Here is a 576,716-nt window from a genome sequence, read left to right as displayed (position 1 = left end):
AGTTATTTCGTGACACAAAGTAATATCTAAGCAATTTTAAAAAGCTCCCGGCTTCCGCCTCAGGAGTGAGCAATGTCAGACTTTGGCGCTAGTGATCAGCGCGTTAAGTACTGCGACAGGGGGGCGTGGCCTTCAGGGGGCGTGGCCTGAGTCTTCGCCGAGATTGGCGTTTTGGTCCTAGCTGGGATCGGTAACGACACAGCGCTGGTTCCGCTGCTCGCCGTGATGTGCACAAGGTGGGTGCCCTGGCGCTATGCTAGCGCGTGGTAGTTTTAAAAACAGGTTATTTCGTGACACAAAGTAATATCTAAGCAATTTTAAAAAGCTCCCGGCTTCCGCCTCAGGAGTGAGCAATGTCAGACTTTGGCGCTAGTGATCAGCGCGTTAAGTACTGCGACAGGGGGGCGTGTATCTATTCATCAGCAGGCTCTTCACTTCCCGCTTGAATGTTACCAGATTCTGGATCTTCCTGATGTTAGGAGGGAGTGAGTTCCAAATTCTGGGGGCGGCTCCTGAGAACGCTCTGTCATAGGTTTTTTTCTTTCGGAAGAAGGCTGGCCGTAGCAGCAACTCCTTAGCACTCCTAGCTGGTCTGTTGCCACCGGACAGCTGAATTTTCTTGGCTAGATAACTTGGGGTGTTCTCATGTAGTGCTTTGTGTGTGATGCATGCTATCTTCATTTGGATTCTTGCTTCATACGGTAGCCAGTTTAATACTTTCAGGTGCGGGGATATGTGATCATATTTCCTGGTTCCGGTGATAAGTCTTGCTGCAGCGTTAAGGCAGGCTTTCAGTGGTGCTATGGACGTTTTTGGTAATCCAGCCAAGGTAGTGCAACCATATTCAATCCTTGAGATAACTAAAGATTGGATTGCCACTTTGAGGTCGGATTCTGTGATGTATGGTTTCAGCTTTCTTAAGTAGTTCAAGTGAAAGCGGGCGCTTTTCGCCATTGAATTAATGTGGGCTTTCATGTCTAGATTCTCGTCTAGGGTGATTCCTAGAGATTTAGCTGAGTTGACAAGGGTTGGGGTGCAGTTAAGCGCAGTCACGACTTCCGTCCAATCCTTTATTTCTGTATGGCTCCTTGGTGGAGAAATTAGTAAGAACTCTGTTTTATGTGCATTCAGCTTCAGGTGGTTTGTGGTTAACCATTGGAGTGCCATTTTTAGAGTCTCATTCATTAATTCCAAATCTTTTAGGGATGCGATCTTTAAGTATATTTGCGTGTCGTCAGCATACATGTGATAGGATATTTGAGATTTTTGGAGAATTTCTGTGAGTGGTTCGACGTATAGGTTAAACAGATCAGGGGATAATGTCGACCCTTGAGGGACTCCAATTGAGATAGGGCAAGGAAGTGAAGTAGATTGGTTGACCAGGAAGCGCTGCGTTCTGTTCTGTAAAAAGGACTCGAACCAATTCAGCACCATTCCCGATAGTCCCATCCTGTCCCGTAGCCTGGCCAGTAATGCCTCATGATTTACCGTATCAAAAGCCGATGATAGGTCTAGGAGAATCAGTAAGCAAGCTTGATTTTGGTCAAGGGCCTGCAGCGCGTCATCAATAATATGGAGAATCGCTGTTTCCGTGCTGTGCCCTGCTCTGAATCCCGATTGACATTCGTCTAGCAAGGAGAATTTGGTGATGTGTTGGCTCAGTTGGTTCTGCACACATTTCTCAGTCAGCTTGGCCAATAGAGGGATGTTAGTCACTGGGCGAAAATTATTTGGATCTGATGGATCCGCTGTGGGTTTTTTGATTATGGGGACGACTTGACCTGTTTTTAGGCAGTCGGGTAGGATCCCTTGTGAGAGTGACGCATTTATTATTTCAGTCCATATTGGGATCAGGATGTGATTGATTTCTTTTACGCATTTTGCAGGCAGAGGGTCTTGGTAGTGGTTGTTAGGTTTGACTTTAACTAACCCTCTGTCTTTTCCACCCTTGTCTCTTACTTTGGGTAGGGAGGTACCTAACTATTGTAACCCAGCCTTAGTTAGGGCAACGCCTAGTTTACCCAAAGAGGGCATTCAGCATTGGAGTAACCGTGCCATGACCAACAGGGTCAGGGGACTTACTTTGCTTCCTGTCAAGGGGTTTGACCACCATGCTATGGATAGGGCTGCCATGAAGTCAAACACCCAGCAGAGGCTACTGACATCTGTCAGTGCCCAGAACCACACTCTTAGCACTCTACTGACAGGTGTATGTGCTATTTTAGAGGTTGTTCTGGGTTTTTGGAGCCCTTCTGGTTTTTCAAGATGGGAACCTACCACCTCCTATGGCAGCCAACCTTGTTCCACCCTTCCTTCTGTCAGTTCAAGGGTGACACCCTGTTGCTGAACCTGGACTTCTTGGGGAACAGAAGAGGCCTTGCCAGTGCCAACGTTAGGGGCTTTTCCTTACTTGGCTCTCTGGGTCTCTGGCTAACAGCTCCCTTCCTTTCCTTTCTTTACCTTTCATCTGAGGCCTAAGTCTCCTAACCTTAGGGACTGAACTCCAGGATCCTTTGCTGAGTATGTTCCCTGGGCAGCGTTCCACTCTGGACTTAGACTAACCCCTGGGAGGTCATTGCGAAGGAGGCAGTCTAGGGGGAGGTCAGGAATGCCTACCAACCTATATTAAAACTAAAAGTATCCTCTATTTCTAGGGTTACTAAGGACACTTGTCTGTTAGTGACCTCCGCTGGGTAGCCCTTACCCTCCTTACCTCTTTTGGCAAATACTGGCCAGAGGACAACAACCTGTCAACCATGATGTTGTAACTGGCACCAGTGTTTTGCAGGGCAGTGATGAGGATCCCATTCACCTTGAGGTGGTAGAAGTATTTACTACCATCCTCAGAAATCACCAACTTACCATCTGGGCCCTTTTCCCAGTTAAAAGCTAATAGGACAACCTCATAAAATAAATCCTCCTCGAAAGCTACACTGGCTAAACTAGTGGTCATCTTTTTCTTGGGACAGTAGGTGTCCCCCTGTAGTGCCCTGTTTGCTGACAGTTAAAGCAAGGCCTACTGTCCAAGAGGTTTTTAAGCCCTGGGTCCCCAATACTCTGGTTGCTAGAGGTGGGAGGGATTTTGATCACCTCTTTCTTAGTGTGCAGGATTTCTGATAGGACCTCTTTGGTGCGTTTAACACCTCACTCCTTTCCCTTCTGTGCCCCCAATTGCCCTTTCTTGGATCATCATCCTGGATTTTCTTGGGTACTGTTGTTCTAACCTACTCACCAGCCCTCTTGCTCACCTCCCATAGGCTAGAAATCATTGATTCTACCAAATAATTAATTATGATGCTGTATCCAAGGTACAATTTGTAAGAATGTACTTCTTGACCTCGAAATTGTGGAGTTCCTCAAAGGTATCAGTCTTGTCACCCTCTAAGCCAGCGATCCAGTGACTTCACAGATGCATCCACAAAGCCCATCCAAGTCTATGTTCACTCCTTTGGTATGTTCCTTAACTTATGTCTGCACTCCTCTGGGATGAGACCAAATGGCAACATGAGTGCCTCTCTCATGTAAGATTCTGCCACCTCCTCTTCTAGCATCAGCAATATATCTCTCCCTACTGTTGATAGTAACTCCGACAATAGCCCCCACCCACGTTGAGCACCCACCCTTGTCATCCTGTGAGCTCTGTCATAGGATACCAGACACTTACATATTTCATCCTCCTCTACAAACGTAGGAACCTGGGATGAATGGATATGTGTGCACCTCTGGTCCTCTTTTGCTTACTCCAACCACATCCGTGGGCAGTTTTCTTTGATAGGGACACTTTTCTTACTTCGAGTGGTAGAATTTTCTCCTCAATCTTCAGTAGAGTAAACTTGTAATCTAGTTCCGTGAATCTCCCTGTTGAATTAATGCTCCTTTTACTCCTAGTTAGTGAGTCATTCATTGGTCTTATCTTTGGGACCACACTCTTGTTCTCCCCCTCAGTCTCAAAAGGGTTGATGCCTTGTCCTTTCAACCATTGTTGTTGTATACCGTTTTAGGACCCTAGTGTAATTTATCGATTCATGCCCTTATATAGGTATACTTCACCTTGCCCTTATATAGGCATAGAAATGATAACCATATTTAGACATAACCCATCCAGTCCAAATACAATCATGACTACTTCCACTAGTTCCAAAAAGCCTCAACCATTTCTTGGAAAACTCGGCTTCAGCAGTCAGGGACATCCCCTTTCTTGAATATTGATTTGTCCTAGAAATCATGGCGTTTTCAAAGACCTACCTTTCCCTTAGGGTTCTTTGTTGATGTTATTATGTCTGACTTTACGTCAAACCAGGCACCTTCAAGGTATACATTTGCCCACACTTGCCCTAGCAAACACATGGTGGTTTGGAGCAGTTTGACTAGCTACTTGCCCGACGCAGCTCGCTACAGCAAGTGCCGAAGGAAGCTGACCCTCCAGCTGACGCACTGACAGAGAGGCTGCCTTTCTCTCACTGAAAATCCAGCTCCAGTGTTTCCAAGCTCCCCTTGCGGGTGTTGGGAAATCGAGTCCCGAGACAGAGATACCAAACCTCCTTCATTCGAAACCAAGGTACGGTGCTGGTTAGACCCTAAGAGAAATCTTGGATAGATTCTTGGCAAAGAAACTAAGCACATACTTACTTCTTCCCTCGTACTAGACTTAGGTTAGGTACATCGGAGTAGGCGTATTTTAGAAGCACCAGTTGATTACTTTTATTCTTTGTTATTTATGTATTTATTTTATGGCTTAGAAACCATACCATGCTTTTACAGTATTATTTCATAATACTCTTCTTGCTGTACGCATTATACTTTACAGCTAGTATAACGATTGTAGCAGTTCATTTCTTCTGCATGAGAAAGAAGACTGTTCAATAAATACTTTTATTGAAAACGCCTGTCTCTCTAGTTCACTGCACCTCTGATGAAACAAAGCATGCACGATTGACTGAGTGAAATATCTATCTATTGTTTCTGCGACTCTGAAGATCAGTTTTATCTTGGGGAAACAAAGTTGTCATGTTTATGCGGTTGTCAGAAACCAATTCCTTCTTGTGTATTCGAGAAAGTTTCTAGTGACCTCTGAGCTAGATGGCACTCACAATTAAGTCTAATATATTCGATAGAGAACTAGTCGATTTAAGTCCTATCTATAGGATATATAATTCCAATGCGCAGAGCCTATTGGGAATATAGGAACTACACTATATTATCATCAGCGGTTTCCTCTGCCAATTAGGTCTGGGCTCTTCTTGCCTCGTCCCACTCCCTGGGGCTTTCTCTAAGTCCTCCTTCTGGCAGTGATACTAGTACCGATTCTCCTTCCTCTGTACATTCCCCTCAACTCATTGATTTATAGTGTGGTCAGGGTAGCCAAATCAATTGCCATGTAACTCATCTTATTCTTTAGGCATTTGCACATACTTTGTGCCACCTTATGAAGAATTGGTTGTTGACTTCTTTGGATCCTGTTAAAACAGTACCTAGTACATACAGAACTTTGGCAACGTCTGAAACTGTTAATTTTGACTGTACTTAGTATGGCATTTCTGTGGTTACCAATTTATTAATTGCCTGGAACTGCTAATCACATGTTGTGGATCCCACCGCTTGGCACCAATGCGAGGACTTGGGTGCAATATACAATATAGCTGTGGGGCCTTATCGTGTTATGCCCTCACAAAAACCGTCTTCGGTCCAGTCAGGTTCAATTGTACACCTTAAGCTAAACCCTGGGTAGGTGTGGCTTCAATCAGCAAGGCTACACAAAGAATTTAACAGCACCAAACAGAGGAATAAACAGCCACAGAAGAAGAAAGAGACTCCACACTAATTTGCAACGTTTGGCATATAGTTATGAATTTTTAGAGTCTGTGATCATCAAAATCTACCTGAGGGTTCCAGAGATATAGATTTCTAAAACATTAAATAACTTTTATCCAACTGCAAACAAGCAGTGGTCAACAACAACTTTGCAAACTTTAAAAAAGTCAGAAACTATTAATTTGGTGACTCCAGACTGACGTTAGTGACCAAATCTGCCGGATTTGGGCAGAGGTCAAAGAGTCCAGTAAGGATACTATGAACAGTTACCTGGTCATCGGAGGCTTTTCTAGCCAGGTTCTGCCTTTTAGAAGACAACCGCCATGAACAACAATGGAGTGGTCCCGATGCTGGGGATGCAGAATGAAAAAATGCTCAAAGATGCTCCTGGAGCTGTGCGTCGATGGTGGTGAGTTTTGGGTTATTCCTCAATCCATCGATGATGTGGGGCAACATTCTCTTTACGACAGTAGAAGGTTAGCTGCAGCTGGGCTACCAATGTCAAAACACAGTAGTCATGGCGAATATCTTTGGTGGGGGCTAGTGTCCATCTTTAGCAATGAATTTGGACTTGGATAACACTCTTGGGTCTAGGAGTCTCAGAAGTAACTTTTGGCTAGCTTGGTTTTGTCTCTAAGTGCTCCTGGTAGCGGTCAGCTGTGATTATTGAGAAGTGTTTACTGCTTTGCCTGTTTTGGAAACCTCAGCTTTGATGTCCCTGGTGCATTTCCAGGGGGCTAGCTGACTGACCCTTGGAGGCACTGGTTCGATCTGATGTTGGGAATCAACATTTCCCCAAGCCAGGAGCTACAAGCACAGTCCAAACTTTACTAGCCCAGAGTGCAGTAGATGCAGTCGTTCTGACAGTGCAGCCTCTCTACGCGAAGTTTCATGGGCTGAGGGACAGCCGTTCTCCAAATCCAGTGTGTACTGAGGTTCAGCGTGCCTGGGTGGCCTGTAATATCCCAGAAAAGTGCCCTGAGAGGACAATGCGGCTAGTACACTCGCTTCTCCTTGGTGACAAAGTTCCAGTGATGTGTGACATTTGACAATCCCAGAGTGCAATATTATTGCTATTTACAAGATTCAAAAGATGTCTGAACCTTCCATTGACTGTGAGGAGCTAGGTAGTCCACCCCAGAAGGGTGGCTACCTAAGGGCTAGTCGCCCATGGGAAAACCAGTTTGGGAATGGGTTTTCCGTCTCTGGCCCTGTCTCCAACTTGTGTACATGAACAAAAGGCAACCTGCCCAGGAGAGTTATCACTGGTGGCCTGATGAGTCAAAGGTGACTTGTCATTTTAGGCTCACCATTTGGGTTAACACCAAACATTTCCCCAGGTGAGCAGAAAACTGTCTCATGTTCAGGGCCTGTACAAAGCATCTGAACCAGCTGGGCTACAACTTTCTAAAAGTTGCTTAGCTTTTTAAGTGACATAATTTTGGATTGGCATTAAGTTGGATTTATTGCCACTATTAATTTGATATCTTACACTGCCAGTGGCATAGCTAGACCTTACCAGTCGTGGTGAACAGGGCGATTGATGCCCCACAACGGGCACAGGTAAGGGGAGTGGCAACGGTTCCTGCATTTGCTGCTCCATAAGAACTGCAGGTAAGATCTTGTGCCGCCCGGTGTGGTTCATCCCTAACCCCTCTTTGCTACTCCACTGTACAATACCCAGTTAGATAGACAAATTCAGAAGTTAGGCAGATTGAGATGCCAAGTGGTAACCCTTTGTTAGCCAATGGGGTACTAACTTTTCTTCAGCAAAAAGACAACTTTAAGGGTTTTGCTGCTAAGACATATAGTAAACCTACAATACAGCTCCCTGCCATAGGGCTGTATAGGTCTTCCTTAGGGGAGACTCATATGTATATCATTATGGGAAGTGGTGGCTTTGTTATTAATGATAATGGCAAAGTGAGGTTGTAAGTTAGATTTACCTGAGGACACAAGTTATAACTACATGAGATACCTCTAAGTATAACAGTTGAATTTATATGATTTTGTGTGCTTTAATTCTGAACCTAACTATACCGTCCCTGTACCCTTTGTTTTTTGTGTGTGAATTTTTAAAGTTTTTAAACTATTTTTCCTAACTATAACATCCATGTAACCTTTCAATTTTTCAGTAAATTTCTGTCTTTTTTTTACTTGGTAGGGTGCTGGCCATAGGGCCAGGCCCTACGGCAAACCTCCTGAGTGCAGTAAAGCCCCTGCTTTCAGCCAACCACATGCCACGCATGGCCTTTGGCCATGCGTGGCAGGGGGGTGGCCACAGGTCTTGGTCAGCAGCCAGGCCCTAAGGTCAGACCCCCAAAGGCAGCCAACCTGTGTGGGTGGCAGAGTTTGCCCTCGGGTACCCCATCACCATCACATTTATTATGGAGGGTGTACATGGCATCCCTCCCCGGGACATATTTTGGCCACTCAGACCACATCTCCCAGTGCGTTGTCTTATTGTAATTGGGGAGGAGATGCATGCAGGGTTGATTTCTGGCACCAGGGATGCCATATCGCCAGACCCGGCCATAATTAGAAGGGAGAGGAGAGCATGTGACCCCTCTCCCGGGGCTGTATTTTAGACCTGGGGGCCCCATTTCCTGGGGCCCAACCTTACTGTAATTAATGGAGAAGGGCACACAGCCCCACTCCCAGCCGATGTCTGGACCCAGGGACCCTATCTCCTAGGCCCAGCATGTAGCCCCCTCCCTTCAGTGCTTCAGTGCAGGCAAGGAAACAGATGAAAAGTCAACTCCCAGCTGGCAGGAGCATTCTCTATTATCCCCTCTACTGAGAGCAGACTTAGTGTTTGCTCCCGCATGGTGGGAGCTTTGAAATTTCTCCTGCCATGCAAGCGCAGGTACTGGCGCAGGCAGGGAAACCACTCTGTCCTAGGGTTGGGCACCCCATTCCATAGCCAAGCCAGCCCTGGGCAATTGGGCCCCATATGCAAAAAGAAGAATTGATGGGCAGAATGCAGAAGAATGTCATACATTCACCCCAGTACAGAGATCTGGGCCTAAACCCATCTTTATTTTGCTCACTATGCCATTCCTGTTTGGACCCAGACACAAATCAGTCTTGACCCTGCATCCAATGGGAACAGTCCAGCCCGAACTGCCAGGCCAGCGCCTCTCTGGACTGGAAACAAGCATCCTAGAACCGGTTTCAGGCTTTCAGCCCTCATCAGCCAGGATAGCTTGAATCCAGTGGCACAGTGAGCCCTGGACCTAGGTCTGGGCATACCCATGCTGGGTAGACATCAGCAGCTAGAGAGGCAGGGAAGGGAAATAAAGGGAATGAAAGGGATCAGCGAACCTGAGAGAACAGATTTATCTTTTTTTCTATAAATAGACAGGGCAATGGGGCCCCACAGCCATTAATGGCTCCAGGATAGGGGCCGCATGCCACCCTTCCCATTTTTTCACATGTCCAGGCACCAGTGGGAAGATGGACGTGCTGCGCTCCTCCCCTTAATTGATATTGTCAGGCTACAGGTGTGGCTGTCCCCATGGTAAAAATCGGCCCAGGAGTGGGCCATGTACTCCCATTAGTGTTTTATGAGGCTGGGCCCTGGGAATGGAGCCCCTGGAGCCAAAAACAACCAAGAGAGGTGGGTAAAATTCCCCATAATTCTTAAAGCCATGCCCCGGGAGGTGGCTGTCACTGAGTCCAAAAGAACCACGTCCGTCCCTCTTCCCCAGTATCTAACTATACCCCCCTCCGGGACCTGACCCACCCAGGTGGCTTTGAAAAAACAAGCTTGAGAGACTGCACTTGTCTTTTTTGTTTTTTGCTGCAGATTTGTGGATCAGGCCTTGACCCCACCACTAGGCCTAAGAGCCAGGGTAGTAATACCCTGTCTCATTTTGTTGTTTTTCCCAAATTATTCTTGGGACTTAGACTCGGGCCTGAGTCCCAAAATGGTTGTCAACTCTTCCTAGTTGAAATGTTAGCAGCCAATAATATTTCACTAGAGATCTGTCAGATCCATGTAGTTTTCATGTTCTAGATATCTATACATGTTTTTTATTGAAAAACTCCAAAACTACTGAATGGATTTACACAAAATTACAAAAACAACTGCTAACTATAGTGTAATTCCATACAGCAGTGGGCTGTAGTCATGTTCAAAATCCAAATGGGAAATTGCATGGAAAAAACACCTTGACTTGCTTGATGAAAGACTCCAAAACCTTCCCGACAGCAGCTGAAGTGATTGTTGTACTAGTTTATAATTTTCGTGATGATTGGTCAAACTGTGCTAAAGTTGCTAGATAGACAAAAAATGCTTTGTCGATAGAACCTATGTCTTAACTATAATTACCTAGTGGTGACAGAGAGCGAAATTGCCAGAATCTCCAGAATGCCACTTCGAGCGGGCCGAGCAGATCGCAGCTGCGGAAGAACAGTCTGACCGGCCATCAGCTCACTCTTTGCCTTGGCTGTGGGGAGCCGTACCCGGGGGCCACTCAAAACCGCGTGAGTCCCCGTTGACCACCCCCCCCCCCCAGAAGTCCCGCTGAGCATTCCGTGGAGCAGTTCGGAGTTGCCGCGAGAGCCGTGAGAGCCGTGAGAGCCGCGTGAGGTGAAGAGGGATCGGCTCCGGCCCCGGCTCCGGTGCCGGTAACTGTGGGGGGGCTCATCAACTGGACTCAACTGCCACTGTGACTGCCGCTTGGATCCCCTGGCCCTGCCGGTCTGTTTGGAGCCACAGAGTGGCCGCAGCAGGTTCAATACCAGCGGTTGGAGGAGTGAGGAGTGCACGGCACGCAAAGGGCGGACTGCACCGGAACGAGTGGCGAGCTGTGTGGCGGCAGCGGTAGCCAGTGACCAGTAACCGCAACCGTGGTGCCGTGGTGCCGCTGAGGAATTGTGTGACCGGCCACGCGAAACTGAGGGATTTGAATCACTGCTCGCGGCTCACCATCTATCGGCCGCGACTGAGAACCGTGAGCTGCGACCTCGCCGTGAGTCCAGGAGCCCAGGAGGACCGGCGTTGGCTGCAGGGTGAAGCAGGTGGCGTGTGAACAATACAAGCGCAGGAGGAAGCACAAGTGGTAAAGGGAGTGCTTCAATAGGCGGCCTGGAAGGAGAGGGTGGAAGGAGAGGGTGCGAGCCCCAATCGCAAGCTGTAAACTGCAACAGTACCCTCCCCCCTTTAGCCCCTACAAAGTTCACTTTATCAGCAGCTGCAGGGAAGAGGGGAGAGGGGGGCCCGCCATTAACCCCTCAGAGCAAAGCCCAAGGAACTTCACAAGCAGCCAACATCCAGTCAGCATCTGCTCCGGGGTGCACGGGAATTTAACACTCCTGAATCTTAACAAACTTGAAGAAAAGGGCCTCTTTTGCCATGTAGCTCACATTGCTTCTGGCTCTGACCAAGGAACAAAAGGAAGAGGGGAAAAACAAACATACACAAACAGCCATAACCACATAACCACTACAATATATAACAGAATGAGATCTGGAACAAAGCGGCAAACAGCTCTAAGCAAAAAGCAGAAAAAACAAATCCAAAACCTGGGCGACCTCCCATAGACGCCTCTAACTCTTCAACAGATGGTGGCTCTGTGGCACAGGGAGAAATGGAGGGGTCGGACACAGGAAGCTTGGTTCCACTAACGGAGAATCCCGGACCAGTGACAGGAAAACAACAGCAGCAAAAAATAAACAAATTATTTTTCTTAAAAGACCCGGTCTCTGTGATTTTTGCACCGACAAAGGAGGTGCAATACCTCCGAGCCCAATTCAGCCGGATACAAACAAATTGTCACTCCCCCTAGGGATACTTTACAAAGACAAAAAGCAAAAGGACTCCCCTTCCAACGGGAGTTCAACTAATACGGTCAGATAGAAAAAAACAACACCTCAAAAAAACGAACGGAAATTGTGCAGGCCCAAGTTCATAAAACAACTGGACACCTCGAGAACACTGATCCCAAAACGGACACGGTTACTAAAACACCAAGCCCATCAAGCAGACAAGACATAAAACGGAATGCACACATTTGCATCACATTTTATGACATCACAGGGCCAGGAGTCGCTTGAAAACATCTTTGCTAACACAGGGTCCCAAAACATTAGCAACATTGACCACTCTAAGTTTAACAAAACAATCCAAGGGAAAGATCTAGGTGGTATGCTAATCCATATACACGAAAGGAAGAAAATGTAGACCCCCCATTACCCTCAAAACAGACACCAACAACTAACACAAAAACAAGGAGAGTACTACAACTTGGGCAATCTACAACGGAACAGTCCATTACAAAGAAGCACAGGCAAGAACCACTGGCGTCAACTCCGCAAATTTTAGAGGTTCGCAGCAGTAGCCACAGAATCCTAATTGATGACACTGCTAGCAACAGTAGCGATGTAAAGGAGAAACCCCACTTGGAACCAATTTCAATTTCATCAACAATCAGGACTGATCAGCCGGACGATTACCTAGGGAACGGAGGGAGTTTACAATCCAACACAAACTGGGGGAAGGCCTTAATTAGCACGTTGGACCAGGCAATTAGAGCATTAAACTTCCAATCCGATAAAATGGAGGTTCAAATAGACTTAATAAACATCATCGCAGAGTACATATCAAAAATAAGTCTCAAGACAGACACAATAATGACCCTTTTGGTCAAAAAGGAAAACGCGGACAAAAAAAATCTACAAACACAGACCAGTTAAGCCAGGGAAACAGACTTCTAATCCAAAACAATGCAAAACAAAACATCTGTAACTGTCGGAGCATAATTGAAAAACTGGCGTCCCTCCCAGATATTGTAAACAACATCCTAGGAGTAGTGAAATCTTCATGTGAACTAAAGGGAAATCGGGAATATACTGATAACTCCTCGAACAAAGAAATGTCAAAAGCTCCTAATGGTCGACCAAAATGGAACTCACCCAAAAAAGGGGCTCGGAATGTTATAACCACAGAGTCCGAAGAAGGGGTAATGGAAAACCAAGAGGAACAAATAAACAAAGGTTCGCCAACCCCTCCATCCGTAACCAGGACAACCTAACAAAACGGCAAAGGAAGAGAGCCAGGAAGGGAAGGCCAAAACAAAAAAAAATCATAACGTAGCCACTGAACACCTCTTTCCAATCTTTATAAAGAACGTAAGTCAAGGACACGAAACAAACAAAGACACGTTGAAATCGCCCAGCAGCAGACAGGATCATCGGCTTTCAGAAAGGGTGAGCTTTTCGTTTGAAAACTCAATAACGGTGGAATCTATACACAAATTAGAATCAATATCCTCCAACGGGCCAAGGACGACCAAACAACCAACAGTAGGTCCACATAAATCCATTCGGACAACTAAACAAACTGTACAGTCAAGAAACCCTGTGGACAAGCACCCAAATGAATGCGTGAAGGCACTGGCTCTTCAAGACGCATCTGGCCACACTGAGGTTAGCCTGCCCTCACTACAAACAAATGAAAGAGAGAAAGTACGAAAAAGAACAAACGGGCCCACAAGCGAAAAAACAATGAATCAAAATAGGGAACCAAAAAACCTCTCATTCAGGAAAAGACCAGATGGCACTAAAGATCACCACAATTGGTTCATGTAGGAGCGTGATTACAAAGAGTGGTTCTCAAGAATATGAACAACAATTGCAACACATAGTACCTAAATTCGTGAAGAAATCAGAAAAGAGAATTGTGCCAACCAAAGATCAAGCAAAAGACACTAATACAAACAGAGGGTCCACGCGTACAAAAGACTCCTCAATGAACCGGGAAGGAAATCAAACTCCAGAACTGGACGAGATCGAACCAGTTGTGACATTCATCCCGGAATATGCAACAAAGGGAAGACAGGATATCCCTAACAGAGGAAACATCCTAAAACTAGGTAAGGAAATTACGGAACTAAACGGAATAGTCTCTCAAGACATGGAAGCGGTAGAGTTCAAGCAAAACAAAGCTAGGCCAGATACTGAAAACTCGGTCATTACCTGGAAAACAAAAGAGCTAGCAGTAAAAATCTTTTCTCACAGAGCAACATTCGAGAGTTGGGGAATCACTTTGCTGCAACACAAGCAACTGAGATACCCCTACCCCCTCTACAACAACTCAGACCATCACAAGGATGTAGAGCCGCAATGTCCCAAGGTAAAAACATGCCTACCTGCAGCCCGAGCAACATCTCTGGACATAAGAACAGACACAAAAACCATCCCAAAAAGCCATACCGTCAATTACCAGCTTCACTGTAGCACTCAAGACTGGTCATGGATCCCGTCAGCACTAAGCAAAAAGTGTTCCTAGAAAAGACACAAACATCACAGTTAGAGAACAAGCAAAAGGCCAGCACATGGAAGAAATAAACCCAGAAATAATTAAACTATGCTCTTGGAACGTGCACGGGTTTAGCAGCATGGAGCAGGACCATGAAACCAAATTATTCTTTGAGGGACAAGACATAATACTTTTACAAGAGACCTGGAACTCGTCCCATCTAGGAATTCCTAGCTTCACAGACTATCACATACTCGCAGAGAGGAAGTCAAAATACAGGCCCCCACGAGGAGGCCTGATTACCTTGATTTCACAAAAATATAACTGGGACCAAGAGGAACTGGACACTGGGTTAAATTGGGTCCAAGCTATAAAAATTACAATAAAGCCCCAGCATCAATTGCTACTATTAAATATTTATATATACCCAGAACGAAAAGCAAAAAAGGAAAAATTGGGGACACTAATCTAACTCATTAAAACCTTTCAAAAAACCAACAAACTGAGCTCAATGATTATCTCGGGTGATTTTAATTGTAATTTGCTCAGCCACGACAAGGGTAGACCAAATAGGGAAAAAAGGCCAGCACAAGGGTCCTGCCAAGCATAATGGGGCAACTTAATCCCAATGGGACTAACAATTTTAAACAGCAAGAAAAAAGGTCACTCTCTGCCATGCCCCACTTACATGAGCGGCAAGGTTAAATCGACCATAGACTTCACAATTGTAAGCGCGAGCATGACAAAATCTTTAGTAGAATAATCAATAGTTCCGCGTTTGGAAAGTGACCACTTCCCACAAATTTTACGGATGGCTATTGCAGGTCCACGAGCAGAAACTTTATGTTCACTAAAGCAACATCCAGAAAAATTTAACCTCCGGAAAATAAAATGGAGGGGAGGAGAAACAAAGAAAATCATGATTACAGCTAGCAAATTTGTGGCAAAACTAGGGAGCCTTGAAAATGGAGATCCTGTAAATAACTGGCAAAACTTAATGGAGGAACTTAAAGATAAACACTCAGTTCAGTCAAGGGTGTTCAGAGATGGAAAAGGAAAGCCAGCACCATGGTTCAACGCGGAACTAAAACTAGAAAAGAGAAAAATTGCCAGGGTACAAAGATCGGCCGCCAAGGGGCACACCTCAAATAACATAGATATCAGAACCATGAGAAAAAAATATCAGAACAAACTATGGACGGCGAAGGAACAATATAAAGTACGGACCTGGGAGAAATTATAGAAATAAATTCCACTTACCAAGACGTTTTGACCACCCGTGCCCAAATAAAAACGCTAATTCAAAAATTAAAGCCAGAGGGGGCACCAGGACCAAATGGTCTTCCAACAGCAGTCTACAAAACAAACAAAGACTTTTGGGCCGAACATTTAACAGTGCTATTTAATTATATTTTCACAAAGGGAAACCTTCCGGCCACTTGGAAATGAAATATTATCCATCTAATCCACAAGAAAGTAGACCGAAAAAATCCAGGGAATTTTCTATTGATCTCCCTAATTGATGTCGAAGCCAAGCTATACGCTTCGTGCCTACTGGAAGAGCTGCAGGACTGGGAAAAATCAACCAATATAATCCCTAGGTTCCAAACCGGTTTCAGACCAGGGATGGGGACAACCACAAACCTGACCACCTTGGGCCTGCTAATGAAAAAACGCCCAAAAAAAGAATCAACAACTATATGGATGTTTCTTCGACATAAAATCAGCCTTTGACCACCTAAGCAGGTCAAGGCTCTGGAGCAAGTAAGGAAAGTGGGGGATGCCAGAAAATGTAATAAATGCAATATCCAGCTTGCACAGCGAAACATGGGCAAAGGTTAAACAAGGGAACGCGACCAGCCTTACAAAAACAATTGAGACACAGGACGGCTTAAAACAAGGCTGTGTCCTTACCCCCAGCCTTTTTAAACGATATTTAGCAGACATCGGACATAACTTAGACCGAACAGAGAGCCACGCCCCGAAACTCGGCAACACTATTCTTCCAATTATGCAGTACGCCGATGACATAGTACTACTAAGTAAAACCCCAATTGGTCTGCAACGCTTAGTAAATACGTTACCGTCCTACCTTGCACAAGAAAAATTGGAACTCAATAAAGAAAAAACAAAAGTGCTCTGGCTTGTTGAGGGGAAGAAACTGAACTTCAGATGGTTAATTAACAACTCAGCCCTTGAAGAGCAGGTCTCATACAAATATCTGGGGATGACCGTTGAGCAGGGCAACACAAAAAAAGGCACATTCTGGTATTAACAGGGAAGGCGCAATCTCTAATTTACGCGTACACGCAATTGAAAAAAACAGTGGGCGCCCAAATTACACGTACTTACTTAAAGTAATGGCCGCTCAAATAATACCTACTTTGTCATACGGGTTAACTGCTTGGCTAGGAGGGGAATCAACAACCTTAAACAAGTTAAAAAATAAAATATATAAGGTAGTGTTTAATCTGCCACACTCAGCTGCACCTGCCCAAGTTCGCTTAGAATTTGGCTTGCAAAACCAAGAAATCCGGTCTATGTCTACGTTTGCAAAACTGTGTCACAAGCTCCGCTTCGCCAAAAGTGAGACAATGGACAACATCTGCTGGAAGGAAATAAACTATCAGGAAGTCCAGCCCAACACTACTCAATGGGGAAAATACCTTAGTACGAGTTTGACCACACTGGCCATACATGAAGTATGGAAAAAAAATATTGAGCATGCGCAATTTTGTAAAGGAGCAAATGGACTAGCAAAAAGGATTTCCTTGCTAAAAGACAAAACAGCCTTAACCAAACGGTGACATGCTTGGACAGTAGTTAATTCATACACCAACCAAAAATCACAAGGATATTTAGCTTTGCATTATAGCCAACATCTAAAAAATGCTTTCATAGCATATCGAGTGGGGATGCACCACTCAAAAGACCTAAGGCCCTCTTGGAAATCGCAAACCGAAAGTGCCAACTGTAGACTATGCGGACACCAAAAAGAAACACTGATGCACTTGCAATGTGCATGTCCTGCCCTACTGTCCTTAAGAAGAAGGCAACTCCTCAGCGCCCGACATCGCCATCGCCATACCAGAGGGCTACAAGATCACCCGAAGAGACCGAGGCAACCAGACGGGAGGAGGCATCGCCATCATCTACAGGAACACCATCCGCATCACGACCAACACCGACGACACCCTGACAACCGCCTAACACCTGCACTTCCAGATCCACACGGACCCCAGAACCACCCTCAGAGGCACCCTCATCTACCGACCCCCGGGACCACGCACACAATTCAGCGAAGACATCGCCGACTTCATCAGCCCGCACGCCCTCCCATCTGCTGACTACATCCTCCTGGGGGACATCAACTTCCACCTGGAGAACAACAACGATCGCAACACCACCACCCTGCTTGACAACCTCGCCAACCTCGGACTCAAGCAGCTGGTGACCACCCCCACCCACCTCGCCGGACACACACTCGGCGCTGTCTTCTCATCCAGCAAGGACATCGTCTTCAGCCACGCCACCGGACTCCACTGGACGGACCACAGCTGCGTCCACTTCACTTTCAGAAGATCCACGATCCACCACCAACGGCAACAGGTTGCTCGAAGAAACTGGAACAAGATCACAGCAGACCAGCTCGCCGCTTCCCTGAGCCAGCACCCTCCCGCCAGCTCAGCGAACCCCAGCCAGGCCGCCGACAACCTCACAAAGTGGATCAGCAACTGCGCAGACGACCTCGCCCCACTGAGGACCCCGCCAAGCAGACCCGGCAGCAAGAAGGCCCCATGGTTCATCGACGAACTCAAGAGCTCCAAGAAGAACTGCCGAGCCCTCGAGAAAGCCTGGAGAAGGGAGCCAACACCGGACAACATGACCACCCTCAAGCTCGCCACCCGGAAGCACCATCAACTGATCCGCGCCACCAAGAAAACAGCATTCAAGGACCGGCTGGACAACAACGCACAAAACTGCAAGGAACTTTTCAACATTGTGAAAGAGCTCTCCAACCCCAACGCCGGAAACAACGACATCACCCCGTCGCAAGACCTCTGCAACTCCCTCGCCTCCTACTTCCACAACAAGATCGCGGACATACACAACAGCTTCAGCCCACAAACAACGCTCCCAACGACCGCACCAACGCCCCCCACCACCATCCTCAGCGCCTGGACCCAGATCAACACAGAAGACACCATCCGCACGATGAACTCTATCCACTCCGGATCCCCGACCGACCCGTGCCCCCACCACGTCTTCAACAAGGCCGACGCTGTCATCGCACCCCACCTGTGGGACATCATCAACTCCTCCTTCGACACCGCCACCTTCCCTGAGAGCTGGAAGCACGCCAAACTCAGCGCTCTACTAAAGAAACCAACAGCGGACCCCACCGAACTCAAGAATTACCGCCCCATCTCGCTCCTCCCGTTCCCAGCCAAAGTCATCGAGAAGACCGTCAACAAGCAGCTGGCCGCCTTCCTCGAGACAAATGGATCCCTCGACCCCTCACAGTCTGGCTTCCGAGCCAACCACAGCACCGAGACCGCCCTCATCGCTGCCACCGATGACATTCGAGCCCTGCTGGACAACGGTGAAACAGCGGCCCTCATCCTCCTAGACCTCTCCGCGGCATTCGACACTGTCTGCCACCGCACCCTAGTGCAGCGTCTCAGCAACACCGGAATCCAGGAGAAGGCACTGGAGTGGATCATCTCCTTCCTCGCTGGAAGGACTCAGAGAGTCCGCCTACCACCGTTCAGATCTGCAGCCACGGAAGTCATCTGCGGCGTTCCTCAGGGCTCCTCCCTCAGCCCCACCCTCTTCAACGTCTACATGAGCCCCCTTGCGGCCATCGCACGCCAACACAACCTCAACATCATCTCCTACGCCGACGACACCCAGCTGATCCTCTCCCTGACAAACGACCCGCCGCCGCCAGAACCAACCTCCACGAAGGGATGAAAGACGTAGCCGAGTGGATGACGACCAGCCGCCTGAAACTGAACTGAGACAAGACGGAAGTCCTCATCCTGGGCTCCTCGCCCTCCGCCTGGGATGACTCCTGGTGGCCCCCCCCCTGGGCACCGCACCCAAACCGACAGACCACGCACGCAACCTGGGCTTCACCCTGGACTCCTCCCTCTCCATGACCAGACAAGTCAACGCCGTCTCCGCGTCCTGTTTTAACATCCTGCGCATGCTACGGAAGATCTTCCGGTGGATCCCCACCGAGACCATGAAGACGGTCACCCAGGCCCTCGTCACCAGCCGACTGGACTACCGCAACGCCCTCTACGCCGGAACCACCGCCAAGCTCCAGAAGAGACTCCAGCGGATCCAGAACGCCTCAGCCAGACTCATCCTCGACATCCCCTGGAGCAGCCACATCTCCGGACATCTGAGAGACCTGCACTGGCTCCCCGTCAACAAGAGAATCACCTTCCGTCTCCTCACCCATGCACACAAAGCCCTACACGACCAAGGCCCGAGCTACCTCAACAACCGCCTCAACTTCTACGCTCCCAAACGCCACCTCTGATCGACCAACCACGCCCTCGCCGCCGTTCCCCGCATCCGAAGAGAGACAACAGGAGGAAGGTCATTCTCCTACCTGGCCGCCAAGACCTGGAACACCCTCCCGACCGACCTTCGCCTGACCCAAGACCACCTCTCCTTCAGGAAGAAACTCAAGACCTGGATGTTCGAGCAGTAGCGGCACCCCTCCCCCAAGCGCCTTGAGACCCTCCGGGTAAGTAGTGCGCTCTATAAATGCCTTGATTGATTGATTGATTGATCTACGGCCGATCTTCATCACGCTAAAGATTCGCACCTGCAGGCAAGAGGTGAATAGCTGGCTAGGAGGTGCCTCATCTATTCTGTCATGTCGGGGAGTTAAATTCATGGCCAAGGTAACAAAATTGATACAAGAAACTGAACAGACAAAGGCACCTGCCATCTAGCAAACTTAGTGGTCAAGGGAAGGAAGAAGGTGGTGGTAGACTTGACATTTAGTGAATACTTCACAATGGACATAAATATTGTGTTTTAATGAAAGAAATATGTCCAGAGAGGCCCTTTCCTCGGACAGAACTTCTAGACTCTTTCTTGTCCTGAATACAGGTCATTTTATTTTTATCTTCTTCTCTGTCTTTTTCTTTTGTTTTTATCCTATTCGAATATTGTAAAGATTTTTATTATTCAAACAATAAAAATAATGAGGCTGATGATAGTGGTGACTGCCATATACATATATTACCTACTGGCAGCCTTCAGTAGGTAGTATTAGTAAGGACCTTGTTTCTATTCAAAAAGCATTTTTTCTTTTGCCAATAACTTTGGCGCCGTTTGATGCATCTTTGGGAAATGCTCAAAACTAATGACCAGCTCAGATCAGCTCCTGTCTTGAAAGTTTGGGGGTGATTCGTCAAGCGGGGGCCAAGGAAAAAGGGTGGTCCCAAAACGCGTTTTCCCCATGTTGATTTCCATAGGAAATTTTTGAACAGGCTACAGCCCAAACTGCGAACCCTCCCGACCACGAGCTTCATTCAGACTGGCTTCCAACACTCCAAACCAGAATGTGTTCGCAGCCACCTTGTGACTCGGTAATCAAGTCACAAGAAAAAGGAATAAAATTAAAAAATTAAGAAAAGGGGGCAGGGTAATAACACACTGACTCCGCAGGCCTCCTCAGGGGGTCTCACTAGGGCCCAAAAAAGCCCCGGTGGATGGGGTCCCCGTGGCCAATAGTGGACCATGGGAGGTGGGCCACATGGTCCTACTCCCATAAATGATTTTAAAATCATGATTTTTAAAAGGCCAGACCCCGGGGGATGGGGTCCCCAGGGTCAGAAGTGGCACCCTTTTAGAATTATTTTTTAAAATACATAAGGCTGGGCTCGGGATGGGGTACCCGGGCCATAATTGACCTTAGGAGGGGGGCCACGGGCCCCCTTCACCAAAAAAAACTGACTGGCCGGGCCCCGGGGAATGGGGCCCATGGGCTATAAATCGGCCTCAGGAGGGGGGCAGTAAGGCCCCCTTCCCGTTTTTAATTAAAAAAAGATTAAAAAAAATAAGGCTCAAGCCCTGGGGGATGGGGACCCCAGGGCTGAAAAAATATAATAAGAGAAGGAGGGCCACACAACCCCCTTCTAAAAAAGACAAACCAAACAGAAGCCATAATCACGATGGAGGCCCTCACCATCCCTGCACCCCTCTGCAAATGCACCTCCTGGAGCGTTTTGGGTTGGGGGATGAAGGGGCATATTACCAACAACTAGCAATAATTATCGCTATGTTGGTTTAGCAGCGGTATTTTTTATCGCCGAGCTGCGGCAATTTTTATCGCTTAGGAACCTTGCTATTATCTAGGTATATCTCCTAAGCGATAAAAGTCGGCCGAAATGCATGAATATCGCTGAAAAGTCAGCGATATTCATGCATTACCGAGCTAATGCTCTTAGCCATGTTATCCACATACCATTGGATAACATGGCTAAGAACTGCTCAGGGGCAGGTGTTAGCTTTTGGAGATATTCGCGCTTAGCGCGAATATCTCCAAAAGTTGGTAATAGGAGATAGCGATGTTAGCGACTGTTTCCAGTCGCTAGCATCTTGGCACGCCCACTTTGCATGTCATTAGTGATAAATCACTGACATGCAAAGCGGGGCCCAAGATGGTCGCTATCTCCTACTAGCTGTCCCTAACTGGTGTTAGCAACAGCTAGGTAATAGGGAGATAATTTTATCTCCGCTTTCTGGGCTTTTAAAGCCAAAAAAGCGGAGATAAACCCCCTTGATAATATGCCCCCAGGTCCCCTAAAGTCTTATTAGTCCTTAGGGGCCAACCAGGCCATCAGGTAGGTACAGTAAGCCACACACAAAGGGATTGCTGAGAGGTGGATTACATCTCCCGAGCAGCAGTGCGCCAGGAGGCACGTTTGCAGAGTGATGTAAAAAGGGGGCATGGCCTCCGACCACTCTCAGCAATCCAGCTGTGTGCGGCTTACTGGAAGTACCTGGTGGGCTGGTGGGCCTGTGTTCTCCTACCAGCAATTCCACTATCTGGGGCATACTGGAGGTATCAGGTAGGCTGGTCAGCCCCAAGTACTCCCAGCAGCGAAGGGGACTTTAATCGCCATCCAGGAGCGCACCAGGGAGTGTGTTTGCAGAGTGGTGGGGAAAGGGGACATGGCCTGCTATGACAACTTAGCAATCCCACTGTGTGGAACTTACTGGAGGTAATAGGAGGGGTACCTCTCCTATTAGCTACAGTAAGTCCCATAAAGAAGGATTGCTGAGTGTTCTTCGGAGGCCACACACCGCTTTCTCCTCCACTCTGCAAACGCGCCTTCTGGCACGGTACTGGTTGGGGCATGAACTCCACTTTAATCCTGAGTGAATTTTGGGGACCAAGAAGCCCTCCTGGCACCTCCTGTAAGTCCTACGCAGGTGAATTCCTACACGCTGGTCGGAAGCCCAGACCCCTTTCTGCACCACTCTGCAAACGCGACTTCCAGTGAAAGAAGCAATTGTAACATCGGAACATATAGAGAGAAACAATCTGCTTGATGATACCCAGTTTGGGTTCCTTAAATACCATGGAACCGAAACTGCTCTCATCAAAGCAGCGGATGATATTAGACTCATCCGGGACCAAGGAGGGACAGCCTTGCTGGTACTCTTAGACCTCTCAGCAGCATTCGACACGGTTGACCACAAGACCTTGGTCGACCGTGTCGAAAAAATGGGTATCCAGTCCACTGCGAGAAACCTGCTTGCCTCCTTCCTGGCTAATAGAACGCAGGCGGTCACTCTTGGACCATTCCAATCTGCCAAATTGTCGTTGCCGTGTGGGGTTCCTCAAGGCTCATCCCTTAGTCCGACACTATTTAACATCTATGTGTCGGACCTTGCTAGTGTCATCAAAGCACATGGGATGAGCCTAACCTCATACGCAGATGACACACAGTTGGTGTTGGCCATTAAGGGTGACGGACAGGAGGTGGCAGAACGGTTCCAAGGAGGCATGACAGCTATCGGTGAGTGGATGGCAGGAAACTGCCTGAAGCTCAATTCCGAGAAAACGGAGGTTGTCATTTTTGGCAATCTTTTGCCATCCTGGCCGACTACTTGGAGGCCATCAGCATTTGGCATTCCACCTTGTCCTACCCCTAAGGTGAGAAATTTAGGAGTTACCTTTGACAACCAGCTCAACTTTATGGCTCATGCCAATAAGGTAGCGTCCACGGCCCATTTTAAACTAAAAATGATAAGGAAAATTTTGCCTTTTCTGCCTGACACGGCCGCTAAGACCCTGGTCACATCATTGGTTTTAAGCTCACTAGACTACTGCAACGGACTCTTCCTGAATGCACAATCCAGAGTCACAAAAAAGTTGCAGACAGTACAGAATGCGGCCGCACGCCTGCTGTCCAAAAAACCAAAATTCGCGCCCATCTCAGATACTCTGAGGACCTACCACTGGCTGTCTATCCAGAACAGGATAAAGTTTAAAGCTATGTGTACAGTCTATAAGGCAATGCAGGATCAGGGGCCTCGTTTCCTTAAAGATCATCTAATACCATACTGTCCAGCCAGAAAGCTACGATCTGCATCACTTAATCAATTAGTGGTCCCACGTAGCAGAACAGTCACATGGGGCGACCGCCGCTTCCTAGTCGCGGCCCCCAAAATTTGGAATACCCTACCATACCACGTCAAAGCCAGTCCATCACTCTTACAGTTTAGAAAAAAATTGAAGACATGGTTATTCAACCAATAACACAGTACACCCACAGTATACCTCACCTCCATGGAATGACATCACTGCAGTCTAGCGCCGAGACACCCAAGGGTAATTGTTCGCGCTTTATAAGTGTCAGTAAATAAATAAATAAATAAAATAAATAATGCAATAGGTATTGCATTTGCGAGAGTTAGAGCTATTGACATTGTAAATGACAAAGATTTTTATGAATTTTTTTGGTGTAAAGCGGATGTACGTTGTATGTAGTGGAATTATGTGGTATGTTGTGCAGTGAAATTATGTGAAAAGAAAGTATGTGGTATTTAGTTTGTAGGAATTATGTGGGGTAAGATTATGTGTTTTGGGGAGTAATTATGTGGACTGGTAACCTCAGGTTTAGTCTTCCTCATTTTCATAGAAGCTAAACTATAAATTCAAATGAGACACCAAAAAAAAAAACCACTGAGGAGCACTTCTGGACCTAGTCGGAGGTCCGAGCAGGGCCACTGGATTTATGTGGCTGTTCGGCTGTACCCACTTTCATATATTTAAACATTTTCCGCATATGACAAATATTCCATCATCTGCAGTCTAATCTGCAGATTTGAACAAAAAAGCCTTGTTTCTAACTCAAAAGGCTTACATGTTCCCAAAAATGAAGAATCACATGTTACAGCGTGGTGGAAGGCCCTTTGCACAGCTGGAATGGTCACATGTTACTTATTGGTAAATACAGGTGTTAAATTGGTACTAATGGTGCACATACCTGTCTTCTGTCTGTGCCTCTCTTGCCTCTTTTTCCATTTCGCTTGCTTATTTCTGTAACTTTCTTCCTCTCTCTACTCCTCACTGTCTTCTTTCTGCACCTCCCTTGCCTCTTTCAGCACCCCTGTCGCTTTTTACTGCAGATCTATTGCCTCTTGCTGCACTTCTCTTGCCTCTTTCTGCATGTCTCTTGCCTCTTTCTACACCTTACTTGCCTCTTTCTGCTCCTGTCTTGCCTCTTTCTACACCTTACTTGCCTCTTTCTGCACCTCACTTGCCTCTTTCTGCAGCGCACTCTCTTCCTTTGGCACCTCTAGTGCCTCTTTCTGTACTTCTCTTGCCTCTTTCAGCACTTCTCATGCATCTTTCTTTACTTCTCTTGCTTCTTTCTGCACCTCAAGTGCCTCTTTCTGCACTCCTCTTGCCTCTTTCTACATGTATATTGCGTCTTTCTTTACCTCTCTTGCCTCTTTCTGCACCTCACTTTCCACTTTGTGCTGTTCTCTTGCCTCTTTCTAAACATCACTCTCTTTTTCTGTACCTCTCTTGCCTCTTTCTGTACCTCACTTGATTATTTCTACCTCTTTTTATACCTCATTTGCTCTGTTGCTTCCTTCTGCACTCTTCCTGCCTCCTTCTGCACCCTTCTTCGCTCTTTCAGTACCTCTGTTGCTTCTTTCTGCACCTTTTTTGCCTTTTTCTGCTGTTCTCTAGCCACTTTCTGTACTTTTGTTGCTTCTTTATGCACTTCTCTAGCCTCTTTCTATATCTCTCTTGCCTCTTTCTGCAAATGTATGCATCCTTCTTTCCTCTAACAGCACCCCTCTTCCCGCTTTCTGTATCCCTTTTGCCTGTTTCTGCATTTCTCTTGCCTCTTTCTGCAGTTCTTTTGTCTCCTTTTGCATCTTTGGTGCTTCTTTCTGCACATCTCTTGCCTCTTTCTGCACCCCTCTAGCCTCTTTCGGCATCCAGTTGCTTCTTTCTGTACTTCTCTTGTTTCTTTTTGTGCCTCTCTTGCTTCTTTCTGCACCCAACCTGCCTCTTTTTGCCCCCTCCCCCTTCTTTCTGCACCTCTATTGCCTCTTTCTCTACCACTGTTGCTCCTTTCTGTACTTCTTTTGCCTCTTGCTGCATCTCTCTTGCTTCTTTCTGTATCCCTGTTGTCTCTTTCTGTATCCCTGTTGTCTCTTTCTGTACCTGTATTCCCTCTTTCTGCATCTCTCTTGCTTCTTTCTGTATTTCTCTTGCTTCTTTCTGCACGTCTTGCTTCTTTATGCAACCTTTTTTCATTTTGTGCATCACTTTTGCTTCTTTCTGCAGTTCTGTTGCCATTTTCTACACCTCTCTTACCTATTTCTGCATCTCAGTTGCCTCTTTCAGCAATTCTATTGCCTTTTTCTACACTTCTCTTGCTTGTTTCTGTACCTCCTTGCGTCTTGCTGCACCTCTGTTGCCTCTTTCTGCAACTCTGTTGCTTCTTTTTGCACCTCTCTTGCCTCTTTCTGCACCTCTGTTGATTCATTATGCACTGCTCTTGCTTCTTTCTGCACCTCTGTTGCAAATGTATGCATCCCTCTTGCCTCCAACAGCACCCCTCTTCCCTCTTTCTGTAGCCCTTTTACCTGTTTCTGCAACTCGCTTTCCTCTTTCTGCAGTTCTTTTGTCTCCTTCTGCATCTCTGGTGCTTCTTTCTGCACGTCTCTTGCCTCTTTCAGTACCCCTCTAGCCTCTTGCTCTACCTCTGTTGCATCCTTCTGTACTTCTTTTCCCTCTTGCTGTACCTCTCCTGCTTCTTTCTGCACCCCTGTTGTCTCTTTCTGATTCATTCTGCACTTCTCTTGCTTCTTTCTGCACCACTTTATATTCTGCACCCTTTTTCCATTTTTTGTGCAACCCTTTTGCTTCTTTCTGCAGTTCTCTTGCCATTTTATGCACCTCTCTTACCTCTTTCTGCACCTCAGTTGCTTCTTTCTGCACTTCTCTTGCTTCTTTCTCCCCTCTGTTGCAGCAATTCTCTTGCCCTTTTCTGTACTCCTCTTGCTTGTTTCTGCGCCTCTCTTGCATCTTTCTGTACATCTGTCGGCTCTTTCTGAACCTTACTTGCTTGTTTCTGCACCACTGTTGCCTCTTTCTGCAGCCCTCTCCCCTCTTTCTACACCTCTCTTGCCTCTTTCTGCACCCCGGTTCCCTCTTTCTGAACCTTTTCTGCCTGTTTTTGCACATCTCTTGCCTAGGCCTGTGCGGAAAAGTATGCTACACTCACGGAGTGTGCGTAGTTTGCGCAACTATGCGCTACACGAATTGCACCTAGCACAGTGCAAAAACGCGTAGCATAATGGGCATTTTTTGCTTGCTCACAGTCCTCAATGTTAAGTTGGCGACTGCAGCAAGACTTTTTCCTCGTTCGTGATCGGCAACATCAAGTTGACAATCACAAGGGTGGAAAGTTAACCTCAGAGAGATTTCTGTACCTCTGTTGCTTCTTTCTGTACTTCTCTTGCCGCTTTCCATACCCTTTGCGCCTCTTTCAGCACCTCTGTTGCTTCTTTCTGCACTTTTCTTCCTTTTGTCTGCATCCTTCCTGCCTCTTTCTGTACCACTCTTACCTCTTGCCTCTTGTGCAGCTCTCCTACATATTTCTGAACCCCTTTTGCCTCTTTTTGCATCCCCCATGCCTCTTTCTGTACCCCTCTTCCCTATTCCTCTGCCTCTCTTGCTTCTTTCTCCACTTCTCTTGCTTTTTTCTGCACTACTGTTGGTTCTTTCTGCATCTCTACTGCAAATTTCTATATCCCTCTTACCCCTTCTGTATCCCTCTTCTTTCTGCACTTCTCTTCCTTCTTTTTGAACTATTCCTTCCTCTTTCTCTACCTTTCTTGCCTGTTTCTGCACCTCTGATGCCTCTTTCTGTACCTCTGTTCCTTCTTTCTGCACCCCTCCTGCCTCTTTCTGTACCTGTCTTGCCTCTTTTTGCACCCCTCCTATCATTTACTGTACCCCTCTTGCCTCTTTTGCACCTCTGTTGGTTCTTGCGACACTGCTCTTGCTTCTTTGTGTCCCTCACTTGCCTCTTCTACACTTCTCTTGCTTCTTTCTACAGCCCTGTTGCTTCATTCATCAATTCTCTTGCCTCTTTCTTCACTTTTCCTCCTTCTTTCTGTACCCCTCCTTCCTCTTTCTCTACCCCTCTTGCCTCTTTTTTCACCTCTGTTGGTTCTTCGTGCACTGCTCTTGGTTCTTTCTGTCCCTCACTTGCCTCTTTCTACACTTCTCTTTCTTCTTTCTACACCTATGTTGCTTCTTTCTGCAGCTCGCGTGAGTCCTTCTGCACCTCACTTGCCTCTTTTTGCACTTCTCTTGCTTCTTCACCCTTCTTCATTTTTCTGCACACCTCTTGGCTCTTTCTGCACCTCTCATGCCTCATTCTGCATATCTCTTGGCTCTTTCTGCACTGCTCTTGCCTCTCTCTGCACCACTCTTACCTCTTTGGCCACCTCTTTTGCTTCTTTCTGCACTTCTCTCTCCTCTCTATACGCCTGTTGCCCCTTTCTGCACCTCTCTTGCTTTTTTCTGCACCACTGTTATCTCTTTCTTCACTGAGTTGACTGTTTCTGCATCTCTCTTCCTTCTTTCTGCACTCCTCTTGCCTCTTTTTGCACAACTCTAGCCTCTTTCTGCACCCCTGTTGCTTCTTTCTGCACCTCTCTTTCTTCTTTCTGTATCTCTTGCACATATCTGTGTCCTTCTTACCTCTTTCTGTAGCCCTGTTACCTCTTTCTATACCTTTCTTGCCTGTTTCTGCACCTCTGTTGCCTCTTTCGGCACCTATGTTGCTTCTTGCTGCACTGCTTTTACCTGTTTCTTCAACTCTCTTGCCTATTTCTGCAGTTCTCTTGCTTCCTTCTGCTCCCCTCTTCCTTATTTCTCCACTTCTCTTGCTTCTTTTTCCACTTCTCTTAGTTCTTTCAGCACTGCTGTTACTTCTTTTTGCATCTCTCTTGCAAATTTCTGTATCCCTCTTACCTCTTTCTGCACCCCTGTTCCCTCTTTATGTACCTTTCTTGGCCTGTTTCTGCACCTCTCCTGCCTCTTTTGTCACCCATGTTGCTTCCTTCGGCACTTTTCTTGCCTCTTTCTGCACCCTCTTGCTTCTTTAAGCACCTCTGTTGCGTCTTTCTGTACTTCTCTTGCTTCTTCCAGCACCCCTCTTCCCTCATTCTGTACCCTTTTCCCTCTTTCTGCACAGCTCCTCCCTCTTTGTGTACCTCTCTTGCCTTTTTCTGCAGCTCTCTTGCCTATTTCTGCACCTCTTTTGTTACTTTTTGTACTTTTCTTGCCTTTTTCTGTACCCCTCTTGCCTCTTTATGCACCTCTGTTGTTTTTATCTGCACTGCTCTTGCTACTTTTTGCACCTCTTTTGCAAATGTTTGCATCCCTTTTGCCTCTTTTGGCAGTTCTCTTGCCTCCTTCTGCACCTCACTTGCCTCTTTCTGTACTTCTCTTGCTTCTTTCTGCATACTTATTCCCTTTTTCAGCACATCTCTTGCCTTTTTATGTGACTATCTTGCCTTATTCTGCACATCACTTGGTTCTTTCTGCACTGCTATTGCCTCTTTCTGTACCCCTGTTGTCTTTCTTTCTGCACCTCTCTTGCTTCTTTCTGCATTTCTATTACTTCTTTCTGCACCTCTCTTGCATCTTTCTACACCCTTCTTCCTTTTTTTGCATCCCTTTTGCCTCTTTCTGCTGTTCTTTTGTCATTTTCTACACCTCTCTTGCCTCTTTCTGCACCTCACTTGTCTCTACCTACACTTCTCTTGCTTCTTTCCACACCTCTATTGCATCTTTCAGCAATTCTTTTGCCTCTTTCTGCACTTCTCTTGCTTGTTTCTGTACATCACTTGCTTCTTTCCGCACCCCTCTTGCCTTTTTCTGCACCCCTCTTTTCTCTGTCAGCACATCTCTTTCCTCTTTTGGCACACCTGTTCCATCTTTCTGTACCTTTCCTGCTTGTTTCTGAATCTCCTTGCCTCTTTCTGGACCTCTGGTGGTTTTTTCTGCACTTCTCTTGCTTTTTCTGCACCCTTTGTGCCTCTTTCAGCACCCCTGTTGCTTCTTTCAGTACTCCTGTTCCTTCTTTCTGCACGCCCCTGCCTCTTTCGTTACCTCTCTTTCCTCTTTGTGCACCTCTCCTACCATTTTCTGCACTGCTCTTCCCTGATTGTGCACCTCTCCTACCATTTTCTGCACTGCTCTACCCTCTTTTTGCCCCTCTGTTGGTTCTTTCTGCACTGATGTTGCTTCTTTCTACACCTCACTTGCCTCTTTCTGTACTTCTCTTACTTCTTTCTACACCTCTGTTGCGTTTTTCAGCAATACTCCTTCCTCTTTCTGCAAACCTGTTCCCTCTTTCTGCCCAATTCCTACTTGTTTCTGCACCTCTTTTGCCTCTTTCTGGACCTCTGTTGCTTCTTTCTGCACTTCTCTTGCTTTTTATGCACCCTTCGTGCCTCTGTTGCTTTTTTCTGCACTTTTCTTTCTTCTTTTTTCATCCCTCCTGCCACTTTCTGTACCTCTCTTGCTTCTTTGTGCACCTCTCCTACCATTTTCTACACCCGTCTTGACTCTTTTCGCAACTCTGTTGGTTCTTTCTGCAATGCTGTTGCTTCTTTCTGCACCTCACTTGCCTCTTTTTGCACTTCTCTTGCTTCTTTCTACACCTCTGTTGCTTGTTTCAGCAATACTATTGCCTCTTCCTGCACACCTGTTCCCTCTTTCTATACCTTACCTTACTTGTTTCTGCACCTCTCTTACATCTTTCTGCACCGCTCTTCCCTCTTTTTGCACCTCTGTTGGTTCTTTCTGCACTGATGTTGCTTCTTTCTACACCTCACTTGGCTCTTTCTGTATCCCTGTTCCCTCTTTCTGTACTTTTCTTGCCTGTTTCTATAACTTATTTGCCTCTTTGGCTCCTTACCTTTGTTGCTTCTTTCTCCATTTGTCTTGCCTCTTTCTGCACCGTTAGCTGTCTCTTACAGCACCTCTGTTGCTTCTTTCTGTAATTCTCTTTCTTATCACTGCATTCCTCCTGCCTCTTTCTGTACCCCTCTTGTCACTTTGTGCATCTCTCCTACCTATTTCTGCACCCCTCTTGCCTCTTTTAGCACCTCTGTTGGTTCTTTCTGCACTGCTCTTGCTTCTTTCTGTACCTCTTTTGCAAATGTCTGCATCCCTTATCCCTCTTTCTGCAACCTTCTTCCCTATTTCTCTACCTCTCTTGCTTCTTGTCTTACTTCTCTTGCTTCTTTCTGCACTGCTGTTGCTTCTATCTGCATCTCTCTTGCACATTTCTGTATTCCTCTTGCCTATTTCTGCAGCCCTGTTACCTCTTTCTGTATTTTCTTGCCTATTTCTGCACCTTGCTTACCTCTTTCCACACCACCGTTGCGTCTTTCTGCATTTTTCTTGCCTCCTTCTGCAGCTCTCTTGCCTATTTAAGCATCTCTGTTGCTTCTTTATACACCTCTCTTGCGTCTGTCTGCATACCTGTTCCCTTTTTCTGCACCCCCTTTGCCGGTTTCTGCATCTCTCTTGCCTCTTTCGGCAGTTCTCTTGCCTCCTTCTGCACCTTACCTGCCTCTTTCTGTACTTCTCTTGCTTCTTTCTTAATCCTTCTTCCTTTTTTCTGCACACCTCTTGCCTCTTTCTGCACTTCTATTGCCTCATTCTGCACATCTCTTGGTTATTTCTACACTACTCTTGTCTCCTTCTTTACCCCTACTCCCTTTTCCTGAATCTCTCTTCCTTCTGTCTGCACCCCTGTAGTATATTTCTTCACCCCTGTTGTCTCTTTCTGTACTTGTCTTTCCTCTTTCTACACCTCTGTTGCTTCATTCTATACTTATCTTGCTTCTTTCTGCACCTATCTTGCTTTTGTCTGCACCCCTCTTCCCGTTTTTGCACCCTCTTGCCTCTTTCTGCTGTTCTCTTGCCATTTTCATTTTTTTATCAATTCTTTTTATTGAATAATTTCGACAAAGCTCACCATCAAAAAATCATGAGCAAGTGACATCACAAATTCCATATTTCCAATCAATGTCAGGTTACATTTACATTATAAGACAATTCAAGGCGTTTCAAGAGTTTCAGGATCTGTCCGGGAGAAAGTAGAGTACAGATATTGCCTTTGTATTGATTCCTTGCCCCCCACACTCTTCTCCATTTACCAGGGCACCCTCTTGACACGAAGACTGATTTATCCTGAAACATACACCAATCTAAATCTTCTTCCCGCTTTCTCAACTTGGGTGGTTTGCTTGCCCCCCACTGCTGTGCTATATTCCTTTTTGCTATAATGTACACCAGGGTTGCCTATTGTGTAGCGTATGAGTTGAGATCTGTAGGCTCCCAGATGTTAAGGAGACACCTGCGAGCCTCGGGCTGAAGGTCAATATGAAGGACTTCTCGTAGTGTGTGGTGTGTGGCTCGCCAATATGACTGGATGCGTGAGCAATTTCACAGAATGTGAATGAATGTTCCGGTTTCCCAACACCCTCTTCTGCACTCCCCACTCTCCGCTTTACCCATTCGTACCAAGCAGGGCCCTGTACTGTAGATCCTATGTAATATTTTGAGCTGTACCAACCTCAGTCTAGCCTGGATTGCAACCTCCCACCGGGAGGAATCCGCCTCTTGCCAGTCCCCTTCATCTAGTTCTAAGCCATCACTAATCCATTTCTCCTTCAAGGCTTGCAGCGGGTCTGCCATATTATTAATACATTTTTTATAAATAAGTGAGATGGTCTTCTCAGGGAGATGTCCATCAAGCAATCTGTCCTCCAGAGGGGAGGCTTCCGGAAGTGTGGTGTTGCCAGACACCTGCGTGAGCAAAGCATACCGTATTTGAAGATACTGATAGTATTCGGTGTCCGCCAAGTTGTACAGCTGTTTGAGAGAAGTGAAAGTGAGAATTGTCCCCTCACTCCAGACATCTTCAAACTGTGAAATTACAGTGAGATCCCATTTGTCAAAGCCCTTGGATTTCCATAGACTCCCCAGCCTCTCAGAGTTCCATAGTGGAGTAGCCAGGGTGAGTCTATTGTCCCATCGCAATTGTTTGTTGGCAGCATGCCATACATGGATGGAATGTGCAGTTGGTCTGGTGAGAGGAAATCTGCGGGGTTTGGCATACCATGCTCTGTTGTACTCCCCCCCGGGAGTAGCCATCTGTCCATGGCGTACCCAGGATCGTCAGGGTGACCATAGATCCCATGGTTAATTGCCGCAAGATGGGATGTCCAATATTATTTCTTAATGTCAGGGAGACTGATGCCCCTTTTGTACCAATTAAGGGTCAACTTAGATAGCATAATTTGGGGCCTGCTGTGCCAAAGGAGTTCTCTTTGAAGGTGTGCTATTTCTTTAAAATAGGATGCTGGGACCGGGTCCATTGCATTCTGGAGAGTGTACGGAAAGCGGGGCAGGGCCATCATTTTGAAAAGGACCAATCTGCCTAGCAAAGAGAGGGGGAGGGATTTTCAGTGCTTGAACTCGCTTTTCAGACTCTGTATAGATGGTTCTAGATTACGGGCAAAGTGGAGCTCCGAACTGAGCATGACATAGATGCCGAGATAACGGAAGCCGTCTTTCGCTATTTGAACCGGGCAGTTACTCTGTAGGGTGGGTGATTCTCCCTGGAGTACATAGATCACCGACTTCAACCAGTTTATGGAAAAGCCTGGGTACCTCCTGAATACAGCGAGAATGTCGAAGAGGCCAATCAGGGAGGCTCTTGGAGAGGTCATATAACGGAGAATGTCGTCTGTATATAACGATATCTTGTCTTCTCAACCTGGGGACCACCGTATTCCGTGAATTACTTGATCTTGACTCATCCAAGCCGCTAGGGGCTCCAGTGCCAACACAAACAGGAGCGGAGACAGAGGGTAACCCTGGTGCGTGCCACGGTTCAGTTGGAATTCTGGAGACTTACGGTTGTTCACGACAACCTGAGCCATGGGGCTTGAGTACAACAGACAAATCCAGCCCGTAAATTCAGGACAAAACCCTAGCTTGTCCAACACAGCGAAGAGATACGGTCATTCGACCATATTGAATGTCATGGTGGCATCTAGGGATACCAATATAGCGGGTTCAAGTATGGTCGATACTCAGCCCAGAACACCGTGTAGGCAGCATAGATTAAGGGTGGTATTGCGGTGTGGCATGAAGCCAGACTGGTCAGGGTGGACTAGTGTATTGATACCTTAAATCAGGCACGTTGCAAGCAGTTTTGCGAGGACTTTAGGTTATACGTTAAATAGTGATAGTGGCCTATAGGACGCTCAGCTAGTTTTGGGTTTGCCCTCTTTATGAATGACAACTATATTTGCAACCCGTTGGTCAAAGGGGAGTGTTACCCTATCTCTGCTCTCCACTAACATAGAGCGGACTTAGGGGGCAGTCTTGTTGGGCCTTAGTTTATATAACTCAATGGGGATGCCATTAGGACCTGATGCCTTCCCTGAATTCACCCCCCTTATTGCCTGCGCTACCTCGTTGTTCGTTAGTGGGGATTCAATATATGCTCTGTTTTCAATGTTAATAGTGGGAAGCCTTATGTCCCTAACAGCTCACTATTTTTGTCCTCTGAGAATCTACCAGTGGTGCTGTACACCTTCCGATAATAGTCTGCAAATGTGTCAGCTATTGGCTGTGGGTTCGTAATGGGGATGGAGCCTTCTCCCTGTAGCTCGGGCACCAGGCGAGCTGCCCAGTCCCTTCTGTCCAACCACACTATTAGCCTTCCCTCCTCATCCCATGTTCATAGAGTCTGTTCTAAACGTCTCTGCCCTGTGCCCTTGCCCTGTCCTCCGCTATGCTTTTAAATTCGTCATGCCTCACGGAGATGAAGTCTTTCGGGAGTTAAAACCTGGGCTATTTCTTCTTCCGACTTCAATACGTCTTCTTCTGCTTGCACAAGATCTGCTTGCCTTTCCTTCTTTTTCCTGGCAATCAGGGAAAGGGTCTCCCCCTGAATGATCGTTTTGTAAGCTTCCCATAGTGTCTGAGCTGAATCAACCATACCCTCGTTTTCCTAAAAGTAATTGTCCGTAGCTCGGCCAATGTTCTACCGGGTTTCCGGGTCCTTCAGATGCCATGGGTTAATGGGGGCTACCCTCCCAACACTCATCTGGCCTAGTACAGCTTTCATCGAGACCGGAGAGTGATCTGGGATGCCTCTTCCCAGGTGACGAATCTCTCGGATAGTGTATGCCTGCGCCGCTGGGACTAGAATGCAGTCAATGCGTTATAGACTATGGTGGGCTCCCGATAAATGAATGTATTGGGCCCTTTCTGGATTGTGGGTCCTCCAACCGTCCACCAGTCCCATGGACTCAAGAAAGTCCGGCAACCACATCTGAGCTGGTCAAATATCCCGCAGCGGGTACCGGTTTTGTGCACCGGAGCACTGCGTTAAAATCTCCTCCTATTACCAGAAGGCCCACGGGGAGCGACAAGAGTATAGTACCCAGGTCTTTGAAGGTATCATTCTTGAGGCCAGGGGGAACATATACTGATACAAATGTGACTGTCTTCCCCTCCCATTGACCCGAGACCCCAATATATCTACCTTGTGTGTCAGACCATGTGGCCCGTACTGTAAAAGGAAATTAATTTTTGACTAGTATGCCTACTCCTTGTAACCCAGAGGTGAAACCCACGTGTGCCACCAACCTGTACCCTCCCCTGGGTAGGTCTGTACATTGGTTCCCTATTAGGTGTGTTTCCTGTAGGAGGATGACGTCTGAGGCTTCTCGCCTGATAAAGTGGTTGACCATGCCACGTTTGACCTTATGTCCCAGTCTGTTTACATTCCAACTAAGAATTCTAACCCATATTTCCCGTTGTGTACTCATCGATATTGACCTTGGAAGTCACTCCAGCTATGTATCTCTCTTTGATGGTGTTGAAATAACAAGTTCTACGTACATTTCAAACCTGAAAAACAATAACCTTTCCTCCTAACTACCCCCCTCCCTGCACCCCTGCTCTCTGGGCTGTGAACTGACCATATTCCAACTTGCAGAGTGCCTGCCGCCCTCCCAGATACTAAAAGTAGAAAAGTGGGGTACATGATGTCTCCCCGACTCCTGCCCCCCACCCCCGTCAGTTGAATTATGCACTACTACATTTCCAGATCTACATGGCCAGCCTGCGCAGCAAAAATATTCAATAGTTCCTCTGTTCTTACCATCGGACTGTCCTGTAAGAGTTGCGACTCCCCTACAGAGGTCAAGTGACAGCATGAACCCACCTTCCCCCAACTCCCACTCTCCAATCTACCCCCATCCCCGGAACCATCTCACCATATTGTCTCAAGAGGGAACAATCAGAGACTCTCCAGCCAGTCCGCTGCTATATCAGGATTATCAAAAAAACAGGCCTTTCTGTCTGCCTCCCTTGAAGCCTGGCTGGGAACAGCATGGCGTATTTGTATCCCTTGTCCCTTAATGTCTTCTTAATTCATAGGAAGGAGCATCTTTGTTGCTGCACCATCTGGGTGAAGTCCGGGTAGAAGGTTATTTCTGAGTTTTCATACTTCAGGGGAGGTCCCGTCAGTGCATGCTGGAGTATTACATCTTGATCACGAAAATTGAGGACCATGGCAAGGATTGGTCCAGGGGGAGCTCCCGGTTTTGGCTGTCTCCCAGGTACTCTATGGGCTCTTTCAATAACAAAAAACGTTCCGAGCCCCCTTGGTTGCAGGTGATTTAAGATGAGTTCCTCTATAAGGAGATCCATGGCCTGCCCCTCCGCCCATTCCAGAAACACCCAAAATTCGCACATTGTTGCGCCGAAGACGTCCCTCATAATTGTCCAGTTTGGTTTCAGCAAACTTCCATAATTGCTGCAGTTCCTTGACCTCCGTCTGCAGCTTGGAGGTGTCTTCCACTAGTCTTATCACAGTAAGCTCCACTTGTTTAATACGCTCATTGTTTTTGTTCATGTCCGCCTGTAGTAGGTTGACCTCTACCGTGATGGTGTCCATTTTGTTTTCCAGTGATGACTTGATTCCAGCGATGGCCTCCAGGACATTCTTAAGTGTGGGTTCTGGGTCTGCACCATTCGTCTCGCCTCCATTCCTGCTCGTGAGGGAAGGTTTAGACATGTTTGTTTTGGGGAGCGTATATTTGTCCAACTTAGTCTGCTGTCCTGGTTTGCTGCTTTATTGGACGACATTACTCATCGGGTGCTGTGTTGTGGGCGAGCCCCACAGCGAGAGGGACCCCCAGCCGTTAAGTAAGGCCGCTCTACCAATCCCAGACCATCGCGTCCTCAGCTTGGATCGTCCTGCGGGAGGAAATGTCCCATCTGCTCCCAGTCTCTGTCACCGATAGGCTGAGCGGTGTGCCCGATCAGCTCTGCCAGGAGTAGTGCACGTGGTGACTGCCAGAGTTTGGGAGACTTGGCCCGTCTGAATGCATGGATGGTGTAAGGGCAGTTTGCTCTGGCAAAAGAAGGGGCCCTACCCCGATGAGTTCTTACCACTGTGTTACACTGCACCAGAGCCTCTGCCTTGGCGATGTTGTATGTTATGGACTAGACTGGAATCAATATGGTGTGGGCTGCACCACGTCATTCATACATTCACTGAGCAACCCCACGTGTCCTCTGGCCATCAAGTATTAGCGTGAAATTACCCTTGGCATTGGTCTCTTTGTAACGCTTGGCCCCCGTGTAACCGCTCTCCTGCACCCACTCACTGTCACTGTGCACCGCTGGCGAGTCGGCTGTGGCGAGGGCACTAACTTCAGGCAGCGTGTCTCTGCACTTCTGCAGCTCCACTGAGCCTCCACGATTCGCCTTTCACTGGTCGCAGCCCCTCCAGGGGTTCCGAATGGCCTGAAAATTGCCCCCCCCAGTCACAGCCCAGGTAGAGAGGGTCCTGGGGAGGGGAAAGGAGGACGCTCCCCAGGCGATTCCCAGACAATGTATGTACTGGGATGGTGGCGGTAGAACTGGGGTGGCAATTGGTAGTGCTTGGGGCGGCTCATTCTCCTCGCCACCCCTGCTGTCTCCGATGCACCTTACGCTGTCGTGGCCCCCACCTCACCGCACCCACGTCAATGTCTACAATTGCATCTGCTGAACCGCCGGAGCCGGAATTCTCCTCCTGTGCCACAGGCCCAGGATCCATGGCTGTCCCCGCCCTGCGAGGGAGCCCTATCGTCACTGCAGTCTCTTCTTAAGGCCCCGGTCTCTGCTGTCTGCACAGGCCTCTCTCATGGCTAGTTGAAAGCTGTGTCTACAAGCGACGCTGGGGACCCACTGCTGCCAAATCGTGTCCACCGAGCGTTCCGGTCAGTGGATCATCCACAAGTAACAGATTATTCTGCCGGATTGACGAGGGGGAAGGGTTAGGAATAGCAGAGCTCAGCTAAGTCACGGCCATCTTACTTCAAGGCTTCCTCTTGCCATTTTCTACACCTCTCATGCTTCTTTCTGCACCTACCTTGCCTCTTTCTGCACTTCTGTTGCTTGTTTCCACACCTCTGTTGCTTCTTTCAGCAAGCAATTCTCTTGCCTCTTTCCTTACTTCTCTTTGTTCTTGCTGCATTCATGCTGCCTCTTTCTGTACCTTTCTTGCCTCTTTGTGTACCTCTCCTACCTCTTTCTGTACCCCTCTTGCCTCTTTCTGCACCTCTGTTGGTTCTTTCTGCACTGCTCTTGCTTCTTTCTGCACCTCTGACTTAGAGATAGTTTTTATCCGCCTGCCCTATTTTGTACTAGGGCCTTACAGGGGAGGTCATACCAATCACAGGGGTACCCCAACCCATAGTGTACCCTAATGTATGTAGGTGTTTTGACTGTATTTTAAGTGTCTTTTAGCATAGCACTGGATCTGGGCCTGGTTAGTCAGAGTCAGTTACCACCAGTACCAGTCAGCAAAAAGTTGGGGGCACAGGATGACTTTGCAACAAGGCCTCTTTATGCACCTTTGTTGGTTCTTTCTGCATATCTCTTGCTTCCTTCTGCACCTTTCTTTGTTTTTCTGGAATTCTATTTCCTCTTTCTGCATTTCTTTGCTTCTTTCTGCTCCTTTCTTCCTCTTTCTGCATATGTCCTAACTATGTAGGCATAGTTAGAAATTAGCATTTACAAAACCTTAGAAATTCACTGAAATAACAAAGGTTTAAGGGATGTTATAGTTATTAATTAGCATTTAAAATTCTTTTGAAATTCACTGAAAAAAACAGGTTTCTGGGATGTCATAGTTAGAAATTAGCATTTAAAAAACCTTAGAAATTCACTGAAAAAAACATATGTTTCAGGGATGGTATAGTTAGTTGGATATTTCAGTTGTACAAAACCAGAAAAGTTTGTCTGTTAAAGGTGGTTGAGGTAACTATAACTCGTGCCCCCGCAATGCCCTGCTGATGACATCACATATTACATTACTCATGACATGGTCAGTGACATCACTGATGACATCACTGATGGCATCTCAAATGACATCACTGACGATATCACTGATGACATCATCCATGTGATAATCTGATGCACCTCCTCACACCCTAATATAACCTTTGATACACCCACTCTAAAATACAGACTACCATTTTCGAAACCAAAGACACACCAATACCAGTGACTGCATACCCGCTCACAGCTTCCTAGGTGTAAACACACATCTACTCATACACCCATACAGTCACTTATACATGCCGTCACTCATCAATTTTCATAGTCTGGATAATTTGTGCAGCAATCCCCCTTTTTTTTAAATTATATAACCCACAAATATTCCAAGAACATATTCGTAATTTCTCCATCTAAACAGTTATTATCATTGTAGCATGCATATCTTTCAGAAAAATTTGTCAATATATAAGAAATCCAGTTGAGAATCAGATAAATCTCTATCCTCAAGCACTGATTAATATGTATCAAAATATGCTGTTTAATGAGAGAACAGAAGAAAAAACAAAAGATAATCACAATCAAAGTAGTACTTTTTCTGATTTTGTTTGTACCCCCCCTTCCAAACCCACCCCACCGAGCTGAACCCGAGCCGACCCACCCCTCCCAACAGCCCCACCCAAACGGGGCAAAGGGACTTGCCAGTCCCTAACATTGATGGCATGATAAGCGCTGAGGGCTCATGTCACATGGCTCTATTCTACAATTCTACAATTATTTGTTCTATACCTAGAACCAGTATACAGTTAGAAAATATCACCTCATCAGTCACGTAAGGATACTGGTTGAGCTAGTGAGAATAGAGCAGGATAGAAAAAACAGAAAAGCTTTATCAAATAATACTAAGAGCTCCATTCTCTAAGGTTAAATCATGGAACATTTTTAAAAACAAGAACCGCTGCAATAATCATCTGGCGAGTAGGCATATCAGAACAAAGCTAACAACTCTTTAGCTGCCCCCTCTGAAGTTAAAAAATAAGAGTGTTCTTTGTGTATTATTTTAAGTTTGGCAGGATTCAAAAAAAAATACTTGGTCACCCTTAGCTTGCAATAAAGGTATAAACTGACGTAACTGCCAACGTGGTTGAACAGTGACGTGGCAGTAGTCTGGGCGCACAAAAAATTCTGAGCCTTTTTCCTTGCGTTTCCTATTAGGCCTAGCTAGATCATAAAGGGCCTCCCTAGCCAAAATATTATTAAAAGAAATCAAAATCGCTCAAGGTTTTAGAGTTGAATCTTGACAAACATTTTTTTGAAGTGGGAATCTATGGGCTCTCTGTACTTCAATCTCCCATTTCCAATGGGTTATATCTGGGAAGGCCTCTGTAAATAATTCAATTACAAATTGTTGAGGATTTGTCCCCTCATTTCCTTCTGGTATTCCTAAAATTCGAAGATTCTTCCGGCGTGATCTGTTTTCCAAATCCACGAGCTTCCAATTAATCTCTTCCTTTAACCCTTCCATTGCCAATATTTGATTCTTTTGCTGAGCCACAGTCTTCAATTACTGAGATCCTACTTTCTGTCTCTGTTACTCTTGCAATAGTTTCATTAAACGCCTTCACCACTTTTCTTAAATTATTTTGTAGTTTTTGTACTGCTCCCTGTGTACGTAGATTTTCTGCTCTTGTTTCTTCTCTATGATGGAGCATAACCTGATATAGCACATATAATGTAATCATAGGAGTCTCTGATCCCTCTGAAATGGGTTTAGACGTTTCAGGTAACATTGATGTAGAAGGAGAGGGGTACACATTGCTACCTTGCATAGTGATATTTGAAGTTTCCTCGTCCCCCCCAGTCCGCCCTATTTGGGGATTCTTCGGTGTCCGAGTCCTCCGCATTGCTCACATAATTTTGCCCAGGGTCAGAGAGAGATTTTTCAGAGTCGTTCAGGTCTCTATCTCACTCTGCGCCATCAGAATCTAAGGCTTGAGATAAGTCTGTCATTGAGTAGAAATTACCAGCAGAGTCAATATATTCTGTATCTTCCGCTAGGCTCAATATCATTGGGAGTTCATGAATCCTCTGTGGTTTATCCATGACTGGATTTATTTCAGTAATTGGGTCTATTAACACAGTCGTTAAACCATCATCGGAGCAGTTATGTGATTGTGGCTGTTTATCTTGCATAATACTTTGATCATTTACATTTTTTGAGATTACTGGTGGTACTGGAGTCTTTTTAGTAAACAACCCTGGAATCTTGGGAATAGCATCAAGCCTACATCCCCCAGAATTCAACATATTTGTAGTTTCTGAGGCTGAAACATTAGGTACAACAGGAGGTGTAGCAGAAAGTATAGGGGAGGCTGGAGGGATATTTTCAACCACATGAAAATGAGTACTTGCCGAATTCACTGTTTTTAAAGTACTCACATTCTCAGCTGACATCCCCTTGGTCTGATCTGAATCTTGTGCTGCGGCGGTGACTGCCCTCGTCTTCGGTTTTTGTTGCCTAGGTGCTGCCCCAGTAGTCGGGTTTTTTGGCGCCATGACAGCTGTTACCGCAGTTGAGCAACTCGCCTTCTGAGCTCGTTGTTCAAATCGGAGCAAATCCTGTTGTTCTAATTACGTCCGAGAACGCCGTGAAAGCTGTGTATGCTGCTCTGACTGCTCTGGGCGTTTCCGCTGCTCTCGGCAATCAGAGCGCGAAATCACTCGATCTGTATCAGGTGCGTTCAGTGAAGGTGAAGGTGAAGGCAGACTCGGCAGCAGCCACGCCAAACGAAGAGACCGCTGGTAGCTCTTCCAGAGATCAAGCCGCATACCAGACAGTCCTTAACCCCCGTAAGTTTTTTTACCCAGCAAACGTTTTCCTCTTCAGCTCCTTCTTACATCAGTTTAGCATGGTTCAGCGCCTATTGGAGATCCGTAGGAAATGATAGAATAGAGCCGGACACGAGCCCTGTCTCAGTGCTGCTCACTCGAACGCCAGCACGTCCGCCATCTTGCCACTCCGGGAACACTTTGACTTTAACTCCCTATGCATTTCGGGACAATGCCCTTCTTCGGGGGAGATGAGTGTGATCCAAAATTGAAAGGAACGATGAACAATAAACCAGGCTGGTTTAATTTTCCACAATCTAGCACAAAACAAGAGGGTGACTGTCCCTAAATCTCGTGAAAAGTTTGTTTAAAAAATACGGGTGTAAACCATGGTAAAAGAGTGCATGTGATGGTGATTTCAGTGCTCTTACATGCACATGCCGTTAAATGTGCGTGTCAGTCTGTGTTCATTTTACGCAATCCTGAATAAACCAAGTGTTTGTGGGGGTGGTATGATGAAATCATGCGAGCTTACTAGCGGGTATTGGTGCTAATCCGATGTCAGCAGGTCAAAAGCATTTGTTGAAAGGAGCTGTTAAACTTACATGTAGGAACGTGAATAAAGCATAATTCAAACAACCGTGCTGGTAGCGTTGGGGTAGTTATCAGCATGCGTTTTAAATACTGACAACAAGCATTTTACGAGTGACGGCTGCATGCATACATAACGTAGGTTCGAAAACTCATAGATTGCCGATTTTACCACGTGTGAGGTAAGTCTATGTTTGCTGTTATCATGGGCGTTGTGATGGAAATCCTCGGTGTATGTCGGTGTGCATTACTGAGTGACGGCGCATTAAATGCTGATTTCCTGCTTAATGGAAATTGAGGACGAACAATAGGTATTGGCCATCTTTTGGAGAACCGGGCCTTATGGGCCTGGCGGCGCAGGGCACGCCTTAAATCCCTGAGTTCAACTGCCTTGTCGAACAGAGACACGAGACACTCTGTACGGCGTAGAAAACCAGGTTTATTAGCTGCAACTAAGCACAGTTGTCCTAGAAGTTACATCCAGAGTGTAGATTCTAAGGAGACTGCCACTTTAGTCTGTGGACCACAATCTCTTATAGTACACATATTTATGACATTCACTCCCAATACATACAAAGCAGACCAATAGGAAAAGTTGGAAAACAAACTATCAGGTGTCTCAAATGCGCCCCGTTCTCAAACCCTGTGTGTTACCCCTCCCAATAAATTAATCAGTGCTAGTACCGACAATCCAATTTGCAGGTGGCAGGACGTATTTGTGTGCCTCAAAGGATAGTTGTGTAACAAGAGAATACAAGGAGAGAATAGCGAAGGCCAGTCAGATAAGATAATGTAAGGAAAGAATTGAAAAGCCAAATAGTCAGTCGAGACAAGGATCAATCAACCCAGACATGGATTAGCAAACTCGGCCAGACCCTAACATCGGTTTCGTAAACAAGGGCAGGGAGTTACTCTTTAACCGAAGAGACACGTAGCAGCTGAGAAAAGCAAAAACACTCGCTGTGCTGCCTGAGTGAGGGCAACACAAAATGGCGACGAGACACAAAATGTCGGTTAAATACGGGACAAAGTCAGAAACCAAAGAACCTCAGACCCTCCTTTTGCCATTACTCAGGCAACACACAAAGGACTCAAGTTAATCTGAGTCGATGTCTATGGCCATGAGGTCATCGAGCTGTGGCTGCAACATCATTTTAATGTTCTCTGTTTTCTGTGACACAGGCCTTGGGACACACATGGTGGCACAAAGACCACAGATGGCAGGGCCACACTGTATACAGAGAAAACAAGAGAAAATGACCGTCAAAACCATTCCAAGGAACGTTAGTATCTTCCATCCCCAAGTGGACAGTAGTCCCCAAAACCATCCCATCACAGACCAATCTCCTGTGTCCTGATGTATAGACTCAGAAATGATATGCAACTTAGAGATAGGTTGGTATACTGTAGGGGCATTATCAGAAATGTAAATGCAGCAACTAGACCCGATCAATTTACAGACTCCTCCACGATCTGCAAGGACAATGTCTAGAACCATCCGGTTCTGCAAAGTCATAAGGCGATCCACCTGAAGTTCGGCTGTCAGATTGCTCAAAGCTCCAGAAGTTACATTTATGGTAGCCTCAACAACACAAACTAGCTGTCTGATGTCTCTGCTGTTGGCCATTGGGCCCCAAAAAGCAAGCAACCCTTTGATGAAGTCACCTCCTTCTTGTCCTGCTGTATCCTTAGAATCAATAACTCCTCTGCCATACCTTTTCTTATGATAACCTGAAGTATATTTTGGAGGAAGAAGAAAAGCCACATAGCATGTGCCTGAAAAATAGGTAGGAAGCCACGTATAGGCTCTATCATGACAAACAAAATATGTGCCTTGTGATGGCACTAACGGTGAAGAAATCTGAGTTGAATAAATGTACGTATGGGAACAGACACTCTTCTCCTGTGGATTTTTAACATTTTGGCCATTGATCTGCAAACAGAAATTACCTCCATGAGGTACAGTCCAAATTGGTGGGGATCTCCTTCGTCTAGCCTTATCTGTAAGGCTAGTGGCATAACGAGTCACATTCCAGTCATCGTATGCTCGTTTCTCGTCAACTAGAATCTTACTAATCTCAGCGATTCTTGCCATGGCCACTGTTAGAACCGGCTGTCTCTAGTTGGCAGAGGTATGCGCTTCCGACAAATAGGGACACACCTTTTCTAGTCAGGGCAAGGGGATCACACACTTAGATAACCCCTGCTCACCCCCTTGGTAGCTTGGCAAAGCAGACAGGCTTATCTCAGAGGCTGTGTGTTAAGCATTTATGACCACATATAGTAATAAAGTGAATACACTACAAATGGACACGACACAGTAGTATTATAAAAATAGGGATTTTTATATAAGGCTTAGCACAAGACCAAATAACGACAAAAATATACCACAATCTTAATAAATACTCTTGGAAGGAAAAATAATAGTTCAAGTGTAGTTTCTTCTTAGCACAAAGTCTTTAGTATCAAAAGCAACTCTTCTTCTTTAAAACACAGTTCTTGGCAACAGTGTAACCCACACGGGAGTCACACGACGTCGAGGCAAAGTTAATCCAAAGGGTTCGGCGTTGACCGCGAGGAGAGCTACGTCGAGCCCGGAGTCGCACAGACCCCCACAACACAGTACCTTGGAAAAGCGAAGCACACGATGATCAGCGGCGTCGAGATGTCCGGCGTCGAGTCTCCGGCATCGATCAAGCCTCGGAGTCTGGGCGACCTACAGCGGCATCGACAGATGTCAGGCAGGAGCAGCGCTCACGAGGTGAAGCAGGATACGGCGTCGTCGTCGATGTCGATGATGATGTTACAAGAGTGAGCAGCGCTCACAGCTTCGAGAGGGCTCGAAGTCGATGCAATCAGCAGCTGTGCAGACACGAGGTCACTTGGAGCTGGAGCCGAACTCACTACTCACTGGCATTGCTGCTGGCGTCGATCGGGCCCGGTGGCTGGCGTCGAGGAAGCAGGACACTGGAGCCGTTACTCACGATGTCGAGCTAGATTCGGCGACGTCCGTCGGCGTCGAGTTGCTGGTTTCTTTCAGAGGTGCTGGATTCTCAAGTTCCAGCAACAAGCACTTTTAGCAGATGACGTCTTTTAGCCCTGTGACTTCAACAGGAGGCTGGCACTCTTCCAGCCCTTGGAGATTTTCTTTAGCAAAGCTTGAGAGTACACACTCAGTTCCTCTCTCCTGGTTCCTTGGCAAAAATAAAGAAGCAACTGCAGGATTCCCCCAACAAACAGCACACTGGCAGAAGGGGTAGGCAAGTCCTTGGTTCAGCAGGCTTCTTGTCCTTGGTTCAGGTTTCTTTGTCAGAAGTGATCTAAATTCTTGGTTCAGGGGTCCTTCTCTTATACCCCTTTTTGGCTTTGATCCCTTTGTCCATGCAGGGGAATTTCCCCACATCCTGGGTCTGTTGTGGGTGTAGCCAGGCAGAGGCACCAGGCCTATTCACTGAGCAGGGCTGGGTCCTCAGACGCCCAGCAGGAGGTGGAGCCAGCATTGTCACTGGCAGGAGCAGAGCTATCGGCCTCCTGGTAGGAGGTGGGGCCAGGATCGTCCCTGGCAGGCACAGAGTCATCAGTCGCCTGGCAGGAGGTGGAGCCAGCATTGTATCAGGCAGGGCAGGCTATCAGGAACTACTCTCCCCCTACTCTCAATGCAAATGTCCCACTCATCCCACACTGACTCACTCAGACCTCTGGAGCCACCCAGTTCCTGTCACACACACACCAAACCAGCAGAAACTAGAAATAGTTAGACAAGAAAATAGCCACTTTCTAAAAGTGCTATTTTCAAACCCAGAGTCCAAAAACCATCCACACAAACGGATGCATTATTAAACCCCGAGTTCAGGGATACCAAACTCGACATTGCACCATGCTCCCGAGCTAGCTAGGATTATAACATTAATAACCCCGGCAGCCCATTCTAACTAATGGAGAGCAGGTTACCTCACAATAGTGAAAAACGAATATGGCTGTAATTCACTATTAGGACATGCCAACTTGGTCAGGCTTGTCCTACCTTATCCTTACAATGCACCCTGCCCGTGGGCCTACCATAGGGGTGACTAACATGAAGTTAAGGGAAGGTATTTAGGGACTGGCAAGTGGGTGTACTTGCGCAGTCAGCGTGACAGTACCAGACTGCACGTAGGTCTAGCAATGGCAGACCTTCAGACATACTTTTACTAGGCCGCTCTTGTGGGTGGCACAACATGTGCTGCAAGCCCACGAGCAGCATTTGTATTTACAAGCCCTGGCACTCCTGGTGCACGAGACTAGGGACTTATAGTAAAACAAATAAGCCAAACATGGAATTCAATCAGTACAGTAATTTTACAAAGGGAGCACTTGCACTGTGGCACTTATCAGCAGTGGCACAGTGCCCAAAGCGATATACCAGCAAAAACATCGTAAACATAGGAGGCAAACAGAAAAAAATGGAGGAGAGACTCAAGCCAATGATGTCAGGTCTAACACGTGTCCCCTCCAGCTGACCTTGGGAGTCCTCATCACTAAGGCGGAAAACTCTGGACAGACCATCAGCATTGGCGTGATCTGTTCCAGGGCGGTGTTCCACCGTAAAGTCCATCCCCTGTAGGGAAATGGACCACCTCAACAGTTTGGGATTCTCACCCTCTTCTGCATCAACCATCTGAGGGGCCTGTGGTCTGTCTGAACCCGGAAGTGAGTCCTAAACAGGTAGGGTCTTAGCTTCTTTAGTGCCCAGACCACAGCGAATGCTTCTCGCTCTATCGCACTCCACCTCTTTTCCCTGGGAAGTAACCTCCTGCTGATGAAGGCTACAGGCAACTCTCGGCCATCTTCATTCACCTGAGCTAGAACAGCCCCCACGCCATGCTCTGAAGCGTCCGTCTGGACAACAAATTCTTTAGAAAAGTCGGGTGCCTGGAGTATAGGTGCTGTGCACATTGCAGTTTTCAGGGTGTCAAAGGCGTTTGACAGGCATCAGTCCAGATCACATTTCGTGGCTGCTTCCTGGAAGTCAGCAAAGTCAAGGGGTGCACAATGTTACCATAATCCTTGACAAACCTCCTGTAGTAACCTGTGAGACCTAAGAAGGCTCTCACCAGAGTTTGGGTTTTGGGCGGTGCCCAAGCCAGGATGGTATCAATCTTGGGTTGCAGGGGGGGCCACCTTGCCGCTCCCTACTTGGTGCCCCAAGTACACCACAGAACCCTGCCCAATCTGGCACTTACTGGCTTTGATTGTGAGGCCTGCTCTGCGCAGGGCCAACAACACTTCCTGGAGGTGGCGCAAGTGTTCCTCCCAGCTGGCGCTGAACACTGCGATGTCGTCCAGGTCGGCGGCACTGAAATCCTCCAGTCCAGCCAAGACCTGGTTGACCAACCTCTGGAAGGTGGCAGGTGCATTCTTCATCCCAAAGGGCATCACCCGGAACTGGTAGAGCCCATCTGGTGTGAAGAATGCTGACCTCTCTTTTGCCCCATCAGTTAAGGCGATCTGCCAGTACCCAGACGTTAGATCAAACGTACTAAGGTACCGGGCAGCCCCCAAACGATCTATGAGCTCATCAGCTCTGGGGATGGGGTGCGCCTCAGTCTTGGTGACTGAATTGAGTCCTCTGTAATCCACACAGAACGGAAGTTCTGGTGAAGCACCAGGCGCTGCAGCCTTCGGGACCAAGACCACTGGGCTGGCCCAAGGACTGCTAGAGGACTCAACCACCCCTAAGGCAAACATTTTGGAGACCTCCTCCTTAATGTATGCTGTGACCTTGTCAGTCACCCTGTAAGCCTTGTGCTTCACAGGAGTGCTGTCTCCGGTGTCCACATCATGGACACACCAATGAGTGACACCAGGAACCAAGGAAAACAGATCAGGGAATTGTCCCAACAGTTGGCGACAATCTTGCTGCTGCTCAAGGGTCAGTGTGTCAGAGAGGACCACACCATCCACTGACCCATCTTGCTCTTTTGCGTACAGGAGGTCAGGAAGAGGCTCACTCTCCTCCTCCATTCCAGCATCTGTAGCTAGGAGCATGCCCACCTCGGACCTTTCTAAGTGGGGCTTCAAACGGTTGACATGCAGGACCCTCAAGGGGTTCCTGGGAGATTTCAAGTCCACCAAGTAGGTGACATCGCTCTTCTTCTCCACAACCTTAAACGGTCCAGTCCACCTGTCCTTGAACGCACAAGGTTCCACAGGGGACATGACCCAAACTTCTTGACCAGGCTGAAGTTCGACCAGAGTGGCATTCCGGTCGTACCACCGCTTCATCTCTTCCTGGCTGGCCTCCAGATTTGCCTGAGCAAGATCTCTGAAGCGCCGAGTCTCGTTCCTTAAGGCCAGCATGTAACTGTATACATCCTGGGGAGGTTTCCTGGGAGATTGCTCCCAGCCTTCTTTGACCAGACTCAAAGGTCCTCTTACCGGGTGACCATACAAAAGCTCAAAGGGGCTGAACCCTAGAGACTTCTGCTGCACCTCTCGGTAAGCAAACAGCAGGCATGGCAAGAGGACGTCCCATTTACGCCTCATTGGTTCTTCAAGACCCATGATCATGCCTTTAAGGGTACGGTTGAATCTCTCAACCAACCCATTACCTTGAGGGTGGTAAGGAGTGGTGAACTTGTAGGTCACCCCACACTCCTTCCACAGAGACTTCATATAGTTGGAAATGAAGTTGGTGCCCCGGTCTGACACCACCTCTCTGGGGAACCCCATGTGAGAGAAAACACCCATCAGTGCCAGTCCCACCACGGGGGCCGTCACTGTTCGGAGAGGGATGACTTCCGGGTACTGTGTGGCATGGTCCACCAAGACCAGGATAAACCTGTTGCCCAGGGCTGTCTTGGGGTACCGGGGCCCAACAATGTCAATCCCCACCCGGTCAAAGGGGGTACTGACCACTGGAAAAGGTTGGAGGGGAGCCTTCTACTTCCTTCCGCTTTTCCCACTTGCCTGGCAAGTGTGACAAGTTTTACAATGGATGTCTACATCCCTTCTCATCTGAGGACAATAAAAATGGGTGACAAGCCTGTCATAGGTCTTGTCCTGCCCCAGATGTCCAGCTAACGGAACGTCATGAGCCAAACCCAGTAGGAAGGCTCTGAAGCGCTGGGGTACCACCAGCACATGGACTGACCCAGGCTCAGCAGCCTTAGGCTCGCTATACAGTAAACAAAATGTGACCCCGACTGATCACCTGAGGTTTGGGCTGAGGCCTGCTGCCTCATACCCACAAGAGAAGGGCACACTTTCTGTTCTGCACAAAATTCCTCCCTGGAGGGACCATCATCCTGCTGCCAGTGGGTCAGCTCAGGCAGGTCTCCCAGTTCGGCCACTTTTCCCCTGTGGGCTCCAGGGCATCCCCCTCAGGGTCTACCTCCTCCTGGACCACGGGAACTATGGAGGCCGGTTTCCCGCACCTCCTGCCTCTTCTCTTCGCAGCTGGGTCCTGGGCCATACTTTCAGGCTCCGGGACCCCATCAACACCCTTACTTGCTGTCATGGATCGAGTGGTTGCACACACCCACTCTGGCACACCCAACATTTTCAAATGTGTCTCCCTCTCCACCTTAGCCCAAGGGGAGTCTTCCAAATCATTGCCCAGGAGACAATCAACAGGCATGGCGGGCCTCACAGCAACCTGAAGAGTACCTGAAACTCCCCCCCCCCCATTCAAAGGAAACTTGAGCTACCTCACACTCTTTCTGGGAGTTGTCAGCAGCTATCACGGGGTAGAATGCATGGGGAACCACCTGCTCTCTGGACACCAACTGACACTTGACAGCTGTCACACTCGCTCCGGTGTCTCTGAGAGCTTCCACTCTATGGCCATTAATGGTCACCCACTGCCTATATTTATTAGTGTTACTAGGCAGAGGGGGTGGAGGGACCATTTGCATGTCTCCTAAAGAGACCAGGGACATATCTGCGGGACCCCTCCCACCAGGGGCAACCATCTCCTCCCCTCCCAGGGCTACACTTGCCAGCTGACGGGGGGTGCACGTGGTGGTGCACTAAAGTCCCTCATGGGACACTGGGGATCATAAAAACGATGTCCTACCTGCTTACAAACATAGCAGGTCATTGGGCCCCTATGAACAGGTTTACCTGTCGGGGCCCCTGGCTTCTTCTCAGGGGGAGGCTGGGAACCCTTCCCTTGGTTCCCTTGGGAATTACTTTGGGGCCCTTTCTGGAAATCCCTCTGTTTACCCTTGTCCCCCCCACTCTTCTGCTGGGGACCCTGCCCACCTTTGGCTGAGTCTCCCACTGTACCCTTGTTGACCCTGGTACTGACCCAGCGGTCTGCCTCCTCAGCAAGTTTTCTGGGGTTAGATATCTTGCTATCAATCAGGTGCTGGTGCAGCTCTGGAAAACAGTTATTAGACAAATGCTCCCAAGCAAACAAATCATAAAGAGCTTCATAACTTTCCACTTTGCTGCCCTTTACCCAACCATCCATAGCTCTGCAAAAAAATGACACATATTCAACCCACGTCGTACCAGGCAATTTCTTACATTCTCTAAAAGCTTGTCTGTACTTTTCTGGGGTTAGGCCATACTTTAACATTAAATCATCTTTCATATGAGCATAAGACATCCTATCCTTAACAGGCATGTCTAACAGGGTATCTCTCCCCTCATTCACAAAGCGACCCCACGACCCCGCTCCCCAATCCTTCTCAGGGACCCGGTGGGCCAACAATGCTAACTCATATGCTTTAAACCATTGACCATTATCTTCATTCTTATGATAATCTTTTATCACATCTTTGGGAAAATAAAACCTACTTTCTGCAGGCACAGATGGGATGCTGCCACCAGAGGGATTCAAGTCTAACCTTTTAGCTTGGAGCTCCAACTCCCTAACCTGGTATCACGCTCCAAAGCTAACTTTTCTCTTTCAAACTCCAACCTTTTGATCTCCAAATCAGCTTCTCTTCTACCTTTTGCATTTTCTAACTCCAACTGCCCATTTATCCTAAGCCTTGCCATTTCCATGTTGTATTCTTGCTCTTTTGCCCTTTCTTCTCTTTCTTCAGGAGAAAGACCTTTGGAGGAAACACTGCTACCGGGAGAGGACACAGGCCCATTCACTGGTACCTCCTCATCCCCTTCCACTGGCGGTACCACCACTGGATGAGTGGGATTCCTGGCCTCTAACCAGGCTTCCAATGCTTTGAGATATTCCTCCTTCAATGAGATGCCTGTGGTAGGAACTTTAAACTTCTTGCAAAAGGATTTCAGCTCCTTTAATTTGTAGTCGTTTATCTTTGCTCTATCAAATTCCTCCACAACAACAACAGGGGCAGTGACTCCGGCATCACTCATGGTCAAAACTGGCAGTGTTCAAAAAAATCAAGCTTCAGAATAGCGGAGAAAAAAAATAGAATCCTTCCAAATTAGATTGTGGCTGCGCTATGGTCTGCTTTCACTATGTAGCGCATACTAATTACTGCACATGGGTCATAAATGCAAGGTTCAAATCCTCACCGCTGCGTCCAATGTTAGAACCGGCTGTCTCTAGTTGGCAGAGGTATGCAGTTCTGACAAATAGGGACACACCTTTTCTAGTCAGGGCAAGGGGATCACACACTTAGATAACCCCTGCTCACCCCCTTGGTAGCTTGGCAAAGCAGACAGGCTTATCTCAGAGGCTGTGTGTTAAGCATTTATGACCACATACAGTAATAAAGTGAATACACTACAAATGGACACGACACAGTAGTATTATAAAAATAGGGATTTTTATATAAGGCTTAGCACAAGACCAAATAATGGCAAAAATATACCACAATCTTAATAAATACTCTTAGAAGGAAAAATAATAGTTCAAGTGTAGTTTCTTCTTAGCACAAAGTCTTTAGTATCAAAAGCAACTCTTCTTCTTTAAAACACAGTTCTTGGCAACAGTGTAACCCACACGGGAGTCACACGACGTCGAGGCAAAGTTAATCCAAAGGGTTCGGCGTCGACCGCGAGGACCGCTACGTCGAGCCCGGAGTCGCACAGACCCCCACAACACAGTAGCTTGGAAAAGCGTAGCACAAGATGATCAGCGGCGTCGAGATGTCCGGCGTCGCGTCTCCGGCGTCGATCCGGCCTCGGAGTCTGGGCGACCTGCAGCGGCGTCGACAGATGTCAGGCAGGAGCAGCGCTCATGAGGTGAAGCAGGATACGGCGTCGTAGTCGATGTCGATGATGATGTTGCAAGAGTGAGCAGCGCTCACGGCTTCCAGAGGGCTCGAAGTCGATCAGCAGCGTTGCAGACACAAGGTCACTTGGAGCTGGAGCCAAACTCACTACTCACTGGCATTGCTGCTGGCGTCGATCGGGCCCGGCGGCCGGCGTCGAGGAAGCGGGACACTGGAGCCGTTACTCACGATGTCGAGCTGGATTCGGAGACGTCCGTCGGCGTCGAGTTGCTGGTTTCTTTCAGAGGTGCTGGATTCTCAAGTTCCAGCAACAAGCACTTTTAGCAGATGAAGTCTTTTAGCCCTGTGACTTCAACAGGAGGCTGGCACTCTTCCAGCCCTTGGAGATTTTCTTTAGCAAAGCTTGAGAGTGCACACTCAGTTCCTCTCTCCTGGTTCCTTGGAAAAAATAAAGAAGCAACTGCAGGATTCCCCCAACAAACAGCACACTGGCAGAAGGGGTAGGCAAGTCCTTGGATGAGCAGGCTTCTTGTCCTTGGTTCAGGTTTCCTTGTCAGAAGTGATCTAAATTCTTGGTTCAGGGGTCCTTCTCTTACACCCTTTTTTGGCTTTGATCCTTTGTCCATGCAGGGGAATTTCCCCACATCCTGGGTCTGTTGTGGGTGTATCCAGGCAGAGGCACCCTGTCTATTCACTGAGCAGGGCTGGGTCCTCAGACGCCCAGCAGGAGGTGGAGCCAGCATTGTCACTGGCAGGAGCAGAGCTATCGGCCTCCTGGTAGGAGGTGGGGCCAGGATCGTCCCAGGCAGGCACAGAGTAATCAGTCGCCTGGCAGGAGGTGGAGCCAGAATTATATCAGTCAGGGCAGGCTATCAGGAACTACTCTCCCCCTACTCTCAATGCAAATGTCCCACTCATCCCACACTGACTCACTCAGACCTCTGGAGCCACCCAGCTCCTGTCACACACACACCAAACCAGCAGAAACTAAAAATAGTTAGACAAGAAAATAGCCACTTTCTAAAAGTGCTATTTTCAAACCCAGAGTCCAAAAACCATCCACACAAACGGATGTGTTATTAAATCCTGAGTTCAGGGATACCAAATTCGACATTGCACCATGCTCCCCGAGCTAGCTAGGATTATAACATTAATAACCCCGGCAGCCCATTCTAACTAATGGGGAGCAGGTTACCTCACAATAGTGAAAAACAAATATGGCTGTAATTCATTATTAGGACATGCCAACTTGGTCAGGCTTGTCCTACCTTAATCTTACAATGCACCCTGCCCGTGGGCCTACCATAGGGGTGACTAACATGAAGTTAAGGGAAGGTTTTTAGGGACTGGCAAGTAGGTGTACTTGCGCAGTCAGCGTGACAGTACCAGACTGCACGTAGGTCTAGCAATGGCAGACCTTCAGACATACTTTTACTAGGCCGCTCTTGTGGGTGGCACAACATGTGCTGCAAGCCCACGAGCAGCATTTGTATTTACAAGCCCTGGCACTCCTGGTGCACGAGACTAGGGACTGATAATAAAACAAATAAGCCAAACATGGAATTCAATCAGTACAGTCATTTTACATAGGAAGCACTTGCACTGTGGCACTGATCAGCAGTGGCACAGTGCCCAAAGCGATATACCAGCAAAAACATCGTAAACAGAGGAGGCAAACAGAATAAAATGGAGTAGAGACTCAAGCCAATGATGTCGGGTCTAACAGCCACTATTCCCTTTATCAAAGAACTGTGACTGAAATCTGCTCCACCACCATATGGACTACCAGGAGGATACTGTAGTTGGTTCTGATAAACATTAGAAAACATGGCCAAATAGACCCAAGCGGAGCCTTCATAGGAAAACGAAAGGACTACATAGGGCATCCCTCTCTCTGTGTTATGGGGCATGAGCCCACAGACCCAACAATCAGTGGTGTTCATTACCAGTTGCTGCTGATGCAATAACTGAATGAATGAATTATTGAAGTGCTATGTCCTCCTAATTTGTTCATGTTCTGGGAGTGTATGAAACCGATGTGGGGAGGCAGTAGTAGGAAAAGACAAGGAAACAGAAGTTGGAACAGGTGCTTGCTGCATAGTGTAAACAACCCAACTTACACAAGCCAATAAAATACATAAACATATTAAAATACACAAGGGTATGCCACACGGACTAACCAATAATCTCTTATATCTACTTTTCGTTTCTACATTCTTATCATTGCTTTCCTCTTTAATATCCATTCTCTAAAGTGTTGCTCATGGCAAGCTTCCTAGATCACTTAGCTGTGATTATTAGCCCTCGTATGACACTGCAAGTCCTGCAGACCTACTGTCACTACTCAGGTCACAGCTTAATACTCCTACCGCGACCCTGCAACTTGATGGATAGTGGAAAAAAAAGAAGAATGTATCTCAAAAAACATAATCAGAAAATGGAAAAATTCAACTGTATTTCATTAATCTGGTTCTTAAATTGTACCAAGTCTTATTAGGGATCGTTTGCTCTTGAAACAAAGTCTCTGGATTTACTGTGTTCAATCGCAGATGTGATGGTAGAGATTCTTGCAACACGTCGTCGTCTTCTTTCTCGGAGTAGGTTCGATCCAGGCGTGCACTACTAAAAGGTACAAATCGAGGGACCCTTTCGCCTTCACTATCACTCATACCCTTACAAACCTACTGATCAAAAGGTAAGGGCAAAGGTACCCTCTTACAATGCACCTCATGGACCCAGTTCTTCTTCCCGACGACCTTTACTGCTGTACGTGTTGCTAACAAGACTTGCCGAGGCGGGCCCCAACGATGTTCCAGATTCTTTTTCCGCTGGAAAGTCTTCAGACAGACCCAGTCACCGGCTTGGATGGAGTGTCCTGGATCTAAGAGGCCTCCGGCAAAGCGTTTTGAACCTGTTGATGAAGAACACGTAATTTAGTGGTGAGGTCATGCAAGTAGTCAATCAACATTGGGTATGGGATGTCAGAATACTTTTTAGGTCGAAGGACTCCCCAGATGTTGGCTGGGCACCCAAAAACGACCTCATATGGATTGAGTCCTAAACGAGAATGTACAGTAGTTCTCTTGGATAAAAGTGGCAAAGCGTCAGGCCAAGTAAGACCCGTGCTGGCCTGAATCTTCGCCAATTTAAGCTTGATAGTGCCATTATAGCACTCTACCAAACCTGCTGACTGAGGGTGGTTTGCCGTATGGAATTTTTGCCTAATACCAAGACCCGCACACACTTTCTGCATAATTTGGCCTACAAATTCACTTCCATTGTCACTCCAGACAATGCGCGGCAAACCAAACCTCGAGAAAAACTCCTTCAAAAGGACTTTGGCAGTAGACAAAGCAGTATTGTCCTTTAGGGGGTAGGCCTCTATCCATCTGGAAAAGGCACACACCACCACCAGAACATACTTGAGGTTATTACAACAATCCATATGAATGTAATCGATTTGTAATACCTCAAAAGGGTAAGTAGGGGAAGCAAAATGACCTGCTGGAGTTGGGGTTCCCTTTCCTGGATTATGCATTAAACAAACAATGCAATGGTTCACCACTTTCTCCGCACATTTTGGAAATCTTTCACTCTGCCATACTGGAGCCAGAAGTTTACATATCCCTTTTGCACTAATGTGGGCTACACCATGCGCCATAGTAACCACAGGAAGTATGTAGGCTTCTGGTAACAGCCAACGCTGATGTTCTGACAATTCCGTCCAACATCCTGTCACGTCCAACATTCCAGTACTTTCTTTCCACTTACTCAATTCTTTTTCAGTAGCCTCTTCTTGAATCGTTCTCACACTTTCTATTGTGTCCTCACACATTCCTCCCTTTCTGACCCATCTTGCAGGGCCCGCAACACACATGCGACTCGAAGCATCTCTCGCTGTTTCTTTCGCTACTCATCTGCAAAAGCATTCCCGCGACCTACATCATAATTGATCTTCTTATTTGCACTACACTTGACTATTGCTATTTGCGTAGGCAAAGCAAGTGACTCGAGAAGGTCAGTTACCAACTGACCATGCTGTATCTTAGTCCCATGGGAAGTAAAGAATCCTCTTTCCTTCCACAAACGACCAAAGCTATGAGCCACGCCAAAGGCATATTGGCTATCAGTGTAAATATTCACTCTCTTTCCCTTAGCCAACACACACGCTCTCGTCAGGGCAATTAATTCAGCTGCTTGGGCTGAATTCTGTGGAATGTGTGCTGTCTCCACTACCGTGTACAAGGTGGTAACAGCATAAGCTGCAGTCCTCTCGCCATTTGGAAGTTTGAAACACGACCCATCTACCCATAGGATCCCATCCGGGTCCACAAGTGGTGTATCTTTTAAGTCTATTCTGCCTTTCGTTTCCTCCTCTGTTCAAAGAAAACAATCATGCTGTTCTTGAGTGTCTTTCTCTTCTGGAATGGGTAACAATGTTGCTGGATTCAAAGTATTACACCGCTTGATGTGTATATGGCTAGCCAAGAGCATCAGCTCATATCCAGACAAGCGAGCACTCGTGAGGTGTTGTGTTTTCGTTCTGTTCAAAAGAGTATCCACTGCATGTGGTACCATAACAACAAGAGTTTTATCTCTGAGACAACTAGGCAATACCTTGGCTACTGGATCCAACGTAGCCGAAAAATAGGCACATGGCTGTTGTTTGTCTCCAAATTGTTGTATTAAAACTGACAACGCGCAACTTCCCTATCGTGAACGTAAAGTGTGAAAGCCTTACTGTAATCTGTAACTTCATGGGTAAAAGGCAGTGCATGTCAGAGTTGAAGTATATAAATGACTATACGTGAGTCAGTTATTGTGAGAGTGGCTGTATTGATGAGTGTGTACTTGTGTCAGTGATTGTATAAGAGAGTAAGAAAGTGTTTGTATCTGTTTAAATAAGTGATGTGGTGTGTGTATAACTGTATAGGTGAGTAAATGGGAGTGTGATGGATTCTTTGCATGACTGACTACGTGTGTGAGTAACTCTGGATGAGTGGTGATGTGTGAATGTCTATATAGGTGTATGAGTGCATATGATAGTGTTGTTTTGATGAGTAACTGCATGTATGAGTGACTGTATAGGTGGATGAGTGGATGTGTTTGTAGACCTAGGACTCAGTAAGTGCGTATGTTTCGAAAATGGTAGTCTGTTTTTTACAGTGGGTGTATTAAACATTATATTAGAGTGTGAGAAGGTACATCGTATTTTCACATGGATGATGTAATCAGTAATGTCATTTGAGATCTCTTCAGTGATGTCACTGACCATGTCATAATTGATATAATGTGTGATGTCATCAGCAGCGCATTGCGGGTGCGCGAGTTATAGTTAGCTGAACTAACTATAACGGGGGAATTTTTTTGGGGTTTTGTATGAGGGAAATGTCTAACTAACCAATGTCCCTGAAACCTATGTTTTTTTCAGTGAATTTCTAAGGTTTTTTAAATGCTTTATTCTAACTATAATGTGCCTGAAACCTATGGTTTTTTTCAGTGAATTTCAAAGGTTTTTTAAATGCTAATTTCTAACTACAATGTCCCTGAAAACTATATTGCTTTTAAAGTAAATTTTTGTAGTTAAAAACTAACTGTAACAGTAGTCTCTTATAAGTTATATTTTTAACGATGATTAAAACTTAATTATCACCAATTAGCATATAAGTGTGGAAAAAGAGTGACGCAGCAGCTATGATACCTGACTTCGAACAACAGCATTCACAGTTTGATTCCCGGCTCCGACACATGTTAGCCCACCACTATATCTCTGTGGGCAATACATTGCTTAATCTTCCCAACCCCCCAAGCACCGGGACACCTCTCCGAACGTAACTGGACGTAGCTGTACGCTTTACAAATGCTACCATTTTTTTAATTTACAACTATAGTGATAAAAAATATTAGAACATATTTTTTTTTCTTCTATTCTGAAAAATATTTTTTATATATCTTCTATTTAGAATTACGGCAATTAATAGATGTTTTAGTCACGAGAAAGGAACTAACACAGTTGGCTGGGTAACAGTTTTGAAGCTCTCCAACGTATGTCATCATGTCTCGCCGCTACTGCGGAGCCTTCATTGGCTCCCTGTAGCCAAGCGTTGCATCTTCAAACTGGGCTGCACAATTTTTAAAGCCCTAGCTGACCTGACTCCTACTTTCATCTCTTCTAAATTGAAATGTTATGTCCCTTCTAAAAATCTCCGCTCCTCTGGCCACAATCTGCTAGTCATCCCAAAAACCAAACGGAAAAAACATGGCGGCTCCAGTTTCTCTTTTTGTGCCCCCACAACCTGGAATGCTTTTCCGCCTGCCATCCGTCACTGTTCCACCTATGGCTCCTTCCGTAAACTGTTAAAAACTTTTCTTTTCCAGTCTGCTGCTGAGTAAAACACACTTCCCTGCCTCCCCGCATTTGTCATGAGCGCCATGAAACCGTACGGTGTCCGAGCGTGGTATAAATGTCTTTACCATACCATACCATACCATGTCATATTATGCTGCAAAATCGAAACCTTTATCGCTTCACATGTTGCAACTTTTCCCAACACGTGCTCAATTTAAACAGTTAAAACATGAGCACTTGTCAACTGTAAAACAGGACATCTAAATGGCCAGAGCCGAATGTCAATCCATAGACTACTCAATAACTTTAAAGTATATAAACCACACCCGTTGATCGATTAGTTTTGTTTTAGCAAGTTATTTACGCATGCCCATTCTGTGATCGAGGTTCCGTTTTCTAGCGTCGGATTCTTCTTTTGCGACAACAAAACATATTACAGAGTTGTAAGTTGTTTGATTATAGTATAGTAGATATTTATAATAATTACCTATTTATGAATAGTTAACCCCTTCGGTGCTCGGGTTGGCCGCTAGCCATCATGCATCACAGTGGGTGTGTGCGCACGATGGCTGGGGGCCGTCCCAATCCCGTCCACTGTTTAAAACTCCAGCACAGCGCAAAAATTTGTACAGCGTGCAAGGGGTTAAACATTTGCATTTAGGAAAAAGTGTTATTGGTTGTTTTTGCCATTTATATGTAAAGTCAGCAGCTTGTATTCAAAAACACACAGAATGGAGGAAACACTGTTTCTTTTCTGGCTCCTTTGAGGTCATATACTGTGATTATGCTATTAGGACAGAAACTCTTTGGTGGCAGCCTCCTGCCCTTTAACGCTTTAGCGAACCACAGATTTGGTTCCAAGATTGGCAAGTAAGACGTGCTTTGTGGTGGTGTGTCGCTCTGTGGCAGAACCAAGCCGCTAAACATCCACACATTCTCCCCATTACAAAGAGAGAAGGCGTCGCACTCGCAAAGTTGGCTGTCAGTAACTTAATGTATTCATCTTAGCAACAGCATGGCAGTCCTGATGCATTTCCGTCCAAAGTGAGCTTTCTCAAAGCTAAGGTATAAGCACTCCTCAGCACTGTTAGCGTCCACACACAATTGCATGAATTCATATTTTAAGCCCTCGAGTGGGCACAATAGTTTAGGAAGGGCATGCTGGAACATGTGGTTCATGTACACAGTGTTAATCTGCTCCCTCCAGTGGGAGGTGCCTTGTCATCGCTGTTTGCAATTGTTTTTGTTTTAGAGTTGCCAGCTCATACTTTTGTTCCATCTCCAGCCCATTTTCAAGGCTGTTAGGATCCATTCCTGAGAAAGTCTTTGGTGGCAGCCTCATGCCCTTTAACGCTTTCGCAAGCCACAGAGTTGGTTCCAAGTTGGACAATTCCCAAGAGCATCAAGGCGCTTTACAAGTAACTGCAAGGCCCTTTAAAAGTACATTTATATACATAGACATTTAAAGGGCCTTAATCCTCTATATAATGTTCACTTTGCAGTTGCTTGCTAAGCGCTTTAATACTCTTGGGTTTTCTTTGGTGGGCTGTGCAAGTAACCGCAAAGTGGATAGTATACATAGAAAATTATCGAAAAGTAGGAAACACAGGAAAAAGAAAACAGCAGGAAGTTGAGGGGCATTGATAATAAGTTACAGTGTAAATAATACATGTTGCAGAGAGCTCCAGCCATAGTAAAAAAAATCTTGCAATGTACATATATCAAAATCTTCACTCAGTCCCAAGAAAGCACGATGCCCATGAACAGTTTAATCAGAGAGCATCTTTTAGTTGCTTTTTGAAGGGTGGATGTGAGGGTATTTTCTGAATGTGGAGGGAAAGAAGTTCCATAGTTTCGTTACACAGCCAATGAAGGACTGATTCAATGTGCTAATTTTCTTCAATGTAGGGTCTTTTAGAATGAAAGCGTTGATGCTAGATTGAAGTTTTATTTTGTTGTCCAAGTAATACTTTTGGTAGGTGTTCAAAATCGTGTGAACAATGCAGGGAATTTGATAGATGGATCTGAATTCAATGGGAAATTAACCGAGAGATGCTAGGATTGGGTTGGGATGTGTTTGAAGTGGCAAGTTCCTGTTGACAGGCAAGCAAGAGCCTCAGTAAGGCTTTGATGGGGGATAGATGGGTTTTTGCAATGCCCTGAAGAATAGTGTTCCTATAATAAATTTTGAAAATGTCTAATTCTTGGAGACTCATTTTAGGTCTTGCTCTGAAACTAAGGGTTAATCCCACAATTAATCTAATTTGGTTGGTTGCATTTTTAGTAGCAAGTTTGATGCAGTCACTGAAGTTGAGGCTACTATCCAGCGTGAAGCCAAGATACTCGGCATTCTTTATAATCAAAGGAGAACAATCACAGAAATTAGTAGAGCATTGCCAAACCTGAATGGGCAAAGATGGTGATTGTGAGAAAAAGAGAAGAAACTAAGGGGCCCATTAGGATGGCGGGCGGAATTTTCCAGCCCGCCATCCCGTCGGTGAAAGGGCCCACCCGCCATAAGGGTGGGGGTCCCGTGGGCAGCATTAGGATGCACCTGCCACAGTGGCGGGTACATCCTGCATTCCTACCATTGTGGCAGGCGGTGCACTCAGCACCGCCCGCCACAATCGCAGGAAGGCATGCTGTGCACTTCCATGCACAGCATGGCAGGCACTGCAAAGCGACCGGGGCGGAAAGCGGCGGATGGTCTTTCCGTCCGCCGCGGACCCCCCAGCCATACTAATATGGCAGGGGGTCTTTCCGGAGCGGATGGCGGGTGGATTTCCCCCACCAGGCCGGTGGTGACCACCGCTGGCCTGGCAGGGGCAATCCGCCCGCCATCCTAATGGGCCCCTTAATGTTGTCTGAGTTATACTTGAGAGGGTGGGACGTCATCCAGGACTGAATTTTGTCAAGAGCAGAAGCAAAGAAGGTTATGTCTGCAAGGGATGAAACATTCAAGATAGGTTGGGTGTCATCAACATATTGGTATTAGTAAAGACCACAGTCCTTTAAGAGTGAGCCTAATGTAATGGTATGTTCATATAGCACGGCTATCACTCCGAGGAGCATCTTGGCGCTGAGAACGGAAACCACAATGGAAAGAAGAGGTGGTTTACTGCAAGACGGGAACATCAGCGTTTTGCATAGAGTGACCGGAGCACTGAAGATTCAGTTTTTTAGTGCCTTCCTAAACAGGGACTCTGATGTGATTTGGCAGAGTTTTGGGGGGAGTTTATTCCAAGCCTTTGAACCTAAGACCATGAGCAAATTTCAACCCTTTGACACCAATCTGAAGGCAGGTATTTTTAGCAGATTGGCATTTGCTGATCTCAACCTTCAGGAGGGAACATAGCACTCAAAACCAGTTTGAACGAATAGGGGGCCCGAGAATGGAAGGCCCTAAAAGTGATGATGAGGACCTTAAACAGAATGCGTTTGTTAATTGGTAACCAGTGTAGGTTATCTAGTGCCGCTGTTGCGGACGATCGCCTGGGCAATTTCAGTACCAGACGTGCAGCTACATGCTGGACCATCTGGAGCGTATGCAGTACTGCTCTATTAGTTCCTGCATATAGACTATTACAATAATCTAGCCTGAAGGTGATAAAGGCAACAGTGACAGTTTGCCTTGCCGAAATGGGAATTAGATCAAAGAATTTCTTGAGGCTTTTTATGATGTGAAAACAGGTACCGGCAACTGTCAGGGATTGCTATTTAAACAATAGGATAATGTCAAATTTTATTCCAAAATTTCTGACCACGTTTACTGTGTTTGGAGGGGGAGTAGCATTTTCTGGCCACCAGAGTTTGAGTGAAAACACATATTGTTGAACTAATGGTACAATTTCAGTTTTTTCCCAGTTACACCTCAGGTGGTTATTGTTCATCCAACTGAAACAGTTGCAGAGGTTTTCTTCCGCCTGGGTAGTATCATTGTCTAGGACCAGGATTATCTGCATATCATCTGCATATGAGATGGTGTTTACATTGAAGGACGATATTAATTTAATCAGCGGAGACATATAGAGGCATTAAAGAGGGTCGGGCTAAGATTCGAGCCCTGGGGGACCTCTGACAGAATTGCCTTCTCCTGAGAGTTATATTGACCTAATGTGATCACTTGATTGCGATCTTGCAGGAAGTTCTTAATCCATTCTAGTACAGTGCAAGATATGCGATATGATGCGAGATGGTCTAAAAGAAAGCAGCTGACAGGTCTAATAACACTAAGATTGCTCTCTTTCACTGGTCAAGGGCTGCTCTCAGGGTTTCAGTCGTATATAATAGTGGGGATTCTGTGGAGTGTTGTACTATGAAACCTGATTGATTAGTGTGCAGTGCATTAGTTGTCTCCAAAAATGTTGTAAGCTGCCTGTTGATGCAGTCAGCTTACACAGACTAAGGAGGAGCGAGATGTGGCGTGGGTTAGAGAGAATAGTCGGATCTGCCAGTTGTTTCTTTTGGAGTGGTTTTACTGCAGTTAGTTTCCACTCTACTGAGATCTTTGCTGTGGAAAGGGAAGAGTTTATTATGTTATTTATATTGGGATTCACAATATCTATGAGAGCATGTAATAGGGTAGGGGGACAAGGAACGAAGGGAGATCCAGATTTAATGGACATGATCGCCAGACGGGATTCTTCCTTTGTAATAGGCTTAAAGGTCAGCTTGCTTGCTCTTCCTGTGTCACTGGAAATTTCCATGTAGGTGGAGGGGAGAGGGGAGTCTTTAAGTAGTTTCTGAACCTTCTCTTCAAAGAAATCAGGTATCTTATTACAGAGACTCTGGAAGGGGTGAATCTCTTGTAGACTTTTAGGATTTGTGAATAGATCGACTATTTTAAAAATCGTTATTGGTCGTTTTAATAACCTCTGTATAATAATATGCTTTTTTGGAGATTTTAATCATTTTATGATATTTTCTGAGGGCTGTTTTGAAATTTGTAAGCTCATTTGCATCGTAGTTTCAACGCCATCTGTGTTCTAATGACCTAACATGTCCTTGTAGTTCTTTTAGGGATTGTGAGTACCATGGGGCCAATAGTTTCTTTATTGAAGAACTATGAAATCAGACCGGGGTACCAGCTGATCTTTCAAGGCATGTATCCACTGCCCAAAAAGCTGGCTATCTGTGATAGGGTCTCCTAGCATGTTGGGTCTGCCCATGAGAGCTTTTGAAACGAGATCTGAATGTCCTATTAATTCCTTCCATCTACCCTTATCCTGTTGTAAGGCCCTGTTATAATCTCTACTAAGAGGCCTATTCTTAGTCAAGATCTCAAAGGGAATTCATTTATGATCTGTCCATGTTTGATAAATGGTGGGCTTGACTTCAAAGGTTTCCAAATTTGAACATATACAGTCCAGCGTATGGCCAGTCCTGTGAGTGGGAGATATGGAGCGTTGTTCTAAGTCAAGTACGTCCATTATCTCCTTGAAAAAAATAGCTCCTTGGTCCTTGTAAGAGTCGATGTGTAAGTGAACATCACCTAGTAATGTAAAATTAGAGAACCTGAGAGCTAGCGAACTAATCAACTCTCCAATATTCTCTAGGAATTCTATATGCGGACCCAGGGGGCGATAAAGTAGTGCTCCTGCGAATGAGAAGGAGTCATGTAACTTAATACAGAAAATAATGCCCTCTCCTCCTTGCAAGTCATGTAGTTGGTCTATTGTGCACTTGAGAGTATCACGGTAAATGATACCGAGGCCACCCCCTCGTTGTAGCTGTCTATCTACCCTTTGAATGAGATATATACCGGGGGAGGGCGTTCACAATGTCCGGGTTTCACCATGCCTATAGCCAGGTTTCGGTCACAAAAAGGCAAGCCAGATTATCATTAACCATTAAATCATAGATATGCAGAACATGTTTACACAATGACCTTGCATTTACGATGGATCTAGTCAATACTATTGAGGATCTACCCTTTGATACTACCGCACAAGTCATGGCTGGACTGGATATTGAATCCCTTTACACAAACATACCTCATGATGAAGGCCTGCAAGTCATTCAAACCCTCCTTCTGTCCAGACCCCAACCAACTCGCATTCCCACAGACTTCATCATGAACCTTCTTCGTCTAGCACTCCAGAACAATTACTTTCTCTTTCAGGATACTTACTACCTACAAGTTAAAGGTGTCTCCATGGGCGCTTGCTTCGCCCCCAACTTTGCCATCCTGTTTGTGCACAACCTGGAGAAGACCCTTATCCTAACGCCTATCAACCCATTTTTTCAACACATCAACCTCTGGCGACGGTACATAGACGACGTGCTACTACTGTGGAATGGCACTGCTGAAACATTGGACCCTTTCATTAATTGGCTGAATCACTCACAAGAACATCTAAAATTCACCAGAGATTGTAAAAACAACGATCTTCCCTTCCTAGACGTCACCATCCATGCAGAAGAGGGACAATTGGGAACTACCCTATACCGAAAACCAACCGAAAAAAAATACTCTACTCCATTTACTCCAGCTATCATCCACGCAGCCTGCGTGATGGACTACGATATGGCCAGTTCCTGCGGATCCGCCTCAACTGCAAATGGCGTAAGGATTATTTCAAAGAGGCAGATATCCTCACAAAGAAGCTAATACATCGAGGCTACCCCAGACGTCTGGTGACTAGAGCCAAGAAAAGAACCTGGTATTGTCACCGGGACATCCTCCTCAACGCCCAACCCAAGAAATCTATGACCAGGATTCCATTTGTTTCCAAATTCAGCCCCCACAGTAACAAGATCAACAAAATTATCAAAAAGAACTGGTCCCTACTTCGCTCACATGAACAATTCCACAAAGCCCCGCTATTTTCATACCAACGCGGCAATAACCTGGCCAGTCATCTAGTAAATGCCATCATGTGGCCACAAACTACCCACGAAAGAAGTACCATAACAGCAGCCTGGGGACTTGACCCGATCGTGGGACATTATAGATGTCAAAACTGTAGTGTTTGCAACTTGACCGTCAACACGAAAGAATTTACATTCAACTGCAAAACATTGACTGCACCTCTGGTGGCACACTATCTGGAACTGGAATATCTGGATACAGACATTCTTTGGCAAGTGATTGAAAAACCCACACTGCCCATCCGTGGAGGTGACATCAAATTCCTCCTCAACAAAGCCGAATGTAAATGAATGACCATCTGCGACTCGGTCAACGATGGCATCAACACAATTGACGAGTGGAACAGTACTGTAACCACTTGAAGTTATTGACTATCCTTTATCCCATCTGTGGCTCTCCTGCAAACACTCGTTCCCCTCCTTGGTCCCAATCCACCTTTTCCCCGGTTGCTCCTAATGTAGGTGTATTAGCGCCATACATGATATATTGCCCTCTGTGTTGTTCCCAAATTGGTTATAACGCCTTGTTTTGTGCAACTGCCTATTGGGTTGGTCATAGGAACAATACATTAATTGTTAAATACTTGTTTTTCTTATAAACCAATTTATTTATATGTTCTACTATGTCACCGATACTTAGTACACTCTGGGTCACTTACACCATGTCCCCTGAAGTGTTCTCAGTAACCAACGTGAGTGTTTAGCCCTTGCCTTCTCGATGTAATTGACATGCGTATATAATACTACCTAGATGTCATTGTACCTTGTTTGTTTTAACTGCACAATTATCCTTGGTTTACCATGTCACCCTTCCCACGATTGCATTACATCTATAAGTGTTCCGCCTCGCTATTGCAAACGCTGCGCTGTTGAACTCTGTTTCCTTCTGATTTACAGTGCCCTCCCCCCTGGCGGTCACGTCACTCGAGTCACGCCCCTCGCTCCCTCATCACCCGCCTAGACCCCGCCCGCATGCGGAAGTAAATATCACTACCCCGTGATCCTCCGCGGTTACCAGACCTCCGGATTGATTCCTGCCCCAGCATGCTGATCCTGTAAGGTATGTCTACCACTAGCCCTCCCCCTGGACATTCAGCATGACTCCGATTCTCTTGTTGCTCCTTAAAACCTTCCCTGGCCAATTTTGATCGCCTCGTGCTTGTCTCCCTTTCTACAGGACCCGTGCCCGGCCATCGGCGGATCGCAGACGGCCGCCCAGCGCATCCTTGCCTGTTAGTATTTCCCGCGTTTGGCTATGGCCCAATTATTTCGGTTCTCGACCAGTAATGTTACTCTCTGTCCCCTTTTAATTACAGTGCCCCCATGCAGGCTCCAGAAAAATTCCCAGATGATCCTCTCTCTGAGTTTACGATTTAAATTCCAGGTAAATGCCTACCCACCCTGCCTACGACCCCTTCTTCCACTTGCCACCCTTCCCCCCCTGAAATATTTATTTTTCCTTGCAGCACGCCCCTTCTCAGACAACCAAGTCCTGATGACTATCCAAACTAATGTGGATCGAAACGCCGTCGACTTAACAGCTTATTAACAGGCGAACTTCTCAAATGTGGCTCAACACCAATTGAAAGAATCTTGTAATCTGTGACATCACCTTGTCACACTACTTGAGCCACTCACTGTACATTACTTGCACCTTGTTCTCAGTGCGCCGTTCATGCTGTTTACTCCTTCACTTGCGTTGCCGCTTTCACCACAGACACGTTTTTGAGCACCAAGTACATTATGGTTGTTACAAATTTGTTTTATGCAGTGCTGCTTGAAACTGTATGCACCCGACCATGAACTTGTATTACAATATAAGATGATTAACTATCTCAATTCAATTCAATGAGTGTTCTCCTTCTTTCCTTACCAGCAATGCAATGTGCATGCATAATTAATTGACTATACACTATTACCTGTTGGGACATTGTTCTTTTTGGTGCACCTTACTTACCCAGTCCCGATTTGGTATATGGTCACACTCCTGTAAACTTTACTTGCATTTATAAGGCCACTGCGTAGGTCACTACTTCTAGCCTTCTCTTTAACTGCAGGTGTCTGTGTGAGATAAAAAGCTTTACTGTAATTTTTGAACCTGATATGTCCCTCCCATTTAACAGCATCTAAATACTGGTGACAGGTCGGTGACTCATTTTGTAGGGATAATATAAATTCCTTAGTGAGGGGCAATTTTGGTGGTGGAGAGACAGTGTTTCTGGCAATAGGCCTGGTCCAGGCGCGGACGGGTGCAGACGGGCTTGCCTTTGGCGCGCCTTCAGTGCACCAGCGGCGCACCCGCGGCACACCAGCTGCGTGCGTCCGCTGCGCGTCCGCGCCTTCCCTGCTAAATAGTAGAGTGTCAGCAAGCTAGTCAGGAGACGTGACTGTCTCTGTGTCCAAGATGGCCTCTCCTAATGTGCGACCGGAAATGAGGGTTACTTGTGATCAGGTCGCGTTTAGAGCCTCCCTCCACACCATCAGCACAAGCTGTGGTGGACCAGGGAGAAAAAAAGGCACCCACAGTGGTAGGTGAGTGATTTTAAAAAGCAGTTCTTTTTCTTAAAAAGACAACAGTATTTACCAATTTTAAAATGCAGCCAGGAATAGTAATCATTCAAGCCTGCAAATGCCTAATGTGCACTATGGAAGGTTGTTTGTAGTAAGGTTAGTGCGAGTTCCCACAGTGCCCACAGCAAGCCTTCTTCAGCTCGCCACAGTACCTTTAATGCAGCAATTCTGCTGCGCACCGACGCCATCCCCTGGCTCAAGGTAGAAATTAATTAGACTAGGGGTTAGCACATATCCAGGGACATCCTGAGAGACAGCTATAAAGTGTGACAGAGCATAAATCAATCAATCAAAATGTATAGAGCGCTGCTAATCAGCCAATAGGGTAGTCAGGTCTCAGAGGCCTTCTACAAACAGCCAGGTCTTGAGGGCCATTCGGAATTCCAGAAGGGAGGTGATGGTCTGGAGGTGCGTGGGAAGGGTTTTACAGGTCTTTGCTCTGATGTGAGAGAGGGAGCGTCCTCCATGTCTGCTTCGGTAGACGCGCTGACTATGGGTAAGTGCATGGGAGGCAGAGTGTAGGCTCCTCAATGGTTGGTGGAAGTTCAGGCGGTGGTTAATGTATGTGGGTCAAAGGTTGTGTAGAGCCTTATGTGTGTGGGTCAGCAGCTTGAATTGGCCTCTTTTCTGTACGGAGAGCCAGTGGAGTTGTCTGAGGTGGGGTGTAATGTATGTTTGTCAGGGAAGGCTGAGTATGAGTCTGGCTGTGGTGTTCTGTATGATCTGGAGTCTCTTAAGAGGTGTACGTTGCTTCCTATGTAGAGCAATTTGCCATAGTCCCGTTGACTCGCGATGAAGGCCTGAGTCACGGTGCATCTCATATGTAGGTGTAGTCACTTTAAGATCTTATGTAGCATGTGCAGAGTGAGGAAGGTAGCTGAGGAGACTGTGTTGATCTGTAATTTCATGGTGAGCGTGTTGTCAACGATGATTCCGAGGTTTCTTGCGTGGTCAGAGGGAGTGGGTGCAGGCACTAGGTCTGATGGCCACCAGGAGTTGTTCCATGTGTTGCTGATGTTGTCAAAGATCACTACTTCCATCTTTTCTGTGTTCAGCTGCAGGCAGTTGTTCTTCATCCAGTCAGCAATGTTTGTCATGCATCTGTGGAAGTTGGTTCTGGTGGTGGTGGGTTCCTCGGTGAGTGAGAGGATGAGTTGGGTTGTCAACTGCGTAGGAAATTATGCGTCTGTGTAGGAAATTATGCAAGAATTACCTTCATCAGGTGTGAGAAATTCCCTAGGTATGAGGAGCACCTGTTCAGACAGTTAGTTTAAGATCAATGCTATCCTTTATAGTGTGAAAGAGGATCTCATGGTTTATAGTATCAAAATCAACAGAGAAATTAATAGAAAATAAGGAGCCTTGAGGTCCCATTGTCCAAGATCCTGAGTATATCATCTGCTATTTGCAGAATGTCTGTCTCAATACTCTTACCAGTCTTGAAACCAGATTGGAACACAGCAAACAGACTGCTTGTTTTATAAATTGGTTCATTGATTGGGGTGTAGGCTAGCCGGTGGCCCTGTAGGTCACATAAAAGACAAGCTCTGCAAAAGTGCCCTACCTCTGTAATCCCATACAGTTATACACCTACCCCAGGAAGGATTGAAGCTCTGCAGGCAACAGGGAATGACTGGGGCTCCCTGCCAGGAGCTCCCGAGGAGATGGGAGAGCCTCCAGACATTACACCAGGCAATGGCCTGCTGCAGAATGTTCCTTGCCACAGCGTGCCCTTGGGTGGAGAGGAGATTCCGAATGTGGTACTTGGATTGCCTCTGAGAAGTGTAGTGGGGCTACAGGTTCGCCGCCCAACGGTGGCCTGCTTTGTCCTGCTTTACAGAAGCGACAGCGCACTCCTTGGGAGACGGCACCTGTGCACTGAGTTAGATGCGGTAAATGATTGTAGGCGCAGCACCTGGTGGAAGCCTGCTGCAGGCTGACTTAATACCATGCACCCATGCTTGGCTAGAGGGGCAGCGCCAATGGCAGAGCTTGTGACCTTCGGCTAGGGTGCGGTTGCACAACACTACCGAGCCTGGAGAAATTGAGGTATCATCCTCCCACTGCATTGAAAGTGTGAAAAGGGCAGTCCTCTTTTCCCGACCCTGGGATTAAAGGCAGTAACACTGGGTGTGTGTGAACAGCAAAGCGAGCGGCTGGTAGCAAGCCTGCATGAGTGCAGGCTGCAAGGAGTGCTTGCTGACTTCAATCCCCCCATTGCAGCACCAACAATTACAAAGGACTGCGCACAACAATGAGGGTGGTAAGTGCTCTGGGTGTTGCTCATTGGACCTACCTGTTGGCAGACTGATCTGCTTGTGCCCCACCCCCAGGCCCACCCTCCTCCCCTTATTTTTTGCACTATGCGAGGCCCCTGAACATACTGACAACCTCACTATAAGGGTCATATGCACCCTCTGATTGCCTTGAGCTTGTCGAGAAGATGGGGAAGCCCCAAGGGGCCAAACTCCTTGATCAGGGAGACTGCACAGGTATGCAGGGGACCTGCCTCACATCCCATGCTCGGACTCTGGCGACCACCCTGCACGAGCACACTGGGAAGTTTGAAGCCATTGTTCAGTTTGTGAAAGATGTCAAGGCTACTTTTGAATGCGATAGCTAAAAACTTGGACTCCTCCATGCAAACCATAGAAAGCTGATCGACAGAGAGACAATAAAGAATCTGCACCTTATGATGGAGGATATGCAGTCTCAGCTGCAGGGTCTGCAGAAGGAGGTACATTTGCTCAGACTGAAAGTCAATGATGCGAAAGGGAGGTCACACAGAATGTACGGATCATTGGTTTGCCTGATCTTGTGGAAGAACATAGCATGGAGCTGTGTCCGGATAACTGGCTAGTGAATCAGTGCTGGATGGTAAACAGTCTATGTTTTTCTCAGTGGAATGCTCATGTAGGGTTCTCAGACCATTGGTGCTGCGCCTCTCTAATTATAGGAATCTACACATGGTATAAAGGGCGCACTTGAGCCAGGAGGATTGGGCAGATGGTTTCCTAAAGTTTTGCCCCAAGCCTCTAAGAAAAGCAACGTCTTCAGCTTCTACCTAAATGGAAGGTTTGCTTCCTTACGAAGGTTTGCCGGGAGAATGTTCCACACCTGGGGAATTGATGTCAAAAACGCTCTTCTGCCCATAGAGGACAGGTTGAAGCAGGGGCATACCAGTAGGTTGGCCTCTGCTGACCGAAGCTCCCTCCCGGGGACGTAGTTGGTTAGGCAGTCCTTGATGTATCTTGGGGCTTGGCTATACAGAGTTTTATGTGTGATGCAGAGACCTTTGAACTTGATTCTCTGCCTGACCGGGAGCCAGTGTAAGTCGCGTAGTAGAGGCGTGGTGCCCTTCTCGGATTGTTATAATTCAGTCTGGTTGTGTCATTCAAGACAACCTGTAGTCTGGTCAGTAGTTGTTGTGGGATGCCAGAGTACAAAGAGTTGCCATAGTCCAGACGTGACAGAATCATGGCTGAGACCGCCAGTCTAAGAGTGGCAAAGGTGAGGAGTGAGGACAGTTTTCGCAGCTGTCTCAGCAGTCCAATGCAGGTTCCTACGACGGCTGACGGCTGACACCTGTTGTGCCATGGATAGCTTGATATCGATTTTGATGCCTAGGCTTTTCACGGCCACGGCTGGTTCTGGGAAAGGCCCAAGTTCTTTTGGCCAGAAGAGGTTGTTCCATGGGTTGGAGGCTGTGGTGACCGCCAACACCTATGTTTTATCAGGGTTTATCTTTAGAGAGTTTGCCGCCATCAAGTTGATAGTAAATTTTAGAATGTTTTACATCTTTAGGTGAGCTGATGGTGAACTGTCAACCTGGACAATGATTTGGGTATCATCAGCGTAGTTGTAAATCCGACACTCCATCTGATTCAGTGCGGAGATCAAGGGCTGTAGATAAGCGTTGAAAAGAAGGGGCGAAAGTGCTGAGCCCTTGGGTACTCCGCATGAAAGGGTAGCCGAATCGGACACCAGGTCAGCTTAGCTGGCTCTCTGGGAGTGGTCTTTAAGAAAGGAGGTGAGCCAGGCAAAAGCCGTGCCATGGATTCCCAGATCCGTAATCCGCAACCGTGTCAAATGCCGCGGATAGGTCTAACAATACCAGGGCACAAGGCCTTTTTTATCGGCCCTGAGTCTCAGATCATCCAGCACAGAAAGCAGGACTAATTCTGTGCTGTGGTGGGCCCTGAAGCCGGCCTGATTAAATTCTAGGAGGTGATTGTCTTCAAGATGGTGAGAGAGAGACTGTAGAACGTGCTGTTCAATTATTTTGGCCAGAAAAGGCAGCTGTGAGATTGGCCTAAAATTTTTCAGATTCGTGGTGTCTGCATCCGATTTCTTTAAGAGCAGGATAACACGGGAATCCTTGAAACTAACCGGAACAAGCCCTGATTCCAGGGATTGATTAAGGAAAGAGAGCACCTCATCCTCAATTCCCGGAAAGCCCATTTTGAAAATCTTCAGTGAACAGGGGTCCGCTGGTGAGCCAGATTTCACCCGGCCAGTAAGTGTGGTCAGGGACTCCTTAGTGAGAAGTGGCAGGGTGCTTAGGGGATTAGTGAACATCAGGGGTGGGACGGTAGGGCCTGTAGGACAGGGAAGCGTTGACGGTAGGGCCTGTAGGACAGGGAAGCGTTGGAGTGCAATTTATTTCCGTCAAAAGGTCCTTTATTTTTCCCGAGAAAAAGGACTGAAATTTATGACAGTCTTCCTGGCTGAAGGAGGGTTTTTGCCCCTTGTCCTGTCTTAATTCACTCAGGACCCTGAAGGTTTCTTTCTGGGGATTGACGGCTGCAGCAATCTTAGTCTTGTAGAATTCAGCCTTCCGTAATATGATGGCCTTCTTGTAGGAGGCGAACATTATAACATAGGCTGTCTGGCGCTGGGTTCATAAGCTTTGTGCCAGGCTCTCTAACAGTGGTGAAGTGCTTTTACACCAGCACTGGTGGAACGAAGAGACCTTCCTAGTCTATCATCCTCCATCCTCTCGTTCAGGTACCTAGGCCCTATGTTGTGAAGAGCTTGATGTGTCAATGTCAGTCAGTGCCTTGAACATAGGCGTTACCTGACCGGCAGCTAATACAGTCTCTCAAGACTTAGAGATACTGATGTGTGTTTCGTATGTTTGAAAAAATATTTGAAATGCACCTAATTTAAAGTGAGGTTATGGTTATTAAATAAAATCAGAAAGTTCTTGAAATTGTTCAGTTATGATCTGCTGCACAAGCTAAAACTTGCACTGTGCCATGAAAACCATTACTCGCCTCCTAAACGCACTGCTCTTGGGTAAATTCAATCGATATTTCACTTCTGGTGATGAGTTTAAATGTTATGTTATGTTAAGGTGTCTTATATAGCGCGAACAGCTGCCCAAGCAAAAGGACGTCCCAGCGCTGAAAGAAAAGACTGACACAACACAAGGCAACACCAGCTTGTTTGTGGGGTAGAGAAAAGTCTTGATAGCCTTCCTTAATTCTAGATAGTTGTTAAGCCCCCGAATCTGCACAGGACGTGTGTTCCACGAGATCGGTCTCGGGGGGACGGTGTTGAGCTGGCTGAGATCTTACCTAGCGGGTCGTCGACAAGTGGTCTGGGCCCCCCCGTACTCTGCAGAAGTGCCGCCGATGGATGTTGGAGTCCCACAAGGGTCGGTGCTTAGCCCGACCCTCTTTAACATCTTTATGACTCCATTGGCGGTACTGGCGGAGTCTCTGATTGCCCAGATCATATCATAGGCTGACGACACCCAGCTTCTCTTCACCTGTAAAAAGGGCACGGAGTTTGATGGGGAGAGCATCCGTGGTTGCCTTGGGGCTGTCTTCGACTGGTTTCAGCGAAGCAGCCTCAAGTGCAACCCCGACAAAGCGGAGGTGCTCTTTTTTGGCTGTCAGGTAGACCCGCCTTGACAGGAATGGTGGCCAGTGAGCATGTCACCCCCATCTTCTTCTTCCACGGTTGCTAAAAACCTTGGGATTAAAATTGACAACACCCTATCACTGAAATCCCAAATTACAGGTCTCACCAGTACTTGTTTTGGTTTGTTAAAAATGCTGCGCAAATTCCTTCCTCTGCTCCCTTTGGTCCACAGGAAACTGACGGTACAGGCTCTAGTTTGTTCCAGGCTCGATTACTCCAATGTCCTCTACCTTGGTTTGCCAGACTACCTCCTGCACAAGCTTCAGGTAGTCCAGAATTCCGCGGCAAGGGCCATTTTTGGCCTACCCCTCCATGCTAGGGCTTCTGAGTTGCTTCTGTCCCTTCACTGGCTTCCTGTCAGGAAGCGGAATACATTTAAGGCTCTCACATTGGCCCATAATGCACTCCACTCGGTAGGTGCCCATTACATTCAGAAACGGCTTTTTCTCTATAAGCCAACTCGATCTCTTAGTTCTGAATTTCTTGGCCTGGCAACTGTTCCACCCATTAGGAAAGTCAGGATAGGTGGACGCTCGTTTAAATATCTCGTCCCGAAACTGTGGAACTCCCTTACCGTCGATCTGCGCCGCATTCCCAATCTGCTGGCCTTTAGAAAGGCCTTGAAAACATGGCTTTACAATCAATAACTGGTATGTTCCCTGCTTCCTTATCTCTCTTTTCAGCCATGGGTCAGAAAGCGCCGGGACACTCCTTGGAGTAGGCGTGTGCTATATAAGACACCCATTAACATAACATAACATAGCATGGCAGCTCTGTAACAAAAGGAGCGGCTGCCAGCCCGGACTATTTGAAAGATTTTGTTCATGTGAAGCTGCCACAGGCGCTCACTTCTCCTGCACAGCCTTTACTTGCTGCATCTGGAACTTTTTCATTCATTCTTTAGCAAAGTGGGTGCTGTTGAAAGTTAAAAAAACTCCAAAGTTGCAAGATGTCCTAGTTTGCAACTTTGCCTACCGATGAATTAACGCAATATTAAGTTACATATAGGAAATTTGCAAAATATTATGTTCAATTCCTATTCACGTCTTCTATTAGAAATGTGGAGATGAGACCACTTTCTTTCCACATCTTGACAGAGCGTGACTAAATGTTGCACCTAGACTAAAAAAAAATCGCGGCATACGATTAACCCATTTGGATGTTTGTGAGGTGCCAAAGTATCTTTACACTGACAAAAAAAAGTTATTATCTTGGACACTTGTCTGGCACTCATTTGACAAATTTTGCTAACCTAGTTTTAAATCATATATGTAAAGTATATTGCAGTGGTTTGTAAATGTGTGCCCTAAGCCTGGAGAAGGCTGGTGATTGATCTCCTAGTGCCAAAGCATATGGCCAGATGTAAAAACGTAAACGTCAAGTAATAATTTCTAGCAATCTCTATCTCCCTCTCGTTTCTGCTCTTTTAGATAAATAAATGTAATTTCTTCGTCATTTCATTAGGATCTTTGTCATCTGAGCAACAATGTTGACTCTACGCGGACTATTCCATAAGAAGGGGCCGGGAAGTTCTTTTCCTTTTAACAAACATGCATGAATGAATACTGGCACATTCAAGGCTAACAATTCAATTTCAAACAAACACATTCCAGCAGTCTTTTCTGTCCCACCATTATCCCTCACCAGGAGCTGCCAATTGCTTTTCTATTGTCTCTTCCAATCCTTGCCTCCCAGAGGCCTCGATAGGAATAACTTAAAGAAGTCTCTTCGTGGCACTTTTCCTCTCAGCAGGAAGCCCCACTGCTGGTGATAGCCATCGGATACAAAACTTAAATAATGCCCCTGGAAATAGGCAATGCATAAAAAGAAGCAGTTCTGTCTCAATTTATTATTATAGGTTTCGTCAGTCCTTGGAAGATGGGGTGAGCGCTGCAGCCTTCAAAGAAAACAATTTTCAAGAGGATACACTCACAATTCCATCAAAAATGTCAGGGGGATTTTTGGATACTGGAAATGTTGCTGCTGACTCGGTCACCGCAATGCCTTTGTTTCAAACAGACAATGGCAGCCTACTGCTGCAAAAACACAACATGGGATCTGGAAGCGTTAACATGTGTGGAAAATACTGCTACAGAAATACCAAGGCAGAACTAGGAAACACTCTGTACTGCTTAACATAGAAAAAACAGTGCACAATCCAGATACCCCTTCAACAATACAACAACAAATCGTATCATTTCAGCACCCTATCAAACTGAGCAAAATTAAATGAGTAACCTGCTAGAAGCTGGATAAGATCTCTATGAACTAGAGTCTTCGACTCAAGTCCCACAGTTAAAAGACTAAACCAGAATCCTACTCCTTGAACCTGCAAGAAAAAAATTGAACAAAGATATGTAACCTTCTGGAAAACACAGATGCAGACACACAGCAAAACGAAATGTTATATAGAAACTACGCTTTACCACATCACTGAGTCACAATGAAGATGCTATGAGCCCTCAACTCAAGGCTGGGCTTGAACGTAATTCAAATAAGGAAGGCTGGACAGTAGGTGGCATGGCCTAATCAGCCAGGATGGCAGATGCTCAAAGCTACAGCTCCGCACCACAGGCCATCCATATAGATTCACACTGGGGCTGCCTCCTCATCCTCATAGTCCCCCCTCCTCGCACTGTCTCGGTGTGTGCAGCAGAGAGGGGGAGTCACCATTGTACGCTGTTGGTAGGGTGGCGATCCCACAGCCCAACTGTGATCTAGGCCTCGTGTGACTCTGCATGTCGAGAGGCCCAGCGGATGGCGGTGTGGCGTATGTCGTTAAGCACCCTTCTCTGCTGCTGTTGATGCGTCATGGCTCGACTCATGGTTGGCGCAGTGTCGGCGGCCCACTCTGGAAGGCCTGTGAGGGTGATGAGGCAGCCCCAGGGTGACAGCCGAGTCCCGCCTACAGATGAGGTGCAATATCAATGGCCTGTAGTGTGGAGCTCTACTTTGAGCATCCACCATCACAGCTGATCAGGCCATGCCCCCCTCCTTGCTCAGACTTCCTTATTTGAATTACATCCAAGCCTAGCCTTAAGTCGACAGTGCATATATCATGGGACTCGAACATGGTGAAACTGGCCCATTGACCTGGGAAGCCGCTCTCTAGCTGCCTTGAAGCCTGGACGCTGGGCTGGGTAGGGTCCATGGTGGAAGCCTGCATCGGGCACCCTCCAGGCTCACCACACTCTGGCTGGTGGGAGAAGGGCACAAGGCCTTCCTGAGTTGCTGTAGCCCCAGGACCTGGCACACTGCGACATAGCCCCCCTGTAAGAGATCAGAGACACAGTCAATCAAGGTGTTACACACCCATGCCATAAGGGGGTGATCACTACACCTGGTGAGCAATCCCAGCTGCCGTCCGGACTCCAATCTCCTCCTCCCTATGTCTTGTCACCTAGCACTGCGGAACCCGTCCAGGGGCAATGATCTGGCACCACTACAAAACTTGGGGTGGGCAAGGACTCTTTTTCCTCTCCTGAATACCACTACGGCTCGCACCATCTCGAAGGGACACAACAGACGCAAGACAAGGGTACCCTGCACTGTGACAGGTCCAAAGGTTGGTGGTGCTGCCAACTAAAGATCCCTTGAAATCAGGCTGGTGCCCCTTCCTGGGACACCCTTGGCAGACACTACCTCATAAGCAGGCACTGGGGTGACAAGCTCTCCTCCCTCCTTTTTCACAATAACACCACCTTTTCTGTATCCGGGGTTCCCCTCCATGACCTACAGAGACCCAGCTTGCACAAATTGCTCCAGCTCACAAACAGCTCATGGCATTAGGGAGTGTGGGCGGCCCCATAGCAGAACTTCACCCACCCCAGGATGTGTTACTTGGAAGAAGAGCATTGTGATCAACCCAGAGGCCACCACAACAGGCAACGCCACCTTATTAGATGCCGGACTGCACTTTGATTATCTTGAGGCACGGCATAAGGCAAGCTTAGCCTCAGCTCATTCTGCAAGGGAGCCCTGATCTCAAGCACACGCATGCGGCGGCTCACGCTTTCTCTACCCCATGGCGCTCAACCATGGAGAGATTGAACTTCTATGCGCCTATGTCATTGTCGCTGCCCACCACTCCACCTTCAGTGATCCCAGACACCATGGCCTCGGCAACTCCACAGCACCGTCCACAGCACACAAGTTGGATGCCGTCCTGGTGGCTATTGTTAGCTCCTGAGCCTCCATGGAGTCCAAATTGAGATATCTCATTACCGAAATGAGGTTTCTTCGAGATGAACATTGCAAACTGATAGACAGACTGGCCAGACACAAGCCTCACTTCAGCCACAGACGGCCAAACATCAACACTCTATTCAGGAGCTGCAAAGATGGCTGCTGGTTTTTGAGGAGCAGGCAGACAATGCTGAGGGCCACTCCTGAAGCAGTATTGTCCACATTCTCAGACTACCTGAGGGTATCAAAGGGCGAAATCTGCTGTCATTTCTGGAGACTTGGTTCTGGACTTTTGTTGATCCCACCATCCTTACACCACTCTATTCCTTGGAGAGGGCCCACTGGGTCCCCACCTGACAAACCCCACGAGGTCCACACCATGCTCAATGATAGCAAAACTTCTTACCTTTCGAGACCGGGACACTCTGCTTAAAGCAGCCAGGAAAAAAGGACAGCTGAAAAGCAAGGACAAAACAAATATCCTTTTCCCAGATTACACACTGGCAGTACATAGGGTCTTCTTTCTGGGTGTAAAAACGACTATGACTACTAAACGTTCAGTACTTCCTGCTGTTCCCCACCACCTGAAGATTTTGCTTGATGGATACTCCATCTCTTTCACTGAGCCTGGGGAGGCCCGGGTCTGGGTGGTCAAATATTACACCAACGACCGTACAGAATCATCACTAATATACAAAGCAATCATGGAGCTTCACACAAAGTGGGACAATGATATAGGGATGGTATTGCATGACAAGGAATGGGAACAGGCCCTGGAATTCCCCCAGTCTCCCAGATTTAAAAACATTCAATTTTCCATCCTCCACTGCACATAAGTCAAACCCAATCAGCCTAACTACTATTTGCTGCATGCACATCTACACTGTCCCTGGTGCCAATTAGCACCTGCCAACCTGCATCAAATGCTCTGGTACTGCCACTCCTTCACCTCAAACTGGCAGCCTGTACATGCAAATGTATGCAATGTAACAGAACCTCGCCATATCTCTACATGTCGAGTAGAGCTTTGACAATGAGCTAGTGAGCACCTACAGCACCACCAGTTGCAGCATAGCACAGGCTCATTGCAAATGCGGGAAGGCAGAGTGAGAAGCCCTCCGCTACGAAGAAACGCGTATGCTACACATGATTCCCCTCTCTGACACCTTGGACACAATACTTGACCAATTTCATCAGCTCATCCCACACACAGATCCTTCCTCCACTAGTACCCACAAGTCCGTAGCTGCACTCTAATAGCCACAGAAATCCCAATTCAAACCCAGCCACAATGGCTCAATAACACTTCTTTCCCTCACAACACACACTCCTGGTGCCCAAGAACACCAGTCGCCAATCTGCACTGGGGATTTCATCATCCCCCTGCATCAGCAACTCAGCAATGGGGACACAAGAGATATATAACTCTAGCGCCTGACTATCGCCACCCCACAATTGATGATACACTACTCCACTCACCTGCCCCCCTGCATACCTCCAACAATTTCATTATTAATTTTCAGAAGCACTCATCTGGCTCACAGTGCTAGTATTACACATAAGAGCCTTTTGAACTACCAAAATATTGTTACTTTCTAGGGTATGTAAATGTACTCTATGGCATTATCCTCAACCTGCTGTTCACAAGGTATCAACTAATGATTGGCTTACTGTTGTTTCTGTGCGCTGCCAATGAAAATTGTACTGATATGACCTTGTATTTTCTTGATGAACATAATAAAAATATCTTGAAAAAAAAATGAAAAGGATGGCTGGGTAGGTGAAGTGGGACACCGAGGTGGCACACCCATAATCGTCCATTGGCTGGATAAGACTTCAGTTGAAACAACACTGGTGACATTTTTGCCAACACGAAGCTGACAAGATAAGTGGAGGATTTATTGATACCTGGCACACCCTTGCAGGTGGTGCACCACCCTGTCAAGGGAAGGGTAGGAGGCTCTGCATGCTGGCTGGCACAACCGGCATGCGCGGACTGGCCCTGCCATGGGGGATTATGGGTGCTGCTCAGCCCACAGGAGCCCCAGATTCCTCTTTGGTCCGATGCCATCCCTGCCCAGGTTTGGAGCCCTGGCCAGCCAGGGCTGGGCCTCCAAGGTGAAAGCACAAGTTTGCCTGCCTCTCAAATGGGATTACAGGGGTAGATTTGCATGCAGGAGCCCCAGCCTCCCTCCCTTCCCATGCCACCCTGGCCTGAGTAGGAAAGGTGCCCTGTGCCTGAAGTCCTGGCCTGTGGGAAGTGGGTCTCCCAAACAAAATGATATGATATCAATGAGAGGAGTAAAGGGCTATTACTACTTGGTCATAAGTAGAAGGCCCTTAAAGGATACGTATATGCAAAAATTGCCGTGCTGTTCCTGGAGGGAGAGGGAGGAGGAGACTGATACAGTGTATGATGCGAATGGTATTGGTAGGATAACGTGAAGTTAACCCTGGGGATCCATTTTGTTGGATTTAATGGCCTCACACACCCTTTCAGGTGTCATGCTTCATCATTTGGGCCTGCTCTTCGTTGGGTCGGCAGTGCAATACCCAATGGGCAACACCTCATAGAGGGGCTCTTTGGCGGAGATCTTTTTCCAACAGCCGTATGGATGAAGTGGGGCCAGACTAGATTAGTAGACGTTGAGGCGTGAATTAAAATAAAGCTAGGGGTACCGGGAATGATTTATTCGGATGGTCCGCTGCTTTAATTAAAAACGGATTTCTAGAGGAGAGTGCTGGAATGTTTTGCTTCCAGAGCTCCTCCAGATCTTGTTATTGTCCGGTCAACATGTTTCTCGCTGGCGTCAATTAAACAAGCAATTCTTCAGTACCTATGGGACTATTTAGCAAGTATCTAAAAAACTATCTACTGTAATTCCCTAATGTACAGTGTGTGTACAATAGTGTGAGTACAACAAAAACTAGGGATGAAGGGAATTGGGAGGGAAATTATCCCTATATTACCCTTCTTCTATTGAAACCTGTGTTAAGCTGTCATTACCTGTTAAGGAAAGAGGAAAAGCAAATCACAAAGGGCTTTATAACATTACCATCAGTGACTGTATATCTTGTGTGAGTTACATGCCAGTGTCATATTCCATTAGCGTGTCTCAACACCATAACAAAAGTGTACATGCACTCTCAAATGTGGAAAACTCAGTGAGAGTGGTGTGGAAGGAATAATAAAACATATATACATAGAAACAGTAAAAATACCAAATAAGTATGGTTAGCAGCAGCATATCCAAACTCACCTAAAATTTGTAATGGTCAGATAACAACAGTATCCAGCGGGTAAAGCTTCAGGTTAGATCTTCCACCGTATGGCTATGTATAGGGAGGAATCTTAGTACCTATTAAACACTGTATATTAAGTGTTACAAATGCATTGTGTGTATGGAATACACCGTCTGTATCACTATTCTGTGTAACCTGGAAACTCCATATCATCAGGTCGTAGTAGCATATAAGGAATAAAGTTCAGGATTGAAAACTTCATATATGGTAGCCATCAAGCGGTAAACAGCGCTTTGTATAAACCAGCTAATGGGTTGGGTTTTAGACGCGTACAATAACTGACGTGTGGCCATAGTAGCATTGTGCGTCTATGTTGTATGATAGCGGATACGCTAATGAGACTATGAAAAAGGAAATAGGGCACTGCAAACATTATACGATTATGAAATTTCATACCATGGGATGGTGAAGTAACCATGGAGTATTAATTATCCGCCCGTGGTTACCTTAAGATTACAAGCGGGCTGGGATTCTTCATATGCCAAGAGGAAGGATTGGTATCTAGCTTATAATATCAGAACGAAGCAATCGTGATTTCACCCGTTGCCATATTAGACGTATTACGGGTTAGGGGGAGGATCGAGGCCTGATTATAAAAGTTACCCCCGTATATTGGATCCTTGTAAGATCTGGAGAAATAGGGTAAGGGAATTCATTAAAGGCCTTTTGTTTGTTAGTATGGACTAGCGGAGCTGCCACCTTGCGTTAAAGTTTGAACTAGACATATCAGAAGCGGCGGGTCTGTACGATAGAGGCTTTTGCTGCTGTGTCAAGGACAGTGTTAAGGAACTTGCTTTCGAGTCTTTTAGTTAAAGAGTACGCTGCTGAAGGCGATAACAAAGTTTGTGTTAAGGAACTTACTTGGGAGTGCCTGAGCTGCGTTGCTAGTGCCTACCCCTCGCCGCTGGATCCGGGTGGAGGCGGAGGGCGGGGTCGAGGCCGAATATAAAGGGATTAAAGCCTCCACGTGATAATGGGGTTAGCGCGGGGGCCATCTTGCAGTGTCTAGCCTTTTGTATGGTGTTAAGCAAACTAAGGGTTCGATCCCATACTAGTCATTAACCAAAGGTATGTCAGCTAGAATCAATAGACTATGTTGGTACTTGTGAGGACTGCAAGTAAAGAATGGAGCCAAGGAAATGCTCAGTGTAGTATCTAGTTAGTTACTACATTGGTGGCTGCCATGCTGCAGTGGTCATCTCAGATCTGTCAGTAGTAGTCATCGCGGAGTTGCAAGACGACATGGCCTATTTTATGAATCCCTGTATAAACTGAGATGATAAACTCAATCACTCATAAGTAATGTTTGGTCCCGGTGTAAAGAGGCTAAGGTATTCATGGGGGGGGGACTCGAAAATGAATTAAATAGTAATGTATGTAGGTAAAGTTGCTCAGAGGCTAATCCGGGGGATGTCTTCATTGACGCCACAGCTATCCGAAGACAATCTGTGGATCCATTGTTCTTTGTAAAACAGGCACTGTTTAGATATCTTGTGGTTTGCTTCAAGAATTAACCATTGGAGGGAGTTTGGAGGTATGGTTCATTTCTAGAAAATGCCTGCACATTTTGGTATTTTTTTTCTTGCATCTGAAGTTGCTTCGGTGCTCCGAAATTCTTGTTTTCATGTTTTGGGTCGTCATGCCAATGTAATAAATATTACATGGGCATATGACCAGGTAAATACAGTTTGAGCTGTTACAATTAGTATGGGCTCTAATTTCCCACTTAAATGAGTCTGTCAGGGTAATGCATTTGTACTGTTTAGTGAATGGGCATGCTGCGCACCCCCCACAAGGATAGTGGCCTCTCACGGCTGGTAGATTCCACAATGTGGTTTGACGGGTTGTTTGGATTGCCTCCTTAGGATTAGTGTGTACCAGGATGTTTTTGATATTTTTAGACCTTTTAAAAGCAAATCTCGGTTGATCTAATGTGAGTGATCCTGTGTTGAGTATAGACCAATGGCGTCTCACGATTTTTCTCAAATGGTTAGATGCCGGTGTGAAGGTGTCACACAGGTCATAGGTTGATTGGCCAGGGGATCTCTTTCTTTTGGTTCTAACAGGCCCTCTCTGTTGTTATTCTGTGCTCTTTTTCTACATTTCTTGATCTCTCTGGTGGGGTAACCTCTCTCTTTTAGGTTCCTTGATAGAAAGGTTGACTCAGTCTTGTAGTTGGCCATTGTGCTGCGATTACGTCATATCCTGAGGAATTGCCCAAAAGGTAGGTTGGTAGGTAGAGCCCTAGGATGGTGGCTGGTGTAATGTAGCAGACTATTGCGGTCTGTGCTCTTTTTGTATAAAGTAGTGCAGAGGGATCCCCCTTCGATACTTATTTTTAGGTCCAGGAATGCTATGTCTCTGTTGGAAGCCGTGATAGTGAACTTCAGGTAGGGGTTTATGTTATTAATCCACACTAAAAACTCTGTGTAAGATTCTTCATTGCCTGCCCAAACGATCAAGATGTCGTCTATGTATCGTTTCCATAGTTTGATGTTGTCATGATAGGGGTTTGTCAGTGGTGATATATGATTCTCTTCAAAGTCGGCCATGTAGAGACAGGCTACACTGGGGGCTACCATGCTCCCCATACAAGTTCCTTGTGTCTGATGATAGTACCTGCCTTTGAACTCAAAGTAGTTCTCAGTAAGGACCTTTTCTGCGCATTCCATAATGAAAGTGATCGGTGTTTGAGACGTCCACTGGATCTCATTAAGTACTGCCTCGATCACTCCTAGGGAGGCCCTCTAGGGGATTTTTGTGTAGAGGGCCTCAACATCTAGGGTTATGAGGAAATCAATTGATGGGGCCTCTTCGTAGTCCTGCAGTAGACGTAACAAATCTGTCGTGTCCTGGATATAAGATGGAATTTGCTTTACTAGGGGCTGCAGAAAATGGTCACAGAATTGTGATAAAGATTCTAACACAGACAGAATCAGTAGGTCGTCCAGGAACTGGTGTGACACCTTTGTGAATCTTTGGCAACGTATAGAAATACGGGACCCTAGGATTCTTTTTCACCAGGAAGTCTGCCTCCTTTTTACTTAACCAACCGTGACATTCAGCTGATTCAACCATACTGGTGATGGACACAGTGAGGCGTTCAGTGGGGTTTTGTGCAATGGCCTTGTAGTATCGGGTGTCATCTTGTTGTCTTTGACACTCTATGTCATAGTCTTTGGTGTCCATTAGTACTGTTGCGCCCCCCTTGTCTGCCTGTTTGATGGCTATGGAAGGTTCATTGGCCAATCTGTCAAGAATGTCCCTTTCATCCTTGGAAATGTTGCATATACGTCTCCCAAACAAAAGCCATGGCTTCACCCGTCTCTTACAGGCATTTACAGGAGCTACTTAGCCTGCAGGATCCAAAGACTCCAACCTGATCCGATGCCAAGCTTGCCTCAGCAGAGACGGTACCCAGGCCTGGGGACCTGGCCTGAGGGGACCGTCTCCGTTACACACCCTAGAGGTTCATGATAGGCATTCTCTGTCTGCATTCAGCATTCCCTAAGGAGGGATAGTCACCCAAGTATATCAGCTGAGAGTGCTCTGGGTCAGTGCCTTCTACGATCCTGGTGCCCAAGCATAGGGAGCTAAGGAGGGCTAAACCATAAGCCAACCCCCTTTCCTCTTTGATATGTGTTTCCTTGACTATTCAGCCCCAATGAAGTAGGGGCTTACAGAATGTGGGGAGACAAAAGTCTGAGATAGCAGTGCCGGTCCTCTGGTCAGCCAGCCACCGACTGGTCATCAGGTCAGCCAGTTCGGTTACCAGATGACTCGGGTTGACCTGGATTCTACAGGGCTCAGGCAGTAGCTTATGACAAGGGGACCCTCAGGAGGTTCCTTCCTCCTGTTAAAGACCAGCTTCTTGCCTCCAAGGGACTCTGCTGGTGCCTGCTTCTGCCATGTGGTACCCCTGCTGAACAACAAGGGATTGCTCACCCTTCCCTGCACCTGGACAAACGAGCACAAATTGGTCATTTTCTGATAAATACTCGCATCCCGGGAGCTAGTTGGAAGATATTAGTTCTATAATTACCACACCTGGAGCAATCAAAGGAACTATAACTGATTAAATGAGCCATTTCAAGTTTCTCTATACTGGCCATGTGCACATGCATGCCTTCATCTTTGAAATAAGCATAGTCTACTACCAGGATCAACCAGATAGCTGCAGCTGCTCGACAGGTGGACATTCCCATCCTGGACCAACCTTCATACCCCTCGGAAGCCTGCTTTGGCTGTTCCTACTTACTTGCAGAAAGCTAGGGCAACAGGGCAGGAAAACGGGCACCGGCCGGCCCAGCTTGCTCCGCACTAACAGAAGGGAGAGGCAGGCCAAGGCACAGCCTGAGCAAAACGCTGGGCCTGCCTTATGGAGCAGTCCTTCCAAGCTTCTTACATCCCAGAGCCAGCAGAGTTTTGACCCAGGGCCCATTCAGTTCCTCTGAGCCAGCATAAGCAGAGGATGCCTCCGGGCCTGTAGACCTCCGTTGTTAGACCTGGTACCATTGGCGTGAGTCTCCCTTCCATTTTACACAGTTTTTGATATGTTTTTGCTGGTTGACATGCTTTGGGCACTGTGCCACTGCTATGCAGTGCCACAGTGCAAGTGTTCCCTGTTGTAAACTGTTGTAATGGATAAGTGACTCCATGATTGGCTTATTTAATTTACGTGTCAGACGCTAGTACAGTGCACCATGTGTGCCCCGGGCCTGTATATCAAATGCTGCTAGTGAGATTGCTGCACTGATTGTGCCACCCACAGAAGCAGCTTGTAAAGTGTGTCTCAGGCCTTCCATTGCAGAGCTTGTGTGCAGTCTAGTACTATCATGTTGAGTTGGTAAGTGTACCCACTTACCAGTCCCTAAACCTTCCCTTTTCTACATGTTAGCCACCCCTAAGGTAGGCCCAAGGGCAGGGTGCATTGTAAGTAAGAGGTAGGACATGCTGTGGTGTGTGTGACATGTCCTGATAGTGAATGACAACCAATCTAGGGCCAGATGTAGGACACCAAATACTGGTCGGTATCGGCCGATTTCGGCCTTTACCGACCGGTATTTGGTTTTTGATATGTAGGGGGCTTAAAATTTACCGAATCTGTAAATTTACCGAATCGGTAAATTTACCGATTCGGTAAAATACCCAATCGGTAAAGTTACAGAATCGGTAAATCTAGATGTAGGTGGCACTGAAAACAGTGGCACAGGCCCTTAAGAATTCGTTATTTACCACAAAATAATATTTGGTGGTAAATAACTAATTCCTGTGTACATGCACATCTGTGCATGTACACCTGTGCCATGTGACACACATACATGCCCTTAGTGCATGTATGTGTGCCACATGGCACACAAGCCAGAATCAGGGGTGCAACAGGGTGTCAAAGTGACACCTTGTCCCCCTTGACAATTCAGTAATTTTACCGAATCGGTATTTACCGATACAGTAATTGACATTGATTCCTATGGCCTCAAGGCCCATGGGAATCAATGGCAATTACCGAATCGGTAAATACAGATTCGGTAATTAGCGAATCATACCGATTCGGTAAAAATTACCGAATTATTTCCTACATCTCTTTTACCGAATCTAGAATACCGAATCTGTAAAATTCGGTATTCTAGAGTCGGTAAATGAGATTTACAGACATCGGGCCCCTAGTTTTTCACTATTGCAAGGCTACCTGTCCCCATAGGCCAGAATGGACAGTTTGATTATCACGTCTTATAATCCTAACTGACCCACGGAACATGGTAGAAAAACAAATTTAGTAAGCCTGAACTCTGAATGTTAAAATACATCTTTTAGTGAAGGTGATTTTTACATTCTCTGTTTGAAAGTACCACTTTCAGAAAATAGGTATTTTCTTTCCTAACCATCCAGCCTGCCTCTGCTAGGTTGTGTATTGCATGTCTGGTTTGTGAGTGACAGGAGGGCTTGGGCTCCAGCAGTTTGATGAGTCAGGGCTGGGCTGAATAGGACCTTGGCTGAATAGAGAGTAGGGGCGGAGATTTCCTTTCACTCCTCTGAGCCCTCATAGAATAGAGAGTAGGGGGAGGAGATTTCCTTTCAGCTACCTAGGCCAGGTCTGCTTTCAACAATGCTGTCTCCACCTCATGCCAGGAAGCTGCACCAGTGAGGACAGAACTCGTTTTGGCCAGGTACAGACACTCTTTGCCTTCAAAGAACAAATACATTTGTAGTATAAATACTGGGGCCCACCCCAAGACTTTAGATCACTTCTGGGAATCAAGACAAACCTTTGCAAGGAGAGGAACCAAAAGAAGCTGAAGGAGTTGACTGTGCCTGTGCCAGTGTGGTATTTTCCGGGGTTGGCCTGCAGTGGTTACTTATTTGCCAAGGAAAGGAGAAGGAACATTTATTGAACTAACATCATCTTGAAGAAGAATCTCCAAGGGCTTGAATTGTGCTTTCCTCCTGCTAAAGTCTCAGGGATACAAGACTTCACCACCAGCTACCCCTGAAGTTCCTTTCTGGAAATTCTGTCTGCAGGAGCCTGCGTATTGTTGGGAGCTGGAAGCATGATGCAACGTGAAGAAGCGTGTTGCAGCAGCAGCCGCAGCTTTTGCCATCGCATCACCAGGGAAGCGTGTCGCCGTTGCAGAGTTCCCTGTTGCATCTCCGGAGAAGCGTGTCTCCGTCACAGCTACTTGTCGTCACATCACCGGAGAAGGGTGTCGCCACCGTAAGGGTCGCAGTCAAATCACCGGAGAATTGTGTTGCAGGGCCGGTCACAGCTCAAAAGTTCCCGAGTCACTGCACAGCCATCGGGCATGCATGCAACGCCTTCACATCGTCGCATCGCTTCAAAGTTGCCAACATATCGCAATGCGCCGGATCGTCGCATCACATCGCATTGAGGTGCCATCTTGTTGCATCGCAAACGGAACGCTCTATCAGATCGATGCATCACCTCCTCTCCAGTAAGGATCAGATGCATCGCCTACTTTGTGCAAGCACTGATGAACAGATGCATTGCCTTCCCCGAAGCAAGGAACCGATGCATAGCTCCCACTGCGAATATTTTGTTTATTTGCGTTATGCATCCAAAGGTACTTTGTGAGAAATGTGTTGCATTTACCATCATCTTTAAACTAAGCTATTTTTACCATCTAAAAGTCATTTTGCTAATACTGTAGTGTGGATTTTTGTTGTTTGCGTCTTGTGTTAAGTCTATATAAAGAATATTTATTTTTATAAAACCTGTGTAGTGTCCATCTGTAGTGTTTTCACTAAATTACTGTATGTGTTCACAAATGCTTTCCACACTACCTCTGAGATACATCTTCCTGCTCATGCCAAGCTACCACAGGGTTAAACAGGAGTTATTTTAGCAGTGTAGCCTCTTTACCCTGACTAGAAGCAAGGGTCCCTATTTGGACAAAGGTGCAAACAAGTGCTAACTAGAGACCCCCAGTTCTATCACCCGTCTTGGGTACTTTGCGACCCAGCAGACCAAAGAAGGGATGCCAGGGGATTCTACCTCAGGGCCAGCCAGAGTTGTAATCCGGGGCCCAGTCAGAGCTTTGTATCTCGTGCAAACAGTGGAGGCCACCCCAAGCATGTGGGTTACCGTTCCAGGCTCCAATTGACACAGTGGGACACGAAATGGGGCCCAGGGACGAGGTTTCTATTCACGGGCCAGCCAGAGTTATCCCCTAAGGTTCTGCCAGTGCTTCTGTACCAAGAAAAGCAGGGGAGATTTCCCCGGGCCTGCAGACCTCATCCCAGGCACTTTGCAGCACGGCAGGCCAGAGAAAGGAGCCCAGGATGGAGCTATGACCCTAGACCTGGTCAGTGCTTCTGAACCTAGACAAACATGGCAGACCCCCCAAGATATGAGGGATCCTGCCCCAGGCACTTTGTAATATGGTGTGCCGGAAAAGAGAGCCCAGGAAAGTGGGCTTCCACTTCCAGGCCAGCCATAGCTTTGACCTGGAACTGGTCATAGCTTCTGAACCCAGACAATCAGGGGAGGTCTCCCAGTCCCTTTGGTACCCTATCCTAGGCCCTTTGCAGTAAGGCAGACTAGATAAAGGAGTCCAGGGCCAAATGCTTCCGCCCCCTGGCCAGCTGGTGCTCTGACCATTAACCCAGTCAGAGCTTCTGAACCCAGACAAGCAGGAGAGACCTCCAGTGCCTGTGGGTCCCTGTCCCAGCACTTTGCAACATAACAAGCCAGAGAAGTGAGCCCAGGGCCAGGGGCTTCCACCCCAGGGCCAGCCAGAGCTCTGATCTGGGGCCTGGTCAGAGCTTTTTATCCTGGGCAAGCAGAGGAGGCCTCCCATGGCCTGTGGATTGCCGGCCTAGGCTCCAAGTTACACGGTGGGCCATGAAACAGAGTCCAAGGCCAGGGACTTCCCCCCCCAAGGCCGGCAGGAGCCCTGACACTAGGGCTCGGTCAGAGTTTATTATCCTGGGCAAGAATGCATTTTGAGAGAAGTGGGCTGGGGAACAGAGCCCAGGGCCAGGGTCTTCGAATCATGGGCCCAGCTTATTCAAACTGACATGCAGGGGAGCCCTCCCAGGGCCAGTAGATCCCAGTTTCGGACTCTTTCCAACACAGTGCACAGAAACCAAGTCCCCATGGTCCTCACCCCTGGCCGACCAGACCACTAAACATTCTAGTAATCCATGCACATCCAATGACATAGACATGTGTAAATACTACAAACCCAGTCATCCACATTTTACTAGGAGCAATTGGATTTACCTATATCACCTTTAATGAAGGCGAAACAGTGCCTAAAGCATATAAATCGTATTTATATTCCAGTGCGGTAATGTGTTTAGATTCCACTCAAAAAAATACTTACTTTATTGCAAATGGCAATCCTTAAATAACAGCCTCTTGCAAAAGGGAAACACATTATTGTCGTCACTCCCGTGCAAGCCTTGTCGGCAGTCACAAACGTCGGTGTTCCTAAGGCTAAAGCCCTCCATCCTAGATTATTCCAGTGGCCAACTTCCGTAACAGCTTTACAGATACAAGAATTCCTACAGTATGATCATGTATACCCCCTCCGCACTTCTATCTTGCCTTTTGAACATTATAAATATATTGTTTACACTAAGGGCGCAGCTCAACTTGCTCTAGGTTCTAAACAACAATATTCAGCTGCATGTACTACTGTTGTTGGGGTTATGCTGGCCGGGAATTTCTAACTACAAAAATCTCACACATCGGCCCTAGGGGACTGCACTGCACAGTTGGCCATACAGAAGGCGTTGTTTCTTGTACTAGTACATACAGATGCTAAATTCCCCACACTTATCCTGTGTGGTTCGTATTACTGTGTACAGTCCTTCAATGATAATTTCCATTATTGGCTGCAAAACGAATTTAAAGATTCTAAAGCCAACATAATAAAGTGGCAGACCTCAAAGACAGTTTGCCATGGGCTCATGTTATACATACGGAGTCATCAGTGTGTGGGAGCACAAGTTGTATGGATTTCCTTGGCTGATGAAGCAGCGTAAATCTGCACATGTGACAACTAATATTGCTGCAATTGCTCATTCTAAAACGAGAATAGATAGCAATATCTTGCCGGCAATTTATGCTAATAAGAGCAGCACACCTTTACCTAAAGGTTTTCCATCTAAATACATATACCACTTGAGTGAAAAAAGACTTTTTGTAACTGTCCCAGGAGTTGGTGAGCATTTACGTCCCAACCAAAACGACAAATTAGCTGTGCTGATAGCTGCACATGAGAGTGTTTCTTCTGCACATGCCGGTGTGGCAGTCCCAATTTTTCTGCCGCAGCAACACTATTGGTGGCAAGGCTCATACCAAAAGACCATAAAATATGTCCTGTGATCTGACATTTAGCAACAAATTAAAGTTTCCACAATTGGGCGCCCACCACAGACACACCTCTTAATCTGCAACAAGCCTTTTGGCTGCATTTATTCGAACCACTGTGTCCACTGATTTTGAATACTGCATATAAATGTATTTTAGTCGCATTGGATTCTTTCTCCATGTTCCTCTGGGTTGGCCACAGCACTCAGATGATGCTCAAAGTGTTATTAAAGACATAAACGTAAACCAAACAGTGGCTGACCACAACTCAGCACCTCAAACGAAGTTTTGGGAAAATTAGTACTCTGTACAATCTCTTCCAGAGCCTGCCGAAGTTGGGCTCTCTGACTTCCAGAAAGTTATATTTTTACGAAAAGGAAGGTGCACCAGAGAAAGAGTCCCAACAATCCAATTCAGTCCAATTGTCTTTTTTATTGTAATTCAAAATCTTAGAATGGCCTTCAGCCAACATGTTTCGTTCCACTGACGGAACTTCATCAGGGCTGAAACATACATATAACATAACTTAAGTCAATATGTAAAACAGGACAATAACAATATTACATTACAAACATTTCACAACATGTATAACACATATATTATTTGTAAAGATGACGCAAAATAAATAATAATATCCTGTTATAAAAATATCCCAAGAAGTTAAGAAGGCATATCCCCAATTGAGGAACAGTTGACCATTTGATAGAATTAGGACGATAGCAATGTAGAACCATATGCAAAACAGGGATAGTAAGAAAGATTACGTGAGAAGTCAACACCTCCCCAAAAACATAAATAATATGGCCAGAGGCATATTACAAACTCACCTTGGTTTGCAACATAAGTGATATCATACCCTGTTGATTGGATAGTGGTTCCAGATTACATAACTGATCCGAGGCTAAAGGAATAATGATAATATTTCATAATATGGAGAGAGATATATAATATATCAGAAGTCACCAAAGGCTACATTAGCCCTTATTCAAAAAATTGATTCCTGATCAAGTCTCACCTTAATATTCAAAAGGGAGGAAATATTTCCAATTGTGTATACTATGTAGTAGCCGGTGCCCCACAATAAGGGTATGAATAAAGTAAAGTCCAAAATCCTATTATAAAACTAAAATATATATATATATTCACAGGAAAAAAAACATAGGTTTTAGGGGTGTTATAGTTAGCTGGACATTTCACTCGTACAAAACCATTGTAATTCCTCTGTTATAGTTAGTTGTACTAACTGTAACTCGCGCGCCCGCAATCAATTGCTGATAATGTCACACATTACATCATTCATGACATGGTCAGTGACGTCACTGATGACATCACTGATGACATCTCAAATGACATCACTGATGGCATCATCCACGTGACAATCAAATACACCTCATCAAACACTAGTATAACCTTTCAGTGAATTTCAAAGGTTTTTTAAATGATAATTTCTAACTATAGTATATGTGAAACCTATGGTTTTTTCTGTGAATTTCAAAGGTTTTTGTCAATGAAAATTGTTAAATGTATTAATTGTTATATTTATTTCTTTGGTACTGATTTATTACTTTTTTACCTATTTATTTTTAGATATCTTATTTTTGACATTACATAACATATTTTTAATATTTTTCTTTATTATTTTAATAAAAACATTTTTAAAAATATTTTTATTTTTTATTTTTTATTTTTTTTACAATTTTTTAAGCACTCCCGCACTCAAAGCACACATCTCTCGATTACTGAGCGGAACATAGCTGCCATTTTACAATTGTTCCATAGGATCCATGTAGGGTGTGCGACGGGTGCGTATTTTCATGCTCGATCGCTATGCGACCCGTACGCGACTTCAAGCACATACGCGACATATACATTTCACGCCACGCACGCTCTCGCATTTACGCATGACGTGATCTACGTCTTCAACGCAGTGGGAGCGCGACTTCCCCGATTTTTGTCGATACACAAAAAGATATATATATATGTATTTAATATAAATATTTAGGCAAAAAAAATATTAATTTAGTTGTAATAAATTTATATTACTTTTAAATGCAATTTCACAGAGTCGCGCTAGGTATGTGATGCGTGTATCTCATGTTACCAAAAAAAAGAGATTTGATTGGTTTATAACACTTACTGTTCTTCCTTAGGAAAAGACCTGTTCTGAGAAGAACCTCCCTTTTTCTTCGTTGGAAATCGAAATTTCTTTTTTGGAGAAAAAAATGGCTACACCGCTGGAACAATCATCTGATTCTGATGAAATTGTTGCTGAACAATTTCTACCAGAACCTCCCCCTCCCGAAAGATACACATCCATCGTATGGAATTTTTTTACTTTTCCGGAGGGCCAAAGAAGAAATGTAATGCTACGAAGGTGACATGCAAACTTTGCCAGGCAGTGATGTCCCAAGGAGATCCTAATAAAAAATACTCCTGTGGCACTGCTAATATGCGCAAGCACCTCAAATCCCTGCATCCTGTGAACTATGCTAACAAAAAATGTAGAAGACTGCTCCAAAATACACCTCCACCACCGGCAATACCAAGTACCTCTGGGGCATCACCTTCAACATCACCACCAGACATACGACCCCAATTTGTCAAAGTTAGAATGCACTGCGTGAAGTGCAATAATTTAATTTGTTATAGGGAGCAGTCAGTAGACCTAGTTTGCAGAGCAATTGATAACCATTGATGCTAGTTTTTTTTTTCATTCCTCCAAAGTTCATGGTTTTGTTCGTCCTGTTGACTTTTTTTTCTTTTTTAAAAAAAGGAAAAAATAAGAAAATGTTCAAAAAATCAAAATAAAAGTTCAAAAATAAAAAAAGTTATTTTCAGAACTAACTACTCTGGTTAAAGAAAGAGCTAAATTTGTATGCTAGTGTATGAAAGTTTATATGAATGTATACGTACTACATAATTGAGTGAAAGAATGCATTTGTGGTGTATGGTAAATGTATAACTACAGAATATAAGGAAGTGCTGTAGCATGAGACTGTAAACTCTTTACCTACAGCATGCTAAGGTACTTCCGATCCACAGGGATGCAATATATATACAAAAATATATTAAAACTCTGTGCTTCTCTTTGCACTGGTGCTTAAACTACATCCATTTATTACGAAAAACAGAGGTCCGTAGGATTAGGTTATCAAAAGGACGATGCAACTATAGACTCCAATCAGTACTATATTGATTCTTGTTTTCAGTACCCAGCCGGGCCTGAAATTTTATTTCAAAATATAAACAAGTTTAAAAGACCATCAGAGAGGTCTAATGCAAACGTTGATAGGGTACAAGCCTGTACCTATCCAAAAGTACACTCCAAAAGGATTGAAAAAAATAGGCAAGAAAGCAAGGAAAAAGAGGGTAAAGAATATCAGGCAAAAAGAACATGGGAGCCAATTGTCCCTTGCATCAATAGCATATTTGCATGGCAAGTTCAGACAACAAATTCATGTAACAGTTTCAGCACGATGGTAAGGTTACAGAATTTGGCAAAGTGTCAACGACGTTTCGATCCCCGGCCCCTAGTGAACTGGGATCATCATCAGGACATAAACAATGTTTTGCCTGTATGTGCTTTTTCTGATCAAAGTAACATTGAACAAGAATGGGAGAGAAGAGGAAAAAAGAATATGTTTAAATATTGCACTAATTAAAGTTGTTCTTTACAGGTAAAATGCACAAACTATACATTGATCTCATGCCATTGTGACGTTGATTTCAAACAACCTATCTTCCAATGTGCCAATCTCATGCTGTACGGAATGGTGAGAGCAGTTTGGCCTGAGCCGGTTCGGATTATGGCACCGTGAGTGTTTAGGCGCTAATGTGGTTGTGACTGCTGGTGTCGCTTTGGACCAGTTGTGCCGTGGTGAAGACTCATGTGAAATTATAGCAATTCATGACATGCCGGTAGGGGTGCTTAATAAAACGAGTCCGGACATTTTAGGGCTATGGTCAATCTATAAGTGTCGGAATCATGCATTGTGTAGGCGGGCGTGGCGAAGGTCTCTCTATGCCTCATGAAATTAAAGTAATAGAAGGTGAGTTACACACCTCTGCAAACGATCCTCACGAGTCTCCTATGATGCTGGGAGAGATTGTGGGGTAGAGGCTGGTGCCTAGATGAGAGAGAATAAAATAAGTCTCAGGGCTTGAGTGAGTGCGCCCGTGAATTTGTGGCGAGTGGGAGCAGAATATTACCTCGATGTCCTGTTATAATACATATAACATGGTGGCCATTGGTTCCTTAACCAGCTATGGGATTCCGCTGGAATTGGCCGGTATATTTAAGTTAGACCGCTTATGGTTCTGCGTTTGAAATAGTTTCTGAAAATAAACAGTGGATAATTAAGGTTGAGAGGGAAGGCACCTCGGGTTCGTGGCAGGAAAGAGCGAACGCGATTACAGGAACCCTTACCTTTACGTCGAGACAGTGCTCCTTTACTCGCGATCCGAGTGAAGAACGGGCGGTGTGCTCAATGGCAATCCGCCGGCTTCCCGAAGCTGTGGAAGTAAGCGTCAACGCAGAGACGCGTGTAATAACCATTGTCGGTCATCGAGGCAGGAGTGGGAGTGACGAGAGGTCGGAGTGGGAGTGGCGAGGGGGTGGATTCCCGGTGGTGGCCATCTTAGAGTGGTTTCATTTGCGTGAATCTTGTGGGCATGCTTTTTCCAATAACCCTGATTCACTTGTGCAGACATTACCATTTGGCACACAGTTACATGAGAGGACAAAAGAATTTGGCACTGTTCTTTTGTCCTCTCATCGCAATCTGCACTGGAATTGCTTGGGAAACAACGTGATCAGCAGGCTTATTCAAAACGACACCATCCTAAGATGGCCGCTGCCTGGACACCCTTGTTGCACCTCGCAATCCCTCCTCTATGCTTATTTCACGCGGTGACAATGCCATGTAACTGTGTGCCAAATGGTACTTATGTCACACGTTGTTAATGCCTTGTAACTGTGTGCCAAATGGTAATGTCCGCACAAGTGAATCAGGGTTATTGGAAAAAGCATGCCCACAACATTCACGCAAATGAAACCACTCTAAGATGGCCGCCACCGGGAATCCACCCCCTCGTCACTCCCACTCCTGCCTCGATGACCGACAATGGTTATTACACGCGTCTCTGCGTTGACGCTTACTTCCACAACTTCGGGAAGCCGGCGGATTGCCATTGAGCACACCGCCCGTTCTTCACTCGGATCGCGAGTAAAGGAGCACTGTCTCGATGTAAAGGTAAGGGTTCCTGTAATCGCGTTCGCTCTTTCCTGCCACGAACCCGAGGTGCCTTCCCTCTCAACCTTAATTATCCACTGTTTATTTTCAGAAACTATTTCAAACGCAGAACCATAAGCGGTCTAACTTAAATATACCGGCCAATTCCAGCGGAATCCCATAGCTGGTTAAGGAACCAATGGCCACCATGTTATATGTATTATAACAGGACATCGAGGTAATATTCTGCTCCCACTCGCCACAAATTCACGGGCGCACTCACTCAAGCCCTGAGACTTATTTTATTCTCTCTCATCTAGGCACCAGCCTCTACCCCACAATCTCTCCCAGCATCATAGGAGACTCGTGAGGATCGTTTGCAGAGGTGTGTAACTCACCTTCTATTACTTTAATTTCATGAGGCATAGAGAGACCTTCGCCACGCCCGCCTACACAATGCATGATTCCGACACTTATAGATTGACCATAGCCCTAAAATGTCCGGACTCGTTTTATTAAGCACCCCTACCGGCATGTCATGAATTGCTATAATTTCACATGAGTCTTCACCACGGCACAACTGGTCCAAAGCGACACCAGCAGTCACAACCACATTAGCGCCTAAACACTCACGGTGCCATAATCCGAACCGGCTCAGGCCAAACTGCTCTCACCATTCCGTACAGCATGAGATTGGCACATTGGAAGATAGGTTGTTTGAAATCAACGTCACAATGGCATGAGATCAATGTATAGTTTGTGCATTTTACCTGTAAAGAACAACTTTAATTAGTGCAATATTTAAACATATTCTTTTTTCCTCTTCTCTCCCATTCTTGTTCAATGTTACTTTGATCAGAAAAAGCACATACAGGCAAAACATTGTTTATGCCCTGATGATGATCCCAGTTCACTAGGGGCCGGGGATCGAAACGTCGTCGACACTTTGCCAAATTCTGTAACCTTACCATCGTGCTGAAACTGTTACATGAATTTGTTGTCTGAACTTGCCATGCAAATATGCTATTGATGCAAGGGACAATTGGCTCCCATGTTCTTTTCGGCTGATGTTCTTTACCCTCTTTTTCCTTGCTTTCTTGCCTATTTTTTTCAATCCTTTTGGAGTGTACTTTTGGATAGGTACAGGCTTGTACCCTATCAACGTTTGCATTAGACCTCTCTGATGGTCTTTTAAACTTGTTTATATTTTGAAATAAAATTTCAGGCCCGGCTGGGTACTGAAAACAAGAATCAATATAGTACTGATTGGAGTCTATAGTTGCATCGTCCTTTTGATAACCTAATCCTACGGACCTCTGTTTTTCGTAATAAATGATTGCCCAAGGTCCTTAGGTACTTATTTGGGTCCCCCTTGTTTGTGAAAATAAACTACATCCATGTGATGACATAGGCACCTTTGACCGATGGTGTAAGAATATCTGTGTCAGGTGGAGTTTATATGTGGTGTAGGGAGTTGCAACAAGGAGAAATATTTTAATTTCTCCTCGTTTTTTCCTCTTTAAATGTGTGCAGTATTCTATAGCACGCATTGAAAGAAGAAAAACTTTTAGTGATTCTTTTTGTGCAGGAAGGTGCCTCTTACTGCACAAAAACAATCTACGCATGGCACAGGCATCCTTGCACCATGGTACCAAGGTGCCTGCACAGGCCCTTGGTAGCTGCTTCTGCACCAGCGCAGGGGAGAGCACAGGAATGCGACATATCATTGTAGATATGTTGCATTCCTGTGCTCTGAAAGTGCCACAGTGTGGTGCAGCTAAAGGGCTCGCAGTGCAGTTCTTCAGCAGAAGAAGGGAAATAGGACGGTAGTTGGGGAAAACCGATGATAGGAGATTGGCCTTTTTAGGAATTGGGATTACCTGAGTTGACTTCCACTCAAGGGGAAGTTAGCCCTCACTCAGGGAAAGATTTAGTATAGGGCAGATGGATGGAGCAAGCTGAGTGGATAGCAGTTCAGCAATGTTATTTTTGTGTAAAATTATAGCATTGTTACCATTATGATTAGGAGAACCGTGATTCCATCAGAAATGTCTACAATACCTCATGCATGATCACTGTTATGCCAGGGATACCCAAGTTATTTTCAACCATGCCAATAGTTTGTCAAGGAAGGACCACTATTATAACAAGGATAGCTAAACCATTGCCAAGAATGCCTTCAATATCTCAATGATGCTGTCTTTATGCCAAGGATGGCGAAAGTGTTAGTATTAATGTACCCACAATAAGTCAGAAACGTGCCAGAATGTGTCAGGGTCCCAATGAAACCAGTGCCCTCCTGCTTTTCCCCCTTGTGACAGGCAGTCACAAAATAAAAGCAGCAGGCAGATATACGACTCGCTCACTCACTCACACCTGAATGCAACCAGACACACACACACACATGTGTCATCCCCTCCCAGCTGGCATTGGTTATTGAGGCTAATGATCGCTCAGAGCTCCATAGCAAGTTCTGGATCCACAATTTCTAGCAATGGTGGGAGCCACGTGACATGAGGCAGCAGCTGTTGACCATGGCGTCTGTCACATGGAGCTGGGACTCCTCAAAACTTTAAAGATAGATATGTGAAGCTAGCATCTCTGTGCATCCTGGTGAGCTTTTTAACATTAAGCACCTACTTCCAGAAGTCTGCAGTGGTTAAGGTAGGAGGAAGTCCTCAAGTAAAAGGAGGGAGAAAAACATAAAGTAATGGCTGTGTCACACCCATCACTTCCCTACCCAAGCCCCCCATCTTGTTGTCTGAGACTTAGCTCCATTCAGAACTTGTGGTGAGGAAGTTACTCACTCTCAGCTTTGGGAAATATGCTGCATTTTGCCGTGCAGGTGTGCACTTGCAGCTGACCCACAGTCACACTTGGCCTACAACTTTGGTACACATTTGAAGATGCCCTACTGTTCCATGTGCAATGCTTGGTATGTGCATTTTTCGGTTGCACTACTTTGGTGAAATTGTAATTCCGGCGTAATTCATGTGATATTTTAGGAATCTCACATTAATCTTGTTACATGAAATTGTCGAAATAATACCCAGGTGTGAATAACACCATTTAGTCAGTCACATAATTATTCCATCATTCAAAGTCAAAATATAGGCCCTCCTTATGATGTCGGTAGGACGGCAGCCAAAGGCATGTTGGTTGTGGTCCAACCAGCATCTAGCGCTGTGATCAACCCTCTGCATTAAGATGCACGGCGGTCGGAGACAGCATGCAGAGTGATCAACCGACAATTACGACTGGCTCAAGGAGCTCATCCGACCGTTGGTTGGAAAGTGATCCCCAACAAAGGGGTGGCACCTATAGAGGCACCACTGTAGGGATTATGATGTCCCAGGCAGTCTTTTAGTGACAGTCAGACAGCCATAGAAAGGCTGTCAGAAACAGACTTTGGGGGCCCCTAGCAGGGCACCCATCTCTCCTCAGCCTCTGATATAAAGCCGGGGGCCACCTGTGGCGCCCCCAAAACATCCATACCAGCGTGCAAGGCACCACATGAATGTTTGCAAACATCCATTTTTCCCATGCAGGTTGTGCTACTGCCCTTATTTGGCCGCTTTACAAGCTGAAATGGAAAAATGTATATTTTTGACCACCTCATGGTGCTATATTCAATATAGGTACCCCAATATAGGCTCAGGTAACATCGTAACCTTTCACCTATACTCTCCCCTCCATTACACACATAACGGTTCTTGTGGACTGGCCTTTTACCTAGATACGACACTGCACACAAAATACTGATTTTCCCTGGTAAAAGCCTCATACATTATGCATGAAGATTCTTGGAAACTCAGCAGGACTACCATCTCCTGTATAATAACTATGTATCAAGTTAATTCCCGACATCATCCTAGGTCCGACAAGTGGCACAGCAAGGTAGAACCCCGGGGAGACCTTTGGGTATATAAGCATCACATCTTGCTGAGACAGATAGAAGAGATCAGGATGTCCCTGCGACACACTGACGAGAGACGCTAGGGTTCCTGCATGCAGATACTCCAGCACTCCGTGGTCTAACATTCCTTGCAGGGTGTCCAACTCAAGACCAAGATGGGGTCCCACAGTCTCTCACTTAATGGGGTTGACTTTATGCTAGAGGGATTCTTGGCTTAACACCTACATACAGACTAGGTGCACTTAGGTACATCTATTTAGGGTAACATCGTAGGAGTTTGTATTTCATTGGCATGTATTTTACAAACTTGCCTATATTCATAGTTATAGCAAAATGGTAGAAATCTCTCATCCTTTTACTTTCTAAGTGCTTCTAATCATTTATATCTGTTACTATCTAAAGGGGAAGCCACGCCGGGCCTGCTGGACACCATCCCGGGCACCCTGCCACACGGCAGGACCGAGGACAGAGCCTGGGGAGGGGAGGCCACCCTCCCCGGGGCACTCAGGGGCCCCGGATGGAGCTCCTGAACCCAGCCAAGCAAGAGGAGGCTCCCCGGGAACAACAGATCCCCGTCCTGGTCCTTTGGCAGTGCGGCAGCCCAGGGGACAGGCCCTAGGGCCGGAGCACCCGACCCAGGGCCCGGCGGGGCCCCTGGACTCAGCCAGGGCTCCCAGGCCAAGAGGCACGGGGGAATCCCTCCCGGGCCCTTCGGACCCCATCCTGGGTACCCTGCCATGCTGCAGGGCCGAGGACGGACCCAGGGCTGGGGCGGCATCCTGGCCCGTCCAGCTGCCAGCTGAGGCTAGGCCGAGAGGGGTCCCAGAGTACCCTGCCCCTAGTAATCCGGAGGAAGACTACCCCTCTTTCTGGAAACCCACGTGCACAGAGTGACAGAGGGGACCCAGGGAACGAACGTGCCTGACCGCCTAGAGCCCTGGCTGGGATCAGGGAGGCGCATGGCACCTCATGGGGACTTCCAGGGAAGCCCGGCCATCTGGTCACCCCATAGGAAAGCATTGGGTGTGACCAGATGGCCGATGGGATCGGTGAAATCAGATGGCCGGGACCAAAAGGACTCCCAGCTGCCCACCCGAGCCTTTGCGGTAAGGCTCCCCCCTGCCCACGCAGGGCAGGGCTCAGGGGCTCTTGGGCCCAGACACCCGGGGGGAGGACTGCCCGGGACCCATGGAGCCTGTTCCGGGCACTCGCCGTGCCATTGGCCCTGTAGGAGAGAGCCACGGATGCCCAGGGAGGTGCTGCCCAGGCATAGCCCATCTGGTCACCAGCAGAGAACCGCCAGCCTGGGAGGAGTGTCCGGGCATACCCTGCCCCTAGTAATCCGTAGGAAGGCTACCCCTCTTTCTTGGAACCCATGCGCACAGAGTGATAGAGGGGAGACGCCCAACCTCCTGGAGCCCTCGCTGGGATCGGGGAGGCAAATGGTCCTTCATCAGGACTTCCAGGGAAGCCCGGCCATCTGGTCACCCCAAAGGAAAGCATTGGGTGTGACCAGATGGCCGAGGGGATCGGTGCAACCAGATAGCTGGGTCCGAAAGGACTCCCAGCTGCCCACCCCGAGTCTTCGTGGTAGGGCTCCCGCCTGCCCACGCAGGGCAAGGCTCAGGGTCTCTCGGGCCCGGACACCGGGGGAAGGACTGCCCGGGACTCATGGAGCCCGTCCCGGCTACTCGTCTGTGCCATTTGCCCTGGAGGAGGGAGCCCCGGACGCCCCGGGGAGGACTGCCCAGGAACCATGGAGCCCGTCCCGGGCACTCTGCCGTGTCAGTGGCCCTGGAGGAGGGAGCCCCAGACGCCCGGGGGAGGACTGCCCAGGCATAGCCCATCTGGTCCCCGGCAGAGAACCACCAGCCTCGGAGGAGTGTCCGGGCATAACCTGCTCCTAGTAATCCGGAGGAAGGCTACCCCTCTTTCTAGGAACCCGTGTGCACAGAGTGATGGAGGGGACCCAGAGCGCAGAGATGCCCGACCTCTTGGAGCCCTCGCTGGGATCGGGGAGGCAAATGGACCATCATCGGGACTTCCAAGGAAGCCCGGCCATCTGGTCACCCCATAGCAAAGCATTGGGTGCAATCAGGTGGCCGAGGAGATCAGTGCGACCAGATGGGTGGGACCAAAAGTACTCCCAGCTGCCCACCCAAGCCTGAACACTGCATTGTCTTCAGTTGTCACAGACAGAGTTTGATGTTGTGCTAGCACATTGTCCTGCCAACATGGAGCCTTTCAATGTGCATGTTGATGTGTGCACATACCCAGCTCATGTATGGATTTCCATGTACATGGAAATTGTTACTCAAGGGCCATCAGGTGGCTGACACAGGAGTGTGATCCCTGTTAACATTTGACTCAGCTTCCCTGTGAGGGTGTGTGCCTGTGCTGACAAGATGGCTGACAGTCGAGTCCTGGTGATTGTTGGTGGGCAATTCCCAGTGGAGCTTTGTACTCCCAATAACAGTGCCCAGTCCCAGAGCTCTTGTCAGTCCCCCCCCTCTGAGGTGAGCATGTCTCAGTGTGAGCTTGCTGGGCCATTTGGGTGGGTGGGTATGGTGAGTGACTGCAAGTCCCAGCATGCTCTTGGCTACACCCCCTTCCCAGCATGCCTTCACTTCCTTCCTCCTTACTCTACTTCCCTGTGAGGGAGTGTGTGTGTGCCGACACGATGGCTGACAGTGGAGTCCTGGTGTTTGTTAGTAGTCAATTCCAATGGAGCTTTGTACTCCCCACAACAGTGCCTAGTCGCAGAGTTCTTGTCAGTCCCACCCCCCCTGTGAGGTGAGCATGGTTCAGTGTGAGCTTGCTGGGCCATTTGGGTGGGTGGGTATTGTGAGTGACTGCAAGTCCCAGCATGCTCTTGGCTACACCCCCTTCCCAGCAACCCTCACTTCCCTCCTTCTGACTCTGCTTCCTTGTGAGGCAGTGTGACTCTGCTGACAAGATGGCTTACAGTGGAGTTCTGTTGTTTGGTGGTGGCCAAGTTCCAGCAGGGCCTTGTGCTGCCCACAAGAGAGCCCACTCACAGAGTACTTTCCAGCCCATTTCCAGCCCCTGTGAGGTGAGCATTTTTCGGAGAGGTGTTGATGGTGCAATTGTGAGTGGGTGCATTATCTGTGACAACAACACCATCATGCTTTGGTATACACTCACTTCACAAGCATACATACTATTCCTTCCTGTCAGTCAGCTTCACTGTGAGATATTGGTTGGGGGGGCAGAGATGTCTGACAGTGTTAACTCAGATTAGTGCCACTGCCTTGCCCTATTTGTTGGTAGGTGTGCACATGTCATGACACAGTTACAATTCGCTATGATGTGACCATTATTGTGTTTGTCTGACTAGCATAGACTTCTTGGGCTGATTGACTTTTGTTTACTATGCCTTTGCTCTCAGTGCATGGTTTCACAGTCCCCTTAACGGTGCTGTGTGTGTATTGCTACACAATATTGGGCATATTGGTTGTGTACTCCCCAGGCTCTGGTATGTCAGGTAGGCCATGGATGCCCTCTGGTGGTAGGATGTCCCGCACCTTCTCCTCCCAGGACCTGAATTAGACTGGTTTGGCAGGAGGGCCACTGCCAGAGATCTGGCTGAAGGCGTGTTCCTTCTGGAGGAGTTTCTTGACCCTCCTGAACACCTTGTCTATGGTTCTGTCTCACATCTTGGTTTTCTGTGACACGGGGGTCCTTTGTACCAATGTGCCAAACAAATGTGGCTCCACTCTGAGGATCTCATCTACCAATATTTCTAACTCTGTCTCTGTGAATGGTGGATTTTTTTTTAAGGGGCATGGTGATGGGTGGGGGTGAGGAGTGAGGTTGGGTGTCTGTTTGTGTAGGTGTTTGTGTGAGAGCTTTTGGAAGGGTGCTGATGGTGTGTAGGTTGTGTGATGGGTGAGTTATGTGTGTGTCTGTGGTTGGTGACTCAAGTTGTTCTGTGCTGGCTGCTCTGTTGTACTTGCAAAGGATCATGGTATTGTATTGTTGCCTTTTTATTTGTGGAGTTGTGGGTGTGTCTGTGTTTTTTCCTTTTTTGTGTATTTATTGACTTTGTCATGGCTTGACTGGTCCTTTTTTATGTTTTTGGCATCGTTTTTGGGGGACATGTGGGAGACGTTCTTCTGACCAAGTCGGATGCTCATGTTGGCTTGTGCGAGCTGCTCCGTGTCTTTCACGCTGATTGTGTTCTGTGTTGCATGCGAGTCTATCACCGTGGTCACTCGCGCTTTAGGAACGTTTTCGGTGCGGGTCGGTCGTGCGGCTTGGGCTCTGTGCCATTCGGTCGGATTTCATGCGTTTGGCATCGTAATGTGCGGCTCGTACGTGGCAGGTACGTATCGGTTGGGTTCATTCCGGGTTCGGTTCGGTCGGTCCACTTTCTTGCCGGATGGCTGAATTTTGTACTGCTCGGTCGTACGGCTTGGTTTCCGTACGGCTCAATTGTAAATCACGGGCTTTACATCGTACTGCTTGGCTAGTATGATGCATGTAGGTTTCGATCGTACTCCGGTCCTGGTACAAGTCGGTCGGGCTGATTTCTGAATGGAATCGGAATCGGCCCCAAAATGTTAACAATCTGCTTGCCCCTGAGGATAATCCCCCAGAGAGGATTGTACCTCTTGGGATACAGTTTTCGCTAGACCTGATCAACTAGGGAACTACATTCCTTTGACTTCCTGAGTGGGAGTGGGAATTCATTTTCTACTTTTCTAGACACCATTTTTGTGAGATAGCGACTGATGATGAAAAACATGGGCTTCCCAACTCTCATATTGAGTCACTTGGAATTTGTGTAATTTTATACACCATTTTTGTGAGATAGCGACTGATGATGAAAAACATGGGCTTCCCAGCTCTCATATTGAGTCACTTGGAATTTGTGTAATTTTTTACTGCTTTTTTCCCAGAAAATTATTTTTAAGGCCGACTTCAACCACCCTAATTGTTATTCCAATTTCACCTCATTGCGAGCATGTAAGCGAAGAGCCTCCGCCAATAACAGTTCGACTGACAATATATCATTAACCAGTACTTAATCTTTTTTGCGGCGTTCACTATTTTGGCGGAAGAGAAACTGCTGAGTGAACCCCCTGATACTTGCCTTACAAGCATCCCACACCATAAGGCAAGTCGTGGAGTTTAAATTAAGCTCGATAAAGTCTGCAATATGTAACTTAAGTTGTGACATAAATAAGGTGTTAATAAATAAGTGCCTAGGAAAAGTAAAAGTTCGAGACGTAATATGGTTCTGTTCAATGTCAAAAGATAGAGATATTGGGTTATGATCAGAATTGATTCTTGGACAAAGGTCAACAGTACAAGAGTTCACCACTCTGTCCGGTGCCCAAGCCATATCAATACGAGAGCAGAGAGTTGGGAAGCTATTAGCTCATAAAGTAGCTGATGAGAGAGCTAACACCCTGATTAAAAATCTGAGTGGTCCTAATAACACTAAACTTGACCAACCAGTGCAAATATTAGAACAATTTGCAATATTTTATAAAAAACTGTACTTTCCAGAAACTCGCCCGATGGTGGCGGCCATTCAGAACTATTTGGATCACTTTTTGGAAAAACCTGACCTCCCTGAGTTGGAACAACTATCTAATCATATTAGTCAATCTGAGATTAGACTCGCGATTTCCTCTTTACCTTCTGGGAAAGCGTCTGGTGAAGACGCAATACCTATAGAAATATATAAGCTTTGTGTTGAGGAGCTTATTGGGAAAGCCTGTATTCTTGGAACAGGGTAAAATTATTATTTAAAAAAAAAAAGGGGAATCACCAGATGACTGTGGCTCTTACCATCCTATTTCGTTAGTCAACGCGGATGCTGAAGTATTTGCAAAGGTGTTGGTTACCCTTTTAGCACCTTGCATACCTAAAATAGTTAGCCCTAATCAACATGAGTTTGTAATGGGTAGGGACACCACAGCACATACTAATATGGCGATAACAGCCTTTGATATAGCTGATAAGGAATCCACCCCACTCGGTATAATTATGCTGGACGCAGAGAAAGCTTTTGATCGAGTGGGGTGGGATTTCCTGTGGCTAGTGATGAGTGGCCTTGGCTTTAGAGGTACATTTTTGAACTGGACGCAATCATTATATGATACTCCTATGGCCAAAATTAGTTATGCAGGTTTGATGTCTGCTCCTTTTTCTATAGCCCAGGGAACCCGACAGGGATGTCCCCTATCACCCCTTTTGTTTGCTTTATCAATGGAACCATTTCTTTATGCACTTCAATTACAATCCGATATTATTCCCTTTAAATTTGGTCCTCATTTAATAAAAATTACAGCCTACGCCGACGACATCGCCATCTATTCTAGTGATATTTTAAAAGCGAGATGCAGGGTATTATTATAGAAGCTAGCAGATGTGGTGGCGTTTCTGGATATAAACTAAATTTAAATAAAACTCAAGTATTAGCCAATTACAATCCAGGGTGCGCAGTCATTGGATTATGCCGCACAGCAACATATTTAGGGGTCAAGATATCTGCCGAAACTAAGGATATAATTAAAATAAACTATGATGGCTCAGTTAAAACCACTATAACTCTTTTAAAAATGGCACAAACTCCCCTTAAATATTATAGGCAGAATTAATTTGATTTGCATGATAATATTACCAACATTTCTTTATTTGTTCCGATCAATTCCTTTGGCACTGTGTAATTCTTTTTTAGGAATTTGGATGGAATTTTCAGTAGCTTTATTTGAGGGTATCACAAAGCTCGTAGATCTATGACTCTCCTTATAGGGGCTCTAGACGCAGGGGGCTGAATTTTCCGGACTTCAAGTTATAGTTTTGGGGAACATTTGTAGGACGTCTTCGACATTTAATTAATTCGGATAGTGAAGACAACCAACCTTATGTTTTTTACGTTTATGCGTAATACTGATGCTAATTTGTTTCTGTGGAGGACCAACGACCCTAACTATTTTAAAAGGGTGAGATTTAATATTGCCAGAGACTTGGTTAAAATTTGGCGCAACATACAGATTTTCTGTAATGTGTCCTTCTTCCACCCTAAACTGATTTTGTGGGGAAACCCTGCATTACCGGGAATATTCAGAGACGGATCGACTAATACTTGGGTGACGCATGGAATAAAAACACTCGGGGATCTGCATGGTGCACAAGGGTTTCTGAGTTTTAAAACCCTTAAAATACTTTATAATGTCTCAGACACTATGAGGTTCAAGTATTTGCAAGTACATAATTATTTGATCCGAAAAATGAAACTTCTAAATATTTCGGATTCTAATATATGGGACAGCCTTTATTTTATGGCCCTCTCTCCCTCCAAAAGATTTAGGAACAACTTCACGTCAACGGGACACCTCTGGAGCTGGTAGATTCCTTCGACTATTTGGGGGTTCGGGTTAATAGTCGGATTAATTGGAAGGACCACCTGGCCAAAATGTTACTCAGCCACAAAAGAGTGTCAGGGGTGACCTTGAGAGAACATCGGGAGTCGATGAGCAAACCTGTGGCACCGGTCTGGCAATCTATGAGGGACAGATTTTACCGGCCGCCCAATACGGCTCCGAGCTGTGGGGGTTTGAGAATGTCTCGGAGTTAGTCTCAGCTGAAAATACATTTTTGAGAGACCTGGTGGCTCTCCCAGTCTCTACTCCGCTAATCCCTTTACGGCTAGATTTAGGCAGGCGCTCCTTTAAAGACTTAGTGCGACTGCGCCCATTATCATTTTGGGTACGGCTGAGAAGGATCAGGGAGCATACAAACTATGCTGCTGTTTTAGATGAACTCATTTTGCTCAATACTAGTGATAAGATTAGATGGCTGAGCAATCTGAGGCAGCTAGTTGTGCATCTGGGCTTGAGCGATGTACGGACTAGTCAAATGCCACACCCTAAACTAGTGATGAAGAAACTCTACTGGGATTGGGTTCAGGCAGAGGCAATGCGTAGTGGCGCAGGGGGCTTGCTCGCGGAGCGGTTCTTAGAGTTTAAATGGTCAAGAAAATTGGAATCTTTCCTAGACCTTATATCAAAGCCTCTGGATAGAGCACTTTATTTAAAACTTAGGTATGGGACCCTCCCGGTGCATGACTTCACCTCGGGGTGGACCAACGTTGGCGTTTTGTTGAACCCCTGCCCCTGTTGTGCTGCCCCGAATGAGTCTGTGGCGCATTTCCTCTTTGCCTGCCCCGCATATAAAGTTGCCAGGAAGGTTTGGTTAAAACCATTATGTAGGGGGTTGGGTCTTAGATGCCACAAAATGGCCCTACGAGTACTTTGCACAGATACGTCCTCCACCCTTATGGTATGCGGGGTAGCTAAATATCTGGGTAGTGCATGGCTGACACGTATGAGGAGGATGAAGCCCCGTCCCACCCCGCTTAACACCCAGCCGGCCCTCTTGTAGGATACTTGATGGTATTTTTGTATTGGTTAAAATGTACCCTACCAGTATGCAAGGGGACAGTTATGTGAGATCACCGGTATATTTGGTGGTTGGGCCTTACCATACTATGTGTACTGTACAATATGCACACTCTTGATGGATTTTACTGAATGAGGTATCTACTAATGTATTTTCAATTTTAAATATGTATGGTATAATTTGTATATTTGTATGGTGACATTTTTACCGAATAAAGTTATTTCACAATATATGGGACAGCCTTTACTCACTAAAAAATAAGTCATTAATTGGTTGCTGCTATAAATGTTTTAACACTTATAGAAATACTGATTGCAGCACATTAGCGGAGAAATGGAGTAGGAGGTTGGGGAGTAATATTACTCTGGCTGTGATTAACACATCCTTATGTAATATTAACAAAGCTGCTCTCTCATCAAGTCTAAGACTGCAGCAATTTAAAACAACTTGCATGCTTTACCACACCCCAGAAAGAATATCTAAATGGCCTTCGGACAGTATATACAGCGATCGATCTAAATGCCCCAAGTGTGCGCTAGTCTCAGCAGATCTGGTACACATGCTGCATACTTTTTTTTATTTTTTTTATTTTTTTATTGAAGTTCTTGGGGTCATCAAAGCAAAACAAACATACCAACATATACAACATAATATGGGCATATAACAGAGTTTACAAATTCTTTATACAATTACAAATGACCTGAATCAATCTAAATAAGATCTCCAAATGTTATCAAATGTTCTCACCCCTCAGATTCGTTGTGCATATAGTAATTCACTCTTCCTAACTCTCTTCATCTCTTGCAACCATTCCTGGAACAGGGGACCTCCGTTGACCGCCAATTCTGTAATATCAATGATCTTGCCACTGCCATTACTATATATATCAATTTTGTCAAATGGTCTACTAATTCAAGGTCAGGGTCGAAACCATACAAAATTAATTTAACATTAGATTCAATCGTGATCCTGAAATAAGTTTAAAGAATGAAAAATACTTCATTCCAGAATGGCTTGATTTTAGAACAATGTACAATTATATGGGACCAATTGGCAGGGGCTTCTTGCAAACATCTGAAGCAATTTGCTGAAGTATTAATATACATTTTGGCGATAGCAGCAGGAGTACGATATAATAACCATTTACTATAAAATAACATTCTGCGCCAATTTGAGACTCAAGACTAATTTGATCAACAAAAAAATGTATAAATATATTCTGCCTATTAGATCCAATTTTAAATCCTTCTAAATACTGTGCAAAATATGCATTGTAGTAATCTTTAAGATTTGGTCACGAGAGACAGCCCTGATCTGTATCTGCACAAAGTGTGCCTATTGAAATACGAGGAGTTTTATTACTCCACACGAAACCTGAAAACATCGATTCTACTTTTGAAAAAAAGGTACCAGGCAGAAAACAAGGAATAGTAGAGAATACAAAAATTAAAGAGCGGAAGTACGGACATTTTAATCAATGCGACCCGGCCTAAGATAGATAATGGCAAAGGGTTCCACTTAGCAAACATAGAACGAACTTTCTGAGGAAGGGGATCAAAATTAAGTGTATATAAATCTAATACTGAGGCAGAGAACATGACCCCCAAGTATCATTTGGGCCTTGAATTAAGACAGCCACTTAGGTCTGGATGTAATTCTGGCTCCCTGCCTCCGCAGACCAAAATTTCAGTCTTTTTTTTATTAATTCGATATCCCCCAAAACCTCATATTCTTCAAAAATCTGTAAAGCATTGGTTTGGGATTGTAAATCTGGTTTAATTAATAACATGATGTCGTCCGTGTATAATTTAATTTTAGCCATAGAAATAATCGGGGGAGCCACATTCGCGCAATTCCGAATAGCGATAGCTAGTGGCTCAATTAAAAAAGCAAAAAGAATAGGAGACAGGGGGCATCCCCGCTGTGTGCCTCGTTTAACTAGAACCGATCCCACCCAAACAGAATTAATAATCACATTGGCTTTAGCGCCGGTATATAAATTCTGAATTAGTTTAATGATTTGTCTCGGTATTTTAAAGTGCGCCAAAATAGTAAAAAGTGTAGCCCAAACCACCAAATCAAAAGCTTTTTCTGCATCTAATAATAAAATTAAAGCCGAAACACCCTGTGTAGCAAAATAATCTAACGCCTCAGACAAATAATGTGTGTTTGTAATTAATTGACGACCTGCAATAAAACCATTTTGGTCCGAATGAATCAAATCAGCGGCAATATCATTAAAACAAATTGATAATAATTTTGTAGTGATTTTATAATCCGAATTTAGTAATGTAATGGGTCTATATGAGTTGGGGTCTTTTGAGTCTTTCCCCTTCTTCAGAAAGCTGACCACCGTGCCATCGTGAAAAGAGTCCGGAGCTTGCCCGCCTTCCAACATAGAATTTAGCGATTGCAAAATTAATCAGAAAATGAGCTGAAAAAAACCCTAAAACATTCAGCAGGGAGCCCATCCGGGCCGCAGGCCTTACCAGAAGGAAAGTCTTTAACTATCAACTCTAATTCTTCCTTGGAAAAAGGACTAATCATTGTCTCTTGGTCTATTTGTGAAAGAGAGGGCATCACATATCGACTTAAAAAATTAGAACGTTTTTGATGATCTATAACATGATCTTTGCTATAATTTTTATGATAGTGAGATAACATAATGCAACCAATTTCCCCTGGCTGTGACGCCTCAATATGTGTGGTAGGGTATTTTAAAGAGCGGATCTGATTTGCAGCTGCATGCTCTTTAACCTGCCAAGCTAAAAAATTTCCAGTGAAGTTGCTTTCTTCATAGACTTTTTGAGATTGTCTACGAAAAATGTCTTCACTTTGTGCGAACAGATCAGAGCTAAGTTCTCGCTTGGCTTCGTTTAGTTGCTTTTGGACAATATTAGAAGGATTAGCTTGCCTTTGTAAGGTTAGGGCCTGAATTTTTTGTTGTAGTAAATTCCTAGATGCCTTAACGGCCGACCGGTCAGCTACGTCCGTGCTTATCACGATTCCTCGAATATAAGCTTTCAGTGAAACCCATATAATATGAAGAGGGGCTGTATCAGAATTATAAGCAATAAAATCTGTAATCTCCAGTTTAAGAGAAGTAACCCAGTTTTTATTTTGCAAATGCATCTTATTAAATATCCATCTCTTAGGAACTGTCAACTCCCCTCCCAATTTAAACTCGATGACTATCATCGCATGATCCGAAAAACCATTATAAAAAACCTGCTGATAGGAAAAATCCAACTGCCTTGGAGCTAAAAAAAAATCTATTCGAGAGGAGGACTTAAACCTACCCGACCAGCAGGTAAAATCTGTTTTTTGTGGATTTTGTAGACGCCAAGGATCACACAAATCAAGTATCGTCATATTATTAGAGATTGATCTCCGAGATTTAGGTTTGAGCTGTTTTTTTGAGGATGTAGTAGAATCTAATTTAGTATCCATAAGAATATTAAAATCCCCGCCGATGACAATGTCTCCTTCAACCATTAACAAAGATTGAAACAAGTCCTCATAAGGCTGGGGGTTATCGTCAACTGGGGCATAGAAGCAAACAAAGGTAACCGGCCTCTGTCTATTCTTCACTAGACATGTAGCCCAACACCACCTGACTAAGCCCCCTTCTTCTGTTTGTATTATTTCAGCCTCCAAGTTCTTATTTATGAAGAGTGCAATCCCCTGTTGGGACAATGCCGAAGACGAAAACCCCCGAAATGAGGCCCATGTCTTAACATTGAGAACTCATCAATTTTAGATACAGAAATATGGGTTTCTTGTAACATAATTACCGCAGGATTTTTAGTTTTGATCCATGACTCAATTGCTCGCATTTATTTATTATTATTTAGGCCGTTAACATTGAAAGAAATTATTTTAAGGCCCTTACTAAAAGACATTTTAATTATAATCATTAATGACACACATTGCAACAATAATAGGCATATTCTGTCGGAACAGTTTTCCTCTTACTACTAACATATAATAACAAAAACCTTCAATTTCACAAGGAAGAACACCACCTCCAATGACTTCAATATTTTTTCCTTTTTTCACCCCCATCACCTGTGTCACCCATCCCACCCTCCTACTCCTTACCCCATGGCCCTTCTCTACTATTTTACCTCCCTCCCATGCTGGCCACAAGGTACTAACCCCTATCATAGAGGTACCTTGTTGTTGCACCCCTTGACCCTCTGGGTCCCCCCTTGACCCGGCCCCTCCTCTTCTCACAGACACCTGTAGAATCTATTCAAAGAGAAGACAAGGACAAAGAAAACGAAAATAACATGATTGCTGAATAGGCCCTTTCGGAGCAAAAATATAGTAGCTAGACAAAAATACATGAAATTGTTAGGGTCATCTTCAGTCTTCCTTATTTGCTGAGATCTGATTAAGTAGATCCTGAGCTTCATTCACTTCTGACAGCATATAGAATTTTCCCTTGACCAAAACTTTAACTTTAGATTGTTGGGCTATCATAGCTTGGGCCCCTTTAGTCTTGAATAGATGCAAGATTTTGACGAACTCCTTTCTCCCCCGAGCTGCTAAAGCAGACATATCTGTGAAAATTGGGCACTTCGTAGTGGCATTAGCAGCAAATTGTCTTTGTTTAAAGGCTTTAGACAAAATTGTCTCTTTAACTCGAACGTTTCAAAAGTTTAGTAAAATAGTGCGGGGAAGTGTGAAATTGGGAAACGGATGAGCTGGAACCCTATGAGCTCGGGTAATCGTTAAGTCCCCTTTAAACTCAGGTATTACTTCATGCCATAGAAAAGAGGTTACCCATTGCATCATGTCAGATCCCTCGATTTTTTCCGGGACACCTACAATTCTAAGATTTGACCTTCGATTATAGTTTTCCAAATCGTCTAGTTTAGTCTCTAGTTCTTTTGAAGATTTGGAGAACATTTGGACCTCTTTCTTGACTTCTACCATTTGGTCTTCCAGACCTGAAATTCTAGTCTCTGCCTCCTGAAATCGAACAGGAAAAGAGGACACAGAAACTTCAACTTTATCTAAGCGTTGATGAATAGCTGCTGGCTCAACTTTTTGAAATTGCTTCATTTCTCTGACCTCGCCCAAGATCAGATTTCAGATATCTTTAACAGATATCTGAACTTCCCCAGTCATCACAGTGTCCATTGCTAAAATTGGACTATTTGGATCGATGACAGCTGACGATCTGAGATCAGCTGGTGAATCTTTAGGATTTTCAGAGACATCTATTTCTTTTGCGGCAGATGTTGAGCTTTTTTCCTGAGAGGATAAAGGTTTAGCTATAGTAGTATCCATATCAACCGACTTTATGGCAGAATTCAGATTTTCCAAAAGGGGCATAGCAGTTGCTGATTTATATGACAAAGCATTAGATGTTGATATCATGGCAGGTTGGGTTGAACTATTAAGCGCTGACATACAGGATTTTTTTTCAAATAGAGGAAATTGTTTAGGAGCTTTCAAAACCGCCACCGAGATCTTCTGGTCTTTCAGAGCCTTAGAATTGTCAATTGCCCCCTCAGATGCTACTTGCTCTTGCACAAAATTATTTTCCGATTTGGGGTGAATATTTTCTGAAGTAGGCTGTATAGGCACAACAGGTAAATCCCAGAGAGACTCTTCACCCTCCTCCAGAGAACTCACAGAGATATCGTCAGGTATCTCTTCCTTGGCCATCTCTAAACCTGCCCACTTAATTGCGTCTGCCTCCTCTTTAGCCTGCTGACGACGTATTCTCGGCTTAGAACGCGCAATTAATAGTTTCCCCATCACGTGATTGCTTGATACTAAGGAATTTAGGAGGCCCCAAAGAAAGTGTTCAAAAAACTAATTGTGGCAGTACTCGACGGTTGTAACGGAAGGAAAAAAAAGCAATATGTCCAATGCGAAACTCACCCAGAGATATGATTTCGGGCTTTTTTTGGAGACAGGCAAGTGAGATCCCCAGCCGGGTAAGAATTCCTCCGGCTTCAAAACACTAAACCTTCGGATGTTAACCACATCGGTCGAATTGCCGCAAGGAATCCTGGGACTTCGAGTCCCTCCCGCACTGCGACCGCTACCAGGTGATCAAAAGGCTGCGGCAGCGGGGAGGAACTCACACCACAGTAGTATCAATTCTGCCTTTAGCCCGAACCAATCACGGATTTTCCAAGTCTGCAAATCGCCTCCGCATGCACTTAATCCGGCCGAAAGATCAGCTCCCAGCTCCGCTCTGACTACAACATACGCAATTTCAGCCACAGCATCCTTAGCCCTCATCGTCTCTCAGCAGCTCCAAACGCCGAGAAAAAGAATCACTAATAAGCCGAACAGGAAAACTCGGCAACCTGACGGCTACTCTGCAGAACGCCGTTATCTCGCTGCTGCCGCCGTCTGCCTTGTGGGGGAGGAGGAGCAAGGGAGTGGAAGGCCCAGGTGCTACGTGGAGTCATGGAACTCCACCGTAGCCGTCAGCTCCGACCAGCAGCCACCAGCCTACATATGTTATATACTTGTCCTATGATATTAGAATTCTGGACGTCTCTTGAGAGGATAATGAAACTGAAGCTAGGGAGCACATTTTCCTTAAATCCAGCTCTAGTTTTGCTTGACGTTAACGTTACTAACACTCCACAAAGAGCTTTAATTACTATTATGTTATCATGCGCCAAACTTATAATTGCCCGTGTCTGGATGTCCCCTAATTCTCCACATATTATGGAATGGTGGTCCTTGCTTAATGAAATTTACGGTATGGAACTTGCTCAGGCCAGGCTCAGGGGTACTAAATCCTTAGTTAAATTTGGGGGTCCTTCATTAGGTAAAAGATACTTACTATCCGAAATGTATCTAGTAGATTTACTTTGATTTATGTTGTATACCTGCCACAATACTTGTTTTTTGCTCAATGGAATCCAATTACAATTTCTTTTTTATCTATTCTGTGTATGATTTGGTTTATTTATTACTTTTTTCTCGATCTGTTTGTTTTTGTTTATATTTTTCCTATGCTGCTAATAAAAAAAAATGGGCACAACTGGTGATAATTAACCAGTAAGCTCTGTTGGTGTTGTGCACTTGAGGTGCTATCTCTTTTTTTCACAATTTTTTCACAAATTAATTCACAATGTTATGTCTTATGTACACCTGTTAAAGTGGAGGGTATTTGTGTGTAACACAGTGACTGTTAATTTGAAGGTTAGTTCTATATTAAATAAAAGACAGGGCTAGTGTGAGTAGGGACAAAACCTTAGAAATATGAAGGATTTTTGTTGGGGTAGAAAATGAATTCCCACTCCCAATCAGAAAGTCAAAGGAATCAAGTGCCCTAATTGATCAGGTCCATTTGGTTTTATTGATTGCTATGAGTGAAGGGAGACCCGATCAGTTTTCCCTGTATAGCTCCCTTGTGTGTGTAAGTAGTTTTCAATGTCATATATACAAGGACTCATGATATTTTGTCATTAGCAATAATACCAAGGGCCCGATGTAGGTAAATTTATTTTACCACTTTATAAATACCGAATCATACCGATTCGTTATTTAAGAAGTGGTAAAATGGAGGGGGGATGTAGGTATTTCAGATTCGGTAAATACCAAATCGTTGAGATTCGGTATTTACAGATTCTGTAAATACCGATTTGGTAATGCCCATTGATTCCTATGGGCATTGAAGCCCATAGGAATCAATGGGCATTACCGAATCGGTATTTACCGATTCGGTAAATACCGATTGCAGCAAGGGTGCAGGGGGTGTCACTTTGACACCCTCTAGCACCCCAAATACAGGCATGTGTGCCATGTGGCACACAGACATGCCCTAAGGGCATGTATGTCTGTCACATGGCATCGGTGTGCATGCACACCTGGATTCAGTATTTTACCACCCAATTGGATTGGGTGGTAAAATCCCGAATCTGACAGGCCTTTGGGACTCAGAAGAGTCACACCTACATATAGGAGTTACCGAATCGGTAAAAATACCGATTCAGTATTTTACCAATTCGGTAAATTTACTGAATCGGTAAAATAGGGCCCCTACATCCAAAAATCCCAAAAATCCCCGAATCGGCATTACCGGCCGGTAAATGGCCACCTACATCAGAACCTGCTCTGAACTAAGGGATGAAATTACCAGGTATTAGCTATAATATTAGTAAATATTAAAGGAGAGGCAGCAACGGTGGCAATACGCCAACTCCTGAGGGAGTTCACTCTTCTACAACAGGAATATGAATTACCTAAAATAATTAAAACTACTTATGCAGAATTAGGTAGCAACAGTTTGGGAGCTGGAGCAATAGAACCTCAACTGATGGGTAGTACCAAAAACGATTACTTTAAGCGTGCACCTGCTTCTTCAAAGAACAAATGGGAAAATAACAAACAACAAATGAATAAAGAGAATAAATCTCTATCCCGAGGTAGGTCTCCTCAGCTGGAGCCCTCCGAAAGGAGGTATAACCTTAGAAATAGGGACAGCATTAGAAAACCTGGCAGGTATCAGAACACTGATACACGTTCCTCTCGTCTTTTCAGGGTTCACTGAAAAACTTTGAGAGGGAAGGACAGTCAGAACACATACAAGAAGAGCAAACAAAGTCCAGAGGCACGCAACACGCTCCAGAATATACTTCAAAGAAAGAAGAAAAAACAAAATCAAAACTTCAATTCAAAAAGAAGAAAGTTGCAGGTCTGGAGATCAGACATGCCCAGAAATCTGAGGACTCAAATACTGAATGGGGAATGGGCTCTGACAATGCTAGACAGTGCAGCAGAAGTAACAATAACTCGCCAAAACCTGATGGAATTTCTGGTGACAGTGGAGCTGACGGAACATATCACAGTGGAAAACGCCGGATACTAGGGTAAGTGTCCCACATAGGTTACATGAAATAACATTCCAAATTGAGGGGGATAAGCCCAGAAAAATTAAAGGTCTCTTTTGTGAGAACCTGACTTTTGGATAGGACATTCTTTTGGCTGAAAGAGATTGGCCACGTGCTATTGTTATGGATTGGCCAATGGGAGAAAGGGTCGCTTTTCCCGCCTTTTCAGACCTCGTTCTCAACCGAGGGCTACAAATTCAACTTAAAAAAATCAAAAATAGCCCACCTCAATGGCCTATTTTTAGGATATTAGCTCTCAAGTGAAAGAAAAAGCTTGGCAGCTCACTTGTTAGAAAAGTGTGCGCTGCTCCAACCTCCAAAAACATTGAGCAATTTACAATCCATACTGGGATTCCTGAATTTGGTACAACATACATTTTGGATTACTCAGAAAGGGTTAAACCTTTCTACAACCTCATGAGACCTGACTTTTCAGTTACGCAATGGACACAGGAACACACAGATAGCCTTTGTTCCCTATAAGCTGGGGAAACATCACTTACAACGAAACTTTTACAATGCACTACCATTACAACGCAACCATTACAATGCAAACCATTACAACGCATTGCGCTGGGGGGCACTCTAGGATAGGGAATATATTTAATTTACTATCCAACACCTTCCCTACTATACACGGGGACTGGAGTTGGAATAGTAAATTAGATAATTCACTATCCAGCGCTTAAAAGCATTATGCGTTGTAATGGTATGCGATGTAAAAACCGCGTTGTAAAGGCAGGCGTTGTAAAAGCCTGCGTTGTAACATCATACATCCATAAGCTGACATGATAGCATCTAAACACTTACAGACACGCGTAAATGTCCCCAACCTAGTGATCCATATTGTTGCGGGTCAATCTGGGTACACCTACCTAACATACAAAGAAGGCGAAACAGTAACCATAGCATAAAAATCACACTTATATACAAACGCTGAAATGCGTTTTGCATTCACCGAAAAAATTCTGACAGCAGTGCACTGCAGACTGCTGCAGTGAGAGAAAGAGCACTGGTTCAGGGAAACGACTAATTGTCGTAACTCCAGTACTGGTCTTAGAGGCTGCTACAAAGGCTAAAATTCCTAATGCAAAAGCTCTACTTCCAAGATGGATACAATGGGCGAATTCTCCCACTGCATCAGACGTAGAATATAGATATGACCAGGTCTAAAAACACAAGCATTTTTGCACAAATATCTTCTCCCAAATGAAATAATGCCTCTAGATCAGTATGAATACATTATTTACACTGACGATCTGTTCAGCCGGCCGAGGAAGTAAACAGCAATACAGCACCGCTTGTGCGGGAAGGCAAGTTCTATCCCAGCGATACGAAGGCACTGTCTCTAGGAGACTGCACAGCTCAGCTGGCAGAACTAAAATCTCTACTACTGGCTCTAATAAATACAGATCAGGAATTCCCCACACTTATAGTGTTCGATTCTTTTTATTGTGTCTAGTCTTACAATTATTATCTTCACCATTGGGGACAAAATGGGTTTAAAGGCTCAAAAGTAGCACAGTAAAGCATAAAATGCTATAGGAACAGGTAGCTGAGTTGAAAAACAAACTACCAAGGGCTCACAAGGTACACACGCTGAGTCATTAACGTGATGGCGTTCAAGTTGAAGGGCATTCATTGGCTGATGAAGCTGCAAAGGGGCAGTATGAACTGCGTCTGTGGCTGCAATCACTCATTCAAACACGAGAATAGACGGACAGATATTGGTAGCTGTCATTGCTTCACGCAAAGACAATAAGGCATTGCTGAAAGGTTTTCCACTCAAGTACTCCTTCAAGTTAGATGCAAACAACTTTCCATTTGCTCAGATTCCCGGAGTGGGGGATAGGTTGATATCAAATATGGGGGCATATTACCAACAACTAGCGATAATTATCGCTATGTTGGTTTAGCGGCGATACTTTTATCGCCGAGCTGCGGCGATTTTTATCGCTTAGGAACCTTGCTATTATCAAGGTTTATCTCCTAAGCTATAAAAATCAGCCGAAATGCATGAATATCGCTGAAAAGTCAGCGATATTCATGCATTACCGAGCTAATGCTCTTAGCCATGTTAGCCACCTACCATTGGATAACATGGCTAAGAACTGCCCAGGGGCAGGTGTTAGCTTTTGGAGATATTTGCGCTTAGCGCGAATATCTCCAAAAGTTGGTAATAGGAGATAGCGATGTTAGCGACTGTTTCCAGTTGCTAACATCTTGGCACGCCCACTTTGCATGTCATTAGTGATAAATATCACTGACTTGCAAAGCGGGGCCTAAGATGGTCGCTATCTCCTACTAGCTGTGGCTAATTGGTGTTAGCGACAGCTAGGTAATAGGGAGATAATTTTATCTCCGCTTTCTTGGCTTTAAAAGCCAAAAAAGCGGAGATAAACCCCCTTGATAATATGCCCCTTGGTTTCCAGATTTGGCTTAATATTAGCTGCACAAAAGGGTTTGGGTTCTGCACAGACAGGAGTTACGGTGACTATTTATTTACTGAAACAATGCCATTGGTAGCCAGGGTTAACAAAGCAGACCAAAGATTATGTTTAAAATGCGACATCTGTCAACAGAGGAAGGGTTCCACCATAACACGTCCAGCGCAGAAACCATTGCTAATATCAGACAGATGACTCGCGTGTGTCTATTTGAACCACTATGGCCCCTTATAATCAGATGGGGCTCACAAGTACATCATGGTTGTAGTGGATTCCTGCTTTTGATTCCTATGGGTATGGCCTCAGCGAGTCTCTATAGGAATATATGCAGTTGGCACATTACTTTCTGACCGTGGCCTGAATTTAACTCTAGAGCTTACTAGGAAGCCTTGGGAAGTGTGGGTGTTGTACTGCGGTACTCCTCTCCATACCATCCCAAGGGAAATTTGGTTGTGGAGAGGAAAAACCGTGACTTAAAGCAATCATTAACAGCTAGAGTATTAGGCATGGGTGGCAGTTGGGCCAATCATTTATATGGGGTATAGCGGGCCATAAATAACATGCCAAGAAGTTCTCTAGGGGGTGTCACTCCTTATGAGGTCCTTTTTGGGATGAGAATGTGGGTATCTAATCTCGATTGTGAAGGTACAGTGGCAGATGAAAAAACCTGTGACATCAATAAATATTTGGCTGTTTTGCAGGATCTAAATGAATCCAGGGCACTACAGAGTATGGTGCAAGTAAAGCAGACCGCCACTGGGGAAGTCAAGTCAGCCACGGCAAGACCTATCTGGATTCCTAAAGTCGGGTATCTGGTCAGGGGATAAATAGTGGACAAAAAAGAATTTGGGCCATCGTATAGAAAGCCTGTACATGTCCTGGCTGTCGAAAGAACAAGAACTGTACTTCTGCCACCTCTTGCCAGAAAAAAGGAGAAGAGATTTGTCGCTATTGATCTAATCAAACCACACTATGTGGCCGATACTGAATAGTAGGCCAAGTGGGCCCCTGAGTAGCCGGCGCCCTGCTCACGCTACTATACAGGAAGTTCAGACAGAAAGGCTCATAACGTTTGAAGAGTCTCCTGTACGGAATGATGGACTATGCAACAATGCCATGGAACTCGCTTCTCTTGACACAGAGATTCAAAATCAAAATGAAAGACACATTTTAATTCGACCTAACACTGATGTCTACATAAATATACCTCAACAAGTTCAACAAAACCTGCTGAGCTACCTAAAATAGCTCAAACTGCATCTGGCAATTTCATGGACTTTGAAACCTTTTCATTGGATCCAGGTGAACCTGAAACAATGCGAGCCCCAATATCTTGTCAACAACAAAACAAAGACTTCTTAGTTTTTCTTAAAAAGACATACCTGGTGTCACCTATGCTAGAACTATGAACTAGAACTATGGATAATCACCGGTATAATGTTTTTTCTTTTCTGGATAAGCTTAGTAACTGTTTTCGGCATACTTAATAATGGAACTTATCTGCGTCAAAGCTCTGCTGCAGTGAAAGGAAATTTGATCCTGAAACCTCATGCTTCATCAGATTGTGAACAAAGAGACTTGTCATCAGTTAACATTACAACAGTTCCTATTACTGATGGTATAGTGTAGGACAAGGTTGATTATGATATATTTGGTCCGACCGAACATTTAAAAATACCTTACTTATTAAAAATTTCCTTAAATTATATCATTACCTCTAGTACATTTTCAGATGATTGGGATTTTGAAACTCTAAACAATATGTTGCCACATTTTTTAATAATGAAATGTTAGAAGACACATCCGATTTTAACACCATGTATTGTTATCAACATTATGGTCATCATTTTCTACACAAATCTAGTACCCCTAGGAATGTTTTCGCATATCACCAATGGGAACATTGCCCTCCACCACCGAAAAGTAGTTTGAAAACCTTTGCACAGAAATGTTCATATTTTTCATGGTTTAATATTTCTGATCCAACCTCTTACTACTATAAGTTTGCACCAACATCTGCACAGAAAAATATGCTGACCACCACCAAACAGATTTACTCTGCCTCTTATTACCCAACTGTCTGAACAGGGTTTTGACTTATGGAAAGACACAATAGACTTAAAATCAGTCTGGGGTTTTAGAGGTTGGCAAGTCCAGTGGACAGAAGTGCTATTTAGAGCATGCCTCATTCCTCATCAGGTGATATTTCTAAACGATACTGTGCAACAGACTACCTGTCTTGGAATAGCCAAGAGTAAGGATTTGAGCACACCTCGGATTCCAACACCATCACATATCGAGGGTAATTTTACATCACAAGAAGGGATTACAATAGATGAGGTTTTACGATACAATAGATCAGACCCCAATTGGAAGGGATGGTTGGTTTGGCCCACAGACATAAAAAGATGTCTGGGAAGATTCAGGGGTACCACCGAAGGGTTTAGTATCCACAGGCCAGATCCACACTATGTACAAAGAGAACATCCATGGGTGGTGACATCATACAGTGTTGGGAAGTTGTGCCTCGATTGGCTAAAAACTTCAACACTACCACAGGTGAAACAACACTTATCCTTACTTACAGAGGATGTGGACCTACAGGATTTGTTATTAGGTCCCAGAAAGCCATGCTAAAAGACTTTCTAATATGCTGTCTATAACGAAATTTGGAAAATCTCCCAACAAGAAGCAGCGGAGACACTATGAGAAATAGATAAGATCAAGTTAGAAAAGGCATTAGCTGTAGTTGACAATGGTATGACTACGTTAACATCCAGGATTTATTCACTGGGCAACATTGTATCTTCTGCTATTGATGTACTAGAACAAGATTTGCCCATACTACAGCACAGGCAATCACAATTACATTCTATTATGTTATTGAGCTGGACGCTGCAATCATTGTGCGCAGGTTATGTGCCTTGGCATTTTATCAACAGTATGTCACTGTTTTCTGCATACAATCTATTGGAAACAGATGAAAATGGCACAGAGAAGAGCAAAATATACAATGCTGTGTTTTGAAAAACTGAACAGATTACCTTTTACTGTGGCAGAATCACCGCCCACAATATGGTTGATCCTTGGCCATATAACATTACCGGTCATAACTTTCCAGTTTCAGTATTGCCTAGAACAACAACAGGCAGGCAGATATGAAGTGATGGGTAGGGAATTCATCAAGGAATCTTGGGAATTACTGTACAGATTTCGAGGCAGGAGTGGGGATCTAGAAGTGTTTCTAAGCGGTACAAATTGTGAGAACGCTTTAAGTGGATCTCTAATATTATGCTGTACACGGCCTGCAATGGTTCAATAGTGAACCTATCCTGTCACTTGAGGGGTAACCGGGCCGCTGTGATTACCCTACTATTCAGGCTACTTTCGAATGGGAGTTACTTGATGCTGAATGATCAAAGTTGTTGTGGGATGCTTCCGGGCATCTCATATCTTGTCACAGTGAGCTCCAGGGTTACTTGCTGTATGCAAGTATTGTTTCCACCGAAACACACAAGCAGGAAGGCGCCTCTATGGTCTTCATTGAATGTTTTCTTTATATGGTTCGATACTCTGAGCAGAATGAAAGCCATGCTTCTACAGAAGACTGTGTCCTTAACCTCTGCCCAGGAGACTTTTGTTCTCCAAATACCAAAGTCCTCAGCAGAGATACAGGCACTCATACGTACAATCTGCCCCTTCCACCTATTTAAGACCATAGGTTCAGGACTGCTAAGCACCTTTCAGATGCATTGGCTGCAGGCAGTACAGAAGATCATCTGTGCTCAATTGACGTAATCTGTGCGCTGTTACAGGGATCGTCGTATGCGAAGGCAGGATACAGTAATGTTGCGTCTACCAGCCAGGACACATAAAGATTTGGCTTGTTTTGTGCTGGGAAAAATTTGGCCTTTTTTACAGAAACTTAAATTAGAACTCCGAAATATATATACGGACACATTAGAGCTATTGTTTGAGAGACATCTTTTCTTTTTACCATATTTTAGAATTTGTAACTTTTGTTTAGCAAAACTATTGTTTCACTATAGTTGTTTGCGTACCAGTGAACAGACAGCCTAGTAGTAACTTAGAATGTAATTATGCCTTCCAGTTGGATGAGAAGTGGGATTTATATTCCATATAGGTACCCCGATATAGGCTCAGGTAACATCGTAACCTTTCACCTATACTCTCCCCAACATTACACACATAACAGTTCTTGGGGACTGACCTTTGACCTAGATACAACACTGCACACAGAACGTGGGAGTTTCCCTGGTAAAAGCCTCTTACATTATGCATGACGATTCCTGGAAACTCAGCAGGACCACCATCTCCTGTATATTATCTATGTATAAAGTTCATTCCCAACGTCATCCTAAGTCCGGCAAGTGGTACAGCATGGTAGAACCCCCGGGGAGACCTTGGAGTATATAAACATCACATCTTGCTGAGACAGATAGAGGAGATCACGATTTTCCTGCTGACACACTGTCGCGAGACGCTAAGGTTGCTACATGCAGATACTACAACTCGCAGTGGTCTAACATCCCTTGTGGGGTGTCCAACTCAAGACCAAGGTGGGGGGTCCCGCAATCTCTCACTTCAGGTAATGGGGCTGACTTTAACCTAGAGGGATTTTTGGCTTAACACCTACATACATGCTAGGTACACTTAGGTACATCTAGTTAGGGTAGCATCGTAGGAGTACTCTTTTATTTGCATGTATTTTATATACTTGCCTGTATTCATGGTTATAGCAAAATGGTAGAAATCTACCATCCTTTTACTTTCGTAATGCTTCTCATCATTTATATCTGTTACTGTCTAATGGTTTTAGCACACCTATTTTACACTAGAATAACTACATACTTATTGCAAAACGTCCATACCGTTTATTCTGTGTATCTCTCTGAGACTAATTGAGCATGAGTGACTGAGTGAAAAGTAGTACACTGATTCCACGATTCTGAGTGATCGGGGTTGTCCTCTTTGATAGTTGCCAAGAACTATTCTTTCCCTGTTAAGAGGAGTTTCTAGTGGCACTGTGAGCTAGCTGGCACACAGGCCAACATACCTGGTGGGGGTGTCTTGAATCAGTCTGACACCAATTCTACAGTGTATGTTGCCTAAAAGCACAGATCCTATATCTGTTTTATAGGAGCTACACAACAATGGGCAGTTACATCCTAATTTGTCAGACGAAACCACCGGCTTCTAGTCTGTGAGTTTCCATTCCTACACAATGCCGGTTGGACGCTCATCTGACCAGCCTCATAATCAGGTCCATAGTGTGGGATCAACGCAAGCAATCAAAACATTAGAGGTTGTTGTTTGTGTGAACAGTATTTTCATATAAAACATCTAGCCAACAAAGCCTGACTTTGTGCTAATATATAGTGAGTATTGACAAATTCATATTTTGCACAATACTCTGAAAATGTTGTGCAATTACGTGAAATCAATTTACGCAGTTTTCGCACACCACTTGCAATAGGCCGGGAATTTGAAATAAAACACAGTTGGTAGGAAAAGGCATGCTAATGAATAAGGGTTGTTAAGAATGTAAAGGGCATTAACAATCTTTAAGTACATTTAATGCCTCATATACTATGTATACACAGTTGGACGGAGCAGCGGTGAGGCGATACCTAAGTGAGGTGCTGTCATAGATCAGTGGGCCCCCTTCCCACCCGTTCTAAGGCTCATGGAGCAATGTCTCCAAAAAACAAATTACCATATAGAATACCTAGTGGGTATTGTATTTTGTGCATGATTTGTTGCCTCTTCACCTAGCAACACTACGTGTATATTAAAAGCCCACAAACCAACAAGAATGCTGAGATCCTCGGGCAAATCCCTTCTCACCATCCCGAGGGTGCGCACAGCCAGAAATGGTGACAGGGCCTTTAACAAGACAGCCCCTGAAACCTGGAATTCTCTTCCTCTTCAGATAAGGACAGAGTCCGACTACCTAAGGTTTCGTAGACTACTAAAGACGTGGATGTTCTAGCCCTGCCCACCTGCTATGTGGATGCACAGCTAGAGCTTTTTCCTTTTTTTTTCTTCTGCAAGCGCTCTGAGACCTTCAGGTGATTTATGCGCTAAACAAATGCAAATAAACTAAACTAAACTATATATATATATATATATATATATATATATTTATCACTTTATATGTTCACCTACTCAATCAACATTGTTTTGATAACATAGTGAGAACAGAAGGGATCTATTTATTTGTCCTGATGAAGAAGCCTGTGAGCTTTGAAACATGTTAACATGCACAGGAGGGATTGCTTATTAAAGCAGGATACCTCTGACCCACTCTTTTAATGCTACCAGCTCCAAAGAATAATAAAGTTTTCTAGTCCGCAGGAGCCAGGTACTTTTTAACACACCTTTATCACTCATGCCCGGTCCTGCAGCGGGGTAGGAGAACCCCCATGATGAAGAATGACACCATGGGCCCTATTGGTGTGTGAGGGGTATTTAAACAAACACTGTGTGCTTTAAACCACTGTAGGAAACACACGTGACCTGTGAGCACTTTTTCTGACATGTATCTAAGGATGGACCTCTGTGTTTTTGAGATATGTTCACATCATGCCACCTGAGATAGTTAAAACATCAAGCTGCTTTCCCATGCTAGTCATGAGAAACTAAACGTTTGTGAATCCTCAAAGACCTAACATTGGTAGAAAAAACTAAATTACCACTTATAGCCATTGCTGAAATTCTTTTCTTTTCCCACAGGAATATTTCACTTTTTTCATTTTATGGCGGGCGGTCCCTTTTTCTGATAGGGATGACGGGCGGACAAAGTCCGCCCGTCATCCTAATGGGGGCCTAAGGGTTACAAGTAGTTTATACTCTAAGCAATCAAGTTAGTATTGCAAATTCAAAAGAAACAAATACTCAACGAGGCAAGGGAATATCTTTTTTGTTCCAGTCATCCAATCTCCAAGACACCAACGGACCACTTCATCATTCTAAGGTAAACTCTTGGTTGCAGATTCTATTATCAAGGAGGGGAGGGCCAAACTGGGTGGGACCTTGTTTGGAGACATTGGGGAGAGTACAATAAATACAGAATAATAACATATAGAAAGATTACAACTGTGAGTACCCCTATTTCCAAGTCACTATGTGGCTCCACGGGTCATGTAATCTCTTTACTCTGGTCTTTTTAGCATAGTATGTCAATCTGGGATACAAGGGATCTGTCCAGGCAATTCTTATACTGTGTTTACTCTTACATCCTCTTCTGTTACTAAAACACGCATGTCCAAAAGATATGGAGTAGCGTGCCTCCATGCAGAACCTGCAAGCATATACCATAAATCCTAACTCTAGTGCAGTGTTTTTGTTTTTTTAATCTGGTAATAATTCCCCTGTTGGTCCTTGAATGTAGATTTTAGGGTGATGCCTAGTTTGCATGATCAGAAGTTATGGAATTCATATAAACCTAGAAGACTAGATAAAAAGCTTCTTGGTCCAGTTTCAGATAGGTCTTTGAATTCTGATTTGCAGGGATGAGCTCTTCCAGTTATCAGTGAGATGGTATCAATGGTTCTGTAGAGTTTTTCTAATTAAATGCTTACCTTCATTAAAATCTGTAATGGTTCTCAGTATTGTATTCCTTTGGTCATCTGGAATATGCTTTTCATCCTGTACAGTGTGTCTGTTCATTCCTCTAATGTTACATGCTAGAGTTCTTAGTTTGTTCTTGGCCTACCCTCTATTAGTTAAACATTCAATGTATGCATCATTGCTTCCCTCGGTATATTTTTATCAGTTGTTTAGGATAACATTTCTCTGTATAGAGAATGGTGTTAGTTGCTTCGTGTTTGTCATACAATGTAGTGTTAAGTATAATGTCTTTGATGTCAATTGTTGAATCCGCAAAGTCAATTTTGGCTTTAGAGATACTGTTCAGGTTCAAATGATTTCGTTCCATTAATTCTGTATATCTGTACATATTTTTTTAAAAGACCTTGTGTCCCCTGCCAGATCATCAAGTTGATGTAAAAGTATCTGGTACACATGATAACATGAAGTGTGTATTGCCGGAAGTTCTTATGCCATTAGCTACTTTTTTTCCATCTGTCCCATGAAGTGAAAGGGGGTTTGCAGTGGAAATTTTACATGCATCTCACTTCCTTCAATTTAAACAGAGATTTCCTTATTGAAAGTAATAAAATTGTAGCATTTCCAGAATCATTTACTTGTTTTTCCTGTACTTTGCTGAGCTTGTTGTTACTGCTTCTTTTAATTTCTTGAATCACATCATTATCCTATTTGAGGTGTACAGACTCACTACATTTGCCATTGTCAAGATATAATCTTAGTGCCATCAGAAATCCTGTAATTTCTGCAAAATATCTTTAGTGTCTCTGATGCAACTAAGGATATCCCTCATGAGCTGTTGTGGATTCAATTTTATATCTCTCAATCTAGAGCATACAGAGTTGATTTCTGAGATTATGGACTAACTGATTGTGAAAAACTTCCTTTATGGGTTTTTAGAAGCAGATAAAAGGTAACCATTAGCAGTGATTCAATGTATAGATAGCTCTTTTCTTCTACGATAAGACATTGTTTGAGATCCATTCTTTAACTTTGGATTTAATTTCCAGTTGTATAGATGTCAATAGGTTAGTGGTAAATTTTCTGTAGCAACTGGTGTCGTTCAATTGTCTCACTGATCCGGTTATATAGTCGTGTGCTTCCAAAGTGCCTATTTCTCCTATTGTCTGCTCCATTATGACACAATTGTGGGTTCTCAAATAAGAAATATTGTGGCTATGGACATAGTGCTCTATGAGAGTGTTGGAATGGGACTACATTTAGAGCCCATCACTAAATAGTTGAAACAGCTTATGTGCAGAGCATAAGACCCAAAACGTAACATTGAGTATTCTACAGATATAACCTGTGACATATCTCCCACTCACCCATGCTAGTTTGAAAAAATTACAGATCTGTCCCCTACTACAAACCACCGCAGTAACACAAAAACTCACCTTGCAAACTCCAGCCACACTTACTTTGGCCAAAAGAAGATTGAATGCTCCTGCCCCTACCAACGCTCTCCATTGGGTAAACTCGCAGCCCTAGAAAGCACTATGAGGCCAGAGAATTTCACAACATGTTATCCAAAATTCACGTAATATAACACAGAAAGAAAAAGAGATACATTGGGACGGACTAAGCTTCTTATCTGACACCAGCTGCTAGGAGGGCAGGTTGAGTAAAAAAGAGGATGGAATATTGGCAGTCTCAGTGACCGCCTTGTGTATTATATGTAAAACACAGCTAAGATTGTAAAGCAGGGAGCGCAGATAGAGGGGTACATGTGCAGCGCAGGAGTTACACCAGGGCTACCTGTATTCTGATTATGTGCCAATCAGAACCACATTCCATAGCACTTTAAAGATTACTGACTTCACGCTGATCAACAGGATATTGAATTTAAAATGATGTAAATATTCCCATGAGTGAGAGCCTTCACTTCCCATAATGCATCAGGATTATGTATACTGTATTTCATAGTGATCTAACACTCATGTAAATCAAGTCAAGTCAACAAAGCTTTATTTCGATATTTGATATCATAAAAGCACATTTACAAATTAAAAACACAATTCATAATAAATACATTTAAAAAAGAATTTTATCTAAAAGACCTTTTTTACAGCGGGTAGATAAAAAAATGTATTAAACTTTAACAGCTGTGCGAATGTTTAAAATCAGTTAATTATACAAATTCTTTATATAGCCTTTCGTCTGATCAACCATGCCCAGCTTATGAATTTAGCCACCCCACAGGCTAGAGTTGCACTAGGATCAGCCTTAAGTATTCTAAGTGTAACCGAGTGGTCCCTAGTTTCAAGCTGCAGGCACACAGGTTTGAGCCATTTCAGTCTAGGTTTTGTATAGGCTGGGCAGACAAAGAAAAGGTGAGGGATATTTTCAGCGACACCTGCACACTTTGGACAATCTGCATTTGTTTGGTGTGGGGGCTTCCATTTACTGGTACGATCACGAAGAGGAAGGGTACCCATCCTGAACTGGATATAAAGAGTCCTGTCTCTCGGCTTTGTAATAAAGTCCAGGCAGGGCTCCAGGTGGGGTGTATGCTTGTGTTGATGAAATACCTCAGTCAGCCTGCCTAGGTTTGGGTCCCTCTGCTCTTGATCATCAACCCATGCCCAAAAGGCTCTCTTGGTGTCTACATTTGATAACACTGCCCCAGACTCCCAAGCAGTTAAGAGGCCAGTGGCCGAGAGGAGATTCCTTATATTAGTTAACCATCTGATCTTGTGGGATCCTTGGAGGTTCATGACCTCTATTAGGCCCTCGGCATACTTGGAAAGCTCTGGAGTACGCCATAGCCGGGCCCAATATAAGAGAGGACACAGAGTGATTAGGTCCTTAATTGAACGGCGACCCATATCACTCAAGAGTGGCTTAGTTGGGGTACCCCTCGGGAGTCAGAGAAGTTCCCTAAAGAACTTGTTTTCTGAGGTGACTAGCACGTCTACACATCCAAAGCCCCAGAGTTCTGCTCCATATAGGGCACAGCCTACGGCTTTGGCAGCATAAATTTCCAGAGCAGGAGCAATGGGCCTAGTGCTAGATGCACGATGTTCCCTCCCTAATACTCCTACTACCCGTTTGTGTTTTAGGGCCATTTTATCAATATGTAACTGCCAGTTGAATTTATCAGAAATTCTAATCCCCAGATAATCAAACTCTTTCACACGCTCCAGTGGCACCCCATCAAGAGCCAAAGTAGATCTAGACGATCTGCTTGGGTTGAAATAGAGAAGCTTAGTTTTGGAGGTGTTAATGACAAGAACCCTCAACTTACAAAACAAACAGAAGCGATACAACAGCTTCTGTAACCCTGTAGGGGTTTTTGATACTAACAGAGTATCATCAGCAAAGAGTAATGCAGGAACTTTATCACCTGCCAGGACTGGGGCATCAGCATTAATTTCGAGCAGGAAGGAGACTACGCCGTTCACAAAAAGCGTAAATAGTGTGGGTGCCAGTACGCATCCCTGCCAGATGCCTCTACTCACAGGAATTTTATCATTTTTTTGCTCCTGTGATCCCCACCTAATACGAGCCTAGTTTCCATCGTGCATACGGGCCAGGAGGTTCAAAATGGGTGAAGGGATCCCCATCTCCTGCAGGACCAGCCATAGGCGGTCTCGGGGGACCAGGTCAAAGTCGGTCTTTAAGTCAATGAACACCAAATAAAGACCGCCTTTACCAATGGTAACCACCTTCCAATGCAAAAGTGCCAACCTAAATGCCTGGTCTATCATGCTTGTGCAAGCCCTAAAGCCCGCCTGGAACTGTGAGATGATATTATTTTCTTCTGCCCATGAAAGGATCCTCTCCAGGAGAACTCTACCAACCAACTTCCGTCCAGCGTCTATGAGACTTATTGGCCGATAGTTGGCAGGGTCCCCCCTGGAACCCTTCTTATAAATGGGGATTACTTCGGCCCCCTTCCAAGAATATTGGACTGGTGAACCTTCCAACAAGGCATTAGTGAGGAGTACAAAAAAGGTGGCCCATTCTTCAACGTTAGCTCTAAATAGGTCACCCGGTATGCCATCTTGTCCCGGGGCCTTAGCAGGTACAATCTTATTAATAGCAGCCACCACCTCCTTCTTCTCTATCCTAGGGAAAGTACCCTGAGCAGGGGCGGCTGCCATAAAGCCGCTTGGGGGCCCTATACTATCTGTTTCATCATCCCCTACATAAAGCTTCCTGAAGTGCTCAGACCACTCCCTGTCGGGTATATGGTTGGGGATTTCGTCCGTTTCGCAACCATTAGATCTTCTCACTAAAGCCCAAAAGAGGTTGCCATTCTTGGACTGACTTGCTATTTTTAGACTGTCCCAATGAGAATCCTCCCAACCCCTCTTTGCATCTAGGATCGCTTGTCTATACTGCATTCTTGCTAGCCGAACCACAGCAGGATTATTGGTTTTAATAGCAAGAATCAGACTGTTTTTTTTTAATCTACAGTTTTTGTCAAACCACTTCTGTGCTGGATTGGCACTCATCGGGCGCTTTTTGCTAGAGTCTACAAACAAAGTGGGAATCATATCTATTGTGTCCACATAGATAGTTTCTGCTGCAACGGACCCAGCCTCTATCTTGCATGCTGCAGAAAGCCTAATGGTCTGATCACTAAGTATTTCACCTAGGGTACTTAATCTTTGCTCATTCAAGATAAACTTTGGCCATTTGAGAAACCTATTACAATTAGAAGGTAGGACTGCCTTTGTTAGCATTCTCGATCCAGTAGTAGAATCGTCCACCTTCCTTTCCCACATTTCCAACATTGTAAGGGACAAGGGGTTATGATCACTATCTACTGATGATATAATGATCATATCAACCACAAACTTCCATAACCTCCTATTAACCAATATATAATCAATTCTACTTTGACAGGAGACCCTCTTGTATGTATTTGCTCCCATTACGTCTGAGGACGTACGACCATTTACAGCTCTTAGCCCAAATTCTAGCATTAAGGCATTCATTTGAATGACCACCGGCGACCATTTCTTCACTGGCGCAAGTGACAAAGAGGGGATGCCCCATCTGGCATCTTCCTCATAAATTCCTAAAATGTCTTCCATTGCCAAGGGTTCAAATGAGCAATTTAAATCGCCGGCGACCAATCCAAAGGAGTCAGAAGGACAAGAAAGCAGCATTTCAGAAAGGACAGTAATAGTGGAAGATTTTTCCCCCCCTTGGGTGCCTCTAGCATATATATTAAAGAGTTCCCAAGTAATATTGCCCTTGTTGCCCTTGAGGGAGAGTCTCATTACATCTGGTGAGGTACATGAACAATGGAAAATCTTGAGATTAAGCTCTGCCCTAATCCAAACCATGAGTCCTCCAGATGGGCGACCTCGGCCAGACGAAGTAGCAGGTGCATGAAAACAAGTGAAACCAGGGTTATACAAAGGTTCAAGGCACCATGTTTCCTGAAATAAACACAGATCATACCCATCAATAAAATCATTCCAATCCGGTAATGAAAGCTTATTACGTAAGCCTGCAACATTCCATGAGATAAGTCTAAGATTACTAGTAAGACCTTTACAAGGGATTAGGACACTTGAAGATTGATCTGGGACCCGGCCATTAATGTTGTTAACCCTCTGAGGAGCTGAGACAAAAGTTAGTATTTCAGAACCCGGGGACAGGGGTACGACAGGGGGGACAAGAATACAGCTAACTGTGGGAGAGGGAGAACTAGCTGTTACTCCTCCTTGGACCTCCAGTCAATCGACAGCCTCCAGACACTGAATCGATTTTGGATGGGGGTTTGGTTTGAAAAGAATGGAGACTTAGACCATCCCCCCTGGGGGATCCCCCTTCCATTTGCTGCACTATTGTCCACCTATCCGCTACTGAGGTAAAGTGGCCTGGGGGATAGAAGTAGGTCAGTGAGAGAGGGCGGATGGTAACTCCTGGGCTGGGATATCTCCAGTTACAGATATACTCAACCGTTCTCGGGTCCCTAAAATTGACCAAAACACAATACCCCCTTATATTCTTAGCCAGATGTCCCACCCATGGCACCCTCCGGACCATCAATATTTTACACACTGAGGGGGTTATTAGGATTGCGGATTTTCCGCATCCTCTGGGCCGGCGGAAGCCACCGCCGGCCCGGAGGATGCGGAAAATCCGCAGCGGACCCACAAAGACCCACCGCCACATTAGGATGGCTGGTGGGTCCTGGTTTCCGTCCGCAGCTTTTCCGCCGCGGCTGGCTTACAACCACGGTGGAAAAGCTCTAATATGGTGACGGTGTTTGTCAGACACCGTCCGCCATATTAGGATGGCCTGTTTCAGATGCTTTTCCGCGGTGGGATTTCCGCTGTGGAAAAGCATGTGTAACTTCACTGCGGGGGTCCGTTGCGGGCCCCCTAGGTGAAGGGGGGGTGGGAGGTACACATGGGGGGTACCTATGGTACCCCCCTGCATTTGTATGCGGAAAGCGGCAGGCACCGCACGGTGCCTGCCTCTTTCTGCATACAAATGCAACACCTGCATTTTTAACATTGCCGCGGGTGCAGCTTGAAGCCACACCCGCCGCAATGTTAGAAATAGAGGATGTGACCGCCAGGGTGGCGGTCACATCCTAATTGCACAGGAGGGAACTTCGCATGCCATGCGGAGGTTCCCTCCTGCTCTGGGGTCGCGGACAGACGCAAGTCCGTCCGCGATCCTAATGAGGCCCTATATGTGGTGGCAATGGTCTGTTTTTATTCAGCCAATGGACAACCCTATTCCTCAGCACTGGGGGAGATTCAACTTCATGCTTACCCAGTTCCGGGACCCCTACAAGAACTACCACAAATGGACAAACTTCCGGGGGTAAATTATTATTATTATTATTATTATTAAGCAACTTGTAACGCGCAAACTAAACCTGAAGGTGTCAAGGCGCCTATCAAAACCAATCGAAAAGTTTGCAGAGCATCACTAAGGGTATGCACGTGTAAAAAGGTGGGTCTTTAGAGCGGATCTAAAGGCTTGTAGGGTGGGGCAGGACCTTACTTCCAGAGGGAGGGCATTCCACCATTTAGGTGCCAGGTTAGAAAAGGCCTTGCCTCCCCATCTTGCTTTTCTAACACGGGGTACAGAGAGAAGAAGTTTGTGACTGGAGCGAAGATTCCTACCGGGGTTATGCTGAGATAGAATGGATCCCATGCCTGTTGGGCTGGGTTTAGCTAAGGCTTTATACACCAGACACATGGATTTAAAAAGGATCCGGTACTCAACGGGAAGCCAGTGAAGTTGCTTTCGGGCTTCGGTGGCAGAGGCACGTTTAGGTAAGTCAAGAACAAATCTCGCTGCCGCATTCTGGACCACCTGCAAGCGCTGTAGATGACTCTTGTTCAGTCCTGCATACAGCGCATTGCAATAGTCCAGTCGCGAGCCCAGAAGTGTGACAGCAAGTTGCTTTCTTGACTGGGGTGACAAAAAGTGCCTGATTTTCCTTAGGATGTGGATAATCCCCCAGCAGGTCGAAACAGTCCTGTTGACCTGTTGGCACATGCTAAGGGTGGGGTCGATCATGACTCCCAAGTTTTTTGCTGACGAGGTGGGCTCGGGACATAAGCCCAGCGAGTTCGGCCACCACTCAGTCGACCAGATCGTTTCTTTTCCTCCGAAAACCATCACCTCCGTCTTCTCCCCATTCAGTTTTAGTGAGTTGTGAATCATCCACTGGCCAACTGCCTCCATGCAAGATCTAAAATTGGCGGCAGTTGACGTAGCTGACTGGGAGAGAGAGACTAGGATCTGGGTGTCGTCCGCGTAGGAGACTACCTCCATCCCAAAAGATCTGATGAGTCTGGCAAGGGGGGTCACATAGATATTAAAGAGGGTAGGACTAAGCGCTGACCCTTGGGGGACCCCACATTGCACAGACAGGGATGGAGATAGAAACGATCCCAGCATTATCCTTTGTTCTCTGTGGTCGAGAAAAGAGGAAAGGAGTCCCAGAGCAGGCCCGCGGACCCCAATCTCCCTCAGTAAATTGAAAATATTTTTATCCCTGGGAACCTGAGCTATGGGGACCCCTCTACCCTCGCTGAGTTGAAGTATGTTAAGCTGAGATGATTTACTAATAGCAGCTACAGCTGCGTCTTTGCTGAGGGCTGTGACTGGTGCCTGGTGGACTGCGGGCAATGTCAGCGGGTCCCTCAAGACAGCCGGGATATTCCCCCCTCTCACTTTTTCTAGTGGGTGATCATCCTTGAGTGGAACATCCTTTTTTGAAATATCAATAATTCCCCTTAGATCGAACTCCATTTTTTCCAAGTGTTGCTCGATTCTGCTAAGTATATCCACTACTGGACGAAGGAGAAGTCTGATAGTATCACATATATTAGTCAACATAGGGTTCATCACCTCTGCCCTTACAATCGGGCTTGTCCCCCCACTTGCAGCTTGTGGTTCCTTTCTAAAAGATGTTGGCTCAGTTATGGGAGTGACTTAAAATTCCGGGGCATCTGCAGCGGGATTTCCTGTAGCGGGAATTACTCTAGTCTTTTGCGATGCTTTCTTTTTCTTCCCGCCAATGTTATTAGACAACCCTTGTTTATACTTAGGAATATCCCCTGGGTGTCTAGCTCGTAATTGTCTGGTGTTATGCTCCTCTACAGTGCTAGGCACAGATGGTAACTTGTGGGGAGACATCAACAAGGATTCAGAAACCGTGGACTGGTCCCCAGAGGAAACATTATTAGATTCTGGAGGTGGTAGATGTATGATCGGGGATTCTAAAATTGCCAATGCTCCAATACCACAGGTTTGGCCTGATTGAACAGGAGTCCGTGCATTGGCAATATGCCCCATCGAGTACCTTCTGGCGAGCATTAGATCCTGGGATACACGACGTTCCATCAGCGTGATCCCCTGATCTATCACACAATTTACCTTGGTTATGAACTGGTCCATTGTTCCAGTGAGGTTATCATTGTCCACTCTACCTCTGGACTCCTTTGGGGGCATTATAAAGGCGGAGAATCAATGAAAAGCAGTGAAGTACTCACGAAGCAATCCCCCGGAATGGAATGAAGGGGGGGTGGCCCGTCCCGTCCTTATCCGGTCTTGAACGGGCTTAAACAGGCCTGCCCTTGGCCCGGGCTTCGCCCGGCTCGTCCCGCGATGCGCATCTTCGGTGCTGATTTAAAGCACCTGGTCGTCTCTGAGCTGGGCGTTGCCGGAGGTGGTCAGAGTACCGCTCTGCCTTATAGGTGATGTAGTCAAGCTCCCAAATGACTGCTTGCTGGACCTTTGTGCGAGCGTTTCCCGCGAAACGCGAGGAGTAGTGTTTCTGGAGGGGTTTGCAGGTCAGCCCCAGTCCTTTAGTCCCGCAAAAGCTGCTCTCAACCTTTGCCACGCTTCAAAAAGAAAGGTTTCACGCAGTGTCCTTCTCCGGTGCAGATTTAAAGCACCTGGTCGTCTCTGAGCTGGGCGTTGCCAGAGGCGGTCAGAGTACTGCTCTGCCTTATGGGTGATGTAGTCAAGCTCCCAAATGACTATTTGCTGGACCCTTGCGCGAGCGTTTCTGGAGGGGTTTGCAGGTCAGCCCCAGTCCTTTAGTCGCGCAAAAGCTGCTCTCAACCTTTGCCACGCTTCAAAAAGAAAGGTTTCCCATTTAAATGTACTTGATGTCTCACTTGTACTGTAATAATTGTTGATATTATCCAAGTATCATCACGACGCCACTGTGACTGCCATGGCAAGGCACTTGAGTCACTTAGTTATCTATTTAGTTATTTATTAACATTTATTTATTTACTTATTTATCTTATTTTTACTACTACTGTCTGTCTTATTATAGTTTGTCTAATTGTTGTCTCTTACTTGTTTTTTTTGTATCTTTTGAGGAAAACCAATAAAAACGATTTGAATTAAAAAAAAGATGTAAATATTCAAATGCTATCTTTTTTTAAAGATATTGGGCCAGTGCTGGTTAGCATATTGCAACATAACTGCACTCTTTGTGGAGAAACCAATTTATGTTTTTTTCAGTTTTATTGTTTCTGTTTCGACACAGTGGTAGATCTAGTTAACATCTTAGAGGTAGCTAAGCTCCATATGTAACGTTAGAAGTGCAGTGGATTTGCATTCTGCTTTAAAGCCTGATCTATCCTTCACGCTGGGTTTTGCTCGTTGAATATTCACAGGTTACTGAGCCAGAAAAAATGAGTTGTTATTAAACGTGTACTTTGTTTTCAGAAATATGCACCACAAAGAAAGGGGCATTCATGATCTAATGGTGTACATAACAAAACACGGCTTATCTACAGGTTAATACCCCTTCATTCAAATTCCTTCCTGGAACACGATAATCGTCATCAAAGCGAGGGGTTGCCCAACAACAAAAACTACAGAGCAGCAGGAAATAAAACAAGCATAAGCAATACCAATCGTTTGGGCGTTTGTATTCCGAATACCGTAACAGAATAACAGAAGACGTAGCACAGTTACTTGAGATCAAAAAATATTAGATTCTAATCTGATCATTGGGGAAAAATACAAATGGCATTACTGGTTACAGATACTTCTATAAGCTCAATACTATTCACGTCAGAATGGACACGTCACATCACATAGCACTTGTCCTGTGTGCCTAATGCAACCATTCCTTGCATTAACCTTTAAATGCTAAGCCCTTTTTCATTGTATTTAGGGCAAATTAGGCATAAGCTTTCACTACGTTTTTCCACAAAAATTATCCAAGCCAAATCTGTGTATTTTTTGCATATGTTGGGTATTCTAAGGGTACGCAATGTTTTTAGCCTAGATGGAACTGAGAAAATAACCAACTTGTAAAAGAATTGTGTTTAATAAAAAAATGGCACAAATGTCCATGAAATAAAGAGGTTGTCTTTTTCTTTAAATAAGACAGGCATCAACAAACGTTTTGCTGTGCTAAGATCGCCTTCTTGCCAGCTTTCAGGAACAGGCACAGTTGTGAAAAAATTAATAAATTTTTACTATAGTTTTTGAGATTTTTGAAGAGTCAGTCAATATTTACAATTTTTATCCTTTATACCTTCTTTCAGTTTGTGGGAGATTGAGGTGTGAAATTCATGGGTGATCCCCGAAAACTGTATTTTTCTGAAAAGTAGACAGAATTCTGAGTTCAGAAAGGGGTCATAGGTAAGGAAAAAAAACCTAAGCATTGAAATCAAAAACTAGTGAAAGCAGGAAGGAAAAAACTGAAATAGGTGACAATGTTTGCATCATTTTTTTTGGCCCGGAAGGCTGATCTTCAAAAGTAATATACCATTATGTCCGCGTAAAGCCATCAACTGAGCTGCAGATTATGAATGTTCATTGGGTACAGATCATGCCTCAGTTTGTAAGGTAAAAATCGCAAAAATGTAAAATGGCTCTAAGGAAAGCTGTGCATTTTTATATGTTTCTAACAATATGAGTTTCAAAATAGGGGTTATTTGTACTACTCTGAAACTGGGGTGACTCGTAATATCATGTGATTCTGAAGGTGTTTTGCACAATTTGTTTCTTCCTCGCACAGTGACATACAGTTGAAAGCCAAAAAGTGTCCACGCAAGATGGAGAACCACCTGCATTAGTCATCAGGTGAGAGTCATCTATGGCTTCGAGACTAGGCCTGCAATCCTCTCCCTAAACATGATCTATGAATAGTTTTATGATGCTTCAAAAAATGTATAAAAAGGCGGTCAAATGATTCTCTATGCTGTACTCCCAACTGCAGTGTTTGATTAAACCAACTGCTCCTGTTTTGCCCAGCTCCTCGTGTATTTGTTTTTGAAGGTAAATTAATTTTCGAGCAAAGTTTTGGTGAGCCAGATAGGAGAGTTGGTACTTTGAACCCAACTGCAGCTGGAGGAAAGGACCCCATTCTGACGGATTCACATCAGCGCAGAAAGGAAGGTAAGCAGAGGTCACAATTGATTGAAAGTTCTGCTGAATCTGTGGGGCGCAGGTCCATCCTGAAGCTGCTATCAATTGAGTAAGAGACTACCTCTGATCCTTAGTTGCAGTTTTTGGTGTATAGTGAAATAGGAAGAAGTGTTACCAGCCACTGACAGAAATGTGGCATATTGCCTATCGTGGAGAGGTGTGGCTCACTGGTTAGAGGCGGCAGACCAGGAAGCAGACGACGGCCCGGGACCAGGGTTCCATTCCCGACTTCGGCAGGGTCGTGGACCAGGGTCAGCGGACTCCATAATTCTCACCTCGGTGCCTCGTCTAACCAGGGATCACACTTGGCAACTCTGGGCATTAGCTTACCTCATCTCCACAAATGCCCCCCGGGGATGCCTGGTTTCAACTTGGAGACCATCTCACAAGGAAAGCCAGGACGGGTTCCCCAGCAGTCTACAGTGCGGAGATACCCCATGTGGGGTGATTCAGGCGCTTTACAAGACATCATTACATTACATTACATATTTTATGAGTAGTTGCTAGGAGCTTCAGAGGCGATCCTGCGGAGGTCATTTTATTTCGATAATCAGCACGCTAGCATAGGTGAAGGTTGTTAATCCATTGGACCACTAGGCGTGCTGCAGATGGTATGCTTGCCCCCTGAGTGTGATATATAGGTGAGGCCTCACCGCTTGAACCACTGGGCATGATATAGATGGTATCTATAGGCCCTGGGTGGGATATAGTGCCAGCACCTTGAACTTATTTTTTAGTCTAAAAGAGTTTTTCCAGTGCTACCGGTTTCATAACACTGTTGGTATCTGAAAGAAATGAGAGGTGTTATTCACTTGGACCGCTGGGAGTGATACAGATGGTACGCATGACCCCTGACTGCGACACAGGGTGTAATTTGGATGTTAGGCAAAATTTGGACCTTGGAGATTAGGGGGTCGATTCTGATTCGGGAAAAACTGCTCCGAATAGCCGCTCGGAGCGTTTTTCCCGTACGAATCGTACCCTGCAACGTCCCCCGTACGTACGACTAAGTACGATTCGTACCAGGAGCCGTACTCCGTACGAGTCGTACAAGACACCGTACGACTCTAATCTCCGTACGATTCTCCCTCGGAACCTGCTGTACGCGACATCTGTATGGTTCGCGGCTGGTTTTGATGACCCAGCAAGTACGATATGTGTCGGGTACTCACCGTATGAGCCTTTTTCTACGGGAGCTTAAAACAGCCGTAAAAGCAGAGTTGGTGCCGAAACAGGTACGGAACGCCCCCCCCCGGGTATGGTGCGTACCCCCCATGATCGCAGGGGTATGGTGCGTACGAGCCGTATCCCCATTGTACGATCTGTGTACGAGCCGTACCCCCATTGTACGATCGGTGTACGCTCGGTGTACAAGCCGTACCCCCATTGTACAATCGGTGTACGAGCCGTACCCCATGTACGATCGGTGTACGAGCCGTACCCCCATTGTACGATCGGTGTACGAGCCGTACCCCATGTACGATCGGTGTACGAGCCGTACCCCCATTGTACGATCGGTGTACGAGCCGTACACCGATCGTACAATGGGGTTACGGCTCGTACACCGATCGTACATGGGGTACGGCTCGTTCACCGATCGTACACTGATCGTACACCGTTCGTACATGGGGTACGGCTCGTACACCGATCGTACACCAATCGTACATGGGGTACGGCTCGTACACCGATCGTACACCGATCGTACATGGGGTACGCCTGTACACCGATCGTACACCGATCGTACAATGGGGGTACGGCTCGTACACTCCATGATCGCAGGGGTACGTGCCGTACCCCTGCAATCATGGGGGGGTACGCGCTGTACGGGGTGTATGTAATCGTGCGCTTTTCCGCACGAATCTCCCTTACCTGACGTGGTCCGTACAAATCGCATCCTGATTCCCCGGTCCGGATCGTACTAGTCGGGTCGTACGGCGTGTGTACGAGTCGTACGGTTCACAGTCTCAGCCTTGCAAAACGTACGGATCGCGACGATTCGGACGGATTCACGGAATGCGGATCGTACTACGCGACTCGGACGGACAGGTACGATTCGTATGGAAAGGGCTATGAATACGAATCGTACGGTGGATTTTTTTACCGGATCGGAATCGAGCCCTAGGTGTAGCTTCTGCTTGGCCAAGGATGGCCTGTGGTTGTCAAATTGTTCCTTGATTCCACTAGAATTGCTGTCATATTTAAACAAGCGCTGATACTGACAGACTATTGGGCTCACGTAGTCCTGTCGACCGAGCAAAGCCTCCCCTCGTCATTGGGTAACATGCGCTAAGGAGTAGGCTAAGGTAATTTTTTTATTAGGTCATAATTCTTTCTCCGTCAGTTTTTTTTCTTTCTCATTATGATTACTATTTGATGGATACTTGATGTTGTGGTGCTGCTAAACTGTTGCAATTGCATATTTTTTCTTGAGTGTTGTGGTTTGTTAATAAAACAATGGGCTTATGAAGTTGCTGCTCATTATTAAAATCGTTTTTCTATATCTGCTGTTTGTCTGCTAAATTTACACATTTCCAACAAAAAATTGCACTTTCTTTCAGATTGTGACCCTTCATATGCATTTTGATTTGTGTTTATGACATGTCTATTCTGACGTGAATAGTATTGAGCTTATAGAAGTATCTGTAACCAGTAATGCCATTTGTATTCTTCCCCAATGATCAGATTAGAATCTAATATTGTTTGATCCCAAGAAACTAGAGTGTTTCAGTCCCTCAAAAACGTTCCCAGTTGTCATGAAGTCGCCGCTAAAGCACATGCAAACCAGGTTCCAAATGCAGATTAAAAAACTTAGCAAGTATTGCCTCGAATGGCACGCACAAACTATGGCACATGCGTTCTCCTGGCCAGATGGGGGAACCTTCAACACTAACATAATCGAACACATGAGAACATTCAGACCAAATATGTAGGACAAAAGATGAACCAAAGAGAGGAACTGGTAAAATAGTGGGTCATCTTTGAGGAGGCCCGACAGATAATCCTACCCTATAAAATCGCAAGTAATGTGTCCACACCTCCCCCACCGTATGTAGGAATGGAGGTGGTCTCTCCAACGCCTGTCATCCCCGCATTAGATGATACCAATCTCCAGTCAAGGGAGCCAGGGGGCCCCCGAACAAACAACAAGTTACTAGATCCAGATAAGGGAGACCAACAGGACACCAGGCCCAAGCAATACCAGCATCACCCGAGCCCAGTGCTGGAGCTCCCCAAAGCTCAGCGCCCTGTCTGTTGCATTCAACCCATTGAACTCCATTGGCAAGGAGAATGTGCACTGCCAGTCATCAGGGTGAACACACTTGGGTGACCGGGGGATTCATAGCAGTACTGGACAGTGATACAACTAGTAAAAGAGAGGCCCAAGTTACCCAGGATTCAACCATGAGAGTCAAGCTACAGGGTTGGCCCAGCAGACCTGGGGCGAAAATAGGGAGCCTATGTCAAAAATGACAAAACACCCTGGCACTCACATCCTACTGTACTCCCCAGGTTGATCAGAGGAAGACCACAAGAATGTAATGTAATGTAATGTAAAGGACACTTTTATAGTGCACCTATCACTCCAAGGAGTATCTTGGCGCTCAAACAACCAGATGACAGGGTTGAGGGAAAGAGATCAACTCGATGGAAAATGCTTTACAATTTACACTAACGCTCTGCAGGGAAAGGAAGGTGCACTCTAATTGAAGTCAGTCAGGAGACATACGTTATCCAAAAATCTTCTCTTTATTAACAAAGTTTGGATAAAACCGGCACACAGCCAACACATTTCGTTCCCTAGTGCCAGAGGAGCTTCGTCAGGGCTGTAATAATCATAACATATATAATATAAATATATGTACAAAATATATAAATACGCAATATAATACAATAAATAATATATTATAACACAAAAAGAAAATACATATGCGATGATCCAAAAAGCACAAACAAAGATGTATATAGGATACACACAATTCCTTAACTAACAGTATCATGGTTGTGAAGTGCTGCATATATATGAAACTAGTGGGATTTAATGTGCTTGACCTTGGTCTGCTGCTGTGTGCTTTTTGACTTTTGTAATGATCGGAGAAAGACCCTGTGGTCATGGTGCTTGTGAATAAGACACTATACCATATTCTGGTGGACACAGTGGCGACAAGCTCATGCCTACGGGAAGGGAAAGTCCCCATATCAAAACACACTGCAACTATAGATGGAGTCTTGGGTACAGTGGCCAGTACCCCCATCACAGAACCCCTTGAATTGTAGATAGGGAGAATAGGATAAGGGAACAGTTACTATACTTTCCTTCATCCCTGACCAATATCTTAGTACAAGACCTAATGACCAATTAAGAAATGTCCATTCCTTGTGCAGGCAACAGAACTATAGCCTACCCCTCCCTTGGAGCTTCTTCCCTAGATTCCAGACCAACATAGCATTCCCAAACTGCGTATGCACACAGCAAGGAGAGTCCCAGCCAATCAGGCCCTGGTCACAGAGGCAGCCCTGGAATATACAGGGAATTTCTTCAAACTATGTGAGTTAGCCCGGCCATGAGCAAGTCCCACACACCACCTCCTAGTACTCACAAACTTTCTCTAGGGGCTAAATTTACAGTATGGTTTGTGGCCGAGGGCCACACTGGTGGGGGCAGGGTTTGTGGGGGAGGGGGTCGGTGCTAGAGCAATAAATAAATTGTGACCATGAGGTTTAACACAGGCCCCTGCAGTGGATGCATTCGTCCACTGAAGCACCAGACCTGGCATACAGACATCTATCTATCTATCTATCTATCTATCTATCTATCTATCTATCTATCTATCTATCTATCTATCTATCTATCTATCTATCTATCTATCTATCTATCTATCTATCTATCTATCTATCTATCTATCTCTCTCTATATATATCTCTATCTCTATCTCTCTATCTCTCCATCTCTCTCTAGCTATCTCTAACTCTCGCTATCCCTCTCTCTCTCTCTGTCTCTCTCTCTCTCTCTCTGTCTGCCTCTCTATCTATCTCTATCGCTCTCTATCTCTATCTCTCTTGATCTCTTTCTCTATCTATCGCTTTCTCTATCTCTCTCTCTATCTCTTTCTCTCTCTATCTCTCTATCCCTATATCGCTCTCCCTCTCTATCTTCTATCTCTCTATCTCTATCCTTCTCTCTATATCTGTCTCAGCCTCTATCTGTCTCTTTCTCTATCTGTCTGTGTCTCCATCTATTTCTATCTCTATCTGTCTCTGTCTCGATCTGTCTCTATCTCTGTCTCTATCCACCTTTGTCTCTATTTGTCTCCATCTGTCTATGTCTCTATCTGTCTCTGTCTCCATTTGTCTTTGTCTCTGTCTCCATCTCTATCTCCATCTGTCTCTATTTGTTTCTGTCTCTATACCTATCTGTCTCTGCCTCCATCTATCTCTGTCTATATCTCTGTCTCCATCTGTTTCATTCTCCATCTGTCTCTATCTGCATTTGCCTCTCTCTGTCTCTCTCTGTTTCTGTCTGTCCCTGTCTCTATCGGTCTATGTATGTCCCTGTCTCTCTCTGTCTCTATCTGTGTCTCTATTTATGTCTCTATCTCTGTCTCAGTCTCTATCTCTGTCTCTATCTCTGTCTCTATCCCTGTCTCTATATGTCTCTGTCTGTCTCTGTCTGTCTCTCTGTTGCTGTCTGTCTCTCTGTCTCTATCTGTCTCTCTGTATCTGTCTGTCTCTGTTTCTATCTATCTCTGCATGTCTCTCTATTGCCGTCTGTCTCTCTGTCTCTGTCTCTATCTCCATCTGTCTCTTTCTCTATCTGTCTCATTCTCTATCTGCATTTGTCTCTATCTGGATTTGTCTCTATCCGTCTCTATCTGTCACTGTCTGTCCCTATCTCTATCTTTCTCTGTCCTTGACTCTCTCTGTCTCTATCTATGCCTGTCTCTGTCTCTATCGGTCCCTGTTTCTCTCTGTCTCTATCTCTGTATGTCTCTATCTGTCTCTGTCTGTCTGTCTCTGTCTGTCTCTATCTGTTTATGTCTCTGTCTCATATCCGCCTCTGTCTGTCCCTGTCTCTATTTGTCCCTGTCTCTCGATGTCTCGATAGCTGTCTCTGTCTGTCTCTCTGTCTCTGTCTGTCTCAATCTGTCTCTATCTATCTTTGTCTCAATCTGTCTCTACCTGTCTCTGTCTGTCCCTGTCTCTATATGTATCTGTCTGTCCATGAATCTCTGTCTCTATCTATGTTTTTACCTCTGCCTATCTCTGTCTTTACCTCTCCCTGTCTCTATATGTCTCTGTCTCTGTCTGTCTCCATCTGTCTCTGTGTCTGTCTGCCTCTCTGTCACTCTGGCTCTGTATCTCTCTCTGTCTCAGTCTTTATCTGTCTCTGCCTCTATTTGTCTCTGTCTTTCCCTGTCTCTATCTGTCTCTATCTGTGTCTGTCCATGTCTTTATCTCTGTCTGTCTCTATCTGTTTCTGTCTCGCTCTCTATCTGTCTCTGTCTGTCACTGTCTCTCTCTGTCTTTGCCTCTATCTGTCTCTAACTCTGTCTCTGCCTTCATCTGTCTCTGCCTCAATCTGTCTCTGTCCAAACAGGAAGCTTCCCAAAAGGCCCTTTTAAAAGTCGGCTGTGAAAGCGCTTGCAGCTGACTTTTAAAGGGCCTTTTGGAAAACTTTACGAAGGTGCCCTGATGTCACAGAGGCCGGCAGTAAACACAGAATATGGCAGAAGCATACAAGTAGTGATTACCTATTTAATATGTATTCACTACTATGATCCTGCGGTCACCTTCTATGTTTTCTGCAGGCCGTGGAAACTACAAGGCAAGGTCTGTTGGCCACCAATGAAGGGCTGCTGGGCCGCTGTTGGCCCGTGGCCTTACTATGAGTACCACAGTCCTAGCTGAAGTAGCCAAGAAAACGAGAACCTTGATAACCAACAGGGCATGCAGGGAGGAAGGGAGTTGGGACTGTGACACACGTATGCCTGCTGGGTCTCCTGAGACAGGGTGGGAAGCAGGGCCAAGGGGCAATATTGGTAACAGCCAGAGCTCAATACCTCCGAAATCACTTACCTTAGCCCCTATGTCCACCATGGCACCTCCATGCTTAAAGAGATGGCGCAGTCAAAGTTGCCTGGCACTATTTGATGTGTTCCCCACGCCCGTAGTCCCCTTCCTGCTGACGAATGTGGTGCCAAGGCACGTAACCACCATAGGTATTTTGGCAGGTAGAGCAAAAAGAAAACCATCTCAAGAAAGTGCCCCAGCCAACCACCTGCGGAGGGACCCTGAGTGAGGGATAGGTGGGCAGTTACACGGACCACCCACACAGCAGCCCACTGTAAAGGGTCAGTAGCAAGCTCAGAAAGACACTTCCAAGTTGGTCGAGCACAAACTAAAAAATGCTGGACCTCTAGGAATGTTTATATTGCCACCAATTGGGCCACATGGCTAACCGATGGAGCTTAAAAGCATATCACGAGCAGAGATAGATAAGTCCCGGCTAAGTCGCCATCCTCAAAATCAAGCCCAAGGTAACGTGAATGCATCGTACGCACAGCCACAGGGTGGGCAGACAGCCCCTGCACTACTGCAGCAGGAAGTATGGGGTTGGTCAAATATGTGGCAACAGCAGCTACAGACAGGGACCCCAGCCCAAAAAGGAATGCAGCAGGGAAGATAACTGTCTGAGTAGGCAAAGTATTTACATAATCACAAAACCCAACTATGCAGTAAGTCCAAACCCCCAACGCTGAAGATATACTTTACACACACCTCAAAACACATAGAAAAGAAAAGACAAGTTAGGTAACATTAGGAATTCTAAGTCTTTACTTGTGATTAAGCATGGGTGAATTTTGCGAATTCGCCATCCGCGAATTTGCAGATTTGCGAATTCGCAATCCGCAAAATTCACGAATTTGTGCAAATTTGCAGATTTTTTTATTTTTGCGTGTTCGCGGGCACTTTGCGTGTTCGCGGGGCGCTTTGCGTGTTCGCGGTTTTTTTTTTGTCTGGTTAATCACTGCCACCCTCTTGTTTTTTATGCCCTTCTGCCCTCTGTACCAGTTGTTTCTGTGCCCTTCTGCCCTCTGCCCCACTTAGAATGGCGCCGGCAAGCTGCCAGCGCCATTCTAAAATAGCTACAAAGAGCTTCAACAGGAAGCTCTAATAGATAAAGTAAAGCAGGTGCTCGAGTTGAAGGTCAAATTAAGTTACACAATCATTAATCACCCCAAGTTTGAAAAGAGCTGACGAGCTCTGTGAGCACCTGCGTGCTGAGAGTGGCAATAACCCTGAGGAAACTGCGGCAGCACGTCCAGCGACCTACGAACATTTTTCTCCATTGATGAAAGAGGAATCTAGAAACACGTGTCTGGGAATACACTTGAAAAGAATACTGGTACTGGCACTGGCCAATAAACTGTGAGAACTGTGTTTGAAGGGAGCAACATTGAAGCACATCGACAACGATGCATGAGGTAATTCAGCTGTGACGTGTCAGCAGGGTGCTCCAAATCCCTTTGACTGTGAGTGAATTTGCAAATACACGTTCAAATCCAAAACCGCTGACCACCAATGTTGGAATCCCCTACCGCTGCCACCAATGTTAGAGCTGGGGGTCTCTAGTTGGCTGAGGTAGGTACCTTAGGCCAAATAGGGACCCTTGCTTCCAAGTCAGGGAAAGGAAGGACACATTCTCAGATAGCCCTTGCTCACCCCCTCGGTAGCTTGCCACAAGCAGCCAGGCTTATCGCCAAGGCAAATGTGTAAAGTATTTGCAACCCCGCTATCAGTACCCCAAATGATAACATCACAAATGGACTCCACACGAGTTTCATAACAAATGATTATACGTTGATACACAAGATATACGATGAGACCACACAATAAAAATCCAACATATGTGTATTTATAATATTTCACCTGGCCGGTTGAACTGATTGAAAGGGATACAATACACCTGACATTTGTTTTTTTTTCTTCCAAAAAGGTCATCATTTCATTTTGGGGAATTGGAGTACCTACTGGCTGTAATATCAGAATAATACAACATGGGAGAATGCACTGAACAGTTGCATTGTGCAAATTCATGAAATGGAAATATGCAAAGACTGATAATGCTCTGAATAGATTAAGTTAATGTTTGAATTGTTAGTTGAGTGCATGCACTGAAGAGGTGCAGTTTATGAGAGAGCTCAATGAAAACATGTGAAATTAAGGAGATCTAGAGGGAGAGTAATGAATCCATTTGGAGTGTGTAAAGATGAGCAATGTGTTCCATTTACCAAAACCCTATCACAAACTGTGAATCCAACAACTTGCTTGTCCATCCACCTAAATGATTCAATCTACATATCCCTCACAATGCTCACCACCATCTCAGCCCTCAGCGACGAGCAACCAGTCATAAGAACATCAGGGGCCTGCCCACAAACCCTCAGATGCACAACAAAACAAACTTTTACACAATTGGCCTATTGAAATTTACACTTCAGTCAATGCCCTTGGAAAATCCATGTTGCGGGCATTACCATACTCGACAAATACATCACATTATGTGATCACTTCAAACCCCTCTTCGCAATAAGATGCTAATGAGTATGATTCCGTTTTTTATGGTATTAGATAGGCATTATTCTCCCAAACCTCTAAATTGTTTGGACGTACACATTAAGTCAACTACCTGCATATAATCAACTTGGCAGCCAAGTGGAAAACGAGAGATCACATTTCCTTTACCATAAAGTAACTTTATGTGGCTAACCAGTTTGTAAAGGTGAATACCTTCAATCAGAGATTAATTAACTCGTGGTTACATATTTTGCGCATTAATATTCTTTAAACAGCATGCACTTTTTTTACAGTTGTTTAAGCTTTTGAAAAGGACCACCAACTGCCTGTATGAATATCCTGGAGCAATTCGTATCTGCCCTACCACAGCATTAATCTTTATTTTGTATAATCACATATTGCAATCAATAGCACTGTTAAAACGCACGTGAAGTCCCATGCCTTTTTGCAATTTTCTCAGTAATTGTACTAGTTATGTTCTCAATTAGCATGGCACATATTTTGACAAGGCATAACAAAGAACCTGATGCAATCTCCTCCCAAGCCAGTCACAAATAAAGTTGTTGAATTACTTAAAAGAATTAAGTCAAATTGGAGTAGACTACATAATACCATTCAACAAAAGGTACAATGTAGCAATTGACTTAATTCTATCATTACCAATCACATGAAAAAAACACTAATGCTGATTATCACTTGCAGAAGGCAATCCTTTACATAAAAAGATACACATGTTAAACCCACCAGCGACAAACATGTAGTCAATTATTGAATGGTGTCTTTATACATTTTAATAATCCAGCAGGTAATCATTTATCAAATGTCTATTCATGTGGCATATCCCACTCACTGCTAAACCTCCAGTTTATAAAATAAGCAAGGGCCTTGCCAAGTGATAACCTGATTCAATATTATGCAATCAACAACCCCACAATGTTTATTTTGTTTTTTGACGACATTGACTTTAGCTACTGAAATTCTGGTCTTAAATTCACTACATCTAATAAGCAGATTGGATAACCAAAAATGCAGGCTATTCTAGCCTTTGTAATTGGAGTTCATGCATACTTCATTTTCCTCCATAACTGATACTGCTTTCTATATGCCATCTCTAAATCCTGAGTGTATCCACATTTTTTTGCTGTACTTGCTTTATTCTAATTCAGCAAAGCATTTTAAACTGAAAAAAAGAATTGCAGGGTATGGGTTGGTAGTCACCATTAAGCATCAATCAGTAGTCATCTCTTTTTCGTTTTTATCTTAAAGGTCCTAAATAATGTCCAACCCCTTTCTGCACAAAGACTGCTGGAAACTCTAGATCAAGCATCAATTGTATTCCATGTGGATAATTTATTTTATCTTGGAGTTCCCCAAAACCAGCTTCAGAGACTTCAGAGTACACAGAGTATGACTGCATGTCTACATAAGTATAAACTCACATTCTCGCACTTTCACTCTTTACATTGGCATTGGAGAAAATATGTGCTTTTGATAAGGAGCAATTACTGATCAGGGATATCCGGGTGGGGAGTAATTTAAGACTGTTGGTTAAAAAAATGAATGTAAATTAATATATTGAAAAATATATAATTATTAATATAAATGTATACATTTAAAAATTAAAATGTTTAAAAAATTCACAAAAATTTGATTTGCAGATCGCGAATTTTTGTAAAGTGCGTGAAAAAAATAAATTAGAAAAAATTTGAACAATTTATTAAAAAAATGTATAAATAGTTATTTACATTTAAATATTAGAACAAAATAATCAAATATTTGTTAGTGTAAAATGAGTACAAAAGGTTCATTATTGGATTATAAAATACATTTGTTTATTTTTAATTCATAATGTAGTTTTCAATATTTATTTTGGTTGTTTTTCACATTTTACTTTTTTAAAATATTTTAAAAATGTATTTTGATAAAGTTATATTTTTTAATATTTTGTATAAAATGTAGTGAATAATTAAACAGATAATGTATAATATTTAATATTTTGTTTAATGATTTTTAATTATTAAAACAAATAAATTTTTCCTATTTAAAATAGCATTACATTTTATATAAAAGAAGAAAAATTATTGACAATCTATTTTTGTTTGTTAGAAAAATGAAAATAGAGGGTGGGGGTTATTCATTACTTTCCTAGTAAATTATTATGGTTTACTATCCAGCACTTATCTGAGTTTATTTAGATTTGGAGTTGGAACAGTAAATTATTTTGATTTACTGTGCAGTAAGTATGGGCGAAATTAGCAAGTTCCCGTTCCGCGAATTCACGCGAAATCGAATTTGAAATTCGCGAATTCTCGCGAATATGCGTATTTGTGTTTTTTTTGCGTGTTCGCGGGGTTTTTCGCATGTTCGCAGGTTTTTTTTGCGTGTTCGCGGGGCTTTTTGCGTGTTTGCGGGCCGCTTGCATGGCGAAGTTACCCATGCGGTCGTGTATGGGCACAGCACCCTCTGGTTCACCACTGCCACCCTCTGGTTCATCACTGCCACCCTCTGGTTCACCACTGCCACCCTCTGGTTCACCCCTGCCACCCTCTGGTTCACCCCTGCCACCCTCTGGTTCACCACTGCCACCCTCTGGATCATCACAGCACCTTCTGGTTCACCCCTGCCACCCTTTTGTACAGCACTGTCACCCTCTGGTTCACCACTGCCACCCTCTGGTTCACGACTGCAACCCTCTGGTTCAACACAGCACCTCTGGTTCACCCCTGCCACCCTCTGGTACAGCACTGTCACCCTCTGGTTCACCACTGCCTCTCTCTGGTTCACAACTGCCACCCTCTGGTTCATCGCAGCACCTCTGGTTCACCACTGCCACCCTATGGTTAACCACTGCCACCCTCTGGTTCAGCACTGCCACCCTCTGGTTTTACCACTGCCACCCTCTGGTTCACCCCTGCCACCCTCTGGTTCACCACTGCCACCCTCTGGTTCATCAAAGCACCCTCTGGTTCACCCCTGATACCCTCTGTTACAGCACTGTCACCCTCTGGTTCACCACTGCCACCCTCTGATTCACGACTGCCATCCTCTGGTTCATCACAGCACCCCTGGTTCACCCCTGCCCGCATCTAGTACAGCACTGTCACCCTCTGGTTAACCACTGCCACCCTCTGGTTCACGACTGCCCCCCTCTCCATTCAACAACAAGTGGTTCAAATATGTTCTCTCAATGTTTCAAACTTTATTACATATGTCACAAAAAGATGTTAATATTTCACTTCTGTACTTGGATTTTCGTCACAATAAAATACACTGAACATAATCTTCACAAAAGTTATTTACAAAAGTTTAAGCTATTGCCATTATAAATTAAAATCACTTTTATTTAAGTATAAATTATTTAAAAAAATTAAAAGCCATTGTAATTTGTAATATCAATACAGCTAAGTCACGTAAATACAAAACATGTTGCATTACAAATGCTATAGGTGTCACATTTGCGAAAGTTATAACTATTGGCATTGTAAATGACAAAGCTATTAATTTAGCTATTTTCAAATCAACACATAAATAAAAAAATTGTAATTTACAAGACCAATAGCTCAAACTTTCCTAATGCGAGACCTATTGCATTGCAAATGCTTGTTTTTATATCTGTCAGTGCTTCCTGTTGAGGTTTAATTGACAGGCGCCTCACTGCCTACTTGTAACTATTCTCTGACCCTGCTTCAAGGGTCAGAGCAGGGTCAGAGAATAGTTGCAAGTAGGCAACGAGGCGCCAGGAAGCACTTACAGGCTTACAGCAGCAGGTGCCCAAGTTGAAGTTAATTTCTTTGTAACCCTTTTGTAAAAGGTTACAAAAAATTAGCTTCAACTTTTGCACCTGCTGCTGTAACCCTGTAAGTGCTTGGCTAAAGATTCGTCCCCGCTGATTCGCGGATTTTACTGCGATTTAGCGAGATTTGCGGATCACGAAATAGCAGAAAATCTGCAAATTCCGCGAGCTGAACGAATTTTCAGCCCATGCTTACTATTCAGCCCTTTCCCTGAGTTTAGTTGTATTTAGAGTGGGAGTAGTAAATTAATATGGTTTACTATCCAGCACTTTCCCTGAGTTTACATGGTTTGGAGTAGGAATACTAAATTATTTTTATTTATTATCCAACACTTTTCCTGAGTTTAGTTGTATTTGGAGTTGGAATAGAAAATTAATATGGTTTACTATCCAGCACTTCCCCTGAGTTTAGTTTTATTTGGAGTTGGAATAGTAAATTACTATGGTTTATTATCCAGCACGCTCCCTGAGTGTACTTGGATTTGGAGTTGGAATAGTAAATTATTATGGTTTATTATCCAACAATTTTGCTGAGCATAGTTATTTCTGTAGTTGGGATAGTCATTTTTTTGGGGGCATTATTCAGCTTTTTCTCAGTGTTTAGTTTATTTTGAATTTAGTAATAGTAAACATTTATTATTTATTATGTATAGTTTTTTGTACCGTTTATATGTATATTGAAATATGTAAATAGATGTATGTTATGTTTTATTGGCAATATTTTTTTATGATAACACATGCTTATTTTTGTTTGCAATTACATTCTTTTCATTTGCTTTTTATTATAAGTTATTATAATATTAAAAAGCAGAAATCATAAAATCTGATGTTATTCATATTTTATTATAAAGTATAATATATTTGTAACAATCATTTTTCATGGATAAATGTTAAATGAATTATATATGTATACATATAAATTGGAAAAACACTTTTGAAAAATAGTACATGTTTGGTAGCATAGTCTTGTAATAATAAAGTAAAATATTTTTGGTTCTTTAATTATTGTTTTTTAGTAAAAAAAATGGGCATACTTTATGATTTTTTAAAAATTGTATAATATGTATGTGACAAGGGTATATTTTCTCCATTTTATTATTTAGTATATTTAATATTATTTTTATTAAATATAATATGACATTGGATAAATAATTTACTATATTTTTAACAGAAATATTTTGTATCACATGTATATTTTCTATCAGATTTTTATGTTTGTTGTTCATTACAGTGAATGAAATAAACATATATTTTAATATACATTAAAGGGCCGATTCCGATTCGGTAAAATCCCCTACGAATAGACGTATGGAGCATATTTCCCATACGAATCGTACACCTTAAACGTCCCCGTACGTACGATGAAGTACGATCCGAACTGAAAGCAGATCTCGTACGAAAGACCATGTGACTTAAAAATCCATACAAATCGCATTCGGAACATGCAGGATGCGACGTCTGTATGGATTCAAGCAAGCCGGGCTGAAGACGGCTGAAATGCCAGAAACCGGTCCTCGGAAGCTTGTTTCCGGTCCAGGGAAGGCATGGCTTGGCAGTTCGGGCTGGACTGTTTCCATGAGGCACAGGGTCAGATTGATTTGCATATGGCCATGTCTGAACTGGGGTGGTGTGGAGTGCAAAAAAACGATGGATTTGGGCCCAGATCTCTGTACTGGGGTGAATGTATGACATTGTTCTGCATTCTGTCCACCAACTGTGGTTTTTGCGTCTGTATGGATTGAAGCAGCTTTCTCCGTCACGTCAACACTCCGTACGACTCTTTTTCTACTGGAGCTCAAAACATCCGTAAAAGCAGTTTTCGCCTCAAACCGCGTATGAAACGAACCTCTCCCGGGTATGTGAGTACACCCCATGATTGCAGGGGTACGGTGCGCGAGGGTACGGTGCTTAGGGGTACGGTGCGTAGGGGCACGGTGCTTAGGGGAACGGTGCATAGGTGTACAGTGCGTAGGTGTACGGTGCGAAGGGGTACGGTACTTAGGGGTACGGTGCATAGGTGTACGATGCGTACCCCCATGATTGCAGGGTTACAGCGCATATGTGATTGTGTGGCTCTCTGTACGAATTGCTCATATGCCGTTTTCTGTACGAATTGCGTTCTCATTCTCTGGTCCGGATCGTACTTGTCGGGTCGTACAGCATGTTTACGATTCTTATTGTACGGATTTTCCCTTGCTTTCCATACGGTTCACAACGATTCGGACGTATTTTTTTCCTACGGATCGTACTAAGCGATTTGGACGGATTTGTACGATTCATATGGAAAGGGCTATGAATCGCCGTACGGATTAGTTTCCCGAATCAGAATCGACCCCTTAATATTATATTTTTGCTTTTTTGGATAATATAACAGTGAATGTATATTTTACACATTTTTCACATATTTTTTATAGATTGGGAAAAATATTGCAAGAAATAAAGGTATAAATATAATTCTTAAAGTTTTAAAAAATATTTCCTATTGTTCAAGGGGAGTTAGCCTCTCTTTTCGTTTTTCCTCACTTTTCTGTCTATTGGTTTCAATTTTATGTCATTTTGGAAGAGGGAGCCTCGCGGTTGGGAGCTGCGGTTTGTCTGTTTAGGTAAGTTTCATTTTCTATACTTGTAAGTTAGTTTTAGGGAAGGTGTAAGGTAGTAGTAGTGTAACTAGATTTATTAGGGTGTTATTTGATTGCTTTTGGTGTTGTTTTGGTCATTTAGTGTTTTATTTGGTTGACGTAGTGTTGGATATCATTATACTGTTATGTAGTGTTAGTTATGTGCTTATTAGATGTATCATTTCATATTCAATGTTGATATGAATGCATGTGGGCTTGTATTTGTGTTTTGGGCAGGTTTTGTTTTCTTTGTCATTTACAGATTTTGTCTTTGGTGAATGGATGCAGTTGCCAAAACGTTTTTTTTTTTTCAAATAAAGAAAAATGTTTTTTCTTGTTTGATAGTAAGTTACTTTACATTTCCTTTTTTTCCCGGGTTGTTGTAGTGTTTTTTCTAAACTATTTTCGGGTTTTTTCAGTAAAAGGTTTGCAGCTTTTTTAATACAGTTGTACAGTTGTATTTTTACATTTCTTTTGGGCTTTGTTATCCAATGGATTCAAATTTAATTTGTTATACCAAAGACATAATTATGAGAACAATAGCAATGTTGCCTTTGATTTGTTACACATGTCTTGTTGTTAAATTTCTTTCAACTTCAGCAGCTGCTCTTGTGAATGTCACATATGATCTGGTTCTATAAATTGACTAATACGGTATGTTCCATCTCTCATCAGTTTGATGCTGCTACTCCAGCTGTCCAAGAATCTCCAGGGCATGACCTAAACCCTGGCAACTGGGTTCACATAAAGAAACAAGTTTGCAAGTCCTGTCTGGTTGGCCCTATCAAATGATCCTGGTCCCTAACACTTATGTCAAGTGTGCTGGTCTGACAAACTAGATACACACCTCCCATACCAGGAGGGTAAGATGAGAAGAGGAAGAAGCAAAGGCAATATCCATTGATTCCTTGAGTCTCCCTTGGTTCAGAATTTCCAAAGCTTCCGAAGGGGGAGACCGGTCTGAAGGCCCACATTCTCCCACAGTAGTGAATCAACAGGATCGAGAGTCAGGCAATGGTGTTGTCATCCCAATGACAACTGTAATCCAGATCACTGGGTTGAAAATACGCATTCAAAGATACAGAGAAAACTCATGGCAAGCTGAATCAAATATACCAAAGTCAATCTCGCAGGATTCAGAAAGTGGTACGGCTCAAGGAAGTTCCAACTTTGAGAGTGAATCAGCGTCATCAGAGGCAGAAATCACACCCACCTCTAAGGATAGTGGCTTGGACGAGGTTGGCTGGCCAAAGACCATGACAAACAGTAAAAGACTGTTGATGACTGGAAAAGACCAGACGATTAGGGAAGTTACCGAATTTAAAAAACTATAACCTGCTGAACAACCTGGTATTGCAGATGAGAGCTCAGATGTGACTACTTCCAAAAGACCAAAGAGGTAGGGAAAGGTCAATCAAAAAAACTCAGGTGTGTATTGGACATATATCTTGCAAAGACCCATATCGAATCTGACTACCTGACTGACTTTGACAAACCTCCCTGAAGAAGTACCAAATCACATGTAACTCATTGACAAACGTTGAAATGGATGATAGAAAGCCAGTGTAACAGTCAGATGCCGCTGGAGCCTTAGGCCTCCACCTGATGCAGAATAATATATCACTCTAGCTTCCAAAATAGGGTAGTGATGATAGCATGGAGAATCAGAGGACTAATTGCTTCATCCTGAGATCATGATCTATTTCCGTGTTCTGATTTAAGCTGACATGGCACTGTAACATGGCAAATTTTCACATTTAGGGGGCATACCTCCAGGAAACGGGACCGCTCGCAATGCTTGCGGTGGTCCCGCACCCACAATTAGGGTGCGCCCACCACACTGGCGGGTGCATCGCACATTTGTAACATTGCGAGGGGCGGTGCTGTAAGCACCCGCCACCGCAATGCCACAAAGGCAAGTTGTGCCTTTCAATGCACAACGTGACAGGCACCTGGCACTTGGTAATAGCAAGATTTTTTGGCCAACTGTGTTTAAACAAAAACGTAAAAATAGGCCCCCAACTCTGTTTCATGTCATATTTATAGTAACGTTTTGGAGGAGAACTGTGGTGTGATATTTGCAGTGCCTTTAGCCCCCGATACATTTGCTAAAGGTCTCCATTTAGAGTCATGCTTTCAGGTAACCCTTATAGAGTCCGAGGCAGCCATTAATCTTAGTTGCTATGGAAAAGCTCCAGGCCTGGATGGGGTCCCCATAGATTTGGTAAAGGGTAATGTTTTTTTTTTGGGCTCCACTCCTTACTAATGTTTTTAATCGCCTTGCCTGCTCCCCCTTTCCCAGCACCTGGAACTCCTCAATAATTGTGTCCATCTTCAAAAAAGTAGGTTGAGCACTACCAGGTTGTTACCTTCCAATATCATTGATTGACATATCTGATAAAATGCTTGGGAGAATAATTTACAATAGATAAATGGACTGCTTGGCCGATGAGATAGTATTACATCATTGCCAGTATAGATTTAAGCACAAGGACGAACAATTGAACAATGTCTTAACCTCAATCGTGTCCTTGGGAAATACACTGGAGCAAAACAAGCACCTTTGTATCTAGCATTTATGGATCTCTCCTCTGCTTTCAATTATGTCAACTAAATCAAATTATGGCACATGCTTATTAAACGAGGGTTAGATCCAGTGTTGATTCATTTTTTGGTGCGTATACGCAAGAATATGAAGGCGAGGGTACACATTAACACACATCGATGAAGACATCCATATTGGATTGAGACAGGGCTGCGTTATAGCCCCTCTTTTATTTATATTGTTTAATAATGATTTACATCCCTTTTTATCATGTTACCTCATATGCTCCCAATATCAATGGTAATTCATTACCTTTGGTATTGTATGCAGATGACGCTGTGCTCATGGCACGCATTCCCCAGGCACTGTGTCTCCTCATACATGCATATGTAGATTTTATGGCCTCATTAGATCTACACACCTAGGGGCCCATTAGGATCTCGGGCGGATTACCACTGCCCTCATGGCGGTGGTGATCCGCCCGAGATCCTTCCCCACCCGCCACTCATTTCCTCCCGCCATATTTCTATGGCCGGGAGGACCGTGGTGGACGGAAAGACCATCCACCGCTTTTCCGCCCGGTCAACAAGTCGACCGGGCAGAAACGAGTTTAATATGGTGGGAGTGTCTGTTAGACACCGGCAGCCATATTATCATGGGGGCGGAAACATGCCTTTCCGTGGCGGCTTTGCTGCCACAGAAAGTCATGTGGGAATTGCTTGTGGGGGGCTGTTGTTTGCCCCCAGGGACTCTAGGGTGTGGTGAGTGCATATGGGGGGTGCCCATGGTACCCCCCAGCAGTTCCATGCACAACATGGCAGGCACCGTCATGTTGTGCATCGAAGTGCATGACATATCTTCTTGGCATTGTAGCGGGCGGTGCTGAGTGCACCACCCACCACAATGTCAGGTATGCAAGATGCCGCTTTGTTTATGTAAATGCTGCAAAGCATTTTTTGTATTGTGGTGGGCGGTGCAGAGAGCACCGCCCGCCACAATCCTAAAAATACAGGATGTGCCCACCACAAAGGCGGGCACATCCTAATACCCCCCACGGGACCACGGCCCTTATGGCTGGCGGTCCCATTTACCACGAGGATGGAGGGCGGGCAAAGTCCGCCCGCCATCCTAATGAGGCCCTGAGATTCAATGTTCATGAATGTTGCCCTTACCTCCAACCTTTGACAGTCTAACATTTTGTAAGAGATCCCAAGTTGTTTAGAACGTTGACTTACATCTGTGCCTGGTTAGGTCTATAAAAAATGCAAATAGTACCCCTAGATATCCTGTTGCACCGAGACTATATTAGTACCCTGCAAAAATGTATAATAATTTATTTAAGCAGGGACAATTCTGGGGCCCAGGTAAGTAAGATACTCTTCAACTGAGCAACACAGAGGGCATCATGTCTCCTTTTGCATATATCTTAAAAGACAGGTCCACCAAATCTAGATGTAAATATCAATTAGTGATTGACCAGGTGCCAGGTTGTTTTTCCCCAGTTTTACAGCAGGTGAAACCTGTGAGGATCTTCTTGGCAAACAGCATGAATTTCCCATTTGTGCCCTCTGGTGGGTTAAATAATAACTTCATGCTATTGTCCTTACAGGGTGGGTACCGTGGAATTTCATTCTATAGGTCATCAAGTTTCTCACCACATTTTACTTGCAAACAAACTGGTTGGCAAATAGAATAGGGAAAATAACTCATATACAATTAACGCAGGGGCTGATGATACCAGACCTGGAATCACAGTCTAGGCCCCAAATGGTAGTTTGTACCAGCAATGGAATTCGGTCAGAAGCTGTAAACTGGCACTTATGGCCAAGATATATGAAAAGACTGGTGATAAATAGTGGGCACAAACTGTGTACTGACTCTCTTTGACCTGTGTTTCATTTTGGAATGTGGCCTGTGTACAAATAAATTGCTTCCCATAATGCTCATTTGCATGGGGAGTCACAAAATGATCTGCTTAATTGATATTAATTAGGCAGGTCTCAATCTGCGATCCTGTGTAATTGGCTAACAACATTGGGGTGGTAGTCAGCAAGGAACAGCAGACCACCATCTCTGTGTTTGCATATTTGCATTCCTAAATAGGAAACTTTTGTTTTTTACAGTAATCCGTGTTTTTTAAAGGAACAGGTGCTGCTTTAAAAATAAAAATGTTTCCTGGTTTGGGGAGAAGTCCTGATTCGAGGTTAATGGACTTCTGAAATACTGCCCACTACCTACAATGCCACATTAGTTAATTCTCAAAGAGGAATCATTTCGACAGGGAGAGCTTCCCCTTGACAAATGAGTTACTACCTCTTTGATGAGTTGGAAGCTTTTCAGTGGTTTGCAACTGCAATGGGGGTCACAAACCCTTGATACATCTCATTGCTAAAATGAGGGGATGCCCCCTTAAAGAACCCTGCAATGTGCAAATCAGAATTAATAGCAACATCACTATTGAGATTCAGCTAAATATTTTCTCAATTTCAAAAGGTATTTAGGGTCATATGTAATAAAACATTTTCTCATAGAATGGGTAAATCCCTTTGATACATCTAGCCCCTACTTTTCAGGCCTGTGTTTGCTCCTGACACATGTTTAGTGGCGGTTCCATGTCTTGGGTCAGTGATATCGGTCTCCTTGGCATAAGGTTCATGAGGACAGTTCAGCTCCTCTCAATATTTTCTGCTCAAATCAAACACGTATATAGCAGCCCATTAATAGCAAGGCTGTGCGTCTGATTTCAGCCGGGTGCACATAAATAGGAAATGTTATAACACCAGAAAACAGAAAAACGTATACCCTAAAAAAACTGGCTATTTTTTATTTTTTTAATCAAAGTGACAAGCTCACATTTAGCAAGTAGCTGTTTCTTTTGCCCACTCGACAAGAAAGGCAGCTGTGCTTATAATTCCTGTGCATTTTGGAGAAGAGATAAGGTAAACATAGAATATTTTTCACATATTATACACCCAATTTGCACCCTTTAATCTTGAGTTTTCACTCCGGAAACAAGGCACGAAGCATCAGTTACGAGTAGGCAAATATTTACTGAAGAAGGCCCATTAACATGATGGAAGTACCTAACTCTGTAACTAATTGAAGCAGCTCCATAATGAAATACGTTAAAAATCTCACTCCTGAAGCAAACGGATATAGGTGGGTGGGTTTAGTTGTAGCAAGCAGCTACCTACTTGCATCTTACCTGTGAATACAGGTGGGCGAGAAAGAGACGCAGAGCACAAGAACTGCCGTTCAAAATGAACGCACTGGATGTCCTACGGGCATTCGAGTCTGAAATAAAGACGCTGAAATAACTGGCTAGATCCTTCATAGAATGTACTCACCTTTTTGGTTTTATCATTTCAAAAGACGGCTAAAATTCAGAAGTGTGTGGTTTTAATTGCTGAAACGCGCACGTGCTCTCAAAATCCTACCCACTAGAGCATTGGATTATCAAAAAGTATTACAACATGTGCCAGTTACATAGCAAGCTGAGTAGCTACTCAGTAGAACAACTGTAAAACGGGTTGGGGCCTCCTCTGGGTATTAAGCACAATACCATTGGTATAATATGATGCATTATTTTAAAGGACACGTTTACTGACTAAAGATAGGAAAATCTGAAAGTGCACCTTGCACAGGTTAGATACAGTGTCACATGAAACTGAGAGAACTGTATTAAAAGCGCTGTAAAAGCATGCTTTAAAAAAATAAGATGAGGAAAACATACATACAAAGACATACTAATACATTTAAATGAGTTGCACTAATACATCTATGATGTTGATTATTACCATTTACTGATGGGATTATGCTATTAAAAAAGTGGCCTAGGGGGTCATCATGATCGCAGGTGAATCGCCACCGCCCAACAGGCGGTGGCGATCCGCCCGCGTTAACTCCCTGCCCGCCCACAATTTACCCCAGCCAAATTTGCATGGCGGGGGGTACCACGGCGGGCGGATTGCCGACCGGGCAGAAAAGGGGGACAATATGGTGGCAGTGCCTTTCAGGCACCGCCATCCATATTATCATGGGCATTCAGAAAGGCCTCTCCATGGCGGCAAGGCTGGCGGAGATTGCTTTGAGGGCCCGTTACGGGCCCCTGGAGGGGTGGGGGCAGGGAGGCTGCACTTGAGGGGTAAGGTATGGTACCGCCCTTCATTGGCATACACAAGGTAGCAGGCACTGCGCGTTCGCATCCTAATGGTCACAATGAGACCGCAGCACCTCTGGCGGTCGGTCCCATTTACCTTTACCGTGGCGGGCAGACACGTAATGGGCCCCTTAGTGTTTCTAATGGCTTATGTTAGAATGCAAGTAAAAAATGAATTTAATATTGTAAATTTAGAAAATTATACACGTATATGATTATTGAGAACATTTGTGGTAATAGGGTATTTCTAAAGTTAGCTATCTTCATGTAATAATGTTTTTTGAAAGTTCTATATATTCCCCATTTTGAATTGATTTAATGACTTTATATTTGATGTTGGTTTAGAGTTTATTTCATTTAAAATGTGTAACGCCAACTTAAGGGACTAATACAATGCTCCATTTACTACCAATGAAATGTTGCTTTATTTGTCCTATACATGTACAAATCTCAACTGAAACTTTTTTGCCGAACCATTCCAAATTTCATTCTCTTTCGTTTCCCTTGTTCTATGCTAATGGACTCAACCTTCAATGGACTTTAAATTTGAACCCTTCTCCCCTTCTTTGTAGCCGTTAAACAAATAAACTATCCTTCTGCCTAAATGGTGGTGGAACTCTGTAACTTTGCAAACTATGCAGTCATAATATTGTTTTTTTTTATTGACCTACACTAATATCGAGTTTTAAATATCATACGGACAGAATATCAAAGTCAAGGACACAGATGAACAGAATATCAACCTCAAGGTAAGTAAAATAGTTTTTTTATATTAGCAATAATATCGTTATTAATAATATCGATATTTATAATAGTGTCATGTATTTCAGTATGTATTTTATGTATTAACATTTTTGTAATGTTTTTAAATTATTTTTAAATATATATATATTTTTAAAGTACATTTTGAGTTTTAGTATCAGAGCGGGTTGTGGGTTTATAGGGGAATAGGGTGGAAAGAATTATATTTCTTAATTCATATATTTTATTTAATTGTTAATGATTATTCATTTAGTGTTAATTACATATTAATTGATAATCCGTTTTAATTAATTGATTAATTTATAATTATATTAAATATAATTAATGTATTATTATTTTGTACTTTTTGTTATTGTTAATCAATTTATAGTTAATGAATTATTAATTGGTGTTTATTTTTTAATAATTGATACTTAAATTAAATTTGCTATTTTATATGTGTAGTGGGTTGTGAGTTTATTGGGGAATAGGGTGAATGGGAATGTATGTGTCTTGTAAATCGCACTGCTGCCCTGAGGCGTCGTGGCGCTGTAGACTGCTGGGGAATACGTCCTGGCTATCCCTGTGAGATGGTCCCTACCGGGTATCTCCAAGGTGAAACCAGGCATCTCCGGCGAATGTGGGGGGCTGTTGTAGAGATGAGGCAAGCTAATGCCCAGAGTTGCCGAGTGTGATCCCTGGTTAGAGTAGGCACCAAGGCGAGAATTATCGAGTCCACTGACCCTGTTCCACGACCCTGCCGCGTCGGGAATTGAACCCTGGTCGCAGGCCATTCTCTGCCTCCGGGTCTGCCGGCTCTAACCAGTGAGCCACACCACTTCACTGTGGGTGGGAAGTAATGTATTATAATTAAGTACATTTTAATTTGTATAAATTGGTATTGATTATTAATTTATTGTTAATTATTTATTGGTATTTAATTTGTATTAATTGATTAATTTATAATTAAATTAATTGTGTCATTTTGTATGTGTGGCGGTTGTGGGTTTACAGGGGAATAGGGTGGGAAGTAATATATTATAACAGTACATTTACATTTTTATTAATTGGTATTGATCATTATTTAATTGTTTTTTAATTATTAATTGGTAACTAATTTTTATTAGTTGATAATTTAAATCTTTTTTTATCTTTTTTGTGTAGCGGGTTGTGCGTTTATAGGGGAATAGGGTGGGAAGTAATTTAATGTTGTTTAAGTAAATATGTATTTAATATTATTGGTATGTATTATTAATACTTTTGTTAATTAATTATTAATATGGTATTTTTGTATTATTTAATTAATAAATATGATTATTTAAGCCCTTGCTATCCTACATTTCCCACACTGTTACACTCACTGGAGTTAGAATAATAGTTTTAACCCCTACGCTATCCAACACTTTCCCTACTGTTGCACTCCCAAGAGTGAGAATGGTAATTTTAAACCCTACGCTATCGAACAATTTCCCTACTGTTGCACTCACTGGAGTCTGAATAGTAATGTTTACCCTACGCTATTTAGCACTTTCCCTACTATTGCACTGTTTGGAGTTGGAATAGTAATTTTATTCCCTAATTTTATTCCCTATGCAAATATTTTTGGGATTATTACACATTGTTTTATGTGTAGAGATGTAGTTGTAATTTATAAGATATTTAACAATTTATAAAATCATAACATAATCATAAAAAAATATGATTAAGTAAGTATATATTATATGTAATATGTGTATATTTAATTTATTTTTACAACATGTATATATTAGTTGTAATTTTTAAATGTAAAATATTTTTAACTATGTTTATTTTCAGGTTTATGTATTATTTACTTTGTTTTACATTATTTTTGTAACTTCAAAAAAATCAATATTTTTGACATCGTTAATATCTTGTTTGATATTTTAGTACTTAACATAATGTAGCTAGGATGTCGATATTCTTGACTTCGATATTTTTGCATCGATATTTCTGACTTTATGACCTGCGTAGTGACCTTGACTGACCTGTGCTAAGGTTCTGGATTTAGTTGAAATTCTGCTCGCTACAGCAGTATGTATTATTCTTAGGCTATTACCTTACATTCTAGAAAAGAAGTCCTTGTTCGTCCCATGCCCCCCCTTGATATTTATTTATTTTTCTTTTTGATTATTTATCTGTGTCATCTTTTTTCTATTTAGATCCTGTCTTTTTTATATTATACGCCGCAGAGTATTTTGTTTATTTTTACTATCGTGCCTTGGAGTGTAGCCCCTCCGGTTGCCCAGATAGCTCTGCCTGCAGTCCCCTTTCTATCGCCATGATCGCACAGGCCCGGGTTTGGCTCCCAGGTGTCAGTAATTCCCACTGGGCGTGCGCATTGGGTATTTAAACGACTCTCTATCCGTGTGGTCTCTGGAAGGTCCCGGCCTCACCGATGGACGCCTTGCCACGACTTTTCATTTGAGGGACGTGCTACATACTGCCGGTAAGGCTCTGCTGCTTAGACTCCGTACATTAGCTTTTAGGCGTTAGAGCCCCTTCCCCATTTGATTTCTAAATTCTCCTATTTTTGCCTGTTTGTTTCCAGCCAAACGATCGTGTTAGAATTCAGGCTGTTTTGATCTATTAGTGCCCCTATGCAAAGAAGTCTGCCCGGGAAACGGTGCCCCGCTTGGTAGGTATTGACCTCTGCCTTTGATTTTCGCGCTCAGCCAGAGCGCGGTAGGGGTGGCCCTTCATCTTTTCACTTTGTCCCCCTAGGATCGCAAGGGATTTCTACCGGAAATATCGTTTGAGAGGGGAAGAGTGGTTTCTTTATATCGGGAGGGGACACCTCCATCTGTTAGAACCGGACCCAAGTTGTTTCCTTTAATCACTCGTATTGCGGTAGGTCCGATATTCGCTCAGGGTGCAGCTGCTTTCTAATATAATACCTCTGCTTTGCCCTATGTTATGGAAACATGTTGCAAGAGTTGCATGAGCTCTATTTCCAGCTGTGTATTCCACTCTTGACGATATGGTGTTGGTCTATCACTTCCCTTTGATGCACTGTGCGAAAGTGGCTTGAATTCAACTGGCCTTGGGGTTATAAATGGCTACTCGACGGTATCCCTTATTTTTTCCATTTTTCGCACAAATCTTTATGCAATCTTTCTCCTATTATCCTGGACACGGTCTATGCATATTCCCTTATACTTCTTTTCCAGGTTACGTATATTTTCTTTATTTTTTCTCTATTTCTCGGGTACTTCTTTTCCAGCAACATGTATTACAATGAATGGTCATATTTATGGTGTGTTTTATTGTCCCTGCAGTTATTGTCTAATGACTGAATATTGTGATATGAAGCGGCAGCCCTGAGCCTAGCTCGCTACATACTACTGTTTATATCTATTGATGTATTCTTCAAACCTATGGAACTGTTTTGAAAACACACAGAAGAAAATACTTGTAATTGTTTGCGCCCTGACGAAGGATTGGTGAATATCGGTCCTGTTCCAAAACGCGTGTCGGCGCTTTTCCTTTTTCGTCTTGCTTTGTTTCATTTGTGTATGTTTGTTTCTAATTGAGTACATTTTCTGTAAAGTGTTTGTACTTTTTGTATATATTGCTGATTGGTATGACTGATGATGGTTTGTATGGGTGTAATTGGTGGTTACTTTGAAGGTGTGAGAGTGTATGTGCCGCATACATTTTGATATGTAAATAGATTTTGTATATACATTTGTGCCTTTATTATTGTATGACCTATAAATGAAAACTTCAGAAAATAATAATAAATAGATATATATGTTTTTCAAATAAATACTCTCTGTGTGGGACTACAATGATGTCTGTTATGGACTAGAGTGTTCGCCATTTAATAGATTTAGTCTTAGGAGGGGTCCTCTTGTTTTTGATTACAATTTTCTGTCTCTCTATATTCTGTCACACAATCATAATAACCATCCGATGAAGCCTGCTTAAATGTTTGGTGCTTTCATTTGAGCTGTGATATTCCTAACTGGAATTCTTATAAGATTACTTACTTCTAAGAATTCGGAATCTTTAATACAATAACTACATTATTCTAATATCTATCTGCATCTACTGTTGAGTCCTGTTGGTTCTTCTATTTAAACTGTTTATTAATGTTAAATATGTTGTAGATACAAACAGCGAGCTCTGTCAGAACAGCAGGTGTTACTTCTTTTGTTTTGCTTCACTGGCAGGTCGCTCCCCAAGCCACCACTCGGCCGCCAGCTGCCTCGTACCTGCTCCCTGCCGTCCGCTTGTTTTCCCGCCGTATCCCGCTCCTTCCTGCCACTGTGTCCTTGCAGCCCTGCCCCCCTGCTCCCCATTGGCCACCCCGCTCCCGCCTCCCAGCTGCTCCTCCCACCCTATCCCCCTGTTAAGGAGGCCGCGCAGTGGCGTAGGAGCGACCTCTGACCCCAGCCCTCTCTTCTAACGCCAACGAAGCCGCAGCCAACCTCACCCTATGGCTATCCAACACCGCTGACACCTTAGCACCACTGAAAAAACGTCAAAGCAAACCTGGCAGCAAGAAGGCCTCATGGTTCAACGATGATCTTAAGAAATCCAAGAAACTCTGCCGCTCCCTTGAAAAAGCCTGGAAAAAAGACCCATCCACCAGCACCAAGGTCGCCTTCAAAAGCGCCACCCGCACTCACCACCAACTGATCCGAAAAGCCAAGAAAACAGCATTCAAGGATCGACTTGACAACAACGCCCACAACAGCAAGGAACTTTTCAACATCGTCAAGGAATTTTCCAACCCCTCGGCCAACTCCAACGACATCACCCCCTCTCAAACCCTCTGCGACTCCCTAGCCTCCTTCTTCCACAACAAGATTGCAGACATCCACAACAGCTTTGACAACCAACCCGGAAACCAACCCACCCCACCATCTGTTGACCATCTTCCCCCCGTAAACACCCTTAACGCCTGGAACCCAATCTCCACTGAGGAAACCATCCGCCTGATGAATTCCATCCACTCTGGATCCCCCACAGACCCATGCCCTCACCACATCTTCAACAAAGCAGACTCCGTCATAGCACCGCACCTCCGAGACGTCATCAACTGCTCCTTGATATCCGCGACCTTCCCAGAAGACTGGAAACACGCTGAACTCACCGCCCTTCTGAAAAAACCCACAGCGGACCCCACCGAACTCAAAAATTAGCGCCCCATCTCGCTTCTCCCATTCCCGGCCAAAGTCATCGAGAAAGCCGTCAACAACCAGCTCGCCGCCTTCCTCGAAGCCAACAAATCACTCGACCCCTCACAATCTGGCTTCCGAGCTAAACACAGCACTGAAACCGCCCTCATCGCAGCAACAGACGACATTCGAACTCTACTGGACAATGGAGACACAGTCGCCCTCATCCTCCTCGACCTCTCTGCAGCATTCGACACAGTCTGCCACAGCACCCTTCTACAACGCCTCAATAACATCGGAATCCAAGGAAAAGCACTTGAATGGATCACCTCGTTCCTCACCGGAAGAACCCAGAGAGTCCGCCTTCCTCCATTCAAGTCCGAGGCCTCTGAAGTCATCTGCGGCGTGCCTCAAGGATCATCACTCAGCCCCACCCTCTTCAACGTATACATGAGCCCCCTCGCGGCCATCGCCCGCCAACACAACCTCAACATCATCTCTTACGCGGACGACACTCAACTGATCCTTTCTCTCACCAAGGACCCCAGCACCGCCAAAACTAACCTACACGAAGGAATGAAAGAAGTCGCTGAATGGATGAAACAAAGCCGTCTGAAACTGAACTCAGATAAAACAGAAGTCCTCATCTTAGGCACATCCCCCTCTGCTTGGGACGACTCCTGGTGGCCGGAAGCCCTCGGAAAAGCACCCATTCCGACAGACCACGCACGGAACCTTGGCGTCATCCTGGACTCTTCACTCTCAATGAACAGACAAGTCAACGCCGTATCCTCTTCCTGCTTCAACATTCTTCGCATGCTCAGAAAAACATTTCGCTGGATCCCCTCCGAAACAAGGAAAAAACAGTCACCCACGCTCTGGTCACGAGCCGACTGGACTACGGAAACACCCTCTACGCAGGTACCACCGCTAAACTCCAGAAGAAACTCCAACGAATCCAAAACGCCTCAGCCAGGCTCATATTAGACATCCCACGCAACGAACACATCTCCGGTCACCTTAAAGACCTCCACTGGCTACCCGTCAATAAGAGGATCACTTTCCGACTGCTTACCCACGCACACAAATCACTCTACGACATCGGACCAGATTGCCTCAACTCTCGACTGTCCTTCTACACCCCCTCCCGCCAACTACGCTCTTCCAGCCAAGCCTTCGCCACTGTACCTCGCATCAACAAGACCACCATGGGAGGCAGATCCTTTTCATACCTGGCTGCTAAAACATGGAACTCACTCCCCGCTTACCTTCGCCTCACCCAGAACCACCTAGCGTTCAGAAAGCAGCTTAAAACGTGGATATTTGACAAATAATCCTCCTCCCCTTCCTAAGCGCCTTGAAACCCTCTGGGTATGTAGTGCGCTATACAAATTTTATGACTTGACTTGACTTGACTCTGACCTTGCTCGCCGGTAGGTCGCTCCCCACACCACCACATGGCTGCCAGCTGCCTCGTACCTGCTCCCTGATGCCCGCCTGTTTTCCCGCCATTTCCCGATCCTCCCCCCAATGCGTCCCTGCGGCCTCGCCCCCCTGCTCCTTATTGGCCACCCCGTTCCTGCCTCCCAGCGGCTCCTCCCTCCCTACCCCCTCTTATGGAGGCTGCGCAGCAGCCGCGCAGCCGATGAGCCGCTAATGCGCCAAAGGCAAGCCCGTCTGCACCTGGACTGCACCCAGCGCCAGAACCCCTGGACTCCATGAAAGCCACAACACCAGACTCCGCTACGATGCGAGCATCCTCTACGCACTCAACACCGGCCGAAACCACACCTGCTTCCAAGCCGCCCCGAAACTGACTCACAGACCTTTCTCATGCCACACCTGCAGCTTCACCTGCGACAGAACCACCAAACCTCCAAGGACTGGACCCAACTACCACTGCTGCATACTCCTCAACACCCGCTCTGCACGCAAACACGCCGTCGAGCTCTGGGATCTGCTCGACACCTCTGCCCCAGACGTTGCCTTCCTGACGGAGACCTGGTGGAACGACTCCTCGGCGCCAGACATCGCCATAGCCATCCCGGACAGCTACAAGATCACCCGCATTGTCCACATGTCCACCATCAAGGTCGCCATCCATGCAGACAACACTCTTAACATCGCCGAACACCTGCACTTCCGGATCCACACCGACCCCAACACCACCCTCAGAGGCACACTCATCTACAGACCCCCCCAGACAACGAGCTCAAATCAGCGACTCCATCGCCAACCTCGCCAGCACCCACGCACTCGCCTCCAAGGACTACATCCTCCTCGGGGACCTGAATTTCCACCTCGAGAGCAACGATTCCAACTCCGCCACCCTGATCGACAACCTCGCCAACATCGGCCTCAGACAACTCGTTATCGCACCCACCCACGCCGCTGGCCACACGCTGGACCCCACCTTCTCCACAGGCACCCGCGTCACCTTCGACTACACCACGGAACTCCACTGGACCGACCACCGCTTCATCAATTTCACCTTCAATAAACCAACCACACACCACCGCACCCAACAGCTACCTCGCCGCTGCTGGAGCAAAGTCACCAAAGACCAGCTGATCACCACCCTCGCCCAAAACCCACCCACTGACCCCACCAACCCAGACACCGCAGCCTGCAACCTCAGGCAGTGGTTTGATGACTGCGCCAACACCCTCGCCCCATTCGAGAAACCCTCCAACAACCACGCCAGCAAGCGAGCCACCTGGTTCACCGACGAGCTGCAGACCTTCAAACGCCTTACCAGAGACTGGAGAAGATATGGCTCCACGAACGCATTCTGATCAACCACGCAGCCCACAAGGGCGCCACCCGCAGACATCACCACCTCATCATATTAGTCAAGAGATCCTCCTTCAAACATCGCCTGGATAACAACACACACGACAGCAAAGAGCTTTTCAGCATCGTAAAAGAACTCTCCAACCCCAGCGCCAACGCCACCGGCATACCGCCCTCACAAGAACTGTGCAACTCACTGGCCATATTCTTCCACCGCAAGATCGCTGATATCCATGACAGCTTCAACACCATGACCGACCCGACGACGCCAGATCCCACCTCCCCTGTGAACAACACCAGCGCCAATCGCCTGACCTCCTGGTCTAATATCAACGACAACGAGACACGCAAGGTCATGAACTCCATCCACTCAGGATCTCCGTCAGACCCATGCCCACACCACGTATTCAACAAAGCAGACGCTGCCATCGCACCCCAACTAAGGAAGGTCATCAACACCTCCTTAAAAACAGCAACATTCCTGGAAAGCTGGAAGCACGCCGAAATCAACGCCCTCCTCAAGAAGCCCAAGGCGGACTCCAAAGACCGCAAGAACTTCCGGCCCATCTCCCTTCTCCAATTCCCTGTGAACTTCATCGAGAAAATTGTTAACATGCAACTGGCCCGCCACCAGGAAGACAAAAACGTCTTGGACCCGTCCCAGTCCGGGTTTAGACGAAACCACAGCACCGAGACAGCCCTCATCGCCGCCGCCACAGATGACATCAGGTGCCAACTAGACAATGGCGAAACATCAGCCCTTTGACACGTCTACCATCGCACTCTAAAGACACGCCTCCTAGAAGCTGGAATCCAAGAGAAGGCACTTGACTGGACCACATCCTTTCTCTCCGGTAGAACCCAGAGTGTCCGGCTCCCGCCCTTCGGATCATAGGCCACCGACATCATCTGCGGCGTCCCCCAGGGCTCATCCCTCAGTCCGACGCTGTTCAATGTCTTCATGGCCTCCTCGCACAAGTGGCCCGCCAGCATGACCTCAATATCATCTCCTGCGCTGACGACACCCAGCTCATCCTCTCCCTCACCAAGTACCTGCACACTGCCAAAACCAACCTCCACAAGGGAATGAGGGCCGTCGCCGACTGGATGTGGAACAGCCGTCTGAAGCTGAACTCTGACAAGACAGAGGTACTCATCCTCAAACCCACCCCCTCAGCCTGGCACGACTCCTCGTGGCCGACCACAATGGGAACAGCACTGACTCCCACCGACCATGCAGGCAACCTAGGATTCATCCTCGACTCCTCCCTCTCCATGTCTAAACAGGTCAACACCATCACCTCCTCCTGCTACTATACCCTCTGCATGCTCCGCAAAATCTACAAGTGGATCCCGACCGAAACAAGAAGAACGGTGACTCAGGTCCTCGTCAGCAGCAGACTGGACTACGGCAACGCACTCTAAGCAGGAATCCCAGCCAAACACCTAAGACGACTACAACGCATCCAAAATACCTCTGCCTGACTGATTGTCAACGTCCCCTGCCGCAGCCACATCACCCCCCACCTGAGAGACCTACAATGGTCCCCCGTCGACAAGAGGATCACCTTCAAGCTCCTCACCCACGCACACAAAGCACTGCACAACGCAGGACCAGCCTACCTGAACAGCAGACTCAGCTTCTACACCTCCACCCGCCAGTTCAGCTTCGCCAGCCTCATCCTTGCCACTGTTCCCTGCATCCAACGAACAACCTCCGGGGGCAGATCCTTCTCCTACCTCACCGCCAAGACCTGGAACACCCTCCCTACCCAACTGCGTCAAACCCAAGACCTACTCACCTACAGAAGATTCCTCAAGACCTGGCTCTTCGCAGTAGCAGCACCCCCTCCCCTCAGTGCCTTGAGACCCTCACAGGTAAGTAGAGGGCTTTACAAGTACTCTGACTGATTGATTGATTGACTTAACTTCTTTAGTAGGTTGGGTCTTCCCATTGCTATTCTTTATTTCTATAGTATGGTGTAAGAGTGGTATACCTAAATCTGTTCTCAAATTTGGGGGTTAGCTGTCAATTAATGGTCCTCATTGGACAGTTAATGAGGTGTTTGGCTGCCCTGATTTCCACTCCTCCTATCGGTGGAAAAACACTCATCAGATAATTCTTGTCTTTGTGGTAAACCAAACTAATGTAGATTGTCTAATCATAATGGGTCGAGTACGGTTGGAGTAAAAAAGAGAGTTAGCGTCTAATATTAACATTTTATCATGCTTGCAATGCAACACATCTTGGTAGCAGAGCTAGGGTTCTGCCTAGTGAAATTAAGTTTTAGCCATTGAGTATAGAAAAATGTAGTTACCTTGTAAGAGGGAATATCCTTTAGTGGAACAGACTGTTTTATTTTGTTGCTTGCATTGTATTGCCCTTTTGCTTAGAGAAAAATGTGTTATAGAAGATTATTAAGGAGAGTGAGCTGCTGCGAGGAGCAAGATTTACATCACAGTGTGCCGTTTTGTGATTGGTCGGTTAGTATGAAATCACACTGTGATTGGTTGACTACATCATAAGAGTTGTGATGTCATTGGTTGAGGTTGAAACAATTGTGGGAGAATAAGATTTCCTGGATTACGGAAATCAATTCTGAGTTCAAATTTGAATAAAGGTTATATTTATCAAGCTATTGCAGAAATGAATGAAAAAAGGTGAGATCCTATCTGTCAAAGCAAATGTAAAAGCACCACCGGAAGGTAAGCCAGAATACATTCTCATGATCAACGAAGAATTCCATCCTTGACTGTGGCTCAAAGTTTTGTTTGCAAATAGTCACTGAGCAAGATGAGACTTTATGGAACATTTAATTTGAGGATTTTAGAGAATTTAAGGAAAAGAATGTACAAAAGGAAGGATACTGTTGTTAGAGCCACTGTAATTGAGGCTTTAAGTACCTAGGAGCATATTGCTCTTTAGAAAGACAAAGATAAATACCACGGGAGAACTATTAACCATTACGCAGAGGCTAGATGGGATGCTCAGCAGAAAATGTGAAGAGCAGATGTGATACATGGAATCCAATATCAAAACATTTCTCAAGTGCAGTGGCTCTCCCGGCTCAGCTGATAGCTAATACTATAATATTCACTGCACTCTAGACTCTCACTTCATAATGCTTTGCTGGGCCTTTGGTTGGCATTGTATTTTTGCCCATAATTGCTTGGATGGTCCTGGGAGGATGGGACCACCACCGAATTGTTCAGCATGATATGCTCCTTGTGTTTAAGGCATCTGCTTGGTCCTCCCTCTAGGTTAGGGGGGACCCCAAAATCCTCACCTCTCTCATTGCCTGATATTTTTCATAGCTCACTTTTGTGATTTGGTTATATGCTTTTTAGCATGTAAAGGTAAAGTTGTTTTATCAAAGGGTTGTGGGTGCAGTAGCAAACTCTGCTATGTGGTAGAGTTGGAGTTTCTGCATGAATTCTGTGTGTTCAATGTAATGCTTAGTTAGCAAATCTCTGCAACCTCTGCTGGCGGAGCAGAGTTCATTGCCCATGGTTAGCATTTTCTCAAAATTGGTTGAAGCTTATCTTACCCATAGAAATGACAGTATAACTGTGACAAAATGCTGTTGAGGTAATTGATTTTGTGGTTCGTATTTCCGGATTCTTTTGAGTCAGATCGAAGAACTAATGTTAATACCGAGGTCCCAAAAATGTTATGTGCAGCAATACAGGTTGAGCAGAAGCTCCATTGCAGTCACTGTCAAGGGGCTGCTGGATTGGTGGAGTAGATCACAGCACATTGAAATCCAGATTGGTGTAGCGTGCTCTTCTATGTCCCTGAAGAGGTCAGATGTATTGCCTCTTGTGTTGAAGCGTTTGAGAAGTATTTCAGATAGGAGAATAGTATTGTCCCCTCTTGAGGTTATCATGGGACATGTGATGAGGCTGCAAGCTGTTCCTACAAATCCTCTAGTCAACATAATGGATGATATGATCTTAGATTATTGCAAGGGCCTCGCTGACGTCATACATTTTGTTTCTCACCAGGTTGGAGAAGCTTCCCTTGCTGTCCAACAGGAGCAGTGCCACGTCCTCAGTCCGTGGGACCGGGTAAAGTTGAAGAAACATGTGTGCAAAACATGTTTGGAACCTCATTGGAGGGGGCTGTACCAGCTGATCCTGTTCACCAATACTGCTGTGAAGTGTGGAGGTCTCTTGAACTGGATGCATGCCAGCCAAATTTGCCCATGATGATACAACAGCACCTGTTCCTAATGTGCCGGTGGTAACAGTGAGACAGATGTATCAGGTTAGTCATACTGTGGGGGACTAACACGCTGCTAGGACAGCACTAATTTAGCCTAAGGGTGGGCCAAGCAAGTCAACCTCAGGTACCAAAGGGTCCCAAGAGTTGACTACGAGAGAGACAGATCCTTTCGAAGTGCCTAGTGCAGCAAGAAAGTGAGTTGTACACAGAGACAATTGAAAAAGCATGGGCGAATTTTGCGAATCTGGCGTTCGCGAATTTGCGTATTTGCCAACTCGCAATCCGCAAAATCCGCGAATTCTCGCGAATTTATGGATTTTTCATTTTTTTTTGTGTTCGCAAGGGTTTCTGCCAGTTCGCGAGGGTTTGGTACCAGTTCGCAATTGCGAACTTACTTGTCGGCTCGCAACAGTCGCGACTATGTTGGTTCTACGTCTGGTTCATCTTCACAGTTTCCCAGCACCCTCTGTTTCACCACTGCCACCCTCTGTTTCACCCATGCCACCCTCTGGTACATCAATGCCACCCTCTGGTTCATCATCACTGTAGATTATGGGGGGGGGAAGCAAGCACACCTGCCCTGCTTCAACTGACATAAATGAATTCGGGGTTGGTTTATTAATGTTTCACTGTTTTGAAATTCCAGTCTGGCACCTGCTTCCTTATCAGTAATTTGCTTTCTGTTGCAGTGCAATTTTTTTTCCAGGACCTTTGTGGCCTACTTGTAGCTATTCTATGAGCCTGCTGTGAGGGTAAGAGCAGGGTCATACAATTGTTGCAACTAGCAACTGAACTCTGGAGGGGCCCCAGTCAGGAAGCACTACAGGGAATGGTTACTAATGATGAGTTTGAACTTTTGCACCTGCTGAGTGCTTTCACTTTTGCAAAACTCGTTTTTCTGCAATTTCGCAGGATTTGCGGGGCGCGAACTTGCGCGAGATCGAATTTGGAAGCCGCGAATTCGTGCGAATATGCGATTTGTTTTTTTGCGGCGTGTTAGTTCGCAAGGTTTTGTGCGTTTTAGCGAGCCGCTTGTAGCGCAACGGCGCGAAGTTACCCTCGCGGTCATTCACGGGCGCGGCCATCTTGTTTGCATGACGTATTTCCGTTTCCGGGCGCGATGTGTAATCTCGCAAAGTGTGCGGCTCGCTAGTACAATTTCGCGTGTGTCCGCGAGGAAAATCTTGCGTGAACTTACCCACGCGGTCGTGAACGGGCGCAGCCATCTTGTTTCTCATTCATTGCTATGGTTCTGGGCATGCTTTTTGTATCCTCTCTGACTCTCTGCCATCCTTTGCTTGTTTGAAGTTTTTTTTATCTATTTTACTTATTATCTATCCCTCTATTTTTCTAGCTCTATATTTATGTGTTTCCTGCTACTTTTGGTTAATTTTAAACTACTTTTTTAAACTCTTTTCTTTTGTTTTCTTCTCTTCCCTATTCTATTTTCTTTATTATTTAGCTTCCTTTCTGCCCAGACCATGGTAAAGGGAGCCGGGAAGCATCCCGAGAAGGGGAATGGTCCCTCACCCCGTGCCCGGCTCCCGTGCGGGCGTTTGAGGGGGGAGCAGGTCGCACCCAGGGAGATCTTCAGCCCGGAGGAGGTGGCTGCACTAATTTTTTATTTTTTATGTTCAGCGCCGCCTCCCCAGGACCATCATGGCAGGCGGCAAGATCGCTAGCGGGTACGGGATCCAGGAGCGCAGGAAGCGGTGGGAGAAGGTGTGCCGGGCCATGTACCACCACTCTCGGGTCCGGCACACCTACAACCAGGCCACCAACCGCTGGACGGATGTCCTTGACCGGGAATGCGATCTGCTCGACCTGGTCGGCCTTGAGATCCCTGGGCTTGGTGAGTAGTAGTAGCTATTTCTTTACTATGTTTTCTCCTGCTCTGTGTGTTATTATCTTGCAAATTTTTGTTTTTTACCAAGAGCAATAATGCTGCTGATTACATTGTAGGTAAATTATATTTCAAAATCTTCTGTGCATTTCAGGTGCACTGCTCTACTTCTCAGTAGCGCTGCTACTATGCTTATTTGTTATCGATTTTGTGCTCATTTCATTGGCCTGTGAAATTATGCATGAGTGTAGTTTAAAGAACTGCCTAATGCTAGACACTAAGGGTCAGATTTTTAATTACCGGCGAATCCCTGCAAAGTAGCAGGGATGCGCCAGTAATTGTGCGCCATGCCACCACCACCCATGGTGCGCCGTATTTACAAATCAGGATTTAAGCAAGCCGGGCCGACGATGGCTGAAATGCCAGAAACCGGTCCCCGGAAGCTTGTTTCCTTCCCAGTGTAAGAATTGGCTTAGTAGTTTGGTTTGCCCTGTTCCCATCGTGCACTGGGACAGGAACAGACTAATTTGCATATAGCCAGGTTCTGAGCTGGGATGGTGCAGTGAGCTAAAAAACGGTGTTGGATCTAGCCCTGATCTCTTGACTGGGTGAGAGTATTCTGCTTAATTCAGAAACTCTGTCTATCACCACCCCTTGTTGTTAAATATTTTGTCCACCCTAAGCATGGAAGGGTATACTCAGATGTGAGTCCCTTGCTCATCGCACCATCAGGATTCAAGCAAGCCGGGCCGACGACGGCTGAAATGCCAGAAACCGGTCCCCGGAAGCTTGTTTCCTTCCCAGTGTAAGAATTGGCTTGGTAGTTTGGTTTGCCCTGTTCCCATCGTGCACTGGGACAGGAATAGACTAATTTGCATATAGCCAGGTTCTGAGCTGGGATGGTGCAGTGAGCTAAAAAACGGTGTTGGATGTAGCCCTGATCTCTTGACTGGGTGAGAGTATTCTGCTTAATTCAGAAACTCTGTCCATCACCACCCCTTGTTGTTAAGTATTTACAATGCGGCGCACCATGGGCCCAAAACGTCACCAAAGCGTTACGCATCTGTGCCGTAAAGGCGGCGCATTGCTGGAGTTGCGTCACAACGATTGTGCATCTCCAGCAATACTCTGGGGTGCCCTATCTCCCCAATGCTGCGTCAAGCCATACGTCTGCTTCAAGCAGGCGCAGGTTTTAAGTCACGCATCATTGTCCTCAAAGTGACTGATTGAAATCTTGTAGATTTCCCTCAGCCACTTTCAGGATGCTTCCTGCGCAGGAACGTCCTCCCTTGCGCCGGAATGCCCCCTGATGGCGCAGGGCTTTACAGCGTGATGCATTTCCCATATGCGTCACGTTGTTATTATACGCCGCACCATGGTGCCTCTTTTGTTCTGCCGCTGCGTCACAAAAGTCACGCAACAATGGAGCAAAAGAGCTGCAAGGGGCTTCTAAATCTGCCCCTACAGACTCAAGTCCAGTCCTTCCTTTGTACACATGGCGATAAGAAGAAATAGTGGTGGTGGATTGATAGTTTGAGTATTTTAATGACTGGTTAATGTAGTAGGAAACTTTAGTGTTGTCGCTGATCTGCAATCACGATGGACTTTGTCTGTCACTTCGCGTGCTGCGGACTGCTGCCTGCCAGTCCTAGGCAAACCTTTTTAGTACTTTGTTTAGTGAGTTACATAAGAACTTTCCAAGTCGGCGGTCCGCAAATCAAGCAATACTAATAACGTAGTAGACCACATGAGATCGGTCAATATATCTTGTGGAATCGTTGTCTATTTGCTATTTTGCCAAAATATTTTGTTATTGTTCTTTTGAAATGTTTGATTTGGTTGACAAATCTCATCCATGTTTTCTGGTATTTCTTTCTTTCATGTTGTACATCAGCTCCCCCCAGGGTCAAGAGGACACAGGAGGAGGAGGCTGCTGTTCGCCAGGATGCAGGCCAGGATCGGACAGGCGAGGGCTCCTTTGCTGGCCCCGGTAAGTTTTAATTTTAATATAGAGTACCTATCTTTTCCTAGCGTTCCTCATTCGATTTTTTCGAAATCGTCTTTGATCTTCTTGTAGACTGGATCTAAATTCTTATCCTGCCTCGACTATGACTCCCTGTGGTATTACTAGATTATTCTTATTAGTCTGTCTGTGTAGCTAACTAAGATTGCACATTTGGCAATTCCATTGGACTCCCATTCTAGTCAGCAATAGCTCTATGCACTGAGTGCAGTTCTCTGGGATTGTCCATACTGTCTTTTCAAGTCTTCTAAATGTTGCTTTGACAATTGCCAACAATAAAAAGGTGAATGACCACCAAGAAAAAATAAGATACTACTTTACTTTTGGTTTGGATAGGAGGACAATCCATTCTACTACTGTTGCAGGGACAAATCTGCAGAAACAGAACTATGGACACTAAATAATGCATTGCTTAGCTTATCAATTATAATAGGCACTGTTAGACTTTCCACATACCTCAGTGATAGCAGACTTTGTAGTTGAACCCCCAATCTCCTTACTGACTAGATAGTGTGGCAGAGTCATTTACCTCCCAAAGTCACAGATGATTGATCCCCAATGATGATTAGATTAGCCAACGCAGGACAAGAGTACAGAGTCAGAGTCAAGAAGTGTCAGAGGCACGGACTCATGCTTGCAAACATTCCAAAACCTTTAGCTCAGCCACTCTATTCTGGAGGACCAAAAACCACAGAGTCTATTTAAGTTTAAAAGCTTCATTAACACCATGCGCGCTAGCGGAATTCCGCTCGCACGCTGGGTTTTGCGGAAACGCACTTTACGTGACGAGCTGGGCTCGTCAGCGTGCGAGGAGGCTACGCCATGACGAGCCCAGCTCGTCATCAGCGTCGAAGGGGTTAAAAGTAAACACATTTATTAAAATCAAGTTTGTCATAAAACTAAACGTTTAACTGAAAATGGAAAAGTGCTTAGTGCTGACGATTAATTGGACACATTTCTTGTGGTCGAGCCGAGCTCTCACCTGGTTTGAACTTGATCTTGCTCGTGTTCTTAGAAGTCAAGCTTCTGTCTGTTAGGAGAAAAAATGGTGCGTGTTGAAAATAAAAAGCAAGCATTCATCAGTTGTGCCAAAAAGTGCAGCAAGACAACAGCCTTCCCTGGAAAAAGGGGCATTTTTACTTTAGAGTAGACAGCCACAAATTATTACATTGTTTGCTGTTTTTTTAACATTTCTTTATTCCTAGACCAAATATTATACAGTAGTGAGTGGTGCATTCTAACATTCTTAAATGTTCTTTGTAGGTGGAACATCTGGTGGCGGGGCCAGCGCGGAGGTGGTGGTGGTGGATGAGGGGAACACTTCTGGGGAGGATGCGGTGCAAGTGCCGGACGACACCAGTGTGCCTGTGAGGGTTCACACAGGGGTGGCGGGCAGAGGTAAGCTATATATTCCTTACGTATTGAGATTGAAGACTGCAGAGTGTGCTATCTGGGGCTCTGGGAGGGGGAGGAGGCGCACCAGCAAGTGCAAGGAGCCTGCGCCCGATATCTGCACGGGTGTATTATAAATCAACCAGGTAGTAGCCTCCTCTAAATGTACTTCAACTTAACTGTGTAGTTTCTGGCGAGAAGAATCCCAATCAGATCTGACATGAACTTGATGGATGGGATGAACGAAAAGCGAAAGAAGGGTGTAAGTAAGTGTGGAAGGACGAGAAATTTAATGATGACTGGCAAAGAAGAATGATACGTGTTTGCTTGGTCCCCGAGGTGGCTGGGAAGGAAAGAATATGGTATGGTGCATGGCTAGGTGAATGATGAAGCAAGGATGGGTGGAAGGAGAACAGCCTGGGTGGGTGAAACAGAAACTGTATGTGTGCATATACTTTGAATGGATGGATGCCTGGATCATGGTACTATCTGACTCTTAGATAGCATATACTCTTAGATAGCATATGTGTATCTAGAGAGAGTAGATGGTCACTGGATGAACTAAGTGTTACTTTGAAGAGCATGAAACACCGCACCCGCACGTCCGTTCCAGTGTATGAAAGGCAAGGAAAAGAAGTTGTAATTTTGTCCAAATACTACCATGAATAGTAGCAGTAGTTTGTATTGCAACTGCAAGCACAGCATATATCCGGTTCTTATGGTGGACACTCCCTACCTCTCTTAATAACTTTAGTTTAGTAGTAGTAAGTCATTCATGTGTGGGTGTATCACTGTTCACTCAATAATAAGCAAAGCACCTAAAGTCATCCCATATGTAATCAAATACATCCCATGTGAAGTGATAGATAATCAGATTATTTAGCTTCTTCATTTTCCTTTTCTAGTACTCATTTGCACTGTAGGGTGAAAGCTAAATTAATTAAGCAGTAGCCCTTTTAACAGAGTATTCTCAGTGCCACCCGTAATAGAAAAGTAAGAGCTTCACCACCTGCATGTACTGGACCGATACAGTAACGCAAGTCTGTCTCACTCATCATGGTGTGCGTCTGTTTTTCTCGGGTGCAAGTTCACTGTGCTGGCATTATGCCGGCTTGCATAAGATAACGTACCAATTTTCCTAAACAAGAGAGAAGAAGAAGAATAAGACTGGTGTACTGTCATAGTCCACTGTAATGGAAGTCCATAGTGCTCGTAGAATTTGTTCCTTAATCTCCCACTAATGTTAGAGCAAGGATGAAGAAGTGGGAGGTTAGATAGATACTGTCCTCAATAGTTATATACTGTCCTTTCAATTTGCTACTTGTACTGTGACACAACTTTCTGCTCAATCATTTTGTGATAATCTTAAGGAGCATTGGTTACAGACTATGTCTTTCTTTCTTCATATAGTTGCTCCTTCCAAATCAAACAGACCATCAAGGAAGGAGCTGGCTCGAATGGCCCGGCAACGAAGGCTGGATGCCACTGTCGCCGAATATCGGCGGCTGGTGGCCCTGGAGGAGGAGGACACGCAGTCTACCGGTAAAACATCCACTAGGACAGCTGCATCCTCCTCCGTGCCCCCACGGGCTGCCAGCCAGCACAGTGCTCCAGCGGTACGGAGCCGGGCTACCAAAGCCAACCGCCACCGCCGAGCAGCAAAGACAGCAGCTGCCCCCCACAGGAGTTGCAAGGCACGCCATCACCGCTTATGCCTCAGAGTGTCCTACCTGGAGCAGGAGGTCCTAACGTATAAGACCTTGGTGGAGGGCCTCCGCTCCGACCATGCCACCCTCCGCAAGGAGTATGATGCCCTGGCCGCAAAAGTGAACAGCAGTCTGCCGTAGTGTCCCTTGCCCCTTTTTTAGAGACTTTTGGGGGGTGGGAATTGGGAGTTGGGTTGTTTTTGGGTCTTTTGAAGGACAATCGTTGGGGTTAGGGAGGGTCTTGCAGGAGATTATTTTGTTAGGGCTACAAAAATATACTTTTTGAAACTTTATCTGAGCATACCTGTTTTTTACTGCCTTTGAGTCTGGTGGGTGGGAGTTTAACAGAAAGTTTGTGTTCCTGAAACTTAAGTCTGTGTCATTTTCTTCCATTAAGTGTAAATGGCTAAATGTTTTCAACACTAAGTGCCTCTCACAGAGTAAGTAAATTCAAGAGTCCTAGGACTTTAGTAGTACTACCGTCAATCTCTCGTATCTCCTAATACTCCATTATACTACCTCCCACCAAACGCTTATCTTACCTGTAATTTGTGTTTGAAAGTAGGGCTGGGCCCAGGGCTGGCTCCACGGGAAATGGCGATTAAGGTTGGCAATCCTTGGCGGATGAAATGTCCTCTTCATTGCGGTGGTACTAGTGGTGTGACACAGTGGCAGTTGCATGCCTATGGAAAAAAAGAAAACGAAACCTGGTTTGTCCTTACTGTAGCATTACAACGGTACGATAGAGAATATAGCAGGTGACAGTACACTAGAACAGTGCCACAATGTAGCCTAACAAATGGTAAAGTATTGAAAATATAACTAGTACTTGCATTGAATTTCTTTGACATTGGCTACTACTACAAGAAATAGTACTGAAGCTGAGTAAGTCTAGAATATATCCTCGGATTCCTTCACCAGCCTGTTGCTATGACCTTATCCTCCCCAGCAAGTGTGTGGAATTATTGATGTCATTTAGTCACACATCAATCAAAACCACACAGCCCGGGGGAAGAGGGTTACGGTTTGGAAAATGGATGGGAATGGGGGTTTCTTTTTGGGTAGGTTTTGTTGAGAGAAGAAAAAAAAAGCACAGCATGGACAAACAATAATTGAAGATAAAGAAATGTTTGGGTACAAAGCTAACCATAAATCTTTTAAGTGACATAAAGGAAGTGCATGCACTATTGCATGCATTGTTACTGAAAAGTAAGTAGTACTTTCGACAACCGTGAATGACAGAATGCGACAGTACAGGGCTTGAGCATTTTCACTTGCCTATCTCTGCACTCAGAGAAACACTTCTTACATTAAATTAGGTTTAAAAAATAGCCGAAGTAAAACCTATAGAATGGCTGTAGGGATAAATTTAGAAGCAGAGAGAGATACAAGAAATGAAGTCACACTCATCGAAGAAAACAATGGATACTGTATCTGAATGTTGTTGTAGTTGTCCTGTTGAATTTGGTAAGTAAGTTGCATGCAGCAAACAATTCCTCTTATTAGCGGCACTCCTCCATTCCAGCTGACGCTTCGTCCATCAATGTTGGTGACCAGAAGACACCGTGTCCACTGCCTGCCTGGCGTATGCTGAATTGCGGCTCGCTAATGTGAAACCTGACTCCACCCTTTTTTCTCCATTGCACAGACTGAAACCCGGCCTGTAATTATTGAACAAAAAACAGGAAGTGATATTAGAACACCACTGATAAATAAATATAAGGTATGTACGCTGTGTAGTGCAAAAAGTCACACTTTGAGTTTCCTAATAGGAAGTACAATATTTTTGAAAGTGCGTACTCTGTCTGAGTCTCCTTTTGAAGGATAAAGAAGTCTGGGCAAATTAATTTAGCGGATCTTTCCCCTCAAGCTAGGTGTACTGTAAACTGTGTTTTAGAACAAAATTAGACCTTCCCAGCAGTGCTCCCACCCAGACCCTTACTAAAGCCAGTCACAAAAATGTAGAATACCCCCAATCAGATCTCAAAAAACGAGGCCTAGCAGAAAACTGGTGACAAAACGTACTTTGAAAGTAAAAGGAGGCCCAAATACCCCCTTACCCACCGTGGATTGTATTCAAACCACTTGCAAGCAAGCAAAAGTATCCATAGCCAGCATCGCTCCAAGACTCGAAAACCCTCCCACCCAAACACATGCAATAGAAATACTAACCCTAACGAGCCCTAAGTTAAGAATAGTGGCAAAGGCTTTCTTTAACTATGCCAAATCCCCCCTTTCCCACCAAGGATTTTCTTCAAATGACTTGCAACCAAAATTACACATTCCCACGAGTGCTCTAAGACCCCAGAACTCAGTTGCAAAAATCTAGAACACCCCGAAACACATGCAATCCTGCTGCTAGGGCTAACCCTAACGAACCCTATGTTACAAAAAGTGCCAAAAGGCTTTTCCTTATGGATTTTGTCCAAACCACTTCTATCCGGTATTAGACCTTCCCAGCAATGCCCCAAGACCCGCCAACCCACCCGCAAAAAAGCACAACACCCCCAAACAGCCAAAAAGGAAAATCTCATACTTACAATATTTCTCGGCCTTCGGTCCAAACGCGTTGTGCAGCTAGGTCATAACTCCCGTTTTCCACCACGGATTTCCTGAAAAGCAAATGCAATCAAGATTAGACTGTCCCAGCAATGCTCCCAGACCCCAAAACTCACCCACAAACACCCGGAACCCCCCCAAAGAGCACCTCAAAGGCAAGCAAGTCAGCAAAAACGCAAACAAATTTTCGCCTCCGATTTGGTCCAAACCACTTGTATCCGGTATTAGAGCTTCCCAGCAATGGCCCCAGAGCCATCAACCTAGGCAAAAACTAGTAGAAGACCCCCAAACAGCCAAAAAGCTAAAGTACAAAAATGGGGACTTAGTCATTTTCTTGGCAATTTTTAAAATCACTCCGCGCCCGCTCTGCAGCTAGGCCCTAACTCCCCTCTGCCACCATGGATTTGCTTCAAACCTCTTGCAATCTAAAGTATCCATAGTCAGCAGTGCTCCCAGACCCCAAAACCCACCCACAAACACCAGGAAGCCCCCCAAACAGGCCCCCGAAAACGCTACAATGAGCAAAATGTCAGATATAGCAAAAAAAATTCTGAATGGATTTTGTCCAAACCACTTATATCCGGTATTAGACCTTCCCAGGAATGCCCCAAGACCCGCCAACCCACCATCAAAAAAGCACAATACCCCCAAACAGCCAAAAAGGAAAATCTCATACTTACAATATTTATCGGCCTTCCGTCCAACTGCGCTGTGCAGCTAGGTCATAACTCCCGTTTTCCACCACGGATGTCCTGAAAAGCAAATGCAATCAAGATTAGACTGTCCCAGCAATGCTCCCAGACCCCAAAACTCACCCACAAACACCCGGAACCCCCCCAAAGAGCACCTCAAAGGCAAGCAAGTCAGCAAAAACGCAAACAAATTTTCGCCTCCGATTTGGTCCAAACCACTTGTATCCGGTATTAGAGCTTCCCAGCAATGGCCCCAGAGCCATCAACCTAGGCAAAAACTAGTAGAAGACCCCCAAACAGCCAAAAAGCTAAAGTACAAAAATGGGGACTTAGTCATTTTCTTGGCAATTTTTAAAATCACTCCGCGCCCGCTCTGCAGCTAGGCCCTAACTCCCCTCTGCCACCATGGATTTGCTTCAAACCTCTTGCAATCTAAAGTATCCATAGTCAGCAGTGCTCCCAGACCCCAAAACCCACCCACAAACACCAGGAAGCCCCCCAAACAGGCCCCCGAAAACGCTACAATGAGCAAAATGTCAAATATAGCAAAAAAAAATTCTGGATGGATTTTGTCCAAACCACTTATATCCGGTATTAGACCTTCCCAGGAATGCCCCAAGACCCGCCAACCCACCATCAAAAAAGCACAACACCCCCAAACAGCCAAAAAGGAAAATCTCATACTTACAATATTTCTCGGCCTTCGGTCCAAACGCGCTGTGCAGCTAGGTCATAACTCCCGTTTTCCACCACGGATTTCCTGAAAAGCAAATGCAATCAAGATTAGACTGTCCCAGCAGTGCTCCCAGACCCCAAAACTCACCCACAAACACCCGTAACTCCCCCAAAGAGCACCTCAAAGGCAAGCAAGTCAGCAAAAACGCAAAAAAAATTCGCCTCCGATTTGGTCCAAACCACTTGTATCCGGTATTAGAGCTTCCCCGCAATGGCCCCAGAGCCGTCAACCCAGGCGAAAACTAGTAGAAGACCCCCAAGCAGGCAAAAAGCAAAAGTACAAAAATGGGGACTTAGTCATTTTCTTGGCAATTTCCAAAATCACTCTGCGCACGCTCTGCAGCTAGGCCCTAACTCCCCTCTGCCACCATGGATTTGCTTCAAACCGCTTGCAATCTAAAGTATCCATAGCCAGCAGTGCTCCCAGACCCCGAAACCCACCCACAAACACGAGGAAGCCCCCCAAACAGGCCACCGAAAATGCTACATTGAGCAAAATGTCAGAAATAGCAACAAAAAAAATCTGCATGGATTTTGTCCAAACCACTTCTATCCAGTATTAGACCTTCCCAGGAATGCCCCAAGACCCGCCAACCCACCCGCAAAAAAGCACAACACCCCCAAACAGCCAAAAAGGAAAATCTCAAACTTACAATATTTATCGGCCTTCCGTCCAACTGCGCTGTGCAGCTAGGTCATAACTCCCGTTTTCCACCACGGATTTCCTGAAAAGCAAATGCAATCAAGATTAGACTGTCCCAGGGGTGCTCCCAGACCCCAAAACTCACCCACAATTACCCGGAACCCCCACAAAGAGCACCTCAAAGGCAAGCAAGTCAGCAAAAACGCAAAAAAAATTCTGCCTCCGATTTGGTCCAAACCACTTTTATCCGGTATTAGAGCTTCCCAGCAATGGCCCCAGAGCCGTCAACTCACCCGCAAAGAAGTAGAACACCCCCACAAGTGCTGAGTCTTTCTTCATTGGGCGTAATCCAGCCCTCTGTTTTGCGGGAAATAGGAGTCTGGAGGAGGAGGAGCATGTTCTTGTGAACTTGTGAACCTGAGGAATGCAGACTGCGGCGCCTCGTCATCATACTCTGCGAATTTAGGCAGGGTGAGCTCAGTGTCACCTAACAGAGAACAAATTCCCTCATCTACGTTGCTGTCCTCCTCGTCTTCATGCGGCGTGCTTTCTCGTACTTTGTAATCTGGTGGTATGAGGTGCTGATTCATCTTGATCATTGTTAACCTCTCCACATTTTTGGGCGAGAGGCGGCTCCGTATGGAAGTTACAATGCCACCAGCAGCACTGAAAACACGTTCAGAAGACACGCTTGCGAGTGGGCAAGACAAGTAGTTTATAGCCATGTTGGAGAGCTGTGCCCACAATTCTTTTTTCCCATGCCAATACGCCAATGGGTCAGCATTAACATAGACCTCTGTTGAGTCATTCAGATAGTCCTGCACCATCGACTCAAGGTTCTCCAAGGTTCCTCCACTATGCTTACTTTTTGATAAGACCTTTTGAGAACCAAACCCAAGCCGAGTTAGCCAATCCTCTTCTGCATCCAATGTTACTGTTGTGTCTGGTGCAGATGATCCGGTTGCCGGTGTCTTTAACGGCTGAGAGGTCACTTGTGCCACAGCCACAGGTGCAGAAGTGGATTCTTTTGACTGGGGATGGCCTGCTGATGCTGATGTACTGCCTTTTCCTTCAATTTGCTGCCGTTCTCTTTCAAACCTCTTTACTGACAAGGCTAACCAACGTTTGTACTTTGTAACATCTTCATCATCAAAAGTAAAGAATGCTCGGCCTGCCAGCGCCTTTTTGTAGCGTGGATCCAAAATAGTAGCACAAATGTAATGCTGTTCTGAGTGGATCATTTTAAGACGTTCATCACCATGTAGGCGCTCTAATATTTTCTCCGCCAAAACAAAAGGGTCTTGTTTTTTTTCATCTTTTTGAAACATAGAAGACACCGCCTTCAGTTGGTGTTCCAGCATGCGCAACAATGGGATAGCTTTTCCCAAATTACAGTCCTCCTTGCTGACTGCATGCGTGAAGACCTCAGAAGGATGAAGCATGTCAGTCAGGCTTTTAACTAGGTTCCATTGCGCCGCATCTAGCCTCAGGTCCTTCTGAGCTGTACCCAGTGTTAAGAATTAGTGATTGAGTACCGTATACTGCTCATACAGACGCTCAATCATGTAGAAGGTTGAGTTCCAACGTGTTGCCACCTCCTGGATGAGTGCTTTCACTGGCATTCAACGTTCATGTAGCAGGCTCCTCAGATGCTTCCGGGCCTTAAAAGAATGGCTGAAATGGTTGCACATTCTTCGGCAGGTGGCCACTAACTCGCACGCTGGACTGTCTTCATCACTCAAGATTTTTTTAACAACCAGATTTATACAGTGCGCCAAACACGGCACTCTGAAATATTGACCCAGCTCCATGGCCTTAACTACATTGGCGCCATTATCCGTGGAAACATAACTAATCTGGTGTTTTTTTGGGGACAGCCAGTGAAAGACCTTTGTGTTAAACTCATTCAAAATGTCGTTTCTCCAAGCCAAACATGGCTAGTGTTGCATGTTTCCGAGCAGCTTTAAAAAATTGGTCCGGGTCAACACCTGCGTTTAGCTTTGCTTTAACCCCTGAAAAAGAGACCCAGTGTGCAGTGATGCACATGTAATCAGCGCCTGCGCCACTGGTCCACATGTCTGTTGTCAGATGTATAGTGTGAACAGCACTCTTCTGCAAAGCTGCCCTAATCACCTCCAGCACATCTTCATGTAGTCCTGGAACCGCAACTCTAGCAAAATAGAACCGGCTAGGAACCTTCCATTTAGGGCAGAGCGTTGCCACTAATTCTAGAAAACCAATCCCTTCTACAAAAGAAAAAGGGAGAAGGTCCAGAGCTAGCATTTTAGCCAGCTTAGTGTTATACAGACGCGTCAGTGGGTGGTTGCGCTCATATGGCGCTTCTGTAAACAACATGGTTCTAATGTTGCCCTGGACCAAGCATTTACGGGATGATGATGACTTCTTCGACCCAGTTACGCTCGCTGATGAACTTTTTCGCATTGGTGTCTCACTCTCTCCCACACTCTTAGTGTGGCTCACATGGGATGTGCTGCTGACAGGGGTACTGGGTGTAAGTGAAGTGTTTGACACGTCTTCTTCCTCCTCGTCATCATCAGATGAAACATCAACATTTTCTTGACTTGAAATTCGGGCTTCCTTGATCTCCTTTAGGTGCGGAAACCATTGGACAGCATGCTGTCTCTCAAGATGACCTCTCTGGCCTCCGGTACCATAGTGGGTACTAAACTTACCACGACTAACTGCATGCTTACAAATGCTACAAATGGCTAAGTTTTCCTTTTTTGGGCAAACACTAAAGAAGTCCCAAACTGCGGACTTGAAATGTCTTTTGGGGCCGGAGGAGGCGGCGATACTGGTGGTGGTGGTCCTGCTGCTAATGCCAGATGAAGTGGAGGATGTGGATTGCCGAACTTTAGTACGTTTTGCACTTTCACCACCACTAATTGAGGTCGAGGTGGATGGAGGTCCCTTCTGGCGAGGAAGAAATATGGAAGCGGTACGTGTTGGTGTACTAGTTAACTCCAATGATTGTGGTGTTTCCATTGCCTCCTCGTCGACAACATCATCATCACGCTCAGCAGCTTGTCGGGCTAGGGTCAAAATGTCTGTTTGCGGCATGCCCGCTGGGGCTGCAGTGACCTTTATGATGACTGGGTTGTCGTTGTGAGAGTCTTCATCAGCAGCAGTATCCGCCACTTCATGTTGAGCCTCATCACACTCCATAACTATGAGACTGTGGACGCGCTTCCTTTTACGCTTAACTACCTTTATCAGATCATGGTGTGCCTCGCTCTCAGACGGCAGTGGTGCTGGTTCCCAATTTTGATCCGTATCATCAAAAGGAGGTGTGCTTGAAGAAGATGTAGACACCACCCTTGATCTCTTCCTTGCTAGGGGTGTGGAAGATAATGAATGATCATCAGGAGTAGTAGCTTCCTCAAATGATACCTCGCCTTGATTGTCGATTTCCTGATGTGCCCCTACTTCGGGAGGAACAACTATTGTGGGCACTTGTGACCCTCCATGCACCTCTGCTTGCGCATCTCCTTGCACTGCCTCTCCTTCCACTTGTTCTTGGGCTTGTACTTGCACATGTGGTTGTTGTTGCGGCTGTGGTTGTTCAACACTCTTCAGGTGAATTACAACAACCTGTGTTGATTGAGGGACATTGCTGCTACTTTCTTGCGATGAGCCAACATCACTGGTCGATGGTGATTGCACAACTAAACTAAGTGCCTCTGCAGCACTCAAGGGCTTGGACTTAAGTTGGCGTGGTGGTGGTGGTGGCACTGAGCCCAATGGAGCAGGGGTGCTGCTCCCAGCTTGGTCCCGAGCAGATCCTGCTGCTTCTGCAGGCGTACTTTTTTTTTTACTCCCAAAAAATGTGGCGGGCGGCACACCAGTCTCCTTGGTAACTTGCTTCTTCTGCTCCTTACTGGCAACTTTCTTGCTAGAGGAACTACGGGGTACTTTTTTTGGGGCCATCTTCTTCAGAGGTCAGAACAGCAGGCCGCAGTTGCACGAGTTGCAGAGTTGTCTGTGGCCAGACATGACGTCGCGTGACGTTATGCTGCACACACACACCGCTGCAGGACTTCTTCCTGGCACTGGTGGTTCTCTTGAGTCTTGTGCACCTAAATGCAATGGAAGACAGAGGAACATCAGTTCAGTTATACACCCCAAAAAATCGAAAAACACAGAAAAATCAGCACAATCCCAAGCCCTCAATGATGTTTAAATTCAAGACACCCCACAGGAAGACTAGGCCCATGCACCATTCACTACCCCTGGGCATAAAGGTTGAAAGCTAGGCAAAATGGTTGCAGACCTAAGAACACTGCCTGCATTCAAAATGGCCCCATGCCTCCCAGCACATGGCCAGGGCCTGCCTGTAGCAGCACTCAAAATGGCCCCCATCCACATGGCCTGTCCCCATGAACACCCCCCAAAAAAATCGAAAAACACAGAAAAAGCAGCACAATCCCATGCCATCCAGGCCCTCCATGATGTTTAAATTCAAGACACCCCACAGAAAGACTAGGCCCATGCACCACTCACTACCCCTGGTGAAAAGGCCACAACAACAGCCCAAAAAAACAAAAATCACAGAAAAATCAGCACAATCCCAAGCCCTCCATGATGTTTAAATTCAAGACACCCCACAGAAAGACTAGGCCCATGCACCACTCACTACCCCTGGGCATAAAGGTTGAAAGCTAGGCAAAATGGTTGCAGACCTAAGAACACTGCCTGCATTCAAAATGGCCCCCTGCCTCCCAGCACATGGCCTGCCTGTAGCAGCACTCAAAATGGCCCCCACCCACATGGCCTGTCCCCATGAACACCCCCAAAAATCGAAAAACACAGAAAAATGAGCACAATCCCATGCCATCCATGATGTTTAAATTCAAGACACCCCACAGAAAGACTAGGGCCATGCACCACTCACTACCCCTGGGCATAATGGTTGAAACCTAGGCAAAATGGTTGCAGACCTAAGAACACTGCCTGCATTCAAAATGGCCCCCCTGCCTCCCAGCTTATGGCCTGCCTGTAGCAGCACTCAAAATGGCCCCCAACCACATGGCCTGTACCCATGAACACCCCAAAAAATCGAAAAACACAGAACAATCAGCACAATCCCATGCCATCCATGATGTTTAAATTCAAGACACCCCACAGAAAGACTAGGCCCATGCACCACTCACTACCCCTGGTGAAAAGGCCACAACAGCCCCAAAAATCGAAAAACACAGAAAAATCAGCACAATCCTATGCCATCCAGGCCCTCCATGATGTTTAAATTCAAGACACCCCACAGAAAGACTAGGCCCATGCAGCACTCACTACCCCTGGTGAAAAGGCCACAACTACATCCCAAAAAATCGAAAAACACAGAAAAATCAGCACAATCCCATGCCATCCAGGCCCTCCATGATGTTTAAATGCAAGACACCCCACAGAAAAACTAGGCCCATGCACCACTCTCTACCTCTGGTGAAAAGGCCACAACAACAGCCCAAAAAAACGAAAATCACAGAAAAATCAGCACAATCCCAAGCCATCCAGGCCCTCCATGATGTTTTTATTAAAGAGACCCCACAGAAAGACTCAGTCACCCACCACTGAATTTTCCGCCCATGCTTACTGACCACAGGCCAAGTTACATTTCTAAGAGATCTGAACAATCACACTAAAGTGATACAGATGATCAACAGCTGTGAGGAGATCAAAAAGAGCAAAGGTACCAAGTCAAAGGTAGCTTTGACTTGCTACTTTTTCTCTTTTCAAATTGCACATCAAGAGCACACATCTCCTGAATAGACTTATTTTGCTGCCAATGAGAAGGAGGGAAAATTCTTCAAGTATAGTATTAACAATACGAGTCTACTTGAACCACCTTGAAATGAACTTTGTTGTTGATTTGAACTTTAATCTGGATGTACCAATTGATTTACAGATACAGTTTTTCCAGAATATACTCATCAATGAAGCTGATATGAGAGTTTCCGTATCTGAGAAGGTTTCAATCATTGCCTTAATTTTTTTATTGCCTAGTCTTTGTTCAATTTGCTCAAACCACTGCTGATATTTTAGATTTTTCTTTAGTCAAACAGTTTTAATTTTGAGTAGCCATGCAATCTGACACTGGATTCTCTTCCAAATGCAAATGTGTAGATACTGATATTCTTTCTATTATTGGTTTGATATTAATTACAATGCGTATTATCTTAAATCTTCAACAATATGTTTCTGTGAAAGATTCTAAACAGACTATTTCTTCCGGAAAGACCATAAGAAATGATTCCAATTCTATTGACTTGAATGACAACTCTTTACACAGCAATGCATTGGGATTAGATTTTAGCTCAAATGTTTATACCATTATGCTTAGCGAATATGTAAATACTATGGATGTTGGTGATTGCTACGTTTGTATGCAAATTCAATCATCAGTTGCTGAAGGCGTAATGTACAATAGCTTACCTGTAACATATGGAATTTCTTGCAGTGTGTTAGCCAGCTTGTTTTATGGTACTGTTCAATTGTAGTATTATTACTCTAATCAAGAGTGGATCCTTTCTGAACCTCCCATGCTTAAACATTTACATCTGCATTCTGAAGTTTCAACAATTGAGAATATGAGTTATATATTCAGCTCAATTCAATCTTTGGATATGACTTATGCACTTAGAAACAACCTAACATTTAAATTAGTGAGAGCTGAATACATTATTTTATTGAGTTAGTAGAAAGTAGGCAAGGTAATGTAACAAATAATAATAAGCATTGTCATTGCCTAAATTAATTCCTTGGAGATTACCGCAAGAAGATTACATCATCATAGTGAGAATGGTTTCATTTGTTTAAGACTAGCAACATAAAGGCAAACTTTGCATATGTAGACAGAAGTCAAATACTAATTGTGTTTTTGTGAATGTAAGCATACATTTAAAGTTTTTGAGAACTGGGGATGAAGTTTAGAAGGAGGAGGTCCTATTTTCCCTGGGGTGAATTATATTTGTGTGAAGAGTGCTTATTACAAACTGCTGAGATTGGTATGGAAGTTGTAATTTGGGAATTGTTTTTCCAAAAAACGTATCATGTTAAGGGAATTAAAGAAGAATTTGTGGATGCCAATGCGAGGACCTAAAGAAGTGCGAGTGCAAGTGCAATAGTAGGTGATATATTTAGAGTTCTAATACCTTCATTAGGAGTAACATAAAATTCTCAGAAAAAGAGAAAGCTGTCTATAATTGTTGATAATCTTGCCACCAGTACAACTGGGAGTTTTTCTGTTGCAAATGAGAAAATGATATAGATAAGATTGATGGTGACTCAAAACCAACTTGCCCATGATAGCCTTTTCACGAAGGCGGGAGAAGTCTGCTAATTGTTAAAAGCCCAACTTTGTTGGCTTACATACCAGACAGGAGTAAGACTTAGAGAGTTATATTAAAAACATTACTGACTTAAACAAGGACTGGAAAGCCTTAAAAGCAGATGGTGTCTGGGAAACCATAGCAAAGGGATTGTAAAATGTTAGCAACTGGTTGGAAAACGTAGGTAATAGATTGGTGAATTCCATCTTGAGACTCGTAGTGGTGATCTCTTTGTGCATAATGCTGCTGATATTATCGATACAATTTTGCAGAAACAGAAAGAATTAAAATTGTGGAGTAAAATTAACAAGTGCTGATTAAGAAATGGAGGATGAACAATGTAAATATTATGATGAAATAAAAGCTTTAGAGGAGAGCAGAAGTAAAAGATTAAAGACAACTAACTCATAATCTGTGATGCGATCTGATGTGGTAGATAAGATAATGGCTTGATTTTCCTCAGAGGGGGCCCTGATGAAGCAAGATTTAAACATCTACACAACAAATTTACTGATTAAAGATACGAAAAGCTGAAAGTCCACTTTGCAAGCTTGAGACAAAGTGATACATGAAACTGAGACAAGTGTAGTACAAGCACTGTAAAAGAGTGTATTTAAAAATAAGATTAAGAAAACATGCATACAAAGTAAGGGAGAGGCTTAAGTAGGAAGGAAGAACAAGTAATCAATCAGCTACAAGTGTGTGAAGAGCATACAGAGTGCCAAATAAGAGATCTAAGGAGCGTGGCACTATAATGTGATCGGGTGAAGGGGCAGGGAAAAAAGCACCAAAATAAGAGATCAAGACAAGACTCTCTCAAGCGGGACTCTTCCTCTGATTCAGTGAAACTTCTGGGCACTACCACAGAGAAGAATTCTCCTCAGTAGCCACGCTGGTAAAAAAGTAATAATAACTGAAAACAAAAAAAAGACGGGTATAGATAGCCGAGTCAGTTCAGCTAAGGGATTTATCAAGTAACACAGAACAAGGGGCAGTGCAAGAGCAATTATTAATAGATCTACTAGTTTTGACCACCCAAGGACCTCCTTGGTAACCTCGAACAGAGAAGTTGAATTAGATAGGAGCATAAAAGCAATGGAGTCAGATCAGAATATGGTAGGAGTTAACTTCAATGTAAACAAAAAGACAGCAATCAATAACAATATTCCCATAATAAATCAAGGACCAGATGTACTGCCCATTTTTCCATGCGCAAACAGGTTTGCGACCCGTTTGCGCATGCAAAAACCTACAGGGCCATGTACAAACCCTATTTAGCGAGTTGTGATTTATTTGCAACTCACTAAATAGGATTTGTGACTCGCTGTTAGGAAGGGGTGATCTAAGGGCGTCCCTTCCTAATTGCGACTCTCTACCCTATGTATGACTGTTTTACAACCGCAATTGTGGTCGCAAAAGAGTCACAGTTTACCACCCTTCTCAGAAGAGTGGTAAAGCAGGGCAAAATATTTTTTAGGGGCAGGCAGTGGTCACTGTGACCACTACCGGCCCTTAAAAAATTAAATGAAAACCTTTCATTTTTCAATTTTTAAATTCATCTTGTTTTCCTTTAGGGAAAATAGACTGCAATAAAAAAAAACTGCTTGACTTAAAAGCAGTCACAGACATTGATGTCTGCTGAGCCTAGCAGGCCACCGAACCTAGGAAGGTCAGCCATTCTCAATGGGATCGTAAATTGCGAGCGCCTCACGAATACTGATGAGGCATGCAATTTGTGACCCCATTAAGAATCGCTAGCAGTTTAGCTTAGTTTTTAATTTATAGTGCGCAACAGATACCCAAAAAGGGTTTCCCGGCGCATAGGACGTATCAAGACTGAAAGACAGGTGGACAGGGAAGTTGCTTGTTGAAAAGCCAGGTTTTTGATGACTTGCGGAACTGTGTGTAATTAGCTTTGTTGTGGAGTATTGTGGGTAGGGAGTTCCAGATTGCGGGACCAAGATAGGAAAAGGCCTTGCCGTCCATCCGGGTTAGTATGAATTTAGGGACAATAAACCTCCCTTGGGTGGCAGAATGGAGATTTTGTAAAGGAAGGGAAGGACTAACCAAGGACTGGAGATAGCGAGGAGCACAGCAGGATTTAATTTTGTGCATTTAACTCAGTGCCTTGAATTTTATTCTGTTATCAATTTTAAACCAGTGCAGCTTGCTTCTGTAGGTCGAGATGGAGGTGGCTTTAGGGACTCACCACAGAAGTCTAACAGCGGCATTTTGTACCATCTGTTTTTCAATGCTCAGCACTGTATAGTCTGCTCTCCTTTGTGCCACTTCCAATTTAATCTGTTTCTCAGTGAGGTTGAATTGTGAAAAAAGAAGTGGTTTTGATTAAACGCCATAGCACATAGCCTGAACGAAGGTTTTGCAACTTCCAGCCCAATAGCATGATAAAACATAACTGCGACTGACTATGTTGCAGCATGAGCAAGTCCTGTTCAATGATGTCTATGGCAGAATACACTATGCTGTCCAATGAATATATTCTGGATGACAGAGTTGTTAACCCATTGTCAACCACAGAGAGAGTTTTCTCTAAATGAATACCATCAATTTCTTGTATTCTTTTTGCAGTCTCTGCTTGCGTAATCTTCCATGCTTCATTATAAGCAGCATAGATACCGGCATATATAAAAACGTATATGACGCAGTTTTCTTGGTCCTAGCAAGAATTCCCTAAGACCAGCACCATCTTTAAGTAAAGATAAATGTTGCTTTACATCGTTAAGTGTAGATCTTTGTAGCCAATCAAGGCATAACTTCTCTAAACTGTATGTTGTTACTATTCCAGGATGCTGTCTTTGAACATATCTTGGGTCTGGCCCATTGAATGTGAAACCCTGTGTTTTGTTCATGAATCTATCTTGACAGTTGTTTTTGTCTGTGGGCCAGATCAACCATTTATACCAATCTGGATCTGTTCTGTTATGTTATGTTATAATTGTTTTGTTTTGTATAGCGCATGGCTACTCAATGAGTGTCCCGGCGCTTTGAATGCACACCTGTATCACAACATAACAGAAAGAAAAAACAGAGAACAGGGAAAAATCCAGACTAACCACAAGGGCTGACATCTAAGAAGTAAAAAGCTAGGTTTTAAGACCCTTCCTGAACGCCAGTAAATTTGGAGTGCTGCGCAGTGTCACTGGCAGCGTGTTCCATAGCTGCGGAGCCAGCAATCTAAAAGATCGGCCTCCAATGCGTGCCCTTTTTATGCGAGGGACCGTGGCAAGAAACAGGGACCCAGACCTCAAGGACCTAGCAGGGTGGTAGAAAGCTAGCCTTTTTTGTAGGTATTTTGCTCCTGAGGCATAAATAGCTTTGTGAGCCAAAGTCAGGGCTTTGAAAATTATCTGCTTCAGGACGGGAAGCCAATGAAGTGACTGCAGGAGGCCCGAGGCTCTAGCACGGCCAGATAATCCAAAAATGGCCTGTGTTGCCGAGTTCTGGACCACCTGCAGCCGTTGCAGCAGATACTCTGGCAGGCCGAGATAAAGAATGTTAGAATAATCAATTCTCGAGCCAATTATAGCCTGCACCGTTATCTTCCTGTGCTCCTCCGATAGTAAAGGAAAAAACTTGCGCAACATCCGGAGCAAACCGAAACAGGCGCCAGTGAGACCGATTACCTGGGAACGCAGTGTCAGGCCATTGTCGATCTTAATCCCCAGGTTCTTGGCCACCTGAGAGGAACCTGCAGGAGGAAACATGTTCTCTGGCCACCACTCCTGCCAATCTGGATCCGAACTGCACCCGAAGAAGAGTACCTCCGATTTATCCGAGTTGCACTTGAGGCTGTTACATTGAAACCAATTGAAAACAGCCCCAAGGCAACCCCGGATACTCTCTCCGTCGAAATCCGCACCTTTCTCGCACGTAAAGAGGAGCTGGGTGTCATCAGCGTAGGAAACGATCTGGGCCCCGAAAGATTCCGCCAGAGCCGCCAAAGGGGTCATAAAGATGTTAAATAGAGTCGGGCTCAACACTGAGCCCTGAGGGACTCCGACACCCAATGACGACATCTCGGCGGAACTAGCAGAGGCCCAGACCATTTGTCGACGGCCCGCCAAGAAAGAACTAAACCAGCTGAGCACCGTCCCCCTCAGACCGTTCTCATAAAGTCTGGCGAGGAGACCCTCGTGGGGGACGGTGTCGAAGACCGCCGACAGATCAAGCATCACCAGCATCGCCTTGCCACCCGAATCAAGCACCTCCTTAATCGCCTCCGAAACTTCCAGAAGTGCTGTTTCGGTGCTTAGATTGGTGCGGAAGCCGGATTGAGTGGGGTGCAGTAGATCATGTGACTCCAGATAATCGGCGAGCACCTTGTGCACGTGCTTCTCAAGGATTTTGGCAAAGGCGGGCAGAAACGAGATAGGCCTGTAATTAGCCAAGACCTCCGAGTCCAGTCCGGGCTTTTTAAGCAGAGGAATAATCATCGCCTGCTTCCATATCTGAGGAACTACACCCTGTCTAAGAGAGCAGTTCAACAGGGGGTTCACAAAGGGGTTGATGACTTCGGCCATTTTAGCCAAAAATTTGGCGGGGCATGCATCCCGCGGTGAGCCCGATTTAAGACAGGACATCAAATCAAAAGATGAGGCAGCTGAGAGAGGGGGAAAGTCTGCCAAGATCGGGTCCATACTAGCTATGGAAACAGGGACATCCTCCGAACAGTAGGAAACCTCCGACCCCTGCAAGGGGAAGGAGTCCTGAATCAGCTTGATCTTGGAGGTAAAGAAATTGGCAAGGGCACTAACCCAGGCCTCCGAGGGAGGTGCCTGATTCAGCGAAGCACGCGGAGCCGTAAATTCCCTCACAATGGCAAATAGCTCCTTACAAGAATTGGAGGCAGTCTCAATTTTTCTCGCGAAATAGCCTCTCTTTTCAGAGAGGATGTCGCGATGGTAGGCTTTTACTGAAGATCTGTAGGTGAGATTTGCCACCGGGTCGTATTTTGCACGCCACGCTCTTTCTGCCACCTTGCATTGCCGTCGTGAAGCCACCAGAGCTTCGGTAAACCAATGGGCGGACGCCCGTTTTTCCATATTGCAGGGAGGTCCCACCGGAGCAAGATCATCTAGCCTCTCCGAGAGCCATAATTGCAACAGCTCTGCATCCCTATCTAAATCCCCTGTCAGGATACACTGATGAGCCAGACATGCCTGTGTCAGCAATTCTGGAGTAACCCGATGGAATGCCCTAGATCCTTGGGAAAGCTGCAGAGGAACACAAGATGGTTTTCTTACCTCCGAGACATAATATTTGACCAGCCTGTGATCCGACCACAGCATCTGAATGGGTGCTAGAATCTCTATTGAGGTGGTCGAGAAGATCAGATCCAGGATATGGCCCTTTTCATGTGTCGGTCCACAATGATAGGGCGAAAGGGCGAAAGGGGCCGTTACGTCCATCATTTTTATCGTATCAACATCCGTATCATCATCCATATGGATATTGAAATCGCCAGCAACTATGCAATGCTCCGACTTGAGTGCCAGTGACGAAATTATTGGCTGGAGCTCTTCAAAAAAGGTGCCTGTCGGCCCCGGAGGTCTGTAAACAAGAAGACCTTTAACAGATTGGTGCGGTGATAATACAATGGAGAAAGCGAGGGATTTGCAGCCCCTAATAGCATCCGAGGGAATGGTGGTACAGGTAGCTTGTTTATTTACTATAAGTGCCACGCCGCCTCCACGTCCTTTCAGTCTATCCTGCCTGAAGATATTATAATCAGGGGGGATGGCTGCGGCAATATCGGGATTAGAGGACTCACCAAGCCACGTCTCAGTTAGCATCAGGCACAGAGGTTTTTCTGTGACCAACAGATCATAAATATCCAAAGCATGGCGACTGAGAGATCTGGTATTAAGCAGCAGACAGAGGTGCTGTTGTGATGCAAAATAATAGTAGTAGTAGTTTTATTAGTATCAGGTGTAGGTATGGACGGATTGTTCATGTCTTTGATCTTGGCTAACCCAAGGCAAAACGTCTGTTGGACAGTGTCCTTCAAAAACTTAATTTGCTCAGGGATGATGAAGGCTCTAAACATAGCTTCTACCCCATGTACTTGCTGATCTTTTGTACCCCAGACAGTTTTGCTCTCAATGTTGTCTTTCCAAAAGTCGAAACCTGGTTTGGACAGTTTGGCATAAAAAGCTGCAGAATAAATCTGTTTAGTATTTGTTAACATACTATTCAGTCCTGTTTTGTTTATATTTTTAAAGTAAGATGATACAGCATTTGATACAGTGAACCCTGAAAAATATGGAAATTTCATAGCAAATGTTTTTGAGCTACCCTTTGGTGGCGTAAGACAATATTCCCATTGTTTATATATATATATATATATATATATATATATATATATATATATATATATATATATATATATATATATATATATATACATTTCTAAGATTTGCAGATTTGTGCAAGAAATGATGAACATGATGATTATAACAATACATTTGTTCATAGTCTGATGAACCTTCTAAATATTCATGATTAGTGAACACTGCAGACATTTCTAAGTCAGACATCATATTATTAACAGTCCCAATCATCAGAAAAGGTACTAGATGAATTAAAGTCACTTAATGAAATCTTGAATAAGTGTGGAATTTTCAAAAGCTCAGAGGGGCCAAAAATGTAATATTCTGTTCTGTCCCAAGCTATACCACCAGGTATCGGAACGGCTCTGATGTTCACTGATGACAAGTCTCTTTGTTCATGATGGAATGATTTGTGTGGCTTGAGGAGTAAGTTGACGTTCTTACTTGCTGTGCCCATTTTGACATATCTTCCATTTATCAGCATACTCAGAGTTATTACCAGAGTTGACCAAGAAGAAAAAAAATTCCCAACACAATCCAAAGTTCAATCCATGGTGAAACCAGATAAGTCTTTTCCAGGTCATGAAAAGGCATGTTGCTTGTTCTTTGAAAGTTCTTTTTGCTGGCGTTGTTTCAGGTTCGCTGGGATCCTCAGAAAATGTATCAAAGTTATTGAAATAGCCAGAGGCAGTTCTGTCAATTGTTGGTATTGCACCAGGATTCATTGAAATCGCTGGAACCACTTGATCACTTGTTACTTTGTTGTAGACAGGTTTTTCTTGACGAACTGTTATTTGGGGTTCAAGAGGTACAAGTTCCCTAGCTTTGTTGCATAGTCCTTCTTTTCACACTGCAGATTCCTCAAAGGTGATGAGCCTCTCAGTTTGAACCTCTTGGATTGTAGCAAATGGTGTGCGTCGGCTACTTGGCCGGAGTCCACTTGGCCTACTGCTTAGTATTGGTCAGATAGTGTGGTTTTAGACCTGTTCTCCTTTTTACCAGCAAGGGGCGGCAGTAAAACTGTTCTTGATCCGTGGATTGCTAGGACGGGTACTGGTTGTCTGTAAGAAGGCCCAAATTCCTTCTTGTCCACAATCTTTTCTCTGACTAGATCCCCAAGCTTCGGAATCCAGACAGGCCTTGCTGGGACGGTTGTTTTTTCTTCAGTGGTGGTTGGCTTCAGGATCACGTTGCTTTGTTTCGTTCTTATTTCATTTAAGTCCAGTAAACTAGCCAAACGATATTTGATATCAAAATCTTTTTGGTCCACCACTAATGGCCTCCTTGTACGCTCGAGAGCTAAATGCAGGACCCTGGTCAGAATGTAGTGTGCCGACTGCGTATGTGCCGATAAAGAATCTTTTATAACAGTTCGAGCGTCAGCCGAGTGCTAAGGCCACATCTAAATTAACCTTCAGCATGAATCAACTGTGACCATGATATATTTATAGTTACCATCCCTCTGTAAAGGACCGCAGTGGCGTATCTCACATTCTAAAACATAGTTTCCTCATGCACGGCCACCAGTATCTCTGTTTTAATAATGATACTGTGGCAGAAACACCTGCATGTGCAGAGGCGAGCCCTTCATATGCTGCAGGGATTAGTCCTAGTCTATGTTCCATGTTTGGAATTGCTCTATCCCCCACTCTACGGATTCGAGCAAACTGAACATTGTTTGCATCAGTTATATATGAGTATTTGAGTGGAAACCCCTTTGGTAATGTTTCACCACTGTCTTTGCTTCAAGCATTGACAGCGAGCATTATTTCACTGTCTATTTTAGTTTTTGAACAAGTGATTGCAGCTACGGAAGCCGTTTGCACAGCTGCCTTTGCGGCTTCATCAGCCAATGAATTCCCTTCAACGTGAACACCATCACGTTGATGACTCAGCGTAAGTATCTCGGGAGTGTTTTGTTGTTCTTCTCTTAACTGAATACTTGTTCCCAAAGCATTTAATGCTTGATCGTGCCACCTTTTGCATCTTTGAAACCGTTTTGTAGCCAATTTTGCAAGTAGTCATTGTAAGATTGAACACAATAAAACGAATCGCACACTATGAGTGTGGGGAATTCGCGATCCGTATTCTCATGTGCCATCTTGAAGGCTTTTAGTTCAGCTCGCTGAGCTGTACAATCTCCTACGGATTGAGTTTTTGTGACCATTGGTCTAAATTTGCCATCACACCAGCGACCTTTAACGATTGCGCACGCCGCACTATAGGTTTGTTTACCCCCGTAGTGGGTTGAGCTGATCCGTCAGTATAAATTATACATTCATACTGATCAAGAGGCAGAATTCAGTAGGCAGAGGACATTCTTGTTTGTATTGTAGAAATGCTTGTGTTTTCAAATAAGGATCAAAAACGTATTCAACATTTGTTGCAGTAAGAGAATTAACCCATTGTATCCATCTCGGATGTAAAGCTTTAGCATTTGGAATGCTTGCTTTTGTTACTGCCTCTAAAGCAGGCACAGGAATTACTACCATAATGTGTGAGGGCTCTTTCTTTTGCTACAGATGTTTGAACAGCTGTCAGAATTTTTTCTGTAGAAGTATATTTCATTTCTGCTTGTGAGTACAGGTGTGATTTGTAAGCTATTGGTACGTTATCACCTTCGTTAAAAGTTAAGTAGGTGAATCCGCATTGACCCGGAATTAATCACATCACTAGGCTGCGTACGTTTATGCGTGTTTGCAAATGTGTAGTTGCTAACATGTCTTTTTGTAATGAACACACAATTTTGGTGTGTTTTTTTGCCCAATTTACTGTTTTAAAATCAGGTTTGATTAATTTGTGGAGGGATTTAACCATGTCTGCATAATTTAGAATGTAAGTTCTTCTGAAAATCAGGAAACCTAGAATTGACTGTAAGTTTTTCAGCATCTTTGGAGGTTGGAGCAGCGCACACTTTTCTAAAAAAGTTGGCTGCCAGGCTTTTGCCTTCACTTGAAAGTTCACATCCTAGAAATAGAACGTTTAAATGGGCAATTCTAGATTTTTTTAAATTGAATTTATAACCCTCAGAGGTGAATCTTAGTGTAATGGTTTTCACCCTATTCAAGTGCCTATCCAAGGCATTATCTGTCAGATAGATGTCATCTACATATGACAATGCTTCATCATCAAAAGTATGTACTAACTCTGTTACCCTTGCTGAGAATAACCCAGGACTATTCTTTAATCCCTGAGGGAGACAACAGAAGTGACCCTGTGTCCCCATAATTGAGAAAGCGGTCAAATACCTGCTTTCAGGTGCAATGTTTTGACAAAAGAAACCATTCGAAATATCTAATGTGGTTTTATATTTTTTCCGCACAATGTTATTCATTATTGCCGTACTCTGTGCATTCTGCACTGCAAATGTTTTGCAACAAGAGTTTAGATGTCTGTAATCCAATATTAGACGATATGTATTGTCTGGTTTGGAGACACGAAATAAAGGATTGTTAATTGATGAGGTGCATGTTTCAAGCATTCCTTGGTATTCAAGTTGATCTAATATCTCCCTGACCTGTTTTGTAGCTTCTTGCTTAACTGGGTACTGCCTTTGCGCAGATGGTTAATTCTTTAGTTGGATTTTATGGTGAGGTGAGTCATCATCCCATCCTACATGATTTTTACATAATGACGAGGCTTGGGTGCCTGCCCATTTCCTGGCATAAGTATATTCTAAATGAATTGGAATATAGTTAGAGAAGGCTGGCATAATTATGTCTTCACCATGTGGGCACTCCCTGATAAATTCTGGTGGCCAGTTTTGTTCAGCTAGAAGAATGTCATAACCCTTAGAAAGTCGCTCTTAAAAGAGTGCTTTCACTTTTTGTGGTATGTCTCCCTCCATCCGGAGTGTTATTTCATATAACCTATGTGGAGAACTAACCCTGGTATCTGCAGTTTCAACTTCAATGTCTTCATTCAAGTCCACTGTCTCCAGAAGTCCCTTAAGGTTCTGATGAGTTATTGTCACTTCTGCTGCGCTGTCCAGCATTGTCTGAGCCCATTCTCTGTACTTGAGTCTTGTCCTCAAGATCGTCGGCATGTCTGAGTTTTCGACCTGCTACCTTCTTTTTGGGGATCTGAGGTTTCTTGTTTTTCTGAACGTGTTGATCTTCATTGGACTTGACGCACTCTTCTTTGTTTTCTGACCATCGTCTTCTTTCAGATTTCAGTGACAAAGTCTGAAAGGTACGAGAGGAATGTGTATCAGTGTCTTGATATCTGTCAGGTTTTCTTAAATTATCCCTATTCCTGAGGTTATACCTCCTTTCAGAGGGCTCCTTTTGAGGAGACCTACGTCAGGATTGAGAACGCTTCTCTTTGCAAGTTTGTTTGCTATTTCCCCACTTCTTTTTAGAAGAGGTGGGAGTGTTTTTAGAAAAGACATTTTCAGGACTTGCGGGCAGTTGTGGATTAACTTAGAATTCTACTAATCTTTGTATATTACTAAGAAATTCATCATCCGACATTGCTTCAATGTTAGGGTCAGGTGTGTAGCCGGCTGAGGCCGACCATGTTGCTCCTGCTCTACCTAGTGGACCGAGCCTGGTAATGTGATTTAAATGATTTAGGGTGCCTTTAAACTAGAGCTCATGCTCCTGGTATGTGAGTGGAATTTCTATATCCTCAAAAGGAATATACTCATCCGGTAGTTCATCTTCTTTGTAGAAGTGAAACATATGTGTTAACGGGTTTGCTTCTGCGAAGACTATCCATGAATAGAATACCTCTGTCTGGTGATATTCATGTGCCTCTATCACAAAAACTGCCCTACCACCTCTTGATGTTAGGCCATGTTTTTTAAGTTTTATAGTGATGGCTTCCTTAAATTTAGAGGAATGGCTATAGCATCCTTGTTGGTTTCTTGGAAACCTGCATAGTTTAAAGCTGTGTCGGCTGGATGAGCCGCAGATCCACCTGTTTCAGTGTTGTTGCCGTTATTCTACATTGTTTAATGAAAACTGCAGAGCAAGTTTCAAGGAAACAAAGATAAGGTGCACAATATTCTGGAACACTGTATCCTTCAACGTTGAACAAACCAAATACTAATACATAGGATTTTTTGTCCTACTCAGTTATGGCGAATATTATCCCTTTTACCCACTCCAGACGTCTATTGGAATATTACGGGGAAAGGGTTCTCTGAGAAAATCATGACTGACTTACTTTAGTATCTAGTGTTAAATTAGTGCCTTACCAAACTGTTGGGTGCCATGTAATGTAGTTCCTATGTCCCTAATAGGCTCTGCGCGTTGGAATAATATACACTATACATTTGATATAAGACTGAGGTCAGTATGTCTCTATCGAGTATACTAAACTTAATTGTGTGTGCCAGCTAACTCAGAGGTCACTGGAAAGTTTTCAAAGAAACAAGAAGGGATTAGTTTCTGACAACCGCATAAACATGACAACTTTGTTTCCCCTAAAACCGAAATATATCTTCAGAGTCGTGGAAACAATAGATAACCAGTTCACTTCAGTCAATCGTACATGCTTCTTTTCTACAGAGTTGCATAGAAATAGAGAGACGGGCATTTCAATAAAAGGGGTTTATTGAAGAGTCTTATTTCTCATGCAAGGTATATGAATTGCTACAATCGTTAGACAGAATGCGAAGTATATGCGTACATTGTGAACAGTAATAAAAAATAATACTGTAATAGCATTGTCTGTTGCTATGACATATATAAAAAATGTACATAAATAACACAGGCTAAAATACTCAACTGGTGCTTCTAAAATACGAGCACCCCAATGTACCTAATCTAGGTCTAGTACCAGGGAAGAAGTAGGTGTTGTCTTTAGCATAGGTTTAGTTTTGCCAAGAATTGCCAAAGGTTTCTCTAGGTTCTAATCAGTTCCATACCTTTAGAATGAGAGAGGTTGGTATCTCTTTCACGGGACTCAATTTCCCAACACTCCGCAAGGGGAGTCAGAAACACTGGAGCTGGATTCTCGGTAGGAGGATGACAGCTTCTGGTCACTGCATCAGCTGGAGAGTTGGCTTCCTTCGGCACTTGCTGTAGCGAGCTGCGTCGTGCAAGTAGGTAGTCAAACTGCACCGAACCACACCATGCTTTGCTATAGCAAAGTGAAGGTATAATTATACCTTGAAGGAGTTTAGGAATGCCAGTATTGACGTAAAAGTCAGGCATATGAACGTCATGGATGAACCCCTTAGGAATAGATGTTCATGCATAATAATACCTTTCTTGGAGAAATCAATATCCAGGCTAGGGGAAGTCCCTTCTGTTTAAGAGTCTGCTTTTCCAAGAAATCGTTGTGACATAGATGAACGGATGGAAGTAGTCATGCCTGTATTTGGTTAGCATGGGCTATGCCTAAATAAGGACTGGTTTTCTATGCCTATATAAGGGCAATGTGAATTGTACCTATATAAGGGCATGAATCGGGAAAAGTCATTCGGAATCTAAATTGACATACAACACAAGAGTGAAGGAACTCAGTAAACAGGGAAACTAAACTTGAGGTGCAGAAAACAATTTGAATAACAAGGTGATGGAATATGGCCAGTGTAAATGCAAAACACAAATTGGATCTTAGAAGATCAAACGTCGCATTGTGTCAGTCAGCAATTTCATCATTCTGACCAAGATTAAAGGTTCACTACAAATGGAAACCAGTTAAATAAGTTAGTGCTCCTCCCCAATTACATCTCAAAAAGAAACTTCAACATCTTAAACAGAGGCCCGTTTCTTAAACTGATAAATGAAATAAGGGACATAGCACATATCAAAACCACCAATTTGTTATCAGTCGAATTCAAAGCACACCCATTGCTGAATAACAGCGAGACTACAGTAACCAGTTGGTCCTCACCAGAATTAGTTGACAACATAATGCTACAACAGCAAAAGTTTAAGTCCTGGGGGATCTAGCTACAAAATATTGAGGAATCATGCTACCCAGGGCCTCTGGTACCTATAAAACAAAGAGGGGGATTGGTCTTAAGGGGTGCCATTGGTACTTGAACCAACCAAAAAGACTATGAGAACTTCGAAAATGATTAAGCCCCTAAGTATGAGTATCCAAGGAGGAAATGCACAAGGATACATCAAGATCAATCGGCTAGCAGACGACAATTGGACAGGCCATTAAAATTCCACGTCCACTCGCAATCCTAACAATATGAGTAAAGGCCCACAAGAAGGTCCTAAAACACTCAGGGCATCATTAGGATCCTATCATAGAATGAGACCTCCCGCCATTGGTGCGGGGGTCCCGTTGGCGGGTGCATCTTGCATTCTTGACATTGCAGCCGGCGGTGCTCTCAGCACCTCCCGCCGCAATGCCAAGACACATGTCGTGCAGTTCCATGCACAACATGGCAAATGGCACCGCGCAGTGCCTGCCATGTTGTGCATGGAACTGCAGGGGGATACCATAGGTACCCCACATGGGCACCCCGACTGTTGCCGCCACGGAAAGGCATATCCCCACTGATATGCTAATATGGATGGCGGTGTCTCGCAGAAACCACTACCATATTAACAGCTTTTCCATCCGATCCACTCTTAGACCGGCTGGAAAACCGGCAGACGGTCTTTCCTTCCGCCGGGGTCCCCCCATCATGGTAATGAGGCGGGAGGAAATTTCAATGCGGGCGGTGGTTTTTAGCGGGCAGATCGCCATCGCCATATGGGTGGTGGTGATTCGCCCGCTATCCTAATGACCCCACTTAGCATCTGCTCCTGGAACACCAACGAGTTAGAAACCTACTAGAAAACAGCGATGGCAGGGATTTCTATTTCAAAATACGATATTATTTTGACCCAAGAAAATGTGCAGTCTTAAACCTCTGCTAATCTTAGGCTCCACGGAGTACCACATACCAGCAGTAAATTCAGCATGCTTTGGTCATCCAAAGGGGGGAGGGGGTTGTCTACGTATCTCTCAACCAAACTCGACTGGTCGATGGAAAAACAACCAACAGGGGACACATGGATCCTTGCAATAAAATCAAAGGACTAGCACGACTCCAACAATATTAATTTTAATAAATATTTAAATTCACTCAAGAAGAGTGATCAAAGAATCGAAGAGTTATACAAGAATACCTTGATTAAAATGATAAAAACAATGCAGAGACTATACACGGAAGCTCTGTTCAGCAACGCAGGTGATTTTAATACAAATTTATGCAAAACATCAGGAACTTTTATCAAATGGGTAACAGGTTCAGAGGGCAGCTAGAATCTCTAGGTCTAAAACATTTGAATGGACACGCTAAAGAGGACTCTCCACCTTTTTAAGTGGGAACAAGAGCTCAACCATCGACCACACGTTAGTGAGTGAAAATGTGTAGTCCCATATGCAGACAAATTCAAAATAAGCCAATGCACGGAGAGTGACCATTTTCCACAATCAATACATTTGGAACAAAGTTTTGCTCACCTGATGGCACCCAATGACTAAATCTTTATGCCCTATGTAAATAATCTAAAAAGGCGGAGTTGGAGAGGAACAAGGATAGATAAAGTAATGGTCGGAGTATACCTTCAAGCAGGAACAAAAGAAGAATTTGAAAAGGGAATAGGGAAGCAAGAAAATCGACAATTGGAAAACACGGGTAAGACTAAAAGCGTGGGTCTGAGAATAGAACAAAAGAAAGCAACCCTGCCTTATGATATAATGGTCCTAAAAGTGGGATCCAAACAATGTATACGCGGTGATTTATCTAAGAGCCAGCATTGCACATAACAAGAAACGGGTCAATCCAAGTATACTCAAAGAAGATTTTTTAGAATATATATATATTTTTATTTTTTTTGTATTCTTTGAATTAATGTAGCAAAAGGTACAAAAATAGATTGCATTGTTTAAATCCACATAATATTTTTTAGAACATCAAAAACACACATTGGTAAGGGGAAAGATAAAAAGGAGGAAAATTCATCCTACGTTATGACCTACCCAGTAACATACCACACTGCATTCATACTCTCACGCTTACTTATTCCAATTCACTCAACCTAATATTCTTTCATTCGACTTTCATTCATTCATATAGTCCTGGTGTGTGCAACACAGAGATGGTAAATTTGTTGCATAGATCAGAATGTTATTCCAGGAGGCAGATGACATATAAAGGGGTCCTGATGGGTATAGGACAGTATGCCGTATTCCTGGAAACACAAGCCGACGCGCGTTTCGGTGACTGGCCAGTGGGGCCACACCTTCGTCAGGGCTAGGAGTTGTTTACTGGGAGGGGAACAGGTACAAAATCTGGAAATAAAAACAATATCTTAGATTTTGGTTCTATGTATACAATACAGGTTTAGATTATTCAAACATACATTTTCTATTGTTTAATACATTTTACATTTTAAATCAACATTGGTTATTAGTATGATAACTGTATGGTTGACTTCTTGTGGCTGTGCAATGCCAAACTACCTAGTGACACTCCCTAAGGCAGACTCCCGGTTAGGTGAGATCTGTTTCTGTTTCTTCCCCCCTACAGCCTGCCCACATCCTTAAAACCCATTGGGGAACCCCCTTCTTTCACTAAAAGAGTGGGTCTCCCTAATGGACGTTTTATTGGGCAAATTCCTACATAAAGGGAAGTAAGCGCATCATACCTCACATAGGAAGCATGATCCGGTGATCAACCACCAACCTTGGTACTTTATGGAATTAGAGAAGCAAAATATTGTGAGAAATTAGATCAGTTACAAAGCATTTAACACAAAGTAATACCAAACATACGAAAGCTTAAAAAACTAAGAGCTCAATACAAGAAAAGATGCCTCGAAGCAAAAATAAATCACCCCATGCCTATTTGGAATAAACTTCTTGTGACGAGTAAACAACAGAAAGGGAAAGAATTTTGACAAGTGATAAACGCTCTGACTCATGGAAAATTCAGACATCACACTGGAGGTATCAATGCAGACACATGGGAGGCTCACATGCAAGCAATGTACAAAGAACCAGAGTTCAAACCAAAAACAGATAGTTTTGACATTTTAACCGAAATGAGAAGGGGCTCGTCAACAGCTATGCAGATAGTATTAGGTGCGCAAGAAAAAAAACATCATGAATAAGAAACATCAAAGTAAAAATATCCCTGATCTCATAGATAAAGACCACCTAACAAAAATCATAAAGAAGCTAAAAACAGAAAGTGCAACAGGCTCAAAAAGGATACCTAATGCTCTGTTTAAGGGTGAAGCTTTGTATTGGGCGGTCTACTTTACTCCTTTTTTCAAGGAGCTGTTTTGGACCAATAGAATCCCCGACTCATGGAAGGGAAGTACATTTCAGACAATTTTTAAAGGCAGTAATCCGTAACTGCCCAGTACATATAGACTCGCACTAATTGACGTTGAAGCCAAGCTATATGCCACCTGTCAGCTAGAACATCTCAAAAATTGGTCAGATGATTATAAATGGATATCTCGGTCCCAAACTGGGATCAGGGTAGGGGCAGGTACATTAACCCATCTCACAGCTGTAACATTATTAACCGAAAAGGCCGAACACCAGAACAAGCTGTTGTTCGCTGGCTTTGTGTACCGAAAGTCAGCTTTTGATCATGAGCCCAGCAATGGGAAAAACTGGCAATGTGGGGTATCCCAAACAACCTTTTGAATGCCATTAAAGAACTTTACACAGGTACCTGGACCAGGTGAAAATAGGTGATGGCAATCGTGTAACAAAGAAAATAGACACACACAATGGTTTAAAACATGGATGTGTGTTAGCACCAAGCCTCTTCAATTTGTATTTATCTGATCTCGAAGAAGCACTTAGTGAAGCTAACAACCACCCTCCAACGCTAGGCAGTGCGGAAATCAGGGGCCTGCAGTATGCTGATGACATAGTGCTTTTTAGTCAAACCCCAATTAGGGCTTCAATGCAGGATGAGTATACTAGCTAAGTACATGGATCTGCATGGGTTAAAACTAAATTTCAGTCATAAGCATCAGGTCCTAGCAATGAGGGTAAAGCCCAAAAATTCATATATGGGTTAAAATTATTAAAAAGGGAAATTAAGCTGTCCTTTCCACAGCTACCTTCTATCCGTCTTGGCGGCACAATTAATGCCTTTTGTAACATATGGTTGCGAAATTATGAGGGGTCATGAAATCTCAATTATAACTAATGTCCAAACAAAGGTTTATAAAATTGTCTTCCTCATCCAGCAATCAGTATCACCATTGCTGAAATGTTGGTGGGTGTGGGTCTAGCCAGACCGATGCCAGACATATTATAAGCACTGCCATTGAAACAAACAGAAGTCCCTTCATTATATCAGGTCGAGTATCCCCGTCTGCCCCCAGTATTATTTCCGCTGTTGATATCTCTATTCTTGTTTCAAAGATTCCTGAAAGAAAGATAGAGAATTCACATCTGATAGTGCTAAGTGTTCTGCATGTAGCGAACATATGTATAAGATCTGCTTCAGGCATCGCACATCTAGGGTATTGCACTCCTTTACCAGTACTCCATTTGGCTATTCTATTGGGGGTATAATACAATTGAAAAAAGGTTTTATAAAACTGAGCCTGCAATTTGGTTGACATTAATAGTGATTGAGAGAGTTCGAATGCCCTCTGGATTGAGGTCTCTGGTATTTCTAATTTGTTCTGCCATTTATGGATGTGTTTATCCAGATCATCAGGTAAACAGGCAGTCAAGTTATTATATATTTCCCCAATTTTTACTCTTTTATTTTGAACCACTTTTTCCATTATCTGGATTTCCTGGAAGGCAGCGCTACCGCCCCCCTTTTTCCTTATAAAATTTCTAATTTGTAGGTATTTGAAGAAATCTCGATATTCTAGACCAAATTTATTTTTTATATCTTCAAATGAGCTAAAACCTGTTGAGTTATAAAATGAACCAAATTGAGTGTTACCCAACCAGACCCACCGCATCATACATGTGTCAGTAAAGATCTCTGGGAGGTTATTATTTCTATGGAGGGTCGTGTACTAAGAGAAACTTCCAATCCCAAGAAGTTTTCGTACATGGTTCCATGCTATATATATTCCTTTTAGGGTTTTGAAGCAATCATAAGTGTGGCTCACTGGTTAGAGGAGGCAGACCTGGAAGCAGAGGTCAGCCCGGGACCAGGGTTCAATTCCCGGCTCTGCGGGGTCTTGAGTCCTAAAATGTCCATGGACTCGACAATCCTCGCTCCGGTGCCTACTTGATTCACGGGTTCACACTCTGCGACTCTGGGCAATAGCTTGCTTAATCTCCACAACGGCCCCTCGCGGCGGGATGCCTGGCTTTCACCTTGCGGATACCCTGCTGGGGTTATCTCACAGGGGAATACCAGGACGGGTTCCCTAAGCAAGCGCTTAGAAACCGCTTGGTGATTTGCGCTATATAAATTCCTGTACATTTACATTTACATTTATAAGTCAATCGCTACAGATAATCTTGCGTTTCTTTACCAAGTATAAGTTCTTGTGGAGTTGGGACATCCCTCTCTTGATCGGGATCCTGATTTGGAGTTAATAGTGCTCTGCTATATTTGAGCATTGTAGCCCACGAATAAGCTTTAAAATTAGATAAGGCGAGACCTCCTTTTTTTTTGGTAGGGTGATGAATCTATAGGCTCTTTCGTGATCTACAATACACCCAAATAAAACGAGAAAAAATACTATCAATTTCTTTAAAGATCTGTGGGTCAAAGTTTAAACAAATAGTTCGGAAAAAATATAAGAATTTAGGAAAAAATAGCATTTTGATTAGATTGCATCTTCCGATAATGGTTAGATGTAGATTATGCAATCTACTCAAACTTTTGTCTGTTTGTTTCAAAAGTGGGTTCAGATTAAGTTTAACCAGGTTGTTTAATTTTGAGGTAATATTAACTCCTAAATACAATGCGTTATAAACTACCCTAACATTGCAATAATTGCATTTGTTGTTGATTATGATCTTGGTTTTATTTTTATTTAGTTTGTAGCCAGAGATTTCTCCAAAGTTATTTGCTTCTTCTTCCATTAGGTTGACTGCTTCATTTGGATTGGCAGTGACTATTGCGATGTCATCGGCATATGCCAGGGTCTTGGTTTCTCCATTAGGGGTCCTCATTGGTGCTCTGGCTAATTTGGTTTCTAGCCTACGAATAAACGGGTCTATAAATATAGCGAAAAGTAGAGGGGAGCCAGGGCAGCCCCGTTGTGGAATTCTAGTTTGTGGGCTAAACATTATCTGCGCCCACTTGTCACCCACGTACAACGTGCACGATCACCATTTTAGGCATCATGGTCTCCCTGTCCACGATCGATCGCCAGCGCGCCCCTCTGACCCAGCAAGCCTCCTCCGCGCACCCTGGCTCCCCCTCCCTCCCCTCATGAACATAACCCTTCTGCATGACCCTGTCCTTGGGAGTCACGCCAGCGCCTGACCAACACCTCCTCTCCTCCGATGAATGCCCCTCTGTTGATCAACCTTCCCTCCGCACTGGATTGTCCACGAGGCATGAATGCCACTCCTTTGATGACCCCTTCCCCCGAGTCCGGCTGACCACACATGTCCGAGGCCATCGCCTAAGCCAGGAGATACCATTTACTGCCCTTATTGTATGAAGTCACCCCTCTTCAAAGGACCCTCTATTGATCCAGGCCTCCCCACCCCCTGTGATATGATCAGGCGCACACATCCTAAGACTCGGCAGAACACTCAGCTGCGTGATGACCCCCCTCCTCTTATCAGTAGGTTGAGGACCTCTATTGTGAAGGTATATGGGGGTGGGATTGACACGAGGATTGCGGGGATGTCTTTTTCCGGGCTTCACAATGTTCTGATTATAATAAAGAAAGGTCACATGCCATAAACCAGTGTATAAGAGGCCAGGCCTCCGAGAGGCTGTTAGAGCACCTCGAGATGATACCTTGTTGTCTGATCTGATGTGTTCTGCTCCGTCGGAATAAAACTTCTGTTTCCTGCCTTCTGGTCTCCGGCGCCTGCCTCATTGCTTGGTAAATTTGAATGGTACAAGGGCGGTTAGCGCCGGGCAAATCTTGAGAAAGGTCCTAGCCCTACCTTTTTCCACAATTGGCGTCCCAAAGCGTGGGGCCCATCAGCGACACGTGGATCCAGTGGGAGAGGTCCCGATGACAGAGTGAACGACTGCAACGATCGGGAAGAGCTCGTGTCCGATAGACCCTCGTCTGACAGCCGATCATCCGACCTTCACTAGTTCTGAACAGACCTCTCTCGAGTGTTCTACGGTCCTGACTGGGAACCATCAGGAGTGCCACGGGCATCACGAAGAAGAGAGGACGATCGGGCGCTGGATCCAGAGGACAGGAAACCGTCCATGCGGTCCGGGTAAGGTCGTGTAAACACGACAAATTGGGAAAAATATTGTTTTGTTTGGATAATACTAGTATTACGCTTTGTTGAAACCCTCTGGAGATTCACTGTCTGCAAACGGGGAAAAACAAACAGGCTCTCTCTTTGCAAGCAGTGAAGGATAGGTAACGCAGACTTTTGTCCCCGTTGTAATCCGTCATGCCTATCTTCCTCCCCCACTGTTTCCCGAACTGTCGTTCGTGAATTATTGTCTGGAGATTCTTTGTCTGCAAACAGGGAAGAACAAGGTCTCTCTTTGCAGGTAGAGAAAGAGTGGGTAACGATAACTTTTCGTGCCCACTTATTCTCCCCACTGGATTGTTTGATTGACCGATTATTCGGTATTGGTTCTTTTGAGGTATTCACGGCCTCCAAACAACGTAGAATAGAAATATTCTGTCTAGTCTTTGTCCGCCGTGATAAGATAGGTAGTGCAGACTTTTGTCCCCGTTGTAATCCGTCATGCCTGTCTTCTCCCCACTGGTTGGTAGCCTGTTTAGCCCGGACCGCTTATTAGAGATGAACCATCCAGCTCCACTGGAGGGCACCCCTAATAAGGACATGTTCACTAAGTATGGACTAGTCGCTATAGCTTACACTAAACTATGGCATAAATATACGAAAAAGAACCCTGAAAGTCAGTGGCCACTGATAGGTTCCTTCGATGAAAATAAAATAAAAACATTAGAAATAGCGCTCCAGAAAAATAAGACCACGCCCACTATGCTCGACAGTATCGGCATGTGGCGCAAAGAAACGGAACAACGAAAGAAAAGAGAAGAAGCAAAAATAGGGAAAGAATTACGAAAGGCAGCCCACCTAGCCGCGAAGCAACTAGAAGAAGAAATAAAAGAAAGAAAAGATACTATGCGAAACCAAGAATCAGGGTCGACAGGCCAATGTCCTGTTAGGACCCCCTCTGCGCTCTACCCTGAATTGCCCTCCAAACAACGGGCGAACGATGAGTTACTGCTAGGTCCCCCAATCATCTACATGCCCCCTCCATATGCCCCCTGCCGACAAAGCTTTCACGCTCCGAGTGTGAGCGAAAGCGATCTTAGTGCTAGTGCACCAGCCCTCACGGCCTTTGCACCAACCACATTAACAACCTCATCAGACGACCCCGAGTCTAGCAAACAATCACCAGCCAGACTAAATAGGTTGAGCAAAGATGAGCGGGATGGGATCGACAAAATAGCAAAGACATTAGTAGAACGAAGGGAGAGCGAAGATTATACAATGAGCGTATATAATTCACATGCCGACAGCCACAGACGGCATTTCATCTTGCGATTCAGCTACTACACCCTGAACGCGTATGAAGATAGGTATCAAAGTAAGGGTCCCGCTAAACTAACAACACTGTATAGGAAAATTGATGTTGGAGATGGGACTGAACGTGAGGCGACGGAGCTCTTCATGCAGATGCTTGAGGTCTTCCGCCACCTCACGGAACAGAAACCAGAAGCCAAGGCTACAGTCCCTGAAACGACCTCGGTAGGAGCAGCCAATACTATGATGCCTATCAGAGAAGCAGCCCCTTACTGGATCCCGCCACGGGGCCAGGGAACGAGCGATGATATTAATAATGAAAATGCAAAGGGAAGGGTTGTGTACAATTGGGTTTACCAACCATGGGACCGACAAGATATCCTAACCTTTAAGCAAACCCTGCCCGACTTAAGAAAGAACCCGACAGCATTTTATACCGAATTAGGCACAGCCTTGGGTTCGACGATAATGACTTTAGCAGACATTGACTTGTTCTTCTGGTTATGCCTGCCAGCTGACGTGTGGAAGCAAATCCGGAAGGCTGACCACGCGGATCTGTTTGGACATACCTGGGACCAACTCGGTAAATTAGATAGACAACGAGAACCTGGAAGGAAACCAGTGAAAGACATACTAGAACTCCCAGACAAAATAGTTCAGAAATTAAAGACACTGATCCCAGAAAGAAAGGTAGACTGGTCGATAGTCACGGCCTGTCGACAGAAACCGCAGGAAGATGTGTCAGAATACTTCTCCCGATTCGAGACAGTGTTCTCCGACTACAGTGGCCAAGACATGACCACCGCAACCGGACAGCACCTGTTTGTACAAAATTACGTAAAGGGTCTAACGCAAGAGGTCTCCCAAAAGCTGCAGACGAGTGAGAGTAGTTGGGGGGCCTCCAAACCTGCAGCTATCCTTCAGATGGCTCAGTATTACGAGCACCAAAAGAATGAGAATGATAGGGCGTCCGAGAAAAAGAAGAAAGATTTAAAAGAAAGGGTAATGATAGCCCAGATACAAGGTATAACGGTAGGACGGGAACACCAAAGGGGGAACTACCAACCAGCCGCCCCCAGAGATCTACCTCCTAAAGATCACACTCCCACACCCCACACTGGACGTAGAGACATCAGCAACGACCAATGCGCCTTCTGCAAAGGGTTCGGCCATTGGAAATACCAGTGTCCGGTTATGCTAGAGATGAATAGAAATAGGGACTCCAGGGATGTAGCAAGTGGTCCAAGAAATGGGGTACAAGGACGAGGGCACGCCAACGGCACCAACAATGACAGATCAGGGAGACTGAACACATTTGACCGTCCCCGGCAGAACCAATATCAGCTGTCCGAAGGTGAACATGCCCCCGACTTTGCATAGGACTGCCAGGGGCAAGGGAGGGATCCAGTCGAGCTCTGTGTTGACCAGCAAGGTCCTTATGTCACCGCTAAGGTCCTGGGTACAGAGTCTCCATTCTTGGTAGACACTGGGGCGACACGTAGTGTGTTATCAAAACGACTGATTCCAAGGGCACCCTTGTCTGGCTCACACATAACGTCGATAGGTTTCGATGGAACGCCCTCCACTAACCCCCTGTCCGTACCTATTTCCTTTGATCTAGAAAACAACACCACTGACGCGACGTTCCTGCTTTCCTCCAACTCCCCTGACGCCATTATGGGCATTGACTTACTGAAACATTTTCGAGCTACCATTAGGTGTTCCCCAGATGGAATACGAGTCATCCTGTACGACAACCCAGACATGCCCAGATCCCGTCCCCCACGACACATGTGCCCCATAACTGACGCTGACATGTCCTTGCTTGACACCCTGCCCCCGTACCTGTGGGCCAAAAACGACTCTGATGTGGGGCGAATGATGATTGATCCTATCCACATAACTGTACGACAGGACGCTATGCTCCCGAAACTCCCGCAATATCGGATATCCCCAGAGGGTGAGAAGGCACTGGTAGCAATCATTCAGTCTCTGGAAGATGCAGGAGTGGTTGAAGAAGTGGTTAGCAACGTCTGCAACAGCCCAATCCTACCTATTGTTAAGAAGCAAGGTGAAGGAGATGAGAAAGCGTACCGCTTCATCATCGACTTACGAGAGATTAACAAAGTGGTTGTACCCCAATATCCCGTAGTCTCTGATATCACCACCATTTTGACCCTCATCCCGTCCACCGCCACCACCTTCACTGTTATCGACCTTAAGAACGCGTTTTTCTCTATCCCCATCCATCCAGACAGCCGTTATCTCTTCGGCTTCACTTTAAAATCCCGCTCGTACCAATTTTGTAGAGCTCCCCAGGGGTACACTGAAAGTCCCAGCATTTACAGCCAGGCCCTCAAAAGACAGCTGGATGCCTTCCAGCTACCAGAGGGAGTGGTGTTGATCCAATATGTCGATGATATCCTTTTGGCGGCTGACACCACCCCGCTTGCAACGACAGCCACCGTCCAACTCCTACACTTTCTTGCAGAAAATGGCCATAAAGTCTCCAAAAAGAAGTTACAGTTCTGCCAGCCACAAGTGACTTACCTAGGCCATCTTCTGTCCAAAGAAGGGAGGAAACTTACCCCTGACCGAATCCAAACCATCCTAGACACCCCCATCCCAAAAACACAAAAACAGGTCCGCTCTTTGGTTGGCCTAACCTCTTTTTGCAGACAGTGGTTACCTAATTACAGCCTCATTGTGAAACCATTACTTGCCCTGCTGACCAAAGATGTCCCCTCCCCGCTTCCTTGGACCACTGAGTGTCAAGCCTCCTTTAAGGAATTACGGGATGCACTCTGCTCAGCACCCGTCCTCGGAACGCCGGATTACTCCAAACCCTTCTCCCTCTTCACCCACGAAAGGGAGGGATGCGCATTGTCTGTCCTGACTCAATCGATTGGTCCTAAGCAGCGCCCTTGTGCCTACTTCTCCGCCACTCTTGATCCTGTAGCCAGAGCTTTACCTGCCTGCCTTCGAGCAGTAGCTGCCGCTGCTGTCTTTATCCGTCAGAGCGAGGGAATCGTACTTTCCAACTCCCTCACTGTGTTAGTGCCCCATGCAGTTGACACCCTTTTGAACCAGACAAAGACCCAACACCTGACTAGCGCATGACTAACAGGGTACGAGTTGACTCTGCTTGCACCCCACATCACACTAAAAAGATGCACGACTCTGAATCCTGCCACATTGTTACCCCTGCCTGAAAAAGATCCCGACGTTCCTCCCATACACGACTGTGTGACCCTCACAGACGAACAGACTAGGAGTAGGGTTGACCTCCGAGACACTGCTTTTTCTGACCCCGATGGAGAGCTATGGGTAGACGGCTCATGCATCAAACTCCCAGATGGCACCACTTCAGCTGCCTATGCAGTAACGACAACCCGAACAGTAGTTGAGACAGCTTGCATCACACAACGATCTGCCCAGGCAGCAGAGCTGATAGCCCTCACCCGAGCATGCATCATAGCCGCAGGGACCACCGCGAACGTATATACGGACAGCCAGTATGCCTTCGGAGTGGTCCACCATTTTGGGCTCTTGTGGAGGGAGAGGGGATTCCTGACGTCCCACGGCACCCCAATCCTCCACGGAGATTTAGTCTCCGCTCTGATTGAGGCAGTTCTCCTCCCCAAGCGATTAGCGGTGATCAAATGTCAGGCACACAAAAGAGTGACAGACTTAGTCGGACAAGGGAATGCATTAGCCGACATCACTGCACGAACTACAGCTGAGAATAGGACGGTGACACGCATATATGTGACCAGGTCACAAGCAGAAAAATGGAGTGACACAAGGGAAATGATCAGAGACATACAGTCGGCCAGCACCCCTCACGAACTGACTAAGTGGGCAAGGGTGGGTTTGAAGGACGAAGAGGGTTGCTGGCGAACGAAGGATGCAAACAAGTGGTTGCTGCCCGACTCATATCTGATCCCCATACTGACAATGGCACATTCCCCCGCACACATAGGATCTGCACCCATGATCGAACTCATTTCCAAAGTCTGGCACAATGACAAAATCCCCGACTCAGCCAGACGCCTAGTTCAGCAGTGCCTTATCTGTCTGCAACACAACCCCGGGAAAGGAACTGTAGTACCCCGGGGAGGGTTTGGGACCCCCAATCACCCCTTTGAGGTCCTTCAGATGGACTACATCCAACTAGAGAGATGCCAAAACCTGAAGTATGTACTAGTCATCGTATGTGCCTTCAGCAAATGGGTGGAGGCCTATCCAACCCGTGACAACACTGCCATGACTACTGCCAAAGTACTACTGAAGGAATTCTTCCCTCGCTATGGCCTTTGTCGAATTTTATGGAGCGACAATGGCCCCCACTTCATAGCTGAGGTTATCCAACTAATCCTAAAGGGGTTGGGGGTGAAGCAACGGTTTCATGCGGTCTTCCACCCCCAATCCGCCGGTCTAGTGGAACGCCATAATGCCACACTGAAGCTGAAACTGGCAAAAATAGTGGCCACCACTGGACTTAACTGGCCGGATGCCCTCCCACTGGCTTTGTTATCGATGCGCTCCACTCCCACCAAGCACCATTTGACCCCCTACGAGGTCGTGTTTGGGCGACCGATGAATCTCTGGACTGCTCCCAAACCGACCTCCATTCATGACGTCCCAGACGTCCTACTATCTGATTATTTGTGCAAGTTAACCAAAACGTTGTCTGTCATTCATCAACAGGTGCAGCAAGCCATCCCCGATGCTTCCAGGGGCCCCGGCCATGACATCCAACCGGGAGATTTCGTGCTGATACGAAATTTCCAGCGAACCAAGAGTCTGGAACCTCGGTGGACGGGCCCCTGGCAAGTGCTGATCACCACCCGAACGGCGCTTCGAGTGGAGGGGAAGAAGCACTGGCTGCACGCGCATCATTGCCGGAAGGTCTCTGCAAACCTAACCACGACAGAAAACGTCAGCGCCCAAGAAGAGCTCCTGAGCAAAGACCGACCGATATTGGACTGTTATCCCGATACTGAGGCACTCGAACTTGCAAAATTCTCTGATCCCACTGTGCCATCCAGAGAAGGGTATTTCCTGCGTCGAAAGGAGGGAGTTTCGGCTAAGTAGGCCACGGACTAAGTTAAAATCTCAGAACGGTGACCTAAACACAATCAAGGGTTACCGGGAGAGAAGCTAAACGAAGTCTGTGGTTCTGCCCGCTACCGAGCCCCCTTGAAGGTGATGGAAGCGCCAGATAAGAAGATGATGGTAGCGCCAGATAAGAAGATGATGGAAGCAACAGGAAATACCCAGTATAGAAATCCAAAGACTGACAACTTGCACAAATCAAAGACAATCGCACTCTTCATTGTCTTCCTCTTCTGCCTCCTCCTCATGACCTCCTTCTGGATTCTGGAGGAAAGCACACCGGCTCATGAGGCATTGCTACCTACTGCACCACCGACACCCCTGAAAGAGCATCACCTAATCTCTCTGTCGCCTCAGCTCCGAGAAAGGCGCAGGGAATTTTGGAACAATTCCTTCGTGCAACTGTTGCACCAACACAACCTTGCTGCAAATGCTACGAACTGCTGGATCTGCGGGTTGCTCCCGCATGCTACAGGACACTCCATCCCCTTCATCCCTTCTCCTTTCTCAGTTCACGGCTCCTGCCTCGCCTGGCTGATCCTCATGCAAGAGAGCCACAAGGACAACGCCACCTCCAGCCGGACAGTGTCGCACTTCTACTCTGGGTTCTGGCTGAACAAAACCGAAAAGACCTCTGTTGCTCTGTGTCCAGCGCTTACGGGCGCCACCTTCCTTAAAGACATTCCTGCTAAAGAACGAGTCGAAGTACAGGTGCTCCACAATCCAGCCAGGACCACCTTCTCTCATCTGCAAAAACAAACTACCGCTACTCTGACTGTGGCCCTGTCTGTTATCAACGTCACAGGTCTTGTGTGTCTCGAAGGTCATGGAACGCAGCTGGTGGGTCACAGTGCCTGCCGAATCACCAGAACATTGGACTCAGTTGACCCCCCTTCCTTTGTTGCTTCTCCGAATATGTACTTTGTGTGTGGCACCAAGGCTTACACCTGGCTCCCGAGAGGTTGGAAGGGCGCATGTTACATTGCCTTCGTTCTTCCACCCACATATGTAGCCCCTGCCAACCATCACCGACAGAGGCGTGCAGATGACATTGGACAAGCCGACTCCACCGGAGCACAGTTCCTAGATGCAGCAAAGGGACTTGTTCCTCTGTGGGGCCCAATGGCAAACAGCCGCGCTATCCGACACCTGACCCAGGCAGTAGAAACAACGATCAACATCACGGCTGGCATCCTCGCCAACAACACTGCGGAGCTTCAGGCGGTCCGCCTTGTGACCCTTCAAAATCGCCTTGTCCTGGATGTGGTCCTAGCCGACCGAGGAGGAGCATGCCGCATCATCGGATCTAGCTGCTGCACCTACGTGCCAGACAACTCGCCTTCAGTCTACAAAGCCATTGAACACCTCCACAGACTCTCCTCGGAGGTTCACCAGGAGCAGGAAGGATGGTCGCTTGGGAGCTGGTTTTGGGACACTTTGAGGAACTGGGGTTGGAGATTGTTTTCCTTCGTGCTGATACCTGTTGTGATCTTATGTGGGTGTTGCTTAGGTATCCAATGTCTACCATCTTTGTGCGGCCTTGTTTCCAACTGTATGTGCCCAAAGACTTTGGACTTCCGAAATGAGCACATGAGTCCCCTCTATGAAGTAGAAATACGTGGCCTTATGGGGATAAATCCAAACTGACAAGTTGGCGAGATATGTTAAAAGGGAGGCATGTGGAATTCTAGTTTGTGGGCTAAACATTATCTGCGCCCACTTGTCACCCACGTACAACGTGCACGATCACCATTTTAGGCATCATGGTCTCCCTGTCCACGATCGATCGCCAGCGCGCCCCTCTGACCCAGCAAGCCTCCTCCGCGCACCCTGGCTCCCCCTCCCTCCCCTCATGAACATAACCCTTCTGCATGACCCTGTCCTTGGGAGTCACGCCAGCGCCTGACCAACACCTCCTCTCCTCCGATGAATGCCCCTCTGTTGATCAACCTTCCCTCCGCACTGGATTGTCCACGAGGCATGAATGCCACTCCTTTGATGACCCCTTCCCCCGAGTCCGGCTGACCACACATGTCCGAGGCCATCGCCTAAGCCAGGAGATACCATTTACTGCCCTTATTGTATGAAGTCACCCCTCTTCAAAGGACCCTCTATTGATCCAGGCCTCCCCACCCCCTGTGATATGATCAGGCGCACACATCCTAAGACTCGGCAGAACACTCAGCTGCGTGATGACCCCCCTCCTCTTATCAGTAGGTTGAGGACCTCTATTGTGAAGGTATATGGGGGTGGGATTGACACGAGGATTGCGGGGATGTCTTTTTCCGGGCTTCACAATGTTCTGATTATAATAAAGAAAGGTCACATGCCATAAACCAGTGTATAAGAGGCCAGGCCTCCGAGAGGCTGTTAGAGCACCTCGAGATGATACCTTGTTGTCTGATCTGATGTGTTCTGCTCCGTCGGAATAAAACTTCTGTTTCCTGCCTTCTGGTCTCCGGCGCCTGCCTCATTGCTTGGTAAATTTGAATGGTACAAGGGCGGTTAGCGCCGGGCAAATCTTGAGAAAGGTCCTAGCCCTACCTTTTTCCACACCGTCTTGTCCCTCTGGTCACTTTGATGTTATCTGAGATTTCCCCGTTGATCATAACCACTGCTTCTGGATTGACATACATCATGCGAACAGCGTTGATAAATTGTTCCCCTATCCCACTCTTTGACATAGCAGTCCATAGATATTGCCAGGAGACCATATCGAAGGCCATTTCCGCATCTAGCAAAATCAGCTCCATAGGGTCTCCTGTTACTTCTGCTATGACAAAGAGTGTGATAACCCTCTGAATATGATAAGTAGTTGATCTGCCGGGGACAAATCCATGTTGCCTGACTGAGATGATTTTATGAAATACTGGGGCGAGTCTGCTAGCTAGCAATTTAGAATATATTTTAGAGTCGTTATTTATTAACGTAATTGGGCGGTAGGCCCCTAGCTCTGTGGGGTCTTTGTTCTTCTTGGGGAATACAATAATTGTATCCCGAGCCCAGGATTCCGGTGGCCACCCTCCCTGTTAAACATGAGTCATCAATTTTGTTAAAATTGCTTTCAATTGCTTGCTAAATCTATCAGATGAAAGGCTGTTTATTGAAAGGAGGATTTCTGCCCATTGTGGTATCTCTGCCAGAGTGTCTTGGTCGGTTTGAGGTAACTGAGTCCCCATACCTGAATCCAGATATTCCTCCATTTTTGACTGGTGTTTGCTTGTCTTAGTGTACAGATTCGCATAGTAACTCTAGAATGCATCCCTGATCTCTTTGGGGTCTTGTGTAAGGCCATTAATAGGGTCTCTAATCCCTTTGATCATGTTTTCCATGTTCAGCTGTCTTGTTCGGACTGCTAGTTGGTGTCCTACTTGCTCACTTATTCCATAGATTTTCTCTTTATTCAGAGTGGCTTTACATATGGCTTTTACAGTGAAAGTCTCTGCTATTTGGTTTCTTGCGATGGCAACATCTCTCACAGCCCCTTCGATGTTAGTGCCTCCCTGAACTGCTCTCACAAGATCTTCATCTTTTCTTGCTAGGTTGTCCTGTATATTTTTTAAGCTTTGTTTTGCCTCTTGGTTGTTTTTAATTGAGAATCTAAGAGTTTCTCCCCTGATTTGGATGTATGACGGTACAACTCGTACCGTTACAACGTGTACCTTTACGACGCAGGTTTAACAACGCAAGTCGTTACACCGACTTGCGTTGGCGGGGGCTGGAAAGTGAATAGTTTAATTTACTATTCAAACTCCACTCCCCGTGGATAGTAGGGAAGGTGTTGGATAGTAAATTAAACTATCCCCTATCCTAGAGCGCCCTCCAGCGAAAGTCGTTGTAACGACTTTCGTTGTAAACCCTGCGTTGTAACGGTTCCGCATTGTAACGGTTCCGTTGTAAAGGATGTTTCCCCCTGATTCCCACCTTGAGTGTGTCCCAAACCACTTCCAGTGGAGCACTACCCAATTATACTCTAGAAATTCTGGAATCCAGTTTTCTATGAGCTGGCAGTATTTTTTATTCACCAATAAGGCCCTTTCGAATGTCCATCTACTGTGGTCAAGAGCTTTTGGACTGAATAATTCTAACTAGACTTAACTTCTTCAGGAGGTTGGGTCTTCCTGTTGCTATTCTTTATTTATACAGTATGGTTTTAAGAGTGGTATACCAAAATCTGGTTGCAAATTTGTGAGTTCGCTGTCAAATATTTCTCCTCACTGTACAGTTAACGAGTTGTTTGGCCACCCTAATTTCCACCCCTCCTATCAGCGGAACAAGATTCATTCGAGTGTTATTTCCTCTATGTAAATGGAAATACTGTTGATTGTCTACTCATAAAGGGCCCACTATGGGTAGAATCGAAATGAGAGTAAGAGTGAAATAATAAAATGATACCATGCTTGCGCTGCAAAAAAGACGATATACTGAAATTAATTTCTATTAAAATTAAATGGACAGCAACAGTAAGGTAAGCTGCTATAAGACACCGAAGAACTAGGCCATTTAATGTAGATTCTACTAAGAGTTCCAGATTAAACAGATTAAGGTGCTAAGTGTAGTGTTTGAACTGACATTTATACTGATCAACCAGAGCAAGAAGTGTTCACTGGTACAAAACTGCAACAATGTGGAGAACAAAATTGCACCAGTATTGGCATGTGTCAGTTTACTCTAATTGTGTTGGCATCATGCACACTTTGATCCCGGGCGGCATTAAATGAACCAGATATGATACAATCCTTTACACTTTCTGTCCTGTTACTAAGACCTTTAAGTCCAAGGACAGCAAGGAAAGTGCCAGGGATACCGAAAGGCAAGCCATTGGTAGTAGATGTTAGCTACAAAGATAACTAATTGACAAGTATCAGCATTGTTACAATGTTGGCAACCAGATCTGATAACTTCAGCACTGCCCATGAAAAGAATGTTTTTCAAAATTATGTTTAAATAAAAAAACATATCATTTTCTAGTAGTCAAAATTTTACCTCATTCGGCTGTGCATGCTTAAGGCACAAGACACATGTTTATAAGTTAGATAACAAGAGAATATTGTATCAACTTGTGGAAAACCAAGAGTCCTCGATGGTTTTATGAGGAATGTGATTCTATCTTTGCACCACAATCCGGTAGCATTTTTAAACTATGTGTAACAAAGGAAGAACTTGAGAGAAAAACTCACTTTTAGACTGTGTTGAAGAACAGCAGGTTAAACCAAGGTGCTAAATTATAATTTTCTCACATTATTATGCCCTGTCATATCAGTTAACTAATGTATTCTCAGTACTAAAATAGCCTTCTGAATTACAGGAAACAGTTGAAACTGCACTTGCAGACGGAGAGGTCATAAAACAAATCAGAAGACCGTTGTAGCCAATCAAATACAAATTAACTCATTTTCGTCAATGTAAAGATTGTTGTACATAGTAATTGCATTTGTGCGAGGATGGTTCTTTTTTATCAAATAGAGTTTGTGGCAGTTACAACTGAAGTCAGTCCTTTGTAGACAGACTGATGGTTTGTAAAAAAAAGTAGCAGAACTATATCTTTATGGCAATGACCCATTTGTATCAATTTCATCCATGGAACTGTGGTTTGTTCTATGAGCAGAACAACTCCATACGTGAGCATCTTAGTGGGCAATGGAGTGGCATGTACAGTTGCATGCAAAACACTGCTAGGAAACCCATTGGTGTCATGGTGGGAGTGGCCATATCACGTTCTAATCATAACACTCATGCAGTCATTGTTTTAGTTCTGAGCCTAAAAGAATGGCATAAGCTACGCCTAGAATAGACTTGTGCACTACAATATATGTAGCCATGGAGGTGGAGCAACATGCTGAAACTAGTGGTGGACGTCTTTAAATGATGATCTATGTTATGCAATGAAGACAGCATAACTTATTTTATATGACTTATGAATTATTGTTTTTGATATAGCCCTCCTAAACTCAGCAAGGGTGAAAGTGCACACACAGAATAAAAATACAATAAACCACTTCTATAGAATCAATCACAACCAAAACAATAGCATATCAACTAACAGAGCTCATAACATAATCCGCTCTACTCTAATTACCCCCCCCAACTCCTCACTAAAAGGGTTTTAGGTACTGTTCAGATGTCTAGAAAACGCTTTGGTAAGACTCAAGGGCTAGATGTCCGAAGCATTTTTGGAGGTGCAAGGGCCATTTTCAACCGTAAAAATGCATTTTGATATGTGTTAATCACAAATTGCAATTTGCTAAAATGTTTCTTTATCAGAATTTGGAATTGTGGATACACACTGATTTGGTATTTGTGGTGTATGGGGCGTCCGTGCCAAATACCAAATCAGAATAGGATATAAAATGCAGTCGCAGAACATTCAAACTTTATCACCAACTCAAAGTTGGTGGTAACCCATTCACAAATGGAAAGGGATCAACTTGCGATGCCTTCCCTTTGCAGACTATTTAAAAAATAAAAATTAAACTTTTCATTTTTATTTTTAAACGCATTCTGTTTTTTGTGGAAAACCATCTATATTTTAAAAAAATGAATGCTTTATTTAAAATAGGAGTGAGCGGGAAATCCGTTACGCTCGCGGATTTTGCGGATTTTTGGGAAATCCGCAATCCGCGAATTTTGCGGACTTCCCGCAAAATCCGCAAAAAAAATTTCCGCAAACGTAACGGGTTCAAAAGTTGAACCCCCACTCATGCAACTATTTTACAATGGCGCCAGCAAGCTGCCAGCGCCGTTGTAAAATAGTTACAAAGTTAGCTTGCACAGGAACCACTAGATAAAACGAAGCAGGTGCTGCTTTATTTTATCTAAGTGCTTCCTGTGCAAGCTAACTTTGTAACTATTTTACAACGGCGCTGGCAGCTTGCTGGCGCCATTGTAAAATAGTTGCATGGCTGGGCACAGGTCTGCAGCTCACTCAAGGGACCCCTGCGCCCTTCGGGGCGATTGCATAGTAACACACACATGGTCGCTCGAACTAGTTGATGCTCAAATTCTGTGACTCATTCATTAGCCCAAAAACAATCGTGAGCCTTCGTCGATGCTGGACAGGTGTGCCTTCTTCCCAAATCTACTGTGGAAAATCAGCTGTGATGCTGGATAGGCTTTGCATCCTTGACTTTCACGAGCGCAATACCCGTGCTGTTCCTGTGACCAGGAGCTTCTTTCTCTTCATCTGCTGAACTGATCTTTCTCTGACCTTTTATTCACACAAGAGGCACATACCCTACTGGGCACATTGTGTTCGCACGGGTTTCTGCAAGTTTGCACGCGTTTTGTACAATTTCGCAATTTGCGAAATTGTACAAAACCCTCGCGAACTTGCAGAAACCCAGCGAACATAAAAAAAAAAATCCGCGCGGATTCGTGGATTTTGCGGATTTTCGCAATCCGCAAATCCGCAAATTCGCGGATTGCCAATCCGCAAAATCCGCTCATGCCTAATTTAAAAGCAATCACAGACATGGTGATCTGCTGACCTCAGCAGGCCACCATTACTGTGATTGCAGTGAATCTTACTGGGTTACAAATTGCGATCTGTCTCATAGATATTTGTGAGGTAGCTCTATTTGCAGCCCACTATGAATTGCTATTTGGGAATAGGGGCTAGATAACCCCTTTGTACAGTAGTAATAGCCATTACCACATAGCGATTCACAAAAAACTATTTGGTAATCACTATTACTACTGATCCTTCATCTAGCGCCTAGATCTGATGAGCAATTGCATTTTGATTTTGTGTGGTGTTGCAATGCCCAATGAAAGGCGTATGAGGACTGAAGATAAATTAAAAAAGCACCAATAAAATATGACACAACAAAAAAAAGGATTTTAATGTGTGTCTTGAACATCATTTAATGGGCAAATTTACTGCATTCTTTTATCTTTAGAACAGAGTGACCTGAAACAAGATCTACATTTGTCAATTTCAGATTAATTTCAATAAAAAGCTCTATGTGTGAGAGATGCAAGAGTAATGTCAGTTTTACCTCACGCTTCTGCCTAACCGTATACTAAACACTTTGAGAGATGTATGCTAGCCCCACCAACAGAAACAGATCATTTTGATTTCTTGTTTCACTAGAAAAGAGGGTATGTGAAATGACAATTCTGATCAAATTTCATGAAAACTACCTGAAATGCTGACAAATGTACTTAATGGCATCTTGCATGGAAACTGAACTAGCAAGTTTAAGACTTAGGCAAGATACTGACAGGCAGGAAATTGATTTGATTTGGTTATGCCTGTACTTTGCAGCATTTTCTGCAGGAACTAGTCTCCGTGTGGCAAAACTCCCATTAAATTCCATGAATCAAACCCACATGAAAAAAACGCTCCTGCCTAGTCATACCTCTGCTAGAGTCAAGGCTAGATGTAGGAAATTTCATTTTACCACTTCTTAAATACCGAATGTTACCGATTCGGTATTTAAGAAGTGGTAAAATAGAGGAGGGGGGGTGTAGGTATTACAGAATCGGTAAATACTGAATCGTTAAGATTCGGTATTTACCGATTCTGTATATACTGATTCAGTAATGCCCATTGATTCCTATGGGCATTGAAGCCCATAGGAATCAATAGGCATTACCGAATCAGTATTTACCGATTCGGTAAATACCGATTCCAGCAAGGGTGCAGGGGGTGTCACTTTGACACCCTCTAGCACCCCAAATACAGGTATGTGTGCCATGTGGCACACAGACATGCCCTAAGGGCATGCCTGTCTGTCACATGGCATAGGTGTGCATGCACACATGTGCATGCACACCTGGATTCGGTATTTTACCACCCAATTGGATTGGGTGGTAAAATACCGAATCTGAAAGGCCTTTGGGACTCAGAAGAGTCCCACCTATATCTAGAAGTTACCGAATCGGTAAAAATACAGATTCGGTATTTTACCAATTCGGTAAATTTACCGATTCGGTAAATTTACCGAATCGGTAAAATTGGCCCCCTACATCCCAAAAACCCATTTACCGGTCGGTGACGGCCGAAATCGGCTGTTACCGGCCGGTAAATGGCCACCTACATCTGGCCCAAGACCTGCAAATTATTGAAAGTAGAAAAATAACAGACAAATAAAGGAAGAGAGGAAGATTAAGGGTCAAACTGATTAGAAATGAGCAAAAAATATCAGTTGCGAGCAAAAACAGAGAAGATTAAGAAAGCTATTTCAAAAAGTGGGGTAAAAGAGATTTTGATTAGCAAAATATCGAGTTTTACAGTGTAGGGACTTGTGGTGATGCGTGCCTAGAACTCTGCTCTGTCATGGAATCCGAATCCCTCGGTGATTCCAGGACAGGCAGTTTCCTCTGGGCACAGAACTTTGCTTCCTCCGGATGTTCTTACAATAGCATTTGAAGGAAGCAAAGTAGATCTCATTGGCTTTTTCTGAGCTGACATAAAAAATTTAAATTCATCAATCAATGGTAAAATTTATGTCGCAAAAAAAGGGATCAATGTTTTGGGTTTAATTCATCAAGCTGAATTTGGCATTACTATCAGACCAGGTTCAGATAAACCTATTTCCTTTGAAATGAAGAGAAGTAAGCAACCACGACAACATTTGGGTCAAGAAGTTCAGTAAAGTTTTTCATGACAAATTAGGCAAAATTTCAGATTTTACCTATCGCACCAAACATGATGTTGTCCCTGTAAAACATAATCTACGTAACATACCTTTAAGTGTGAGAAGTGACCTTGCTGCCATGCTCAATGATATATGTTCACAAGGTATTATCGAAAAAACTGATTGAACTATGTGGTTATCTCCCATTGTTCTAGCGAAGAAAAAGAATGGGGAAATTCACATGTGTGTGGATCTGAGGAGTGGGAATGAAGCTATATGGATAGATAACTACCCTCTACCTAGGATTGAAGACCTAATATCTAAAGTTGGCCAAGCTAAATGGTTTAGCAAATTTAGAAAATTGGACTTCACAGCAGCTTACGACCAAGTTGAGTTAGATGAGAGTTCTAGACATTTGACTGCATTTGTAACTTCTGATGTAGTTTTCCAATTTTGTCGTATGCCCTTTGGCATTGCATCTGCCGCTGCAGTTTTCCAAGACTAATGTCAGACATGTTTACTGGTAACAAACATGTTGCAATCTTTCAAGATGACATTTTAATATTTGCTGAAAGTGAAAACGAACCTGACTTTGCATTAAACAATGTATTAGAGACCATAGAAAAAAGAGGTGTCACGCTGCGAAAAGACAAATGTACATTCAAAACAAAAGAAACTGAGTATCAACAACTGATTTCTGTTCTTTTTGAATGACCACATGCTTTAACAAAAATGTGAGTATTAATGAATCATGGAATATAGCCAAATCCAATTTGGATGCTTCAAGTGCAAGAAGAATTGTTGACAACTCTAAAGACAGCAAGTTGAAGTTAGGTGACTGGGTTCGTGTAAAAAATCCATGTCTTCTTGGGAAAGGCTTTTCTAAATTTAAAGCACCTTTACAAATTGTAGATTTAAGGAAAAATGCTGCACAACTTTCAGATGGAAATTGGTGGAACATTTCTCATTTAGCAATTGATCCCAGTACTGGTATGAACATTAATGATCATAATGCTTCTAACTCTTTCGATCACCAATTCATACAAGCAGATAAGGGAATTTCAGAGGAAACATTGAGGAGAAGTGTCCACATCAAGTTTACCCCAGCAAGTTTCAAGACTTTATTTGCGATTAATTTTTTTTTTCTTCCCTTTTAGAGGGGAGGAGAGCATTTTGTTCTTCTTGTTTTCATTGTTAACACTTTACTTCTTATCACGTCTTTTACTGTTCATTGCATTGTTCATTGCATTACTTCCAGGTTTTCTAATGTATCATTCCCTACTCCCAGGTTTTCTAATGTATCATTCCCTGTTCGATTTGTTCTTTATTTGGAAAAGGGGAGCTTTGTGGTGATGCGTGCCTAGAACTCTGCTTTGTTATGGAATCCGAATCTCTTGGTGATCCCAAGGCAGGCAGTTTCCTCTGGGTCCCTGTTAGGTTAAACTTGTTTCCTTTTCTCTCCACGTTAATAAATCCTTAATAACCTTTACGAGCCTCTGCAGCATTCTTCAGTAATCAAAAGGGGAAGCTGTTAACCTGACTTTGTAAATTCTAGTTGTTTTCCAGACCAATAAACTGGAAAGAGATCAGTCCTCAATTTGTTGCTGAATCATGCATATTTGTCTTGGAGGCACAACATAGTTACAGACTTCCTAAAGTTCTTGCAGGTAGGAAAACCTAATTTGTGATTTAATACACCAACATGCCAAAATTCTTGAGCTTAAATGGGTTTATATAGGTTTGGTTAATTGCCTAAACTTGCTTTAATTGTTTTACCAAAATGCTCAATTAATGATGGAAGGTGTGGCATTTTCCAGTATTTGAAGAAAATATGAGAAATTTGAGTTGCAATATCACTAAAGGGAGTACATATGTTCTGTTACAGGCACTCATGATGAGATACTTATAACTTCCACTGTGACCGAAATCTGGAGTTACTATGACCTTTGGGATTTTGAGCAATGAGCAAACACTGCAGGCCTGCAGTTTTTTTCATGGACTCCTAATACTCAAAGCAGCTTAAGTCTCCAGGTGAAATTCTGGTCGGAATGGAGAATAACAATGGGAAAAGGATGAAGTAAATCTGATCCCCAATTAACCCAATTGCTAAGCAGTCCCTCGGGGCCCAACTCAAAATATGCCTTATTTTATGGTTCTCTGTGATAGCCTTTTGTAACTGTATTTCCTGGGGCCACAAACAGTGGAATCAGTGACGGGCCACTCATGCGGAGGAGCAAGTCCCTTCCCCTACTTTAAGGTTATTGTGGCGGAGTAATTTATGGATCATGGTACCAAAATTGTTGGAGCCACTAGAAGACTCAAACAACAGGATCAGGAACCCTAAGGTCAACACAGAGGAAACCAAGATTCTTCCCCGATGCTTAGGCTGCACCCACACATTGATTTTGTTCCCTAAGTACAGCATTTGATTGGGTACAAGTGCTTGCACTGAAAAAGAGTGCATATACTGCATCCTTGATTGCCCTGATGGAAAGCTTGAGCTCAAAACAGCAGGACAGCATTGCTTATAGTGACAGCAAATGATCAAGTGTATAGAACTGTTTATTATAAATAGTTGTGATAATGCAGTAAGTCAGACATATTTATTGTGAAAAGCATATGTTAATGTTCATAGACATTTAAGAATGGATTGTTCTCACTCAAGGATTTTGCTACTGGTCACCAATTCTGACAAACCCTTTGGGATGTAGGATTTTCACCATTATAATTCTATTTAGGCCATTTTGTTTTTCCAACCATGATTTTCTACATATTTTCAATTTTACACGGACATGCATGATGGTTGCCAGCTAACATACACTTCAGTAGGCCTTGGTTGATTATCCTGACAATCCAATGATGACAATCCAATGGTAAGGCCTCATTGGCTTATTGTGAAAGACATATCAGATTTCATAGGTTTAGTTTATGCCCCTTTGCAGGACATCCTATGCCCTGTGCCTGATGATTCCGTCACATTTCGAGAAGTGGCCTTCCCTATCTAAAGTCCACAAATGCTTTTTTTATTTTTAATATGTGCTGGGTGATATGGAAATAAAGATAATGAAACACATCCTTTGACACTTTTTAACTCCTGAAGGACGCTTGCAATAGGTCTAACAAGTGGCAATTACTCATGGTAGTATTGAAGCCTAATAGTTTTTGCCCACCGTGTACCTCAGTTTAGATCCAGCTGTTTGTAACTCCTGACATTATTGGTAAATAACAATCCACAACTGTTAGATTACTATCAGACAACATGTCCAGCTGCATCCTATAAAGGAGACCAGAGTGAATAAGTGTAACTAGTGGGGCTGCTAAAGGTTGGGTGGTCACCACAGACTGATAAGACAGATATGCCGACACTAGAAGCTTTAGTCATAAAACCTCCCCTCCCAACTGATCTAAGGAGCATTCCAGTGATGTCAAGGACACTGCACAGTATTCCACAACATTTCCACTTGAGGCTCCTGTGGGATATCTTCTGTGGGGTGTCTTCTCATTTCTTAAGATAGAACCACTGTGCTACCACAGACTTAAGCGCTGTAGGAGACACAACAACACATACATCTACAAGGTGGTAACACAGGATCGTAAAGTATACTAACGCTTCTTTACATAAACACATTTATCGTCTATACCCACACATGGTCAGAATAAATGTAGTTTCCATTAAGGCATATGTGAACTGTTACACCTGGTGGTCGCTAGTTGGCTGAGCTAGGTACCTTAGGCCAAATAGGGACCCTTGCTTCCACGTCAGGAAAAAGAAGGACACCTTCTCAGATAGCTCCTGCTCACCTCCTCAGTAGCTTGGTATGAGCAGTCAGGCTTATCTTCAAGGCAAGTGTGTAAAGTATTTGCAACCACGCTCAGTAACCCAATGATAACACCACAAATGGACTCCACACAAGTTTCATAAAAAACATGTATAAATTTATATGAAATGATATACGATGAGACCACACAATATAAATCCAACAAATGCATATTTGTAATTTTCCTCCTGGCCAGTTATTAGGCCAGCCAGCCCATGTAAGTTCTAGCGATATTAATGAGCAATTTAAAAATTTTCCACTGCAGTCCTAATGCAATGCTATGCAGTTTGTAATGCAAGAATCAGGCACTTTGCAATGTAAAAATAAAGCATATTTTTATGCAATAATCAAGCAGTCCGTAATGCCAAAATAATGCAATGCATAACGCAACAATCTGGCAGTTCATTGTGCAAACTAATGCAATGCATAATGCAACAATCAGGTAGTTTGTTATGCAAAAATAGTGCAATGCGTAAAGCAATAATCAGGCAGTTCGTAATGCAGAAATAATGCAATGCGTAATGCAACAATCAGGTAGTTCGTAATGCAGAATTAATGCAATGTGTAATACACACCAGCACCGATCACGGTGCTTTAGACTATCTCTCCGCCACTCGTATCGACTTGCGGTCAGCTTCCGTCAACAGATGCCCCCAACACGGGCCTGGTACCATCACTACTTGGCAAGTACTGGCCGCGATACGAGTTGAAGAAGAGGCTCGCGCTGCAAGAATGGGAGAGGCCGAGAGCGTCTCTATCCGAACCCGCACCCCAGCCCAGGCGGCGACACATGTTACCTGGGGGGTGCGTCCTCGCTCTCCTCTTCCCACGACTTGTTCCTCCGATGCAACTTTGTGAATTCTGGGCAGTGGGACTTGGGCCCTCCCCCGACGGGGTTGGTTCGAGTTCCCGCTCTGGCAACGGCAGGCTCGGGCCGGCGGCTCAGCTTCTGTGGGGCTAGCGGTCCCGGCCACTGGTGATACGAATATCTGAGGCTGCAACAAGGCACACACACACAAACACTGTGTCGCTGAGACTCACTTGTGTTCCGGGTGCACACAATAACAGGGCACTCCTCACAAAGGTCTCAGGCTGCACAAAGCAAATGCACACAGCGTCGCTGAGACTCACTTGGACTTTGGGTGCACGATAACAGGGCAATCCTCACTAAGGTCTCAGTCTGCAAGAACCACACGCACCCAGAATCGCTGAGACTTACTTGAACTCCAGGTGCACACAATCACAGGACAATCCTCAAGAACGGCTCAGGCTGCAAAAAGTACACACACACAGCGTTGCTGAGACTTGTTTGGACTCCAGGTGCCCACAATCACAGGGCAATTCTTTTGAGGGTCTCAGGCTGCATAAAGCACACACACACAGCATCGCTGAGACTCTCCTGGAAACGTTTGTGTTGCTGAGTTTTCGCAACAGGGAGCCAGCTCTCCTCGGACCCCTGGGGATAAGTTGCTTCAGGACACATCATACAGCAAAGTCCTTTCAAGCAGGGGGATACGGCATACAGCAAAGTCCCCTTAGCCTCTCCTTGGTTAAAGCAGCAAACTGCAGGCTAGTCTCAGAACACACCAAGGGTCAGTCCTTTCCTTCAGTATCTTCAGCTGTTTCTTCCTTGGCAAAAGTTTCTCTTGACCACAAAGTAGGTTCAATCCTTTACAGTCTTGATAAATCCAATTCCAATGTTCAGGGGCTTCAGCTCTCATAGTCATACCCCTAAATGTCTTTGAAGTCTTTGTGTTCAGGGGGGGCACTGACCCCTGTTCAAACCAGTTCTGGGTGCTTCCCTGTCAGTGACACATTCTTCCTTTGATTAGTGGTGGTCTTTATTCTCAATCACTCAGCAGGAGATGGGACCATTGTTTTATAGCAACAGCCCAGGCCTCTTCACCTCCAGGGGCCACTCCTCCCCCCCCCTGCACTCCAGAAGCAGGTCAGAGTGTTGCTGTCTCACCTCCTCCCCTGGATCAAGACATTCCCCTGATCCTATCACTTCAAATCCAGACAGTCAATCCACAACCAGGCAGAGACACACAGAAATGTTAAAACACAAAAACCCAGCCACTTTTAAAAGAGTGGTTTCTAAACACACAATGCAAAAACCACCTTTGTAAAAAGATGTGTTATTACATTGTGAGTTCAGGCACACTAAACTTCACCCTTCCATCTTAAGCCTTTGGGAAGATAGGCTGGAAAACATATTACACAGCCTCCGTTATTCTGTCCTATGGGCAAGATAGCCTTTCAACAATGAAAAACGAAATTGAGAGCATTTTGCCGTCAGGCCATGGTACACACCTTAGTACATGTCCTACCTTTCGCATGCACTGCAATCTGTCCAGGGGGTGCCTTGGACCTACCATAGAGGTGTCTGATGTGCATAGAAAGACGAAGGTAAGGCTTGGCAAGTGAGTGCACTTGTCAAGACAACATGGTCATTTAGCAAACTGTGCGCAGGCACTGCAGTGGCAGGCCTGAGTTCTCTCTTTAAGGCTACTTGTGTGGGTGGCACAATTAGTGTTGCAGGACCATTAGTAGCATTTGCATCACCAGCCCTGGCACACATAGTGCACTTTTCAAGGGACTTTATTAGTAAGGCAAACATACCAATCAAGGACAACCAATTACCATGACACTTTACACAGGGAGCACTTGCACTTTGACACTGATCAGCAGTGGCAAAGTGCCCAAGGCATCTAAGTTGGCAACAACATGTCAGAAAAAAGGCCTAGTGAAAGGCAAAACGTTTAGGGAACTTTAGCCAGAAAGAGCCAAGTCCAACATGAACATATATGCTTTCTGGATGGAGTGTGCCCTGTTGATGTTCTCTCTTGGCTTGTCTTGTGCTAGATTAATTTCCTATTTGGAACCCAAACCAGAGGCAATAGAGTAATTCTTCTACCACATATTTTTTGTGCTATCACAGTTGGAAGTTTGGGTATCTATTGAAGGAAAGTGTCCTTGCCTGGGGTGGGTATCACTGGATCCTATAAGTACCTGCATAGACAACAAAAAACGACAATAATTTACCACTTCTAAAATTCTAACCATTTCAGATTTTGAACCACCCTCACGTGTACTGTGTTATGCTTCATCTATGTTACAACCCTATTACCAAGAACTTGACTCCCAACTAAGGCTACCTCTGTAGAGTCTAGAGTACTAAAAGAATACTTTATCAGTTCATTTTGAGGGGAATACTAGACAATACAGTAAGACACATCTAAATGGCATTACCCTGCCCCCAGCCTAGTAACGTGTGGCTACCCCCCCCCCCCCAAAAAGGGTCCTAGAGGGTCCACACAGGGAACATATATTCATATTGCAACCATGTGATTTCGGTTCATGCATTATCTGCATTGGGTCAGCTGAATAACATTAATGTGCCATGTTTCTACTGCCTGGGATATCCAGCAGAGTATAATGCAAAGTGAGGATCTCGTGGTGGAAAATAGTTCTGCACTGGAAGAACCATGCCTTTCAGATGATTTTAAAAAGAGGGATGAGAGGTGGCACCTCGCATAGCTGAGCCCTAGACCTAGCATTATTCACATTTTCTCTAACCCTGTAATTGTACAGAGACGTGTGGCCTTTTCCAAAACCTGCCCGTAAGGATAATTTGCTACAAAACTTGATGCAGGTCTGTTTTAGTCCATGTTGAATATACAGAGAATCATATCAACAGCACAGTAAGCAATATGGATAAATTGAAGAATTGGATTTTACAGGGGGACCATGGTATCCCAATATGCATTGTTATTTTTTGCTTACAGCTTCGAGAAACGTTTGCTTATATTGGGGCTGTGTCAGTTCTACTTTTGGGATTTAATGTTAATTTATAGGGTGTCACTTCTAATCTTTCTTGATTTGATAACTACTTCTTAATTTTATTTTGCAATCAAGTTTTTGTTTGCTTTGCTTTTTGAACGAATAGTCCCAAATAATGGCGCACAGTGTTCATTGTCTTTTCATTATCCTTAAAAGATACAGTTTTATTCAGAAAGAGATGATTTCCAGGCTTTGGGAGAAAGCAGTGATGTCAGTTCTTGTCTAGATCATTCTAGATTTTTTCTTAGCACATAAATTGAACTTTGCCTTTGCAATAATTGTTGGATGCGTCCATGTTTTTCTTCGAAAATGTTATCCCTCTTGGGGTTTTGTGTTTACCCATTGCTTGTTTTTGGTACTATAGGCTAAAGAGGACTTGTTATATCAAAGCCAATAGAAAACACGGTTAGGATCGTTCGTACTGGAATGGAACCTCTAGGTAAGAAGAGACAGGCATTGACAAATTCAGTATATCTTCTTTTTATGTCCTCTCCCATGCAACAAAGACTAGCACAACTATGCAGAGATTATGACCGACATGTCTCTGCATCACTCCTCCTTCTGTGCTCACCGTGCTGCATAGCACGAGCACCACAAACATACAGAATAACATTAGCAGCAGCACATTCTTCGGGACCAACCACAGTGCATTGACATAGAAGGTATAGAAAGAAATAGGTTGCACAGAAATCGTACAAATCTGTACCCATTTGTGCACGTCTGTATTTGCATATGTTAGTGCATTAAATACAGATCTATCTACTCTGACATTACTTATTTTCAATGTATTGAGAACTTTCGATTTTACGATTTCTGATCGAAGAGGTTGCATTAATATTAGGACTTTGAAAGGTATGAATAGGGTCACTGACAAATTCAATTAGAATGGGCTAGAAATTTGACTTTTGTGTTTTTTATGAAAATCAGATCCACGGCAACGCCCTCATTGTGAGTATGAAATGTGCAATGTTGTGGTCATTTTTTAGGCGTGGATTCGATCAGTATTATCATCAAGCAAAGCATCAATACAACTATTTTTACTACCAGTTTGGCAGCATACGATTCGAAGCCTGAGAGGTTGAGATGTTATGTAGGTAATCCCAATAGGGATTTCTTGGAACAAAATTATTTGTTTGACTTAGGTCCTTTCTGGCTGATAGATTCTTCCAGATCTTTGATGGTAACACAACATCTACCATCAAGCCTCTTAGCTGTGGAGTTCCGCAGGGCTCATCGCTGAGCCCTGTATTGTTTAACGCCTATATGAAACCTCTAGCTGGGGTAGTAGAACCGTACGGCATTAAAATCGTGTCGTACGCTGACGATACCCAGCTGGTGGTTTCACTGGCCCAGGAGAACGGTGGGCAAGCCTCGGCCGGCCTGCTGAAATGCCTGGAGAGCGTGAGGGAGTGGATGACCAACTCCTCCCTCAAACTGAATGGTGGGAAAACCGAACTCATGCTCTTAGGCCCAGCCTCACCACTATCTTTCTCTTCCTTATGGCCTGCTGGTCTAGGGGCACCTCCTACCCCTAAGGACAGTGTCAAGAGTTTGGGAGTCTGGTTGGACCATAAACTCTCCTTTTCCACTCAGGCCACTAAGTTGTCTGCCACCTGTTTTGGCCTTTTAAGAACACTGAGGAAGGTTCTTTCACTTTTACCTCTAGATGCCAAGAAGGTGGCAGTGCAAGGCCTTATTCAGTCCCGCTTAGACTCAAATAACGCCCTATATCTGGGGGCGCCTGAGATGACTCTTCGAAAGCTACAGGTGGTACAAAATTGTGCAGCACGTACCATACTCCAAATCCCACGGTCACAGTCCGTCAGACAGGGACTGAAAAGCCTACACTGGTTACTGGTGAGACAGAGAGTGGCTTTTAAGGCTCTGTGTATCACACATCGAGCTTTTTGGAAGACTGGATCAGCAATCAACACCAGCCTTGTTACCCCTTACCACCCTAACAGGAACCTCCGATCTTCCGGTGCTTTTCTGGCAGTGGTACCCAGAGTAAGGAGAGCTAGGTCGGGGGGCAGGATGTTCTCACTGAACGCCGCCAAGCTGTGGAATGCACTCCCTTTTGATCTTCGATCCACACCCGACCTACTCCCTTTTCGCAGGAAACTGAAAACCATACTATTTAGGAAGCCCTTTTAGTTCCTCCTGTGTTCCGTCTCGTCTCTGTCTAAACTCAGCGCTTGGACGCCCCTGGGCAGCAACCGCGCTTAATAAATCGATAATAATAATAATAATAATAACTTAATTTGTTTGCACTTAAGGGACTCCTTGTAGTTAAATTTCCCCCACACAAGAAGTTCTATTCTACCATGGTGGGGCATGTTGCATCCTAGTAATAAGGTAAAGCTACAGAGGATGAGTAAAGCCAGTGAGTGCAATATTGTCAAGGTAATCTACTTGTATGAAGGCAGACATGGAAGTTGCATTAGAGACAGCAGACTTACACTTTTGGATGTGCAGGCGATTTGGTCACAAGTTGAGAGAAGGTGAGTCGTCTAAGGGTGCCTGAGCTCATTACTTGTAGACTCTGTTTAGGATTTCTTGCACTGTAGATTGTGGTAATAGGGTTTGTTATAGGATATGAGATCACAGAGTATTTGGGTGAGTAGGATGCATTAGTAGTAAGGTACCTTAAGAAATGCTCTGAAGAAATGGAGTTGGTGTGAGTCTTTTGCTCTTGGTGTATAAGGAGAAGAGTAATAGGGGATTAGGAGAGCAGTCCCAAGAAGGAAAATACTTGCGTGAGAGACATTGAAAGTGAGGATTGTCCACCTTGTAATAAATCATACTGGTGATCAGGCTTCAGTGTGTAGTACTTTGAAAAATGGATAAGGAATTTGTGTTCTGATCAGTAGTGAGCGGATGCAATGAAGTTTGAGGTGAGTAAAGGTGCCTCTCATCTGAATCATGCATATGGGTTGTCAGTACTTAATTTGTAAAACACAAAGCGCCTGGGCCCTTCTCAAATGGCCACTGCAGCCTGCACCACCCATTGCCCCTGCCAGTACTGGCAATGACAGTACCACATTTCCACCAAGCCATCACACTCCTCCAAGTATGGCAATTCAGACAATATTAGACTGCACAAAGCTATAATGACATAAGAGGTTGGTATTATTAATTTTCAAAGCAAATTGACTTAATAGACACGGCTGTTGTGCTCTTCCCAAAATTAAACAGAGGTGGACTGTCACTATAGCCAGTGGTGACAATTAAGCGGTGTTGCTGAGCACTGGATACCACTGGCTCGAATTAAGCACTGTGATCGTCACATCCTTTTGTAGAGGGTCTGTTTGTGTGAAATTGTTTTGACATGGTTGAAATGGAGTAGTTTATTTGACTGAGGAAGGCTATGTCAATAGATGATCATTGTCTAGATTGAGGGCTGTCACCTTGGTCTTGGAGAGCTTTTCAGCCTGTGCAATTATGTATTATTACATTGAACATTTCTCTTGTCAATCTAACTAAAATTAATGATGTTTGTATTGAATATCTAAGGAGGGGGGGAGTACGCTGTCTTCTCCTAAATTTATACATCAAATTCATGTTTGTTGATATATTAATCTCAGAAATTCTAGTTAAGGAAGATCTTAACCTTGCTATTGAAGATATGCCGATGTGAATACATTCAGGGGTAAGTCTGGATCTAACCATGGGTATGGGTAGGAGTGTTTACTTATTGATAGTATAATGAGAAGTATTTCACCCTATGTCCAGGACGTGTTCCTGTTAAATAGTGTAGATTCTTCAAATATAGTAGTGGTGTTTGAAATTTTAAAGGCATCGTTATCAAATGCAGGAAATTATTCGTGAGATCTCCAAGAAGAAGTATAAGCATTCATAAAAATATGGAAAACGGCGAAAATGAAAGCAGTAAAATATGTATCCATTGAAACCAGCATGCTAGAACTATGTTAAAATAGTCGCTTGAGGGGCATGCATGTACCAGGTTATTAATTCCCGACTTAATGGGCAGCTTTTAATGAAAGTAAAGTGTTCTAGAAACAAGAAGACTAGATAGTAAAATAATTCAAGTAGCAGAAAAATATGCTTGTTTAAATTCTGTGTGAAAACAAAAAGGCTCTAAGGTTCAACGGACAGTTCTAAAATTTGAAAAGCAATTAAGTATCTAAGTTTAACCATGTTAATTAGCAAACTGTAAGATGTTTCCAGAATGTGATTTACTTAATTCTAACAACAACAAAAATACTTTACACATAAGCAGAAATGTTAGCAGATGAAAACACATCATAAATTGTTCTATGACTAATGGGAAGGCCCTCGTTTTGATTATTCCACTGCTGGTCTTTATAACATTTTTGTGGATAATCTAGTCTGGTATTATATATGTTTATAAAACAAATGTTCTTCCCCGACTTGGGTCTTTGAATGCACACGTGATTACATTAACTTCGAAATTGGATGAACTTCATACACTATAATAGATTATAGATCATAAATATGTTGGCAACATTCTTACAGAATGATTTCGGGGAGGATGAAGTTATCTATTGAATAAATTATCTTTCTGGCACAGTACTACAATGAGTCACCTCTTACCTTACCAACCACCATTAACTCATCCAGACGAGAACAAATACATCCATGAACTCTATGTTTCTATCAGAGTAATGTGGTAATCCATGCTCTCCCTCATCATCTTCAATCCCTGTACAGAATATTTCAGAACTACTTTAAATGTTGAATTGGATTTTGAAAACAAAGTGAAATGTTACATTTTCGAAACCTCTAGGATGTTACTAGGATGTTACTAAGCCAAGATAGGAAGTGACTTTATTCATAACTAGACCCGTTCATGCTTTATTTACAGTGACATCCAGCTTTTTATAACTATTAATCTGAGGGTATATTTTTCCCAATATCTAGCACAGCACCCCCCACACCCAGCCCTGTGTGCTTAGGAGACAAAGGTAATATATAAATGTAGCTTTACTATATGGCACAGGCACTGTTCTTTGTCACCTTGCCACGTGACACTGCAGCACTGAAACACAGATAAAGGTCATTGGTGCTCTATGGTGCTTGGTCAAAGTGATGGTGGGACTTTTTGGGATTCCCAAGACTAGCCTAACAGTCACACTTTGGGCCGCTCCAAGCCTATTTAGTTAGCAGTTTTGGAGGCTGAAGCATAATATATTGCCATAGTTCAGTTTGAAACGTATGACGGTGTCAATGTGAATTGCATAGAGAAAGGTGTTCAAGGTAAAGCAATGTCGTTTTGAATGATAGTTGGTCTCTGCTCATATCTAGGTGGCTGTGAGACTATTGAAAATGTTGGGGCTCTCAGGATTTTGGCAAGAATGAGCAGTGCCTGTAGTGCAGGCCATAGATGGTAACTGCAAAGCAAAGATCTCACAATGAGTTTATTTCATAATTGCTATATTCTGATTTTCAAATGTTTTTTTTATCTTAATTTGAGATGATGCAGCATTAATGGGCTCTAGCTGTTTGCTGCCCCACATAGATCTTACTTTATATTAGTAATGCTATTTCTGACTTTGTAAAGCTTTTCATTCCACAGAAGTCACCCATTGGCAATAATGAAAATTTGCTGAGCCGAAAGCAAGGGCTTGTACTTGGTAAATTGACATATCTACAGATGAAATTTGCCTTTGAAGGCGGCTGTCTTCAAGAACAGTGTTCGAAAGAAATGAAGAAGGATAAAGAGAGGCTTCTAACCTGGATGAATATCTGTGGATGAAGTCAAGGCACCATTGATCTTCTGTGTGTATGATTGGTGGATAATTGTGTACTTGTCAAGAACGGGTTCATCAAAGAAGGGGGCTGAGGTGGGAGAGAGCCATGTGACCACAATGAATAGTTCTTCTCAGTCTTCAAATTTATGATAAGAACAAACCTTCTCCACATCTCTCACATCAATTCTGATGTACTTTTCAGGGATGAATATCTGCTGCTCCATTAACTCAAGCTTAAAAATTAGCAATATAATACAAAAGATAGAACAAACAGTAAAACAATACAAGAGCAAGTGAACACGGTTTGAGCCCCAAGTGGTTTGTTGACAGGGGAGCCCATCACGAGTGTTTGCTGCTCGGAGACAACTCAAACTGCTACTAATATGGAGGAGGGATGGACTTTGACACCTAGTGCTCCACCTAATATTAATCTACCGACCTTCACTTCCTCTCTGCCTTCTGGCCCTTTAGTTTGAAGCTAATGCAGAACATGTAGCAAAGTCAGGGAGTGCTTTCTACCTAAGGCTAATGCAGCGTTAGAACATCCCTCCACCAATAACGGCCCATCACATAGGGTTGAGACTGTTCCAAACATGCCCCCAAACCTTTTTACTGAACCTGTCATCAGTTCAGTCGGTGAGCACCCGAATTTAGGCAGTTCGAGGTGTAATGCACCTGATATCCTGTGTAGAAATCTTCCTGGGCCCAATATGGATGTTTTAGGATTTCCTCCAGCAGCCTGTCCCTATGTCTTGGTGTTGGCAGGGGTACCAATCATCAGGAAAGAACAGAGGGAAACTTGGGACCAACTGTGCAGCAAATGCGTGGATTGGCTATCTAAATGTAGGAGGATTAATATGTCAAACATGAATGATATCATTATGGTACGAAGGGTAGGGTGGGTGGGTGTTTCGCCTAGGAACATAGAGGGGGGCGGTATTCATGGTTAGATCACTATTGAGGGTACAGGAGGATACAACCACCAACCCCACGCATAGTTGATTACTGCAGCTGGGCTATTTTTACAAACCGATGTGAATAAATTCAGGGGTAAGTCCCCCTTCAAACGATCCTGCTTTTTCAACTGTACATAATAGGTTTTCAGCATTGTCTTACTTGGACACTCAGGATTGGCTATCGCCATCACTGGAGCCTTACGCGGTTGACCCAATACCAAATTCCCCCCTATTTTTAACTGAGAAACGTGACTACCCTGCTGTAACTAAGGCTTCCCCCGATTTAGATCTAAACATATTAAGAGAGGATGTAGCCTTATGGTTAGGGCGGTTGGACTCGAAGTTTATTTATTTATTTATTTTTTAAATTTATAAAGCACAACAGCTACCCATAAGGGTTTCCCGGCGCTGAAAGACAAGTGCAGCAAAAAACAATCCAGGAGGTTATTGGTCAAAGAGCCAGGTTTTAACCGCTCTGCGGAAACGGATGTGGCAGTTCTCAATCCGCATGTTCAAGGGAAGTGAATTCCAGAGTCTGGGTCCCAAAATTGAGAAGGGGCCTCCGCCCATTCTCGAAAGTCTAAACTTCGGTATGCAAAAGAGGTGTTGCGACGAGGAACGGAGTAGGCAGGCTGGGGTATAAGGAATGGTTAAGGCCTGCAGATACAGGGGGGCAACTCCAGTTTTAATCTTGTGCATAAAGCATAGTGCCTTAAATTTTACGCGACTATCAAAGTGGAGCCAATGAAGCTCCCTCAGGCGTTCAGTGATTTGATAACGTTTCCGACAACCACATTGAAGCCGGGCGGCAGCATTTTGAACCGCCTTGGTGGACCCCAGGTAGAGCACGTTGCCGGAGTCCAACCTAGAGGTCACCAAGGCACTCACCACGGATCTCTGGGTATTGGAAGGTAATATCCAAAAGATTTTCCTCAGCCACCGTAAGATGATAAAACAGGTGGCTGCAACTTTTTTGGCCTGATCTTTCATGGATAAGCCTCTATCAATAATCACCCCAAGATTACGCACTCGTTGTACCGGGGTAGGTAATGAGCCCATGGCAGATGGCCAGTGCCTCGGGCTCCAGAAGTCGGGTTTATTTCCAAGAACAAGAACCTCGGTCTTTCCGCTATTCAATTTAAGAAAATTACTGTTCATCCAGCAAGAAATTTTACTGAGACCCGATTGAAGTAGAGAGGGAGAGGTAGGGTCAGCTTGGGATAAAGAAAAAACAATATGGGAATCATCCGCATACGTGAATAAATTCAAACCAGAATTTTGAGCAATGTGGGCCAAAGGGGTGATGTAAAGATTGAAAAGAAGAGGACTAAGGATAGAACCCTGGGGCACACCGTGAGGGGACAAATAAGTATTAGAAGAAGAAGTATCAGAAAAGATTTGGAAGGTACGGTCCGTGAGGAAGGATGTAAGCCGGTCCAAAGCTTTGCCCCCAATACCAAATGAAGCTAAGTTGCTAAGAAGGATACTGTGTGAGACAGTATCAAATGCTCCACTGAGATCAAGTAGTATCAGTGCAGTCGTTTCACCTTGATCCAGTAGCAGGCGGAGATTTTCTGTGACTCCTAGGAGAGTGGTTTCTGTAGAGAAGCCCGGCCGGAAACCGGACTGGGAAGAATGTAAAAGATTGTTTGTTGCACAAATTTTGACAGATGTAGATGAATATGCTTTTCAAGGATTTTGGAAAATGCGGGTAGTAACGAGATGGGACAAAAATTGGAGACATCATTTGGGTCCGCAGTAGGTTTTTTTAAATAGCGGGGTGACCATTGCTGGTTTCCAGCAACTAGGGACAGTGGCCGAAGTGAGTGAATGGTTAAGGAGAGTGCAGATATTTGAAAGTTGAGTTAAATCTAGGGCGCGTAATATCGAAATGAGTAAAGGATCAATTGGAGAGCCCGACTTGATCTTGCTTAGGATCTCCAGGAGAGTAGAAGGGCAAAGAACAGGCCAGGACAAAAGAGAAGCCGAAGGCAGACATGCTGCCAAAGGTGGCGATAAGAGATCAGCACACTTCCCCGTAATAAAAGGAGGGCTCGTTATAACATTGTTGTCATCTTGGGCAGAGATATCCTGGTAGATGTTCTCAATTTTAGAGGTAAAGTATTGGGCAAGTTCATCACATTTGCTGCTAGATAGAGGAGGTAGTACCGCAGTAGTCTTTGAGCCAGCGAGGTCTCTAACCACACTAAACAGTACTTTGGATTTGTTAATTGCTTCAGTGATTGTTTTGTTTACATAGATAGCCCTGGTATGTGCACACTCCTTGTGATAGTGTTTCAGTTCGGTTTTGTAGCTGAGACCAACTGAGATGGAATAATCCCTTCTCCAAACCCGCTCCAACTTTTTACATTGGGATTTGTGAATACGAAGTGTCTCATTAAACCAAGATGCGAGGGATTTGTGAGTGGTACCCTTCTTTTAAACCGAAGGAAGACAGATATTAATAGCTTCAGAAAGCCAGGAATTCACAGAGCTGGCCGCAGTTTCCATATCGCCCATACCAAGTAGGTATGTAGGCGCAAGATCAGCCAAGGTTGTGTAAAAAACGGCAGTATCGAGTTTTTACAATCTCTCTTCCTAATAATCGCCGGATGTTTGCGAGTTAGTGGTGCTTCATTAATCGCCACAGTGAACTTGATAAGAAAGTGGTCAGACCAATGAACCGGTGATGCCGGCAGGCAATCTAGATGAGTAATATTGGAAAAGATAGGATCCAAGAAATGGCCACCTTTATGGGTGGGGCCATTGTTGTGTAAAGTGAAATTCATGGAAACAAGGTCAGCAATAAGATTGCCGGCTATGCTGTCCATGGGATCCTCTAAGTGAACATTTAGATCACCAACAAGTTGCTGGACAGTGTAAGGACAGATGCAATATATTCTGAGAATTGAGATTGCCAGGAATACGCAGATCCCGGGGGCCGGTATACTAACAGTCCCGTAAGGGTAGTTTTAAAATTTAGGGCAAGCTTAAAATGCAATGCCTCGCAGTTGCCTAAATAAACCGGATCAGATTGGCATTGAACCTTTTTCTTAAAAATGATTGCCACACCGCCCCCTACTTTCTTAGTATGATCACTCCTAACTATAGCATAATCAGCAGGCAGGGCTTCGGCGATGTCAGGGCCAGAGCTGTCATGGAGCCATGTTTCAGTAATAAAAGAGCGTCCGGGGCTTCATCAGCTAGGAGATCAAAGATCTCACGCTTATGCTTGGGCAGTGACTGACAATTCAAGCTGAGAAACATGTAGCTTGAGAGAGTAGGAGTGGTGGTCCGAAATGCTAGGCTGCTACAAAGCTGAGGGACATCGAGGCAGAAAGAACAATGAGGGCAGCTTTGAGAAAACTGGCCAAGCATATCAAACGAGGAAGCTGAATGAGTCCTCACAGGTTTCAAGGCTAATAATTGAGTGGCATCGTAGGTGATTAAAGATCTTGCAATTTGTCCAGGGGGTATGGCCCCGGGGCCCGTAAGGGCACGGACGGGTGCAGACAGGCACGCCGTTGGCGCCCGCTGTGCCCGTCGGCTGCGCGGATGGGAAATGACACACATTTATACAGGAAGAGGGTGGGAAGGTCGGAAAGACTTGACCGCAATCCCTACACCTCCCTGGAAGATGGCAGCTCACCCCCGACTCAGCCCGCAGCAGCGCCTAATCGGCTGCGCAGTGTGGTGTCAAAGGAAGGGATCCCCGTGTGCAAAATGAGCAGGTCGTAAAACAAGTTACAATAAAATAGTGCAATACAATTTTTAAAACATATAGTAAGGATGCGCTGCTTAGCTTTCCCGGCATTCCACCTCAGGAAAGTAAATTGCCAAAATGCCAATAAATGCGCGTCGCAGATCACGCAGATTAAATAGCTGAGAGGGCGGGAGGGTCGGAAAGACTAGACCGCAATCCCTACACCTCCCTGGAAGATGGCGGCTCACCCCCGACTCAGCCCGCAGCAGCGCCTAATCGGCTGCGCGGTGTGGTGTCAAAGGAAGGGATCGCTGTGTGCAAGGAACCAGGTTTGAGTCTCGGCAATGACGCTCAACATACCGTGATTCTGGGTAAATCTCTTAATCTCCACGTGCCTGAAAAAAAAATTAATGTGTCCTCACGTAACAAAACTGGTGCTCATGTAAAGTGCTCTGATACCCGATGTCTCGGGTCTAGTTCACGAGATATAAAACTCTAAAAAAAAAAGTTGGAACTTCGCTGGCTTACAGTCAAAAAGAAACTTACCAGATTGGTTAGAATTGGTAAAACAGCAGACGCTTATGTTTCAGGAGACCTGAGCCACACAAAACTCATATCTTGAAGGGTTTGAATGTTTTAACACTGTTGCCCCAATTCCAAAACTAGGCCAACCAGCAGGTAGTCACTCGACTTGGGTAAATATTGATGCAGGAGGTAGTGTCAAGGTCCTACAGACTAAAAGGGAAAAATTCCAAGCCCTAATATATAAAAGGGGAGTTTCTATTTGTCTACTCAACTTTTACAATAATGATTTTTATACCACACCTAATATAAATGTTAGTAATTTGTTTGATTTTGTTCCCACCTTACAGCATCGTAATGGATTTGATAACATAGCTGGCATTTGTTTTTGGGGGCAACTTCAATGCGCAGGGAAAAAACTGCAACATTAGGGCCCTGTAGTACAGTGCAAACTTGTAACAGGGACGAGGAACTAATGGAACACCTGCAAAATTATAATCTAATCAATGTTATGGAAATTGCTGCAACAACCAACAATATTTACCCTCCAGAGCCAACGTTTAGATGTAGAGGCAGCACCACTACCATAGATTATGCTTTTATCTCACCCACTCATGAGGATTGTTTATTGAAAGCTGAAGTTGTCCCTACTACCCATGTCGACCATAAACCAATTAAATTAGTGTTGAGATTCTCCCCCAGGTCAACATACAAAAAGGAATGTGGCACCAGGAATCTGACCCCCTCTGCTGATGATCTAAGATTTGTTTGGCGAGGTGTCAATAACACTGACTTGTTTTATACAATGTCAAAGAACTACCCGAGACTCATTGACTCATGCTTGTTATCACAGGACCATAACCCCGAGGTAATTGGGGCTTTCACTAACGTTTGTGGACAATTAAATCAGTATTATCAAAACCAATTGTTGCAGCACAACACGGACCAAGATGGTTCAACAGTGAATGCTCAGCGATTAACAAACAGCTACGTAAGGCCCTCTCAACCAACCCTAGATTTCAATCTCTTATTAAATCACTTAGTCAGAAGTATAAGTTAGTTATGTCCCAAAGAAAGGAAGAACTATTATTAGAACGCTGGGATACCCTTGGTAATGTGGCCACTTTAAAGAATGGGAATGGTTTTTGGGCTACTGTCAAAGATATGAGATCTATGGGACAACCATTGACCCCGATAAGTTGTAATGTAACTAGTGAGGCATGGGAGGCCCATTTCTCTATGATTTGCACAGCCCCAGTACATGACGAGGATCCCTTTGAGCACCAGGTCCCCATTGGGATCCCAATATCTCTATCCGGAGTTGAGGAAGCCATTCAACAGAGCTTGGGTAACAAGGCTCCTGGACCCGATGGGCTGCCCATTGATCTCATTAAGCACAAACCCAACTTCTGGGCACTGCTTTTCCTAAATGTTTTTAATATCCTAATTAATGCCCCGATACCAAGCACCTGGTCAACTAGTATTATTGTTCCGATTTTTAAAAAAGGCGACCGCTCCCAACCAAGTTGCTATAGACCGATTTCCCTGGTAGACAATACTTTGAAAGTTCTAGAGAGAATTTTATACAACAAGATCAAAACATGGACTGAGGGAGATAGAATTGTACAATTATGCCAGTTAAGATTTTGGAGTAAAGTATGTACAATCGAACAGTGCCTAAATCTTAATCTAATTATCAGAAAGTACACCATAGCCCAGCGATCCCCAATATATCTGACATTTATCGACCTCACCTCAGCTTTTGATTTTTTCAATCGGTAATGTTTATGGTCCACTCTTTCAGAATACAGTTTAGATGAGGTTTTAATTAAGTTTTTTAGCCTACCTACATAAGGATTTGAAATCCCGGGTAAGGATTAATAAGGGTAGCGAGGTTTCTAAGGACATCAAAGTTTGCAGAAGGGTCTGGTAGGGGTGTGTCTTGGCCCCTCTTCTTTTTATCTACACAAGTCATTGATAGTACTCGCCAACAAAATCCCTAGACTTAATGGTAATACACCCCCCGCCCTACTGTACTGTGTAATGCGATTTTAATGGGCCGTACACCGAATGCCCTTGGGATCTAGAGTGGCGTTTTGTGGATTTTATTGCCAGTTTAGACCTGTGGACTAATTTATAAAAATCTTTTTTAATGTCTTGTGGGCCTAGAAAGTATCTTTTAAATTCCATCACCATGGGCAATAAAAATGTACAACGCACTTGCACTTTCCCTTACTTAGGGTTGGTTTTTGCTGCTAATGTTTCCTGGTCTGACCATGTGGCATACAGCTCGAATAAGTTCCCTAAGGCTATTAACTTGATTCATGGTCCTCCTCAGCGAAAGAGGACAGGGGCAATTTTAGCAATCGTGAACATTTTTAAATCTCAGTGCAACATATGGCACAGAGGTTTGGGGTTTCACAAACAGCAATAGCATTCAGTGTGAAGAAAACAGATTTTGTTGAAAACTCTTGGGAGCATTGATATTCACGTCACAATATGTTCGCCATAGTAAATTAAAATTGCACTGCGTTGAAGACTATATAAAGGCCCGCCTTGCTTTATTTTGGTTAGCAATCTGGAAAAACCCAGCAGCGTACCTAACAAGAGAGATAACAGGAGATTGCCTTGAATGCGAGAAGGGAAGGAAAATACCATGGCTTGCCACAGTGAGTGAGAGTTTAAGCCGTGTCAATTATGAACAGCTCATTTCAAATCCTTCTGAAATAGATAGTGTGTAGAAAAAAGGCCTTCATGTGGCCCTATATGCATATTATAGCAAAGCAAAACATGGAGGGAATAAAAAATCTACGTTGTAACCTACATGCCTATTGAGTATGCCTCACACATGTCATCTAGTTATCTCTTAAAACCTATAGGTCGCTGGGAGAAGGGACTCTTTTTGCGTTTAAGGGCGGCACAGTAAAATTCCTACTCTGTTATCCCTCAGACACAATGCTAATCTGTGCAAACGATACTCCATTTTTTATTCTTTTGTAAATTTTATAGAAAAAATAAGCAAAATGGCTTTAGATACCATTTAAAAAAAAAAATATTGCCTGTCCATCTAGAAGCTGCGTACATGAAAATTCTTACATTGGAAGATGATGAATTAGTCCTCCATGTAGTCACCCTTTTGAAAGTCGCTGTATGTGCCTATAATACGATGTGCACTTTATGAAGGATGTTCTTACTGAATTAATCCTTATACTGTTATTATGATTACCATGAACTAAGCGGACACTTTCTGTAGACTTGTTTTCCTAATGACCATGAATGGCATGAATCCAGTGGGTAATAATTGGAAAATTGTTGAATCTGTTAATAATATGATGCATATTTATCTATATTGTTGTATTGAATCTGTTTTTATGTCATCCTTTGACTAGTATGAATTTGGATATTTTAATGCTGCTATGTGATTTGTGCTTTTATGGATATATTCTTATCTGAATAAATATTGAATTGAATATTGACAGGGTGTGGCCTCAGCCCCTGACTCCTGAGATTCCAAACTGCTTAAACCTAAAGCTTGCACAGTCTTTAAAAGTCTGTTTGTGTAGCGCAAGGTAACAAGCAGACTTTTACTAATTCAGAACATGTTTTTGCAATGTTTTTACATGTTTTACAACTCTAACATGTTGTCAGAAATTGGGTTACTGACTGACTGATGTGTGAGTCCTAGTCAAGCAGCAGCCACAATTCCTAGTCAGTGTAAATCACAAGCAAACCCCAAATAAATCTGTGCTCAAAGCCCTTGCAGCTTGACAGAGGTAAGTCAGTCTTAAACTTAGCAACAATGTGTAAAGTAGGCACTGTCGGATGGCGAGCAGAGTTTCAGGTGTGCGGAAATGCTGAGACGCTGAGCTGGGACGCTGCAGGCTTTTCTTTTCGTCGCGGTAAAATATTCTGCTGTTTGGTCCCGCTTTTCGATGACATGGAGCCAAATGGAGCGGAGACCTGAGGAATCGTGGCTGCTTTTGGATAAAGGGCAGCTAAAGGGCACTAAGGCTAAAAGTCTGCCTTTTTCACGCCAATCTCTGCCGGTCCCTTGTTTGCTGAGCAGGTGGAGGCAGTAAAAGTTCGAAGTCTCCCTCTTAATCGTTTGGTTGGACATTAGAATGGAAAACATAAGGAGGAATTGAATGAGGAATTGCAACATGAGATAGGAGACTTCAATGTGAGTACCCTGCCAGTAATTGATGATGGTTTCCTCTTTAAGGAGAGTGGGGTGAGTGCGGAGCGAGAACTGTTAAGCGGCAGTACACTGCACCTTTAAAATTGAGTTGGTGAACATTTTGGCATTGGTCCAAAGAAAAAAAAGAGGGGAGGAGATAGAAAAGATTCAGTTGCTTTTTCACTGCTTGTGTGCCTTGTGTGCGTTCGTGTAGTGCGCAGCGCGGGTTCAGTGGGAGGGAGGTTCCCGCCACGCCAAATCGCCATAGGTCGCCAGAGACTCCAACTACCAGGCTGCCTCTCGGCCGTGGCGCCCAACAGCCACGCAATCCAAAAGTGCCTGGAGGTACTTTAAAAACAGCACTCGACTACCACAACGCGGGACCCGCGCGTGGACAGCGCCGGGACGAAGCCGTAGCCAGGAGGAGGCTGGGCTGGGCCACCCCCCTTTCACTACGCCTAGTGGATTTCACAAGGACTTGGTTAGTGACTGTTATTAAGTAAATCTCTGTTCATCTGTGATTTCCCTTATTCAAATACCCTCTTTGATAGTAGGAATTTGTGATCTAGAGACAGGAATGAGCAAGACAAATCCTAAAGGAATGGGGGGACTCGGGAGTAGTTGGAACACTTGACGCTTTCTTGGTTAGAGTGGAATCTGTTCTAATACACGAGATTGAACTCACCCGAAGGAGGCTGTCGCTAGATCCCTGCAGAGTCTCTATTGGAGCTCCTGTAGCCTGTCCTCAGTTAAATTTGGTCAATCCAGCTGGACCGTTGTCACAATCTATTTCTGGTTCCCCTGTGACATCTATTTTGGCTCTTTCCACCCCAGCCATTGATCCAATTGACACTACCTTGTCACCTGAGAAAGTTCTTACCCGTCAGCAGCGTCATATCAAGGCAAACAAGGGGGGGTTGAGGCTACAGTCTTTAGCAAGAAAATAAAGGCGGGGGTGTGTCACTTACAACGCACCAGGTTAGCAAAGTGGCGAAAACTAGAGGGGCTACTCGTGGAAAGAAAGGCTGTTCATTAGAGGGCATTACTCCCAAGGCTCCCAATTCTGCAACCAGTTGTTCCCAGGTTAGTTCTAATCAGATGCCCAGTGATTTGGAGGATAGGCTCCTTACTAAACTCGAGGCTAAGCTACTGCGGGCACTGGAACCCTTAGCTGTGAAACTTGAAGCCATTACCCTAAGACTGAGTAACATTGAGCACCAACTAACATTGTTAACATGTAGTTCGGTTGACGGTATGTCTAGTGGCACTGTCGCACGAGTTGATAAGGCAGTGTCAGTCCCAATTCCTTCTAACCCTCTCCCTATGACACCCGCGTGGCTGCTACAAATCCAACCCAAGTACTGCTATCAAGATTGAGTAACAAATCAGTCCATGATGTGACAGCCCAACCGAGGATATATCGATCAGGGGTCCCCAGTAAGAGGTTGTCGCAGGGTGTCCAGGATGGGCACACCGGGAACGACAGTCTCGACTTACCCCCAGAGGCCACACCTTATACTATTATACTCACAAATGTACCCCCCCTCCAACCGGGATTTGTCGAAAAGTGGGTCTCTGTTAGGAATAAGGCCCTTCATCTCGTAAATGCTAAAACCGGGTTGGGGATACACCTCTTTAGGGGATTTAAAATGGCACGCAGAGTGTCTTGGGTTGGTAAATCGAGGAAATCCAGTAGCGGAGACTGGGTGGTGGTAAACTTTGGGACCCCTCATTTAGTTAAAACTATCTTAAATCGGGCTTGATCAAGGTATCTTAAGAGGGAAGGCATTAACATCTTGCCCCTAGCGTTCTTTTATCAAAATTCCACTCAATCAATAAGGGTTGGGGTCGATTGCAATTTACTGACACTCACTCAGGGAATGTATGAGTATTCCGTTCCAACCCGCAACAAGTTTGATTGTTTTGTGAATTTTGATGATATAGATTGACTCGATTGGACATCTCCTGATGATAATTTCTGTTCTGCATTGGGTGGACACTGTGGGGACCTGCAAGAAGTGGGTGATTGCAGTAGATGTGAAGATGTTTTAAATGTACCCCATTGTCATCTTCTAACAACTAAACTGGCCCCTTCGTTATGGGTAGGGCACGGGATAATGGCAAGGCCTCTCTGCAAAACACCAACGATGAGGTCCCAGCACCCAGTATGTTTAACCCTGTTCAAGGAACCCCAAGTAACAGCGTAGCTTTTAATGAAACTAGTACTGGTATAAAGCTAGCTTCGTGAAATATTGCGGGGCTTGTCAGCAAAGTTGCATCTACTGAATGGATTTCCTTCATTGAGAACCTTGACATAATTTGTTTTCATGAGACGTGGGCAGTGGACAGGGTATTTTGTGAGGGCTATATCAATATATCCAAACCAGCTGTACAGGGTGAACGGGGCAGACCGATGAGGGGTCTGACATTGTGGGTTAGGCAGACCCAGGTTATTAGGATAGAGGAGATCGTCATTGATTCTCAGGATATTCTTATTGTTAAGCTAAAATTGGGTAATTCCAGGGATGTCTTGATTATCAATGTCTATTCTATGGGTCATCCAGGTGGGAAGGCCTCAGAAACTGTAGCCAAATTAGATGATTTTTTCAACGAACCACAGAGGTCATGCGAACAGTGTTATAGCTGGGGATTTTAATTGTACCTATGAACTTCTTGACTGTGAGGACATGGATTTTAGCACAGAGGAAGATGTCCAGTGGCTGATTCCACGCCTGGAACTTTCTCCCATAAAAAAGTGGACCAGTGCAGCACTTTGGATGAAAGTACTCTGTCTGGAGCATGGGCTGAGGGCAGCTAATGGCCGTACAGTATCAGACAAATCAGGGTCGCCAACATATAACTGCGGGCTCCGTTCTAGTCGAATTGACTATGTCATCATAAATAAGGAGCTCTGGTCGAAATTGGTAGACATGGTAGTAGAAGCTCGGCCTGAAAGCGACCACAACCCACCTTTAGTCACTATGCGGCTTCTAGACATTAAGCCTGCCGATGGGATGCCACCACGTGTAGATTTTGTACAAGGTCACTTGTCCAATGATACGAGACGTTTAAAATGGGCTAAGGTCGTGCAAAAACCAGAGACTCTGCTAGTCATGAGTAATTTAGTAGTGAACACCATCGCAGTGCTGCAGACAGATGCTGTAGATGGGGTCCACGCAGACAGAGTCGGCCAGCAACATGAGCATCTTTTTAATCAACTCAGAGGTTTTTTCATAACACTAAACAATAAAGGACCTGTATCACCCGCCAATAAGGCAGCAGTTTGGTATCATTCGAACTGCCACACGGCCTATCGATCCCTGGCAGGGAGCCATCAGGAGTCAAGATAGGAATGCCATAATAGAGAAAAGGCAGGAATATAGGACAGCTCAATCCCTGGCCAAAAGAGACTGGGATAAAGCCCATTGGGCAGATCTACGCAGAGCTTGCTATGGGAGAGACATGACGGAATTTTGGCATTTAGTCAAGTGGGGGAGTGGCAATCTGAGTAAAGTGCCTATAAATCAAGTGGAACCAGACCAGTGGGTCTGACATTTTAGTAGTCAATTTGCTAGGGACTCGAATCCCCAAGTTATCTATGCGATGCCCACCTCGAGACCCGCTCTCTGCATTACCAAGAAGGAGGTGGAATATGCACTCCTACAGGTCCCAAAGTGCAGGGCCCCGGGTCTTGACAGGATTCCCGTAGATTTGTTTTTAAAGGACCTGGTTCACTGGGCTATGTGCATACAATTGTTGATGAATGCTATCGATGGGGGAGCAGTGATTCCAAGAACCTGGGCTGGTGCGGTGATCCTTCTCATCTTTAAGAAAGGGGACCGCTCCAATCCAAGAAATTACAGGCTCATAAGCCTGATCGATTACATTCAAAAGGTTGTGGCATGGGTAATTCTAGGCAGAATGCAGGCTTGGTTGAAGGATTTTCACATCCTCTCTGATTTACAAGCTGGGTTCCGGCAGGGTGTAAGTACAGTGGACCAGATTTTAAGGTTTGTTCTTATTTACTGGTGAACTGTTACCCTGGGCAAAGGTTCAATATATGCTGCCTTTGTGGACCTCAAGTCTGCTTTCGATGTAGTTCCTCGCCCAAAGCTTTGGCTCACCCTTTCCAAACGAGGCATGCCTCAGGATATCCTGGCCTTTGTAATCAAACTCTATATTGATAACTATGCCCAAGTCAGATGGGACATGGCAGGCAGCACCACAGCAGAGTTTTCGGTGGAGAAGGCTGTAAAGCAGGGCTGCGTACTAGCGCCCACTTTATTCTCAATCTATATAAATGGGGTTTTATATTACCATGCAAACTATCCCAATGATGCCCCGAGTTTAGCAGGAAAAAGGATACCCCTCCTGATGTTTGCAGACGACACCCTCATTTTAAGACAGGGACTTTAACACGCCCTCTCAAGATTTGAGGTGTTCCCTGCGGACCATGACCTTATTGTAAATGTAGACAAAACGAAGTTTATGATCCTCCAGAATTCTAGCAAACCCACTGGCGAAGTCAGAATGCAGGAGGAAATTTTAGAACAAGCGGAGATTTTTTCTTATCTGGGGGTAGCAATCAACAAAAAACTCAGTTGGAAACTCCAAATAGATAGCCTGACTGTGAGGCATTCCCAACTATCTGGAGTATTACTCAAGGAACAAAGATGTTCTTACACTAAACCCGTAGCTCCAGTACCACAGATCTATAAATCTAGAATTAGTGCTTCTATCTTGTATGGTGTAGAGCTGTGGGGGTATGGGAATTTGGAATCTCTAGCGGTGAGTAAGAACAATTTTTTAAGATCTGTGGTTGGGCTCCCGCAATCTACCCCCTTGGTCCCATTATATCTAGATCTGGGGTGCCATTCCATCAAAGATGTTGTGCTTTATAGGCTAGTAGTATCTTGGAGAAGACTTTGGGAGACACCAGAGCTGGCCAATTATGCCCTGGCTTTGTTAGAAGTCAGGGAGCTTAATGTAAACAAGAATCTCCTCTGGTTCAGTTGTGTTAGAAACATTCTTTGTGAGTTGGGGTTGAGTTGGCTGTGGACCTCCCCTGCAGCAAGCTCATTTCCAAGTAAAGCTGAACTAAAGGCTGCCTACTGGCATATGATAAACCTTAGACGGTTTACAGTTTCCATTAGTCTGACCCTGACTAACACATTCCCTGAGATCAAGTTTGAACCTAAACTTGAGCAGTATTGGGATATAATTACCTCCCCTCGTGATAGGAAATTATTCCATCAGTTCAGAGTAGGCTCATTACCCACCAAGGCCTTTATTTCGAGGTGGTCTAAATTAGACGCAAGTAGTAGTAATTGCCCATACTGCTCAGATAGGGTTGAATCTATTCCACACATTTTTTTTGTGTGCCCGGCATATAGCGTACCGAGGCGACGCTGGCTGAAACCAATTTGCTTAGCTTTGGGTATTAGAGAATACAAAGAGGTGTATAGAATATTAAAAACATCCTTAGATGGGCCAATTATGATAGCAACGGCTAAGTTTTTGGGTCAGGTGTGGGTAACTCGGTGGATTGGTGGAAGGTTCAAGTAAACAAATCCATTGTATATTATTGAATGATGCATTTTATGTTTCATTTGATGTATTTTAACAGTAGATGGATACATTTCTATCATGTTAAGTATAGGGCGATAACAAGGGTTAGTTTTTAGAATTAGTTTTTATATTGTGTTATTTATTATTTTAAAGATGAATGAGATATGTTCTTGTACAATCAAGTCTCTCGACCCAGTGATTATTTGCTATGGCTAACCCGGCTTTTATTGTCGTATTGTGACAACTTTTGTGAATTTTTTAAATCGAAATAAAGTTTATAAACTGTAAAGTATTTGTGCAACATTTCAAACAGTAAAACAGTGATAACGCCACACACAAATATTTCCACACCGGGGTAAACAAATAGAGCCTAATTTAATAGGTAAAACAAGACTGAAGTGACAAAAATCCAATTAATAGAACAAGAGATATTGAATATAAAAAAATCTGGCTGTACTGGACAGGAACAGTCACAAGATCAGGCACCCCATGATAGAGCTTGGGGCACCTACAAGCACACAGTTAGGTCCGCTGAACAGAGTGCCTTAAATCCTTGTTTGCGGAGCATTACTTGTTTCCTTGTCAAAGATGCATCGAGCAGCCAAGGGGATGCATCGGTTGTGAGATGCGATGAGGCTGTGGTGTGAGGTCCTGTCTCATTGACATCGAGTATCCCCCCCAACCTGGCTTACGATACAAAGTCTTTCATCAGGGATGCAGCTCGCATTGATGCTGATGCGTGGGTTCAGAAGAAAAGTGAAGCTGTGATGCGGAGTCCTTCATCACGGCTGAAGTCGAACAGAGATGTGAGAGCCTACTCCAAGGATGCGTCGCACAGGTAGTCCAGAAGGTAATGCGGGCTGCAGCAACAATGTGGGTTTTTGCAATGGGTCCAATCCTTCCAGCAGCAGAGATGCATCATTTCTGCTTGAGGTTACGTCACAAAGCAGAGGTGATGCCTTGGTTTTGCTGGATCCACATAGGATGGCAAAGCACCTTTAGCCCACTTCCAAGGATCCAGGACTGGGGTGATACCACTTGGTAGGGCAGGCTGACAGATGTTGAAAGCCTGTTCTGTCTATGAAAAACAGGGGGTCCCCTCAAGAGGAAGAATAACAATAAGAAGTTTGTGAAAATAGAAATACTTCCAAATGAATTTTACGAAAAATTTTTCACAGTATTGCAATTTATTAACAAAACTGGACACATCAAAATAATGACATATGTTCGATAATCAATCAGCAAACTTAAGAAGCCCCGAGGAGGGGAGAGGAAGGAAAGGAAAGGGGGTGCTCATTAGAAGGAATTACAGAAAAAGTGATAGTCATATTGAGTCAGACCAATCACAAAAATGACATTGGCAATTCAACATTTCAAATGTAACATCCAAAATTTGAGGACAAAATAGATGCTTATTAAGGAAAAGACATTCTCCGGTGTAAACCACATCAATGGTAATGTCAGGGACTTGAGACCGGATGTCCGAGAGTAACAAGCCGTCGACGTTTCGACCCCTGTATTGTAGGTCAAGTTAATTCCTTAAATGGGGTCTTCATCAGGACAGACGGGGTGAAATAGGGGGGGGCTCCAAAATCTGGAATTAAGAGAGGGGGAGGGAGGAGTTAGACAAAAAGAGGGGTGTACATAAGTATCATAACAAATTAAAGACGTCGTGAAACGGCGTCAAGCTATAAATACACTCATTTACCATGAGCAGCAGGCTACAAGGCGCTCTGCTGTAGGAACTGGGGTATCCCACTCAATCGTAGAGGAATATCCACTGCGGAACCCAAATCGCAAACTGCAGAGGAATTAAACACAGAAAAGAGGAATCAAAAGTGGGATTGTGGGGGATGGCATCCCGGTGAGTCGTGACCATTTGGTGTTAACTCTAGTATCAAGTAGAAAGGGGGAACACCCGGCCAATGGAACCAGGTAGTATCCAAAGGAGTAGAGTTTGGGTCCAGAAATGACATGATGTGGACCCAAATGAGGTCAGCCATGAATAAGTAGTGATACAGTATGGAACACCATATGAGGTATGCTATGATGCTCACCTAGGTTTAAGGCCAAGGCTGGCCTTAATTAACTACAGAGCCAAATGAGTGCAGCCGGAAGTCCTGTATCACTTGAACAGGGTGCCGGAGTTTGGGAAGGATCACTGTAGATACAAAAGGATAAACCTAATAAATCTGATTGAATTGGTGGTTGTGAAAACCAAAGATTAAAAAGACCATACTTACTAAATTAATGCAGGATTAGACAGGCTCCAAAGGAGTACTGTAGGTAGAGGGTTGCATGCGGTGCTATAGGAGACAAAGTCAGACAAAACATATTGTTGGGATGAATAAAGAGGGTTCTAACATGGGCCGCAACTGTGATTGAACCACTTACTTGATCCTGAGTGTGTATGAACAGGATCGGAGGGGCAGGACAACTCAATTTGTCTAGACTTGGTCGCTGTAGCGAGAAGACAAGATCAAACAAGGAAACAATTTCCATTAGCAGAGTCGGTTTAAAAAGGGCGGGGGGAAAGTTAGCACTCATCAAGAGTATTAAAGGAGAGCAAATGTATTAAAGGACTTACTAGATCCCAAGCTCGGCAAATGCTTGAGGAGCCTCGGAAATCGGTCGCTATGGGAAGAAGACAAAATCCAAAAAGGATCCGTTAGCTAGTGTCCAGATTAGCTTAAATTAATGTCTTAACGTATCAAGTATGTCTGCATTAATGGTGGGAGGAACAGAACTCACGGTTAGTCAAACACGAAAAGCGCCGTCCAACGATGTGGCGGGAGCGGAGGCGGAGTTGTTCTGACACTACGTGAAGTTTTGAGTAGTGGGTCACGTGTTCTTCATATCGAAAAAAGTGAAGAAATACTTCACTCAACCTAGAGACCCAGTCTTCGCATATGTAAACAGCTGAAAGACTGAGTATGTACATTGATGTGCACAGTGATGTGAACACGGGGTAGATAATTATTATACACAGGATTTCACAATTTGTCGACAAATCGGAACATTACACATCATACGGTTCCACCTGTTGCATGTTGGGAAATACAGTCCGTGCAATTCTCAAAACATGAGATTGTAAACGGATATATGCAAATTCTTTTGGGAAACAAACAAATAGTAAATGATGCGGTAACCTGTGGAATAGAGACAAAAAAGTATACACGGGCACTTCTCGCACAGGAGAGTGAACCGAGTAGCAAGTTCGTAAATCATGCAGTTTATAATCACATCGGAATAGTACAGAAAGAAATTAGCCAAGTGCTGCCAGTTGTGACAGGCTGCTGTCTAATTCATTGAACCCATTTTTAATGGTGTCCAAAAGTGACATCCATTTAGCTTCTCGTGTATTCAGTATGGTCATTAAATTCCCACCCCTCCTGCTGAGCATGACTTTTTCGACAACAAACCACCTCAGGTCACTTATTTGATGGCCACTTCGTTGCCAATGGTCCACTAATGGGGCTCCTGTCACTTTGCATCTTAGTCTACTTCTATGTGAAGAGATCCTAGCTTTAATCTTTTGTTGGGTCTGGCCAACATATAGTAGATTACAGGGGCACCTAACAATGTAAATGACCCCGGCCGTGTTGCAATTAGTGTAATGTTTGAGGTGAAATGTGCGTTGACCATGTTGGAAACTTTTTGTTTGAATGGTTGTCTCGCAGGCAATGCGTGTTCCACATCTATAGTGCCCTACCAGATTGGGCAGGTTCCATAATGTTGTGATGGAAGGTTGGCTGACTGGTTCCAAATAGGAGTGGACTACCATATCACGAATGTTCTTGGCCCTTTTGAAAGAGTGGAGTGGTGGATTTAAGTGTCCAATTTCTTCGGCCACCAGATGCCAGTTCTTATTAATGATCCGTTTGATCTCATTACTGCGGGTGGAGAATGTTGTGACGCAGACTATCTGGTCTGTCTCTTCTTTATTGTTAACCTCCGGCTTCAATAAGGGCACAGAAAGTGTGTGTTATTCACAATTGGCATTGATTTTGGTATCCCTCTCACACTCTAAATTTCTATGACTAATATATACAAATGTTTGCCTGCTCAATGTTTGTCTCATAAATGCTGTTACCTCTAGTTTGATGTCTAATGGTGAAGGGAAGGGGAGAGTTATAAAGGGTACCAAATTGGATTTTCTATAGAATAAAAGAGACAACCTGCATCTTTTTAATATCATTCGATATTCACAACTATGAAGAACTTAGGAAGACAAATAGCTATCAATTTCAGCAAGACTAAAGTTCAAATGCTACAGACAGGGGCGGCTCTTCCGCTTCAGCAGCGCCCCTCTTAAAAATCCCAAAGCCCCAGAGATTTCAAGTAAAATGGCAATTGATTACCAATTTAGTTCTCATCCCTCGTCCCAAGCCGAGCGTCAGGACAGGGGCGGGTTGCTGCTAAGTGACAGCAGTAGGAAGGAGGGTGGCTGGTATTGCACTGTTTAAAGTGTGCATGTCATTTTGTCCGGCAGTCCTGTGATGGCCATCCACACATGCACTCTTTAAACATCTCAAACCCTGCTGTCTTAAGACTGATGAGCAAGTCAATGCCTTCAGAGCGCTGTGGACTGCCGAGTGAGGCCTCTCCCACCAATTCTAGTGCTACTTTCATGCTGGTGAGAGCAACTACTTTAATGCTGGTGAGCCCAGCCCCTGCTCCCGCTCCTCGGTTGATACCAGCCACCACGGGCTACAGATTATTCTTAATAACTGTAGCAATGTCAAGTAGGGTACACCGAAGGCAGTCTTTGCAAGGATCCAGGTTATGAGTCCAAGATTAGTAGTCTTGAGCCTAATATGCATTCTAGATCTGTGTGGAGAAATGAGGTCAATAGCTGTAAAATCAGAAGATGACAATGCCTGCTGCACCGGTACTTTCATGCACAAATGGATAACAGCATACTCGTTTACTTGCTAGCAAGAGCCCTACAATAACACTGTAGTAAAATGAAAGGCCTCTAGCAAACATCTCTTAATTCCAAGGCAACTATAACTTCCTCACCCATTCATTCACTTCATAGTCTACAGATGACAAAAGCTTAAACAGATGAAATTGCAGATCTCTCAAGAACTGGACAAAGCTCCAAAAAAAAGTTCACACCCGTCAACAAGAAAGCATGTTATCATTACAGTGGTTATGAGTGCAGATCATTAGGTACAGAGTGCAATCCTTAAAGTCATCGGATATTGCCAACCAAATCCCAAGGAATAATCAAAAATGGGATACCAGAATGTGATGGATATACCTAGAGTTCTACTCTGTTCTTGGGTGCAGTACAAGCATATGCCAAAAAAGACATAACTCAAAGCTGTTATATGATGCTTGGGTGAAGATGGCTCCATGGCCAACAAACAAGGATTTGTCTTTGTCTTCTTAATGACCGTTTTGTTTAAATAAAGACACCAGCATTTTCTGGCCAGTGGTCTTTTTCTGATTCTTTTGCATAGCTCGGACAACACTAGTGCCACATTGCACAACCATATTTTGGACAGAGAACTTAGAACAAATGCCCAGATACACAATGCTTTTAAATGTAGTCAAGCCTGCATGTAGCTGCCCAAAGATGGGATTGCTAAAACAGAATCGGGTGATTAGCCGTGCTTCATAAATCCTGATTGACTGATTGGATACATGTTAAAAGCACAGTATAGATAAAGCAAATATTTGATGATTTGCTTGTTTTGTGAGAGGTATAGTTTGTAACTTATGGTGCATTTTGGAACACACTGTTGCAATTATATTACTAGAGCATGGTGTGGTACCGCATTGTCATTTACATACAGCCATTTTTCCATTGAAAGGGCCACTATCTCTGCAATATTACTGGCCCTTCTTTGGTACCAGGTCCAGAGAAGAATATGGCTCCTACTTTATCCCATCAATCTACGAGATGTTGATGGGACCACGGGATAATGGATGCCTCTATGAACCAAGTTATTTTAAAAGGACACGGTTCAAGACCCTGATCACTGCATTTCGCAACTGGGTGGGCACTTGGAAAAAACTGGAAATTGGAAGATATACCACCTTGGTATATATAACGATAAACTGCCAAATGCTCTGCAGGATAATTGCCTAGCAAGGTGGGAAAAGCTGGCTTCTTTAGGATAGAGGATATGTTGGCAGAGGATTATATAGCAACGTTTGAAATGGTCAGGAAAAGATTTAATTTGGGTCATCAGGACTTCTTCAAATTTCTGCAATTAAGAGACTTTCTTTTAAAAAAAAGCAGGTCGAGCTGCCGGCTTCCCAAAAGTATCCCTGATGGATTTATTAACAAGGGTTTCTAGCATTACGATCTCACAATTATATAATTGTATGCTAGAAGATGTGACCGACGATGTGGATAGGCATGGGCAGAAGTGGAACGACTGGCTTGGGGTCCGGGAGTCACATTTTATGAAGTCACTCGAGATTGGCAACTCTATACTCTGTTCTGCAAACCTGCGGGCACAACATTTTAAAACCTTCTTTGATCTATAGATTACTCCTGCAAAAATAGCAAAGTGGGGACGAGGTGAAGGGACCCAATGCTTCAGATGCAAGACATATGGTCCCGGCCTGGTTCATATATTCGCTATGTGCACATTAATAGAACCTATTGGTCGAGAAATAGCGGGCTTCTTGCAGCATATATTGAAAGAAGATTTTCTGCTTTCATCCCAGCTGATGTTTCTGGGGTAAATGAACGAATTGGGAAAATTGGGGAGGAGCTTACGTTTATAGCAATGGCAGTGTTTAGACTTTGCATAGCGTCAGCCTGTCTAGATGCCTCTCCCCAACTTTCCATCAGTGGAAAGGTCGCTTCCTACATATATTTAATCTTGAAAAAACACTATATGACCAGAGAGGCAGGAAAAGTAGGATTAAAGGTAAAAGATTCTGGGGGCCATTATCAATATGGATGGACCAATTGCCCAGACAGCATGAATACCTAGGTGTATGTTTAATTTGGATTCCGTTGTTAGTTGATGGTATCCTGCTCTCTTTTATTTTCGAAAATGGAGAGATATTAAGAGTCTATTGGCAGGAGGGTTTAATTTCTGGTGTTTATAAGAAATGTGTGAATTGATAATTATTGACGAAAAAGAAATATGGTATTTCTAAATTGTAATTATTTTTCTGTTATTGTTTTTCTAAATAGTTATCTTCTCGCTGGTTTTTTTCTCTGCTGCAGTTGCATATGATTTCTGTATTATGTTTTGTTTATATACGAAAAAACAAAGTATGGTACACAAAAATAACACATGGAAAAAGGATTTCAGCAAATGTGTATCATTGTGCATCACCAAGAAAAGTGTTTGGATTTTATTTAATCCCATTACAATCCTATGAAAATCTTTGTTTCCATCACAATTCAGAATTACAAGAAAAGCGTTTCTCAAATGTCCTTTTGTAATGGCTGATATATTATGATGCATATTTTTATATATTTTGAAACTATCTGTACAGTTCATTTTCAGGTATTCATACGGTGATGTGTGTTAGAATAACATTGACATCCTACATACAGCATTTCATTTTACACTCCCTATACCATAGCAAGTTTCTCACATAGTTCACTTTACAAAGTCCTCTGTCCTTTCACTCAGAGAAAGAAAAGTAAAACACAAATCTCTATGCTGAAGGACTAGGAAGCAATTTGTCAGAAGAGAGTCTGACATTTGACCTCTGTCTTCGAAGCCATAACAAATGCCACATGATCAAAATGTAAAGGCCTCTTTATTACTCATTCAATTCCTGAATTCCAATACATTTATTTTGGGGGTGCTGCAGCACCGTCGGCCCACTTACTTCCAGCGCCTATCGCTGAAGGATCTTATGTAAAACTTGCAAACGTAGGATATGTAGGCTTTCCCACCTACATGAGCAATGTGTTGCATCGTCATTCTGCTGTGCAAAAGTTGCACATTCCCACACAATATTTCCAGGAATAGGTAGGTGTGCTCAGGCATCTATCTTGGGAAAATAACCCGCTCCTTGTAAACGATTGTTTCTTATTTGCTACATTTCCACATGCTTTGTCTGTGAGAAGGCATTTTTTAATAGGATAAAGGAATAAATAAAACTGCTAATTTACTTTGAATTTGAATTTATATAAAGCGTTATCTACCCTGGTGTAATACAGAAAACAGGGATACTAATAAAGTACTTACTTTGAATAAATAAAAAATGAATGTTGTGTTTTACAAAGCAGAATTGTAGGACTGTTGCAAATTAGAGCAGCATCACAATCGCCGATGCTTTCAGTCAAGGATGGTGTGGGACAAACAGTAATTTCCCATTGAAAGATTCCTTTTTCCTTTGGTGCATAGATGTTGAGGTCCTCTTCTGAACTCAGAAGAAGACCTCAACATGTATGCAGGCAGATGGAATTGGTTGGTCCAGATGGTCCCTCTACTGTTGATGGCATGGTGTTGCAACAGAGGGTGGCACATGTTGGCCTCAACAATGGCCGTGCCCGGTTGTCAACCACAGATCCTCAGCTCTGGGCATTGCAGCTCGAAACAGCACATTAGAGCAGTGGTTTGCAACTTGCCACTGAAACCATGATTCTAACAAGCTCAGATACCCAGTACATGTCATGGTCACCTCAATTCAACATGGGCTGCCTTGGTTGTTTTCTGTTCTCTTGTTTAGGTAGTGGACGAGGAAGGCACCTTCCTCTTTCCAGCAATGAATGAATTGTGCAAGATATTTCGTAGAAAGCATAGAAACATCTGTTGATTTTTGATCATTTCCGTAGTGATTAGACTTATACATGAAGTTTTGAAAATCCATCCAGCATTTACGTAATACGTCTCACAGATTAAAGACTTGCAAAACCTGAAGCTCCATCCTCTGGTGATGGCATTTTACAATTGAGAAACTATAATGGTGCAGTGGAGGTGAGGTTAATAGGGCAAGTGGGGAGGTGTGCTTAATTTCAGCCGAGACATCCACTAGCTTTGCTTGAGGCTTTCACCGTGAAACTTTGCATAGTTGTGCAGCACCTTTCCGCATAAAAATGTTATGGATTTTGTGGAAACCCTCCTCTTGAAGCCTAGCATGAGCTGAGCAGCAGGGCACAGTTGAACCTTTGCATCAGTTGTGCAGCCGCTCTCGTATTGAGGCTTTGCATGGGGGTGTAGCAGCGCTCCCCTTCAACCTGTGCATCAGTTGTGCAGCCGCTTTCGTATTGAAGCTTTGCAGGGGGGGTGTAGCAGCGCTCCCCTTGAACCTGTGCATCAGTTGTGCAGCCGCTCTCGTATTGAAGCTTTGCATGGGGGTGTAGCAGCCCTCCCCTTCAACCTTTGTATCAGTTGTGCAGCCGCTCTCATATTGAAGCTTTGCATGGGGGATGTAGCAGCGATCCCCTTCAACCTTTGCATAAGTTGTGCAGCCGCTCTCGTATTGAAGCTTTGCATGGGGGTGTAGCAGCCCTCCCCTTCAACCTTTGCATCAGTTGTGCAACCGCTCTCGTATTGAAGCTTTGCATGGAGGGTGTAGCAGCGCTCCCCATGAACCTGTAGATCAGTTGTGCAGCCGCTGTCCTATTGAAGCTTTGTCATGGGGGTGTAGCCGCTCTCCCCTTGAACCTGTGCATCAGTTGTGCAGCCACTCTCGTATTGAAGTTTTGCAAGGGGGTGTTGCAGCTCTCCCCTTGAACCTATGCATCAATTGTGCAGCCGCTCTCGTATTGAAGCTTTGCATGGGGGGTGTAGCAGCGCTCCCCATGAACCTGTGCATCAGTTGTGCAGCCGCTCTCGTATTGAAGTTTTGCAAGGGCGTGTTGCAGCTCTCCCCATGAACCTGTGCATCAGTTGTGCAGCCGCTCTTGTATTGAAGTTTTGCAAGGGGGGGTTGCAGCTCTCCCCTTGAACCTATGCATCAATTGTGCAGCCGCTCTCATATTGAAGCTTTGCATGGGGGGTGTAGCAGCGCTCCCCATGAACCTGTGCATCAGTTGTGCAGCCGCTCTCGTATTGAAGCTTTGCATGGGGGGTGTTGCAGCTCTCCCCTTGAACCTATGCATCAATTGTGCAGCCGCTCTCGTATTGAAGCTTTGCATGGGGGGTGTAGCGGCGCTCCCCATGAACCTGTGCATCAGTTGTGCAGCCGCTCTCGTATTGAAGTTTTGCAAGGGGGTGTTGCCGCTCTCCCCATGAACCTGTGCATCAGTTGTGCAGCCGCTGTCGTATTGAAGCTTTGTCATGGGGGTGTAGCAGCGCTCCCCTTCATCCTTTGCATCAGTTTGCAGCCGCTCTCATACTGATGCTTTGTCATGGGGGTGTAGAAGCTCTCCCCTGAAGCTTTGCATGGGTTGCGCAGCAGCTCTCCCACTGAAGCGTTGAATCTATGCATAAGTTGTGCTTTATCAATTCCCTTTAATCTTTGCTGGTGTTGTGCAGCAGTTCTCCCCTTGAAGGTTTGCGTTTGTTAACTGTTTCAGGTGACTAAATGATTTGTAGTGCTCCCCATTATAACATTTTGTTTTCATATTTTTGTACAATTTTACCCAAATCTTCAAAAACATCAGCCACATCCAATTTCTTTGAATGTCTAGCTTTAAAGATCAATGAAGGACACTACAGGAAGCAGCAGCTGGACGATATAATACTAAAGCAGTAACATATAGATTCATGGATGGGTAGCAGTGATTTATGGGGACGTTTTTACTGAGGGGCTATGAGTGTCATCAAACAGACAACGAGAGTGAAGCTTGAGTTGCCTATGATGTCACTCGGAACTACGAGCAAAACATATCCCCACAATTCACATTTTATCCATCTATAAATGTATGTTATGTAAGGCCCTCCAAATGATCTGCATCTGCTTAAAACTGTAGGGCAGAGGAGTAATGAGACAACTATACATAACATGGCCTCCTCTGCCTGATTCAAATGTGGGAAATAAATACCTTACCTGCCATGCGTAAGCAGCCCCCCTGCCTTCCCTGCTTTCCTTCCCTCTTCTCCAGCTGTGCTTTCTAGTTTTATTCAAAGCAGATAAGCTGCACAGCCCTGACAGGCTCTCAAAGAGCACCGTCAGTCTGTCTGGTCTGGAAGGCTTTAATTATATCAATAATGGGTAACAGGTTTTTATATAAACTATTGCTATGTCATACCAGTGGATTATGAGAATCATAAGCTAAAATAAACTTTAGAGGCTCTCTACCAGAGCCATACATAGCTATCTGATGAAGCACTTGTTTACTCTCTTTGGCTTGAACCTGTGCAGTGTTCCACTACCACTTTTGCCAGTTGTGCCTTATGAAAATACCACATACATACAGAAAGAATTGAGGCAGGTGGATGTTTGTACAATCTGAAGGGCCAACGCCGAACACCTTATCATACCAACAATCCTGGCTTTCTACATACCTCAACCAAACACTTTAGATTGTTTGTGTATTTAAAAGATAATGTTGGAGATACACCAGGTGAAAGTATGGATATCCTCATTTAAAAAATGTGTTAAATATAAATTAATCTGCACACCCTTAACAATTCACTATTGTGATGCCCAGTGTTCCTGAGTGAGGCCCATGTCAATGACACCTTATGCTCCTGACCTCAGCCTTTTACCATACTGCCCAGCACCTGGTCCTGCAGATTTACTGACTTTCTAAAAGCACTCAATAGTCTGTGCAAGAAGAAAGGGTGCACATCTTGGTGAACTGAAGGATACATTCCTTGGTATTAAGTGATCTGATTCACCATCATAAACACAGGAATCCATTTTTTCAAACATGCATGTAAGAAGGATACTCTTCTTGTTTATGATATTGAAGAATGCTTGGGTATGGAAGCCTCCAAATGCAACCTAGTTTTATTAGAAAGTGAGATTGGCAGCGAATAGTCCTTAAAGACAGTCCAGCCATGCTCAATTTGACACTACCCATGGCCACTTAAAGTCTAGCATCTCGAGGTGCAATGACCAGTGCTGGCTAGGCTTTCTAGTGCCAGGTATAGTTCTACAGCCAGTGAGGTGCCAGTTGGGAAGATCTAGCTCCTTTGAGGGGCTCTGCTAAAACCAAGCTGATTATGCAATCTGGTTAATCTACTTCCAACACTTGTTCTGGAACAAAAATCACTCTAATCCTGATTGCTGCCTACAGTGCACATCAATCTGTACTGGATGATATGATCAGGATGCATTGAATAGGTGAGTTCTAGGCCCGAATTGGCCTTTCATTCCACATTTCCCAGTGAGCTGGGGTCCTCGGAGGCCACCCCTGGTGCTTCTGTCACTGTTGCAGCAGGCACTAGGGTGCTTCAAGAGAGAGACAAATAGAGGCAGGGATATGGATGGTGGGGAGAGAGGAGATCAGAGAAAGAACAGAAAGGAGAGAAGAAGAGAGAGAATGGATGGAGAGATTGCTTGAGGAGATTAAGAGAGCGAGGCTGCTTTGAGCATTTTTGTCAGGGCTTCTTTTGGCTCAGCAGTTCGAACTTGGGGCCCTATTAGGATGGCGTTAGGAAAATCACCCCAACCTCCATGATAGCGGAAGCCTGCGGTCCAATTAGGATCAACCCTCAAAAAATTCTGCCTGTGGTGGAAAGAAGCCAGGAAAGACTGCAAGTAGTGGGCGGAGCTATTGAAAATCCAACCGCGGCGGGCGGATTTGCAGCAAAAACACACAAACCTGCTGCGAGGCCAGCGGATTGATCGCACGTAAAAATAGGATTCCATTGAGGTGATAGTGGTATTATCCGCTGATTCCGACCGCTGCGATCGCAAACAGTGATGAATGGGAGAGCCGGCAGAAGGGCTGTTGCATAGCCACCGCCAACAATGCTCAATGACAAATATGGCGTCCGACAAAAAAAACACACAACAAGGCCACTAAGTGCACACATCAAAGTAGCTCAGCCCCCAAAACACCTAATACACCCCAAGGACACACCCCCATGGCAACTAACAAACTACAAATCACAGGACAACCCACACAACACACCGGTGAACATCGTTTACAACGATGTTTTCACAACGCGGTACCTTTACACCGCAGCTGTGACAACGCAAGTCGTTACCACGACTTGCGCTGGAGGGCGCTCAAGGTCTAAAAATAGTTAATTTACTATCCTAACACCTTCGCTAGGGTCCACGGGGACTGGTGTTAGAATAGTAAATTAAACTATTCGAAATCCGCGCCCCCCCAACGCAAGTCGTGGTAACGACTTGCGTTGTCACGGCCGCGTTGTAAAGGTATGCGTTGTGACGGTACGCGTTGTACCGTCATATATCCAACACACCTGATGGCAATACTCCATTTTGACACATTCACATAGCTGAATATAAAACCAGCCCTTTCCCTGACCAGAATCCTTTGCACTACTCCAGCCCTGAAGGAGCTAAACCCTGCAGCAGATTGGACAGGCAAAACACCACCCATCTCAGCAGCACAACAACACACACACAACTACACAAAAGAAAATGCCCAAATTCACAGAGAGTGAGTTGTAATTCATGGTAGATGAGATAATCAGAGTAGAACCACACATGTTTGGTACCCTGGTGCAACAGACACCATTAGACACCAGAGCACACATGTGGGAAAGGATAGTCGACAAGGTCAATGCAGTAGGGACCACTCCGCGCACCAAGCAGGAAATCATGAAGCAGTGGCATGACCTGAAGACGATGGTAAAAGAGAAGAACAACAAGAACCGTCAGCTGGCTCAGATGACTGGCGGTGACCCTCCCATTCCACTAAGAATTGCAAGGGAGGAGAAGGTGCTTGCCATACTGCATCCAGACAGTCTCACAGGTATAGACGAGGGAGTGCAGGCTTGTAAGTAAAAAAAAAGTCTACCATTACACTGCCATGTACTGTCTTGCACAACTATGAAGCTACACCTCCTAGGCCCAATCCCAGTCATCAGCACCACCATACCCAACACAGGTCTCACAGATGTAACATTCACCCGATCTGATTCACCACAAATGTAGCCAGCTACATTCCCAGTGTTGTATGTGTACAGGCAGCCAGCACTACAACTCCTGCCAGGCCCCCTGTCCCACCCATGAGCAGGATGGAGCACTCCCCCTGAAGCATGTTGCAGCAATTGTATCTCACCAAACAAACTTACAGGTAGGTAGCCATCTTACCAGGAAGAGGTGTTGGTGGTGGGAGGCAAGTGACACAACTCCTAACAGGCTTTCCTGTCCCACAACTTAGCAGGATGTAGCAAACCCCCACCCAGAAGCATGTGGCAGCCATAACATTGCCCTCATCAAACTAACAGGTAGGTAGCCATCATCACATGGAGGGGTGTTTGCTCACATCAAATTTACAGGTAGGTAGCCATGTTAATGGAAACATTGGTTACATCGCGGTGTTTACACCGCAATACCTTTACAATGCGGATATTACAATGAAAGACATTACAATGACTTGCAGAAGATGGCGCTCCAACCTATGTACTGGTATGATTTACTATTACAACACCTTCCCTACTGTATGTAGGCTGGAGTTGGAATAGTAAATCATACTATTCCTAGGTCCAGCACTCTGCAACGCAAGTTGATGTAACGACTTGCATTATAATGCCTGCTTTGTAAAAGTATTGCAGTGTAAACACCGCGATGTAATGTCATATGTTCCCATCTTAAAAGAGAGGGGTGTCTGTTGGAGGCCAGCACTACAACTTCCAACAGTCCCCGTTGTCCCACCCCTAAGCAGGATAGAGCACTCCCTACTACCCAGAAGCATGGGGCCACCAGTACATTGCCCATATCAAACTAACAGGCTAACATGTAGGTAGCCATCTTCACTGGGAGGGGTGTGATTTGACATCCAACCTATAGGTAGGTAGCCATCTTAATAGGGAGGGGTGTCTGTGTGTGGGAGGCCAGCACTACAACTCCAAACAGTCCCCGTTGTCCCACCCCTAAGCAGGATGGAGCACTCCCTCCCTCCCAGAAGCATGTGGCAGCCATTACATTGCCCTTATCAAACTAACAGGTAGGTAGCCATCTTCACAGGGAAGGATGTTTGCTCACACCAAACTTAAAGGTAGGTATCTATCTTAAAAGGGAGGGGTGTCTGTGTGTGGGAGGCCAGCACTACAAGTACCAACAGGCCTCCCTGTCCCACCCCTGAACAGGATGGAACACTTCCTCTCAACCAGAAGCATGTGACAGCCATTACATTACCCTCATCAAACTAACTGGCAGGTAGCCATCTTCACAGGGAAGAGTGTTTGCTCACATCAAACATACGGTTAGGTAGCCATCTTAACAGGGAGGGGTGTCTGTGTGTAGGAGGCCGGCACTACAACTTCCAAGAGTCCCCCTTGTCCTACCCCTAAGCAGGATGGAGCACTCCCCCACCCAGAAGAATATGGCAGCCATTAGATTACCCTCATCAAACTAACAGGCAGGTAGCCATCTTCACAGTGAAGACCGTTTGCTCACATTAAACTTACGGGTAGGTAGCCATCTTAACAGGGAGGGTTGTCTGTGTGTGGGAGGCCAGCACTAAAACTCCCAACAGTCTCCCTTGTCCCATCCCTGAGCAGGATGGAGCACTCCCCCACCCAGAAGCATGTGGCAGTCATTACATTGCCCTCATCAAACTAACAGGTAGGAAGCCATCTTCACATGGAGGGGTGTTTGCTCACATCTAACTTACAAGTAGGTAGCCACCTTAAGGGAAACATCGGTTACATTGCGGTGTTTACACCGTAATACCTTTACAACTCGGATATTACAATGAAAGTCATTACAATAACTTAGAGTTGATGGCACTCTAATCTAAGTACTAGTATGATTTACTATTCCAACAGCTTCCCTACTGTACATAGACTGGAGTTGGAATAGTAAATCATACTATTCCTAAGTCCAGCGCCCTCCAACGCAAGTTGTTGTAATGACTTGCGTTGTAATGCCTGTGTTGTAAAGATATTGTGGTGTAAACACCGCGATGTAACATCATACATTCCCATCTTAACAGAGAGGGGTGTCTGTGTGTGGGAGGCCAGCATTACAACTCCCAACAGGCCTCCCTGTCCCACCCTGAGCAGGATGGAGCACTCCCCCGCCCAGAAGCATGTGGCAGCCATTACATTACCCTCATCAAACTAGCAGGTAGTTAGCCATCTTCACATGTAGGGGTATTTGCTCACACCAAACTTACAGGTAGGTAGCCATCTTAACAGGGAGGGTGTCTGTGTGTGGGAGGCCAGCACTACAAGTCCCAGCATGCCTCCCTGTCCCACCCCTGAGCAGGATGGAGCACTCCCTCACCCAAAAGCATGTGGCAGCCATTATATTGCCCTCATCAAACTAACAGGTAGGTAGCCATCTTCACAGGGAGGGATGTTTGCTCACATCAAATGTAAAGGTAGGTAGGCATCTTAACCGGGAGGGGTGTCTATGTGTGGGAGGCCAGCACTACAATTCTCAACAGTCCCCCATGACCCAACCCTGAGCAGGATGGAGCAGTCCCTCCCACCCAGAAGCATGTGGTAGCCATTACATTGTCTTAATCAAACTTACAGATAGGTAGCCATTTTCACTGGGAGGGGTGTGTGTGGGTGGGTGGTCAGAACTACAACTCTCAACAGGCCCCCCTGTCTCAAAGCTGAGCATGGTAGAGTACTCCCCCACCAACAACCATGTGGTAGACATTGAATTTTACTCATCCAAGTCACATAAAGGTAGCCATCTTCACAGGGAGTGGTATGTGTGGCTGGGAGGCCAGCACTCTAACTCCCAACAGGCCCCCATGTCCCACAGCTCAGCAAGATGGGACACTCCACCACACCCCAGAAAGATGTGTCAGAGATTCCCCCCAAATGTGCCACAGAACAGGTAAGTAGACAGTACTTGTACCCCGCCATTTCTCTCAAAATACATGGAGCCACATGACCACACCAACAATCACATCCCACCAGAATTGACACAGATCCAATATCCAATTACAGTGTGCAGACAGCTAAGAGTATGTAACTGTCACAGAAGCCAAAGTGTGATTCCCCAAATCACATGTTGAAGATATTCAGGTCACAATGATGTACAGTACTGAATGCTATCTGTACGTTCATTGGGAGTAGAGCTTAAAGGAACATATGAAAACAAAGCAATCATGGCCTGTAGAACAAATAAAGCAAAGCACAGGACATGACAAAGGTATGTATGTGATAACAATGGCTAGTTCATGCGCAGCTTTAATGCCTGCCAGGCAGAGTAATCAGCAGAGACACTTCACATCAAGTCGTAGTGCCGCTAGTTGTTAGATGACAACATGTCCTTGTAATCACAAAAACTGCTGGTGGGGCATGGTATCCATTGACATGTCACACCATGGACAAGTAATGTATGTAGCTCCAGATCATGTCATGAGGCACATCCCTGTGCAGACACACCATGTGAAAACTAGGAAACTGTCTGGTGCATAACCTGTAAATAAGATACATCAAACACCAAGCTTGAGGGGTGCACATCAATGACCATTTCTCCTCTGTCCCACAGGTGACCAAGAACTGTCTGTAGAGGATGACAACACCAACCTGCAGATGAGTCTTCACCCCTGGAACATGCACTGATAATGACTCCCTGGATTTCGAGGAAGCGGAGCAAGAAGCCGGACCATCTGGCATGCCAGGGTGCAACAGGTCCCAGGACCCCACTGTCCTCCCCGCCACTACATCAGCAACAACAACAACGACGCTGACCCCTGCTGTAATAACCTGTGTGGCCTCCACACCACCAGTGCTGCCTGCAACACTTTCCCTGCCCCAGAGGATGACCACCCCACCAACTGAGGAGGGCAGGGAAAGTAGGCAGGTGCATATAGTGGTGTGGCTACAGGTCCTTGACAGCAGGGCAGGTGGGAGGGCAATGGTGAGTCAAAGCCAACTGGACACTGGGACCAAAGCCCTGGACAACATCACCAGAGTCCTTGGGGCCTATGAACGGGCCCAGGGACAAACGGGTCAGGCTCAGGAACATTCCCATGAGTTCCACCTGCTGCTAAGGTCCATCGACACCTGCATTGGCCAAATTGTGGACCTCCTGGGCCAGCTACTGGCGGTTCTGTGGGACAGACCTGCGGCCCAAACAACATCTCCACCTCCCTCTGGTGGCCAGCAGGATGACAGTTCCACATCCTCCCCTGTGGCCACAGAGAGGGGGGACTCTACAGAACCCACTGGTCCCACAGTAGAGGCCCCCCCGTCAAACGACCATGGGGAAGTCCTAGGAAATCCAAGGGAGGATCTAGTGGCAAAGCACCTGCCAAACGCCAGTCAAGGAACCAGCCATAATGGCACACCACTTCACAATTGCATTGACTTTGTTCACTGTCCTTCCCCACACTGCCATGTTAATGGCATCCGTCTGTTGGACTGGGTCGCCACATCAATGTGGTGACTCCTCAATTGTCTCATCTTCCATCACTGACAACTCATTAATTCACTATTCACTTTTTTGTAAATATCCACTCCCCTGTCACATGTACCCATTGTAAGTAAACACTCCTTACACACCTAGGTAGTTGTGCCTGCTCCATGTTTATCACAGGATGTATAATGTTCACCATGATTCATGATTACAATGTACCAGGAGCACAGATTGTTTGTAGGCAAGGAGAGGCTGAAGGGACCTAGGAAAACAAAACAGAATAATATTCACTAGACAGGTGGTGGCATCACAGCCATCACAAAGCACTTGTCAACAAGTGACCCCAATCTGCATACATTACAATGAGCAACAGTACCAACATAGACATCCTATATCTGTGCCAAGCTACCCTGTCCCAGAAACATTAGCAGCCAGCACAAATTCAACAACAGGCTGCAGTCACAAAGCTCACCTAGACATTTTTACCAACAACGACATCAGCAGACAATGGCCCCATTGTACGTTGTCACTCACCTTCAAGGGAAGAAGCAGTTGATGAGCTGCTGACTCAGGTCAACACCTTCCTCCTCTCCACTATCCTCATCACTAGACATGGGTTGGTTTAGAGGCAGGGTCCTCGGCTCCACCTCAGCGTCTAGGAACAGGCGAATCTCCTTGCCCAAGGACAGGTTGTGGAGCATTCAGCATGCAACTACAATCTGACACATCTTTTTGGGTGAGTACATCAGTGCACCTCCGGTCTTGTCCAGGCAGCAAAATCGTGACTTCAGGAGACCAAACGTACGCTCCACCACACGACACGTCCTCCCATGGACATCATTATAGCAGCCTTCACTTGGTGTCCTGGGATTACGCAATGGGCTCAGCAAACAAGGCCGGTTGGGATATGCAGAATAACCAAGGTGTGAGATACACAGGCCAACTTTGTAATATAACTGTGACCGAGGACAGCATGTCGCACACACAGCACGCTACTTGACTCTCTGTACTCACCCACAATCCATGCACTATCCGGAAGCAGATTAGCCATCAGCTGTGGCACAATACTGTTACGCATGATGTACGAGTCATGGGCTGAGCCCAGAAATTTGGCACAGATGTGTGAGATGATCATATCCGCCTGGCACACCACTTGCACATTGATGGAATGGAACTGATTCCTGTTCCTGTAGATGTGCTCATGTGCCTGTGGTGTAACCAGGCCAACATGTATGCAGTCAATTGCAACAACAACATTAGGGAAGTGCCCAAGGGCATAAAAATCTGCCTTCACAGCCGCCAATTCATGCCTCCTAAGGAAATGGATGTATCTGTCCTTGTAGGTCATCATAACGGACATAACATCATGAAGCATTATGCTGAACATAGGTTGCGACATCCTACCTGCTCGGGACAATGTGTACTGGAATTAACTAGTAGCAAAGAAATTCAGGGCTGCCATCACCTTGCACGTTGGTGTCAAAGTAGTCGGATACATTCTGCAATATCGCAGGTGGGGTTCCAACAGAGACCATCGGTCTTGTAATGTGGGTTGATCCAGACGGAATTTCTGTATGACGTCCTCATCCTAATAATCCACCGGCACTGTGAAGGGACGATGCAGATTTGGTCACCTCCTAGGTGAGATGAAAGGGGACACATGTCATTGCAATCCACCATGTGACGTGTCCAACATCTTACATTTTGACTGACACAAAGCCAACAATGACTGGCATCACACCTCAGCTTACAGCACAACTAACATGTAGGTACACCTTCAGCTCAGCTCCACTAGTAGTACACTTGTCCACTGTTCACACAGTGAGTACCTCAAAAACAACATCTGACTATGTGAATGCCCGAAGGTATATGGCCAAATCTTGCATAACCAGCACTGACAGTAGTTCATACAGCATATGTGTGAAACAGCAACACTACTGTCTCCTACCTAGCTGATGTTCCTGCCACACCTTCTTGCGTAAGTCGAACAGGGCACACATCAACAACACAATGAGCACAGTCTGTGTGTTAACAACAAGTATGTCCATGAGCCAAGCAAAGAAGACAGTGAAATATGCACATTGTGAAGTCAGACATTCATCACTGTGAGTTGCTGATCTCTATCACACATTGACATGTGTATCAAATGGAGAGTCCATTCACAACAATGATCTGTGTACATGCCCAGCAATATCCCAAGTGACGTGAGGAAGTACATGCCAATGTTTTCAAACATATACACCAACATGGCAGGTGTAGTCAGCAGTGGGCTAATGTTTACATTGGCATTCTGTGCACTATCTTGTGCCATAAAGCAGGTGTCTACTGTGCACTGTTGAGAACTGGCCATTGGCCATTAACATAGCATGATGTGTCCATAGGTAGTGTCAATGTGCTCCGTCACACAAATCACGGTCATTGGCTCCCAGGGTTTGCAGCCATTTTGTGGTAGGGATCGCCTGGCCCCAGCAGTGTGTCACCGCCAATGCCTATGCCCTTCAAGCCAATGGGAGCCACAATGGCGGTAGTGATATACATATTTGGAAATGGCATTTGGCATGGTCTGCCACCCAAGTCACAGTCATAGGCATCAATGTACAGAAGCCATATTGCTGTAGCAACCGCCTGGCCCCTGCGGTGTATCACTGCCAGTGCCAAAGTCACACTCGGGGTAGTAATATACACATTGGGAAATGGTGGTTGGCATGCTCTGCCACCCAAATCCCGGTCATAGGCACCAATGGATAGCAGCCATTTCGCGGTTTTGTAGTTATCTGCTATCAGCGTCAACCATATACATTTGTATGTGGTGTCTGTTTAATTAAATTTTGACTGATTATCTATTTATTTAATACATGTTCTTAGGGTGTTTTCAGTCATGAGTGTAGCCGGTCAGGGACTGTAATGACTCTAATGTGTTGTCCCTGTTTGCTTCCTTGGAAATCTTGACCTTTGTTTTCAAGTACCACTTCCACCACCAGCGGCAGATTGGATCCGCTTCACCTTAAATAAGGCACATCGAGCTCCCTTATCAAGTATAGTATTTGGTAAGTGCTCTCTTACATTCGGGTTTTTTGGTGTTATTAAGTAATTAAGGTAATAAGTTTCTTAAACCCGCGTCACACCATTAGTGCTTTTTTTGAGTTTCTGAGCTAGTAGATACCTCTTTACAGTGCCCTTTATTACCTGTGGACCTGTTTATTCCTTTTTCGTGTCTATGTCGCCTAGGAGACCGGCTCTCTGGCCTAATTACAGCAAGAGAGCATAAGGGTGAGTGGTTAATGTCTGTGTCTGGGTACTATACGTATGATCCGGCAGCAATAGAGACTGATCTTTTTTGTTGCTGCTTTTGCTTTAAGATACCCAGTTATTAAGACTTGATTACACACTGGCATACTACTTGTATTCATCATGCTGCCTATTGAATATTAAATATGGTTATTTTTTCTTGTTTCTGTCAGTCCAAAGCCTTTCCCAGACCTGTGGAATTGTGTTTGTTTCAAAACACGCTCACTTTTTTACCTCAACTGGCTCGCGGCTTGAATACAGACAATAGAGCTTTAGGTGAGTGGTTGTAGATATATAGATATTCAAACTCAGAAATTTGTTTAGTTTCATGTTGGTCCCCTGTCACATGGCTATATTAGGCTGCCACCCCTGTATTAGTAACACACATGTCGTTGCTTTTGTCTTGTTCCTTTTTTCCTCCTTCTCTTCCCTTCTCCCCTAGTGTGCTCACCAGGTATACCCCCAAACTTTATTGGAGGTTTGAATTCCGCATGGCCTGTAATTGAGAAATGTATATGCAAGAATCAGCTGCTTTTAACCAAGTTTTAGGTGTATTATGAATAGGCAGAAAGATTTGTACATAAACCTATCTGTATTTCGGTTAGTCTAAAGTCTTATTAGAGCACCAATGGATAACTTTTGTGCACGGTGTGATTGTAATTTTGTCATAATATATATGCTTGTCATGTCTTCCGTCTTGATTTGTTTTTAAATGGTTCTTTGTACATAATGTCTAGTCGCAAGTGTTATATGTAATTTGTATTTTCTCATGTTTGCTTTCAGCCCTGACGAAGTTACAACAAGTAGCGAAACGTGTTGGCTGTGCATGTGTTTTTGGGTAGAATTATCGAAATAAAGAAAAGAAAACTCAAGATTACAAGTATCTGCGTAATTCCTTCATGAGTGCGCCTTCCATTTTTTGTTTAAAAATGTGTTTATCAAACTTGAGCCCAGGGACAACAGGCACAGGAAGTGTGCTGCACCAACATTACTTTTACCTGGACTTGTGCTTTGGTTGTGCTGATCCTTGGTCAGGTTGTCCTGTTTCTTTTGGTTGCATGTGTCCATAGGTAGCGTCAATGTGCTCCGCCACACAAATCACAGTCATTGGCTCCCAGGGTTTGCAGCCATTTTGCGGTAGCGATCGCCTGGCCCCAGCAGTGTGTCACCGCCAATGCCTTTGCCCTTCAAGCCAATGGGAGCCGCAATGGCGGTAGTGATATACATATTTGGAAATGGCGTTTGGCATGGTCTGCCACCCAAGTCACGGTCATAGGCATCAATGTACAGAAGCCATATTGCTGTAGCAACCGCCTGGCCCCTGCGGTTTATCACTACCAGTGCCAAAGTCACACTCGGGGTAGTAATATACACATTGGGAAATAGTGGTTGGCATGCTCTGCCACCCAAATCCCGGTCATAGGCACCAATGGATAGCAGCCATTTCACTGTAACAACTGCCTGGCCCCTGCGGTGCGTCATTTCCAAAGTCACAATTGGGGTAGTGATATACATATAGCTAAATGGTGTTTGGCATGCTCCGCCACCCAAAACACGGTCATTGGCACCATTGGATAGCAGCCATTTCACAGTAGCGGCCACCTGGCTCCTGCTGTGTGTCACTGCCAATGCCAAAGCCAAAGCCACACTCGCAGTAGTGAATTACATATAGTCAAATAGCAGTTGGCATGCTCCACCACCAAAATGACGGTTATAGGCACCAATGGATAGCAGCCATTTTGTGGTACCGAACATCTGGCCCCTGCAATGTGTCACTGCCAATGCCAAAGCCATACTTGCGGTAGTGATATCCATATAGTCAAATGGCGGTTGGCATGCCCGCCACGCAAATCACAGTCATAGGCACCAATGGATAGCAGCTGTTTTGTGGTAGCGAACGCCTGGCCCCTGCAGCGTGTCACTGAAGCCATACTTGCGATAGTGATATACGTATAGTCAAATGGCAGTTGGCATGCTCCGCCACACAAATTACGGTCATTGACTCGAATGGTTAGCAGCCATTTCACAGTAGCGATGGCCTGGCCCCAGCGGTGTGTCACGGCCACTGTCAATGCCCTTCAAGCTAATGGGAGCCGCAATAGCAGTAGTGATATACACATTGGGAAATGGCGGTTGGCATGCTCCGCCACCCAAATCACAGTCATAGGCAGCAATGGATAGCAGCCGTTTCGCGGTAGTGACCACCTGGCCCCTGCGGTGTGTGACTGTCAAGGCCAAAGCCACACTTGGGATAGTGATACACATATAGTCAAATGGCAGTTGGCATGCTCCGCCACCCGAATCACGGTCATAGGCACCAATGGATAGCAGCCATTTTGCAGTAGTGACCGCCTGGCCCTTGCCCTTCAAGCCAATGGCAAACCAGAATCATGGAAGCTTGATGCATTTTGTAATATAGCGGTAGGCGTGCTCCGCCACAGCGGGCCGGTCATTGGATGCAAATGTAAGATGCACGATCGCAGTAGCGGCCACGTGGCCCCTGCGGTGTGTCACTGCCAATGCCCATGCCCTTACAGCCAATGGGAACCGCAAACGAGGTAGCCTAATGCATTTTTTTTATATAGCTGTAGGCGTGCTCAACCACGGTGGGCCATTCAATGGATGCAATTGTAAGATGGACGATCGAGGTAGCGACCTCCTGGCCCCTGCGGTGTTTCACCGCCAATGCCCATGCCCTTACAGCCAATTGGAACGGCAATCGTGGTAGCCTAATGCATTTTTGAAAACCGTGGTAGGCGTGCTCTGCCACCGCGGGGCCAGTCATTGGGTGCATTTGAAAAAAGCGGACCTGGAACACCAATTGCAGCAGCTTAGAACCCCTGAAACTACCCCAGGGGGCTATATATGTGTGGGAGAGAGCCTCACCTTTCCACTGCTTCCAGACTTTGCTACCTGACACCCCTCACCACCAACTGCTGCTGCTCCTGTCACCAGACAATGCTACCTTACACCCCTCACCACCAACTGCTGCTGCTTCTGTCTCCAGACACTGCTGCCTGACACCCCTCACCAACAACTACTGCTCCTCCTGGACCCAGTGATGGCGAAGACTGAGAACATCAGGGCCATTCCCTTCACCACAGAGTAAATGTAAATGTAAATGTATTGGCATTTATATAGCGCACTACTTACCCGTAGGGTCCCAAGGCGCTTCGACCGCTGCGAAACCCTTCCTGGCTTCCCTGGGAGATGGTCCCTTAATGGGTATCTCCAGGGTGAGACCAGGCATCCCCGGCGGTCTGGTGGGGCCGTTAGTGAAGATGAGGCAAGCTGATGCCCAGAGTTGCCGAGTGTGATCGCTGATCAGAGTGGGCACCGAGGCGAGAGAATTATCGAGTCCGCTGACCCTGGTCCAGAAACCTGCCGCGCCGGGAATCGGAACCTGGTCCCGGGCCGTCCTCTGCTCTCGGGTCTGCCGCCTCTAACCAGTGAGCCACACTACTTCACAGAGTAGATGGAGGTCCTGGTGAACGAGGAGCTCACACACTATGGGAGGCTATACGGTGCTCCAGATTTAATGGTAATTATTTCAGAGTGGGAGTAAGAGTGCAGGGAGTGCAAACATGAAGTTGATCTGCTGCAGTATGTGCCTGAGAGTGTTGGGTTGTGTCATACACTGCCTAGCATGCTGACTCCAGGGGAAAGGGGTATGTAGCCTATTTTACACATTTTCCTGGCTGCACATCAGGATGGGAGGGACATGCATTGTTTTTTCAGCCATACAATGACACAGCAAGGGTTTACATCCAGAGGGTACTGATGGAAGTGTGTCTGACTCAATATTGCCACCATGTCGAGTTCAGCACTATGCACAAGACTTAATGCCAGAGTGTGACACTCTTGGTGGTATTTCACCTATGACACAGCAGATTGTTGTACTTTTGTACGGACCCCCTTCCATTTTCATCAGCATGTGTACTGACTAGCATGTGTAAGCACTGTTTTCCATCTCAAAATGTCCCTGCATGTGACATTTCTGATGCCACATGCAGAAACCTCAGTGTGAGCCCACCTGGCCTGCACAGTCACTGCCCAATTTGACAAGGACACATCACTGAATGTACAGAGTGAGACATACGGGTTGTCTGCTAGACTATCCATCAAAGAGCTATCTCAGCCCTGTAAATTGCACACGACAGACCTTGTGAGAAGGGTGTGAGATTGTAAGATCATGTCCCTAAATGTTACCTCCATGACACAGTTAGCCATTCACAGGGCAAGGAGATTGAGGGCTGCGCAGTGTTGGACACTGTGATTCTTCCCCGAAATATAATTTCCAATGTAATGTATGTCTTGCTCACCCACAAACAAGATAGCATATGTGGGCCTCCTACAATTTCTGGGCTGGCATCTTGCATGTGTTTGTGATGGGCAGGTACTGTGTCCACCCTCATACCTGTATGCATTTTGGTATGATTATCTAATGCTTATGTACTACGTGTCATGCTGGACTGTCTCTGCTAGACATATCTGTGAAGTAGTGCTGGGTTAGTATCATGCTCCTGTACTGAGAGATAGTGGTACATAACCCAATGTCACTGAATTTCTCCCTCTTGTCTCCCATGCCTGCAGCTCAAAGTCCACCAGCGTAAGGTGCAGGCTCTGGGTGTCTCCAAACGAAGGCACACACACTGTCAAAAGAGGTGGGATGACATCTGCGGGCTGGGGTAAAACGTGGCAGAGATGATGCTGGGGCTTCTCCCTCGGAGTGGCATTTTGGCTCGCAGGAGCATGACACCACTAATGGCCTGCATCTTAGCTGTGACACAGCCTGAGCTGGATGCACGTTTGAAGGACCATCTGCAGAAAGCTGGGGGTGAGTATTCTGGGAACGGTGACTTTGGTTGTGAGTGACTGCATGTATTCCAAGCCTGAACCTGTTCTGAACTTTGTGATGTTGCTAGTGTGATGCAATGGCTTGTAAGTGGCCACTGTGTTGGGTGCGGCTGTCATGCATTTTCCCTACATGTACTTTCGTGTCATTGAAGTAATAGCCCTTGACATTGCATTCTGAGTTGTGGCCTTCTGGCATCGGCTGCATTGGGGGAGTAAGGGAGATCCCAAGGAAGGGAACGGCCTTGTACCTCATCGGAGTGTGCTTACATCAATGTGTGCAGTGCCTGGCCTCAGAATTGTGATAACTACACACCTGACACCAATGTGCAACTGTATTTGTGCCCCAAAGTACGACATGGTGGATGGCATGAGCTCATGGCCATTGGGAACTGATATTTTGGATTTTGCATCTGTGTTGTCCCCTTATGTTGACTTCAGATGTGACTGTGGCAACATGTTGGGAGGTACATCTTTACCCCCTCTGGAGCCTAGGTATGCTCAGAGGGAGCTGTATGTCTGGTTACACTGAGCCACAGGCTGCTATTTGGCTGTCTGGACATCACGTGGGTCACTTATGCCAAGTCTGCATGATAACATGCAAGATTCCGCATTGGAATTGGGTTGCACAATGTTACTGCACAGGGTGGTGTGCAACGTGGGGATATCATCATCTTGCTTTGTGCTTTGCTTGCATATGATGTTTGTGTTAATGCCACTGAACTGAACCAACATCTCTTGCAGCATATACCGTGGGCACAGAAGGACAGGGGATGGACATCCATGGTAAGGCATCAGGCACAACTGCTACACACGTGTGTGTTTTTCTTGTACTGGTTTGCAGTCAGGGTTGCTCATATCCATTGCAACTGTTTGTGCTGCACAGTCCTCTAGTCATGTTGTTTGCTCCTGGGTGTCACATACTTGTGCATCTCTGGGTGATGGGTCAGCTGTATGTGTGTTTGCTGAGGTACTGAGTGTGATGTTGTCTGTGTGCTGTGGTGATTTGTGTTGTGGGGGTTCATGTTGTGTAACTACGATATGTGTGCTACTGATTTGGTTGGAATGCACACACTGCTTGTCCTGCATGCAGTACTATGAGTGTATGATGCCTTGTACTTGCCTAGTGTGCATATCCCTGATGTCCAGCTGAGTTTGCAATGTGATGTATTGTTATGTGCATCTGTTGTGTTTTTGTTGTGGTTGTATGCAGTGTTTGGTCTGTGTTGTCTTTTTCAGCTGACAGATGCCATGGGTGTGATGTTCTATTTGCATGTCATTGTGTGTGAGTTGTTTGTGCATTGTGATACATTAAGATGTGTTTTGCAGAGTAGTGTGCATTACTTGTGTATCTGTCACATGCATTTAGGTATATTCTTGTTCCAGAGCTTGTTTTGAGTGTAGCTTGGTGGTTTCTCATCTCATATTTGACCTGTCACTTGTCAGGATTGTGCATGCGTATGCATGTGGTACACCATGTTGACTTGATGGGTGGTGTAGTATGTCTGTCTGTGTTTTCTTATTGAACCATTGCTCCCAGTTTGTGTCCATGATTGTTATAAGATGATGCACTTCTTGTCTGTGTAGGGGTTTAGTGTTTGTACATTGGTCCTGAGTGATGATGTTGTGTACTCCTGATCTGTCTGGGATATTATTGCCTTTCCACTGTTTACACACGTCTGGGCTTCTTGTACTTCTGTGTATGTTGTTTGTGAAGTTAGTGTTTGGCTATTGTTTTTGTGCCAGCATTGGTTCAGGCATCCCTGAGTGTGTGGGATGTTTGTGGATACACTCCAGGGAATGTGCTTGTTTGTCAGTGTATTCACAGGATATTATTTTCACCATTCTGTGTGTTTCACACTGGTGTTGAGTGGTGCAGGAGTGAGGAGGGTGGAGGAGAGGTATGTGTGAAGGGTCCAAGTTGTATTTGACAGTCATAGATTGTGTCAATGGGCCCTGTGTGTTGTGCTGATGACATACACATGTCAAGTAATGTAAGACAGATGTGTGGCTAGTCACTTTTTGACTTTACACACTTCTATCATCCTTGTGCCTATGCATGGCTTGCATTGCTGTCTCCCTGAGTTGTTGCACAGAGGTCACTGTGGTTTGATTTCACTCACTCTGTCAGCCATGTGTGATTGGTTGGCCTAAGGGTGTGGTGATCTGTTTCTTTTCTTGCATGTGATGTACACATGCTTTGTGGCTAGCTCCTTGTCTTGTCTTATCAGTGCTGTGATGCCCTTGTGTGACCAGGTGCTTTATAAATGTTACCTCATTCATTCACTCATTCTTCCCTTCACTGGCCACCTCACTTTTGTCTTGCCCATTTATTGTCCTCTATTGCTGCTGACATCTGGTATGTGTATTTTATTATTTTGTATATGTTTTAGGAGACGGATGTTGGGTTTATAAGGGATAACGGTGGTTAGTAATTTACAAATTTTGGGCCCCATTAGCATGTCGGGCAGATCGCCAGCGCCATGCAGGCGGTGGCGATCTGCCCAACATCCTTCCCTGCTCGCCACCCATTTCCCACTGCCATATTACTATGGCGGGGGGATTGCGGCGGACGGTGGTGGTGTCTATTAGACATAATAGGATGTGGGCAGGAATATGCGCAAATGTCTTGTGGGGGCCCGTTGCGGGCCCCCAGGGACTCCAGGGGGAGGGGGGTGCCCACACTTCACTGTACAACGTGGCAGGCACTGCACAGTGCCTGTAATGTTGTGCTTTGAAGTGCGCAATGTGCATTTTTCAGCATTGAGGCAGAAAGCACCGCCCGCCGTGTGATGGGTGCATCCTAATGGCTCATCCTAATGGCCCCCACGGGACCACCACCCTTAAGTCGGGCGGTCCCGTTGTACATCCGTCCGCCATCCTAATGGGGCCCTTTGTGTTTATGATTTATTTTTAGTAATTTCAAATACATTTTTGATGAGGTAAATGCATATTTTATTGTATTTAGTACGTTTTTAATTGAAGATTTTTTTAAATATATTTAAAAGTTGAATTTTAAATGACATTTAAAAATAATTATCTGTAAAATTATAATTGTAAATTCTGTTAATTTAAATGTAGTATTAATAATGTTAAAATGTTTGAAGATGTTTAAGAAATTTAGATTTACATTTTTAAATAATGAAATATATTATAAAATTAATTTTATTGTGTAATAATTTAATATTAATGTTTTGGACAAATGTATGAATAAATATTAATTAAAATGTAATAGTATTTGTGAAATATGTATACATTTTAATAGAATTTTACAAAGAAATATTACATTTATTAATGTATATTTTTTACATTTTATTTTAATTAAAAATAAATTAAAACAAAATGTGGGAGTATTATGTATTTATTAATTTGAGTTAATTCAATTTTTGAGTTGGAGTACAAAATATTCATGGTTTACTATCCAGTATTTTCCTTGAGTTTAATTGTATTTGGAGTTAGAATATTCATTTCTGATTGTTTAGAATCCAGCGCTTTCCTGAGTTTAGTTGGATTTGGAGTTAGAATAGTAATTTATTATGGATTACTATGCAGCATTTTTTGGAGTATGGTTGGATTTGGAGTTAGAATACTTAATTATTATGCTTTGCTATCCAGCACCTTTCCTGAGTTTATTTGTATTTGGAGTTAGAATAGTAAATTATTATGGTTTACTACCTAAGCTTTCTTTGAGTTTTGGTATTTGGAGTTAAAATATTTTATTATTATGGTTTACTATCCAGCATCTTCCTGGAATTTAGTTGGCTTCAGAGTGAGAGTGTTTAATTATTATGGTTTACTTTCCATCAGTTTCGTTGAATTTGGAGTTAGAATAGTAAATTATTATAGTTTACTATCCAATGCTTTCCCTGAGTTTAGTTGTATTTGGAGTTGCCATAATAAATTATTATGGTGTAGCGCTTTCTCTTAGTTTAGTTGGATTTGGAGTTAGATTAGTAAATTATTATGGTTTACTATCCAGCGATTTCCCTAAGTTTACTTGGATTTGAAGTTAGAATAGTAATTTATTATGGTTTACTATCCAGTGCTTTCCTGGAGTTCAGTTGAATTTGGAGTTAGAGTATTTAATTATTATTGTTTACCATCCAGCGCTTTACCTGAGTTTAGTTGAATTTGGAGTTAGAATAGTTATTTATTATAGTTTACTATCCACTTCATTTCCTGAGTTTATTTGTATTTGGAGTTAGAAAAGAAAATTATTACTGATTACTATCTTGCACTTTCTCTGAGTTTTTTAATATGGAGTTAGAATATTTAATCATTATGGTTTACTATCCTCCATTTTCTCTGAGTTTAGTTAGATTTGGAGTTAGAATAGTAAATTATTTAGGTATACTATACAGCGCTTCCATGAGTTTAGTAGTGTTTGGAGTTAGAATATTAAATTATTATTGTATGTTATTTTGTGCTTTCACTTATTTTACATGTATTTAGATTTGAAGTTGTAAGGTATTGTTGTTTAGTATTCAGTATTTTTTTAATGTATTTTTAATTTGTAATAAGTTAATAGATGTATATTCTTTTCATCTTTAATATTTTATAAATGTAAATATATTTTAATTGGTATTCATTATTATTTTATTTATATTTTGGGGGTTAGAAAATTGATATTTACATAACAAACATAAATCAGACATATTCATGTTTTTCACATTTTATTCAAGTATTTAACATAATTGTAATAATTATTTATTATACAAAAATGTGACAAAACTCATATTTTTACATATTTTTTTTCAGTTACAGTGTTCAACACTTGTGCATTTTGTGTAGCATAATCATGTAATGGTAAAGCAAAACATTTAAAATAATTTTTTAATAAACATTATTATTTGTTTTGGGGTTTTTTGTACAAAAAGAAACACAATTGTATACATTTGTATTCACAATTTAACACTTTTATTTATATAAATTTAATTAGTTTCAAAACATACATTTTAAATTTTACAAAATTATATTTAATTATTTAGTATATTTAATATTATTGTGTTTATAAAATAATATTTAATATGTTAAATAATTTACAATATTTTCACAATGTTTTTTGAGTCATACATACATTTTTAACACATTTTGTATTTTAACAGTATATGGAATAAACATATATTTTAATATACATTAAATATAATTTATATTAATTAAAATAAAATATATTTTACAATTTGTTATGTTTATTTTAAACATTGTGAACAGATATTGATAGATGTAAAATTATACATACATTTTAAAACATTTAAAACAATATTTGCCATTGTTTTCTATGGAAAGTTAGTCCTATTTTATATTTTTACTATGCAGCCATTTCAAGTTTTTTTCCTACCTTTTGTATCTATCTGTTTCACTGTTAGGTCATTTTGGAAGATCAAACCTCACTGTTGGAAGCGGCTTTTCGTCTGTGCGGGTAAGCTAACTTTTAAGTTATTTTTAAGGCCGGCCTAAGTTAGTAATAGTGTACGTGTATTTTGTTAGAGCATTATTTGATTGTTTTGGGGAGATTTAGGTGTAGATTTAGCAGTTTAGTGTTTTGTGTCTTTGACTTAGTGTTGGATATAGGTAGAATGTTATGTAGTTTTAGTTATGTGTTTGATATATATGTTTTTGTGTATTTTTTTTAACAATTTTTATTAGAACAGGAAAAGGATAATAAAGCAAACATTTTAAATTTCAATTTACATAACATATAGCATGATCATGAAAAAATACATTTTTTCAGGAAACATGTTAAACAATTCATACAAAGCATTACATATTTCATTTTCAAATCAGGTTCCGGATGAGTACAGGCCTCAGCAAGGCCTGTGAGAGCAAAAGGGTTCGCCCTTCTGTGCATGAAGTCTTCAGACTACAAAAGAAATTGGCACGGAAACTGGAAATACAAAGACATAGTTTAATAAACCTTTAAAGGTGGTACTACAGCCTACACAACACTCTACAGTATTGTACAAGGTAGCACAAAGAACTCAGACATGCGGTCCCACTTTTATACACAAAGAAGGGGCTCATAAGTGGGCAGTTACAGCTCAAAGCATGATTTACAACCATATATGGACATTTCTCGAACATGATCGATACATGGGTGGAGTTAACGGTTCTTGAGACCCGCCGAATGCACATTCCAATCTACGCTAATCAGAAACAGATGTGACTCCTACTGGACATGCGCTGGACGCACAAGGAACTATTTATAGCCTGTTGCTGGGTAGACTTCGGGGGTGACAATCAGTGAGGTAGGACTTGTCTCATGGCGAGCACATGGCAATGTATGACACACAAGATGGACGCCAGAAAACAAATGGAGTCTGACCGTATTTCAAGTACGGGTGGTAAAACTAGAACTAAGACATGATACCATGTCTTCAGCGAATGCCTAATACTATCGCTGTTTTATTTACAACAGACGACCCTTTCAGCATTTGCTGAAGACATTCGGTTTCTTTGGATAATCTAAATACTCATTGTTTATGTCGATGCTCATCATGTCAGCTATCTCTCTAGTTATAGTTTTCTTATGGGTAGCTTCTGCGACAGATTGTTTATTAGTCACACAAAATGAAACACATAGAGAACATATCATCGGACTACATTGAATACATACACAACACGTGAATAATATGGCAACAATTATGCATAGCCCAGTGAGAACCTTCCAACCCCATGCAGAAATCAAGGTCCAAAACCACCCAGAGAAGGTCCAAGATCCATTTTCGACATGTATATCAGCTGCAATTTTATGTAATTTGTAAATGGCTTTATACACAGAGGAGTATGGTCAGGGATAAAGATGCAGCAGCTGCTTCCGATATTCCTACAAGATCCGCCTCTATCCGCTAACATGACATCTAGAACCATTCGGTTCTGTAATGCAACAATCCTAGTAATTTGCAACTCTTCAGTAAGATTCCCAAGAGCTGCAGCAGTTTGATTGGTAACAGCTTCAACTACTCTTTTTAATCATCGTATCTTTCTGCTGTTCAGAGCAGCTCCCACAAAGAAAAATAATCCTAGGTTGAAATCTATATATTGCTGCAGACTAGTATCAGTCTGGTCAACGTCATCTACAGATAAAGTTCGTTTGAATCTATTTACAGTCACATTATTCAATATTTTCAAATCTTTATGATATGATGCAGGTGCCAGGAATAGAGGTGGCAATTAAAACGATACATAACATACTCCAGACCATCCGGCTGGTAATCGATAATAGCCTTTGTTCCCACAAAAAAAATAAGTATTATGAGAGGCGAGGAAAGTACTATTATTAAGGCCATCAATGTTCAATATAACAATACAATCACTAACACCTACAGGAATATGACCTACACTCTGTACACATAAATCTGCTTGTGCTTGGGCCACTGAGATCACAAACTTCTCTTGTCCAACAGTGTCTCTGGTGTTTGTAAAAATATAAGGTGACGATTCATTGTCCGGTAAATACTCTTCCCACTCCCATATAGTTCCGTTGGCTTGTGGATAGCCTTCTTTATCTTGATGACATTCTTTATTCAGCCTAAAAAGCAATCTTCCTACTGTAGGCTTTCTCGTAGCAAAAAGCAAAGTGTACCATGCTCTACAAGAGCCATTATGAGAGAAAGGTAGAGGTATGAACGGTGTTCCCCCTTTCTTTCGATGCGCAGGCATCATCCCACATATCCAACAATCTGTAGCATTTGTAGCAACATGGGTATGATGCAACATCTGGATGAAAGTGTTATTCAGATATGACTGTCGATGTTTTAACTCTTGATATGGAAGTGTATAGAAAAAGTGCTCATCAGGGACTGGAGTGGAAACAACATATAGCTCACGAGCAGGTGCTTTATCCTCCACAAACCACGTGACTGTAGCGATAACTGCTATAATGATAATGAACCCTACAGAACCAAAAATCTTCTTCTTATCCATTCGAGCAAATGTACACAGTATCTTCCTGAAACTAAAGTGTTGTCAGAACTCTTACCCCTAGGTAGCTGTTGTTTTCTTCACCAGCGGGCCAAGACGGGTGTCACTACACTAATGCATGGCTGATCCCCCCCCTTGCCTCATCGGCTCTCCGTTTCACTGACCTAGGGACCGTTCTGACAACTTCTCACACAATTGCAGATTCTTTTCTTGGTCGCAGGTTATATCTTCTTGATCCAGGGATCGTCTGGTCCGGGAAGAACTCCTCAGATTCATCTGGTACCACAGCACGTCCTCTTTCCGTAGTCAGGATATCTCGATGGTCGGTCAATACAGCAGGCTCCACCAGGTCAGATTGCACTTTCCGGCAATGGATGGAATGGATCCAATTTCTCCGATTGGTCACTCGCACAGCCGTTCTTGTCGCGAGAAGGACCTGTTCAGGACCGCACCATCTCGGCTCCAGACTACTCGACCTCTCTAAGGACTTCACGAGGACGAAGTCACCAGGCCGGAGATTATGACCTTCTCCTGTGGACCGGTCAGGGAGTGCTTCTCGAACCTGTTGATGAATGGAAACCAAGCTATTAGTTAATTGTGAAAAGTAAAACAAGAAGTTTTCCCTATGGGAGGTATTATTTCCTGCTCCTAAATCAGGACTCAAACTAACAAACACAAACCACAACATTCATTTTATCTTGCATCTTGTGGAACGGGAGAACACTTACCAGAAAGGAACACACCCAATCTAATTAAAAAAGTATACAATTTATTGAAAATAAATAAAAATACAAAGATATCAATGAATAATCAATTAAAAACATGAAGTACGCAGATAAAATACACAAATAAAACCACCTAATGTGGATGTGGAGAAAATAATCAAAAAAGACACTAGTATCTGTCTTTGTTATATCATTTCGGGCCCTCGTTTGTCAACAATGGGGGAATAATATTCCTTTGGACCAAATTGATTGTTGGCAACGCCGAATATGACTTGGCAATTAGCGTCGACGCGTTTCGGAAGCTTGAATTGATAATGGCTTCCTTCCTCAGGACACTCTTTATATGTATTCTCCACAAATTAGTATCAAACCTAATGCACAAATAAAATACAATACAACTATTAGATCCTAACGTAATGATGGCTGATTACACATTTTTTCATATCCTAAAGAGGACTGAATTCGCTACCGTCTCTAAGTTTATGCCCAAACGTCCAACATGATTGTGATAATAGAAAAAGCCTATTTCTAATCACAAAGAGTCTATGGGTAATAATCAATCCTTTGTGTTATTATGCATTTCACCACATTGTTCATAATTCAGTCATTAAAGAGGATATTTAGTACCTGGAGCAGTTATGTGTGAATGTTTCACATGTTTTTTCAAAAAAGTGCACTCGTTTAAGGCGTTGTATTTCACACATTTTTTCATATCCTAAACAGGACTGCGTTCGCTACCGTCTCTCAATTTATGCCCAAGTGTCAAACATGATTATAAGAACAAAAAGAGGGCCTATTTGTAATCACTGGGAGTCTATGGGTAATGGTCAATCTTTTTTGTTATTATACATTTCACCACATTGTCTATGATTCAGTCATAGAAGGAGATTTTTTACCCATGGAAACAATATATCACATGTTTAAGTCGTTGCATTTCACGAAAACACCTATTTCTCCATAAATATCCAACCTAAATTTTAAAGCATACTCAAAAAACATATACGTTTCCAATTACTCTAAAAGCATTGTGCATGAATTTTAACCTTCTGGTTAGTGTTGTCCACATTCTCTTAACATACATACATGGCACTCATACACCCATCATGCACTATATTATTATTGCTTACTAACCATAATGTTTATATTTCCAGTAGAAATCTACCAAATATGTAGTATTCCTGTGGTGATCGCCTCTATCGGTCTCAGGCTTCCACAATCCTATCTGCAATTAGGAGAGATATAACGTTAAGTGTTGGGATATGACATACCCTGACCCCATTATTTAAGGGGCATTTAGTTTATTTACCTCGATGTATAAGAAAGCACCTTTATTCCAACTCAAGTCTATTTAAGAGCTTATTCAGTAGTGGACTTATCGCGTTCCTGCATAAATTACAGAATACCGGTTAGTTTTTTCACTACTGCGTATTAGTCAATGTTGACACAAGACCCATAGATCAATTGTCAAGTTTTTATCACAAAGGCATTACCTTGCGTATTTCACAAAGGGACGTACTCAATTTGATGCCTCCAGGTCAATCTTAGTGCTGTGTAATACTGCAATGATTTTTAAAAGGAGTATTCCACTTAGTTAGAGGGAGACATAGTCTATCTTTATTCCCGAACTACATTTGTTGTTAATGTTTGTTCCTTACCGATGGTGGCGAGTCAAATTTCCGAAATGGGGTTATTTTGCGCAGCCGGGTAGTATCGTGCACGTGGCTGCATAGAAAATATATGAATACAGTGTAACTCGATCTTTAATTTAAATTGGAAGATGTAACTGATAGTTATGAGCTAGCTACGGGGTTTTAACTTAGTTAAGTATTGACTCAACCCTCTCTCCATAGCGGCGCGTTTCCCATTGCCAGTTTCTTACCTATTGTGAGCACACGGCTGTCTTTCCCGGAGCTGCTCTACGTGGCGTCTCTGCGATCACCGCTTAGCGTAATGTTATGTCGGCTCACCTCGTTTCAATCGTCGCTTTTGAAGCTCGTCATGCGGTCACGTGATTTTAAATTTGATCTTCGCAACTGACCTGAACCGCTTAGATTTCCTGTATTGTTTAATTTAAAGGGGCAAACAAAAACTTTATTGCTCACTTTTAAAGAAAGGGCATTCCCTATATCGCGTATATTCTGTTTATTCTGTTTCCTTTTTTTATTTATTTTAATATAAAGAAAGGCAAACAAAAACTTTATTGTTCACTTTTCAAGAGGCGTTCTCTATATCGCATATACTCTGTTTGCTCTATTTCTTTTTTTATTTATTTTCAGTTCGGACGAGGGATCAAAAAACTTCATTGCTCACTTTCTGAAAATTATTCCATGATTTAGAGTGGTGGCCGGAAGGGTTGTTTTTGTGTGTACATTGTTAGTATGGGACTATACTAAATATTCGTGCCTTAAGTATGAATTTAGTTAATAAAAACAGCTACAGGTTAAAAAATATATATATGGTTGAAGAATCAAATTAAAAGATATTGTCCCGGGGGGTGGCCTATTCATTTCCAATGTCTTAGCATTTCTATCTCAAGTATCAGGGGGGTCTGGAAACCTAATGTTTTCGCTTTACAGTACTTATGTGTCCATAGCGCATGTCGCATATGTTACATGCCCCTTGTATACTGATGGTATATTAAATTACTATGTCTATTCGATCTAGTGGACAGTTCTATGACACTATTCTCATCCAGTCCTCTTTCGTATTAAGGCCTCGATTAACAGTATCCAGCGTAGAGATATACCACTGTTCCCTGTTTTTGCGTTTGGTATCAAGGTTACCTCCTCTTCTTGAGGCCGTGATTTTCTCTATAACAAACCATGAGAACTCTGTATGTTTGTGTTGTAGTTTGTTAAAGTGATCAACCATAGGGGCGTTCTCTTTGTTGGTTTTGAGTGCTCCATTTCCCTACGGGTTATTACGAGCCCCTCTCTTCTTTTTATACCAATATTAGTTAATTGTGCCAAATAGTCATTCATTAAAACACAAGGTACATCATACACTGAACTTGGTTTGGGCACCCCCCATATGTTCATGGGGCGCCCAAATACAATCTCATAGGGCGTTAGGCCCGTCCGAGAATGCGGTACTGATCTGATAGACAATAATGCCAAAGGCAAAGCATCTGGCCAAGTCAGAGAAGTAGAAGCCTGTATTTTCGCTAACTTTAACTTCAGCGTTCCATTGTACTTTTCCACCAATCCTGCCGATTGCGGGTGGAACACGGCATGGAACTTTTGCACAATGCCTAATCCCTTCAGGACATACTTAACAACATCTGCCACAAAATGGGGCCAGTTGTCACTCCACAATAATCTGCAAACACCGAAATGAGGAAAGAATTCCTTCAACAGCACCTTAGCAGTAGTCATTGCAGTATTGTCCTTCGTAGGGTATGCTTCAATCCATTTGCTGAATGCACAAACCACAACCAAGACATACTTCAGATTATTGCAGCGTTCCAGCTGAATATAATCCATTTGCAATACTTAAAAAGGTGCAGTGGGTGTTGCAAATCCTCCTGCTGGAGTTCGTGTCCCTTTTCCGGGATTGTATTTAAGGCAAATCATGCAGGTCTGTACCACTCTCTTAGCCGTGCTAGCAATTTCTGGATGCTCCCAAACATGCGTAAGCAATTTCACAATTGCCGAAGCTCCAACATGTGCTAGTCCATGTGCCATCTGAACCATAGGTTGTATGAAGGCTGTAGGTAACTTCCACCTATCCATCTGCTTATTCCTCCAGCAGCCTTCATTGTCCAATTCTCCATCTTTGGACCATTGCTCTCGTTCTTTCTCAGTAGCAGTCTTTTGCATCTCTAACACCTTTTCCCTAGCATCATGCCACCGCTCAGCTTGTGACTTCACAACATACATTAGAGTGGAGCCAGGCTGCATCGCAGTTTCACGTTCAACTCGATCTACAAAAGCGTTTCCTTGTCCCACTTTATCTGTCACTTTCTTGTGTGCGCTACATTTCACTATAGCGATCTTTTTAGGATAGGTCAGTGCAGTCAAGAGATTTTGTACTAATTCTCCATACATTATCTGTGCTCCATGTGACGTCAAAAAGCCCCTTTCCTTCCAGAGCAGGCAAAAATTGTGCGGTACTCCAAAAGCATAGCGGCTGTCCTTATAGACATTCACACATAATCCTGCACTAAGCTCACATGCTTGTGTCAACGCTATCAGTTCTGCTGCTTGAGCTAATTTCTGCGGTATGCGTGCTGTCTCCACTATTGTGTGTAGCGTAGGGATTGCATATGCTGCGGAGGTAGTCCCGTCTGGTAACTTCAAGCAAGACCCATCCACCCACAGCTCTCCATCCACATCTGTAAAGGGCGTATTTTGCAAGTCAATACGACCCTTTGTCTGTTCCTCAGTCACAAAGACACAGTCATGTGTCTCTTGCGCCTCAGGCTGAGTCGCTGGGAAGGGCAACAACGTGGCTGGATTCAGTGTTGCACATCTCTTCAAAGTAATATGAGGAGCCAACAGCGTTAGCTCATATCCTGTCAGACGAGCACTAGTTAAGTGCTGTGTCTTTGTCTGATTCAAAAGGGCATCAACAGCATGGGGGGCCAACACTAACAACTTATGAGATAACACAATCCCTTCACTCTGGCGTATTGACACAGCTGTTGCTGCAACTGAGCGAAGACAACCAGGCAACGCTCGAGCGACAAGATCAAGCATTGCCGAGAAGTATGCACAAGGGCGCTGCTTATCGCCGTGCATCTGCACTAACACTGATAACGCGCATCCATCTCTCTCATGCACATACAATGTAACAGGCTTCGTGTAATCAGGGGTGCCTAACACTGGTGCTGAACAAAGGGCCTGACCTAATTGTTGAAAAGCATTCTCACATTCATCTGTCCAGGGAAGGGGAACTGGAGTATCTTTTGTCAAAAGGGCTAACAGTGGTTTAACTATGTATGAAAACCCTAATATCCATTGTCTACAAAAGGAGGTTAGACCCAGAAAAGCTCGAACATCTTTCTGCGTGGGGGGTGCTGGTGTGTCTAAAATGGCTTGAATACGATCTGGTGTAAGTGCACGTCCCTCCTTAGACAAAAGGTGACCTAAGTAGGTTACCTTTGGTCTACAATATTGCAGTTTCTTTTTCGATACTTTGTGATTGTGAGATGCCAAAAAGGTAAGCAAAGACAACGTACACTCCTCATATTGTGCAGGGGTGTCGGCTGCCAACAAGATGTCATCGACATATTGTGTAAGCGCCACACCTTCGGGTAAAACAAAAGAATCCAATTGTCTTTTTAGCACTTGACTATAAATGCTGGGACTCTCAGTATAGCCTTGGGGAACTCTACAAAATCTGTACGATCTATTATTCAAAGTGAATCCGAAAAGATATCGGCTGTCAGGATGAATAGGGATCGAAAAGAAAGCGTTCTTCGAGTCTATAACTGAGAACGTTGTTGCAGTTGGCGGGATCAGAGTAAGAAGTGTCGTAATATCAGAAACCACTGGGTATTGAGGTATCACTATCTTGTTAACCTCCCTCAGATCGATAATAAATCGATAAATCCTAGTGTCAGTGTCTTTCTTCAAAATCGGTAGTATAGGACTGTTGCACACATTGTATGTAACTTCTTCAACAACCCCTACTTTATTCAGATCCTGCACTATCTGTACAAGCGCCGCTTCCCCCTCCTGTGAGATTCGATACTGAGGCAGGCACGGTAACACAGCTCCCTCCTTTACACTAATGTGCACCGGAGGAATAATCATCTGTCTCACATCAGTATCCGAAGTGGCCCACAAATTATGAGGCAAAGAGGCCAGTGCAGCATCTACCTTAATCGTACACACCCTCTCCATTATCGGATAGTTGTCATTCAAAATAACACGTACTCCCTCAGGGGAGCATATTATCGTAGCCCGAAAATGCTTGAGCATATCCAGGCCCACAATGTTATCAGGCGTGTTCGGGGAAAGCAAAAATGGACATGGTGCAGCAAACTAATCTACATAAAGTGCAAGAGGTTGTGATAGTGGGCTAACAGAAGGCGTTCCATCGAACCCTATTGACGTAATTGTTAAGCCAGACAGGGGAGCCCTCGGAACCAATTTTTTAGACAAAGCGCTACGAGTAGCTCCTGTATCAACCAGGAACCGATCAGTAGAACCCAAAAAATGTGCTGTAACATAAGGACCCCTCTGATCTACTGGTACTTCAACTGATTCCTTACCCCATCCTACGCAATCCTATGCATACTGTGAATCGTGCTGTTCAGGAGGTACATAATCGGACATTTGGTATCAGTTTTGTCGATCAAAAACATTGGACCCCTCTCGCGGTCGCATACTAGAGTCAAACCTAGCTCGATCATTCGTGTTGCCCCTAGGGCCTGAAGAACCTCCTCTACCCCTCATGAATCCCTGCCCCCGCTCTTGCCGCTGTGCATGCAACAATGGACACTCATTCGCCCAATGGCCTTTCTGCCTGCAATATGCACATTGATCCCGGGCCAAATCAGTACAGCCCGAAAAAGAACCAGGGAAATTCCGACCGCCCCTTTCATTACCTCTACGAGGCGGCCCATACACCTGTGCTAATATAACCTTCGTTTTCAAATCTTTAGATTTCTTTTCCTCACTACCCTTCGCTTCTAATTCCTGACGCTCATAATACTGAGCCATCGTCAGGAAGGATGCTGGCGTCGAAGTCGTCCAAGAGCTTTCGCTCACTTTTAATCGAGCTGCTACTCCCGGTAATAAATTCGAAACATATTTATCAACAAAAAGATGTCGACCCGTGTCGTCCGTAAGTGACTGGCCGCTAAAATCATGGAAAGTTTCCTCAAATCGTGTAAAGAAATCTGAAAATGATTCATCTATTTTCTGTTTACATGACGCTAACATAGTTTAATCAATCTTTTTAGGGGGATACGCATTTTTAATTTAGTCAAGATAGCAGCGGGAAGATCTAAAATCGACTGGGACGGTTTCTGCGCAGGTTTCCTCTCTCTATCCTCATCCTCAAGATCCGCCCATCTAACTTTAAATGTCTGAAGGTCATCTACCTTTCGTATAGACCTCCACATATCTGGGGGTAATATAAGCCCGAAAAATAAGTCAATATCGGCCAAGGTCATAGTACAGGAATTCAGAGCCCCCTCAACTTCCTCATAAAAGGCGGCGGGATTCTTTCGTGGATCAGGTAATGCAGCTTTTAATGCCATAACATCTGCTCTATTCCAAGGAGTATAAACCCAGTTATAAATGAAATACCCTTGAGCATCAGCTGACCCTCTATCCAAACTAGTACCCGCACCTTTAGGAGGAACGTACAAAGGCGCCGCCTCCCGCATTGGTTTAACATGCACTGCATCGATCTTATCTGAATAAAAGATGGATGACTGCTTCCCGTCGCCACTCGGATTCGTTTGCTCCTCGCCAGCCTTCCTTTTCCACGCTTCATCCCGTAGCCGAAACATCTCATCCCGCAATGCAAATATCCGTGGATTCGAATCAGGCACCTGAGAAGGAAGAAAAAGACCTTTACGCATTTCTTTTGAATCGGCTATCACATCATCTGGTTCAAGAACATCAGAAAATTTTCAAAAAGCTGTTACTACTTCATTAGAAACAAATTCAGTAAAGTTAAGTATAGTTTCTCCCTATCTTCCCATGCTTCAAGCTCTTCCAATAAATCTGTAAGGGAGACAGCATCTTTGTTAACCCGGTAAGCAATCTTACGGAGGTCAGCCATACGCTCAGTCGACAACATAGACCGCATATCCACTTTCTGCCCAGGTGGTCCAAAATCCTGATCTCCTCCTCTCGGGGCAGACGGGCCAGCGTACAGGGGTGGAGAGCGATCTAATAACGAAAAAACATCATCCGATTTATTAAGGACAGGATAAAGAGGCTGTCGAACAGGATACTGGCCGGATATTTGCAACCGGCGTTCTTTCTCTTGTTTCTCTTCTAATTCCTTTGCTTCGCGCATTTTCGCCTCGTGCGCTCTCTCTTGCGCTCACTCTTTCGCTGCTCTTTCTCAATCAGTGCCTGCTCACGCTTCTCACGCTCTCGCACCTCTTTCACCCACATACGTAAACACTCAAACATATCTTGTCTCACTCGCCGCTTACACATGCACTGCTCCACATACTCAATTTTCCGCAAATCAAATGAGCCATACATAGGCCATCGTAACTCAGGATCCTTTTGGTATATTTCCGCCATAACGTGCTGTACATTATGGGGGAAAGACCAATTTTCACATACATGTCCCTATTCGGCGTCCCTTCCGGGGGAGCCGGCTGTGATTCTTCTAGTATCAACCGGTCATTTCCAAAACAGCAGCATCACTTACGGAGTGCGCTCAAAACAGGCATGTCGAGAAAAAAAAATAGTGCAAACTATGGAATATTATAATTAAAATAGAGCTTAAAACGTTGCGCCGCTCAAATCCAAAGATCAGGAGAAATATCTCCACATTGCCTGCCTATACGAGTTGCAACACATATATGAATATCACCAAACCAAACAATATGACTAGTCAACTCAAACAAACAAACAAATTAGTCAGGGAAAGCGTATCCTAAAACTGCCTTGCCAGTCAAGACTACCAAAGGCTCGCAGCAAGTACCGTACAACAATTCTTACCAATCAAGAGCGTCCAGATTCCAACTGCCAAGTTCGGAATTCGCCCAAATGGCCACTATGCGGCAAACCGACAGAAGAGGTCTCAGTTGATGACCGGCGCCACCCAGATGGTCAGATCGGAAGGGAAGGAAGAATACCTCGGGACGCCAGGACTAAAGGCACCGCTGGCAGTGATCACGTCCCCGGCAAGATTCCAATCCTTCGTCACGACCAGTCCTTCGAGCATCCGAGTCGCCGATGAGCCCCACGTGACGGGCGCCAATTGATGAGAACAGCCCTCAGGAAGGCCTGTGAGAGCTAAAGGGTTCGCCCTTCTGTGCACGAAGTCTTCAGACTACAAAAGACTACAAAAGAAATTGGCACGGAAACTGGAAATACAAAGACATAGTTTAATAAACCTTTAAAGGTGGTACTACAGCCTACACAACACAGTATTGTACAAGGTAGCACAAAGAACTCAGACATGCGGTCCCCTTTTATACACAAAGAAGGGGCTCATAAGTGGGCGGTTACAGCTCAAAGCATGATTTACAACCATATATGAACATTTCTCGAACATGATTGATACATGGGTGGAGTTAACTGTTCTTGAGACCCGCCGAATGCACATTCCAATCTACGCTAATCAGAAACAGATGTGACTCCTACTGGACATGCGCTGGACGCACAAGGAACTATTTATAGCCTGTTGCTGGGTAGACTTTGGGGGTGACAATCAGTGAGGTAGGACTTGCCTCGTGGCGAGCACATGGCAATGTATAACACACAAGATGGACGCCAGAAAACAAATGGAGTCTGACCGAATTTCAAGTAAGGGCGGGAAAACTAGAACGAAGACATGATAGCATGTCTTCAGCGAATGCTTAATACTATCGCTGTTTTATTTACAACATTCCCACAATCCTAAATTAAAAAGATCCTACCTAAGCTATTTGATTTAATACATTGCATTAAATAGAATTAAAATATTGAAAGTGCAAAGTACAAAGTGCAAAGTGCAAATATAGAAATCGATTACACGGCAAATATACTCCCATCCACACTGCGGACAAACCGCTAGTGCGATTAGGTTTTTTAGCCAGCATACACGGCCGCGGCGGACGGATCGCACCAAAGACCGCCGCACATGAACGGTACCACAGAAAAACCGTCCGCCGCGGACGCAACGTCCACAGAAAAAGTGGAGGAACCGCCCTCACGATTAGGATAACCCCGCCATCCCAACTGAACTCACCACCGTCCACGACCGCCGCGGAAAAAAGCATCGACAAACGGAACTTGGCTGCGGAAGGACCAAGCGAACATCACCCCTGCCGTCAAACTGAAACAAAAATTGCAGGCGGAAGTAAATAGTAAACCAAAAAAAACAGGACACACAACTACCTGGAACACCCACCCCCAACAACTCCATGCCCCAATGACACATCCCCGAGCACAAACAAGAGCATCCAAGTCTCCAGACCCGCAGAAAACCTGACTGCAAAAAACCATTGGGACACAATCACTAGACAGAGTATAAAAGGAATCCCTCCCATTACCACAATCCTTTGCATCACAGCACAGCTGCAAGAAAGAGGCACACATCACACACAACAGACATGCACAAACACACATACAACCTGCACACCAACACACCCACCACACCAGCCCCCACAACACCATCCCTACATACCACACACCTGCACACCCAACACCGCCAAAACCTTGCACATCACACACCATGGCCCCCAAGAAAGACCCCAAGTTCACAGAGAGTGAGTTGAAGGTCATGGTGGGTGAAATCATCCGTGTAGAACCACATCTGTTTGGTACCCTAGTCCAGCATACCACCTTGGCAAATAAAACCACAATGTGGGACAGGATAGTGACCAGAGTGAATGCTTCACGGACCGTGCCACACACCAGACACAATATGCAGAGGCGATTGCACGACCTCAAGGCAAGGGTGAAAGGCATCAGGGCCAAGAGCCGCCTGCGGGCACGCCAAACTGGCTGTGGCCCTCCCATGGACCCAATACCATACACCCAATGGGAGGAGAAGGTGCTAGCCACACTGCACCCTGAGAGCCTGGAAGGAATAGATGAGGGAGTGGAGGCTGGTAAGTACAAACCAATGGCCACCATCACACTGTTATGTCCTGCTTTGCACAACTGCTAAGACACATCTCTCAGGCTCCAATCCATGCATGTGGACCACATAGTCCCCCAAATGTGAATCCTAGGGCTCAAATGCACCCACCAGGATCAACCACAAATGTAGCCTCTTACATTCCCAGACATGCATGTGGTCAAGCAGCTAACACCACAACTCCCAACAGGCCCCCATGTCTACAGGGAGGGTGGGTGTGAGTAAGAGGCCAGCACTACAACTCCCAACAGGCCCCCGTGTCTACAGGGAGGGTGGGTGAGGGTGAGAGGCCAGCACTACAACTCCCAACAGGCCCCCATGTCTACAGGGAGGGTGGATGTGGGTAAGAGGCCAGCACTACAACTCCCAACAGGCCCCAGTGTCTACAGGGAGGGTGGGTGTTGGTGAGAGGCCAGCACTACAACTCCCAACAGGCACCCATGTCTACAGGGAGGGTGGGTGTGGGTGAGAGGCCAGCACTACAACTCCCAACAGGCCCCCATGTCTACAGGGAGGGTGGGTGTAGGTGAGAGGCCTGCACTACAACTCCCAACAGGCCCCCATGTCTACAGGGAGGGTGGATGTGGGTGAGAGGCCAGCACTACAACTCCCAACAGGCCCCCATGTCTACAGGGAGGGTGGGTGTGGGTGAGAGGCCAGCACTACAACTCCCAACAGGCCCCTATGTCTGCAGGGAGGGTGGTTGTTGGTGAGAGGCCAGCACTACAACTCCCAACAGGCTCCCTTGTCCCATCCCAGAGCAAGATGGAGTCCCCCCACCATGTGCTGACCAGTGCATCTCCCTCTTCAAACTTACAGGTAGGGAGCCATCTTCACAGGGTGGGGTGGGTGTGAGGGGGAAGTCTGTACTCCAAATTCCAAAGTGCACCCTCCTCCCTCATGATTGCAGCTAGGAAAAACACAACACATGGCTTCGTAGTAACTCCATGGTTAAAATATGAAATTAAACATGAGACAGGTGAGCACACAGTGCCTGCATACTGCATTTGTCGAACAACAAACAAGTACCATATGTCCACAGAAGGACCCACAAATAACGGACCCTTGGACACATGGAAGAGAAGCGTCACATCTGCACATATCAAAGAACTTGCAAGGGGAAACTTGGACATGGTGGCAGTCCACACAATCCATGCAGTAGGCAGTCTGTGCATGACGTGAGACTTGACATACCCACAACAGCATTTACAATGTGTTTCCTGACACAAGGTACATGGATGCAATGTCCAAAGCTTGTCCCTAACACAAGGTAGACCATCCACATGAAAGACCAACATATGCCTCGTTTGACAATGACTAGACCAGGTACAGTAGCAAGGAAGGTTGTCCACAGCCCTGGTGAACATGCCCTAGTCCACATTGCTGAGCCACAGCAACAATGTTAAAATCCCTACAAAACCACACAGAGTCCAGGGGTACCATCCAATAGCAGAACAGCACAACACATATCCAAGTATTGTCTCCCCACCTCCACACCACCATAATGCCCAGTACTGTGTACCACACCAATGTGATGACATCAACAACCATGTCCCGAATCCATAGAAAATTTAAATGTAACAACAAACCTGACATGTCCACAGCATTGATTCTTAAATTCTTGTCCCTCAGGTGACCGAGAACTGTCAGGAGAACCCAGTGACCGCCAGCACCAGTCGTCCCCCTCACAGCATGGACTCTCCGGTGATGATTCCCTGGACACCTCGGATGCGGAGGGCGATGCCCATCCACCTATACTCCCAGGGACATCAGACTCCCAGGACATCCCTGCCCCCACCCCCTTGGCCAGTGGAACCACAGCAATTTCTGCCATTGTGACCTGTGTAGCTACCACCACCACCACCACCACCAGCAGTCCTGCCTGTGACACCCTCCCTGACCCATTGGACCATGGCGGACCATCAACATCACAGGCTAGCAGAGAGTGTGAACGGGTGAGGACACAGGTGAGGCCACAGGTTCCGGACAGCAGGGCAGGTGCAAGGCCAGGTGGGGGACAGAGGCCCTGGATCTCATTTCAAGAGTGCATGCGTCATACGAGCAGTCGCAGTTACAGGCGGATCGGGCGCGCCAACACTCACTTGAGACCCGCCAGCTGTTGAGGTCCATGGACAACCGTATGGGACAAATGGTGGACTTCATGGGGCAGCAAACATCTGTTTAAAGGGAGTGGTTATCCCGCAACATACCACCTCCCCCTCCCCCAAGTGGCCAGCGGGACAGGACACCACCACCACCACCATCACCTCAGGCCACTGACTGGGAGGTGTCTCCCGAACAACCTGCCCCCACAGCTGGGTCCCCTCTGGCTTGAAGGCAGAGGGGCCGTCCGAGGCAGGATCCAGGATAGAGCAGTGGCAATAAACTAGCTACCCACCAGAAGAGGGGCCGGCACTGACTTCACCCTTCCTTGAGCCTGGCATTCACTCTGTGAACTATCTTGCTCCACATTGCCAAGCATTGGCACACGTCTGTTGGACTAGGTTTACACCACACAATGTTGTGTCTACATGTTGAGATCATCTGACATGACCTTCAACTCACTCTTCCCCTCCACCACCATTTTGTAAGTATGTACTAACACAAATCCACCCCCTGTATATAAACACCACAGAAACACTCAAGGCTGTGTGACCTCCATGTTTTAAACACAGGTTTGTCTTACTTCTTGTCATTACCAGGTGAAGGGATCAATGTTGTTCGGAATCATGGCTCTGTGGGAGTGACCTAGGGATAATGAGAGAACAACAAGCACAGGTCAGGAAACGGAATCACACCCATCACACCACACCGTACTGCAACATGTCACAAACCACACTCATCACAAATTAAGCAGATCACAGGACACACATCGGGGAGCATTGAATGTACACCAGGTCCCACACCCTATTGCGAACAGAACATACCAGAACAGGCAGCATACACACACCACATCCACCCATCACCAGCAAACATACAACACGCATTGTACAGCAGCACAAGACGTAGTTACTCACATTCAAGGAAAGTAGTGGTCAATGAGCTGATGCCTCTGGTCCACACCTTCTTCCTCCCCACTATCCTCATCACTGGACATGGGTGGGATGGGAGGCGGAGCAACCTGTTGGTCTGCAGGGTCCAGGATCACTTCAATGTTCTCGAGCAAGGCCAGGTTGTGGAGCATGCAGCAGGCAACCACGATTTAGCATACTTTGCCGGGTGAGTATGGAAGGGCCTCTCCTGTTTTATCCAGGCAGCGAAACCTAGACTTCAGCAGTCCAAAAGTACGGTTCACCACCCGACGTGTCTTCCCATGGGCCTCATTATAGCGCATTTCACCTGGTGTAGTTGGATTCCATAGGGGGCTCAGCAGCCACGGGTGGTTTGGGTACGCAGAGTCACCTAGGTGGGGGGATGACAAACACATACATCAGTACCAGTACTGGTGGGAACAGCATGGCACACATACAACACAGTAGTCATCACAGCACACTCACCTACAAGCCACTCATGATCTTGATGCAGATTAGCCATCAGTTGGGGGGCAATGCTGCTCCGCAGGATGTGGGAGTCATGTGCGGATCCCGGAAATCTGGGATACACATGGGAGATGATGTTGTCAGCCAGGCACACCACTTGCACATTGATTGAATGGTAGTTCTTCCGATTGCGATAGATGGGTTCATGTGCCTGGGGTGGAACTAGACCAATATGTGTGCCATCAATGGCACCCACTACGTGTGGAATCTATGCCAGGGCATAGAAGTCTCCTTTCACTGCTGCCAACTCTGCTGTATGTGGGAAATGGATGTAATCATCCTCGTAACGCATCATGGCTTCCAGCGCATCCCGCAGTACCATGCTAAACATGGATTGGGACATCCCCCCGGCAGGACCAACTGTTTACTGGAATGTGCCCGTAGCGAAGAAGTGAAGTGCCGCCATCACCTTTGCTGTGGGTGTAATTGCTCCAGGATTTGGCCTGCGTGGCTGCAGGTGCGGTGCCAATTGTGCTACAAGGTCCAGCAATGTCGGTCGGTCAAGCCGGAATTTGCAGATCACCTCCTCTCCAACCATGTCCTCCAGCACAGTGTATGGTTGATGCACATTTGGAACCCTCCTGTGTGGGAGTAGATGGGAGCAGATGTCATTTGTACAACAGCTGAACCACACTATCACATTTTGACCAACACACTACAAATAATCCATGTTGCAGACACAGATTATATGTGTGACGTGACAGAAATATAAGGCACTACAGCCAACTACACACACAATGTTCAACCACAAACAACATCCTGTGTGCAAATATGTACAATGGTACGTGCACACATGTTGCGAGAACATCCAACATTACATGACGGAGGGCCCATGTTTTGGACAAGCATCCCCACAAACACACATGGATGTGCACTCACAGCATGAACCTGGAACACACCCTGCTTGTCTTCCTGCACCCATGACACCACCAACAATGATGTGCATGCTCACATGGCAGGCATTGGCATACAACAGACGACACACAGACGCATACACAGAATGCATGTATCCCACCATCATTGCTTCTTGGACACACAAAACACACACTAACGAATGGACCAAACTGTGGGTACACAGCCTTAATGGACTGTGTAGATGTGTACACCTTGAAACCTGTGACCTCAAAACCAAGATGTCACCACATTGCCATGCAAATCTGACGCAACTTGAGCTCACAACACTGTCCTTTGACAACTACTGGCAATGTCAATAGTATGATCGCACATGCAACAAATGGATATTGATGATACACGTGGACACGGGCCATTGACAGAACATGATGAGTTTTGAGGCATTCCGGACATGCCCTGACACACATGTACACCTATTATAATTAGATGTGTGCGGAGACATGCAGTGTGTCTACACACTGCGTCAGGGCATGCTGTCCGCCATCACAGAAAATGATAATTGCTACTGCAATTGTGCGTAACATTGGCTGCATGGGCAAGGTTCATCACGGTCACAGACCGCCAACCGTATGTGTGCGCTACCGCGATGGTGCATCATTTGAAAATCATCACTCACTGGCATCGCAATGGCGGAGCACCCATTCCGCGGGGGCGGGGCAGGCTAACAGATACATTTGATCCTGCAAGTGAAATGGCAGTTGGTATCCCCCTATTTAAGTCACAAAGCGGCACACACCGCCGGGTCCGGGCGGTGGGTAACCGGCCATGGCCATCCATGGCATGGTAACATCAATACACATAGCGGCAACCACCGCCTGGACCCGGCGGTGGGTAACCGGCCATGGCCATCAATGCCACGGTAACATCAATACACATAGCTGCACCCACCGCCCGGAACCGGGGGTGGGTAACCGTCCATGGCCATCCATGCCAAGTTAACATCAATACACATAGCGGCACCCACCGCCCGGACCCGGCGGTGGGTAACCAGCCATAGCCATCCATGCCACGGTAACATCAATGCACATAGCGGCACCCACCGCCCGGACCCGGCGGTGTGTGCACCCATCACCTCTACCTGCTGCTGCTCCGCACTCCACCAACTGCTGCTGTTGTGCCAGTGTCCTGGACCTTGCCATAGCGAGAGTTGGAGAGATCCGGTCCTGTCCCTTCAGTGCAGAGGGGCTGGAGGTCCTTGTGGACGGTGTGCTCCGCCACTATGAACGGCTTGACGGTGCCCCACGACAGGTGGTAAGTACAGTGGGGGACATGTTGGTGTGCATGAGGTGGTCCCTGACACCTGGCCTCTGCAATCTAGACAGGGTTCTGTGGGAGGCAGTGTGGGTATGCCCCAGCAGGCCAGGCACGCTGTGATGTGTTCCTGGTTCTGTCACTGACTAAATGACCTCTATGCTGCAAAGTGTTACCTTTGAGGGGTCACAAACATGACATGTGTAGTCTTGTGGCTGTGCTGGGTCATGACCGATCACATCTATCTTGTGGGTGTGTACCTCACCTGCTTTCCATGATGGACTAATGCCATATTGACCTGTCAGTCACATATGTTGTACTGTGCATGGCTGCTGACAGATACCTGTACCTTCTATCTGTGTGAACGGCCAACTGTTCACTGACTTGCCCCCTCTTGTCTCCCATTTTGGTAGGCCAAGCTGCACCATTGCAAGGCCGTGTGGAGGGCCATAGCACGTGCTGTACATGCAGTGGGGGTGTGCAAAAGGCGACACACACACTGCCACAAGCGGTTGGACGACATCCCCAGGCTCAGCAAGAATGTGGCAGAGATGACACTGGGGCTGATTCCCCGTTCATGCCGGCTTGCAAGACGTACCATGACCCCTCTAATGCTGCATATCATAGCTGTGACACATCCTGACCTATCTGCACGGTTGAGAGGGGAGCAGCAGCAAACAAGCGGTAAGCACACTGAATGGGTTTGTGAATTGGGAGTGCATGTATGTATTGCTGGTCAGACACAATAGTGACATCCGTGGTGTATATGGTGTGCTGCTATTGCATGTTGGTGGCATTAGCGGAGTGAGAGTTAGCATCCATGTCAGCCAGCTGGACATACCAGTTGCTTTGGAGTGCAGGGCCCAGGACATGCCATTCAGATCTGTGGTCCCATGGCATCACATGTGTGGTGGTCTGCATGCACTTGCCCTGTTTGTTTCATGTACATGTGTCACAGGGCCTACGGATTCTTTGACATGTGGATGTCTGGTAGAGTTGGTTCATGTGCAGGATGGGTGCGACATGTTGTTTAGCAGTCAAGGAAGTTTGGATTTTGTAATTTGCAGTACGTGAATGTGGCACTTATGTATACCTCTTATCTCTCTCTTTCAGCTTTGGACGAGGGCACTGACAGACAAACGACAGAGTTAAGTGGTGGTAATGCATCCGGATCAGAGATCACACAAACGCAGACTGAGACGGAAGTGAGCAGCCCCGGAGAGGAGGACAGAACTCACATGTTGAGAGTGGCCTTTGGTGCATGCACCGCTGCCCCTGTCCCTGTGACACAACCTGCCATAGTGCTGAGGCGGTTGATCTGCTGTGACAGCGGTGTATAGGGCAGACAAACATGATAAATGCATTCCTGGACCACGATAGGAATTTGGGGCAGGTGGTAGAATTCATGGAGGGGATGCATGATGATGTTGCTGGTGTCCACAGAACAGTGCAGTCCTTATCCAACACAGTGTCTGCAGCCATTCAACAGCAGGTGGAGAAGTGTGGCTCAGGGGTTAGAGGGGCAGACCCGGAAGCTGAGATCGGTCCTGGACCAGGGTTCAATTCCCCGCCTCGGCGGGTCTTGGGCTCAAAAATTCCACGGACTCGATAATTCTCGTTCCGGTGCCTACTCGACTCACAGGTTCACACTCTGCGACTCTGGGCAATAGCTTGCTTAATCTCCACTACGGCCCCTCGTGGCGGGATGCCTGGCTTTCACCTTGTGGATACCCTGCTGGGGTTATCTCACAGGGGAATACCAGGACGGGTTCCCAAGGCAGGCGCCTTGATGCCTTCGGGTGATACGTGCGCTATATAAATCGCAATACATTTACATTTACATGGACAAGTTTCTACTTCAGTTCCCCCATCCACATCACTTACTGTCTCAGGGGAGAGTGACATTTCAGAACATGCCTCATTTTCAGGGTATTGCACTAGAAACAGGCAGCAAGGCAGGTAACGGAGGCCGCAGACACCATCCTCTAGGAAAGGGAAATCTTTCACAGAACACAACATCACCTACCCTGGAGATGAGACACAGGACCCTCAAGGAGTGATGGGGGACACAGATTCACAGGGCACACAGGCATGCCCCTCAAAAGGTACTCCCAAGGGCAAAGCACATCTCATGGACAAGGCACCGACCAAGGACAGGGCATTCGCAAAGGACAGGGCACCACCCACGGACACTGCTCCTCCCAAGGAGCAGACACCGCCCAAGGACCGGGCCCCTACAAAGGACAGTGCACCTCCAAAGGACAGGGCACCTCCAAAGGACAGGGCACCTCCCAAGGACAGGGACACCTCCAAGGACCGGGCTACAGCTAACCCCAGCTCCCAGAGCCACCCTACCTCCTGGCCCATACAGCCCTGTGGCTCATCATTTCAGTGGTCCTAGTGGGTCAGATGCAGTTCACTCTCATGTGTCAGATAATGGCACTGTGTCTGTTGTTCGCTGTCATGCCTCATGTAGTAGCACTGTGTCAGTTATGCCCTCTCCTGTTTCAGGTACTGCCACTGTGTGTGTCCGACACTCTCATGTTTCAGATGCTGGCATGGTATTTGTTGGACACTGTCCAGGGACATGTCCTGCCAGTGTGTCTGGGTCTATGGCTCATGTGTCAGTCACTAGAGCTGTGGTTGTGTCTCACACTCCTGTATCCGGTCCTGCCAGTGTGTCTGGGTCTATGGCTCATGTGTCAGTCACTAGAGCTGTGGCTGTGTCTCACACTCCTGTATCCAGTCCTGCCAGTGTGTCTGGGTCTATGGCTCATGTGTCAGCCACTAGAGCTGTGGCTGTGCCTCACACTCCTTTATCCGGTTCTGCCAGTGTGTCTGGGTCTATGGCTCATGTGTCAGTCACTAGTGCTGTGGCTGTTTCTCACACTCCTGTATCAGGCCCTGCCACTGGGTCCGAAGCTACGAGGTCACACAGTCCACTTGATTCTGTGCTGTGAGGTGCAGTTCCCATCACTCAAATGTCATTGTACTTGATGTCTGGACTGTCCATTGTAACAACCGTTGCAATATTATTGTCCATGGGACAGTCCGCATGACACACGTCCTTGTGCTGCCTCAGATGTACCTGCTCTCTTCTGGACCATGTTTATGTTTATGTCTTGGCAATTTTTATAGTGCACAAATACCCGGGGGTGTCTCTGCGCTTAACTGATCAGATGATGACTATAACAGATCTTAATGTGGGAACAGCCAGGTTTTTAATTTATTCCTGAAGCTAAGGAGAGTGGGGGCAGTTTTGATGGCAAGAGGAAGCGAATTCCATAAACTGGCTGTGGAGATCACAAAGCATCTGTCACCCCAGTTAGCTTTCCGTGTGCGTTGGACATTGAGCAGATGAGCTGAAGACGATCGAAGGGTCCTGGGATTTTCAAGAGGACGGAGGGCATCTTTGAGAAACTGCGGGCCAGAGTTGTTGATGGCTTTATAGGCAATGCACAGTGCCTTAAATTTTGTACAGCTCCTGACAGGGAGCCAATGAAGCTGTTGAATGTAAGGAGTGATGGAGGTGAACTTGGGTGTGCCCAGTAAGATTCTGGCTGAGGCGTTTTGTACTAGCTGAAGCCTATTGAGAACCTTTTCCTGTGCATTGAGAAGGAGGGCATTACAGTAGTCCGTTCTGGCAAAAACTAGGGTGCTGATCAAAGTTTTACCAGCTGAAGTGGGAAGGTAGGGGAGAAGCTTCTTGATCTTCTTTAGAGTGAAGAAGGAGGTGGAGACTACTGAGTTGACGTGGTGGTGGAAGAGCAGTCTGTCGTCGAACATGACTCCAAGGTTACGAACCTTAGTGACGGGTTCTGGCGGGGGTCCCATCTCGTTGGGCCACCAGAGGGGGGAACAAGCAGGTTCCAGTCTTCCAGATGTCATCACCTCTGTCTTTTCAGAGTTCCGTTTTAGACAGCTTGACGACAACAAGGAGCTGATGGCAAGCATTCCCTCTTGAAAGTTTGCTGCAACTGCAAGTCCATCATGATGTACAGATAGAACCAGCTAGGTGTCATCAGCATAGGTTGTGAGACTAATACCGTAGCATTTGATCACCCTCGCTATGTCCGAAACATAGATATTGAACAGGGTCGGACTTAGCGAGGAGCCCTGCGGTACTCCACAAAGGAGGCAGAACGTGTGTGAGAAGAAAGGGCCCAGTTTTACAGCCTGTGAGCGGTTGGCCAGAAAGAAAGCGAGAAGTTTTTTGGCTTTGTTGTGAATGCCGATTGCTGAGACAGGGTCGATCAGAGTGGCATGATCGACCGTGTCGAAAGCCACGGATAAATCGAGCAGTATTAATACTGCCGCGCGCCTTTGTCTAACGTCATTCTTATTTCGTCAGCTGCTTTTACTAGGGCTGTCTCGGTTCCGTGTCCCTGCCTAAATCCAAATTGAGTGTCGTCTAGCAAGTTATTTTCATCAATGAATTTGGAAAGCTGTATATTCATTAGTTTTTCAAATATTTTTGCCGGGAAAGGAAGACAGGCAATGGGTTTGTAGCTGGATGGGGAAGAGGGATCAAGGGTGGGTTTTTTCAAAAGCAGTTTGATGATGGCCTTTTTCCAAACTGTGGGATATGAGCCAGTGGTGAACATGGTATTGCAAATATTGGTCAAGGCAGGGGAGATGGCATCAGGGATGATGTTGAGGATGGAAGGAGGACATGGGTCCAGGGGGGATCCTGGTTTGGTGCTGGAGATTAGGCGAGAGACTTGTTCCTCAGAGACTGATTTGAACTTACAGAAAGAGGGAGCGGTGATGGCTGGAGATTGGTTAACTGTGATGGTTGAAGAAGGTTTGGGAAGAAAAGCTGAGAAAATAGAAGTGACTTTGTCCATGAAGGAATCTGCAAGGGAGTTGCAGAGGGGTAGAGACGTGTCAGAAGGGGAAGTGGGGGGGTCTGAGAGATGATTAACCACCTGAAACAATTTTCTTGCGGAGTTATGAGCCTGGTTGATTTGGAAAGTATTGTAAATCGTCTTTTCTGAGGCAATGAGGTCTTTGTATTTAGACAGGGCGCTTTTATACGTAATTTTGTCAATAGGGTTGTAGTGCCTGCGTCAGTGTCTTTCCAGATTTCTGCAATGTTGTCTTTGTAGACGTAGGGATTCAGAGAACCATGGGGCGGAAGGTGATTTTCTATTGCGATGAGAGGTTTTGGGAGGTGCCAGTATGGAACATGCCGTGTCCAAGATGTTGAGATAGTTGTTGGAAGCTAGCGACGGATCCGGTTCCATCGTATTGATGCCAGCGGTTAGCCTAGGGGCAAGGTGAGAGACATCGATGTTTTTCCAGTCTCGTGTTGAAATAGGGGAAGATGGTCCAATTTGAGATGAAGGGGACTTGGTTTTAATAGAAAAGCAGAGTGCCGAGTGATCTGTCCAAATAAGGGGAATAGGAGGGGAAGTCAGAATGTCAGGGTTATTAGTGAATATCCCATTGAGGGTGTGTCCTGCTTTAGGAGTAGGCAGGGTGAAAATTTGATGAAGTCCTATAAACTGTTGATGCTCTTTGACCCTCTCATGTGCTGCCTCAGATGTACCTGCTCTGTTCTGTACCATGGACTGTTGATCCTTCTTGCCCCTCTCATGTGCTGCCTCAGATGTACCTGCTCTGTTTTGAACACTGCCCAGTTGCTGTTCTGATGCTGCATTGTGCCCTCTCATGTGCTGCCTCAGATGTACCTGCTCTGTTCTGTACCATGGACTGTTGATGCTCTTTGCCCCTCTCATGTGCTGCGTCAGATCGACCTGCTCTGTTCTATGCAGTGTGCATGCTCCTGGCTACTCAAAAAGTCAACCTCTGTGCTGTGCAATAAAGCAAGTCACTCCTGTGTTGTGGTTTATCTGTGTCATTCCTGGTTGTCTCCTTGCATTGATGATATATTGCTGCTGTCGTACATGCTGTGTCTGCCACTTTCACTTTCACATTACCATTGCCCAGCACTGTTTCCTTTCGTTTGGCAGGGGTGACAGTTATTACAATGTGGCTGTGGACTGTGTAAGTGTGGGGGAGGCACTCTGAGGCTTATTTTGGGACAGAAGTGGCTTCCCATGCACTGCAGGTTATGTGGATGTTTTTCATATGGTGCATGTGTCACATTCATGATTTGTTGCTACCCAGTAGGTTGTTCAGTCTCGACTTTGTCAGTCAACATTTCAGGGGTCATCATGTGTGTGTTGGTTGTTGATGTGTGTGCAGCAGGGTTGTTTTTTGTGGTGTGTGGTGTATGGGCCCCTGTCTGTTGGTGGTGTAGGTGTGGGGTTGGCCTGAGGGTGGGCCAGCATGTCTCCTTATGTGTGGTATGCCTTGTGTGTTGGTGTGTGTATGTGGGCCTGTGAGCTGTGTGGCCTAGCCATTCCTGCCTGCCTGCCTGCCTGCCTAGTTGATTGTGGGCATGGTTTCCGTTGTCGGCTGTTTGTTCGCGGTGCGTGTGTGTTCTGGGTGCGTGGGGTCAGTTGTGCCCAGGTGGTTTTGCTGGCGGTGCATGTAAGTGTGTTCCTGTCCAGACCTGGGGTTCTGTTGTGGGCAGGGGCTTCGACACGTGCGTGGTGTGTGTGTTGTGTGTTTGCGTACCTGCGTTGTTGTCGGCGACGGTCCATGACTTGCTGGTGGTGAAGCACGAAGAGTACCAGGAATGCGTGTGGTGTGTCTCTGCAATGTTTTGCCTCTCAGCTGTGGTGGTTCCACCGTGTTCCGCAGCGATTTGCTGTGTGGTTTCTGCCATCGTGATTTTGATGACGGTCGAGACATCATTCCATACGGCGGTGTCTCTGGATTGGTTATGTCCGGCAATTAGACAGTGCTTCCCATCCTTATATGGCGGACGGACTATCCGCGGCTTGCGGACTGTAAAAGGCATTTTCCTCCTCCTCCAGGCCGGCGGTCGTCCTTCCGTCCGCCATCGTAATCGACCCCATAGAAAGCACCATCTGCCTATCCTTTTTTTCCCTTTCTAGGAAAATGCCCTATTTTATACAAAGTGCTATGCGTATATATAGCTTATATATTAACTAATTTATGATCATCAAGCTTCGGCAGTAAATCCATAAGGAGAGAAAGAGCGCCATATACCTTTAAATGTTACTACCGCCCCAATACGGTGTGCATAGGCCTCTTCTAATTTATACGTCCTAAACATTTTATTAAACCAATGGTCAATGCTACGTTGTGTGCTGGTTCTCCAGTTTTGCAGCACAAGTGACCTAGCAACTGCAATGGCAATAAATATAAAATATTGCTGATTTCTTGTGAAACATTTCACTGCTGCTAAAGAACCAAATAACACCAACATAGCTGATGGACAGATTTCCAAAGATAAAATGATGAATATTTCCTCAAAAACCCTCTTCCAGAAAGATTGTAAATCATTACATTAAAAATAAATATGTAACCATCCCCCCTCCCCCTCTCTGTTACAGCGAAAACATTTATTTGGGCAAGTTGAAAACATTTTAGACAGTTTCAAAGGAGTAAAATATAATATCAATGGAGCCATCCTTTAAAGTTGGCACCTCTAAGAGCTTTATTCACTAATTCATGAAGCTGAGTATTAAACCTACAGCCAGTCTCAGAATGAATTTTTTTGCAATTCTTTTATCAGGACCTCTTCTGGATTGGCTTTTTGATTAAGTAACTGATACCAGCAGCCAAGTCCTACCAGTTTGTTTACTATTTGCCTGACAATTGGCCTGTTTATCTCATTCAAAATAGCATAATTGTTTTTAAGAAAATTAGATGTTTGTGCAAAGCTCAAGGCCAATGCAGTATTTGATGTAGTGGCATGAAAAGATACCATTTTCCAAGTAATTATGGAATCAAGATTATAAAAATCCCACAGTTTTTGCCAGTCCAGAAAAAGCCTACTAGAAAGTTTAAGACCTTCTACTGCCCCATCCTGTATTGGGGTATAAGAGTGAAACAAGAGGATATTCTATGACTTAACAAAGCACTGCATTCTGTCCACCAGAATAAAAATATTCTTATGACACATTTTTTTAGGGAGTTTTGCCAGCCGTAGAAACCTGGAAGTCTAATGGCACTTTCATCCAACATATGTACCAAAAGAAGTATTGAAAACATAGTTTTCCTTACCCAATTGGGAAAATAGATTAAGTAAAGAAGCCTGATAATAAGTTAAGAAATGTGGGAGTGCCATTCCTCCTGATTTTACATTGAGTTGTATTATAGAAAGCTTAAACCTATGTTGTTTATTATTCCAGATAAACCTCCTCATTAATTGATCGAGTTCCTTAAAATAATAGCTCGGGATTTTCAAAGACAGAATAATAAACAAACGTAAGAATAATGGAAGTACTGTCATTTTAACCATTAAAACCCTTCCCACTAAAGACAGTTGCAGCAACAACCAATTATCACATAACTTTTTGACTTTTCACAGCAGACTAACATAATTCAAAGAAAATATTTACCCAAAATCATTAGTGACATAAATACCAAATATCTAATTGGGTGCCTCGGTGTTTTAGATAAATAGCAGATGGAAAATCCAAAGGAGTAGTATCAAATGCTAAAATTTCAGTTTTTGCATGATTGACTTTATATCCTGCAACTTGTGTAAAATTTTGGATTTAATCTAATACATTCTGTATGTTATCTGACCCACCTTCAAATATAAAATAATATTGTCTGCATATAACTTAATTTTTGACATTCCATGTATCGGAGGGACTATATTTTTCCGGATCTTCTCAGCTAGGAGTTCAATAAATAATGAAACTAGAAGAGGGGACAACGGGCATCCCTGACGGGTACCTCGTTTGATAGTAACCTTTCTAGTTTCTGAACCATTAATCATTATTGTAGCTTCTGCCCCTCCGTATGTTCGTATTAACATCTGTATAAATTGTTGAGGAAAACCAAACTTTGATAAAATAAAAAATAACGCACTCCAATCTACCAAATCAAAAGCTTTTTCAGCTTCCATCGTCATATTTACTGCTTCTGTCTGATTAGTAGAAAAGTAATCTATGGCCTGCATTAAAAAATAAGTATTTGATGCCATTAGACGTCCAAGGATAAAACCGTTTTGGTCATTATGAACCTGCTGTTGTGCACAGGGTGTTATCCTTTTTGCCCACATTTTCATTAGAAGCTTATAATCTGTATATAACAGACTGCAGGGTCCTTATCCTTTATACAAAAAACTATTACTACCAACTCTTTGAAACTTTTAGGAATATCGATGCCATCTTTAATTTCATTAAACAAACTTACTAAAAAAAAAAGCAATTCAGTCTGAAATATCTTATAAATTTCTACGGGCATCCCGTCTGCTCCACTAGGTTTGGCGTTCGCCATACTTTTTAATACTTCCTGTGCTTCAGAAATTCAAATTTCTGAACTCAGAGCATCTAAGAATTGCTGTGATAACACCGGTAGCTCCAGTGAATCAAAATATCTCTCTAAATCTGCCTCATCTACCCCCTGCGTTTCTCCATAAGTATGCATAAAATGTGAATTAAATACCTCGCTGATACTCTGCTTATCCTCTACTAGGAGATAAGTTAGAGGATTTTTTATTTGGGAGATTAATTGTACGGCTCTTTGTGTTTTCGTGGTCCAGGCCAGAAATCTACCAATATGCTGACTCTCCTCGTATCATTTTTGTTGATAAGCCTTACTTCCTGCAATTTCCTCTGTTAGGAAAAAATCTTTCAGATTTTCCATTGCTATAACTAGCCCTTGTTGCTGTGATTTTATTATGGGTGCTGAGGAATAAGTAAGGGTTATCTTTCATCTGGCCTCCTCCACAGCAGTTTGGAATACGGTGATTTTATGACTCCGTAGCATATTGATTCTTGCTTTATACAAGATAGCCTGGCCTCTAAATGTGACTTTAAAAGCCTCCCATATCATAAATTATGGAGCCGTATTTAGATTATTTTGAAAAAACTCCTTGATTAACCGTCTAGTTTCTGTTAGCCAGGTCATATCTTGTAAAAGAGTTTTATCAAATTGCCATCTAGGTCTATGTTTTAGTGTCTTATTTAATAATAAAGACAAAGAAACTAAGGAGTGATCTGAAAATGAGTTGGTTTCTATTTCTGCTGGACCCCCACAGCTGTTTTATCAACTAAGAAATAATCCAAACGCGAGGCTGATCTAAATCTACCAGAATGTTATGTTATGTTATGTTATTTATTATTTGTTAAGCGCACATACGCCCAAGGGCTTCTTGGCGCTGGTGAGAGAGTCAAACATAACAATACATAGAAGACATACAATCACTGTTTACAATAAGCCTGAGAAAAAAGAAAAGTTTTAAATGCCTTCCTAAAGGCAAGGAGGTCCTTACTGTGTCGCAGAGTCAAAGGGAGGGAATTCCACAATGAAGCAGCTAAAAATTGAAAACTGCTGCCTCCCTGACGTTTCTTTTTGAAACGAGGGACCTCAAGTAGGTCTTTGTGGATTGATCTCAAGCTGCGCAAGGGTTTGTATTTGCGCAGTAGTAGTCTAAGGAACATGGGACCCTTACCCTCCAAAGCCTTGAACACAGTACAGCCCACCTTGAATGTAGCTCTCTGTTCCACAGGCAGCCAGTGCAAAGTCTCTAGTCCATGTCTAATTGATTCCCACTTCGGGACTTTGCAGATAAGTCTCGCAGCTTGATTTTGCAAGTATTGCAATCTTTTAAGTTGGCCAATAGGCGCCCCCAAATAGAGGCCATTTGAGAAATCGATGTGAGATAGGACTAGAGCACTAACTGTCTGAATTAAGGCCAAACCTGTAAGGAGATGTGCTATTTTCTTGATCTTCCTCAGTTGAAAAAACCCCGAGGAGACCACAGTTCCGATTTGACTTTCCAAGGTAAGATCCTCACTAAGAGTCACTCCCAAACTTTTTACTGTACAGGATTTTTTGGGGGGCGAGCCCATGTCCGACGGCCAAAAGCTAGGACTCCAACTGATCTCACTCTTCCCAGGTAGAATGAGCTCCGTTTTTCCCGGATTTAACTTAAGGTGGTTTAGAGACATCCACCTCTGGATAAAAGACATAGTTGCTCGAAATTCCTCGGCAGCATTGTGAGAATAGCAAGTGTATTGGGAGAGGGTGGGATTAGCTAGTCTCCAAGGATCCACTAATGAAAAGTCTTCTTTTAGACTACTAATTATTTTTGCAGTTTGGGGTTTTAGTTGAAGCTCTGTTTTATTTGATGAGTCTAAAGTTAGATTCTGGATAAAGTTAAAATCACTACCTAAAACCACAACACATTCCAAACCCATGACTAATTGATAAATTTGGACAAGTGCTGAAATATCATCCTCGATGGGACCATAATAATTTACCGAATTCACAATATATCTTAAAGTTTAACCTTTACCCACAGCCATCTACCTTTCCCATCTCGCTGAACATCTTTAACTTGCCAATCCAGTGTATTCGTGAGTAGAATCCCCACCCCTCGAACAGCCAAAGTGGCAGAGGAATAAAAAAGCCTGAAAGTACTTTTTAGGAAACACTATTTTTGGGTCATCAGATCGACAATGGGTTTCTTGTAAAAAAACACAATCTCGGGAGAGAGTGACGTAAGCCAGTTTAAGAAGGAAGCCCTCCTATGTGGGTTAAGTAATCCATTAATATTGCAATATATAATTTTCACATTCTGCATTTAATCTTTTTATCTACAAAGTTGAGTAATTACTATTACTATGGCCTGTCTTAAATTGAATCTCTAAAATTGAGCACACATTTTTCTTTTCCTGTTCATTTTTTCCTGCATTTAAACAACCCTCCAAACCCCCTCTCTCATTCTCAACCCCCTCTAGAGCGATGTACCACCACCACACTAACCACCTCCCGTTGCCCCCTACTATTTTTTTGGGTGCCATGGATTTGCACCCAATGTGAACACCCCCCAACCCCGGCATAGGGATGTTGACTGCAGCATGTGAGAGAAAACACACCCCAATTAGATACATTCATAGATACACTCAGTAAGTGAGGAATCGTTCCTTACTCCACCAGTTCACTTTGGCTTAGAACTTTCCTGAAGGAGATCTTGCGCTAGTTGGCGAACATATGAAATTTCCTCTTCACAAGGATGCGTAATTTAGACTGTTGAGCTATTGACGCCTGCGCGCCTTAACTTTGAATAAAAACAGCAACTTGATGAATTCTTTACATCTGCGAGCAGCTGTTGCGGACATATCAGGAAAGATTCTGCAGTTGGAAGTTTTGTTGACTGGAAATTGCCTTTGTTGTATTGCTTTTGACAGGACCCTTTCCCTTATGCGGTAGTCCGTAAAGTTGACTAAGATGGTACGGGGGCCACTCGTACCTGGCAAACGATGGAACGGAACTCTATGAGCCCTAGTGTTGGTAAGATCCCCACTGAATTCAGGGAGAACCTTTTCCCTAATGAAAGATTCCACCCATTGTGGTGTCTGGGCTCCCTCCATTCTCTTGGGATTTCCCACTATACTCAAATTAGAACGACGAGAATGATTTTTGAGCTCCTCAAGCTTGTTTTCTAATGAGCTCCTGTCCTTAGTCACTTCGCATACTTTGGTAAGCAGTCCGGTCATCTGGTCCTCTAGTTGAGAAATCCTGAATTTTAACTGGCAAACAAGACATCACCTCTTCGATCTTAACTAGGCGCAGATGAAGAGAAGCAGTCTCATTTTCCTGAGACCTCTTCATATCTCTTATTTCATCGAGAATAAGATTAAGCAGCGTCTTGATATCCAACTGTTTGGTGGAAGGTGTCTCTGTTAGATCCTCTGATAGTTTGTCTAAGAGAATTTCTGCTGGCTCTGAGACTGTGACAGTTGCTAAACTTAAAAGCTGTGAAAAATCTGGTACAGACTGGGCTTTCGAGCTGGGAGTTGCTTGTAGAAGTTTTGAGATTTTTTTTTAACTCTGCGCTGAAACCTTTTGTTGTTCATGTGGTCCTAGGATAGATGCTGTGTTACTATCGACCAATGCCTGGTTCTGACTCAGTGCAGATTTGGTGGCAGGCAATTGAATTGGATTCAAAGAATTAGCATTCAGTGCTTGTGTCATGGAGATTGAGGTTAGCATACTTTGAGCTTGTGGAGGGACAGGATATGTTGTGTATTTTATGTTGATATTTGTTGTTGTGGGTTTGTATTTTGGTTGTGGGGTTGGTTTTATGTAATTTACAGGTACTCAGTTTGGTGCATGGATGGAGTTCTTAACGCGTTTTTTTTAATAAATAAAGGACAATGTTGTTTCTTGTTTTATAACAAGTCTGGGGCCGATTCCGATGTCGGACGGACTCAAGTTTGTCCGACATCGGTCAGGAGCCGTAACCGACCGACCTGCTGCGGTCGGTTATGACCCTGCTAGTGCATGGTTGGTTCGGTCAAATTCGCATGGTTCACAATGCAAGCATGCATTCCGACCAGAAAGCATGCTTGCAATGTGAAATGCAGGGGTGCAGTTCATCCCTGCACCCTGTGGCCGGCACCCCAAGGTGCCTGCTACCGGGTGCAGGGATCCACTGAGGGGCACCATTTGGGGTTTCACACCCATGGGGGCCCTGCTGGGGGCCCCCAGAGACAGATTCCAACTGCCTTTTTGTGCCAGACACACCGGCACGAAAAAGCAGTGAAAAACTAGCATCATACTTCCTCGGTCGTAAAGAAGCAACCGGGGGAGTACTGGAGGATTTCCGGATGGCAGACGGGCTCTCTGAGCCCGTCGTAGGCCATCCGGAATTCCGAGTCATGGTTCGGAGCCCTTCCGACCCGAATCGGCCCCTAACTGTACATTTCCCCTTTTTTGGGTTGTTGTAGCGTTTTTTCATAAACTATTTCCGTGTTTTCAAGGGTTTCATTATTTAGAGAATTGTGGCATTGGAAATTTTCTTTTCCACAGTTGTATTTTTACATTTTTGGGGGGTTTCATTAATTTTCCCTTGGTTTTGTGTGGATTTTATCGTTTTTGAGGAGTTTCTACAGCTACATAACTGTACGTAATTTTTTTATAATTATTGTGGGTGGAAATGTTTATTTTTTCTTTCTCTTTTTTTAAAGTATATAAATTATGTCATATAATTTTGTTATTGTTTAAACTTTATGATATAAGTATATTTATTACTTTAAAAAAGAGAAAATCTTTGTTTTTATGTTTTATATGTTTTAAAAGTTTGTTTTTTGGTTTAATTTAAAGAATTGATTTTGCAATTAAGTTTAGATATTATAGACCTTGTGTAGTTGGATAAATCCTAGTTTTATAATGGAGGTATTTATACATGCATTTTGTTTGTTTGCTTAGTTTAGGTCCTATATTGCTTAGAGATTGCTCTAGTCTGAGCTCGTGTTAGCTTTGTTCCTTTTTAATAGCTTCAATAGGTTTATGTAATGTTGGCTGTCCTCTTACAAATGTGGATTGGAAGGCATTATGCCATTCTTCCACTGCGTTGTTTGTTTTGGCTTTTTGAACAAAAGTACTGGCATATGCATTCCACCAGGATATTTAAATTTTAGGTTGTCTACGGTGCCCTGATCTATGTAACCTTCCCATCCAGGTGTCTTTGAAGTAGTCTGGCACGGGACTTAATAATTTTGTTTTATTGGTTTGATAGAAAGGACTTTCAATTAGTAAGTTGTAGTGATGGGCTAGTTCAGTAGTAGGTATGTAGGCCAGGTGGTTAATTTTTTCATTTGGCAGGCAAAGTTGCTGTTTGTAGAATATAATGCTTAATGTAGAGTTTTGTAGGCGTCTCCATATGGTTTGGTTAAAATGGTAGTAGCACCCTTGTATTGCAGTGTGTGGGTGAACTTGAGTATTGCCTGAATCATTGCCTGTTCAAAATCTAATATTATTCTTTGGGGATAGTAATTTTCAGTGAATTATTTTATTTTAGTTAGTAATTCTGTGTACGTGGTGTTATTTTTATTAGGGAGCATTGCGTAAATGAATGGGATATATCTGTCTCTTAAAATTCACCATGAATTGTATACAGTTGATAAAATGGTTTTGGACAAACTCTAAAGGTTCCGTCCATCATCCATGTTTCAGAGTTTTTAAGTTTTTGTAAATTAGTGTTAGTTGAGAGGATAATAATTCTTTTCTAGTGACTTTTATTGTCATAGAGTAAGAATTTTTCTTCTTTGTGGGTGATGGTGTATTCTGGGAGTATTTTGATTTCTCCAAATGTTTGGGGGCTGGGTAGAGTTGGATCTGACGTTCTTTTAGGTTTTGCTATTAATCTTTTTAAGTAGGGGATAGAAGGAAGTTCTCCTATGACATGTTCTGGTACTGTTGTTAAAACAGTTTTTACAATTTGCGTACTTGTCTGCTGCGAACATTTGCTTACTTGCCTTATTGCCTCTAGGGCATCTCTTACTTCCACTTCAGTCACATTGGGGGGGATGATTGTGCTCTCTAACATTTACAACATTTAATTCTATAGTAGTAGCTCTTCCATAACATGCATTCGATTATTATTTGCTACATTTCCAACGAGTCTTAGAGGCTCATTACGATGGAGTAATGATCGCGATCGTTACATCACCGTAATGAGAAATACCCACCGCCATATTATGATGGTGTTGGGTATCGCAGCGGCCGGAAAGTCCATCTGCCGCTTTTACGCAGGTGGAAATAGCTACAATTGCCTGCAGGGTGAAGCAGAGCCACTAATATGGCGGTGGTGCCTAGCAGGCACTTCCTGCAATATTAGGATGAGGGTGAATGATAGGCCATTCCATGGCGGCGATGCCCCCGTTGCGGGCCCCCTCTGGGAACCCCCCTGCAGTTCCCTGCACCAAGTGGCAGGCACCGCCACTTGGTAATATTACCAAGTGGGCTCCTAATGAGCCCCTAAGTTTTGATAACTTTTTCCTGGGTGTAAGTGTAACACATGTAGCAAAGCATTAGTTTCCCCTTTTCAGATGTGATAAACTTTGCGTCTTTTGCCATTTTTGGGGTATATCTGTGAACATATATAAATGTGTGTTTCGGTAATATACTATTGCGAATTATAATTGTGCTATAATTATAAAAATATAGACAAAATACTTACATTAGTGTTCTTTGACTTTAGTTGATGGAATTATTTGCTGCTTAATGTATTTTAACTGTTTTTTTTTCTGTTGCTGTGAAAGAAAAAAGTTCATGTATATTACATGAGAGATATTTTTGTAATATATTTGTTTTGTTTTTTCTCTAGCCCTGAAAAATTTATACTTCTGGTTTTTGATGGATTTATTTTGTGGATGTTATATTTAAGTGCAATTTGTAGAAGCTGTGAAGAAAAATGTGTTTATTAGTTATGTTTTGTACTTTTAAAGGGCCCGATTTACAGAATGAACTTAAGACTCAATCCTAAACTTACTACTATTTTGGTATTCACAGAATGCACTTACTACTTTTGGTATTCACAGAATGAACTTACTAGTTTTGGTATTCACAGAAGTTAGTACTTTGTCTTAAGTTTGTCTTAAGACAAACTTAAGACAGACTTAAGACAAATTTAAGACAGACTTAAGACAGACTTAAGTTAGGATTTTGTCTTAAGTCTGTCTTAAGTTTGTCTTAAGACAAACTTAAGACAAAATCCTAACTTCTGTGAATACCAAAAGTAGTAAGTTCATTCTGTGAAGTTTCACATGTATGTTATGTTATGTTATGTTATGTTATATTGATTTATTATGCGCACAGATACCCCAGCCAAGGGGCGTCCCGGCGCAGAGACAAGGTAGAACATAACACAACAGGAAACTAAAAACATGAAAGCAGCTAAAACAGGAAAGTTTTTAAAGCCCTCCGGAAAGTCAAGAGGTCCTCCATCAGACGAATTTCAACAGGAAGGGAGTTCCATGCTGACGCGGCCTTTACACTAAACGAGCGGCCACCCATGCGACTAAGCCTAAATCTGGGGACCACCGCAAGGGCCAAACCCTGGGAACGGAGGGTGCGGGTGGGAACATAAAAGGAAAGACAGCTGGATAGGATTTCCGGGCCAATACCTCTCAGAATCTTAAAAGCGAGACACAAGACCTTAAAAAGGATGCGCTTCCTGACAGGGAGCCAATGTAGGGTACGAAGGACAGTTGCCACCGAGCTGAATCTGGGCAGGCCGACAATCGCCCTCGCCGCAGCATTCTGAACCCGCTGCAGACGGGTTAGCTCGGCCTGGTTAGCCCCAGCCAGAAGAGAGCTGGCATAATCCAGGCGGGAGATGATAGTTGCCTGGATCACCAGCTGCCTGGTCGGGGCGTCAAAGAACTTGAGAACAGGTCTCAAGCCCCTTAGGAGACCGAAACAACAGGCCACAGTTTTTTTAGTATGCCCTACAAAGGAGAGGCCCGCATCCAGCCAGACCCCCAGGTTTTTCATCTCAGATACCGGGGTCGGAGTGGGTCCCAGCTCAGAGGGCCACCATTGGTCACCCCACAGCTCCACTCCCTTACCGACAACCATCACCTCCGTTTTTGTGGCATTTAGCTGAAGGCAGTTGCCTGTCAACCAGCTAGCCACCGCCTTCAGTCCAGACTGAAACCTGGGGGCCTCAGTCTCCGCATCCCCGCTGAGAGTAACCGCCAGCTGTGTGTCGTCGGCATATGAGACCAAAGTTAGGCCCCACTGCCTAGCGACATCAGCCAGCGGTCTCACGTAAAGATTGAACAACGTGGGACTCAGCGAGGACCCTTGCGGAACCCCCATGGCCAGCGGTTGGAAATTGGACTTGAAGGGAGGGATGGCAACACAGAAGGAGCGGTTATCTAGAAAGGAGTGGAACCATTGCAACACCTGACCGCCAATGCCGGTCTCCTCAAGCCGATGCAGGAGGATGCTGTGGTCTACCGTGTCAAAGGCGGCGCTAAGGTCTAACAATATAAGCGCCGCCGTTTGACCAGCATCCAACCTTGCACGGAGATGTTCCACCATCACAAGTAACGCGGTTTCCGTGCTGTGGCCGGCACGGAATCCGTTTTGTGTGGGGTCGAGGGCATTGGTCCGTACAAGATGTTCAGACAGGGCCAAGTTGACATGGGCCTCAGTGATCTTGGCTGGCCAAGGTAGCAACGAAATGGGGCGATAGCTTTCAGGCTTGGCCGGGTCCAGGGAGGGCTTTTTGATAATTGGGGACACCACAGCTTGCTTCCACTTAGCTGGAACTACTCCCGTTTCCAAGGAAAGGTTGACGAGGGAACATACAGCTGCACGTCCCATAAAAGCCTGATCTCGAAAGAGAGCAGGCCTTACTGGATCGGATGGAGATCCAGATTTGACTTGCAACGCAAGTTTATCAAACCCGTCCAAGGTAAGGGGGGGAAGACAAGCAGAGTAGACTGATGGTGGGTCCCATTGATACTTTCCCGACCGGACCCTATGCTAGGGAATGTCCGATAAATAGCTTGGACTTTCCCCAGAAAATAGGAAGCAAGGGATTCACAGTGGGAAAGAGAGCTTACGGTCGTAGAGGTAGTCCGCTTTGACATAAGATCTTTTACGGCCTTAAAGATGGCTTTCGACGGATTAGTACTGTTCCGGAATTCCGCGGCATAAAAAGCCGCTCGAGCTCGACAGATAGCCCGATGGTAGAGCTTGACGGACCTGGCGTATGCAGCTTTTAGATCAGCTCCATAGGTTTTCCTCCAGGCCCTCTCAGCCCGTCTACAGGCACCCTTTAGGGCCCGAAGGGCACTATCGTACCAGGGGCTCGACTCTCTGGAGTTGATTTTAGTAGATACAATAGGTATCAGAGAGTCCAAGGCCCTAGTAATCCAGGAACAGAAGAGGTCATACCCCTTTTCTACCTCCGTCAACGGGCCCAGCGGCTCCTCTAATAGAAGACGATGGAAGTCTTCTAACCTAAGCTTCTTCCAGGCCCTCTTCTGAACCCGTCTAGCCGAGGAGATGGAAGGGGTGGCTAAGACCGGGCATAGGATGGACACCAAAAAGTGGTCAGTCCATTCCACCGGCGAGATAGAGGTGATTGTAATCCCCGGCAGATTGGTAAACAGGGGATCCAGAATATGCCCCCCCGAATGGGTAGGCTGGGAGACCATCTGGGGAAGTTGAAAGGCCTCTAGGTCAGAGGAGATGGAGCGCACTGTCAGGCCTGAGAGGGTGTCGAAATGCAGGTTCAAATCACCCATGATGGAAAAGTTGGCACAGTCTGCGGCCAAAGGGCCAACAATGTCGGGAAAAGCATTTCTAAACGCCACATCGCTGCCGGGCGGGCGATAAACGACCATCCCAGACAGCGTAAACTCAGGGCTGACAGAGACCTTGAACAAGGCACTTTCACACCCAGAGATGTTTAGGGCACTCCAGACACAGGAATAGGAGGACCTTACCACTAAAGCTATACCCCCACCTCTAGACAACCTGTTCAAGGTGTACATAGAATAACCGGGTGGGCAGGATAGATTTGTAATAGCGGTATCCGCATCCTGTAGCCATGTTTCAGTCATGGCAAAGATGTCTGGAGCTTCCTCCTCAATGAGGTCAAAGATGTTCTGATAGTGTTTCAGCGCAGACCTGACATTCAGGTTCAGGATCCGCAAGGAGGAAGGAAAGTCTGTAATACGGCGGGTCACCGGAGAAGTAGTCCTTGGGAGAGGACTCGGAGAGTCAAGAGCCCACCCATTACAGGGGCAATGGTACGGGCCTCGCAATGGATGTACCGATGGAAGGGTACAACAGCGGCGTACCTGACCGATGGCAAACAGGCACTCCCGCGAGTATGTCAGCATGGCGACGCTAAGATGGAAAAATAGCCGTTACCCGGAATCCCGCGACGTCCAGTGCATCCGTAGCGCGGACGGGCGCAGACGGGCAGGACTCTGGCACGACTCCGGCCACGCGAGGACACGCCCGCTGCGCGATCCCGCTGCGCTAGGGGAGGAGCCTTAAATAGGTGTTCCCAGGCGTCACATGCACATTCAAGCGCTGTCAGCTGGAAAAGCCTCACTCCACTCACCCCACTCCAAGATGTCTGCCAAAAACGAACCAGGCACCCACCCCAGGACCAGACCCGCCAAAACGGCAGTGAAGGGGCACAATTTATGGTGCAGGTAAGGGGCAATTTAAAAAGGGTCAAAATGACCAAAAACAAACTAAATTAATATTTTACGTTTTTAAAACAGCAGTTTTACTGCAAAAACGCGCAAGCGCTCTCGCAGCAGCAGCTACCTTGTCAGGGGCTGAAAGCAGGAGGGACTCGCCCTAAATAGGTGTTCCCAGGCGTCACATGCACATTCAAGCGCTGTCAGCTGGAAAAGCCTCACTCCACTCACCCCACTCCAAGATGTCTGCCAAAAACGAACCAGTCACCCACCCCAGGACCAGACCCGCCAAAACGGCAGTGAAGGGGCACAATTTATGGTGCAGGTAAGGGGCAATTTAGAAAGGGTCAAAATGACCAAAAACAAACTAAATTAATATTTTACGTTTTTAAAACAGCAGTTTTACTGCAAAAACGCGCAAGCGCTCTCGCAGCAGCAGCTACCTTGTTTATCCTATTTAATATGTTGAGTTAAATAAGGTACCTAATAATAAATGTGTGTAGTTTTTTTTGTTTTTTTTGTTTTTTGTAGTTTTTTTTGTTTTGTTGTATAGCAATTTAGTTTCTATTTAAAAAAGTGGAACATTTAATTATTTTAGTTATTTAAGCTAAGGATGTTAAGGCATTTATATTAAGAAAAATAAATGTGTTGTTACCTGTGATGTTGTATAATTTGATATAGTAGTTTGTGTAGATTTTCTTTCTTTTCTTGTCTCTCGTTTGCAATGTATCACTCTACCTCCGTGTTTGGCAGATTAATGGTAAAATGTGTTAATTAATTGTTTGTTTTCATAGTGTTCAGTTATTTAGTTAATGTTTTTCATTTGTATGTGTGTTTTTAGTTTAAATTCATTAGTTAAGATAAGTTATTTCACATTTTTTGCAGTTACTTTTTAATAAGTTAAATGTATGTAATGTTTATTTAATGTTTATATTGATATTATTGTTGTTGTTGAAACATATTTCTTAACAAATGAAATGTGAAACATTTGTTGTTGTGATATATTTTATATATATATAATTTTTGTATAATTGGAAAGCAATTTAAGGTTATATTATTAATGTATTTGTTCATTTCAAGTAGTGCAATTATATTAAAATAAAAAATAAAAATTAATAATTATTATACATGTTGTCATCAATTATTATATTTATTTGTATTATGTTAAATAAATAATTAATTGTATGCAGTGTTTATTTAATGTTTAATTACATATATATTTTAGCGAGATTTGTGTCATCTATATTAGTGTTCTCGATATTTTTATTGTGTTTCATTATGATTCGTTTTTATCAATATTTTTGTTACCCATATTTTTGTTGCCGATATTTTTGTATTCAAAATTTATTTAAGCAATCATTTTTTATCGATATTAGTGTAATTTCTTGTTGAAGTATTGCGTGTCTATATTTCTGTATACAATATATTCACTGTGATATTTTTGTGGGTCGATATTTTTATAGTTGATATATCATCAGTGATCCATCCCAAGGTGATAAGGTGCAGATTTATGTCTGGGCGAGCGGCCCATGGGTCCACCATGGGGCTAGAGTAACTTACTCTGTCCCCCCATGGCAGAGAGGCTTTTATAAATGACCACCAAGCAGGTAGTCATTTACAAAGGCATTAGCAGGAACTGCTGTCATAGCAGTTCCTGCTGATGCACTTTATTGTTTGCTGTGGGGCTGCATTGGAAGGACGCAAACAGTATTTTTTGTTTCTTCTCAAAAAGAAAATCCTGAAAAGACAAAAAGTAATGTTGCCCTCACCATAGGAGCCTTCTCCAATGGACGGGGGAGTATTACCATGTTTTTTCTTTATCTTACCCCCAGGTTTTACCTGGCGGTAAGAAACATAAACAATTACTACACGTCATCCATCTATATTGGCCCGGTGGGCATGTAGCCAATTCTCCAACAGCCCTTACTCCCCAAGGCCAACAGAGAAGTTTGGACCCGGCAGAGACAGACTAGTCTCTGCTATGGCCAAATTTAAAGTCTGCCCAAAATTAAATTTGGCGTCTAAACCACTATATTGGAATGGAGGAACCTCTGTTGCCATTGAGACGGAGTACTCTCTTCACCAATATATATATCAGACCCTATGCCAGAGACAGAACTCAATATAAGTACAGCAATGGGATCAAATAAAATGTAGAAATTGGTATCACCACAAACTAGGTCTAATTGTTTTTGAAACACACATCTTTGTTGCGGCTTACTCCCATCAAACATGGTGTGCATCAGGCTCTGATAAGCTGTGTTCTCAATTCGCAATGCAACAAGAGAAGCAAAGGTATACAAATCCACACTTCTGGATATTTATCTTCATTTTATCTCACAGCACTCTGTCAAAATTCTTAATGTGAATGGGCTGTGATGTGGTGAACAATGGCACAGATTCCGTAGACATAAACCCTGAAATGATCCCCACAGTGTATTTGGCTTTACAAAAAATAATAGAAATACGATGCCAATACCAGTTCCAATTGGAACTGGGTTTCTCTTTCTACAATAAATTATTAATGTAATTTGGGAAATGCAAATGTGTAATACCTTCCACGGCATATGAAAATTAAGTCCCCGATTTGAATGTTCAAATAAAATCTTTAGAGACCGCAAAATTTACAAATCTTTGAAATGGATGACATCGTTGTGTCTTGTGAAGAATGGACTTCAACAGCTGCATGTTAGTTGATGCAGACTATGTGCTCTCTTCCAGATGTGTGCAAACTGACCCTCATCGACTTGCAGAACTATTTATAAGGTGCATTTACAATAATCCCCAATTAAACAAACATTGGCAAGGTTAATAGTTTTGGTGTTGATCCCAAGCCTTTTGACTTTTTAATGCTTGCTCTGTCTTGTCATGGGTTTTGCAAACTTTTTATAAAAGGGAAGCTGCCGGGCCCTTTTATAAAAATCATTGGCAAGGCTAATAGTTTTGGTGTTGATCCGAAGCCTTTTGACTTTTTAATTCTTGTTCTGTCTTGTCATGGGTTTTGCAAACTTTTTATAAAAGGGAAGCTGCCAGGCCCACGTCAGTCTAAAAAAAAATGCCTTAAACTCCCAAAATAAATTTGATCTCAAAAAGCACAAATTGGCACAGTAGTACATGCACTTAAAGGAACTGCATCGTGTGTTGATGTGCTTCTTGTGAAAGGGTAGATTAATGCCACTCATTGTGAAGTCAGCCAGTGGTTGAAGTGGGCTGAACTCTTGCCCCATTCTGTATGCTACAGTGGACTGAAGAAAAATGTGAATGAGACAATACCAGGCCAATGGATGAAGAGAGCTGGCTGAAAACTCTTACAAATAAGTATATTATAGACATCATTGCGGCAAAATCAAAAGGTCTAGGCCAGTGCCAGACCTAAAAATGATGACCTGCTTCAATTTCAATCTTTGAGTTCATCCCGTTTTCTGATCAATAGCGTGATAAGTATGAAGCTGCAAATGAGATAAATCTATGTGTTAATTCCAATCACTGTTACACAAGCCAATCAAATACTGGTTAACACATTCTCCTAGCACCATACAGTTGGATTGCTTACTGGCCACTTACTGGTGTAACTATAATATTGCTGCAATAGACGTTTCTCGAAGTAGTCCTTCTACATCACACATTATTACCTAGCATGTTTTCAGTAACACAAGAAGGGACTTTTTTCCTACCGCTGCACACATTTATCGAACGTGTTTGCTTGCCCTACTTGGTAATCTCAATAGCTTGAATCTACCCTAGTCACATCCTTAAGCAACGTAGAAGAAACGTTCTCCAGTTCAGAAAGATTGCATACCAGACAATCACAATCAGACTAACTCCCTGGTAGTCAAATTGGTTAAAAGCAGTAGAGCCTCTTCTGGCAGTGATTAACTCCTTTGCTGTGGCGGCTATTCCGCCACAGCGCTAGTGGGGAGGGGGGGCCGCGCGGCGCTCCCGTACTCGTGACGGAACCGCTCCGTCAGGAGCCTCGGGCGTGCTGTGCTTGTGACGGAGCGGTACAGTCACGACCCCGCCCGCTCAATAGAACGTGCCGTGCAGGCGTGAAATCAGCGCCACGCGGGTGCGCCAAGCGGGCCGTGACAGAACCACTCCATCACCAGCACAGCGCGACCGAGGCTGGTGACGGAGCAGATCCGTCACCAGCGCCGAAGGGGTTAACATCCATTTGAATAATTGTTGACTTCTGATTAATTTGCGTTGACACCTCATTTATCACCTATTCTAGTAGTTCAGCTTCAGTAGTATCTCATGCTAATTCAGCATAGTAGAGTCACTGTGGTATTAAATGGCTGCTTGCTGCCATGTAAACTGGAGAAACGTCCTCCTTGGTGTTTTCCCCAACAGACCAGGGCTGAACAGTACACTAGGCAGTGGCTACTTTTTTCCTGTGTGCTCACTAGGACTTCTTCTGAGGGCCAGCATGTTCTGGCCCTTGCATAGGCCCACCTACAAGGGTTTTTACGAGGTGAGAGGCCCTCAAACTCAAAAATCTGACATTTGTTTTGAGTAATACTGTATATGTGATTCTTGCCTTTCACCAGCATAAGTAGTAGGACCATTGGTGGGTGTCCCCCCCCCATATTTAAAGGAAGTGAACATTTCTAAAAAGTGTGTCCATGTCGTGCAATTCAATCATGAAAGAGTTAAATAATTTTGTGGTGTGTGTAGCGAAACAGCTCCCCATGGCTACTAATATAGGGAAAAAGGGGTCACTAGTCCCAAGAACATTTTGAGAAAATTGCACAATTTCCGTACCCTTGCCAAAAGCTGAATAAACAGCTCATAATATCCAATTTAACGTGACTTTATATTTAACAAAACAACTGTCCTCATTTGTACTTTACGTCGCTTTTCAAGGAAAGTCAGAACAAATGTGGAAAGGATGGGGGTAAATAAAACATTGTGCAAATCGTGCAATCCAACCAAGACCATGAATAGCAGGCTAAGAAAGTGTTTACAGGTCCAAACGGCATCACTTAAAACAGCAAACAGTACCCTCCTCACTCAGGCTACGGTCTTGGCAGGAGTGGCTGTCATTCAAATATCAGCTTCAAACACATATTTGGAAATTACATTATTTTGCCCACCCACATAACTGTGTTCCGTTATAAAAACACACACAAACTTCACTGCAATCAAATACATATTTAATGTTGTAAAGACCAACTGGATTACCCAAATAAATATGAAAAAGACTTTGCCCTAAAGGAGAAGTATTTTAATTTTTAGCAAATACGTGTCTGGTGTTCGGATGCCAGTTTGCCATCTCTAATGGGTACTCACATGTGCTACTGGTATTCACTAAGTAGATTCTGCTTTGCATGGCCAGGTATCAACATCTCTTTTCAGGGATGACGATTGCATACGTTAATATATGGTATATTAAGAATTTTGAAGCGCTCCAATACCGATGCAGGTGTCATGGCACTGAGGAACATTGAAATATATACATAACAGAAAATGAGTGGGAATAAAGCCAGGTTTTAACGTCTTATACATACTTACAATATTACAAGTTTTGAAGAGAATACCACCGCTTAGCGACTGTGAGAGAGAAGACACTACCTCCAAGGAGTTCAAGTTTAAACCTGAGGACCCCCAGTGAGGAGGCCTCCATAGCTCTTAGTTTTTGACTTTGTCAAGTGATGACTTTATGCTGGATGTAGGTGGCATTGATTTCATAAAGGGTTCTGTGTACTCAACAAAGATTTGCAAAAAAATCCTTTTAGAAACTGGTAACCAGTGTAAGGAGTTCAAATCAGCAAATGCGGAGGCATACCATGGCAAACCACGTGCCAGCCTGGCAGCAGAATTTTGATTGCGTTGAAGCTTTATTAAAGAGTCCAATGTCTGCACAGTAAAATGGAGAAACAGAGGGACAGATTTACAAGCCCCTTACACCACTTTTGCATCACTTTTCCAATGTTAAAAAAGATGCAAAAGTGGAGCAAGGGGCTTCTAAATCTGCCCCAGAGAATTTTGCAGAGCACTTGGAGCAGGAAAAACAAAGAAATGATTAACCTGTTAGTAGGGGGACTTATTCTCATCCAAGATGACAATTGATTACAAACTGCCTCTGCTGGGTGGGGGGCTTCCAACCGGGATGATTAACAGACATTCAAGGGAAAATAACTTCAGAGACTTATTAGGGAGCCATAGAACATCAATTTTGACTACATTACATTTGAGGGCATTTTGCCTTAGCCGGATGCTAACTGCTGCAATACTGTGATGGAAAGCATCCAGAGGAGCCGCATTAGACTAAACATAAATAGTTAGGTGCTCGTCTGCATCGTTCATACAATTTATGTCAAACAAGCCTAAATTTGGCTAAGGGATTATTGTAAAAGGTTAAAAGTGTTGAGTTGGACCAAGATCCCATCCCTGAGGGCAACTTGATATAATACCTTAAATTCTGATAGAAAAGGTGACAGCTTGGCATCTGCCTCCTCGATAAGGGTTACACCACTGAAGGAAAGACCTACATAGCTCCACTTCTCTCAATCTGGTCAATATAGTGGAATGTGAGTCTGTATCAAATGCAGCAGATACCTCTTAAAGTATCAGTGCGAACAAGATCAGGCCCGGACTGGCCATAGCGGGCACCGGGCAATCCCCCGGTGCGCCTCATGGGTGGGGGCCGGTTCTGGGCCCCTGGGGGCCGTTTTTGTTACAGGACCATTTTTGCAGCATAGCTGCAAAATCGGCCCTGTACCAAAATCGTCCAAAACCGGGCCCGGCAAAGAGCTCGGCGGCACCTCCAACCCCCCCCCCCGAGAAGCGAGGGGGGCCGGCCGAGCACTTTGCCAGGGCCGGTTGTTGTTCCCAGTCCGGCCCTGTACAAGATCATCAAGAACCAACACCAGTGATGTTTCTGTGCATGACCTGCGTAAAAACTAGACTGGACAGATTTGAGTATCTCATGTTGCTCTAAAAAACCGAGGTCAGCCTCCTGAAATACTTCTCCAGGATTTTCATGGGAAAAAGCAGCAAAGCAATTGACCTGATGTTGTAGAGAAGTAGGTTTCTATGGTGGGCTTTTTTAGCATTGGGACCATCAAAGCCTTGAATCACTGCATTACCTAAGTAGCTGGTACAAACATCCAAACCTGGCTTGGCTAGTTCAGAGGAAGCCTTTTTTTCAAGCACTTGGTGGAACAGGGTCAAGAGAGGTGTCCGAGGTGACAGAATTGACAATTTCTCTGAATTGCTCAACTTAGAATTAATCTAAGTGCCCCACAATCAGAAGGACCTCACCTAATCCCCCACCAGCCAAAGATGAAACCTCAACCACAAACCCAACCTCAGCCCTAGTGGGAGACGGAGGGGGAAGTTATCACACATGGCGAAGATTTTATCCTCAAAAAATTTCAAAAGTTTGACACAGAGTGATCAAGAATGCTTAAATGAATGCGCTAAACATGCAACAGTAGATAATAAACGCACTATGGAAAATATTTCTTTGGAGGAGTTCGGAGTAGCCAAATTCTTGGTGGCATCAAATTCAGCTTTAGCAGAGTTCACTAATTTCTTATGCATCCTGAGAGCAGCCTTCATCTCAGCTTTGACTTCCAAGATTAGCACTAGACCCTTCCTGCAACTGCACTTTGCCTCGTTTAGTAAGGAGCAGTACGAGGGGCGGAGGGCTTAAACTTTTATGCAATACATTCCCTGAGGAAGAGTAACATCCAGGGCTATATTGGTCCACTGAACATGACCGCTGTAGTCGTCAGTGATCAAACAAGTAGCTTGTAAACTAGTGGCATTCCCTCACTTCATGAACAGAAACAATTACAACTGTAATGCCAGCTGAGCTGGCAACCTCCATGCCCCCAATATGCCAGTCATGCAGGGGACTTTCACCATTTGGGGGCCATCCTCACACCCAGAGTGAGTCTCATTATGCCATGGATACCCTAAATATCCAAGGAATTACCATCTTTGTGCAGGGAAATTTTGTAAAAATAGTAGGTGTCACCATCCAATGGATGTCCACAATACACCAACTATTATTATGACAAGGCCAGTAATATTCAAGGATAGGCCACAAAACAGCATCTCCATTACTCTCACAGACACAAACATGGCAAAATGTCAGATCTTTTTCTTTACATATACTGCAACGAGGTTTGCACTCCTCAGTTTAACAGGCTATGCTTCAGCAAATCACACAGTATGTATGATGCAAGTCATTGGCGGGTTTGCCTTACAAAGGCAAAGAGAAAATCACATTGTCAGAATGTGGAAGGGGCCGGCCATGGCAGAAGTTTTTGGCTACAGTCTTAGCCAGCAATCAGGAAACTATAGAAACCTCAGATGGTTTTTAAAAGTCGAGACTGAGTGGAATTTGGATAGATATGACTCAGTGTCCTTTGTTGGGTCTCTGCTTTTGCGCATTGGGTCCAGTTATGTTTCATCGGATATGCTTTGACTGTCTTAGATGTGGAATGCAGTTGGTGGTTCTATTTCTTGAACCATGAAATGTGAAGGAATCTATTTCAGAATGGTGCGTTAGGAGGCAGTTGGGAGGAAGTTGAACCGCGAGCTGGGTGAAGTGGCAGAGACCTTGTTATTGTCCTGCTGTTATACAAGAAAACTTGAACATACCTTTAGTGTCGCATATTCTTATCCTTCACATCTTCATTTCCTACTCAATACTGTGTACAGGTCAAGTCAGTACCCTTGAAAAGCTTAGATTTCATATTTGCATTTTAGAGCTGTACCTCTTCGGTGGGATATTGTTTTTATTAGAAGAAGTGCGAAAACTCATAATAGAACATGGCAGAAGAGACTTCACTTTTTTCAGGCTAGCTGGACACTCTTATGTAGAATACTGTTTTAAGCAGTTAAGGTGTGTGAATGCAGGATGTCAAGACGCTTCATGTTAGTAGTGAATGTCTAGTGCCTTTACCTGATATTATAAATTATATTATGGGTTGAAGTAAAGACAGTGTATGCGAGCTACACAAGCCACAGCTCCTTAAAGTTATCCACTGACTCTTTAAGTTTAAAAAATGTGTGGGCTTATTAAGTGTACTCTGGGTGTTGGGCAAACCTAGGACACAAACATATAGACACCACCAAAAGCAATTTTTTGTTAAAACAATGAATCCAAAAAGGCAAACATAGACAATTGATCTCACCATTTCTTGATCGTGGTATGCCCCTCCACTTGTGTGGCAGTTCCGTGGGTATGAGGGTGATATGGTATTATAGGATGGTGCAACCCCCAAACCCCACCTCCAACATACAACTAATCACCGGAATAGGTAGAGCCAACAACCAACCTAGGTCTACAAGACTTCCCTCCCAATGCACACCCATTCCCCAAGCTCCCCCCTCCTCCAAAATCCATTCCAACAGCGGCAAAGTAAACTGCATGCTTATAAACTGCATAACCGCAGTCAAGCACGCAATTTAGCTTGCTGATGCCATACTGAGTCACAACATAATAATCCACCTTTTTAAAGCGCACAATCACCCGTAAGGGTCTCTAGGCGCTGGAGGCCGTCGGGAAGATTAAGCAAGCTATTGCCCAGAGTCACATGGTGCTGGGCTAACCTGCCGCCGGAGCCGGGGATCGAACCGTGATCCCCAGATTTCAGCGTCAGTCGCCCTGGCCGTGGCGCCACACCTCTTCCCTTTGACATCACGTTTCTCACCGAAACCTGGCTCAATGAAACATCATATGCGCTCCTTGACCATCTAGTCCCCCCGGCTTCACCATCATTAAAAAAGACCGAATAGACCAACGTGGTGGTGGCATTGCCATCATCTATTAGAACAATATCAATATAGTTGAAATCAAAACCCACTACTTCTCTACCTTCGAATACCTAAACACCAACATCACACATCAATACAACAAAGTAACAATATGCCATCTCATCTACCAACCCCCAGGAAATTCTCCTGCTTTCGGAGAACAAATATTGGACCTACTTACACATAGCTCCCTAACCAACACCGACAACATCATCCTGGGTGACTTCAACCTCCCCTGGAATAACGAAAAGGACATTGTTATACAGTCACTAAATGAACTCATTCTCACGAATGAGGTCACCCAACACTGCAAGGGTCAAACCCACAACAAGGGCTCTACCCTAAAAGCAATCATAGCCAAAAGCGTCAATAACATTCTCCCATTCGACTAGTCAGACCACCACATCATTATATTCAACATCTATCAAACTGCAGCTCCACCAGTCAAAACACAAATTACCCATCAAAGGAGCAGAAACCTCAATACATCCCCCTCCCAGTCCTCGAAGAAACCATAACATCACTTCTCCCACTCTCCACAAACAACCTTTGAGCTCACTACACTGTACAACAGGACAATGACAACTGCTCTTGACCAACTAGCCCCCTTGAAACTGAAAAGAGTCAGAGACATCCCAAACTTCAGTATAAGAACCTGGCCAAATCCTTTAATGAAAAAATCACCAATATCGAGCTCTGCCTAGACCAGCACCCTCAATCCCAACACAGGAAATCCTCACCCATAATGAAACCTAACCCAACCCCAGCTCACAACATGCTCGCCGAAGCCAATACCCCTCTTCTGTCAACCTCCAAAATAAGCCTTCATCCTAGTCCCCTATCTTCCCCCAAGCGTTGGAAGGACTTCAAACCTTTCTCCGAAGAGGACATTTCCAATGTGATTGCCATCCCCAAACCCTCCAACTACTACGCAGACCCTCAACCCCCCTTCCTGACTAAAAACCTTAAACTTACCCTAACCCCACTGAAGACAAACATTATCAACAGCTCTCCAAACAACGGACTGATGCCCGACTGCCTCAAACAAGGCCAAGTCACCCCCCTTAATAAAAAAACAGATGCTGACCCGAATTACCTGAAAAACTTTAGGCACATCACCAACCTTCCTTTCATAGCTAAAATCCTGGAGAAATGTGTTCTCACCCAACTGAATCAACACCTGGCATCGGACAACCTACTTGACTCACACCAATTCGGGTTCAGGAAAGGATGCAGCACAGAAACTGCTATACTGAGCATTACTGATGACATTCACAACTCCCTTGACTCTAACAGCCTACTTGTCCTACTCAACCTATCAGCTGCTTTTGACAAGGCAGATCACAATCTAGTCTTAGACGTGTCGGAGCAGATGGCAAGGTCTTAAAATGGCTCTCCTCATTTCTACATAAACGCTCCCAACTCATAAAAATCAAAAACTTGTGTCCGACAACTCCACATGAACTTGAGGTGTCCCTCAAGGCTCCGTCCTCTCCCCCACATGCTTCAACATTTACATGGCACTGCTCACTACCATTCTGAAACAAGCAAACATCGCCTACCACCTCTATGCTGACGATACCCAGCTGTACCTCGAGATATCCTCCCTCAATGACATTGTCCGTCTCAACTCCACCCTTTCAAAAGTAGTAAATTGGCTAACACTCAACCACCTCAAACTCAACCAAGAAATAAAAGAAATCCTTGTCTTCTCTAATCACGATCCAAGAATGGATAAACAACCATGACTCTCTAAACTGCAAACTTACTCCAGCAAACTCAGCTAAATCACTAGGGATCTCTCTAGACACAAGTCTCAACATGAGCTCCCACATGAACTCCACAGCATAAGGCGCCCTCTACAACCTAAAGCTCCTCAACAAGATAAAATCTTTCATACCCCCAATGACCAAAAAATCGCAACCCAATCTCTAGTTCTAGCCATCTAGCCATACTTGACTATAGAAATGCCACACTAACTGGGAAAGGCAAAACACACATAGTCCCCATGAGAACCGCCCTAAACGCAGCAGTAAGAATGGTCACAGGTACCAAGAAATATGACCACATCACCCCTGCATTACAGGCCCTAAAATGGCTACCCATTGAAGCACTCTGCACCTTCAAAACTGCCTGTCTCACCCATAAAGCCTTACACACAGGCAAACCGGACTACCTCACAAAAGGTGGACAATCAAGAAAACTAAGAAAGACTAATCGCTCCTTCACGAACTTCGAGAGACAACTAAAATGATTTCTCCTCAAACGTCATCTCCATGCCTCTGGCCAATGGCCTTGATCTATGTGCCCTCCAGTACTCTAGATGCTAGTCACTGTATTTTAATGTTTATGTTTCTATACATGTATGCTGTAAAGCGCTCTGATACCCCTTGGGTCTTGTAAGCACTATATAAAACTCCCAAATTAAAAAATAAATAAAATAAATAAATAAATAAATAACTAAAACAACATTTGTACTTGTCTTTCAAATCCTGGATGTACGTGTAAAGGTGAGGAAATAGAACTTTTCTTCAATTTTAGATGTTTGCAGTGACTTAAAGGTAAGGCTGGTGTGCATTCCAGAAACATATACCATATTCTCCCAGATTGTTTGTCTTTGGAAATATGTAATGATGGCAGATTTCCCCGTGTGACAGACAATCCATGGCCAAAACCTATGTGTTCCACTTGTCAAATATCATTGACAATACATCCATTCAAAACTTTCTACACATAGACACAGTTTAGCTCTACCATCTCTGTTGCAATACTGCTACAATATGTTCAGAAGTTGTGTGTGGCAGCACCATGTGGCCTTCATGGACAAATCCCATGATAAACAATACATTAGCCCTTAAAGGAAATATGTGCCAAAGAGATGCATTTCGGATGTTTTTTTTTTAAATAGCGCAAACTTGACCCAAATGTATTAGGTATTAGATCGCTTTACATAAGCACCAACTGCATTACAGGGGGTGTGGCTAAGCACGCAATGGCGACGGACGCTCTCGGGTAGAGCTCTGTAATCAGCTCCCCTTCCCTGAGCCAATTATCCATCAATTTCCATTGTGGCCGCCTGGAACTTCGAGCGGACCTCCCCGGAGCTCACTGCAGCACTTCTGGCGACCTTTCATTTTCAGGTGCCGACGGGGCCAACCCCGACCTCTCCTGCAACCCTCCTGCGGGACTGGGCACCCCCTGGCCGGCGGAGCAGCCGGGAGAGACCGCGGCTTGGGCCTAGCGGACAGGCCCCGACGGACCAACCACACCGAGCTGCCTGGGACCCACGGGCTGCCAACTGCCCCACCAGGAGAACCCACCAGAGGTCCGGAGGCCGCTCCGAACAGCTGCAGGACACCAGAGACGGGCCCGGACGACAGGGGGAACAGGCGCCCCCTGCCTACATCGCGGCCCCCACGCGCCAGCTGCCCCGGACAGAGGTGAGGCACAACAGGGCAGGGATCGACCCAGGGGAGGCGCGGGGAGCAGCGGGACCCCCGGTGACCAGCAGCCCTCCCCTGGGGGGTCACACAGCAGCCGGCGCCACCCGGGGAGCCCACCACACCTAAACGGACACAGAGGGGCCGGCGGGAAGCGGCAGCCCCCAAGCCTGACGCTGAGGGCCTGGAACCCCGGCCTGGGAGACACGCAGCTGCCGGGGATGGAACGGCCACCCCCCCTGCACTGAGGACACACGGAGAGGAGCCCAACGCCGGGCCCACCTGCGGGCCCCCCCCACGGAGGTGGAAGCTGCCTGGGGGACAGTGGGGCACACGTGGTGGGAGGATCTGGCCCAGACCGAGACGCCCAGACCCCACGGGCACACGCACCACACACGCCTCCTCGGCCTCTACTACACCCGGACCGACGAGGCGCAGTCATGGGGCGGTAGGGTGGGGAACCTCCTGATGGACCCCCCCCCCCCCAGGTGCAACAACGACGGCCTCAATTAAGGGGACGACTGCCGACCGCTGAGCCCCCCACCCAGGAGTGAAGCGCATCCGGGGGCACCATCACCGAAGCAACACAGGCGACGACCCTGCCGGACGGACACCACCTGCACATGTCCGGGGGAGTGCGGACCCGCACCGGGACTGGTGGGACCCCGCCAAAGGGGAAGACGGACAAACTGCTACACAAAATGGCCGCCGAACAATTGGCCTCGAGGCTGGACAGCGTGCTGGCAGCTGTGGAGCGCATGGAACAGTCACTCCAGCAAACCAGAACCTCTCTGGAGTCCAAAATAGATGGAGTCGCTGTGGACCTGACCCTCTTGCGCGATGACCACAGGAAATTATCCGACCGGACCAAGACTCTGGAAGGCGCAGTGAAGGAGATTGAGCCCAAGGTCACCCAGACGGACAGGCAGGTGCAGGATCTCCTGAACAGAGTGGAGGTCCTGGAGGACAGGGCCGAGGATGCGGAAGGGAGGGCGAGACGCAACAACATCAGACTTGTGGGAGTTCCTGAAAAATGGGAGGGGAACCACCCAGCGCAACATGTGGAAGAATGGCTTCGGACCCTGTTACCCGAAGGCTCGCTATCACCCCATTTCGTTGTGGAGCGCGCTCACCGGGTGCCGACGAGGCCCCATACCACCGGCGCCAACCCGAGACCACTGCTCTTCAGAATACTGAACTATAGAGACAGGGACACAGTGCTGCGGGAAGCACGACGACTGGGCGAGATACGTATAGACAATGCATCGATCATGTTCTTTCCTGATTATACCATCCAGGTACAACGCCAGAGGCACGACTTCATGGAAGTGAAGCGGAGACTACGCACCGCAGGCCTCAAGTACTCCCTACTTTTCCCTGCCAAACTTCTTCGGCACCCCTGAGGAGGCCAGTGAGTGGATGGACGGGGGCACGGACACGGCACCCAAACGCTCTCGTGCAAGCGAAACGAGGACCAGGCCGCGCGGGCCGCGGCGCCGCCGCAGACACAGAACTCAGCAGTCCCAGCATGCGGAGGAAGGGGCACGCCACTTTCCCCCGCTAGACCAGATGCTCCAAGAACAGCGCAATGCACTCCGGAGGGTTTCTCAACTGAGCAACTCGCCCTCCCAAGAGACGGCCCCAGAGGACGGTCAGCAGCCAGTGCCAAGCGACGACGACGAGACCATATACGGGATCCCGAACTCACAGATCTCGGTGGACCTGCCTGTCGTCACGCCACAAACCTCTGACATGATTCACTGATTCCGCAGGTGAAGTTTGCAATGGTCTTGTCGCGGCGAGGGGGGGCCGGCGGAGGTCGACTGGACGATGGTACGCAACTGGCGCCCGCCACTGCTGGGGGTATCTCCCCTGCCTGCCGATTGAACAGTGGACACCTGGAACAGTGAGTAATGCCCCTGCGGCACTGGTGGTAGACGGGGTGGGTAATGGCGGGGTTGTCTTTCAGCATGCACCCGAACTTGGTCATCTCCATGTGCGGGCCCGGGCGGGAGGGGGCTCCTCCCAATGGGGGCCCACAGCCTACATCACATGGCACTCGGCCCCACGCCTGCAGAAACTCACGCAAGCGGGGCCCCACACCAGCAGAGTAACTCAGAGCACCGGAACACAGACGGTGGCCACCAGTACCTTGTATTATGTGGCTCGGGGAAGAGACTTGATTTCCCTAACTGACTACATATCCTCCTTGCCGAGACTGTGCTTAGCGCACATTGCCCCTTAGACTAGTAAGACTGTTCCTCTCACTTGAGAGCATGGACGGTGGCCCGTTTTGCCACTGCCCTTTTGGTATTTTAGTGGGGTTTGCCTGCTGTTGGTTACTGTTATTTATTGTTTTTCCCCGCCCTAATGTCTTCCCGAACATTGCTGAGTGTACTATGGGGGGTGGATACGAGAGAGCTGGGAGAACCACTGTGAGAGCACTTAGTGGAGCTGCTGTTAATAGGATTGTTGGGGGGGAGTGTATACTGCCAACATGACTGCGATAAAGCTATGTACCTGGAACATTAGAGGTATGCACACACCTGCGCGTAGGTATCAAATATACTCCTACCTGAAAAGGCAAAATGTGCAGGTTGCACTCCTGCAGGAAACACATCTGTGTGGGGCGGAGGTGACTGCGCTGAGGCGAAGATGGAGGGGACAATTGTATGCCACTGAATACTCCTCGTTTGCCCGCAGGGCGCTATTGTGGGTGAAGCCGTGCACTCCCTTCATAATGTCGGAGGTTCACACAGACACGGAGGGGAGGTATGTCCTGGTAAAGGGCCGTATGGACGGGCAACCAGTAGTTCTGGCGTCCATTTACGCTCCAAACACGGACCAGGGCACCTTCCTGGCGCGCATATCGGAGAAACTGGCGCCCTGGCACGGCGTCCCATGGATACTGGGAGGTGACTACAACACGGTACTGGACCCTGTGATGGACCGCTCTGTCCCGCCCAGGCCAGAGGCAACATCCCTGCGGGCCACGAGGGCACTCACACAGTGGGCGACACAGTGGGACCTGAAAGATGCATGGCGCGCGCACAATCCCAACGCTAGGGTATACTCTTATTTCTCAGGGGTGCACACGCTGCACGTCCGCCTCGACAGGTACATGGTGTCAACGGAAATGTTGCCGCACATTACTGACTCCCAATACCTGGGCCGGACACATTCTGACCACAACCCCCACACCCTACACATGGCTTGGGAACGCCCGCACCCACCCATCCCCACATGGCGGCTGCAACCTGCTCTGCTACTAGATGCCCCCTTTAGGGACTCCCTGCAGGCCTGCGTAGCACAATACTTCACTGACAACTCAGACACAGCGTCCTCCCCGAGAGTAGAGTGGGACGCCTTCAAGGTGGTGATACGGGGACACTGCCTGAGCGCTCAGGGAAGCATACAGAGGAAGTTGGAGGTAGAACTGCGCAGGGTGGAAGCGGACTTACTCTGCTGGGAACAGGACGGGGTGGGTGGCACAGGAGACCGGCTGCGGGAGGCCCGAGCGGAGCATGAAACATTGCTGGAAAGGCTACGGCACGTTAACTTCGCGGCCCATTCGGCGCGGGTGCACCAATACAGTGACAAGCCCGGAAGGCTACTGGCCTGGCTGGTCACACAGGAGAACCGCACAGAGCCAGTATCCGCTATCCGTACAGCTGAGGGAGAGATAGTGTACACCCAAAACAAGATACATCAAGCGTTTGTGGGGCACTACCAGGCCCTATACAAATCACAACGGAGGGTCTCCGCGGCCTACATTGCGGATTACCTTGTAGACATCCCACTGCCCCCCCTCACGGGCGCACAACAGGACGCTCTAGGGGCACCATTCTCCCCGGAAGAAATGCGCGAAGCCATTTTCGCACTGTCCAACGGCAAGTCCCCTGGCCCAGATGGCCTACCCGCCGAATTCTTTAAGGCATGTTCGGACACGCTGATCCCGGAGATGCTCAAATTGTACAATAATGCAATTGAGGACTCAGCGCTCCCAGACTCGCTCAATGAGGCAAACCTGGTCTCACTACTGAAGCCGGGTAGGGACGGTACACACATGGGATCCTACAGACCGTTAGCCATGCTGAATACCGGCTATAAAATCTTCACCTCCCTCCTGGCCCGCCGCTTGGCCCTAGAGGTCCCAACCCTGGTGCATGCGGATCAGAATGGCTTCATGCCAGCGCGGAGCACCTCTCGCAACCTGCGTCGCCTCTTCCGGGTTCAGGAAGCGGGCGTGACGCATTGGCCTAGATCGGGGTGTCTGGTCTTGGACCTGGAGAAGGCTTTCGACTCTGTAGAGTGGCCGTACCTGGGGGCGGTATTGGACAGATTCGAGGTAGGTGATGCCTTTGCGGACATGGTCGGACTGCTCTACCAGAGACCCAGTGTCCGAGTGAGGACGGGCAGGCTGCTGTCAGAGAGGGTCAGGGTACGCAGGGGCACCAGACAGGGCTGCCCCCTGTCGTCCCCCCTTTTCTCTCTAGCCATTGAACCCCTGGCGGCTCCACTACGGGACAGAGGAGCGGAATGGGGGATCCCGCTGGCCGATGGAACACATACAGTCTCGCTCTATGCGGACGACCTGCTGCTCTATGTGCGGGACCTTACCGCGGTACCTGCCGAGCTATCGGACATTTTCCAGACCTTCGCGGAAGTCTCGGGCCTTAGGGTCAACTGGGCCAAGTCCGGAATATACTCGTTCGGCCAGGACCAGGAGGAATGCGATGTGCGCCTTGGGGGGGCTCGGCTCGCTTGGTACCCAACCACGTTCAAATACCTCGGGCTACACATCTACAGAGACCCACAGGACATACTGGAGGGTAACCTGGTGCGTGGTATCTCCTCATTGCGAGCCCAGGTGTCCTTCTGGAAAACCTTGCCACTGAACGTGCCCAGCCGGATAGCACTTTCCAAGATGATAGTGCTCCCCAGGCTGCTCTACCACTTCGCGAATATCCCTACGTATGTCCCCTCGCGGATATTCCGTGACCTGGAATCAATGCTTCGCGGCTTGATCTGGAACGCGGGACGCCCACGAGTGGCACTGGCTAAGCTGTACTCCCCGACTGCAGAGGGAGGATTGGCCGTCCCCAACATGGAGCTATACTACCTAGCTGCACAGCTACAATGGGTGACGTACTGGCTTAGCGACACGCATCTCGACGACACGGCCACCGCGGACTACCAATGGACCCACCCCCAGGTGTGCGCCCTGTTTCACCCGTTGACCAAGGGACCCAGCCCTCTACCCCTACATATGGCCGTAGCCCGCAAATGCTTTGTCCATAGCCTGAAACTGACACAAAATGTCATACCATATGCTCCCGCCCTCCCCCTGATGGACACCCCCAGGAGGAGTGGGATGGTAACACCACGCAACCTGGAACACTGGAATGCAGCCGGAGTAGAGACCATGGGCGACCTGTATGCTGACGGGGCCCTGCTTCCATTTGCGGAATTGTCGGAGGGCACGGGCCTGCCGGCTGGGCAATTCCTGCTCCACGCGAAGGTACTGCGGGCATATACTGACTCCTGGGGGGACATCCAGGAAGAGCCACCGATGCATCATTTGATCCAATACCTGCATGTAATGGGCAGAGGCTCACACATTACACACTGGTTAGCGCAGGCGCTTCTCATCCACACACAAAAACCCACGCAGCAGATCAGGGATAAATGGGCAGCACACAGAGGGAGGGACTGGACAGATAAGGAGTGGAACCTGGTCCTATCCAGCCCTGTGAACGTCCCCCACAATTCCCGCTTCCGTATCATCCAGCTGTACATATTACACCAGGCATACTTAACACCGGATAGAATAAATAAGTATTTCGCTATCAACACTGCCGCTTGTCCCAGATGTGACCTGCTGGGCGCGGACATCCTACACATGCTCTGGCACTGCCCATCTCTGGCTACGTACTGGGGGGAAGTGACATCACTCCTGATTCACAGCACGGGCCCGGGATTGCCCGACACGTGGGAGGCATGCATTCTCGGGTTGTATAAAAGGACCAAACTAAACAAAACGCAGGCCCGGTTCTGGGATCTGGGCCTCATCACGGCCAAGCGGCTGCTCACTAGGCACTGGAAGCGGCGGGAACCACCTACCCCAGCACACTGGTTCGCATCCTTCACTAACTGGGCCAGAGCAGAGGGCAGGGCACTTCACCGGGAGGAAATATCAGGTCTGAGGCAGTTCCCGATTGCACAGCTCTGGGATGGCATCCTGGGGTCCCTGCAGGGGGAGGGCGCAGTCAGAGGGCTCACGTAGAGAAAGCAGTGCTGGGTGAGCGCCACGGGGACAATAGCTCAGTAGATGGAACCACCACGCACCGTGCCACCCCCCCCCCCCAACCTAGACGCTGATCACCCAGCGCGCAGACCACAGACACGGCCAGCCACCCACACGAGTGCTCACCAGCAGACACCGCCTCATAATTCGCCCCCAGCCCCAAGTCATTGACGCCGCTCCCGCAAGTGCACCCCACCCCCCCCACCCCTTCCCCTCATATGTTCACATGTTTGTAGTATCAGACTCCTGCTCACAGGCTGTAGCCTCACCAACCTTCCACGTCACGGCGGACAGACGCCACTAACCGCTCCCCCGACAGCGAGTCCAGGCGCGGGCGACATCTGCTACACCAACAGCTAGGCTACTCCACTTGACTGCTACACACGCCACTAGCCAGGCCGGCGGCCGGCGAGTCACTACGGCCCACAGGAGCTGTCCCACTTGAAGTCCGCGATCATTTGCGCATGCGCACTACTGACCCCCTAATGTACTGACGCATTATCGGTGTACACCACACCGTCTAGAGGGGTCTTCTTTTAGCACTGTGCAAGCAGGACGGACACGACGCGGCGCCGCCGCGAAAGGAATATTGGGACACGCCGATACGAACTGTTCTGTTTAGTTTGCTGAATTCATGGTTTAGTTCTAGAAAAATTGTAAAATAAGACGTCACTTATGGAACTATTTATTTGCTGAACGAAGGTAATGTGACCATAATACCTGTAATCCTACATGCCAGAGACACGTGGGGCGCAGCAGCACGCCCTCCCTTGCAGACCTGCACCCTCACGATCTACCGCTCATTTGCAGCCGGCCCGCAGGGTTGTAGGCTTTGCTATATGTACTGCACTTTTGAATACTAATAAACGTCTTACAAAAAAAATAAATAAATAAGCACCAACTGCATTACACAAGGATACATTCATTTTTGTTAGTTACGTGGAGATCAAATGATTTGCCCAGAATCACAGGATGTTGAGCGTCATTGCAGAGATACGAACCAAGTTCCCCAGATTTGAGATCGATTGCCCTAGCCATTAGGCCACATCCTCTCCCTGAATCTCTGGTACAGTAGTACTTATCCTTAGTTTGAAAAAAAATATTCCCGATGTGCGTAAGGTATTTTAGTTCCACCGAGGGAGAGAGCTTGTGTTAACACCCACAACGTTCTCCACAAGAGTAATAAATGCTGATGATGATCAGAGGCCAAAGTGACACACGCTTTATGCTAACATTTCTGACTGCCCACTACAGACATGAATGAGATAATGAGGCAGCTTTTCTGCTTCCCCTGCCTTTTGAGTGGTATGAGATGTGACTGTTCACAGGAGGTGGACTTAATATACAGTGCATATTTCTAATTCTAACACTTGCGATCAAGAGCTACATAGGCATTTTATCATCTAATCTTAAGGAATACCGGACTATATCTGTATTGCTATGTAAGATCATGTTGGATTGATCTGGCTAGTGATTAACTTCCATGATCTGGAAATATGATTTTGGATATGTTTCCTACCAGCCTGGTTCAGATTACTTTAGACATAATATTTTCATTGCAATGGTTATAAGGGAGATAAGCCAGATAGCAGAACCTCCACACCCCATATCCCAAGATGGATAGAGACTCTATTGCTACTCATATTTGAATACATGTAAGGCATGGTGGAGCTTATGGCCTCAAAGTGCCATCCACATCCCATCTTTTGTACTGTGAGAATCTTGCTTTTTATGTGATATTTATGGTACTGCGTTCACTGGTAGCAGTCAGTCCAAACCCTAATGGGATTACCCTTGCTGTGTAATTGGATGTGTTAGGAGCCACACAGGACTTCTTTGGCAAAGCAAAAGCTGCTGCATCCACCAGGCGGTAGTAGGGATTTCCTGTATGTGTGTGTGAATCTCTCTGTGCTAATCTCTGAGACTTGAGTACATTCAACTGCGAAGTCTCCAAGGGAAGCTTACAGGAAATGCTGGCTTGGCAGTGAGGCAGCAGGGTAGTCTCCTGTGGAAGATAACAAAAGCACATGCCAAAATTGGTGGAAAGTGAAGTTTGAGGGTGTGAATCAGAGCCTTTTAGAAGAATGTTCCTAGAAGCTGTATCTAGTTCATGGAGTAGTGGAAAATAAATAACCATGCTGAATTGGACAGACCAAGCAAACCAGGAGAGGCTCCTTCCCCCAGGCAGATTCTGGGGTGGGGTTTATCAGCAAATAATTCAAAAAATGAAGGCCTATGGTGCCCCTTATTTTCTACCTGACTCATACATAGACCTTGTATCTAGCTGTTCTGATAAGATATTAAAATACTTGGGCACGGTGTGTCAGGAATGCCTTACTGTTGTACATAACCATCATTCACCTGGTGTTCCCTCAGATATTTGCCTTCACTACTTTATTTTTGCTGAATCCATTTTTGTTGGCATTAGAATTATACACTCTTTACTCCTACTAACCAGAAGTAAAGGGTTTGTGCTGTTCTTTCCAAACAAGTCCCTAGTGAATAGTACTATATGTACCCAGGTTCTGTAAATTAAATGCTGGTAGTGGGCTGCACCACTTGTGCCACCCACTAACGTAGCATTGCAAATCATGTCTCAGGCATACTACTGCAGCCTGTACTGCAGTTTCAGACTGCACTTTCGACCTGGCAAAATAAACCTTTTGCCAGACCAGTGCATATGTTTTAATACTGATATGTCACGCCTAAAGAAGGTGTTAACAGCTCATAAGGAAGAGTGCATGGTATTTAAAAAGAGGGACATGTGTACTTACGTTTTACATGTTCTGATGGTGAAACAATCCCAACTTAATTTTCCACTGCAGTAAGGCTATCTCTACCATAGACTGACACTGTGTTATATTATTAAACTTAATAAGTGAGATCTCCAGTTTGGGGCCAAATGGGGAAATTCTTCTTCCACTCATTTGATTTGTGATTTTAAGTTAATATTCTGAATATTCTACTTTGAGAAAGTTGGCATTTTTTTGCCTAAATCAAATGTGCCTTTCTGCCAGTGTCAAGGGGCACTTAGCTGATAATGGTTCTCCTGTAGTGTGATGTGTATTTCTTCCACCTTTACCTGACTTCTGAAGCTGGCTGCTCTGTCACTGACAAATGCAGCTGACACTTGGGCGGCCCTACCCTTTGCTGATAGGTTCGGAGCCAAATCTAGGAGAAGGGCCAGAACTGAACAGAACCAGTTTATAGATAGACAAAGAGCGGGACCCCCAAATACTGGCTTGCACTGAGTATAAAATTACTCCCCTCAGAACACCTCATCAGAACATTTCTGGGACTTTGGAAGATTCAGAAGAAGGACTGCCCTGCTGTTGGAAGAAGGAAGACTAGACCTGCTTGCCTTGAACCCAGGAAACCAAAAGTGTCTCCAATGGTCTGTTGACTGACCTACTGTTTGAGCTACAGGGAAATAACAAGCTTTACGAGGCCTCTTTTGCACCTGCCCAGCTAGACCTGCATGAGGCCTGCTGCTGGTCTCTGCTGTAGTGAGTCCAAGAGGTGCCTCCAGGTTTTGGACCCTTGGCTGATGTCAGAGTTTTCTCCTCCTACTTCAAAACTGCAAGACTGGACTCTAGGTGAAAAGCTAAAGGTGTTGGGCTCCTCCTGGCCACAAATGGCCATCTGCATGTCCTGCCAACGATGCTCTAATGGCAACCTGCTCGTCATCATGTAAGCAATGCTGTGTTATGTTATGTTATTAACACTTATAGGCTGCCCTCCTCTCATGACAGCGTGAAGTTCCAACTGCGACCTTTTGTTCGCATTGACATTGATCTATGTACAACTTCTGTCAACACGAAGCTCTGGCTGAGGCTTCTGAAGTGGAACTGGACTCTGTGGGAGAAGGTAAACTCTACAAAAGGACACTTTTGGTCCCTGTATCTGACCCACGCCCCTATGCTTAAAGCCTGAACTTGTGACTTTGACCTGGTCCAGCACGATCAGATACTATGAAGGGTGCTTTGTGCTTCTTGGTAATAGATTTACCTGAAACATTCCAAATTAATAACTCTGGTTCTACTTATTGGATTTTTTTTCATTTTTGTGTAATTTTATTCATTAAATGTGATCCTATTTTGCTAAATTAGTTTGAGATTTTTCCAGATTTTTGCTGTTTTTTTCCAGTTTTTTGATGTCACTTTATTGATGTTTGAGTGCTGTTTTCACATTGCCTTCAAGTTAAGCCAGACTTATTGTGTGCGAAGCTATCATAGGGTTAAGCACAGGAGCACTGGCTCCTGTAGTTCTGTGGCTAGAAGAAAGATACAGGTTTCAAATTGGTGAGGTTGTAAAGACACCCATTACAAATAATAGTGTCAGTTAACAGGTTGTCAGCAGACGACCGGACCTTTCTAGTGTTTCTCTACATTCTGTCTCCACACCTCTCATTGTGGGATGCAGTCTGTGAGAAACTGTAATTCAAACAGTGGTACGGGGAATAGGGATTCGGAGGGTCAAGACAGGTGCCTCACAATGCCGAGTCACCAGAACCCGAAACACCATCCCCCGATATGTCCATCTGATCCTGCTTCTGTGTGGGGGAAAGGGGGGGGGGGGGAGACAAGTCGCTTTCATCTTTTGTCCACCTATTCAACTCCTGCCGATCTGCATCTTAACCTAAACATGTCAAGTCCAAAGAAAAGCCGAACATTACAAAAAAGCATTCTGAAAAATGACAGCTGATACATTTGGAAAGGGTGCTGCTCCACCACACACAATGCCCTCACTCAGCAGTCATAGGAGGGAGTTTGGTACAGATGTTGGGGCATATTATCAAGAACCGCATTAAAAATTATTGCCGATTTAGCAGCAGAAAATTTTGGGCTTGATAATATGCGCTTGAGAATTTCAATAGAAGTCCATTTTCTGGTGTGAATATGGGCTTCTATTGGAATTCTCCAGGGCATATTATCAAGCCCATTATCGCCGCTTTAGTGGCAGTTTTCAACCCCTAATCCGCGATAATTTTAACGTTGTTCTTGATAATGTTCCCCTTTGCTCTTTAGTTCTTACACGGTCAAACCAAGAATTCTAAGAACTTCTGTTTTACAACCATAGGTTTTTCTTTAGAGTCCAATGATTTCAACATATAAGTAAATTGTAAAGCCAGCGCCTTATTTTCAGTTCATTTTAACTCCTTTGCACTCACGCGGAAAAACACCTTACAAGTTTTATTTTTTTAATTTGAATATCACCTCAAGCCTATATTTACCTGTATTCCTTGCTGTGATTTAGACACATGCTTAAGTGCTAACTCTCTCTCTTTGTTCTATCTCCTTCAGCCTTTTACTGTTTAGAACACATCACACCCACGGTTTCAAAAACTTGATGGTGCAGTAAATGTAGGCCAGGGGCCACTCCTATTTATACTACAAAAGGGTGAAACTAAACACATTTTGTTCTTTATACCGCAGTGAATTAAAGTCAAATGCACTCGAGAAATAAATGTGCAAACAATAAATCCATTTGGTTTTCAAAGTCTGCTCATCATTGCTAGGTAAATATATCTATACAATAATTCATGCAACTTCACACCGGTACTTAGTTGTGATATGCAGAAATAAATATAACCTGCTAAAAATTAATGTACATTTATTATTCATCAGAAGCAGAGAACATTACAATCAAAATGTATGCATAGTTTTTAGATCTTGCTACCGATAGCTTTAGCTACCTGGCAAAACATGTGAGCACACAACCTGTACCACACATAGGGCCTCATTTATGAGAAGTGACGCATCGCTGCGTGAAAACAGCGATGCGTCACTTTTCACTGCGCACTCCTTGCGACATTCCGGATGCGTCATATTTAATGTATGACGCATCATGTCGCAAGGAGTTACAGATACGTCAGTATTTCTGACGTATCTGTAAGCGCAAAAGTGACGCATTGCTGGAGTGTTTCACAAAAGTGACGCAACTCCAGCAATGCGTCCTTTCACATGGGGAAAGCCCCATGTGAAAGGGCTTGCGTCAGTCTTACGCCTGCTGTGAGGCAGGCGCAAGATTTTGACGCAACAGCGTCCTAAAAGTGACGCAGTGAAATCTCATAGATTTCACTGCGTCACTATTACGAGGTTTTTTGCGGGGGAACACCCCCTTTGCATACATTATACCTGACGCAGGGGTTTAAAAAGTGATGCATCTACCTAGATGCGTCACTTTTTAAATATGGCGCAACAAGGCGCATTTTTTACACCGTTGGTGCGTCACAAAAAGTGACGCACCGGCGGCGCAAAACTGACGCAAGGCCTCATAAATGAGGCCCATAATATACAATATATAACATTCAACATATAATATGCAATATATGACGTAAAAATGGGGCTCTGGTCACCCGTCTTCACACATTGGCCCTTTAGGTTAGCGCTCTTTAGTTATGGCTTCCTGTTTTGTCCATCAGTGTTCGGAATGCATCAACATCATTTCGTGGATGTATTTTTTTTTCTTTTTGCTTTTACATCTTGTAACACTGATGGATTGAAAATAGTAAAGTTGTAGTTGTTTTGCTTTGTTTGTGCCGATATTTTTTGCATTGCTGAGTCTTAACTAAGGAGCCCCCTGGCAGTGCTCAGCCCATGAACACAGCAATACCATCAAACATTTAAAGCTCCCAACCGAAGAAGGCCACTATAGTTTCTCTCGTGCATTCAGTACTACAGTACCTAAGACTCTACTGTTCATAACAGTTTAATCTTTGAAGGCTGAATAACGGGATAAGGCATGCCTAGAAATTGCTGCTCACAGAGTGCCTGTCACTCATTACTTTCCCATTTGATTGGTTGGTAGTGTCCGCAAGTTGACAATATGACCACTAACAGGACTCCCTAACCCATCCTACAGTGGTGCGCCTGACAAGGGCCCAATAGTAAATGGTGCAGTAGTGGAGAGCCCCAAAAGTGGGCCCTTTGCCAGTGGGCAATACAGTTACTTCATCAGGGTATGTCCCAGGGTCAAAAATAACAGTTGATGGACAGAATGCAGAACAATGTCATACATTCACCCCAGTGCAGAGATCTGGGCCTAAATCCATCGTTTTTTTGCACTCCACACCACCCCAGTTCAGACATGGCCATATGCAAATCAGTCTTGACCCTGTGCCTCATGGGAACAGTCCAGCCCGAACTGCCAAGCCCTGTCTTTCCTGGACCGGAATCCAGCATCCTAGGACCGGTTTCTGGCTATCAGGGTCTACAGGAGTAGAGATATGTTTACTTAATGGCTGATGTTTTTTGACATCTTCAATTATTTTAATGGGGGCTTTCACATGCTTTTAGTTTTTCATCATCATTGTCATCAGGAGCAGCAGCAGCATTTGTAGAGCACCTGGTTACACCAACGGTGTGTCCCCGCGCTGAGCAGAAACTCAGAAATGACATGAGATAGGTAGGAGAGCCCTAGCGTTAATGTTTCAAGGTCTATTAAGGTTTACAAGTGGGAAAATAAACAAGTTTATAGCCTTTTCTTAAAGGCAGCTTCACATGGCTCTTTCCACAAATCCATTGGCAATGAATTCCAATGTTTTGCTGCCAGGTATTTAAAAGAGCAGCCTCCCAGCCTTGCTTTCCTAAATCTGGGTATTATTACCACTGACTTTCCTTCAGATCTTAGACTTCAATTAGGGGTGTAGGGTGTAATCATGTCTTGTGGATTACTTGGTCCTTTACTTGAGAGAATACGATGGCAGAAGCACATTGCCTTGAACTGGATCATCTTGCCCACAAGCAACCAATGCAATTTGGCCAGGGCCTTTGTGTTGGATCTTTTAGGTAGATTCAGCACTAGCAGGGCAGCAGTGTTTTGTACTGATTGCAGCTTCATCAGCCTTCTTTTTTCTACACTTAGGTATAGAACATTGCCATAGTCAATCCAAGAGGTGCCCATGGCATGTATTATAGTTTTTTTGGCTTGAACCGGTAGTAGGTCAATGACTTTCTGTAGGGTTTTCAGCGTTCCGAAACATTTGCCTGTTATTTTTCGGATTTGTTTTTCATATGTGAGGTTGGGGTCAAGCCATACTCCAAGGTTATTTACTTCGGTTGTAGAGGTTGGGAGCTGGCCAAGTGCTTCCGGCCACCAAGCTGATGTCCAGATAGAAGGTGCTTTTCCCATTAGCATCACTTCTGTCTTACTGCCATTAAGTTTTAAACAGTGGTCTGCCACCCATGCTGTTACTTCCTCCATACATTGGGAAAATTGATGTGCATTTTGTTTTGGGCTTGCGATAGTGTGACGATAAGCTGAGTATCGTCAGCGTAAGATACCATGGACACTTTGTGGCCTTCCACTATATTAGCCAGGGGTCCCTTATATAGGTTGAACAATGTGGGGCTCAGTATTGACCCCTGAGGAACTCCTTGTAATAGCGGAGATCTCTTGAAAGTGAATGTGTCTTGTGTAACCTTGAAACCCCTTCATGCCAGGTATGATTTCATCCAGCTCAGAGCAATACCCCTGATTCCACAAGATTCTAATCTCTGTAGGAGGAGGCCATGGGAGACTGTATCAAATGGGGAAGGGATCTCATGGGGACCTCTTCCCATTTGTGAATGGGTTACTACTTCCTTCAAGGAGTTGGTAAAATATAAATGTTTTGTGACGGTAATTCATTTGCAAAGCATGTATACATCGCATCCATATTCGGTATTTGGAAGGGACGCCCTAAATACGCCCCTACCAAATATCGGATCGCAAGCCCAAATTGTGATTCAGTAACATGTTACTGAATCGCAATTTATATTTTGTACATTTGTAAAAGAATTTTTGCTGTCGGAAATGGACCAATCAGTCGTTTCCTACCACAAAAATGCTTTGTACATGTGACCCTTACTTCTATAGTGACTAAGAATGTAAAGACTTATTCTCGGACTTCAGTACACTAACTTCCTGTTGTAACTTACTGACTATGTCTAAGGTTTGAGACAGGATGACCTCTAGATTGATTCCTCCCGTGGAATTGATAACGTGGGCTAGGCAACCTGCCAAGTCATCACTAACCTGGCAACCTGGATCAAACCATAACGATGCTAGTGTCCAAACTCCCTTAAACTCAGTGAAGACCATGCAAAGAATATCTATGCTGCTAGCAGCAGATTTAGAGAATGGCGAGAGAGCGGAAACCAAACACTGGATTTTTTTAGCTTGTGTTCTCTTACTGTGCAAGTCAGCTTCTGCTACAAGAACCAATTTATTTGGTTTTGGCTCAATGATATTACAGTTCTCTAGTTCTAATATGTCTTCTGTATATCTTGTAACAATCTCTGTATAACTCAATTTCTATGGTTTTCGAAAATACTATGACTATTTAGAGAGTAAATCTTTGTAATAAATGCACAGCAGAACCAGAACTGTAATGCACATTCTTACATCTATAATAACTACCTTCAGTGCTATACGATCAAGTCTTGTGATTTGAAGGTGCCTATCGTAGGTCATCATCTGTAACATAAAGAATAGCCATTAGACTTTCCCTTCAAATAATATGAATACACTTACCCGCAATTCCATAATGCTAAATGCAACTCAAGAAAATACAGGATTCAATAGATCTTCCCTTGAATAAGTGCAAGAGAGTTTGTAATAATTGGAAGTTTGATTCCAATACTAAATTTAAATCAAAGTCTTAATCATTAGTATTTAATGTTTATACATAATACTTCTGTGAAATCAAGGCCCTTGATAAATCTCGATGAAAGTGAAATGAATTTCAAACTATTAGCAGCAAGATTCTGAATGTAGCGACTAATTATAATGATTGGTTAGCATGGACCTCTCTGAAACACAAGGAATGTATACTAAATGGATCCAAGAGAGTCCTGTGGCTCTCTAGGAAATGTATGTTCTCTTGATTCTTTTTTTGTGTTCCTTATAGTGTACATGTTACACCACTCTCTGAACACACCACTGACTTCGTCTGCAGAAGATTCAACCAGCTCTGATCTTCAGAAGAGTGCATCTGTGCCTACCCAGAATAGACAGTGGAGATCGGATCACAGGGCATGACAATCAGTAGGTGAAACTGCATAAAGATTCACGACATGTTACCAGTTTCATTATGCCAGAACAATCTTAATTCAATTGCATTTTAGAGTATGTTCTGCATCAGCTGTTTTCCAGTTCACTGTGAATAAAGAACACTTTCAAGAAATCTAACGTTGAGTAACTAAGGAATGTGATCAGGTCCAATGTTGTGTGTCAAAAACCATTTTTGGTACCTGCAATTACTGAGTGAATGGCAGCCCACAATAGGGTAGAACGAATGTCTTTCGCTGGTTTGAGTGAATTTTATGCTGAATTAAAAAGGAATTATAGAGGTGAGATAGGACCGAACCTTTTAGAATGTTGGCAAAGAAAGATGTTGATTTTGTCTAGGATGCTATGTGTCATAGTAACATGCAGAAAGTCGAGAAAGAATTGCAAGCTGCACTACCTTTGAAGCCTTTGGTGAGATCCTGAAGTCTGTAATCACATTTGACACCAGTGAGATTGGTCAAGGAGTAGTTTTGAGCCTTTTTAATGTAAAGAAATACAGTGCTATAACATTTGCTTCACTCAAATTCCAGGGACCACAGTAAGTAATTGGTAATGAATGTTGATGTTTGTGTGCGGGCTGCAAACAAATTCAGAAAATTCCCTCCTTCACTATTCTGGTGAAAAGAGGGTCAGGAAAGGTGTCCACCTGTTTTGGCAAGCTGGTATGAAAGATGAACAAATATACTTTTACTGTTTAATAAATTTCTGGCAAAACAACGATGGCTGGCTGCTGGGTTATTTGATGCAGGCATCATATGAACTGGGGAGTGACGAAGAGAATGAAGGTGACTTTGAAGGTCTGTAGAAGGGTTGGGTGGCTGATAATGGCTGAATGCCAAAAGCAATCATAAAGGCCATGGATAATTGAGGAGCACATAAAGCATGTTATAATAAAATATCTTGTCAAAGCAGACCTAATGAAAAGGCAGCACATGCTAAATTAAAACCTTACTGGAACATTAATGAGTACTTAATAACTGAAATTGTGATGATTGTGCAGGTGATATACTATTTGCCCCAGTGGCTCTTAAAACAAAGTTGATATGCCTGACCCACAAAAGCCATGCATGCATTACACACAACTAGCGTTGTGTGTAATGCTGATTTGACAGTCGAATTTTTACGTTCGCTAGGAAATTTGATGGATTAAAGGAACAAATGACATGGAATTGCATGTCAAGCTTGTCTAGCAGTGCCTCATCTTTAACGTTGACGGAACAAACGGAAGGAGATTTAACAACACCAAGTGATATAACAAAGATGTCTTTTTTAGGGGACATGAGCCTCATGCTACAACAGCGACAATGGGAGCAAAATCGCCCATTCCCACATTTTTAACCACAGAGAGGAAGAGGAAAAGGGAGGCAATGGCCAGAAAGAAACACCAGAGAAGAGGAAAAAGGAGCAAGAGGTGGTGCGGAAAAAACAGGCACCGAAAAGAGGAGCATGCACCAGAAAAAGAAGTAACAACTGATGAATTACAAGTTGTGAACTTATCCAAAAGAGAAATACGTGCCACAGAAATATTATTACTGAAAAGAGGAATAACCTTTTTCCCAAAAAGTCGTATGAACTTGGCACAGGTCAGGATTGACCTATATCTTTATATCAGAAAGATCAGACTTGCAAAGGCTTTTAAAGCACGCATGTTAAAAGAAAGACCTAAAAGACAAATGGAGACAACTAACGAAGGACTACAAGTAAAAGACTCAGAAGGATTTCTGACTCTGATGAACATTGATATAACATCTACAAGCGAACTTGCACTGGAAGAGGTTGTGACTCAATCCAGGGCAGGTTTGAGTGGGAAGAAGCTCAAATCAAAATTCTATCCACAGTTGGTACCGGGCAACAAAATCGATTTATTCCAAGAAGCAGAGATCCAAGACATGTATAAACTCAAATGGAATAAGTATGATGATAATCTCACGAAGGAAGAGCGTGAAGCATTGAAAAGTCTCTCAATGGATGACCAAATTGAGATCAAAATGGCCGATAAAGGCGGTAACATTGTGATCTGGGACCGAACCGCATATGTAATAGAGGTTCACCATCAGCTGAGAGATTCCCAGTACTACGAAAAACTTAAAAGGAATCCTACATTGAAAATCAAAGAAATGATTGATGCAAATCTACTAGAATGGTCATCCTTAGGGTTGATAGATGAAGCAGAAAGCAAATTCTTAACAGTCACCCATCCAATAATGGCAACCATGTACTTTTTACCAAAAGTACACAAAGATCAGAAGAAACCACCTGGGAGGCCATTCCTGTCCGCAAAAGGATCTCTAAGAGTCGTATCATCTGATCACAATGGATGTCATTGGGCTTTATACAAATATCAGCAATGAAATAGGAAAACAAGTTTGTAATTACTTCCTACAGGAGACAAGGATGCAATACAGCAATCACAATGATATGTTGCAAAAAATTATATCGATCTGTCTGGATGGAAATGTATTCCCCTTTGGAGAAGATCTGTTCCGGCAATGCAGGGGGACTGCGATGGGATTTTCCTTCAGTCCCATTTACGCGTGTTTAGCGATGGGATGGTGGGAACAGGAGAAGGCATGGAGTGCGATAAATGATCAAGCTGTGAACAAAATCATCAGCTGGAAGAGATTTATCGATGACAGAGGTCTTCAAACTTTTTGATGCCGAGACCCCCTTGTAAAACCTTTTTAGGCGTAAGGACCCCCCTTCCGACAAAAGTTTCTAGAAACTGGTACTCCTCATCATCAACTTTTGACAACCATAAATGCGCCTGTTAGACCTCATCACATCCCTCCATCATTCATCCACCCACACTTTCACACATCCATCCATCCACCCTTTCATCCTTCCATCCATACATCCATCATTTATCCATCCACCCTTTCATCCTTCCATCCATACATCCATTCTTTACCCATCCACCCTTCCTTCCATCCACCCATCATTCATCCATCCACCCTTTCATTCATCCATCCACTCATCATTCATCCACCCACCTTTTCACACATCCATCCATACATCCATCATCCATCCATTCACCCATCCTTTACCCATCCACCCTTCCTTCCATCCACCCATCATTCATCCACCCACCTTTTCACACATCCATCTATCATTCATCCATGCAACCTTTTATCCATTCATACATCCATCCACCCTTTCATCTTCCCATCCTTCACCTATTCACCCTTTCATCCATCCATCCACCCACCGTTTCATCCATCCATCTACCCATCATTCATCCCCCCACCTTTTCACACATCCATCCATCCATCATTCATCCATCCACCCTTTCATCCATCCATCCTTATCTGTCCACCCTTTCATTCTTCCATCCATACATCTATCCTTCACCAATCTATCCTTCATCCATCCACCCTTTACTCCTCCCATCCATACATCCATCCTTTACCCATCCACCCTTCCTTCCATCCACCCATCATTCATCCACCCAACTTTTCACACATCCATCCATCATTCATCCATGCAACCTTGTATCCATTCTTACATCCATCCACCCTTTCATCTTCCCATCCTTCATCCACCTACCCTTTCATCCTCCCATCCATACATACATCCATCCTTCACCTATTCACCCTTTCATCAATCCATCCACCCACCCTTTCATCCATCCATCTACCCATCATTCATCCCCCCACCTTTTCACACATCCATCCATCCATCATTCATCCATCCACCCGTTCATCCATCCATCCTTATCTGTCCACCCTTTCATTCATTCTTCCATCCATACATCTATCCTTCACCAATCTATACTTCATCCATCCACCCTTTCATCCGTCCATCCATACATCTATCATTCATCCATCCACCCTTTCATTCATCCATCCACTCATCATTCATCAACCTTTTCACACATCCATCCATACATCCATCATCCATCCATCCTTTACCCATCCACCCTTCCTTCCATCCACCCATCATTCATCCACCCACCTTTTCACACATCCATCCATCATTCATCCATGCAACCTTTTTTCCATTCATACATCCATCCACCCTTTCATCCCCCCACCCATACATCCATCCTTCATCCATCCCCCTTTCATCCTCCCATCCATACATCCATCCCTCATCCATCCACCCTTTCATCCTCCCATCCATTCATCCATCCACCCTTTCATCCATACATCCATCCACCCACCCTTTCATCCATCCACCCATCATTCATCCCCCCACCTTTTCACACATCCATCCATGCGTCATTCATCCATGCAGCCTTTTATCCATCCATACATCCATCCACCCTTTCATCCTCCCATCCATACATACATACATCCTTTATCCATCCACCCTTTCATCCTCCCATCCATACATACATCCATCCTTCATCCATCCACCCTTTCATCCTCCCATCCATCCATCCATCATTCATCCACCCACCCTTTCATCCATCCATTCTTCCGTCCACCCTTTCATTCTTCCATCCATACATCTATCCTTCACCAATCTATCCTTCATCCATCCACCCTTTCATCCTTCCATCCATCCACTCATCATTCATCCACCCACCTTTTCACACATCCATCCATACATCCATCATTCATCCATCCTTTACCCATCCACCCTTCCTTCCATCCACCCATCATTCACCCACCCACCTTTTCACACATCCATCCATCATTCATCCATGCAACCTTTTATCCATTCATACATCCATCCACCCTTTCATCCTCCCATCCATACATCCATCCTTCATCCATCCCCCCTTTCATCCTTCCATCCATACATCCATCCTTTACCCATCCACCCTTCCTTCCATCCACCCATCATTCATCCACCCACCTTTTCACACATCCATCCATCATTCATCCATGCAACCTTTTATCCATTCATACATCCATCCACCCTTTCATCTTCCCATCTTTCACCTATTCACCCTTTCATCCATCCATCCACCCACCATTTCATTCATCTACCCATCATTCATCCCCCCACTTTTTCACACATCCATCCATCCATCATACATCATTCATCCATCCACCCTTTCATCCATCCATCCTTATCTGTCCACCCTTTCATTCTTCCATCCATAAATCTATCCTTCTCCAATCTATCCTTCATCCATCCACCCTTTCATCCTTCCGTCCATACATCTATCATTCATCCATCCACCCTTTCATTCATACATCCACTCATCATTCATCCATCCACCTTTTCACACATCCATCCATCCATCCATCCATTCACCCATCCTTTACCCATTCACCCTTCCTTCCATCCACCCATCATTCATCCACCCACCTTTTCACACATCCATCCATCATTCATCCATGCAACCTTTTATTCATTCATACATCCATCCACCCTTTCATCTTCCCATCCTTCATCCACCCACCTTTCATCCTCACATCCATACATCCATCCATCCTTCACCTATCCACCCTTTCATCCATCCATCCACCCACCCTTTCATCCATCCATCTACCCATCATTCATCCCCCCACCTTTTCACACATCCATCCATCCATCATTCATTTATCCACCCGTTCATCCATCCTTATCTCTCCACCCTTTCATTCTTCCATCCATACATCTATCCTTCACCAATCTATCCTTCATCCACCTTTTCACACATCCATCTATCATTCATCCATGCAACCTTTTATTCATTCATACATCTATCCACCCTTTCATCCTCCCATCCATACATCCATCCTTTACCCATCCACCCTTCCTTCCATCCACCCATCATTCATCCACCCACCTTTTCACACATCCATCCATCATTCATCCATGCAACCTTTTATCCATTCATACATCCATTCACCCTTTTATCTTCCCATCCTTCATCCATCTACCCTTTCATCCTTCCATTCATACGTCCACCATTCATCCATCCACCCTTTCATTCATCCATCAACTCATCATTCATCCACCCACCTTTTCTGTGCCTCTCTCATGGGGGGTGGGGGGGGGGATCAGTATCTCTCTGTGTCATCTTCATTCTTTTTTCCCACTCATGGGAGGGCATCTCTGTGCCTCCCTGCTGGGGACGGGGGACGTGTCACGGGACCCACAGCTCCAGGTGCGCAACATCCATTGAACTCAAAGGGCTACACTACAGCCTGCTCCCCAAGCCCCCTTCCCCAGCTCGTGTATGTGAGCTCGGCTGTAACAGCTTCAGGGACACACACACAGTCACACCCAAGTACTTGACAGGTCTTTAAAAGACCTTTTACTTCTTAATGAGGCGTTGATGTTTTTCACACCTCGGTGTGAATTAGACCTCCGCCGTGAGCACCCTCAGCCCAATGCCAGGAACTGCACTCTGCAGAATCTGCGACCCCCTTCCCAGGACTCCACGACCCCCCTGGGGGTCGCGCCCCACAGATTGAAGACCGCTGATCTATGAGCTGCTAATAATTTGGGACAGCACTGTAACTGAGTTCCAGGAATATTTTGAAGTGCTTAACAACAATACAAAAGAACTGAAATTCACGTACAGCATAAGCAAGGAAAGAGTCATATTGCTGGACACAGAGATATATGTAAAGGATAATCAAGTCCATACAACACTACATAGAAAGTCAACATCTACGAATGCCACCCTTGAAGCAACTAGCTTCCATCAAAACTCCTTGCTATACAGTATTCCCTACGGAGAATTCCTAAGGATTCGGCGAATCTGCAGCGAACCTGAAGAATGGGAAACACAAAGAAAAAAGACGGTGGAAAGATTTGAGAAAAGAAAATACAAACCAAAGGTAGTGAAGAAATGCTGGGAAAGAGCAAACCGGAAAAGAAGAGAAGAATGTTTGAAAAGGAAAGAAAGTAAAGAGACAAACAAGACAGAACAAATCAGAATGATCACCGACTTTTCTCAGGACAGTAAACAAATAGAGAAAATCCTAAGGAAGAACTGGAAGATTCTCCAACTTGATACCACTGTCAAGGGTATAATGGGAAATCATCCGACAGAGACATACAGAAGAGCAAAAAATCTTAAAGATTACTTCAAGGTAAAAAGAAAGCAGAAACATGGTTGAAGACCAAAGGACTTGTCAAGTGTCACTCATGTAAGATGTGTCAAATCGCAAAACCTACCAAGGAAATAATATTGGTGAATAACAAGAAGTTGGAAATACACCAATTAATTACTTGCAGAACACTATATATAGTGTATATAGTTGAATGCCGTTGCCCACAAAGGTATGTGGGAAGTACGATTTGTGAGCTGAAGAAAAGAATCATGGAACACGTGCGAGCCACAATCCATAAAGACCGGACCAATACCATATCAAAGCATAAGGAACAACATCACCAAGGAGATTGGCAACAACTGAAATTTAACGGAATTAAAACAATCCCAAAAAGAGATCGCGGGGGAGACCGGGAGAAAAAGCTACGGCAGACAGAATCACGCTATATTTTAAATTTAAGGACCCGATATCCACACTGCCTGAACCAGTCGGAAGAATTATACATCCATCTATAAATACAGGGATTTGTATTTAAAACAACAAGTCTGAATATAAAAGGATGACATCCTATTTGCAGGTAGGATTGAAAAGAGAAAAGGAAAAAGGAAAAAAAGAAAAAATGAAGATGGACAATAAAGTTTTATTGAAAATGTCAATAAAATACCAGGCATATTAGAAGGCGGTAATGGAATGAAAACAAATGGTATAATAAAGCTTTATTGAAAACAAGAATCAAAACGACGCAACCCCGGGGAATCGGGGGTCAATGAAGAATGCCTAAACATCAATGAAGTAGTCCCACCGTAGGGAAGAAATGTGGACTAAAAACGTGTGAGGTACATAGAATGCTTGCAATATAAGGCAGATTCTTGTGCTAGAACAATATTAGTAACATGAAATGAATTATAAGTTGTTTGAAAATGGAATCATGATAAGAAAGACGAAACATAACTACAAGGACCACAATTCCAGAGGCTGAACATGTGACAGGAAATGGTCATGAACTTTTTGCTAATGTTTTAAATTGTGAGCCAATGGGGGGTCCATTGATCGTGAGCAAGGTGTGGTGGAACACCGAAACGCATTGATCAGCCCCTTAAAACTAAGCATAAAATAAAAGAACAGTGTTTAAAATCACTTCGGGAATGCAGCCCGTTTTTTCTTTGAAAGAGGGAAAGTGTTGTAATGTAAAGCGGTTTGGTTCTGCCGCAGGTGAACGCACCAACGAGGAGCGCTGCCGGTTCCGGGAAAGCTGAACCGAGTTTGGGAGAATATATATACCCACGGAGTCAGCGCCTGTGTTATTTATTGGTTTCAACAGGATTGGCATCGATATATATCAGAAATAAAACATGGTTACTGGGCCATTATAGTTAGGCTAATATTACACTTGCACAAAACCTCCAGCAGCTATAGTTACTTGAGCTAACTAGAACTAACGTCCCCTGAATGCACTGCTTATGACCTCACATACTTCATCACTCATGAAATGGTCATTGACATCACTGATGACATCACAAAATATTGGATTTACCATGCTTAGGAAAATATTAATTATTGAAATGTTTATGCATGTTTGGTGCTAAAGATTTTGCTTATGTCACAGCATTGACCTGGAGTGCCTGTCCTTCTTTGATGATTTGAAGTGTCCTGGAATAGTGAGGGGGGAACCGCACCCGCAATGTAACACCCATATATATATCATGAATGGAACCTGTGTTGGCAGCTTTCTGGCATGAAATATATATATATTACCTATGGCGGTCGCCAGTAGGTAGTTATAGTTAGGAACTAGTTTCCAAAGGAAGGGCATTTTTTCATTTGCCAATAACTTTGATGTTGTTTGATGAATCCTCATAAAAATGTAAAAACGAATATGCCAGTCACTCCAGCTCCTGTTTTGAATATTTGCGGGGTGATCCGTCAAGCAGGGGCTGAGAAAAAGGGGTGGTGTCCCAAAAGGTTTTTTCTCCATTTTAATTTGCATAGGGAAATGGTGTAAATTTTTTCAGTATTTTCTGAGGAATTTAAAGATTTCTCTGATATATAACTGTGACCACAGTGGATCCGTGATCCCTCTCGATATAGTGCCTGAGATCTGATTGGCTGCCAACACTTTAAAACAGGAATTGTTGGCAGCCATCTTGTGACTCGGTTTTACAATGAGTCACAAGAAAAAAAATGTTTTTTAAAGAAAAGGGGGCTAGGTATAAACACCCTGACCCCCTAGGCCTATTCACAGGATCCAACAGGGACCCACAGTGTCAAAAAAAGCATTTTTTAAAACATTTGAAGCCGTAGTTGGATCCACAAATCACATCAAAATTGGAGAAAAAAAATGAAGCATGTGTTGCCGTGCTTCATTTAATTAAGCAGCAACACACCTTTGTCAGAACAACTTGGGAGGTTGGTCCTAGTTCTCTGGAGATTCTTGAAGCCAAAAAGTGTTTAAGGCCCAGGTTTCAAGTGAAGAAAGAAAGAGGACAGTTTGTAGCCAGGGCAAGGACCTTAGAGACAGCACTTTGGAGTCAAGACTCACTCGAGGTCGACAGCAGGATCCAAGCCAGGTCCAGTTGGAACTGGTCAGCTGGAAATGTTCAGAAAAGACCTCTTGTAGCTTGTTGTGTCCCTGTAGCATGCATAGGAGGTCAGCCCTATGACACTTGGGGCCCCATTAGGATGGCGGTGGGAAAACCACCCCGACCAACATTGAGGCGGGAAACAACCGCCCGTCGGGATCGCGGATAAACCGGCGGTCAAATTAGGAACAACCACCAAAAAAGAACGACCAAGGCAGTAGCGGGCCGACACAAACCGGCCTACGCGGGCGGTGACGTCCAAAAACCGACCGCGACATTCGGAAACACAGCAGAAAAGCTACAACCCGCTGCAAGCAGTGCAGAGACACCGCACGGAAAATTAGAATATCCCCAATGGTCTCGCGGTACGAACCGCTGTTTCCAACCGCTGCGATCGCACACTGCAGTGAATGGGAGAGCCAGCGGTAGAGCTGCAGCATGGCCACCGCAGCGGACAATCGTCATAGAACATGGCGGACGATGCAAAAACACCACAACAAAGGCAAACATTGCACACAAAAAATGTAGCTATGCCCACCCCCAAATACACAAAACACTTCCAAATGAAATAAATCAATAAATGCCACACAAAAACATACATTTTCCAGAACAACTCCCACAACACACCTGACAGCAAAACTCCATTATGACACACCCACACAGCTGAGTATAAAATCAGCCCCATTCACTGACCTCAATCCTTTGCAACACTCCAGAAGAGAAGGACACACACCAGACCTGACAGGAGATGCAAGACAACACAGAACACCCACCACCACCACCCCATCACACCAGCACCAACAATCCCCCAGCAGATAACACACCTCACACAAAAAAACACACCCATCACCCACACCCCTGTACTCACAAACACTCCAAACACCACACACCATTGCATCACAGAGAATGCCCAAATTCACAGAGAGTGAGTTGACAGTCATGGTCAATGAGATAGTCAGAGTGGAACCACAACTGTTTGGTAGACTGGTCCAACAGACATCATTAGCCACAAGGACACAAATGTGGGAACTATAGTACAAAGGGTCAATGCAGTAGGGACCACCCCACAATCCAAGAAGAAGATCATGGAGTGGTGGCATGATCTCAAGAGGGTTGTCAAAGAGAGGAGGAGCAAGAACTGGGAGCTGGCTAACCGGACTGGCCGTGGCCCTCCCATCCCACTGAAAACATTCACACCATGGGAGGAGAAGGTGCTTGCCATACTGCATCCTGAGAGTCTCACAGGAGTATCCGGGGGAGTGGAGGCTGGTAAGTAGAAACAAATGTTAACCAACATATCGATACGTACTGTCTTGCACAAACAAAAACCCACACCACCCAAGACAAATCCCACCACACACCCACAAATACCTATCTCACAGTTCCAACCTTCACTCCCTCCCATTTACCCTAAACGTAGCCAGCAATATTACCATCGGAGCATGAGCACAGGCAGCCTGTATCACCACTCCCTGGCCCACACCCCAGCAGGAAAGAGCGCTCCCCCACCCATAAGCAGTTGGAAGCCATTTCAGTGTTCACCCTCACCTAAAAGGTAGGTAGACATCTTGCCTTGGAGGCCTGTATGTGGAGGGAGGTCTGTACTCCTACTCCCACCATGCCCCCTGTCCCACACCCCAGCAAGATGGAGCCCTCCCCCCACACCACCCAGGAGCACATGGAAGCCATTGCATTCTTCACCCTCACCTTACAGGTAGGTAGCCTTCTTTCATGGGAGGCCTGTTTGGGGGAGGGAGGCCTGTACCACTACTCCCACCATGCCCCCTGTCCCACACCCCAGAATGATAGAGCACTCCCTCCCACCCACAAGCATGTGGCAGCCATTGCAGTGTTCACTTTCACCTAACAGGTAGGCCTGTACCACTACTCCCACCATGCCCCCTGTCCCACACCCCATCAAGATGAAGCCCTCCCCCACAACACCCAGGAGCACATGGAAGCCATTGCATTCTTCACCCTCACCTTACAGGTAGGTAGACATCTTGTTTGGGAGGCCTGTTTGGGGGAGGGAGCCCTGCCCTCCTACTCCCACCATGCCCTCTGTCCCACACCTGAGCAGGATAGAGCCCTCCCCCTCCCAGGAGCACTTGGAAGCCATTGCATTGTCTACCCTCACCTTACAGGTAGGTAGCCATCTTGCTTGGGTGGCCTGAATGGGGAGGGAGGCACTCACTCCTACTCTTACCATGCCCTCTGTCCCACACATGAGCAGGATAGAGCCCTCCCCCTCCTAGTAGAACTTGGAAGACATTGCATTGTCCACCCTCACCTTACAGGTAGGTAGCCATCTGTTCTGACCAACTTTTTCAGCCCTCCTTTGAGGGAAGATGATTGGAGGTGACTTCAGTCTACTATCATTCTAGTGTGAGGATTTGAACCGTAGACAGGGCCTATTCACAAGGTGTATTGATACAGTTCCGTACCCTTTTCCTTAGATCAGGGCTTATAAACTTATGTTAGGGGATAGATTCATTGGTATTAGTGATTATCCGTCCTTTTGCAAGAGTGTTAGTATACCTTCTATGGAGTTATGCTTATTTCGGGCCTTGTAGGCCTCAAACAGGAGAGACTCCATCTTTCTTTCTGCCCCGGCAGCTTGAGATGCTTCTAGGTCAAATGTAATGTTTTAGTTACGAGGTGTTGTTCGCTTGGAGAGAACCGGCTCAGGCTGGCCCTTATCGAAAGACTGTATTTTTCTCCACTCCGAAGACACAACATCAGGCCGGCCGGCTGGGAACGTGTCCTTGGTACGGGGAGGTACAAGAATTTGGTGGGCGGCAGGTTACTGGCCGTAACTTTCCATGAAGGAACGAGCTTCCATATTAGTGAAAGCGCCGGGCAGTCAGTGAGTCAGTCCGTAGGCGGCAGCTAGCCGTTAGCATCAATGCCATTAATTACTTCAGGGCAGACAGTCGCCATTTTAAAGTCTGAAAAAGATCAAAGAGCTGATACTCTCTTAGAAATTTTGAAGACATTTTAGTTGGAGCAGCTGGCGAGCTTTTACATTAAGATCAGAGCATAAAGAGTGAAGCAGTTAGTTAAGGGAACGAATACCAGAGTGGCTGAAATGGAGTTATAAGATCGAAGCCGAGAAGTGAAGATGGTCCGTGATTGAGGAGAGAGAGGAGTAGTGCAGAACAGCCAGAGAGAAAGCAGCTAATGGGAGGAAGGTTCCAGTGACTTGGTAAACCGTTGTGTGATCTATAATATTGTAGTATCAGATCCCTAGTAGATAACGAAAGATCCCTCCTAATGGTATTTATAGGAAAGTGATCATCGTTGGTAAGCGGCGTTAATGAGAACACCAGGGGGGACACTGGTGCCTATACCCACAGGATTGTGGCTTGGAGTGTAAGTAAGAGAACACCAGGGGGGACACTGGTGCCTATACCCACAGGATTGTGGCTTGGAGTGTAAATTGCAGCGCCAATATTGCAGAAACTTAGAAAGGCAATGGCGCCGACATTATAATAACGCGGACAAGATCAGCTATAAAAATGCCCTTTCTAATTACAAAAAACTGATTACATCCGAGAAAACCACCTACTACACCAACCAAATAAATCAGACCAAAAACTCATCAGGAAAACTGTTCCAGGTGGTAACATACCTGTCCAATCCTCTGCCACCCCCCTCAGAGGGATCTCAGGACCTCTCAGATGCACTGCCCAAATTTTTCGAAGATAAGGTCAGAGCCATTTTCTCCACTTTTGCACCTGACCCTTCCTCATCCCATACCGAGCACTCCACGACCAACAATACTCCACATTTCTCAGCCTTCGAAAAAATCACGAAAGATACTGTTCAACCCCTTATCGCCCGAACCAAATCCGGATCACCGCTTGATCCATGCCCCCCTGCTGTTCTCAACCTCATCCCAGAAGCCGTTGCCCCGTCACTCACTACTATCTGCAACGCAATGTTCACATCCTGCACCTACCCTTCAGTATGGAAGGAAGCCATTATTAAACCGTTACTCAAAAAACCCAGTTTAGACCCTTCTCTTCCAGCCAGCTACAGGCCTATTGCATGCCTTCCATTTCCGGCCAAAATCTTTGAAAAGATCATGAACCAGCAATTGTCAACATATATCCACAACAACAACTTACTGGATGACACCCAGTTCGGGTTCCGTCAGGGACACGGCACGGAGACAGCACTCCTGAAAGCTGTGGACGAGATACGATCCTTCATGGACAATGGAGGAGCTGCAATCCTCATACTTTTAGATCTGTCCGCAGCCTTCGACACGGTCGATCATATCACACTGATCGACCGTGTCGCGGCTATAGGAATAAGGGACAAGGCTAAGGAGCTTCTCGCCTCATTCTTGTCAAACCGCCCACAAACGGTGAAGTTGGGACAATACACCTCCCAGACTTTCTCCTTGCCTTGTGGTGTACCTCAGGGATCCTCGCTAAGCCCGACACTGTTTAATATATATGTGTCTGACTTAGCGAGGGTCATCAAATCCCACGGGATTTCTCTCACCACATACGCAGACGACACACAACTGGTGTTGTCCGTATTCGATGATGGCCAAACAGTAGCTTCAAACTTCCAATCTGGCATGAAAGCAATAAGCTCCTGGATGTCATCAAACTGCCTCAAGCTAAATTCTGATAAAACAGAAGTGATGACATTCGGGAGACTACAACCAATCTGGTCTCCACAATGGTGGCCCCAACAAATGGGACAACCCCCAGAACCAGTAGTCAAGGTACGAAACCTGGGGGTCATCTTCGACAACAAACTGTCCTTCCAGCAGCACGCAAATTCAGTGGTCTCATCCTCCTTCCACACCTTAAAAAAAATCAAAAAACTCATCCCGTACTTACCATCTTCTGCAGGCAAAACTTTAGTCAGCACGTTAGTCTTTTCTAAAACCGACTATTGTAATGCCTTGCTTCTAAATGCACAACAAAAGGTCCTCAACAAACTACAGACTGTACAGAATGCAGCAGCTAGGACCCTGCTACACATTCCCAAATTTGCATCTGTCTCCCCCTACATCCAACAGCTGCATTGGCTGCCGGTGAGGAGCCGCATCAAATTTAAAGCCTTGTGCATAGTTTACAAAGCGATCCACAATCATGGCCCCCTATTCCTAAAACAAGCCTTTCACCCGCCCGAACAGCGGAGAACACTGCGCTCATCCTCAGCCCATCTGCTAACAGTCCCCCGCACAAGAAGGGCTAACTGGGGAGACAAACGCTTCACCGTTGCCACAGCTAGACTGTGGAACACTCTCCCTCTCCACATCAAGTGTGCACCAACTCTGCTCAATTTCAGAAAAAAACTGAAAACATGGTTGTTCCAAGCCTAGTCCCCCTTCTCCGATAGAGAGTTCTGTGACACAGCGCCGAGACACCCTCGGGTATTTGCGCGCTCTAAAAATCGCCAAAAATAAATAAATAAATAAATAAGTACCCACAGGATAGTGGTTTGGGCGAGCGCTGATTGTGGTCAGTGTGTAATGGTAACTAATCAGAACTGCCCTAGGGTAGACTCGTTTGGGCCCGGGTTGCCGCGAGACTAGCTGGTGTGAGTGTGATATTGTAGAAAACTTATGCATGTACATTGCTAATTCCCCATCCTTAGGTAGGAGACATAGATACCTGTTGTGAATAGGTCCTAAGGAGGGAAGTGGTTACGTTTCGGCTGGGTTGGTGGGCTCGGATGAGCTGATTCTATCTGGTCTGAGAATCCGGTCGTTACATCTGGCGTCACGAACTGTTTACGAAGCCTGTGTGCGCTGTATTGTTTTTATCTTGTTGGTTTGCGCTCGGCTCGTACGTGGTTTATTTTATATATTATTTGTTAATAGTTGTATATATCTTTTTGGTTTGTCAAAATGTTTTTGCGAAAGTCGAAATCTGCTTTCAAATTGCCTGTTGAAATTCCCGGCTGGGAATCAACACCTTACGAGGTCTTGGCCCGTGAGCGGGCCGATTCTACTGGTTTGAGTGAGAATTGGAGTACTTGTTTAGAGCTGGCGGAGTCGGCTGATGTGATTTCTTGCTTACAGAAGGCACCAGTAGTGAAGGGTGAGGAGCTTTCTATTTTAGGATGCAGAGGTTGGATTGTTTTGACTGCGTACAGGATTGTACATGTGAAATTTTTGAAGTTACAGAAGCAATATGTGGATATGGAAGAAAAGTTTGTTGAAGTGCAAAATGCGCATACTCTTTTGCGATGTCAAAATAAATTGCTTGCAGACAAACTTGAAACTTATCAGACGATTGCCGAAAGGGCTGCTGTTCGGATTGCGAAATACAAATATAAGAATCGTCGCGGTCGTGTTTGTAAACGGAAGGTGCGTCTGGTCGTGGCGAAAGCCAGACTGGATTGGAACCCCGATGAATGGGATGGTAATATCTGGGACTCAAATTATTCTGGTTCCTCGGCTGAGGAGTCTGACAGGCGCGAGTCTTCTCGCTCCGGACGTGACTGTAAATCTACTTCTTGTGACAAACATGATGATTCCGGCGACCATGGTCGCTCTTTCCGTTCTAATGACGTTTCTCATTCTGATTGTTCCTTTAAATCTATGGATCGGGCTTCTTCGGTTGCCCGTCCGGAGGTTTCTGCGCATCCGGTTTTTCGACGCAAATTACAACAAGCTCCTGGTAATGCTAATGGTATTGCTTTGGATAGTTTGGAAGACTTTACTCAACAGGAAGTTAGTGACATTTTACAACGATTTCGACAACGGCCTGGTGAGGCCTTGCTCACATGGATGGTGCGCCTTTATGAATTGGGCGCTGCAGGTATCATGTTGGATGCGGGAGATGCCTTGAAATTTTGCTCTTTGAGTTCCGATTCTACTGTACAAGATCATTTTCGGAATTTTAATGGTGCTGGCCAGATTAGTCTGCTCCAGTTGGCGACTGATGGCTGTAATCACAAATACCCTACTGAATCTGATTGGCCTGTGAATGACAAGCCGTGGTACACCTTGCGCGATGCGGCGCTACGGCTGAAAGAGGAGGTGATGAAAACTGCGATTTTTCTGAGTACCGCTGACAGGTTGTTGGATGGTTTGTTGACATCTTCTGTGCGGAATCGCATTATCCGTTCTGCCCCTGTTGCTTATAAGCAGGTTATGATGACTTTGTTGATCAATCAGACTGGAAATCCTTTGTCTAAGGTACTTGAATCTGTCCGTCAGCTTGGTGAGTTGGGTGACTGGTTTAAACCTGAGAGACAGTCCAGACCCGAGGGTCGTACTGCTGGAGATTATAAGTTCTCTAGACGTGATATGTTTCTGGCACTGTTGGCTGATGGTGTGAAAAAGGAAGACATTAATGGTGAACCTAATAATCGCTTGTGGGACATGTTTTGCAAGCGTGGTTTGGATCGCAAGGAGGGTGCCCGACGTGTGCGTAAGAATGATTGTGATCGTGGATATTCTGATGACAGTGGAGATGATAGGCGTTGTGATGATTCTGATCGTCGTGATGAACGGCGGTATGAGCGTGATGTGTCCCCTCGGTGTGAAAAAGAGAGAGGGCGAGAGGGGGAAAGAGAAAGGGGGAGAGATGATCATGTTAACAGCAGACAGCCAAGGGTGGGCAGGGTCCACAGCAGAATAGTGGGGGGACAAGGGTAACCAAAAAGAGTTCTCTAAAGAGCCCAAACTAGTTCCCAGGGGAACAATTCCCAGACCGCCAGTGGTAAGAAGCCCCCCAGTGGTAAGAAGCAATGGCACCCTAGGGGTAGGCCAGACAACAAAGGGGCCCGTAAGTGTTATGCATGTGGTCAGGAGAGTCACATGCAGAATAATAATCCCAAGTGCCCTAAGGCACTACCAGAACCCACTAGTGCACCGTCACCAGGGTTAGTTAGTGTAGTGCTTGGGGAGGAGTTGGTTCCTAGTGAGGGTGGGGAGCCAACTTTGATGGCTCTTATCTCATTATGAGATAGAGAGTTGATCCAGGAAACCTGCCTGCTGGATAACACTAAAAAGTACCTGCAGTGGGTGACCATCAATGGTTGAAAGCTCTGAGAGTCACAGGAGCCAGTGTGAAATCTGTCAGGTGTCAATGGGTGTCTGAGGAGCAGGTCATCCCCAATGTACTTCACCCTGTAGTTGCTACAGAAACCTCTGAGCACCTGTGTAAGGTGGTGCAAGTTCCTATTTAGTGGGGGGCTGAGGTTCTTTGAAGGTCGTTGTGAGTCCATCCATGCCTATCTGCTTGGCAATGACCTGGAGAGTTCCCCTTGGAAGGAGGTGGAATGCTGGGCTAATTTGGAGATGCTGGGTCTGCCTGAGTGGGCATGTGTGAGCACTTGTTATATGGCAGCGGGTAGGGGTAATCAAGAGGACCTGAAGCCTGAAATAGTGGCCCAGGTGCCTGCCAGACAGAAGAGGGGCAGGGGGCGCAGGAAACCGACCCCAGAAGTTCCCACGGGCCAGGAGGAGGTAGACCTTGAGGGGAATGCCCTAGAATCTACAGGGGAGCATGTGGCTGAACCGGGAGACTTGCCTGAGTTGATCCATTGGCAGCTGGAAGGAGGTCCCATCAGGGAGGAATTCTTCAAGCTGCAGATGGAGGGCCCCACTCTTGAGGGTTTGCGTCAGTAGGCCGCAAACCAAGCAGAAGGTAATCAGACCAGATCGCATTGGATTCATTGGAAGAATTATCTCCTATACAGTGAGGTTAAGGTTGATGAACTTAGGTCAGCCCTGTGCTGGTGGTAGCCCAGTGCTTCAGGACCCTCCTACTGGGTCTAGCTCATGACGTGCCTTTGGCAGGACATTTGGGGTGTGACAAGACCTTTCACAGGCTTCTCACCCACTTCTTTTGACCTCAAATTAGGAAGAGCACTGAAACAAATTGTAGGACTTGCCAGGCTCCCATCTAACCCTTTCCTGGTGGTGAGCACGCCTTTTGAGTGGGTGGGCATTGACATTGTGTGGCCCCTGAAACCCAAGATAGCCTTAGGCAACAAGTATATCTTGGTGGACCATGCCACCCGGTACCCAGAAGCTGTCCCTCTCAGGACAATCACAGCCCCAGTGGTAATCTTTTCCTGTGTAGGGTTCCACAGAGAGGTGGTCTGTGACTGTGATACAAACTTCTTATCTAGATATATGACAGGATTTTGGGAGTAGCTGGAAGCAATTTGAAAGCAGCAAGAATAGCAATCTCTAATGCCATCAGCGATGCCACCGTGATGATGTGACATGCTCCGAGACTAAGGGCACCTCTTGTGAAGGGCACAACATACCGCCTAGCCTTCACCGCAGCTCCAACAACATACCGCCTAGCCTTCACCGCAGCTCCAACGTCCTTAGACACCTTGCGATGCCTGCAGTTATTGTATTCCCAATGCCAGCACTTGCATTGACTCTGTCATCGCCAGAGCCTGGATTCTGTTATCGCTGCACCGATAACTACAGAGGGTGACTCCTCGAACTTGCCAACTTTGTACTGCCTCACCGGAACCGGCGCTCCACCGCCAAGACAAATTACTTCCCCTGTCCTAGATTTGACACGGCACCTCCTCGCGGACAGGATGCCTCACCTTCCCCGTGACAGCCAGGGAGTCATTCTCGAACTTGATACTGATGCTTCACCTTCATGACACTGTGCATTGCCATAGACTTCGCTATGGAAAAGTACTGTTTGTTTGGGGGTTCATGTGACTCTGTGCCCAACGCCGCGAACCTCGGGGTGTGCTCCGTACTTTGGATTTATTGCTGTCACGATGTCGTAATAGCCCCAGGTGGAGCTATTTGTTTTCTACAAGCTTTATTTTAGAAATAACTATTTTGCAGTGCTATTTTTCTACCTGTATGTTGGATTTTTGTCTTTTAGTCTTGTTGAGTTTACATAAAGATACTTTATTTTTCTAAACTGGTGTGGTGTCCAATTGTGGGGTTATCACTGTATTACTGTGTGCTTTGAGTATACATATTTTACACATTGCCTTTGGGATAAGCCTGTCTGCTCATTCCAAGCTACCAAGTGGTGAGCAAAGTGAACTTGTGAGAGGGGGTCCTATACCCAATACTTATATCCAAACTTGTCCTTGAAGCAGAGATGACTACAAAGCAAAGCCATTATGGTCCACATGTCTCCTTTCAGCTGAGCTCTGCCTGCCAGCCTATCTGTGGGGGGTAAATCAGTGTTTTGTGTGAGTCCAGGCCACTACTTATTCAGGTGTGTGTCAGCTCCTCAACTCCCTCTTGCCCAGGAAGACCCATCAGTATGCAGGCACAGCTGAGTGTCCTGTTCTTGTGGCAGTCTAGTGGTGTACACAAAGTATAGCTGTCAGCCCACCCCGAGATGTGTATTGGAGACAGGTTGTAAGGCACACAAGAAAGGTGAGAGCAGAGAAATGTCCACTTTCTAAAAGCACCATTTCTTGAGTATTATTATCAGATCCAACTTCACCACTAAAAAGGATTTGTTATTGTCACATAAAACATTAAGCAGTTACTTCTCTACAATTAGGAATTACTCTTAAATAGTGTATTTAAGGAATTACTAATGTTGGCCTATGAGAGAAGCAGGCCTACCAGCAGTGAAAACAAATTTGGGTAGTTGTCACTACCAGGAAATGTAAATCAAAAAGGTATATACTCGTCCTACCTTTTACTTACACAGCATCCTGCCCTTATGGCTGCCTAGGGCCTACCTTAGGGGTGACTGATATGTAATAAAAGGGGAGTTTAAGGCTTAGCAAGTAGTTGGAAATGCCAAGTTGAGGTGGCAGTAAACTACGCCCACAGGCCCTGCAATTGCAGGCGTGAGTCAGGTTTGAAAGGTTACTTCTGTGGGTGACACAACCAGTGCTGCAGACCCACTAGTAGCATTTGGTTTACAGGCCTGGTAACTGCTCCTTCAACTCCGCCACCTTCCCGGAAGACTGGAAACACGCTGAACTCACCGCCCTTCTGAAAAAACCCACAGCGGACCCCACCGAACTCAAAAATTACCGCCCCATTTCGCACCTTCCATTCCCGGCCAAAGTCATCGAGAAAGCTGTCAACAACCAGCTCGCCGCTTTCCTCGAAACCAACAAATCCCTCGACTCCTCACAATCTGGCTTCCGAGCAAAACACAGCACTGAGACCGCCCTCATCGCAGCAACAGACGACATTCGAACTCTACTGCACAATGGAGACACAGTCGCCCTCATCCTCCTCGACCTCTCTGCAGCATTCGACACAGTCTGCCACAGCACCCTGTTGCAACGCCTCAATAACATCGGAATACAAGGAAAAGCACTTGAATGGATCACCTCGTTCCTCACCGGAAGAACCCAGAGAGTCCGCCTCCCACCATTCAAGTCCGAGGCCACTGAAGTCATCTGTGGCGTACCACAAGGATCTTCACTCAGCCCCACCCTTTTCAACGTATACATGAGCCCCCTCGCGGCCATCGCCCGTCAACACAACCTCAACATCATCTCTTACGCGGATGACACTCAACTAATCCTTTCTCTCACCAATGACCCCAGCACCGCCAAAACTAACCTACACGAAGGAATGAAAGAAGTTGCCGAATGGATGAAACAAAGCCGTCTGAAACTGAACTCAGACAAAACAGAAGTCCTCATCTTAGGTACATCCCCCTCTGCATGGGACGACTCTTGGTGGCCGGAAGCCCTTGGAAAAGCACCCATCCCGACAGACCACGCACGGAACCTAGGCGTCATCCTGGATTCTTCACTCTCAATGAACAGACAAGTCAGCGCCGTATCCTCATCCTGCTTCAACATTCTTCGCATGCTCAGAAAAACATTTCGCTGGATCCCCACCGAAACAAGGAAAACAGTCACCCATGCTCTAGTCACGAGCCGACTGGACTACGGAAACACCCTCTACGCCGGTACCACCGCAAAACTCCAGAAAAAACTCCAACGAATCCAAAACGCCTCAGCCAGGATCATATTAGACATCCCGCGCAACAAACACATCTCTGGTCACCTGAAAAACCTCCACTGGCTACCCGTCAATAAGAGAATCACTTTCCGACTGCTAACCCACGCACACAAATCACTCTACGACATCGGACCAGAATGCCTCAACTCACGACTGTCCTTCTACACCCCCTCCCGCCAACTACATTCTTCCAGCCAAGCCCTCGCTAGTGTACCTCGCATCAACAAGACCACCATGGGAGGCAGATCCTTCTCATACCTCGCTGCTAAAACATGGAACTCACTCCCCGCTTACCTTTGCCTCACCCAGAACCACCTAGCATTCAGAAAGCAACTTAAAACGTGGATATTTGACAAGTAATCCTCCTCCCCTTTCTAAGCGCCTCTGGGTAGGTAGTGCGCTATATAAATTCTCTGACTTGACTTGACTTGAGTATATGGCATACCACTTTCCTAGGGACTTATTAGTGAACCAAATATACCAATCATGGATAAATCAATTGCCATCACATTTTAGATAACAGCGCATTCACTTTAGCACTGGTCAGAAAAAGGTAAATTGCTCAAAGTCCGAAAGCCAGCAAAAACAAAGTAAAAAAAAGGGAGGTCAGGAAGCAAAAAGGCTGGGGAAAACCACACCAAATGATGCCACATCCAACACTAGGACACATTCAGTGTTACATCTCAGCTAGACCGTACCTGTGCTGTCTCTTTGCACCATGTCTTGTGTACATTGTCTGGCCTCTCTTCACACACATAAAAGGGCTATGACGTGGCCAGTGCTGGGTGCGTGAAAATGCTTTTTTCATGACTTTCAGTCGTGCTCAACAATAGATGTGCTGCTATGCAACATGACTACCCAGACCGATTGACTTTGCCTATACTTAGTAGCATAGGGTTGAGAACCTAAGTCCTATTGCCACAACAGCTGTTTGTAAGGCCCAGAACTTGTGCATTGCCTTTTTCAAACTACTCGGGAGGTATGATTTCAAAATAGGAACACGTCTTATGGTGCTTGCTGTTTGTTTATTGCTGTTTGTTTGTTTACATGGTGCCAGGGATTGTACTAGCGTGGGTTACACTGAATAAAAGTTGCTTATTTTGAAATGGTTGATGCAAGTTTGCTGCATTTCTGGAACATCTGTGTGCAGCTTTATTTCAATGAATATTCATTAGAATTAAATGTTTGGGTTTGGACAGAATGATCGTGTCGCATTGATTTAGTCAATTAAAAACTGTAATTGGATTCAGTTGTAGAATAGTATGTATTTAATCAAACTGTTAAATAAGAACAGTATAGGATTGTTCTTAAATGTCCCCGTCCTCATTAAACTGTGCTTTTAGCAGTGAGAAGTTGATGAGGTGTCTCTATTTATGCTCCCCAATGTGGACGACCTGTGGTTCAACTTGACCTGTGGATCCACTTGGATTAGGTAGAAAGCTAAAATGATTGACATGTCGAGGACAATTAGATCATAAGTTATTTTCATCTACATTTTTTGTACTTCCAATTAACTTTCAGATTGTGCTGTTTTTATAAGATGCCAGAAAGGTTGTGTTGGGCGTTCCACCGCAACACCCATCATATTTGACGCTGCCCCCTATGTACAACTGTTGCGTGCATAGGGAAGCAGTGCCAAAATTAAGACCAGGAAAACCCTGGTCTTAAGTTGGCAAAACTAGGAGAAATGCATTATTTCTCCTTGTTTTTGCTTTTTCCATGTCTGCTGCCTTCTGCAGCACACATGGAAAAAGCAAAATGCCATGGTTTATTTATGTACAGGAAGGTGTCCCTTCCTGTACATAAACAAACCTTTAAACAAATACCACTTTGTCACTTTCCTGTGTGCTGCATGAAGCAGCACAGATGGAAGAGAGAGAATGGCATTTTAGGATTGTTTATGTGCAGCAAGGGACACCTTCCTACACATAAACAGTCCTCCCCTGTATGCAGACACCCTTGCACTCTGGTGCAAGGGTGCCACCGTTGGCGCTAAATTGCCAAACTTAGCGCCATCACAGGGGAAAATGCAAGGCTGCACCACATGCTTGTAAATATGGGGCAGCCTTGCATTTTAGAAGTGGCGGAGCGTGTCGTTAAGCCAAGGAGGCTAACGATACGCTCTGCCACTTCCTTGTCATATCCCCCTTATTTTTAGATGTTGCTTAAATGCAATCTTATCTGTCTCCCGAGAGCTCGTGTTACCATACTCAGGTACAAAGGGACTTTTTGATCAACCTGTTTCAGCAGTTGGCTGTATTGTGGTCCAGCTGACTTTAGGCATTGGCTACCAGAATTGTTCACCAGCGATGGTGATAGCCCACGGCATTTGCGCAAATTTAAAGTGGCCATACATGCTGATGTTACTTGCTTACTTTAAATATATTTTTGTCTTCACATTTCAGAATTCCTGGTAGGCCCATCATGCATACCTTGCTGCATTTCCCTTCACCCTGCAGGCCGCTTACCTTTTCTCAGAGCATCTGTCAGGCTAGTGAAGCTTGCTCGACTCTATACCTGTTGGTCTTGCAAATGCTTATTTGAACTGTTTGAATGTAGAAGAGGAGATACGAGGCAGGCAGGAGAGCGCTAGGATCTGTACTCAGTGCTAATACATATTGGTGCAGGTTTCACTTCCCTCTCGCTCTTTTTGAGGCAAGTACTTTGCGGCAGCTGCAGTAAAATGAAGTGTCACTGCGAAGGGGGGAGTGAGAAAAGTAAAATACCCCTCACTTTGAATAACGACTCTGAATGAGCGAGCAAAGTGATAATTCCAAACCATTTATATGAAGACCTGTTGGAATTACTTCCTTCGGGAAAATGCTAAGTTTAAAGCACACTTTTAAAATAATTTGGCCAAACAGCTGCGTTTTCATTAATTCTTTCCTATCTTTTTCTTTCATTCTTCATCCATTTTTGTATTTCCTTTTTTTCTGTTATTCATTCTGTACTCTTGATATTTTGTTCTCTCTTAATTTAATTCCTTTTTTCCTTCTTTTTTTAAAAAAACCTTTATTTTCTTTATGCACAATACACAGCTGTCTGCCTACAACCCAACGGGCCGGCCGCTATGACATTTAAGCAGTATAACATCTCACAGTGGGGCTCCCACCTTGCATGAGGTTTAAGCTACCCTCAGTAGTTCCATGTGCACAATGTAAAATCAAAAGACAAGCATAGTAGGTTTCAGTTTTAAATTTTGATGAATTGAACGTACAACAAAAAACACAGACACATGGCAAAAGTCAATTTCAGGGATTCAAGAGGAAAGGGCAAAAACTCAATTGTCATACAATAATGAAGCACATGTCTCGGGATGATGGGCGGCGAGCAGCTCAATAGATACACATTATGACAAACAAGCGTCCGGAACGTCAGTTAAGGGGACAGTGAAATATCAATGGTGTAGTCCTGTGGGGGAGTGCAAATATTTCCACGGTATGCGTTCCATTGGGACCAAATCCTGCCCCATTTCTTAGGTCGGCCCGAGCAACATAGACAGTCTTTTCCCTGAACATACACAAGTCCATGCTCTCCTTCCAAGCCGTTATCGAGGGTGGTCTATGGGAACCCCAGAGTTGTGCAATATCCCTCTTGGCAACCATGTTACCAAGAGTCGCCCAAAAAGTCTGGGCCGTATTATAGTCTGTCGGTTCCCAAACATTAAGAAGGCATCGTTGGGCCTCAGGCAATAGAGAGACCCCGGTGACCCTTTCCATAATCGCATGCACTCTCGACCAGAAGGCAGACACCTCAGGACACTCCCAAATGATATGCAGGAAGGTACCACTCATACCGCAGCCACGCTTGCATAACCCGTCAAGAGAGTAACCCATTCGCACCAGACGCGTACCAGTCACATATACTCGATGGAGGATCTTCAACTGTACGAAATGAAGGCGGGCAGGTATGGCCACCTCCTTAGGAGAGGAGACGGCCATTTGCCAATCCTCATCATCGAGTTCCAAACCGTCCGCGGTCCATGAAGCCCTGAGTCGCTCAAGCAGATCAGCCCTGTTATTGATGAGTTTTTTGTAAATCAGGGATATAGTACTGTCCGGCACATGGCCATCAAGAATGCGATCCTCTAGCGGCGAGGATTGGGGAATCTCCGTCCCCAGGGGGAAGACGGAGGTCAAGGCATGTCGCACTTGAATGTACCTGAAGTGTTCCTTGTCGTCAAGCTCATATTCTATTTTGAGCGCCTCAAAAGTCTTAACACTACCTTTGGACCAGAGATCCTCCACATTGCTAAGACCAATCATGTCCCATTTATCAAACCCTTTCGTTCTCCACAAATTGCCCAGTCTATCAGAGTCATACAACGGCGTCACTCGGGTTAACCTATCGCTCCACCCCATAGCAGCATTCGCGTCTCGCCACACTCGCACAGCACTTTTCGTAGGGCCAGTCAGGGCGCGAAATGGCTCCTTAGAATACAGTGCCCTGTTAAAATTCCCACCTGGCAGGAGATGTTTATCCATAGCAAAGGCAGGAGCATGACCAGGGGCGTAGGTTACGTGATTAACCGCGCATAGCTGCGAGGCCCAGTAGTAGCGTCTGATGTCAGGGAGGGCGATGCCACCATCGTACCACGGTAAAGTGAGTTTGGGTAAGGAGATACGAGCATGCCCATCCCAAATCAGTTGTCTCTGAAGGCTCTCAACCTCATGAAAATACCCGGGAGGTATGGGATCAAAAAAGTTCTGAAGTGCATACAGGAACCTAGGAAGCGACATCATCTTAAAAAGAGTCGAACGCCCCAATGGGGAGAGGGGCAAGCGACGCCACCGTGAGACGTCAAGTTTAAGCCACTGGAGAGGAGCGTGAAGGTTACGGTCGTAACGGATGGTGGAGTCCAAGGAGACATGAATCCCCAGATACTTAAAACTAGTCTCGACCACCTAAATCGGGAATCTACGGGGCAACGGAGGGGGTTCCCAGGCCAAAACATAAACAAAGGATTTAGTCCAGTTAATAACAAGACCCGAGTTCTTCCCGAAGGAGGTGAGAACATCAAAAAGCACATTAAGAGACTTCCGGGGTGAGGTGAGATAAAGAAGAATGTCATCTGCATTTAGCGAGACACGATCTTCAAAGTCAGGGGCCCACTGGATACCCCTGATCGAGGGCTCCCAATGAAGCCACTTGGCCAATGGCTCCAGGGCGAGGGCAAAAAGCAACAGAGACAGCGGACAACCCTGACGGGTGCCACGCCCAAGTGCAAAAGAACCAGAAACCCTGCCATTCACCACCACCTGGGCTAGTGGTCGTTCGTAAAGGAGGTTCACCCAGGCGATAAAATTCGAGCCGAAACCAAACTTGGAGAGAGCTGCCCAGAGATAAGGCCATTCAATTGTATCAAAAGCCATTGTGGCATCGAGGGAAGCCAAAATGGCCGGTTCAGTCAGAGTTCCAGCCCTCGCGAGAACTCTGTGGAGTCTCCTAAGGTTAAGGGAGGTATTTCGATGCGGAATGAAACCGGATTGATCCGGACGGATCAAGTCGCCGACCACCTTAATCAGACGAGTAGCCAATAATTTGGCAAGTATCTTGCCTCAGCATGAAGCAGTGAATTGGGTCTGTAGGAAGCACAACGATCATGTGGTTTACCTTCCTGTGGATGACAACGATGGTGGCCAGGCGCTGGTCAATAGGAAGGAGGCCAGTATCGAAGGCCTCGAGAAACATATTTCTCAAATGCGGCTCCATTTTGTCAGGCCGCAACTTATAGAGCTCAACAGGCAATCCATTAGGCCCCATGGCCTTACCAGATCAAAGGGCACGAATGGCACCAGCGATCTCGTCCACTGTTATAGGTGCATCCATCAAGGCCCTGTCCTCATCAGAGAGGCAGGGTAATGCGATATCACGCAGGAGCAAACGGGAATCGGGATCATCCCTATCACTCACAGAGGCATAGACCGTCTGAAAGTGGTCCACAAAACAATCAACAATCCCAATCGGGTCAGACACACGATCCCCATTCGACTTTTCAATCACCGGAACAACTCGATTCGCTCTCTCAGACTTGTACAACCACGCAATAAGCTTACTCGCCTTATCACCCACATCATAGAGTCTACCCTGCTGGTCTCGATTCATGACTCTGGCCGCGTCTGTCACCAGGGCTCTATAGTCTGCCTGCTTCAACGCTAGGGAGTGTAAAGTCGCAGGAGTATCATTTCCACCCAGTTCACTTTCAAGTACAGTTATTTCATCCTCAAGACGCAATAATTCTTCCTGCTTGGCCTTCTTAGTAGCAGCAATCAATGACATTGAATACCCCTGAATAACAGCTTTGAAAGCCTCCCATAGAGAAACAGGAGAGGAGACAGACCCCACATTTTCATGAAAGTAGCATTCAATGGCCTTTGCCAGCTCAGAGCGCGTCTTGGGGTTTCGCAAGTACCACAGATTAATAGGAGCAATTCTGCCTTCGCTACCTACCCCAGCCGCAACCCTTAGCCACAGGGGGGAATGATCAGAAATGCCCCTGGGGAGGTGACGGATCTCCCGCACGGAGGGAGAGTGGGCCGACGGCAGTAGGAAATAATCGATTCTAGAAAGACTGCCGTGAGCTCCAGAATGGAACGTATATTGCAATTGCAAGGGATGTAGCAGCCTCCAAACATCCACCAATCCAAACGTTTCCAGCAATTCAGAAAGCCACATCTGGGAATTCGGTAAGACTCTGGGGGGGTATCGATCAGAATTACCAGAGACCACAGAATTAAAATCCCCCCCAAGAATAAGGAGACCATCAGGAAGCCCCAACAAAAAAGCCGACCGAGGTCAGCATAAGTAGTGGCCTGGAGACCCGGGGGGACGTATACATTAACTATTGAGAGAATCTTACCCTCCCATCTCCCCGAAATAGCAGCATATCGACCCCTATCATCGAGTGTTATCTCATCTATTTCAAGGGGCAGAGAGGATCTAATCAGTATGCCCACCCCTCTGGAACCGGAGGTGAATCCAGCAGGAGCAACCAGTCTATAACCACGTCTATCCAAAGCCCGGAAAGCGTTCCCTATCAGATGGGTCTCCTGCAACAAAGCAATGTCAGGGGACTGGCGTCGAAGGAACTAAGAAACAACGCCACGTTTTATCTTATTCCCCATACCATTAACGTTCCAGGACAGCAACTTCAACTCACCACCCCCCATCCCGGTAAAGGACCGCAATCCTCCCCCCTCGGAACCCAACTACAGAAGGATAAGAGCAAAGCATACAGTGCCATGTGAAAAGAACAAATACAATAACAAAAACAAACTCTCCCCCCACCCCCCAGCAACCCACCGTTACAACACCCCCCAACCTGCACCCCTGCGTACGACTAAAAAGCCACCCCAAATTGCAGTGTGCCTGTTGCCCTCTCATAACTACACTACACAAAGAACCCCGGAGGAGGAAAAGAGTCAACCCACACCCGAACCACCCTCGGGCTCAACCCTAACAAGAAAGAAGCAAATGGCATAACTCAGCTGATAAATAGTAACAAGAAACCAGACGTCAAGAACCACAGTGTCACTCCTGGGCCGATGCACCCCCCTCTGCTCCACCTGGGCATCTGCTTGGATCGTCTCTTTTCGGCAATGAGTCAAGCCAGTCACTGGCGCAGTCTGGTCGATCAAAAAAAAATGTTCGTTCCTCATATTCGATGCGTAGTCGAGCCAGAAACAACATCGCATACTTGAGGCCTAAGTCCCGCAAGCGCCTCTTTACTCCCTGGAACCCCATCCTTTGTTGCTGGACTTGAGGAGTAAAATCCGGGTAGATGTTAACAGTACTATTGTCGAACTTCAATGGGCCACGACCTCGGCAAGCCTGGAGGATAGCATCTCTGTCCCGAAAATGGAAAAGCCTCGCAATATTAGGCCTTTGGGTGGCCCCTGGTTTAATCTTCCCACCCGGAAAGCGATGAGCACGTTCAACAGCAAAGAATTTGCTGAGTCCGGCGGGAGCAAGATGGTTAAGGATCAGATCCTCCACAAGGAGGTCAACAGTGGTGTCATCTTGATTTTCCGGCACTCAAACCAAGCGTATGTTGTTTCGCCGGGCCCTATTTTCATATTCGTCCAGTCGTCGGGCCATCAAGTCGTGCGATGATCGCAGGTTACCAATCTCCAACTGTGCGTCCGCAATATCAGTGATGAGACTGGAGGTCTTCAAATCCAAAGCCTTGACCCTCTCATTCGTCTTAGCCAAGTCCGCTCTGATAAGTGTGACATCAACGGCCAGAGTATCGATCTTGGAGGCAAGAGCCTCATATTGTAGCCCCATATCAGCCTTCATCCCAGTGATGGCACTCATTAGGTCCTGGAGCGAAACCTCCGATGGCGCGGTAGAGTCCGTCCTGGGGTCCGCAAGAGTACGGCCGGTACTGCTGGGGGAACCCTTCGGTTGCGTGTAGCGATCCATCACATTAGTCTGGATAGGTCCCCCAAGGGTCGGCGTCTTCGTCTTGCACCTCTCAAACTCAGGTTTGGAAGCCATATTGGAAGCCGCGCCCCGAAGGGGCCCTCTGGACCTGGTGAAAATGGCAGATGCTGTTGAGATACCAAATCAGAATTTCAGGCCAATACTGTAGAATGCGAATCGAGGGATGAATCTGGGGTACAGAGATATGGCAGGACAACACGGGGGTTGAAGCTGCACCGACTTGGGAGCCGAACTGCCCTTAGAATAGTCAATCGAAGGGGTTGAGGAGAAATCGAAACTGAAAGCAACAATGAGGCCAACTGGGAGGGTGTCCCTAAGGCCGTTGTTGTTGACTTACTCCTCGGCCCACCAAAGCAGCAGAGTCCCCGGTCTCGATCGGGCCGGGCCAGAAAGATGAAGTTGACATAAAATCGGTTCCCGACATCCAATTTCGATTCTTGAAAGGATATTGGAGTCAGCAAGAGTAGATCTTCAAAAGCCCATAATAAAAACCAGGATATTTTGAGGATAGTCGCAGGAGGGCGGCGCAGGTCCCGGGAGCCCTCTGCTTACGCGACCATCTTGGACGCCCGAGTAGCTCCTCCCCCTTTTTTCCTTCTTACTGCTCTCCTTTCAGTACTGGTTTCTTTCATTTTCTCTATTCTTTTATTTTGTCTAATTTTCTTGGTATATTTTTCTTTATATTCTTCATTTTTTTCCATTTATTTTATGATTCTGTCCACTTTACCTTCCTTCTACCTATTCTTTGTTCACTATGTTGTCTACGTTATCCTGTACCTTCTTTAATTTCTGCCCTTCTCTTCTTCTTTCCCTCCTTTTTATAGCCCTTCTTCCTACTTTTTTACTTCCTTTCTTCGTCTTGCATTTCTTCTTTATTACATTCTGTTTTCAATCTTTTCCTCTGTCCTCCTTTCCTTCTTTCAGATCATCATCAGATTTATTTATTTATAAAGCGCGACATTCATCCCACTGGGATATCATGACGCTAGCTGTGGCAGAAGAGTGATGAGTCAGGTTATGTTAATTGGGGCAAACGACAGTGCTAGGGAAATAAATATGCTTGGAATTTCTTCCTGAACACCATGTGTTCTTCAATTAGTCGTAACTTCAGTGGAAGCTCACTCCAATAAAGTGCTGCAAGGTTCGAAAAAGTGCGCCCACCTGTCCTGCTCTTACTGATTCTTTTGGTCTCAGCTAATGCTAAAGACTGCTACCTTAGACATCTGGGTGGGACATAAAATGTAATTCTGTTCTGGAGAATCTTGGGGCCTGTGTGATAAAGTGCCCTACGGGGATGTCCTATGAGTTTGAAGCGCGCTCTTTGGCACATGGGCAGCCAGTGAAGTTGCTGCAGGGATTTTGTCGCAGGACTGTATCTGCTCTCATTGCATACTAGTCTGGCCACTGCATTTGTATTTATTTATTTATTTATTTAATTGCTTGTATCGCGCAGGAATCGACCAGAAGGTATCTCCGCGCTTTGCTCGCAAAAGTTCTGAAGTATGTTGTTTCTGTGGAAGCCATATAAAGAATTATGCCATCTGAAACAGGAGAGTTTTTAGGGTCTTCCTAAAACACAGGTGGTTGTCATTGTGTCTTAGGTCAGAAGGAAGTTTATTCCACATGGTAGGGCCAATAAATGATAGGGCACGTCCACCTTGTCTGACTTTTTTTACATTGGGGGTTTCCAGTAGGCATTGATTGCTCGAACGTAATAAACGTTCAGGTTTATATATCTGAAATTTTTGTGCCAGATATTTGGGGCCTTGCCCATAGAGACATTTGTGCACTAAGCAACAGATTTTAAATGTGACACGTTGTCGTATGGGCAACCAATGAAGATGACTTAACAGAGGTTTGGACGGGGTCCTTGCGGGAGCATTCAGAATTAATCTGGCTGCCGTATTTTGGACCACCTGCAAACGATTTAACGCCTCCTCGTTTGCTGATATGAGGAGGCCGTTGCAGTAGTCTAGGCGACTTATCACCAGTGCCTGTACAAGGGTCTTCTTGTGATTGTCAGGCAGCATGGGGAAGATTCGCCTTAACTGGCCAATTGTTCTAAAACAAGCTCCTGTAACAAAGTTAGCATGTTCCTTTAAACTCAAACAACCGTCTGTGGCCAAGAGGGATATATGGTATACTGAATCCTTAAAATTGGAAAAGCAAAGATGTAGGAGGCTGGAAAAACTCTGGAGGAAAACTCACACCAGTGAAAATAAGATCAATTATCAAAAAGCAATGTCTGCCTATTACAAAAACATTAAGCAGGCAAGGAAGAATAGCATTAATGCACAGTTAGAGGGGGCTGGTAATTCCTCCAGAGAGTTGTATAAAATCTTAGACACTTTCACTAAACCAACTGTATGTGAAAGTCCAGACGAATTCTCTCAACTCTTGTGTAATAACATCTCCCAATTTTTTGAGGACAAAATTGAGATAATTTATAAAAAAATTATCACTGCCCAATACCCCAGTGATTCAGAGTATTCCAGTATAAATCATTCCCCTGCTACATCTAGAGGTGTTCTTCTCACCCTCCCTGAGATTAGCCATAGTGAAACCCAAACACTAATTATTAATATGAAAACAGGATCCCCTCTTGACTTGATACCAGCTAAAATTATTGCCACCTTGAATACAATTGTTTGCCCCACAATTCAAAAGATTCTGAATCTTTCTTTTAAAGAAGGCCAGCTCCCTCGGCAGTGGAAGGAGGCAGTTGTGAACCCAATACGGAAGAACACGGCCTTACCATGGACAGAACTCTCCAACCTCCGTCCCATCTCTCTCTTGCCTTTTTTAGGTAAATTGGCCGAGAAGCACGTAAACATCCATGTTTCCAGGTTCATAGAGGCGACAGGGGGCCTGGACCCATCACAATCTGGGTTCAGGCCCAACTACAGCACAGAGTCAGCGCTCCTCTCCGTGACTGATAACATCAAGATGTCACAGGATAGAGGAGGATCAATGATTCTGGTGCTGTTAGACCTGTCGGCGGCCTTTGATACTGTGTCTCATGAGATTCTTCTCGGCCGATTGCAGAGAGTGGGTATTGGGGGATTGGCACTGTCCTGGTTGGAGAGCTTTCTCTCCGGCCGCTCACAATCTGTTAGCATGGGACCCTATCGTTCCACCTCGAGGGTACTCTCTAAGGGGGTGCCACAGGGCTCATGTCTAAGCCCCACATTATTTAATGTGTATGTGGCCCCCCTTGCAGCGATTGTGAGAAGGTTTGGGTTCACACCAGTGTCATATGCTGATGACACACAGCTGCTTTTTCCTTTTAACTCTCTGACACCCGATGTGAAGAACAAATTTGCCGAGGGCATGAGAGCGGTGTCCCACTGGATGGCTACCAACTGCCTCCAGTGTAATGTCGGGAAGACGGAGGTAATGCTATTTGGGAAAGCTAGCATGCTCTGGTCTCCCGACTGGTGGCCTTTAGATCTTGGCCCCGTCCCATGCCCAAAGCCAATTGTTAAGAACTTGGGGGTAAAACTAGATCAGACCTGCAGACGTTTAAAAAGATAATCTGGCATGCCGACAAAGAGTGCATTTCCGTAATCAGTCCTTTCTTACTTCTTTCAATCGTGCTTTCTTTTATTCTGACCAACATTTTGGCACTCTTTTGTCTCCTTTCCTTTCTTTTTCCCTCACTCCATTGGCTCCTCACTTTTTTCTTTGCCATTTTCATAATTTTCTTTAATTCTGTCACGTGTCTGGGTCCATTAGTTCCCCTTTACCCCCACCCCACACCTCTGTCATGTTAGCTTATTTCCTGTATTATTTATAAGTTTCCAGCTTGTGACCTGGGGTTCACAGATCAAAGTACAGTATAAGCCATCAATAGCATGTTATTCCCACCCCCGCTGAAGATGGTGTAGTGGATGCTTCACTCTGCCGTTCTGTAACTGACTGCATAAGTAGCACATCTGCAGGTCAGGAAAGAGAGTAGTCATGGCCGATGTCAGTTGCCCCTTTGACTACTTCCCTGCCCTTCCCCTCCTCTCCCTCACATTGATAGAGCGCGCAGTTCTCCCGGGCCACCTGGGTTACCAATTCTTTACACGCACTGGGCCCTGGCGTGCGAATTTTCCAAACACCACACTAATAATTTGGGTGAACCGGGAGAGGATTACTATATTTCTCCTCCTGCACGCTGCTATGAGCAATTAAGGTTTGGTTTTCACCTCTGCATACCATGTACCTGACTTACCACCGGCACAATTCTTACGACGGACCTGGAGCTATAAGGGAAAAATAGTAGACAGGCCTAACTTCAGATACTCTTTATAATCAGTACAATACTTATCCACAATTTCTATAAATGACCACAGACACCTGAGGGAAGTTCAAAACTTTATATATGTTTTAGAGAGAATATGACAAGGCAATAAGTGATAGGCAAAATAATGCGTCTAATATCAAAATCAACACCATAAAATAGCTATAGATAAATGCTAAGACCATTTGAGTATATGGGAAGACTAAAAGGGTAAGAATTTTTAGAACAAAACTAGTCACTGCAATCTTTATACTAGAAACAATAGGATGTGGATGGGACCTAGAACATGTACTTTACCTAAGTGCACTAAACTATTCTTACTAAGTTCACCGCAATCATGCTAAAGGTAAGGGAAAAATTGGAACATACTAATATAATATAACAGTTGGCAATTTTCTAAAGGTAGGGAGAGAAGTGGAACAATTCTAACAAACAATTGCATATAACTTGCTTTCACGGTGATAGGGCAATATCACAGGCAAGAGTGCTTTATTAAGAAAAAATGGAGAGAGAGAGAGAGAGAAAAAGTGAGAGGCAGGGACGCAAACCCACGGATTAATATTTACCTAGTTCAGAATGAAGACTAACCCTGGCCACGGGTCAGTTGGAAGGACGGGGACAAGGACCCTCAGGAAGGAATGCCAGAATGCGAGCAGGTACAGCTCACGGACAGTAAGGACAGGATACCCCTCAGGATTTGGGATCAGGACTGGGCTCACCAAGGTACGACCAACACCCACAGCTTCAGAAGCAACGCCAGCGTTACCCCTTTCTGCAAGTAATCCGCCAGTAACCCCGATCAGGTTTTCGAATTCCCCAGCAAAGTGCTTCGCCAGCACCTAGGATTGTTTCCACCCCTTAGGAGTTTGTGGAAAGTATGGACAGAGTGCTCCGCAGCACTTCAGATAGAGCACCTATAGAGTTCGTAGGGTCAGTGACAGGTCTGCTACTCGGACAAGTCGGACAATTTTCCTAAGCTAAACTAGGGCAGTTATACTGTTTTGGGGACCCTCAGACCACCCACTAATGTTGCAAGTGACAGTTTCCCATATTATGATTGGTCAGGAGAGGTGGTGCGGTCATTACCACCTCCTAGAATTCAGCTTTCTCATATTTAATATTCAGTTTTGCACACCCGCCCCCCGGGTTCACGTTCCCATGCATGGAATACAGCAGTATAGGACAGTTCACAATAGGTAGCAACAGTATTTCTTTTTCCAAGGTAAGACTCTGTATTCCCAGCGATGTTCCCAGGCGCATTGTGCTTCAGGAGCCAGCTGGCTAGATTTAGCTTCTGCGCAGTTAGGACTTTCCCTGGTCACCTGACAGGGTTCAGAGGAGCCTCAGCATGGCGTCGCTCATGTATGCCCCAGCCCACAAAGACGCGGTACATGAAAAGTAAGCGAGAACAAATTAAAATCATATATAAATTGATCACACTGTATACCATGATAAAATTCTAACCAACCCTTATTTTATAATGACTATAGCATTATTGTTTTAGTGCGAAAAGACAGATAGGCTGAAGCAGCAGTAGCAAGCGGAGAGCGTGGTGAGAGACAAGCGGCCATGTTTGCAACAGTGCGCATGAGCACAGAATCCCTCCAGAATGCGAGTGCGTCACATCACATGGGTATGACCGACGCATGCGCAGACTGAATTTCGGCGAAGCAGCCGTTTTTAGTGCAAGCTTCGTTAGTATGAGAAAAGACATACAAGCAAGCATCCCGGGGACACCCGCGTGTTGGGGAAAACGCTTAATAAGTGACGAACAATAGTGTTAATATGATTATACGATTTAGGCAAGGGTTTTGTATGAGAGCAGGGCGCTTGCACGCGAATCCCAGCTCCATCAATCCCCTCTTTGATGATATTTACTATCATCACCACATAGAAGGAAACAGATGCCAACTTTTCTCATTCATCCATATCACTCATCTGAATTTCAACAAATGTATCGTTGAGTTTTCTTGCAGCCTCTCTATGAGAGTGGTGATTTTTCACCTTCTTGTAAATTTCACTCTTCAATTCCTCTAATTCTAAGTCATCAATATTTCTTTTTACCCCCCTCTTATTTATAGTATATTTCTTTTTACACTTCTGGCATTTGCAGCAGATAAAAATGATCAATACAATTACACCTATTATAACTATTGGCATCAGTATTTTCCACAAAAGACTTCTACCTAGGTTAGTAAACCAACTACCTATAGAGGAGAGACCTCCAGTCAGTCTCGTCCAGGCACTGTCAACCTCCAATGGTTTGAGTTCTTTTTCCAGATTGGTTATATTTTTCACATATTGTTTTAGTTCGATACTTTTATCGGGAATGTAAGTGCAACAATGTTGCGCTTTCAGCATTCTACAGACTCCGCCCTCTTTTGCTAATAGGGTGTCAAGGGCAAGACGGTTTTGTAAAACCATTGATCTGATTGCAACCATTTCAGTATTGACCATCAGGAATCCGGCAGCAGTGTCCGTTGATAGCCGGTCCACTACTGTAGACAATTTGCAGATTCTATGGGTGTTCAGAACTACCCCCATTCCAGGTATCAGTGCACTAAAAATATCACCTATAATTTCACCTACACTTTCACGTCTACTACGCACTAAGCCATTAGTATCTTCATCGCTTCCAGCTGCATTATTCACATGGTATATTTTCGGGAAAACAATGCCAAAGTAGCAGCTTCCATACCAGTGATCCGGCAATTTGAAATAAGCCTTGTTCCCACATATATAATATATTCCGGGAAACACAGGTTCTGACCCATTTTTGAAACCCCAACCTCCAATTACCTTGTAATTATGTTCACACTCGCTGGAACCGATGAATACATTGTTATAGTACTCTGTCTTTTCCCTATGGATACAAAGTTTTCCCTTTCGTTCAAAATCCAGCAACAAGGCAGGACTAACTTCGCTTTGAGAGGTGTTATCCATGTGCTCAGCCCACCTAGGGACTCTATCCTTTTCGTCATTTGCCTTCTTTTGAAACTTTTCTCTCCTTCTGTCTGCCATCTTTATAAACATCTTTTCCTGCTCTTGCAGAGAACAGGTCAGATTAGATTGTCTTGCTTCATCTAAATCTATGTTACCTATAGTCAGAAAATATTCTCCCATATAACGGGTCACGTCACTTGTAGTATGTACACGGTTCAAGTGTCCTCTAATAGGAAGTTCAGAAAATACTACGTCATCATTTGAATAATAGTACTGCAAGGTGCTTCTATAGAACAAGCTAGCTAATATACTACAGGAGATTCCATAGGTTAAAGGTAGATGGTGGTATGTCACGCCTTCAGCTACTGAAGTTGGCAGCTTCATGCAGACATAACAGTCCTCTATTTCCATAGCTTCTACGTAATGCACTAACAAGTTAGCAAAAACATTTAAATGTGTCCTGTTTTTCATTTTGTGAAAATGTAGTCCATCCTCATCTGATGCTTCTAAATTAGGTCGTGTGTGTGTCAGTCTGATTTGGTTGTCGCGTCTTTCTAAGCTTCGTGGTGTTTCTGCAGTCTGTACATCTCCTACGTCTACTGCTTCGGGTTCAGTAGGGGACAAGTTAGGATCTTTACTTATCATAAAAGGTAGAAAAACTGTTAGTCCTATCCACATTACTATTAGCATTGCTATACTACACAAGCATATTTTACAACAGGTTTTGAGACACCCACACCGGGACCTCCCAGAGACACTCGGATCAGACATTTTTAGCTTACAGGTGGCTTTCGCTACCCCTCTTCGTTTCTTTGCACCAAAGGCTCACTTCGGGGCGGCCTCAAGGAGGGTCTTCGTCCGAACTCCGATCAGCGATGGACTCTTCGTCACTGTTGCCACTGTGGTGTGGTTCGTCTATTTCTTCCAACACAAAGTAAGTCCACTCAGGGCTCCGATACAGTCGGTTCTGCTTCTTTAGCCTGTCGCTCTTTTTTAGCGATTTGCCTTGGGCTGCCTTTCTTTCACTTTCAGCCCTTTTTCGGTCTTTTAGTTTTTCTTCGACTGTCTTTAGTCTGAGCCTTAGTCTCTTGACGTATCGGGGTGCACTTCTCCCTCCGTGCCTCCCAGTAGTTGAGGAGACTTGGCCTTCTTCGTGCACTCTCTTTACTTTTTGTTGTGGCACCTCTGTTTTCCTGCCTGTCTGACTAGTTCCAGGTCTTTCATCTATTTCTTCTGCCTGGTCCCTATTCTGACCCTGCTCAGATTCAAATCGCACTTGCTTTTTATTTCTGGTTACTGTTGTTTCCGTTGTCTGAGCACTTTGATCTAGTTCTATCTGTTCCTGTTCATGCTCTTCGATCTCTTCGCTTTCTTCTGCATGAACGTCAGCTCTAATTTCTAACTGTCCCTCTCCCCTTTCTGGAGTCTCAGGAGTATTTTCGATGTCTTGATCTGACCCTACTTGGCCTATTTCCTGATCAGGTGTGTTATGATTTTCGTTGTCCTGACCTTCTTCCTCTATTTCTAGCTCACCTGGACTATCCCACTCACTGTCTAAGTAGGAATATTTCCTGGTTCGTATTGGATCATGAACCCGGTCGTCGGCGGGGTACCATTCAACGTCTCGACTTGTGCTCGGCAGTTCAATGTCAGCTAGCTCCGGACTCTCTTCTTCGGACGCTTCTTCAGCTGCGCTGCCTTCAGCTCCAGTCGCGTTTTCTCCAGATACCCGCTTCGTCTGGCTGGCGTGGATCCACTTCGGTACACCAGTACACTTTACAGCAGTAGTAGTGACGAGGATCACTTGTCGTGGCTTTCCCCACCTTGGCTTCAGGCAACTGCTCCGGGTGTGTTTCTTTAACGCCACCCAATCTCCTGGTTGCAGTTTATGCGCTGGAGTCTTTGGCCACTCGTCTTCTGTCTCTCCAATCTGCTGAGAGAGAGAACGCACTTGGTCACCCAGCTGCTTGCAGTATTCTAATACCATATCATCAGAAATGCTTAGCAGTTTGTGTCCGGGTACCCATGCCTGTCGCATCACTCTTCCCATCAACACTTCATGGGGACTTAGGCCAGTTTTTCTGTTCGGGATACTCCTCAGACTCATCAGCACAAGGGGTAAAGCCTCTATCCAGTTCATCTTTGTGGAATCACACATTTTTCCCAATCTGGATTTCAGGGTGCCATTTATTTGTTCCACTACCCCAGAAGCCTCTGGACGGTAGGCACAATGCAGTCTTTGCTTCATTTTGAATGCTTTACAGAGTTCTTCTAGGACATTGTTGGCAAAATGCCCACCTTGGTCCGTTTCGATAGTCTCTGGGATCCCGTACCTAGGTATCAACTCCCTGAGCAATAGCTTGGCTGTAGTTAGGGCATCATTTTTCTTTGCTGGGTAAGCCTCCACCCACCTGGAGAACAGACAAACTATGACTAGGATATATCTATATCCCTTGCATTTGGGCATAGTTATGAAGTCTGCCTGCATTCTAACAAAGGGACCTACTGCCTTTCCAATAGTACTCTGCTCTACTACAGTCTTCTTTCCTGCATTAAATTGCTGACACACCAGGCACCTCTGGCAAAGCCTTTCTGCCTGGTTCCTGAATTTCGAATTACAGAACACCTTGTCAAACACCCGACACATTGCGTCTCTTCCCATATGTGTTGGTTCATGTATCATTCTGATCATGGGGTCAATCAAGCTATCAGGCAGTACAGGCACCCCAGTCGAGTTTACCACCACACCATCATCTCTCAATTTGCATCCTTCTGCTGCCCACTTTCCTTTCTCTTGTCTGTCTGTTGCCTGTTGCAACTCCTTTAATTCCTCCCACGTTGACACATTCTCAAACAACATAAGTTGGCAGCTGGTTCCACCCCACAACGCAATTTGGAGGGACATATGGTATCGGGCACAAAACTGTGCAATTTGGTCAGCGTACCTATTACCGGCAGTCACATCATCATTTCCAGATTTGTGAGCCGCACACTTGACCACAGCCAATTCTTTGGGCAATTGGATAGCTTCCAGTAAGTTATGCACCACCTTTCCGTTTCTGATAGGAGTGCCTGAGGAAGTCATGAATTCTCTTTGCAGCCACAATTGGCCGAAGTCATGAACAACCCCGAAACAGTACTGGCTGTCTGTGTAAACCGTGATTCTTTTGTTTTTTCCCCTCTTACATGCTCTAGTTAACGCGATGAGCTCCGCCACTTGTGCAGATTTCACCTCGCTCAGGTAAGATGCTTCTATGGTTTCTGTCAATGTAACCACAGCATAGGCAGCACTCAGACTCCCACTCTCATGTCTTAAACACGAGCCATCCACGAACATTGTCTTATCCCCATCAAGTAACGCTATTTCACGGATATCCGGACGGGGCTTTGTACTGTACTCAGTTAAATCGATGCAATTATGTTCCCCTCCCTCTTCAATTTCTACCTCCAGAGGGACTGGTAACAAGGTTGCAGGGTTTAGGACGTTGCACCGAGAAATAGTTATATTTTCGGCGCCAATTAAAATTCTCTCATACTTAGTCAGCCGACTAGGAGTGAGGTACTGGGTCTTAGTTCTGGTCAGTAGGATTACAACAGAATGAGGAACATATACAGTGACGTGATGTCCCATGACAATGTTCTCACTCTGTTCTAGGCTGACGCAAGTAGCAGCAACTGCCTTCAAGCATCCAGGTAATCCAGCAGCCACCGGATCTAAAGTGGCTGAAAAATAGGCCACTGGCCTTCTAACCAGTCCATGCTCCTGGGTCAGGACTGAAAGAGCACAATTCTCTCTTGTGTCACAGAATAGCTCAAAAGGCTTGGTGTAATCAGGCATACCCAATGCAGGAGCGGTACATAGACAGTTTCTCAAAGTTACCCAAGCGTTCATGCTTTCGCTGTCCCAACTGACGGGGTCTTCTACTCCTTTCTTTGTCATTTTTATCAGGGGTCTTGCTAGAGCCGCAAATCCTACAATCCATTGTCTGCAGTAACCCACGACTCCCAAGAACATTCTCACCTCTTTCTGAGTTCTGGGCAGTTCCATTGCTTTAATTATTTTAATTCTTTCGGTAGTGACTTTCCTGATTCCTTTTTCTATCTGGTGCCCCAGATACTTCACTGAGTTTTTACAAAATTATAACTTGTCAGGCGACACCTTATGTCCTCCCTTTCCTAAGTGATTCAGCAAGGCAATTGTGTCAGTGACACAGTCAGTCTGGGTTTTAGATGCCACCAACAGGTCATCTATGTACTGCACCAAAACAGACTCTCTTGGCAGTACTAGGGTTTCAAGGCACTTTTTTAGTATCTGGTTGAAAATCGATGGACTTTCGGTGTACCCCTGGGGGACACGATTCCAGACATAGATATGGCTGTCAAATTCAAAACTGAAAAGGAACTTGCTTTCTGGATGCAATGGGATGGAAAAGAACGCATGGCACAGGTCGATGACAGTGAACCATTCTGCATTCCAGGGAATCTGATATAGAATCACTGCAGGGTTGGGCACAACAGGACAGCAAGGCACAACAATTTGGTTTACCTTGCGTAAATCTTGCACTACCCGGTACTTTCCACTAGGCTTTTTGATCCCAATTATTGGCGAATTGCAGGGACTGCTCATCACTTCTTCTATTATTTCTGCTTCGAGCAGCCTGGTAATCTCAGTCGCTACTCCAGCTTTTACTTCTGCACTCATTTTGTACTGTCTGGTTTTCGGGTATATAGCATTTGTTTTTATTGCTATTTTAACTGGGTCCACATTTGCCATTAAGCCTACATCTTTTCCTGTGAAATCCCATACTTCTGGGACTACCCTTACTTGGAGCTCTTCAGGTAAATCCTCAATTGTCAAAGGCTTAATATCAGAATCTTGTCTGACTAACATCAGCTTGTACAAACCATCTTCATCAGGGGTCTGAATTTCGACGCCTTTTGGTGTGCAATAGATGGTACAATTCATCTTGCACAACAAATCACGTCCTAACAGGTTCACAGGACTGGAATCACAGACCACAAATCTGTGCATTTCTTTGAAATTTCCTATAGAAACTTCCATTGGTTCTGTTACCGGAGTACTTATGATTTGATTTGAGACGCCCACTACTTGGATCGCTTCTCCCGAGAGGGGTAGGTTAGGAACATCCACTGTTCTTACAGTAGATCTGGTAGCACCAGTGTCCAACAGAAAGGTGACATCTTTTCCTTCAACCTTTCCTTCAATGTATGGTCCAGTCTGGTCTACCGGTAAGGAGGCGCCAAGCACGCACTCCTCATCCTCCCCTCTCAGGCCCCGTCAATCTTGATCCTCACAGAGGAAGGTATCATTTAACAAGTACTGGGGAATGATTGCGTTTCTTTCACTCTCAACTTCCCATACTTCCGCCCTCTCATTCTGCTGACCCTGACTCTTAAAATTCTGTCTAGGAGCGCGAGGTACGGGAGGTAATTTTACCTGTTGCTGGTTCTTTCTCGTCCCCTCTTTCGGCACCTGTGGATTTAAACCATTTACAGGGGCATTACCGGCCTGCAGGTGTGGACACTCGTCTCGCCAATGCCCTATCTGGCCGCACCCATGGCACGGAAATTTCTTCATGGCCTCTTCCCTACTCATTTTGGTGCGGGGCTTCCCTCCTCCCCCAGCAGTGGCATTCTGAGCATTATTACCAGAGGTCAACTGGCTTAATTGTTTTTCTTGTTGTTCAGCTAATTTTACCTGTGCCCACATTACTTTTTCCTTGAGGGCTTTCTTCTTATTTTCGATTTCATCTTCGCAGTATTTTGCATATTTCAGGACATCATCTATGGGCTTTCCCTGCCAACTGATTTTATTATCTCGAATCCATTGTGAAATTTCAGGTCTTAATCCTAGCACAAATCTGTAACTGAAATGGGTCATGTCTTTCATGTCGACGTTATCGATACCACTGTAAGTTTTGAATACCTGCAGTAACCTTTCATAAAATGAGTGCACCGTTTCATCACGTTCCTGGGTGGTTCTATCTATTCGGGTCCAATCTGTCTCCTTTGCTGGCACCTTTTTCTTAAGGTACTGTATGACTTGCTCATATTTCCTCATTACTTCAGGTGCAGGAGCTCCTGTTTTCTCATCTCTGGGGAATTCCTCACTGGGCCAATCAATTTCAATTTTACAGTCGGTCCACAAATCTACAGGGACCACAATGTCGAAAAACCCATCCAGGTCTTTCAACAGACACTTCTGAACTTTTATGAAGCGTTCTACCTCCCTGTACCAATCAACAGGCTTCTCCCGTAGTTTCGGGAAGTCATTTGTAAATGACACAATATCCTGTCGGGACCAAGGGACATGGACATATTTCCCTCCCGGGACCTCTCTCATGGGACACAATTTTTCTGTTGGTGTTACTTCCTTTAACACAAATTCTGAAGCCTGAGACTTAGCCCTGCTGTCTTCCTTTTTCTTTGCCCACCGGGTTCTCCATTTTCCCACCTCTCCCCACTTTTGCAGGAGCTTCAACAACTCTTTTACTTGGATCTGTTTTCCCATCACATTCAGGCTTTCTAGATCCTTGTCTGAAAAGTCTACTCTGTAGGGTTTCTGAAGAATTTTGGAACGACTAACATCAATTCCCATTTCTGTGGCTGTATCCATTATCCTTTCATGGAGCAATCTAGCACTCCGGGTAAGATTTTTGCTGATAAACAGTAATTCCTCTTCATTGTATGAGCTTAGGCGCTCGACTCCTACATTTCCTGCCATCATTTCTTCTATTTCTATTCTCAATTTATATATCTCTAATGCTTTGGGTTGGGGAGTAGTCTCCTTCTCCAGCTCCTTTGTCCATCTGTCTAATTCTTCTGGGGTTACTACAGTGGCACTCCTAACCCCAGTTGCACCTTCAATCGACACCTCTTTCAGTCTAGGCTGACTTCTTGCCCCTGCTGTACTAGTCCTAGGCTCTCTAATGGGCAAATCCATCAGCACCACAGACTCACACTCACTTTCCTGATCCTCATCTATGAATACTTCTTTCCTCTGGGAAGGGACGCTAGGAGTGGGCAACACTGGGGTGATAACAGGAGGATGGGGACTAGTCAGGTCATTTCTATACAGTGGAATAGCTGGGCCAATAGTTACTGGAATAGTCAGCGAATCAGGATGGGGATGTATCTGGGCAATAGTTCGAACTAAATCTTCTCGCTGTCTAGCCAGGGCTTCTTTCTCTTTTTCCCGCAACACCTTTTCTGCAGAATTGTCATGCAATACCTGAGGTACTAAGGACGGATAAATACTTGGGGCAGTCAGAGTGACCAATCGAGGTGGACCTTCTCCGAACGGCTGATAGTTTGGGACCGTGGATTTAGGTCTGCAAAACCCATCCCTGTCACTGGTTTTACTGTCTGTACCCGTTCCATCTGTATCACTATCCCTCCTACATCTGGGATACTTTGAAAAGGGATTTGGGGAATGTACAGGCTCTGACTCTGCAACATAGGGAGGTGGATTTTTCATTAATAAATCTTCCAGGTGCTCATCTTCTGAGTCCCCTACGGGCATTAGGTGATGGGTCTTTTCTTTACATTTACCTCCCTTTTCTTCTGATACCCCCATCATGGGAAATAATCCTTCAGTCAACATAGATTGCCTCCACTGTTTCATTTTCTGCTCTTTGGTCTGTGCTTGAACCCTCGGATACCATTTACTCACTCCCTTATCCATCCGGGGTTTATCTCGCTCTGCAGCCTCAATTTCCCATTCCTCCAGAGCTTCGTACTGGGTCAGCCTAGGTCTAGGGTGTAATTCATTCATGCGGGTCCTTAGGTTAAACAGAATCCAACCATTAAATGTGCCTTCAACAGGAAATGCTAGGACTCCGTCATTTACAGTATACTTTGCCCAATTTTCTAACCAGACGCAAGTGTGATACCCTTTATCAAACAACATGAAAGAAGCAGGGGTATTCGGTGGGGGAATGAGCACGCCTTCCCTCGTTCTAATGGGCTTGTCGGTCTTGAAAAAATTCTTTCTTTTATCAGAGAAGGACAGTTTCCTCTTTACTCCATACATCATGTGCGGTCTACCTCGTATAAGCTGCTCCTTATGAAATCCTAGGTACTTTGGATTGGGTATAAAATCTGGATACCACATATAATTTTCCAGACTCTCTTCTAACTCGGCTTGATTAATTTTGTTTACCTTTGTGCTTCCAATGCTAGCGCAACTTATTTTTTTTTCGCACTACCCAATCAGGTCAGAGATTACAAATTCCCTTGTCCAATGGGTGCGCGGCCTTTTCGCGAGACAGAGTCTCACGCTTCGGCACTCACCCCTCCTTTACAAATTCAGCTCCGCTACACACCCGCTGTCTTGACCAATACCAGCGCGGCACGGAGTGACGTCAGAGCAGCTCTTCGACTGACTCCCTCCTTCACAAGGTAACGGAAACTTTTTACTCTCCCTAAAGTGCGAATACAGAGTTTATTTAACAACACGCAACGTTTGCCACTATGTCTGAGTGTTCTAAAGAGATAAAAGAACTTTCTCTCGCTACAAGTAAACCACTTCTGTCTACTTTTCATTCACTCTGGATAGACTTCTTTGCCTGTCCCTTCACACTAGTAACATAGAACCCGTTATTCTTCTGACTCATCCACCTTAGTCGGGGATATGTACTGAGCCAGGATTTCACCAGCGAACTATCTTACTTACCAGACAAGCCTCGGAGACCCTACTACTCCTCCCGTATGCGACCCTTACTAGGTGATATCGCAATGAAAGTTTTATAAAGGACTCGTAGCTATCATTCACTCTAGAAAACAAAAGGTCCTAATTAGTGCTTCCAGTTATCCTCAACCCTGCACTAATGCCTCAAACCTAGTGACTTCAACAGCTAACCGGATTCTGCTCACCGTTAGCTAAATACTTCCCCGGGGATTCGGACTACACTGAACATTCACAAACAATTTTTGGGTTAATATAACATTTATAGCAGCAATGAAAAAATCATATACATTTACATATAAATCCTTAAAACATTTCAAAATATTTGAACCTAATACAGTAGAAAATCAGCAGCACATTTTATTTTTACGGTTTGTTTATGACTTATCCTGTCTACCTAATCTAACTAGTCCAAACCATCCTCTGGCTGCCAGAAAATAACTGATAGAGCGCGCAGTTCTCCCGGGCCACCTGGGTTACCAATTCTTTACACGCACTGGGCCCTGGCGTGCGAATTTTCCAAACACCACACTAATAATTTGGGTGAACCGGGAGAGGATTACTATATTTCTCCTCCTGCACGCTGCTATGAGCAATTAAGGTTTGGTTTTCACCTCTGCATACCATGTACCTGACTTACCACCGGCACAATTCTTACGACGGACCTGGAGCTATAAGGGAAAAATAGTAGACAGGCCTAACTTCAGATACTCTTTATAATCAGTACAATACTTATCCACAATTTCTATAAATGACCACAGACACCTGAGGGAAGTTCAAAACTTTATATAAGTTTTAGAGAGAATATGACAAGGCAATAAGTGATAGGCAAAATAATGCGTCTAATATCAAAATCAACACCATAAAATAGCTATAGATAAATGCTAAGACCATTTGAGTATATGGGAAGACTAAAAGGGTAAGAATTTTTAGAACAAAACTAGTCACTGCAATCTTTATACTAGAAACAATAGGATGTGGATGGGACCTAGAACATGTACTTTACCTAAGTGCACTAAACTATTCTTACTAAGTTCACCGCAATCATGCTAAAGGTAAGGGAAAAATTGGAACATACTAATATAATATAACAGTTGGCAATTTTCTAAAGGTAGGGAGAGAAGTGGAACAATTCTAACAAACAATTGCATATAACTTGCTTTCACGGTGATAGGGCAATATCACAGGCAAGAGTGCTTTATTAAGAAAAAATGGAGAGAGAGAGAGAGAGAAAAAGTGAGAGGCAGGGACGCAAACCCACGGATTAATATTTACCTAGTTCAGAATGAAGACTAACCCTGGCCACGGGTCAGTTGGAAGGACGGGGACAAGGACCCTCAGGAAGGAATGCCAGAATGCGAGCAGGTACAGCTCACGGACAGTAAGGACAGGATACCCCTCAGGATTTGGGATCAGGACTGGGCTCACCAAGGTACGACCAACACCCACAGCTTCAGAAGCAACGCCAGCGTTACCCCTTTCTGCAAGTAATCCGCCAGTAACCCCGATCAGGTTTTCGAATTCCCCAGCAAAGTGCTTCGCCAGCACCTAGGATTGTTTCCACCCCTTAGGAGTTTGTGGAAAGTATGGACAGAGTGCTCCGCAGCACTTCAGATAGAGCACCTATAGAGTTCGTAGGGTCAGTGACAGGTCTGCTACTCGGACAAGTCGGACAATTTTCCTAAGCTAAACTAGGGCAGTTATACTGTTTTGGGGACCCTCAGACCACCCACTAATGTTGCAAGTGACAGTTTCCCATATTATGATTGGTCAGGAGAGGTGGTGCGGTCATTACCACCTCCTAGAATTCAGCTTTCTCATATTTAATATTCAGTTTTGCACACCCGCCCCCCGGGTTCACGTTCCCATGCATGGAATACAGCAGTATAGGACAGTTCACAATAGGTAGCAACAGTATTTCTTTTTCCAAGGTAAGACTCCGTATTCCCAGCGATGTTCCCAGGCGCATTGTGCTTCAGGAGCCAGCTGGCTAGATTTAGCTTCTGCGCAGTTAGGACTTTCCCTGGTCACCTGACAGGGTTCAGAGGAGCCTCAGCATGGCGTCGCTCATGTATGCCCCAGCCCACAAAGACGCGGTACATGAAAAGTAAGCGAGAACAAATTAAAATCATATATAAAATGATCACACTGTATACCATGATAAAATTCTAACCAACCCTTATTTTATAATGACTATAGCATTATTGTTTTAGTGCGAAAAGACAGATAGGCTGAAGCAGCAGTAGCAAGCGGAGAGCGTGGTGAGAGACAAGCGGCCATGTTTGCAACAGTGCGCATGAGCACAGAATCCCTCCAGAATGCGAGTGCGTCACATCACATGGGTATGACCGACGCATGCGCAGACTGAATTTCGGCGAAGCAGCCGTTTTTAGTGCAAGCTTCGTTAGTATGAGAAAAGACATACAAGCAAGCATCCCGGGGACACCCGCGTGTTGGGGAAAACGCTTAATAAGTGACGAACAATAGTGTTAATATGATTATACGATTTAGGCAAGGGTTTTGTATGAGAGCAGGGCGCTTGCACGCAAATCCCAGCTCCATCAACATCACCCCTGCCACTCCTGCTTTGCCTCTTTTCACTGCTCCTGCCAGCCTACTGGGAACCTGGGGACTCCAAGCAGATTGTGAAGGAGGACCCCCTCGCTAAATAACTCTACTGAGATGTTCACATGTGTCATTACTGAGGTGTTGAATTTCATCCTGTTCTTCATTCCTTGGCAAGTATGAGCAGAAACGTCTCAAATGCACATCAAGAGCGTAGTTCACAGTAAAGTGGGCTGTCCCCATATTACTGTAACCTATTCCTAAACCGAGCATAGAATTTTAGCTGCAATATAATTAGTGAAGAAAACAAAAACGTAATATTTCACAACCTAATTCAGCAGCCTTCCTTTTACTACTTCATTTAAGTACTTGCCGTTGCAGAAGACTAATCAATCTTAAAAGCAAAAACCTTGTCCGACGAGAGGTTCGTACTTGGGCCTAGCGCCTCCGTATAGTATCAGTAGGGTGACCAGACGTCCCGGATTTGCCCCGACAGTCCAGGTTTTTCACCAGCTGTATAGGCAGTTTTTGGCAATTTTGGCTCGCTCACGTCCCGGTTTTTAGACGGGGGTGGCAGAAAACAGTGAGAAGTACTTTTTTGGGTGCTCTAAAGCTTTGCTATTTACCAACTGTTATAAGTAAGCAATTTAATTAATAGGTTGGATTTTGGTTGCAGAAATAACATTGTATTTACTTTCTTAATGCATCTTCTGTGATACTATATTGATGTCCCGGTTTTTGGTTCTCAAGGTCTGGTCACCCTGCTAAGTGTCAGTCACGTGCAAAGTGCCTATACTGACAGTAAATGAGGCCTTGGAGCAATATGCATTACATATTCTATTGAAGACCACAAACAAGGCCGCACAATTTGCAAATGGGACACTGATCTAAGAAGTTGGCCCTGCATCCTGTCAGTGTTTATTTTGAGCTGGTGGTTGCCGGTGTGAGCACCAGAAACTTATTTTGGGGACCAGAAAGGCTTTAAGTGGGATGAAAAAACTGGGGGGTCTCTGAAAGGGATGCGGCCAATGTAATTAAGAGTGTCGCCTAAAACAGGTAAGCTAAAAATCTGAGCTTAGCATAATGTGCCGCCCGACTTTAATTTTGCTGTTTCCGTCATTGCCTCCAGATATATGATGCAACAATTAACATCATACCTATAACAAGCCAGGACTAGTGGCTTTGCCAATGCTTGTTAGTTGCATAACATAAAAAATCAGCAACTATGGCTTGTAGACAGATCAAAGCAACAAACAGATGATTGTTTATAAGGTTGCCATCAGTTGTGATTCGTAGTTCAAGACACTACCAGACTGCTCCTAGGGATAAAGGTGATGTCCATCCAATCATCACAATTAATGTAGAGAACATCCACATCAATAAAGTTAAGTCCGTTGTATCCCGAGCAAGAACAAAAGTACAATAGTTTACAAATGAGTGTCCAATAAAGGGCTCAAGTCCACACTTCTACTTTCTCTTCTTATCAGAACACTTTAGGGCTCTGAAGAATAGAGATATTAGATATCCGATTGCGGCTCATGCAGTTGAGTGTAGTGCACCTGATTCTTACCTGATATTAGAGGAGGTAATCGTGAGCTAAAAGTATGTCAGAGAGAAGCCCGCTGGATTTTACACTTGGGGGCTGTTGAAAGTGGTTTGAATTTCGATAATGAACTTCAATATTTTTCAGGATGTTAACTGTTTTTTTATGTATACCAATTTACTGAAGTTACACTGCTATTGTAATGGTATCATTATGCGTGTAATTCCCTTTTACTCTGCTTACTTTACTTTGTGCCTTACTCACTCCATTCCCCACTTATGACTCAAATTTGATTGACCCAGTATATATTCCATACACCATTGAGTATTTGAATTTCCAGACATGTCATTGACTGATGACCCAATGTGCCCCTAGAAATACTATGACGTTTGTTTTACTTGTGTTTGTCACTATTGTGAATTGTTTTCTTTATTTCTTTTTTCTTTATTCTCCTTATGTTCACATTCTTCTTTTGCTAAATATTTTCTCTGGCTATTACCACTCTCTTAGAAATACATTATTATTTTTTATCCTTATTAGAATTTCTTTTTACTACATGATGTTTCTTTTTAATTTTATTCTTGGTATTATTTTATTTGATTTGACTCGTAGAAAGGTAATTTTTTTGAATAAGGATGATTGTGGTTAGTTTTTGTTTATATTGATGTATTTTAACATCGGACCTGTTTCAGCGTATTAGCTGACATTGACATCATGAATAATGAGAAAGGGGTACAAACGTTCCTCAGGGACGATTAACTTTCTGACGATCCCGAGGGTTTTTCCATTTGTTGGCCTGGTTATTGCCCGTGGTGATTAGTGATGTGCTGATTGATTTAGGTGCACAAGTAATATGTTATTCGTTTGAAGATGTCGGTTTGATAACGTTTTTTCGACGCTGTAACTTAGATGGTGGCCATTTTGGACTGGTTCCGAATTTGTATTACTGAAGTCCTTTCTTTGTTTCATTAACTTCTATTTATTGATTTCACAAGATGGCGCTTGTGCAAGACTCTGGTTTCTCGAGTTGGTGAATACTTCTGTACTATACTTACGGTGAGCTACTTTTTATCGATATTTGTTTATTTGCTTATATTCTGAGTACGTGTAGACGGACAGACAAATTTCTTTATCGTTGTCCTCTTACTATGAACGTGCAACGGCGAGGTGGTTCTGTTTTTATATAACCATCATCTCATGGAAGGCTGAAACAGATTGTGGAACTTTGGACATTCTTATATGTCTGTCGTTCAGTAACTAAGGCCCAGATGTAGGTAATAGCAAATTACTGAATGGTAAATACCGAATTTTACCGATTCGGTATTCCCTATTCAGTAATTGCTATGTGGGTAAAATATTCAGTAAAAATACCAAATCGGTAAGATTCGGTAATTACCGATTCGGTAATTACCGAATCTGTATTTGCCATTGATTCCTATGGGCCTTGAAGGCCATAGGATTCCATAGCAAATACCGATTCGGTAATTACCGAATTGGTAATTTTACGGATTTTACAAGGGGGACAGGGTGTCACTTTGACACCCTGTTTCACCCCTGTTTCTGGCTTGTGTACCACGTGACACACATACATGCCCTTAGGGCATGTCTGTGTGCCACATGGCACAGGTGTACATGCACAGATGTGCATGTACACTGGAATTCGTTATTTACCATGGAATAATATTCCATGGTAAATAACGATTCGGTAAGGGCCTGTAGCACTGATTACAGTGCCACCTACATATGCATTTACAGAATCGGTAAATTTACAGATTCTGTATTTTACAGATTCTGTAAATTTACTGAAACGGTAAATATACCGATTCTGTAAATATGAGGCCCCCTACATGTCAAATCCCAAATATCGGTCAGTAATGGATGAAATCGGCCGTTACCGACCGGTATTTGGCGACCTACATCTGGCCCTAAGTATTTGCTTAAGAAACATTATCGTGGATCTGATTAAATGTTTCTAATCGTTTGTGCTATTATATAGCTGCTTCTTATTTGTCTTTCTTGTAAACTCCTTTTTAGTAATTTGATATATGTGTTCTGACCATTATCTGTTAACAGCATTGTACACGCACAGAAATTTTAAATGGGATTGGAATCCCCACAGGTTCCCTGAAACCTTTGTTCACAGCCAGAGCTGTGAACAAAGAAACATTGGAATGTTGGAGCTCCAGGCTTATACCAGCCATTATAAGCCCAGAGCACTCCATTGTTTTCAATGGAGCTCCCAACATTCCAATGTTCTAATAGATCGTAAATACCTCGTGTGGCTTTATTTCAGATCTCAGGACCTTGAGACCTAAGCCCCTTTCGTGGGGTTTTACTTTTCTGCTTGGATATAAACCTTTTATTTTAGAGAGTATGTTACACGCATGCTTTTTAGGGTGTACCTACCCCATATGTGAGATGATGGTATAGTATTTATGTTTTACCCATTGTTCTTGTACATTCTAGCCCTGAGGAAGTCTTTTGCGTATACAGCTTTTAGGCGAAACACGTGTTGGCTAGGATCCACATGGATGTTGCTATGAAAAAATAAAGGAAGAAGAGAAAGTAGAAGTATGGACTTGAACCCTTTATTGGACACTCATTTGTAAACAATTGTACTTTTTTTCTTGCTCGGGATACAACGGACTTAACTATGGCTTGTGTATAATATTGAAAAAGCTTCCACTTAAAGGAATAGTGACACCACGACGATGTTGCTGTTCCTAAGTTTAAAACAGCGAAGGGACATTCAGTGAGAAAATGACTCTCTTTAAAAAGTGCTTAAATGTAAAACTCTCCATGCACATTAAAATGTTTAGGGTTTGTTTTGGGTTTGCATTCCACTAAAGACATTGCATTGCACCACTTTTCAGCAAATTAAATACCGGTAATCCTAAATACGTGTTTAGGTGCTGGAAATGGTTGTTGAAAGTTAAGCGTTACTTAGCACATGCCCCAAAGAAAGAGGAACTGGCGTTCTCCTGCTGCTCTGTAAAATCACAAGATTTCTTCATTAGAAAAACGGAAATTCAATGGCACACTTATGGGATGGTCATAGACTAGCTAATGGATCCTAGAATTCTAGCAGCTTATTTGATTTTGTTGATGGCAGCCATATTTACTAAGATTTAATTTATTGTCTCTCCACCTCCCCTTCCTCTCACTTGGCTAGACCCTTTTGGTGTGGTGTTTCCCCCCCATTAGCTACCATGTGAAGAGGAGTGGGTCTTATCTAAGGGACTACAGGTCTTTTTGCTTCACCAGGATGATAAGTAAGCTACATGACCTGTAAAAGAAGAAAACCAATGTAAGAAAGAGGGCAAAGAAACCCTGAAGGGACAAAAACAGGACAGAGGAGAGAATTAAGAGAGAAGTCAAAAACTCTTGGGAGTTCTTCGAGGAAGTCAACGGACTGCCACAGGGGAAGGACCAAAGAGTACGAGTGTAAGAGAAAAAAGGAGGTCTCAGAAAGAAGAGGCTCTGCAATGAGGCAGCAGCAATTGAAGTGGGCAGTCATCACACCAGGAGTGCTACCAGAAGGGCCCAGAGTACTGTGGGAGACAGCCGAAGCAGATGGAAAGAAGTGGGAGGCAAATGCCTAAAGTGACGTGCCTCACTGTCCATCTAAGAACGAGACCTGCACTTTGCTCTCACCATGTTTCTGGAGAAATGTTGCTTACTGCTACACAGGGCATTATCAGACTAAGGGAAGAAGAGATGTCTGGTAAAAAAACAAGCCCTACAAAGAGATTGGAGAGAGTCTTTGAAAAGGGTGGTGAGGAAAATGGTACAGCTTTAAAGCCTCACCGGGAAACCAAAAGGCCAAAGACATTTCAAACATCAAGTGGGGAACAGGAGTGGATAGTCTTTTGGGCCTTGAAATACATGCAAAGGTGAAAAAGTTATGAAAAGAAAGAAAGAATGAAATCTACTTACTGACAGTTCTTTCTTGTTCCTACAAGGGTCAATCAATCAAACAATTAATCAATCAATCAGAATTTGTTTAGTGCAGCACTGTCACCCCCAGTCGGATCTGGGTGATGAAGCTTCCGCAGCTTAGTCAAAAGCAAGGTTGTGAGTTTCTTTTTTAAATCCTCCAGGGTGGGTGCAGTCCAGAGATTGAGGAGCTAGTCATTCTAGGTCTTGGCAGCGATGTAGGAGAAGGAACGACCTGTGCTGCAGCTACGGTGGAAGCAAGTGTGTGGGCGACTGAGGTGGAATGCAGGTGTCTTGAGTGCTGATGAAATTTCAGTTGATGCTTTAAGGAGGATGGTCCCTGTTCATGTAATGCTTTGTAGATGTGTTTGTGAGAGGATCTTGAACTGACATCTCTTCTGAACCGGGAGCCATTGGAGGTTTCTGACGAGTGGAGTGATGTGGATCCATTTGGGGAGGTCCAGGATGAGTCTGGTAGCGGTCTTCTGTATGGTCTGTGGAGTATGCAGAGGGTGTGGAAGCAGGAGGAGGGAACTGCATTGATTTCCCATCTCATGGTCAGTGGCTGTCGATGTTGATGCCCAGGTTGCGCACATGGTTTGTTGTTGTGGTGTCATGTACTTCCTATAAACCTGTATAGGATCTGTGCGTTTAGACAACATAAACTAAGGTATTGGTGTCCAGACTGATTCCAGACCCCCCAAAAGGATATGTTAGCCTTTAGAACGGTTAGCTAACAGTGCCCCTATAAATCCCCTAACCTGACCAAGGAGAGAAACATTTCTGGCAACTATCGAACATGACAACCGTTGATCCTTCAGGGATCGTGGAAACAGTACAGTACTTTTCGCTCAGTCACTCATGCTCACTTCTTCTCAGAGAGATACACTGATAGAACGATGGGGATGTATTTAATAAGCATTTATTGAACCAGCGTCATTCTAGTGTAAAAGACATGTGCTGCGACAACCATTAGACAGAAACAGATATATACGATGGCAAGCACGACAAAGTAAATAAAAAGTAGAAATCTTCCCTGGTCCTAAAACAGTGAATATATGCAGGCATATAGATACATGTCAGTAGTCATGCGTACTTCTAAAATGCTAACCCTATCTAAGTGTCCCTAATTCTACCTAGCATTTATGTAGGGTGTAAAACCAAGAATCGCCCCAGGAAAGAGCCAACCCCATTACTTGATCAGAAAGAATGAAGGACCCCATCTTGGTCTCAAGTTAGACAAAATGCGAGGGATGTCAGACCACTGCATGATGGAGTTTCTGGGTGCAGGGACTTCAGTGCCTCATGTCAGCATGGAAGCTGCTCCACTGGTTTGCCCAGCGAAGACGTTGGGCTTATATACCTAATAGGTACTCTCAGTGGTTCTACCTAGACGTGTAATAGCACTGAGGGCCTGACGTTCAAGAATGACGATAGCTGTGACTTTTGTCCAGAGTTATTATACAGAAGATGGTAATCCTGCTGTGTGATACTAAGAATCCTCAAATATAATAAAGGAGACTCATTTTCAAGGACACCACACAACATTTCTTCAGCACATAACTAGGCAAATGGTCAGTGCCAGGCCCGTTTTGTAGCTCAAGGTAGGACAAAGGTAGGTAAAAGGTTGTGCAGCTACCTAGGCCTATATTGGGGGTACATAGGGGCTCATAACACCCAATCATCATCTGAAGGACGATAAGATAAAATAATGATAAAGTATGCCTGTCTAAGAAGCACAAAAACATTGTTAAAAAATGAATGTGAAAACATGGTAAACGTAAAAACAATATAAAAAAGTTCTATAAGTCCTCCAGAAAGTCAAAATACTGTTTAGACCAACTGAGCACATCAAAAGCCATGGTGCTCCGTGAGAGCAAGGAAAAGACAAAACAAAAATGATGTACCTGAATTCCAATTCAACTTGTTTTGGAAAAGGCCGAATTGTTCCCATCACACGGAGAGTCGAATGTGTATGCGCCCTATGTGGGAGACACAACATGGCTGTTGCTTGTCTTTGCAGATGATGGCTCCTGTAACACCTCTTGGATCAGATCAATGGAGCAAATGTGGTCCTCTCCCGTTCCCACAGCAGCCTCTGAGGAATCACTCAACACCTGTGAGCCTGTTGCAGAGCTGGTGTCCATTCCAACAGGAGCTGAAGCATCCTGTGGTGGCTCTAGGAATGCCGACATCAACATGGGAATACGCAGAGGGCACTGTAATAGGTGGGCCTTTGAGGAGTCCAATAGTACTCCTCAATCTGGTTGCGCAACCAATGGAAGTGTTAGACATATGTCCAACATGCATTCATATCTGTAGAATAGGCAGCGGAGGACAGGCTAGATGCAGTCACCCAGAGTGATCCGAACTATAGAAACCAATGCTCGCTTAGCCCCCGAAGCCGAGGTGTGCCCTGATGGCGTACCATGCGTTCATGGCAACGTCGCACCAGGAGTGCTTTTTCCATATCTTTGGAGGCTGGGACGTCCATTGCATTGCAGGAAAATTAAAACCAGGACACCCACTACAGGAGTAGGTCCAAAGGTAGCCCTCCAAAAAAGCTTCCTAATACAGAGTGTATAAATGACGAGATAACTCAGAAGATTGTCTAAAATATGCTCAATAGTCCATAACCGATGCTCTTTAATACGTGCACAATCCCACTCGTATACAACATGTTAAAGATACGATGTACCATTTCCCCGAAATTGAGCAGGGAAAATCGTTAAGACTAGTGCCTGTATCTCAGCTGAATACCTTGCAACCTGGAGATAAAAAGTCACTCGGGCTGATGTAAAGGCCACATTCTTCTTTAAAAGCATGAACTTAAGTCTGCTCAGAGAATCAAACTGTATAAGGGAAACATTTAATGAAGGTCATAGTGGCACCTCTCTGACAGGTGGAAACAATACTTGACAATTTAGAGACCCACTAATGAATTCTCACGGTCTGAATCGCTGAGAAAAACTGTCTCCATTTCGGCATCCAAATCTGTAGGTAATTCCCACGATTCATGTATGTATCCCTTACCCAACGCTTCATACATGCCTACCTGGTGATTCTGTTGACAGTACTGAAATTAGAATGTCATGACTGGCAGTGTAATATGGCCATGGATTAACCATTCGGTGGAGGGTAACTCAGCCAAGGTAAAAGGTAACTGGTCAAATTTTTCAATGTGCAGCTTTGTATATTTTGCATCTCTTCGTGTTCAATTTCACCAGGCATGAGTTCCATTCCATTGCTGGTAACTCCTTCACTCCGTAGAGTAGAATCTTCAAACTTTAATAAACTTTCTGTATGAATTTCCTGTATGGTAGCGAGAAGAGATCAAAGGCTACCCAGGAATCCACGCGTCCTGCTATTCAGTATTGGCCACATAGCCTGGTTTGATGAGATAAACAGAGACAAATCTCTTTTCTTTCTTGTCAGCAAGAGGCAGAAGAAGTACTATTCTTTTTCTTCAACAGCCAGGACAGGTACAGGTGCTCTGTAAGATGGCCCAAAATATATTTTGTCCACAATCATTTCTCTGACCAGGTCCCCAATCTTCGGGACCCAAGCAGGTCTTGCCGAAACAGCTTTCACTTCCCTAGTTGAGGGGCGTTGTACTTGGACGTTGCTTTGTAATGCCCGGAATTCATTGAGTTCCTGTAAAACAGTCAATTGATTATTGATGTCAATTTGTTTTTCATCTGCCACTGCGCTACCACAGTCTAGGTCGAGTACTCACATTCTAGTTCCAAACAGGACTTCATATGAAGTGCGGCCCCCTAGGGAACTTCTTGGTATATTATTAAGTGCCCTTCGTACCCCATGTAGGTGTTTGATGCAACTGCCACCTGAGCCCAGTACCCTTGTTGTTAAGGACTGCTTTAAGTCCCAGTTTTTCCTCTCCACAATTGAATTTCCCTCACGATGATTCGGAAAGGAGTACCGCAAGACCACACCCAAACTCCCATGGCTTCTTTGTAACCCCAAGAGATAAATGCAGGGCCATGTTCAGAATGTAATGTGCCAATTGCCTAAGTCCCTATAAAGACTTGCAAATCCTTTATAACAGTTCAAGCTCAGCCGAGTGCTGGGGCACAACCCACAGGAATTTAGAACAATAATCCACTGCCACCAAGATGTACTTTTAAACCGCGTCAGATTCTATGGGGCTGCAGTGGTCGAAATAGACACATGCAAGAGGTCTATCTGAAATCAGTAATGGTGTTTGTGGTGGACGTGCTAAGGTGGAACCCTTCATTTGCTGACAGATGTTGCACTTAAGGAAAAAGCCTTTGGTATGTTTGGTAACACCTGGCCACCAATAACGTTGTTTTAGAAGTGAAACTGTTCCAGACCCTTGTGAGCATCTAGAATTAAATCTAATCTGCAATCCATGTTTGATATAACTCTAGCCCAACTCTTGGAATTTGACCATACAGAATGCTTTGCACATCTAACTCGTAGGAGTATTTAAGTGGAAAACCATCTGGCACGGCTGAGCTGTTGCTGCAAGTAGCGTTCACAGCTATCATTATCTGTCCATCTATCCTCATGCTAGAATGAGTGGTTGCAGCAATGGCAGCAGTTTGCACTGTCACCTTGGCGGCTTCATCAGCCAGTGAATTCCCTTCAACGTGCATGCCAACATGCCGATGACTCAATGTGTGAATAACATGAGCCTGTGGTAAGCCTTTTTTCAGCACTGCCACTTGTTCCCAAAGCATCCTGTGCTTTATTGTGCAACATTTAGAATCTCTAAACCCATTCTGGCCCCAATAGTGACGATATTTGTTGTATGACTGGACACAATAAGTGTGGAGAATTCCCGATCCGTATCTTCTAGTGTCACTATCTGGGCTTTTAGTTCTGCCAACTGCACTGTGCAGTCTCTTAGAGACTGCGTCTGTGTATTGATAGGACAAAACTTACCGTCCCACATATGTCCCTTTACAATCACACATGCTGCACTGTATTGCTGTTTACTTCCTACGGCCGGCTTGTCAGATCCATCAGTGTAACAAATGTATTCATACTGATCTAGAGGCATTATTTAATTTTGTAGAGGATATTATTGTTAGTACTGCAGGAATGCCGGTGTTTCTAATGTAGAATGAAATTTGTGTTCTAACTCTGTTACAGTGAGAGAATTAGCCCATTGTATCCAACTACAGTGCTTTTGCATTTGGAACGCTTGCTGTTGTAACAGCCTTTGAGGTTGGTAGAGGAGTCATGACAATTATGTGCTTACCCTGAGCTAGTGCTCATTTTCTCACCACATCAGTCTGTACTGCTGTCAGAATTTTTTCAGTGGATGCAAAGTGCATCTCTGTGTTTGTATACTAATGTGATTTGCATGCATGTACGTTTTTCAGTCTTTGGAGATTGGAGCAGTGCACATTTTTCTAAAAATGTTTAACTCCCAGGCTTTTTCCTTCACTTGGGAGCTCATATCCTAAAAACAGGACATTAAGGTGGCCAATTTGTGATTTTTAAAGTTAAATTTGTAACCTTCACCGGCGAACCACAGAATTATTTTGTTCACCCTGTGCAAGTGATCTGATATTTCATTATCCGTCAGATAAAATATAATCTACATAGGACAATGCCTCCTCATCACAATTTTGAAGTAACTCTGATACTCTTGCTGAGGACAACCCAAGGCTATTCTTATACCTTTTGGGAAGTTCACAAAATTGGCGTTGAGAGCCCTGGGCCACAAATACTGTCAAATATATGCTTTCAGGCACTATATTTTGGCAAACGAATCCATTAGAGATATCTAGTGTTGTTTTGTGATTTTTCATTAATGCGTAACTATGTACATTGAGTAATGGAAATGTTTTTGTGCATGTGTTCAAATGCCTGTAGTCTACAACTAGGTGGTATGAATTGTTGGGTTTTAGTCCAGGAAACAAAAAATGATTCATGGACGAGGAGTAATTTTCAATCCCACCTTAGTATTCAAATTGATCTAAGATCGCTCTGAATTTTTTCATTGCACCAGGTTTAATTGGGTACTGCCTCTGTCGAGTTGTTTTAACTGGAATTTTATGGTGAGGTGACTCAGCATCCTACCCTACATGACTATTGTATAATGCATGAGCTACTGCTACTGCCCACTCCTCCCTGTATGAATGTTTAAGTGATTTCGGAATGGGTCGGAGAAGGCTGGTAATATTTTGCTTTTCCTTTTGGGCAATCGATAACAAACTCAGGTGGCCATACTTTTTCAGCCAAAAGGATATCATATCCATATGTCAAGTTTTCCCAAAAGAGGCCTTTCACTTTCCTGGGTATGTCCCCCTGCGTTTATAATGCTATTTCGTATAACTGATATGGGACGCTAATCCTTGTGTCAGGGGTTTCCACCATGATGTGTTCATTCAACGATGCTTTCACCAGAAAATCCATAAGTTCCTGGCAAGCTATTGTTACTTCTGCTGTGCTGACTAGCATCATCAGAGCCCATTCCTAGGTCAGTAGCTGAGTCCACAATAGCCTGGGCATTTCTTATTTTAAGCCCAGCAACTTTCTTTTTTTTTTTTAAATTGAGGTTTACTTTTTGGTTTATCTTCTTGTTTGATAATGTAGTCTGAAGTGTGATGTGTGTCTCCTGGCTTTGCTTGCTCTTCTGATCTGCGTTCTACCGCCCTTCCCTCTGTGAGTTTTTGATGAACCCTTAAAGGAATGAGAGGAATGTGTGTGCCAGTATCCTGATACCTGTCAGGTTTTTTAACATTATTATAGTTTCTAAGATTATATTTTCTATCAAAGGGCTCGTGTTGAGGAGAACCACCCCATGATTGCGATGCATTTTCCTAATTTTTTTAATTGTTTATTGTCCCATTTCTTTTTAAAAGAATCAGGTGCTTGCTTTGAGTTATCCTTTTCAGGATTTCCCAATAATTGGTGTTTCACTGGTCAAGATCCCAAATTATCTCTACCCAATGACGCATAGGTATCTTCGATAATTTTGGGTAATTCCTGCTCCCGTTGTGCAGGAGTGCATTCCCTATAGCCACCACTGCTGCCTCTCCTTTAATGTTAGCTAACATAATTGTAGATACCAGGACTTAGATCACGTCATGTTTGTTTGTCCAGCGCTGATGTCTTACAGGTGTAGATGGTTAAGACCAATTTGCTTACAACTCAACATTTTATCTGCTTCTTCATTTAAGGCGGCCTTGATTAACCCACCTAATGAAATGTTTTCTTTTAAACTGTACAACTTTTTTAAATGTTTTTTGGACCTGTACTAGGATGTCTCTTCTAATTGTGATGGAATAATATCTTATGTATTTCTTGTTTTGTATGTATATTTTGTTTTATGTGGACCTCATAAAGAGTTCCTTAACATAATAAATAAAAACTTGAAACTTGAGATACCTGGGCAAAATTGCCTATTAATTTCATCTCTAAGTCCAGGTCAGGTTCTCCCTCATACTCATTCTGTATTTCTTTCAATACTTCTGGTATGAGGGGGTACCATGCATTCTGGAATAAACGGCAACGAAAACTGTAGCCAAAGTGGTGCATTCCTCTATCTGAGGAGCTATCCTCATAGGCAAGCAAATTGTCAGTATTCTGTGTTTTTCTTGAGGCCAGTGTGTGGAAAAATTGCTTCAAGCTGTGCTAGTTTCTGTGCTATCCAGAATGGCATTTGCTCATATTTAATGGGCATTCTTCTCATAATCGCATTCCTCTTTTGTGGGGTGATTTTTGTTGCAGTCCTTTGCGGTTTGCCAGCTTGAGTGACCCTTGAAGGTTGAATTGTAAGTGTTCACATTACAAACTGTGTGAGATTTCAGTAGTGTTTTATTATTTCTTTATGAAGTGGACGTAATTCTGCTGCTGGCAATGTATCAATCTCTAAGTTCAGTGCGTAAGCAGCTAGAACCGGCCAAGTTTCTCCGTCTCTGCTGAGCGGACCAAGTCTCACTTTATCTGTGGTATGGAGGAGGACGCCTTTAAACCAATGTATTTGCTCTTGGTAAGTCAACAGGACTCATATGTCCTCGTAGAGAGAAAATTCTTCAGGTGTTTCATCTGCCATATAAGTATGAAACAAATGTGTGTGCGCATCTGCAGGAGATAATTTAACCCAAGAATAGAATACCTCTGTTCAGAATGCCTTGTGTGCCTCTATCACGAAGGCAAGGCTCCCACTAAATGATGGGATACCATAATCAAATAAGTTCTTAGTAAGTACATGTCTGCAATTTTCTAAAATGTTAAGAGCACCTTCCTGCTCAGCTTCCTCTGTACTAGCACCACTCGTACCAGCATCCCCATTTTTGGACATTATGGAGGAAGTATTAAGAAGAGAGAAGCACAATATAGGGCACTGTAATACTTCAAGCTTGAATAAAACTACAGTCAATACATAGGGCATACCTACTCAGCTATGGCAGATTTTTCCTCCCCACTCAAAATGTCTCTGAGTAAAATGTGAGTAGGGGTCCCTGAGAAAGCATGACTGAACTATTCAGATTTGACCATTAAATGGTGGTGTTAAACTACACACTTTGATTTTTACCTTTAAACACCTGCGGATTGCACTCCTTCCTGCCTTTAGTCCCTGCCGTGGTCCACCATGGCTCCTGTGCTGATTGAGCGGAGTGCGGGACATAATCTTTGGCCTCACTTCCACCTGCACTTCCACTTGCGGAAGTTGGCGATCCAGTCTTTTACGCTAACTGCACTATATATATATATATATATTGCATGCTACAGCGGACAGACAGCACTAGCAGGCAGTCACACCGAAGGTCTTGTATCTTGCACAGTATATTATTAACTTTTTTTAACTATAACTTTCATGGCTATTTTGCACAGATAACTGCTTTAAATGTATTGTGGTTTTAAACTGTACGCTTTGATGTTACCTTTAAACGCCTGCCGATTGTCCTCCTTCCTGCCTTTAGTCCAGGCCCTGGTCCGCCGATTGAGCGGAGGGCAGGAACTAATCTTTGGCTTCACTTCCGCCTGCACTTCCGTTCGCGGAAGTTGGCGGTCTAGTCTTTTACAGCAACTGCCCTAAATATATAGCATGCTGCAGAGGACGCACAGCAGATGCACCGCCAGCGCGCAAAGACAAACCTGTCTGCGCCCGCACACAGACCCGGCACAATGGCAGCCATTATGCCAGTTTTTGTCGCAATAACACTAAACTTCATTCAATACAGCACTCCAAGGAAGCATTATTGCATCTCAGACCTATAGGGAATCCTTGCCGGGATCATCCTCTGGATCCTCACTTGATCTCAGGGAAAAAACATTGCCCCACCTGCACTACAGTGGTTCACAGCTTACCCCTTTTTTTAGCAAGAGACAGAATATAACTCGTATTCTCCTCAACACTAGATCTTTCATTAAAAACGCTTTAGCATTTTATAACCTCATGGAGGAGCTTGCAATTGACATAGCCTTCGTCACAGAAACCTCGGCTGACTCCTCCTCTGAGCCGGACCTCATAGGGGCTCTCCCTGAGGGTTTTAAAATTCACAGGAAAGATAGAGTCGGGAAAAGGGGCGGAGGCATAGCGGGTATAGCCAGAAATAGTTTTAATATACAGTTTAAACCTATTCCAGATTTTACAGAGACTGAAACAGCAACTTTTAAAATTAGACTTGATAGCTAGAATACCTTTAACGGCATACTTATCTATCATCCACCAACAGCTAAGGTCAATTTTTTACATTCTATAGGTCAGCTCTTGGAGCTTAAGGCAAAACAATCTAACTTCACAATTTTAGGTGACTTTCACTTTCATCTGGAAAACATCCCCGACATAGACACTGAAGCCTGTGTAGACCATATGGCCAGTACTGGACTCTTTCAGCTGGCCAAGGAGGCCACACGCTGAGCCAGGCATTGCCTGGTTGGGGTTTGCTCTGACCACCCAAATCTGTTATGCAATAGAGCTCTGCCATTTATTTTGTCTGACCACAAATCAATGATGTCTGAAATCACTTTGCCACCTAAAATGCCTTCTAAGGTATATAAGAAAGCTCTCCAACTTGGTACAAGGTTGAGAGAGAAGAGCTAATTAAGACAGTCAAATGCTCTAGTGGGCCAATCCGAAAATTTGCAGAATACCCTACAAGGCTGCTTTCAAACATGAAGTAAAAACAATCCCAATGAACAAGTTCCTGCCTTAACTGGATCGTGGCTCATCTGTTTTCTAAATGTTTTTTTAAATTTTATTTTTATTTTCTATCAACTGTTAATGTCAATGAATCTTTGCCTTACCTATTAAGTAACGTTTTGCCTTGCCTTATTAAGTTATATTTTGTTCACATTTCTGCACAATTTATTTAGCTCAACATTTTGGCCTCTCTTACCTCTACGTTCCCCTACTTTTCTCCCCCTTCCATTACTGTGAAGCGCTCTGATACCCTTTGGGGTCATGTTCATGCTATACAAAACGTTTTAAATTAAATAAAAAATTAAATTAAATCCCTATGGACCTAGATGAGGCAGTGAAGAGCTATCTTTCCTAGATTGACCTCGCTTGGCAGCAGTTTGCTCCCCTGACCGTGCGACGCTCAGTCAGACAGTCTCCCTCTGAACCATGGTTCAATGAGTCATTAAAGGCACAAAAATGAATCTGTTGAAGACTTGAAAGTAAATGGAGGCTAGAAAAGGATGCCCAAACTAAATCAGACTACATACTGGCCTGTCAAACCTACAAAAAGCTCATTCTGAAGGCTGAATCAGACTTCAATATAGAAAAAATAGAAACAGCCAATGTCTGCTCCAAAAGGCTTTTTACTATGTTAAAAAACTGCCCAAGCTTCCAGAAACACAATTCAGGAAAGCAGCCAGCAATTCTGTAATAGGTTAGCTGATGCCTTTCAACTAAAAGTTAAACAAGACTTCGATGCTTTGTGCCCCAACCAATCCGCTAGAAAGAACCCGAGCACCAGCCCTACTCTTCAGGCTAAAGCAGATGGCTGCTCGACCACCACACTCCCTATCTTTCCGCCAATCACTCTTAACCAGACTACTAAATTATTTTTTTTCGTCAAGTCTGGATCCCCCTTCTACTCATGCCCACCTAAAATGTTGCTTTTGTCCCTGAAACAATTGCATCTGCCCTCTGGCCCATCGTTAACCACATTATTACCACAGGGTATTTTCCAACTGATTGGGAAAAAGCCTCTATCTTGCCACTCCTGAAGACACCTCATGTGGATCTTGAAGATACTTTCAATTATAGACCTATTTCTAGGCTACCATTCCCAGCTAAGGTCATCGAAAGATTTTTGAATGAGAAATTGTCCTCTTCTCTCATGGAAGTGACATCCTGACCACTCGCAATATTGCTTCCTGGCCCATCACAGCACTGAGTTAGCGCTTATCATGGCCACAGAGGAAATTAGGTAAACCCTTGACAGAGGGGGGAGTGCTGCCCTTATCCTTTTAGATCTCTCTGCGGCATTCAACCATGATGTGTTAGTTGAGAGTCTTGCCGTGCTGTGAATCAGGGTTAAAGCACTACCCGGATTTCTCACTTCCCTGTGGAGTTACACAGGGATCATCATTGAGCCCCACTCTTTTTAACTTGTATGTTACCCCCCTGGCCAAATTGATAAGAAGCTTTGGTTTCACGCTGGTGTCCTACGCTGATGACACTCAGACTATTGTGTCCATCAACAGCCTGTCCACAGAAACTGCATCTCAATTTCAAGACTGCATGAGCCATGTAGGGAAATGCATGCAGGTAAACTGCTTGAAACTCAACACTTCAAAAACGTAAGTCAGGCTATTTGGTATTACACCAATTAATTATCTAGTCAGATAGCTAGTGGCCAAGCGACATAGGCCCTCCTCCAATAGCAGCCTGTAAGGTAAAAAGACATGGAGTTCTCTTTGACTACAAGCTCTCCTTTGAATCCCACATTATTCATACCACAGCAGCCTGTTTTTTTATCCTTAAAATCCTAAAAAAAAGTCTTTCCGTTCATCCTTTTTGAGCTAAGGAAAACAGAGGTCACAAATTTAATTGGTTCTAGCTGGACTACTGCAACGCCTTTCTCATACATGCAAGTGCAATATACATAAACTCCAGATGTCGCAGAATGCCGCTGACAGAGTCCTGCTCGGGCTCACCCCCTTTGATTCTGCTTTCAAGGCTCTCGCTGAGCTTCATTGGTTGATGATCAGCAAACGCATTAAATTCAAAGCTCTATGTATTGCGTTCGAGGCTACACACGACAAAGGCCCCTGGAATCTGTTGCAACTCTTCAAGCCTTATATCACCGTCAGATCACTGAGATAGTCAGACAGTGGCAATCTGTCCTTCCCCAAGATACATAAAGTAAAATGGGGAGGTAAATGCTTCGCTTACACCACCACCGAACTCTGGAAGTCCCTGCCTACCCCTCTCAAAAATGAACACAAATTGTTGCAATTCAGGAAGCGCTTAAAAACTTGGCTTTACTAACTTACCAGACAAATCAACCTCTCAGCCTGCCTGTCTATCTAGCGCCTAGATACCTTTGAGTCTTTGTAGCACTTTATAAATCCTTTATTAATTAAATTTTATTTCAAATAGGAACCAAACCAACGTTGGCTGCGCCATGTCGTGTAGTTCCTACAAATCTATGTCAGTCGCTCAGTCACTCATGCTCACTTCTTCTCAGAGCGATACACAGAATAAACGATGGGAACATTTTCAATGAGCCTTAATTGAACCAGCGTCATTCTAGTGTAAACAACATGTGCTGCGACAACCATTAGACAGAAACAGTATATATGATGGCCAGCACAGGCAGAGTAAATAAAAGGTAGAATTATATCATGGTGCTAAAACAGTAAATATATGCAGGCAAAAAGATGCATGGCTGTAATCATGGGCACTCCTAAAATGCTAACCCTATCTAAGAGTACTTAAATGTGCCTAGAATGTATGTAGGGTGTAAAGCCAATTAGCCCCCCAGTAAAGAGCCAACCCCATTATCTCATGGCAAAGAATGAAGAATTCCGTCTTTGTCTTGAGTTGGACACCCTGCTAGGGATATAAGACCACTGCGTGTTGGAGTTTCTGTGTGCAGGGTCATCGGTGTCTGGTGTCACCATGAAAGCTTTGCCTCTGATTTACCCCGCAAAGATTTGGTGCTATACACCTAAAAGGTACCCCAAGGGGTTCCACGTAGATGTGTAATGGTACTGTGGGCCTGTCGTCCAAGGATGACGATAACACTGACTTTTGTAAAGAGTTATTATACTGAAGATGGTAATCCTGCTGTGTGATACTAAAGATCCTCACACATAAGGCTAGTTTTCAAAAAAAAACACACAACATGTATTTGTCACATAACTAGGCCAGAGCCGTTTTGTTGAGCAAGGCAGGACAAATGTAGGTATAAGGCCATGCATCTACCTAGGCATATATTGGGGGACATTGGGAGTCATAACAGTGGTTGTTGGTCTGAGTTCTTCTGTTTTCTATGGCTTGCGGACTGGAGAAGTCCTTGACTATCTTGAAAAGCTCCTTTATGCCGTTAGCCGTAATATTAATGCAGGCATAGATAGCTGCTTTCTTGCTTTCTTCGATGCAGTGGGAGTAGTCGTTGTGGGCTGACTTGTGAGCAGCCATGTCGGAGGGATCTCTAGTGTTCCACCATCGCCTCTCCGGTCTGTAGCATTGCCGCTTGGTGGATCTCAGCATTGGGTTTTATTATATGGCTTGTTTGGTGGTTTTGTTGGTTTTAGAGGGGCGACTCTGTTGGTGCATTTGGTAATCCAGGTGGTGAAGTTCTGGGTGGCCTGCTTGAGGTCTATTGATGTTTTGAGCTGAGAGCCTGTGTCCATTGGGTCTCGTTTGCTTTGCCCCAGCTGCGTTGGGGGAGGCAGTGGTTCTTGGTGCTGGTAAGAGTTTCATGCTGAAGGCCCCAGTAAGGAAAACGTTCACCCTCCAATCCTTGACAGTCTCCCTTTTGGCAATTTGGACAAAGCCAGATGAGAAGACTGTAGGCTCCTCACAGGAGTATAGAAAAGAATACAGGAAGCCAAATATCCTGGACCAATATTGTGGAGAGCACAAACAATCAGTACCAAGGCTTTAAACAAAATTCTCTTTCCTACTGGGAGCCAATGCAAAGAAGAGAGATGACTCGAGATCCTCGCTCTCTTCGGTAGATTCAGTAGGAGATGTGCCGCAGCATTTTGTACCACATGCAATCTGTGGCTGGCATATTCTGACAGGCCAAGTTACCGGGAATTCACATAATCGAAGAGAGATGTTATGAGAGCCTGGATAGATGTTTTCCTGGCAGAGAAGAATAGAAGAAACTGAATTTTTTGCAATGCCCTTAATATAGCAAAGCCCATCCCAGTCAGAGCACTAATCTGGGGTAAGAAAGACAGGCACCCGTCAAACTTAACTCCCAGGTTCCTGGCTGTGTCTGTATGAGACACAGTTGGGATGGAACCATCTGGCCAGCAAGCAGACCAGCCGAAGGGTGGCAAGGAGCCCAAAAAAAGAATTTCAGTTTAATCAGTATTGCACATCAGCTGATTTTGATGTAGCAAGGCGAGATTAGATAAAGTCAAGAGCCAGGTCCTCCCCCTCCTTAAAGGAGAAGACAATCTATGTATAATTTGCATAGCTCACAATCTTAGCACCAAAAGACTCAACAATTAAAGCGAGTGGGTAAGGCACACATTAGGAAACATAAGGCTAAGGGGCAAGCCTTGAGGAACCCCAACTAAGACAGAACTGTTGCAAGAGGTACACAGGGGCAGCCAAACCTCTTGTTCTCTAGTATCTAAAAAGGAGGCAAGCCAGCTAAGGGCAAGATTTTTCACTCCAAACCTTGTGAGACGGTCTAGGACGAAAGAATGGGGGATAGTATCTAAGGCGGCAGACAGATCGAACAAGATCAGCGCCACCCTACCCTTGAAGTCCAATGTACCTTTAACTTCCTTAGTCACCTCTAATAAGGCTGTCTTCATGCATGAGTTATTCATAAAACCAGACTGGCTCAGATGTAGGAGGTTATTCTTCTCCAAATAGTAAGTGAGCCGCCAGTTCACTGATTTTTCCAGTATCTTGGAGACTGCGTGCAGTAGGGAGATGGGCCGATAATTCCAGGGCGGGAGGATCTTAACCTGCTTCCAGTCTCTGGGGACTTTTGCAGTGGCCGAACACTCATTTAATCATATTTTCACTTAAGGATTAATTACCTCCGCCACCATAGCAAGCATACTGGTGTGGCAAGTATTAGCGGGTGAGTCAGATTTAAGATTTAAAACGGCCCCACAGGCGATGGGTTCAAAGGTTGAGAGGGAGCACCTTATCACATCCATAGTCACCTCTCCATATGGAAAGGAGCCACTAGGCTCCAACAGGGAGAGAGCAAGGCTCAATTGAAGATTAATAATTTTCTCCTGAAAAAGAGAGGCTAGCTTCTTACAACAGTCACGAGTGCGAGGGACTTCCCTGGAACAAGATACTGGGGACATCCATGGCCAGCATAGGGGAAAAGGAACTAGAATGCCAGGTCTCAGGCATAAACAAAACATCAAGCGAGTTATCATGCAATATATCAAATATATTAATAGCATGTTTCTGCAACAAGCGTACATTAACCCTTTCCATGCGGCCTCGATTCCCCTGGTGTGCTGTGAACAGCACGAACAGGGGCGGGCCGTGACGAACCCCAGCCGTCATCAACCTACGAGCACCGTAGTGCATGACAGCTGGGGTTCGTCATCAGCATGGAAGGGGTTAAGAAGAGAGGCAACAAAAGCACTATCCAATTCATCAGCTGTCAGAGAGAGTTGTATGTCACCCGAGCTATCCTTTATAGCCCAGCCACATGACGAGCAGACAAAGGAAGCAATGTCATTGCTTACACCCAGACATGATAAGCAAGCTGGCTTGGGATGTAAAGCGATCAGTGTCTCTGAAGTATAGCAGACACAGTTACCCTGATGTACCATAATTTGGGCATATTGGTTGGTGCTGGCTGCTAACAGGACGCTGATGGGCGCAGATTGCCTTTGGAATGCCAAGTGTGCAACCACACCACGCCCAGTTTTAAACATACAATGCTCTGCCTCGTTAATTTTTTTTGGAGCAGTTGTGGTGCGTCATCTTGTTGCCATTAATGGCGGTGGCAATGTCAGGGTTCGAGGAGGGGATGAGCCAGATTTCCATGATGAAGTTGATGTCCAGGGAGTTGATTCTGATAGTGTCTCATATTTCAGTGTCATGTTTGTGGTGGGAAAGGCGTTGAACAGGATGTATTGGAGTGAGGTTTGGTTGTCTGCGGTGTTCTGTGTGGAAGTGATGTGGGGTCAGGTCCAGTCCACTCCAGGCATGTGGTACTGTGTTGCGCAAGAAGTGGCAGTGGCAGCATGTGAAGGGCCCCTTGGCTGATCTTGGGGAGGAAGTGACGCAGTTGTCATTGTGATGTTCTGGGTTCTGGGCCGGAGCGCCTCCTTGGTGGAACGGTGTCTGGTAGGAAGACCAGGTGTCATGATGCGGGCGTCGTCCAGGCACAAACGGGCACAGAAGTTTCACCTTTGGCGCGCTGATGATGCAGCCTCCATAAGCAGTCCTGGGAGGTGTGAGTGGCTGTAGGGTAGGCAAGATCAGCGATGGAGCAGTAATAAAATGGCAAGAATGGAAGGGGCAGAGATCTAGCAGAGGCAGTGACACTGCGTGAACTACCAGTGAAAGACTAAGTGAGCCAAAGTAATACCACTTGCCAAAGTAATACACATAATACCACAGAGACTGCTGAATTAGGCCAATGGAATACTTTACTGCAACTAAAACAGCCAATAGAATAAAAGAGACTGAAATTAGAGATTAACCAAGTTACCAAGTAAACTATCCAATTATCACCAGTAACTAAAGTAAATCGCAGAAATTAGGGCAAAGCGGACCTGTGGAGGCAGGGCTTGACCTGGGGCAATTGTGTGAGGAAGTGCAGTAGCGGACTGGCTGAGCTGTCAGTGGGAGAGCAGCGCAGTGACCATGGGTCAAGGGCTACTCACTGGAGCCACATAGCAGCCTCCATACGTAGTCCTGGGAGGGGCTGTCAGGGAGGCGAGGGGCAGGATCAGTGACAGAGTGGGAAAAAAGAGCAGGAACAGGCAGGACAGAGATCCGGCAGAGGCAGTGACATTGAGCAAAATATCAGATAAAGAGTAAGTGAACCAAGGTAATACCACCTGCTAAAATAATACCACTTGCAATACCACAAAGACTGTTGAATATCCAATAGAGTACCAGAGACTGAAATTAGAGATTAACTAAGTGATCAAGTAAATTATCCAGTTATCCCCTATAACCAAGGTAAATCGCAGAAATTATGGCAAAGTGGACCTGAGGAGGTGGGACTTGAACTTGAGGCAGCGGTGTCAAGTAGCACAGTCACAGACTGACCGAGCTGTCAGCAGCATCAGAAAAGTGGCACAGTGATCAGGGGTCAAGGTTCCATTTGCTGAAGCCTAAAAAAAAGAGGCGAACTGAAAAGACCTCAGATTTTTATGCGAGAAACAGCCAAACTCTTAGGGCTGTATTTATGAAAAGTGTTGCATCGCTGCATGAAAGAAACACTTTTCGGTGCACCCTCCATGCCCCGTATTTATTGTTTGGTGCACCATGTCACAAGGAATGACAGATATGTCAGGAATCCAGACTTATCTGTCAGTGCAAAATCCACGTATTGCTGGAGTTGTGTCGTAAGCAGGACACAACTCCAGCATGCATAAGGGAGGCCTATTCCCATTGCACTGCGTCACCCTTAGGTGTAAGGTTGTGAAACAGTAGCATCCTAGAAGTGGCGTAGTGAAATCTGATCCATTTCACTGTGACACTTCTACTAGGCTTTTTCAGGTGGGAACGTCCACCCTGCATACCTTATACCTGACACAGGTATAATGTAGTGCAGGCATTTACAAAGTGACACATCTACTTACATACATCACTTTGTAAATATGGCGCGAGGTGGTGCATTATTTACACCACTGCTGTGTCACAAAAAGTGACGCAATGGTGGCGTAAAAGTGTTGCAAATATAAGGCCCTCAGTTGGGAACACTGGACTGGAAAAGGATGTCCCAAACAGTTTTATTCAGCCTTTCCCAAAGAGTGTCCCTGTTCTTAAATTGATGAAAGCAAATCTAAAAACTGAACCCACAGATCTGACTCAGTCATGTACTCCACCGAATCCACATCAGTAGTGGTGTCAGAAGTGGAATCCTTAATTACCAATGACTGACAAAATGTACTCCATTAAACATCAGCAGGTGGAGGCACAGCAGAAACTTGAGTGGGCACTTGAGCTATATGAGGAAACCAGATGAATATAGCATCATACTTTTAGCAAAACATTAAACGTCAAGTGCACCAGTTACAACAAGTATCAAGCAATCAAGTCCAGTCCGCTACCACCTTGTCAAAAAATAGGAGGAATGACTCCACATGGACCCGCCATTGCTTTCCAAAAATGTATACCAAGAAAGTACCTGGAAGCTGTCTTTTTTTTTTTTACTGATTTTATTGATTTGTATGCAGCAACTACAACATTGTGAATATATATTAAGTCATATCGGATTTCAGTCTGCCTTGCCAGTTACAATATAGCATACATATATATATTTAGCTGCTTAGAATGCTAAGATCCATGCATAGTCATGGACATGCAGTAGGCAACATATCTTTAAACGTTGGATCTGCTCAACTGTTATCATGTACAATGTCAGTAGAGCTTGAATCATGTATCATGCAATTCTGTTGCTTTGCAACATTAATAAAAGAATAAAACCCATTTCCCCCTTCACTAACTAACAGGTGCAGCCCCAACAGTAATCAGTTATGTAAGGGATTGTAGGAGACCTCTGCCCATCTCTAACCTCCCAGCAAAGTAATTGGTTAGACATCAAATCTCTGGCATGTAAAATTGGAGAGATGGACGGATATGAAATGATAACCTTGACTTATCCTATCCCCTCCCCATACTAGATTCTCCACACGGTTGTGTATGTATCTCAGGGCAATACTGATTTTTTAAGGGCTGCTCCATGTGTGTCTTCTGCTTCGATGTAAGGACAATCTGTGTCCAGGGCTTTAAAAGACTCCAGTAGAAGATCACAGAATATAGCTATAGGTATTTCATGTAACCCTCATCGTTCGTCCCTTCGTATCGCCCTGCTTTTAGCAAGTCCCCAGTGCTCTACCTCTTCCCTCCAGGCCATCAACGTTGGCGGTTTCATCGATTTCCATAGTCTAGTAATAAAGCACTTTGTCAATATAAGCGCTGGGTCAGTGAACTTTGCCTGCACTTTGTACCCCTTAGAGCATGGGTAAAGGCCTAATATGCAACCCTCTGCTGTAGTCCAAGCCGGACCTCCTAATACATCTCGTAGCATGTGTGCTATCTGTATCCAGTAGGTAGACAAGGCGAGCATGACCACAGCATATGGAGGAATTCAGTGTATTGCTCCACACAGCTAGGGTAGTTCACTGCCTCCGCTGTGAACATTGCATGCCATAAATGTGGTGTGAGGTATGCTCTTTGAGTGATCATGTACAGTATTAATTTAAATTGTGAATTGGGAGGGACTATTTTCAGGTAGGCTAGAAGGGATGCCCAATCTTTGTCTGTAAGGACTTTACCATTGTCCATACCCCATTTTGCCAGGACTGTGCATAGGGATGGGGGTATGTGCACCCTTATACCCTGGTATAGCCACTTTGTCAGATGTCGGATGGTAAGCATTAAGTGCATCAAGTGTACCAATTTATGCGTTGGTGGCTCCAACCCTTTGGAAGCCCATTTCCATATAATGTATTGTAGTGCTCTGGCGTGTAGTGAAAACATTGTACTAGTGAGGCCTTCCTCGTGTACGATATAAGTGTGGTTTAGCAGGGTAACATCCCCAAATCGTGCTCCAACAGTACTCACAACATCTGATTCCCATCTGAAGAGCCGACAGCGCGTGAGCACCCCTTTTGGGGTGAGGAGCCCTAGCAGTGGAATATTTGATGCATATGGTATGGTGGGTGCTGTATATTTAAATGCCTGTTTCCAGTAAGCGAACACTACTTTCAATAACAGTGGCGATGTGAACAACGTGATTCTCCCAAGGCACAGTAGTGTGTAATGCGCCTTGTGCAATCATGGCAGGAGTATATGCCAACACTTGTAGATTAGGGCCTGCTAGCGAGTAAGAAAACCACTGTAACTGACTCACCATGCAGTAGGCCCTGAAGTTTGGGGCTCCCATTCTCCCCGCATCTGTTGATAATTGGAGCTTCGCCAGAATAACTTCGCACCTCCACGTGCCACATATTAGATCCAGTAATATTTTATTCAATAATTTTAAGATAATGGAGTGAATCACTATTTGTCGAGTAGTAAAATAATGACAGGGATCCCAAATCTCTTAAGGGCTGCCAAGATATACTTCCAGCTAAGGGTGTCGAAAGCCTGACATGAGTCTAGAGAAAGGCATCCAACATTGGAAAGGTGGTCTGGGAGCACCAACACCACTTGTTATAACCAAGGAATATTTAGTGATGTGCTCCGGCTGGGCACAAACCCACATTGATCTGTGTGTATGAGCTTAGTGAGAAAAGGGAGGAGGCGGCTTGCCAGGACTTTACTCAGTATTTTCTATTCTGTATTTAAAAGGGACAGGGGCCTATGTTTGCTGTGATGCCAGTATGGAACCCTATCCAGTTTTGGCAGGGATAATACGAGGGCTTTAATTGTGGTTGAGGGTAGGGCGCCTCCTTCTAGTGTCACTTGGTATAGGTTTTCGAGTCAGGGCACCAATTGTGTAGTGTAGGCTGCATAGAGTGCTCTAATTGACTCCTAGGACCTTTCAGTTAGTTTAGGTAACTGTAGTACATAGAGGAAATAATTTACTGCATGGGAGCTCACCATCTGATGGGCTGTGTATAAATGCTCATAGTATTCAAAGAAGGTGTCATTTATCTCGAGTTGAGTATTCACAGAAGCACGTAATGAGGTACGGATATCAAGTATGAGGGGAATCTCTAAGTAGTCAAGTAGGTAATGTACCCGCTCTATAGGCCTCTATGTGTATTTTTAGTGCATGTGCCTGGTAGTCCACAACCCATAGACGTTCTAGCAAGCCTGCATATACAATGTGTGCCAATGTGTGCCTCCTGAAGTTCTCTGTACACCCGTCAGAGGCAACACAGCATCTCTCTCTAGGATGCCCAGGCCCGATTCTACATTGGCAAGTTCCCGGAGGATAGTTTGACGTGCCCCAACTATTGAGCTAAGCACAGTACCCCTCATTAATACTTTGAATGCCTCCCATTCAATCAAAGGTGTTGAAGCTGTGTAAGCATTAGCCGAGAAATCTGTATAATTTGTGGCAGTTATGTGTGCCTTGAAGGTGCTATATTCGAGTAGCATGGAACTGAATTTCCATGTCAGGACTGGTGTAGGTCCCCTTCTCCAGCATAACGTTAGCTCTAATGGGTTATGATCCAACTGTGCTTTGGCTAAGTATGTAGAATTGGTTACTTATGGTAGCAGCGCAGGGGAGCATAGAATGTGATCTATACTCGTATGCGTTGTGTGTGTTGATGAATATATAATGAATAGTCACACAATCCACTATTCCTGCTATACCACGCATCTACCAGCGACCACCCGTGCACACACACTGTTAAGGCCTTAGCTTGTCATACCATCAGGGCCCGGGGAGTGGCGGATGTGATAGATCTAATTGCATGTCTAGCCCTGTGTTATAATCTCCTTCCAATATCCAGGGGTAGTTTGACTAAATTCACTAATGCTGCACTGACTCTCATAAAGAAAGCATCTTGTTCAGTATTTGGGGCATAAAAGCTTCCTAACACCCCATGCACTCCATTGAGCCTGCCTCTTAATAATGCTGTCTATATTAATGCACTGATCTAGCACCTCAAAGGGGACTCCTGCTCTAATCCACCATTCTTCCCCCCTCGCAAACACAGAGTATGTACTATGGTGTAATTGTCATCTCCTACTTCTATGAAGTTTACAGGCTTCCGCTGCATTTAGGTGAGTTTCTGGTAAGAATACAACCTGAGATTGACCTCTGCCTAGCTGTGCATATGGTGTGTTGTGAACGCAAAGTTTGTCATAGTTGCAGTGGGCAGTGTTTGTCCCTTGTGGTCTCCCATCGGGCTGTGTCGGTGTGAAGTGGAGTGTGCACCCGAGAGGACCCCAAACAACATAAACAACAAACATTCCAATGCTAGGTCCAACCTAAAAAATGTGTTTGACCAAACACAAGCCTACAAAGCAACCCTTGTGAAACAGTACATGCATTTGCTTGAGGGGCTACTTGACCTGCCACGCTCTTATGTGTCTTTCGGCAGTGTCTCATGCAGGGAGGCCCCTGTGCCCAAGAGTAGCCCCCCAAACCAAAATAAGGATATCATATTTGACGAGTAGTATCAGTCCATCCATTTATGATAAATGTATTCTTCAGTGTAGCTGTTCTTTACCTTTTAAATTCATCAGTGTTCATACCTGGTATAAATGGACGATGAGCACAGGTCATTATATACCTTGCAGGGAGGCCTCGGTGTCTAGACCGCATAAAGGCGGTCTTGTCATCCTATTATCTCTTAAACTGATGGTGGGGCTACTGATGGGAAGAGTGCAAGGCTGCTGTCAGAGTCTGTGTGTGTTGCTATGTCTGAAGACATGTCCAACCCATTTGGAGCTTCAGAGCTTCTCAATGCAGCTGCCATCTGAAGCGCCATCCATCTGCTCTCTATTTTCTGTTCCAGGGTGGGCTTCATATGGTTGTGGATGTTTTGTGTGACGGTGTTTGCTTCTTTTATGGCAAGGGTTATGCATAAGCGGCTGCCTATGTTCCTCTAGAATTGCAAGATCCGAGAACGTGGTCTCCATCCAGGACCACGCTGTAACTTTCACATTCATAAATATTTTTGAGACTGGCCAGAAAGAGGAGATCATATTCCAAAGTGAACTGCTGTAGGTGCTTTTTGACTCCCAGGTATGAGGCCCTTTGAGGTTATAGTGTATGGTGTAGTCTGGGAACAGTGACATTCTCGCATTCTCATATATAATGGGTGCATTTTCTTGTGCTTTCTGGATCAAAGTACCTCTATCTTTGTAGTTGAGGAGCCTGGCCACAATTGGCCTCGGCGGTGCCCCGGTGTCCACCCCCCGTGGGGACCCTTTGTACCCTGTCAACACAAAACATTCCAGTCAAGCCCTCTGTGACTACCGCAGTGCGCAACCATTGTTTTCAATACATAGGGCGGGGTTGTTTCCTTCGCTATTTTTTTCAGGCATGCCAATTATTCTAACATTATTTATCCTTGCACGTTCTTCTGCATCTTCTACCCTATTTTGTAGCTCTTCTAGTTGTTGTTAAAGTTTAGGGACCATCTCCGTTTGTTCCTTGTACCAGGGCCTTATGTCAGACAGTGCCATTAAAGGCAACCAAACGTTTTTGGACAATTTCTTGTGACCAACACTAAAAAGACTGACATTTGTGGTGAGGGTATCCAGCAGTTCCTCCAATCCATTCCTTTTACTATGATGTCCAGCTTATCAGGGGGTGAGGGGTCCAGTGAAGGGGGTACAGTATCAACCCCAGCAGAGGGGGGGAGAACTTTAATTTGATTTGATATGCAACCCCCTAGAAGGACCTTATCCCACTTGTTTCCCTTTAGTACGGCCCCTTTTGGAGTGGGGGGTTTGTTCGATAGGGCCTTCAATCGGGAAGCCCTCTTAATAGTTAAATGGGGTGTGGGGTATTGCTCTATTCGACCCCTTGTTTTGCTGTGGACTCTTTCTTGGATGCACACTTCTCAGGAGGGCCACATGTGGTATTTATGGGCCCTCTGGCACAATGTGACTACCTGAATGGGCACACTATGCTGCCAATCTATTCGTTTATTTGAGTACAGCTACATGGGCAATCTTCTCGCCCTTACATCTCATCTAGATCTCAATTGTGGGATTACAATCTTCCACACATGTGGGGGTAAATTCACTGAGACCTCCCTGACTCATGCAGCAACAACATGTGTGGAGTTGAGTCAATCGTCTTTTCCTCTGCTATGGACCCGGAGCTTCTAGTTCGGCGTGCAGCACCTTGTCTCTCTAGGGGAATGGACCGATTCTGTCACAAGGCAAGCGGGTTCTCCAACCTGCCACCCGTCTATGTTACCGTAGAGCTTCCAGTGCTTCTGGAGACCCTAATGCACCTGTTCCCCCATCAAGACCAGGGTCTGGAGGTTCTGCAGGTATAGGTATGGGTTAATGATTGACTGGGGTGTGAGCAGTGGTCAAGCAGCAATCATAATCCTAGTCAGGGTAAGGCAAAAGAAAACCCCAAATAATCTGTGTTCAACCCTCTCGTAGCTTGGCACACAGCAGTCAGGCTTAATTTGTCAATCTGTAAAGTATTTGTGCAACACTTCAAACAGTAAAACAGTGAGAACACCACACAAAAGGATCCTACCCCAGGGTAGAACAATAGAACTTAATTTACTAAATAATACAAGACCAAAGTAACACAATCCCAATTTGTAGTCCTAAAGATATCGTCTTTTAAATTTGTAGGTTACAACAGTGCCAAAAAGCACAAACTGTGGATATCTGCTCGCACCAGACTGCAACACAGTGACAAGTTCAGGCTGACCGGGATGGAGCGTGAGCTTGCTAGTTGGACCCGGTTAGTCCTGCTGAACGAAGTACCATAAATCCAGGTTTGAAGAGCATTGCAAGGATCCATGTTGAAGATGCATTGCACAGCTGAAATGATGTGTCAGCACTGAGATGTGGATATGTGTCAGTTCTGCTTAGGGTTGCTCCATGCAGCATGGGAGATGCATTGGTTCTGCTCAATCCACAGAGCCTGGTAAAGCACCTTAAGCCCACTTCGAAGGGGTAGTACAATAATATGTGGTCCCAGTAAAGGTAAATTCAACAGTGCACTTAAGATAGACAAAGGTTTAACAGACTCAAAGAAAAACGTTTATATACTGAAAAAGTATTATTTAATCACACTGAACACATAGGGGGAAGAAATGGGGAAGAATCAGTGATTTGAGTGAGGGTAACGGGGTACGTGACGTTAGAGTATCATGCACGTCACAATATTCTAATTTAATGATGCATCATTTAGCCAAAAGATTCACAATTCCATAAATAATATATTATATTATATAGTCATGTACAGGCAACAACAAAGCACAGGTCACAAGTCAAGGTGGTAGTAAACTGCACACAGGCTCTGCAGTGGCAGGCCTCAGACATGCTTAAGGTGTTACTTATGTGGGTTGGACAATCAGTGCTGCAGGCCCACTAGTAGCATTTCATGTATAGGTCCAGGGCAAATATAGTGCACTTTACAAGTGACTAAAAGAAAATTCAATATGCCAATTTGGGATCAACCATTGTTACCATGTTTAGGGGTGACAGCAAAAGCACTTTAGCACTGTTCATCAGTGCTAAAGTGTGCAGAGTCCTACAGGTAGCAAAATCGAGGTCAAAAAAATGGAGGGAGACAGACAAAAAGTTGGGAGAAGCCCCCCCTAAGGCTGTCAGGTTCAACAGTGTTGCACAATTAAATACCATTAGTTGATTGTAGTATGTTACCAGCCTTTTACAACTGAGGAATGGGCTAATGAGGAATGTTTCATGTAGATCCTGAAGTCGTCTTTTTTTGTGTTGCTTGGAGTAGTGAAGTGGCTGTGCAACACCATGAATCAAGCCCCTTCAATTTACTAACATTTCCAAAAATAGGAGCCACACCAAGAACTCGCTCTTTATCTCAGATATCCTTCACTGACGAAAGCATGAAGCAATGAAACCTTCTAAGATGCAAACTTATGCATGTTGCCTTTGTCACTAGATGGAGATATGACAAATCAACACTCATCAGGGAAAGAGTCTGGCCAACGGTCATACTCACTTGACTCTGACAGTCAATAGAAAAACCATGCCCCAAGGCATTACCAACTGGTTGGAGTATCTAGGATGGGGTTGTGGGGGAGGGAGGTTGAAATAGTGTCCAATAAACTTGCTTTTTTCTCCTTTATAAAATACTTACTCAAAATTGGAGCAGACTGCCTTGTACGGAATATAAGCCTAAAAGGAATTTATTTCCAGGACATTATATCAGACCAGATGCCAAGCAGAAAATTACTGACGTAGCAGACCAGCATCAATCGTGAATAAATGAAAACTTGCCTAATATATCTCATCCTGTCTAAGCTACCAAATGAAGTCATGTAGTCATACGATTTGAACACCAGAGACAATTCATATGGGGTTTGCATGGATGGCAAGACAGGAATTATGAATAGAACATGCCCCAAAGGAAGTATCTTGTCTCAAAGAGTAGAATGAAATAAATTAAGGCATGTAGGCTAGCATAGACAGTCCTATGGGTAAGGAAAATATGGCAATGGTTATCAGTAACCAGGATGGTAAAGGGTACAGTGTAGCCCTGTCAAGTACACAATGTAGACAGGGAATGAATGCGATCAGAGAAAAAGGGGGAAATAGCTTAGGAAATTGAAGCAACTCAGTGACATTCAGCACAGAGAGGTCTGTTTAAGCATCATGATCATTAAGAACGGAATGATAGGCCCACAAATTGTGAAAAGACCACCTCGACTCCATGTCAAGTGCAGAGATACCCAAATGCATTCTGGTTGCTATGTTTCCTATTAAGTTATGGCCCATGCTGCTGTCCGGCATCAGTTGCTCACTCTTCGTTGGGTGTCTGATGCATGAGGATGTGCTGCGTGTCGGCTTCTTACCTTGAACTTCATGAAATAAATGCTGTACTTATCCCTGCTTGCCTCCCGAAGTCTCTATATAACATTTGGTGACGATTTATCAATACATTTGAGAATTTGGAGCATACAGTGTACTCCGGATAACACATGCTACCATCTGTATCATTTCACTCATCGAAGCCATAGCCCAGTGAGGGCTTCTCCAGTATTTCCAGGAGCTCACACAGCCTAAGGCTACTATTGGGCTATTTCAAGCACAGATCTTCCCACTTGCTCATTTTGGCTCTGTGTGCTACGCTTCTTCCTCAAAATGGGTGAGCCACCGAGCCAGCATACTTGTGTATGTGATTGATATTATTTTTACCATTTTCATTCCTGCCCCACCTGCATATGCCGTCCTGGCACTAACTTTACATTTCTGATCTATCTCTGTTTTAATAATCAACTTTGTGCTAAGACACTCATATTTCAATGCCAGTGCTAGACTGCTTTGGATATTTCAAGTTTACAGCAGCGTTTCTTTAAAACTTGACCGCTTTTGTTCGAATTGGGTCAAGTGAACTTGGAAATACTTATTGACCTCTCAGAACTGTATCATTACCTGTACCAACTCTTCATTTGTGAGTGGCATCTTAAGCAATTGCTTTCAATGGCTTCTAACAATTTAGTTAGTTCTTAGTTTTAAGAACTATTTATTTACACTCGGAGCAGATGGCTTAAATCCTAATAGATAGGCTGCTATTTTGTTTAGTCATTTGGAAAATGAATGCCAGCCAATGTTTGATCATTTGCCTCCAGCTGCTGCCAGATTGGACAATCCAGAGATTATAATGCATATTCAGAAGCAATTACAAGAGTTAGAGTCAACTTCTCAGAAAAAAACTATCATTCTATTGGAGAGAGTTCATTTTTTCAAGAAACAGCAAACTACTAAAGAAGCTGTTGAAGAATTCATATCAGCATTAAAAGCATTAGCTGCTACATGCAATTTAGGAGTGTCCATTGACGTATGCATTCAAGATCAGTGTGTTTATAGCTGCTTTTTAAAAAGAAACAAGAAAGGCTACTCAGTTCCAGAGAACCTCCATTGTCAGGGTCAGATTCTTGATCTGGCCAAAAGCATTAAACATTCAATAATCTCCAGTTCCATGATGGTTCAGAAATCCACTCAGATATTCTTCTCTAATTGTAAATGCTGTGTGGTACACTGAACATATTGATGTTGTATACACTACACTTTTTGTTGCAGGTGCGGACCTAAATCCCATTTAAGCAATTATATGCAAGTTCCAGCAGTAAGTAAATGATGCAATGAGTGCAAGAAATGATGTCACTTTCAAAGTGTTTGTAGATCTGGAAAACACCAAGGTAAAGTACACAGTGTTGACTTAAATGAAAGGGACTGTCATGTGGCTCTACCAAATATAGTCCTGAATCTGGAGATTGGCTCCTTGTCTACTAGCAAAATTAAGGAACCTTTATAGCAGGTAACTGTAGGTTCCAAAATAACTCTTAACATGATGTGTTACTTAGGTGTACTTATTCCTGCCATATCCAATACTTTATGTTACCAATTGTGGGGGCTCTAATGCTTTCCTGAGCACACTGGACATACGTCCTTAAGCTTATGGTGATCAGGATATTGACATGGTTGTGTTCTTCATCGACACTGTGTTGTGTCTTCGCAGATCAATGTCAAATAAAATCTATGTTGCATGGGTAGTAATATAGTTGGCTGTCAGGACCTTGCAAAACTTGGTATTCTGCTTGTGCTGCTCTACCAGTCAGGGTAGCAAATGTATCTTTACTCGCTACTGCTGATTTTAATCCCACTAAAAATATTGTTAAAAGATTTCCTCACTTTTTTTCTGGTAAGATTGGTCTGATTCAGAAATATGAACACATACTTAAGTTGAAAAGGCACACTATGCTGGTTACGCACAATGCCAGATCCCTCCACTTCAGTGTTTCAGCCGAATTGAAAATACTATTAGACAGGTGAGTTGGAGATGGCAGTATCAAACCCACTGACTTCTATGAATGGGTATGTCCCATTGTTATTGTGCGCAAAAAGGATGGGGAGATTTACTTGTGCGCTGATCTGCTCATTCTTAACAGGAACATTGTGGTTGATTGCCATCCTCTACTCAAGGTTAAAGACCTACTTGCCAACACTGGAGACTCTAAATTGTTAAAACTTCGGGATCTCAAAGCTGCTTACCATTAGATTAAAAGTCCCAAGATCTAACCACATTCGTAACTCCTTTCCGAGCATTTACGTTTTTCAAACTCCCTTTCAGATTGGCTTCAGCAGCTTTTGCTTTTCAACACCTCATGGGTAACAAGTTTGAGTGTGTGAGTGGGTTACAAATGTTTCAAGATGATGTGCTGATTTTGGGGAAAATCTTTACCTGAATGTAATCACAGACTTAAAACAGTTTTCACTAAATTTAAAGAGTTTGGTATCGCTCTTTGCATAGATAAATGCAAAATATTTCAGCAGAAAACATTGACTACTTAGGTTACGATCACTCCCAATGGTACTTCTCCAATGTTTTCATTGATTAAAGTTACTGAAGATACACATACACCCAGTGACAAAGATACAGTTCGCTCCTTTCTCAGGCTAAGCAAATACTATTAAAAATGTCTGCAAGATTATGTTTTTATTGTGCAGCTCATGAAGAATTTACTCAAGAAGGAGTGAAGTATATCCGAAAGTGAAGAATCTCATTATTTCAGCCCCAGATGTAACCTCATTCGTAGCAGGCAGAAAGTGTAGCTTAGCTGTTGATGCGAGTCAAGTTGGCATTGGAGCTTTGTTTTCACCAGCATGTCAGGAGAAACAAAACACCGTTGCCTTTGCCTCTTGTTCTCTCAGTAGTGGTAGTAGTAGTGGTGTTCATCGTTTGTGTGGCAGAAACACAATGGCTACTTGACAGTTTAGCAGCCAGACACAAACCAACCTCTAATTCGCGTGCCTTGGATTCACTTATAAGAGTAACACTATGTATTTACCAATCTGCATCTGTTATTCGAAAAGTGATTTATTTTATGCTCAGGCAGAAGAGAAAGTGTTCTTGAGTTCATCAGTTTAGCAGGAGATTCCCCCCAGACAGATAATACTGTACACCCAGGACATAGGCTCCTCGGGAGGTACTTGTTTTAATTGTCGCTCTCGGTTTGTCACATTCTGTTTGAAAAGATAAAGAAATAAAAAAAAAATCATTGCAAAATTTGAAGAAAAAACAACGATTTTTATCAGATTTAGCTGGAGAAATATTTCATCTGACTCTGTCATTAGCCAAGGAAGCTATTCTCAATGATTTAGGGGTTGTTTTATTTGGCCTCTTTAATACTGGTGTAATATTTATGTTCATTGAAGAAACAAATCATTTCAGGCAGATTTCCAAAACAATTTCCCACAAGAAATAGCAAACAACTCCCACGGATTTTCACTAAGCCTGCCCTTGACAACAGTGCTCAGACGGATTCCCAAACAAAGCTGACCCGGGGTCCTCCTGCTAAAACTTCTCTTTCAGTGGGCGTGTACATATTTAACTGGAGCGCAAGACTCTCAGACCTTAACCAAAGCACTGGCAAAGACAACAGGTGTAACTTTAATGTGCCAATGAAGTATTTTGGCATTCCTATGAGCAGGTTCTTATCATAACGGGAAGTTAGAATGATGCAAGATGTTTTTAAAACTTAAAAATTGGGAAACAAGGAGACGGAAATTCCAGGACCCTCCTTCAGTGTAAGAAGGCACCAAGAAGGACCTCAGCAGTAGCGGTCGGCAGTAGGTGTTTCTATAGGGCGGTGACGTGGGCAGGAGGAGGGGCAGGGTGGGGGGAAATAATGTATGGATTACGGAGTTTTACAGGTAAGTAAACATTTAAATACATAAAACGAATTTCGTTGCGCGCACTGCATCACATTTGGTGATGCAGTGTGCGCAACGAAATTCGTTTTATGTATTTAAATGTTTACTTACCTGTAAAACTCCGTAATCCATACATTATTTCCCCCCACCCTGCTCCTCCTCCTGCCCACGTCACCGCCCTATAGAAACACCTACTGCCGACCGCTACTGGACCTCAGAGCACGCAAATACAAAGGTGCACTCATTAAATAATCCAAATGTACTGGCAAGGATAAAAGGCATCAGAATTCAATAAAGAAGAATAGAGGACTCTCATAGAATGTAAAAGAGGTTGGAAAAGTTGCAACACAAGCAAATATCGTTTCTCTTCAAGAGAATTTGAGTTATGTTCCATGGTACCTGATGGAATTCTCCACTGCAGCAGTTCAACTGATTGACCCACCTGCTGCCCTCGAAAAAATGAATTTAAAATCTGCTGGCCTTCAGATAAACTGTGAGCTAAACAGATGTAGAAGCACAAAACTAATCAATGCAAACTACAGCTCAATTAAAAAAAAAAACTGACCTCTATATTGTACAAAGTAACAAATCTAGACACTGACGGCCTCCATAGCAATGCTATAAAAAAAACATGAATAGAGTTCAACACACAACACTCTTCAATGGAGGTCTCAATGCACAACATGGAAAATGGATAATATCTCAACCCAAAAACAGTAGTTGATGCCTCCTTCATTCAAAGCTTCCAAGCAAGAGATATATAGATAACAATCCTTGGAAAATATCTGTGGAAAGGTAGGCCTGAACTTGGTCCTGAATAGCGTTGTGAGGGTGGCTTTCAGTACACCAGCAAAAAGCTCAGTAACAGCTACTTCCATCAGTAACTACAGATACATTTGTGAGCACCTAAAGGATTGGCCAAATGGTATTTGGGACTAAACACCCCGACTTACAAATTTCAGCATTTGGGAAATCAACTTGACACTTGACAGGAAAGATGGACCTTTGACAGAGCAGTACGAATGGAGCTGGAACAAACCACAAGTTATGCATATATCATCAACTGTCAGATCCTTAATATTGAGTCAATGAAGAGAGGTTAGATGAGATTTCAAAACTTGTATTTGTCTTAAAAAAATCAGTGGATCTTTGTCATTTTTATTTGGATTAATCCAGTTTCCAGAAATATTGAGAAAGAGGTTGATTAGTGACAGTATAAATCAATATAGTGTGTTTCATGAAGGAAATTGTCACTATCTGGCTAAAATAACCTAATCTACTCTATGCTGAGAAATCCATTAAGAGTTCCTTGTTCTGGATAGAGCAAGATTTCGGAGCATAGTTAACAACTAGAACATAAAGAGCTGTTCTGGAAACTCAGCCGAGTTCCACACAGATGCACTAGCAACAGTAAAAATATCAGTAATACAGGAATGATCGTTGCAGTAGCTCATGAAATCACAGATCAAAGCCATCTCCTCTGCCTGAATCCTCACTCTGGCCATGCTACGTAAGATCTTCAAGTTGCTCCCCCTACACACGTGACACACCATGACATAGGCCCTCATCACTAGCTGACTGGAATACAGCAATGCCCTCTATGTAGAAATCGCTGCACACTTCCTACAGAGACTTCAGACCACACAGAATGCCGCAGCCAGACTCATACATGGCCTACCCGGATGAACCCATATCACCCCCATCTCAGGCAACTCCACTGGCTCCCCTTACAGAAGAGGTGCCAATTCAAGCTGCCGACCCACGCACGGCTCTATACAAACAAGGACCTGCATGCATACATTAACCACCGCCTTAGCTTCCACCAACGGTCAAGAAGACCGTGCTCTGCCTTACTTTCACTTGCCCATACTTTCCACATCTACCGAAGCAGAAGTGGAGGTTTCTCCTTCTCCCACAGCGCAGCAAAGACCTGGTACAACCTCCCCACGCACCTTCAGGCCCTTCACCTCCCTTCCAGAATTCGGAATGGCCCTAAACACCTTGCTGTTTGAATTAGCGTCCAGGATCTACAGGCACCTGGATAACCTATTGGCTGATTGGCCGCAATTTATAAATCCAATTGATTGATCAAGGAGAATCAGTACAGGAAAAATAATGAAGTCACCTTTAGCAATAGCTGTTGATAACAAAGAGCAAGGATGAAAGTTAAGGAACGCTCCCATAGCAGAGTCTCTTTTATATCCCATTGATAACATGAATCTTAATCATCACCTAACTCACTGGGAACACTCATTATATAAATTCACACATTAGTGTAACAAAACTTAGTAGGTGTCTGAATCTCTCATCCAATGGAAACAGCTTCTCTGATGGTGTCATCAATATCCGTTGCTTCACATTCTGATTCCCAGAGTGAAAATTCACTCTAGTATATATTAAAATACTATAGTGATAAGTTAGTAACATGGAGAATAGTTCTCATGAGAACCTTCTTACCGAAGCTAAAAGCTGCATTTGATGTCTATTGTGAATACAAATGCACTTATACAAATGTATCAATGATGTTCTAGTTGAGCATTCCTAAATATATCGAAACTATTGTTCATTCTAACAGTCAATTCATTATAAATTTAGAGCAAATTACTTTGTTAATATGAGGTGATCTAATACATAGCTAGATTCATGATGCCAAATTGCGATCGCAATAGCTGCGAAAAAGCAATTGTGATCGCAATTTGATGAAAAGGAATTCAAGACAGTGGAAATCCAAAAATTGCGAAATGGCTAAAAAAAATTTGTGATATCGCAATTAAATTATCAGAATCCAGGAAGAAGCCCATTAGCGATTCTGAAATTGCGAGAAACCATGGATTCTGCGAATAAAACTGCGAAATCGCAAATAAATCGCAATGGTAATTCATGAAAAATCGCAAATTGCGAAAAACTCGAAAATCGCATTTTGCGACGCGCAATTTAAGGAGAACCCAAACCAGGTGGTAACCAGTAAGGAAAAAAAAATATTTGAAAAAAACGTTTCCTAATTAGCAACAGGTGCAGGCCTGACCAAACACACTTAAGGAGATGCAGCTGCAGCATCAGGACTCTCACAATGCCAGGAATCTACATGGTGGTCAAGCGGCGAAGGCTACAGCGAGCGGAACAGACGTAGGATCCAGGAGCGGATATTCTGCCAGCGGGTCACCCTTCTGGGCCAAACCAGGAAGCAAATATACGCTAAGTACCGCCTGAATGAGCCAATGATCATCAAGCTAATCCAGGACCTAGACCCCCTGATGCAGCACCCAACAAGGAGGACCAATGCCGTGCCCACACATGTCCAGGTATTGTGCAGCCTGCACCTTCTGGCCTCCGGAAGCTTCCAGGGGATAGTTGCAGTTGCAGGGGCGATATCCCAGCCCACCATGTCCCGCTGCCTAAGGAGTTTCCTGGATGCAATGCTGACCCGGCTACACCACCACATCTCATTCCCCACCAGCCAACAGGACTTGGATGAGACCAAGCATCAATTTTACAACGTTGCACAATTTCCACATGTGATAGGATGCATTGACTGTCCCACATCCACATCTGCCCACCAGCACAAATGGAATACATGTACCGCAACCGCAAGTCCTACCACTCCCTCAACATCCAGATGGTGTGCAATGCTAAGACATACATCACGGACATAGTGGCACAGTACCTGGGGAGCACACATGACTTCATATTCCGGCACAGCGGCCTCCACAAACGACTGGCCAGGGGAGACTTTGGTGAAGGACACCTACTCGGTAAGTACACTTGCCCCACAATGTTACACTGTGATGATGTAGCTGCGCAGCACAGGCACTCACCCTCTGCTCCTCTCATTCAGGTGACAGTGGCTACGCTCTCCGTGAGTACCTCCTCACCCCATACCTCAACCCTGCAACACCACAGCAACGGCGTTACAATGCAGCACACATACGCACAAGAAATTGCATTGAGAGGACATTTGGCCTTCTGAAGAGCAGATTCTGCATACTTCACAAGACTGGTGGGGCCATCAAATACGAGCCTGAGGTCTGCTGCCGCATTGTGGCCGTGTGTGCAATACTATTCAACATTGCTACCAAGCGCCGGAAACCTGTAGAGATATCTAGCAGTGAGTCGGAAGGGGACCACCGCCCACCTGCACATGCGCGTCATGCACGCGGGGAAAATCCTGCTGAAGGACAGACGGCGCAACCAAATCACAATGAACTGTTTCTAGTGCACCCACTCCCCTCACTCAACACTTCACTCATGCATGACAATGGAAATAATGACATGAGTCTGATGTACTATTATTGAATAAATATTATTGTTGGTTGCACAATAATATGGCATTATTTCAAACAGTAACATTTGAGGAGTATTGTGTCATACTACTCCAGATTTTGTAGTGGGCATGCTTATGTCAGCAGCATGTCCCTGCCCTATGAACATTAATGTCATTGGCGCCTCTGGCGCGAAGCTCCCAGTCGCCTCTCGACCTCTTCCTCCAGCTGAATACGTGATGCCACAGTGGGCCTGCTGCTGCGGCGTGGAACACTAACCTGTGACGAAGACAGGCTGCTGTGACTAGATATCCCCTCACTTGTGTCATCCCCTCCTGCATGGCCATGGCCAGTTGGCTGCAGAGCCTGAACAGCAGTGGTTACCTGCTCGAGTGCCTGTGCCACGTCCTGACAGCATTGGACCATCTCGAGTTGCATGGCCAAAGACCTACGGGACAGCTGGGAAGTTGCGTTGCCAATTACATAATTGGAGAGCGTGTACGCTGAGAGGCGTGTGAGGAGCTGGCGGTGGCGGCGGCGGGTGAGGTTTCGCTGGCTAACCATGACCGCAGTGTTTGCCTCCATAGCTGTGGTAATCCGGTCCATCCAGTCAGACAGATGGGCAACATTCCTGCCTGTATTGTGCGGCTGCAGGTGCATAGCTGCAAGGTGTTGTACCTGTAATTGGTGCACGTGCAGCATGCGGCGCTCTATTGAGAGCCCTGGCACACGCACAGTCATCCCCCTCCTGCCGGTGCATGGTGTACTTTGGCGCCGCTCCCTGACCTGCCTGCTGGGCTGGGTGGGCACAGTAGGTGTGCGTTGTGTCGCTGGTCTTGCAGCTGCTGGTGTTGACGATGCCACTGGCATGGGTCTTACAGCTGATGATGGTGGTGCGCCTGTTGTAGCTGGCGTTGCAGGTGGTGGTACGCCTGCTGGCACTGGTGCTTGGCCAGATGGAGCTGGCTGTGTGGATATATCTTCTTCACCCTCCGGATCCTCATGTGTTTCATCAATTTGCAGCCCCTCACTGTCGCTGCTGGTGTTATCAGCGCCACCTGTGAAGGAAAGTGGACGTTGATTAATTACATGTATCTTTCACATGTAAGGTTGTTACATGCATGCTGGCCACCATTCCCGGACTGGCTGTTGCATTGACTTCATTAGGACATGACTGGCTGCATGGGACTTTTTGTTCATTGTGGTCAGACTACATGTCCCACAATGCTATAGGGATATTCTGGTGTGCATGAGCTGCATGACTGGGGTTTATTATGGGTAGATATAGGGTCATGGCCATTGTTAGGGGACAGGGTCGCAGTCGCATGGCACCTACCATGGCTGTCTTGGGTGAGTCGGGATGAATCCAGCCGGGTTACCCCCACGCATGCCTCAGGTTGCAATGTGTCCTCAACACGATCCTCCAATGGGGACCTCGGAGGTCGTACCACCTCTTTTTGAGATCGTCAATTGGTCTCTGTGTGACTCCAACAGAGTTCACTTTTGCGCGGATGCGCAACCACAGTCGCCGTTCCTCGGCCTCTGGCATCCTCCTGGAGTCCTAGCCAAAAAGTCTACCATGGTCTTTACAGACTCCATCAATGAGATGTTCCAGCTCCTGTTCGGAGAATTTAATTTTGCGCTTTCTCCCTGTGTCACTGGGCCCTGCTGCTTCCTGTGACATACCTGCAGTCTGCAGTATCCAAATGCAAAAACTGGAGGTGGTTGGACTGGAGCTCTGAGCAGTGCTGCTTCCAATTCTGCCTCAGTATTCAGAATGAGGGAGGGAACTGCCTGCTTCCTGGTTGTGATGTCAGCACAGTGCTCGAAATTAGACTTCCCGTTTTTGCGATCTCGCTATTAGCGAGATCGCAATTTGCGATCTCGCTAATAGCGAGATCGCAATTTCAACACAGGATTTGACCGATTTTGCGATTTTTCTGCGATTTCAGATTAATCGCTATCGGCTTTTTTTACGGCCAAATGCGATTCGCTAAATTTTTTCGCAGATTTACATGAATCCAATTATGCGAATTCTAAATTGCGATTCGGTATTAATCGCAATTTAGAATTGGCAGAATATGGTTTTCATGAATCTGGCAGTTAGTATGCTGAGGCTATGGAAGCATAATTCTTTAGCAAGATGCTGGTGCTAGGCAAAATGTCCTAAATAAACATCTACTTCGATATGAGCAAGAATCTAAAGAAAAGTCTTGGGTCTAATTAAAGGACCACATTCAAGAATGATTGCCTAGTACAACAATTGTCTTCATGTTATTTTCATATACATTTAAGCAAGCACATTTTCGCTACATGCTATTTTTCTTTGGGAAATCATTTCTTTTATCAAACTCAAATGCAATCTGAAGTGATTCTTATACACGTTTAACACAAGCACATTTTTCCTACATGTTATATTTCTATGTGAAAACATTCCTGCAACAGTTTAAACGCTTCCTAATGTGCATTTCTAATATGGTCAACAAGTCAAAATTTGTTTTAGAACAGGGGTCTCCAACCTTTTGTGTAGTGAGAGCTACTTCTGGTCCGTGAAAAACGTTGTGAGCTACTAAACCCCAAGCAACTCGCGCATTTTTCCGAGAGACCCCCCACGCCAATTCTAATAGCTAAAAAGTGGGTCACATTTGCAAATTAAGTTTTATTTTAAACTGTAATGCAAATACATGTTGTATAGGAGGTGATTTTCAAGGTATGGAAGACTTATCTATTTGGGCTTGCAGCATGCAATATTTGGTAGTATCAGAAAAATTAACAATAAAAACCAGCCCACCAGCCAATGAAATCAGCCCACAAATAGCCAAAAAAACAAAGACAAGCATTGGCACAGCCCACCAGCGAATAAAATCGGCCCACAAACAGACCAAAAACAACCAATGCAATGATCTGTCAGGCCAGCCCTTTGGGTAGGGGGCCTGTTTCACCTGTAGGGCATTCCCACCATACTGACTTCGAGTGTAGTCCTATCAAATGGTGTCCCTCCCACATGTACATATGTTTTAATAGTCAATAATGTTGCACATTTAACAATTGTGGTCATTTAAAAAGTGCACATTACAAACAGACATACTTTTCTGGCTCATGGCAGTGTTGTCAGGGCATCATTGGTGAGGAAAAGTTTATGTTTAAAAACTACAGTTTTTACCCAACCATGTCAAATCTGTGCTATAACCCACTGTAGATACAATCTTACCTGCTTCTCGTCAAATCAGGGCTTCAGGAGCAGTCATGCTCCTTTAAGCACTCTTATCAAGACACTCCGGAATGGATGTTTACAGACTTTTTAAATTGAATATCTATCAGTGTGTGCCTGGTACCATAACTTCAATGCTCTTTTCAAGCGGCACACTGTGAAAAAATTGCTTTTTAATATGCTTTCTTGAAGATGTGGCCTGGCGTATTATGAGAACTGTCACAGTACTCAACGAGATACATTCAATGAGGTGCCATCACGGGGACTGTTTTAAGGAGAGAGTTTAGAACCCTGTGTGGTCGAGTTTTATTAGATGGAGATCCTGCTAAATATACTCTCTGAGAGAGCCCCTGTATACATAGTGCACATGCAGCATGCCTCTTCCAGCTTCAGGAACAGCGGTTCTGTGTGTCCCAATGCACCCAGGGCCTCTGCCTCACTTCACAGATCACTGACTGTAGGCCTGCCTCCTTTTACCCGGTGGACACAGAAGAGGCCTCCACCTGGCTGGGAGCCCGCAATAATGATGTGAAGTGCTGAATTGGCGTTGCGCTGTGATAATTGCAACATCTGGAGTGGAATAAGATGGCATGGGAGCTAGAGAGAAGTTTTCCCTCGCGTGGTACAGCAGCACTAAGAGAGGTAACAGTTAACAAAACCAGGGCACGACTGAGGTGTTTATTAGGCAAGTACACAGATGTACCCATAGAGGATATCTTTGCCTCATTCTCTGCATTTCTATCACACTTTTATAGGCTGGCTTCAGATTCTAGACCCGATTATGAAACGGGTAACACTGGTTTGGAACTGGATGAGGAAGTCACAATAAGGGTCAGGACAGTGGCGGAGTGAGTGTGAGAACTTCGAGGCACACTCATGTCAGGAATGGGCTAGAACTGCTGATCGCCTGAGCTGGATTGAATTCCTGACAGTGCTTATGTTAGGTCTTGTAATTGTTTGGCCTTTTTGATATACACAAAACATAATTATTTTTCCATGAAGAATGTGCCTGTTTATGTTAAAAAATTACTGGCTGTTAGTCATTTCCATGGATGAAAAATGGCATGCGCCCTGCGCAAAACGGAGAGTGTCTCCATTGAGCGCCTGCCACCCCCGGATGAAGTGCATTTCTGACTCTCAGCCTGTTTATACTTCTGGTCAGAAACTGTGCAACCATGGAATATGCCTCTTCTGCACCTTCCCTCACCCAGGAGCCGTCTCCTGATCTGGTCACATGAGTATCCTTCGCTAAGGCCCTATTTTCCTTCAATAGTTTGCCATTACTATTGGCAGTAATTATGCACAAAGATACATTTTTATGACTTAGAACACCTGAATTTGATGAGGGTTAGAGCTGGGCTTGGGGCTGGTTAGAAAGAGACTAACCTACTTATGGTTCAGACCCCGTAGAACTGCTCTGGAGATACACACGGTATAATCTGTGCGGTGTGAGCAGTTTCGAACAAGTGGTGGCTCGAGAAGGGGCGCTGGAGGAGGTAGTTCCCTTGATATCCGTTCAGTAAACAGACCACTCTGTATTCCGCTGAATGTCCTATTCTCGCTTGACTATTTCGTATGCAAATGTCTTTTGGCCTTTTGTACAGGTCCTGCATCCGGGATATACACATAGGACAAGTGTGAATGTTATGCCAACAAATAGTGTTTTATATAGATATGTAATGTCTCTATGTCTATATTTGCAAAACCTATCCGTACAAATTGCTTCTTATAATGTTCTGCTGTGTTGTGAAGTCAATGTCAGCCATGTCATACCTTTGAAAACCACCCACTTGTCAAGCCTCCTTCTTTTGTAACGTTGTGTTGCGGGGGTGTGGGTTCACGACATATGCATGTTCTGTTTTATGAATTGCTTCTATTTCATTGAGTGGTACCAGAAAAGCCATGGTATTTTAGCAGCGGGTTTGTACTCATTACCTATCTTTTTAAGTATATTTAAACTGATGATTGTGTTGTGAGGTATCGTGAGTGATGCGTCGATCTTCATTAATATCCTTTACTCTAATGGGAGCCAGCACCGCAGGATGGCTTTTTTAGTCATTGACAAAAGCCGAAGTATGCCACGTCTGACTAAAAGCATTTATTGAGCATTGTTGAAAAAAGATTACTTTTACCAGCTCAATTGTTGCAGGGCCGGGCCGCAGCATGTGCTCCCACGGCTTGCCTGCTGCTCTGATGAAATATATGGGGGCAGGCTGTACTGCTAAACTCGGCAGATGGTGCGGGTCCCGGCAGTTCTATACTGCTTGTGTGACCTGGAAACCAGCTGCTCTGCCCTGCAATACCTACTTCAGCTCCGCACTAGCACCTTTCGCGCTCGTGACTGAAACAATTAAAAACGCTGTGGCCAGTGAGGCGCATAGCCGGGACACTGATCACGTAGAAGAGAAACGTCATCCTCTTCGCCCAACCCGCCCCAGCTAAGCTCTAACAGCCAATCTGAGCTGGCGGCTTGGGTGAGTGCGGGCAACGCAGCTTAAAAAAAGGGCTAAACAGCCCAAACAACACTAAAGGGCTACTAAATTTAGCAGCAAGTGTCACGAGCTACTAACAGGGTCTCGGCGAGCTACCGGTAGCTCGCGATCGACCGGTTGGAGACCCCGGTTTTAGAAAATAAAATTCCCACACATTCCTATGAGTACATGGTTTGAACTTTGCTATGTCAACATGCTATGAGTGTGAAAGGCAATCACAATCCTTTTTTCACAATAATTGTGGAAAAGAACACATTATGTAACAAATATTTAAAAAAATCATAGCAACATTTTTATTCTAAATCAAACAAGTCTATGAAGTGACAGCAATAAGAATGAACAGAATGGATTGCTGATGTTAGTGACCAGATCTGACTCTTGGAATGAGGGGGTGTGGCTTCTTCCAAGGTTGTTTCAGTTCAGTTCAGTTCAATTCTTTTATTCGATTAACATTTATATAATCATAAAAAGTACATCATACAAATTGAATACATTTACATAAAATCACATTATTACATTACAAGAGGAAAATATAAAAAAGACTATACTTTAAATCTATGTACAAATTGATTCAGATGATCATAAATTCAATTAGACATTATCCCCATAGTATTGCGGGTCGTTAAACATGATTTTAGAAAGAGAGCTACATTCTTTGCCACATATTGTGAGTCTAACTGCTGGAGTGCCAAAAATGCCGGACGACAGGTCCTCAACCCCATTTGGCGCAACAGTGGAATAATCCAACGTTTGCACTCTTGATCGCAATAACGACAAAACAAAACAGCATGAATAGTCGTTTGGGGAGAGACTTGGTCACACGGACATTTGGCTAGGTCGTGAGACCAATTTGACACAGTGGGAAAGGTGACAAGACGGAAAAACAAGTTAAAACGTAACCTAGTTAGTAAGTACTTTTCGTAGTTCGATAAATAAAAGGTGAGGTAGGGCTGGATACCAGGTGAAACTTGGACCATCAATACTTGCACATTTGTTTGTTTATCTACTTCACAAGAGAGGCGCAGTTCTCTTAGGTGGTTAAGGCATTGGTTTTTCAGTGCATTTCTGCTTATATCAACTAATGAGGATGGCTCAGTGAAGTATTGTGTGAGGTTCAGGTCCTTCAGGAAATTAAAAACGTACGTTAACCATGGAATTTTCTTCCAGCACGTCATATTTAAACAATCAGAAATCAGGGCACGTGTTAGGTGACATTGTGGTTTATTCCAAATACGGTGCCATAGGAGGATTGGTTGACATTTGATGTTATCTGAAAGGTAGTCAATGCCAAGCTCGATATGGCAACCGTATATTGGAGCGCTCTGTGGGAGTGCCAATAGGTATTTTATAAAACCATTTTGGATTTTTTGCAGTTCTTCTGTGTTTACGTAGCCCCAGACGCCTGCGCCATATGTTGCAATGCTGTGGCATTTAGCTTGATAAATTTTGAGCAACTCGGATGGAGCAGGTTTGCCCAATTTTCTAGAGAAGGAGACAAGCGCCGAAGTCGCTCTCTGATAGAGCAGTTTCCTGCTTGCCATCGCCCTTAGCCAGGTTAATTGGTCATCAATTAAAATACCTAGGTAAGGATATTCCCTAGCTCGTTCTAATTTAGTTTGCTCGATATAAAGGTTTTTAGGATTTTTTACCTTCGGTCCCGTATACATGACAAAGGTCTTGCTTTTATTCACTTTTAGCCCCAAGAAAGCATATATTTGCAATATTTGTCCAGTTGTTTTTGCAGCTGTACTAGTGTTCTGGCTAGTATGACGGAGTCGTCAGCATAGAGTAATGCTGGGATAGGGCGATGGTTAATAGTAGGTAGGTCCTGGTTCCCTTCTAACATGGCTGTTTCCAGCCCGTTAGTATATAGATTAAACAAAAAGGGGGCCAGGACACAGCCCTGTCTGACTCCTCGTGTTATAGGGAATGTGGGTGATAGTTCTCCGCCTATCCCGTATCTTACGCAGGCTGTGGCATCAGAATAAAGCTCACTCAGAAACTTGATAAGTGGAGGATCGACGCCCAATTCTTCCAGGATAACCACAACCTGGCGTGTATCACGCAGTCAAACGCCGCACTAAGGTTGACGTAGACCAGGTATAGGTTGCCCCGTTTTACTCCCACATACTTGCCTATTAAAAGGGTTAAATTTAAGGCCTGTTCAACAGTACCAAGTCCCTCCTGGAAACCATACTGAAGGTCGGTAACAATGTTCTTCTCTGTCGCCCAATCCTGGAGGCGTTCCAGGATTAGGCGTCCCGCGACCTTCCCCATTGAATCCAGGAGGGAGATGGGCCTGTAACAGGCTGGGTTATTTCTGTCGCCCTTTTTAAAGATTGGAAGAAGTATGGAAGAGGACCAGGAGTCCAAAAGACTAATTTTTGATACCGCCGCCATCACCTGGGTGACGATGGGGGACCATAGATCGATGTTGGTGACAAAGATATCAAGGGGGACTCCGTCAGGGCCAGGAGCCTTTCCGGTTTTGGAGGAGGATAGTGCGTGTATGATCTCGCCAAGAGTGAAGTGGATATCTATTGGGTAAACCTGCGTTTTGGAGGAATCAGCTGTCGATTTAACCTGTGCAGTGCAGGCCGAGGGGGAATCACTAAAGATCTTTGAAAAGTGAGTCACCCACTCGTCCGCAGTCACAGGCACGTCCAAGTGCTGATGTGAATTTACATCAGCCAGAAAAGGGGATTTGACTACCTGCCAGAACTGGGAGCCGTCCTTGCTACGGCAGCTCGCATGTAGTTGGGCCCACAGTTTTTTCTTGTGGAATTTTTTACAATTAATTTGGGCCTGTTTGTACTCAGATCTAAGTTTAGCTACTTCGTTTTTGTCTCTGACTGGATTATGTAATGCCTTTTTTAAGGCAGATAACGCTTTACGACAGGCCGAGTTGAACCATCTTGGAGCTGGCTGATCACCTGCTTTGTGATGACGGAATAATTCAGCCTGTATAACTTTTAGGATCTCCCGGAAGCTAGATATAATTAGCTCGGGGTGCAATCTTCCACCAAACGGGTGTTTATCCATGGAAATGCCTTGGATATAACCTTGTTGGTGATTATTATAGGATCGATCTTTGACCATTTCACGGAAAAACCGTTGGTTCTATCCATGGTCAAGGATTTCAGGGTCAGTAAGCTCTTCCTGATAGAATAGGAGTCGTTCGAGGTTATCTTAAGGGTAATGCTATTAGGGAAATGATCACCTGAAATTTCTGAGCCTGTGGTAAACTAAAAAAGTTTGCCCTTTAAAAAGTAAGAACAAATCTATGGTGCTTGAACAACCCCTACCGTGGAAGGTGGGTCTGAAGTCTGCAGGAGGGTCTACAAGTTCATTTATTTATTTATTTATTTATTTATTTATAGTCTTGTATCGCGCCTGAATCAGCCCCGAAGGGGTATCTCCGCGCGTAGCTTCTGCATGATTTGGGCAAACTGTAGTGAGGGGGGTGACAGAGAGAGTGGCCAGATTATTCGTGTGCAAACAGGTGAGTTTTTAATTTTTTTCTAAAGGAAAAGAGGTTAGAGATTTGCCTCAGCTGAGGTGGAAGAGAATTCCACAACAAGGGGCCTTTAAGGGAGGGTGCTCGCCCCCCCTGTCTCGCTCTGGAGACTTTAGGAACATGCAGCAGCATGGTGTTGCTGGAACGCAGAGCACGTCCAGGAGAATAGGGAAGAAAAATCTCTTTTAGATATTTGGGGCCAGACCCATATATGCACTTGTGCATAATGCAGCAGATTTTGAAGTTTATTCGCTGTTGCACTGGGAGCCAATGAAGGTGGGAGAGAAGAGGGCGGGAAGGGGTACGGGGAGGGGCATTCAGGATGAGTCTTGCCGCAGTATTCTGCACCACCTGCAGTCTGCGTAGTTGCTCCTGGTTGGCGGAAATGAGTAGACTATTGCAATAGTCCACTCGTCCAAGGACTAGTGCCTGTACCAGCGTTTTCCTATAGATGTTAGGTAGGAAGGGGAAGATACGCCGTAGAAGACCAATTGTACGGAAACACGTTCCCGTAACCTGACTGACGTGATCTTTCATAATCAGAGCTTGGTCTAGGCGCACTCCCAGATTTTTGATGGTCAGTTTGGGCGCTGGGACAGGTCCTAGCTCAAGTGGCCACCAATCCGGCGACCAGAGCAGAGTGGCCCCTCCAAACAACATGACCTCCGTTTTGGACACATTGCACTGGAGGAAGTTCTGGGCCATCCAACCCGCCACTGCTCTCATGCCGTCTTGGAAGGATTTCATGACTGCAGGAGTGATGGTCTGAAAGGGAAACAACAGCTGAGTGTCGTCAGCGTAAGAGATTGGGGAGAACCCGTAAGATCTTATAATCTCTGCCAAAGGGGCCACATATACGTTAAATAACGTGGGGCTCAGACATGAGCCCTGTGGCACACCCTTGGTAAGCTTCCTGCAGACAGATTTATGGGAGCCTAGTTTGACCCCTTGTTGTCTGTCTTCAAGAAAGCTTTCAAGCCATGCAAGGGTGGTCCCTTTTACTCCCACTACCTTCAGACGGTCGAGGAGAATTTCATGCGACACCGTGTCGAAGGCAGCAGACAAATCCAATAGCACCAGAATCACTGAGCTCCCCCTGTCAAGTGACATTCTGATGTTATCTGTCACTGAGAGGAGGGCTGATTCGGTGCTATGGTTAGGCCTGAAACCAGATTGCGAGTGGTCTAGGCCGCCCGCTGCCTCGATGTAACTGGACAGGTGTGCATTGACATGTTTCTCGGCCATCTTGCTGTAATAAGGCAGAAGGGAGATGGGACGGAGGTTGGAGAGCTCTGTCCACGGGAGTGCCGCATTCTTGCGGATGGGGTTCACCACTGCATTTTTCCACTCAGCTGGTACTTTTCCCTCTTTAAAAGACTGATTTATTACATCCTGAATGTGGGGGGCTAGCAGGGTGCGGAGGGAGGTCAGGGTTTTAGCAGGAATAAGGTCATTCGGTGATCCAGATTTTACTTGGGTCATTATTGTGTAAAGCTCTTCGGTATTAACAGGAGGAAATGTGGTTAATGTGAAGTTGGTATTATTATTGGGGGAGGATACATTCAGGGTATCGCTATTTGGTTGGGATGCCAGAATTTTTTCATAGATGGCTTCTATTTTATTTTCGAAGTATGATGAGACCTCTTCACATAAACTTTGTGAGAAGTCATCTGGACTTGTACAGGCCATGGGTTTAGCGAAAGTTTCCAGAATCCTATACAGTTCTTTAGGGGAATTACCTGCTTCTATGAGCTGTTGAGCAATATTGTTTTTGCGGGCAGCTTTAATATGTTTATAGTAGTTGTTTTGCGCTGCACGATGTGCCTTTTCGTTCTCCTCAGAATGTAATTTCCTCCACCTTTTTTCTATCCTCCTGCATTCTTGCTTCTCTTTCCTAAGGGCCTCGGTATACCATTTTTCCTGCTTAGCTACAGGAAGCTGTTTGAATGTTTTCAGGGGGGCAATTTTATCAATGGCTGTAGTAAGAGATTGCTGGAACAAAGTGAACTTGTGTTCTGCATCTTCGGTGTCTCTAATCTCGGGTTTTTCCCACACCTTTTGTAACGTCTCCAGTGTGAGTTTGTGCCACTGTCTGCGTATGGTGGGGGGTAGGGGTTTCTTATGGGGACCTACATTGGCTTTAAAAATTGTGAATTGTAGTAAGAAATGATCTGACCAGTTGAGTTGGATGGGTTTATGACACAGTATGTTGTCAAAGTTGGTATATATCAGGTCAATGCAGTGTCCACCTTCATGAGTGGGATCCTGATTTTTTTGTGTCAGACCGATGGTGTTCATGTCGGTAGTCAGACTTTTAGCGCCTATGGAATCAGGTTGGTCAGTATGAATATTAAAATCTCCAAGGAGGAGAAAATCCTCATTGGCCCGTATATGGGGACCTAACATCTCTAAAAGAGATGTAGAAAAATTGGGACATGGAGGAGGTGGTCTGTATACAAGTACGCCTTTACTAGCCTTTCTGTTTGGGAAGATAATTCTGAAAACCATTGTTTCCATTTCTTTGCAACATTGTTTGTCCAGAATGTCTAGTTTGAGGGACTCTTTATAAATTATGGCGATGCCGCCACCTGTTTTGTCAGGGCGGTCAGAGTGATGAAGTTTGTATCCCAAAGGTACTCCCAGTGTAATGGCAGATACCGTGTGGGGCTTTAGCCAAGTTTCAGTAATGAAACAGAGATCTGGGGTCAAAGAATGTATTAAATCCCAGATCTCAATTTGGTGTTTGGGCATTGAGCGAACATTGATAAGGATACAATGCAAATCATGAAGTGACTTGCTAGGTTCATGGGAGTCAGTAAAAAGCATAGAGGAGTAATGGCATTTTTTGCATGAAAACGGTCCTACAAAGCAGGGTCTGCTATCCTCTGAATAACACAGGGAAGTATGTTGGTTTAAGGTTTTCAGAAAGGAAGCCTCATACCTGATATGATTATCGGCACGAAGAGGCGGCATGATGTAAGAATACCGCCCCGTCGCCACGTCCAGTCGCGGACGGGCGCAGACGGGCAGCTCTTTGGCTGGTCTTCGGCTGCAATGAGGCTGCGCGCAATCGCTGCGCGCTTCCGGAAAGGCGATGGCTAAGTAGCCCCCAGTGGACAACTAGAGCGCTGACCGCTCCCGGAAGTGCCTGGCCCTCACCTGTCCGCCCTCCGCACAACGGTAATGAATTACCGAGTCGGACCGAGGCGGGCAGGAAGAGGAATCGGGTCAGCACTCCGGTGAAGTTTTATTAATGATGTTACAAGTATTTAAAAGAGAATTAAACAATTTAGAGCAGCGCTCTCTGGGAATCGTGCGCAGAGGGATTTAAAAGCACCACAGGTCTAAAATGCGCTGATGAATAAAAATGCGCTACCAGTCACTCACTTAATAGTTTAGCTCCACGTACAGCAAGCTAGCGGTGAGAAGATACTGCCACCGTCTTCCACCGCAGCTGCGCTGTCTGGAGGCTCCGCCTAAGTAGCCCCCAGTGGACAACTAGAGCGCTGACCGCTCCCGGAAGTGCCTGGCCCTCACCTGTCCGCCCTCTGCACAACGGTAATGAATTACCGAGTCGGACCGAGGCGGGCAGGAAGAGGAATCGGGTCAGCACTCCGGTGAAGTTTTATTAATGATGTTACAAGTATTTAAAAGAGAATTAAACAATTTAGAGCAGCGCTCTCTGGGAATCGTGCGCAGAGGGATTTAAAAGCACCACAGGTCTAAAATGCGCTGATGAATAAAAATGCGCTACCAGTCACTCACTTAATAGTTTAGCTCCGCATACATCAGTTCTAATGAAGTAAGACTGTTGTTAAGAGAGTCACCTAAGTAGGAGTGAGTAAAGTGAGTCAATGGACAGTCTTCTTCATCTAGAAGCCCGCAAATGCCTTTCTTATAATTAGCACACAATGGGGCATTAAAGTCCCCTCCCCATATTACATTACAAGCAGTTGATGGTTGCTTGGAGCGTTGTTCATTTATAAGAAGAGAAATTGCGGATACAGTTTTCACACAGTCTACAGGGGATAGGTTGTTATAAAAATTAATAAAACAGTATGACGTACAGTTATTAAAAATAACCAATAAAATTTGGTAATTCGAAGTGGTATGGAGAACAGAGATATTCCTTACTGCCAGGTTATTTGAAATATATACTGCTAGGCCTCCCATAGATCTGCCGTGAGTGGTGGTGCACGCTGGGGAGTTGAATGTTTTATAGCCTTGTAAGTGTATTGGATCAATTGCCCAGGTCTCCTGCAGACAAATTATCTGATGGGTAGATACAAATTCCAGCCATGGTTTGAGTATGATCTTCGATCGAAGACCTGCTACATTCCAGAATAATACAGATATTAGCAAGGTCGACGAAATTATGGTGTTAACTGCTGGACTTCCTGGTTGAAGCGAAGTATGGAAGGAAATATGATTGTCGTCAGTAACAGAGTAGGGCAGGGTTTCAACACATCGTTGAGGATGTGATTCTGCTAATACCGTTGTTTCAACAATGTGAGGTGGTAACACAAGACTGGAAGGTGGGATCGAGGGTAGTAAAGGTCTAGGTGAAATAGGTGGTAATAGTCCTAAAGAAGGGGGATTCCTGCTATCCTGGTTGTTGGCCGATGATGGTCAATCCACCATCTCCAGGCAATCATATCTGTTATACATAGGAACACCCCTCCAATCAAAGGATGGCACGGTGTCTCTGCCTCCTTGGCCCGCCCAGTCTACCCAATCTGGTATTCTATTCCAGCTTCCTACCTGGGTCCAGTTCCGTTCTGGACCTGGAGCATAGCGGTTAGCTGGAGGATAGAAGAAGGACAGTCTTTTAGTGCCAATTCCTTCTGATGATATTTGGGAGCCCCAGGAGCAAATATGTTCGACTGTTTGGGGATCTTCAAGGTTAATTATTACACAATCACCAGGAATTGTTTTTATTTCTTTTCCTACCCAAGGGACCCTACGGACCGTTGTAACTCTATTATTAGTGTAGGGAGGAAGAGGCCTGTTGGTTGATAGCCAATGTAACACTTTATTTTTTAGGGACCATCCTGGTTCCTCTGAGTTTGGATTCAACTCGGGAACCCCGGTCATGATAACAACAAATGGAGTTGCTTCTGGGGGGAGATGGGTTGAGCGACCTCCATTTCGTCTGGGGTTATAAGCGGCGTTTTTGGTTGCTGGTGTTTTTGTTAAGTTCGGGGCATGGGGTAGAGTACAGGTGGGGACTGGGACCAAAGGTGGAGCTGGAAGTGATGGTGTAGCAGGGCCCTTTTTTGCAGCAGTAGTTGGTAACGTTTGCTGCACAATTGTGGTTAATGGTTTTTGGTGGACTACCGCTGTGGTAGTCACAGATTTGGGTGCTTGATGCGTTTGACGAGTCGTTGTTGCCCCTGTTTTGTTGTGCATGAGCTGCATGACTGGGGTTTATTATGGGTAGATATAGGGTCATGGCCATTGTTAGGGGACAGGGTCGCAGTCGCATGGCACCTACCATGGCTGTCTTGGGTGAGTCGGGATGAATCCAGCCGGGTTACCCCCACGCATGCCTCAGGTTGCAATGTGTCCTCAACACGATCCTCCAATGGGGACCTCGGAGGTCGTACCACCTCTTTTTGAGATCGTCAATTGGTCTCTGTGTGACTCCAACAGAGTTCACTTTTGCGCGGATGCGCAACCACAGTCGCCGTTCCTCGGCCTCTGGCATCCTCCTGGAGTCCTAGCCAAAAAGTCTACCATGGTCTTTACAGACTCCATCAATGAGATGTTCCAGCTCCTGTTCGGAGAATTTAATTTTGCGCTTTCTCCCTGTGTCACTGGGCCCTGCTGCTTCCTGTGACATACCTGCAGTCTGCAGTATCCAAATGCAAAAACTGGAGGTGGTTGGACTGGAGCTCTGAGCAGTGCTGCTTCCAATTCTGCCTCAGTATTCAGAATGAGGGAGGGAACTGCCTGCTTCCTGGTTGTGATGTCAGCACAGTGCTCGCAATTAGACTTCCCGTTTTTGCGATCTCGCTATTAGCGAGATCGCAATTTGCGATCTCGCTAATAGCGAGATCGCAATTTCAACACAGGATTTGACCGATTTTGCGATTTTTCTGCGATTTCAGATTAATCGCTATCGGCTATTTTTACGGCCAAATGCGATTCGCTAAATTTTATCGCAGATTTACATGAATCCAATTATGCGAATTCTAAATTGCGATTCGGTATTAATCGCAATTTAGAATTGGCAGAATATGGTTTTCATGAATCTGGCAGTTAGTATGCTGAGGCTATGGAAGCATAATTCTTTAGCAAGATGCTGGTGCTAGGCAAAATGTCCTAAATAAACATCTACTTCGATATGAGCAAGAATCTAAAGAAAAGTCTTGGGTCTAATTAAAGGACCACATTCAAGAATGATTGCCTAGTACAACAATTGTCTTCATGTTATTTTCATATACATTTAAGCAAGCACATTTTCGAAGTGATTCTTATACACGTTTAACACAAGCACATTTTTCCTACATGTTATATTTCTATGTGAAAACATTCCTGCAACAGTTTAAACGCTTCCTAATGTGCATTTCTAATATGGTCAACAAGTCAAAATTTGTTTTAGAACAGGGGTCTCCAACCTTTTGTGTAGTGAGAGCTACTTCTGGTCCGTGAAAAACGTTGTGAGCTACTAAACCCCAAGCAACTCGCGCATTTTTCCGAGAGACCCCCCACGCCAATTCTAATAGCTAAAAAGTGGGTCACATTTGCAAATTAAGTTTTATTTTAAACTGTAATGCAAATACATGTTGTATAGGAGGTGATTTTCAAGGTATGGAAGACTTATCTATTTGGGCTTGCAGCATGCAATATTTGGTAGTATCAGAAAAATTAACAATAAAAACCAGCCCACCAGCCAATGAAATCAGCCCACAAATAGCCAAAAAAACAAAGACAAGCATTGGCACAGCCCACCAGCGAATAAAATCGGCCCACAAACAGACCAAAAACAACCAATGCAATGATCTGTCAGGCCAGCCCTTTGGGTAGGGGGCCTGGTTCACCTGTAGGGCATTCCCACCATACTGACTTCGAGTGTAGTCCTATCAAATGGTGTCCCTCCCACATGTACATATGTTTTAATAGTCAATAATGTTGCACATTTAACAATTGTGGTCATTTAAAAAGTGCACATTACAAACAGACATACTTTTCTGGCTCATGGCAGTGTTGTCAGGGCATCATTGGTGAGGAAAAGTTTATGTTTAAAAACTACAGTTTTTACCCAACCATGTCAAATCTGTGCTATAACCCACTGTAGATACAATCTTACCTGCTTCTCGTCAAATCAGGGCTTCAGGAGCAGTCATGCTCCTTTAAGCACTCTTATCAAGACACTCCGGAATGGATGTTTACAGACTTTTTAAATTGAATATCTATCAGTGTATGCCTGGTACCATAACTTCAATGCTCTTTTCAAGCGGCACACTGTGAAAAAATTGCTTTTTAATATGCTTTCTTGAAGATGTGGCCTGGCGTATTATGAGAACTGTCACAGTACTCAACGAGATACATTCAATGAGGTGCCATCACGGGGACTGTTTTAAGGAGAGAGTTTAGAACCCTGTGTGGTCGAGTTTTATTAGATGGAGATCCTGCTAAATATACTCTCTGAGAGAGCCCCTGTATACATAGTGCACATGCAGCATGCCTCTTCCAGCTTCAGGAACAGCGGTTCTGTGTGTCCCAATGCACCCAGGGCCTCTGCCTCACTTCACAGATCACTGACTGTAGGCCTGCCTCCTTTTACCCGGTGGACACAGAAGAGGCCTCCACCTGGCTGGGAGCCCGCAATAATGATGTGAAGTGCTGAATTGGTGTTGCGCTGTGATAATTGCAACATCTGGAGTGGAATAAGATGGCATGGGAGCTAGAGAGAAGTTTTCCCTCGCGTGGTACAGCAGCACTAAGAGAGGTAACAGTTAACAAAACCAGGGCACGACTGAGGTGTTTATTAGGCAAGTACACAGATGTACCCATAGAGGATATCTTTGCCTCATTCTCTGCATTTCTATCACACTTTTATAGGCTGGCTTCAGATTCTAGACCCGATTATGAAACGGGTAACACTGGTTTGGAACTGGATGAGGAAGTCACAATAAGGGTCAGGACAGTGGCGGAGTGAGTGTGAGAACTTCGAGGCACACTCATGTCAGGAATGGGCTAGAACTGCTGATCGCCTGAGCTGGATTGAATTCCTGGCAGTGCTTATGTTAGGTCTTGTAATTGTTTGGCCTTTTTGATATACACAAAACATAATTATTTTTCCATGAAGAATGTGCCTGTTTATGTTAAAAAATTACTGGCTGTTAGTCATTTCCATGGATGAAAAATGGCATGCGCCCTGCGCAAAACGGAGAGTGTCTCCATTGAGCGCCTGCCACCCCCAGATGAAGTGCATTTCTGACTCTCAGCCTGTTTATACTTCTGGTCAGAAACTGTGCAACCATGGAATATGCCTCTTCTGCACCTTCCCTCACCCAGGAGCCGTCTCCTGATCTGGTCACATGAGTATCCTTCGCTAAGGCCCTATTTTCCTTCAATAGTTTGCCATTACTATTGGCAGTAATTATGCACAAAGATACATTTTTATGACTTAGAACACCTGAATTTGATGAGGGTTAGAGCTGGGCTTGGGGCTGGTTAGAAAGAGACTAACCTACTTGTGGTTCAGACCCCGTAGAACTGCTCTGGAGATACACACGGTATAATCTGTGCGGTGTGAGCAGTTTCGAACAAGTGGTGGCTCGAGAAGGGGCGCTGGAGGAGGTAGTTCCCTTGATATCCGTTCAGTAAACAGACCACTCTGTATTCCGCTGAATGTCCTATTCTCGCTTGACTATTTCGTATGCAAATGTCTTTTGGCCTTTTGTACAGGTCCTGCATCCGGGATATACACATAGGACAAGTGTGAATGTTATGCCAACAAATAGTGTTTTATATAGATATGTAATGTCTCTATGTCTATATTTGCAAAACCTATCCGTACAAATTGCTTCTTATAATGTTCTGCTGTGTTGTGAAGTCAATGTCAGCCATGTCATACCTTTGAAAACCACCCACTTGTCAAGCCTCCTTCTTTTGTAACGTTGTGTTGCGGGGGTGTGGGTTCACGACATATGCATGTTCTGTTTTATGAATTGCTTCTATTTCATTGAGTGGTACCAGAAAAGCCATGGTATTTTAGCAGCGGGTTTGTACTCATTACCTATCTTTTTAAGTATATTTAAACTGATGATTGTGTTGTGAGGTATCGTGAGTGATGCGTCGATCTTCATTAATATCCTTTACTCTAATGGGAGCCAGCACCGCAGGATGGCTTTTTTAGTCATTGACAAAAGCCGAAGTATGCCACGTCTGACTAAAAGCATTTATTGAGCATTGTTGAAAAAAGATTACTTTTACCAGCTCAATTGTTGCAGGGCCGGGCCGCAGCATGTGCTCCCACGGCTTGCCTGCTGCTCTGATGAAATATATGGGGGCAGGCTGTACTGCTAAACTCGGCAGATGGTGCGGGTCCCGGCAGTTCTATACTGCTTGTGTGACCTGGAAACCAGCTGCTCTGCCCTGCAATACCTACTTCAGCTCCGCACTAGCACCTTTCGCGCTCGTGACTGAAACAATTAAAAACGCTGTGGCCAGTGAGGCGCATAGCCGGGACACTGATCACGTAGAAGAGAAACGTCATCCTCTTCGCCCAACCCGCCCCAGCTAAGCTCTAACAGCCAATCTGAGCTGGCGGCTTGGGTGAGTGCGGGCAACGCAGCTTAAAAAAAGGGCTAAACAGCCCAAACAACACTAAAGGGCTACTAAATTTAGCAGCAAGTGTCACGAGCTACTAACAGGGTCTCGGCGAGCTACCGGTAGCTCGCGATCGACCGGTTGGAGACCCCGGTTTTAGAAAATAAAATTCCCACACATTCCTATGAGTACATGGTTTGAACTTTGCTATGTCAACATGCTATGAGTGTGAAAGGCAATCACAATCCTTTTTTCACAATAATTGTGGAAAAGAACACATTATGTAACAAATATTTAAAAAAATCATAGCAACATTTTTATTCTAAATCAAACAAGTCTATGAAGTGACAGCAATAAGAATGAACAGAATGGATTGCTGATGTTAGTGACCAGATCTGACTCTTGGAATGAGGGGGTGTGGCTTCTTCCAAGGTTGTTTCAGTTCAGTTCAGTTCAATTCTTTTATTCGATTAACATTTATATAATCATAAAAAGTACATCATACAAATTGAATACATTTACATAAAATCACATTATTACATTACAAGACGAAAATATAAAAAAGACTATACTTTAAATCTATGTACAAATTGATTCAGATGATCATAAATTCAATTAGACATTATCCCCATAGTATTGCGGGTCGTTAAACATGATTTTAGAAAGAGAGCTACATTCTTTGCCACATATTGTGAGTCTAACTGCTGGAGTGCCAAAAATGCCGGACGACAGGTCCTCAACCCCATTTGGCGCAACAGTGGAATAATCCAACGTTTGCACTCTTGATCGCAATAACGACAAAACAAAACAGCATGAATAGTCGTTTGGGGAGAGACTTGGTCACACGGACATTTGGCTAGGTCGTGAGACCAATTTGACACAGTGGGAAAGGTGACAAGACGGAAAAACAAGTTAAAACGTAACCTAGTTAGTAAGTACTTTTCGTAGTTCGATAAATAAAAGGTGAGGTAGGGCTGGATACCAGGTGAAACTTGGACCATCAATACTTGCACATTTGTTTGTTTATCTACTTCACAAGAGAGGCGCAGTTCTCTTAGGTGGTTAAGGCATTGGTTTTTCAGTGCATTTCTGCTTATATCAACTAATGAGGATGGCTCAGTGAAGTATTGTGTGAGGTTCAGGTCCTTCAGGAAATTAAAAACGTACGTTAACCATGGAATTTTCTTCCAGCACGTCATATTTAAACAATCAGAAATCAGGGCACGTGTTAGGTGACATTGTGGTTTATTCCAAATACGGTGCCATAGGAGGATTGGTTGACATTTGATGTTATCTGAAAGGTAGTCAATGCCAAGCTCGATATGGCAACCGTATATTGGAGCGCTCTGTGGGAGTGCCAATAGGTATTTTATAAAACCATTTTGGATTTTTTGCAGTTCTTCTGTGTTTACGTAGCCCCAGACGCCTGCGCCATATGTTGCAATGCTGTGGCATTTAGCTTGATAAATTTTGAGCAACTCGGATGGAGCAGGTTTGCCCAATTTTCTAGAGAAGGAGACAAGCGCCGAAGTCGCTCTCTGATAGAGCAGTTTCCTGCTTGCCATCGCCCTTAGCCAGGTTAATTGGTCATCAATTAAAATACCTAGGTAAGGATATTCCCTAGCTCGTTCTAATTTAGTTTGCTCGATATAAAGGTTTTTAGGATTTTTTACCTTCGGTCTCGTATACATGACAAAGGTCTTGCTTTTATTCACTTTTAGCCCCAAGAAAGCATATATTTGCAATATTTGTCCAGTTGTTTTTGCAGCTGTACTAGTGTTCTGGCTAGTATGACGGAGTCGTCAGCATAGAGTAATGCTGGGATAGGGCGATGGTTAATAGTAGGTAGGTCCTGGTTCCCTTCTAACATGGCTGTTTCCAGCCCGTTAGTATATAGATTAAACAAAAAGGGGGCCAGGACACAGCCCTGTCTGACTCCTCGTGTTATAGGGAATGTGGGTGATAGTTCTCCGCCTATCCCGTATCTTACGCAGGCTGTGGCATCAGAATAAAGCTCACGCAGAAACTTGATAAGTGGAGGATCGACGCCCAATTCTTCCAGGATAACCACAACCTGGCGTGTATCACGCAGTCAAACGCCGCACTAAGGTTGACGTAGACCAGGTATAGGTTGCCCCGTTTTACTCCCACATACTTGCCTATTAAAAGGGTTAAATTTAAGGCCTGTTCAACAGTACCAAGTCCCTCCTGGAAACCATACTGAAGGTCGGTAACAATGTTCTTCTCTGTCGCCCAATCCTGGAGGCGTTCCAGGATTAGGCGTCCCGCGACCTTCCCCATTGAATCCAGGAGGGAGATGGGCCTGTAACAGGCTGGGTTATTTCTGTCGCCCTTTTTAAAGATTGGAAGAAGTATGGAAGAGGACCAGGAGTCCAAAAGACTAATTTTTGATACCGCCGCCATCACCTGGGTGACGATGGGGGACCATAGATCGATGTTGGTGACAAAGATATCAAGGGGGACTCCGTCAGGGCCAGGAGCCTTTCCGGTTTTGGAGGAGGATAGTGCGTGTATGATCTCGCCAAGAGTGAAGTGGATATCTATTGGGTAAACCTGCGTTTTGGAGGAATCAGCTGTCGATTTAACCTGTGCAGTGCAGGCCGAGGGGGAATCACTAAAGATCTTTGAAAAGTGAGTCACCCACTCGTCCGCAGTCACAGGCACGTCCAAGTGCTGATGTGAATTTACATCAGCCAGAAAAGGGGATTTGACTACCTGCCAGAACTGGGAGCCGTCCTTGCTACGGCAGCTCGCATGTAGTTGGGCCCACAGTTTTTTCTTGTGGAATTTTTTACAATTAATTTGGGCCTGTTTGTACTCAGATCTAAGTTTAGCTACTTCGTTTTTGTCTCTGACTGGATTATGTAATGCCTTTTTTAAGGCAGATAACGCTTTACGACAGGCCGAGTTGAACCATCTTGGAGCTGGCTGATCACCTGCTTTGTGATGACGGAATAATTCAGCCTGTATAACTTTTAGGATCTCCCGGAAGCTAGATATAATTAGCTCGGGGTGCAATCTTCCACCAAACGGGTGTTTATCCATGGAAATGCCTTGGATATAACCTTGTTGGTGATTATTATAGGATCGATCTTTGACCATTTCACGGAAAAACCGTTGGTTCTATCCATGGTCAAGGATTTCAGGGTCAGTAAGCTCTTCCTGATAGAATAGGAGTCGTTCGAGGTTATCTTAAGGGTAATGCTATTAGGGAAATGATCACCTGAAATTTCTGAGCCTGTGGTAAACTAAAAAAGTTTGCCCTTTAAAAAGTAAGAACAAATCTATGGTGCTTGAACAACCCCTACCGTGGAAGGTGGGTCTGAAGTCTGCAGGAGGGTCTACAAGTTCATTTATTTATTTATTTATTTATTTATTTATAGTCTTGTATCGCGCCTGAATCAGCCCCGAAGGGGTATCTCCGCGCGTAGCTTCTGCATGATTTGGGCAAACTGTAGTGAGGGGGGTGACAGAGAGAGTGGCCAGATTATTCGTGTGCAAACAGGTGAGTTTTTAATTTTTTTCTAAAGGAAAAGAGGTTAGAGATTTGCCTCAGCTGAGGTGGAAGAGAATTCCACAACAAGGGGCCTTTAAGGGAGGGTGCTCGCCCCCCCTGTCTCGCTCTGGAGACTTTAGGAACATGCAGCAGCATGGTGTTGCTGGAACGCAGAGCACGTCCAGGAGAATAGGGAAGAAAAATCTCTTTTAGATATTTGGGGCCAGACCCATATATGCACTTGTGCATAATGCAGCAGATTTTGAAGTTTATTCGCTGTTGCACTGGGAGCCAATGAAGGTGGGAGAGAAGAGGGCGGGAAGGGGTACGGGGAGGGGCATTCAGGATGAGTCTTGCCGCAGTATTCTGCACCACCTGCAGTCTGCGTAGTTGCTCCTGGTTGGCGGAAATGAGTAGACTATTGCAATAGTCCACTCGTCCAAGGACTAGTGCCTGTACCAGCGTTTTCCTATAGATGTTAGGTAGGAAGGGGAAGATACGCCGTAGAAGACCAATTGTACGGAAACACGTTCCCGTAACCTGACTGACGTGATCTTTCATAATCAGAGCTTGGTCTAGGCGCACTCCCAGATTTTTGATGGTCAGTTTGGGCGCTGGGACAGGTCCTAGCTCAAGTGGCCACCAATCCGGCGACCAGAGCAGAGTGGCCCCTCCAAACAACATGACCTCCGTTTTGGACACATTGCACTGGAGGAAGTTCTGGGCCATCCAACCCGCCACTGCTCTCATGCCGTCTTGGAAGGATTTCATGACTGCAGGAGTGATGGTCTGAAAGGGAAACAACAGCTGAGTGTCGTCAGCGTAAGAGATTGGGGAGAACCCGTAAGATCTTATAATCTCTGCCAAAGGGGCCACATATACGTTAAATAACGTGGGGCTCAGACATGAGCCCTGTGGCACACCCTTGGTAAGCTTCCTGCAGACAGATTTATGGGAGCCTAGTTTGACCCCTTGTTGTCTGTCTTCAAGAAAGCTTTCAAGCCATGCAAGGGTGGTCCCTTTTACTCCCACTACCTTCAGACGGTCGAGGAGAATTTCATGCGACACCGTGTCGAAGGCAGCAGACAAATCCAATAGCACCAGAATCACTGAGCTCCCCCTGTCAAGTGACATTCTGATGTTATCTGTCACTGAGAGGAGGGCTGATTCGGTGCTATGGTTAGGCCTGAAACCAGATTGCGAGTGGTCTAGGCCGCCCGCTGCCTCGATGTAACTGGACAGGTGTGCATTGACATGTTTCTCGGCCATCTTGCTGTAATAAGGCAGAAGGGAGATGGGACGGAGGTTGGAGAGCTCTGTCCACGGGAGTGCCGCATTCTTGCGGATGGGGTTCACCACTGCATTTTTCCACTCAGCTGGTACTTTTCCCTCTTTAAAAGACTGATTTATTACATCCTGAATGTGGGGGGCTAGCAGGGTGCGGAGGGAGGTCAGGGTTTTAGCAGGAATAAGGTCATTCGGTGATCCAGATTTTACTTGGGTCATTATTGTGTAAAGCTCTTCGGTATTAACAGGAGGAAATGTGGTTAATGTGAAGTTGGTATTATTATTGGGGGAGGATACATTCAGGGTATCGCTATTTGGTTGGGATGCCAGAATTTTTTCATAGATGGCTTCTATTTTATTTTCGAAGTATGATGAGACCTCTTCACATAAACTTTGTGAGAAGTCATCTGGACTTGTACAGGCCATGGGTTTAGCGAAAGTTTCCAGAATCCTATACAGTTCTTTAGGGGAATTACCTGCTTCTATGAGCTGTTGAGCAATATTGTTTTTGCGGGCAGCTTTAATATGTTTATAGTAGTTGTTTTGCGCTGCACGATGTGCCTTTTCGTTCTCCTCAGAATGTAATTTCCTCCACCTTTTTTCTATCCTCCTGCATTCTTGCTTCTCTTTCCTAAGGGCCTCGGTATACCATTTTTCCTGCTTAGCTACAGGAAGCTGTTTGAATGTTTTCAGGGGGGCAATTTTATCAATGGCTGTAGTAAGAGATTGCTGGAACAAAGTGAACTTGTGTTCTGCATCTTCGGTGTCTCTAATCTCGGGTTTTTCCCACACCTTTTGTAACGTCTCCAGTGTGAGTTTGTGCCACTGTCTGCGTATGGTGGGGGGTAGGGGTTTCTTATGGGGACCTACATTGGCTTTAAAAATTGTGAATTGTAGTAAGAAATGATCTGACCAGTTGAGTTGGATGGGTTTATGACACAGTATGTTGTCAAAGTTGGTATATATCAGGTCAATGCAGTGTCCACCTTCATGAGTGGGATCCTGATTTTTTTGTGTCAGACCGATGGTGTTCATGTCGGTAGTCAGACTTTTAGCGCCTATGGAATCAGGTTGGTCAGTATGAATATTAAAATCTCCAAGGAGGAGAAAATCCTCATTGGCCCGTATATGGGGGCCTAACATCTCTAAAAGAGATGTAGAAAAATTGGGACATGGAGGAGGTGGTCTGTATACAAGTACGCCTTTACTAGCCTTTCTGTTTGGGAAGATAATTCTGAAAACCATTGTTTCCATTTCTTTGCAACATTGTTTGTCCAGAATGTCTAGTTTGAGGGACTCTTTATAAATTATGGCGATGCCGCCACCTGTTTTGTCAGGGCGGTCAGAGTGATGAAGTTTGTATCCCAAAGGTACTCCCAGTGTAATGGCAGATACCGTGTGGGGCTTTAGCCAAGTTTCAGTAATGAAACAGAGATCTGGGGTCAAAGAATGTATTAAATCCCAGATCTCAATTTGGTGTTTGGGCATTGAGCGAACATTGATAAGGATACAATGCAAATCATGAAGTGACTTGCTAGGTTCATGGGAGTCAGTAAAAAGCATAGAGGAGTAATGGCATTTTTTGCATGAAAACGGTCCTACAAAGCAGGGTCTGCTATCCTCTGAATAACACAGGGAAGTATGTTGGTTTAAGGTTTTCAGAAAGGAAGCCTCATACCTGATATGATTATCGGCACGAAGAGGCGGCATGATGTAAGAATACCGCCCCGTCGCCACGTCCAGTCGCGGACGGGCGCAGACGGGCAGCTCTTTGGCTGGTCTTCGGCTGCAATGAGGCTGCGCGCAATCGCTGCGCGCTTCCGGAAAGGCGATGGCTAAGTAGCCCCCAGTGGACAACTAGAGCGCTGACCGCTCCCAGAAGTGCCTGGCCCTCACCTGTCCGCCCTCTGCACAACGGTAATGAATTACCGAGTCGGACCGAGGCGGGCAGGAAGAGGAATCGGGTCAGCACTCCGGTGAAGTTTTATTAATGATGTTACAAGTATTTAAAAGAGAATTAAACAATTTAGAGCAGCGCTCTCTGGGAATCGTGCGCAGAGGGATTTAAAAGCACCACAGGTCTAAAATGCGCTGATGAATAAAAATGCGCTACCAGTCACTCACTTAATAGTTTAGCTCCGCATACATCAGTTCTAATGAAGTAAGACTGTTGTTAAGAGAGTCACCTAAGTAGGAGTGAGTAAAGTGAGTCAATGGACAGTCTTCTTCATCTAGAAGCCCGCAAATGCCTTTCTTATAATTAGCACACAATGGGGCATTAAAGTCCCCTCCCCATATTACATTACAAGCAGTTGATGGTTGCTTGGAGCGTTGTTCATTTATAAGAAGAGAAATTGCGGATACAGTTTTCACACAGTCTACAGGGGATAGGTTGTTATAAAAATTAATAAAACAGTATGACGTACAGTTATTAAAAATAACCAATAAAATTTGGTAATTCGAAGTGGTATGGAGAACAGAGATATTCCTTACTGCCAGGTTATTTGAAATATATACTGCTAGGCCTCCCATAGATCTGCCGTGAGTGGTGGTGCACGCTGGGGAGTTGAATGTTTTATAGCCTTGTAAGTGTATTGGATCAATTGCCCAGGTCTCCTGCAGACAAATTATCTGATGGGTAGATACAAATTCCAGCCATGGTTTGAGTATGATCTTCGATCGAAGACCTGCTACATTCCAGAATAATACAGATATTAGCAAGGTCGACGAAATTATGGTGTTAACTGCTGGACTTCCTGGTTGAAGCGAAGTATGGAAGGAAATATGATTGTCGTCAGTAACAGAGTAGGGCAGGGTTTCAACACATCGTTGAGGATGTGATTCTGCTAATACCGTTGTTTCAACAATGTGAGGTGGTAACACAAGACTGGAAGGTGGGATCGAGGGTAGTAAAGGTCTAGGTGAAATAGGTGGTAATAGTCCTAAAGAAGGGGGATTCCTGCTATCCTGGTTGTTGGCCGATGATGGTCAATCCACCATCTCCAGGCAATCATATCTGTTATACATAGGAACACCCCTCCAATCAAAGGATGGCACGGTGTCTCTGCCTCCTTGGCCCGCCCAGTCTACCCAATCTGGTATTCTATTCCAGCTTCCTACCTGGGTCCAGTTCCGTTCTGGACCTGGAGCATAGCGGTTAGCTGGAGGATAGAAGAAGGACAGTCTTTTAGTGCCAATTCCTTCTGATGATATTTGGGAGCCCCAGGAGCAAATATGTTCGACTGTTTGGGGATCTTCAAGGTTAATTATTACACAATCACCAGGAATTGTTTTTATTTCTTTTCCTACCCAAGGGACCCTACGGACCGTTGTAACTCTATTATTAGTGTAGGGAGGAAGAGGCCTGTTGGTTGATAGCCAATGTAACACTTTATTTTTTAGGGACCATCCTGGTTCCTCTGAGTTTGGATTCAACTCGGGAACCCCGGTCATGATAACAACAAATGGAGTTGCTTCTGGGGGGAGATGGGTTGAGCGACCTCCATTTCGTCTGGGGTTATAAGCGGCGTTTTTGGTTGCTGGTGTTTTTGTTAAGTTCGGGGCATGGGGTAGAGTACAGGTGGGGACTGGGACCAAAGGTGGAGCTGGAAGTGATGGTGTAGCAGGGCCCTTTTTTGCAGCAGTAGTTGGTAACGTTTGCTGCACAATTGTGGTTAATGGTTTTTGGTGGACTACCGCTGTGGTAGTCACAGATTTGGGTGCTTGATGCGTTTGACGAGTCGTTGTTGCCCCTGTTTTGTTTGGTTTAGGGTTGAGTGTTTGGACCACAGAAGGGGTGGGAATTGAGCTCTTCTTGGTCTTAAGGTCTGATATTAGTGTTTCTAGTGTTATTTCAATTTTGGACAAGGATAACTCAATAGGTTGCATGTATAACTTAATTAGTGCCTCTAAGGAAACCAATATATGAGTATCATGGGTACGAGGGTCATGCCCAATTCCCACATTAACACTGGGGCTAGAGTTGGGAATGTCAGATGAGAGGTTGATGATATCTGATGTTATAGAACTAGCCTGTTGCTGGGGTAGCGAGGGTTGACTTATACCTTGTTTGGGGAGAGGGGATTGATAGTAAGTTGTGTCGGGGATCCTTGCTGGATCTGTAAATTAGCTTTCTGAGGTGAATTCTTTTTCCCTTTTTTCCCCTTTCTTTTTTTTGGTATGGCTCCCTCCCTCTGACCCCTAGTGTTGGTGGAAGGAGAATCCTCCTCAGTTGGATTTGTAAAGAGAATCGGAGTTCTCTCGATTGATAGGGGTGATTGGGGAGTGGGAGGGTGTGATAATTGTGTAGCTGAAAGATCAATGGACACCGACAGGTCCACAGTGCCTGGGACAATGTGGGAGTCCAATGGTGTGCCAGAGTCTAGGTTGCGCAGAGGGGTTTTAGCTGCGGCCAATAGTCCCAGGGAGGAACGCTTGGCTGTAGCTAGATCTTGGGAAACCCTCCTTTCTAGCAGGAGGACGCCTTGATTTATGGCGTCATTTGCCCTTGCGATGAACTGGTCGATTGGACCAATAATCTGAGCAGCGTGAGATGGCTTGCTGCTTCTTGTAGTTCTAGGTGGACATACTTACAGTAAAGGTAAACAAAATTCAAATGGGTAGTAAGGAACACCGGGACACAGCAAAGCAAGAATAACTAATATATCACATAAAAAGGGAGTAGGTAAAATGTCAATAAGGTGGCCCAGTCCAGTCTTACCCGGTCTTGAACGGGCTTAAACGGGCCCGCCCTTGGCCCGGGCTTTGCCCGGCGTCCCGCGAGACGGGGGTGACGCTGTATTTAAGTGCCTCCTGGCACGCAAATGTCGCGGAGTGTGCCGCTGAGGATGCTGGGTATTGTAGTCTTTTGGCCCCACACCACTCTCCACTCGGCGGCCGGACCCCAAGATGGAACAGGAGTCTGGCGGCTTGAGGCGGGTGGGCGAAGACACGAGTTTTGGCAATCCTAGTTGGGCACAAAGTCAGCAAGAGTTCGTGAACACAGCAGATAGTGTGGCAGAAGGTTCCCCCCCTCGACCGGGGTGACGCTGTATTTAAGCGCCTCCTGGCGAGCAAATGTCGCGGAGTGTGCCGCTGAGGATGCTGGGTATTGTAGTCTTTTGGCCCCACACCACGCTCCACTCGGCGGCCGGACCCCAAGATGGAACAGGAGTCTGGCGGCGGGAGGCGGGTGGGCGAAGACACGAGTTTTGGCAATCCTAGTTGGACACAAAGTCAGCAAGAGTTTGTGAACACAGCAGATAGTGTGGCAGAAGGTTCCCCCCCTCGACCGGGGTGACGCTGTATTTAAGCGCCTCCTGGCGCGCAAATGTCGCAGAGTGTGCCGCTGAGGATGCTGGGTATTGTAGTCTTTTGGCCCCACACCACGCTCCACTCGGCGGCCGGACCCCAAGATGGAACAGGAGTCTGGCGGCGGGAGGCGGGTAGGCGAAGACACAAGTTTTGGCAATCCTAGTTGGGCACAAAGTCAGCAAGAGTTCGTGAACACAGCAGATAGTGTGGCAGAAGGTTCCCCCCCGACCGGGGTGACGCTGTATTTAAGCGCCTCCTGACGCGCAAATGTCGCGGAGTGTGCCGCTGAGGATGCTGGGTGTTGGACTTGGCCCTTCTGGCAGGTTCACCCCTGAACTTTTTGCCTAGTGATTTCTGGTCTTTGCGCACTTTGACACTGTGGCGCAGTGTAAAGTGCGTGCTCTCCCTGAGTGCATGTGTGAGATTGGCCTGCTCTCCCATAGGAATGCATGGGGAATGTCTGTGTCCCTGGTAGTTCCTGATGCGTGAGGCGTGCATGGTCAAGTTTGGTATGTGCGAACTCGTGAGAGTGAATGCTGCGCAACGATGTATGTGACATGGTTGTGTCTTGTGTGGAAGTGCTTCTTCTAGACATGACTGTGTATGTGCTGTGAAGGTGCTGCCGTGTGATTGGCTGGAGCTGGCTGGGATGCCAGGCTCCAGGAGTCTGTGTGGGTCTGCCCCGGTGGTGAATGGAGAGATTAGCATGCTGATGTGAGGGAGGGGCCTGTGTCCTGAATGAGGCTGGGTTTCCCCCACACAATGCTGGCTCCGCCCCCTGTGGTGCGACTGATGACCCTAGCCTGCCTGATGAATGAAAGGGGTGGTTGGGCCATCAAGGGTACTCCAAAACCAGCTGCGACTGGTTCTCCCCCCACCCTGCACCTAAAGACAAAGGGAAAAGGTGTATAAAAGAGGGGCTGTGACCCCATGAAGATGTTCTTGTTTTTGACTTGGATCTACCAGGGGCGTGCTGCTGCTTGGGCCCAGGGGAAGGCTTGCCTCCCCTGGGCTCTGCCCAGCCCCTGCCTTGCTGATGCCCTGGAGGACTTTTCTCTGATGTGCTTGTCTCTGGACTCGTGGGGCCTCTTTGCCCTGCCCCGCTCCTGGATGCCAGAGGGACTGTTGCCTAGCGCAAGGAGCGCTTTATTTGCTTTATAGCGCATGGGAGCGCTTTTATTCTGCCCCTAGCGCTTGAAAGCGCTTGTGTTGTTCCCTAGCGCTCGGAGCGCTTTATTTTTACTTTTGCCCGTTATTTACTTAAAGCGAGCGAGTGCCCACCTCGCTGTTTATTTTTAATCTCGAGGGTGCCACCCCTCTGAAATGCCCCCGAGATTCACCGCCGCGGCCCGAGCGCCGCAAAACAGGAAGTCAGGCACTACAGTGCCTGATGCGGGGCGGGACTTCCGGGTTGCCGGAGGAAGTCCCGCCCGCCGCCGCGCTGGGATTGGCCAGCGCCGCCAGGGAGACTGAACCTGGGGCTGAGTCCCGGTCCCGAGATGGGGGACCGGGTGAAGACCCCTGTGTCAAGAAAGCGGGGCTCTCATGAGGTGAGAGAGCCCCGTCCGCTGCCCTGCTGACACCCGCCGCGGCCCCCGTGAGCGAGGGAGGGCCCCGGCAGACTGCTGCAAGAAGATGGTGTCCCCCGCCGCCTCCGGAGAGCAGCCGGTGAGTAGAGCTGCCCCGGGAGGGGGCGGAGGGTGGTGAAAGTGCGCGAGGGATCCCCTCGCAACGCTGAGCGGCCCCGCTTGACAGAGGGCTCGGTGGGGGCATAGCGTTTTCTTCTGTCCGTGCGCTCCGCCTTCAGGTGCCTTCAGGGCGGCCCCGGATGGTAGAGGGCCGCCCCAACGTTTCCCCAGGGCACAGTATCTAGTGAAAGGGCCCGAGGAGCCCGTGCTGAGCCCCGTGGCTCCAACGTGTTGGGGCCTTGTATTTACTGCAGAGCCTGAGGGCTCCCACGCTGGGCAGTAGTGTTTCTTGAGCCTAGATGGCTCCAACCCGGGACATATTTGTTTTTAGAGCCAGAGGGCTCAGTTGGGCACAGTCCTTGTCCTGAGGGGCCAGTAAGAGCCCTGTCGCAGTTCTGTTTTCAGCTGCCCAGCAATTAGTGGGTAGCTGCACCGTTTAGGTCTTTCTTTTCTAGGGACATGTTCTGTGAACTTAGGAGTGAGGCGCACTCCTGCTTCATCCCTGGCCTTTCCCCAGCTGCGCAGCACTTAGTGCCAGCTGCAGCGTTTAGGCCCCCTGTTCTGTCCCTCAGCTGCCCAGCACTTTGTGGGCAGCTGCTACGTTTAGGTCTTGGCGCAGTGGCGCAACCTGGACCCTGGACTTTGATGTAAGTTCATGTTACTGTGATTTATGCGAAGTGTTCTTTGCTGCACCTCTGAATGTGTTGTAGATGCATCATGTGCCTTGTTCCTTACACCGCTGAACGTGTGTTGATGCGTCATGTGTTCCTTACACCGCTGAATGTGTTGTTGATACATCATGTGTTTTGTCCCCAGGTCTATACCCCTAAATGTATGTTGATATTTAGTTGGTTGTTCTTGCTAGTGCAGGTGGTGCTAGTAAGGTCCTGGTTCCCTGCGTGACCTGTTCCTAAGGTGGTTAGGATTGCGTAGGGAGTACTTACCTGATTACCAGTAGTTACTTGTATTGAGCTACAGTGATTTTCTGTTATGTGCTAAGTGATATTCCAAGGGCTTGATACTGAGCTTGCCCCCTGACCAGAGTCCCAGGACCAGTGGACTCTATTGTGCCTGCCCTGACAAATTGCTGGGACTTGTCTGATCTCTCTTGGGCCCCTGGGGCCTCGCTAAAATGTGCCTCGCTCATTTCCCTTGGCAGCTCGTGCACGGCAGCCCGTCCAAGCCTCGAGCCGCGCCGCTCTACACTGAGCCGCGCCGCTTCGCTGGGTCGCCTGCATCCTGCCTTCCCCTCCTCTTCTGAGCCGCACACATTGGTCGCCCCAGAGAAACGCTTGTACCTTGCCGGTGGCCCGCTCAAGCCTCGAGCCGCACCACTCTCCCCTGAGTCGTGCCGCTTCGCTGGGCCGCCCGCTCAAGTTTACTAAGAAGGTCACTCGCATTATCCTTGCAACCAGGTCGGGAGGTACTGTCCGTTAGGCTCTATGTTTAAGTTCTAGGCCTACAAGTATTGTGTTCTAAAAGTGCTGATTCCTGACAGTGGTCAAGGTGGCCCTGTCTTGTACATATCCCTTGTAAATTCTGCCCGTGCCTCTGGCACAATGTAAAGTGTGTGTTTTATCTAATGTATGTTTATTGGAATACAAAGGCTATTTTTATATATACCCTTGTGTGGAGTTTCCTTTGTGGTGGGCCTTGGGTGTTGTTGCTGGGGTGCGTGCGCAAATACTTAACTCATATCGCCTCCAAGTTTAGCCTTGCTGCTCGCGCCACGTTACCTAGAGGGCGAGTAGGGGTTATCTTGGCGTGTAACTCCCTTGCCCTGACCTTAGGAATGGTGATCCCTGACTGACCTCGACGCGAGTCTTGGCCAGCCAGGATCCCGTTTCTAACATTGGCGGCAAGCGGTGAGGATAAGGATTTGTGTTTGCGATGTACCACAGTGGCAACGGGCCACACTACAAAGCTCTGCATTTTAGATAAATCACATTTTTGGGGATTATTGTATGGTGCTTTTGCTAAAAATTTCATTTCTGTGGAAATGTGTTTCTTGTGCACTTTGAGTTAGGTGTCCCTAGCTCGGGAGGGTAGATCATCCCCCTAAGTGCAGTGTGTTTTCTGGATTCACCATGAGGGTGGGATCCAGTGGTGGCAGCATAAGTGTGTTCAGTGCATGTGTCCCCCGTCCCTGCCCTGGAGTTATGGTACCTGTGTCACGTGTGGTCAGGTTGAGAAATCAGGGGTGGTAGAAACTGCCTTACCAGTCTGGGGAGGGGTGTGTGTGGACGAATGGTGTGTTGCACTGGACGTGTGTGTGAGTTCTCTGGATGGGGAGCTTGCTGAATGCTTGTGTACTCTTGTTTTGCTCAGATACCTAAGTTCCGTGTGTTAAACTTTTCCCAAGAACGTCTGCAGACAGTGGAGCCTGCTTTTGATTTTCTGTGGTCTATTTAGAGACAGATGTTTGGAGTTGGTAATGTTCTGGGAGGAGAGAGGCATAGGGGATGGAGTGATTCCAAAAGGAGTGGCTGAGGTGTCTTCCAGCCCAGTGTGGTGGAAGAGGTTAAGTGTAGCCCAGCTAGGTCTCGGTGTAGGGGCTCACGTCCTGTCTCAAGAGGAGAAGGAGTGGGTGGGACTGCATGTCTCCAGGTGCCCGAAACCCAGTGTCAGGGCCTGGAATGTTTCTGCAGGGAACATCAGGTCGGGGGCCTAGGCTGTACCAATAGGTCATTTGAGGAAGATCTCCCATAGTATTTGAAGAATGTAGAACATCAGTGAACATGATTTCATGGGTGGGCCTGAAGCTCATGGGAGTTTCCCCTGCCCCTGTGCTATTGTGTTAATTGTTGGGGAGTGACCCTAAGGAAAGGTTCTGGTCTTCCAGCCCAGTGTGGTGGAAGTGGCTCAGAGGAGCACAAGCCTGGTCTTCGTAGTCTGGGTGTTTTTTTTCTTAGGAACAACAGGTGAGGGAGCCTAGCATGTCCGTATGGAGCGTCCTTGTAGGGAGATCTCCCAGTGTGGAGAGAACGTGGAGCGCCTGTAAGCAGGGCTCTAGTAGTTCTGTTATCTGGCAGTACCGCTCCAGTTGGGAGGGTGCAGAAGTCCAGATGGAGGGGTGCGAGGGGGATAGGTTCCCCAGTGGAGTAACCAGGGAGTGACCATGGTGCTGCCACTTCTGTCCTGAGTGTCAGGCAGACTTGTACACGACACATTAGTTATGTGTCACCCTCAAGGAAGTCCTGGTGCGCCAGGCATCTGACCAAAGGGGTACGTCCCTCGGTTGGGGAGCCAGTAGCCGGTGTGTCCGGATCTGGACGTAAGGGCAACTGTATGTAGTGTCCTGAAGGAACTCCTGCCTGAAGAGAAGGAACCGGGTAAGCTGTATGGGGGATTGACCTGCAGTGGTTGCCTTGCTGCTGAAGGAGGAGTGAATTCGAATCCCAGGTGGTAGACCAGTTAAGGGAGCTGTGACTCTGTCATGACCAGCCTGGTGTCCTGTAGGCACCGCACTGAGCCGTGTCTGCCTTCGGCCGCGCAGCCTATGCCGCTTGCCGTCCCCGTCTCGACGCGGTCCGTGAGCCGCCGCCTGCGCCGCATCTGGCAACCCGCAAAGTGCAACGCCTCACTACACCGATCTTGTGCTGGTCTGACCGTGGTAACTGCTCCTGAGGGAGTAAAGGTCCTGAACTGGTGGGAGAGTTGTGTTCTGGAGGGTGCTTCAGAAGTAGAGGTAGGGTGGGGCATTCTTGCCCGTGACCTCTGGTCAGCCTGAGGGTGCGGACCCTAGGTTGGAGGATCAGTGGTAGTTTGGAACTACACTGAGAAAGGGAGTGGAGAATGGCTATGTAGGCCAGGGGTTACCATCCCCCACTCTATGTATTGGCAGGGACCAGTGGTATCTGGATGGCCTAGGGCCTGGTCCTAGCCGTGGACAACTAAGGAGTACCAGTGGAGTAGCCTAGTTGTGCCTGTTTTTTTTTTAGTATGTGCTTGTCTCATGGATCAACATGGCGTAGAACCGGAGGGTGTCCCTGCAGTGCGGGCCCGCGTCCGTGTTCTATCGCCCCAAGCAGGGAAGTCCATCACGGTGGTGATTGTTCTCCCCTGCGTTTTGGCTGAAAGGGGGTTGTGTTGGACTTGGCCCTTCTGGCAGGTTCACCCCTGAACTTTTTGCCTAGTGATTTCTGGTCTTTGCGCACTTTGACACTGTGGCGCAGTGTAAAGTGCGTGCTCTCCCTGAGTGCATGTGTGAGATTGGCCTGCTCTCCCATAGGAATGCATGGGGAATGTCTGTGTCCCTGGTAGTTCCTGATGCGTGAGGCGTGCATGGTCAAGTTTGGTATGTGCGAACTCGTGAGAGTGAATGCTGCGCAACGATGTATGTGACATGGTTGTGTCTTGTGTGGAAGTGCTTCTTCTAGACATGACTGTGTATGTGCTGTGAAGGTGCTGCCGTGTGATTGGCTGGAGCTGGCTGGGATGCCAGGCTCCAGGAGTCTGTGTGGGTCTGCCCCGGTGGTGAATGGAGAGATTAGCATGCTGATGTGAGGGAGGGGCCTGTGTCCTGAATGAGGCTGGGTTTCCCCCACACAATGCTGGCTCCGCCCCCTGTGGTGCGACTGATGACCCTAGCCTGCCTGATGAATGAAAGGGGTGGTTGGGCCATCAAGGGTACTCCAAAACCAGCTGCGACTGGTTCTCCCCCCACCCTGCACCTAAAGACAAAGGGAAAAGGTGTATAAAAGAGGGGCTGTGACCCCATGAAGATGTTCTTGTTTTTGACTTGGATCTACCAGGGGCGTGCTGCTGCTTGGGCCCAGGGGAAGGCTTGCCTCCCCTGGGCTCTGCCCAGCCCCTGCCTTGCTGATGCCCTGGAGGACTTTTCTCTGATGTGCTTGTCTCTGGACTCGTGGGGCCTCTTTGCCCTGCCCCGCTCCTGGATGCCAGAGGGACTGTTGCCTAGCGCAAGGAGCGCTTTATTTGCTTTATAGCGCATGGGAGCGCTTTTATTCTGCCCCTAGCGCTTGAAAGCGCTTGTGTTGTTCCCTAGCGCTCGGAGCGCTTTATTTTTACTTTTGCCCGTTATTTACTTAAAGCGAGCGAGTGCCCACCTCGCTGTTTATTTTTAATCTCGAGGGTGCCACCCCTCTGAAATGCCCCCGAGATTCACCGCCGCGGCCCGAGCGCCGCAAAACAGGAAGTCAGGCACTACAGTGCCTGATGCGGGGCGGGACTTCCGGGTTGCCGGAGGAAGTCCCGCCCGCCGCCGCGCTGGGATTGGCCAGCGCCGCCAGGGAGACTGAACCTGGGGCTGAGTCCCGGTCCCGAGATGGGGGACCGGGTGAAGACCCCTGTGTCAAGAAAGCGGGGCTCTCATGAGGTGAGAGAGCCCCGTCCGCTGCCCTGCTGACACCCGCCGCGGCCCCCGTGAGCGAGGGAGGGCCCCGGCAGACTGCTGCAAGAAGATGGTGTCCCCCGCCGCCTCCGGAGAGCAGCCGGTGAGTAGAGCTGCCCCGGGAGGGGGCGGAGGGTGGTGAAAGTGCGCGAGGGATCCCCTCGCAACGCTGAGCGGCCCCGCTTGACAGAGGGCTCGGTGGGGGCATAGCGTTTTCTTCTGTCCGTGCGCTCCGCCTTCAGGTGCCTTCAGGGCGGCCCCGGATGGTAGAGGGCCGCCCCAACGTTTCCCCAGGGCACAGTATCTAGTGAAAGGGCCCGAGGAGCCCGTGCTGAGCCCCGTGGCTCCAACGTGTTGGGGCCTTGTATTTACTGCAGAGCCTGAGGGCTCCCACGCTGGGCAGTAGTGTTTCTTGAGCCTAGATGGCTCCAACCCGGGACATATTTGTTTTTAGAGCCAGAGGGCTCAGTTGGGCACAGTCCTTGTCCTGAGGGGCCAGTAAGAGCCCTGTCGCAGTTCTGTTTTCAGCTGCCCAGCAATTAGTGGGTAGCTGCACCGTTTAGGTCTTTCTTTTCTAGGGACATGTTCTGTGAACTTAGGAGTGAGGCGCACTCCTGCTTCATCCCTGGCCTTTCCCCAGCTGCGCAGCACTTAGTGCCAGCTGCAGCGTTTAGGCCCCCTGTTCTGTCCCTCAGCTGCCCAGCACTTTGTGGGCAGCTGCTACGTTTAGGTCTTGGCGCAGTGGCGCAACCTGGACCCTGGACTTTGATGTAAGTTCATGTTACTGTGATTTATGCGAAGTGTTCTTTGCTGCACCTCTGAATGTGTTGTAGATGCATCATGTGCCTTGTTCCTTACACCGCTGAACGTGTGTTGATGCGTCATGTGTTCCTTACACCGCTGAATGTGTTGTTGATACATCATGTGTTTTGTCCCCAGGTCTATACCCCTAAATGTATGTTGATATTTAGTTGGTTGTTCTTGCTAGTGCAGGTGGTGCTAGTAAGGTCCTGGTTCCCTGCGTGACCTGTTCCTAAGGTGGTTAGGATTGCGTAGGGAGTACTTACCTGATTACCAGTAGTTACTTGTATTGAGCTACAGTGATTTTCTGTTATGTGCTAAGTGATATTCCAAGGGCTTGATACTGAGCTTGCCCCCTGACCAGAGTCCCAGGACCAGTGGACTCTATTGTGCCTGCCCTGACAAATTGCTGGGACTTGTCTGATCTCTCTTGGGCCCCTGGGGCCTCGCTAAAATGTGCCTCGCTCATTTCCCTTGGCAGCTCGTGCACGGCAGCCCGTCCAAGCCTCGAGCCGCGCCGCTCTACACTGAGCCGCGCCGCTTCGCTGGGTCGCCTGCATCCTGCCTTCCCCTCCTCTTCTGAGCCGCACACATTGGTCGCCCCAGAGAAACGCTTGTACCTTGCCGGTGGCCCGCTCAAGCCTCGAGCCGCACCACTCTCCCCTGAGTCGTGCCGCTTCGCTGGGCCGCCCGCTCAAGTTTACTAAGAAGGTCACTCGCATTATCCTTGCAACCAGGTCGGGAGGTACTGTCCGTTAGGCTCTATGTTTAAGTTCTAGGCCTACAAGTATTGTGTTCTAAAAGTGCTGATTCCTGACAGTGGTCAAGGTGGCCCTGTCTTGTACATATCCCTTGTAAATTCTGCCCGTGCCTCTGGCACAATGTAAAGTGTGTGTTTTATCTAATGTATGTTTATTGGAATACAAAGGCTATTTTTATATATACCCTTGTGTGGAGTTTCCTTTGTGGTGGGCCTTGGGTGTTGTTGCTGGGGTGCGTGCGCAAATACTTAACTCATATCGCCTCCAAGTTTAGCCTTGCTGCTCGCGCCACGTTACCTAGAGGGCGAGTAGGGGTTATCTTGGCGTGTAACTCCCTTGCCCTGACCTTAGGAATGGTGATCCCTGACTGACCTCGACGCGAGTCTTGGCCAGCCAGGATCCCGTTTCTAACACTGGGTATTGTAGTCTTTTGGCCCCACACCACGCTCCACTCGGCGACCGGACCCCAAGATGGAACAGGAGTCTGGCGGCGGGAGGCGGGTGGGCGAAGACACGAGTTTTGGCAATCCTAGTTGGGCACAAAGTCAGCAAGAGTTCGTGAACACAGCAGATAGTGTGGCAGAAGGTTCCCCAAGGTTGTTTCAATTGAGCACTTTTATCTGCAACATTATTTGTTTTCTGATTTCACTACAAAACACTTTGAAAGTAAATGGAAAATCTGCGCAAGTGAAACCTTTTCATATTATTACTGCAACTTGCTGTTCTTTCACCTATAGCATGTTCATTTTGATGCTCTTTGTTCCATACCTTGACTGTTTTCCATTTCTGCATGAATACCACAGCTTTCATGCTTTTTCTTCACTATTATGTCTGCCAGCTTGATGATCCCTCTCTAATAATGCGGTGAATGGGGAATGCAAAAAAAAAAAACAATGGCAAGTTGTCCGTGCTCCAGTGCAGCTCTGCCGGCTGAGGACTCCAATCGGTAATATATCCTGCATTATGACTGCCATCTATGCTTAACTCGAGGGGCATAGCACATTTGAGCATGCCAGGATCTGACACAACTTAAAAACAGCATTTGATGTGAAAGAAAAATGGTGTACCGAGCCATGTACAGCTGCGTAATAGAGATCGCCTGAAGAGAAAACTGTGGCTGCCTTGTAGAAACGTGGAGGTATACTTTTCTGCAGTAAGTGTAACCCACACTCTCTGGCACTGATGAGACTTAAATACTAGTCACAGAATTGCTCACATATATCCCAGCTAAAGTGCCAGCTGGTCACCGGATAAAACATATATGATATCGTAGCTTGCGGGGAGCCATAACTGTGCAGGCCTGCTGCCTTTGATGAGCAGAGGATATGGCTGGTGGGGCTCAGTATAGCAAGCATGCAATTGGGCCAGCGGGGGAAGAAATAACTCAAGCAGCAACATTTAAGCACATACGCAAAGTTGCACAGACCTGGAGTAGACCACGGGGACCCTCTGATCCGCGTAGAGCATAGAAGGACGTGGGAACTGGTTGGATAGTCGTGGGAGCCTCAGAGCTCCGTACTGAGGCATGCAGATAGGCGTGGCTACTAAACGCGCCCGACTCAAAAGCCATGAGTGATTCCTGGCAAAAGCACAGCAGTTGAGGTGCAGAACTGAATGAAACACGCACTCAGGGTCTGACTGCTATCATTTGTAGAAGGTGCTGAGAGTGAAGCCTTGATGTGCTGACACAGTACATGCAAGTAGCTTCTATTATTAATGATCTGGCATATGCGATAAGAGACATGTGGAGCCAGAGAATGGTTTTCGACCCTCCAAACTCTTGGCAACTATGACTCTCAAGTGAGGCCTACTCAATACCTGAGCTGCATCTGGGAGGGTGGTGGCTGGCCTGCCTTCTGTTGACTGGGCAGCTAAAACTGGGATACTAGACACTAACACTCAATTCTGACTGTCCTGTGCACTCTTAATACAGCCTGGCATTCACGGAGGGGCCTATGCTGTGCAGAGAACTGCTAGTCCAGCGCTGCTCTGAGAGCTGGCGTTGTTGAGTGCATGATACTGCTGACTTGCCTCTGAATGCACCCTTTATAGGCAAATGCAGCCTGGGGACTTCTGAGAAGCAAGTGAGCCCTCATTAAAGATACTTGCAACAGCACTTTTGTGTAAAGCTCTACTGAACACCGCAAGATACAGACCAAATGGGGAAAGCTGATAAACAGCAATCACAACTCACAGTTTCCATCCCGGGGCCACAACATTAGAGACCACACTGCTAGCCATGCAGCAAAGTTTGCAATCAATGGATTGCATGATTGATTGGCTAAACCTGCACATTGACCACGTGACATCTAAGGTGGACAAACGGGAAGGATGACTCGGAGAGGCAGAGCAATAAATATCGACTGCTGAAGAAGGTTTGCAGTCCAAAAAAATGCCTAAATATAGAAAAGGCACTGGTGGTGATCCAAGCTAAAAATGAGGATTTAGAGGTGTGCTCTCACCGAAATAATCTCTGTATTACCGGTAAACTGGAGTCCACTAACAGTGGCCGATTAGAGCATTATGCGGAAACCATGCTGCGGGAGGTGTTCGGTGCTGAGCATACGTCTGCTGACCTGAAGTTGAGAGAGCACACATATCCCTGATGGCACAGCGGGAACTGAGGATACCTCTGTGCCCAATTATCACCAAATGATGAAATTACTGTGATAGTGACGCGGTGCTCTGCTTGGCACATGAGAAACAGACCATAAATTATCAGAGCAACAACGTTGATTTTTTTCCCGATTTTATGGCAACAGTGCAAGCAGCGTGCAGACAATTTCTGTAAGTAAAAAAGAAACTTCTGGCAGTGACAGTCCAATACGCCATGCTCTACCCAGCTCCCTTGTGCATAGACATCGGAGACAGCAGAAGTTGTTCACCACGCCAAAAGCAGTGATGAACTTTGTCAAAACAATGGCCTACAACCGTCAAACTCAATGTGAATCAGAATCTGAAGATCCTGCTAACTGAGCCTTATGACACTGGGACTGGAGGATTTGAGCCAGTGCAATTATGCGGGCGCTGCGAGGTGGTAGGTCGAAAGGGGGGCTGATGCTCCCCCTGCTTGAAGGTGACCTTCCAGAACAGTCGGGACTTTGCACCACTGCAGTGGTCCAGATTTGCCATGTTCAAACCTGTCTAATCATTGGTTGTCTGCTAATCTGCCCAGTGTTATTCCTGTTACTTGACTGCACTGTCGGGCCTACCTGAAAATGTCAATGTTATGCCCCTGTATGAAATACTGGTGTTGATGCAGTCAAATTGCCGAATTCCAGCCCAACTTCAACCATCATAAGGCAGTGGCGGAAACCTACGAACCAGAACAGTTGGCACTCTTCAAAATTAAACTAAATCTTTATAAACAATATATCACTGATAGTAAGGTGTTACACTATGAGGTCAGGATTATCACGGCCACTAATAAACAGAAAGAGACCTTTAAAATACTGAGAGAACTCAGCTATAAAACCAAAGTCAAAGCCACCGACATCTCCTTAGACTGTAACGCCTGCCAGTCCTACCTTCCGCATAAGGTCAAAGACATCATTACTGAGATTGATAACACCCCAATCGACCAAACCGAGCCACCGACTCTCAGGAATCCCGCCCCACGGGCCACCAACTTTCTGTCTTCCCCCCTCTGACCCTTACCTCTCTAACTCAACTAATGAAAAGCAGTAAATCAGGCTCACCGGTGGACCCTTGCCCCCCAAGGATCTTCCATCTCGCGGTGCCTGGGCTGGAACACCAGATACTAGCACTCCTAAACCACTCATTAGAGACCGGCTACCTGCCCACTAACCTAAAGGAAGCACAAGTTACCCCCAGCAGATGCCGCCAACCCAAAGAACTACAGGCCGATCTCCCAAATACCATTCCTGGCTAAAGTATTTGAGAAACATGTCCTAAAAACACTTTCTTCTTTCCTGGAGGATCACCAACTCCTACAAACGCAACAAGCAGGGTTCAGAGCACACCACAGCACCAAACTAGTGATGCTCTCAGTCCTTGATGACCTAAGACTCCTGGCCGAATAGAAACAACTGAGCGCCCTGATTTTATTAGATCTATCAGCGGCGTTCGATAGGGTCAATCATCTCCAACTGCTAAACCGCCTAACTGCTCTGGGTCTCCAAGGTCCGTTCCATCAGTGGTTGTGCTCCTTCCTCACTGAAAAAAAAAATCCAGCTGGGGAAACAGGTATCAAATAGGGTAGCCCTTACCTGCGGGGTCCCCCAGGGATCCGCCCTCTCCCCATTCTATTTAACATCTACCTACAACCCCTGATAACAGCCCTGACCCACATGGACTGCCGTGTTTTCAACTAGGCTGATGACACCCAGCTCATTCTTCAGATTGACAATACTGCCCGAGCTCAGGAAACGGCCCAAAAGAGCATCAGATTTACCATAAACTGGATGACTAGAAACTCCCTGAAAATCAATCCGGAGAAAATGGAAGTCCTTGTGCTACCCACAAAAAGCAACCCATGGCATGATGACTTCTGGCCTCAGGAGTTGGGCACCACGCCCTTCCCCGCCACCACTGTAAAAAGCCTAGGCATTAAATTGGACCAAGAGCTCTCCATGACCAACCAAATAACCACAGTAGCAGGCACCTGCACTGGGCTCCTAAGACAACTACGCAAACTGGCCCCCTTGCTCTCCCCGGCTACCCTACAAATGATCATCCAGCCACAATCCTTTCCAGGCTGGACTACGGGAATGCCCTATACCTTGGCCTCCCGCAGAAACTCACTAACAAACTTCAGGTGGTGCGAAATGATGCAGCCAGGCTGAACTTTAGGCTACCTAGAAGATCACATGCCTCCCCTTTGCTTAACAAACTTCACTGGCTCCCCATCAGGCAAAGAGCGAAGTTCAAGGGCCTCTGCATTGCCCATAAAGCAATATACGGCAAAGCCCCAGCATATTTAAAGGAGCACCTTAAGATCTACGTACCAGGGCGCTCACTACATTCTACAGAGGCATGCAACCTGGAAACTCGCCAATACACCCTGACTTCGCAAGGAGTGTCAACCTTCTCTTTCATACTCCCTAAACTCTGGAATCAGTTGCCAGACCACCTTCGCAAAGAAACCCCACTCCTCAAATTAGGAAACAACTTAAAACACTATTGTTCAAGGAAGCAGTGACCACTGGTTAAACCTACCATCGTTGCCGGTTTTCCTGACCTGCCCTCATTGTTTCCAGCCTCGCCTCCAAAGCGCTTAGAGACCGGTTGGTGATTAGCGCTATATAAATACAAATACAAATACAAATACAAACTTGGTCTTTAAAAGCAGATGTGGCGCAGGCTACATACACTGCAACCCTCTTCTATTTTCTGGGAGGTGATCTAAACACATGCTTAGCCCCTGACCAGGACAGCTCTGCTACTGCGGAGTGGCAAGGTAAGCAGTCTGCCTGTGTTTTACAAGAGGACATGGAGGACGGTCAATCAATCAATCAATCATCGCATTTATATAGCGCGCTACTCACCCAGAGGGTCTCAAGGCGCTGGGGGAGGGGGTCCGCTACTGCTCGAACAGCCAGGTCTTGAGTTGCTTCCTGAAGGTCCTGGGTCAGGCGGAGGTGGGTGGGGAGGGAGTTCCATGTCTTGGCGGCGAGGTAGGAGAAGGACCGTCCCCCTGTGGTGGCTCTTCGGATGCGGGGGACGGCGGCGAAGGCGCGGCTGGTCGATCGAAGCTGGCGTTTGGGAGCGTAGAAGTTGAGGCGGCTGTTGAGGTATCCTGGGCCTTGGTTGTGTAGGGGTTTGTGTGCGTGGGTGAGGAGACGGAAGGTGATTCTCTTGTTGACCGGGAGCCAGTGCAGGTCTCTCAGGTGTCCGGAGATGTGGCTGCGACGGGGGATGTCGAGGATGAGTTGGGCTGAGGCGTTCTGGATCCGCTGGAGTCTCTTCTGTAGTTTGGCTGTGGTTCCGGCATAGAGGGAGTTGCCGTAGTCCAGACGGCTGGTGACGAGGGCCTGGGTGACTGTCTTCCTGGTCTCGGTGGGGATCCACCGGAAGATCTTACGTAGCATGCGCAGGATGTTGAAGCACGACGAGGAGACGGCGTTGACTTGTCTGGTCATGGAGAGAAAGGAGTCCAGGATGAAGCCCAGGTTGCGTGCGTGGTCTGTTGGTTTGGGTGCGCTGCCTATGGCGGGGGGCCACCAGGAGTCATCCCAAGCGGCGGGTGAGGATCCCAGGATGAGGACTTCCGTCTTGTCCGAGTTCAGTTTCAGGCGGCTGTTCTTCATCCATTCGGCTACCTCTTTCATCCCTTCGTGGAGGTTGGCTCTGGCGGTGGCAGGGTCGTTGGTAAGGGAGAGGATCAGCTGGGTGTCGTCGGCGTAGGAGATGATGTTGAGGTTGTGCTGGCGTGCGATGTCTGCGAGGGGGCTCATGTAGACATTGTAGAGGGTTGGACTGAGCGAGGAGCCTTGAGGGACGCCGCAGATGACTTCGGTGGCTTTGGTTCTGAACGGAGGGAGACGGACTCTCTGTGTCCTTCCGGCAAGGAAGGAGATGATCCACTCCAGTGCCTTCCCCTGGACTCCGACGTTGCTGAGGCGTTGTACTAGGGTACGGTGGCAGACAGTGTCGAAGGCCGCGGAGAGGTTGAGGAGTATGAGGGCCGCTGTTTGTCCGTTGTCGAGCAGCGCTCGGATGTCATCGGTGGCTGCGATCAGGGCGGTCTCGGTGCTGTGGTTGGCCCAGAAGCCAGACTGTGAGGGGTCGAGGGATCCGTTCGTCTCGAGGAAGGCGGCCAGCTGCTTGTTGACGGTCTTCTCGATGACTTTTGCAGGAAACGGGAGCAGCGAGATGGGGCGGTAGTTTTTGAGGTCAGTGGGGTCGGCCGATGGCTTCTTGAGTAGGGCGCTGAGTTCGGCGTGCTTCCAGCTCTCCGGGAAGGTAGCGGTGTCGAAGGAGGTGTTGATGATGTCCCGCAGGTGGGGTGCGATGACAGCGTCGGCCTTGTTGAAGACGTGGTGAGGGCAGGGGTCGGTCGGAGATCCGGAGTGGATGGAGTTCATCGTGCGGACGGTGAGTTCATCGTGCGGACGGTGGTATTATTGATTTATGAAGGCTGAGAGGCTGGAGAGCAGGGAGGGAACTTTTACCTCCTCAGTACATGGCTTGTGGTCCAGGCTGGACTACTGGCTGGTGAGGCAAGAGGTGAATGCCTGGATTATGAGGAGCAGGCACACACCAAGAACCCTGTCAGATCATGCGCCAGTGCTATTGGGTGTTGCCATACTCACCCATGTCCCCATGCAGTGTCAATGGAGGCTGCAGGCTTCTGGACTCTTCTGAGAGGGAGTGCAGACTGAATACTTTGACAAAAATGTGGGCACTGTGGAGAGTGCAGACACAACATGGGGAGCGTTTAAGGTCAGCATTTGTGGTGCGTGCATAGGTCTTCAGGTAGGTGTATTAACATTATGCCTGGTGGAGTTCTCAGAGTTGCTTCACGCGAACTCTGCAAAGTGCTGAAAAAACGATGATGCGCTACGTGGAGTTCAGCCAGAGGTGGAGTCCAGTGTGTCATGATTTTTACGCTGATTTTTACTGGCAAGAGTTTTTCCTGTGCTGTAAAATCAGTGCGAAAAGCATCACACAAAGCACCAGAGGGTAGTGCTTCTTTCTGCCACTCGAGTAGATATTTTACTTGTGCGGCAGCTTCATCAATGCAAGTGAAAGCTTTGTCAACGCTTCGTCAACGCAAACTGCAGCTTTCTCAACTCGAGCTGTAGTGACCAGTCGCAACTGCCCGAGTTCAGAAATCTCAGTGGTCTAGCATGCAATTTCTCCCGCTCACACTCATTAACTTAATGTTAGCGAGCTGTGTGAGAGAAAAAACTCTGCTCTGCTTTGCTGAGTTTTTCAGAACTATGCAGAGTGGGCAAAACTCCACCGGCGGAGCAGAATTCTTTCCTCACCCCTCAATGAAATCCATATGAGCCCAGTTGAAAACAATAGAAAACACCCTGTGGCAATTGGAGCTCGAGTATAAGGCTTGCCCAAGCCTCACCAAACTTGCAGAAATTAGAGAGCAAGTCATTAATTATAATGACACAGCAGCTGAAGAGGTGCAACACCTATCCCGGAGGTGGGTTGCGAGGACAAACGGTGAAGAGGGATAACCGGGCCAAAGCCTGGCCACCAAATTGAAGGAACCCTGGGCGCATACTCTGGTCGAGATTACGGATGCAGATGGTGAGCCATGTCATGATATGCCAGCCCTCCTCACGACATTTGCGGATTTTTACAAACACTTATATGAGCATCGGGACTAGGAGGCGGGGTCAGCAATAGAACAGTATCTGAGTAACATGGCTTTGACATAGATATCCTTGGAACAGAGGGAATATTTAGTACAGCTCATCAATGCTGAAAAGATAAGGGAAGCAATAAGCACAACTACCAAATTGGAAAGCTTTGGGTATCAAAGGCCTACCTACGGTAGTTAATTTTATAAAGAATTTGCAAAACAAATAGTACTGCATCTGCATAGTATGTACATTGAGGCTTATAACAAGCAGATACTGCCTCCAATCTCTCAGGGAAGCCCTCATTATAGCATTACTGAAACCGGACAAGCCGCTTGAGAGATGTGAATTCTATAGGCCTCTATCCCTAATTCAGACAGGTGCCAAGATACTAGTTAAAATTCTAGCCACTAGGCTTAGGTTACTGCTCACAAATTTGGTCCTGCACGATCATTTGGGCTTCATACCCACCATTCCACTGCGCTTAATTTACACATAAATTCTTTGAGCTACTACATCAACTGTACCACTCGGTCCGTGCGACAGCAGTCCTATTGGATGCTGCCAAGGCATTCAATATCACTCAATGGACATACATGTCCTCCAGCATATGGGTATCTCGCAGGTATTTCTGTGCTGAATACTATTGCTATATTACCACCGAGTGGCGAGAGTGAGAATTAACAGCAACAAATCAGACACATTCCAAATACATAGGGGCAAGCATCAGAGGTGCTCGTTCCCACCGATATTGTTTGCATTGGCATTGGAACCCCTTGCATATGGGGTTTGACAGCAGCATCCCAATGTCGCGCTGCGGTTTCATCAACATCCCTAACCTATACCACTTAATGCAGACAATATCGTGCTCTATGTTCGAGATCCAGCTGTGCCTCTGGCCCTGGTCATCTAAGAGTATGTCCGATTTGAGTGGTATTCCAGGCTGAGTATACTACATCACAGCAAGATAGGAGAACAACACCCAGTAAAGGTTTTGATGAATGGAATGCCCTACTTGAGACACCACTGTGTCAAGAGGACTGGGGATTGTGCTTTATGCTAACGGGCATGCTCACATCAAATTGCAACTTTTGGATTAGACATTTGAAGTATTTTCAGCAAATGTATTATACTCCTGCTAAGATGTATACATTTGGGCTGAGAGAATATGCACACTGTATAAGTTATGGGTCTCCTGAGGCTAGTTTTATGCATTTCACATGGGAGTGCACTCCTTTACGTCACTATTGGGAACAAGTGGCACATGCACTTTCCAATATGGTGATGGAGATGGTATCCCCCTAATGTGTTTACTAAGTCTTGTCAAGCCTCTACATCTGATAAACTGTAAACTGGTGGCTCTGTCTTTACAAAAAGAAGGTAGCAATACATTGGGGGAAGAGCGGTCCCCAAAATTAAACACTGGCTTTACAATATGGTGCTTTGTAAAGATCAAATGAAGTTTTATGCTGAGGAATTTCCACAGGCCTTCAGAGCAAATGACATCTGGAATCCGTTTACATTATACCTATTATCACTTCCAGAGGCCACATCATCAATCCTGTAAACCCTGAGAGGGATGGTGTAATTGAACTTTATTTGCTCCATTATGTACAATAATGTATGACAAATATTAAATGCAATAGGGTATTTCACATCAGATGACACTGTCTGTTAACTGTTGTGTAAATGTAAAAAAAATGATAAAATGATTATTCTGTAATTGGCACTTTTTCACATTGTGCATGACAAATTTGGCACAATTTTGCATATTTTTTTGGGGGGGCGCCCCCCACTTGGCACCAGTGAATAAAGTATTCTTTATCTAGCTGGTGTATGGGTAGACTGAAGAAATTACATTTACTAACATTTCCAAGGCACCGTCTATTTCCAAGTCAGTCACAGATTCCCCTTCCGGGGATCCTTTGATGGATAATTTAGAATCCTCCATTGAAATGGCACATTCGATTACTCCTGGCTATATGTCTTTGTTTGTCACCTCAATAAAAACTCAGTCTCCCTCTTCCACAAATAAGAGACTTAAACAGGACCCACCTTTACCGGAAAAATCTCTATCTCTTGCATCATTGGAGATTTTATTAGAGGAAATCTGAGCTTTTCATGCTTTTTTGAGAAGACCAACCAACTCATTAATGATAAATGGTCCATCATGGAGACCCGAGCGTCCTTGGTGGAGCAACAGTTTAGTGACTTACATGACATAGCCAGTAAAATTGAAATTTTGGAAAACGAGGTCCTTCAGTTAAAGAACCACTCAGGAGACTTGGAGAACAGGGGCAGATGCAGCAATCATTGTATTTATGGTCTTCCTGAGGGTACAGAGGGAGATGATCCAATCTCATTTTTGTCTCCTTTCTCCCACAATTACTGGATATGGCTCCTTCCACAAATCTAATATACAAAGGGAGCAAAGACTGAGACCTCGTACATTTACTTCTACACCAACTACAAACCCTTGTGGAGTCATTCGCTTTTTGGGGAGGGGGATATCACTGACCTCTTTAAAGTTCTTAATGTGGATAAATAAATAAAAAAACTACTCATATGTTCGGTCAGAAAGATCTTTGGCTCGCAGAATGTCTCCAATGCCATGGCCGATTGAATAAAAGATTCTCTTAGTCTCCATCCTGCATTGCGGACTCTGGGACCTTGTTATGGTCTTTTTCATTTTTTTCTATTTTAGGTCACTTACCAGAATTGAGTGAACTTACAAAATTTACAAACTCTCATATGGTGGATAAAATAGACACAGCTGGTTCCTCTATGCACTAATATGTCTGCAATGTTTCGCATCTTGCAATTTTGGATAAAAAGTTTCTCCTGGTGATGTTATGTTTATGTTAACTTTTCTCTAATTTCTTCTTAAAGATTAGGATGTATGCTTCCCTTCTTTTGTATTTTTCTTCCTCTCTTTATTTTCTTATTTCCTCATGGCTCAAATATTAGCTTTTTGATTGTCCTCATGCTTTATTTATTTTGTCATCGCTGTACCATTCAGAGTAATGGTACACAGACAAAATATCGAGTTTTAAATTTCGATTTACAATTATATCGAAGTTTAAATATCGAAGGAACATAATATAGAAGGTAAGTAATATCGACACTTAATATCGATATTAGTAATATCAAAGTTTTAGGAATCGATGTCAGTAATATCGAAGTAAATATTTTTGATGTTACTAATATCGATTTTTAATTAAATTGTGTGTATATTATATTGTATTCATTATGTTTTATTATTTATTTTTAATGTAATTTAATTAAATATTGTCTTTTAGTACAGTAGTGGGTTGTGGGTTTATAGGGGAATAGGGTGGGAAGTAATTTAATTATATTAAATTAATTATTAATTAGTAGGAATTATTAAATAATTAATTGAGAATAATTTTTCAATCATTTTAATTAATTGAATAATCGATAAATATGTTCTGTAGCAGGTTATGGGTTTATAGGGGAATAGGGTGGGAAGTAATTTAATTATGTTAAATTAATTATTAATTAGTAGGAATTATTAAATAATTAATTAATTTATGTTTAATTAATTTTAATTAATTAATTAATAAATATGTTCTGTAGCAGGTTATGGGTTTATAGGGGAATAGCGTGGGAAGTAATTTAATAATGTTGAAATAATTATTAATTATTAGGAATCATACATTAATTTAAAACAATTGGTAATTATATTTAATTATTTTGGTAATTATTTTTAATTAATTGATTAATTGGTAAATATGTTCTGTAGCAGGTTATGGGTTTATAGGGAAATAGGGTGGGAAGTAATTTCATTATGTAGAATTAATTTTTTCATTAGTAGGAAGCATACATTATTTTTATTAATTGGTAAATATTTTAATTAATTGGTAATTAATTTTAAATAGTTCATTAATTGATAAATGTGTTCTGTTGCTGGTTGTGTGTTTATAGGGGAATATGGTGCGAACTATTTTGAATGTAGTTAAGTAATAATGAATTAAAAATCATTGTTAAGTTAATTTTATAATTGTTAATTATTTATTAATTGGTAATTACATATTATAAAATGGTATTTTTTCATGATTATTTTAGTTTACATATATTTTGCTAATCATGTTTTTAATAATTATGTATATGTATTGTAAATGTTTTATATTTATTTAATAGATCAGATTTGTATTATTAAAAAAAAAATTATAAGTATGTTATTTTAACCCCTACGCTATCCAACACTTTCCCTACAGTTGCACTCTCTGGAGTGGAAATAGTAATTTTTACCCCTACGCTATCCAACACTTTCCCTACTGTTGCACTCTTTGGAGTTGGAATAGTAATTGTTACCCCTATGCTATCCAACACTTTCCCTACTGTTGCACTCTCTGGAGTTGGAATAGTAATTGTTACCCCTACGCGATCAAACACTTTCCCTACTGTTGCACTCTCTGGAGTTGGAATAGTAATTGTTACCCCTACGCTATCCAACACTTTCCCTACTGTTGCACTCTCTGGAGTGGGAATAGTAATTTTTACCCCTACGCTATCCAACACTTTCCCTACTGTTGCACTCTCTGGAGTTGGAATAGTAATTGTTACCCCTACGCTATCCAACACTTTCCATACTGGTGCACTCTCTGGAGTTGGAAACGTAATTGTTACCCCTACGCTATCAAACACTTTCCCTACTGTTGCACTCTCTGGAGTGGTTATAGTATTTGTTACCCCTACGCTATCCAACACTTTCCCTACTGTTGTGCTCTCTGGAGTTGGAATAGTAATTGTTACCCATACGCTATCCAACACTTTCCCTACGGTTGCACTCTCTGGAGTTGGAATAGTAATTTTTAATCCTACGCTATCCAACACTTTCCCTACTGTTGCACTCTCTGGAGTTGGAATAGTAATTGTTACCCCTACGCTATCCAACACTTTCCCTACTGTTGCACTCTCTGGAGTGGGAATAGTAATTTTAACCCTACGCTATCCAACACTTTCCCTACTGTTGCACTCTCTGGAGTTGGAATAGTAATTGTTACCCCTACGCTATCCAACACTTTCCCTACTGTTGCACTCTCTGGAGTGGGAATAGTAATTGTTACCCATGCGCTATCCGACACTTTCCCTGCTGTTGCACTTTCTGGAGTTGGAATAGTAATTGTTACCCCTACGCTATCCAACAGTTTCCCTACTGTTGCACTCTCTGGAGTGGGAATAGTAATTTTTACCCCTACGCTATCCAACACTTTCCCTACTGTTGCACTCTCTGGAGTTGGAATAGTAATTGTTACCCCTACGCTATCCAACACTTTCCCTACTGTTGCACTCTCTGGAGTTGGAATAGTAATTTTTAACCCTACGCTATCCAACACTTTCCCTACTGTTGCACTCTCTGGAATTGGAATAGTAATTGTTACCCCTACGCTATCCAACACTTTCCCTACTGTTGCACTCTCTGGAGTGGGAATAGTAATTTTTACTCATACGCTATCTAAAATGTATTTAGCTTTTTTATTAGTATTATGTTGTTATTAATTGTTATTTATGTGATTATGTTATGTAAATAAATGTATTAGTAATTTATTATATTTTAATTTGTTTATAAGTTATGAAAATAATTAATTTAGAGTTATTATTAATGAAAAATATATTATGTATTATATATTTATTAATATTAATTTGTATTACATTATGTATTAATTTTGAATATTATAGTACATTTTTAAATATGTTTATTTCATTTATAAGTATTATTTTGGTAATGTTAGATTTTTATTTTATAAAAAAAACGATATTTTAGAAAAAATGATATTTTTGTCATTCTATATTTTTTTTCGATATATAGTACTTACCTTCTTAGGGATAGGATTTCTATATTTTTGATTTCGATATTTTTGTTCCGATATTTTTGCATATCGATCTTTGTGTTATCGATATTTTGTCAGACATTCAGAGTAATCACATGGAATCTTAAAGGATTTATTAGCTGTGTCAGACAGATAGTGTTATCCCACTTGACCAAATCTGCTTCAGATTTAGTCCTACTTCAGGAAACTCACCTTACAGAATCTGAAGCTTTAAAACTCAAATGTGGTTGAGTGGGCCTGGGTTTGTCTCTCCCACTTCTAATACAAAAGAATGGTGTTATAATAAGTTTGTGTAGGAAGAACGTACACCTTGTTGTACTCTCTCAAGAGACTGATGACATTGGTAGATGGATTATTATTAAAGTTTTAGTCACCTAAAAATCTTTAACTGTTTTTTATATTTATGCTTCAACCCACCCTGACTATACTTTTTGGCCCACAGTTGCACAAAAATGCATACAAAATAACAACACATACTTTATTCTAGCTGGTGATTGCAATCAAGTTATGAACCAGTTCATGGATTGACAATCCTCGGTCAGGCATTTTCCTCATGAATTGCACAAGCAAGTTCATTCACCATATCCCACAGTGCCTGTATTGACTCTATAATCCCACCTTAGGGGACTTCACTTATTATTCCCTCTTCCCATGGTACCCATACAAGATTGGATCATATTTTCTTTCTAAACCTTACTCACAACATATATTTCAGTCTTCCATTAGTCCCATAGTACTTTCTTACCTTGTCATGGTTGCTACAGATTTGAACTAGGTACCCTCTCAATCTGATCTTCATATACGGAGAGTCAATAATTAATTGCTAAGAGATTTGCATTTCTCTATGTTCTGTACATAATTTGCTTCAGATTTTTCTTGCTTAATAGTTCTCCCTCCGCTACACTTTTTTTGGAATGGGACACATTAAAAGCAGCTGCTCACAGCTTTATCATGAATAATGTGTCCAAGATAAAGAAACTGCAGAATAGGGAGCATAAATCTTTACAGTCCTCCAATAAGACCATGGAACAGAAGTAGTATTCTTCTGGAGAAGTGCGGCTCAATGATTAGAGCGGCAGACCCTGATGCAGAGGTCTAGTCCAGGACCAGGGTTCAATTCCCTGCCTCGGCGGGTCTTCGGCTCAAAATTCCACGGACCTGATAATTCTCGCCTCGGTGCCTATTCCAATCATGGAGTCCCACTCTGCAACTCTGGGCAATAGCTTGCTTAGACTCCACAACGGCCCCCACAACGCTAAGGATGCCTGGCCTCCACCTTGGGGGTGCCCAGGAGTGGACGCCTCACAGGGAAAGCCAGGATGGGTTCCACAGCGGTATTCGTACACGCGCCTTGAGACCCCTGCGGGTGAGTAGTGCGCTATACAAGTATCAATTTACTTACAATTTACTTATTCTTCTAAATTACATAATGATCTTCAAAAATCTTCAAATCTAATATACAAATTTAATACTCTCTGAAATAATGATGCTTCTTTAGTCGTTTTGAAAAGTAATACTCGTAATTATTGAGGGTGCAACAAAGTTTGTAAATTACTGGCTAATTATGTTAAAGAAAAGAAACAATGATTTAAATTAGACTAATTACTCCCCTCGCATGGAGTTTCATTGACTAAACATATGGATATCATGGAAGATATTGTTCATTTCTATAAAACTTTATATACTTCAGCCTTACTTTAAATGAAAGCACTATACTTAATGAAATAAGGAAAAACAGCAAGACCAAATGGCTTTACTGCGGAACTTTTTCTTCCTTGCTCAAATATTCTTCTTCTATGTTTGATCCTCTTGTTTAATCATTTCATTGAATCGGGTTCGACTTACTTTTCAAGAGGCCACAATATGCCTCACACATAAAGGTGGCAAAGTTCCCACTTATTTAAATACTATGGACCTATATGATTAGTAAATGTAGATTACAAGATTTTTTCACAATTATTAGCACTCTGTTTAGAATCTTTTCTCCCACATCCTTTTAGGAAGAAGTCTGAGTTCATAATGGGTAGATTGGCATCTGGTAATACTAGATTATTTCTTAATGTTCTCAGTAAGCCCCCTTTCCTTCAAACTCCACTTACAGCAATAAATATAGATGCAGAGAAAACATTGATAGGATCAACTGGTAGGCTTAACGCTCTAGTCGTCAGTAGGACGCTAGGCGGGTACTTAACTGAGTCATGCTGACGCGCAGCGGATACGCGCTGCGGGGACGCCAGATTGACGCTGGAGTTACGCCAGAGTTCAGCCCGTCTGCGCCCGTCCGCGCTGAGGACGCGCTGCAGGACGGGCTGGACCCTGGGACTCCCGACTTGTCCTCTTCTTCTACCAGGGACGATTTGTTACGCAACCTGTTGTCTCTTAGACCCCCTGTGCACCTCTGTCATCATCGGCTCCTTCCGGAGGTACTACATCAGGCGGGGACATGCCCCTCTTGTAAAACATCTTTTAACTTTTCCACTCAGGCTACTAGGAGTCCTGCTCCCCCTCTTTCTGGTAGGCCCATCTCTCAACCCAAACAGGGTTTTCTGATCAATGCACGGTCCCTGATCAAACATGGGATAGAATTTCATGACTTTGTAAGTATGAGGCAACCTGACTGGGTCTTTGTCACCGAGACATGGGCCTCTGACTCCTCCGGTCATGACCTTCTTTTGGCCATACCTGAAGGATATGTATTCCAGAGGTTAGATAGAGTACGTTGTAGAGGTGGTGGATTGGCGATCCTTTTTAAATCCACACTCTCTTGCACTGTAAAATCTTTATCGGTCCCCACGGACCCTTTTGAGGCCTTATATTTTTGTATTGTGCATGCCCCATCGATTTCCTTCACTGGAATTCTCTTATACAGACCTCCTGGCTCCAGAGCTAATTTCTGTCCCGAGCTTTTTAGAATTTTGGAACCTTACTTTGGTAGACCTCATTTAACCATCCTGGGTGATATCAATTTTCACCTAGAGGACAGGGCCTCGAAAGACACCTCCTCCCTGGTCAACTCCCTGGAGGCATGTGACTTTGTCCAAAGGGTTCTCCACCCGACCCACAAGGCTGGTCACACCCTTGATGGGATTTTCTCCAATGACTCTAGACTAACTGTCGGCATGCCGGTACCGATAACTTGGTCTGACCATCTAGCAGTCCCACTGTCCTTAGACATCCCTTGTTCTGAGGCTGATTTGGGCACTGGCAGAAAATGTTCCAAAAGAAGCTTCAGGAATTTTACAAATGAGGCTCTGGCCCCCTTTGTCCAAAACACTAATATCACATCCCAGCGGGTGGTGGACGAGGCGGCTCAAGAACTCACTGATGCTATTACCAGAGCCGTAGACGAGCTAGCCCCCTCCTCTCTTAAATTTGTAGCGCGACAGAAGCCAACTGCCCCTTGGTTCACGGATGCATTGAGGCTTCTTAGACAAAAATGCAGACAGAAGGAACGGGGATGGCGCAAATCATGGGACCCTAAAGATCGAGAAGTCTACAAGGGCCTGTTACGAGAATACAAAGGCAGAGTGATTAAGGAAAAACAGGATTACTTTACCAACTTGACCTGTTCTCTCATATCCTCTAAAGAGCTCTTTAATATCGTGGACTCGCTATGCTCTCTCCAGGTACCCGATCCCGTGGTTGTTTCACAGGAGCTATGTAACAACATATCAGACTTCTTCTATAAAAAAATAGATAATATCTATCTAGCTCTACAATCACAGAGGAACTCTTTGAGTGATGAGGACTTCTCTTGAGTTAAACTGCTGGAATCTTGGGATGCGGACACTCCTCAGACCCTTAACCATTTCCCTGCGCTCTCCTTGGAGGGACTCAATCTCCTTCAAGATAAAACGAAATCATCTTCTCCTCTGGACCCGGTTCCTTTGAAAATACTAAAGGATTGTAGGGATACCATTCTTCCTCCGATGTTGGAAGTAATGAATGGAGCCATGGAACAAGGTATTTTTCCATTAGCATGGAAGAGAGCTATTGTAAAGCCTCTTCTGAAAAAGTCTACCCTGGATCCCGGCATATTGAAGAACTTCAGACCCATATCCCTACTGCCTGCCCCTGCTAAGATGCTGGAGGCCCATTTGAACTCTCATCTTTCCAACTTCCTTGATGCTTCAGGCTTTTTGGATGGGTCCCAACATGGCTTTAGAAAGCTGCATAGCACGGAGTCTGCTTTGACCAAAGTCATGGATAACATCCGAATGAAAGTTGATCTGGGTCAAACTACCGTGCTGGTACTGCTGGACCTTACAGCAGCATTCGATACCCTGTCTCCCTCCACTTTAACATCTAGGTTAAGGGAGGCCGGGGTAGCAGGACCGGCCCTCAGTCTCCTGAGCTCCTTCTTACATCAACGAGAGCAGCGTGTTATGCTAGGAGAATACCTCTCCCCAGCCAAGTCTCTGCAATGTGGGGTGCCACAGGGGTCGGCATTGAGTCCGACCCTGTTCAACATCTACGTGGCCCCCCTTGCAAGACTAGTAAGATCTCAGGGGATGGAGGTAGTGTCGTATGCCGACGACATGCAGATTATGGTGTCCCTGACCCACTCTGTGAATGTCGCCGCGTCAAACTTTAGGTCCTGCATGCAACTTGTTGCAGAGTGGATGATTTCCAACTCCCTAAAGTTGAACGGGGACAAGACAGAGGTCCTGGTCTTTGGCAAAGACCAGGGCATGTGGTCAGGTGATTGGTGGCCTCCATCTTTAGGCATCTGCCCCACCCCTACACAATCTGCCAGGAACCTTGGTGTCATCTTTGACACCCGGCTTTCTATGGAACTCCAGGTCAATAGGACGGTGGCCACCTGTTGGGGTGTCATCAGGACTCTGAAAAGAATTGTCCACTATCTTTCCCCACAGGCACGTAAGCAGGTTGTGATCGCTCTTGTTGGCTCAAGGCTTGACTATTGTAATTCACTCTATGCCGGGGCCAACAAGGGCCTTCTGCAGCGCCTGCAAGCTGTACAGAATGCGGCGGCACGTTTTGCTCTTGCCCTGCCTTGGCTGTCCTCTATGACCTTGGCGAGGAAGAATCTCCATTGGCTCCCTATTCCCTCAAGGATTATGTTTAAACTTCTTTGCCTCACATACAGTGCCCTGATGGCAGGTCCGGCAGATGCCCTTGGATCCTTACTTACTAGGTATGTCCCGAACAGATGCTTACGCTCGGGGGAGCTTAACCAACTGGTAATCCTCCGTGCTAAGAAGGCTAGCTGGGGGAGCAAGGCCTTTTCCATTCTGGCACCCCAGATATGGAACGCTCTTCCCCTTGAGATCAAATCATTGCCTTCACTTGACCTCTTCAGGAAAGCGTTGAAAACTTGGTTTTTCATTAAAGCATACCAGTAAGCTCTGATCCTGATTGCTGACAGCTAGTTATTTGAGTTAGGCGCCTTGACGCCCATTGGGCATAGTTGCGCGTTACAAATGCCATTTCATTAATTCATTCATTTTGTGCTAAAATTCATAGCCTGACAAGTTTTTGCCCCTAAGATAATTGCGCCAATCTCCCTACAGTATCATCCCTACCCCATAAGCATCAGCCTGGTAAACAGTTTAGTTTACTCATATTTTCCTCTCCAACGTTGTATTTGACAGGTTTATCCTCTTTCCCTAGTTTATTTGTTCTTGCTCTCATAGCATCCCTTTCTCATATTTGACGTAATTCAGCCATATCTGGTTTTCATGGATTTCGACATCTAGATCAAGCTGTATAAGATGTTCTTCTCTTTCTTTCATGCCCAGATACATCCTTACCAGCAGTAAAATTGCCTTATTCTCTGAAGTTCCCATTTATAAAAGTCAACAAGGTTAAAAATGAAATTCTTTCTTAAATAAATATACCAATAAACACTCCTTTGTAGAAGCTGGATTTCAGTGGGATTTCAGTGGGCATCGTCTTCGCATATGAAATCCTAGGTATCTGATTTACGAATTATATGCTAGATTTTGTTACTATTAACTTTAAAGACCTCTTTGCTAAAATCGAAAGTGTACTTTCTTCTTTGATCTTTTATATTTGTCGGGGCGGGGTCAGCTGGAATCCACTAATATGATGATTTCTCCTATGTTCCTCTATAACATCTCTATGATGCCCGAAAAAATCCCCAGAACTCTCATAAAAAAATAGATTCTATACCTTCTAAATTTCTGTGGATAAATAAGAAAGCTAGGGTTTCTCTATCTCTCCTGAGACAATCAAAACTTGAAGGTGCTATACATTTTTCAGATTTTAGTCAATATATGAAAACATTTTATTTATGTCAGGATTCTCCTTGGATTTCCAGTTTCACTTCACCTTTCTCTCCTTTCTGGCTTGATGTTGAAAAAGCTCTACTTCATCCACTTTCCCCAAAAGAGGTTATCTCTTTCTGTGCTAAATCTTCTATTATTACCTCTCCCTTTTTACGCACACTTTGTCCTTGATATGATCCACTTACACTCCTACTACACTAGCATGTTATATTTTTCTTAACATGTCTCTTTGATATAAAACGCTTGTTAAAATACATAACAGCACAAAATAATCTGAGGGTCTGTCAAAGCCTGACCCTTCCTGTTAGAACTCACCTGTGGGCTGCATGAACTATTAAATATAGCATGTTGATGCCTGCCGGTCAAATCGCAACATAACATAGTAACACTGTGGGGTAGTCTCGGGTTTGTAGCAGGTAAACCTCACACGAAGATTGCAGCTGGCACCGTAGTGGCTGTTTCTCCATAGTTAGTTTCACTTCATGAAACGAAAGGTTCCGGGTCACGGGACGTCACTCTGTAGTCCTGAGGGATGTGGATGTTGTGGGGGCCAGTTTTTCCGATTGAACTGAGCTGTGGGATGTTTGACTATATAAATACGGAACGTTTTGCCTGTCCGTCACCTCCAAATCCAGCTCGGGTCGAGCCAGAGGTAACGATGGACAGGTAAGGTTTGTTTTGCTGCGTATGTGTACCTTGATCTCATTATGGGCATGGGTTTTTGTTTGATTGCTGCACCAGAGAATGGTGTGTCCTGGTAGTCTTAGCGCCACTTAAGCCTCGGTAAAGCACTCATCTGACCACAAACAACATCCCTTTCATTCAGCTTTAGACTGAGCTAAGACACATGGATATCTGGTGTGATGTTTGAGCTCTCTATGATACTTTACACAGGAGAGGCGTAGCACTTTCTAGTTTTGCAGTACATAACATTTTAACTGATATCATGTGGTAAGTTTTGCTATAGAAAGGACTAGCTTTCACGTGATCTTTTCCAGCCTCCGTTTTCAGCTAACGATTCACAATATGGTGCATGGCCTTATTCTGCACACCAATCAAGTTTTTGGGAAGTGTTTATGCCTTATATTTGCATAGTTTTTTCCGAATAATAAGTAATAACACTAATGTGGGGATATCAAAGCGTAGATATATGCGGGTTTTGGTAATAAGGCTAGACAAAGGATGTTGTGAATTTTACCTCTACCCTCTCCCTTGTTTCCCTAGAGCGGGCCTCTTTGACATGAGTTGTTACCGGGCGAGGTGAGGTCTAGTCCTCACATAAGACGGATGAGCATATAATATTAATATACTTTATTGGAGTTAGTTAACTCGTTGGGTATGACAAATGATATACCTCAATGTATACCACCATTTTGTGGACTCTGTATGTGTGTTTCAGTCTGACAACTACAATTGTTTTATGGTTTTCATACAGATACAATTAGCATCCTGTTGATAGGATGGATTTTAAACTGGTACAGAAGGTTGTATTGATTCCGACCCTTTTTCTTCTTCTTTATTCCTTTTTTTTCATCTTGATTCATTCACGTATATTTTAAATGCAGTAGCAACAAGAATTTCAGATAGGTCCTGAAGAAAGCCAGGGACTAATGGTCCTGAAGGCTGAAACATGTCGACCTCATGTACAAGCAGTTATGCTTGAGAACTGCTTTTTGCACTGTTTTTAATTAAGGATTACAAGGGATATCTGAATGAAAGTTTTTTTCTTCCTTGTAAATCCTGTTTTATCTGACACTTTCACATCACTGCACTGCACCCATCATTCCCACACATCTTTGATGATCACATCTGTGTATTGAGAACTTTGTTTCTTCTTGGTTCTTTGTTCCTCTTATATGACCCATTTAGGTTCATCCACTGGAAATTCCTCTATGATCAGGAGGGTAAGTGAATGGTAAGAAGGATACCCAGATGATGATATTGATTACTTTGGTGAATGATGGGAATCCGACTGCTCAAACGGGTTTTTCTTTTCTGTAATTGATTGTTGTAGTTCTCCTTCAGATACACATGTCCAGAGGGTCCTCCAAGGAAAGGGTCAGGTTTTGACAGACCCCCGGATTATTTTGTGGTGTTGTGAAGGAATCTATTGGGGAGTAAATCCAAGGCTGGTCTATAAATATCCCTAGGCCCGTCTACTTAAACTGTAGTTATTTTTTTTTAGTCATAAAAGATCAGTTTTTCTACACTCTACACTCTTGGAGAAAAAAGGTATTATGTGGATAGCTCAGTTATTTGAAAATGATGCTCCTATTTCCATTTCTCAATTTTGACATTCATTTCTATCTTTCATTTCTCATTTTTCGTTACTTACAAATTCTGTCTAAGGTGTTATTTTCTATTTACATGATACTCCTCTCTCTGTTTCACATACTACTAACTTAACTAATCTTCTCACTTCTAACCCATTATCCATACATTTATTTCATCCTCATTTCCAATTCAAGCCAAGTCCAAAGCTGTACTCCTTTAGGAAAGGGACTTTGGGTTGAACTGGCATATTGCTTTATGGAACAAAGTATTTCACGTATTTACAAAATCTCTAGAACAACTGGAATCACTCAAACACAATTTTTATTTACCACAGATTATATTTTACTGCTCTACAAGTTTTTAAAAGTCATCTCCTCACAATGCTGATCTTGTGAGTACCCAAACAGTGATATTATTCATATGTTATTTCGGTGTCCCACAGTACTTTCCTTTTGTAACAAAGTCTGGTCAAAAATATTTAAAATACAACATCCATTTAACATTCTCCATCTCCTATAGGAACATTAACTAAATATTTCCTTCCTCTAAATTTTAGATTGTTTTTAACTATTGACTTTCAAAATATTGCTTTTAATTGGAAACGTTAATTTTTTCTAAATTATCATATATGGTGTTGTGCGAATGCGTTTTTTTCTATCATAAATTAGATAATACTTATATGTCTCAATGCTCTTCTTTTCCTAATGTTCACTTGTTAAGGTTACCATTGATCTCTTTCTTAACAATATTAAAAATCGTATGTCACCTATGGTTTGTACATTGTCGGAAAATATCCAACCATCCTGAATATTTATCTTTCTGTTCCTTATTTTTACAGATTATTATGGTCTTTTTTATAATTGGTTCAATCATTATACTACTCGGGTCACAGGTACAAGAATGTGGTATGAAGTGCAACAAGATTTAATATACCATGTGCTTGAGGTGGATCCCTTTAAGGACGGTTCCCCTCACACACCAAAGGTGTCATGCTTCATCATAGGGGTGTCTCCTTGTGTGAAAGAACTTGGGGTTCATTAGGATGGCCGGCGGATCGCCACCGCTGGGCCGGCAGTAGTGACCACTGGGGCGATCCGCCCACCATCCTCGCATCAAAGACCTCCAACCATATTACAATGGCTGAGAGATCCGCTGCGGACGTAAAGACCGTCTGCCGCTTTTCCGCCTGGTCGACAAGTCAACCGGATGGAAAAGGGTTCAATATGGCATTGGTGTCTGTTAGACACCGCCAGCCATATTAGGATGTGGGCTGGGACATGCCTTTCTATGACCCTGCTCGAAGGCAGGTCACTCCCCATGCTGCTGCACGGCTCTGCCTGCATTGTTTTTGCCTAATCTTGTTTTTATTCCCCTGTGCCTGTACTCGCTTTCTTGCCCAGACTTGTTTTTATTCCCCTGTGCCTGCACTTGCTTTCTTGCCCAGACATGTTTTTATTCCCCTGTGCCTAACTTGCTTTCTTGCCCAGACTTATTTTTATTCCTCTGTGCCTGTACTTGTTTTCTTGCCTAAACTTGTTTTTCCTTCCTGTGCCCATTTCTCCCACGGCCCCCGTCCATTTTCCCGCTGCTGCGTCCCTGCGGCCCCCCCCACCTGCAATCCCATTTGCCACCCCGCTCCTGCCTCCCAGCTGCTCCTCCCTCCCACATCCCCTCATATGGAAGCCGCTACAGTGCCAGTACCCCTGGGCACCGTGAACACCACGACGTCCGACACTGCTATGATGCCAGAACCCTCCACGCACTCAACACCGGACAATCACACACCTGCTCCCTGGCCGCCCCGAAGCGCACCCATGGAGCTTTCACAAGCATCCGCCCCACCATGCTGCCGACCAGGAAAGAACCCAACCACCTCAGATGCATCCTTCTCAACACCCGCTCCGCCCGAAAACATGCTGTTGAACTCTGGGACCTACTCGACTCAACCTCCCCAGACGTCGCCTTCCTGACGGAGTCCTGGCTGAACCCTGCCTCGGCACCCAACATAGCCATAGCCATCCCGGAAGGCTACAATATCACCCGCAAGGACCCCACCAACAGAGCGGGAGGAGGAATCGCCATCGTCTACAGGAACAGTCTCAACCAACACCGACGACACCCTCAGCACCACCGAACACCTGCACTTCGAGATCCACACTGACCCCAACACCACCATCAGAGGAACTCTCATCTATAGACCGCCCGGACCTCGACCACAGTTCGCGACTCCATCACCGACTTCGTCAGCACACACACCCTCGCCTCCACAGACTACATCCTCGTCGGGGACCTGAACTTCCACCTCGAGAACAATGATGACACCAACTCCACCAACCTGATCGACAACCTAGCCACCCTCGGACTCAGGCAACTCATCACAACACCCACCCACTCCGCCAGTCACACGCTTGACCCTATCTTTTCCGCAAGCCCCCACGTCTCCTTCAACTATACCACCGAACTCCAATGGACCGACCACCGCTGCATCCACTTCACCTTCAAGAAACACACCACGCACCACCGCACCCAACAGATGCCTCACCACTGCTGGAGAAAAGTCACTGAAGAACAGCTAACCACCACCCTTGCCCAGAGCCCAGCCGCCGACCATACCAACCCCGACACCGCTGCCCGCTACCTCAGACAGTGGATCAACAACTGCGCCAACACCCTCGCCCCGATCAAGAAACCCTCCAACAATCATACCAACAAGAAAGCCAGCTGGTTCACTGAAGACCTCCGGGCCTCCAAGCAAACCTACCGAAAGCTGGAGAAGATCTTGCTCCGTGAACGAAAACCGGACAGCCACGCCGACCACAAGAATGCCACCCGCAGACACAATCACCTCATCAGATCCACCAAAAGGGCCTCCTTCAAAGACCACCTAGACAACAATGCACACAACAGCAAAGAGCTCTTCATCATAGTGAAGGAACTCCCCAACCCCAGCTCTAACACCAACAACGTCTCACCCTCGCAAGACCTGTGCGACTCGCTGGCCACCTTTTTCCACCGCAAGATCACAGACATCCACAACAGTTTCAACGCCACGACTGCCTGACAACCAGTGAGACCTCTGCCCCAACGAGCACCATCCGCACCAACCGCCTGCTCTACTGGACCAACATCAACAACGATGATACCATCAAAATCATGAACACCATCCACTCTGGATCTCCGTCAGATCCATGCCCACACCACATCTTGAACAAAGCCAGCACATCCATCGCACCCCATCTCCGGAAAGTCATCAACACCTCCTTCGAGACAGCAACCTTCCCGGAGAGCTGGAAGCACGCCGAGATCAACGCCTTACTCAAGAAACCCAAGGCGAACCCCAAGGACCTCAAGAACTTCCGGCCCATCTCCCTCCTCCCGTTCCCGGCTAAGGTCATCGAGAAGACCATCAACGAACAACTGACCCGCTACCTCGAGGAGAACAACATCCTGGACCCTTCCCAGTCTGGGTTTCGCAGCAACCACAGCACAGAGACTGCCCTCATCGCCGCCACCGATGACATCAAGTCCCTGCTGGACAACGGAGAAACCTCAGCCCTCATCCTCCTGGACCTGTCAGCCGCCTTCGACACACTACAAACACGGCTCCACAACGCTGGGATCCAAGAGAAGGCCCTGGACTGGACCACCTCCTTCCTCTCCGGCAGAACACAGAACATCCGCCTTCCCCCCTTCCGCTCCGAAGCCACCGAGATCATCTGCGGTGTACCCCAGGGCTCATCCCTCAGCCCAACTCTGTTTAACATCTACATGGCACCGCTCACCCACGTCGCACAACCTCAACATCCTCTCCTACGCCAATGACACCCAGCTGATACTCTCCCTCACCAAGGACCCCCACACTGCCAAAACCAACCTTCACAAAGGAATGAAGGCCGTTGCTGAATGGATGAAGAACAGGCGACTGAAGCTGAACTCGGACAAGACGGAGGTCCTCATCCTCGGATCCAACCCTTCGGCCTGGGATGACTCCTGGTGGCCGACCGCACTGGGAACCGCTCCAGCACCCACCAACCACGCACTCAAACTAGGCCTCATCCTAGACTCCACCCTCTCCATGACTAAACAGGTCAACGCCGTCTCCTCCTCCTGCTTCAACACCCTCCAAATGCTCCGTTGGATCTACAAGTGGATCCCCACTGAAAAGAGAAGAACAGCCACGCAGGCCCTTGTCAGCAGTAGGTTGGACTATGGAAACGCCCTCTACGCAGGAGCCTCGGCCAAACTCATGAGGAGGCTCGAACGCATCCAGAACGCCTCTGCACGCCTGATCCTCGACATCCCACGCCGCAACCACATCACACCACACCTGAGAGACCTGCACTGGCTCCCGGTCAACAAGAGAATAACCTTCAAGCTCCTCACCCACACACACAAGGCACTCCACAACACCGGACAAACGTACCTCTGCTTTTTAATGACCATGCCTTGACATCACATGACTTGTGGCAAGTAGGATAAAAGCTTGGTCCTACCTTTACTTCACTAGTTGATATTGCCATTTGTTCGGATTCCTGTATCCTGGCTGTTGGTTGCTGCGTGAAGACGATTCCTGTTATTTCGGATTCCTTTTTGCTTTCCACCTTTCTCACGGGCTCGTGAGAAGGGTATTTATTTGTCCCAGCTGGTTTGACCGCTCCCTTCCCCCCTTTAGTTAGTGAGTATCTGGTCCCGGGGTTTCCCTTCCCATTCCTTCCCTCGTTTGTTTTTTCCCTGCGTTTGCTTGGTGCTGGGTGTTCGGGGGCTCCCGTTCACCGTCACAATCTAAGCTCTTTCTGCCCTTGTATTGAGGAGTGTTATTTGTTAACGCAAGGAGTAAACGAAGCGTTGCTTCGTTTCAGCGCGTCTGTGTTTAGACGCCGCTTTGCTTCGTTGTAGGCGGTAGTGACGTTTTAGCTCACTCCGCGAAGGCTTTGTTGTTGAACACCGGGATTTCCTGTATTCCCGAGTTGTATATACCTGTCCCAGCCCCTTGGTCAAACCTGCTAATAACGAAGGGTTTTTTTTCTGGCACTTGCACTGTTCATTTCAAGTCCTTTTTTCTCCTCGTTGTTTCTTTCTTACGGACACGGACAAAAGTACTCCCAACTGTTTACCTGCTACAAGAGACTTTGCTGCAGATTTCATTTTTGTACTCTGTACCTTTACGAAGCAAAGCCTGCGCTTCACACTGGTAAAAGGGGTTGTGTCTGTTTGGCAAGGCATGGTCATTGGGTAGTGGGTTGGGATTTGTTTGTGTGGAACATGTATACATGAAGGGTTTGTTTCTTTCCCTGTTGTACATAGGTGCAGAAGCGTAAAGGAAGGAGGGAGCTGTGTCCTACGGTTACACAAGGGTGGTAGACTTGGTGTCTCCTCATTACTGCCACCCTCTTTTCAGGTTCATTGGTGCACTCATAGTGGTTGTCCTGTGGGTGCCCAGTGGGGCGGGGAAGGGGACTGGTGCATGCTACGTTCCTGCAGTGCTCGGGCTGGTCGGAATCCAACAGAATATCAATCCCACGATAAATAGCACTGCCTGGACTAGCATGGATGAGGATGGGAATCCGTTAGGAGGGGGTACGGGTGGTCCCTCAATGCAGGACATACTGGGTGCGTTGCAGACACTACAGGCACAGGTCCAGGAACTACAGCAAGAGAATGTAGGCTTAAAACAGGAATTGGGGGCTGTCAGGGCCAGAGAGCAGGCACCACACAGGGGGACGGGTCCCGTCATACAGCCTGCTACCTTTCAGTACGGGGGTGGGGCTGGACAAAGTGCTGCTGGAGGGAGCAGTCCTATAGCCGTTACGGTAACAACGCCCCTAGCTCCCCCTGAGAGGTTCACAGGGGATAGTGACAAATTCGGGATGTTCATGAACCAGTGCCAGCTGCACTTTATGTGTAGAACGAGCGCCTTTCCAGATGACTCTGCAAAAGTCGCTTTTACGCTATCATATTTGGCTGGTAACGCTGCTCAGTGGGCGATTCCCTTGGTGGAAAGCGATGACCGTGTGCTGTATAATTATACCGCATTCAAGGACTTGATGCGAGGTTTATTCGCGAAACATGCATTTATGCAGGCGAGCGATGCAGAGCTTTTGAAATTACGGCAGGGCAGGCAGGACCTATTGTCTTATATAGCCTCCTTTAATCGATTAATATCTGAGACTCATTGGCCAATCGAGAAAAGGACGTCCCTGTTTTACCAGGGTCTTTGTGAGGAGCTTAAGGACATAGTGTCACAGGTGGTGGATCCACCTGAGGATTGTGCGGCGTTTATAGACCTAGTGGTCAAGTTGAATCACCGAGTGACGGAACGGCGTGAAGAACGCAGCCGGTTTCAATCGTCTCGGGGTAGCTATGTAAAAACAGAGGCGAAGGCTGTGGGGGAGAGCAAAACAGCACCAGAACCCATGGAAATAGGAGGGGTAAGGGGACCTCTAACCCCGGAAGAGAAGAAGAGGAGGAGAGAGAAGAATCTGTGTCTCTATTGTGGCCAGGGAGGCCATTTCGCAAGGGAATATCCTGTGAAGCCGTCAGGTGCAGGGTTTGGGAAAAAGGTGGCCTGTATACAGGTAGATCGAGGTACGGGCAATGATCGGCAAAAACAATATGAGGTTGTTGGGGTTCTGGATCAAGCCCCTAGACATTTTGTTATCAACGCTCATTTGCTGCTTTCAGCACAGAACCATATCCCTGTGCCGGTACTGCTGGATTCTGGGGCAACCGGAAACTTCATTGATATCTCGATGGCCGAGAAGTTGAAGGTTCCGTGTCACCTTAAAGAACAACCTGAGCCAGTGAGGGATATCGATGGGATGGAGCTGTCATCTGGAGTGGTGTGGCTCACTGGTTAGAGGCGGCAGACCTGGAAGCAGAGGTCGGCCCGGGACCAGGGTTCGATTCCCGACGCGGCAGGGTCTTGGGCCATGGTCAGCGGACTCGATAATTCTCGTCTCTGTGCCTACTCCAACCATGGGTCCCACTCAGCAACTCTGGGCAATAGCTTGCTTAATCTCTACTAACGGCCCCATCAGCGCCGGGGATGCTTGTCTTCACCTTGAAGATGCCCAGGAGGGACCATCTCACAGGGAAAGCCAGGATGGGTTCCCCAGCGGTATACAGCGCCGGGACGCCCCTTTGCTGGGGCAGCTGTGCGCTTTACAAGTATACGACATTTAACATTTAACATCTGGTTGTATCACCCGACAGACCGCTCCCTTACGCTTATTGTGTGAGAATGGGCATTCGGAGACAGTGGTTTTTGATTTGATTGATGCCCCTTCTTTTGGGTTGGTGTTGGGGATTCCGTGGCTGCAGAAGCATAACCCCAAGATTGATTGGGTACAGAGACTTGTGACATTAGACTCGGTGTATTGTTTGAAGAATTGCTATACTGTGGCAGGTGAGCGGGTTAATCCTTTGACCTGTGCTGTGGCGGATGTGAGAACGGTTCCGCCCCAGTACTCAGCCTTCCAAGATGTGTTTGACAAGGGTTGTGCCCAGGTTCTTCCGCTGCATCGGTCATACGATTGCAAGATCGATTTGGTTTCAGTGGTTCCGCTGCCATGCAGTCGGGTTTACGCATTGTCGGAACCCGAAGAGTTACATCTGAAAGGATATATTGATGAGATGTTACAGCTGGCTTTCATTCATCCCTCCTCCTCGCCCGTGTCATCGGCTATATTTTTTATTTCTAAGAAGGAAGAGACTTTGAGGGCTTGTGTTGATTATAGGACTCTGAACACAGCCACAGTAAAGAACAGGTACCCTCTTCCAATCATCTCCGTGTTACTGGACCAGCTCCGCAAAGCAACGGTGTTTACTAAATTAGATTTGCGGGGCGCCTACCATTTTATACGGGTTCGACCCAGAGATGAGTGGAAAACGGCTTTTAAGACCAAGTATGGACTGTTTGAATACACCGTGATGCCGTTTGGCTTGTGCAATGCGCCGGCGGCATTTCCAGTTTTTTTATCAATGAGGTCCTCAGCATATATCTAGACCAAACAGTCATTGTATATCTGGATGATATCCTCATCTACTCAGAGAATGGGGCAGAGAATACTGAGCATGTATTGCAGGTGTTACAAACATTGCAGGATCATCACCTTTATGCTAAGCTAGAGAAGTGCCAGTTCAGTACCCCTGAAGTGGAGTTCTTGGGGTTCATTATTTCGGCGGGAGGTATCCAGATGGACCCAAAGAAGATCCGGGCCATAGAGACCTGGCCAGTGCCGACTACTGTGAATCAAATACAGGTGCTTCTGGGTTTCGCTAACTTTTATCGGCGGTTTATATCACATTTCTCCGATATAGTAGCTCCTATGACCCCCCTCTTGAGGAAGGGAGTCCCCTTTGATTGGAACTGTGAGACTCAGGACGCTTTTCGATCATTGCTGAAACAGTTTACGTCTGCGCCTGTATTGGTGCATCCTGATCCTGCACTGCCATTTTTTGTGGAAACCGATGCCTCCTTGTGTGCCGTAGGTGGGGTGTTGTCTCAACGCGATGAAGCCACTGGCCATATGCACCCAATAGTGTTCTTTTCTAAAACCTTGTTGCCGGCGGAACGCAATTACACCGTGGCTGAACGTGAATTGCTGGCTGTTAAATTGGCATTCGAAGAATGGCGCCACTATTTATGGGGCGCTAGGCATGTGATCACCATCTACAATGACCATAAAAATCTAGAGTTCTTTCGTTCTGCCAGGGCGTTGACTCCTCACCAGATGCAATGGGTCTTATTCTTTAATGAATATGACTTCATCATTACGTATAGACCTGCGGCCCAACAGATTAAATCTGATGCTCTTTCTCGGATCCATGTTGACCCAAAGGAAGAAGGTTCCTTGTGTAACAGTAGGGCTATGATCGCAGAAGAAACGATCATAGGGGCTTTGGCTGTGTATGGTTTTCCAGCTTTAGTAAAAGAGCGGTTGAGTCAAGTGGATTTGGCTCCTTTGTTGTCCATGTCCCGGGTCACAGAAAAGGAGGGGTTTTTGTATCACGAGGGCAGATTGTTTATACCTCCCATTCTGAGGAACGAGGTTTTGGAGTGGTGTCATTCTTCCGCCTTGGTGGCACATCCGGGAATAAGGAAGACTAGGGAGTTGTGTATGAGGTGGTTTTGGTGGGAGACCATGACTAGTGATATCTTGGGATATGTGAGTGCTTGTCCTGTTTGTGCCACCAGCAAGCCATCACACTGTAAGCCCTCAGGTCTCTTACAACCCTTGGAGGTACCTCCTGCCCCATGGCATACTATAAGTATGGATTTTGTGACCGATTTACCCTCTGTCTCTGGTTACACTGCCATATTGGTGGTGGTGGATTTGTTCACCAAAATGGCGCATTTCATACCGCTTTCTAAACTTCCAACGGCAAAGGAGATGGCGGTGGTTTTTATGTCATCTGTGGTGCGGTTACATGGGTTACCCGCTGTGATAATATCAGACAGGGGTGCTCAGTTCGTTTCCCATTTTTGGACTGAGTTATGCTTGGTGCTCAAGACTGAGATACGATTATCCTCGGCTTACCATCCTCAGTCGGATGGTCAGACTGAGCGTACCAATCAGACGATGGAACAATACTTGAGGTGCCTGGTTGCTTCTTTGTCTTGTGATTGGGTGACCGCTCTACCCATTGCGGAATTTGCTAATAACAACAGTCTGCATTCCGCACTGGGTATGACTCCCTTCTATTGTTCGCTTGGGTACCATCCTAGAGCAGTAGCTATCCAACCCACGGGACGCGTGCCAGCCATTGATGATGTGTGTGGGCGATTGAGAGATATTTGGGGTTTGGCCAGGGAAAGCTTGCTGGAGGCCAAGGCTGCTATGAAGGCACAAGCAGATAAACATCGGGTCCCTGCTCTCACATACAAGAAGGGGGAATTGGTATGGCTGGCATCTCCCAACCTGCGATTGCAGGGGTCACGCAAGTTGCAACCCCGGTTTGTGGGTCCTTTTCCAATAATCCAAATCATGAATCCAGTGGCGATGAAGCTCGGGTTACCACGGGACTACGGGGTACATCCTGTATTTCATACATCATTACTAAAACCCTATATACCCTCGGCTCAGGTATTGCCTCCTCCTCCACCTGTGGTTATAGATGGGCAGGTGGAATTCGAGGTTCAGGCTATCCTGGATTCAAAGCGGGTCAGGGGTCGTCTTTTCTACTTGGTGGATTGGAAAGGATTTACACAGGAGGATAGGACATGGGAACCAGCCGGGGGGGTGAATGCACCACGTTTGCTTCGACTGTTTCATAGACAGCACCCCTTGAAACCCCGTCCAGTGGGGAGGATCATTGGGGGGGGGTACTGTTAGGGTTTGGGGTTAGTCCCTTTTTAATGACCAAGCCTTGACATCACATGACTTGTGGCAAGTAGGATAAAAGCTTGGTCCTACCTTTACTTCACTGCTTGATATTGCCATTTGTTCGGATTCCTGTATCCTGGCTGTTGGTTGCTGCGTGAAGACGATTCCTGTTATTTCGGATTCCTTTTTGCTTTCCACCTTTCTCACGGGCTCGTGAGAAGGGTATTTATTTGTCCCAGCTGGTTTGACCGCTCCCTTCCCCCCTTTAGTTAGCGAGTATCTGGTCCCGGGGTTTCCCTTCCCATTCCTTCCCTCGTTTGTTTTTTCCCTGCGTTTGCCTGGTGCTGGGTGTTCGGGGGCTCCCGTTCACCGTCACAATCTAAGCTCTATCTGCCCTTGCATTGAGGAGTGTTATTTGTTAACGCAAGGAGTAAACGAAGCGTTGCTTCGTTTCAGCGCGTCTGTGTTTAGACGCCGCTTTGCTTCGTTGTAGGCGGTAGTGACGTTTTAGGTCACTCCGCGAAGGCTTTGTTGTTGAACACTGGGATTTCCTGTATTCCCGAGTTGTATATACCTGTCCCAGCCCCTTGGTCAAACCTGCTAATAACGAAGGATTTTTTTTCTGGCACTTGCACTGTTCATTTCAAGTCCTTTTTTCCCCTCGTTGTTTCTTTCTTACGGACACGGACAAAAGTACTCCCAACTGTTTACCTGCTACAAGAGACTTTGCTGCAGATTTCATTTTTGTACTCTATACCTTTAATTAATTGTGTGCTTATATAGCGCTGGAATCACTCCCTAAGGGGTACCTCCGCGCTTCGACCGCTGCTGAGGTTCCGTGACAATTGTAAGTGGTGTTTTTAACTCGCACGAATATGGTCGAGTCTGGTATCTATGAACCGCAAATGACGAGTTTAGTAAGTGTGCGCAGTTTCGCTGTGCTAACTTAAACCGTTCGTTTGTTATGTGGGTTTTTCATCTGTACCCACGGGTTCCATCTTAGATACGGCATCCATTTTGTCTCTTGCCCTCAAGTAGCCAGCGAACGGACGTTGTCCGCGTCGCGACCCTGGGGCTCCCAAGATATTTGCGGAAGACACATGTCCTTTGTAAGTGTCTTTATGACGAGGGGGATGTTACTGTAAGGCAGATGGCGCCGCTCAAGGCTCATCTTTCCGCACAGACTTATTGTCTCAGCCGTGCATCTCATTAGGCACGTCCCTTTGATGCCTGTATCTCGTGTTTCCCGATACCTCCCTTTTACACCCTTTCCGATCTCCCCACTGTCTCCATCTTCCTCTGCACCTGTCTTTGTTCCTATTTCGATCTGTTTATTACCGATTGGAATGCACTAATGTTGGGAAGATGGGTTTTTACAGTTGGGAACCGCCAAATGTTTCCGCACTTATGATCCGGACCTCATGTGTTTCAAAGTGACCAAAGCGACCCCTCTGGGGGATGATGGTGGGAACCGGGTTGTAAACTTTTGTGTACCATGTTGTCTTATGGGTAAAAACTGTATAAAAGGAGCGATCCACAGAACCAATTTGAAGCAGTCTCCCCAAGTTGCACGTGTGTTGCTTGTCGTGACCACTGTATTCCCTGCAGTAAATAAACCTTGAATCTTTGACGTCGAAGGAAGTGTCCCGTGTCTCTGTGATTCGTACGCCGGAGCAGGTTACCCACGAAGGTTTCAGGTGTTGTGCCCTGGCACCGCTGGGTCCTACAGAACCCAGTCCTTCAGTTGGCGCCCAACGTGGGGCTGCATCAGTGGTACCGGTCCAAGCCCGACGATCGTGAGGAACTTCGTGTGAAATCTCCGAGGGAAGGTGCACCCCGCTTCATCGATCCTGTTGTCGAAATAAGTGGCCCGAAGACTTTTCCCGCGAAGATTCCCGCCTCCTGACGGCTGCGACGGACTGCTGCCCTGACTGTAGGTGTGGGCGGAAAATCCGTTCCGCTCGCGGATTTTGCGGATTTTCGGGAAATCCGCAATCCGCGAGATTTGCGAATTTCCCGCAAAATCCGCAAATCCGCGAGCAGCGGATTTTGCTCGCGCTGCTCGCACTGTTAGCGTGAGTTCGCGCCCCGCGAATAAGTGCGAAATTGCAGAAATACGATCTTGGCAAAACTGAAAGTAACTACTTACCAGGTTCAAAAGTTCAGGCACATCATTAGTAGCCATTTCCTGTAGGGCTTCCTGAGGGGCCCCTCCAGAGTTCAGTTGCCAGTTGAAACTATTATGTGACCCTGCTCTGAACCTCAGAATAGTTACACATATGCCACAAAGGTCCTGAATTACAGCTAAGGGAGACAAGCAGGAGCCAGGCTGGAAGTTAAAATCCATTAATCAGCCCCTAATTCATTATTGTCAGTTGGGGCAGGGCAGGTGTTGTAACTAATTTTGCAACAATGAAAGCACTTAGCAAGTGCAAAAGATCACTAATCAGGGCGCACTAAGGAAGCAGGTGCCAGCTAAAAAAATATTCTGTGACACATTAATCAGCCCCAAATTAATTCAGGTCACTTGAGGCAGGGAAGGTGTGCTTTGCTTTGCCGAAAATAATGTACACTGGACAACCAGAGGGTGTAGTGATGAAACAGAGGGTGGCATGGGTGGGCCAGAGGGTGGCATGAGTAGTCAGAGAGTGGCAGTGGTGACAGAGAGTGGCAGTGATGAAGAAGAGTGTCCCAAACAGGCTGGACACGTAGAAACAACAAGTTCGCAAAACTTGCGACCCGACAGGTAAGTTCGCAAATTGCGAAATTGTAAAAACCCTCGCGAACTGGCAGAAACACGGGCGAACACAAAAAAAAAAAAAATCCGCAAATTCGCGGGAATTCGCGGATTTTGCGGATTGCGAATCCGCAAATCCGCAAAATTCGCGGATTGCCAATCCGCAAAATCCGCTCATGCTTACCTGACTGTAGACCTGTTTTGGCGCCTGGCGTAGACCTTGGTATAGCGAGACGATAGACGGGCCTTCCTGGTGACGCCATTGATCTTTGAGTTAAGTATTTGTGGGTCGCTCCCAGAGTTCTTGGTTGTTGACACTTTAGCGAGTGTTTTTGTTGTTAGCGCTTTGTGAGTGTTTTTGTCGGTGACACTTTGCTAGCGTACTTTGTTGTGTTGTTTGACGACTGCAGCCGCCAAAAACCGAGGGTTTTTGTTCTTTGCTGGGACTTGGTAAATCCCGTAACCCTTGAAGTTTGTGAAACTCGGCTAGTGTGCAAGATGCCTGGTCGCAGTACTTTGTTTAGTTGTTTCAGACCTTGTGGTACGGACTCCCGACTGGAGGACTCGTGTCCGATACCTCCGGTTGGAACTCCCACTTATGAACTATATAGTAAACATGGACTAGGTCCGATTACCTTTAATGATTATTGGATTAAATACACGAAGAAGGACGGTGACCTTCGCTGGCCACCTCATGGTAGCTTCGAGGCCCCGATCTTAGATAATCTAGAAATTAAACTGTTCGAAAGAAAATCAAGGCCGGCCATGTTTGACGCCTTTCGGTTGTGGCGTAAAGAAGCCCGACAGAAAGAAATCAGACAGAATAAACGTAGTCAGCGAGATAATGTTGCTACCATAGTGAAGAAAGCAGAGCAGTTTCAGCGTGATAAGGAGGTCAAGGATAAGGAAGTGTTTGACAGACTACAGCGTATGACCATAGATAAATGTTATCCCGCCTTGCCTACGGAGTCGGAAAAGAAGGAAGAGCCAGTTGAGGATTCTTTAATTTCTTATCTTATGAAGTCGCCACCTCCGTACGTACAGGGTACCGCAGCTGCAGCTCCTGTGGTACCTGCCGTACATTCTAATAATTGTTTCGATCAACGTGGATCATCGCAAGGACGATCTGCGCAATATAATGTAGATGATTATTACGTCGATCAGGGAACTGACGACAGTAATTACTAGGACAGCCAAAGACAAGGAGAGGGAGTGGTATCAGTTCCGGTTGATCAGAGAGGGCCTTACGTCGCAGTTGCTACATCGGGCGTCGTTGAGCCTTTTCTGTTGGACACTGGTGCAGCTAAAAGTTCCATTCAGCATTCGAAACTCCCTGGCGCACCTTTGTCTGGCTTAACAAATGTTTCCGTTGGATTCTCTGGCGCCCCCGTTAGCAATCCAGTTTCGCGCCCTTTGCCCCTCACAATTGGTCCACGTGAGCTTCAGGCTCCGTTAATTTTGACTACTGGTTGTGGTGAAAACCTTTTGGGCCTGGATTTGCTTAAACGTTTGTATGCAACTTTGTATTGTTCTCCGGCGGGTGTAAAGCTTACGTTAGGAGAAAGGGTTGTCTCTCCCATGTACTTGTCTCTCGACAAGCTTCCACCGGAATTGAGTTCTCTTCCTGCGTCTTTGTGGGCAGACCGGTTGGTGATTAGCGCTATATAAATACAAATACAAATACAAATACAAACTTGGTCTTTAAAAGCAGATGTGGCGCAGGCTACATACACTGCAACCCTCTTCTATTTTCTGGGAGGTGATCTAAACACATGCTTAGCCCCTGACCAGGACAGCTCTGCTACTGCGGAGTGGCAAGGTAAGCAGTCTGCCTGTGTTTTACAAGAGGACATGGAGGACGGTCAATCAATCAATCAATCATCGCATTTATATAGCGCGCTACTCACCCAGAGGGTCTCAAGGCGCTGGGGGAGGGGGTCCGCTACTGCTCGAACAGCCAGGTCTTGAGTTGCTTCCTGAAGGTCCTGGGTCAGGCGGAGGTGGGTGGGGAGGGAGTTCCATGTCTTGGCGGCGAGGTAGGAGAAGGACCGTCCCCCTGTGGTGGCTCTTCGGATGCGGGGGACGGCGGCGAAGGCGCGGCTGGTCGATCGAAGCTGGCGTTTGGGAGCGTAGAAGTTGAGGCGGCTGTTGAGGTATCCTGGGCCTTGGTTGTGTAGGGGTTTGTGTGCGTGGGTGAGGAGACGGAAGGTGATTCTCTTGTTGACCGGGAGCCAGTGCAGGTCTCTCAGGTGTCCGGAGATGTGGCTGCGACGGGGGATGTCGAGGATGAGTTGGGCTGAGGCGTTCTGGATCCGCTGGAGTCTCTTCTGTAGTTTGGCTGTGGTTCCGGCATAGAGGGAGTTGCCGTAGTCCAGACGGCTGGTGACGAGGGCCTGGGTGACTGTCTTCCTGGTCTCGGTGGGGATCCACCGGAAGATCTTACGTAGCATGCGCAGGATGTTGAAGCACGACGAGGAGACGGCGTTGACTTGTCTGGTCATGGAGAGAAAGGAGTCCAGGATGAAGCCCAGGTTGCGTGCGTGGTCTGTTGGTTTGGGTGCGCTGCCTATGGCGGGGGGCCACCAGGAGTCATCCCAAGCGGCGGGTGAGGATCCCAGGATGAGGACTTCCGTCTTGTCCGAGTTCAGTTTCAGGCGGCTGTTCTTCATCCATTCGGCTACCTCTTTCATCCCTTCGTGGAGGTTGGCTCTGGCGGTGGCAGGGTCGTTGGTAAGGGAGAGGATCAGCTGGGTGTCGTCGGCGTAGGAGATGATGTTGAGGTTGTGCTGGCGTGCGATGTCTGCGAGGGGGCTCATGTAGACATTGTAGAGGGTTGGACTGAGCGAGGAGCCTTGAGGGACGCCGCAGATGACTTCGGTGGCTTTGGTTCTGAACGGAGGGAGACGGACTCTCTGTGTCCTTCCGGCGAGGAAGGAGATGATCCACTCCAGTGCCTTCCCCTGGACTCGGACGTTGCTGAGGCGTTGTACTAGGGTACGGTGGCAGACAGTGTCGAAGGCCGCGGAGAGGTTGAGGAGTATGAGGGCCGCTGTTTGTCCGTTGTCGAGCAGCGCTCGGATGTCATCGGTGGCTGCGATCAGGGCGGTCTCGGTGCTGTGGTTGGCCCAGAAGCCAGACTGTGAGGGGTCGAGGGATCCGTTCGTCTCGAGGAAGGCGGCCAGCTGCTTGTTGACGGTCTTCTCGATGACTTTTGCAGGAAACGGGAGCAGCGAGATGGGGCGGTAGTTTTTGAGGTCAGTGGGGTCGGCCGATGGCTTCTTGAGTAGGGCGCTGAGTTCGGCGTGCTTCCAGCTCTCCGGGAAGGTAGCGGTGTCGAAGGAGGTGTTGATGATGTCCCGCAGGTGGGGTGCGATGACAGCGTCGGCCTTGTTGAAGACGTGGTGAGGGCAGGGGTCGGTCGGAGATCCGGAGTGGATGGAGTTCATCGTGCGGACGGTGAGTTCATCGTGCGGACGGTGGTATTATTGATTTATGAAGGCTGAGAGGCTGGAGAGCAGGGAGGGAACTTTTACCTCCTCAGTACATGGCTTGTGGTCCAGGCTGGACTACTGGCTGGTGAGGCAAGAGGTGAATGCCTGGATTATGAGGAGCAGGCACACACCAAGAACCCTGTCAGATCATGCGCCAGTGCTATTGGGTGTTGCCATACTCACCCATGTCCCCATGCAGTGTCAATGGAGGCTGCAGGCTTCTGGACTCTTCTGAGAGGGAGTGCAGACTGAATACTTTGACAAAAATGTGGGCACTGTGGAGAGTGCAGACACAACATGGGGAGCGTTTAAGGTCAGCATTTGTGGTGCGTGCATAGGTCTTCAGGTAGGTGTATTAACATTATGCCTGGTGGAGTTCTCAGAGTTGCTTCACGCGAACTCTGCAAAGTGCTGAAAAAACGATGATGCGCTACGTGGAGTTCAGCCAGAGGTGGAGTCCAGTGTGTCATGATTTTTACGCTGATTTTTACTGGCAAGAGTTTTTCCTGTGCTGTAAAATCAGTGCGAAAAGCATCACACAAAGCACCAGAGGGTAGTGCTTCTTTCTGCCACTCGAGTAGATATTTTACTTGAGCGGCAGCTTCATCAATGCAAGTGAAAGCTTTGTCAACGCTTCGTCAACGCAAACTGCAGCTTTCTCAACTCGAGCTGTAGTGACCAGTCGCAACTGCCCGAGTTCAGAAATCTCAGTGGTCTAGCATGCAATTTCTCCCGCTCACACTCATTAACTTAATGTTAGCGAGCTGTGTGCGAGAAAAAACTCTGCTCTGCTTTGCTGAGTTTTTCAGAACTATGCAGAGTGGGCAAAACTCCACCGGCGGAGCAGAATTCTTTCCTCACCCCTCAATGAAATCCATATGAGCCCAGTTGAAAACAATAGAAAACACCCTGTGGCAATTGGAGCTCGAGTATAAGGCTTGCCCAAGCCTCACCAAACTTGCAGAAATTAGAGAGCAAGTCATTAATTATAATGACACAGCAGCTGAAGAGGTGCAACACCTATCCCGGAGGTGGGTTGCGAGGACAAACGGTGAAGAGGGATAACCGGGCCAAAGCCTGGCCACCAAATTGAAGGAACCCTGGGCGCATACTCTGGTCGAGATTACGGATGCAGATGGTGAGCCATGTCATGATATGCCAGCCCTCCTCACGACATTTGCGGATTTTTACAAACACTTATATGAGCATCGGGACTAGGAGGCGGGGTCAGCAATAGAACAGTATCTGAGTAACATGGCTTTGACATAGATATCCTTGGAACAGAGGGAATATTTAGTACAGCTCATCAATGCTGAAAAGATAAGGGAAGCAATAAGCACAACTACCAAATTGGAAAGCTTTGGGTATCAAAGGCCTACCTACGGTAGTTAATTTTATAAAGAATTTGCAAAACAAATAGTACTGCATCTGCATAGTATGTACATTGAGGCTTATAACAAGCAGATACTGCCTCCAATCTCTCAGGGAAGCCCTCATTATAGCATTACTGAAACCGGATAAGCCGCTTGAGAGATGTGAATTCTATAGGCCTCTATCCCTAATTCAGACAGGTGCCAAGATACTAGTTAAAATTCTAGCCACTAGGCTTAGGTTACTGCTCACAAATTTGGTCCTGCACGATCATTTGGGCTTCATACCCACCATTCCACTGCGCTTAATTTACACATAAATTCTTTGAGCTACTACATCAACTGTACCACTCGGTCCGTGCGACAGCAGTCCTATTGGATGCTGCCAAGGCATTCAATATCACTCAATGGACATACATGTCCTCCAGCATATGGGTATCTCGCAGGTATTTCTGTGCTGAATACTATTGCTATATTACCACCGAGTGGCGAGAGTGAGAATTAACAGCAACAAATCAGACACATTCCAAATACATAGGGGCAAGCATCAGAGGTGCTCGTTCCCACCGATATTGTTTGCATTGGCATTGGAACCCCTTGCATATGGGGTTTGACAGCAGCATCCCAATGTCGCGCTGCGGTTTCATCAACATCCCTAACCTATACCACTTAATGCAGACAATATCGTGCTCTATGTTCGAGATCCAGCTGTGCCTCTGGCCCTGGTCATCTAAGAGTATGTCCGATTTGAGTGGTATTCCAGGCTGAGTATACTACATCACAGCAAGATAGGAGAACAACACCCAGTAAAGGTTTTGATGAATGGAATGCCCTACTTGAGACACCACTGTGTCAAGAGGACTGGGGATTGTGCTTTATGCTAACGGGCATGCTCACATCAAATTGCAACTTTTGGATTAGACATTTGAAGTATTTTCAGCAAATGTATTATACTCCTGCTAAGATGTATACATTTGGGCTGAGAGAATATGCACACTGTATAAGTTATGGGTCTCCTGAGGCTAGTTTTATGCATTTCACATGGGAGTGCACTCCTTTACGTCACTATTGGGAACAAGTGGCACATGCACTTTCCAATATGGTGATGGAGATGGTATCCCCCTAATGTGTTTACTAAGTCTTGTCAAGCCTCTACATCTGATAAACTGTAAACTGGTGGCTCTGTCTTTACAAAAAGAAGGTAGCAATACATTGGGGGAAGAGCGGTCCCCAAAATTAAACACTGGCTTTACAATATGGTGCTTTGCAAAGATCAAATGAAGTTTTATGCTGAGGAATTTCCACAGGCCTTCAGAGCAAATGACATCTGGAATCCGTTTACATTATACCTATTATCACTTCCAGAGGCCACATCATCAATCCTGTAAACCCTGAGAGGGATGGTGTAATTGAACTTTATTTGCTCCATTATGTACAATAATGTATGACAAATATTAAATGCAATAGGGTATTTCACATCAGATGACACTGTCTGTTAACTGTTGTGTAAATGTAAAAAAAATGATAAAATGATTATTCTGTAATTGGCACTTTTTCACATTGTGCATGACAAATTTGGCACAATTTTGCATATTTTTTTGGGGGGGCGCCCCCCACTTGGCACCAGTGAATAAAGTATTCTTTATCTAGCTGGTGTATGGGTAGACTGAAGAAATTACATTTACTAACATTTCCAAGGCACCGTCTATTTCCAAGTCAGTCACAGATTCCCCTTCCGGGGATCCTTTGATGGATAATTTAGAATCCTCCATTGAAATGGCACATTCGATTACTCCTGGCTATATGTCTTTGTTTGTCTCCTCAATAAAAACTCAGTCTCCCTCTTCCACAAATAAGAGACTTAAACAGGACCCACCTTTACCGGAAAAATCTCTATCTCTTGCATCATTGGAGATTTTATTAGAGGAAATCTGAGCTTTTCATGCTTTTTTGAGAAGACCAACCAACTCATTAATGATAAATGGTCCATCATGGAGACCCGAGCGTCCTTGGTGGAGCAACAGTTTAGTGACTTACATGACATAGCCAGTAAAATTGAAATTTTGGAAAACGAGGTCCTTCAGTTAAAGAACCACTCAGGAGACTTGGAGAACAGGGGCAGATGCAGCAATCATTGTATTTATGGTCTTCCTGAGGGTACAGAGGGAGATGATCCAATCTCATTTTTGTCTCCTTTCTCCCACAATTACTGGATATGGCTCCTTCCACAAATCTAATATACAAAGGGAGCAAAGACTGAGACCTCGTACATTTACTTCTACACCAACTACAAACCCTTGTGGAGTCATTCGCTTTTTGGGGAGGGGGATATCACTGACCTCTTTAAAGTTCTTAATGTGGATAAATAAATAAAAAAACTACTCATATGTTCGGTCAGAAAGATCTTTGGCTCGCAGAATGTCTCCAATGCCATGGCCGATTGAATAAAAGATTCTCTTAGTCTCCATCCTGCATTGCGGACTCTGGGACCTTGTTATGGTCTTTTTCATTTTTTTCTATTTTAGGTCACTTACCAGAATTGAGTGAACTTACAAAATTTACAAACTCTCATATGGTGGATAAAATAGACACAGCTGGTTCCTCTATGCACTAATATGTCTGCAATGTTTCGCATCTTGCAATTTTGGATAAAAAGTTTCTCCTGGTGATGTTATGTTTATGTTAACTTTTCTCTAATTTCTTCTTAAAGATTAGGATGTATGCTTCCCTTCTTTTGTATTTTTCTTCCTCTCTTTATTTTCTTATTTCCTCATGGCTCAAATATTAGCTTTTTGATTGTCCTCATGCTTTATTTATTTTGTCATCGCTGTACCATTCAGAGTAATGGTACACAGACAAAATATCGAGTTTTAAATTTCGATTTACAATTATATTGAAGTTTAAATATCGAAGGAACATAATATAGAAGGTAAGTAATATCGACACTTAATATCGATATTAGTAATATCAAAGTTTTAGGAATCGATGTCAGTAATATCGAAGTAAATATTTTTGATGTTACTAATATCGATTTTTAATTAAATTGTGTGTATATTATATTGTATTCATTATGTTTTATTATTTATTTTTAATGTAATTTAATTAAATATTGTCTTTTAGTACAGTAGCGGGTTGTGGGTTTATAGGGGAATAGGGTGGGAAGTAATTTAATTATATTAAATTAATTATTAATTAGTAGGAATTATTAAATAATTAATTGAGAATAATTTTTCAATCATTTTAATTAATTGAATAATCGATAAATATGTTCTGTAGCAGGTTATGGGTTTATAGGGGAATAGGGTGGGAAGTAATTTAATTATGTTAAATTAATTATTAATTAGTAGGAATTATTAAATAATTAATTAATTTATGTTTAATTAATTTTAATTAATTAATTAATAAATATGTTCTGTAGCAGGTTATGGGTTTATAGGGGAATAGGGTGGGAAGTAATTTAATAATGTTGAAATAATTATTAATTATTAGGAATCATACATTAATTTAAAACAATTGGTAATTATATTTAATTATTTTGGTAATTATTTTTAATTAATTGATTAATTGGTAAATATGTTCTGTAGCAGGTTATGGGTTTATAGGGAAATAGGGTGGGAAGTAATTTCATTATGTAGAATAAATTTTTTCATTAGTAGGAAGCATACATTATTTTTATTAATTGGTAAATATTTTAATTAATTGGTAATTAATTTTAAATAGTTCATTAATTGATAAATGTGTTCTGTTGCTGGTTGTGTGTTTATAGGGGAATATGGTGCGAACTATTTTGAATGTAGTTAAGTAATAATGAATTAAAAATCATTGTTAAGTTAATTTTATAATTGTTAATTATTTATTAATTGGTAATTAAATATTATAAAATGGTATTTTTTCATGATTATTTTAGTTTACATATATTTTGCTAATCATGTTTTTAATAATTATGTATATGTATTGTAAATGTTTTATATTTATTTAATAGATCAGATTTGTATTATTAAAAAAAAAAATTATAAGTATGTTATTTTAACCCCTACGCTATCCAACACTTTCCCTACAGTTGCACTCTCTGGAGTGGAAATAGTAATTTTTACCCCTACGCTATCCAACACTTTCCCTACTGTTGCACTCTTTGGAGTTGGAATAGTAATTGTTACCCCTATGCTATCCAACACTTTCCCTACTGTTGCACTCTCTGGAGTTGGAATAGTAATTGTTACCCCTACGCGATCAAACACTTTCCCTACTGTTGCACTCTCTGGAGTTGGAATAGTAATTGTTACCCCTACGCTATCCAACACTTTCCCTACTGTTGCACTCTCTGGAGTGGGAATAGTAATTTTTACCCCTACGCTATCCAACACTTTCCCTACTGTTGCACTCTCTGGAGTTGGAATAGTAATTGTTACCCCTACGCTATCCAACACTTTCCATACTGGTGCACTCTCTGGAGTTGGAAACGTAATTGTTACCCCTACGCTATCAAACACTTTCCCTACTGTTGCACTCTCTGGAGTGGTTATAGTATTTGTTACCCCTACGCTATCCAACACTTTCCCTACTGTTGTGCTCTCTGGAGTTGGAATAGTAATTGTTACCCATACGCTATCCAACACTTTCCCTACGGTTGCACTCTCTGGAGTTGGAATAGTAATTTTTAATCCTACGCTATCCAACACTTTCCCTACTGTTGCACTCTCTGGAGTTGGAATAGTAATTGTTACCCCTACGCTATCCAACACTTTCCCTACTGTTGCACTCTCTGGAGTGGGAATAGTAATTTTAACCCTACGCTATCCAACACTTTCCCTACTGTTGCACTCTCTGGAGTTGGAATAGTAATTGTTACCCCTACGCTATCCAACACTTTCCCTACTGTTGCACTCTCTGGAGTGGGAATAGTAATTGTTACCCATGCGCTATCCGACACTTTCCCTGCTGTTGCACTTTCTGGAGTTGGAATAGTAATTGTTACCCCTACGCTATCCAACAGTTTCCCTACTGTTGCACTCTCTGGAGTGGGAATAGTAATTTTTACCCCTACGCTATCCAACACTTTCCCTACTGTTGCACTCTCTGGAGTTGGAATAGTAATTGTTACCCCTACGCTATCCAACACTTTCCCTACTGTTGCACTCTCTGGAGTTGGAATAGTAATTTTTAACCCTACGCTATCCAACACTTTCCCTACTGTTGCACTCTCTGGAGTTGGAATAGTAATTGTTACCCCTACGCTATCCAACACTTTCCCTACTGTTGCACTCTCTGGAGTGGGAATAGTAATTTTTACTCATACGCTATCTAAAATGTATTTAGCTTTTTTATTAGTATTATGTTGTTATTAATTGTTATTTATGTGATTATGTTATGTAAATAAATGCATTAGTAATTTATTATATTTTAATTTGTTTATAAGTTATGAAAATAATTAATTTAGAGTTATTATTAATGAAAAATATATTATGTATTATATATTTATTAATATTAATTTGTATTACATTATGTATTAATTTTGAATATTATAGTACATTTTTAAATATGTTTATTTCATTTATAAGTATTATTTTGGTAATGTTAGATTTTTATTTTATAAAAAAAACGATATTTTAGAAAAAATGATATTTTTGTCATTCTATATTTTTTTTCGATATATAGTACTTACCTTCTTAGGGATAGGATTTCTATATTTTTGACTTCGATATTTTTGTTCCGATATTTTTGCATATCGATCTTTGTGTTATCGATATTTTGTCAGACATTCAGAGTAATCACATGGAATCTTAAAGGATTTATTAGCTGTGTCAGACAGATAGTGTTATCCCACTTGACCAAATCTGCTTCAGATTTAGTCCTACTTCAGGAAACTCACCTTACAGAATCTGAAGCTTTAAAACTCAAATGTGGTTGAGTGGGCCTGGGTTTGTCTCTCCCACTTCTAATACAAAAGAATGGTGTTATAATAAGTTTGTGTAGGAAGAACGTACACCTTGTTGTACTCTCTCAAGAGACTGATGACATTGGTAGATGGATTATTATTAAAGTTTTAGTCACCTAAAAATCTTTAACTGTTTTTTATATTTATGCTTCAACCCACCCTGACTATACTTTTTGGCCCACAGTTGCACAAAAATGCATACAAAATAACAACACATACTTTATTCTAGCTGGTGATTGCAATCAAGTTATGAACCAGTTCATGGATTGACAATCCTCGGTCAGGCATTTTCCTCATAAATTGCACAAGCAAGTTCATTCACCATATCCCACAGTGCCTGTATTGACTCTATAATCCCACCTTAGGGGACTTCACTTATTATTCCCTCTTCCCATGGTACCCATACAAGATTGGATCATATTTTCTTTCTAAACCTTACTCACAACATATATTTCAGTCTTCCATTAGTCCCATAGTACTTTCTTACCTTGTCATGGTTGCTACAGATTTGAACTAGGTACCCTCTCAATCTGATCTTCATATACGGAGAGTCAATAATTAATTGCTAAGAGATTTGCATTTCTCTATGTTCTGTACATAATTTGCTTCAGATTTTTCTTGCTTAATAGTTCTCCCTCCGCTACACTTTTTTTGGAATGGGACACATTAAAAGCAGCTGCTCACAGCTTTATCATGAATAATGTGTCCAAGATAAAGAAACTGCAGAATAGGGAGCATAAATCTTTACAGTCCTCCAATAAGACCATGGAACAGAAGTAGTATTCTTCTGGAGAAGTGCGGCTCAATGATTAGAGCGGCAGACCCTGATGCAGAGGTCTAGTCCAGGACCAGGGTTCAATTCCCTGCCTCGGCGGGTCTTCGGCTCAAAATTCCACGGACCTGATAATTCTCGCCTCGGTGCCTATTCCAATCATGGAGTCCCACTCTGCAACTCTGGGCAATAGCTTGCTTAGACTCCACAACGGCCCCCACAACGCTAAGGATGCCTGGCCTCCACCTTGGGGGTGCCCAGGAGTGGACGCCTCACAGGGAAAGCCAGGATGGGTTCCACAGCGGTATTCGTACACGCGCCTTGAGACCCCTGCGGGTGAGTAGTGCGCTATACAAGTATCAATTTACTTACAATTTACTTATTCTTCTAAATTACATAATGATCTTCAAAAATCTTCAAATCTAATATACAAATTTAATACTCTCTGAAATAATGATGCTTCTTTAGTCGTTTTGAAAAGTAATACTCGTAATTATGGAGGGTGCAACAAAGTTTGTAAATTACTGGCTAATTATGTTAAAGAAAAGAAACAATGATTTAAATTAGACTAATTACTCCCCTCGCATGGAGTTTCATTGACTAAACATATGGATATCATGGAAGATATTGTTCATTTCTATAAAACTTTATATACTTCAGCCTTACTTTAAATGAAAGCACTATACTTAATGAAATAAGGAAAAACAGCAAGACCAAATGGCTTTACTGCGGAACTTTTTCTTCCTTGCTCAAATATTCTTCTTCTATGTTTGATCCTCTTGTTTAATCATTTCATTGAATCGGGTTCGACTTACTTTTCAAGAGGCCACAATATGCCTCACACATAAAGGTGGCAAAGTTCCCACTTATTTAAATACTATGGACCTATATGATTAGTAAATGTAGATTACAAGATTTTTTCACAATTATTAGCACTCTGTTTAGAATCTTTTCTCCCACATCCTTTTAGGAAGAAGTCTGAGTTCATAATGGGTAGATTGGCATCTGGTAATACTAGATTATTTCTTAATGTTCTCAGTAAGCCCCCTTTCCTTCAAACTCCACTTACAGCAATAAATATAGATGCAGAGAAAACATTGATAGGATCAACTGGTAGGCTTAACGCTCTAGTCGTCAGTAGGACGCTAGGCGGGTACTTAACTGAGTCATGCTGACGCGCAGCGGATACGCGCTGCGGGGACGCCAGATTGACGCTGGAGTTACGCCAGAGTTCAGCCCGTCTGCGCCCGTCCGCGCTGAGGACGCGCTGCAGGACGGGCTGGACCCTGGGACTCCCGACTTGTCCTCTTCTTCTACCAGGGACGATTTGTTACGCAACCTGTTGTCTCTTAGACCCCCTGTGCACCTCTGTCATCATCGGCTCCTTCCGGAGGTACTACATCAGGCGGGGACATGCCCCTCTTGTAAAACATCTTTTAACTTTTCCACTCAGGCTACTAGGAGTCCTGCTCCCCCTCTTTCTGGTAGGCCCATCTCTCAACCCAAACAGGGTTTTCTGATCAATGCACGGTCCCTGATCAAACATGGGATAGAATTTCATGACTTTGTAAGTATGAGGCAACCTGACTGGGTCTTTGTCACCGAGACATGGGCCTCTGACTCCTCCGGTCATGACCTTCTTTTGGCCATACCTGAAGGATATGTATTCCAGAGGTTAGATAGAGTACGTTGTAGAGGTGGTGGATTGGCGATCCTTTTTAAATCCACACTCTCTTGCACTGTAAAATCTTTATCGGTCCCCACGGACCCTTTTGAGGCCTTATATTTTTGTATTGTGCATGCCCCATCGATTTCCTTCACTGGAATTCTCTTATACAGACCTCCTGGCTCCAGAGCTAATTTCTGTCCCGAGCTTTTTAGAATTTTGGAACCTTACTTTGGTAGACCTCATTTAACCATCCTGGGTGATATCAATTTTCACCTAGAGGACAGGGCCTCGAAAGACACCTCCTCCCTGGTCAACTCCCTGGAGGCATGTGACTTTGTCCAAAGGGTTCTCCACCCGACCCACAAGGCTGGTCACACCCTTGATGGGATTTTCTCCAATGACTCTAGACTAACTGTCGGCATGCCGGTACCGATAACTTGGTCTGACCATCTAGCAGTCCCACTGTCCTTAGACATCCCTTGTTCTGAGGCTGATTTGGGCACTGGCAGAAAATGTTCCAAAAGAAGCTTCAGGAATTTTACAAATGAGGCTCTGGCCCCCTTTGTCCAAAACACTAATATCACATCCCAGCGGGTGGTGGACGAGGCGGCTCAAGAACTCACTGATGCTATTACCAGAGCCGTAGACGAGCTAGCCCCCTCCTCTCTTAAATTTGTAGCGCGACAGAAGCCAACTGCCCCTTGGTTCACGGATGCATTGAGGCTTCTTAGACAAAAATGCAGACAGAAGGAACGGGGATGGCGCAAATCATGGGACCCTAAAGATCGAGAAGTCTACAAGGGCCTGTTACGAGAATACAAAGGCAGAGTGATTAAGGAAAAACAGGATTACTTTACCAACTTGACCTGTTCTCTCATATCCTCTAAAGAGCTCTTTAATATCGTGGACTCGCTATGCTCTCTCCAGGTACCCGATCCCGTGGTTGTTTCACAGGAGCTATGTAACAACATATCAGACTTCTTCTATAAAAAAATAGATAATATCTATCTAGCTCTACAATCACAGAGGAACTCTTTGAGTGATGAGGACTTCTCTTGAGTTAAACTGCTGGAATCTTGGGATGCGGACACTCCTCAGACCCTTAACCATTTCCCTGCGCTCTCCTTGGAGGGACTCAATCTCCTTCAAGATAAAACGAAATCATCTTCTCCTCTGGACCCGGTTCCTTTGAAAATACTAAAGGATTGTAGGGATACCATTCTTCCTCCGATGTTGGAAGTAATGAATGGAGCCATGGAACAAGGTATTTTTCCATTAGCATGGAAGAGAGCTATTGTAAAGCCTCTTCTGAAAAAGTCTACCCTGGATCCCGGCATATTGAAGAACTTCAGACCCATATCCCTACTGCCTGCCCCTGCTAAGATGCTGGAGGCCCATTTGAACTCTCATCTTTCCAACTTCCTTGATGCTTCAGGCTTTTTGGATGGGTCCCAACATGGCTTTAGAAAGCTGCATAGCACGGAGTCTGCTTTGACCAAAGTCATGGATAACATCCGAATGAAAGTTGATCTGGGTCAAACTACCGTGCTGGTACTGCTGGACCTTACAGCAGCATTCGATACCCTGTCTCCCTCCACTTTAACATCTAGGTTAAGGGAGGCCGGGGTAGCAGGACCGGCCCTCAGTCTCCTGAGCTCCTTCTTACATCAACGAGAGCAGCGTGTTATGCTAGGAGAATACCTCTCCCCAGCCAAGTCTCTGCAATGTGGGGTGCCACAGGGGTCGGCATTGAGTCCGACCCTGTTCAACATCTACGTGGCCCCCCTTGCAAGACTAGTAAGATCTCAGGGTATGGAGGTAGTGTCGTATGCCGACGACATGCAGATTATGGTGTCCCTGACCCACTCTGTGAATGTCGCCGCGTCAAACTTTAGGTCCTGCATGCAACTTGTTGCAGAGTGGATGATTTCCAACTCCCTAAAGTTGAACGGGGACAAGACAGAGGTCCTGGTCTTTGGCAAAGACCAGGGCATGTGGTCAGGTGAGTGGTGGCCTCCATCTTTAGGCATCTGCCCCACCCCTACACAATCTGCCAGGAACCTTGGTGTCATCTTTGACACCCGGCTTTCTATGGAACTCCAGGTCAATAGGACGGTGGCCACCTGTTGGGGTGTCATCAGGACTCTGAAAAGAATTGTCCACTATCTTTCCCCACAGGCACGTAAGCAGGTTGTGATCGCTCTTGTTGGCTCAAGGCTTGACTATTGTAATTCACTCTATGCCGGGGCCAACAAGGGCCTTCTGCAGCGCCTGCAAGCTGTACAGAATGCGGCGGCACGTTTTGCTCTTGCCCTGCCTTGGCTGTCCTCTATGACCTTGGCGAGGAAGAATCTCCATTGGCTCCCTATTCCCTCAAGGATTATGTTTAAACTTCTTTGCCTCACATACAGTGCCCTGATGGCAGGTCCGGCAGATGCCCTTGGATCCTTACTTACTAGGTATGTCCCGAACAGATGCTTACGCTCGGGGGAGCTTAACCAACTGGTAATCCTCCGTGCTAAGAAGGCTAGCTGGGGGAGCAAGGCCTTTTCCATTCTGGCACCCCAGATATGGAACGCTCTTCCCCTTGAGATCAAATCATTGCCTTCACTTGACCTCTTCAGGAAAGCGTTGAAAACTTGGTTTTTCATTAAAGCATACCAGTAAGCTCTGATCCTGATTGCTGACAGCTAGTTATTTGAGTTAGGCGCCTTGACGCCCATTGGGCATAGTTGCGCGTTACAAATGCCATTTCATTAATTCATTCATTTTGTGCTAAAATTCATAGCCTGACAAGTTTTTGCCCCTAAGATAATTGCGCCAATCTCCCTACAGTATCATCCCTACCCCATAAGCATCAGCCTGGTAAACAGTTTAGTTTACTCATATTTTCCTCTCCAACGTTGTATTTGACAGGTTTATCCTCTTTCCCTAGTTTATTTGTTCTTGCTCTCATAGCATCCCTTTCTCATATTTGACGTAATTCAGCCATATCTGGTTTTCATGGATTTCGACATCTAGATCAAGCTGTATAAGATGTTCTTCTCTTTCTTTCATGCCCAGATACATCCTTACCAGCAGTAAAATTGCCTTATTCTCTGAAGTTCCCATTTATAAAAGTCAACAAGGTTAAAAATGAAATTCTTTCTTAAATAAATATACCAATAAACACTCCTTTGTAGAAGCTGGATTTCAGTGGGATTTCAGTGGGCATCGTCTTCGCATATGAAATCCTAGGTATCTGATTTACGAATTATATGCTAGATTTTGTTACTATTAACTTTAAAGACCTCTTTGCTAAAATCGAAAGTGTACTTTCTTCTTTGATCTTTTATATTTGTCGGGGCGGGGTCAGCTGGAATCCACTAATATGATGATTTCTCCTATGTTCCTCTATAACATCTCTATGATGCCCGAAAAAATCCCCAGAACTCTCATAAAAAAATAGATTCTATACCTTCTAAATTTCTGTGGATAAATAAGAAAGCTAGGGTTTCTCTATCTCTCCTGAGACAATCAAAACTTGAAGGTGCTATACATTTTTCAGATTTTAGTCAATATATGAAAACATTTTATTTATGTCAGGATTCTCCTTGGATTTCCAGTTTCACTTCACCTTTCTCTCCTTTCTGGCTTGATGTTGAAAAAGCTCTACTTCATCCACTTTCCCCAAAAGAGGTTATCTCTTTCTGTGCTAAATCTTCTATTATTACCTCTCCCTTTTTACGCACACTTTGTCCTTGATATGATCCACTTACACTCCTACTACACTAGCATGTTATATTTTTCTTAACATGTCTCTTTGATATAAAACGCTTGTTAAAATACATAACAGCACAAAATAATCTGAGGGTCTGTCAAAGCCTGACCCTTCCTGTTAGAACTCACCTGTGGGCTGCATGAACTATTAAATATAGCATGTTGATGCCTGCCGGTCAAATCGCAACATAACATAGTAACACTGTGGGGTAGTCTCGGGTTTGTAGCAGGTAAACCTCACACGAAGATTGCAGCTGGCACCGTAGTGGCTGTTTCTCCATAGTTAGTTTCACTTCATGAAACAAAAGGTTCCGGGTCACGGGACGTCACTCTGTAGTCCTGAGGGATGTGGATGTTGTGGGGGCCAGTTTTTCCGATTGAACTGAGCTGTGGGATGTTTGACTATATAAATACGGAACGTTTTGCCTGTCCGTCACCTCCAAATCCAGCTCGGGTCGAGCCAGAGGTAACGATGGACAGGTAAGGTTTGTTTTGCTGCGTATGTGTACCTTGATCTCATTATGGGCATGGGTTTTTGTTTGATTGCTGCACCAGAGAATGGTGTGTCCTGGTAGTCTTAGCGCCACTTAAGCCTCGGTAAAGCACTCATCTGACCACAAACAACATCCCTTTCATTCAGCTTTAGACTGAGCTAAGACACATGGATATCTGGTGTGATGTTTGAGCTCTCTATGATACTTTAAACAGGAGAGGCGTAGCACTTTCTAGTTTTGCAGTACATAACATTTTAACTGATATCATGTGGTAAGTTTTGCTATAGAAAGGACTAGCTTTCACGTGATCTTTTCCAGCCTCCGTTTTCAGCTAACGATTCACAATATGGTGCATGGCCTTATTCTGCACACCAATCAAGTTTTTGGGAAGTGTTTATGCCTTATATTTGCATAGTTTTTTCCGAATAATAAGTAATAACACTAATGTGGGGATATCAAAGCGTAGATATATGCGGGTTTTGGTAATAAGGCTAGACAAAGGATGTTGTGAATTTTACCTCTACCCCCTCCCTTGTTTCCCTAGAGCGGGCCTCTTTGACATGAGTTGTTACCGGGCGAGGTGAGGTCTAGTCCTCACATAAGACGGATGAGCATATAATATTAATATACTTTATTGGAGTTAGTTAACTCGTTGGGTATGACAAATGATATACCTCAATGTATACCACCATTTTGTGGACTCTGTATGTGTGTTTCAGTCTGACAACTACAATTGTTTTATGGTTTTCATACAGATACAATTAGCATCCTGTTGATAGGATGGATTTTAAACTGGTACAGAAGGTTGTATTGATTCCGACCCTTTTTCTTCTTCTTTATTCCTTTTTTTTCATCTTGATTCATTCACGTATATTTTAAATGCAGTAGCAACAAGAATTTCAGATAGGTCCTGAAGAAAGCCAGGGACTAATGGTCCTGAAGGCTGAAACATGTCGACCTCATGTACAAGCAGTTATGCTTGAGAACTGCTTTTTGCACTGTTTTTAATTAAGGATTACAAGGGATATCTGAATGAAAGTTTTTTTCTTCCTTGTAAATCCTGTTTTATCTGACACTTTCACATCACTGCACTGCACCCATCATTCCCACACATCTTTGATGATCACATCTGTGTATTGAGAACTTTGTTTCTTCTTGGTTCTTTGTTCCTCTTATATGACCCATTTAGGTTCATCCACTGGAAATTCCTCTATGATCAGGAGGGTAAGTGAATGGTAAGAAGGATACCCAGATGATGATATTGATTACTTTGGTGAATGATGGGAATCCGACTGCTCAAACGGGTTTTTCTTTTCTGTAATTGATTGTTGTAGTTCTCCTTCAGATACACATGTCCAGAGGGTCCTCCAAGGAAAGGGTCAGGTTTTGACAGACCCCCGGATTATTTTGTGGTGTTGTGAAGGAATCTATTGGGGAGTAAATCCAAGGCTGGTCTATAAATATCCCTAGGCCCGTCTACTTAAACTGTAGTTATTTTTTTTTAGTCATAAAAGATCAGTTTTTCTACACTCTACACTCTTGGAGAAAAAAGGTATTATGTGGATAGCTCAGTTATTTGAAAATGATGCTCCTATTTCCATTTCTCAATTTTGACATTCATTTCTATCTTTCATTTCTCATTTTTCGTTACTTACAAATTCTGTCTAAGGTGTTATTTTCTATTTACATGATACTCCTCTCTCTGTTTCACATACTACTAACTTAACTAATCTTCTCACTTCTAACCCATTATCCATACATTTATTTCATCCTCATTTCCAATTCAAGCCAAGTCCAAAGCTGTACTCCTTTAGGAAAGGGACTTTGGGTTGAACTGGCATATTGCTTTATGGAACAAAGTATTTCACGTATTTACAAAATCTCTAGAACAACTGGAATCACTCAAACACAATTTTTATTTACCACAGATTATATTTTACTGCTCTACAAGTTTTTAAAAGTCATCTCCTCACAATGCTGATCTTGTGAGTACCCAAACAGTGATATTATTCATATGTTATTTCGGTGTCCCACAGTACTTTCCTTTTGTAACAAAGTCTGGTCAAAAATATTTAAAATACAACATCCATTTAACATTCTCCATCTCCTATAGGAACATTAACTAAATATTTCCTTCCTCTAAATTTTAGATTGTTTTTAACTATTGACTTTCAAAATATTGCTTTTAATTGGAAACGTTAATTTTTTCTAAATTATCATATATGGTGTTGTGCGAATGCGTTTTTTTTCTATCATAAATTAGATAATACTTATATGTCTCAATGCTCTTCTTTTCCTAATGTTCACTTGTTAAGGTTACCATTGATCTCTTTCTTAACAATATTAAAAATCGTATGTCACCTATGGTTTGTACATTGTCGGAAAATATCCAACCATCCTGAATATTTATCTTTCTGTTCCTTATTTTTACAGATTATTATGGTCTTTTTTATAATTGGTTCCATCATTATACTACTCGGGTCACAGGTACAAGAATGTGGTATGAAGTGCAACAAGATTTAATATACCATGTGCTTGAGGTGGATCCCTTTAAGGACGGTTCCCCTCACACACCAAAGGTGTCATGCTTCATCATAGGGGTGTCTCCTTGTGTGAAAGAACTTGGGGTTCATTAGGATGGCCGGCGGATCGCCACCGCTGGGCCGGCAGTAGTGACCACTGGGGCGATCCGCCCACCATCCTCGCATCAAAGACCTCCAACCATATTACAATGGCTGAGAGATCCGCTGCGGACGTAAAGACCGTCTGCCGCTTTTCCGCCTGGTCGACAAGTCAACCGGATGGAAAAGGGTTCAATATGGCATTGGTGTCTGTTAGACACCGCCAGCCATATTAGGATGTGGGCTGGGACATGCCTTTCTATGACCCTGCTCGAAGGCAGGTCACTCCCCATGCTGCTGCACGGCTCTGCCTGCATTGTTTTTGCCTAATCTTGTTTTTATTCCCCTGTGCCTGTACTCGCTTTCTTGCCCAGACTTGTTTTTATTCCCCTGTGCCTGCACTTGCTTTCTTGCCCAGACATGTTTTTATTCCCCTGTGCCTAACTTGCTTTCTTGCCCAGACTTATTTTTATTCCTCTGTGCCTGTACTTGTTTTCTTGCCTAAACTTGTTTTTCCTTCCTGTGCCCATTTCTCCCACGGCCCCCGTCCATTTTCCCGCTGCTGCGTCCCTGCGGCCCCCCCCCACCTGCAATCCCATTTGCCACCCCGCTCCTGCCTCCCAGCTGCTCCTCCCTCCCACATCCCCTCATATGGAAGCCGCTACAGTGCCAGTACCCCTGGGCACCGTGAACACCACGACGTCCGACACTGCTATGATGCCAGAACCCTCCACGCACCCAACACCGGACAATCACACACCTGCTCCCTGGCCGCCCCGAAGCGCACCCATGGAGCTTTCACAAGCATCTGCCCCACCATGCTGCCGACCAGGAAAGAACCCAACCACCTCAGATGCATCCTTCTCAACACCCGCTCCGCCCGAAAACATGCTGTTGAACTCTGGGACCTACTCGACTCAACCTCCCCAGACGTCGCCTTCCTGACGGAGTCCTGGCTGAACCCTGCCTCGGCACCCAACATAGCCATAGCCATCCCGGAAGGCTACAATATCACCCGCAAGGACCCCACCAACAGAGCGGGAGGAGGAATCGCCATCGTCTACAGGAACAGTCTCAACCAACACCGACGACACCCTCAGCACCACCGAACACCTGCACTTCGAGATCCACACTGACCCCAACACCACCATCAGAGGAACTCTCATCTATAGACCGCCCGGACCTCGACCACAGTTCGCGACTCCATCACCGACTTCGTCAGCACACACACCCTCGCCTCCACAGACTACATCCTCGTCGGGGACCTGAACTTCCACCTCGAGAACAATGATGACACCAACTCCACCAACCTGATCGACAACCTAGCCACCCTCGGACTCAGGCAACTCATCACAACACCCACCCACTCCGCCAGTCACACGCTTGACCCTATCTTTTCCGCAAGCCCCCACGTCTCCTTCAACTATACCACCGAACTCCAATGGACCGACCACCGCTGCATCCACTTCACCTTCAAGAAACACACCACGCACCACCGCACCCAACAGATGCCTCACCACTGCTGGAGAAAAGTCACTGAAGAACAGCTAACCACCACCCTTGCCCAGAGCCCAGCCGCCGACCATACCAACCCCGACACCGCTGCCCGCTACCTCAGACAGTGGATCAACAACTGCGCCAACACCCTCGCCCCGATCAAGAAACCCTCCAACAATCATACCAACAAGAAAGCCAGCTGGTTCACTGAAGACCTCCGGGCCTCCAAGCAAACCTACCGAAAGCTGGAGAAGATCTTGCTCCGTGAACGAAAACCGGACAGCCACGCCGACCACAAGAATGCCACCCGCAGACACAATCACCTCATCAGATCCACCAAAAGGGCCTCCTTCAAAGACCACCTAGACAACAATGCACACAACAGCAAAGAGCTCTTCATCATAGTGAAGGAACTCCCCAACCCCAGCTCTAACACCAACAACGTCTCACCCTCGCAAGACCTGTGCGACTCGCTGGCCACCTTTTTCCACCGCAAGATCACAGACATCCACAACAGTTTCAACGCCACGACCGCCTGACAACCAGTGAGACCTCTGCCCCAACGAGCACCATCCGCACCAACCGCCTGCTCTACTGGACCAACATCAACGACGATGATACCATCAAAATCATGAACACCATCCACTCTGGATCTCCGTCAGATCCATGCCCACACCACATCTTGAACAAAGCCAGCACATCCATCGCACCCCATCTCCGGAAAGTCATCAACACCTCCTTCGAGACAGCAACCTTCCCGGAGAGCTGGAAGCACGCCGAGATCAACGCCTTACTCAAGAAACCCAAGGCGAACCCCAAGGACCTCAAGAACTTCCGGCCCATCTCCCTCCTCCCGTTCCCGGCTAAGGTCATCGAGAAGACCATCAACGAACAACTGACCCGCTACCTCGAGGAGAACAACATCCTGGACCCTTCCCAGTCTGGGTTTCGCAGCAACCACAGCACAGAGACTGCCCTCATCGCCGCCACCGATGACATCAAGTCCCTGCTGGACAACGGAGAAACCTCAGCCCTCATCCTCCTGGACCTGTCAGCCGCCTTCGACACACTACAAACACGGCTCCACAACGCTGGGATCCAAGAGAAGGCCCTGGACTGGACCACCTCCTTCCTCTCCGGCAGAACACAGAACATCCGCCTTCCCCCCTTCCGCTCCGAAGCCACCGAGATCATCTGCGGTGTACCCCAGGGCTCATCCCTCAGCCCAACTCTGTTTAACATCTACATGGCACCGCTCACCCACGTCGCACAACCTCAACATCCTCTCCTACGCCAATGACACCCAGCTGATACTCTCCCTCACCAAGGACCCCCACACTGCCAAAACCAACCTTCACAAAGGAATGAAGGCCGTTGCTGAATGGATGAAGAACAGGCGACTGAAGCTGAACTCGGACAAGACGGAGGTCCTCATCCTCGGATCCAACCCTTCGGCCTGGGATGACTCCTGGTGGCCGACCGCACTGGGAACCGCTCCAGCACCCACCAACCACGCACTCAAACTAGGCCTCATCCTAGACTCCACCCTCTCCATGACTAAACAGGTCAACGCCGTCTCCTCCTCCTGCTTCAACACCCTCCAAATGCTCCGTTGGATCTACAAGTGGATCCCCACTGAAAAGAGAAGAACAGCCACGCAGGCCCTTGTCAGCAGTAGGTTGGACTATGGAAACGCCCTCTACGCAGGAGCCTCGGCCAAACTCATGAGGAGGCTCGAACGCATCCAGAACGCCTCTGCACGCCTGATCCTCGACATCCCACGCCGCAACCACATCACACCACACCTGAGAGACCTGCACTGGCTCCCGGTCAACAAGAGAATAACCTTCAAGCTCCTCACCCACACACACAAGGCACTCCACAACACCGGACAAACGTACCTCTGCTTTTTAATGACCATGCCTTGACATCACATGACTTGTGGCAAGTAGGATAAAAGCTTGGTCCTACCTTTACTTCACTAGTTGATATTGCCATTTGTTCGGATTCCTGTATCCTGGCTGTTGGTTGCTGCGTGAAGACGATTCCTGTTATTTCGGATTCCTTTTTGCTTTCCACCTTTCTCACGGGCTCGTGAGAAGGGTATTTATTTGTCCCAGCTGGTTTGACCGCTCCCTTCCCCCCTTTAGTTAGTGAGTATCTGGTCCCGGGGTTTCCCTTCCCATTCCTTCCCTCGTTTGTTTTTTCCCTGCGTTTGCTTGGTGCTGGGTGTTCGGGGGCTCCCGTTCACCGTCACAATCTAAGCTCTTTCTGCCCTTGTATTGAGGAGTGTTATTTGTTAACGCAAGGAGTAAACGAAGCGTTGCTTCGTTTCAGCGCGTCTGTGTTTAGACGCCGCTTTGCTTCGTTGTAGGCGGTAGTGACGTTTTAGCTCACTCCGCGAAGGCTTTGTTGTTGAACACCGGGATTTCCTGTATTCCCGAGTTGTATATACCTGTCCCAGCCCCTTGGTCAAACCTGCTAATAACGAAGGGTTTTTTTTCTGGCACTTGCACTGTTCATTTCAAGTCCTTTTTTCTCCTCGTTGTTTCTTTCTTACGGACACGGACAAAAGTACTCCCAACTGTTTACCTGCTACAAGAGACTTTGCTGCAGATTTCATTTTTGTACTCTGTACCTTTACGAAGCAAAGCCTGCGCTTCACACTGGTAAAAGGGGTTGTGTCTGTTTGGCAAGGCATGGTCATTGGGTAGTGGGTTGGGATTTGTTTGTGTGGAACATGTATACATGAAGGGTTTGTTTCTTTCCCTGTTGTACATAGGTGCAGAAGCGTAAAGGAAGGAGGGAGCTGTGTCCTACGGTTACACAAGGGTGGTAGACTTGGTGTCTCCTCATTACTGCCACCCTCTTTTCAGGTTCATTGGTGCACTCATAGTGGTTGTCCTGTGGGTGCCCAGTGGGGCGGGGAAGGGGACTGGTGCATGCTACGTTCCTGCAGTGCTCGGGCTGGTCGGAATCCAACAGAATATCAATCCCACGATAAATAGCACTGCCTGGACTAGCATGGATGAGGATGGGAATCCGTTAGGAGGGGGTACGGGTGGTCCCTCAATGCAGGACATACTGGGTGCGTTGCAGACACTACAGGCACAGGTCCAGGAACTACAGCAAGAGAATGTAGGCTTAAAACAGGAATTGGGGGCTGTCAGGGCCAGAGAGCAGGCACCACACAGGGGGACGGGTCCCGTCATACAGCCTGCTACCTTTCAGTACGGGGGTGGGGCTGGACAAAGTGCTGCTGGAGGGAGCAGTTCTATAGCCGTTACGGTAACAACGCCCCTAGCTCCCCCTGAGAGGTTCACAGGGGATAGTGACAAATTCGGGATGTTCATGAACCAGTGCCAGCTGCACTTTATGTGTAGAACGAGCGCCTTTCCAGATGACTCTGCAAAAGTCGCTTTTACGCTATCATATTTGGCTGGTAACGCTGCTCAGTGGGCGATTCCCTTGGTGGAAAGCGATGACCGTGTGCTGTATAATTATACCGCATTCAAGGACTTGATGCGAGGTTTATTCGCGAAACATGCATTTATGCAGGCGAGCGATGCAGAGCTTTTGAAATTACGGCAGGGCAGGCAGGACCTATTGTCTTATATAGCCTCCTTTAATCGATTAATATCTGAGACTCATTGGCCAATCGAGAAAAGGACGTCCCTGTTTTACCAGGGTCTTTGTGAGGAGCTTAAGGACATAGTGTCACAGGTGGTGGATCCACCTGAGGATTGTGCGGCGTTTATAGACCTAGTGGTCAAGTTGAATCACCGAGTGACGGAACGGCGTGAAGAACGCAGCCGGTTTCAATCGTCTCGGGGTAGCTATGTAAAAACAGAGGCGAAGGCTGTGGGGGAGAGCAAAACAGCACCAGAACCCATGGAAATAGGAGGGGTAAGGGGACCTCTAACCCCGGAAGAGAAGAAGAGGAGGAGAGAGAAGAATCTGTGTCTCTATTGTGGCCAGGGAGGCCATTTCGCAAGGGAATATCCTGTGAAGCCGTCAGGTGCAGGGTTTGGGAAAAAGGTGGCCTGTATACAGGTAGATCGAGGTACGGGCGATGATCGGCAAAAACAATATGAGGTCGTTGGGGTTCTGGATCAAGCCCCTAGACATTTTGTTATCAACGCTCATTTGCTGCTTTCAGCACAGAACCATATCCCTGTGCCGGTACTGCTGGATTCTGGGGCAACCGGAAACTTCATTGATATCTCGATGGCCGAGAAGTTGAAGGTTCCGTGTCACCTTAAAGAACAACCTGAGCCAGTGAGGGATATCGATGGGATGGAGCTGTCATCTGGAGTGGTGTGGCTCACTGGTTAGAGGCGGCAGACCTGGAAGCAGAGGTCGGCCCGGGACCAGGGTTCGATTCCCGACGCGGCAGGGTCTTGGGCCATGGTCAGCGGACTCGATAATTCTCGTCTCTGTGCCTACTCCAACCATGGGTCCCACTCAGCAACTCTGGGCAATAGCTTGCTTAATCTCTACTAACGGCCCCATCAGCGCCGGGGATGCTTGTCTTCACCTTGAAGATGCCCAGGAGGGACCATCTCACAGGGAAAGCCAGGATGGGTTCCCCAGCGGTATACAGCGCCGGGACGCCCCTTTGCTGGGGCAGCTGTGCGCTTTACAAGTATACGACATTTAACATTTAACATCTGGTTGTATCACCCGACAGACCGCTCCCTTACGCTTATTGTGTGAGAATGGGCATTCGGAGACAGTGGTTTTTGATTTGATTGATGCCCCTTCTTTTGGGTTGGTGTTGGGGATTCCGTGGCTGCAGAAGCATAACCCCAAGATTGATTGGGTACAGAGACTTGTGACATTAGACTCGGTGTATTGTTTGAAGAATTGCTATACTGTGGCAGGTGAGCGGGTTAATCCTTTGACCTGTGCTGTGGCGGATGTGAGAACGGTTCCGCCCCAGTACTCAGCCTTCCAAGATGTGTTTGACAAGGGTTGTGCCCAGGTTCTTCCGCTGCATCGGTCATACGATTGCAAGATCGATTTGGTTTCAGGGGTTCCGCTGCCATGCAGTCGGGTTTACGCATTGTCGGAACCCGAAGAGTTACATCTGAAAGGATATATTGATGAGATGTTACAGCTGGCTTTCATTCATCCCTCCTCCTCGCCCGTGTCATCGGCTATATTTTTTATTTCTAAGAAGGAAGGGACTTTGAGGGCTTGTGTTGATTATAGGACTCTGAACACAGCCACAGTAAAGAACAGGTACCCTCTTCCAATCATCTCCGTGTTACTGGACCAGCTCCGCAAAGCAACGGTGTTTACTAAATTAGATTTGCGGGGCGCCTACCATTTTATACGGGTTCGACCCAGAGATGAGTGGAAAACGGCTTTTAAGACCAAGTATGGACTGTTTGAATACACCGTGATGCCGTTTGGCTTGTGCAATGCGCCGGCGGCATTTCCAGTTTTTTTATCAATGAGGTCCTCAGCATATATCTAGACCAAACAGTCATTGTATATCTGGATGATATCCTCATCTACTCAGAGAATGGGGCAGAGAATACTGAGCATGTATTGCAGGTGTTACAAACATTGCAGGATCATCACCTTTATGCTAAGCTAGAGAAGTGCCAGTTCAGTACCCCTGAAGTGGAGTTCTTGGGGTTCATTATTTCGGCGGGAGGTATCCGGATGGACCCAAAGAAGATCCGGGCCATAGAGACCTGGCCAGTGCCGACTACTGTGAATCAAATACAGGTGCTTCTGGGTTTCGCTAACTTTTATCGGCGGTTTATATCACATTTCTCCGATATAGTAGCTCCTATGACCCCCCTCTTGAGGAAGGGAGTCCCCTTTGATTGGAACTGTGAGACTCAGGACGCTTTTCGATCATTGCTGAAACAGTTTACGTCTGCGCCTGTATTGGTGCATCCTGATCCTGCACTGCCATTTTTTGTGGAAACCGATGCCTCCTTGTGTGCCGTAGGTGGGGTGTTGTCTCAACGCGATGAAGCCACTGGCCATATGCACCCAATAGTGTTCTTTTCTAAAACCTTGTTGCCGGCGGAACGCAATTACACCGTGGCTGAACGTGAATTGCTGGCTGTTAAATTGGCATTCGAAGAATGGCGCCACTATTTATGGGGCGCTAGGCATGTGATCACCATCTACAATGACCATAAAAATCTAGAGTTCTTTCGTTCTGCCAGGGCGTTGACTCCTCACCAGATGCGATGGGTCTTATTCTTTAATGAATATGACTTCATCATTACGTATAGACCTGCGGCCCAACAGATTAAATCTGATGCTCTTTCTCGGATCCATGTTGACCCAAAGGAAGAAGGTTCCTTGTGTAACAGTAGGGCTATGATCGCAGAAGAAACGATCATAGGGGCTTTGGCTGTGTATGGTTTTCCAGCTTTAGTAAAAGAGCGGTTGAGTCAAGTGGATTTGGCTCCTTTGTTGTCCATGTCCCGGGTCACAGAAAAGGAGGGGTTTTTGTATCACGAGGGCAGATTGTTTATACCTCCCATTCTGAGGAACGAGGTTTTGGAGTGGTGTCATTCTTCCGCCTTGGTGGCACATCCGGGAATAAGGAAGACTAGGGAGTTGTGTATGAGGTGGTTTTGGTGGGAGACCATGACTAGTGATATCTTGGGATATGTGAGTGCTTGTCCTGTTTGTGCCACCAGCAAGCCATCACACTGTAAGCCCTCAGGTCTCTTACAACCCTTGGAGGTACCTCCTGCCCCATGGCATACTATAAGTATGGATTTTGTGACCGATTTACCCTCTGTCTCTGGTTACACTGCCATATTGGTGGTGGTGGATTTGTTCACCAAAATGGCGCATTTCATACCGCTTTCTAAACTTCCAACGGCAAAGGAGATGGCGGTGGTTTTTATGTCATCTGTGGTGCGGTTACATGGGTTACCCGCTGTGATAATATCAGACAGGGGTGCTCAGTTCGTTTCCCATTTTTGGACTGAGTTATGCTTGGTGCTCAAGACTGAGATACGATTATCCTCGGCTTACCATCCTCAGTCGGATGGTCAGACTGAGCGTACCAATCAGACGATGGAACAATACTTGAGGTGCCTGGTTGCTTCTTTGTCTTGTGATTGGGTGACCGCTCTACCCATTGCGGAATTTGCTAATAACAACAGTCTGCATTCCGCACTGGGTATGACTCCCTTCTATTGTTCGCTTGGGTACCATCCTAGAGCAGTAGCTATCCAACCCACGGGACGCGTGCCAGCCATTGATGATGTGTGTGGGCGATTGAGAGATATTTGGGGTTTGGCCAGGGAAAGCTTGCTGGAGGCCAAGGCTGCTATGAAGGCACAAGCAGATAAACATCGGGTCCCTGCTCTCACATACAAGAAGGGGGAATTGGTATGGCTGGCATCTCCCAACCTGCGATTGCAGGGGTCACGCAAGTTGCAACCCCGGTTTGTGGGTCCTTTTCCAATAATCCAAATCATGAATCCAGTGGCGATGAAGCTCGGGTTACCACGGGACTACGGGGTACATCCTGTATTTCATACATCATTACTAAAACCCTATATACCCTCGGCTCAGGTATTGCCTCCTCCTCCACCTGTGGTTATAGATGGGCAGGTGGAATTCGAGGTTCAGGCTATCCTGGATTCAAAGCGGGTCAGGGGTCGTCTTTTCTACTTGGTGGATTGGAAAGGATTTACACAGGAGGATAGGACATGGGAACCAGCCGGGGGGGTGAATGCACCACGTTTGCTTCGACTGTTTCATAGACAGCACCCCTTGAAACCCCGTCCAGTGGGGAGGATCATTGGGGGGGGGTACTGTTAGGGTTTGGGGTTAGTCCCTTTTTAATGACCAAGCCTTGACATCACATGACTTGTGGCAAGTAGGATAAAAGCTTGGTCCTACCTTTACTTCACTGCTTGATATTGCCATTTGTTCGGATTCCTGTATCCTGGCTGTTGGTTGCTGCGTGAAGACGATTCCTGTTATTTCGGATTCCTTTTTGCTTTCCACCTTTCTCACGGGCTCGTGAGAAGGGTATTTATTTGTCCCAGCTGGTTTGACCGCTCCCTTCCCCCCTTTAGTTAGCGAGTATCTGGTCCCGGGGTTTCCCTTCCCATTCCTTCCCTCGTTTGTTTTTTCCCTGCGTTTGCCTGGTGCTGGGTGTTCGGGGGCTCCCGTTCACCGTCACAATCTAAGCTCTATCTGCCCTTGCATTGAGGAGTGTTATTTGTTAACGCAAGGAGTAAACGAAGCGTTGCTTCGTTTCAGCGCGTCTGTGTTTAGACGCCGCTTTGCTTCGTTGTAGGCGGTAGTGACGTTTTAGGTCACTCCGCGAAGGCTTTGTTGTTGAACACTGGGATTTCCTGTATTCCCGAGTTGTATATACCTGTCCCAGCCCCTTGGTCAAACCTGCTAATAAAGAAGGATTTTTTTTCTGGCACTTGCACTGTTCATTTCAAGTCCTTTTTTCCCCTCGTTGTTTCTTTCTTACGGACACGGACAAAAGTACTCCCAACTGTTTACCTGCTACAAGAGACTTTGCTGCAGATTTCATTTTTGTACTCTATACCTTTAATTAATTGTGTGCTTATATAGCGCTGGAATCACTCCCTAAGGGGTACCTCCGCGCTTCGACCGCTGCTGAGGTTCCGTGACAATTGTAAGTGGTGTTTTTAACTCGCACGAATATGGTCGAGTCTGGTATCTATGAACCGCAAATGACGAGTTTAGTAAGTGTGCGCAGTTTCGCTGTGCTAACTTAAACCGTTCGTTTGTTATGTGGGTTTTTCATCTGTACCCACGGGTTCCATCTTAGATACGGCATCCATTTTGTCTCTTGCCCTCAAGTAGCCAGCGAACGGACGTTGTCCGCGTCGCGACCCTGGGGCTCCCAAGATATTTGCGGAAGACACATGTCCTTTGTAAGTGTCTTTATGACGAGGGGGATGTTACTGTAAGGCAGATGGCGCCGCTCAAGGCTCATCTTGCCGCACAGACTTATTGTCTCAGCCGTGCATCTCATTAGGCACGTCCCTTTGATGCCTGTATCTCGTGTTTCCCGATACCTCCCTTTTACACCCTTTCCGATCTCCCCACTGTCTCCATCTTCCTCTGCACCTGTCTTTGTTCCTATTTCGATCTGTTTATTACCGATTGGAATGCACTAATGTTGGGAAGATGGGTTTTTACAGTTGGGAACCGCCAAATGTTTCCGCACTTATGATCCGGACCTCATGTGTTTCAAAGTGACCAAAGCGACCCCTCTGGGGGATGATGGTGGGAACCGGGTTGTAAACTTTTGTGTACCATGTTGTCTTATGGGTAAAAACTGTATAAAAGGAGCGATCCACAGAACCAATTTGAAGCAGTCTCCCCAAGTTGCACGTGTGTTGCTTGTCGTGACCACTGTATTCCCTGCAGTAAATAAACCTTGAATCTTTGACGTCGAAGGAAGTGTCCCGTGTCTCTGTGATTCGTACGCCGGAGCAGGTTACCCACGAAGGTTTCAGGTGTTGTGCCCTGGCACCGCTGGGTCCTACAGAACCCAGTCCTTCAGTTGGCGCCCAACGTGGGGCTGCATCAGTGGTACCGGTCCAAGCCCGACGATCGTGAGGAACTTCGTGTGAAATCTCCGAGGGAAGGTGCACCCCGCTTCATCGATCCTGTTGTCGAAATAAGTGGCCCGAAGACTTTTCCCGCGAAGATTCCCGCCTCCTGACGGCTGCGACGGACTGCTGCCCTGACTGTAGACCTGTTTTGGCGCCTGGCGTAGACCTTGGTATAGCGAGACGATAGACGGGCCTTCCTGGTGACGCCATTGATCTTTGAGTTAAGTATTTGTGGGTCGCTCCCAGAGTTCTTGGTTGTTGACACTTTAGCGAGTGTTTTTGTTGTTAGCGCTTTGTGAGTGTTTTTGTCGGTGACACTTTGCTAGCGTACTTTGTTGTGTTGTTTGACGACTGCAGCCGCCAAAAACCGAGGGTTTTTGTTCTTTGCTGGGACTTGGTAAATCCCGTAACCCTTGAAGTTTGTGAAACTCGGCTAGTGTGCAAGATGCCTGGTCGCAGTACTTTGTTTAGTTGTTTCAGACCTTGTGGTACGGACTCCCGACTGGAGGACTCGTGTCCGATACCTCCGGTTGGAACTCCCACTTATGAACTATATAGTAAACATGGACTAGGTCCGATTACCTTTAATGATTATTGGATTAAATACACGAAGAAGGACGGTGACCTTCGCTGGCCACCTCATGGTAGCTTCGAGGCCCCGATCTTAGATAATCTAGAAATTAAACTGTTCGAAAGAAAATCAAGGCCGGCCATGTTTGACGCCTTTCGGTTGTGGCGTAAAGAAGCCCGACAGAAAGAAATCAGACAGAATAAACGTAGTCAGCGAGATAATGTTGCTACCATAGTGAAGAAAGCAGAGCAGTTTCAGCGTGATAAGGAGGTCAAGGATAAGGAAGTGTTTGACAGACTACAGCGTATGACCATAGATAAATGTTATCCCGCCTTGCCTACGGAGTCGGAAAAGAAGGAAGAGCCAGTTGAGGATTCTTTAATTTCTTATCTTATGAAGTCGCCACCTCCGTACGTACAGGGTACCGCAGCTGCAGCTCCTGTGGTACCTGCCGTACATTCTAATAATTGTTTCGATCAACGTGGATCATCGCAAGGACGATCTGCGCAATATAATGTAGATGATTATTACGTTGATCAGGGAACTGACGACAGTAATTACTAGGACAGCCAAAGACAAGGAGAGGGAGTGGTATCAGTTCCGGTTGATCAGAGAGGGCCTTACGTCGCAGTTGCTACATCGGGCGTCGTTGAGCCTTTTCTGTTGGACACTGGTGCAGCTAAAAGTTCCATTCAGCATTCGAAACTCCCTGGCGCACCTTTGTCTGGCTTAACAAATGTTTCCGTTGGATTCTCTGGCGCCCCCGTTAGCAATCCAGTTTCGCGCCCTTTGCCCCTCACAATTGGTCCACGTGAGCTTCAGGCTCCGTTAATTTTGACTACTGGTTGTGGTGAAAACCTTTTGGGCCTGGATTTGCTTAAACGTTTGTATGCAACTTTGTATTGTTCTCCGGCGGGTGTAAAGCTTACGTTAGGAGAAAGGGTTGTCTCTCCCATGTACTTGTCTCTCGACAAGCTTCCACCGGAATTGAGTTCTCTTCCTGCGTCTTTGTGGGCAACGGGTCCGAATGACGTGGGCCTACTTGATATCTCGCCCTATGTTGTTCAGTTGAAATCTAATGTGCGTTTGCCACGTATTCCCCAGTATCGTATCTCCCTCGATGGTGAACGAGCATTGTTAGCGATCATTTATGATCTGATCGAGAAAGATGTTATTGAAGAGACTCGGGGAAACGTGTGCAACAGCCCTGTGCTGCCCATTCTTAAACGTACGGATCCTTCCAAACCGCCCGTTTATCGTTTTGTTATCGATTTACGGGAAGTGAATAAAATAGTGGTTCCTCAATTCCCTGTTGTGGCTGACATCACGGCGCTACTGACTCTGATTCCAGCTTCTGCATCGTGGTTTTCGGTGATTGACTTGAAAAATGCGTTTTTCAGCATCCCGATTGCCGAAGAGAGCAGGGACCTTTTCGGTTTCTCTCTCGGTGGACGCAGCTTCCGGTTCAAACGCGCTCCTCAGGGCTACTGTGAGAGTCCATCGATTTACAGTCAAGCCTTGAAGGGTCAACTGGATGCGTTTAGGTTGCCGGTTGGTGCGGCCTTAATCCAATACGTCGACGACTTATTGGTAGCTGCCGATACTCAGGACATTTGCAAAATTGCTACGGTGTCGTTGCTGCAACATCTCTGTGAGTTGAATCACAAGGTGTCACCTACTAAACTCCAATATTGTTGTCAAGAAGTAACCTATCTAGGTCACTTATTGTCAAAGGAGGGAAGGAGGTTGACCCCAGAGAGAATTGCAGCGATTGCGCGAATGGCTGTGCCAAAAACCCAAAGAGATGTACGTGCCTTTCTAGGTATTACATCGTACTGCAGGCAATGGATTCCTAATTTTTCATTGCTAGCGAAACCATTGGTGGCTCTTACGTGTAAGGATGTTACAACTCCTTTACCATGGATGGAAGAATGTCAGAAAAGTTTTTCTGAACTGCGTGATTCATTGTGTTCGGCTCCTGTGTTAGGTACTCCTGACTATAGCAAGCCGTTTACCTTATATGTTCACGAGAGGGAAGGTTGTGCTTTGAGTGTTTTGACGCAACCTTTTGGTGGTAAGCAACGTCCATGTGCATATTTTTCCTCGACCTTGGACCCAGTAGCTAGAGCATTGCCGAGTTGTTTGAGAGCAACTGCGGCAGCTGCGGTCTCCATCCGACAATCAGCAGGATTGGTCATGGATAATATGCTTACGGTGATGGTTCCGCATGCAGTCGATACTCTTTTGAATCGTACGAAAACTCAGCACTTGACGAGTGCGAGGTTGTCTGGGTACGAGTTAACGTTGTTGGCAAGCCACATTCAGATAAAACGTTGTAATGTTCTGAACCCGGCAACTTTGTTACCAATTAGCACAGAGTCAGATGAAGTAGCAGAACATGATTGCTACTTGAGGACTGAAGAAGAAACAAAAGGTCGAGTGGACCTTAAAAACACCCCATTGGAAGATCCCGATGGTACATTGTATGTGGATGGGTCATGTTTTAAGTTGCCGAATGGCGATGTGACTACTGCTTATGCTGTTGTAACGTTGAATACTGTTGTTGAGACTGCAAGGTTGAATCAGAATTCTGCCCAAGCTGCAGAGCTGATTGCTCTTACTAGAGCATGTGTGTTAGCAAAAGGGAAACGTGTGAATGTGTTTACCGACAGCCAATACGCATTTGGCGTCGCACACAGTTTTGGACGATTGTGGAGAGAGAGAGGTTTTTTGACGTCGCATGGTACGAAGATTCAGCATGGACAGCTTGTGAATGACCTTTTGGATGCACTGACGTTGCCTAAGCAAGTAGCGATTGTTAAATGTAGTGCGCATCGTAAGGTGACGGATGATGTTGGTTGTGGTAATGCGTTTGCAGACGAGATTGCTAAGGAGACTGCCCGGAACCTTAGCACTCGAATGTATGTGACGAGTTCGGTTAGGTGGCCTACAGAATCGAGCATGTGTGAGGACACTATCGAAAGTGTGAAAGAAATTCAGAATGAGGCCACCGAGACTGAAAAGATGAAGTGGAAAGAAAGCACGGGAAAGTTGGATGCGAATGGTTGTTGGATTGATTTGTCGGATCAGAAAAGATGGTTGTTGCCCGATGCGTATGTGCTGGCCGTTGTGACAATGGCACATGGGTTAGCGCATATTAGCGCGAAAGGTATTTGTAAGTTGCTGTCTCCTGTATGGAAGAATGATGGTATCACGAAATGTGCTGAACGTTTGGTGAAGAATTGTATGGTGTGCATGATGTACAATCCTGGCAAAGGAACCCCAACTCCTCCTGGCAGTTTTGCTCCCCCTTCATGTCCCTTTGAGGTGATACAATTGGACTTCATCCATATGGAGCGATGCAATAACTTGAAATACGTTTTAGTTGTGGTTTGCACATTCTCTCGATGGATCGAGGCCTATCCTCTCAAAGACAATACTGCTTTGTCTACTGCGAAAATCCTACTGAAGGAATATTTTCCTCGGTACGGAATGCCTAGAGTCGTGTGGTCAGATAACGGAAGTGAGTTTGTGGGTAGTGTGATGAAGAGTGTGTGTAAGGGCCTTGGAATTAATCAGAAATTCCATAGCGCCAATCATCCCCAGTCAGCTGGTTTGGTTGAAGGGTACAACGGCACCCTTAAACTAAAACTAGCGAAGATTCAGGCTACGACTGGTCTTTCGTGGCCTGACGCTTTACCTTTAGCATTACTGTCAACTAGGGCGACTGTACACTCCCGAGTAGGGCTTAGTCCCTATGAAATAGTGTTCGGCCGTCCTGCGAATGTGTGGGGGGTTCCTAGGCCAGGGATGTTCTCTGATCTTGAGTACCCAATGTTGATCGATTACCTACATGACTTGACTGCTAAACTGAGGTTAATTCACCAACAGGTTTACGAAGCATTGCCGACGCAGACGGAGGGTCCAGGCCACCAGCTCCAGCCCGGAGATTGGGTGGTGACAAGAAATTTTTCACGCAAGAATAATCTGGACCCGAGGTTTACTGGACCCTATCAGGTGCTCCTGGCCACGAGGACTGCCGTTCGTCTCGAGGGACGTAAGAATTGGGTGCATGCCACCCATACCAAAAAGGTCCCTATCCCTTTGCCGGCACACCCGTGGGTAAGGAAAGGCATTGCATCAACTGAAACCGAAGCATTGCCAGCGTTTGTACCTTTCAGCGACGCGCAGCCTGTTGGAGAATCCTCAGCGCAGCAGAAAGACTCTGTTGAACAATTGTCATCAAAGGACTCAAGACCAGAACACCCAACTGATCAGCAGGACGCTGTCTCTTCAACGGAACCTTTGTTCGACGAGCAGAGACGTCCTGGGAAAACCCGATACTTTCTACGATCTCGTACTAAGAACTAATAAAAGATCCTGCTTTGTTGTATTGACAACTGCATTATCCCGTTTTCCATGATCAGTTTTGAACATTCATATTACTGTAATTATTCCTGTATATATATATATTGAGCTTCATTCCATATACTTTTTGCTTTCACAGCTGAGAGACTTTGTTTTTGCATATATACATATTGTGCATTGAAGGCCGTAGGGCCGCGCGCGTACTTCCTTCTGGATAGTAGGTCTTGACGCTAGGTTAAAGGCCGTCGGTTCCTGGGAACTCCTAGGGACTGACTGTTGCTACACAGAACGAAGTGCGTCAAGAAACGTTGCGGACGGTCATAGGGAATGGCATTCTCGAAGCTGAACGATTTGGAAGGAGCACAATCTCATAGATTCAAGCTGCAGCAACTCAGTCGTACCAAATGTTTTATATTCCAACTGTTTGTATTGTTTTTGACTGCTTCTGCACTTTTGGCTGGTGGGGTGTATTACACGATGTCTTACTTCTTACCTTCTGCTATACCTACTCCTACTTCTGACCCTAACCTTACCTCTACTGTTTCTCCTCATTCCTTTCATATGTTACCGGAACACGAACAGGCTAGACGTGTAGAATTCCGCAACAATTCCTTTATTCAGCTCCTTCATCAGCATCAGTTAGTGGTTAACACTACTAATTGTTGGGTGTGTGGGTTGATGCCACATACTACGGATAAGGGAATTCCATATCTGGTGTTACCGTATAGTTCCCAAGGGTCTGCTCGAGCATTTCAAACAATGTTTCGAAGCGCACTGGGTTTCCACCCCATTCGAGAACCACGTTCCCCCTACTCTGGTCCTACCTCGTATCAAAAACCTTTGTCAATAGCAATAGAGGATCTAGATAGCGATATCTATGATCCCTCGCTTATTCCCGAAGAAGAGATACGAGCCTATAAGGTCCTAAGTAGAGGTGAATATAGTGCGTTCACCAGCGAAAAGCAGCTTAAAAGCTCGCCTCCAATATGGGTCGTACCCCACACTGGTAATTTTTGTCTTATGGGTCGTGGTCGAAGATCACAAGCCCGACTTGGAGCAAGTGCTTGCACTGAGAATTACATTCTGCCAATGTTCTCGTCCCCTGTGTTTCTGGCTGCCAAGGGTACATACTTTATTTGCTATGATCGTGCATATGCATGGTTGCCCGCTGACTTCATGGGCTCATGCTTCATTGCAAATCTGTTGCCTCCGACGTTCACTGTAGATGCCGATTATCACAAGACTAGAGTTGTGAGAGGTGTAATTAGCGAAGAGGATACTGCCGGTCAAGAGGCAGGAGACTTTTTCAAGGGTTTCCTCCCGTTTTGGGGACCTATGGTTAATAGTAGGAACCTGAGACAGTTGACTCGAGTGGTAGAATCGACGGCTAATATTACTGCCAGTGCCCTTGGTAATATCACCACTGAACTTCAGGCGGAGAGACTTATGACGTTACAAAACCGTATGGTTTTAGATGTCATCTTAGCAGATCGAGGTGGGGTATGTAAGGTGATCCATTCGAGCTGCTGCATTTTTATTCCAGATAATGCTCCAACTGTCTATCAAGCCATCTCGAGGTTGCATAAAATCTCCGAATCCATACACGTGGATGTAGGGGATTGGACGTTACTTGGATGGTTTTGGGGCCTGATGTCGACTTGGGGTTGGAAGATTCTGATGATCATCGGAGTCGTTGTAGTGTTCCTGTTCACGTGTTGCCTTTGTGTACAGTGTGGTCCTGCCTTATGTGGCCTCTGTGCTACAACGTGTATGAGACAACCACCTGTTACCAAGGGGACTCGATTGGACAGAGCTATGCTACAGCAACATCTCGATGGTCTGATGAATATCGAATATGATTCCGACTAGTGCTTGCCTACATGAGGGCAAAAGGAGCGTCTGAGGTTCCGTGACAATTGTAAGTGGTGTTTTTAACTCGCACGAATATGGTCGAGTCTGGTATCTATGAACCGCAAATGACGAGTTTAGTAAGTGTGCGCAGTTTCGCTGTGCTAACTTAAACCGTTCGTTTGTTATGTGGGTTTTTCATCTGTACCCACGGGTTCCATCTTAGATACGGCATCCATTTTGTCTCTTGCCCTCAAGTAGCCAGCGAACGGACGTTGTCCGCGTCGCGACCCTGGGGCTCCCAAGATATTTGCGGAAGACACATGTCCTTTGTAAGTGTCTTTATGACGAGGGGGATGTTACTGTAAGGCAGATGGCGCCGCTCAAGGCTCATCTTGCCGCACGGACTTATTGTCTCAGCCGTGCATCTCATTAGGCACGTCCCTTTGATGCCTGTATCTCGTGTTTCCCGATACCTCCCTTTTACACCCTTTCCGATCTCCCCACTGTCTCCATCTTCCTCTGCACCTGTCTTTGTTCCTATTTCGATCTGTTTATTACCGATTGGAATGCACTAATGTTGGGAAGATGGGTTTTTACAGTTGGGAACCGCCAAATGTTTCCGCACTTATGATCCGGACCTCATGTGTTTCAAAGTGACCAAAGCGACCCCTCTGGGGGATGATGGTGGGAACCGGGTTGTAAACTTTTGTGTACCATGTTGTCTTATGGGTAAAAACTGTATAAAAGGAGCGATCCACAGAACCAATTTGAAGCAGTCTCCCCAAGTTGCACGTGTGTTGCTTGTCGTGACCACTGTATTCCCTGCAGTAAATAAACCTTGAATCTTTGACGTCGAAGGAAGTGTCCCGTGTCTCTGTGATTCGTACGCCGGAGCAGGTTACCCACGAAGGTTTCAGGTGTTGTGCCCTGGCACCGCTGGGTCCTACAGAACCCAGTCCTTCACTGCGAAACCCTTCCTGGCTTCCCTGAGAGATGGTCCCTTAATGGGTATCTCCAGGGTGAGACCAGGCATCCCCGGCGGTCTGGTGGGGCCGTTAGTGAAGATGAGGCAAGCTAGTGCCCAGAGTTGCCGAGTGTGATCGCTGATCAGAGTGGGCACCGAGGCGAGAGAATTATCGAGTCCGCTGACCCTGGTCCAGAAACCTTCCGCGTCGGGAATCGAACCCTGGTCCCGGGCCGTCCTCTGCTCTCGGGTCTGCCGCCCGAAGCAAAGCCTGCGCTTCACACTGGTAAGAGGGGTTGTGTCTGTTTGGCAAGGCATGGTCATTGGGTAGTGGGGTTGGGATTTGTTTGTGTGGAACATGTATACATGAAGGGTTTGTTTCTTTCCCTGTTGTACATAGGTGCAGAAGCGTAAAGGAAGGAGGGAGCTGCGTCCTACGGTTACACAAGGGTGGTAGACTTGGTGTCTCCTCATTACTGCCACCCTCTTTTCAGGTTCATTGGTGCACTCATAGTGGTTGTCCTGTGGGTGTCCAGTGGGCCGGGGAAGGGAACTGGTGCATGCTACGTTCCTGCAGTGCTCGAGCTGGTTGGAATCCAACAACCTCAACAGACGACTCAGCTTCTACACCCCCACCTGCCAGCTCCGCACCACGACCTCGCCCTCCCTACAGTCCCCCGCTTCCAAAGAGCGACCTCAGGTGGCAGATGGTTCTCCCACCTCACCGCAAAAACCTGGAACACCCTCCCCATCCACCTACGGCAGACCCAAGACCTGCTGACTTTAAGAAAACTCCTCAAGACCTGGCTTTTCGAGCAGTAGCAGCATTCCCCACCCCAGCGCCTTGAGACCCTCATAGGTGAGTAGTGTGATTTACAAATGATATGATTGATTGACAGATTTCTGTGGCGGCAATGCCGCCACAGAAAGACATGCATGGTCTGCTTGCGGAGGCCCATTGCGGGCCTCCAGGGACTCCGGGGTGGGTGGGGGGTGCACATGGGGGGTACCTATGGTACTCCCCTGCAGTTCCATGCACAACATGGGATTGCATCGCGCGGTGCCTGCCATGTTGTGCATGGAAGTGCACGACATGCCTTCGTGGCATTGTGGCAGGCGGTACTGAGTGCACCGTCTGCCGCAATGTCAGGAATGCAGGATGCGCCCGCCAGTGTGGTGGGCGCATCCAAATATCTGCACTGGCACCCCTGCACCTATGGCAGGCGGTTCCATTCCACGAGGGGATGGTGGGCAGCCAGAACCCCCTCGCTACGAGGGAGGAGCGCAGGGATGTTGTTGATGTAAGTGAGGCGGGTTAGACTAAAAATCCTGTGTGAGCGTGCTGTGTGTAGTATGAAGTGCAGTGGCAAAGTGTACATGGTTAAAACTGGCTACAAGGTTAGCTATGTAGCACCTTTAATAAGCTACCTTGTGACAGGATTAAAACAAATATCTGAAAATACAGCTGCCATAATTAGAGGCTTCTGTATTAGTGAATGACCAAAATGTTTCTACCTAAGGACCTATCAAAGTGTTGTGGCCTTCATCAGGGTCGAACATACAGCTACTTCAACAAAGTGGGATAGAGTAAGGTGCATGCACATGTGAAAGATAATGTGTAGTATTGACAGTGTATTATACTGAACCAGTGGTCCTGCCATTCAGTATGTTCACTGTGGAACCATCAATGGTACAAGAATTCACTGCATTTCTCCAGGCCCATTATCCCTAAGGTATATGCACCAATCCAATCGCTCGTATGTAGTGTGGAGTCGGGGGCACACGTCCTCTGGACAGGGCTACTATCTTATTTATTTCCCTTCCGTTTTTCCCCCTTGAAATTATAAAATAATTTCATTGTTTAATCTGATCGTTTTTTTCCATTATAATAGATGTATACATTGCCTCACTTGTTCAAGCTTTTATGTTTTCAAATGGTAAAGTCAAAGAAAGAACTCCTGGAAAGTCAACAAGCACCAAAGAACAAGGCTGAAGAACCCCAAAACGTCATCAAGACAGAACATTTATGGAAACTTAAATGAACTTAAATGAGCAGTTTTGCTTTTAGACCACATGGCAAAAAAAGCCATCAACCCAGCAATCAAACCAATTTTGTTTAATGAAGGGATGATGAGTTTTCCGGAAAGATAAAGAAAAGCACCAAGGCCCGAGCAAAGCTGAATCAATCTGGAAAATCATGGTTTATCATTCTGCTTCAAAACAAGAAGAAGAAACCTGATTCTATTCAAACAATTGCGGGGGTAGGAAGTAGAGAATTGGCTAGAACTGTAGCAAAAACCAACAACAAAATATGTTGAAGTTGCTTAAAACTGGCTAAAAAGGATTTGATAAAAGTGTAAGGTCATTTTAACATGTATTTATAAAACACACTGCCATCCCAGGGTCTCCTTGTGCTGTAAAAACAACATACAGCAGGCAGAATTAAAGTAAAATATTTAAAAAGTAAGTTACATTTTTCAAGAAAGAGGAGAGTTGGAGTTGCTTTCTAAATGTATTTCACTGCTGATAAGGAGCAACCTTGCAAAATGTTGGAACTTTCAGAAGAAAGCATTCAGCGGACCAGAGTGTACTAGAAAGTAATTGTCTTTAAATCAGTATGGATATAAAATCTGGCATCATGTCCCACGCAATCTTTTATATCACTGTCTAGCGCAGGAAAAAAACTCTGTGTAGCATGTATGCCAAGTATGAAGACATCCCATAAATGGGTATCATGGTGACACTCTGGGTTGTGTGCCAGTAGGTTGTGCACACACATGTCAAAATCCAGTTCAGCTACCGTCCTGTTGGATAGTCAGACATCCATGGAACACTCAAATATACCCGATCAACAATGCAACACTGGCTGAACACAGGTGACGTTGGCAAGGTGGACGCGTAGCCGATAACTGATCCGTAGCACTGCCAATGGCAGTACCCCAGTAAATGGAGCATTCGTGCACGGTACAGTTCCATGTGACAGGGGTTGTGCATGGGTCTGGGATGTTCGGCCATTGCGTTAGTGGCTTCTGTTGAGGTGGCACTATTCTGACCCGCACCAGTTCTGTGGATGAAATGCCATATCTTGGATCAATGAGTTGTTTTAGTGTGCACCGATTGTACGCCTGGGATGTTGTGGGAGTAAGTGTGAAGGCCATTCCATGTAAGATAACTTTGAGCAAAAACTCCTGTGTATGGGGTGTGTATATGTTGGTCTTTTGTTGGGCAGTGCGTAGTGTGGGAGTCAGCATCAGCTGCTATAGTATCTGTCAGGGGTTGTCAGGCACATGCAATTCCGAGGTCGGAGGTGCAGATGTGCTTCACCTGATAGTTCACACAAAGGAGCTTTCATCCCTAGTGTAAGTTTGTAATCTGCTTGCATTCAAATGAAATGTGAAGTGGCCTGTTGGGGTTGAGGTGGGCGCAGCTTTGGCCTTCATTTTTTATATGTCTTGCATGTGTCATAAGGCTAAACTGGCGCTGCTACTGTGGCTAGACATCTGGCTCATGGTGCAGCAATACAGCTACACACAACACTTGGGATGTATGATCCTGGACTGCGAGCGGTCTTGCGCTCTTTCATTACTCAGTTCATGAGAGCCTGCCCTTCGGGTGCATGCTACATTGCAACATTGTCGCTTACACAGGGGGATGACTTAGCTACATGTCCAAGCTCTTACCCACTGCCTGAGGTGACATGGTTGCGTCTGCCGTCCACAGCACAATGTAATATAGTAGGGTCCGGGGCCATCATTCATACATAATGAACACATGGGCACACTTGGATAGTTAGTTGAACTGGCTACGGGCTCGTGCGCCCGGCCCTTTTTTATTACCAGGATCACATATCCAGTGACACCTGTGCTGGATGGGTGTGGGGTGGATGTGAGCCAGCCCTCAAGGAGTGGTTGGTGCTGGCAACAACTTGAACGGTGATCAATATTAAAGCGGAAACAGAAAACACTAACATAACACAAACAACTGTGATGCATCATGGAGGTAGCCGGGGCAAGCAGAGAGGTCACCCAATATTCAATCCGAAGGGACCATGACTTGTGATGCACTGAGGTAGGGGCACGAAAGCTGAGCGTGCTCATGTGAAGAAATTGTCAATGATTGTGTGTCTTCTGGATATTCCTGCTGCAGCTGCAGTGGGGTGTGTTACACCTGCCTCATCTTCATCATCACTGTCCAAGGTCTTCCACACTGCCTGAGTTGACTTTGTTGCGTCCGCAGTCCACAGCACGTAAGTCAATCATAAAGGGTCCATGAGTCGCAGTGCTCAGAGTTAGTTGCACCTGTGGTGCTCAGCAGGTGTGCAGCCTGCAATGATGCATTGTCCATGAAGGTCAGGAATTGATTTGCTGTGTGTGAGCCCTGCTGACCGCAGTGTAGGCTGGAAGCAGAGGATAGCAGGGGCACACAGCCACTTGGCATTGACTTGTGATGCACAGAGTTAGTGGCACCTGAAGCGCTCAGGGGGTGCGCAGCCAGCATTGATGCATTATCCGGGTGGGCTGCACTGGGAGCAATGTCTTTTGCCTACTGAATTCTGCCTCAATAAGGCCATGTGGCGTTGACTTGTGGAGCACAGAGTTAGGGGCACCTGAAGCGCTCAAGTGGTGCGCAGCCATCAATGATGCGTCATCCGAGCAGGTTGCACTGGGAGCAATGTCTTTTGTCTACTGAATTCTGCCTCAATAAGGCCAAGTGGCATTGACTTGTGGTGCACAGAGTTAGTGGCACCTGTGGTGCTCGGCGTGTGAGCAGCCTGCTATGATGCGTGATCCAGGCGGGCTGCACTGGTAGCAATATCTATTGCCTACTGTACTGCGTCATCAGAAATCGCGCCTCGATCTGAATTATGAGCCCTGCTGACCGCATTGTAGGTCGAAGGCAGTAGTCAGCACAGACATAACTCAGCGGTGCTGTGCCGCTGGGTTCACTGGGGCTTGTGTCGCAGATGCCAGCAATTGGCTGAGGAGGCCGGCGGTTACGGCGGCCGCCTCATGGTAGGGTGAGGGGCGCCGCCCTGGCAGACGTGTTGGCCATCCCGGAAGTGAATCACACCCAGAGCCCCGGCCTATGTATTCACACTCCTACGCTGTACTGGCATACTCTGGACCAGCCCACTCCGCTTATGCCTACAGGAGGGACGACAAAGCTACATGACCGAGTTCTTCCCCACTGCCTGAGGTAACACGGTTGCATCCACTGTCCACAACACTACAAACACCAGCAGTATATGTCCACATTGACAGGTCTGTGCTCAGCATACCGAGTTCTGTCCAGCACATCACCACCACACTTGGCTTTGTGTGCATTCTTATTCATGGGTGACTTGCCTCCTTCACACATACTTGGTTCCCACCTCTCCCCACATTCTGCTATTGTGTGGCCATGCTGTTTTTGTAACGTCCGCTGTCTTGTTCTGCGCTGCCTCAGTGGTAGTCGGGAGTGGGGTGGTCTGGGGGTCATGGGGTGGTGGTGGTGGGTGTTGTGAGCTTCTTGGGTCTCAGAGCTGCATGATCAGTAGCTCCATGACATGTGTTGGTCTTCAGATGTGGCTCTGGGCTGGGCTACCTTTCATACTGCAGGTAGTAGTCCTGTTTTACACCAGTAAAAGGCAGGTGTTAAATCCCTGCTGTTAACAAGCCTTATTGCCTGTTTTTGAATCATATTGCAGATCTTTCTGGTCATTGAGAATATCGTGAAGTTGGGGTGTTTTTGCTCGGGAATGCCTACTCTGCACATCATTAGCGTTAGTTATCCCTCTCATCCATGGCGATGTTTTTTTCCGGAAGCTATCACTGAAAAACCGGTGTTATTGGCAGTTTGCACCAGCTTGAGAATGGGGCGATAATTCTTTCGCCACTTTTGCTGTGCTAAAGTGCCGATAACTCGGCGATAAGACCTTGTGAATATGCCCCTAAATGTTATATGTTGCTGAATGGGAAGCCAGAGCAGGGTCTTACAAATAGGAGAAGCAGAACTAATTCTGGATGCTTATAAAATCAATGTGGCTCTTTAATATTGGATGCACTGCACAAGAGCGAGCTTTTTATACCAAAATGAAAGCTGTTACGATAGTGTCAACCATGGCCGAGGTAGCCAAGGCTTTGCTTTCCATGGTTAAATAAGGCAAAATAGGTTGTAGCTCATGACAATGGAAGGTATAGTTTTAAACTACTGAGACACTTGACAGCCCATCTGGAGGACCACAGTGATTGACACCGAAGCTCTTTACTAGCTTAAATGGTGAAGGGCAGGCAGACCAGATGGCAGGCCATCAAGTGTATTGCCAAATCTGTCTGATAGTACCATTGATAATTATCTTCGTTTTGTTATTGATGAAATTGAATATATCTTTCCAGATACCCTAGTGATCACTAAGGGAAAATGATACCTTTCTTAAAATAACCCTCAACCACCAAAAGTCCCCCTGATGGCATGCTTCATCATCGGGTTCTTCTCGCCCCACTGCCGGAAGGAGATTGTTATGACCGACTGAGACGTGGAAGCACTTATTTTTTGGGGTGTGGGCTACATTGCTAGAGAAGGAGTTGAAGGGTTGGATAGTAGTAGAAAAATTCAAAAAAATCCCTGGCCACTAGGAACCGAAACTTTATTAAACCTTGTGGCTGGTATTGCTGAAAAATGGGGGTTGGGAGTTGCACAATGTAATGAGTGTGTTACTCCTGGTCTACATGTTTCAAGCCAACCCCTATGGCTTTTCATCAGGACCAAGTACAATTGATCCCTAATACCACTCCATTTTACTGCCTGGTGCCTAGTCAAGGTATGATATGTGTACATCATACAATACCTAATTTTGTATGTCGCTTCAATGCAACCTGTTTGGTATGATTCCTTAAAACAAATTTTTCCGGTCTAAACTTGCCCCATGAGCTCTACACAGGAGAGGAGGGGTTACTTGTAGTCACACTTATTCCAAATCTGCTACGGAGCCACGAGCAGGCACAACGCGATGGGCAAGGGAGTGTATGCACATTCATGCATACACTCATGCACCAAACACTAAATAAAAACATAACCCTTACCTTATGCAGCATCTCTGGAGGGAAGCTTCAGCGGTTTCAGGAAGGTTGAAGTAAGGAGAGTCTCATCGGTTGACCTTCAGCCAGCCAATGAAAGAAGGCAACAGTCCTTCACTCGTCACAGAGTGCAATAGGGGATTAGGGAGACTTCTGATCCAACCCCACTCTGTGGCGAGGCATTACTGATAAACTTTCGACCCTGGGCACTTCAGTGCTTAAACCTTAGGTGCCCAGGTCCAAGTCTATCAGTGATGCTCTACCATCGTCACGACACAGAGGGCTTCGAAGTGCTATGTCAAGCTGAAGAGATCACACCCACAGGAGCTGTGACATATTCAGGCCAGTAAAGGTCAGCTTATGCAGTCAGGGACCTGCATATTTATCTGGCATTCACCTAGCAATGTTGGTGTGACGGCTTCTAAGTATCTCAAAATTAGACATTTTGACAGGGACTGCATTTCATAAGCAGCCATTGTAGATTTCTGCAGTGCTTGATGAGGTTTGTATTTTTTCGCACCCATAGGAGAAAAACAAAAAAAGGACTCCTGGTCAGTAATATATTAAATTGTCATTCAAATAGATTGTCCAAATTATCAGAACTGCTAGGCAATTAATGTGTGTCTATAACATTAATTAAACGGTTTTAGATAGATTAAGAATATGTTTTCAAATGAAGAAACTGTTGAACATAGGTAGGCAATAGTTTTCTTAAATACCACTGCGTCGTTCACCCTTGCGATATTTGTGAAAATCGTGAAGTGAGTGTATGGTAACTTGATAAGTGTTGTTCTCATCAATCCAAAGCTCATTGTTTTTTTTAAGTTATTCAACCAACGGTTTTTTATATTGGTATATTAAGTATTTTTTGCAGTGGGAACTTCTCCCCTGTCCAATCTCGTATCCTTTGATTATGCGGTAATATGGCTGGAAACGTCCTGCTATGGCGTAATAGATAGTTATCTCCAACACCAATTGTTATGAGATCTTGGTTTTTCATAGGGTTGCACATCCTTTCTACAAGGTGTCAGTGTATTCTGATCCTCTTTATTAAGGAGTCTCCTCAGACCTTGAGCTGTTGAGAGAAATTTCAGAGCTTTCAAAAAGAAGTGGTTAAAAATGTGTTTAAAAATATTTAAAATAAAGGGGGAGGGAGGAAATTGTGTTGTGAGACAGTGCTTAGTCATTATAATCAAGGGGGGGGAAAGGATCACTTGTCCTGCTTAAACCTTGGGTTTCACAAGTAGAGGAACTGGTATCTCCCAAAATATAACTCTCATACACGTGTACTTAGGATGGTTCTTTCTTAGCGGTATATACTGGGTACCCGCTTTTTTACACGTGCGTGCGTAATCACTGAGTTATTTTTTGTATTGTGCACCCTCCACCAGGAGGTATTGCCTTTGGTTTAAGGCAGTAGTGATCGTGAATAGTAGGGGAGGGGTTGTGGTGGCAGTGTGGTTAAAAAATCCGGACAGCCAGACTGAGAGAATTTTAATAAGTCTGGATTCGGAATTGATTTAAAAGTTAATAGTGCACTTTTTGAAATTGTTAGGGGTTCAAGTGCATTTCGTATCTTAAAAAGAGGTCAACATGTTTCAGCCTTTGGTAGTCAGAGGATCTTAGGCTTTCGTCAGGACCAGTAGGGGTGAATAAATAGTGATTAAAGCAAAAATTGTGAGAAGAAAAAAGGTAAATTGACCTGATTCTTCGTTATTCAAGGTTTCATTGTACCTGTGAAAAAAAGACATACACAAACGACAACAAAAGGGAGATAGGGGATGGGAAAACACATAATATGTACAGTAGTGCCTTTCAATTATTAAGGAACTCATGAATAGCAATGCTTTAGCTCATACTCAATTCAGGCGTCAACTCTTCCTTTTTCATGCTTCGATAGTGGCAGGGACTAGGACTGTAAAATGGTGCCCATAATTTTACCAAGGTACAGTTTCTGTGCGTGGTCTATAGTGAGGATCAATGTTTGTGGTTGGTTCATCATTTCATTCATGCTCCATTCACACCATGCTTACTGTCGCATATCAATCGTGTGGTAATAGTATTAAAATCACGTGCCCATGTGATGGATGTCTATAAACCGGTTTTGCTTGGTGCGACGTGCGCAAGGACTAATAACGAGTTTCCACTCGAGTGATTCTGAATCATGCTCTAAGGTGGTCGCATTAGGTATGCGATGCTCCGTGGTGAAATGCGTCGCTCATATATGTAGTTTCGCCCAAGGCGGTCGGCGTTATTGCGTACCTTGTTTTGGATGAAGAATTACTTCATCGGGGAAGGAGGCGGCTCGAGAGAGGTTACTATGGAAGTATTGAGAAAAGGAAGTTACAAAGGGTCGTCAATACTTGCGGTTTGTCGGTCTCATGTACGAGGCTCCGAGCGCCTCGTTATACCTGAGTGCCTTCTTGCTCGGTCAGCGCCGCATGTGCTGGCTCTGCCTCTCGTCCCCCGGAACTACAGAGAGTTGCGGTTCCGGGTGGACTTTAACTCCAGGTGGATAGAAAAGGAAGAGATACTTCCCGCTTTCTTAAGGAATTACTAAGAATATGTAAAAATGTAAAAAAGTGGCTTTAATTTCTTGTGAATTGATTATCACATAGATTGTGATCCAGTAGTTATGAAAACGGGTTTGGAATTATATCGAGTGATTCCAAAATCCTGTTTTTTCTATACTTCAGGATAATTATAAACTGTCATATTCATAGACTAATTAATGAATGTGTTGATTTCTCTCATTCTACGGAAGACTCCGCAGTGGGGCATGTGTGTGGCCGTTGTTGGTTGGCACATCTGGATGGAGGCAATGGATATGTTGATTGGGACAAACAACTTTAGTGCTCACTTAGGGTACTCTTGGTTTGATGGGGCTTGTTCATTCTTATAATTTATTTATTGAGGGAAAGCCACGGAACGGAATCATTAAGGCCCTGGGTATCTGTTTTGAGCCTATGGACCCAACGTTGTTCCTTTTCAAAAAGTATTCTCGTTGCATTTCTGTCTACTATGTCTAGACTTTCTAAAATTACCCAGTGTAAGTCATTCACTGTGTGTTGCTTTTCCTTGTAATGTGACGACATCTTTGTTGCGGTTCTTTTGCAGTTAACATTACTCCTGTGTTCACATAGTCTTTGCTTCGCTTTTCGACAGCTCATCCCAATATATCGCATGTCGCAAGGACATGTGATCATATACACGACATGGCTAGTGTTACAGTTCGTGTGTTTCTTTAATTTCCATAGGAAATTTGGGAGTAATTGCAATTCTTTTGTAGGTTCCGTGGTTTTCCCTCAATAAATAAATTATAAGAATGAACAAGCCCCATCAAACCAAGAGTGCCTCCATCCAGATGTGCCAACCAACAACGGCCACACACATGCCCCACTGCGGAGTCTTCCGTAGAATGAGAGAAATCAACACATTCATTAATTAGTCTATGAATATGACAGTTTATAATTATCCTGAAGTATAGAAAAAACAGGATTTTGGAATCACTCGATTTAATTCCAAACCCGTTTTCATAACTACTGGATCACAATCTATGTGATAATCAATTCACAAGAAATTAAAGCCACTTTTTTACATTTTTACATATTCTTAGTAATTCCTTAAGAAAGCGGGAAGTATCTCTTCCTTTTCTATCCACCTGGAGTTAAAGTCCACCCGGAACCGCACCTCTCTGTAGTTCCGGGGGACGAGAGGCAGAGCCAGCACATGCGGCGCTGACCGAGCAAGAAGGCACTCAGGTATAACGAGGCGCTCGGAGCCTCATACATGAGACCGACAAACCGCAAGTATTGACGACCCTTTGTAACTTCCTTTTCTCAATACTTCCATAGTAACCTCTCTCGAGCCGCCTCCTTCCCCGATGAAGTAATTCTTCATCCAAAACAAGGTACGCAATAACGCCGACCGCCTTGGGCGAAACTACATATATGAGCGACGCATTTCACCACGGAGCATCGCATACCTAATGCGACCACCTTAGAGCATGATTTCAGAATCACTCGAGTGGAAACTCGTTATTAGTCCTTGCGCACGTCGCACCAAGCAAAACCGGTTTATAGACATCCATCACATGGGCACGTGATTTTAATACTATTACCACACGATTGATATGCGACAGTAAGCATGGTGTGAATGGAGCATGAATGAAATGATGAACCAACCACAAACATTGATCCTCACTATAGACCACGCACAGAAACTGTACCTTGGTAAAATTATGGGCACCATTTTACAGTCCTAGTCCCTGCCACTATCGAAGCATGAAAAAGGAAGAGTTGACGCCTGAATTGAGTATGAGCTAAAGCATTGCTATTCATGAGTTCCTTAATAATTGAAAGGCACTACTGTACATATTATGTGTTTTCCCATCCCCTATCTCCCTTTTGTTGTCGTTTGTGTATGTCTTTTTTTCACAGGTACAATGAAACCTTGAATAACGAAGGATCAGGTCAATTTACCTTTTTTCTTCTCACAATTTTTGCTTTAATCACTATTTATTCACCCCTACTGGTCCTGACGAAAGCCTAAGATCCTCTGACTACCAAAGGCTGAAACATGTTGACCTCTTTTTAAGATACGAAATGCACTTGAACCCCTAACAATTTCAAAAAGTGCACTATTAACTTTTAAATCAATTCCGAATCCAGACTTATTAAAATTCTCTCAGTCTGGCTGTCCGGATTTTTTAACCACACTGCCACCACAACCCCTCCCCTACTATTCACGATCACTACTGCCTTAAACCAAAGGCAATACCTCCTGGTGGAGGGTGCACAATACAAAAAATAACTCAGTGATTACGCACGCACGTGTAAAAAAGCGGGTACCCAGTATATACCGCTAAGAAAGAACCATCCTAAGTACACGTGTATGAGAGTTATATTTTGGGAGATACCAGTTCCTCTACTTGTGAAACCCAAGGTTTAAGCAGGACAAGTGATCCTTTCCCCCCCCCTTGATTATAATGAGTTAACTCCGGAGACTGAAAGGATCTTCTCTCTACCTCCCTACCCTCCTGATTATATGCATTATAGACAGTGCTTAGTGCCAAGTGCAGGCTACAGCTGAGATTGTCAATAACCTATATAAGAGGCCCTTGGTTATTTATTTGAAATTCTCAGCAGTAGAAGATACCATAGGTGATAAGCACCAAGGACTATCACACGGCACAATATTACTCCCCACTCACCTTTTTTACTATGTATTAAAATAACGACCGTAATTGGTAACCAGCATCCTGCTATTATTCTGAGTGAAGCAATATAAACAGGATAATCGACAGTTGCCATTTAACACAAGCCCCCAGGACTTTACAACAACAAAAGCTTTTTGCAAACACTATCTGCGTTTTACATCTCACCAGCACACTACCTTGTCAGCTTAAAGGGACAAGAGTGGCCATTTAAAACTGAGAACAAATAGAGTGTGCAACAGCTAGCACGCAGCTGTGCTACCGAAATCCAAGACAATGATTTGCATACGACAACCTTTTCCTAACGTTAGTGCACCAGCGGTCATCTTTAAAGGAAAGGGCCAGCACCACTGTCATGTTGGCGTCATAAAGTACTGTACCCAACCAAGATATTCTCCGGACGTCGCGTTACGTCACTAATATTTGTATTTCACAGTTATAACATTGACGTGATCTTGTAGCAGTTTGGAGTCTCGGGAGCCTTTGAGCTTGGTTCTGGGAATTCTTATTGGCTAGGTTCTTATTGGTTTAGCCTCACTGAGGGGTATATTCACAAGAACGTGTGCTTACATCACCAAAAAATGCTAGCGCACCTTTACACATCGCAGCCTATCATGGGAAAATAATAACCCTGTGTTAACGTGGAATTCACAACAAGGCGGTACCATGCGATAGAGTGCCGAAATCGCGGCCAATGCCCGTGATACAACCACCTCGACCGAGATAAAAACATAAAGCTAAATGTGAAAAAACATGCGAAGAGCCCGTTTGCGATGAGGAAAGCAGGGATAAGCACCGCCAGGCCCGTGAAACACACGACAGGCAAGAATAAGCACAACAAAAGCCAGAAAAAAAGACGAACCAAACAGAAAACAACTGCCACGCACAATGGAGGCAACCCGAGCCAGTATATAACCACACAAGCCCCATTAGCAACAAAACATTGTACCTGGCAGGCCATCTTGAAGAAGGTGAATGCAGCCTGAGAGCGGAGGGGGACAATGGAAGAAAACCAAAACATTCGGAATGATACGAAATGCACAAACAAGCAGAAACACGCCGACAACAAGAAAGCAGCAATGCACACCAGAGGTGGGAGGCCAGCGCCACAGCAGGAGCTGGCTGACATGGAGGAAATGGTGCCCATCACCTCAGTCTGGAGACGGTGGCAGGACCCTGGGACCCGAAACTGCCCAAAACAGCCACAACAGAAACAGGTAGAGGAACCAGAAGGGCTGGGGGGAGATGGGCACAATAATAATAAAAATAATAATAACTGAATTTATAAAGCGCCTGTTTACACTAGGCTAGTTTGTCCCCGCGCTGCATTACGGCTATAACCAGAGCACCACAACACTAGTAATACAACCCACCCCCGCTACCTAGCCCAGGCCTACTCTTTGGGCAGGTGGTACGTTTTTAACTCCTTGAGGAATACCAGCTCTGACGTCATCAGTCAGAGTCTAGGAGGAAGTTTGTTCCAGTGTTGGGCTCTTCTGAACTTTGGAACCTTGACCTGCCCTGTCCCGCTAGATCTCAGTTGCCGGATTGGGTTGTAAAGGGTTAGTAGGTTATGAAGATAGATGGGCCCTTCCCCTGTTTGATTCGGTGACTGACACATAAGGCTTTGAACAACACCTGTTCCCTGATCAGGAGCCAGTGTAGCGACTCCAACGCCCTCTTCGAGGATGCTCTCTTGGGCAGCATCAAAACCAAGCATGCCACCGCATTCTGTATCTGCTGCAGCCTTTGAATACACTTAGCAGTCACTCCCAGATACAGGACATTCCGGATGTATGACGTTACAACGCATACTTTTACTCCGCATACCATTACAACGCGGTATTCAAAACGCATACCACTACAACGCATAGCGCTTTGGGGTGCTGGATAGTGGTAAGTATAATTTACTATTCTAACTCCAGTCCCCGTGGACCCTAGGGAAGGTGTTGGATAGTAAATTAAACTTACCTCTTATCCTAGAGCGCCCCCCAGCGCTATGCGTTGTAATGGTATGCGTTGTAATGCCTGCGTTGTAGTGGTAGTGCGTTGTAAAAAATGCGTTGTAACAGGTGAATACCGGACATTCCCATAGTCCAGCCTTGATGGTATTAAGGCATGGAGCATGGATTTCCTGGCTTTCTTTGGCAACAGGTCCAGTGTCTTCCTGAGACCCCTCAGAATGCCAAAAAATGTGCCTGCCACCCATCTTGTGTGGTGCTCAAACGAGATCTTAGTATCGAGCCATACCCCTGAATTCCTAACTTGTTCGCTAGGTGAAGGTAGCGGGCCCAGCGCTTGAGGTCACCAAGCCAAGTCCACACCGAAGGAGCCTTCCCAACAATCAGCACCTCAGTTTTATTTCCATTTAGTTTGAGGCAGTTGCTCGCCATCCAAAACGCCAATTCCTTCAAGCAAGGACTGACATTGCTGGCTACCTTCTCATCTGGTTGTGTCAGAGCCACTACCAG

This window comes from Lissotriton vulgaris, chromosome 1_1 (genome assembly GCF_964263255.1).
Source record: "Lissotriton vulgaris chromosome 1_1, aLisVul1.2, whole genome shotgun sequence".
NCBI lineage: Eukaryota > Metazoa > Chordata > Amphibia > Caudata > Salamandridae > Lissotriton > Lissotriton vulgaris.
This window is presented reverse-complemented; position numbering follows the sequence as displayed.